Below are 482,179 nucleotides of genomic sequence, written 5' to 3'. Positions count from 1 at the left end.
TTTGAATGTAAGGTTTGGATGGGTTTTTTATGAAAGCTGATATATAAATAAAAATACAGATTATGTAAATTGTAAGTCTGAAATCAGATTTGAAAAAATACAATTTTTATCAATAGACTAATATTGTTCACAGAGAATGCATGTATATCAAAAGTACAAAATTTAAAAACCAAAAGGCAGGTGCTTGAATAGTAATGTAAAAATACAATATGTAGACAGGTGAATTTCGTAAAGCATTAATCATTACGGGACAATAGGTGCAAATACATTGAGTTTAACAGGAGTTAATGCAATTTCTATTTCATGTATTTGCTGTTTGTTAGAGTCTATAAAGTGTATGTCATTATTTATGAAAGTATAAGGATATTCAATTTTATCAACCAGTAATTATAATTCCCTGTCTTTTGCTTTTGTAAGTACTGCACTATCTTTCACCAATAATGACGTTTCTGAATGTAATGAAGGTGAAATAATATACCCCATACAGTAGTTATGTTTCACTTTTGCATCCTATTGTCCACGAAATACGTAGCATCCACTCTGGTCTTCCAGAAAATCACAGATTCTACTAGTTTTTCGAGTCATTTGTAACCCAAGCCGCTCACATTAATTTTAGGCAATTATTTCAGGATAAGGCATGGCCACGTGATGCCCTTTGCGTAATGCTTTAACGGGAATGAATTTGGAGAGCGTCTCCAGTCCACAAGAAATGCCATTCACTAAAGTAAACGCCAACCTCCACGATGCACTGCTCTCCCCCTACCAATGCTTCCTGTGTGTCAACTTCAGCACAGAACAGCGTGTCTGACAGGTATAATGCAGTTCGAATTCTCGGAAGCTGTTGCTAGGACACCGACACACGCAGCGTTCCGAGAGGTGGGGCCAGGGAAGGAATGTTATTTTTTAAGCCCACCAGCAGCTGCTGCTGGAAATGGAGTGAGAGCACAGCCAGAGGGGATGAAACGACGGGTCAAGCCGGCAGAATGTGCGAACAGCTCAAATTCATAACGAGCCTTCACTTTTCAAAGCCAAACAACGTAACGAGTCAAAAAGTTTTCAAACACATCCTGGTGGTTGTGATCGTCGTCGCGGCTTTCGCCTATGTGTCCCTCCTTTCTGCGCGAGTGTCAGGTATGTACTTAAAGTTGTCAGTGTTTTCATGTCCGACCCTGACCGGATACAGCCCCCGCCGATTAGAGTGCGGTATAGGATGCGGATGGGAGGCAGGACGCCTACAGAGAGCGCAAACTGCGACATAAAACAGAAGTGTTTCTAGGCCCGAAACGTCAGCTTTTGTGCTCCTGAGATGCTGCTTGGCCTGCTGTGTTCATCCAGCCTCACATTTTATTATCTTGGAGTCTCCAGCATCTGCAGTTCCCATTATCTCTGTTTACCAGTATAACCAAGTGTGAAGCTGGATGAACACAGTAGGCCAAGCAGCATCTCAGGAGCACAAAAACTGACGTTTGGACCTAGACCCTTCATCAGAAAGGCTCTCCGATGAAGGGTGTAGGCCCGAAACGTCAGCTTTTGTGCTCCTGAGATGCTGCTTGGCCTGCTGTGTTCATCCAGCTTCACACTTGGTTATCTTGGATTCTCCAGCATCTGCAGTTCCCATTATCTCTGATCACAGTGTTTACCAGTAGTCTGGTCAGATGTCCAGTGTCAGCAGTAGCTAACCAGCCTTTGGGTAGGCCAGAAGCTGGGACTGCTGTGGTACAGTGTCACTGTCCCTACTTTTGAGCCAGGAGACGACTTCCAGAGGTCTGAACAGTTTGATTAGAGACGATCCAGAAGCTGCTAGGTCTTATGTGGTGTGCTGTTTTCTGTAATTCTGTGAAAAGTATATGAAACAGTTAAATTGATGTATATAATCATAACTGTTCATCACCAAAGTTGATAACATTATCGGCCACTTGTTTCAAAAATCAACAAGATCACATTTTAATGATTACCTTTCTGAAAAGAGAAGTTTGAAAAATTAAGCCTAAAGGACCCAATTTCAGCAACAAATTAGATTTTTGTAGGAGGGAGCGCATTTAAAAAGTTTTTGGAGGGGGGAAGGTGTGACAAGTTTTTGTCATTCCTCTTGGTTCTGACAGTGTTTTGACTCAGTAATAATGAAGGAATGTCGATAAAGTTCCAAGTCTATCCTACTATCTCTGTAACAAAGTTCCAAGACAAGCAGAAGGAGAACTTTGATGGGGTAGTGTTGCCGTTGTTTCTATTTTGCCTTGTTCGATCTAATTAGTAGAACTTGCAGATTTGGGAAATGATATTGAAGGAGTCTTATTAAGTTGCTGCTATGCATTTTGTAGACATTGTTCACTGAAGGTGATGAGTGGTCATTGTGAAAGGAGTGTACATTTAAGATGCTGGATGGGGTGTCAGTCGAGCAGGCTGCTTTGTATGGGAGGGTGCTGATCTTTTGAGTGTTTATCTCCTAGGCAAGTGGGAAGTATTCATTCATATTTCTGACATGCTTTGTAATTGGTGAGCCAGATTGAGGAGGTCAATAGGTGTATATACTGCAGCATAACTGCTGTTCTATCCAGAGTATTTATGTGTTGGTTCAGTACATTTTGAATCATCGACGACCTTGGACGTTGGCATGTAATCTGTAAAAATATCAATTAGCCTGATTCTGAACCTTTACTTTTAGTGCCTCTGAAGTCAAGATATTTGATGAGCTGGAACCAGCAGTTTGTCTCCTTCACTGGTTGCACTCCATTCACGCTGTGAGTCTCACTGCGCAGATCCCACTTCTGAGCTTTCCGCATGCGCAGTGCCCATGCCGGAGCTGGCGGTTGTGGATATGACTCACCTACGTCCGTGACACCACCCACACCCTCCACCTCCTCCAGAACTTCCAATTCCCTGGCCCCCAACACCTCATTTTCACCATGGACATCCATTCCCTATACACCTGCATTCCACATGCAGATGGCCTTAAGGCCTTCCGCTTCTTCCTGTCCCACAGGCCCGACCAGTCCCGCTCCACCGACACCCTCATCCGCCTAGCCAAATTCGTCCTCACCCTCAACAACTTCTCTTTCGATTCCTCCCACTTCTTACAGACTAAGGGGTGGCCATGGGTACCCTGCATGGCCCAAACTATGCCTGCCTCTTTGTAGGTTACGTGGAACAGCCCGTCTTCCGCGCCTACACTGGCCCCAAACCACACCTCTTCCTCTGTTACATTGATGACCCTATCGGCGCCGCCTCTTGCTCCCACAAGGAACGCAAACAGTTCATCCACTTCACCAACACCTTCCACCCCAACCTCATATTCACCTGGGCCATCTCCAACACATCCCTCACCTTCCTGGACCTCTTTGTCTCCATCTCAGGCAACCAGCTAGAAACTGATGTTCACTTCAAGCCCACCGACTCCCAAAGCTACCTCGAATACACCTCCTCCCACCCACCCCTGTGCAAAAATTCCATGCCCTATTCCCAATTCCTTCCCCTCCACCGTATCTGCTCCCAGGATGAGGCATTCCATTCCCGCACATCCCAGATGTCTGCGTTCTTCAAGGACCGCCCTTGACAGTGTCTCCCGCATTTCCCGCAACACATCCCTCACACCCCGCTCCCGCAATAACCGCCCTGAGAGAATCCCCCTCATCCTCGCATACCACCCCACCAATCTCCAGATACAACGCATCATCCTCCGACACTTCCGCCATCTACAATCCGACCCCACCACCCAAGACATTTTTCCATCCCCACCCTTGTCTGCCTTTTGGAGAGACCACACTCCCCTCCAACTCCACCACACCTGGCATCTTCCCCTGCAACCGCAGGAAGTGCTACACATGCCCCCACACCTCCTCCCTCACCCCCATCCCAGGCCCCAAGATGATTTTCCATATTAAGCAGATGTTCACCTGCACATCTGCCAATGTGGTATACTGTATCCATTGTACCCAGTGTGGCTTCCTCTACATTGGGGAAACCAAGCGGAGACTTGGGCACCACTTTGCAGAACACCTCCGCTCGGTTCACAATAAACAACTGCACCTCCCAGTCGCGAACCATTTTAACTCCTCCTCCCATTCCTTAGACAACATGACCATTATGGGCCTCCTGCAGTGCCACAATGATGCCACCCGAAGGTTGCAGGAACAGCAAGTCAAATGCCGCTTGTGAACCCTGCAGCCCAATGGTATCAATGTGGACTTCACCAGCTTTAAAATCTCCTCCTCCCCCACTGCATCCCAAAACCAGTCCAGTTCGCCCCTCCCCCCACTGCATCACAAAACCATCCCAGCTCGTCCCCGCCTCCCTAACCTGTTCTTCCTCTCATCTATCCCCTCCTCCCACCTCAAGCCGCACCTCCATTTCCCACCTACCAACCTCATCCCACCTCTTTGACCTGTCCATCCTTCCTGGACTGACCTATCCCATCCCCACCTCCCCGCCTATACTCTCCTCTCCACCTATCTTCTCCTCTCTCCATCTTCGGTCCGCCTCCCCTTCTCTCCCTATTTATTTCAGAACCCTCTCTCCATCCCCCTCTCTGATGAAGGGTCTAGGCCCGAAACGTCAGCCTTTGTGCTCCTGAGATGCTGCTTGGCCTGCTGTGTTCATCCAGCTCCACACTTTGTTATCTTGGATCTGTATTGATCGGTCTCTGCCCTCTTGCACAGTTTGGAATGACATTTTTGATGAGGGTTGCTGAGCAATACTTGTGACACTGTGATATGATGTGGATGAGTATCAGAGATGGATGGTGTGATGGGGTTGTGAAGAAGTGCCGGACAGAGAGGGATGGCGCACCTTGAAGAGGCAGCGAATTTAAGGGGTAATTTCCCGGAGGAGGTTTGGCAAAACAAAAAGTGGAGGGTCTGGGGGAAGGGAGGGTGGTGTTGGTGACAGGTGTTTAACGGTATACTTGAAAGTGTCATGCTTGGCAAGCAGAGTGGTGGTGGACATCCAGCTCGAGGCGCATGCCATCCATCACCTGAAAATGGCAGTGCTCAGAACTGAAGTTGTGCACCAGTTGGAGGATGCTGAGTTGTGCAGGGAAATCCTGCCCCTATCTGCAGTTAGGGTTGAGCCCTGGTGTCATTGGAGAGGAAGCACACATTATCCACCAAAGCTCTCCACACCTTTAGAGAGAGGTGGGCACCGCGGTGCATGGTCTGCTTTATTTCACCCTCCAACTCGACTTTGATTTTGTCCCTTTCTTCTATCCCTAACCACCTTTTCCCCCTCCCACCACACTTCACATTTTAAAGACAGCATTGCTTGCCCTTAATAGGCTTTGCCTGTTAATGTTCAGTTGGCACATGGGTGTTTTTCTGGTGGTGGATAAATGAAAGTTTATGTTACTTACCTTTCCTGTCCTAAATCAAGTAATTAAACCTCTTCTCACACTGTATCCTGAAGCATAGCATTACACTTGCTGCTGCTGATCTCTTGAGCAATTTGCACTCTTATTGCCTGTTGCTTCAGTCACCCATGGGCAGGTGAGCAGCATCTCCCTTACAGATTGTAGCAACATCTTTTGAGAGGGAACAGGCTTGCGAACTTGTGATCAGAGACTCTTGATGAAGGGTCTAGGCCCAAAACGTCAGCTTTTGTGCTGCAGAGATGCTGCTTAGCCTGCTGTGTTCATCCAGCTCCACACTTTGTTATCTTAGGCTTGCGAAGTTGTTGGTCGGTTGCTGCAAGTTAATGATAAAAACAAGGACATACCTTCGAGTTCTAGCCTTTCTGAGGAGAAACAGAGTGGTGCCCGTTGTCATTCCTCCTGTTTATGCTATTTTGGTTTTGGCAAACTCGGAAGACAGAAGCAAATAAACTTTGCTGTGATAAACGGCAGTAGTGAAACACCGGGTTCTCTCGCACATAATCGGTTATCCCTTTGTTAGTGGATCGATAAATTGAAATCCAGCTCAGTTTGTGTGGTATGTATATGAACTTACCGGGACTGGATACAAACTACATCTTGTTTTTAGCCTTTCAAAGAACTTTAATACAAAATTTTTTGCCATGTTAGCCACATGTCAGCAATCATAGAGTCAGAGTCATAGAGTCCTACAGCAGACCAAGGTCCTGCTGCAATTTCTGATAACCTTCCTCATTGTTCGTGATACTGCCTATTTTAGTGTCATCCACAAACTTACTAATCATGCCTTATATATTTTCATCGAAATCATTGATATTAATAACAAACAGCAATAGGCCCAGCACCGACCCCTGAGGCACACCACTTGTCGCAGGCATCCAGTCCAACAAGAATCCTTCCACTATTACTGTCTGCTTCCTAACATGAAGCCAACTGTATCTCCAGTTTGCCAGCTCTCCCTGAATTCCATGTGATCTAATCTTCCAGAACAGCCTACCATGTGGAACCTTATGAAAGGCCACACTGAAATCCATATAGACTACATCTACCGTGCTGCCCTCACCAACCTTCCTGGTCACTTCATCAAAGAACTCGAACAAATTTGTGAGGCATTATCTCCCTCATACGAAGCCATGCTGACTACTCCTAACCAAACTCTATCTTTCTAAATACAGAATCTTCTCGAGTAACTTACCTACCACAGATGTGAAGCTTACTGGTCTATAATTTTCTTTGCAGCCCATCTTGAATAAGGACACAACATTTGCTGTCGTCCAGTCTTCCGAGACCTCAACAGTGGCTAACAATGATGCAAATATATCAGCCAGGTCCCCACAATAATTTCTTCAGCTCCTTGCAGGGTTCATGGATATATTTGATCAGGACCAGGAGATTTATTCACCTTCATACATTCTAATACTTGCAACACCCCCTTTACTGTGATATGGACTGTCCCCAACACCCGCCACTAACTTTCCCAAGTCTTTATGTTTTTCTCCACTGTAAACACAGAGCAGAAGTATTCATTGAGGGCCTCGCCCATTTCCTGTGGTTCCACACCCACATGTCCACTTTGGTCCTTCAGGGGTCCTATTCTCTCTCTAGTTCTTATTCTTATTTTAATAACCTTAAAGAATCTCTTTGGATTCATCTCATCTTCTCAGCCAAAGTATCCCATGCCCCCTTTTCAGCCTCCTGATTTCCTTCCTTAGTAAACTTCTGTAATCCCTACATACCTCTAGGGATTCCTTTGATCCTAGCTGCCTGTATCTGAACCATGCCTTCTTTTCTCTAGTCAAAGCCTCAATATCTCTTGTCATCCAGAGTTCCCTACTCCTGCCAATCTTGCCTTTTACCCCCACAGGACTATATATAGACCTTGAACTTTAGCTATCACACTTTTAAAGGCCTCCCACTTGTTAGAGGTCCATTTGCCTGCAAACAAACTACTCCAATGAACCTCTGCAAGCTCCTGTTTAATTCCATCAAAATTTACCAAGCCCCAATTTAGAACTTGAACCTGGGGTCAAGTTTTGTCCTTCTCCATAACAGTTTTAAAATTAAAAGAACTATGATCACTGATCTCAAAGTGCTCCCACACTGTCACCTCAGTCACCTGCCCTATTTCCCAAAAGTAGGTCAAGTTTTGCCCCTTCCCAAATAGGACCTACTATATGCTGCTTGAGAAAAGTTTCCTGAACACATTTAACAAATTCTACCCCATGTAAGCCCTTAACACTATGGCAGTCTTAGTCTACATTAGGAAAATTAAAATCACCCACTATGACAACCCTATTTCTCCTGCAAGTCTCCCTGTTTTCCCTGCATATTTGTTCCTCCAATTCCTGTTGAATGTTTGGGGGTCTTATTTCTTTGCTCCATCCACAAAACCTCACTGGATGATCCCTGAGTTATTTAATCTCTGATTACTGCTGCGATACTCCCCTTAAACAAAAATGCAACTCCCTTCCCTCTTTCCTCCACTTCTGTCCCATCTAAAGCACCTGTACCCTGGCACATTAAACTGCCTGTCCTGTTCCTCCATTAGCCATGTTTCCGAGTCCCACATACCTATCCACAGCCCTGAGTTCATAGGCCTTACCTGTCAATCCTCTTGCATTGAAATAGATGCAATTTAATCCAACAGGCATTCCTCGCTCACTGTCCTGTCCCATCCTGACTTATCTCCTGCCAGCCTCACACTTGCCTCCCTGCTGTTGAGAATTCCAATCCCTTGCCAATCCAGTTTAAACGCTCCCTTGCGGCACTCTCAAATCTAGCAACAGTGTGTACTATTTATTATTTACAAGATGCACTGCACAAATTCAACAAGTTTGCTCAGACAGCACCTTCCAAATATATGACCACTTATATCTAGAAGGACAAGAGCAGCGAAAACCTAAGAACACTGCCACCTGCAATTTCTCATCAAAACCACTCACCACCCTGACTTGGAACAATGTCAATGTTTCCTCACTGTCACTGGGTGAAAATGGAACTCCATCCTTAATAGCATTGTGGGGTTACCTAAAACAAATGGATTGCAGCAATTCAAGAAAGCAGCTTACCACCTTCTTTTTAAGCACAACTAAGGGTAGGCAATAAATGCTGGCCCAGTTAGCAACATTCATATCCCATAAATGAATATGGAGATGCTCACAGGAAAAATAAATGATGTAACAAGTTCTTATCCATACATTACTAAAAATATCGGTTCCACTGTTACTCCTGTCAACTGGGACAGAGTCAATCATCCTGCATCTGAGCTCAGTTTCATATCTATGTTGCAGTAAGGTTACATTGGAATCAGTGTCCAGGCAAAAAATAATAATCAGATACATTCCATGACGCTGCAACACAGAGAACTAATGATGGTTTAGTTCAATTCACATTTGAAAAGTTCAGTTTTATTCTGTTTAAAACAAAAATCGATTCAGGTGATGTGAGCTTGTTGCTACTGAGCATAGATGGTGGAAGGAGTGGATGCTTGAGGCTGGTGGTGTAAATCAAGTGGGCTGCTTTGTCGTGAATGGTGTCAAGCTTTTTGAGTGTTATAGAGGCATTGAGTCATACAGCATGGAAAACAGACCCTTTGGTCCAACTTATTCACACCAACCAGATATCCCAATCTGATGTGGTCCTATTTGCTAGCGGTTGGCCCATATCCCTCTAAACTCTTCCTATTCATGTACCCATCCAGCTGCCTTTTAAATGTTGTAATTGTACCAGCCTCCATCACCTCTAGTCTCCATCACTTCCTCTGGCAGTTCATTCCATGCGTCCTCTGCATGAAAAAGTTGTCCCTTAGGTCCGTTTTAAATCTTTACTTTCTCACCTTAAACCTATACCCTCTAGTTTTGGACTTACCTACTCTAGGAAAAAGACCATGATTATTCACCCTATCCATGTCTGTCATAATTTTATAAACCTCTATAAAGTCACCCCTCAGCCTCATAGAGGTTTATAAAATTATGAGGGGCATGGATAGGTTGAACAGCCAAGGTCTTTTTTCCAGGGTAGGCAAATTGATAAACTAGAAGGCACAGGTTTAAGGTGAGAGCGGAAAGATTTAAACGGGCCATCGTTTACCAGAAGGGAGTTCGAGTATTTCCTAAAGTCGAATAGCATTTGTCGTATAAGGACAGCTTCATACCATCCATCATCGAATTGTCTAGCAGAAAGATCAGTCCAAACTTCGAAGGCAGGCTTAAAGAAACAGCCTACAGCTTCACAAGATACCAAACTGTCCCAGTTCCTTTTGATTACAGGACCACCCCTCATGAAACTGCAGGGATAGCCCCAGCACTTACTAAAAGGGAGAATACTCTGCAACAGGTTAAATATGAACTTCCCAGACCTGGGAGGGAGAGTAAAACGGCATCAACAACACCAATTCCAGACAAAAGATTCCACTAAGCGAGAAACAGTTTACTTCATGGGATGAAGTTTGGTGTAGGAACCACGGGAATGGCCCTGCATGGGTAAGAGATATGTTCAACACAAGGTCAGGTCGGTGCAATTGTCCTGAATAAGCACATGGCCCACCTGAAAGCTGCAAACTCGCAAAACATGCCTGTCTCCTCAACTGTCTTTTCAACTGTTCTGGAACCCATTGGTTCTCCTTTTCCATCAAGCATTGAAGCGAGCTCAGAATCTGAGATGGATGTAGCGGATGTTGCTACCTTGACACCTTTGCTGCCTGAAGAGGAGAATGAATTTCTTCCAAGACACTCTGGGTGCAAGAGGTGAGCTACTGTGTATTACATGCTGCCTGTATCAGAGTTAGAGGAACCTGATCAGGTACTAAAATGCCCCAGGAGCAGCTTCAAAATAAAACAGCCTTTGTTCCTCTGATTCAGAGGGAGAGAGATTGTGATTGCAACAAGATTATCCAGATAGACCTCATAAAATATGAATTTCCTGAATGGGGCTATTAATCTAGTCCAGTCAGGGAGCCCTGGTTGATGCGTACAAACAGTGGTGTCAGAGGGTCTGTTCACTCTGTGAGCTGGCTCTGAGGGAGCTAGATCAGTGTCAAGGACTCTCCACGTGTAAATAAAGGGTGACTTAGTGATGGCATACCTGCCTCTGTGGAGTTATTTCAGAAATATTCTGGTAGTGATAGTCTTCAGTTCTACAAAAGCCATGCCCTTCTGAGGAGACGAGGAAAAGTTCCAGGAAGAAAACAGTGAAGCATTTCTTCAAATAATCGGCTATTTAAAAACACATAGAGCCAGTTAGGTTTTATGAAAACAGAAGTCAGTAATTAAAAAAGCTGCCAAAGCAACAGTAAGCCTGGCTGAAGAAGCTCAAAAGAGCGAGACATAGTGAAAAATCTTATGTACGCTATGAAGACTTTGACCAAAGATAAACTTGAAATAAAATAAATGACCTCAGAGGAAATTAAATCCTTTAGAGGAAGAGTGAAAATTATTCTATTAAAGGAAAATTTCTAGATTCAGAAGCTAAAAGAAAGTTTAAAATGATACATTCAGCAAATGAGCTATAATCAATTAACACTGCCATCAATAGCTTAAAGAGCATATTTACCAAAAAAAAAATCATTAAATGGGCAGTATAGCTCAATCACTTAGAGTGAAAAAAGTGAAAGGCAGAACAAACATTTATTTAAAAAACACCATTCTGAAGTAAAAACTTTTGGTCATGCAGTCGAAATATTTTTAAGGGCATGAAAACAGTACATGATTTTATTCAGTTTAAAAAGGCATAAATCTCACACAGAAGCAGCAGAATGGCTGCAAATCATTTTAAATTGTGCAAAAAAGGCCATGGAACATGTTATGAGAATGGGAAGAATTGAGCAAATTCTGAAAATTGTGCCTATTCTCCATCCTCGAAAAAACAAAATACAGAATTTCATCATTTTAAAGCAAAACAATCTTGAAAACACTTGAAAATATTTTCCTTTTTTTCAGAAGAAATAGGAGGAAAGTGTTGAAATATTCAAAAGTTTTTCAACAGTTAACAGAAATTAAAGAAAATTTCTGAACAGTAAGGTAGAATTTTAAGATTCTTCATTTAAACAATAAAACTTCTAAATGAGAAATCTTTATGAGTAATTTATCTTCAATATCCAGAACTTTAAAATAATACAATCTTAAGAAAGAAGTTTTTCTGTTTTTGTCTCCACAGACGCTACCAGACCTGCTGAGTTTCTTTGTACTTGCTTCAATACTCCAATCAAGAAGTTTTTATTACTGATTTCACTGGTTTGTAGGAATTATCCTATTGTATTCTAACCACAAACTTATCCTTAAAATCTAAGCATTAAACATCCATGATATAACACCACCTAGAGTTCGTAGCAGACACTTGATGCAGTCAATATTTAAAGCAACTGCAATAATTTATACAATTTAAAATACTGCACAGCAAAACTAAGTACTTGTAAAAAAAACTTAAAATCTTTGAACTGCTTTCAAGTCCATCAATTAAATGCAAGAAGTAAATGCAGTTAAATGCAATGACAATGGAGAAAGATATTATACTTAAAACTATATTTAAAATCATAACCACTTCAGACAGGTACTTAAACAGGCCTGTATGGAAGGAATAATTCATGAAATACAGAATTACTTTAATAAGAAGCCCCCAGACAAAGGAAAAGGTGTCCGCAATTTTTTATACTGTAGGTCGAGTAGCAGATCATGTTTTCACTCAACAGGCTATAAGAGACCTTTGATAGTATTGTAAAGGTAAAGTTGCCACAGTCTTAACATATCTTAAGGCTGCATGCTCATTGGAGAGAGATGATGTGACCATTTAACATGAGGGTCACCACACCTGAGGTGAGGGAAGAGTTTGAGAAGGAGAGTCATTCATGGCAAACTTCATGCTGATGTCATTACGCTGCATTGCAAACCAGTTGTCAGTTCAAATGAGCTAACTGACCCGCGATGATATTGTAATAATATTTGACAATTATTTTACATTAAGCCAACTGCATAATGGGAGAGCAAGATTTTGTCGGAGAATATAGCCTCCAAAAAACTATTGATTACTGATCTCTGTACTTTGTCAGTATTTTATGAGTATGGTGACATACAACCAGAACTACTTCAAGACAGAATTGTTGTCATAATTTGTATAAGATAATTAATAAGATAATAATGTTCTTTGTAAAGGACATTTGGGAGATCAAGGATCCACCAATGTCCCAGTATGGCAGCACAGCGAACCTGAATGTTTCATCCTCAAGCAGTAATATTCCAACCCAACCATTTATAAAGCTGTTTACAAAGTTTAATACCCAGAGGGAAATAAGCTATTCATAAATCAGAGATGTTGTTTAAGATAATTAATATCTAAAATAGTTAAGTGATGTGGCAATTAATTCTCCCCAAGAGGATATAGAGTGAAGACTGTCCCTGGGAAGAGCTAACCAGTTACCAGTTCTTTCTCTAAGACTAAGTTCCATATAAATAAATATTAACATGTACTTATACTCAGTTGGAAAGTGTTGGGGTGTAGGTTAGCTCAGTTAGCTGAGCAGCTGGTTTGTGATGCTAAGTGATGCCGACTGCATGGGTTCAACTCTTACACTGGCTGAGGTTATCATATAGGTCCCAACTTCTTGACATCTCCCCTCACTTGAGGCATGGTATTCCTCAGGTTAACCTACTGACCAGTTGTCTCTATCTCTATGAGAGAGTGGCACTATGGTGACTTTAACTTATTGCTCACCAAACCTGAGTATTGCTGAAAGAAGATATATTTTGTTGAAGTTTTTCGTCTTGCACTCATGAGGATAATTTGCAAGAAATATCAATGCAAAGGGAAAACAAGACTTGTATCAGAGGAAACTGCTGATTGGTTAGCTAGTGAACTTTAATTGTTTAAGGCATAAATACTGCATCTGTTAGATGATGACTGACAGTTAACTGCCAAGCTTTGTTTAAGTTCTGAATCTATCAAGGTGGTTTTGATTGGTCAAAGCTTTACACTGAGAAATGAACCAGTGATTGGTTGCCAGTTATTTTATTACATTGAGATAAGTGCAGTGTTCTGTCTGCTAAGGCCAGGATCCAATGTATTAAGTTTTCAATATATGTGTGTGTACTACACAGGGAGCCTGATTGACGATCCTAAATTTGTAATCAGCATGATTTCCCTTTCTTGGTACTATGCTGATGCTTTTTAATCATATTATGTATTTCTATATGCTTTGCTATTACATCTTTTTTAATAGACTCTAGTATTTTCCCAAGAACAGACATTAAGCTAATTGATTTTGTCTTCTTCCTTTTTCAAATAAAGATATAACGTTGCCAGTTTTCCAATTCTCTGGGCCTTTTCCAGAATCTAAGGATTAAAAGATTACTACAAGTGCATCCACTATCTTTGTTACTTTTTTTTAATATTATGGGATGCATCCCATCAGGTCCAGGGACTCATCTGCCTTTAGCCCTGTTAGTGTTCCTCGCACTTTTTCTCTAATAAAGTTATTGTATTTGTTACTTCTCCTCCCCTTAGTGTCTTCTACTGTGAGTGGACAGAGATGAAGAAAATAGAGTTAATGCAAGAAAATGTGAAATTATCCATCTTGACAGAAAAAAAAGAAAATAAGCATGCTATATAAATTGCAGAGCTCTGGGATGCAGAAGAATCTGAGGGTCCCAGGACATGAATTGTAAAAGATTAGTATTCAAGTGCAGCAAATAATTAGGAAAGCTATCAGAATGTTAGTGTTTATTGTGAGGGGAATTGAATACTGAAGTTGTGAGGTTATGCTTCAACATCTTAGTGCATTAGTGCAACACATCTTTAGTACTCTAAACAACATTGGCTTCCTCCTTTAAGGAAAGATATAAATGCATTGGAGGTAGTTCAGTATAGGTTTACTAGACTACTAGCTGGAATAGATGGGTTGAATTATGAGGATAGGCTGGACAGGCTATGCTTGTGTCTATGGAGTGAAACCCTCCACGAAACTTGTCTAAAACGACATTAGGCTGATTGCTGGTAAGTTACAGCCCATCTTCAAATCCTTCAATATCCAGGATAATTTGAGAATTTTACAATGTTTGGAATTACAGTCATTTGTCCACTTTGCTAACTCCTCAGGAAATGACATGCCACAAACACCTAAAGTTTAGATTATTATTTAGTGAGCTGAGTAATCTTTTCTGAATTATATATTTGCATTGCAACCTTACTGCTGTATTCAGTAGATATTTCATTTTTTTAACATCAAGGCATAACTAAATGAATCACTCATACTATCCATACATTCAAATTTAGATGGAAATCTCTATAAGAAAAATTCTGAATGGCATTTCCATGAAAGAAATTCAAGATTAAGGAGGGATGATGACAGTAAATTCCGAAGAATGTCTGCCAGATTATCAGATACATCATCACAGGCTTTCTCAACACCCTTTGCAGATCAAACCTTTGGTGTAGAAGGAGAAATTGGTAACGTAAATTTACAGAATCAAGATAAAGTTGAATTTCTTCATGAAGTTTTACCAATGGATTGAATGAGCAAGTCAGAATATTTGTTACACTGAAATAAAAAAAACATAATTTGAATGTTTCCTATGATTAAAAGAATATGACACACAATCAGGCATTATTTTTGAAATACTAGTCATCAAATTCACATTTAATCCAAATGTCTAAGGATATTTTCATGATTCCACAAGAACATTTGGAATTTTTTTAATGACCAATTTGTAGACAACTTTCCTTCTGACCCCATTATTTCTCAATTCCTGAACATACTCAATCCTGATATCTGTCCTTCTCATTCCTATTGTCATTCTCATTTTAATGCCAATCCTACATGATGTATTATTTAATTGTCCGTGTGAAGTCTGTATTTTCTTAGGATCACACATTCTTCACTGTGATTGGCTGACTATTCATTCTTGCTTTTGCAAGTAACTTGTTGAAAGGTGTTATTCAACAATCAGGTGGTTTTGTTTTAAGAAGTGTCTATGTTTAATAAGTAATTGGTAAGTTCTCTGATTTTGTTTTGCTCTAAACTTCCCTATGTAGGGGTAAACTGTTTTTATACTTTTCTGCCATTGGAACCGCCCTATGACCAAAAAAACCACTGCAGAATAAGAACAAATAAAAAGGCTGGAAAACCTTAGCAGTCGGGCAGCATCTTTAGAGGGAGACTGAGTTAACTGTTGACTTCAGGCCTATGACGTTGCAGATAAAAGTGCAACTATGGCACAACTATTTGGCATGATGGAACCCATGTCCAAGATGATGAAAATTGTGGAAGTGGCCCAGTTGTGGGACTAGAGTCAAGCTGCTTTTCACACGTTGATGCTTTATGAAGGCAGAAGATCTATTAAATCACCACCAGCCGCCTCCACTGAAATGGGATTTAGGCAGCATGGAATCCAGAGTGTGCACCTTAAACTGGGTGGAGCGTGTCTGACTTTGTTAGTTCATCTGAGTAACAAGGGTACTGCTTTGGACAGATAATGTAACTTTATCAATATGATCCTGGGACACCTTTACAAGTATCAAGTATACTTAGGGAGAGTCAGGTATCCTTGGGCAGGCCAGTGTACTCTTAGGTGGGGGTCAGGTATCCTTTGGAATTGTTAACATTTGAAGAAGATTGTACCTTAAATGTATATAAAGTTCTTGGAATTGTAAAGCTGTCAAAGAAGTGTCAAACTTGTGAAGAACGACCAAAAGTCACCAGAACTAGCAGGAACTGTCAAAGGATGCCAAGCATCTCAAGGCTTACCAAGTAGGATCCAATGTCATAAAAACTGTCAAGTGGCAAAACTGCCATGAACTGTCAAAAGCTTATAAAATGTGTTTGTACAAATGAGAATGCTTTTCTTGATATGGTGTAGTATATAACATTGAATTTCCAAATAATATAATCTTCATTTTCCTCTTGTCTACATGGATACCAGGGGAACCCAGTGTTGGTATTGTAGGTGAAGGGAGAATGGGTGGAACTATGAGTTAGCATGGAATGGCACTAAATTAGCACAGGCTCATTGGGGATGAATACTGAAGCATACTGTGATAAAGGGGTATACAGGGTCTCAGTAAATGGGTAGTTTGACATAGGGTGACTTTAGGTATATTGGGGCCAATGGTGGAAGGCATTAGGTGGCATAAGTTGGCATGGATAGGATATGGCGAGTGTACGGGGGAAGGTGAAGTGTAGGGAGTGTGATGGTTGAGGACAGAAGGCAAGTTTAATTTTGTTTAGGTTAATTTTAAATTTTGGGCACAATGCTGGAGCCCTGGCGGGTTTCCACACACCCCGTCTTGGTAACTATCAGGCACCATCAGTTTTTCCTTGTAAGACCCAGCCTGACTTCCATACTGAAACTGAGGAGTGTGGGCAATCATTTCTAAGGTTGAGTGTGAGAAGCCAGCAATTCTCCTGACTCTGTGCACATGACCTCAGAATGAAAATTTCTATCACTTATCGCACTGGCTTCAACTAGTTAAAGTGCAATTGTCGTTGGTATGCTGGCAAAGAGCAGTATACAACAGGAAATTAAGAAACTGTATCACAAATATTCTTCTCTACAATACTAATATTGTCATCAAAGGTTGGTGACCAGGGGTTGTAAATAAATGACGGGGGTGATATATTTTGTAGATCTATAAAGACAACCTCCATTGATAAAATAACTTAAAACTTATCAGGAATTTAACTTATTGAAATTTTTTATTCCTAGTTCCAGTTTTCTTCCACGTTTACTCTGTAGGCCAGTCTCTTCAGTGCCTAACAAAGGAACTCTTATCACAAAGTCTTGTGGATCCAAAGTTTCAGTGGACAGGCCCAAATGGACTGATTACTAAAGGTATCAATTTGACTAGCAGAAATAATGGGCTGAAAGTTAAGTTTTTTAGGTTAAGTCTCGGTTGTGTCGATTTGTTTTTTGGAGGGGTTACTGCCACGATGACCCAGTGGTGTTCATGCCATATTTTACCAAATGCGCCTGATTAACTACCTACCCTACCCATGGTATCCTTCACATCCTGTACTGGCCCCCATCTTACCACATGCTGCTCCCAGAATAACTCACCTCTCAATGGATATCCTGGAATTCATCAGCATCCCTTGTTCTAGTGCCATCCTTAAAACCCTGTGCGTCTGGACGAGCACTATCAGGCAGGAGCTGCCCTTCATGGTTGCTGACATTTGCCCTAGATGTGGCACACAGGAGAAAGTTGGCATCCTCCTGTGCAGTTAGGGAGGAGGAGATCCTGCTGGACAGGGTTGTGAAGAGGCAGGATTTCCTCCTCTCTTCAGGATCGGCAGTGGAGGCCATGGCAGCCAGCCATGCCAGCTTGACCCAAAGTTGCCACCTGGATTGAAGCACCCTCAGCAGCCTGGAGGAATGCCCAGCATTGTAGCAAGGAGGTCACTTATGTCCTCCAGTCTGACAGTGTGAGTACCACCATCTTCTCTCCGATACCACACACTCTCTCCCTTAGCATCTAACTCCCGTCAAGGCCCACGTACCATCACTCTCAGTGATTGCTTCTCAGTTTGTAATGGCCAAAATCAGCATCCCTGCTTATTTCTCCGCATCACTCCTCAGTATTGTCATGTTCTGTCAACAGTTTGAAGTGTGAAAAGAAAAGGCTTTGGCAGCTTTGCAAATATATTTCTCTTTTTGTGCCCAAGTTGAGGAATAACGTAAAGTCAGCCATCTTTCCCATGTCTCCTCACAAAAGAAAAGTTGTATTGGGTTAAAAATATTGTCTTTTTGATATACAGATATGTCTTGAGCATCCACATTTATTTCTGTGTTAATACTGCTTTCAAATAAGTACATGCATCAATTTAAAATACAAAAATCAGCTGTCATTAATTGACAATGTTGACTAGCCTGCCAGCTAGTTAAATGCTTGCCTACTCAGTTCTGGAAATTATACTTTACAACTAAACATCAATTGAGCAGTGTCAATGATACCTATATCATACAATGTTGCATCTCCTCCATAGTGACCATTACAGACTGTTCAGGTCATTCGGATGAAGCTGACAGTACCACACTTAAATAATTCCAACTTCATCCCTCATAAATTCTTGGATTTACACTTATGCTTTATAGCATAGGACTTCAGTTTTGTAATTCCTAGCTTTGCAGTCTACATTGAAGATAAACCTTTATATCCCAACAAACACTAGTTGTTGTTTTCCAAATTGCCATGTGCTTATATATTTTAATTATAACTGAAAAAATATATCAAAGTGTTATGTAAAATTAGTGGTTCAATTAACCACAGCCTTGAGCCATGATTGACCTGAAGATTAGAATTATAATTAGCGAGAATTATGCCATGTATTCACATATAGGGATACACGAGTACAGTGAAAAGGGTACAAAGTCACCTTTTCCGGCACCATCTTAGGTATAAAGATCCCGAGGTACAAAATCTTAGGTATAAATTAGAACAATAAAGAAGTAAAGGTAAAAGCTCAGCATTATGGTCCTGATGTTCTAACGCAGAAAATCCACACTGGGCTTCACCTTGAGGCCACTAATCTGCATTGGGCTGACACTTGGTCTTGAATCCCCATGGGCAATGCCACACAGGACTGATTTTACAACCAGTGATATGAATCAAAGCTTTTCATCGTACACTCGTTGGGGCTAGGACTCAACACACCAGTCTCAAAGCATAGATACCAATTTTGTACAGATCAAGAAGAGGGTGCTGATTGATTGGGCTATGGTTGGCATGGAGATGATGCAGAGATAGTTAGATGTCAATCTCCATTCTCAGACTAAATAGGCAAACTGTCATTGTCAGGGTGCTACTATAGGAATTCAGCAGAGATTGGTGATTTCCATGATCCCTTTCATCCAGTCGAGAAACTGTATAGTATGTGCAGATTGTGATGAGAGGTGGTGCATTACACTGCAAATTAGATGGAGTTAAAAAAGGTGTGTACATCATTTGAAAAATGGGTGTTGATGCAAAAAAAATCAAATCTATTATTAGGGAATAAGGTAGATACTATTTTAGTTTGCAGAATAGAATATATCAATGTTTTATATTCTAGCATGCTTGTGGAGATATTCGGGATAAATATTCATGTTGACCAATGAGTCTATCAATGGATGGTATGATGTTGCATGAACAATCCGATTTTCCTCAATTTAAATTCAAGGATTCTAGAACAGAACAAAAATCTGCACCCAGGCCATAAGGACTGAAAATAATCTGTGGCACAAATGTACTGTATCAGCAAATCAGGCAATAAGGGTTACATGATTTTAAAATGGATTTATGCTCCAGTGTTAACATTCTGCTGAGTTCAGGTTATTGTCAGTCTCTTTAAAAAAATATTTTTTCAACAGTTCTTTGGCATAAAAAATGCTTAGCAAGTGGTGATTTTCCATTTGTTAATTCCTCCATGCCACTGAATTCCTAACCTTAGCTGTGTTATTGTGAGGATGCAATGCCAGCCCACAAGAGTGGGAGTCCAATTATAGCTGTCGGTGCATGCTGTCTAGTAACTAGTTCAGGGTAGTTTTAGCTGATATCTGGAAATACTTCGTCTGTTTGACCACAGACTTACGTATAGCATGTATATGGCCCAGAAGTATTAGAGTCATCGTTGAGAAAAATAAAGTAATGCTGAAGTTGTTTAGCTGTGCCAGAAAAAGGGTGAGGTACAGTGATGATGCATGTGGATTATTACAAAAACTGTCAGCATCCTGGTGTTTACCATTGACTAGACTAGAAACTGAATTGGACTATTCGTATATATACTGTGGCTACAAGAGCAGGACTAGGCTAGGAATCCTGCAGTGAGTAACTCACCTCCTGGCTCCCCAGAGCCTCTACCATCTTCATGGCACATATCAGGGGTGTGATAGAATACTTAACAGTTGCTTGGATTGGTGCAGCTCCAACCCACTAAAGATCTTGATACCATCAAGAACAAAGCAGCCCACTTCATTGGTACCAGAACCACAAACATTCACACTCTCCACCATTGATGCACAGTGGTAGCAGTGTGAACCATTTACAAAATGCTGTGCAGAAATTCACAAAGGGTCCTTAGGTGGCACCTTCCAAACCCATGAACTCAGGCGTCTAGAACAACAAGGATAGCAGATGCATGGAAATACCAGCACTTGCAAGTTCCCGTCCAAACTGCTGACCATCCTGACTTGGAAATATATTGCCATTCTTTTAATGTCTCTGGTTTAAAATCTTGGACTTGTTGCTAACGGTATTGAGGGTCTACCGAAATAGAATGCAGCTTTTCAAAAAGGCAGTTCACCACCATGGGTGATACCCCATGGGCAACTACGGGATGGGCAATAATTGCTGGCCCAACTAGAAATACCCACATCCCATGAATGAATTTAAAAAACGAACCTGTTATTACATAATTGACAATTGTCTATTTTACCACATTTGTTTCTCTGTTTGGTTTTATTTAGAATCTCAGAGATTCATCTTCACTGACAATGGAAACTTGTTGTTTGACACCATTTATGTAGTAGATTCTGGAAACTATACCTGCAACCTCACATACACACTCGATCTAAAACGAACATCAACCCTGGTCAGGTATACCGTTTATGGTAAGTTTAATACTTTTGCAGAAATATTGATATCCCTAATACATTAAACTTTTATCCCTACCCACTAATCTAACACTCATAAATCAATTTTTCAGCAAAATAAAAATTGAAGTTTCTGTGGCTTGTTTGAGGAGAATGTTGATTTAATTGCTGTTGTCTGACCATTTACTTAGAGTCTTGAGGGAATATAGGCAGCTGAATTGTTTTTGGAATTCAGTGCAACAATTCTAGGGACTTCATGGGAAATAAATGTAAATATTTTCAAGTCATCTTTATGTATTGTAGGTTCGCATGTATTTCCTGTTATATCATATTTACTTTATGTAACAATCACATCTTTCCTGTCACAATTACGTGTGTGTCATATTTTCCGTTCTTTTTCTATTTTTGCTTCTCTTTGATTGAGTCGTGCATATTTGATCTGTAAGGCAGGTGGCAATGTTGCCAATATACCTTTGAAACCTACCAGATATGCCCATGGTGGAATTGACTCCATGCATCAGCACAGTGACCAGCACAAACTGAGGTGAAATACCACTCTGCAACTTTCCCATAAAACATGCTTTCAACAAAGACTCATTCATAAACAATGGGCAGGATTCTCCAGGTCCACCTGGACCTTTTAGAAAGGTGGTCAATGGGACTTAATTGGGTGGAAGGAAAATTCCGTGTTCTCAATAGCATATTAAGCATTTGCACTTAAGTTCTCCCTACATTTTAGATGGATAGAACTTCCCAGTCATCAGGATTACATACATTGGAGAACCGTGAAGCTCCTCTTTGAGTCTCCATTGGACTGATGGGAAACAGTCAAGGGGAACATCAAGATGTTCTTTATTCCCAAAGCTCTTCAGAAGGCATGAGGAAGATGGAGAAAACTGTCCAAACTCCAGAAAAGCATGCAGAATCTACTCCGCTGCAGATGATGGGGGTCATTGTCACAGAGGATCTCCAGGAGGTGAAGAGCTAGCAAGCCTTTCTCTTTGCCTTGGAGGCCTCCAAAATAATCTGCTGGCCCAGGGACCGCTCCTTGGAGCAGGATGAGACATGCTCACATTTCTTCTTCCAGAGATGCACAAGGAAATGTCCGTGTTTAGTAGCCTGAATAAAAAAGATAGCTTGGTAATGTCATCTCAGTCTGACATCTTGAGGATCAGCAAATCCTTTTATACCAGTCCACATGACATGAAGCCCATGGACAGCATGATCCCAGTGGTTCCTGTCCGATATCACAGAGGTCTTAGATGACAGCATGCAGGCGTGCTGAACCAGCCATTATCTTTGGAAAACTGACTGAGGCCCTTAGGTCGTTAGAAAAGAATTATCAGCTCTGTGGGATTTAATTGGCCAGAACATTCTGGAGGTGTACAAAAGTATGTTTCTGGCAGGGAGTATTTGCTAATCCATGAGGAAGGGTATCATCACGCTTATTTAGTGAGGAAATAAGAAATTTGCAAACAATTCCACTGTTAAATGTGAATTACAAGATCCTTTCTAAGGTCATCGCCAACCAGGGATCCAAGATAGGTGATTCATCCGACCAAACCTGTGTTATACCGAGCAGGATAATCTCAAACAGCCTCACACACTTAAGGAATACCACAAGGAGCGTGGATGGCTACCTCATCAGCCTGGACTAGGAGAAGGCCCCATTGACAGGATATCACACACCTACATGTGAGGCATGGTCTCCATATGAGTTTTGGGAGGGAATCTGCAATTGGATCCGACTGCTGTATACCAACATCAGTAGTGCAGTCTCAATCAATGACTGGGAAGCAGAAAGCTTCCCGATCAGATCTGGTGTTTGGCAGGGCTGCCCACTCTCTCCTGCCTTGCCTTTGCATTATATAGAGCGTTTTTCTGAGTCCATCAGGAAGAATGCGAGCCTGAGAGGGTTGACTATTTCAGGCAGCAGAAGTCTGCAAGACATAACCTCCATGTACATAGATGATATTGCCATTTTCTGCTCTGATCCGCTGACAGTGTGCAGATTCTTGTGTGTCTGCAATCTGGTTGAACTGGCCTCGGGTGCCAAGGTAAATTTGAGGCTAGAGCCAGGCCATTTTCTTTGGAAAATAGGCTGACTGATCCTTTATCCCCTTCACTGTCAGTACAGATTACCTGAAGATGCTGGGAATGTTGTTCAGAGGGGTGGGCCATGTGCAAAAACGAAGATGAGGCAGAAACTGAGCTTTTGGGAGCTCCTTTCTCTTTCCATTTACAGTTAAAAACCTGGTCATCAGGCCTGAGGTACTCTCTGTCTCTCATGTCTGGCACATTCCTGGAACCTGCACCATTGCAGTTACCAGAACCATCTTCCACTTCACCTGGAGGTCTAAGATGGCCCGTGTCTGCAGGTACACCAAATAAAAATCTCAAAGTGAGCGGGGGGGGGCGCGAAAAGAGGGTAACCAACCCCACCCTCATCCTGATGGTCACGTTTGTGTGCACCTGCATTAAGTGTGCACAGACCCTTGGTGTCACTACGTACTGAGGTTCTACCTGTCCCCACTGTTGCGAAGGATAGGACTGGCCTTGGTGCCATGGAACACTCCAAGTAGTTAGACAGTTCCGTCTCACCTGTCCTTTATGGAGAAATTTGCAAAGAAAAGCACCTTTGACCACAAGTCCATCAGGAAGGGGTCAGCACGTAGTATCCTTGAGTCCCTGCAGGAATGGGAGACGGTGGATCCTGTCATGTTGTTCCCTCAGCAGACTGCCAGGTTCATTTGGCAGAATGCCTCATCACCAGAATTTTCCAACAAGCACCAAGACATCGCATGGCTTGTGGTAAGAAGGACACTACCTGTGAGATCCTTCATGTACACCAAGCTCTCTACAATACCAGATGCTGCTCTCAAAGTGGCTTGGTGGGATGCTGACAGAGACTGTTACAAATCTCCTTCTGTTTGCAACAGTAGTCTGGAGAAAGATGCAGTGGTTTTTGCCAAGGTTCATCTCAAGCAGCTCTGTAACGCAGGACTCTGTGCTCTACAGGCTATTTCCCAAAATACACACCGAGACAAACATTGATTGTGATAACAAGGTGCGGAGCTGGATGAACAAGTAGCATCAGAGGAGCAGGAAAACTGATGTTTCAGGTCTAGGCATGAAGTGTCAGCTTTCCTGATCCTCTGATGCTGTTTGGCCTGCTGTGTTCATCCAGCTCCACACCTTGTTATCTCAGATTCTCCAGCATCTGCAGTTTCTATTATCATTGATTGTGCCTGGAGGACCATTAATTTGGTGAAAGACGCTCTTTTGTCTGCCTGAAACGTGTTGGTCTTCCAGAGCAAGGTGTTGACTCTGAATGAGTGTTGCAGACTGGCACATTCCAAGCTCCAGGGCTGCACGCTGAGGGACGCACTAAAGCTTAAGGCAGCAGCTGCCAAGAGCAAGTTAAGCAGGAGTCCATTCAGTTATCAGCCCTTTCAGTGCCTCAAATGTATGTAATATTGTCTTGTATATGCCTTGGGTTTTTGCTTTTGTTCTCAATATGCAAAGACTGTTTAGAGCTGAATTACTCTAGTGATTATGTATGCATATAAAGATATTTTTATGAATAAAGAATATTTTTGAAATTAAAGAAAAGGATTTCCCACTCCAGGTGAAACGTGTTTTGCGTTCATTAGCATGTTATGAATATGCATTAACATCCCGGCCACTCTGCGGAGAGTTTTGACAGGCTTTCAGTATAGTTGAAATACTCAAAAGACGAGAAACCAGTCTCTTATGTGGTCATATTTAAAAGCACCACAATATCCTTAGTTGTAATTAAGAACCATGAAGAGAATCACAGTCAACTCTTTCTCCATTGCTATAATCTTTGAAATTCTCTACCTTTGAATGTTCAGTTGCTGAGTATATTCAAGACGGTGATCAATAGATTCACACCTTCCCAGCTCAGCTTTGTGACCTTCAGGTTTTTCCCAGTTTCGACACAAGACAGTTTCCCCAGGCCACCAACTGTGCCAAGCCCACACACAAGCAGCCTATTCAAGCTCTCCACTCAAAGTACATTCTGAAGCTAAAGAGCATGTAGGGCTCCACATTCATCCTGTAATGTTTGACAGCAATAATCCAATGGGTCCAGGGCTGGCCTGCCAGTGCCTTCCATATCCAAAATCATTGCTGCTCATTGGAGGAACAGATGCATGGGATACTGATGTGACTTCTCTGATCTCATCAAGAGCCTCAACGCAGAGTTTCAGAATGTGGGGTTATCCTATATTTCTGAAAATTCAACACGATATATTAATCACTGTCTGGAGATATTTTAATTGGAATTTATAATTGGTTGGAATGATGCAGTATCAGAAAGCTACAATGTCTTTCCAACTGTTGTTTAGTGAATATTTGGCATTCCATATTTGTTACTTCTCTGATCTCTCCATAAAGGTGCCAAGTGGGTGTGTGCTTGTCATATGCACACGCATATAAAATATATGTTCTAATACTGGATACTGTTATTTCAGATTGCTAGAAAGAGAAGGAAAGAAAAGAAACCCTCCATTTTATTGGGGTCTTGAGTCTCTCAGAACTTTCTAAAACAACTTACTGTCATTAAAATATTTACTATTTGAAGAATAGGCACTGGATCAAATAAATTGTTTGGCGAAAATGGCAGGATTATCGTGCTTTCTATACATTGATCAAAAAATTGCTTGCTGGCTTGTTTATTTTATTTTCTGGATTATTTTTTCTGCCAGAACTACTTGCCTCTGGTAACTGTGTAACTGTTAATTGATATTTCTCAACTATTATCACTGACAGTGTGTAGTTGGTTTTGTTGATTCCTAAGGCTGTCTATGTGAATGTTTATTTCCAACACCGTATGAGGATCCAAACCCACCTTTCGCAGGGGGCATCTGAAAAGTAAATGCTGCCCATACTTAAGTCCTGATTACTGTCTAGGGGATTCATCCTGGAATGCATGTGTATCTGCGTATCAGGTTAAATAGAAAATGTGGTTTGACTGTGATGCTGCTCATTGCCAAGTAGCTTGGTGATCTTCTGTAGAATCACAAATGAAGATTGACATTTGGACAAGGTGAGTAAATTTACACTGGCATGAGTCAACCCTTTCTAAAGAGGAGGTGAGCAAATAAAAGGTTTGCTTTTTCTTCACATTGTGGAAGAATAATACAATTTCTTAACTGTTCAGTCTATGCATTTCTTTTACTCTGCTTGTTAAATCAGTTGTTATCCTTTCTAGTCACAAATATTCTATTTTTGAGAGTCATCAAAGTTTTTCTCCAATTTTGATTTCTCCTAATTTGTATTCCACCAAAAACGTGCTGCAGCAAAAGAGATTGTTGGAGAAACAGATGGTGTGATACAATTTCCTCATCTTAGCTTGATTTAAGAGACCATTGTCCTTTCCCATTCCGGTAGCATTCTTTCCGCTTATGTCCTGCCATTGAATTTAACTTTCTGGTTATTTTGATTTGTTTGAACAAGTACATTGATTCATAAATCGAACAGTGCAACCCCCAATTGTAGACAACCTACCCGCCACCCATTCAATCCAAGTCTTATAGTGAGCATTCATCCTAACCCTAGATGTCATTGTCTTCCCTATGGAGCCTGAACTCCTCACCTGCAACAACACAGAAGATTTTCAACAGAAGGAAAAGTGCAAACAATACATGGCATTTTGATGTTGCTTAGAGGGGTGTTGATCTTTGTTTAAGTGTCTTCTTTCTATTTTGGCTATTATAAATCATTTAGTGTTTGCACCTTGATCAGTCACATTGTAGCACTGATAGACATTTGGTATTCCTCATTTGTCTTTAAGTGTATCACAATCCAAAGAAAAGTGTTCGCCTAGAAGCTGATTTCTACACAACTAAGTGCAACAATAATGAGATAACTAAGTTTGAGAAACATTTGCAGAAGCAGCTGGAAGATGCTGTCCATGACCTGCAGTGTGAAGTGCACCACTGGAATTCAGCCTGCCACAGCATCAAACCCTCAAAGACACCGATGAGTCATATATTTAATTTCCAATTCATTGGTAAGTAATGTTTATTTGTAATCAATATGAGTCTCATCTATATGTTCAATAAGATTGAAAGTAACCTCAAAGAAATAAATAAATGCAAATTTTTATTGTAATAGATTCAGTGATTCTCCTCCAAATTTATAGTTTTTATTTCTCTCTATTCCTAATGTGTAATTCATACACTCCTATGGTTCCACACACATTGGCATTGCTGCTCTCTCAATTGATTATCAATGATTGTTTTGATCTTACAGTCTGAATGTCTGGGATACATTGTCTACCCGTAGAATGACATTTTAATTTAAATCTAATAAATATTCTTTGGAATTTTGTTTTTTGTTACCATGTTCCCTTGGGATTGTTTGCATTGATTTTGTTTAATTTATTCAATTAAAATGATAGAGGTTAAACATTGGCATTTCAACTACAGAACAAGGCAGCTGGGTTTGTTCGTGTCCAGCATCCACACCCATCCTTCAGAGATTAATGACCAAATCTGAATTGTGCACATAGTGGCTTGATTTGAAACATATACGGAAGGAAGCAGCAAAGTTTCAAGTCTAATCTGCAAGTTTATACCTTACAATGCTGTCCTATTTATATCACGTTTCTTCATTTATAGTGGAGTTGTTGAAAAAAAATTCCAAATCTGATTTTGGTTATGAGCTTGAAATTTCTGTACAATGTATTTGGTTATTATTTAATTAGGAGGAGGGTAAATTGTATTAAGCAAATAATTAGGCAGTTTCAGATAGTTTGAATTCCAGTAATAAGACAACTTTATGTAAAGGAGGTATGGAATATTGATTACCTTCTCAGTTAGACATATAGATAGCATGACGTCTGAACTGTTGTGACCAGCCTCAACTTGCAGAGTCACAGCACCTCTCACAGTTCCAACATCACTGAGTTGAAGTGTGATTCGGAAATAAATAAATTTTAGAATAGTCTGCACTTTGTCTCTAAGACATGCTTGATTATGTTAATAAATGGCCTTTTAAAAATTATTATATTCAAGATTTGTAATTTCACATTATGTTGAATATTGCTGCAGATTTGAAAATCTGGAAAAGGAAAAATTCCATGTAGTCTGGTGCCATAGCTACTTGGCAAAGAGATGATGATATGAATAAAAATGTAAAATTATAGATAAATATCATACAGCGATTCTCCCAATAATATTAGCTAACATTTAGGCTGAATTAGATTCCACATTGATATGAAAATAGCATTATGTCAAATCTCTGCCCATATCTTGGTCCGATTTCACAGTCTTAAATTCAATGTCAGAAGTCACGCCATACCAGGTTAAAGTCCAACAGGTTTATTCAAAATCACAAGCTTTCAGGGTGCTTTTGTCCAATGTGGAAGATACTGCTTTCAGCGTGCTGCTCCTTTGATAGGTGATGACTTCACCTGACGAAGGAGCAATGCTCCCAAAGCGCTGGTGTACAGCAGCCTTTTAAAAGTGGTGCAGACAGATAATCAGTATATGTCGAGTTGTTCTGGGAACGGTGCATGGTAAGTTGGATTTGAAATGGGACATGAGAGACAACATAGGGTCATGGTTGGCAATTAATGAGGTAGGTGATAAAGTAAGGTGAGAAAACTCACCAGGCCTCATGGTAAGAAACCCTTCCAAAAAGCTCAATGCAACTCAAAGCAACAAAAGATTCATTGAGGCAAATCAAGGCAGGACTTATGTACTTAATGGTATGGTCCTAGGGACAGTCACTGAACAAAGAGACCTTGGAGTGAACATTCATAGTTCTTTGAAAGCAGAGTTGCAGATAGTGAAGAAGGTGTTTGGTATGCTTGCTTTTATTGGACAGTGCATTGAGTATGGGAGTTCTGAGGTCATGTTGTGGATGAACAGGACATTGGTTAGGCCGTTTTTGGAACACTGTGTACAGTTCTGATCACTCTGCTATAGGAAGGATGTTGTGAAACTTGAAACCATTCAAAAAAGATTTACAAGGATGTTGCCAGGGTTGGGCAGTTTGAACTACAGGGCGAGGCTAAATAGGCTGAGGCTACATTCCCTGGAGCATTGATGCTGGTGTGTGACTTTACAGAAGTTTATAAAATCATGAGGGGTATGGATAAGGTAAATAGACAAGGTCTTTTCCCTGGGGTGGGGGAGTCCAAAACTCGAGGGCGTAGGTTTAATTTGAGAGAGGAAAGATGAAAAAGGGACCTAAGGGACAACTTTTTCACACAGATAGTGTTGCATGTGTGGAATGAGCTGCCAGAGAAAGTGGTGGAGGCTGTACAAATACAATATTTAAAAGGCATCTGGATGGTTATCTGAATAAGGATGGATATGGGCCAAATGCTGCAATTGGACTAGATTTATCTAGGACATCTGGTCTGCATGGACAACAAGTTGGATCAAAGGTAATGGGAACTGCAGATGCTGGAGATTCCAAGATAATAAAATGTGAGGCTGGATGAACACAGCAGGCCAAGCAGCATCTCAGGAGCTCCTGAGATGCTGCTTGGCCTGCTGTGTTCATCCAGCCTCACATTTTATTAAGTTGGATCAAAGGGTCTGTTTCTGTGCTGTACATCTCCATGATTCTATGACTCTTAATGAGATTAGATTAATTTAGGATATCTGGCATGGACAAGTTGGACCGAAGGATCTGCTGTACAGCTCTGTGACTATAACTCTGAAGGGTCACTACCCTCTGAGAGAAACAAACTCTTCTCATCTTAATCTTAAATAGGTGAGCACTTTTTTTAAACTGTGAACCGTGGTTCTAGGGTCTCTCACAAGGGAAATATCATTTCATAATCCACCCTGTTGTGTTCCTTTAGGATCTTAGAGATTTACAAATTCATGAGAGGCACAGATAAGGTGAATAGTAAGTTTCTTTTCCCTAGGGTGGGGAAGTTCAAAACTAGGGGTCATTTTTTTTAGGTGACAGGAGAAAGATTTAAAAAGGACATGAGGAGCAGCATTTTAACATAGAAAGTGGTTCATATGTAGAATGAACTGCCAGACAAAATGGTGGATGCAGGTACAGTTACAACATTTAAAAGACATTTTGACTGGGAGATGAATAGGAAAGGTTTGGAAAGGATGAATAGGAAAAGTATGGGCCAAGCTCAGGCAAGTGAAACTGCTTTAGTTTGGGAACTTGGTCGGCGTGGATGACTTGGACCAAAGGGTCTGTTTCCATGCTGTATAACTCTATGACTCTCATTTGTCCAAACTTTAATGTACAAATTCTGACCCACATCCGTTTCCCATCCTTTGAAAATCATAGCTATTATGTTCAGGAGTTTTTTTTTTGTTTAGGCCACCAACGACGTGTCCATAATGAAGGACTACATTTCCTCGTTTCCAAATATTCGGGCTTCTCTGTAAGGAATAATATAATTTCCTAATAGATTAGCAATTTTAAATGCAGACATAATTCATTGTAATATTTATGCTGTAATATATCTGAAGACATTGTGAAACTATATTGCTGTTTCTCCTTTCACAGTATTTCCATTTGCACTTGGCTGGGCCGACCAGTGTAATGATTCACAGTGTGACCAACAGTCTGAAGATCGTGTCAAAAAGGTATTATTGCATATTACCCTTTAACATGTACTCATATTATTTACCAATTATTCACTATTTAACTAATAAATGTTAAAGGGTCAACATGTGACATAATCCTCTGTCCACTTTTTCATTAAATGTAGGTTTCCCCCTGTAATTAAGACTCTGAGTAAAATCTTGTACGTGTACAACTGTAAAATTAGGAAGCGTCTTTTTGGATTTAACAGGGCAGTATTTCAAGCAGGAAGGATTTAAACTTCAAAAACGTCAGTCTGAGCCCTTGGGAGGTAATCCAACATGATCAAAGGATTCAGAAACAAATCAAAGCTAAAGTAGAAAGGCACATTCTCTATCTGTGAGCTTCTGGCAGGAAGCTATTGCCTATTGCACGCACATTTGAGAATCCAGATTCAGATCTTGTATGCTTTTCTAGTTACTTATATTCAAGGTCATAAAGGTATACACATTTTGTGGACCTGAAGTATCAAAATGCATTCCAAATGGCTGAATTTTGTCTGGGAACCCTGGCCACATTTTAGTTCCATCTGCTAGCTAATTTGCTGCTGTTGAGGCACACAGATGATTTGAAGGTAGGGACTACCTGTGGTGTGTCAAAATTTGCAGAATACACTAAAATGAGTGGTACAGCAAAGTGTGCAGAAGACTGAAAGTTTGCAGAGGGGATGTAGATAGTTTAAGTGAGTGGGCAGATGGAGTACAATGTTGATAAATGTGAAGTCATCCATTTTGGTAGGAATAACAGTAAGAAGGACTATTATTTGAATGGCAAAAAATTGCAGCTTACTGTTGTGCAGAGGGAGCTGGATGTCCTTGTGCATGAACTGCAGGAGGTTGGTTTGCAGATGCAACAGGTATTTAAGAGGGCAAATGGAATTTTGTCCTTCATTGCTGGAGGGATTGAGTTTAAAAGCAGTGAGGTTATGTTGCAGCAGTTTAGGGTGCAGGTGAGGCCACAGCTATAGTACTGCGTGCAGTTTTGGTCTCCTTACTTGAGAAAGGATACACTGGAGGGAGTGCAGCAGAGATTCACTAGGTTGATTCTGGAGTTGAGTGGGTTGGCTTATGAGGAGCAACTGAGTAGACTAGGATTATATTTCTTGGAATTTAGAAGAATGCGGGTGGATCTTATAGAAACATAAAATTATGAAGGCAATGGATAAGGTAGAAGCAGGGAGGATGTTTCTACTGGTGAGTGAATCTAGGTCAAGAGGGCACAGCCTTAAAATTGCGGGGAGCAGATTTAGGACTGAATTGAGGAACGTCTTTACCCAAAGGGTTGTGAATTTGTGGAATTCCCTGCCCAGTGAAGCAGTTGAAGCTTCTTTGCTGAATGTTTTTAAAGCTAAGATAGTTGATTTTTTGAACAGTATAGGAATTAAGGGTTATGGCGAGAAGGAGGGTAAGTGGAGCTGAGACCATGAAAAGATCGCCACGATTGTATTGAATGGCAGAGTGGGCTTGAAGGGCCAGATAGCCTACTCCTGCTCCTGGTTCTTCTGTTCACCTGGCCCTTTAAATGCTAGATGTCTAACCCCAAAGAGCCAAAAGCTTGTTCAGTCTCAGCAGCGTGTGTGGGAACAGTGGCCACTGCTGAAAATGCTCCCAGCTAAAAGAACATATTAATGAAGCCTGCGCTTGGACAGTGTGTGAGTTGTGGTAATTCCAGGGCTAGACAGGCAGCCAGGGTGGATTAAAGAGGGTGCAGAGGTGAAGGTGGAATTTGTGGTTGTGGGCAGTCACTGCTACTTGGGGACTCTTCCATGAACGACAGAGTGTCTAATTATGATAACCACCACCAGCTCATGTCTAGGCTTTAACAGGTAGCCCTCCCATATGGCATGGGCCATTCATTGTTGGTAAAATGCCATTGGCTTAGAGAACAGATTCTCTACTGGCCACTTAAGAACACAACTGATCTCTGAACTGAGGACTGTCCCTGCTCAATGGTAGCAGAATGCCAAGGTGACAGTAAGATAACAGGCACTTCACCGCCTGGCTTCCCTTGCCGTTTTACAGGTTCCCACAGCCCTGCCTATCAGGTATCATTGAGGGCTGGTAAAATTCAATTACCCCTGAATAAGGTTCTCTTTAATAAATGCAGCCAAAAACCAATCCCATTTTACAGAGAGCAAAGGAAACAAATATAGGGGAAAAGGCAAATCAAAAGAAATGAAGGTGAACAAAAGCTGATTTGTAACTAATTTCTCATCTTAATTTTATAAATAATGAATTCAAAATGCCACATAACATGTAAAAATTAACCCTTGTTTCTTTACACCAGATACAGTTGTGATACAGATTTCCAACACAGTTCGATAAAAGACATTAGAAATTTGGGTACACAGGGAGAAAGGTTTACGGACCATAATTTTAATGGATGGAAAATCACATGTAATTACCTATGAAGTATATTGTGAAATATTCTTTAATTGTGGTATTACACCTTGATAAATATGTGCTAACCTGCCACTGCTGTCCTGTCTGCCACGGATTATTAAGAGAGTCACACTCCATAATATTAATAAACTGAGGATAAAACTACAATTAATTTATGAGATAATTACATAGGAACACAGCGAGATACCAATGATGTTCCCTTGCAACGCCATTCCACTTAAATCATTCCAAAAGCAATTAACCTATCTTTGAAATGTATTTCTTACATAAAACATTAGCTTGAAAAGTTTTCATTGAAACAATCTTTCATTGATGTCCATTGGTGAGGTGATGGACAAAATCCAAAGCTCCATTGCAGAAACTGAAAATATTAAATATTGAATTAAAGATTTGCAGCATGGGAGTAACTTTACAAGATGAACTATTGCATTTAGTTCTTAGCTAAAACTTGGAAAAACAATCTCAAGGGACTTAACAAATGCTGAAATAAAATACAGCAGGAACAGGCTGCAGAACAGAGGAATCTGGGAGTCTTCATCCGCAAATCACAAAACGCTTGCATCCAAATTCAGAAGGTGATAGGGAAGCCAAAGGAATGTTGGCTTTTATTTCAAAGGAAATGAAGTATAAGTGGGGGGTGGGGGTGGTGGGGGTTGGGCGGTGGTTTGGGAGGTGTAGGTTTTGTTAAAAGTATACTAGGCACAAGTCAGATCACAGCTGGAACAGTGAACAGTATTTTGTCCCTTACCTAAGGAAAGGCATTGGAGGCTGTCCAGAAAAGGTTCATTAGGCTGATACCAGGTATGGAGGGACTATCTTATGATGAGTGGTTGAGTAGATTGGGCCTGTACCTGTTGGAATACAGATGAATGAGAGAAGATTAATCGAAACATACAAGATTCTTAGAGGCCTTTATACAGGAGATGTGGAAAGGTTATTTCCCTCAAGGTCCAGAGATCATAATCTCAGAACAAAGGGTCGCACATTTAAATCAGAATTTTGGAAGAATTTCTTTTCTCAGAGGATAGGGAATCTGTAGAATTATTTAGAGGGCTGTTGAGGCTGAGTCATTGTATATATTTAAGGCTGAGATAGATTTTTAATCAGTATGACACTCAAGGTTTGAGGACAGAAGGCAAGAAAGTGGAATTGAGGATTATGAAATCAGCCATGATCTCATTGAATGGCAGAGCAGACTTAATGAGCTGAATAGTCTATTTCTCCTTCTATGTCTAATGGTCTTAGTCTCTTACAACATTGGCATGGCTTAATAACTTAAGCGACTTAAATGAAATGTTAATCAATATTTTGATAGTCAGTATTCTAATGAACTATATTAGATTTTCCAGTTCACTAAGGAAAACAGACATTGAGATCAAGTACACTTGGGAGGAATGATCAAAATGTTAGTGAAAGAAATGTGTTATATGGAATGTCTTAAAGGAAAAATGCCAGAATCCAAATAATAGTGTTGGATCAAGATACTGAGATATGGGGAGAGTTATGGCCATGAAAGGATTTGAACACCTGTATGAACATTTTAAATTTATGAATCTGAGGTATTTGGAGCTTATGTAAGTTAGTGAAAGCGGAATGATGGATAAGTATTTTGTATGGATGGGCAGCAAAGGTTTTGATTACCTGAAATATATGATTGAGGCTTTTGTGGCAGGTGTGATGAAAAGAAAAGGAAAAAGACAGTCTGCAAGGGTTCGGATCAACGGAAGGCAGGTTTTATTAAGATAAAGGAGGATCTGGCCAAATTAGACTGGAATAGTACTTTTGCGTAAATCTACAGCAGAACAACTTTTGGGACACAGCGGGGAGGGGGGGCATTAAAATGGAACTAATGAAAGTACAGACCCAACATGTACCGTTAGGGTAAAATGTAGGAGCAATAAGCAAGCCTGGATGTCCAACAATATTTAGTACTGAATACGAAGGAAAAGAGAGGCTTTTAAAAGGTTTATTGGTAACAAATCAATGGGAGCCCTAGTGAAGCGTCGAAACTACAGGCTAAATCTTAAGAAAGCAATTAGGAGAACAAAGAAAGGGCATGAAGAGCCACGGCTCGATAAAACTGGGGAAATTCCCCAGCTATTCTGCAAGAATATTAAGGGGAAGAGGATAACTAAGGAAAGAACAGGACCCATTAGGGAGAAAGGAGGCAAGCTGTGCTTGAAATGGTGGACGCTGGCACCATATTAAATGAGTACTTCACATCTGTCTTCACTTTGGAGAAGGAGGATATTGGTATAGAATTCGGGAATAGGGACAGTGAGTTTCTTAAGCAGTTTGACAGAGGATGTGAGGAGGTATTGAATGTTTTGGTGGGCTTAAAAGTGGACAAATCCCCAGATCCAGATGAATTGTATCCCCAGCTGTTATGGAAGATGAGGAAGAAAATTAAAAAGTTTGACCCAAATTTTTAATACCTCTCTGGCCGTACGGGAGGAGTCAGAGAACTGGAGAACAGGTAATATGATTCCACTTTTCACGATGGGTGGTCGAGATGAAACAGGAAATTACAGATTGGTGAGTTTCACATCAGTGACAAGAAACTTTCAAAGAAAATTCTAACGGACAGAATTAATCTCCATTTGGTAACACAAAGTTTGATCAGAGATAGTCAGCATTACTTTGTCAGAAGTAGTCTTGCCTAACAAATATGATTTAATTTTTCAAGAAGGTGATTAGGTATGTAGATGAGGGTAGTGCAGTTGATGTAGCTTATATGGATTCCGACAAAGCCATTAACAAATGATGCACTTAGGAAGCAGCAACAGCACAAGGCAGTACACAATGAATGGCAAAACATTAGGAAGCTGAGGGGAACAGCTGGATCTTGTAGTACATGTTCACAGATCCCCGAGGCAGCAGGACAGGTTAATAGGGGAATTAAGAAGGCATAGGGAATAAAGCCTTTATTGGTCATTGTATGCATCATAAGTGCAGGGCAGTTATATTGGAGCTGTACAAAATTTTCATTAGATCACAGCTGGAGTACTGTTTGCAGTTCTGGTCACCACCTTATCAGAAGAATGTCACTGCATTGGAGGGGAGATTCATCAGAATGTTTACTTGGGTGGAGCTGTTTAGCAATGAAGAAATGTTGGATAAGATTGAATAGATGGATAGAACAGAGAAGGCTGGGGGAGGGGACCTGATTGAGTTGTATAAAATTATAAGGGATATGAACATGGTAGAAGGCAACTGTTCCCCTTATTTAAAGGGCCATAAACAAGGGGACATAATTTTAAGATGAAAAGCTGGAAGTTTAGAGGGGATTTGAGAAAACATTTTCACCTAGTGGACCATGGGGGTCTAGACTGCACTGATTGGGGGGATGGTTGAGGTGGGAAACCTTAGAACCTTTTAAAAGTAATTAGATGAGCACTTGAAATGTCAAAACATTTGAGGCTATGGGCCAAGTGCTGGAAAATGAGCCCTGTGTAGAATTTAAGTGGTTTTTGACTCATAGACTGATGGGCCTATTCTGTACAATGATTCTGAGATATAGCTCATTTATGGTGGGCAGTATTACAAAAGTGGATGTAAGCAGCCTTCTAACAAGACTAGATAAGATAGATGCAGGAAGGATGTTCTTGTTGACCAGGGAGGTTACAATTTAGGGATAAAGGATAGGCCATTTAAGACCATAAGACATAGGAGCAGAAATTAGGCCATTTGGCCCATCGAGTCTGCTCCGCTATTCAATCATGGCTGATAAGTTCCTCAAACCCATTCTCCCGCTTTCTCCCTGTAACCGTTGATCCCCTTGATCATCAAGAGCCTATCTATCTCAGTCTTAAATGTACTCAATGACCTGGCCTTGACAGCCTTACGTGGCAGTGAATTCCATAGATTCACCACTCTCTGGCTGAAAAAGTTTCTCCTTATCTCCATTCTAAAAGGTCTTCCCTTTCCTCTAAGGCTGTGCCCTCAGGTCCTTGTCTCCCCTACCAATGGAAGCATCTTTCCAACATCCACTCTGTCCAGACCATTCAGTATTCTGTAAGTTTCAATGGGATCCCCCCCCATATCCTTCCAAACTCCAATGAGTATAGACCCAGAGTCCTCAAACATTCCTCATATGTTAAGCTTCTTATTCCTGGGACCATTCTCGTGAACCTCCTCTAAACCCGCTCCAGGGCCAGTACATCTTTCCTGAGATATGGGACCCAAAACTGTACACTCCAAATGTGGCCTGACCAGAGCCTGTGAAAACCTCAGTAGTACATTCCAGCTTTTATATTCAAGTCCTCTCAAAATTTATGCCAATATTGTATTTGTCTTCCTAACTACTGACTCGACCTGCAAGTTTACCTTGAGAGAATCCTGCACTAGAACTCCAAGTCTCTTTGCACTTCAGACTTCTGAATTTTCTCCCCAGTTAGAAAATAGTCCATACTTTTATTCTTCTTACCACTTCTTCTCACACTTCCCCATGTACTGCATCTGCGGCTTCTTTTCCCACTCTCCTAACCTGTCCAAATCCTTCTGCAGTCTCCCCATATCTTCTGTCCCTCTACCTGTCCCTCCACCTGTCTTTGTATCATCTGCAAACTTAACCAGAATGCCCACAGTTCCTTCATCTGGATCATTAATGTATAACGTGAAAAGTAGTGGTCCCAACACTGGCCCTTGCGGAACACCACATGTCGCCGGCTGCCATCCTGAGAAAGACCCTTTTATCCCCACTCTCTGCTTCCTGCCAGACAGCCAGTCTTACTCAGCAGCCTCCTGTGCAACACCTTGTCAAAGGCCTTCTTGAAGTCCAGGCAGATAAACATCCGTTGGCTCTCCTTGGTATACCCTGCTCATTACTCCCTCAAAGAATTCTAGCAGATTAGTCAGGCATGACCTCCTTTTGATGAAATCATGCTGACTTTGCCCCATTTTACTGTACACTTCCAAGTATTCAGAAATCTCACTCTTTACAATGGACTTCAAAATCTTACCCATGACCGAGGTTAGGCTAATCAGCTTGTAATTTACCGCCTTTTGCCTTACTCCCTTTTTAAACAAGTGTGTCATGTTAATGATTTTCCAGTCCTCTGGGACCCTCCCTGACTCTAGTGATTCCTGAAAGATCACCAGTAACAGTTCCATTACCTCTTCAGCTATCGCCTTTAGAACTCTGGAGTGTAGTCCATCTGTTCCAGGTAATTTATCCACCTTCAGACCAATCAGTTTTATTAACACCTTTTCCTGGTGATGGCCACTATACTCAGCTCTGCCCCCTGACTGTCTTGAATTTTTGGGAGATTACTCACGTCTTCTACCGTGTAGACAGACACGAAGTATGTATTCAGTTCCTCAGCCATTTCCTTTCTCCCCACTCCCATCTCTCCACCGTCATTTTCCAGAAGTCCAATATCCACTTTTGCCCTTTATATATCTAAACAAACTCTTACAGTCTTCATTTATATTACTGGCTAGCTTACCCTTATATTTAATCTTCTTCCTCCTTATTTCTTTATTTTGTTGCCCTCTGTTGGTCTTTGTAAGCTTCCTAGTCCATTGGTTTCCTACTGCCCTTCACCACATTTTGCACAGCATACTTTTATGCTATCCCTGACTTCCTTAGTTAGTCATGGTTACCTTATCCTCCACGTACCATGATTCTTTTTCCTAGGGATGAATTTTTGCTGTGTCTCCTGAATTACTCCCAGAAACACCTGCCACTGCTGATCCACTGTCTCTCCTGCTAGGCTCCTCTTCCAGTCAATTCTGCTCAGCTCCTCCCTCATACCTCTGTAGTCACTTTTATTCAGCTGTAATACCATTACCTCTGATTCTATCTTCTCCCTCTCAAATTGCACAGTAAATTCTATCATCTTATGATCACTGTCTCCTAAGGGCTCCTTTACCTTAAGCTCCCTTATAAAGTCTGCCTCTTTGCACAACACTAAATCCAGTACTGCTTGTTTCCTTGTGAGCTCCACCACAAGCTGCTCCAAAAAGCCATCTTGTAGACATTCCACAAACTCCTTTTCTTGCAATCCACTGCCAACATGATTTTCCCAGTCCACCTGCGTATGTGATGAGGAGAGATTTCTCCACACAGAGAGTGGTGAGTCTGTGGAATTCTCTGCCACAGTAAAGTGTTGAGGTTGAATAATTGAAGACATGCAAGAAAGGTGTAGGTATAATTCTTAGATTAAAGGCTTCAACAGATATGGGGAGATAGTGGGAACAGGGTACTGATAGCAGTGATCAAGTCAGTGACAGATCAGATACAAAATGCCAAATGGCCTACTCCTGCTCCTGTTGCCCAGGTTTCTATATAAAAGAGGAGGGGGGAACAGATGGATCCTTGGGTAATTCAATATGGTGATATCGGGAATAGCAAGAAAAGCCATTACAAAATTATGATTAGCTCGGCAAAATTCAACTCAAATGAGGATGGCCACATTGAGCTGGAAATTGATGAATCATTGCAGGAAGTGGCATAACATATTGTGGAACAGATGTTTGGGAAGGAGTATTCCTGTATCACTATCACAGATCAGAGAATGTCACTGTCAATTTTCTTCGAACCATTTTGAAAACTTATTTGAATTCAAGCTGGAGGTGTCAGAAAAGATGGTGTGATCTGGAGGCAACACATTTTGTGTCAAGAAAAGCCTTTCATATTTAGATGTCAACCTTCAGACAGCAACTATCCTGTTCCGTGGATATTTAGTTCACATATTTTGTGTTTGGCATTCTGTCATTCAAAGGATGCAGGAAATGGTGGAAATCTTTAAATAAACTTTATATATAATTTACTGCAATAAAGGGTGGGGTGCAGGAAGAAGACAAATTTCCAGTTATCATCGAAAACTATATTCCATAAGTTGAATTGAAATCAAGTAACTCTCAGACTATGAAGGAGCTATGTCAAAAATACTAATATAAGAATATATTTTAAAATAGCTTTTTCATTAAATTACGTTCAATGCATCATTGATAAGGCTTGAATTGCAAATAAAAATAAGGAAAATCAGAGGTTTCTTTAAGAAGTTTTAGGCTGGAATCATGTGATCTTTCCTTACTTTGTGTAGAAGACTACAAGTTGCTGTATTTGTCTGCATTATTTTCTCTTGTCATAACCTGTCTATTCAGCCGAAGGAAAAAATACATTTTGTTCTGCTGTAAAAATGTGTAAGAAAACTTGAAATTTATAGTTATGATTTTATGGCATTGCCACACCTGAAATCCTGAAGAGATGCAGAAATTTTTCGACTTAGAAATTTTAGACCAGGGGCACTTTAATGTTTTGAGTCCTCTTCTAAACTATGAATTTGCTTCAGTTTTTTTTTGTGCTGAACAGTGGAAAGGATTGAAGGGAGTCATAAATGTTACTTACCATAAAGTGGCATTTGTTTCCTTTGAAAATGAAGTGAAAGTAACCAAAAGATAAAATTCTTAGTTCACTTGTCTACTTAAGTATGAAAAAAAATTCCAGAATTCCTTTAGGTTAGCTGAGTGACAATCTTGCAAGGATTCCTTCCCAACAAAGTTCTTTACCTAATTTGTATCTACAGTTGTAAATCATTATGGATGGATGATGAGCCCATTCTGAACAGTACAAATTGTGTCTGGGTAAATAGCTAATGAGGTTGCAATTTTTAGGGTATGCGTGTAAGTGCTTAAAAATGGAATGCCTTTCTATTTTTTTGGTACTGATGTCAGTATATATCACCTTCAGATCTGATTTCCACTTCCCCATTCAATGCAGCGTAAAAGTGAGTTTATTCAAAACTCTGCTGTCTGTATCTTAACTTTCACAGTGAACTGGTTTTTACACCCCTTGTGGCAATTCCAAAAGTGTAAAATCCAGCAGGTAGCCTTTCCATTGCCTCCATGCCAACTCATGATCTGTCTGAAATTTTATAGGATCAGGGAAAGCATTCAGGCCCTGAAAAGATCAATTAATGGTCAGCATGTACAAGGTCTGGCAGTTTAACTTCATGTGCTGAAGTCAGGCAAGTTGAGGGGAGGGGTTTGCAGCGGTGAACAAGGTACTGCAGGTTGCTCATGCCCATTGGAAGAACCCACCCTCAAATTCAAGATAACAAAGTGTAGAGCTGGATGAACACAGCAAGCCAAGCAGCATCTTAGGAGCAGAAAAGCTGACGTTTCAGGCCTAGACCCTTCATCAGAAATGGTCTAGGTTCATCCAGCTCTACACTTTGTTATCTCGGATTCTCCAGCATCTGCCGTTCCTATTATCTCTCCACCCTCAAATTCACCCTGCTTTTCCCTGTAATTCCCCTGGCCTCTTGATTCCTGGCCCTAACCCCTTTGCGAAGGGGTTTGCCAAGACCCCCAGCCTCAAACTTAACTGGGCTCTTCAGCATGGTGGGATTACCTGCAGTCCAAGCAGTGGCCACCACTCCCACTAGCACTGCTAGAACTGCAGAGCTGCCTCTGTACGGTAGGGGCGGAAGTCTCACTTTAAAGCAGTTAATGTTGTTCCCAGAAATAAACTGCTATGAAACCGTCAACAGGAACGTGGGTAGGCTCCTCCCAACCAGCCTTTCAGCTGAGGGGTAAAGATGACAGTGAACACCCTGTAAAATCCAAATCAAAGTTCCATACTGGCACACTGTAATAAATTTATACAACAAGAGTAAAGGCCTTCAGACCATCGTGCCCTCATTAGTCATCAAGCATCTACCTATTCTAATTCCATTTTTCCGCACTTGGTCTGTAGCCTTGTATGTTACCGAGTTCCAAATGCTCATCCAAATACTTGCTAAATGTCTTAGTGTTTTCTGCTCCTACTATCCATTTACGCAGTAAGTTCCAGATACCCATCACTCCCTGGGTAGAAACAATTTTCATCAAATGCCCTCTAAACTTCCCACTCCTTTCCTTAAAACTGTACCCCTGGTTATTGACCCCTCTATTAAGCAGAACAAATCCTCCCTATCGATTCCCCTCATAATTTTGTAGTTCAATCATATCTCTTCTCAGCCTCCTCTGCTCTAAGGAAAAATACTCCAGCCTACCTAGTCTCTCTTTTTTGTTGAATAAACTCCAGCCACATTCTCTCTTCATAACTGAATCAGGTTGAGCATATCTAGTCTCTCTTTATAACACAGGCAACATCCTGGTGATTCTCCTCTGCACCCTCTCTGGTGCAATCACATCCTTCCTATATTGTTGTGACCAGAACTACTCACAGTATTCAAGTTGCGGTCTAATTAACATGATATGTAGCTCCATTATAATATCCTTCCTCTTGACTACTAAAGACAAATATCTGCTGTACTTTCTTAACCCCCTTATCTACCCATCTTGCTGCCTCTAAGGCACTATGGACATGCACACCAATCTCCTTCTGATGCTCTGTACTACGTAGGATCCCACAATTCATCATGTACTCTCTGCCTTGTTAGTCCCTCCAAAATGTGTCACCTCACACTTTGAGGATTAAATTCCAGTTGTCATTGTTCTGCCCATCTAATCAGAGCATCTATGTCGCCCTGTAGTCTAAATCTTTCCTCCTCACTATTTACCACATGATCAATTTTCACATCATTCTGCAAGCTTACTGATCATACCTCCTACATTCATGTCTAGATATTAATATACACTACAAACAGGAAGGGATCCAGCAAAACAGTGTGATACACCAGTGGAGGTTCCGTAGGCTCTTGAGATGCTGCTTGGCCTGCTGCGATCATCCAGCTTCACACTTTATTATCTTGGTACACCAGTGGACACAGTTTTCCAGTCACAAAACCATCCTTCAACCATCACCCTCTGGTTCCTGCCATTAAGCCGATTTTGGCCCATCTTGGTGTGTTTGCTAGCTTGTATTAGTTTTCAGTTAAGCAGTGCCTGGATTTCAAAATTCGAATCATTGTTTCCAAATATTTCCACTCCCTCCTTGATTTGAAGCCTGTCCCCCCAACTCTTTATCTCTGTAATCTCTTCTAGCTTTGCCTATCCCTGAGATATTGATGCTGTTCCAGTTCAGACCTCTTTACTAACCCCAATTTTAATAATTCAGCCATTGGAAGTTGTACCTCCAGCTTCCAAAGCCCCAAATTCTGAAATAATTTCTAAAATTTGGCTACTGTCTTTACTCTTTGAAGATTTTCTTTAAACCTGGCCTCTGTGACCAAGTTGTCTGTGATTTAGATGTGCACAAGACTGGCAAGGATGGAAATTTGTTGTTCATCCTTCATTGGCTTTGATAATGTGGTGGTGTAGAAATCATATTTTAGTTACACCTACAGTACTCATAGGAAAGGAGTTTCAAGATTCTGATGCTGTGATATTGAAAGGATTTATTTTCAATTATTTCATGGAATAATGGCATTGCTGACGAGGTCAGGATTTGTTGCCCATTCCGAACTGCCCTTGAACTGACTGCTTAGGCACTTCAGTGCAGTTAAGAGTCAGCCACACATCTGTGGATCTGGGGTCATGTGTAGAATAGACTAGGTAAGGATGGCAAATTTTCACCCCTAAAGCACGTTAGTAAACCAGATTTTTTTAACAATAATTTTGTGTTTATTGCTGGAACTAACTTTAGATTCCAGATTTATCAGTTGGATCCTTGTCCCCAGAACATCAGCCAGGACCTCTGAATGACTAGTCCAGTGACATTATCACCATACCACCATCTTGCCTTGCACTGATGTGTTGCTTGTTGACAAATTTTGTTTGTTAAAACTGCTGAGAAGTATCTTGAGGTTTATTTTTATGAGGCCAGAAGCACTGTCTAAACACTGGGAGGTGCTGTGAGACATTGGCTTAAACCCAGGACAAAACACAGACAAACTTGCTCACTGTAGGAAATAGATTGCACCCTTAGAAGTGTGACAGTTCTATCTAAGCACCGAGGTTATAATATTATTTACTAGGATATGAAAAATGTTTAGTAGTTAAATGTTAGAATTTTACTTCAAAAAGTGGCTGCCATACCACATGATGAAAGACTTGTGGTATGGTTATGGTTAGTAAGTTTGCAGGTGACACCAAAATTGGTAGCATAGTGGTCAGCAAAAAGATTAGCTCAGAGTACAATGGGACCTTGATTAGATGGGCTGATGGGCCAAGGAGTAGCAGATGGAGTTTAATTTAGACAAATGTGAGGTGCTACATTTTGGAAGGGCAAATCAGGGCAGGACTTATACACTTAAGGTCCTGGGGAGTGTTGCCAAACAAAGAGACCTTGGAGTGCAAGTTGATAGTTCCTTGAAAGTGGAGCCACCAGTAGACAGGGTAGCGAAGAAGGTATTTGGTATGCTTGCCTTCATTTGTCACTGCATTGAGGATATGAGTTGGCTGGTCATGTTGCGCCTGTACAGGACATTGATTGGGCCACTTTTGGAATACTGCATTCAATTCTCGTCTCTGTGCTATAGGAAGGATGTTGTCAAACTTGAAAGGGTTCAGAAAATATTTATAAAGATGGTGCCAGAGTTGGAGGGTTTGAGCTATCATGGGAGTCTAAATAGGCTGGGGCTATTTTGCCTGCAGCGTCGGAGGCTGAGGCATGATGTTATAGAAATTTATAAAATTATGAATGGCATGGATATGGTAAAGAGTCAAAGTCATTTCCCCAGGGTAGGGGAGTCCAAAACTAGACGGCGTAGGTTTAAGGTGACAGGGCAAAGATATAAATGGGACCTAAGGGTAACTTTTTCATGCAGATGGTAGTGCGTGTATGGAATGAACCGCCAGAAGAAGTGGCGGAGGCTAGTACAATTACAACATTTAAAAGGCATCTGGATGGTTAAATGAATAGGAAGGGCAAATGGGACCAGATTAATTTAGGATACCTGGTCAGCATGGATGAGTTGGACCAAAGGGTCTGTTTCCATGCTGTACATCTTTATGACTCTATGACATTAAGTACAACTCCAGTTTTCAATTTATTGTGATGCTCATTAACATCCTGAACATTTTACTTTACTTCAACATTTTTAGCTACAAATGTTGACAACACCATCATTTTGATGCAAAGTGCCCTTTAGAGAGGCAAACCCAGTAAATAATTAAAACAATAACATTTCCATGCGATATGTGGTCAAGAAAAGCTGTTTCACGTTCATAAGCAATCAAATGAAGGGGGCAAATTACTTGCCTTTTAGCTGTATTAGGCTTAGTTATTTGAAATAAGTTTAGGATTCCTGTATTCTATTTCCTAGATGTGAAATTTCAGTGAATCATTCCCTTCAGGTGTAAAGGTGGTTAAGATTCTATGTAAATACAACTTAACTATGCTTCCTGTCCTTTCATAGTCACTCTAAGAATGCCAGAGTTCTATCTTTAGCTGTCTCCCTTTTCGTGGCTGCATGCTGTATGTTGTCATATCATCTGTCGACATGAGGTTAGAGACTTATCTTGGACAGCAGTGCAAAATGGAAGATAACAGGTCATCTGTCTGTTTAAAACAGACCTGAGATTCAGATTCAGTACAGGTGCTTGCATGAGATGGGTGGTTTTTGGTAGTTAGCTTTCATATTTATGTTAAAAACACGCAGCTTTTCACTACCATCACTGCTGTCCAACATTAAGCAAGTCCTATATTCCAATTTACTGTTGGTAAGAGAGAAAGCAACCTGTTTTATTACGCATTAGTCCCAATTACATCCCTTCATCAGCTACTTGCTCACGTTAAAGATATTGGTAAGCGATATAGATCAACCAGCGGCTTGAGTTGAGCTTTAATCTCTATTTATTAACTATTCATTTTCATATCTGCAGCACTATCTCTACTATTTTGACATTTACACTAATACCAAAACATTTATACATCTCAACCTCATCAAAATTCTACTTTTCTAACATTTGTTCTCTGATTTTCTAATTCCTCATGTGCATTAACAGAGTTAACCAAAACTACAATAACCACATTAATCTTACATTAAGTCTGACTCTCCATTTCTCTTGTCTTTATCAGTTTTAATTGGTTCTTGTCGCTAACACACAGAATTCAAATTAAGTACTTTTGATTACGAGTACATCCACTGTATCCATCCAAGGCATCGTCCTTCCTTGTGTCAGTAACTTCCGTGACCCCTATGTATCAATGATTGTTAGCTATTCTTCAACCTCTGACTCCATACCACTTCTTTCATTTATCTTCACAATCAGACATTGTGCTCTCTGGAACTTTAAATCCTTTCAGCTTCTATCTCTCTCTCTTTCTCCACCCTAACAAAAGATCTGAGAAACAAATTGTATTATCAGACTGAGGATCAATGCTATTTACCATATTAGTGATATACTTTGTTCATTCTTCTTTAAACTTACCTTTGATCACTGCATTAAATTTCACTTCCACCACTACGGTGCCTATTTTCATCTTTATGAAATGTCCTGGGACCTATTACCAGATTAAAGAAGATATAAAAATGCAAGTTGTTATTGCTGCCTGCTATGTGTAGCTCTGTAGTTATCATCAATAATTTACAGCACCTTTTTGTAGATTTTGTGACCTATGCTTACTTTTTAGTTTACAGTGAACAGAAGTGGTACATATTTAAAATATTCCAATCTGTGTTGAAGGTTTAATGCAGACGAGGGTTTCTAAGGGAACATGTCTATGGATCTTTTCACAGAATCTAATATTAGATGTCTACTCTAGTCAACAAGAAAGGAAGAAAACACAGCGCGAGGGAATGTCTTATAGATGAAATAAGGAAAGATCACATATTTTGGCTTCTGGCCTGGAGTCCCAAAGGGACAAACCTCCCTCTGATTTTCCTAGTTGTATATGTCAACCCATGATCTGTACACTCTAATCTTAAATTTGAAGAATGATGCGACTGTATCCAAAGGTGGGTAATCCATCCTTTTATTTGTGTTATAATTAATAAAATAGTTATCAATTAGGATTTTTTAAAAACATAAGTCTCTCATGCTGAAATATAAGTCTCTTACTTGTAAATAAATAATACAGAAATATTGGACAGCCTGAAGGCAAGTAGAAGATATGTATTTCCTTACTGTTTTGAAAAATTCTTTTGTATAATACATGACTACTTTTGCATAATATATCGCCTGGAACAGGTCAACAGTCCGTGCTGCTCGTTATGCTTCAGTCAAGCAACTTCCCATTCATTCTCATTTAAATAATTCTGTCAACATAATTCTCTATTCTCTAGTCTCACATGCTTATCTAGTATGCTGATAAATGCGTCCATATTGTTAGTTACAGCAGTCCCCAAGAAGAAACTTGTCCAGCTACATTAAGTGGAGAACAAGCATACAGTCTGGCAGACAAACACAGAATGCTGAAGAAACTCAGCAGGTTTGGCAGCATTTGTGGAGAAAGAAACAGAATTAATGTTTCGTGTCTCATATGAGTCTCATCTTCAGAACAGTCTGCCAAGGTTTTTCTCATGTAATCTCCTACTGTTCAACTCATTCATTATGCAACTGGGCTCCTCAGGCTCCTTCTCAAGGAATTGCAAGACAGGAGAAGCAAAAGTGTTTAACGTTGCTGGGAGATTTTGGGTTTCACATTGTTGAACCTACTTTTAAAGTCCAGCGGCAGACCACTTCAAAAGCTTGGAACTGGTCCTCACACAGTGATAAGATGCAACCTATGCAGATGGATGAAATGTGTGTGAGCATGTGTCCCTGTACACAGATCATAGCTGATCCTGAGCTGTCAAGTAAACAGAATCATAAAAACAAGGAGTAAGCCATTAGGCCCTTTGAACCTGCTTCACCATTCCATGTGATCATGGTGGATCCTCTATCTCAATGTGACATCTCCACTTTCTCCCCATATCCCTTAATTCTTGAATATATTCATTGACTTGGCCTCCACAGCCTTCCATGATACAGAATTCCATGGGTTCATTTGCCTTTGAATAAGAACATTTTTTCCTCAAATCAATCTGAAATGGCCTACTCTGTATCCTGAGACTGTCACTCCTAGTTCTAGACTCCACTACTCAGGGAAAATATCCTCCCTGCATCTAGTCTGCCTAACCCTGTCATAATTTTATATGTTTCAATCAGATACCCTCTCATCCTCTCAAATGCGAGTGAATACCGGCCCAGTTGAACCAAGCTGTCCTCATAGAATAGCTGTTCCATTTCTGGTGACATCCTAGTATGGGAGGGCTGAAGTGATTAACAAGTTGGGCCAAGAGCAGGCATGATATAATGAAGCTGGTGGTTTATTGATGCCAACTTGCTTAGATTAAGAGTAGAGTAGAATGGTTTCCATGGTGCATTCAGGGACGTCGTTGTGAAGAAACAGTTGGATAAAGGTTTGAACAAGTGATTGGCTTGCTGCAGTCACGTAACCAATTATCACTCTTTCCAACTTCCACATTGGGAATTTGAGCCATCTAAATTCTTGGGCAAGGAGAGGAGAATAGTTGCTCCTGAGGATTGCTAGACCATTTAAACTTAGCCATAATGGTAGGGTGGGCTTTGTGGGCCAAACAACCTATTCCTCCTACTTTCTATGTTTCTATAAATGAGACGAGTGGGGTATTAAAGGAATGCAAATCGATGGAGATAAGGTAGTTATGGCTTAATGGTGAGATTCTAAACTCACCATTTAAGGTTTGAAGAGAAACATTGCAAAATGTTTTCTTAATATCAAGACTCTGATGGAAGGGTCACTAGACCCAAAACATTAACTCTGTTTTTGCCTTCACAGGTGCTGCTAGACCTGCTGAGCTTTTCCAGCAACTTTGTTTTTGTTCCTGATTCATAGCATCCACAGTTCTTTTGGATTTTTTAATCAATATTCTGATTTTTCAATCTCTCCATGTTTTCCTAACTTTCCTGCTGTTTCGCGCACACAATTGTGAGGGGAAAATTCTGCCCATTGTTGTTTTCTTCACTTACTAACTTGTTGTTCTTCTGCTAATGTTAATTACCAAACATTTGATTCATATCAAAACAGTCATTTCAAAATGAACTTTTCCATGATATAATGATGCTGTTGTTAACATTGATGTTCTTCAATGGAGCTCATACTTCAAGTTTTACAATTCATAGTGCAGTGATGGACGGCTCGACTTCAGACTTTTAAATCTTTAATTTTTAATCAAATCTTAAGTGCTTTAAAATTGAGAGTGTACTTTTGTCAAATTATTCAGATCTGTTTGTATATACTTTCTAGCAGTTGACCATTTTAGGGCATGTTATTTATCTGACGAAAGAACAAAATGTGTGGTCTGTACAACAACACACATCGTTGAGCTGAATCATCTAGCATAGCAATTTGAGCTGTACGTCTAGTTGCATAAAATGTAATTGAAATAATTGATTTAAAAATTAAAATAGATACAAATACAATCACATCAAGCTCTAAGATTTCTTCACATTGATTCAGTACAGAGATTAAATTTTCATCTTAATGTGATTGACTTGTTTTAAGTGGGAATACCAATCAATCTGAATGAAAAGAGGGAAATATGACCGAACTTCCTTAGAACTATGTCCTTTGTACCTGCCTTTAGGGACTGCAGCAGAGGAAAGAAAATAGAGACAGCAGGCCAAGTTTCCTGCTCCTAAAATGCTGCTTGGCCTGCTGTGTTCATCCAGCTCCACACCTTGTTATCTCAGATTCTCCAGCATCTGCAGTTCCTATTATCTCTGAAAGATAGATAGAAGTTGGTTTGAGATCCTGCTTCCATTTTGCATTTTGATCTATCTCTCATTAGTTTTTTTTTCATTAAGATTAAGAGAAGTTCTGCTGTGGGCAAGTCAAGCATTCCAAGATTAAATATAAGACATTGTGGGATAAAACCCCAGTCTGTGTCAAATAATTTCAGAAAAGCATCCCTTATTGTGACAGTTTCTGCACCTTATGCTGAGGGAGGTCATAGTGTGAAATGGATTTCACAGAGTGGCAATGGAGATAGCAAGTCGGGAAAATTGTAAGGGACAATTGGGTAGAAGTTCAAGGGAGACGTAAAGAGTTATTCTTCACTGTTCTTCAACAGGCATACACGCGAATCAGATCATTCATTGAGGACTACCCCTTTAAAGGAAGGTTCCAAAATATTCAGTATATCGCTAATTCTTTAAATGGTGTGAAGGTGGATCACTGCAAACCAGGATTTGGCAAAAACATCATAACAAGTGATAAGTGTGTAGGATGTTGTGGTAAGTTTTAAATCACCGAATATTTGCTTTGTGTTATGCTCTAATAAATTAAACCATCCTCAGTTTGGAACTAAAAATCCACAAAATCAATATCACAGCTTTTGAGGCAGTATGTATCTTTGTTGATGACTGCACAAAGTTAGTAGGGTCAATAAAAGGTCATTTCATTTTAATCTACTGAGCAGTTTTAATCAGGAAAGTTTTAAAATTCTGTTTGAACTCTGCATGTGGCACCACCCTTTGATGTGCACCAATGTATTTGGCATACGACGATTGTTTTCTTCTGTCATCTATAGATATTTTTAATCAACCTGTTCAGGCATTTTTAATGACGCATGCTTGGAACAGATGGGAATTGAACCCGAGCCTTCCGGCTCAGAGATACTGATACTACCACTATGGGACAGCACACTCTTTGTAAAAGCAACTATGCATACCCAGCTAAGATGTGCTGACTACTGTATAGGGTAGGAATGCAACCAGTGTGAGCTCTGCATCTATTTCAAGGCAGAAAACACCTGCATGAGTTTAAAAGTTGTGGCCAGTTAAAGCAGTTTCAATTTATCAGCTTGTGTTTGTACTGCTGGAAGAAATAAAGGAAGAAGTACAGTTCAGCTCGACTCCGGAGCTTCTGAATTCCACCTTTTTTTAAATTCATTCATGGGATGATGGTGACTCTGGCGTGGCCAGCATTTATTGTCCATCCCTAATTGCCTGAGGACAGTTAAGAGTCAACCATATTGCTGTGGGTCTGGAGGCACATGTACATCAAGAACAGTTAAGGATGGCAGTTTCCTTCCCTAAAAGACATTATTGAATCAGACAGGTTTTTGCTGACAATTGGCAATGGTTTCATGGTCGTCATTAGGCTCTTAATTCCAGATTTCCTTTTATTGAATTCAACAGTTTCAAACTAGTTACCCAGAACACTACCTGTGCCTCTGGATTAATAGTCCAGCCATAATACATTAAAAGCAATGGCTTCTGTTTTGGGGAAGTTAATGATGAAGCAGCTGAAGATAGTTGTGTCCTAGGAAATGAAAGAGGAAGATGTTGCCAGGCCATGTGACAGAAGAGGAAACTCTGCCATTAGAAAGGTTCAAAATTAATAAGGAAGAATTCTTGCACAGAATGTCGGCAGTTAACAAGGTAGTGGGACCCAATAAGGTGCATCTGAGGATTTTTAAGGAAGTGGGTGTAGAAATTGCGGGCGCACTTGCCATAATATTTCAGTCTTCCCTGGACTCAGTGGATGTCCTCAATGACTGGAGCATTTCAAACATTATGGCCTTGTTAAAGAAAGAGTGTAAAGATAATCCTGGCAATTACAGTTAGTTTAACTTTGGTGGTGGCAAGTTTCTGGAAACAGTTATTCACAGTAAAATTGGTAGTCACATGGAAAAGAGTGTGTTGAATGGGAAGACTTAGCATGGCTTTCTAAAGCGTAAATATGTTTAATTAACTTGCTGGAATTATTTGCAGAGGTAACAGAAAGACTTAGTCAGGATAATAGTGACATGCATCGGCTTTCAGAAGGTGCTGATACAGTGCCACACAGTAGACCTGTGAGGAATGTTAGAGGTCATGGTGTAAAAGTAGTGATCGGAAAGTAAAGGATGATGGATATTTTTCAGGCCAGAGGAACATTTTTATTTGGAGATCCCCAAGAGTCAGCTTTCTGCTATATATTAATGATCTGGATCGTTGTGTGCAGGGGAAAATTTCACACTTTGCAGGTGGCATTAAACTTGGAAGCATTGTAACCTGTGAGGACGACAGTGTGGAATGTAAAATGGGTGGATAAGGGACAGGTGAAGCTCAATGCAGGGAAGTAAGAAGTGATGCACTTTGATCGGAATAACACTGAAATGCAACATAGGGGCACAATTCTGAAGTAGGTATAGGAGTTGAAGGACCTGCTTGTATATGTGCACAGATCACTGAATGTGGCAGGACAAGTGGAGACAGCAAACCTAGCTGCAAGGTATGATTCTATGTGTATGAATTTATCTGTGTCACTTGACTAGACTGAGAAACAGCTCTCCCAATTCTGGCACAAGCCTCCAGACATTAGTAAGGAAGCCATTTCAGGGTAGACAGGGCTGAGTTTGCCATTGTTGTTTTTTAGTGCCTCGCAAAATGCTGAATTTTCCATTTCTCTTATACTTTGTAGCTGTTTTATACAACTAAGTGCCATGCCAGGCAATTCAGAGAGCATTTCAAAGTCAATCACATTACTGTGAGTCTGGAAACAATTATAGGCCAGACCGGGTAAAGATGGCAAGTTTCCTTCCTAACCTACATTAGTGAATCAAATTCAAACTCCACCAGCCGCCCTCACGATAGCTGACTCCATGTCCACAGATCATTGGCCTGGGCCTCTGTATTACTGATGCAGTGATAATACCAGTGGTCTACCACTGCTTCCCATCTGTGGTGGTTCAAAAAAAGGGCAACTCAGCAATAAATTCTGGTCCTATTAGCAAGACTGATATTCCAAGAATGAATTTGAGAAAACTTTGATTACCCTTTTCAACTGTTTTATTGGCAATTATATTTGCATTCTTTTAATTTGAACTATAAGTAGGTATGCGAAGGACGACAGTGACAGGTCGAGGACATTACTTTTGATTATCATACTAATAAGAAAGCTATCATTATGCACAGCAGTTCCATCAGTCCTGTAATAGGAACAAATATTCATACTCAGCATTCACGAGCAAGTTAGCTCAAAGTCAATATGACTGTCTGCATTTTAAATTCCTCACTGTACTGATTGAGAAGACCTGTCAGATTGGTATATTTTCTTATTTCCTCCTGTTACTTCGGCCAAATAGTGACTTCATTGGATTCGTTACAGCTACAGCATTTATTTAAACTTGTCTCCCTGAGTATGAGGCACTTTCAGTCAAGGTGATGGAAGATTTTGCTCCCATCACTTGAAGTTGGTACCCATGCAATGCTCCCCTCTTCCAGTTCTCTTGATAGTAATTTGAATGTAGCTGACAAATTACTTCTGCCTTACGTTAATTTTCCTTTCTCTATCATCATCAGTTTGTCGTCATTTAATCGAATAAGCACACAGCTTTTCATCACAGGGACAGCAAGAATAGGTTCATTGTCTAAAAACCATTTGTTTGAAATCCTACCATCACTCTTCTGTCCCATATATGTTCCCACATAGGGGACTGGATTTTCATGTTAGAGACAGGTAGTAGGAGCCTTTGGAAAAGAGTTTCAAAAAACACAATCTTTGTTCCGAGGCAGTGGGGTGTACATGCTGGAGTCAGATTCACCACCTGGGTAGCTCGGAAGTAGCTCTAGAGTCTGTCAAGTGCTAAAGCAAACTGGTTAAGAGGACTGTCTTGGTCGTCTGGGACTATTTCTCAGTTGTTGGTTTCAATCTTTAACCCTCTGGCCCTTCCTCTCATATCCCTTAATCCATTTCCCATGTCACCTATGCCAACTCATGCCTCCACCTATACCAGTGGGCCTTACAACCTCCATGTTAACCCATGTCCTTTAACCCACCCTTATTGGCCATTCAGCCCCTTCAAGCTAGTTCAAGTCGCATAGTGCAATGGCCCTATGTGCCTTGAATTCATACACACTTCTGAAAATCCAGCCAGGATCTGTGTTTTTTTGAAATTTCAACAACAGTTTGTAATTTTAGAACACAAGAATTCTATTAAATAGTCATCCTTCACCTTAGCAATGATAACATGGCTAAACTAGTACCAATAATGGCACCACACAGAAAACCTTTGGCCTGAAACTTAACCATTAGCAAATTTCTTCCAGTAACACACATTAATGAGTTAAATATTCTCTTGTTGCAGACTAGACCAGATCATTTTAACAGTTTGCCTTCATATAAATATAATAGAACAGATAAATCTTCAACCTCAGCATTCTTTTCAATGTTCAGAGGTTACAGGCGCTGACTTAGTAATGCTTATTTTGTTTGAAATGGTCAATTTGGAAGGACAGTAAAGTAGATGGTATTTCATATTTAATAAGACTGAAAGAACTGTGGATGCTGTAAATCAGGAACAAAAACAAAGTTGTTGGTAAAGCTCAACAGGTCTGGCAGCATCTGTGTTCTGAGGAAGGGTCACTGGACCTGAAACGTTAACTTTTTTTCCCTCACAATGCTGAGCTTTTCCAGCAACTTTGTTTTTATTTCAAATTTAATGTTCAATGTGTCAGTGTGTGCAACTACTGTAAGCTACATGCCCATTCATAAAGCATTTAGACTGTGATTATGTTACACTTTTGTTAAATAGTTGCATGTCCACCTGGACACTTCAGTGCAAGACAAGACACAATCTGTACTCCATGCGCCTTTGGTTCATTTAACAAGCATTATGGAAAAACGGAATGCACAAACTGCCCACGAAATGAAGCTACTGACAGAAGTGGAGCAACTTCTCAACAGGAATGTCACTGTAAGTTTGTGTTATTTTATTTTAAAAGAATGAATGCTTTTTATATTGTGTATTGTCATCACCTCCTACCCATCTGTCAGCTGTTGGACATTAGTTGTCATAATGTTTTTCTGATTTATTCTATGCCTCTATCTATAAAGTCCAGGATCTTAACACCTTATTAATTGCTTTCTCAATCTGTCTTGTCACCTTCATATATTTGTGCACATATACACCTGAATCACTGCTTCTGCACTACCTGTAGAATTGTATCCTTTATTTTGTAGCATCTCCTGACATTCTTACTAACTTGTATCTGCCCATTCCACCAAACTATGTACTTACTATCTCCTGCATCATCTCCTTAATGTTTGCAAAAGTGCCTCCAGTTTTGTATGAAGTGGAAATTATGGAATATTACTGAACAGTTTTGAAATTTCTAATTCAGTATTTTACTAAGTGGCAATTTCTTTAACGCTTTAGAAGTCTCAGATTTTCTAATTTATTTGTTTTATCTTACATAATAATATGTACTTTTTAACCAAAATCATTTTTATGATTCCTAGGGATTATGTATCCATGGATATTGCCTGTGGCATCTTCAGTAGGAACTTGCATCTTTCTCATTATCCTTTTGATGTAAGTATTAATCGATTGGTTTTGGTAAATTATTTTCTTTGGCCTTTGGCCACTACCAAAGCTGCCTTGAAACTCTTAACTAGCAGTTGTTGAAAAGGAGACAGACTGATCGGTTTGCTGATATTGTCTACATATTTGTCAGAAAGTCATTCACATAATAATCCAGCTAACAATAATTTGTTTCATGTTACCTCACGTTGGTGCTACAGTGCATTGTCTGACTAGCAATCATAATTAAATAACCCAGTAATGACAAGCAGTTATTTAATGTTTATTTTACCTTTTCATAAAATGTGGGTGTCTCTGGCTGAGCTAGCATTTTTTGCCCATTCCCTGTTAAACTTGGGCAGACAATGGTGATCTGCTTTCTTGAACCACTTGCATACATAGGAATAGGAACACTATTAGGAAGGGAGTAACAGGATTTTGACCCAATGGCTGTGAAGGAACAGTAATGTCCCAAGTAAGGATGCTACATAGCTTGGAAGGGAACTTCCATGTGGTGTTTCTAGACATCTGCTACCCTTGTCCAGGAAATATGGGACATGGTTTTGGAAAGAGCCTTAGTAAGTTGTCACAGAGCATCTTGTAGAAGGTACATTTTGCATTGGTGGTGAAGGGAGTGAATATTGAATGTGATGGATGGAAGAACAATCAACTGGATATTTTTCAGCTTCTTACGTAATTGGAGCTGTAAGTGGTAGGTGTTCCATCACGGTCCTGACATGTGCCTTGTAGATAGTGGTCAGGCTTTTGGGAGTTGGAGGAGGAGTTATTTGCCTCAGAATTTTCAGCCTCTGGCCTACTAGTGTAGGCACAGTTGATTGATTGATTGATTTTACTGTCTGTGTGCTGAAATACAGTGAAAAGCTTTGCTTACGAGCTGTGCAGGTAGATCACAGCAAGCAAACATTGTAGAGATCAAAAAGAGATCAAAAAGAGGCACACGGGTTATATTGCAGGTTACATTTGAGGCTAGAATCCATTCAACAGTCTGATAACGGCCAGAAGGAAGCTGCTCCTGAACCAGTTTGTGCGTGTGTTCAGGCTTCTGTATCTTCTGCCTGATAGACGAGGTTGTAGGAGGTCAATATTAGGGTGCGATGTGTCTTTGATGATGTTGGCCTCCTTTCTGCCTCAGCGAGCCACGTAAGCAGAATCCATGGATGGAAGGTTGGCTTCCGTGATGCTCTGGGCTGTGCATACCACCTTCTGTAGTTTCTTACAGTCCTGGGCAGAGCAGTTGCCGTACTAGGCCGTTATGCACCCGAACAGTACGCTTTCAATAGTACATCTGTAGAAGTTGGTGAGGAACCTTATGGACATGCCAAATTTCCTAAGCTGCGTGAGAAAGAAGAGGCGTTGTTGCGCCTTCTTGACTGTTGCAACTACATGGTAAGTCCAAGACAAGTCATCATCCAGGAACTTGATGCTCTTCACCCTCTCAACCTCAGTTCCATTGACATGAATGGGGGCGCGTTCTCCTCCCTTCTTTCTGAAGTCAATGAACAGTTCTTTGGTTTTGACAACGATAAGAGACAAATTTCTTTCATTGCACCGTGTCACCAAGTCCTCCATCTCCCTTCTATATTTTGCCGCATCATTGTTGGATATCCATCTCACCATGGTGGTGTTGTCAGTGAACTTGTAGATGGCATTCATTCGGAATTTGGCAACACAGTTATAGGTGTACAGGGAGAAGAGTAGGAGGCTGAGAACGCATCTTTATGGGGATTCCAGTGTTGAGCATTATTGTGGAGGAGGTGCAGTTGTCAATCCTCACTGATTGGAACCTATGGGTCAGAAAGCTGAGGATCCAATTGCAGAGGTTGGAGCCGAGCCCAAGATCACATAGTTTTGAGATTAGTCTGGAGGGGATAATGGTGTTGAAGGTGGAGCTGTAGTCAATGAGCATGAATTTGACATAGATGTCTTTGTTATCCAGATATACCAGGGATGAGTGTAGGGCGAGGGACATGGCATCCTCTGTGGACCAGCTTTACCAGTAGGCAAACTGTAGATGATTGAGGCAGGTTAGGAGACTGGAGTTGATGTGGGCCATGCCCAGCCTCTTGAAGCACTTCATGATTAGTCAGAGCTATTGGGTGGTAGTCACTAAGGCACACTGCATGTGTTTTCTTGGTACAACGTTGATGGTGGTCATCTTGAAGCAGGTGGGGACTTCAGCTTGAAGTAAGGAGAGCTTGAAGATGTCGGTGAATACCTCAACCAGTTGGTCTGCACAGGATCTGAGTGCTCGGCTAGGGACACCGTCCGGGCCCATTGCTTTCCTTGGGTTGACTCCCAGGGAAACTGATCTGACTTCTGAAGCAGTGACAGAGAGAACAGGCGTGCCTAGGGCTGTTGGGGCAGACATTGCCATGCCGGTGGCATTCCGCTCAAACTGAGCATAGAAAGCATTGAGTGTGTCAAAGAGGGATGTATCATTGTCCGCTATCTTACACTGTTTCATCTTGTATCCTGTAATGTCATTTAGATCTTGCCGTAGACGGCGGGAATCTGTTTGTTAGGTCTGCACCTCTAATGTGGTCCAGTATGCTGCTTGGCCTTCATAACATCTTTGTGGAAGTCATGTGTTGGCCCGGGTCACCCAACTTGCACATCTAGTTTTCAGTGGGGAGTCGATTTCCTGGCTCATCCAAGATTGACGGTTAGGGAACACACGGATTGATTTCTTTGATACACTGTCCTCCAGGCATTTGCTAATGAAGTCTGTGATGATGGTGGTATACTTGACTAGGTTTTCCATTGAACACTTGAACATGGTCCAGTCCACCAAGTCCAAGCAGTCCCGGAGATGATCTTCTGCTGCCTTAGACTAGCACTGTACTTTGGTTCATGAAGGATCCTCCTGTTTCAGCTTCTGCTTGTAAGCTGGGAGGAGGAACACAGTGCTGTGGTGGGATTTTCCAAAGTGTGGGCGAGGGATTGAGTGGTAGGCATCTTTGATGGTCATGTAGCTATGGTCCAAAATGTTTGGTCCCCTGGTGGGGCAGGAGATGTGATGGTGGTATTTTGGCATCACCTGCTTGAGGTTGGCTTGGTTGAAGTCACTGGCCACTATGAATAGGGCAATGGGAGGATTTTGTCTCTAGAGTGTTTGTGGCAGTGTAAATCTCGTCCAGGCCATTGTTCACATCCACATGTGGTGGTATGTCGTCTGCTGTCAGGATGGCAGAGGTGAACTCTCATGGTAGTTAGTAGGGATGGCATTTGTACGACTGATACAGTTCAGTTTCTGGTCAATGGTAAACCCATGTGAACATGGATAGTGGGAGTATTCAATGACAATACCAATGAATATCAGGCCAGAAAAGCATCATCAGCAAACATCTCCACTTCTGATTTTACAATGAAATGAAGATCATTTATTTAGATGGTTGGATAGTTACATTCTGTGGATTCAGAACTCCAGAGATTCTCTTCAGATTCACAACCTTACTTTATTAAATACCTTTGTACCAGCATTGGAACATAGGAACAGGAACACAGAACCATTTATCCCCTTGAGCCCGTTCTAACTTTCAGTACCATGATGGCTGATCTATAGTCCCTTTAACTCCTTGATTTCCTGTTCCTCAATACCCTTGGCTCACAATAATCTATAGATCCAGATTTCTTTCCAGGCAGTTTCCTTCCCTAAAGGACATTAGTAAACAAATGGATTTTTCCGATAATTGACAATGGTTTCACGGTCATCATTGGACTCCTAATTGCAGATTTGTATTGAATGTTAATTTCCAACAAAAATTTGTGTTTGTATAGTGATAAATAGGTTATAAAACATCCCAAAGCATTTCATTGGAGAATTATGAAGCAAAATTTGATGCTGAGCCGCATAAGGAAACTTGAGATTGATGATGAAATGCTTGGTGAAAGACATAGTATTAATAAATGTCTCTCGAGAAGAAAGAGATGCAGAGTGGTTTCGGGACGGACATCTATGGAATAGAGTGAAGCAATCAAAATTAGGTAAAATTAAATAATGAGTCAAATAAAAAGAAAATGTTTGCTCAGCAGAAGCAGAATGTCTTTCCCAGTGTTTCTGATCAAACTTCAAGCCAAATATGCTTAGGGCCTTTTCCTCAAATCTTGACAGTCTTATTATGTTGAAAGTCTATCACACCAGGTTTGAGGATCAGCTCTGGGTCAAAAGGTGTTACTTAATTTAATTTTCAAGTCATGCTTTTTGTAGTTTTAGACCTGTTGTCTTTTTTCTTGTTTCTTATTATTTTTCAAATCTTTCTCCAACTAATAATTTTATCTCTTCCATCTGACCAGGGCAGCTATTTCATTAACAATTTTCAAATGGAATTGTGATTTGGTCACAGATGTCTGTAATTAGTACTAACATCAACACTGCTCTGATACTACATGAACATATGAGAAGTAGCCCCATTTGGCCTCTGGTTGTCGCCTCAACTCCACATTCTCTTAAGTTCTTGCTTACCAAGAGACTATTCACCTCAGGGTTAAAAATGTTTATTTGTATGCAGACATCTTTGTTGCTGACTGAGGCAGGCAAGATTAGTTGCTCATTTCTCCTGGACTGGAAAACTGTGGAAGCAACACTAGATTTTAAAGGCAACAGCAATATTCCCACTAAAATCTGAAATCCTTTACATTACTCCTGTTCTGTGGATCAAGTGCATTCCCTATTTCTTGTCAGTTGCTGTCCTGGGTGTCAGTGCAATTCTCCTTTTTATTAGACCCTGATTTTTTCTAGTGCCTCTTCTTGTTCCCACCGCAGCAGCATCTTCTTCTCCCCATCCATGAGAAAGGCTGCATCACCATGCTTTTTACAGTAGCACACCATCTTCCCATCGGTATCTATCCAACAGAATTAGTTTTCTCAAACCTCCCACACCTTACTCTAAGCTAATTCCACAGTCCGCGCACACATTATTGCTCTGATACGATATTCGAATAACACCATCGGTCTTTCACTGTAACCTGTCCACAAATTATAGGTAGGTCAGTCATGCTGTCCAAACATCAGTCCAGTAAGCCACTTTTTCCTGCAATGAGACAAAGGGAAGGATTGAGTATAATGAAAGTAGATGGAAGAGCAGTGAGTGGTGATGCACAAGCAGGAGAATCATAAAGTCATACAGCAGGAAGGTTTGTGAGGCCCCCAGCAACATTTTGTCTAAGTTTTGAAGGTTCATGTACGCGAATTGATATGCTACAGCATTGACATCCAGTTTTGGATGTTGCTGCTATGCAAGGAACTTAGAGGTGTGCATTGAAGGACCTCAGTGAGTGATTGTGAAGTGCATAGAATCAGAAAGGTTAGTAGTTTTGAATGATGAAGTGGCTGAGAACAATTGAATAGATATAGTGGCAATACTGAGTGTTATATTCCTTGAGTCTTGATGAGAGCAGGCAGATCATAGCACTTACCTGAATGGAGTGCAGAAGATCATTGACTTTCTTTCTGGATTGTTGGATATCTCCATTCACCTGGAACATGGCACTTACCTGGGCTGCCAAAATGCATCTCAGCTGACTTGTTCTGGGGGACCTCATGTGATGATTCACAGGAAGATGACTGTCTTCCTCTCTGATCACCTCATCCACCAACATCTCCAGTCTGCGTCTGCAAAATGGAGATCAATCTTTCCTCTGGGCCACATCCACCTTTTTAAAGGGCGTCTTGACAAATACATGAATAGGATGGGAATAGACGGATACGGTCCCCGGAAGGGTAGGGAGTTTGAGTTGTGACGGGCAGCACATCGGTGCAGGCTTGGAGGGCCAAAGGGCCTGTTCCTGTGCTGTAATTTTCTTTGTTCTTAATAATCATCAAGCGTCAGAGTGTGAGAACCAGTTCCTAGCTTGCAGCGTCTGAAGTGGTATGCAGCTGGCTTTTAAATATGATCCAGCAACATAAACACTGGAAGACCCAGCATTAGGTCTTCCTGCTTGGCTGTATGATTCCCTGAGAGGGATGCCAAGAATATTATTACATCATTAGGTCTTAGCAGTTCAGAGGCTAGGAATACTGCAGCGAGTAACTCACCTGCTAAACTCCAAAACTTGCTGACTATCCTCAGGGGTGTGAGGGAGTAGTGCCCACTCGCATGATGGGTGCATGTCTCAAAAGCTTGATGCCATCCAGGATTGAGCATCACATCTACAGAAGTCCTCTCTCTCCATCACCAATGCTCAGTAGCTGGTAAAAGGATGGTATATATGCTGAAGATGAGGGGGAAGGAGTAAATGATAGGTAGAGATGGAGCCCAGAGAGAGAGAAAGCAGTTGAGCAAACAAAGGAATAAATAAAGGTCAACCTGACAGAATGAATAGCTACTAATAGCCACTATTAATAGCTGACAGTGGGTTGGTTGTGGGAGCAGCCCATGTGAGTACAAGGCCTGATGTGTGGGGGTTCGGGTAAGGACATTGGAGAAGGTGCTCAGGCCCTAAAATAATTGAACTGGATATTGAGTCCTCCCGTTAATACCTATCTCTTCCTGTTAGAATATGTCACCTCCCATTAAGTGCACCCAAAACACAGAATTGCTCTTCTAATACAACGTAACCACAATCCACCTACTTGCCGCTTGTGACATATGCAGAATTTGCAGACTAGCACCCACCATTACGTCACTGCATCATCCTCGAAACTAACGTCCTCTATTTAGTTTTGAATAAAAGGCAAGAAATAAAATTGATAACTCATAATGAATGATAAAATTATCAAGCCTACAGTTATAGAGTCATACAGCATGGAAACAGACCATTCCATCCAAGTTGTCCACGCCAACCAGATTTCCCAAATTAAACTAGTCCCATTTGCTTGTGTTTGGCCCATATCCCTTTAAACCTTTCCGATTCATGTACCTATCCAAATGCCTTTTAAATGTTTTAACTGTACCTGCATCTACCGTTTCCTATGGCAGTTCATTTCACATATGAACCACACTCAGTGTGAAGAAGTTGTCCCTTAGATTTCTTTTAAATCTATCATCCCTCACCTTAAACCCTCTAGTTTTGAACACCCCTACTCTAGGGAAAAGACTTTGCTATTCACCTCATCGCTGCCCTTCATGATTTTATAATCCTCTATGAATGTTACCCCTTACCCTCCTACACTGAAGGAAAAAAAAGTCCCAGCCTATCCAGCCTCTCTCTATAACTCAAATCCTCCAAACCTGGTAACATCTTTATAAATCTTTTCTGTACCCTTTCCAATTTAATAACACCCTTCCTATAACAGGGTGACCAGAACGATGCACAGTACTCCAAAAGTGGCCTCACTAATGTCCTGTACATCTGCAAAATGAGGTCCCAACTCCTAATCACAATGTTCTGAATAATTAAGGCATGCATGCCAAATGCTTTCTTCGCTTTGCACTTTTCTAAATTAAACTCGGTCTGACAATCCTCAGCCCATTGACCCAGCTGATCAAGATCTTGTTGTACTCTTAGATAACCTTCTTCACTGTCCACTACACCACCAATTTTGGTGTCATCTGCAAACTTAACTAACCATGTTCCCTATATTCTCATCTAAATTGTTCATGCAAATGACAAACATCAATGGATTCAGCACTGATCCCTGTCGGTCACAAGCCATCATCTGAAAAATAACCCTCTACCCTCATCCTCTCTCCTACCATGAAACCAATTTTGGATCCAATTAGCCAGGTCTCCTTTGATTCCATGTGATCTAACTTTACAAAACAGTTGACCATGCGGAACCATGTCAAAGGCCTTACTAAAGTCCATGTAAACAATGTCTGCCGCTCTACCCTCATCTGTCTTCTTACTTATTCACACACGTACGCATAATTGTGGGATGAGATCCAAGATTATTAAACACTCCCATGATACCATTTCATACAATGTTTCACTTAATAACTGTAAATTACAAGTCCTGATAACTTATTTATTTTACCATGAATAACATCACAATAATGTTGTGTCTTGCATTTGTTTGTGACTCATGCAAGGTGCACATCAAACAAAAAAATCTAAGGAGTCACTGGACTCAAAACGTTAGCTGTTTTCTCTCCACAACTGCTGCCAGTTTTGCTGAGTTTCTCCAGCAATTTCAGTTTTTGTTCGTTTCAGACCTCCAGCATCCGCAGTCGTTTCATTTTATTAAAAATAAATCATGCTTGGTTTAAATTTCCCAGGAATTCCTTTTTAAAAAACAAGTTTACTGCCTCTGGCACAAATCTAATCAATTTCTATGTATATAAAAATAGCAAGATTCACACCCTTCCTTTATGGAACTACAGTTATGATTTGCCTCCTGCCCACCCACCCTCAATTACGCACACACACACAATTTGTCCCAACAGAACTTCTGGGAGCCATACTATATGAAGTGTGTGAATTGCCAATACATTCTTATTTATTTTAGAAAAGATTAGCAAATTTTTGGGACTAACTTTCATTTATGTCTGTTTTGCAGAATATGCTGGAAGTATCGCAAGTCACCAATGAAGGGAAAATGTGTTCAGGTAAAAAAGGGAGAAGTAAAACAGCAGGTGAAAACACTGGCAAACATAATAAGAAGTGTTGACTTACTGGAACAGAAAAGCAAGTTAAGACCATCTGAATTTATTGTTAGGCATTCGCCAAAACACAGAGTGGGATTTTCAGATGATCAATGCATTGGTTTATTAAGTGATACTGACACTGAAACATGTAAGACATTTGGCTCTTTACAATCTGGTGAAAGCACATGCCCAGAAAGCAGCTTTGAGGAATGCAGATCTCCATGCACATCAGACGAACCTTGCTTTATCTCAAGGAATTCAACTCCACAGAAGGTAGCAGCTTTCCTTCGGCATGGAAGGTAGTAGTTCTCCGTGATGGCTTAATATGTGCAAAAGTCTATATAGATGTGAAATATCACACTATTAATCTGTAAATTGCTGAATGTTTTGTATATGTCCTTCTTTGAGAGTGTTGTTACTGTATATAATGGTGAAGGAACAGAAGCTTCTATTTAAGGTTGAAAGAAATATCATCTTCATGTATTGGCTTAAAGATTTTGATTCATCATTACTTAGCAAAATAATGTTATACATATGGACACACAAGGATGGGAATGCTTCTGCTCTGCTATATGCTCTGGTATAGCTAATGTTGTTTGTTAAGTTAACATTACTGATGATGAGATTTCCCACTTGGTTAAAATATCAGATGGGAAATGGTGAGGATAAAGGGTCCTATCTAAAGATTAAAATACGGAATTCTGGTTATTCTCAAGTATTTCAGACTTTCTCAATGTAAAAGTCACTACCAACTTTTATACCTATTATTCCACCTCAAATTTATAAAACTACTTATTTTTAACAAATCAAAAATGCCTTATTTTCTAAAATTAATGGTAATATCTTAGCATGAACCATTTTTATTAAACTGTCAAACATATTTAATCTCATTCCCTTAGGATTTCTTATTAATGATGACTTCAATTTAAGTAAGTTTTTCAAACCGTTACTTTATGTCATTCTATTAAGCTTAATTTCTTTTCCAAATATATTCATATTATTTCATGTACAGTGAAACTAGCAGGGAGGCAAACAAAGTGCTGGTATTCATAATATAGGCCAAAATAAAATCAAACTGAATTTTTTATGGACATTCCATGTATGATAGAGAATGAACAAAAATAATATATTGAGCTTGAAGTTCAAAGGTTACAAACCGTACACCAACTACTCAGTGCCATACCGGGGCAAACTACTGTTTTTAACCAAAGTATGTTTAAAGTATTTGTCTCTAGCATCTCTTAAAAATATAGCTCTTCATGTCAAATTAATTTCTGAAAAAGCTCATTTGGCTTATGAGCTTTTACCATGTGCTCCTGTGCTCCCTCATTGCTGAGATGGAGTTTTACCGCAATACCATGAGAAATAGACTTCAAAAGACATATTCTTTAATAGCATCCTACAGTAACGCTTTCAATTTGTTTTTAAAATTTTTAATCAGCAAATTCCAAACCTTGATCATTAAATCAATATTTTTCTTATGCAATTTAGCATTGAAATAGCTGTTTGTAAACAGTTAAACATTGCAGCTAGCAAGACCATTCCTATATTGAGGTATATATTTATTAGATATTAGAAGTCTTTCACATGTAAGAAGAATTATTATGTGTATATGTATCTGTTATAATTGCCTTTTAGTATAGACTCTTCCTCTTTACATAACGTCAATATAAGTCATTGATATTCCTCTGAGACAGAAGCTTCTTTAATAATAGATATTTTAATAAATTAATTCCATAATTTAAGACTTTTTTTTTCTCTTTCATTGTGCTTTGGTTTATATTGATTTGATAATGAAGTTGTAGGGTAGGAAACTATAATGAAAAATCAGAGGACAGTCGTAGAAAACTCCAAAACAGTGTTCACCGATTCATTTTGTAACTTAGATGAACCTGTTTTCTTCAGTGGTCTGTTAAGCTTTAAACCTGTACGTATCATAGATACGCTGCAACTGTAAACCTGAAATAATTTCTTAGGGCTGATGGGGAGTGAGGTAGATCTGATTAATTTGGAGGAATAAAAGGGGTATGTGAACTCAATACTCAAATCTACTGGCTCTAAAATGTAGGTCTGGCAGCTTTCCTTCTGGAGCTGGGCTTGCACCATCTATGCCCTCAAAAATAATTTTTCAAAAACATAAGCCACATGTATGCCAAATGCCTCTAGAAGCTAAGAGGCATTAACAGAAGTAAAGAATGATAGAATACAGAAATCCAGCATCTGCAGTTCCCATTATCACTGATACAATTTTAACCTCACTGCGAAGCCTCTTCCAGGGATGCCTAACCTGAAGAAGTTACCCTCCTCCCTCCGGACCAACCTCAGGGAATCTCTCTCCCATTGCAACTCTCCACCTATCTTCTTTCTCTCCATCTTCGGTCCGCCTCCCCCTCTCTCCCTATTTATTCCAGAACCCTCACCCCATCCCCCTCTCTGATGAAGGGTCTAGGCCCGAAACTTCAGCTTTTGTGCTCCTGAGATGCTGCTGGGCCTGCTGTGTTCATCCAGCCTCACATTTTATTATCTTGGATTCTCCAGCATCTGCAGTTCCCATTATCACAGAATACAGAAAGAGGCAGTTTGGATGGAAGTTGTACGAATCTCCTTCCTCACTTGCAACTAACATGTGACCTCTAACATGAAGGACTCAATTCAAGGAGCCACCTTACAGAACAGAATACAAGACACATTGTATTCCATGAACATGTAACAAGGTCTCAGAAATGTAGCTTAAGTTGAGAGCTGAAAATCTCTAATAGAAACACTTTTGGACAAGCATATGGACGTACATGGAATAGTGTAGGTTAGATGGGCTTCAGATTGGTATGACAGGTCAGCACAACATCGAGGGCCGAAGGGCCAGTACTGTGCTGTAATGTTCTACGCTCTATGTTCCCAAAGGGGAAACACTGAAATGTTCAGTGCTGCTGAAAGCTGCTAAAAGCCACTGAAAAGGAATGGTAAACAAATAAGTAGTCTGCAGCTAAATCACTCAGTAAGTCACACAGTGCCTGCAACTTTTCCCCGCCTGTCTCTGGTATAAATAAAAGTGGTAGGGAACACAGCTGGCAGGTTTCCACCCTCAATGGAAAACTACGAGATTGTGATAGTTTTAATCAATAAGCCAGAGCAACAATCAGTAGCCACACGTTTAACATTCTTGGGGAGAAACTGTCACAAAGTGTACCTTAAATCCCTCCAAAGAACAAAAAAATACAGACTACAGAGTTTGAAAGCCTGGAATGAATGTTTAAACTTCACATGACTGCAATAAAAAGCAATATGAGGGGGAGAAGCTGAAATATGAGGGTAAGCTGGCTGGAAATATAAAAGAAGATTACAAGCTATTTTTAGATATATAAGGGGTAAGAGATAAAAATGGATATTGGATCACTGGAAAATGAGGCTAGAGAAGTAGTAACAGGAACAAAGAAATGGTGAAGGAACTAAGTAGGTTCTTTGCATCAGTTTCCACAATGGAAGACACAGCAACATAGCAGAACTTCAAGAGAGTCAGGGTGCAGAGGTGCGTATAGTGGCTATCAAAAAGAGAATGTGCGAGAACATAAAAAAGTACAGCACAGTACAGGCCCTTCGGCCCACGATGTTGTGCCGTGGAATAATCCTAATCCAAAAATGAAATAACCTAACCTACATTCCCCTCAATTCACTGCTGTCCATGTACATGTCCAGCAGTCGCTTAAATGTCAATAATGACTCTGCTTCCACGACTACCACTGGCAAACTATTCCATGCGCTGGGAAAGATGTAAGGTCTGAAGGTAGATAAATCACCTGGACCAGATAGATTACACTCCAGTCTTCGGAAGGAGATAGTTGAGGAGTTTATAGAGGCTTTGGTAGCAATCTTTTGGGAATCACTGGAGACATGGAGGGTGCCATAGGACTGCAAAATGGCTAATGTAACAGCCCTGTTTAAAAAGGGAAACAGAAAACAAAATTTTCTGAAGAAGAGTACACCCCCGAAACATCAACTTTCCTGCTCCTCTCATGCTGCCTGTCCTGCTGTGTTCCTCCACCTCCACGCTGTGTTATCTTTAACTCCAGCTTCAGCAGTTCTTATTATCTCACATGAAGTTATAGACCAGTTGGGTTGACCTTGGTCGTTGGTAAGTTTTTAGAGTCCATTAGTAAGGATAAGATTGCGGGGTACTTGGCAGTGCATTGTAAAATAAGGCTGAATCAGCATGGCTTTATCAGAAGAAGGTCTGTTAGAATTCTTTGAGGGTTTATCAAACATGTTACACAAAGGAAAGGCCACTAGACCTGATCAGGTTGGATTTTCAGAGGCCTTTGATGAGGTGCCGCATGGGAAGCTACTAAATAAGGGCCCATGGTATTAGGAGAAAAGTACTGGCATTGATGAAGGATTAGCTGACTGGCAGAAGTCAGAAGTCACAGGTTATAGTCCAAGAAGTTTATTTCAAATTACAAGCTTTTGGAGCACTGCTCCTTATCAGGTGAAGTCCACATCACAACTGGCAGCAGGGGGTAGGGATGAAGGGATCTTTTTCATGATGGCAGCCAGTGACTGGTGAAGTTCTGCACAGGGTTAATTTTTGTGTCACGACTATTCACATTATACATTAATGATCTGGATTAAGGAACTGACAGCATTGTTGCCAAGTTTGCAAATGATACAAAGATAGATGCAGGGACAGGTAGTATTGAGGAAGTGGGGAGCCTGCAGAAGGACTTGGACAGGCTAGGAGAGCAAGCAAAGAAGTGACAGGTTTTTTAAAATTCATTTGTGGGATGTGGGCATCGCTGGCTGGCCAGCATTTATTGCCCATCCCGAGCTGCCCTTGAGAAGGTGGTGGTAAGCTGCTTTTTTGAACTGCTGCAGTCCATCTGCCGTGGGTTGACCCACAATACCATTCAGGAGAGAATTCCAGGATGTTAACCCAGCGACAATTAAGGAATTGTGATATATTTCCAAGTCAGGATGGTGAGTGGCTTGGAGGGGAACTTGGAGATGGTGATGTTCCCATATATCTGCTGTCCTTGTCCTTCGAGATGGAAGTGGTTGTGGGTTTGAAAGGTGCTGTCTGAGGACCTTCAGTGAATTTCTACGGTGCATCTTGTAGATAGTAACACTGTTGCTACTGAGTGTTGGTGGTAGAGGGAGTAGATGCTTGTGGATGTCGTGCTAATCACACAGGCTGCTTTGTACTGGACGGTGTCAAGCTTCTTGAGAGTTGTTGGAGCTGTACTCATCCAGACAAGTGGGCAGTAATGCATCATATTCCTAATTGTGCATCGGAATACAGTGTGGAAAATTGTGAGGTTTGATATGCACTTTGATAGGAAGAATAGAGACATAGACTATTTTATAATTGGGGAAAGGCTTCAGAAATGAGAAGCACAAAGGAACTTGGGAGTCCTACTTCAGGATTCTTTTCAGGTTAACATGCAGGTTCAGTTGGCAATTAGGAAGCCAATTGCCATGTTAGCATTCATTTTGCGAGGGCTGCTTCCAAGACCAGGGATGTACTGCTGATACTGTAAAAGGTCAGACTGCATTTAGAATATTGTGAGATGTCTTAGGCCCAGTATTTAAAGAAGGATGCTTGGCATTGGAGGGAGTCAAAAATGAGCCCGGGCATGAAGGCTTGTCATAAGAGTAGCAGTTGAGGATGCTGGATCTGTACTCGAAGGAGTTTTGAAAGATGAGTGGGGATCTCATTGAAGCTTACAGAATGCTGACAGGCCTGGATATAGTAGATGTGGAGAATATGTTTCCACTTTAGAAGAGACCAAACCTTGAGGGCATAGCCTCAGAGTGGAGGGACAACCCTTTCAAACTGAGATAAGGAAGAATTTCTTCAGCCAGAGTGTGGTTAATGTGTGGAACTCATTACTGCAGGAGGTGTGGAGGCTAAGCCATTGAATGTATTTAAGACAGAGACACGTTAATTTGTAAGGGGATCAGAGATTACAGGGAGAAGTTAGGGAGAATGGGGTTAAGAAACATAAAGCCACAAACGAATGGCGGAGAAGATTTGAAAAGCTGAACGGCCTAATTCTGCATCTATATCTTATGGTCTTCCTTAAACAAAGGAGTTATGGCTCATGCAACACAAGTAGCCGAAATGGTTGGTCCTTCAATCTGAGGCTGTGCCCTCAGGTCCTAGTCTCTCATACAAACAGCCTGTCCATATTCTTGTGTAGTCCATCTTTATCCTCAACAGATCACAATAATTACAAGCTTTGTTTAATTTACAAATTTTAAAACTGCGCTCACTCTACAATATCACATATCAAGAAAAGCAACTGTTCAAAGCTACTCTTGTTTCTGTCACTCAGACAACTGTAGTTATGCACTTTCCCTTTTAATCTGTGGGTTTCAAATTTGCTGATAAGCCTATTCTGTGGTGCTCTACTAAAAACATGTAAAATTATAGGTACACCACATCAGCTGCAGTACTGTCACTCACCCTGTCTATTATCTGATCAAAACTCAATCAAGCTGATTAAAAACAATATTCCTTTAACAAGTTCATGTTTGCTTCCTTTAATTACATTTATCCAAGTTGATTAAATCCCAGGATATCATTTGTAAAGGCTTTCCTATCACAGAGGAAAACCTGACTGAGCTGCAGCAGCTGCGTACACCTTTACATGTTAGGAGCCTGGGCCCTCTCCCTGTTACTACTTCCAGAGTGTGGCCTGTATGATCTTGCCTTTGGGCTTTGGGAACTATTGTCTGGGACTTGTGTGTTGGGACATGGCAGCCTAAAGGACTGTGCTGACTGGTGAGGCCGAACAAGTCACTGTCAGGCTCTTTTTCTGCGACTTTTGTGAGAGGCTGTAGTAGTCCTGGTTTGGGAGGCGTGGGTTGGGGCGGTGCGGGAGGGAGGGGGGGGGGGGGGGATGCGATGGTGACAGCGAGGCACTCTAAAACATCTGGGGTAGGACATGAACATTGAGATATGTGCAGTAATTTTGGCGGGGGTACTTGGTGCCCCCACCATTGTTGCTGCACCGAAGGTGTATGGAAAGGTAGTGTTGTTCCTGAAGACTGAGCAGGCGGGGCACCTTGCCCTGGGGAAGGGGCTTACTGTTGGTGGGAAGCTCTTGCCTGTCGACCCTCTGGAAGTAGTTTCTTAGAAGGTTATTTTATTGAACGTCACTCCCATCTGAGCTCCTTCTCTCCCATTTTGGCCAGCCTGGGGAGGTGAGGTTGGGCGTGGTGCCCCTAACTACTCAGACTGAAGGAGACTTGCCTGAGACATATTTACTCCTTATAGTGACAGGTTTTTGCCTGCCTGGCCTGGGAGGAGGTCACGGAGGGTACTTTCACGGTTGAGCACAAAAGTGCTGCTTACCCAGGTGTTCTGGTCAGCAGACAGTGTGCGGTGTCATGCCTGCAAGGCGGTGGGGCACCTCCAGAGGAACTGCCCTGCCTCGAAGGCTGCTGCCAACACCTACATGGGCTGCAGTTGGCATCACCACCCATCACCTCTTGATGCCTCCATGCCCCCTCGGTCCCTGCAAGAGGGAGGTACCTCGTTCTGGGCACCAGTAGGGTGGTCAGGGGCAACCTCCTGGGAGGATTCCCTGGGTAACCCTGAGGCTGTCAGCTCCCAGCCTGGAGAGGGATCCCTCTCACAGGATAGCAGGCCCAGGCCTGTCAGGAGACAGTAGGATCTGGAGCCTCACCTATTGCCTGTCAGTGAAAAGAAGTACGAATGAGCAGATGGTGTCCCCAGATCCCCCAGCCCCCTGCATGCCCTGAAACGCGTGGGGGCGAGGTGAAACAGACAACATTTTCAAGGAAGGGGGCATCAGGACAGTGGAGAAATGGAGGCGTCTCTCACTCCTGCATTCTCCCGATAAAGGTGCCACTCCTCAGGGCCCAGCACTAACAACAAATGCCCCTTGGGAAGGAGGGAGTAGCATCCCCTGGAAGTCCCTCTTCCCTCCTTGCTAGGGGAGGGGGACATGAACCCGCCTCTGCAGTCCACCTCAACTGGGCCAGGCATCTCAGAGGCTGAGGTGAGCATGGCCGCTGAGGTCTTGTCCATACCACAGGAACTGGAAGGCCTAAAAGTGCTGCCTGTGCTGGCAGGGGACTGCGGTGGGATTAGTTACCCTGAGGGCACCCTGGATGGCAGCTACAAAGCAGCAGGCCTCCTTGCCTCCACCCAGGCTTTTATGTCGGGCACCTCTGCCCCAAGTGAAGATCATTTCCCAGATACAGATGGTGACACGGCGCTGGGAGTAGAGCAGGTTTCTGAACCGCTGCCACCCAGGGGTCCGACATTTCAGTCAACCTTTTAGTTGAGTCTGGCATAACCCGAGACTTGGATCTCCCTGCAAAGGATGCTCCAACTGTTAGGCTTGGGGGTGGGGCTGAGGCATGGGATGTGTCTGACAGGTGATCCTGGTTACCCCCTGCATTTGATGTGGGGGAGGAGCCAGAGTAGGACGTGATGGCCTGGAGGAGGACTGAGCATTGGTCAAAAGCACTGCCGAGGTAGATGAGGCAGAGAATGATGTGGTGCTTGTGGACGAGGTCCCCCTCATCCCCAATGGGGAACTCCAGGACATTTTGCAAGCTGTGCTTGGTCACTGAGATAGAGTTCAGTTGGCTATGGATCGGTGGAATTCTCTACCACTTCTGGGCATGTCTGCCCAGCAGCAATTGGCAGCCCTGGGAATGGACAAGAATGCGAAGCACTGGTGCAAAGGACTCCTTTACTGCGCCCTCAGGGTGCAAGGGAGAAAGGAGTCCCTCCGCCTGCTCAGTAAGTTGGTCTTCATTGTTCTAACTGGTGGTGATGGCACATACTGCAGCCATGAAGACAGCCAGAGCTAGCCTCAACGTCAACGGCAGTGGGAAGGCCCAGCTGAGATTTCATATTTTTTGCTCCTCAGGGAATGAAAGGATGTAGTGAGCATCCTGCAGGAAACCCATACGGTCTCAGGAGACAAAGATATGTGGCTTGTGGAGTGGTGGGGAAGGGTCTTCATGAATCATCTGGCCTCTGATTATGGTGGGGTGGCTATCTTATTGGCCCTTTTTACCAGCCAGAGATCTTGAGGGTCAAGGAGCATGAGCCAGGTGGCCTCCCGTAACTCATGGTTCGTTTCAGAAGCATGGTGCTTCACTTCACAAATGTATACATGCCTTGGATGGGACCTGAGCAGATGTGCTTCTTCGAGGGAGAGTCTACTACCCTTCGCTCCATTGGTGAGGGTGAAGTAATCTTTTTCAGGGGAGATTTCAACTGTCCCCTTGAGAGGTGGGACCATGGCAGTACCCAGAAGAGTTCAGTATTACTGGGGAAGTTGGGGAACTTAGTTAAGACCTTTGACTCAGTGGATGTCTGGCAAAGTCTTCATCCCGATTCCATTGCTTTCATCAGTGTGTCCAGAAATGACCACCTCTACATTTCCAGGGCATAGGCCTCCTGTGTTCTGAAGGCCTCCATGCGGCAAGTGCCATTTTCCGTTCACGACTTTTTCTGGGCTGAACGTGTTCCGTTCGGCATCAGGGCAAGCTCGGCATAATGGCACTTTAACAACTATTTAATAACTGCTGGAGGACAGGCAGTTCTGGGACTCATTTCATCACTTCTGGACAGGCTATGGAGAAAGAAGTGCTGGGCTTCCCCTCCTTGAGGCTACAGTGGGATGTGACAAGACACACATCTGTGCCATCTGTCAGCAGTACATGTCAGGGTTGATGAAGGAACGGATAAAATCAAGGGGTTTGGAGAAGGAGATGCTCAACCTGGAGTCAGATCTCGGTCAGCCTGATGTGGACCCGACCCTGTGGGAAAAGAAAATGGAGACACTCCAGGATGTGCATCTTACTGGGTCCCGGGGTCCATACGGGAGATTGTGGGTCCACATCCTTCGGAATCTTGACCATGGCTTCGCCTTCTTTTACTTGCCGGTGAAAAGGCACGGAGTCTGTCAGCAGCTCTTTGTGCTGCTAGTCGGCGATGGATCCCTCTTCTTGGATCCAGTGGGCATCAGGGCCAAGTGACAGATGATTACGGGGTCCTCTTCTCTCCAGATCCAGCAAGGAAGCTTGCAAAGTTTTGTGGGAGGACTTACCACAGGTCAGCCCCAAGGGTCCCGAGAGGCTTGATGCCCCTCTGAGTGTGAAGGAGCTGACCGATGCCCTCGATGGTCATTCCTGGGGCAAGTCCCCAGGGCTGGACGGGCTGATTGCAGAGTTTTTCAGGGCATTCTGGGACATGCTGGGGGTGAAGAGAGGCAACTACATGCCGATCCTGGAGGAATGAATCGCAACCAGAGAAATGTGTCTTTCTGGGCGCAAGGCCGCCATCACTGTGCCTAAGAAAGGGGATCACTGTTTGTTTGTATTGGCATCTGGTCTCTCTCCTCAGCACGAGCTACAAAATCTTTGCCAGGGTATTTTTAACTCGCTGTGGCACTGTGCTAGATCACATGATCCATTCGGATCAGTCCTAAAGTGTCCTAGGGCGGAGTGTCCCCAGCAACATCCATCTGATCCAGGATGTGATCCATTATTCACAGAGGGCTGGCCTGTCGAGCACTGTTCTCTCTCTTGATCGGGAAAAGGCATTCGATAGAGTGGATCACAAGTATCTGCTTGGAACTCTGTGAATATTCAGGTTCGGAATGCACTCTGCTGCCTAGATCTGACTTCTGCACGCTACCATGGAGTGCCTAGTGAAGGTTACTGGATCCCTGATGGTGCTCCTGTGCTTTGGGAAAGGATTGCGTCAAGGCTGCCCCCTGTCCCGCCAGCTTTATTCTTACTGCCTGGAGCTGTTCCTCCACCTCCTACGTAAGCAGCATTTGGGTTTGGCTCTGCATGGGCCAGGGCAAGAGGTGGTTCTTTTGGCATATGTCAATGATGTGCTCCTTCTGTTCACAGGCCCAGCTGACCTGGAGGATGCACAAGTGCCAGGAGGTCTCTGGTGTTCTCTGCAATGATCAACTGGAGCAAATCAGGAGTTCTGATCAGTCCCTGGCAGATGGACATTTTGCCGGAGGAGCTCCGGTGCTTCACATGGAGTACCACTCACCTCCTCTACCTAGGAATCTGCCTTTGTTCTCATGAGGAATCCTCGCCAGTAAACTGGCATGAATTGGAGACCAAGGTGACCACTCACCTCACACGCTGGACAGGACAGGGTACAAGTGCTGGTCATAAGCCAGCTGATGGCCACTGTGTTGTGGTACTGGCTGGTCACTTTGGTCCCTCTGCCTGGCTTTGTCCAGAAATAGCTCATCAAGTTTTCCAAGGACAAGAGGCAACACTGGCTCGCTGCTACGGTCCTAAGTTTCCCGCTTGAGGAAGGTGGTCAGGTGCTTGTTTGCCTTCGCGTCCAGGGAGCGACTTTCTACCTTCACATCTTGCAGCAATACCTTTACGTTCTGCTCCCTCCAAGATAGTGTGCCCTGATGACATACATTTTTCCATCAGGTGTGTGGCCTCCATTACAACATGCAGTTGCTGTCCGTGGAGTGGTCCCAGCCTCGGGTCTTCTTCCAGGAGTTGCCTGCCTTCAATCTGAACCTGATCAATCGTGTGGGGCACGGTTGGCTTGTGCTGGAGTTCTCCTGCTACAGCAGTGGCGGGTCTCGTTGGGAAGCTGCTGCACAGGAGGTTTCCTCCTCGAGCGCGACTTGCACTGGCCAAGGTAGGAGAGAGTTCAGGATTCAGGGCGAACCAGAGTCAGGGCACGCGCTGGATGGCAAAGGAGCGGGCTGAGTAACATCAGCATCGTTGACTGTAAGGGCATCAATCCATCTCTGGTTTGTGACCCAAGCCATCTGGAGCCTGATGGACAAGGCACTCGGCCATGACACCTCGTGTACACTTGCAGCTCCTCAGGCGTGCATTGGGCTTCTGGACAAATTGACCCCTGTCCATCCTGAACTTGACACTGGCCCCGTGCTGCGGACCCTCCCCCATGACTTTGTGTCCCACAGTCTGAGCCATCTCAGCAATGTCCGTCTGATGGCCTTTTAGACAGCACAGAGGCATTATTTGTACAAGTTGATGCTGCACACTCTTCATTGCTGTGCCTTCATCTGCCGCCCAGGCTCGCCTTGGCATAATCTTTTGCCCTCCGGTGGTAGAGATCTCCAATGGAGGGCCCTCTATAAAGGTGTCTTCCACTCTCACATCAGAGATGCGGGGCGGAGAGTGCTGCACATTGGCGGTCCGGTGCTACCGGCAAATGTGTAAGTTTACCAGGTGCCAGTCCACATGCATGTTCTGTGGCCTGAAGGAGGCAGTGTTGCACATTTATATCAAGTGCATACATCAGCAGCCCAGTTTTAGTTTCTTTAAGGATCTGCTGTTAAAATTTGGTTGCATTTCAACCTCACACTCCTGATCAATGGGCATCAAGCAGAGGGAGTGGCAGACACGTGGATGAGCCTTCTTGTGGCTTTGCTTCTGGGCCTGGCCAAGATGGCCATCAACTAAGTCCAGGCAACAGACTTAAAAGGGGCTCATTGTTCCTACTGTTTGACCCCTTTTGTGGTTACACCCATGCTGGGGCATTCCTGGAGAGGTAGTGCGTTGTGCGTTGTGCTCACCGGCATGGTTGAGACTGCTGGGCGCCATGGGGCCTGGAGTGCATTATAGGCCTGAATGATGATATTCTGATTTAGTTAATTGTGTAAGTCTCCATTTTGTGTTTGCATTTGTTTATGGTTTGGTGCCCAGGGAAGAGAACTGTCTTATTTTTAATCTGTTCCGATTTTGAACCCCTTGGAAGAGCCAAAGCTTCTGTTTTAGCTCTGTACTGGCCCTGTTCCAGATGTGCTTGATGGGGATCAGTCTGAGGGGAATTTTATCTTTATTTGAAATGAGCAAGGGAACATCCTCTGGATTTTAGATTAGATTCCCTACAGTGTGGAAACAGGCCCTTCAGCCCAACAAGTCCACACTGCCCCTTGAAGCATCCGACCCAGGCCCAACCCCTAAACAACTACAGGCAACTTAGCATGGCCAATCCACCTAGCCTGCACATCTTTGGACTGTGGGAGGAAACCCACACAGACAGTTACCCAAGGCTGGAATCGAACCCAGGTCCCTGGCACTGTGAGGCTGCAGTGCTAACCAATGAGCCACCCTGCCGCCCACCATTTTTAAACCATTGTTGTCCCTGTCCCAGGAGTGCTCACTGGGGACAAAGCACAGCGGATTTATTTATGTAATTGGTTATTTGTTTATTTGATTATTTGCTTTCTTTGATTTTGCTTTTGTTTATTTTACTTTGGTCCCCTGTGGTTCCTGCCCAAAAGTGGTTGGTGGGGACAGAGTCAAGGTAGAGCCATTTTTTGCTTGTGTATTTGTTTTTGTTTCTCCCCAGAGTAATTCCTTTGTCAAATAGAAATCAAGTCACGGTAGCTTTATTTTCTGTTCTGAAAGAGCAGAATGGGCTCTGGCCTGGTTAGCACAGACAAGATGGACCGAAAGGTCTCTTTCCGTGCTGTGCATCTCTGAGTGACTGACATAAAATACTTCTCCGCGTTCAGTGCAACTTTTCTAGGCCCAGAAGCTGCAGTGTCTTTTCGTTATCAGCAGATTCAAATAATCACACCTTTAGAATCGGACGGTTTATCCGCTACATTTGTTGCAGTTCCCCCAGGAGACTGCATGGTGAACTTATACATTATAGCTACCTGCCAAAAGTGAAATGTAGCAAGCATCCTTCATTAACAACAACAGAAAATACCGGAAAAACTGAGCGGGTCCGGCAGCATTTGAAGCACAGTTCGATTCCGAGATTCCCCCCTACAGAACAGTATAAAAGTTTTGATTTTTTGCACAGCAATTAGTTGTGAAGTACCAAACATAACCAAGCGCCTGGAACTGGAACAAACACATAGCATCAAGAATCCAACAGGCACTTCCGTTGTGTTGCTAGGAGACGGTACTGACTTCCGGCGTGATGGAGGTGGAGGAGGCGCAGGCTCAGACCTATCCCTCAATGGTGGATCGCTACTTTCGTCGCTGGTATAAGACAGGTAGGTGGCTCTGTCACTGCTGGTACAAGGCAGGGTGGGTGCCTCTGTCACTGCGGAGCCTCGGCCGAGGTGCTGCTGCTGATGGAGCCTTGTCCTGGGTGGGGGAGATTTCCGCCAACCCCGACGGAAGGCCCCAACACCCGGGCGGTGGAATTGGCTCCGACCGAAGAACGGGCGCCGTATTCAGCGGGAGCGGTTAAGACCCCAGCCTGAATTTGCGAGCACCAGACTGACACTGGTTTCCAAATTGGGGACGAGAAGACAATAAACCATAATCCTATCTAAAAGGCTAGAAGGTGGGGATTAGGTTTCCTTTCGCAGAAATTCAGGGGAATAGTCTGGATTTCTATGGGAACACAGCCTAAACTCAGCCCAAAGTTCAGCTCTGATTGTAAGAATTCCATTGTATCTGATGAGATTTTTAATTTTGAGATGGTGTGGCAAAACTGCCAGACTATATGGACTCTGTTGATGGGCAGCTGCTGTTTTCTTCCTATTATTTATGTTATGATGAAATGGTTAGTAGAAAATAACTTGATTAAAATGCATAAGGTTTCCTTATTCAGCCTGCCTCTATGGAATTTTCACAGAGGTGGATAGTGCAGACTCACATCAAATTTGAGGGAAAATAATTCTAACTGCTTCAAAACATTGTAACTCAGTATCTTGAGTCTCAATGTATTGTGACTTGACATTGCCTCGGAAGCTTTTTGGATGTCCCAAGAATGTAAACACTAAATCTGTGAAATTTCAATCTTGTAAATGTATATGGATAGGGTGAGTAAGGAAAAATCTGGCTGTGTATAAGATGGGAAAAGTGCAGTTGTGAGCTTTTGACTGGAAGAATAAGAAAAAGCAGTAAATCTCAAAAAGAGAGCAGCTTTGGAATTCTGTGGTGCAAAGGGATTTGGATGTCTTTGTGCCTAAGTAACAGGTTAGTATGTAGGTGTGACAGAATCAAGAAGGCTAATAGAATGCTGTCATCTATTGAGTAATTGAACATGAAGGGTTGATGTGTTTCAGTTACATTGAGCATTGGTGTGTTGTAGAGGCAGAGATGTACAGTGTGGAAACATACCCTTCTGTCCAACTTGTCTGACCAGATGTCCTAAATTAATCTAGTGCCATTTGCCAACTTTTTGCCCCTATTCTTCTTAAATCCTTCTTTCTCTTATACCCATCCAGATGCCTCTTGAATGTTGTTATTGTACCAGCCTTCCCCCACTTCCTCTGGCAGCTCATTTCATACATGCAGCACCCTCTGTGTGAAAAGGTTGACCTTTAGGCCCCTTTTTAAATCTTTCCTCTTTCACCTTAAACCTATGCCCTCTAGTTCTGGACTTCCCCCAACCAGCGAGAGGACCTTAGGGGCACGAATAGATGACTAGCTATGATTTTATAAAACTCAGCCTATGACGCTCTGAGGATAATAGACCCAGCCTATTCAGCCTCTGCCCATAGCTCAAGCCATCCAATCCTGGCAACATTCCCCAGGGCCTTACCATAATGTGTATAAGTCCTGCCCTGATTGGACTTTCCAAAATGCAGTACCTCCCATTTATCTAAATTAAGCTCCATCTGCCACTTCTTTGCTGTCCACTACACCACCAATTTTGGTGTTTTCTACAAACTTCCTAACTACGCCTCCAATGTTCACATCCAAATCGTTTTCATAAATGATGAAAAGCAGTAGACCCAGGACCGATCCTTGTGCCACACTGGAGGGGAACTTGCATGGTGGTGTTTCCATGTATCTGTTGCTCTTGTTCTTCTAAATGATAGTGGTCACTGGTTTGGAAGATGCTGTCTAAGAAACCTTGGTGAATCAAGAACTGGAAGGTCAAGTTTGTGAATAAGTTCAGATTTTGATGAGGGGAGAAAAAGTAATGTGTGGGGGTGATGGGAAGACACGAGGACACAGGGCATGTAGGTTATAAAATGAGTGAATTTAATAGGAAGATGTAATTTAAATAAAGACAATAGAATATAATAACTTTGCACTATGTACTGCTATGAGGCATTTTTAAAAAAACAGCTTTGCAATTTTTGACGAGTTTTTTTCTTTGTTCCAGATGTTAAAGGGAAACCGTGTGAAGATCATTGTATCTTACACCATTCTAATAGGTGGGTGTATATGATGTATTGCTATTGCAACTTCATAAAGAATAGTGCAATATTGTACGTTGTCATCTTACCATCATCACTAATTATCATTGCTGATAATGACAGCTGCAGGCAACCACACATGTGCAGTCATTGGGCGATGCACAGTTCCAAGCCCTGACATCACCTGCACTTTGTGTAATGTCATGTGTAAATGCATTACTGCGCATACACAGGCAAGTGCACATGCTTTTGAAGTGGGCTTTAGTGGTATGAAGGCGGAGACAAGACACGATATTTGGTGGTGTGAAGAGGGATACGATGGGGAATTCCTAGAGGGAGAAGAGAAAGAGGATCTGGGAGCTGGGGGAGAAGTTTTGTGTGTGCACAAGGACAGCCAAAGGGTAGCAGGCCTCGTCACCCCATCTGCTGGCCTCTCATCACCCTACCCCTCTCATTTTCTCCTGGATCCCAATCTTCCTGTCCCTTTCTCTTCCTGTGTTTATAATGTCTGACCAGGAACCAAAGAAATTAAATTGCTGCTATCAAATGCAGAGCAATGGGGGATCCTTAGTTTGGGTGGAAGGTCAGTTAAATGTAGGTTTTAGGACTTTGCAGTTCAGCTTTCAGAATTTAAGGATTCAGAAACACTGATTTGTGTGAATTTCTTTCTTTTCTGGGAATCAAAAAAAAAGTCTTCACTGAGGTCTCTTCAGCTGATTTTCATTCAGGATTGTTGTTAAGCAATAGTAGCATGGATCCTAGGATTTTTCTAAGTTGGTTTTCTTTTATAGACTTAATGGCTTGACAATCTCTTGTCTGTCTTAAAAGTCTTGGTTTGTATCCTCCAGTAAGCTACCCTTGTGGGTCTTCTGTTTTAACTTTTTTAACTTCTCACTTCCAAGAAATCACAAAGCCTCTTCAACACAATGACATCCAAACAGTTCCATTGTCTAATTTTGCATTGTTAAAGGTACACATATATAGATTAAGTGGTTAGTGCTGTGGAAGTCATTTGGGAGAGGACCTTAGTTTTCAGGGTGTTCAGTGCCTAGCCTGTTGCTTATATGTTGGCAGTGAGCTGAAACTTATTTTCTCAATGCAGACCTGTGTACTGAATTCAGTGACTGAAGTGATTTTGGTTTAGGATTGCAGATGGTGTAGGTCGAACAGCTTCCGCTCTGTTCTGTAGACCCTCTCCATGCCTTTGGGCAGTCTTATTTAGGAAAAGAATATTAATGGGTTGTGGCCATCACTTACTAGGCCTACATTTATTGTCCATTCCTAATTGCTCTGGGGAAGATGGTTGTGAGCTGCTTTCCTAAATTGCTACAATGCTGCAGTCCTTTGAATGTAGAGATCCTCACAGTGCTATTAGCTAAGGAGTTCCAGGATTTTGAGCCAGTAACAGTGGAGGAATAGCAGTATGGTTTTAAGTCAGGCTGAATTGTGCTCCTGGAGGGAGATTTGTAAGTGGTGCTGCTACCATGTATTTGCTGCTTCGTCCAACTAGGTAGTAAGACGGCACAAGTTTGGAAGTTAGTGTCAGAGGAGGCTTGGGGAATTCCTGTTGTCTATTTTTTTAGATGGTTTATTGTACAGCCAATGTGCAGTGGTGGAGTACGTAAGTGCTTAGGGTGGTGGATGGATTGTAAACTAAGCAGGCTGATTTGTCTTTAATGGTCTTGTTAGTGCCCTAGGCAGTGTGCCACACTTGCTGGATAGATGCCTGTGTTACAGCTGTATTGAAACATCTTGTTAAATGGCACTTCTAGTCCTCGAGCACGTTTTCAGTACTGTTGCTAGAACGTTGTCAGCCTTTACAGCATGCAGTGCCTTCATTCAGCTGTTTCTTGCTATCATGTGGAGTAAATAAATGGTTCAAAACTGGGTACTGGGTCCTTTTCAGAAGGGTGAAGCTGAGTTGGTATTGGAATGAGAAAGATGTAAAAGAGGGTTGCTGCAGTGATTGTAGCTGCCTTTGATCTTCACAGGGCAGCCACATTTAAGGAGAATACTTCATAAGCCATCACAGTTGACAGTAAACGGCTTCTTTTGAAATGTCATCTTGTTGGTATGCATTATTTTAATTTCATGCAGGAGGTGTGTGTTCCAGAGATACTGATTTCTTTTATTAGAAATAGCTGTTGCACCTCAGTCTGAATCAAATTATTGGAATTACTAATTTAACTGAATAACACAAAGATACAAGTAGCAGTGATTTCCTGTGATCTGAGCTAACGTATGTAGTTGTTTGACAATAGGTAAATTGAGGAGCAATTTAGACAGAATGGGCTAAATACATTTTCCTTTTGTATTTGTATATGTAATACTTTTAAATGTATTTATGAAATCTGATGTAAAGAATTAAAACTGGGTTCCAAAGCATGCAGTTAGACCATTAGCTCATATTATGAAATACCTAGCATTTGTGCTAAGTGAGAATCGTTTTTTTTACATTAAGTCTCTGTATAAGGGAAATTAATCCTACATAACAATAGTCTAAGAAAACACAAGTAATTAATTTTACACTGAGTTTTCATCCTTAAATTTAAAAATGTAGTTCAAGGTTGACTCACTAGTACAAGTTATTGGATTTAAATTTCTCTCCAGGGTCTTAACATTATCACTGAAGTGGACCGAGTTTAATGGCCTGCCATATTACTCATACAGCATTACAAAGAATAGTTTTGTTTACTAATGTTCTGGCTAACACTTTACTCTTAACCAACCCAATAAGGGTAATCCATTAACTAGAAAACAATTCATAATTTTTGTAGGACCTTGTCAAATGTAAATGTTTCTTTTACCAAATACCAGTAATAACTGTACATCAAAAGTAAATAATAGTAATGACTACACTTCAAAATTAGTGTAGTTTTTATCATTCCAAAGAAATGATTTGATGCTAATTAAATGGAAGTTGACTTTTGATTTATGTTCTTGAAAGGGCAATTTAGTTATCTTGTTATTACTGATCCATCTTAACCATGCCAATATATGTAAGTGATCACTAATGATAGCTTTAGAACCATAGTAATTGGCACATGATAATCCACATGACTAAATATGGTGCAGAGCTGGATGAACACAGCAGGCCCAGCAGCATCAGAGGCGTTGGAATGCTGACGTTTCGGGCCTAGACCCTTCTTCAGATGTGGGTCTGAAGATTGGTCTAGGCCCAAAACTTCAGCCTTTCTGCTCCTTTGCTGCTTGGCCTGCTGTGTTCATCCAACTTTATACCTTGGTATCTCAGATTTTCCAGCATCTGCAGTTCCTACTATGTCTGACTAAATATTGTTGTTGGACTCCTGACATATAGAATATAGCACTTATTCTAGCATTGGAAGTATGTAGGCTGTTCTTTTTATCTGCTTTTGAGCTCTAATTCATGCCACTCTTGATTATGACAGGATATGTGTCATCACACTGGCAGAATCTCACCCTCTGTTACAGAGTGGGAAAGAAATAAAAAATATAAGCTACCAGATCAGTGCCAATTGTAGTCGACTACAAAACAAGGTTTCAGGAAAATCTAAACGGGTATGTTTGATCTTTTTTTATTTATTTGAATTCCTTCCCTCTCAATCCCTTAGCCATGACCTCAGACGTAGAAGTGATAGAATGACAGGCAGTGTTGTTGTAAGTGTGTGCTTTTGAATAAATGATATTGAAACATTTTATTTCTTGGAATGTTATTTACATCCATCGTCACCATTTTTTAAAAAAATGGTCTGCCATTTCAGTCGTGGGTTTCAGCAGGATTTTTTTAAAAAATATGCTTTGTCAGTGATCTCCTATGTTTCTAGATCTAAGACCTAAAGATTTTGGAAAGTATACATGGGAGCAAAATGAAGACTTATCAAAAAAATTTCAGTTAATCCTAAGTAACTTGGATCTGTACATGTCACACATCACACGCCTCTTGTTTCTGTTTGTGATTCTGATGGAGTTTTATTTTAGATGTTTGTTTGAAAACTTGTATTTTTGTAAAGGAGCTGAAGCTGATACATGTGTCTTATCAAATTATTTTCATACTATGTAGCTTTAGTTGTCGTACAGTGATGGTTCCATTGATTTGTTTTATTGCAATAATCCGTAAGCCAATTTTGATTTGTAAATGTTGTAAAGCACATCCATTCTCCAAAGTGTGCTCTCTTTTTCACCCCATGTTTCTATATTATACAATTGTATCCTTAAACTGAACTGGATATTTCATGTAGCATTTTCAGTTTGTTATTAAATTTCTTGGAAGACCCAATCTTTGTGAATACGTTTTCTGAAATTTGCTGTAATTTCACATTTAATATTACTTGCAGACTCCAAAAGATTATTATTATCTCATCTGGGCACAAGTCAGGAGTTTGGGGAGGACGCCCCACTTTCCTGAATGAGTGTGCCTCCAACAACACTCAAAAGGCTTGATACTGTCCAGGAAAATTAGCCTGCTTGAATGACAGCACACTTACAAGCATTCAGTCCCTCCACCACCACCAGTGTTTACCGTTGACAAAATGCACTGCAGAAATTTTTAACATCTTCCAAACCCACAACCACTTTCGTCTAGAGAGACCAGGGCAACAGACAAATGACAAATTGTCAACATGTACTGAAATACAGTGAAAAGCTTTGTTTACGAGCAATACATGCAGAGCATAGTAAGCAAAGGATGTACAGATCAAAAAGACAGAGGCATACAGGTTACATCACCCAGGGCATGTGTAGGCGAGATCAACGTTAGCAAGATCAGCATTATTTGAGTCTAGAAAGTCCATTCATCAGTCTGATAATAGCTGGGAAGAAGCTGTTCCTGATCATGCTCACAAGTGTGTTCAGGTTTCTGTATCTGCTGCCTGACAGAAGAGGTCATAGCAGATCATTACTGGCGTGTGTGTGAAGGGTTTTTGATTATATTGGCAGCCTTTCCACAGCAGTGAACAGTGTAAATAAAGTCTGTGGATGGAAGGCTGTCTTCCATAATGCTATGGGCTGTGCACATGACTTTCTGTAGTTTCTTACAGTTCTGGCCAGCAGTTGCTGTACCAGGCCATTATGCATCTGAACAGCAAACTTTCAATGATGTGCCTGTGGAAGGTGGAGGATGGTATGGACATGCCAGATTTCTTGAGCAATGCCACTGCAAGTTCCCCTTAAAACCACTCACTATCCTGACTTGGAAATATATTGCAGTTCCTTCATGGTTGCTGGATCAAAATCCAGGAATTCTCTCCCTAATGGCATTGTGGATTCACCAACAGCACTGGAGCAGTTCAAGTAAGCAGTTCTTCGTAACCACCTCAAGTGCAACAATGGATGTGCAATAAACACTGGCCCATCCAGGAATGCCCACATCCCATAAATTATTTTTCTTTAAAAATCAAAAAGACATTATTCTAAAGAAGACTTTTTTTTTCTCTCATTTTGGGCCATTTTTCTTGCAAGTCCTCCAGGCTATGTGCCAAGTTAATTACTATGACGTTCATTTTGGTGATGTCTCTTGCAAATTGAATTCAGATGCTCTGGTCAATTATCCAAAAACAAGTTCCAGTATGTAAACTTTACTCAGTTACCAACTGATTAAATTTGCAGCTCAGTGTTTATTATTAATTTTGGGAATGACCGTAAAAAGAATGCATTGATTGGCTAGAGTGTTGCCATGGCACCACCAACAGGCAACTTAATTCCCAAGCTCTGGTGTGGTTTTGAAAATGTTAAGACTCGAACACATTCCTTTTGTTTGCAGAACATGGGTCCCTGGCTGTGAATGTATTCCACTGTGGGAAGCTTAGGCTGTGAGCTTGACTTTATCTTATGAGCTGTGAGTTCCTAATAGTTATCCTAAGGATTATTCATCAAATGCTGCCAATTGTGGCATCATATTGAACAATATGCATTTATTCTAGGTTTTGCAAGCACAGGCTCATTGAATATGGTCTGTGTCGTGCCTATCATAAACGAGCAAAGCAATGTGCTGCTAGATTAGCCAGTTGCTGAGACATACAACTAACATACCTGGTATTGCACTGTCCTGAAATTAATGCATAAATGTTGCTCAATTGTGTGACGATAAGAATGTCTTTTTGTCCTGATAGCAGCATCTTGTTATGGGGGAAGGAAGGATTTGCATAGCCATTATACAGTACCAGCATCAAATAGATTCTTTAGCTTGTTTAAAATTATGAGATACTTTGCCTTTCCAAGCGAGTTTGAGGTCAGACTTTTCTTTTACAGTCTGAATGTGGTGACCCATGGCTGATTTTGTAAGTTTGCACAATGTACCGTGAACAGTGATCTGATAGCAACGTAACTTTGCACTCTTTCCTTTGTTAAGCATACAAGATGAGCAAATGACTAGGTTTCTATTTTCAGAATTACTAATGAGGCCAGTCTTCTAGCTACACGTATCCTAACGTGTTTTGTGATCAGTAGATTTGCAGTAGATATTAGATTTGGTGCTGCCACACAGTAGATACATTAGTTATCTCTGTTTGAAGTGATTCATACGTCTTAAAGCTCTACATGAACCTCAAGCTACAGTTGATACCTTTTGATATAGTAAGCATTGGCACCTTTGTTATACCTTGCAAGAATTGCACTTGCAACTTTTCTATTTAGCCAGTTTGTGGAAAATTTATGAAAATTGTCGCAGTGATATGCTGATTGATTGATTGATTCTTTTTTTGGTGAGTTTGATTATATATGTTTGTTTAAACTTATTTCAGGGTGGACAGTTTCTAACAGAACTTGCACCATTGTGCAGAATACTGTGTTCAGATGGCGAGGAATACACAATATACAGGCAAGGTCTTTCTCTTTGCTTTGAAGTCTGTTTATAATTGTGAAGTTCATTAAATATTGTAACTATTGTGAAATTTTCCTAAATTGGCATAATTTTGTGCATTAACATTGTGTATTTGAGAGATTTTCTCTGTGCCACATATTACATTTTCCCTTTACCACCAGCCATAAATGGAAATCTTTGACTGCAAATCTCTTTTCTTGAAATGCCTACCTATTCAAAAAAAACACATGGTAGAGGTATTGCTGAGTCAGATTTAGGGTTTCGTGTGTGTCCTTTGTTGATATTTATCCTGCCAGAACAACTTTAAAATCTGTTGGAGGCACAGGCAGTCAGCAAATTTGCTTTCGAAAGGTCAATATTGGGGGTGAAAAATGAGCGAAAATGTGAGAGGCCCAACTGCATCACACATCAGCTGGAAATACAAATGAGTATAGAGACAGTGATAGGAGGAGCAATTTGAAGATGTGATGGTATATCTGTTTGGGTACCAGAACAGCAGTGCGGAGGCACGCTGTAGGTTTTGGCCTCTTTAAAGATACTGTTAATATCTTGGCTCGATAAATTGATATTCCATTCAAACTTTTTAAAATGTTTTTTAACCACTTGATTTGTTTGGGTCATTATGCACAAATATTAGTATTAATGGTCTTGGTGTTCATTAATTTTGCAGTGATGGGTTGACTAGCCTTCAAAGTAGAATTGATGTATTTGGGAAATCCTTTTGTGTCTCCTGTCAGTTTTGACAAAGTAAATTTAAAAAGTGACTGCCTTTTTAAAATGATTCTGCACGAGCTGTAAGACAGTGTTAGCTGTGAGTTCATCAGTCGCTGGAAGTGTATTTCGAATGATGGCTTTTTATGTGTAGATATGTGTGCCAATTACTTTGGAAAAACAAAATTTGTTGGCATTGTCTGATCCTTATTTTGTGCCACTTTAAATAATGTTATTTTTAAGACTTCTGATATTTTTCTCGTGTGTTGCGGCTTTAAGTTTTTAATGAAGGCTTGCTCTTTTGGAAATGGATCCTACAACATTGAGGAAAATGTCTCAATCCAGAACTAAAATTACTGAATTAGCAGAACACTTCTACATTCTCTTCCTTGACAATTTTTGGATTTTAAAATAATTTCCCATTTATTAATTTTAAGGTCCTTTCTGAAAGGTGACAGTTTTTAAAATTGTTCATGGGATGTAGGCAACACTGAACGTGCCATTACATCTCTGAGAGAGACGATGGCTTAATGGATTGGACTCGTAATTCAGAGACTCCCAAAATTGGACAGCTGGCCTTCTGGCTAGTTAAACAACAGCCTAGACATCTACTGACAGGGCAGATCGACCATAGATGGTGCACAATGGTGTACAATTTGTGAAGGAGTTTTCCTGGGTATCTTCAACATTGTCACTGAACCCCAAAACGTCTTAAAGCACTAGGTTACAGCACTAGGTTAAAAAACAATGTTCGTAATCAACAAGCTCTGTAGGATGTGCAATAGGTGTTGAGAGAGCTAACAAGGGGGGGGATAAAAACAAATAAGCGAAAGAACTGTGCAAATGCTGAAAGTTGCTGGAAAATCTCCAAGTCTGGCAGCATCTGTGGAGAGAATCAGCATTAATATTTCAGGTCCAGTGACTCTTCTTCAGGACGGACATACTTGACCTCATCGTCATCAGTTTGCCTAATGCAGATGCATCTGTGCATGATGATATCTGGAAAAGTAACTAAGCCCCACACGCCTTGTGGAGACAAAGTCTATGTTGAGAATACCCTACATTGCGTTGTGTGGAGCTATATCACCGTGCTAGATGGGATCATCTTTGAACAGATCGAGCAACTCCAGACTGGATATCTGAGGTGCTGTGGGCCATCAGCAAATGTATACTCCAACATCATCTGCAACCTCATGGCCTGGTGTATCCCCCACTCCACGACTACCATCAAACCAAGGGATCAATCTTGGCTTAATAAAGTGTCAAGCGCAGCAAAAGGCATTCTAAAAATGAAGTGTCAACCCAGTGAAGACTACTTGTGTGCAAAACAGCATAAGTTTTAAGTGATAGATTGAGCAAGGCAATTTCACAACCAGTCCATCAGATCTAAGCCTTCCAAAGCTAAATACTGTAATTTGTTCTGCAGAAGAGTCCTTTTGAGCTCAGTGTTAACACTATAATTCTCTCTCTACCAGGCCTGATGAGCTTCTCCAGCAGATATGTTTATCGGATTTCCTGCAGCATTTTTTCTTGATCTTAGATATGAGCTCTGAGCTCTTGCCATGTATATTCGTGAATGGTGCTGTACAAGCAAACTATTCACTCAAGGATCCACTAGTATTCCCATCCTCAATCATTGGAATGCCCAGCACATCTGTGCAACAGGAAAGGCTGAAGTGTTTGTAACAATCGTCAGCCAGAAGTGCTGAGATAGAGCCAAGATGGATCTACTATAGGTCTCTAGCATCACTGCCAGTCTTTAGCCAATCATATCCACTCCATGTGATATCAAACAGCTGGAAACACTGGATACTACAATGGCTTATGGGCTCCTGATATTCCAACAATAGTACTAACAGCTTGTGCTGCAGAACTTGCCAGGCCTCTAGCCAAGCTGTTCCAGTACAGTTACAACAATGGCATCTTCCCAACAGTGTGGAAAAGTGCCCATATTGTTGGTATGTTCAGTGTACATGTGGAAAAAATCCAAATTGAGTAATTACCATCCCATCAGTCTATTCTTGATCATCAACAAAGTAATGGTACTTAATACAGCTGTCAAGATGAGCAATGTCTGCTCATTGATGCTCTGTCTGTGTTTCACCAGGGCCACTCATTCCTCACCTCATTACAGTCTCGGTTCAAACGTGACCAAAAGAGCTGAATTGCAGAGGTCAGATGAGAATGATAGCCCTTAACATCAGGCACTGCAGCAAAACTGGAATCGTGGTCAGAGGAAACTATACACTGGTTGGGGCCATACCTGGCAAAAAACAGAGGGGATTGTGAATATTGGAGATCGGTGATCTCCATTCCAGGACATCTCTACAGGAGTTCTTCAGGGTAATGTCCAAGGCTCCACCGGTGTGAACTGCTTCATCAATGACCTTTCCACCATCATAAAGTCAGACGTGGGGTTGATTGAGAAGAATGCTCAGCACCATTCATAACTACACTGAAGCAGTCCAAGTCCAAATCCAGCAAGACCTGGACAGTATCCAGGTTTGGGGTGACAAGTGGCCAGTAACATTTGTGCCACACGTGCCAGGTATTAGCTATCTTCAGGAAAAGTAAATTTGGTTATCGGTTCTTGACATTCAATGGCATTGCCACCAGAGAAACCCCCACTGTCAACACCCTGAGGCCAGGTCACCTTTGACTAGAAACAACAATACAAAGAGAAGAACATGTTTAGAGGCTGAGAATACTATGGTGAACAGCTCATGTCTTGTCTCCTCAAAGGCTGTACATTATCTGTTAGGCATAGGCTAGGATTGTGACGGAATACAGTCTCCACTTGCTGAGAGTGCAGTTCCAACAACACTCGAGCATGATACTATCAGGATAAAACTACCTGTTTGGCATCCCACTTTACACCTGTCTAAAGCCAGTCATGAGTGCCATCTACAAGATATGCTGTAGCAACTTACCCATGCTCTTAAACGTATTCTTGCAAATTGGTGTTCAATATTATTTTTCAATGAATGCTGCTCTTACTTCCCATCCTTAAATACCTGGGGAAGATGCCATTGAGTTACCGGCTTGAACTGCAGCAATCAATAGGGTATAAGTAATCACAGTGCTTATGGGGAGGGAGTTCCAGGACTTTAAACTAGGTGACACTGAAGGAACAGCTGTATGGTTCAAAATCAGGATGGTGTGTTGCTTGGGTGGAGCTTTCAGGTTGTGGTGTGCACTAAGTGTTGGAGATAATGGATTTGGAAGGAGCCTTTGTGAGTTGTTGCATTGGTGACAGAGGGAGTTAATATTCAACATGGTGTTTGGGGTACCAATCAAATAGGCTGCTGGGTCCTGCTTGGTGTTAAGCTGCTTGTGGTGTTGGAGCTGCATCAATCCAGACACATTCCATTGCACACTAGACCTGAATCTTGTAAATGGTGTAAAGGTGACTTGCTTTGAGATGTTTTCCTGTACAGGACGAGGATTTGAGCTGATGCAATCATATTGATGCAGGATAATCAGAATTCCTCTACATTGTAGTTGGGTATCAAGTAACTTGGTAAGAATAGTTGTTTGCTTGCCATTTGTGCTGTATCTTGCATCTCGGCTGTCATGAAGTTGCCTTTGGAAACTAACGTTTTTGACTTGTTTTAAAAAAAACGGAATTGGATGCAAAGCAACAGAGCCACCCTGTGGTCGTGAGAAATGTCCTGTTGCTAATTTAAACACCATGTTCTGTCACAATAAAAGTGCTTCACCCCAGGAAAAATAGCAAATATGATCAGTTTAAGGAAACAAGCTTTTCTTTTTTACAAACAGTTCACAAATGGCTGACAATGGCAGAAAGATAATTTGAATGTAATTCTCAAATGAGATATAAGAAAAAGGAAGTTGTTTACTTTTCATGGTTTATATTAACTGTATAAAGAAAACAACACGTGGCTGTTATACTGTTACCCTTTCAAGTTCCCTCCCTTTTTTATTGCAGTTGTATCAGAGGACGTTTACTGGAGGTAAATGAAAATATTCTCCAGGATCCTAGACTTCTACAAAGAAAGGTAAAATAGGATTATCTCTCTCAAATTTACTATGGTTTATTTTGTCATTTGTATTAATGTAAAGCTCTTTCTGTCCCACAATCAGCCATCAACCGAAGGATACGTTGCTGTTGTATTACCCAAATTTGAAGAAAGCAAAAGTATAACCCAAGGTTTAATTAATCAAGAACAGTATCAAGATATTATTTCAAGCAGACACAAGACAACCGCAGAAGTAGCGGGAAATACTGACCTCCAAGAGTCTCAATCCTAGCTCTCTTAGCAATTGAGTAACAAGGTGTGGAGCTGGATGAACATGGCAGGCCAAGCAGCATCAGAAGCAGGAAAGTTCTCTCCCTATTTATTTCCGAACCATCTTCTCCCCAACCCCCCAACTTCTGAAGAAGGGTCTAGGCCCGAAACAACAGCTTTCCTGCTCCTCTGATGCTGCTTGGCCTGCTGTGTTCATCCAGCTGTACACCTTGTTATCTCATTCTCCAGCATCTGCAGTTCCTACTAACTCTCTTAGCAACTGCATTCCTTAAGTTAAGCTGTTTTTATTTCAGATGAAAATTAAACCAGCAACATGCTTTAAGTGTTTTAAATGGATGATTTATGTGATAAACCAGTTGTTTTGGTCTTGAATTACATAGTTGAAAGTCAGTTTATTTCTCATTGAAAATAGGTTTAAAGCAATATTTTTAAAATTGTTTTGCGTACTTTTTCCTTGAAATATGTTTAAAGCTTTTTAAAATTTTAAACCTTGCTTAGTGAGAAGGATTTTTGTATGATGACATTTAAATTGAAAATAAGTGCAAAATGTTTTTCACAAATTAACCTGAAACTTTTATTACATTTCATTTATTTTGATATTGAATTAAATATCCTGAATTTGTTTTAGACTGAAGACTGTCCAAAAGTCTCTTGCGATTTTGAATGTGTATTACAAAAATAAAGATTAACTTTTGATTTTGACTTAGAAATATTTCTGATTGCTGTACCCTCCCTTAGTCTTTTCTTCTTCATATAGACATATAATTCAGCAACGCCGGTCTACACCAACCTTTACTCTTATCTACTTTCCCATATGATCTACAAGTTGGTCTCAAGTTACTAAGGCCCACTACTACATTTTTTTAATGAAATTAGTTAAAGGTTATACATACTTTGTCATTGATACATACATCTTTTATATTTCAACAACATAGTGGTGCTGGAGAAAAGTGTTTTTGGCGACAAGTGTCTTAGATTTTAATACGCTGAGTTGACATGTGACATGATTTGATGGAAAAAGTAGTTATGAAGTTTAGAATATTGAATAGATTTTAGAAATCAGTGAATGACTAAAACCAAAAATTAAAGGGGGAAAACTAAAGTATGAGAAAAGCTCACTAGAAATTTAGAAATTCTGAAGAGTAACATGCTCATCTGTGAGATTTGAGAATAGGGAATTAGTGAGAAACAAGGAAATGAAATGTTGAACATTTATTGTGCATACTTAAAATCAACAGGGGAGAACTTAGAACATTCACAATACCTGAGGGAAAGGTACTGGGAAAAACCATTAGAAGGTGGACAAGACCCCTGGCCCTGATGGCTTTTATTTTTAAAAGTAGTGGCTGTCGACTTTGAGATGATAAGGTGTAGAGCTGGATGAACACAGCAGGTCGAGGAGGAGGAAAGCTGATATTTCGGGTCTGGACCCTTCTTCAGAAATGGGGGAGGGGAAGGGAATTCTGAAATAGAGGGAGGCAGATTGAAAGTGGATAAAGGAGCAACTAGGCAGAGAGGAGATGGACTGGTCAAGGAGGTGGGGATGGAGCCAATAAAGGTGAGTGTAGCTGGGGAGTTGGGATGGGGCTTGGTCAGTCAAGGGAAGACTGACAAGTCAAGGAGGCAGGAATGAGGCTGGTAGGTAGGGAGGTGGGGGTGAGGTTGGTCAGTGAGGTGAGAGGAGCAGATAGTTGGGAGAAAAGCCGAACAGGTCAAGGAGGCAGGGATGAGCTAGGCTGGTTTTAGGATGAGGTTGGGGGTGGGGAGACTTTGAAACTTGTGAAGTCCACATTTGAGACAATTGGGCTGCAGGGTTCCCAAGTGGAATATGAGGTGCTGTTCCTACAGCCTTTGGGTGGCATAGCTGTAGCAGTGCAGGAGGCCCAGGATGGACATCCCACTCCAGGGAGTGGGAGTTGAAGTGGTTCGCGACTTGGAGGTACAGTTGTTTGTTGTGAACCAAGTGTAGGTGTTCCACAAAGTGGCCTCCAATTTACCACGTTAACAGATGTGCAAGTGAACATCTGTTTAATGTGGAAGGTTTTCTTGGGGCCTGGGATGGGGGTGAGGGGGAAGGTGTAGGGGCAGGTGTCGCATTGCCTGCAGTTACAGGGAAAAGTGGCAGGGGTGGTGGAGCTAGTGGGGAGTGTGGAGTAGACGAGGGAGTCAGAGGGAGCAGTCCCTCCAAAAGGCAGATAAGGGTGGGGAGGGAAATATATCCTTGGTAGTGGGGTCAGATTGCAGGTAGCGGAAGTGGTGGAGGATGATGTGTTGAATCCAGAGGTTAGTGGGGTGGTACGTGAGGACAAGGGGATTCTGTTTTTGTTGTTGTGGGGAGGGGGTGTGAGGGATGAGTTGCAGGAAACAAGCAATGCGGTCAAGGGCATTTTCAACCACTGGGGAGGGGAAATTGCAGTCCTTGAAAAACGAGAAAATCTGGGATGTCCAGGAGTTGCACGCCTCATCTCTGGAGCAGATGTGGTGGAGGTGAAGGAATTGGGAATAGGGGATGACATTCTTGCAGGAGGGTGGGTGAGAAGAGATGTATTCTAGGTAGCTGTTGGAGTCGGTAGTTCGGTAGGCTTGAAATAGATATCTTTTTCCAGGTGGTTGCCAGAGATAGAAACAGGTCCAGGAACGAGAGAGGGGTATTGGAGATGGTCCAGGTGAACTTAAGGTTGGGGCGGAAGGCATTAGTAAAGTGGATGAACTGTTCAAGCTCCTCGTGCTTTAGATGTATTGGCTGTGATCATCCCCAGGATTCAAAGATCCCAGCAGATTGGAAAACCTTCAGGAAATGGAAATTATTGTTGACTAATGAGTTATTTGAAGACAAATTAAAAAATGAATAAAGGGGGATCTTGCAGATAATGGTGTATGTGGCATTCCACAAGGCATTAATATGAAATTTTGTAAAAAAGGTTCTGGCAAAAAAAAGTTGCCACCTATGCACTAGTTATTCGTCTGGGTATAAAATTGGTGACCTGTCAGGTCACTGAGGTTTTTTCAGGTTGGCAACCACATGAATGAAAACAAAGTTGCTGGAAAAGCTCAGCAGGTCTGGCAGCATCTGTGAAGGAAAAAACTGAAGGAGTTATCGTTTCAGGTTCAGTGACTCTTCCCAGGAAGAGAACACAGTTCTGAGGAAGGGTCGCTGGACTCGAAACACCATCTGTGTTTTTCTGTTCAAGATGCTGCCAAACCTGCTGAACTTTTCCACCAACTTTTTGTTCTTGATTTACAGCATCCACAGTTTTTTAAACATATGAACTATCTGGGTGTCACAGTGATCGGGTAACAATCTTATTGAAAGGCTGAGCGGGCTTGTGGCTGTGAATGACCTGATCTATTTGATTCTTGTATATCTTTCTACAGAGAAAATCTGCTGCATAGAATTATGCTTAATTGAATGTTGTATCTAACATCCTACCCATTATTCACACTCTGCATCTGGACTGTCAACACATCCCAAGGCAACATAAAATTGAATGAATTATGCACTTGACTTGGCTGAAAGGGCTTTATAAATTGACGTAGATTTGGAGAAAAATCCCACTTGCAATTTTGTCATTTTAAATTGGAAATGAATAATTAGAGGCAGGGTCATAGTTTTTCTTAAGCCAGTGTGAAACATACCAACTCTAATTTGATTAAATGTTCTCTCATGTTACTACTAAGGAATACTCAAATTTTTGCTTATCTTTTGAATCTATTACTAGTTGCTAGTGTCAGCAGAAATGTTGCTGCTGTCTGCAAAAGCAGCAGGCATTGTTGCATGCAATTATTGAAGTTGTCTTCAGTTATAGTCAATAGGGAAGGTTTATTAATCCAAGCTTGTACCTCGTATACAATATCAACATTTTAAGAGGTATTTAGATACTCAAGCAGATACGGAATAGAGGGATACAGACCACATGCAGACAGAATGGTTTAGTTTAGAATGGCAACATGGTTGGTAGACATGTGAGCTTGAGGGCCTGTTGCTGTGCTGCACTGTTCTGCTGTATATTCAGTTGGAATCTGATCTTTACAAGTGGCAAGCTGTGCCAAAAATTGAAACCGCAGAGTTGTTAAATGTTTTAGTGCTTTTGGGTGTTTAGTATTATGTGCTTAATGATATGTTGACTTTTATTGGATTTGACTTAAGTTCAGTATTTCTAAAACATCATGTAACTTTTAGCATCAAGAATGAGTGAGTGAGTGATATGTATCAGTGTAAAATCTGTAATATTAGACAATATCAAAATTGGTTAACTGGATCCATCTAACACAAAACACCATATAGGTAGGCTAATGCAAAATCAAAAACATGAAAGCAAAAACAATCCACTGGCTGAATCATCAGTATAAAGTTTGAATATGAGATCTTTAGGATCAAACAGAGCAGAAAGAGGCTATTTTCCAAACAATCTTCTGATTGACAAATGTTTCGCTGGTAATGAAGCAAATATTTTTTATGATTAGTTTCCCAGTCTTCAAATACCACTTGTACTGAAAAACTGAAGCTCTGTATGTATCAAAGGACTCAGTAGAATAATATAACTCCAGGATAGATTACACCAGGAATTTTAATGAAGCATGCTGCATTATTGTGGTTTCCATTAAAAATGGAAAAGTTCTGTTGACAAATGAAGATCCTGACATGATGTAAACACAAACGTTAGCAAATACAGGGGTGTGTTGACAGTATAAAAAAACAATATTTTCACTAGATATAAATACAAATTAAGGGGCAGCATAGTGGCTGAGTGGTTAGCACTGCTACCTCACAACACCAGGGACCCAGGTTCAGTTCCATCCATGAACAACTGTCTGTGTGGAATTTGCACATTGTGTCTGTATGGGTTTCCTCCTACCATCCAAAGATGTGCAGTTAGGTAGATTGGCCATGCTAAATTTCCCGGTGTGCAGGCTAGGCAGATTATCCTTGGGAAATGTAGGGTTGAGGGATGTGGCTACTCTGGGTGGGATGCTCTTCAGAAGGTCAGGGTGGACTGAATGGCCTGCTTCCACACAGTAGGGATTCTTCTATGATCAAAGGCATCAGAAATAGACTTCTTAGGGCAGACACAACAATAAATAAATCTTGACCAGTATTTATATACAAACATACTTTCTTCTGAGAGTATGAAATTCAATAAACAATACACAAAAGGTGATGAAGATTAACGAATTAGAATTTTATTTTAAAAATATAAAACTTTACATGTTAATTGTAAGAGAAGGTTTGTTTTAAAAACTGCCTTTATAGGTAATACAAATCCAGTAGAAGTTCTTTATACTAAATATTTCCAGTGGTTCATGCATCAACATTCCAACCCCACTGCACTGCATATCAAAATCACCAGAAAAATAGTGACATTAGGTATAGAGTTCATGGGGGAAGAAGGTGATGGAGGGATAGAACATATTTAAGAGTTCGATTCATTAAAATACCTGTCCTCTTAAAATTTGTGATCTGTTTGATTGCTCTTCTTCCTAAACACAAAATACATACTTTCAAAATAAATTTATATCTGTTATCAAGAACTTTAATTTGTAGGTAGTAAGGGAGAAAAAACACAAACTTGACAGTCTGACACAAAAAACAAGACAGTTTCAATTGTTTTGGTACAAATTTGAGTGAAAGGAAGCTTGGGCCTTTCTCCTGCAAATTTACAACTTGAATAGGGAGAAGCAGAAGAAAATAAAACAGCGAGACAGACTTTTTTGATTTGGGTGCACCCAAATTATCAAGTTTGTTGCAATAGCCTGCCTGCAAATATAATAATTTGGTTTAGTTATTTTCACACAGCAGTAATGTATGCCTGTAAAATCCAGTTTATGCTCTTACATATTTTTGACCATAGCAGCATCAAAGGACTAATCGCATCAATAACACATTCACAAATGGATCAAGACAATGTATCAGCAGGCTAAGAAAGAATAAACTCCATGAACACATTTCCGAGAAGATATTTAACCAAGATATGTAGCTATTCGATTAGGTGTTACTTAAAATACTACAGAGCCAAAGGAATAAAAATACCGTTTAAAGTAGGAGGCTTAAAACAGTCGCAACTCCAAGTGGTGGAATCTGTCAGGGATAACCGCCATTTTCAGCCACATTAAGTACTATAAATTTAACAAACCATGAGCTGATAGTTTGCAGCTAAAACTGTACAGAGCTTACAGTACATGTGACATTTGCTTTTTAATAGTGTTATAGCCACTATAGGATTTGCCCCATCATTTGCTTTCTAAGAATGTTAAATTTGCCATGTGCCTTTCCAGAGATTTCACACCAAATGTATCTGTATTCTGACCATCTAAGCTCTCACCATTTGAAATCATCTGCAGCTGATTTCCTCTCCAGCTGTGGGGAGAACCCATGAATGTTTGATCCACTTTACACTGCAAAAAATATGAAAACAATTACAGATCCTTGATGGCCGTAACAGTTGAACACAAAATTACATTCTGTGAATAAATATATGCTGCATTTTATCTAACACTGGTGTTCATGTCATCACAGAGGTATACAGCATGGAAACAGACCCTTTGGTCCAACCAGTCCATGCCAAACTTAATTCCAAAAGACACTAGTCCCACCTGCCTGCTCCTGGCTCATATCCCTCCAAAACTTTCCTATACATGTATTTATCCAAATGTCTTTTTGACGTAATTGTACCTGCATCCATCATTTCTTCAGGACATTCATTCCACACGAGAACTACTCTGTGTAAAAAAAAAATTGCCTTTTTTTAAAAAATCTCTCTCCTCTCATCTTAAAAATGTTGTTTCTATTCATTCAGGGGATGGCGGTATCGCTGGCTAGGCAACATTTATTGCCCATCCCTAATTGCACAGACAGCAGTTAAGAGTCAACCACATTGCTGTGGGTTTGAAGTCACATGTAGGCCAGACCAGGTGAGGATGGCAGTTTCCTTCTCTGAAGGACATTAGTGAACCAGATGGGTTTTTCCAACAATCGACAATGGATTCAAGGTCATCATTAGATTCTTAATTCCAGATATTTTTCTTGAATTCAAATTCCACCATTTGCCATGGTAGGATTCAAATCTGGGTCCCCAGAACACTCTCTGGGTCTCTGGATTAACAGTAACACCACTCGGCCATCGCCTTCCCTTAAGTGTGGCCTCGAGCATATGATTTTGCCAATATAAAGCTAGTATTTCAGCATGGGGACGGGCAGGAATCACAGTAGATTCTCCTTGTACCCAAACTGGTTGAATAAAGAACAATTCACTTATTGCTGTGGCCTCCTAATATTCTGACAATGAACATTCATTCATATGCACAAAGGAGCCGGAGCAGGCCATTCAACCTGTTGAGCTTGCTCTGCCATTTGATAAGATCATGGCTGATCTAACTGTTATCTGAACTACACTTTCCTGGCTACCCCATACCCTGTGACCCCTTGTCAATCAAGAGGAGGTGGTGGAATGGTGCTAATATCACTGAATTAGCAATCCAGAACCCATGCTCACCATAACAAATGGTGAAATTTGAATTCAATAATTAAAAAACAAACCCTGGAATTAGAAGTTAGTGTAATGGAAAATGGTGATGGTTGTGAAGACACATCTAGTTCACTCAGGAGAGCAACCAGCCTTACCTGGTCCGGTCCACATGTGACTCCACATGCACAGCAATGTGGTTAACTCTGAACCTTTTAAATCTTTCATTCAGCTGAAGGGCAACTAGAGATGAGCAAGAAGCAACCAAATAGCAATGTCCTCATCCTATGAACAGATATATTAAAAATAACTAACTCAAGCATAAAGATATTTGATTAATCTGCCTCTGTTGCTGTTGGACATGAGAACTAGGAGCAGTAGTAGGCCCTCTGGCCCCTCAAGCCTGCCATGCCATTCAGTAAGATCATGGCTGATCTTCTTGGGAATCAGCTCCACTTACTCCCGCACACCATAACCCTCAATTCCTTTACTTTTCAAAAATTTAATCTAGCCTTGCCTTAAAAATATTCAGTGAGGTAGCTTCAGCTGCTTCCCTGGGCAGGGAATTCCACAGATTCACAACACTGTGGGTGAAGAAGTTCCTTCTGATCTCAGTCCTACATCTGCTTCCCTTTATTTCGAGGCTATGGTCTCTAGTCCTAGTTTCACCTGCTTGCGGAAACAACCTCCCTGCATCAAACTTATCTATTCCCTTCATAATCTTATATATTTCTATAAGATCTCCCCTCATTCTTCTGAATTCCAATGATATAATCCCAGTCTACTCAGTCTATCCTCAATCCAATCCTCTCAACTCTGGAATCAATCAAGTGAATCTCCTCTGCACCCCCTCCAGTGCTAGTATATCTCTTCTCAAGTAAGGAGACCAAAACTGCACACAGTACTCCAGCTGTGGCCTCACCAGGACCCTATACAGCTGCAGCATAGCCTCCCTGTTTTTAAAGTCCATCCCTCAAGCAATGGCAGACAAAATTCCATTTGCCTTTTTAACTACCTGTTGCACCTGCAATCCTACTTTTAGTGATTCATGCAGAAGGACACCCAAGTCCCTCTGCACAGCAGTGTGCTGCAATTTTTTACCATTTAAAACATAGTCCATTTTGCTGTTATTCCTATCAAAATGGATGACCTCACACTTATCAACATTGTACTCCATCTGCCTGACCTTTGCCCACTCACTGAGACTATCTATATCCCTCTGCAGACTTTCAGTGTCTTCTGCACACTTTGCTCTATCACTCACATTAGTGTCATCTGCAAATTTTGACACACCACACTTAGTCCCCAAATCCAAATCATCTGTGTAAATTGTAATCAATTGCAGTCCCAACATTGATCCCTGAGGCACACCACTAGCTACTGACCGCCAACCAGAAAAACACCCATTTACCCCTACTCTGCTTTCTATTGGTCAACCAATCCTCTATCCATGCCAATACATTACCAGTAATACCGTACAACTTTATCTTATCCAGCAGCCTTTGGTGTATCACCTTGTCAAATGCCTTCTGGAAATCCAGATACACCACATCCACAGGTTCCCCATTGTCCACCATGCAAGTAATGTCCTCAAAGAATTCTACTAGTTAAACATGACTAACACGTCATGAACCCATGCTGGGTGTTCCCAATAGGGCAATTTATATCCAGATGTCTTGCTATTCCTTCCTTAATGATAGATTCAAGCATTTTCCCCACTACTGAAGTTAAGCTAACTGGCCTATAGTTACCTACGTCCTTTTTTAAACAGTGGTGTCACATTGGCCGTTTTCCAATCTGTGGGAACTACCCAGAGTCCAGTAAATTATGATAATTACTCGGGCAATTGCTATTTCCCCCATCACCTCTTTTAGTACCCTGGGATGCATTTCATCAGGGCCAGGAGACTTATTTACCTTTAGCCTCCATTAGCTTGCCCAGTACTGCCTCCTTAGTGATGATGATAGTTTCTAGGTCCTCACCTGCTATAACCTTCTTGCCATTAGTTTTCGGCATGTTATTTGTGTCTTCCACTGTGAAGACTGACACAAAATAACTGTTTAAGATAACAAAGTGTGGAGCTGGATGAATACAGCAGGCCAAGTAGCATCTTAAGAGCACAAAAGCTGATGTTTCAGGCCTAGACCCTTCATCAGATCAGGGGGATGGGGAGAGGGTTCTGAAATAAATAGGGAGAGAGGGGGAGGCGGATCGAAGGTGGATAGAGGAGAAGATAGGTGGAGTGGAGACAGACAAGCTAAAGGGGCAGGGATAGAACCTGTAGAGGAGAGTATAGGTGGGGAGGTAGGGAGGGGATAGGTCAGTCCGGGGAGGACGGACAGGTCAAGGGGACGGAATAAGGTTAGGAGGTAAGGAATGGAGGTGCGGCTTGAGGTGGGAGGAGGGTATAGGTGAGAGGAAGAACAGGTTAGGGAAGTGGGGTTTAATGTTTAATAAAATAACTTCCTTAATGTCTCGGCTATTTCCTTATTCCCAGTTATTAAATTGGCCTTCTCATCCCCTAAAGTACCAATGGCACCTTCATCACTCTTTTACGATTTACATATTTATAGAAACTTTTGCTGCCTGTTTCTATATTTTGAGCTAGTTTACTCTCATAATCTACGTTACTTTTCTTTAGAACTTTTTTTTGTGGCTTTCTATTGGCCTTTAAAGATTTCCCAGTCTATAGTTGCTTACTACGCTTTGCTTTTTTGTATATTTTTTTCCAATCTGATACTTTCCTTTATTTCCTTAGATATCCATGACTGGCTCTCTGTTTTCCTACAGTTCTTCCTTATCACAGAAATGTACTTCTACTGAGCACTGTGAAAAATCGTTTTGAAAGTCCTCCACTGTTCGTCAGTTGACCCACCAGAAAGTTTTTGCTCCCATTCTATCTTAGCTAACTTCCTCCCTTCATACTCTTCATAGTCTCCTTTGTTTAAGCACAGGAGATAGGTACTCGATTTAACTTTGTCACGCTCCATCTGTATTTTAAATTAGACCATACTGTGACCTCACCTTCCAAGAGGATCCCGAACTGTGAGATCATTAATTACTCCTGTCTCATTACACAGGATTAGATCTAGGATAGATTGCTGCCTTGTAGGTTCCATTACATATTGTTCAAGGAAATTGACGTGGATTCGATGAACTCTTCCTCAAGGTTGCCATAACCGACCTGTTTTGACCAACTGATATGTAGATTAAAATCCCCCATGATAATTGCTGGACCATTTTTACATGCATTAGCTATTTCTATGCTTATTGCCCACCCCACCACGATATCATTACTTGGTGGCCTATAGACCACACTTATCAGTGACTTCTTCCCCCTGCTATTCCTAATTTCCACCCAAATGTATTCAACTTTTTGTTCAGTCGAACTTATATCATCTCTCACTACCGCCCTGATATCATCCTTAAAAATCAGAGCAACACCACCTTGCTGTCTGTCCTTTCGTTCCTAGCTTTTCATAATCCCGAAACAGGTCCTTTTTCCTAGTCCTGCCTATGTTGTTGGTACCTACATGGACCACAACAACTGGATCCTCCCCCTCTGTTTCTAGTATCCTCTCAAGCCGGTCAGAGATGTCTTGCACCCTGGCACCGGGCAGGAAACACACGATGTGGGATTCTCTATCCTGCTCACAAAGGATACTGTCTCTCCCCCTGATGATGGAATCCCCTACAACTACAATCTGTCATTTTGCCTCCCTCCTTTTGAATGGTCTCCTCAACTATGGTGCCATGGTCAGTTGACTCATCCTTCCTGCAGCCCTGTTCCTTATCCACGCAGGGAGCAAGTGCCTCATACCTGTGGGACAATGTAGTGAAGAGAATTCTACAGACTATCCACTATCTGAGAAAAAATGCCTTCAGTGGGCGATCCCTTATATTTGAAAGCAGGAACTTTTCTTTCTGGTCTCTCCCACTGGAGAAATATTTTCTCAGCATCAACTCTGTCAATTCCCATCTCAATCACAAATTTGTGAACAACAAATTCCACAAACCGCAATATCTTTAATGGCCAGCTAATATTATACATGGATAATTAGTAACAGCCTTTTTAAAAAACACATCATAGATAGCAATAAGATGAATGACCAATGTATCTGTTTTGACAGTGAACAGATGACCTGGGCTTTGGTTGAAGGTAGTGTGAAAGATATGGCACTTCTGACAATCCCTCAGGACTGCACTGAAGAAATACATTCGAGGCACAATTATGTGCTCAATTCAATATTGAAGTTTGAACCCACAGCCTTCTGACAATGAACTAAAGTTAGTTTTATACAGAATTCCTATTCTGAACATAATCCCCAATTATAAACTAAAAACAGAAACTCTTGGAAGGACTCAGCAAGTCAAGCAGCATCTGTAGAGAGTTAATATTTCAGACCTGTCATCAGAAGTCAGTTTCCAACATTTACGGTTTTTAATTTCAGACTTGAAGTTTCTACATTTTTAGCAATGCTATTTTGTGCAAAGAAGATTCAACATTTCTATGCTGAAATGCTTCATTATCGATAAATGGGCCAATCGGCTACTTTTATGTGCAATTTTGGTTCATTGTCTTACCTTTTTTAACAGTTTGTAACAAAGAGAGAGAACCTTCATCAACACAGTCATTATGTTCTTAGTTTCCTGAATGGCAGTGTCAACCTGAAAATATAGAATAACGTGAAAGAATAATATGAATACTTAATAAAATTTTATTAAAACTACTATTGGCACACACATAAGAAATTCCTCTATAAAGATTTCTTTTCATGCACATTCACCAAATGGGAATGGATATTGACTGAGATCAGTACTTTTCTTCTGTGAATCATTTATCCTCAGGCAACCCAATTTGCTTTAAATATTTCACAGGTAGCAGCATAAGAAACAGGATCCAGATTAGGCATTTGGCTGCTTGCTTATTCTGCCATTCAACAAGTTGGAGCTTCTATCTATCTCAATGCCACTTCCCTGTACTAACACCATATCCATTAATTTCCTTAGTACCTACAACTCTAGCAACTTCTCCTGAAAATACGCAATGACTGTATATCCACTGCTCTGAGATCGAGATTTCCAATGATTCAAAATCCTTTGAGTGAAGAAGGTTCTTGATTCCTCTCGGTGTTCAGTAATCAACTCCTTATTCTGAACATGTGAATCCATTTCCTAGTTTCCCCAAATAGGAGATATTTCCTCTATCTATTCTGTAAAAAATTCCTTGAAAACTGCATGTGTTTCAATTGGATCACCTCCCATTCTTCAAAGCATTTTTAAAAATGCTATTTTCTCTTTTTTCCTTAAATGTTTCAGCTATGTTTGCCACTTCGAATCGTTCAGAACTGCTCCTGAAGATGAAAAACTATAATTTTCTCTTTTAGATCACTATTTCCTTTAACATCCCGGGGCCAGGTCATTAAATGCAGGTGGTCAGTCACCACTTAACCTTAATCTGTGATTGTTCACTGCATCACTGATGATGCCACTCGAACATTCTCTCGTGAGGAACACCTTCAGGGACCAATGGATAGTGTCCTGTAAAGAGTTTGGCTTAACTACCTGCATTAAGAAAACAAAAATCATGATCTGGGATGTGCCATATTGTTGTGTATCAATATTAATGATTTAACACTGGAGGATAGTCACAGGTCACATTCCAGGTTCTACAATCATCAATAATCTGTCACTTGATGCTGATATCAGCATGCACTGCATCGCAAAAATTGTAGCTGTTAGTACCAAGCTCAGAGTGTTTAGCAAAGACAACCTAACTGGGAACACAAGTCTACCAAGCCTTCATTTCCAATAGTGAAGGAGAAAAGGCTGAACATTCCTTGTGGCTTCAGACATTTCTTGGCAGCATAAGAAAAATGGCTCAAAGCTCCTAAAAAAGTAATTCCATCAATATAAGCCAGTGACGTTCATTGGGTTTGTGGGAACCATCAATCCAAACACTCCTGTATAATGAACTGGCCATGGATGTGATGTTTGCTGCATCTGGTTAAAAAGGAAGCTAAATATTAATGAGATGAGTTGTGCCACTAACAACATATTTAACAAGCAATAATCCCCTTTAATTGGGAAATTCACTGCTGCCTAGCAACAAAATTGCCACGCTGCTTGTGAGAAGCAGAAAAGATGGGATGACATGCTTCTGATGTATAATTGGCCCAAAATGGATTGCTGGACCACAGCAGATTTCTTATCCCATTCTGCCCAACATCTTGCCAGAGTTCAAGTTGCTCAGACACTTATAAGATTCTGGCCATTGATTCTCATAAATTTCTTGAAGTGTAAATGGCCTCTACTTTATTTGAAACAAACTGGGATACACTATCCACTATATGGTGTGACGATCTCTCAGCAAAGTGTGGTGGCCTCTCAGCCCGGCATTGCAGTGTCTTGTGGGTCCGGTGTGGTGATTGCTTGGCCCAGCATGGTGGTGTCTCAGCGGCCTAGACTGGCGATCTCTCAGTCCAGCGTGGCCTCAGCATGGATCTTTGGCCTCGCGTTGGATGTAGAACAGTCTCCCAGCCTAGAGCACCTCAAGGTGAAGCCCACCCTGGTCAGGAGTCAGGACCTGGTGCGGACTCAAGGCTAGGTGCTGGTGAGAACTAAGTTGAAAGGCTTCTTATCTATTTTCTAATTTATTCCCATGATCTGTAATGCTGGACTTCTTTTCATTTCTCTTTTTATTCCCTTAGAATTTGTACTAATGATTGTGTACCTAGATACCTTCATACCTAAGATGATGCTGGAAGTGGTGACATGTAAACCTTTCACTGTACTCATCTGAGTACGTGTCAATAAAGTTAATTCTAATTCTATCGGTTAAAATGTTGCCACCACCCTTTGAGATTGCATATTCAGGCTTGCTTTGTGAAGACTCATATTCCAAAACCCTGTAGAAGCTAGTGTTGTGGCTGTGGCTGTCAATGTATCGGTCTTCATTGCTAAAGGTTTATGGTGCAGTTGAAATTGTCCCTACCCCTTGGCTGGAAGGCCTGGATTTAAGTCCCATCTGCTCTGAACATGTTAGTTTGAAAAGTAAGTTAAATAATTTAAATAAATCTCAAAACTATTTTTAAAGGTTACACATGTTTTCAATAAAGTATTGCATATATTTTGTATCATTTGAGGAATATCAGACCTGATCACCACAAGTTTGGCAAGCATTAAAATCCCATTGAACCACTCCGCTCTACAGGCTAGAATGTCGCCTTACGCTGAAGTCGAATAACAGGACAGCTGCAGTAACATACAGGCAGTTTATCAGGTAAACGACAGATTGGTGATATTTATTAGGTTTGGATGTCCAAAATGAAATTGCAATTTTTAACCCACCTTCTAGCCATCATTCCACATAATGAAAACACTGACCTTAGCGAAAATGGCAGCTTTGCCATGAACAGGAGTTCTGCTGGACATCTGCAGCTGTTGACATAAAGAAGGAAATTTCTCTGTCTCCATCATCAAAATTGCTTTCTCGTCATCTTCCAACTGAGGACAGAAAAGACACTTAATTCAGTTTTACTCACTGACAGAACATGTTGCATGGAAACGGATTAAAAACTGTGTTAATTCATCATTTGAAATTAACTTCTAATATTGAAGGCTAAATTAAATGTTTAAGGCTGTTAAAACAGCCTGGTTATTTGTGCACACACATCATTGTCACGTTAAATAAACCTAGTTTCTTCAGATTAGATTTTACAGCTAATAAACACATTAGTTACATAGCCAATAAAATAAAGATCAAGGATATCTATCCATGATAATTATGTTATTCTTCAACCTTCTGCAGAACATGACATGCATATAAGAAGAATTTGAACCCAGCATTTTGCCACTGTATACCTGCAGGACATAGGTCAGTGAAAAGAGAATTAACATTGATTTTAAGATATTGGAGTGTAATGAATTTAAAATAGAAATTGATGTTCACATGCCAACAAATGTCTGTGATGTACAGTTGCCTATGAATGTGACCCCTGATCAAATCAAACTATCTCCATTGAGGATTGGAACCATAAGGATTTTACAAAGATGAATAACTCAGTACCGAATGTTCCTTCCAATTTAAAAAAAAGCACATTGCCTAATGCAAAATGTTTTACAAAGCTTTTATATAACAAACATAATATTGAAAACAGCAGGTAAATCAGACAAAGAATAGTTGACATTTTGGGTATCAACCTTAATGAAAATAATTGAAGACAACATTTTATTTTGATGAGGGGTGATTACTGAACCGTAAGTCTGCTTTTACTTCAAATTTCCAGCGTGTGTGTGTGTATTTTATATATCTTTACAATCATATTATTTATTGGATATGAAGGAGATAAATAAATATATTGAAACTATGATCCATTGCAAAAATAATATCCTTATTTTTGTAGTGGTGCATATCTTGTGTTTAATGTGCTATAAAACTGCAAGTTCACCAGTGTTCTTCCATGGCATACCTGATTTGAAAAAGAATGAAGATTTGTATACAATCTTAGACCTTCTTCAGCAAAGATCTGCAACAGAGCAAAATACAATGAAGAAAGTAACTATGTTCTTATGCACGTGAAGTTCCCACTAAATCTACTCTTCACATTTGAGCCATTATATTCATACTTCAGTCTGTGAAAAATTCAAACACTATTAATTAAAGGATCTCATGCGTCATGAGATCCCTTGGTCTTAAGGTTTCCTGCAGAATGACCACTGAAGATTCATATAAATTTCACAAGAACGTTTCATGCTCATGACTACTAACATAGAAACATCAAAACCAAGAGCAGGAGTTGGCCCTTCAAGCATGTTCCTCCATTCATTCTGATCATGGCTGATCATCCAACTTAATAACCTATTCTTGATTTTCCCCAGAGATAATAGAAACTGCAGATGCTGGAGAATCCGAGATGACAAGGTGTAGAGCTGGATGAACACAGCAGGCCAAGCAGAAAATTTCCTGCTCCGATGATGCTGCTTGGCCTGCTGTGTTCATCCAGCTCCACACCTTGTCATCCCTGATTTTCCCCATGTCCTTTGATCTCTTTAGCTCTAAGTGATATATCCAGCTCCTTCTTAAAATCACACAATGTTTTGGCCTCAATTGCTTTCTGTGACAGAGTATTCCACAGGCTCACTACTCTCAAGAAGAAATTTCTCCTCATCTCAGTCCTAAATGGTTTACTGCATATTCCTCAACTGTGATACCTGGTTCTGGGCTCTGCCCTCCATCAGAAACATTCTTTCTTTCTCCATCCACCCTGTGGAGCCCTGTTAGAGTTTTATAAGTTTCTGTGAGAACCCTTCTCATTCTTTTGAACTCCAGCAAATGTGACCTGAACTGATTCAATCTCTCCTTGTTTGACGGCCCCGACATCACTGGATTAGTCTGGTAAACTCTCACTGCACTCCCTCTATATCAAGGGCATATTCCTCCAGATAAGGAGACTAAAATTGCACATAATATTCCAGGTGTGGTGTTACAGAAGCCCTGCATAAGTGAAGCAAAACATCCCTGCTCTTATATTCATACCCTCTACTGCCTGCTGCACCTTCACACTTACGTTCAGCAACTGGTATACCCAGGTCTCTTTGCACATTCTCCTCATTCAATCTACTGCCATTCAGATATTAATCTGCCTTCCTGATTTTGCTAGAAAGTAGATAACCTCAGTTTATTCACATTATACTGTATCTCCCATGCATTTGCCCACTCACTCAACTTGCCTAAACTACACAGACGCATCTTTTCTTCTTCCTCACAGTTTACTCTCCCATCCAGTTTTGTGTCATCTGCAAATTTGGAGATATTACATTTTATTCCCCTACTAACACTTTCACATCGGGAAAGAATGGGCTGGTTTCCTTCACTATTATCTCTGCTCATAAATGGAGTATAATAAAAATGATAGCTGTCTATCCCTTCAGCTCTCATTCCTGCTTTGATATCCAATCCCATTTCCCAATGAAACTAAATCTTGGTGACCAGAGCTCCTGTCAGAGATATGTGACCGTATAGTATGTACTCACAAAGAGGAATCAAGCGAGCCATCACCATTCCCCATCTCTGCCCCCCTCTCCCCCCTGCCATTACCAGAGTTTCATGTTCCTCCTCAGCAGTCATGAAATAGCTATTTTCAGCATAAACTACAGTGACCTTTTATTATTTTACTTCTACTTTGGAATTTGGGAGCATGGATACTGCAGCTGAACAAAGAACTTCATTCCTGCTGCAGAATGGTTGCATGACATTAAAAAGATACAAAATGGCCACTCCTGCTATTTTATCTATACAATCTCACCTCACTTAACCAACAAGTGTGTGTTGCTCAAACCAGTTCATAGACCACAATATTAATGTAAAATACTTACATTTACACAAAGCTACATCTTTTGTCTCCAAAAAACAATTAACATGATATTAACTGGGTTACAACACATTCAAATGCAATTTTCAGGAGAAAAATATGGCACTAATAAGCAATTACTTTTCTAAACTGTTTCAATTGTAGAAAGGTCCAGGATCAATTCAAATACAATATGAACAGATAGCAAACAATCTACTTACTTCTGCCTGGTGAAATAAATCCTGTGTTGTTTTCAAAAGGCCTTCTCCTCTGGATAAAATAGGAATGTTCATGTTAAAATTGTTAAGGGTTTAAATATGATATTTAATGAGTGGATTTAAAATGGCAAATATCGAATGAACATAACAATGTACATTGATGATCGTGCTCATAAAATGTACTACAAACAGAGGAACACAGGAACAGGCCTAGGCTCAAGACTGTTCTACCATTCAATGAGATCATGCCTTTAGCCTTTAGCCCATGTTCCTTAATACCTCACTTAACAAAAATTTATCTAACTCAGATTTAAAGTTAACAACTGATCGATCATCCACTGCTATTTGTAGAAGAGAATTTCAAAAATCTACTGCCCTTCATGTGGACGTGCTTCCTAACATCTATCCCGAAATAAAACAGGAACAAAAACAAGATAACAAGGTGTGAAGCTGGATGAGCATAGCAGGCCAAGCAGCATCTTAGGAGCAAAAAATCTGACGTTTTGGGCCTAGACCCTTCATCAACTTTCCTGCTCCTGAGATGCTACTTGGCCTGCTGTGTTCATCCAGCTCCACACTTTGTTATCTCGGATTCTCCACCATCTGCAGTTCCTATTATTTCAGGAACAAAAACAAAGTTGCTTCAAAAGCTCAGCAGGTCTGGCGGCATCTGTGAAGGAAAAAAAACAGAGTTAATGTTTCAGGTCTGGTGACCCTTCCTCAGAACTGCTGGTGGCTGGGTAAATGTCAGTTTACATGTAGAAAATAGGGAGGTGGGTGGGGTGGGGAGTAAACAATACGATAGAGCCCTAGGAGAGAGGAAGCTAGTTGGACAGACAAAGGAGTTGCTAACGATCAGACTGGGAGGGTGAATAGTTGTTAATGGGGACTGTTAGTAACTAACAACAGGGAGTGTGTAATGACAGGCTATGTGGTTACAAGGCCTGGTGTGTGAGTTTGGGGGTGCTGGGACATGGGAGAGTTTAGGCCCTAAAATTATTGAACACAATATTGAGTCTGGAGGGCTGTAGGATCCCCAAGCAGAAAATGAGGTGTTGCTCTTCCAGCTTGTGTTGGGCTTCGCTAGATCACTGCAGCAAGCCAGAGACAGAGATGTTGGCCAGGGAGCAGGCTGGTGCATTGAAGTGGCAGGCAATAGGTAGTTCTGCATCTTTTTTGCGAGCAGAACGTAGATGTTCTGTGAAGTGGTCATCAAGTCTATGCTTCATTTCCCCAATGTAGAAGAGACCACATTGTGAGCAGCAAATGCAGTAGTGGGATTCTGCGAAGTGCAGGTGAAGTGTTGCTTCACCTGGAATGTATGCTTGGGCCCTTGGATACTGGGGAGGGAGGAAGTAAAGGGGCAGGTGTTACACCTTTGCCGTTTATAGGGGAAGGTGCCTTAGGGCTGTGGGGAGGTGTTGGGGGTGAAGGTCTGGCCTGAATTCTCAGACCGTACACCCCAGTTCTAGAATCTCCAACTAGTGGAATTAGTTTATCTTTATTTTGCCCATCATTTCCTGATAATATCCTGAAGACTTTGATTAGGTCACTCCTTAAACTTCCAAATTCCAAATAAAAGAGACCCACTTTGCCTAATCTCTCCTCAATCCCTGAAATCCAGGTAACAATTCTATGTTGTATTTTCTCCAAGCCCAATATATCCTTCCTAAAGTATGGTGCACATACTTTAAGCGAGATCTAACCAGGATTTTGTAAAACTGCAGCATCCTTGTGCTCCAATTCTCTAGGTATAAAGGACAGCATTCCATTAGCGGTCTTGATTATTTTCTGCACCTGTTTGTGACATTTTAAAGATCTATGCGCACGGTGAAGCAATGTGATGCGACATGAATGTGTTAATGTGACAGAGTGGGAAGAAATTGTTATGGCTAGTTTCCAATCCTAGCTGTTTTTAGGAAATTACTGAAGAGAGTCAACTACTACCACACTGAAAGGGGGGAAAGAAAGTCAGTGTGAAAATATTTTACCAAGCAATTGATGGAGCCGTTTCAAATTATTATACTACAGATACTGGGTGTCACAGTAGTTCAGTGGTCAGCACTGCTGCCTCACAGAGCCAGTGACCCAGGTTCAAATCCACCCTTAGGAAACTGCGTGTATGGAGTTTGCATGCTCTCTCCGTGTGGGTTTCCTCCTAAAGTCTAAAGATGTGCAGGTTAGGTGAATTGGCCATGCTAAATTGCCCATAGTTGGGCGGGCTAGGTGGATTAGCCAATGGGAAATGTGGGGATACAGGGATAGGGTGGGGAGTTGAGTCAGTCTGGGTTTGATGGGTTGAATAGCCTGCTTCCACACTCTAAGGATTCTATGAATTTCTGTTTCATTGCTCACCATAATTTAGTGATGTGTTGATTTATAAGGACAGAGGTACTGTTTAATGTAACACCTCCCACATCTGTGTAAGTCAAATTACAAAAAAGCTACAAACATGAGAGTCACAAGCTCTCTAATATTTTGTGTATGCTGTTGTGGGAGGTTTCTTCTGTTTATTCCCAATGTCTTTTTAAAAACATCTTTCCTTATTTAACAGGATCATTGGAGGAAATCTTCAATAAAAGCAAAACAGCTGTAAGAAATTTGTTCAGAAAAGAACCCTGTAAGTATTGTGATACAGACAGATCACCCTTGCTGATTGCTAAGTAAAGGAGGAGGATTGGGAATATACAAGTCAAAGACCTGGAGCATGCTCCCTAAACAGCATTGTGAGTATACCTACACAAAATGGACTGCAGTTGTTCAAGAAGGCAGCTCACCTTCACAAGGGAAATTAAGGACTGTCAATAAGTGCTGGATCAGCCAGCAAAACCCACAATAAAGTACAATAAAGGAATGTCCCAGATTGTGATCATGATTCAGCTGGTTTCATTATTGGGTAATTCTCACAGACAAGTGGTACACAAACAAAACAACAAACAGGTTACCACAAGCCCATAGTCCTCAATTCCCAATTGTTTTTATAAAAGGACTGAAAGTTAATCACGGTGGGCCTGTGATGTACCATGTATTCCTCCTTATCAGCCATGCTGCAAGGCAGAAAATGCCTGGTTGATATTGGTCAATGAGACAATTTAGCACTGTAGGCTCTTGTATCCGCTAAAAGTCAAATAGAAAATGCCTGGTTAATCATTTTCAACTAATTTATTTTTCATATATTTAAAAGAAATTAAAAGTACTTTTTTAAAAAAAGCAAACTATTTCTAAAAGGCTGATTTTAGAGTCAATCTTACCTTGTGAATAAATACATAGAATATGCCATGCTGGACATAGTCTGTGCTTGACGAAGAATTTCATTATCTTGGTCTTCCCACCTTTCTGTTTCTGCATCTATGTCAGATGTGTGTAAACGCAGCTCCAAACCTAATTTTGCTATCTTAGCCTGTTCCTGCAATAAAATAAACATTTTCCTTCTAGATGATGGTCAGCAAATGCAGGAAAAATAAAGCTGTTTTAGTACGGAAAAATGTATCTCTACTTTTGACAGGCAAAGCGAGCCTATTTCTCCATTATTGTTTAAAGAATCGTTCAATAGGGATGACCATTCAGCCCATCATATCAATGTTATTTCTTTGACAGAGTCATCCAATTATCCAATTTCTTCCTGCAAAATAATCAATCTTTACAAATCAGAACTAAAAGTCTTACCTCAGCATCTAACTTTACAGCTTTAACAGTCTTCAAATTTGCAGTATGTTTCTGGAACAAACAAAAAAAATGAAGTGAAAGATATTCATTTTTGTATATCACCATTTACATACATTATAATTTATTTAGTTAGAGAAACAGCTGGAAGATAGCGAATGGTTTCTACACCAGAAGACTTTAAACGACACCATATTCCTTGTTACATTTAAGATACATTTATGCTAACTTGATTGCAATTAACATGGGTTTACCACATTTTCAAACAATCTGCAGGAATATCCTGATACTAAATAGCCAAAAATGATTTGAAAGTAAACTTTACACAGTGAACTTCTGGTTAAATTGAGAAATAGTATTTTTAAAATTCTCTCATGGGATATGTCAGTTTCTTAAGCAAACGTTGGGAATATTGAGGAATGGATTTGTTTGTATTCAATGGAAGGGCCTATCAGTTATATGTTATTTGCAACACATGATGTCACTGATGTGATAATTTCAAAAAAATTAGCTACAATTTGCAAAAGAGTGCTTAGTTTTGTACTGGATTTGAGCATGTCACAAGCTTCATCAATGACATGCCCTGCATCATAACATCAGAATTAGAGATGTTCGCTGAGGAATGTAAAGTATTCATTTGTAACTCATCAGGTACTAATGCAGTCCATAAGGAAAGTACCAAGTGCTAGGCAATGACAATCTGCAAAAAGAGAGAATCGAATCATAGTCCCTTGACATTCAATGGCATTACCATTTCTGGTTCCTCCTCCTATCAACATCCTGAGGTCACCATTGACTAAAAAGTGGAATAACGAGTTTATAAATACTACGACTACAATAGCAGGTTAGAAACTAGGAATCCTGCAAGGTGTAACACATCTCCTGGCTTTCCAAAGACTGTCTACTATCTATAATACATAAGTCTGGAATGCGATTGAATACTCCCCACTTGCCTGGATGAATGCAGCACCAACAACACTCAAGGAACTTGACACCATCCAGGATAAACCAGCCCACTTGATTGGCACCAAATCCAGAAACATCCACTCCCTCCACTACCAGTACTTAGTAGCAGCAGTGTGTACCATCTACAAAATGCACTGTGAAATTCACCAAAGATCCTTCAATAGCACCTTGCAAATGCACAACCATTTCCATCTAGAAGGACAAGGGCAGCAGCCAAATGGGAACACCATCACCTGTAAGTTCCCCTCCAAACTACTTACTTCTTGACTTGAAAATATATTGCTGTTCCTTCACTGTCTGTGGGTCAAAATCCTGGAATTCCCTCCCTAAAGGCACTGTGGGTTTACCTCCACCAAATAGTCTGCAATGGTTCAAGGCGGCATAAGGGGCTGCACAGCAGCACTTCATGCAACATTAGCTATTCTTTCCTGGCATAGGTCACATGTACAGAAAGTCCTCCCTTAAAGTTGCACTGCTCAGTATTCTTTTTCTTTAATGTCAGTAAGTTAATGGGGCTTGAAATCTTGTTGAGCACCTCAAGATTCGCTTTAATATTGTTTCCTATCTAACTCAACTGGCGTTTCCTCCGATCTTGACCTTCAAGATGCAACGTCTCCTCCTTCCCTGGCTTTGGAGTTGTGGCCTCCAGTCTTCCCCAACCTCCGAGTTGTGGCCTCTCCTCTGTCCCTGACTCACTCACATGCTGCTTCCCTCTCTTGGATCTGCCTCCCTTATCAAGATTCAGATTTGATCTAAAGCTGGAGCCACAATGTCATGGAAACAATCACTCTGAAGGTTCAGTGTTTTTGGGTCTTTTTCAATCCTTTAGTTTGAAAGTGTCTCTGAAAATTGCTCCTGCCTCGCTGCTCTTCTATCCTCCCTCGTGGTATTATGCTGTGCCATTAATCCAGAGACCCACGTAATGTTCTGGGAATCAGAGGTCAAATCCTGCCATTGCAGATGGTGAAATTTGAATTCAATAAAAATAACAGTGACCATGAATCCACTGTTGATTGTCGGAAAAAAAAATCTGGTTCACTGATGTCCTTTATGGAAGGAAACTGCCATCCTTACCTGGTCTGGCCTACATGTGACTCCAGATCCACTGCAATCTTAACTGCCCTCCGGGATCAGGGAAGTGCAATAAACAGTGATACCATCACCTCATGAATGAATAAAAGCTCTCACTCACAGTAAAGGTTCAGGAGAGGTATGGGGTGACTGGCAGCTTTTAAATAGAACCACTGATTAACCAGGACTGTCACTTCCAAACTGAGTACCAGCTTCTGAATGAACATGAATCTTGATTGCGAAGTCCAAGAAATGGAAGTAGCAGTAGCCCGGAATGGTGTTGGGAAGTCTGGAATTGGGGAGAGGGCACAACCCAAATGTCAAAGAGCAGAGACCAAGAGAATCACGGAACAGGAGTCTCAGGAAGCCAGTCACTAGTGGGAAGGAAGCACTGGAAGTAATAGTTACATTGTTCTTTCATGCTTTTCAACTTTTGTTAGTTTAAACAGTATTTCATTGTTAAATTCCTACTTTTGTACACAGTAATATAATATATTTCAACTTTGAGATTATGTTTTAATATCTGTTTCTTTTTCAATAAGGTCAACGGAGTCTAATTAGAGTTTTGACATTGGTTCCTATGGAAACCAATGTTTCACTTAAAATCGTGATTATCAGGAATGTCAGAATCGCGAAGCATGTAATACATTTTTCAATATTGATCTCCTACCCAGTACATGCTGTTATTACTCACCAATAACTTGTGGGAAATGGTTAAATAATAATTGATCTCACGTCTTAATTATTGTTGCCCAATGTTTCTTTAATTGGTAGTCAGTTTGCTGCTGTCAACAATCACTCCAGGAGTGGTCCATATAATACGCAAATACTGGGTATAACAACAAACTCGAGATATGACCATCATAAAGGAAATTCAGTTTTATTTTTGTATATTTCAGCATGACACTGTTGTATTAGTGTGTTTTGGAGAAGGCAGGAGGACACCTTGAGTATCTTAGATCTCCCAGTGATCAATACAATTGAGAGTTAACCATTCATTTCCGGCACACTAATCTACACAATGCGCAAACATAAAAAGCACAAATATTTAAGCTCATAAATTGTGCTTACAGAAATTACTTCTTATCTGTAACAGATAACGAGGTGTTTTAGAATTCAGGCTAATATTAACTACTACAAAACTGCAAAACAGGAGAGATGTAAAATGGTCTGTGAGTCATCACCAATATTATGTTAAGTCAAAATTACCCTGTAGTTTGTGACATTTTATGAATTTTGAGATGAAGATTTTAAGTTAAAAATTTTTTAAAAAACTCACCCCTGGTCTCGGCAGCGAAAGGTATGCGCGCTTCTCACCTGGGGAAACAGATGCAAATAAACCATTGAATAAGAACAAAATAACTAAAGATATATTAAGAATAAAGAGTTACAGGAAATTTCTAGTTCATTCCACTACATCTCAACCGTTAATGTTAATGTTATACATAATCATTTTTGTTGCAATAAATTATGAATTTCCAATGTAATGAACATCATTTATTAGTTTACACGGGTTTATAAGTTGTTACTTAGGGTCAAAGGTTTGTTAAAATGAATGAAGCAATTTTCACCAACTTCGTCCTAAAAATATTTTTCCCCATAATCAGGATCTATTTCCTCAAATCCAGTACATTGTGGTGTCTTACCCACAAAATGTAATAGCTTTTACTTCTTAAATATGCCATTGTAAAGAATTAGCCACCTTTTCAAAAGTTCCCTGACGTCACCTGACCAGATCAAAACATTTTTTCCCCACCGTTCTCAATACCTTCCCTCTCACCCAAAAAGAGATGTTGCTGTATAGCCTTGAAATTCTGTTTGGATAGTACTGCATGAACTCTTGGCGTATATTTGTGAAACTCTTTCCTCTGCTTTTTACTGGACGTGTATTTTTTATTGCAAAAATATACTTTATTCATTAAAATATCTTTATGCACATAGACAGTTACTAAAGCAGTCTGGATTTCAGCAGTCTTTGCATATTGAGAACAAACAAACATTGGGGTTTGACTTTCTGTATAGTTTCAACAAACGCAAAGATAAAACACTTTTTTAAAAACATGTAATTTTAAGAAATGTGGCATCTTTCAAATGCATGTGACACATTGTAGAGTAAGTTAATAACACTGCTCATCAGAAAGGCTGTACAATTGGCTGGCTGCACTTAATACATGCCTGTCTAAATTGGAGTTGATAATGTGAGGCAGTATGGCAATAGTCAAAGCATTGGTGACCCCAACCACCATTCACATCACTTCCACATCATTCACATTATATTGGAATTCTTGCAAATTACTTTAATAAAATGTTTCTCTCTTTCTGCAAGACAAGAATGATAAATATTGAAATTATCTACCAAGTGAGGTAATGGACATAAGAAAGAGATAATGGGAACTGCAGATGCTGGAGATTCCAAGATAATAAAATGTGAGGCTGGATGAACACAGCAGGCCAAGCAGCATCTCAGGAGCACAAAAGCTGACGTTTCGGGCCTAGACCCTTCATCAGAGAGGCCTAGGCCCTCTCTGGTGAAGGGTCTAGGCCCGAAACGTCAGCTTTTGTGCTCCTGAGATGCTGCTTGGCCTGCTGTGTTCATCCAGCCTCACATTTTATTATAATGGACATAAGAACCTTGGCCATAAAAATAATTTACCCAGATGCAACAGTGGACAGTAATGTTCCTAGAAAAATCAGTTTCTTTAGGCACAGTGGCTTTCTTTTATACTTGGCTTTTTCATGCTCTTACATAACAGGAGTTACACTTCCCGGAACATAATATAGTAGGGTGGACAAGAAGGCATACGGCATGCTTTCCTTCATTGGGCAGGGTATTGAGTACAAGAGTTGGCAGGTCATGTTACAGTTGTACAGGACTTTGGTTCGGCCACATGTGGAGTACTGTGTGCAGTTCTGGTCGCCACATTACCAAAAGGATGTGGATGCTTTGGAGAGGGTGCAGAGGAGGGTCACCAGGATGTTGCCTGTTATGGAGGGCACTAGTTATGAAGAGAGGTTGAGGAGATTAGGATTATTTTCATTAGAAAGACGGAGATTGAGGTGGGCCCTGGCTGAGGTCTGCAAAATCGTGAGGGGTATAGACAGGGTGGAGAAGCTTTTTCCCAGAGTGGGGGATTCAATTACTAGGGGTCATGAGTTCAAAGTGAGAGGAGGAAAATTGAAGGGAGATATGCGTGGAAAGTTAGTGTCTTTTAAGATATATTTGGACAGGTACATGGATGGGCAGGGAGCAAATGGACACAGACCGTTAGAAAATAGATGACAGGTTAGACAGAGGATCTTGATCGGCGCAGGCTTGGAGGGCCGAAGGGCCTGTTCCTGTGCTGTAATTTTCTTGGTTCTTGGTTCTTGGTATAATAGAGGCCCTACTTGGCAACTGGGCCCAGCTGGCGCCTTCCCTAACTGGTCAGGGGGCCAACGGGGACTGTGCGGGGAGATGACAACCGGGGTTTTCTTTTGTTTTTGCTTTTTTCTTTTAGTTGGTGTATGTACCCCCAGGGTAACCCGAAGCAGCTAGCATGATCAGGTAGGTGTGTAAATATGTTTATTTTTTATGTTCTATGAATAAAGTATATTTTTTAAATTAAAAAAAACAAGAGTTACACTTAAATGGTTATTCATCAGCTGTAAAACTTTGAAGTCCCTCAAAGGTGTGAAGTTGCATAAAATCGTAACCTTCCTGTAAGTCACAAGGAAAGGACAATGAAATAGTATGGTACAACTGAGGTTCCAAGGCTACTGGATGGGTTACTGGAGAGCGCAGTGATTGAAGCATGTGATCAGAGGTGGTTATGTGTAACACAGATACGATTTAACATAATGGGTACAATGCTGAAGAGGGTGCAGGGTCAGAGGGACCTGTATCTTTGTGCAGATCACTGAAGGTGGCAGGACAGGTGGAGGTAACAGAAATTACAGCATGCAGCTTTCTTAGCTTTATTAATAGGGCAAAAACTAACAAAGCAAGGAAGTGATGTTGAACTTGAACAAGAAGAGGAGACATTTCTTCATTTCACTGAGTGGTGAGACCTGTGGAATTCACTACCACAGGAAGTAGTTGATGCCAAAACATTGAATGTATTCAAGAGGCAGCTGGACATATCAATTGGGGAAAATGGGATCAAAGGTTATTGGGTGAAAGCAGTATTAGGCTGTTGAGTTGGACGATCAGCCCTGACTGTGAAGAATAGCGGAGCTGGCTTGAAGGGCTGAAAGGCCTCCTCCTGCTCCTATCTTCTATTTTTCTATGTTTTTACGTAAGACGATTCTGAGATCTCAGCTGGAGTATTGTGTACAGTTGTGGGTGATTTATCATACAAAAGATGGAAATATATTGAAGAGAGTACAGAAGCAATTTACTGGAATGGTTCCAATGCTGAGAAACTTCAACTACAAGGACTCTTTAAAGAAGTAGGGACAGTTGCCTGTGAAGAGAGCAGGACGAGAGGAGATTTTCAAATCACAAGCAGGTTGAACAGAATAGATACAGTGAAGCTGTTTCCACATGTAAACAAAAGGAGAGGGTGCAGATTTAAACAAATGAAGCAAGGATAATGTAGAAACAAAACTTGTTCACACAGCGAGTTGTTATGGAACACACTACCTGAAAATGTAGTGGAGGCAGGTTCAAATGAGGCATTCAAGAGGACATTAGATGTGTTTTTGGATAGTAATGAGTTGCAAGGATTTGAGGAGAAGTCATTGGTTGGCACTAATTAATAGAGCCAGACTAGATTATAGAATCAGCACAGGCAGGATGGGCTGAATGGCCTGTTTCTGCACTGTAATAATTCTTGCGTTTTGTGAGGAGATTAATGCAAAATCATATTACAACTCTACATAAGAGTTGGTGCTACCTTATCAATTTATGGACATTGCAAACTCAGGGCTCTAAAGTACTTCTTGTGTACCAGTAGGTGGAGATGGTGTACCATGGAGAATCATTAGTGTGATGTAACTTTTTGCTTATCCACTCCTGACCCTCGCTGTCATCCCTACATTGTTGAAAACAGAGGCAGAATCGTGGGAAAACACAACACAACCAGGACAAGGTTTGTGATGGGTTTCCACATTGTTATTTTCTACCTGGTCACGAAGTAACACTGGGCGCATCTGTATGTGCATATCAAGGATGCTCCTTTTATCACGGCCTGAGTAGGGAACACGTACACCTACTTCCTAAACCATCCATATCAACAAGTAATGTTATACAAGTTGATTTCTTTTGGCCAGTATCTATATCCCCTTTATCTTAAATTAGCTATTTTTACTCCTAGATAATGTTCAATGTATTTGTTTTACTTTTTAATCACTGTCACTCAAAGTTCTTTGAACTTCTTGCTCTAACACTTATTGTTCTTACTTTATTTCAGTGCCAATTCTGATCAACATTGCAGATGGAATACTGGGTTGATAAGTTGAGAAAGTACATATCAAGCAAAAGACCATTTCTCTCCACCAGGCCAGTTCTGATGTTCAGAAAATACTACCTCTTCAACATTTCAATTGCACCTTTTTCCAAAAGCCCATCTTAAAATTTCCTGCCTCTACCTACCCTTGCTGTCTCCTTGAGCTCTCTCTTTGCAATAATTAAGCCTGAGCTGTCTGTCCAGCATCCCTCTTCTGATCTTCCGATGAGAAGTGCTGAATCCAGTTATGTTTTGTCCCAGAGGCATCCAGAAATCTCGTTCTCATTTCTGACGGATCCTATTTTAGCCATTAGTGTACAGGAGAAAGTGATTCACACATAATGGGAATTCTAACTGAGCAGAGCCATTTGAACTTGATGATAAAGTCCATTACCTACAATGCACGATGTATAACTTTGAACAGTTTACGTGAATGCTCACAAAATGCTAAGGTCTGGGAAATGGTCAGGTTATTTAAGTCCCCTCCCCTTTAAAATCTGAGAATAATTTTGAGCAAATGACTTGCTGTTGAGTTGAAGAAAAGAATAAATCTGTACTTCCAAATTCAATACCTGTTTTTTTGACATAACCTCAAGTGCTATCATTATAGTGTAATTACTGCTGGCCTGCTTCTGTAGCATATAATTATGACAGTTCGATGGCTGCAAGAAATTATTGCAGGATTATCTGTCTTTGATGTGGAACTATGAATATATATGTTTATTTTTATAGGGAATTATGTATTTGAGTTCACTTAAATTGGCTTTCATCAATGGTTTATACTTGCTTGATACATGTATATCACACATATAATGTGATGCAAGTTTTAGATATTTATTTTATTGCATCTCAGCATGGCTCCAGTGGTCTGCCCATAATTGCAGAAGGCGTAAGGCAAAAAGGGGGGCCACTGTTGGGCATGAGTTATAACTAAATTGGCACTAGACCCATTGGAGATGCATAACGGCATGAATTGGCAACGAAGGAGGGATGAGGGCTCAAGGGCCTAACGTAAAAACAGCACTGCCTTAATAGTTCATAATCCGCATGGCAGCTGTCAAAACATTTTCCAGGGACAGCAGGATCTGAACTGGACTAGATGAATAATTACTGCGACTACAACAGAATCTCGGAGGCTAGGAACCTTGCTGAAAATAATTCATTTCCTGATTGTCCAAAACCTCCCCGCCATCTACAAGGCACAATTCAGGAGCATGATGGAATAGCCTCTACTTACCTGGATGAGTGCATCTTCACTAACACTCAAGATGCTTGACACATTTCAGGGCAAACCAGCCCACTTGATTAGCACCATATCCACTTCCTCTGCTATCAATGCTCAACAGCAGCAGTGTTTTCCATTTACAAAATGCACTGCAGAAATTCATCAAGACTTGTTGAATAGCACCTTTGAAACCACAACTACTTTCAGGAAGACAAGGGCAGCAAACACATGGGAATTACATCACTTACAAGGTCCCCTCCAAGCCACTCTCTGTTCTGTCTCGGAAATATACTACCATTTCTTTGGAGTTGCTGGGCCAAGATCACAGAATTGTTACAGTGCAGCACGAGGCCACTGGAAATAAATCACCGTTCCTTCACTGACGATAGGTCAAAGTTCTGGAACTCCCTCCCGAATCACACTGTGGGTACTGCAAATGGACTGCAGCCATTCAAGAAAATAGTTCACCATCTCTTTCTCAAAGGCAACTAGGGATGGACAATAAATGCCTGCCTCCCAAACATATCATCCCCTCCTGTCACTGCCGTAACAAAGATTCTGTTACTCAGAGACACTTTTACCAGGATTGATGAAGTTAGTTCTGAAATTCCATGAGTCTGAGCATGCACCTCAGGAGTGAAAATTTGGGCCTCTATGCTTGAGCTAACTGCACCCCTTGAAAGCTATGGTGTAAACATTCCTGGTAGTCTTGTGCTTCGTACAACAAAGCTCTAAACATAGCAACTTTTCAATTCCTGAGAGATTTTGTGGGTACCAGTCAAAATTTATAATCTTTTATGGGGATAACTAGTGACTTCTCCCCATGATTTAATAAGTTCATTGAAGTGAACAATGGAGATTCAATGCCACCTGTACTTGGGACCAATACGCTGTAAATTATGGTCTACTCTCAAACACTATGCAAAAGAAAAGTCTATACCATGTTCAAATTAAAAACAGAAAGTGCTGAAAGTACTTCCACAGGTGTCATAGCAACAATGAAAGGAGAGTCAGAATTAACATTCAATTGATTATGTTTCAAGAAGTTATATTAGTCAAGTTATTAACCCTGCTTACCTCTTCAAAGATGGTGCCAGATCTGCTTAGTATTTCCATCACTTCTTGTTTTTATTTCAACTCTGCAGCATCAGTAATATTTTGCTTTTACCTCTCGTACAAATTTTATTTTTAGTCATACTGTTTTCAAATAAATGGTGGCTATGAAACAGTATCCTTGTCTTAGACAAAGAGAACCAACTCTAAATGGATAGCATTTTGCTCAGACAAAACTCTGTGCACATCAAAAGAACCTGATATAAATTCCAGTCAAACTTACCAACCAGAGAAAATATCCAAAAGTGTAACATGTGAAGGTGATCCCATTCATTGGGAAGGACAGCAATTAAAAAAATCAAATTGCTACATTCACTATTTTATAAAGGGAAGCAATCATCACAAGCAAATTTCACAGATAAAAATGTTTTCTAATCATCCCCCCTCAATAAAATTGTAGTAATTATACCACTATAAGGCATCTATATTTCGTCCAATCAATAATAACACAGAAAACTGTCCGGGCCTTTTTCAGACTCAAATTCTACCACTCAACATTTCTTTGACATGAACTTCTAGAAACATTTTAGTCATTCTACCAAATGAGGTAAAAAGCTTACTCTTGAGTTTCAATGTCTTGTCAACTGATGCCTTGGGGCATCCTTTTTAAATTGTGATAAAGCTCTAGCCTTTCACAGCTGATATTTAGAACAGCTAATTTCATTGTCTGTTATTTCAAGTACGTTACCTAAATTCTTGTGCTTTTTGTGCTGTAATGTTCTTCCTCAGTTAAAACCCACATATTGCACAACCCAACTGAAAAATTATATAAAATAGAGAGAATACCTGAAGCTCAAAGTCAGACTATTTACCTCTTCGTCCTTCAAACACATCATTAATTTCTTTCAGCAGAATGGACATATCGTTCAGTTGCGATTCCCATGCCTCACAAAATACATCTAGGTTTTCTTTGGCAATCTTACTAGAAGGATGAAGAGCCAAGGTCTGTGCAGCAGAAATTATCTGTGAACAAAACAGGATATCAGTTGGCAGTATAAAGGAGGTCTATTATGTACTGAATACTATTGAGGATGTGAAGGTAAGAGGCCTTAGAATCGAGAGTGTTGAAACGTTCCTGGATTTGGAAGTGATAGTATAAGTGCTTAGGTCTGAAGCTAAGTCGTGCTTTCACTTCAGTGGACTCACTGATACACAACAGTTATGAAAGATCTTTTCACTTTTTGGTACAAAGATTAAAATAGAAAACTGGTGCAAATCTCGACATTTTACATTTAAAAAGCTCATGGATGAACTGCAATAATTGATCATTCATGTCTGGCACAAAAATAAAACAGGAAAGATGGCCCAATTATGGCTGACAAGGAAAATTAAGGCTATTATTAGATCCAAGGAAAGGCAAACATATTGGCCAAACAAAAAGCAGCAGACCTGAGGATTGGCAGCGGTTTCGGCTTCAAAAAAAGAGAAAGGGATTGATTAACAAATTATAAAAAGACAATATAAAAGTAAGTTTATGAGAAACATACAAACTGATTGTAAAAGCTTCTAATGGTATATGAAGAGAAAAAATGTATAAACACAAATGTAAGTCTCTTACAGTCAAACAGGGGAAATTATAGCTGGGAAAAAAGGAATGGCAGTTTAGTTAAATACATGTTATTTCTTCTGTCTTCAAAGGAAGACATGAGCAATGTTCCAAAAATGTTGAGAAATACAGGGTTTAGTGACATAGAGGAATAAAAAAAAAGTATGAGAAGGAAATTGTTGGGACTGATGGTTGATAAATCTCCAGGGCACAATAATCTACATCCAAGAATACTTCAGGAAGTCATCATAGAAATAGTAGATGCATTGGAGTTCATCTTTCAAGGTTCTATAGACTCTAAAACAGCTCTAATGGATTGAAGGATAGCTAATGTAATTTCTCTATTTGAAAGAGGTGGTACACAGAATGTAGGAAATTATAGTCTAGTTAGTCCGGCATTCATAGTGAGGAAAATGCTAGACTCAATTATAAAAGAATTAATAGCTGAATAATTGGAACAGTCACAGGATTGGACAGAGTCAGCATGGCTTTATGAAAGGGTAATTTTGCTTGACAAATCTACTAGAATTATCAGGATGTAACTAGCAGAGTTAATAAGGGGGAGCCAATGGATGCTATTTACTTAGACTTTTAGAAGGCATTCAATAAGGTCTTAAAATGAGAGATTAGAAAGTTACAGCACAGGGAACTGGGGGAAAAGTACTGACATGGAGAGAGAACTAATGGCAGCCAAGAATCTATGACATTCTAAAAGGACTTGACAGTGTACACACATGATGGATGTTCCTAATGACTGGAAATTTGGAACCAGGAATCACAGTAGGACATGGGGCAGGCCATTCAGGACTGAGATGAGGTGCAATTTCTTCATGCAAAAAGTGGTGAGCCTGTGGAATTCTCTACTATAGAAAGCTGTTGCAGCCAAAACAGTGAATGTTTTCAAGAAGGAGTTTAATATAGTTCTGAGGGCTAATGGGTTCAAATGGTATAGGGTGGAAGCAGGAATAGGGTACTGAGTTGGACGATCAACCACAATTATATTGAATAATACAGCAGGTTTGAAAGGCTGAATGGCCTATTCCTATTTTCTATGGTTCTATGATTCTTTATTTCTTCACTTGAGTGAATGAGTCTAATCCAACTAGTTTGAGGAAATGCTGACCAAATAAGGAAAAATTTGACAATCTCATCATCATCTTCACTTATTTACCTTCTTGTCATTGGCCCAGAAGCAAGTTAACTAGAAAGTGGGAGTAGATTGTCTACAAATTGCCCTTTGAGTTGCAGCTGATGCCTGCTATTGGATGACTGGGAAAGTAAAGTACAAAAGCCATTATAAGCAATAATATATTTTTGATTAATCTAAAATAAATAAATCCATATTCTCGAATAGGGCCGCATAAATCATGAGGGTCTTTTTAAGATCATACAGAATAAATCATTATGGGAAATTTAAAACCAGTTAAAACTTCCGTACCTGTGGACCAATAACCTGAAATGTTTCTTCTGCATGTAAACAAGTAATCTCCAAGGGTTCTGTTCCTGACACATGCCGCAGTAATCGAGACGTCTAGTGGAAACACAATGTCACAGGATTTCACATCTAGACCTCTTTACAGTTATCAAAAAACAGTCAGATTTCAAACTATAATTGAGACAACTTTTAAACCTTTTCCAGTAATTGACATTTAACTAGGTTCTGTTACTTAGAAAATTAATTAAGTAACTTGCACACAAGATGCATGTTGCAGTTGTGCTTGTGGAAGTGAGGGAATGTTGTGTTTGATGTGATTGGACTGACAACTGAGCAACCATGCTTCAAAACTGTAGTTCTAAAATATTGTAATTGTGGGCTAGCATCAGAAAAAAGTGACTATGAGAACCCAATTGATTCATAAACATCTTTCACTGAAGTATACCATCACACTGACTCACTCTTATCCATGCAAAAGTCTGCATTATGTTATTTAGGCTTAAAGTCTTCATGAGTGGTCAAGCAAGTCACACAATGTGCAAGTAATTGCTATAGGGCATAACATGGTATTAAATATTATCAGCATTCCTTATCATTGATGTCCACAGACGGAATCCAATGCTTCTTTAAATACACATGTTCAGCAGAGCTGCTTCTGACCTCTGGATCCAGTTTGAATTTGATGAATTATTTAAAATAAAACATAAAACTGAAGAATATCTCTCCCATTCGAGAAGTGTAATGCTGCTTTCACCAACTACGTCTTAAACTTCATTCATTCTCTTGTATGGAGCTTGTAACTTCTCTCTTGGGTGTCACAGTGGCTCAGTGGTTAGCACTGCAGCCTCACAGCGCCAGGGACCTGGGTTCGGTTCCAGGCTCGGGTGACTGTCTGTGTTGAGTTTGCACATTCTCCCCATGTCTGTGTGGGTTTCCCCCGGGTGCTCCGGTTTCCTCCCACAGTCCAAAGATGTGCAGACTAGGTGGACTGGCCATGCTAAACTGTCCATAGTGTTCAGGGGTGTGTGGGTTATAGGGGGATGGGTCTGGGTGGGATGCTGCAAGGGGCAGTGTGGACTTGTTGGGCCAAACAGCCTGTTCCCACACCGTAGGGAATCTAATCTAATCTCTCTTTATATCTTAAACTTTTTTTCATCTAATCTCTCTACTGAACTACCAAGTAGAGAATAAACAATATTGTAGGACAAACACAGCAGGCCAAGCAGCATCAGAGGAGCAGGAAAGCTGCTCCCTCTGATTCTGCTTGGCCTGCTGTGTTCATCCAGCTCTACACCTCATTATTTCAGATTCTCTAGCATTGGCAGTTGCTACTATCTCTGTAACAAGATTAGAGGACATTTCCTTTTTAAGTTGGCAATAGTTGTAAGAAATTGCTGTTTAACAACCGTATAAACTCTTAAGAAGCATATTGAATATTGTAGGAGTAGTGCTTTCTCTCTTTTGAAAAATCACTTTGAACTGAAAAACACTGGATAGCATTGGCCATTATTCTACATATTTCTAACACATGTCCTGAAACAAAACATTTCTGATAAGGTTGGATCTCATGACCAATCAGAATTCTGAGCAAGTGTTATCTCAAGACATCTTTATGGGATTCTAATAGAAATAGCAGGGATTACCTTGATTTTTTTTTCCTTTGTAACAATCAATTGAATAAGTGATTGACATAAGACTCTGGAATTAAGAGGCTGACGTTTAATTTCTAAGTCTAACTGTGGATCTCAGTTGCATAGTGACCATGTAACCACTGTCAACTGCTGTAAAGAACCATCCGGTCCACAAATGGATTTTAGAGAAGGAAATCTGCCATTTTTACCCAGTCTGGACTACATGTGAGCCCAGGCCCACAACAATGTGGTTGACTCTTAATGTCAAAACTCTGGGAAATTAGGGACTCTGAATGTTAATACTCTGGTCCAGCCTGTGATGCCCACATCTTATGAACCAACACCAAAAAATTCTAAAACAGAAATTGTTGGGAAACTCAGCAGCTTTCAAAATTGTAGCTCTGAAGAGGGGTGATTAGACTAAAAACTCTGTTTTCTTCCCACAGATGCTGCCAGGCCTGCTGAGATCCGCCAGTAATTTCTGTTTTTGTTTCACATTTCCAACATCCATAGTTCTTTGGAATTTTTTTTTAATAAAACAGTTTGATGCATTGATTCCCCAGGATGCCTCCCATGTCCCAGACAAGCACTCCCTTTAAATTGCATTCCCTTCCTTTACACTGCACCAAGCCTACCCTTCTGCCAACATTTTATACTGATGCTCCTTTCAGTTGCAACCTCTTTTACGATAGTGTCCCCTTTCAGTTGATCCCTGTTTTAAGTTAAAGCACATTTTGCTGTCCCAGTCAGATTTGTTTCAATGAGCCAGTGTAATTGTCTTGACTGGGCAAGTTAGTGGGTTCATTCCATATTCATGGCTATCTGAAAATGCTTAAGTACAAGAAGCCTGAATGTGTCTTTTCATATATTGTGAACATGGAGTGCCAATACTATGAAAGTTTCTGTGTAACTAAATGATTTAACAATACTACCAGATAAAATAATTCACACACGTTCCCTCAGAAAATTCCAGGAGTGTGCAGAGTGTAATAACTGCAGGTATACAGGGAACAGAGACATCAGTATCTCTTAAAGGACTGGATTTGTGATTGCCGCTGAGGCCAAGCAGTCCAATCCAGTGATGAATGCTGGAACTGCTGCTTCTGATGGGATTACACTGACATAAAAGATGAGAGAGAGGAGGGTCCTTGGAATTCAAATTGGGCAGCATGCAACAGAGTGAATACTGTCCACACAACTACAGACACAGCAACAGTTGAAAAAACGATTTTCTACAATAAAGAAGAGTGCAGACTATGCTTGGCAGAAATATAATGCTCTCAAAAATGTGCAGAATCAGCAATAAAATATAGAACGCATCAACATTTGTTGCACAGCTTACACGTCTCTCATGTTTTTCTTACACACTGTAGCTGCTAAAGGCATTAAAATAAATTTTAAAAAATCCAAAGAACTGTGGATGCTGGAAATTAAAAGCAAAATCGGAAATTGCTGGAAAACAGGTCTGACAGCATCTGTGGAGAGAGAGCAGAGTTAACCTTTCAGGTTGAGTGACCCTTTCTCAGGACTTTAAAATACATATTGTGTGTAATTGTTGCCTGACATTGTAGCAAGTTAACATGCCATATTTAACTGTGATACTGCTGTACGGTCAGCGTTTCACAAAGAACTAAACATTACATTCAATTCAAAAGTACATTTTGTGTCTTTTTGAAGACTGGAGACTATCGATAACCAGAGAAAATACCTGATGCCATTTTTAATTTCACCTTCCATGAGAAGGCAGATTTGGAACTGGTGAGGGTGGAGGCTGAACAGTGTGCTGTTGAGAAAGAACACATTGTGGCAATCCAACAAGGCTAATATTTCCTCAGAGCTTCTTAGCTAATCAAATTCACTCAGTAATACAAAAACTTCTCCTCATTTGTAATTAGGCACAATGGTGGTTTAACACAATAGCTTCTGCATGGACAGATGTTTATCACATGCCTTAGATACACCTTGGTCTAATTATTTGAATGCAGTGCTAAATCCAGTGGATATCAGAATTCCAAGGTGAAAGTAGACACACGTTTCTTTCTGCTGTCAGAACAGCTAATCCTACGCTGAATCCATAGGAGACATCCAGAAGTTTCATGGAATGCTTATGCTGAGTGCGGTGGTTACTGCTGAACGAACAGTTCCTAACTGAGTGCAGTACTTCAGATGTGACATTGCTATATAATTGCAGCAGGATACTATTAAATGCCAAATTCTTTGCAATAATTATGACATACCATTTGCTTTTCTCATTACTTGTAGTACTTATTAACATTTTGACTCATATGGAAGGGCACTCAAATTCCTCTGTATTCCAACATTCTGCAAATTTCTTAATTTTTATTTTGTTAAGTTATGTTTTTCTATTTTTCTATTCTCCCAAAATGGAAAATTTCACGCTTCCACTTTATAACTATTAAGATACATAGATTCAGCACCTGCCTCTCGGCCAGTTCTGAAAGACAACATTGCTTAACAGGAGTTATTTTGTAATATTCATCTGAGCAGTTTTACAAACTATCACCAAGAATCAACTACAATCTTGTTCAAAATAAATTCAAAAAGATATTTAAGTATCAACAATATGAAATCTATGAATCCGAAATGTGATTTTAGAGAACCAAAAATGACTTAAAGGAAAGTTTTATCTTTTAAAAAACCAAACGCCTTCACTAAAGTACATTTTGCTACATGGATTATGTACTCCATATGGAACAATAACATGTCTATTTATATTTGTGTATTTTATGTATAGATATTTAAAAAATAGAGATTTACACCTGAATACGTAGTATTTGCACTGAAAATTTTAACATGCTTAAAGAAGCAGGGTTTGGAGGTGGCACTTGTGGAGTATAAGCACTGGCAATAAACAAGTTAAATCATACAGTCTCTGTGCTGTAAATTCTGCAATTCTATAATGCAAGGAACACCTCCAGCCACAAACATTGAAATGCTCCCAGGGCAGCTTTGCACAATGCCTCACTCTCCTGGTCCTTGCAAGCACTGCCAGATTTCCAATTATTTACACAGTCCCAGAGACCCTTTTAATAACAACATACTATCGGAAACCCTTGCTAATATTTACATATTCTGGGGAAACCCCTGAAAATACTGACACACCCTTGAATATACCTACTAAATTCCTTGGGGACATGCTCACAGACATCCAAAACTCTTTTACAGAACTAAGGTCAGCTATCAATAGGAAACAAGTATGGAACACTGTTTCTGTAACAAAATGATCCATAAATCCTGAAAAACATAATGATCTAGTGAACCCTATGAGATTTCCTTGTGGACACTTTGAAGTCAGGGATTCCAGGTTAACAACTAAAATTTACGACACATACAGTATTTTCAAGATAGAACAATTTCCCATCAAGTGTAAGGGGTTCCCCTTGCTCAAGCATTTATTTCAACTTCCTACCTCAGCAAGTTGATCCTTCTGTTCAGAGAGTTTACAGGTACACTCAGCTAATGCTTCCAAATTTGCTTCAACACCCGATACTTTCAGTGCCTTGAGGACCACATGCTCTGTATAGCACTTCAGAAGTTCCCCTGCTGATTCCACGGCTGTATTTTGAAGCTGAAGAATAATTACCGAAGAATTAACATGCAGCACTGCACCAAAAATACTTTATTAGAGCAAAGAAATAAAGTGCCTCCTTCTTAATTGGCAATCTAAATAGTACCATTCATACCATCTTAAACAGCCTTAAACTACTTGTGAGAATAATTACATATATATTCCTGAAGTATTAGGATTCAAACCCAATCTATGTGAAACAAGGATTTTTTTTAAAGTGTAATAACCCAACAGAAAAATACAATTATAATGTTTAATGACTTTTACTTGATAGTGTGAAAAAAGTGGCAATTGCTCATTTTTAGATCCAAGCACATTTGAGCGGTGGGTGCGGCAGGTACAGTGCAGAAGGATCGAGATTTGAATTCAGACAGGAACTGTACAAAAGTTTCTTTCTCTTTTCCTGATTAGTGGTAAAAGACAGAGTAAAATGTGTTGCAGCAAGCTTAAAAAATTCACATCAGATACAAACCTGGAGAACCTGCTGGTACTTTATTTTAAATTAGCACTAAATTGTCAACTCCTGATGTAAGAGTAGAATCAGGCCATTTAGCCCTTTGAGTCTGCCCCACCATTCGATCAGGGCTGATGTATTTCTCAACTTCATTCTCCTGTATTGTCCCAGTAACCCTTGATCCCCCTACTAATCAAGAACCTATCTATCTCTGTCTTAAATACACTCTATGACTTTGCATACAGAGTCCTCTATAGTAATAAGTTCCACAAATTCACCACCATCCAGACAGAATACAAGGAGGGTTAGTAAAAGAAATGAATGTTGTACAAGATCTGAAGAAGAAGGTCCCATTTTGGGAGAACTGGAAAGCACATTAATCCTGTATCTGTATACTGTAACTTAGTGGAACATGCTTAAAAATGCTAAAACAAACATTGCTGTTTCGACAGGAAGACATGGGAAAAAGACATAACAAAAACTAAATCTTATTATATCTTATTACATACATTTAGATATAATGTAAATTTTAAAAAGTTTTAAAAATTGAATACACAGACCTCCCATCAGACTCTCTAACCAGCACAAAAATACAAAGGAAGCCTCAAAACATATATTGAGCTAGAATATCTAACACAGCATTGTATTCAAAAAAGTAAACATGATATATTTGCATTTTTTATTTATATTTTAATCTTAAAGAAACAAGAAATCAATTGCTGAGACAAATGGATGTTCCTTCACAAGTCAGCTGAAGGCACAGCATACAAACTGGAAGAAAGTTGCAGATGGATACAAAAATTCAGTTATAGTTCATTTACCTAATTATTAGTGGCAGAATTCTATCAACAACAATGCTCAATTATCATTTACATTTACAAATTTGCCCAAGATCATATTTCAGCTGATTAAGAAATAAAGGTAATTTCCTTAGATCCAATAAAAACCTAAAAGCCATTTTGAAGCAGGAAAACTAACAAAGCCAACAGTTCAGCATCCTTGCATTCTTGTCAACATCTTCATCTCATCATTACCAATCTCACTGTGATTCTGATTGATTTCAGCAATGGGAAAGAACATTTGCTGCTGATATTTCCAACCAGTATCACAAATTGGCTGTAAGGTTATATCAGAGCTCTTGGATTTAGATGCAGAGCTGACTGCTTGCATCTCCTGCTGTTTTCAGATTGCTCCAATGCTTCAGAACTAGATAATACTTACTTCTCTCCTCAGCTCACTCACGCACTGTCGAGTCCTAATTATGGCCAGCTCCATATCTTCTGTAGCTTCTTTGGCTTTCAGACATTGCTGTTTCGATAGGAAGACATGGGGAAAAAAAATAACAAAAACTGAATCTTATTGCTGTACTTACAGTTATATACAGTGTAAAGGAGGACTGGAAACTACTAACATATAATCAAGCAATGGTGTTTTAACTGTCAAAATTTAAACCTAGCACATGTGCCATACACTTGCACATTATGCAAGACTTTTCTAATTTTGTACTTATAAGAAAGATCTTTTAGTTGCTGATAACTTTCTATTCCTTATTGTACATAATTCAAATGTAATTTATTCATTGAGTAATGCTCCCAATTTCATAGACTTCCTTCTACATACTGACCATGACAAACTGATAATGGTGCATAATGCAAAGGATCTGCAAATCTACATAAACATCTTCATGACGACTCAACTTTGAAAACAGGACACAGCGCTTGGCAATCCATTTCCCTACATCCTAGCAACACCATTCAACATTACTTGTGTTTGCTTGGCAGGGACAAACATAACATTTACTAATCAAACATAAATCCCCGATTTATAACTCTGGCAATTTCCTGGCAAATCTACACCAACACAGATTCAGAAAACTTTAATATCAAAATATCAAAAACATGTTACAGCACAGACTAAATTTATGCCATTGAAGGTTAAAGGTTTAGTTTCTGAAATATGTAATTGTAAACTCATAACATTCAAACATAAACCATCAGGCCAAATGCAGCACTCACATAAATGTTACACAGATAAAGCTAATATCCATCATGAAGGATAGTGACTAGGGAAGAAAATACTACACGCATAGGGTGGAATCATAATAAATCTGACCCACCATTACGTAATTCCATATTTTAACAACTTCCTGAGAGAGGAGCAGTATCTTACTACTCACAAATCCACGCAGATCAAACACAGGAGTAGGCAGGATCATGTTGAGCTCACAACCTAACTCTGCTAAAACACCAACCTTTGACCTCGCTTGCAGTTAAAATTCTGGACAAATTATTTGTAAGAATAATCTGATTCTCTGTTTTGTTTATTCTCTGCAAGAGAGACAGAAATCAGGATAAAAAGCAGAGCTTCTAACAGTTTGCCAGGTGTTTACCTGCACTGCAAAAGGTTTAGAATGAATGTGTTGTGATATAGATCTTGGTGAATAGACTTTACATTTCCCCACCATTCAAATTACAGAGTATTGAAAACATTCTGCTTGGGCTTCTGTTTTGTCAATGTGCTTACACAATTCATTGTTTTCATGGAACAAAACAGACTTACTGGACCACTGGTTTCTGGAACTTAATTCTTGGAGTTATTAAGGCCATCGACACCGGAGAATCTACATTCCCATCAGTATGTAGGATTGTGGTGCAAGATGCAATAATAATTTCTGAAGCATAAATACAATAAGTAACTAAGTTAAACGGTTCTAACAAAATGGAAATACTGTTTGATGAATAATGAACTTGGTCATTCAGTTCACTCACTAGTCTTTCCTGCAGGGGTCAGTCATTAGAATAATTTGACATCACATTAGATGCAGATGCATTTGAGCTAGTATAAAACTGATTCAACTTCCAAACAGAATCAGGAGAAAGAATTTGGTTTTCAAGCTTGTTCCAATAGTTCCAGACATAAAAGCAGCACCCCTTACAAATTAAGCAATGGCCAGCAAGGTCTGGGAACTGAGCCCAGTACGGACTTCTGACCTACAAACTAGTTTGTATTCAGCTGCACTATCAGAGCCTACAAACATATGGTTTAGATTCACCATTTTATAAGATCATGATTGATCTAGTTGTAATCTCAACTCCACATTCCTTGGCTATCTCAAATAATCTTTTTGTAACTTGCTTAACAAGGATCTATATATCTCAGCCTTCAAAGTATTTAAAGACTCAACTTCCACCATTTTTTAAGGAACTAGAATTCCAAAAACTCCCAACTTTCCCCTAGTAAAAGTTTTACCTCCTGACTCCTCAAACCTATCTGCGAACTCTCTTTCTTATTTACGCATGGAAGGTGGCTATCATGGGCTGGGCCAGCATTTATTACCGATCCCGAGTTGTCCTTGAGAAGGTAGTGATAAGCTGCAAGGTAAAAGTCAGGAGTATGATGGAATACACCCCACTTGCCTGGATGAGTGCAGCCCCAACAATACTCAAGAAGGCTGACACCATTCAGGTCAAAACAGCCAGCTTGACTGGGACTCTATTTAATACTTTTCACATTCAATCCCTCTACCGTGACAGTTTGTGCCATCTACAAGATATTCTGCAGCAACTTCTGTCCTGATGCCTCCCTGTTAATGTCCATGCTGAATGAAAGGTGACTTGTAGAATGAAGGACAAATTGTGTTCGATGGAAAACAACTTGTTATGGATGCAGTAAAGTGCCATGGATTACTGGATGCAGAGATCAGGCTATATGGGCAAATGGTGGCACAGGGATATGAAGTTTGTATATGGGCCATGAGAGATGGCCCCAGGAAGGATTTTCATCTATGCTGCATCAGAACTGGATGGCCTCTTAGGGTCTTGCAGGATCATCTGGCTCAACTCCCAATTAACCCATGCCCCAGACTGAAATTCAGAATAGTGGGTGGCCATTTTTAAGAGTCAGGCTTCAGATGGTCTGGATTTCCCCTGACTCCAACATTGATCCAGGAGTGGAGAAACAGTCACCCTATGGTCCCTATGAAGGGCTTACCTAAAAGTCACTGTCAGTGATGCAGTGGCTCTATGTTTGAAGCCTCTTTTCTGGCAAGCTGCTTAAGAACACCAAAAGAAGATGACTCAGAATCAGCATTGGCTACATCTTAGCCAATCTCTTTTCAAATAGGAATAGACTTTTTCCCCGCAATGTGGTATATCTGATGCGTTTGGAAGTATTTCTGGGCAAAACCCATTCCTTGAGTTGAAGTCAGTGTTTTTGTCCAATTGGCCTATATATAAGAAACTTATGGCAAGATCAGTTTCTTTCACTGCATCTTTTAATTATTTATATTATTCTGATTTAATTGAGTAAATATAAGCATGCTTACTTTTCCTAATTCTAGAGGACCATATCTTCATAGGAATGATTGTGATAGGTGCTGGAAGGAACTTTTAAAAGTTATTAAGTTTAATGTTGGCTATTTTCCATTTAGAAAAGCTCATCTATGCTATTTGGAACTTTTAAGTGAAACATCAGCTACAAAACTCATTTCTTTAAGTACATTTTCTAAGCAAACAAATTCTTGACTAAATAGAAAAATGAATTTACTATTATTAACAGAAGGGAAAGTAAAATTGCTGTACGAAGGAAGCTATTGCCAATTATCCTTTTGTCTTTATAAATTACTCATTCCTTTACAAATATTTTGATGATTAGGTTTTTTGAATTGACTTGTTTCACTATGGAATGAGCCTAGTTGACCCTTGTGAGAACTTGATGAGGTAGACATTATCAAATAAGAACTTTGCTATTTATAACAAGTATCAGATGGAGTGGAAATGTACATATTATGCTGGTTCAGCAATGGTGTTCTTATGGTGTTAACACACACTGCTGAAAACAATGCGTGTGATTTTGTTTTCCATTTGGCGTACAATTTGGAACTAAAAGTAATCCTTTTGACAGACACAGTAAATTTGAAGATCAAATCTTGCTGAAAGCATTAATGATTCAGATAACCCTAGTACAATGTTTTAACATTGGTAAGCCAAAAAAGAGGATGTTTTTCCCAGATGATAGGTTATAGTTTGCAGCAACTTATAATTCAGACAACCTGAAAACAATGACAGCAGATGGAGTTTTCGATGTTTGTTAAACTTCTACCAAAAATGGAAAATCATTATATTCAGTTTGATAATACTCAAGTTATACATAAACAGTAATACCCAGGCTGTCATTCATTAATATGATACATAACAGAAAAATATTAACTTTGCCAAGCATAAACTATAATCCTCAAACTGAATATTGCTGATAAAGTATATTAAGTTGAGTAAAGCTGAGGCTATTATGCTACGGTTTTGAATTTCATTATGCTAAACTGAATAAAATTAAGCATTTGTTATGCAAATTATCCACCAACATTCTGCTGATTACGATTAAGTTTCGCATCACTGGATCCCCGACTACGTAGAATCAGTAAAATAAGGTAATTGTCAGTGTCATGTTAAACTGGGTTACCTGAGCACCATACGTTTGTATACAGAAAACATCAGAATATTTCCCAAAAGTCTTTTATTAGTCCATCAGGCATCACACTAGTTTGTTATTAGACAAATTGGAGTTAAAAGTGGGCATAGCACACTGGTATGGTATGGGTACTGTTCTGGAGTTAATGCATTACTGTGAGAAATGCTATTCATTTAGTTCCAGCTGAAACTGATGCTGTATGAGAATGGAGATAATGGGAACTGCAGATGCTGGAGAATCTGAGATAACGAAGTGTGGGGCTGAATGAACACAGCAGGCCAAACAGCTTCTCAGGAGCACAAAAGCTGATGTTTCGGGCCTAGACCCTTCTCAGAAAAGGGGGATGGGGGGGAGAATTCTGTAATAAATAGGGAGAGGGCGGAGGCGGGCTGAAGATGGATAGAAGTGAAGATAGGTCGAGAGGAGAGTATGTGTGGGGAGTTAGGGAGGGGATAGATCAGTCCGGGGAGGACGGGCAGGTCAAGGGGGAGGGATGAGTTTAGTAGGTAGGAAATGGAGGTGCGGCTTGAGGTGAAAGGAGGGGATAGGTGAGAGGAAGAACAGGTTAGGGAGGTGGGGACGAACTGGGCTTGTTTTGGGATGCCGTAGGGGAAGGGGAGATTTTGAAGCTGGTGAAATCCACATTGATACCATTGGGCTGCAGGATTCCCGAGCGGAATATGAGTTGCTGTTCCTGCAACCTTCGGGTGGCATCATTATGGCACTGCAGGAGGCCCAGGATGGACACGTCGTCTAAGGAATGGGAGGGGGAGTTAAAATGGTTCACGACTGGGGGCTGCAGTTGTTCATTGCAAACTGAGCATAGGTGTTCTGCAGGTGCACATCTGCTTAATATGGAAAGTCATCTTGGGGCCTGGGATGGGGGTGAGGGAGGAGGTGTGGGGGCAAGTGTAGCACTTCCTGCGGTTGCAGGGGAAGGTGCCGGGTGTGGTGGGGTGGGAGGGGAGCGTGGAGCAGACAAGGGAGTCATGGAGAGAGTGGTCTCTCCGGAAGGCAGACAAGGGTGGGATTGAAAAAATGTCTTGGGTGGTGGGGTCAGATTGTAGATGGCAGAAGTGTCGGAGGATGATGCGTTGTATCCGGAGGTTGGCGGGGTGGTATGTGAGAATGAGGGGGATCCTCTTGGGGCGGTTGTGGCGGGGGCGGGGTGTGGTGCAGCCCAATGGTATCGATGTGGATTTCACCAGCTTCAAAATCTCCCCTCCCCCCCACTGCATCCCAAAACCAGCCCAGCTCATCCCCGCCTCCCCAACCTGTTCTTCCTCTCACCCATCCCTTCCTCCCACCTCAAGCCGCACCTCCATTTCCTCCCTACTAACCTCATCCCGCCTCCTTGACCTGTCCATCCTCCCCAGACTGACCTATCCCCTCCCTACCTACCCACCCATAGTCTCCTCTCCACCTATCTTCTCCTCTATCCATCTTCGGTCTGCCTCCCCTTCTCTATTTATTTCAGAACCCTCTCCATATCCCCCTTTTCTGATAAAGGGCCTAGGCCCGAAATGTCAGCTTTTATGCTCCTAAGATGCTGCTTGGCCTGCTGTGTTCATCCAGCTGTTTGAGAATGCTCTGGTTTCATAACTATTTTTAATCACAGCTAATAAATATTGTGTTATAAATATTCAGGAGAACAATAAAGTACACTAGCAAATCTCATACATACAGACATTTTAAGAGTTAGAAGGGTGTTACTGATTAATTATTTCCAAATTATCAACAGTTAATAGATCTGTGATTTATAGGAATGCTGGTGGCTGAGGAGTGACCTTGATGTTTGTAAAATCATGAGGGGCACAGATAGCATGAATAGATAAGGTCTTTTCCTCAGGGTGGGGTGTCCAAAAGTAGAGGCCATTCATTTTAGGGCAGAGGGGCATGATTTAAAAGCGACCTAAGGGGCAACTTTTACATGCAGAGGGTGATGTGTGTATGGAATGATTTGCAACAGGAAGTGATGGAGGCTGTTATAATTACAACATTTAAAAGGCATCTGGATGGGTATATGAATAGGATGAGTTTAGAGGAATATGGGCCAAATGCTGGAAGATGAGCCTATATTTATTTAGGATATCTGTTCAGCATGGACGAGTTGGACAGAAGGGCCTGTTTCCATGCTGTACAGCTCTATGACTATGAGGCTATTCACCTCATTATTTGCTCCATTGCCATACATCCTCCTTTGCATCAAATATTCATTCTGTTTCTCCTTGAAAGTGACAACCACTTCCTGAAGAAAAATATTCCATGCTCTAACAATGGTCTGCTAATCCCTCAATGACCATTTCAATATGACAATCTCACAGAAAACACTTCTCAACCTGGGAAACAGCTTCTTTTCCCCCTATACATTCTAGGAAACATTTATAATTTTAAAGACTGTTATTAAATATTCCCTTAGTATTCACTACTCCACTGGAAACTGAGACATTAGGTTTGACTTCCATCACCAACATTTTAAATTGACACTGAATGTTTTCTTTTCATGCCTTGTGTGTTGCAGAGCTTCTAAACCTTCACATCGTACTCCTGTCCAGTTTCTTAATCAATGTAGATTGTAAGAGTTATAGACATATCAAAGTATAAAGAAAGTTTTGTAATTATCATATATTTTAAATCATTCCAGCTTTACCAATAAACAAACAAAATCTTACTGCTTGTTTCCACACGGTAATCAGCTGCTCCAATTCTAATCTGGCCTGCCTGGACAATTCTAAAATACTTTCTCGGTGTTCATGGCTTGTATACGCAGAGTCTGTGAAGTCTTCAGTATGTTCCAGGATTAACTCAAGCATTGCCGTGAGGTTTTCCTTAGAAATTCCATGCAAGTTGTCTCGTAAACCTTCAACCTTCATCTGAAAAGCAATCACAATTTTAAAAACAGGATTTTAACTGGAGAAATTATATAATATAATTCACAGTAAACATTTGAGCACTCACTATCAGAAGCAACTGAGTAGCAAAATTATTTAGGGTGTTTGGAATTCAGTGAAACCTCAGCCAGCTCACTTATCAATAGTCCATATGATATTTAAATAGTCAGCCTTGTTTCCTTATTGACCTTCACTGCTGTAAATTGTGTCTCATCTTCTTTTTAGTTATGTGTCCTGTCAATGTAATAGATCCACCTTACCAGGCTATAGGACTCTCATTAGACTGAGACAATTGGTGGTGGTTTAACCTGAGGGTCAACGCACCTCAGGTGAGGGGAGAGACTGAGAAGGAACTCTTCATGTTAATCTTAGCTAGTGAGAGAATTGAATCTACGCTGTTGGCATCATACTTCTTTGCAAACCAGCCATCCAGTAAACTAAGTTAACTAACCTCCTCTTTCCATCATAGATAATCATAGAGATACAAAATGAAGGTTCAGTGGGGTAAACGTTAACAACAAAATTGGGCTCCTTAATGTAACTGACTTCAATGCTGTAGGGAGACAAGTGGACTCAGTGCCAGTATTTTCAAGTGCAGCCACATAAATCAGCAGCTTGGAAGGACAATAGTGTGGGTGTGCTGTGCGTATATCTAAGCGTGCAGATTGTGCTATCAGTTGCCAACCTATGAACATGAACATTTATTGAACACACAGGAGTGCAAAAGTGGCATTTAAAAACATCAGTATGGGCCTTTCAGATGAAGTAATTTTGACTTAATCGTGCAGACATATAACAAGTACTCTGTTGTTTCAGGAACTCTTACAAGTTGTTAGAATGGTTACAGAATTAGGCGGGGACTTTGCATTTTGAAAGCTAGCTCCCAAGTCATGGAGTCTGTAGTAGCAGTCCCTCTTGACCTGCAGCACAACAGGCAGATGGAACACAGGTAGCAGACAGACTAGGCTGGTGCGCAGATGGAGGAGACAGATGGCTCTCTAAAGAAGACCTTATTAAACTTATCTTCAGATAACACTTCCCAAGCTTCACCTCAGCATCTGAGACAATCATGATTCACAGGATTCCTCTAGGTCAGAGCAAAGGAACTGCTAAACAAAGGGCTTTCATTTACAGAATACCTTTTATGACCACCAAATGTTCCAAAGCGCTTAAGATGCAATGATACATTTTTGAAATCTAGTCACTGTTCTAACATAGGAATGGTCATTGCTACCGTCAACTCCTACACTGCAGTGAATGCTCACACTGGATATTGTCAAGTAGGCAAGTGGCCAATGGCCTAAGCAACTGGACCCAATATAAAACTGACTAAACAGTTTCTGCAAGCAAGGCCTGGTAGAATACAAGAAGGCCAAGTTTACCACAAGTCAAAAGCAAACAAAGATCAGCCCAGACCTGTATTGCAAGTTGAATAACATGAAAGTCATTATTACCCAAAATCCATCAACCAGAACAACAGGAAGAGATATTATGTTTGTGTATTCCCCAATTTCAGCCTTCGCACCATGGATTAAAATCTTGTTAAAGGGATGCGTACATGTAGGATGACCTGGCCTAAACTCATTGGGTGCTTTGGCCACACTGGCTGAAGTCAGAGAACACTCCAAAAGGCCTCAGAAAGTGGGGGATAAGAAGGGACAACTGGCTGCCATTCCTCCAGCAAAGACTTGGCCAGCAAACTCTCTCTGCGTGACCTATCTTCGTAGCAAGATGCCCCATAGTGCACCTGTCGACAGAACTGAATGAATCTAGCAGCCCAATCAAGTTCACGAAAGTGGGTTGCAAACTTGTTATTCAGGCAGCAAGCCTCGTTTGGGAAACTTTAATTTGCATTAGAGTTGTTTTCTTTAACATGAGAGTGTTTTAATTAAGTGATAGCAAGGTGTAGCGCTGGATGACCACAGCAGGCCAAGCAGCATCAGAGGAGCAGGAAAGCCGATGTTTCGGGCTAGAATGGATTTTCTGAAGGGGGGTCTAGGCCCAAAACGTCAGCTTTCCCGCTCCTCTGATGCTGCTTGGCCTGCTGTGTTCATCCAGCTCTACACCTTGTTTTCTCAGATTCTCCAGCAACTGCAGTTGCTACTTCTGAAACAAGTGTCTTAATAAAACTGAGTTTGAGCTGCATCCTTTGTTTGTCTCATTCAGAAACAGCATTTGGCTAAATGAGTTTTATGAGTTCTAAACTCATTGAAGCATCTGCATTGAATATTTCAGTCAACAGCCAACATCTTTGTTTCGCCGAACATCACAGCAATAGGGGACTGAACACAGTGATATTACAAGAATGTGGGGTAAGTAGCTTTATTAAGCGAGCAGGATTCCCAGTGGTTCAGGAAGCCAGTGACTGTGCACGTATGACTTTGAGAGAATCAGTTTCAACGGGAGAATAGCGAAGTGTTCATTCCCCAAACGTGCAGCTGGCACACAACCACACATAGAGCATCATGCTGATGAATGCCCAGTGTCCTCCCACATAGTCACAATGCTTTCATCCAGTACCGTCCAGCCTTTGCCACCATTTTCAAACCACAATAATGTACCTAATGACAAAGGCTATCTATTCTAAATTGTGGCTCACTGTTCCCCTCTGACACTCCATGCACTCATACAAGAGCCACACTGTGCTATGGGATGCTCCAGAACAACCCTACTGTGATTCTCAAAGGTTCAACTCCCTGGGCTGCTTGGGGAAAACCTTTACCACTGCTGGAATGTGTCTCCAAATTCATTGTGGTCTGTTGTGTCTCACACAATCTGGCAAACGTGGGACACAGTGCTTGCCCCCAGATGTTTGGTAAGTGCTGGAGAGGAAGAAAAGAAGGTAGAAGAGGAGCAGCAAGGAGATCATCATTCTAAATGAACTAAAAAAACAAAAAACTGCAGGTGCTGTAAATCTGAAACAGCTGGAGAACACCAACAGGTCTGGCAGGATCCGTGGGGAGAAAACAGAATTAACGTTTTCAGTCCAGTGAATAATCTTCAGAGCTCTTCACTTGACAAAGAGTCACCAGATTCAACAAAGTTCTCCCTCCACAAATGCTGCCAGACCTGCCAAGTTTCACCAGCAATTTCCATTTGTGATTCTGAACGAGCTGTTTGAGAGCGGTTCATCAGACTGCCATCAGAAAAACAAGGGTCAGCATAGCTGCACAATTCACCACCTTTTCATTGCTCTGGCAAGTAGTCAGATGAAATGTAGCACTGGGCCATGCACTGCAAAAATGAAAATGTGCAGGTAGCACAAATGCTTGTGTTTTGCCTGTGTCATGATGATCGATCAGAGCTTCAAAGCATTTCTACATTTTTTTTCTTTGCTTTTAATTCCAAAATGTACTGTTTTAAAAATGTGTTTGATTTTAATTCATGACTGGCAAAGTCCTGTGTGAAGTCAGTGGAATGTCACACGTGAACGGTCAGAGAAGCCTCAAACTGCGACAGACTCAACAATAGATAGAACATGGGTGCTTTCTCTCGGTGGCAGGCCACTTCTTGCACCGTCGAGGAACTATCCACTGGTTACTCCTGCGATGTGACTAAAGGCACCGTCTCACTCTGAGTGCTGCAAACCAGTCAAAAAAAAAGAATAACAAAGGATTCCCATTCACCCTGAATGTTAAATTCAATCACGATCAAAAGGCACCAGATCAACAGAATTTCAACCGATCTGCAAAACTAAGGATGATGAAGGTGACTATTTACCTACTAACGTTGATGCTATTAGTAACCTCCACTGCAACAGCCGCCATGCTCAACTATCTGTCCATTGTGAACCACCCAGAGACTGATCCATATATCTGTTTCTTTTAAAAAACTTCTAAACTTTCAAATTCACCTCATATTTCTAACTAATGTGCATGTGGACTGTGTCAATAATTTTTCTCACATTTAGTAATTAATGAACTCATTGTTAACCCAAGAAAACCCGGTTAAACTGACTCCTTTTCAAGTACAAGTTAATTTGGGTCAGGGAGAAACTCATCCACAAGGGAAGGGAGCCTTTTCTAATTAACCCTATTGTAACCAAGGGCTGGATGAATAAAAAAGGGGCGCCAATTCATCCCTCCTCACCCAGGAGCTGAATGGCATCCCGTCTGGAATCCTAACAATTTGTAGAAACACAGCCAGGGTTTGGTTGTAAAAACCACATCCTTTCCATTGGGCAATGAATGATTGCACTTCTCAATCCCCTCAACCCACAAAGCAAATTAGATTTTGCCTCTCTGATGAAGGGTCTAGGCCCGAAACGTCAGCTTTTGTGCTCCTGAGATGCTGCTTGGCCTGCTGTGTTCATCCAGCCTCACATTTTATTATCTTAGATTTTCCCCTCATTTCTTTTTCATTTTTAGCTGTTTAACTGCCATTTGACAATTTTCCCAGAATGATGTGGCTAAAATTTCCAATCTTACAGTGTAGGGACATGAAGGGAAAATATTTTATTCCTCAGTTAACATGCCAAAAATGTGAAGCTGAAAATTTCCCATTGCAATTCATAGTAACATTGCACTCTACACTTGTTTAAAATATAAATAAGAGAAATGGCAGAATGCAATTTTCTGGAAATTGGCTGGGACAATTATTTGGTGCACAATGCTTCCAACCAGGGACCCAGTCCAGCTCAGGTCAATAGATTAATGAATGCTTCTTCTCAATTGCTGAGAGATCTCTGCGTTAATGGATTTTATATAAATAGGTTTGGACAACTTCAACCTAGTACTTTGTGGATACAGACTTGCACATTAAGCTGTTCATTGTTTGGCATTAAATTAGCAGTTTCATTCATACAGGCCAAAATGTTGACCGATGTGCCGAATGTAAAAATCTGTATGAATGTGATTGAGAAGTGCTTTTCAGAAAATAACTGATTCTGTGCCTAGCTATCAAGTATATGTTATGAATTTGATCATGGAAATTGTGAGAGAATTGAGAACTCCCAAGACTCACCATCCCAGTATATACAATTCAGTAAAAATAACTGCACTTCTTGTATATTTCCTCATCTAACCACAGCATATTTAAAAATAAATCAAAATGTACATTATACACAGATTTGAAAATTATACAATTGGTTCATTATTAGTCAGAATTCAGCAACAAAACCAAACCTTTAATATCGCCCATACTTGAATCTTGGAATGCTATAGCACAGGAACACATTGTTCAGTTTATGAACCATATGCCAATGACTCAATTAATCTAATCCCACACTCCTGCTCAGTCCCCCATGTAATTTCACAAAAACTAGGTCAAATTCTTTCTCAATCAGCTTATTCTGTTTTTAAAAACAAAAACAGTTTCAACAATGGTTTGAGAAAGCCAATTCAATATTCTTACCACTCAACACAGACTTTTCTTTGACTTAAATTATCACTTTTTGATATTTGTAAACTTGACTTCTCATTAATGACTTCCTTCACAACAAATAAAAATAATCCATCAGCATTCATTTTATCACAACTTTTCAATTTCGCAGGCTGCTTGTTGAAAAAAGTACCACAATTTACAAGCACAAGGAAGCAGGCCTCCATTATATTATAAATAACAGTGAAGAAAAGGAACGAATAGCATAGATAAGAGAATTGCTGAGACACAGACCTTTCATACTGGGTCTCTGGACATTTTCTTCCTATCACACATCCCGAATGCAGGTACACTTAGAAAGTGCAGCAAAAGAAAATCAACCAATGGCAATTTACCAACAACAAAAGTAAGACGAATCATAAGAACGTAAGAACTAGGAGCAGGAGTAGACCATCTGCCCCTCGAACCTGCCATGCCATTTAATAAGATCATGGCTGATCTTCTTGAGACTCAGCTCCACTTACCCTCCTGCACACCATAATGCCTTTACTGTTCAAAAATTTATCCAGCCTTGCCTTAAACACATTCAGCGAGGTAGCTTCAACTGCTTCACTGGTCAGGGAACTCCACAGATTTACAACCCTTTGGGTGAAGAAGTTCCACCTGACCTCAGTCCCACATCTGCTTCCCTTTATTTTGAGGCTATGCCCTCTAGTCCTAGTTTCACCTGCGAGCGGAAACAACCTCCCTGCCTCCACCTTATCTATTCCCTTCATAATCTTATATGTTTATATAAGATCTCCCCTCATTCTTCTGAATTCCAATGAGTATAATCCCAGTCTACTCAGTCTATCCTCATAATCTAACCCTCTCAACTCTGGAATCAATTGAGTGAATCTCCTGTGCACCCCCTCCAGTGCTGGTATATCTCTCCTCAAGTAGGGAGACCAAAACTATACACCGTACTCTCCAGGTGTGGCCTCACCAGGATCCTATACAGCTGCAGCATAGCCTCCCTGTTTTTAAACTCCAACCCTCTAGCAATGGCACACATAATTCCATTTGCCTTTTTAATTATCTGCTGTACCTGCAATCCTACTTTTAGCGATTTCACGCACAAGGACATCCGAGTCCCTCTGCGCAGCACTGTGCTGCAATATTTTACCATTTAAAACCTAGTCCATTTTGCTGTTATTCCCACCAAAATGGATGACCTCACACTTATCAACATTGTACTCCATCTGCCGGACCTTCATCTTGTCACTTAAACTTTCTATCTCCCACAGCAGACTTTCAGTGTCTTCTGCACACTTTGCTCTATCACTCATATTAGTGTCATCTGCAAATTTTGACACACCACACTTAGTCTCCACCTCCAAATCATCTGTGTAAATTGTAAAAAATTGCAGTCCCAACACTGATCCCTGAGGCACACCACTAGCCACTGGCTCCCAACCAGAAAAACACCCACCTACACCTACCTTTTTCTTTTTACGGGTCAACTAATCCTCTATCCATGTCAATACATTACCTGTAATACTGTGCAACTTTATCTTATCCAGCAGCCTTTGGTGTGGCACCTTGTCAAATGCCTTCTGGAAATCCAGATACACTACGTCCACAGGTTCCCCATTCTCCACCATGCAAGTAATATCCTCAAAGAATTCCACCAAATTAGTTAAACATGACCTACCCTTCATGAACCCATGCGGGGTGTTTCCAGTGGGACAATTTATATCCAGATGTTTTGCTATTTCTTCCTTAATGATAGATTCAAGCATTTTCTCCACTACCGAAGTTAAGCTACCTGGCCTATAGTTACCTGCTTTTTGTCTACGTCCTTTTTGAAACAATGGTGTCACATTGGCTGCTTTCCAATTTGTGGAAACCACCCCAGAGTCCAGTAAATTTTGGTAAATAATTACCAGTGCAATTGCTATTTCCCCCATCACCTCTTTTAGTACCCTGGGATGCATTTCATCAGGGCCAGGAGACTTGTCTACCTTTAGACCCATTAGCTGGCCCAGCACTGCCTCCTTAGTGATAATGATAGTTTCTAGATCATCGCCTGCTATAGCCAGTTTTCGGCATGTTATTTGTGTCTTCCACTGTGAAGACCGACACAAAATAACTGCTTAATGTCTCCTCATTTCCTCATTCCCTGTTATTAAATTGGCTTCCTCATCTTCTAAAGGACCAATGTTTACCTTCGCCACTCTTTTACGATTTACATATTTATAGAAACTTTTGCTGCCTGTTTCTATATTCTGAGCTAGTTTACTCTCATAATCTTTCTTTTCTTTATAACTTTTTTGTGATTTTCTGCTGGCCTTGAAAGATTTCCCAGTCTACTAGTTCCCCACTACTCTTTGCTTTTTTGTTTGCATTTTTTTTTCAGTATGATACTTTCCTTTATTTCCTTAGACATCCACAGCTGGTTCTCTCTTTTCCTACAGTTCTTCCTTATCACAGGAATATACTTCTGCTGAGCACTGTGAAAAATAGTTTTGAAAGTCCTTCACTGTTCCTCAAACGACCCACCAGAAAGTTTTTGCTCCCATTCTACCTTAGCTAACTCCTCGCTTCATACTCTTCATAATCTGCTTTGTTTAAGCACAGGACATAAGTACTGGATTTAACTTTCTAACACTCCATCTGTATTTTAAATTAGACCATACTGTGATTGCTCTTTCCGAGAGGATCCCTAACTGTGAGATCATTAATTATTCCTGTATCATTACACAGGATTAGATCTAGGATAGATTGCTCCCTTGTAAGTTCCATTACATATTGTTCAAGGAAATTATCGCAGAGGTATTCTATGAACCTTTCCTCAAAGCCGCCATGGCCAACCTGGTTTGACCAATCGATATGTAGATTAAAATCCCCCTTGATAATTGCTGGACCATTTTTACATGCATTAGCTATTTCTATGCTTATTGCCCGCCCCACCCCCACAATGTCATCATTTGGTGGCCTATAGACCACACCTATCAGTGACTTCTTCTCCCTGCTATTCCTAATTTCCACCCAAATGGATACAACGTTTTGTTCAGTAGAACCTATATCATCTCTCACTACCGCCCTGATATCATCGATAAAAATCAGAGCAACACCACCTCCCTTACCTTCCTGTCTGTCCTTCCAAACAGTTTGATGTCCCTGGATATTTAGCTCCCAGGCATGACCATCCTGTAACCATGTCTCTGCAAAGGCCACTAAATCATACCCATTTGCCATGATTTTTACTGTCAACTCATCCACCTTGTTTTGAATGCTCTGTGCATTCAGATAAAGTGTCCTTATGCCAGTTTTTGAACCTTCTTTTTGGGTCCTATTACCTCCATTACTAACAGCTCTTGAGTTCTCCTTCCCTTTAACTTTTTTCCTAATTTTCAATGGAGTTGAAGCTTCTTCGTCACCTGCTAACCTGCTGCTTTGCCTTACATTAATTGTGCTTCTCCCTCTACGATCACATCTCCCTTCCCCTCTACTTACTAGTTTTAAGTCCTATTAACCACCCTATTTACCCTTTTCACCAGAACACGAGACCCGGCCCTGTTCTGGTGGAGTCCATCCCGGCAGTATAGATCCCTCCTGTCCCAGGATTGATGCCAGTGCCCCATGAAAAGGAAACCCTCTTTCCCCATACCACTTTTCTAGCTACGTGTTTACTTCCCTGATCTTCATCTCCCTATGCCAATTGGCACATGGCTTGGGCAGCAATCCAGAGATGATGACCCTTGAAGACCTCTGTCTTTTTGCCCCCCATTCTTGCATGGCCTCCTGGACTATGGTGCCATGGTCAGTTGACTCATCCTTCTTGCAGCCCTTTCATCATCTAAGCAACAGATTGCCAATCTGAAACATGGATACTGCCTGAATTGCTCAGTATTATCAGAATTTTCTGTTTTTATGTTTAATTGATTATCATACAAACAAAAGAAAGAGTAGCAGGACTTTTTTTCAATGAAGCATAGGACAGTGAGCACTGACCTTATAGAGATAATGAGGGGTACAGATAGGTTAAATGGGGGGCAGGTTGGGGGATTTGAAGACTGGAGGGCAATTATTAAGGTGAGAGGAGACAGATTTTAAAAGACATGTGAGCCAACTTTTCTGACATATCGAATGGTTCATGTGTGGAATGAACTTCGGGCGTAGGTGGTGGATATGGGTACAGTTACAATGTTTAAAAGACATTTGGATAAGTACATGAATTGGAAAGGTTTGGAGGGATATAGGCCAAGTGCAGGCAAGTAGGACTAGTTTAGTTTGAGATTATGGTCAGCATGGTCTGGTTGGGCTGAAGGGTCTGTTTCTATGCTATATGACTCTATGATTTGGTCATTCAGCCCCTCCAGCTGCCCCAACATTCAATAAGATTACGGCTGAGCTACCCCATGCCTGAGCTCCTCTTTCATACCCATAGTCATCAACATCTTAATATTTCAAACTTCTCTCCACCTCCCTTTCACTAATATAGCCTCTGTAACTCTCAGATTCCAACACCTTCCCCAATTTAAGTTGGGTCACTTCTTCAGTAAAGTGTTAGTAATGATTGTACATTAGCTAAATAAGTGGTGGAGGAAGAGTTAATAAGCCGAATAGCATGTTCCTGTTCTTGTCTATGTTTTCTATGTCATATCTGTGCCACCTTACTATTAATTCTTTGGATTGGAAGTGCAAAGTAAGTACTAAATAATTGTATTATTTTAACAATAATCTTCATTTGCAATTTTATTCTTATTTCTGCGGCTTTCACTATCCCAAATCCACCCCTCTGTGAAAACTGAGATAAGGTGCTTATTTAATTCATTTTATCTCGATCATTTCCTCACATTTCACTGTTCTATCCTTTCTAGGGGCTTCAGTCTCCTTACTGGTTTGTGTTTCTGTGAAAGCCTTCCCCCAACTTGTCCTTCATATGTTTTGTTTGCTTACTTTTTTCAAACTGCTTCATAATCTACCTTCTATTTACTTAATGAAGGAAGAATAATCTTAAGATTAGTGATCGTCCAGTTCAGACAAAAAGCCAAAAATCAATTGCTCACAAAGGTAGTAGAAATATTGGATTTTCTGTCCCAAAATGCTGTGGATGCTGGAAGAATTGAAATTTGCAAAGTTGTGGTGGTCAGATGTGCGTTGGGCAACAGTACCAAAGGATTTGCTACAAAAGTGAGTGCATGTAGCTGCAGAGGTACAAATCAGCCATTATCTAACTCAATGGTGAAAGGATACATGAACTAAACAACGTGGTCCTATTCTTATCTATGTTATATCTATGCTACCTTTCTACTTGATTATTTGCCTTGGAAGTGCAATATACTTTTAAATATTTTTAAAAATCAGTTTATTCTCCCCAAACACAAAACCTTAGTTACACATTTAGTTCTCTTACCATGGGATAAAGTTGATTTAATCTTTTTTCCACATACTTTTTTGAACAAGGTTTTTCTATCCCAATTTGTCCTTCCAGATAAAGAGCTATTTTAATTTATTGTTTCAGACATCACTTGTTGTCCACACATTTTCACATGGTTTTAAACTGAATTTAACTTCTCACCCATATCATCCTCCACCCTGTGGGAACGGCCACTCTGATAAAATAATCATTATTCTACCATACAGTTAGCACTTTCACAGTCTATTTACAGGCAATACAATCTGATACAAATGAATTTATTGTTGCTGATCTTCACATTGATTTGTACATGTTTTATCGACTGTTCCTGTTCACCACTCTGCAGTCCGTATCATACATACACCTACAACTGCGCTACCAAATTCTGAACTAACACCGTCTACAAGTTCGCTGACAACACCAACATAGTGAGACAGATATCTAACAACAATGAGTCAAAATACAGAAGGGAGATAAAGGGATTGGTTACATGGTGCAAGGAAAATAAGTCTCTCAATGTTGGCAAAACTAAAGAACTGATCATTGACTTCAGAAAGAAAGAAGGAGAACATGCCCCCATCTACATCGACAGAACTGCGGTTGACTGAGTGAACAGCATCAAGTTCCTCTTGCCATTAACCGATGAGAACCGATGACCTATTCTGGACTTCACACATAGATGTGACAGTCAAGAAGGCAGAACAATGCCTCTTCTTCCTCAGGTGGCTCAGGAAATTTGATAGGCTCATAAGCACGCTCACCTACTTCTAGAGATGCACCATCAAAAGCATATTGACCGGGTGCATAACAGCCTGTTATAGCAACTGCTCTGCCCGGGGCTGTAAGAAACTACAGGAGATGGTGTGCACAGCCCAGAGCATCACGGAAGCCAACCTTCCATCTACAGACTCCATATACATGGCTCGCTACCACAGAAAGGCTGCCAACATTGTCAAAGACCCATCCCACTCCGGTATTGATTTCCTGCAACCTTTTCCGTCAGGCAGAAGATACAGAAGCCTGACACATGCGCAAGCAGGTTAAGGAACAGCTTCTTTCCAGCCATTATCAGACTGTTGAATGGACTCTAGCCCCAAATAATGTCAACTGCAACATAACTTGTACGCCTCTGAGTCTTTTTGATCTGTACGTTCTTTGCATGCTGTGATCTGCCTGTGCTGCTCGTAAACAAAGTTTTTCACTGTATTTTGGTACACATAACAATAAAAATCAATCAAGTCAAATACCCCCTGTAGGAATACTAGGTGCATGTCACATTCAAAACAGCACATTTTGTACAAGTAGCAAGAGTCTAGAAGTGCCAGTTTTTTTTTGTGACATCTTGAGCAATTATTCTGATCCTTGAAGATTCAACATTTTAAACTGCTGCAAATTCACCAACTGTTGTGTCATCTGCTTGGAAAGTAACCTCAAATTAGAACTTAAGTGCAGTACTGATGAGAAAGCCCTAGGTTGCATTTCTGATCAATATGCACTACCTTACTATCTCCCCATGACAAAGGATCACAGCAGCAATAAGTTAAGCTTTTCTCCGAGGTACCCACATGTTGTCATGAATCACTGTTTGCAGATTTTACTGCAAAGTAAACCACACACTAAAGCTATTTATAAAATGTTAAGTATTAGCTAAACCCTAACAGATCTGACAGCACAGCAGTATTGAAAATAAAACTGCGGCACATTTCACATTTTGTTAATTTAAATCAATTTTGACAAAATATATTAAATAAAGTTCATGCTTAATGCGTTCATATGCCATTAAACTACCTGCCATTTAACATTACCATATTCACACCCAGTACAAAAAAACTAGAAAAAAATGCAGTAAAACACTAGAAGTTTTTAACTGCTAAGATCAGCATCAGAAATATATGTTTTAGTGCTTTGGTATGTACACATAAAATAACAGGCCTGGAACATTTCATTTCTATTTAACTTATTCTTCCATTCTTACTTTAAATTCTTTGATGTCAGCATAGATACTAGTGGGATGGATCTCATTTTCACCATTCTGTCTTGAGTCTGTGACAATCTCTATCACCTGATCTAAAGCCAACCTCATGCGATGGAAAACACCTCCCTTGTTTATTCTCGCTGATTCACAGTCCGGATGCCGAAGACAAGTCTAGAAAACATAATATTCAATTAGTGTCACAATGCTCACACGAGTGAAATGAATAGCAACGCTCCAAATATAATTCAGAATCTTAGTGCATGCATCTCAGGGTTTCATGTGCAACTATACAACTGAACACCAAAAGTCATGTTGCAAATATATTTATGCAATATTATTTCAGAATTCCACTGTATTCATGTGTTCAGCAGAACACAATTTAAATGGCTAACCAAGTCTCCTGTTTCTCTCTTTGCAAGAGTTTCCAGCCACAGTTCTGCTGGTTGTGATCCTGTGGTTGGTTCGCTCGCTGAGCTGGTTCATTAGTTCACAGATGTTTCATTACCCTGCTGTGTAACCTTATCAGTGCAGCCTCCAATGAAGCACTATTGTGTTTTCCTGCCTGGTATTTAAACTCTGAGGTCTGTTGGAATTGGTTACCTCATTTCCAAATTTTCTTCACAGTGGTGTACATATTGAGTTTAATTCTAAATGTTTATTGATGGCCTTCCTGGTGGAGAACCAAGCCTCTAGAAATTCCCGTGCTTGCCTCTGTTTGGCCTGCCATGGTTGTTCTCCTTATCCTGTGAATGGAGATGAGTCAGTACTGATCATCGATGTGAATAGAGTTGTAACGTCAAAGGACACCATGGTCTCTTCCGCATCTATTCTTATGTCTTTGATCTATTCATATCAGTTGACATACCACTGGCAAGAGAAACACAGGCAACACCAATAAAAGAATGAGACCTGAGTGACACCATCTCCATAGACAACATGCTGACGTTATTGGATGACGTTATTGGACCTTTGCCTCACGACCCACTTGACCTTTAACAGACAAATCTATGCACAATTCAACAGGTCACCCACAGGGTCACCTATCTCCTGAAATGGTGATGCAGAGACTTGAAAGCATGACCCTTCCACAGATCCAACCTAAACTATGGATCCGATACATGGACGACACTTTTGTCATTATCAAATGGTCGAAGCTAGAGGAGACAAACCAGCTTATAAACAATGCTCTCATCGGCATCAAACTCACCAGGGAGGAAGAAAAGAATGAACAGCTCCCATTCCTGGGCATCATGGCAGAATGCAGGGCCATTGGGGAATTTCTGACAAAAGTATGCAGAAAGGCCACACACATGGATCACGTCCTGAATTTCAACAGCAACCACTCCAACACCCACAAACCAAGTTGCATGAAAACACTATTTAAACGAGCAACAACACATTGCAGCAACCTGGAACTATGCCAAAATGAAGAAGAATACCTCTACCAAGTATTTAAGGACAACGGATACCTGAACAACTGGGTCTGCCGATGCCTATCATGCAAACACCAACAGGAAGATACAGCATGCCCTGACACCACTTGTCACGTTATCTTACATCAAGAACATATCCAAATTGACCATAAGATTCTTACAACCACTGGGCATCAGATTGGCACACAAGCCTATATCAACCCTACACCAAATGCTAACTCAAACCAAGACTCCTTAGCCACGATGGACAGAACCAACATGATATACACGATCCCATGCAAAGACTGCAACAAACGTTACATTGATAGACAGGAAGGAAACTGGCCAGAAGAATACATGAACACCAACTAGCAACAGAAAGACATTCACTCGTCTCCATTCACACTGAGAATGAAAACCGCCAGTTCGATTGGGACAACATCAGGATCCTAAGACAGGCCAAACAGAGGCAAGGATGGGAATTTCTAAAGGTCTGGTTCTCCACCAAGAAGGCCATCAACAAACACATTGAATTGGACCCTATATGTACACCACTGCGAAGAAAAAACTGGAAATGAGGTAACCAATTTCAACAGACCTCAAAGTTTAAATTCCATGAAGGAAAACACAACAACACTTAATCAGAGGTTGCACTGATGATGTTATCCAGCAGGGTAATGAAACGTCTGCAAACTAACAAACCAGCTCAGCGAACGAACCAACCACAGCATCCACAACTCAAGCTACAAATCTATTCAAGAACCTTAGAAAATGATCCTGTATAAATTTTGCATCAAATGTCTTGTAGGATTTTAAATCATTCTTAAGCAATCAAGTATTCTTGGTTCTGAATTATGGTGACCATAAATCCATAAAACGTACGAACAGAAATCAGCCATTTAGCACATCAAATCTGCTCTTCCATTCAATGAAATCGTGGCCAATCTGATTATAAGATAAAAGCCTATAGTTTTGGAGGTAGTATGTTAGCATGGACGAAGTTAACTAATGAAAGACAGAGAGTTGCGGTAAGTGAGGCATTTCAGGATGGCAATCTGTAACTAGTGGAGCGCCACAAGGATAAATGCTGGGCCATACCTATTTACAACATATATTAATGATTTAGATGGGGGAAAGTGAATGTACAAACTGCAAGTTTGTAGATGACACAGTGAAAGGTGGAATGGCAAGTAATTAGGATGACACAAAACTCTGCAGAGGGATATAGATAGGTTAAGTGGGTGGACAAAAAGTTAGCAGATGGAATATAGTGGGAAATATGAAGTTGCGCACTTTGCCAGGAAAAGTGGAGGAGCTGAATATTATTTGAATACATAAAGCCAAGGAAGAGAAGGGTTTGAGAATCCTTGTCCATGAATCACAAAAATCTAGTATCTATGTTCTGAGGCTAACAGAGAAGGCAAATTGAAGTTGGCTTCAAAGAGAATGGAGTGTAAAAGTAGGGACACTTTGCTAAATCCATACTACCGGCCCACACGGATACTCTCTTATTCGAGACAGATAACTGGTGATGGTTAAAATAGTACCTGAGGTTGTGCTCCTGAGATGCTGCTTGGCCTGCTGTGTTCATCCAGCCTCACATTTTATTAACTGGTGATGGTTTGACTTAAGGGTCACCAGATCTCAGGAGAGGAGAGAGGTTGAGAAGGAGAGTCCTATGTGGTCATTTCAGCCTGTGTGGGAATTGAACCCACACTGTTGTTATCACTCTGCATCACATGCCAGCTGTCCATCCAACTGAGCAAACCATTACTGAGAGGGAAGAGGCCAGCCACTTTGGAATTTAAAAATTGTTCCAAAATGGTCAGATGCTAGGAATTCTAGATGAGCAAAATGATTTAGCGGTCTGGATATCACCAAGTATCAGCAGTAAAGCATAAAACAAATTGAAATGCTGCTGGATTTTAGGCTTCATTCCATAGAGACCAGAATTCAAAGAGGTGTGTTATGTTACAGTCATATGAAGTTCTCACAGACACATCTGGCATACAATATTTAGCTCTGGGAAATGCCCTTCGGGGGGTTATATTGGCATTGATGGGCACTGAACATAATTTTACCAGAACGATACTGAAATTAAAATGTTAAACTGTCATCATAATTTGCATACATTAGGCATACATTCTTGAGTCCTGGAGATTAAAGAATATCTAACTTAGGTTTGTAAGATTATAGAAGGATTTGATAAGGTGTGTAAGGATAACGTATTTCCTCCAGTGAGACACCGAAACAAATAGGCATAAGCTTAATGTTAGAACTTCAAATAAAGGTCCCAGGAAATGCCGCTTCATACAAAAGCTTGTGAGCTCCTGAAGACCTTATAGGCTTATATTCCACTGAATATAACAAAACTACCAGAAATCTTTGTTGACAGATACTGAACCAAGGCAGTTAGATGACATTTGAGGATCTGTGACCAAAGTCACCTGTGGAAATTCTGGAATTTCCGGAAAGCTTTCATCTACACAGGATTAGACAGGAACCGCACACTTACAACTGTGTCACGATCCAATTCAAAGGAGATCACTGACAACTGAGCCTCACTGATTCACGAGCTGTGATAAGTGTATGAGTATAATTAAACCACAAAAATTAACTTAACTGGCTGCCTGACTGCAAATACGAATTCAAAAGAAATACGTTTTGTCATGAACAGAAGTAACTCTATTCTAAACACATACTTTAACAAAATGTCAAAGATGCTGAATTATTAATTACTGAACAAATGCAATTAAACATAATCTACACCTCTTTTACATCAAATACACACTGACTCAAGAATAACTAAAAGACAGTTTGGTAAAAATATAGATGGAGAAAATGTATAGTCAGGGGAGATGGAGTTGTGACACCTGCCCGGGCCACAAAAACAGAATGGATTGTTTCATAATCCTCTTGATTCTTATCAATGATGACACAATGATGTCTGCAAAGTGCTGGACAGATCAATGATCATTAATTGATCAGCTTGACTCTGGGGCTTCCCTTTTCCTTTAAACTTTAGAATTCTTTCTTGCAGTGTCTCTGACATGAGGGTGGGAGACAGCATTCTTCAGAGAAATGGGACAGAGATATGTTGTTGCAGACAGCTCCTGCGGGTTTCCTGTTGGCATTTCATTCACGTGGCCTCTATTAAACTACAGCTGGACCAATCGGAAAGCTATTACTACACTGAGCTCTCCTGAACATGCATGCTGACAGTACCACAGCGTCTGTACTCTGTGTCTGTAGCATTAGGTGGAATCTTATAGGGGTCTGAGTGATGTGGGGAATGGTGAGATCTGTGGCAGAATCTGTGGAGAAATCCATCGAGGCTGATCTCAGCACTGGGAGCACCTTGCTCCATCTTGTATGTTTCTGATGTACAGAGTGGTGAGACTAATTCTGCAGCAGTGAGTTAACAATTATTGGGGATTATTACTTTGGGTGGTTGGTTTGCCAAGCTGACTGTTTTTTGTTTCCCTTCTGGTGATATCTACAATGCTGTCTAACCTCTAGTGAAGCGCTGTTGTTCTGTCCTGCTCTGAATTTATGTGGTCTGTTCTGTCACAGTGGGCAGTCCTGTTTCTGGTTTTGCACTGTAGTAGTTTGTAGATGGGGTCTATTTCAGCATATTTGTTTATTGCACCAATGGTTGAAAACCAGGTGTCCAGGAATTCCTATGATTGTCTTTTTCTTGCTTGAGTTGGCACTGTAACTTTGTCCCAGTTAAAGTGACATCCTTCTATGTTGGCGTGCATTGAAACAAGGGAGAGTTGGTCGTGCTGTTTTGCTGCAAGTTGATGTTCATGTATCCTGGTGTCGAGTTTCCTGCCCGTTTGTGCCATGCAGTATTTCTCAGAGCTGCTGCATAGTATTTTGTATATCACACTTGTCCTGCTCATTGTGGGTAAAGGGTCTTTCATCTTTGACAGTAACTGGCGAAGTGCGGCTGTTGGTTTGTGTGCTATCATTATTCCCCATACCTACACTGTGCAGTGTTTGTCTAGGTGCACAGTAATCTTTTATAAATGGTTCAGAAGCTAAGAGTGTCAGCCTTTTGGCGGCTATTTACTGAGTACCAAATTGTTCCGAGAATGGCGTATTGTAAGATGGAGCTGGACTCAGACATTATGGGCGCTATAGGGCTGGGGTGGGTATTTAGTGCAGCTGTGGTAAGATACAATGAGAAAACTTGCTAAGTCCTGCGGCACAAAACCCTCCAAAAAACTCAACACAAGTTGCACTTCGCCAAAAAGTTTCTAGATTCAGCCCATTGTTTCGGATACATCACTTGAGTTCACTTGACATTTTCTTCTATGTTACAATCAAAACTCTTTCTATTCCTTTTTTAAAGCAATGTCGACTCTTTTTTCCCGATTTTTGGTTCATTGTCCAATATAAACGATGTGAATTTTGCAATATATAATAGAAACTGGCACATCTGATTGGCATCAGCACAATAGAATTCAACTGTAAGACAAATTTTGCCTATAAACCTATTTAGGAAATAAATGGAAATATTAGAATGCAATTCTGACCCAGAATCCTTCAATGAAACACTACTAAATACTTCCTGTATTCCAAAAATAAAAATTCACTACTGCTCTCTACTTTCTGATACATAGCCAATTTTGTATTCATCCTGTCTCTTGAATCACATGATCCTCAATTTTACGTGCAAGTCTGCGATGTGGTACTTTATCAAAGTTCTCCTGAAACTCGATCCAACATCACCAAACACACTACCTCTCTCAACCTTGACATTTCAAAGCACATTAGTTCAAGATCAAGTAAGTCAAATGTGATTTGCCTTTAACAAATTTATGGAAATTTTCATTCATTAATTTCAAGTGATAATTAATTGTGTACCACACTATTTTCTCTAAAAGTTTTTCTAAAAGCTGCCTTGCTGTAGTTGCCGAGGATTATCCCTCTCTTTTTTTGAAGAAGAGTGTAACAGCAGTGCTCCAGTCTAGTGGATCAATCCGGCTAAGATTGATGGCAGAACCTTCTGTATTTACCACCTTTACCTTTCCTCAATAATCTAGGGTGCGTCCCAACCAAATGACTTTTCCATTCGCAGAACTACCAATTATTTCACAAACTTCCCTTTAACACTTTACAACACTGTTAGTCAGTGCAGTTTTTCATATTTTGTTGCATCAAACTTTGGGAGATGCTAACAAGAAGCTTCTTGTGAAGCAGTTAAATGTGTGCGATCATACCAACTGAACAGGGCCAGTAAATACATTAGAAATCAGACAAACATTTAAGCTGCAGCTCAAATCTTATCTGAAGATTCTAGTCTAGACTGTCACTCAAGATCAGGCACACTGAAAACAAATTTTAGATCACAACACCAAGAGCCAGTTTATATTCTTGTATTGTATTCTTGTATTAGATATTAACAGATGCTAACATTTCACATTACACAAGGCTACTCTCACCAGATATTGTTATGAAATTGTCAAAAAGTATGAAATGTACAGCACTACATATTTCATTCACCTAAATTAAAGATTTGATAAGATAGCATGAACATAAAAACTCTATTCATTTCTGTGAAAACCAATTTTAGAGAAAATGCAGCTTTATTTCAAAATTGTGCTGTTTAATAATGCAAGACTTTTAGCAAAATATCTTTAAAATAGGACAATACAGCTAGTACATTAATACCCTTTGTGCACACACACACACACACACACACACACATGCACAATGCAGCCTCATAAAGGTTGACACATAGTCACATGTGTGCAGTTAAATGGCACCTGGCTGTGGACTTGTTTATTCCCCATGAAACACATTCCCAATTGTTATGCAGTTTACAGGGAACATTAGCCAGAAGGACGTATATCCCATAGAGTTGCAATATATACTGTGAATGGGAAAATATTCCAAATCTGTAACATCTAATAATACTGTACTAATGAGAGCAATTCAAACTTGTCTGCTGCAATTTTTATTTCACCGAGAAAGTAAGGCGTGCATCAAGAACAAAATTAGATGGTAAATTCTCAAAAGCTTGGGGAAATTTTGAGGAATGGAGAAGAGGAGAGCAGACTGTACCAAATGCTGTCGGAAAGAGCTTGTTTGCGGGTGTGAATCTGAGGACGGGATTGGGATAGATATATGACATCAAGGTAAAGTGCTGGCGGATTCTTAACATTTGTAATCACTTTCACTTGAGGAAGAAAAGATAGAAAGGATAGAAAAGGGAATTGAGAAGGGTAAGTGGATAGTTTGAAAAAATTTTTTAAAAATTTACAATAACAATGGCTCCTCAGTGAGTGAATTTGATCCCTCAGTTGTGTGCATATTGGAAGCCGAGAATTATGTCATCAATGGCTTCCATTTTTCAAATCAATTTTAGAGACAGCACTCTATGCTTACACAGTATTGATGTTAGTCCTCACTCATACTACTTGATGCAATGGCATTGATAATTGCATACAATGCTCTTTGCTCACACGGCAGCAGCCTGCACCTTACTGCACCTTTATTGAAGTACTTTTAAGACTTCTACCTCATACATGACCTATATCATGAAGAACACATGATTGCAGCAAACTAAATGGCCACATTGATACAAGTCATTCCTGCTGTAGCCTCTTCTACATCGGGGAAACGAAGCTTTGCAGAACACCTACGCTCGGTTCGCACTAAACAACTGCACCGCCCAGTCACAAAGCATTTCAACTCCCCCCTCCCATTCTTCAGATGACGTGTCCATCATGGGCCTCCTGCAGTGCCACAACGATGCTTCCCCAAGGTTGCAGGAACAGCAACTCATATTCTGCTTGGGAACCCTGCAGCTCAATGGTATCAATGTGGACTTCACAAGCTTCAAAATCTACCCCCCGCCACCCGCATCCCAAAACCAGCCCAGCTCGTCCCTGCCCCCCTAACCTGTCCTTCCTCCCACGTATCCCCTCCTCCCACCTCAAGCCCCACCCCAATTTCCTACCTACTAACCTCATCCCGCCTCCTTGACCTGTCTGTCCTCCCTGGACTGACCTATCTCCTCCCTAACTCCCCACCTACACTCACCTTTACTGGCTCTAACCCCACCTCTTTGACCTGTCTGTCTCCTCTCCACCTATCTTCTCCTCTATCCATCTTCTATCCATCTCCCCCCCTCCATATTTATTTCAGAACCTCCTCCCACGTCCCCATTTCTGAAGAAGGGACTAGGCCCGAAACGGATGGGTGAGAGGAAGAACAGGTTAGGGAAGCGGAGACAGGCTGGGCTGGTTTTGGGATGCAGTGGGGGGAGGGGAGATTTTGAAACTTGTGAAGTCCACATTGATACCATCAGGCTGCAGGGTTCCCAAGCAGAATATGAGTTGCTGTTCTTGCAACCTTCGGGTGGAATCATTGTGGCACTGCAGGAGGCCCATGATGGACATGTCGTCTGAGGAATGGGAGGGGGAGTTAAAATGGTTTGCGATTGGGAGGTGCAGTTGTTTATTGCGAACTAAGCGGAGGTGTTCTGCAAAGCGGTCCCCAAGCCTCCGCTTGGTTTCCCCAATGTAGAGGGAGCCACACCAGGTACAATGGATACAGTATACCACATTGGCAGATGTGCAGGTGAACATCTGCTTAATATGGAAGGTCACCTTGGGGCCTGGGATGGGGGTGAGGGAGGAGGTGTGGGGACAAGTGTAGCATTTCCTGCGGCTGCAGGGGAAGGTGCTGGGTGTGGTGGGGTTGAAGGGGAGTGTGGAGCAGACAAGGGAGTCATGGAGAGAGTGGTCACTCCGGAAGGCAGACAAGGGTGGGGATGGTAAAATGGCTTGGGTGGTGGGGTCGGATTGTAGATGGCAGAAGTGTCGGAGGATGATGCATTGTACCCGGAGGTTGGTGGGGTGGTACGTGAGAATGAGGGGGATCCTCTTTAGGCGGTTGTGGCGGGGCAGGGTGTGAGAGATGTGTTGCGGGAAATACGGGAGACGCGGTCAAGGGCGTTCTCGACCACTGTGGGGGGAAAGTTGTGGTCCTTGAAGAACGTGGACATCTGGGATGTGCGGGAGTGGAATGCCTCATCCTGGCAGCTGATGCGGCGGAGGCGGAGGTACCCTGCCACAACCGCCAGATTCTCCAGCATCTGAGGTTCCCATTATCACATTCTTTGGAGATGTTTTGGAGCTGATTGTAGCAGCTTAAGGAAAATGCTTTGAAGTGATTTGTGTTGCTGGTGTAAATGACTAAGTCACCCTGCAGTGTCACACCATTGCATTTCAGCCCTTGCCCTGGCATCACTGGTTGTTTGGCTTTAGTGAATTTTAATACTATGTCCCAATACCAATGCATTTCTTTGGCAGTGAGTTACCATAATGGTTCACATTCAGATGACAATTTAGGCAAAGCACTTCCAAAATTGTTTGCATCCAAATTGCTGCTACAGCTTTCACCTATCTGGAACTCAGGGTCTGGTCAAAGACACTTTGCTATCAATGCATGGTCTCTGTATTTGACTTTGTGAATCTTCAATTACATTTTTTTTTCTTTCAGCTTTACGTGAAGCTGGCAAGCTGTCTCTAGTCTCAATATATGTTGATTGTATTCTGCAATGGCTTGTTGCATCATGTCTCCACATCCTTCCTCTAGCAGGTTCTCCACATTAGCTTCCATAGGAAGATCACTAACTCATGTTGCTTGCATTGATACTTCTCTGGAACCACGGATACGCCAAACGCATGTGCAACCATCTGCATCTCCTAAAGGACGTCCACAATGTAAGAAAGGCTGCTGCTTTCATCCAGTTTTAACTGGCAGTAACCATACATTGCACCTAAGACAAAGATTTTTGTCTTTGCAAGTTGTGGAAAAAATCCTTCAATGGCTGGCATGTGGCAATGAAATCTCTTCAGAGCTTTATTTAGCAGCTCTGGGTCAATGTCTATTCTTAGATTACCATGCTGCTAATCCATTCTGTAGAAGTCACTTTCTTGTCACGACCTTATTCTTCAACACTCCTGGCTTAACTTTTAGGCTGGCTTTGAGGGCAACTGGGACTTCATCATCAGATACTAAATTTTTGTCACAGTCTCATCTACTTTGAGATTATAATCTACAGTATCCATTCTGTGATTAATGGTTTGGTTGCAATACATTGTAAATCTCTTTGATACTTTGAGGATTATTATTCCACGTTTTAGACTTACTCCAGTTGAGACGAGTGCTATTTGCTTGCTGTCCTATGGTCTTATTACGGGGATCAAGGGTTACAGGGAAGGTGCAGAACAGTGGGCGTGAAGACTTCAGGTCAGCCATCATCCTTTTGAATGGTGAAGCTGGCTCAAGGGCTGAATGGCCTACTCCTGGTCCTATTTCTTATGGTATGATCTATGACCTGAAAGTCACATAGTCTCAACCTCACTTTCAAGGGCTTCATTTTCCAAGTGCTATATTGGGCCATTTTGCACAGGTCTGTGATAGTAGTGATGTTGTTGCATAATACCGAGTGTTTGACACTTGATGATGACCTAGTGTTCTCTTTCTGCAGTCAACATTTGAACAGTCACAAACCATGCATCACCCATTGACTTCCTTTATTTTTTATTCATTCACGAGATGAGGGCATCGCTGGCTGGGCAGCATTTATTGCCCATCCCTAATTGCCCAGAGGGCAGTTAACAATCAATCACATGGCTGTGGGTCTATAGTGACATGTAGGCCAGGCCAGTAAGGATGGCAGTTTCCTTCCCTAAAGGACATCAGTGAGCCAGATAGGTTTTTTCTGACAATCAACACTGGACTCGTGGTCATCAAGAATCCAGAGGAGGCAATGGCCTGTCGTATTATTGCTGGAGTATTAATCCAGAGACCCAGATAATGTTCCAGGCCTGTGTTCAAGTCCTGCTGTGGCAAACGGTGGTTCACTAATGACCTTTAGGCTGCTGTGGCCTACATGTGACTCAAGACCCACAGCCATGTGGTTGACTCATAACTGCCCTCTGGGCAAGAGGGATGGACAATAAATACTGGTCTAGTCAACAACACACTCATTCTTTCATCTGTCCTGATGAGTGCAAGACCCGAAACATCAACTTTCCTGCTATTCTGATGCTGCCTGGCCTGCTGTGTTACACAGTGTGTTAACTCTTGAACTCTGTCTCTTTTTGTCAGAAAAACTTACACTTTCCTTATAACTCACAACTTAAACACGGTTATTTTTGCTTCCCTTCCAGAATCAAACTATTTTGCAGCAATGGCATCAAATACATGGTGTCAGTAATGTTTTATGGTGTGAATATTACCTTGGAATTGACACTGAGGATGCACTTACAATCCAGCCATTTGTTTGCTTTTGCAATGACAGCTGTGTAGCCAAAAGAGCATTTCACTGTTAAAAACTACCAATTTTGCCTTATTTAATAAAGTATGCTGAATTATATGATCCTTTTCACTATATTTGTACTGGCATGTATCGCATTAGCCCAGAACTTCAGATTGGGGTCTGTCTAACACCAATTATGGGAAATAATACCCACCTACTGAGCCTTGTTTGTTCTGGCCAGTCTGATGATGCTTGCTCCCTGAAGCTTCCTTTCCAGCAAGTAGAAGTTGGACTCAATGGAGCACAGGGGAAATGAATCTATGCCAACACCTCATGATCCCAGAAAAATAAAATCAGCCTTCAGGTAGCAGCAGTCAGCACCAGGATTTAAACTTCAGTGTAGGTTTAATAATATATTTCTTTGGCATTTTTAAGCATTTACATGGAAAACTAATGAAAATCTGTTTCTGTTAAACATTTAATAAGACTGTTATTGACTAATGTGTAAATGTTATTAATTTGTTTTATTTCTTTTCAAGATTTAACTACAGGGTTGTTTAATAATTTTAAATGTATCTAGTTTTTTTCCTGTTTAATGTCATTTAATGATTCTTAGAAAATGAGAGTGGGTGAGTTAGTTAAGCAGGTTAAGCAGGCTGGGTGCAGCAGGCAATGAGGAGGCAAACGGTGTTTTGACCTTCATTGTGAGAGAGTCCAAGTACAGAGCACAGATAGCTTGTTACAATTGCACAGGGCCTTACTGAGACCACAGCTGAAATACTGTGTGCAGTTTCGGTCTCCATATCTGAGGAAGGACGTTCTGCTATGGAGGGAGTGCAACAAAGGTTTATCAGATTAATTCCAAGGATTATAGGACTCATGTCTGAAGAGAGACTGGATCACCTGGGACTATATTCACTGCAGCTTATGAGAATGAAGGGGGATCTCATACAAGCCTATAAAATTCTAACAGAACTACACAGGATGAATGTTCACAATTACATGGAAGCCCAGAACCAGGAATCACAGACTGAGGATATGGGGCAAGTTATATAGGAATGAAATGGCAAGATATTTCTTCATCCAGAGAGCAGTGAGCCTGTCGAAATCTGACACAGAAAGTGGTTGAGGCAAAAACACTGAAAATTTACAAAAATCACTTAGATATAGTTCTTGGGGCTAAAAGGATAAAAAGGTACTGAGAGAAAATTGGAGCAGGGTATTGAAATGAATGATCAGCCATGATCATATACAACTACAGAGCAGCTCAAAGGGCTGAATGGCCCACTCCTGCTCCTATTGCCAATATTCTATTTGTACATGGGCGAGAGTTGTTTGACCGACTAAGCTGGTAAACAGGGTGGCCTTAAATAAAGGAGTGGAGTATTACCTGGGTAAGCAGGCAGAGTGGTGGTGGGTTTGTTAGTAGGTGGATAGGGCGGTGAGTCAGGAGGGTCAGTTTTATACTTCCCAAGTGTTAGAGCAAGTTTTAACCCATCTCATTTCCTTGCTAACAGTTCCTGTAAGTGAGTTGGAACCTTCAAAGACTCTAACTGTAATTCCAAATTGATGATGATTCTGGAGTCCATCAAATGCTGGCTAGTTAACTATCAGAAGTTGAAACTTCTTGGGAAATTCCCGTGTTGTCAGATGGATCAGGACATCTGTATGATCCTGATGCACAGCTCCGGTCTACGCAGCTGTAACAATTATTTTCTATCAAAAAACATGGGCTGTTATATTTCTCAATATTAAATATCAAGAGAAAGTCTTCAGGTCTCTGAATATTAATGCTTTCCGCTAACACTAAAGTTGCACATAGAGTTCTACATTTGTAAACTTAGACATGAGTTTATAACAGAATAACATATAACGGAAAAAGATCATTTGGTCAACAATTCCTTCTCTTGCTAAATTAACCCTTCCGCTTGTGCTTTTTAAAGTCCATTAACCTGGGGAGCACGGTGGCACAGTGGTTAGCACTGCAGCCTCACAGCACCAGGGACCCAGGTTCAATTCCAGCCTTAGGTGTCTGTCTGTGTGGAGTTTGCACATTCTCCCCGTGTCTGCGTGGGTTTCCTCCGGGTGCTCTGGTTTCCTCCCACAGTCCAAAGATGTATAGGTTAGTTGGATTGGCCATGCTAAATTGCCCGTAGTGTTCAAGATCTGTAGCTCAGGTGCGTTATAGGGGGATGGGTCTGGGTGGGATGCACTGAGGTTCGCTGTGGACTTGTTGGGCCGAAGGGCCTGTTTCCACACTATAGGGACTCTAATTCTAATTCTATTCCCTTGATGTAATAAAATTAACATGAGTGAAATTTTCTGCTTTAATGATCTATTTTGTTTTTCAACAATTATGGACTTTTTTAAATTCATTCATGGGATGAGGGTGTTGCTGGCTAGGCAGCATTTATTGCCCATAGGGCAGTTAAGGGTCAACCACGTTGCTGTGGGTCTGGAATCACATGTAGTTCAGACCAGGTAAGGATGGCAGCTTCCTTCCCTGAAGGACATTGGTGAACCAAATGGGTTTTTCCTGACAATCAACAATGGATTCACGGTGATCATTAGATTTTTAGTTCCAGATATTTATTGAAATTAAATTCCAATATCTGCCACAACAGGATTCAAACTCAGATCCCCAGAACATTATCTGGATCTCTGAATTAATAGTCCAGCAATAATACCACCAGGCCATCACCTCCCCTTTTGGTTAGAAAGGTTCTACCAGACTTCCATTAAAAATATCGGGAAGTCCCTATCATTGTTTTTCCTTTTCCTTTCTTGAGGTCTTCAATGGATAAACCACATTAATATTTGAGGAATAAAGTGCAACATAACTTATAGTTGTATCACATATTTTAGATAACAAAACAAAGCCAAATGTGATATGCATTTGTAAACAGACTAATTTAATCTCAAACTATTGCCAGGGATAGGGAGGGTTTGGTAGCTAGGGAATAGACTTTGATGCAGTCATTTGTAACAATGGCCCAGATTTTCCAGTCAGCAGTTCAGTAGGAATGCATGCTATTAGCATCATTAAAATATAATGTTTGCATCATCGTGTCCACCTCCAGTTTGGATCCAGTGACAAGGTGAGGAAGTAGCTCTTGAGGTGAACAGCAACTGCAACAAAGCCACACCCCTTGAGATCTTGCTTCAGTTCACTGATGTTCTCCAAAAAGTCCCTGTCCTGTAGGCTCAACTCTACCTCAACCTAATACTCCCTGCATCACTCACCTACCTCCATGCACATTTGACATTGCCTCAGGTTCACACTAGCACTGCTCATCCACCCCTGACATTGTGCATACCCCAAAAACCCTGACCCCAGCTAATCATCCTCCAACAATGCTCACTCTCACAACCCTCACCCCCACCTTCAGGGCAGAAGAACGTAACATTTGGCCTCTCAAGCCTGCTGCACTACTCAAAATGCTTGTGACTGATCATAATCATTATTGTGGCCTTAACTCCATTTTCCTGTCTTGGTCCCATAATTCTTGGTTACCTTGGCAATCAACTCAATCTTCAATATATTCCCCCAATGCATCCTCCACTGTTTTTTGGGATAAAAATCCCGAACACCAATGACCCTCCACGAGAAGAAACTCCTCCACATTTTCTTCTTAAATGAGAGGCTGGTTATTCTAAGACTGTGTCATTAGTATCAGATCCCATCAGGAAGGGGGCCGGCTTTCTATAATTACACTGTCAAGCCTGCTCAGAATCTTATTCATTTCAACTAGAGAGTCTCTCATTTTTCTCGACTCCGATGAGTCTGGCTCCAGCTTGTCAACCTTTCAAAATAAAGCAAAATGACTCATCTAAAGAAACATCCCAATGAATATTCTCTGGAGAGCTCCCAGTGCAAACATTTCCTTTCTTAACCAATATGATCAAAATTGTACACAGTACTCCGATGGGAGCTGAAAATCAAAGTTGCCATATTTCTAGAGGATTGCATTGGAGACGATTAGCAGTGAGCTTCACTGCATGCGCCCCATGCTTCAGCTAAGGGGTGAGGCAGAAAAGATAGGAGTTTCCGAGCGACCTTAGTCAGTAGAGGAATTGAAACTGCACTGTTAGCATTGCTGCACCACAAAGCAGCCACCCAGCCAACTGAGCTAACTGGCCCATGGTACTATAGATGTGATATCACTAATACCCTGCAAAACAGTTCAGTTAGCTCAGTGGGCTGGACAGCTGGCTTGCAATGCAGTATAATGCCAACACCATGGGTTAAATTCCTGTACCAGCATAGGTTACCTTGAAGGACTCTCCTTCTCAATGTTTCCCTTAACCTGGTGTGAGTTGGCCCTCAGGTTAAACCACCTCTAATCATCTCTCTCTGTTGAGACAGCAGTCCTATGGTCCAGTAAGATTATGGCAACTTTACCTTTACTTGCTCACTTTTATACTCCATCTCCATTGTAATAAAGTCTACCATTCGGTTTCCCTTTCGTACAACGACGTGTTATAACAAAAGTGGATTACAGATTGACAACGTTAGGGACACGCAAACTATAATAGGAAGGATTACTCCAAGAACAACGAGAATACATTTATAATACCAACTCAATATTTTTCAGGCAAAGATCATCTTAGTTGAGAACCAGAAGAGCATTTGGTGAACCAGTCTATGGGCGGAGATTTACCAGAAATGGCCAAGTATCAAATCTGCAAAGTTTCATGCAGGGTTTCTCTTTCCAAGCGCTTGCAGGTCTCCTCACATTATTTTCCCAAACATGCCTCAATATATAAGTACCACATACCAAGGCACCCTGCTCCCCGAAGGTAGTATCATTTGTCATTGCCGGGATATCCTGGGATCCAGATGCTGGCGCCAATTTTAAATCCCAGCAGAGTTCCCATTCATGCACTGGCAGTCAGGAGGCATCCTTCGCTGTGCACAGATAGAGGGCAAACACTTCTTGGTACACATTGGTGGCATGGCGGACACTTGATCATACATGCAAGCACATACCTGTCCATTTATTACTATTTATGAACTGTGACAAACAGCTTACCAGCCCTTAACTTCATCGTTCAGAACCTCATAATTCCGCAGTGAGTAACTAATTTCCCGATCATTAGGGCTTTTCGACCAACAGTGTGAAAATTAGGAGAATACCCTCCATTTAGTTTTATCCATGATAGAGCAGCTCATTTGTTCAGAACCTCGTCGTCAACATTCATTCTCACCATCACAGACACAGCAGTGTATACCATCCACAAGATGCAATGCAGAAATCTCCAAGGATCCTCAGACAGCACTTTCCACACTGTTGGTCTCGGCCTCCTGAAAGAGCAAAGGCAGCCAATACATGGAAACACCAATACCAGCAAACTCCCCTCCAAACACACACCATCCTGACTTGGAGCTATGTCACCATTCCTTCATTGCTGGTGGGTCAAAATCCTGGAATTCCCTTGCTATCAGCATTGTGGGTATACCTTGATAAGAAGAACTATAGCAATTCAAGGTAGCTTACCACCTTCTCCAGGGCACTTTGAAATAGACAAACAAATGCTGGTCTAGCCAGCAATACCTACATCTTGTGAATAAATTAGGACTATTCGCAAGTGTGCTTTCACAACTGAATTCTATAAACTCCCAAAAAGTTGGCACACAGGAGCACTTAAGAAAGAAGCAAGATGATACATAGCAACTGGAAAAGCTCAAAGAAATAACACATATTATATTGGATGAGCTCTGGTAAACAAGCGGAGAGATCTCAATCAAAATTACTTCTAAGTGATCTGTAGAGGCAACTTTATGACCTGATTGAAATTTTTGCTCGATATTCTCAATAAAACCATTAAACCTAGAGAGAAATTGTGTCAATCATAATTATCAGTGTCTGAATCCTAGAGTTAAAATCATTTCCAGACAGTAAACTGCAATACTCAATGCAATTTAGCAAGAAAAATGACAAGTGAAATTACAACATAAATAGAGTCACATTTATAGTTACAGGAGTGGAAGCCTTTTCCAGAATGATTTTGATACTGCATCTCATTAGTCTTTTGCATTTTATAACCACAAATTAACAGTGAGATCCGCGATATTTGACAGGACAAACTTCAGTCTATCAATGTTGTTCCATTACAGACTATCTAACTGCTTAATCAAAATCAAATATAATCAAGTGGAAATGAACACAGAAAGCCATAGATGGACTGATTTTATCCGCTGGTTAGTTACCTTTGATGCTGTAAGAAGCATCATAGTGCATTTCTCTAGTATTGCCCTGGAAGCTGCCATCCTTGCCTTCTTCTTTTCATCTTTCAGATCCTATCAAAATAGAACAAAAGCAACATTTATACACCATTGCTTCAACTTAATTGGCTGGATGCAGCGCTGAGACATTAGGTATTCTGAAAGACTCTGTTATTCATAGGGTCCAGTGATGTGCTCCTTGTTTATTATAACCTTTTGAACCTAGAAAAACAAATCATGGTTAAAGTAGCAGAGTAGCTTTTAATGGAACACTTTATTTTGGAAAATCATCAAAAGAAACGGGAATGAGTCCTTTTATTTTACTATTAGGTAATTTAATGATATCACTGATTGGAGATGGTAAGTATTCTGCCTGGACGTCAGTGCTGAGTGGTATCCTACAGGACTCTGTTCTTGGGCCTCTGCTCTTTGTAGTTTTTATAAGTGACTTGGATGAGGAGGTTGAGGCGTGGGTTAGTATGTCTGCTGATGACACAAAGGTTGGAGGTGCCGTTGATAGTATCGAGGGCTATTGCAGGCTTCAGCGAGACATTGACAGAATGCAGAGCTGGGCTGAGAAATGGCACATGGAGTTCAACCTGGATAAATGCGAAGTGATGCATTTTGGAAGGTTGAACTTAAATGCTGAGTATAGGATTAAAGGCAGGATTCTCGGCAGTGTGGAGGAACAGCGGGATCTTGGTGTTCAAGTGCACAGTTCCCTCAAAGTTGCCACTCAGGTGGATACGGTTGTTAAGAAAGCATATGGTGTTTTGGCTTTCATTAACAGGAGGATCGAGTTTAAGAGCCGTGAGGTTATGCTGCAGCTCTACAAAACCCTGGTGAGACCACACTTGGAATATTGTGTCCAGTTCTGGTCGCCCTTTATAGGAAAGATGTGGAGGCTTTGGAGAGGGTGCAAAGGAGGTTTACCAGGATGCTGCCTGGACTGCAGGGCTTGTCTTACGAGGAGAGGTTGACTGAGCTCGGACTTTTCTCTCTGGAGAGGAGGAGGAAGAGAGGTGACCTGATCGAGGTGTACAAGGTAACGAGAGGCATGGATAGAGTCGATAGCCAGAAACTTTTCCCCAGGGCAGGATTGACTGCCACGAGGGGTCATAGTTTTAAGATGTTAGGAGGAAGGTATAGAGGAGACGTCAGAGGGAGGTTCTTCACCCAGAGAGTTGTGAGTGCATGAAATAGTTTACCAGTGATAGTCGTGGAAGCGGAGTCATTAGTGACATTTAAGCGACTGCTGGACATGCACATGGACAGCAGTGAATTGAGGGGAATGTAGGTTATTTTATTTTTGGATTAGGAATATTCCACGGCACAACATCGTGGGCTGAAGGGCCTGTACTGTGCTGTACTTTTCTATGTTCTATGATTTCACATTCCTAGATACAACTGAGCAGCATGTCAGATCACTTTGGAGGACAAGATTCATATTTAGACCAATGTGAGCAAGAACAGCAGGTTTCCTTTTCTAAGGGGCATGAATGAACCAGTTGGGGACTTTACAGAAATCCAACAACTCAACATTTCTGCGTTTATTTAAAAACCAAAACTTTTATAACCTTAAAAAAAACTCAGCATAAATTCAACTCAAATTTCTACAGGAAGATTTGAACTAATATTCTCTGCATTAAGACATCCAGAATATTAGCTCAATAATATAAGCATTACACTATTATTTATGGATTGTTCAAATTACATTTCTCCTGTGTACGATTGACTGCACAATAGCTTTTCATTGGCACTAATGCCCAAAAGCACAAAAAAATGTTTGTGAGGTTCTCCTCTATATTGCTTTTAAACAATTATTTTCAGCTTTATTATATCCTCAAAGTGAAAATGCTTGCTTATGATCTAGTAATAAAGCAAGATTGTGATGGTGCAAGAAAAAAAATATATTTATTACAGTTAAGCTGAAAAAAATGCAAGAACACAACAGAGATAAAGCAAATCAAGGCAACAGCTAGTATGAGGAGTTTAGAATGTGTCTGCTTCATCTTCACTAGATTTCTTCTAATTTAGTTTTCTTCCACTTCGTTATTAATGGGGTTATAATTTCAGTCAACCCACATACCATTTGTTCGTTATGTGGCTGTTACCTGTGTACGGGGACCAGTTAGCTGGATGGCTGAACTCTGATACAGAGTGCTGCCAACAGTGTGGATTCAGTTCCTGCACCAGCTGACAATTTTCCTTCTCAACCGCTCCTCTTACCTGATGTGTAGTGACCCTCAGCCGAGACTACCAGTTGTCCCATCTCTCTCCAATGGGAATGCAGCTGAACGGTCTGGTAAGACTATGGTGACTTTAACTTTTACCTTTACCCATGTAGAAGCATTGGAATTGAGCTATTTGAACTTAGAAGCCTCACAGTATAATCTCGTCATCAACCTGTGTGTACGTGTGCAAATAATGCGCACAGTCTCACAGCAATGCTGCAATTTAATTGTCCCCTTCTAGCCCAGAGGCACTGAAATGAACTATGAGTTTCCTATTTCTGCCCTGTTTGAAAGATGTTAATTCAGCAAAGATCAGACTTGGGAGTTCCCTGTGTGTATAGGTCAGATACTCACTTGATTAGTTCACGTTCTTTTGTTTCTGGTTCTAGATTAAACAAAATTAGATTTTTGACAACTGGCCAGTTGAGGAAGCAATGATTGAAATTCAAATACACTCAGTTAAAATTAATTATCTCACCAAATGACACGTTACAATTGCGTTTTGCTTAAAAGCAACATTTACTTATTTCTTATGTTCCAGTGGGTTATGAGGGTTGAGAGAACAAGCTCAATCTAAGGATTCAATAAATCCCTCAAGTGTGCTGGAAGCAGTACTCTTTCAGTGTCAGATTTAATGTGGGCTCTCTATAGCTAAGCAATCAAATTACAGTAAAATTACTGCCGGTAATAAAAATTGCACGGAAAATCCATGCACCAATTGCCACATGAAGTACAAAACACTAAAAGCCAATAATGGATAGCAAAAGACCAAATATATTTCATGAGTCACTATAAAACACATTTAATATTACATGGCTTTCAAATTTTACCATCTAAAGAAGATTAAGATACAAATTGTACAAGGAATTATCTAGCATAATTAAAATGTACTTGATAATAAAAAAGCAGCTGCTGAAAAATCCTAGAGTACTCCTAATAAGCTTAAATTTTCAACTCAGTATGCATCCTTACAACTGCTACACCAGCAATTATTTTCATTCAGAATTAAAGGGATAAAGTGATTGGACGTATAGAAGTGTGGACAAGTACAAAGTATTGCACTCCTTGTGCAGAAAATGGAAACAAACACACTATTAGTTAAGAGGCAAAAGGATTGGTGATCCACTTATTGTCCATTCAATAAAGTTAAATGAAACTGTTCAACAAAGTTTAGCAAACGGAGGAATAAGCCAAATTTACATACTATTAATGCTGGAAGTGTGTAGAATTTTAGAAATATTACATTCAAAAAGATAAGTACGTAATAAAAACCCAAAGGGAAAATGGTAAAGAAAATTTACCTCACTTTCACAAACCACTCTTTATTTGAGAAAACAGGCATAAAATATTAGGTTTTTGAAATAGACTGGAAGGTTATTTAACTTTGAGTGATTTTAACGATTGAAAACGTGATTCAACTTTAAAGAATGCAGGTAGTTAAAGGATCATCTGGTCTCAAACACAAATCCTTTTAGTCATTTTCTAAAAACAAATGTATCAAATACTTTGAACCAATTGTTAAAGGTTTAGTGACATCAGCTGAAACAGTCGATTTATATTCTAGAGCTACCTAACCTCAATAATACATGAAAAATGTTTCATAGAATTGTGGCCCTACCTCAGGAGCATAATTTAGTTGAACAGACCAGAATAGGGAAATATATACTCTGTACGGAAGGAATGGCATATTTTAACAAGCGTTAGTTCCACGTTAGATTATATTTCAAAGTTGTAGCTTTTATCAAGAAATGCTTGATCATTTTGTAAAAAGGCAATAGCATACTTAGATGCACGCCCAACTGAAACCCAACTTTTCAACTGAGGAAAAGGTGTCTTAAATGGACATAAGTGCATTATTTTAATAAAAACAGGATATATAAGTTTATCTGAATCACTACTTCACTCTAAAAACATACCAAATCTATCTTTACTCAAAATTTATCTTAACCTTTACTCAAATTGCCTGTTCACTCTGTTTTTAAACAATCATACATTCATTAGAAACGGAGAAAGAAAAAATACTTATAGTTTAAAGTATTAATATAATGCTGTGAATGCTGCAAACACCACCTCTAAGTGGTGAACAAGAAACTGGGTCACTCCTTCTTTGACAGTGACAATGAGGGGGAGCAGCAGGTTAGGAGGGTATGGAGAATAGCTGCAGCAGCAGCCCTAGCCCCAGGGCACCACCTCCCAGCTCTGGGAAGGGCCCGTCCCCTCACAGCACAGTGGTTGGAGATGGCAAATTGGCGACAGTGATGGAGCAGCAGTCAAGGAGAACAACTTCACACACTGTTGGGGAAGGGAAGCTTCACTTCAGCTCCAACTTCCACCTTTGCCCCAAACCTCTCCGGCCCTCTCATTCCCAGCCTCTGTCTCTCCCTCAAGCCCAGCTCCCCCACCATCAGCAGCACATGTGTAGACAGGGGTTGGCAACTTCAGAGGCACTTCCTGAAGCCTGCATCATTGGGTGATCATGGGTTTATTCTGGTGTTATGGGTAACCACTCCAGTAATAGTAATTTAATTGAAACCAAACCAGAAGGCACTACACTCTGTTTTATTTCCTGGTACGATAAACAAAAATATAACCAAGTGTATAGAGATAGTAGGAACTGCAGATGCTGGAGAATCTGAGGTAACACGGTGTAGAGCTGGATGAACACAGCAGGCCAAGCAGCATCAGAGGAGCAGGAAGGCTGACGTTTCAGGCCTAGACCCTTCTTGTAGGCCCGAAACATCAGCCTTCCTGCTCCTCTGAAGCTGCTTGGCCTGCTGTGTTCTTCCATCTCTACACCTTGTTATCACTATAACCAAGTGTTTATGGAATTTATTAAGTATAAATAAAAAGGTTAAGAGTAGCACTTTCTGATCAGGGATGAATTAATGTGATGAACCTCCCATAAGGAAGACCCCACAAATGCACATCTACAATAATCACATGTCAAGTTTAAACTTCAAAGCCAGCTTTACTCCACTCACAGTGCTCCATGACTCCAACACTAGGAGGATCAGATCACCACATGTAAAGTCTGCACAGGGGCAAATCTAAGGATACCAGCTGGACTATCAAAGCCCTCCAGCAGCCTCAGCAATGTTGCTACAAAGGCTAAACAATTCCTCACCCCACTTCACTGATCAACTCATGTCGCAGGGCTCTACTGCCCTACAGAGAGTGCTCCTCGTGGCACACTGTATCACAGTGACCCCTCATCCCCTGTCAGAAGAGCCAGTACTGTCAGGAGTGCATGATGAGGGAGGGATTGTACAGTTTTGTGTTTAAATGGGGTGGGAGTGCAGGTGAACATGGTCTACATTTGGGGTTGGGATGTTATCATCATCATCAGGGGGTGAAAGGCTTTGGGGTTTTGCAGGTACAATGTAACATTTAAAGCAACATCTAAGCTAATGAACTGAAGACATGCATTAAGGGACATGTTTTCAGTTCGTGACAAGAAAAGATGGCATGGCCTCCAGACAGAATTCATCCCTTCATCAATGCTGGAGTCAGTATCAGAAGTGATAAGGGGACAGTTTACTATTTTTTATTTTCTAACCAACCTATTCAGAGTTACTATCACACATCTTTGCAGCAGGTGGGACTTGAACCCAGGTCTCTTAATCCAGGGGCAGGGACACCAGCACTGCACCACAAGACTCCCAGTAGGCAGCTTAAAAATTGCAGTCAGCATCAGATGCTGATTTGTGTTGATGCACTCTTATGGAGACAAAGAGTTCATACTTCAAATGTTTAACTCCAGCAACAGCAGAATAAAAATGTTACATGACGATGTACCTTTTCGCTTTCAAAAGAATTCTACACCTGTTAAATTTATTCCATTCTATTTGCCTTTTACTTCCTGTTTTTTTTTTAAAAATAATATCCTGATAAGCAATTTAATAATGTAATATTGGAAAACATGTAGTCATGTAGCAAATTAAACAACCAATTCCAAGCTGAATGGATAGAGTAACCAAGCTGAAGAGTTACCAACAGGAGTTTAATTTCCTTTTCTCCCACATAAACAGATGCAGCCAGTTATGAATGACAGTTGCTTTCTGAAGATGTCAGATCAATCATGTCATAATTTCACAAAATAAATCAGTATCAATACGTTGGTAGCATCCTAACGCATATTTATCAATTACTTCAACTGTCCTGATTTAATCACAGATGTTTGTACTTATACATAATTCATGATCCTGCATTGTTTTATATGTAACCTTGGTTCACAAGCACTTTATTTTATATCTTTTGTTGATTTAAACATTTTTTTCTCTGCACTAATTGTTCAAGCAGTTGCCATGCAACGTGCATATTTATAGCCTAAATAAGAATTCTAAATACAAATGTGAAGCATTTTAAGATAATACAAATCCAGGAATGAAAATGTCAGCCTGTTGTGTCATCCAAGGTCTGTTCCACAATCTAACCTGGGTATATTGTTCCAATGTCCTCTCTATTGCACTTTCTCGCCACTCTCCCTGAATCAGTGATCAACTTAATTTTGTTTCAAAATTTTGAAACAGTATTAGCTTACAACATATCTTCTAAACGTTATGCTCACATGCTCGAGTCACAATGTACTGATTTTTTTTCCCATATGAGTCCAATTATACTCGATATTCATTGCTCTGTGATGCTCTTGGCATATGAATCAAACTTCTCTATGGTGAACTCACCTACCCAATTCAAGCTGCATCTTGAATACATTCTTTGGATCAACTGCATTATATCACGACACTTGTTCCTAACTATTGGCCTAAGAACTCACTTGAAGGTTTGCAAACCAGTGCAAAATGTTTCCTATTGTAAGGCTAGAGATACATTAGTTGACTCACTGATTGTAACAGTTTAAAGGATGGCATTTAATGGCAAGCATTGCATAATTCATCATTATTTATGGGTTTAATAAATAATGTTGCATGTTCCATAATGGAAAGAAAATTGGAATTAATAAAATCAAGATCCAATTGTTCCACTGAGCCTGGTTCTCAAATGCCAGCAGCGCCACTTAACAGTCAGAATCTAGTTAAGGGTACAAAAGAGAAAGGAGCTGAGTCACATTCCAATGACTTGAGATGAAGTGAATCAATCGGGTGGAGGTTCATGTGCAGCATATATAGGCACAAAGAGCCTGTTTGTGTTGTTAAGTTCTGAGTAATTGTTACAGTTCTTGGTTGTTTAAATAAAGTCAGGGTTACTTTAGATACAACTTTATCACCCACCATTTCCAACATGCAAGCCAACTTTTAGCTTACTGCAATGTAATGGATTTGTAATCAATATACTGATATTATATAACATTTCTACATCTTCACAGCCTATCACCCATTATTTATCTCAAAAAAATGTCTCCCTAGCTTCAGCTAATGTTGGCTCCTTGCTGAGGTTCAATTCCAAATGCATTAGGCACATTATGAGACCTGCACATAAATGGCCATTATTCATAGCGTTTAACAATGACAGTAGGCAGATGCTTCTTTTGCAGAGGTTCACCATTAAGACTAATTCTTGCCTTCAGTAGACATCCACACTTGCAAGTTTCATCAAAAAGTGAACATTTAAACTTCCCAGATTCTTAAGTGGGTTGAGCAACTGGAAAAGCCGAAAATATGTACTGGAAAGCTGGTTTGAAAAAAAAATCAAATTTATTGATCCAAATGTGATCTTGTCTTTACTGTATGAATACAATTGTCAGTCACAGTTTTGTCCTTTCAAAAATAAGGAGATAGCTAACTGCTCTTAAGGACCAGAAAACAACAAAAGTGACAAGTCAATGTTACTGTGCTGCCAAAGATTTTCTTCCATCTGAATTTGTTAGTATTAATGAGGACAATTTAACATCTCTGAAATTGATAAGCAAGCAGCAAAAAATGACAAATTTGTCACTAGTGTTGTAACAAAAATTTCAGAAAGCCACATTTTACATAGTAAGAAATAGAGGTCCCTCTTGACGGTGCAATTGATATGAATAGTAAGTCTGGGGTCTGGGGATCATTCAATAAATATCTAAAACATTTCAGCAAATAGTGGTGAATTAAAGGGCACAGCAATAAATATCCCTTATGAATCCTGACCGAACTCTGTCCAGTAGTTAATATATTGGAATGAACTATTTATAACCTTTATTTTTACAAGCAAAAGAATGAAAATATGCAAGTGATGACATTTTAAGTAAGATCTAAATGAAAATTATACTGTCGACTATTACGGGATCAGCAGCAAAGGGACAGTAGTTGAAGCTGACTTCACTTTAAAGTACCTACTTACTTAACATGATACTCTGAAAGAGGACTGCATTGGAAAGACAGGAGTACATCATAATTTGGGCCCCTGCATTAAGCATAAAGAACACAACATGTAGTGCGGTGAACTGAAGTCACGCCTACAGAATATCATAAGCTTTTTTTAAAATATTCATTTAACAACATTCTCTGCAATTAAACAAATTGTTAAGATCATAAATGCAAAGAGTAGAAATTTGAACAAGAATTTTAAAAAGTCTAATGATTGAAAATTATTTTAAAATTCAACTTCAAAGATACGTTTTAGAAAATCACAGGATAAACAATATCAGTATCATGCTAAAAAATCATATCAAAATAATTTTAGAACCTCGAAACACTCGAGATATGTTTAAAAAATGTGAATAAATTGGAGGACTGGACAGCTATTTTGAAAGCCCAAGCCTTTCCAGTCATGGTACATCATTAAATATTTGTAAGTTTACAGAAAAGATTCTTCCACCTGGAAACACCATCTCTCGAACAGGGGAAAAAATTTATTATGAGAATGAAATTAGCTAAAATACACTGCCGAGCCATGTTAATCCTGTTAGTATTGACACTGTACAGCTAAGCATATATGCAGTGTCTTTAATGTAATCAAACATCCCACGGCAATGTACAGGGCCATTATAAAAGAAAATTAAGCATGAAGCCACATAAGGAGATGTCAGATCAGATGACCAAAAGCTCAACTCATTTTAAGGAGTGTATCTTTAAGGAGAAAAGTGAGATGGGAAGATGGAGAACAAACCCCGTAACTGTGGAGTGCTTCTGGCATAAAGCCGAGCCACACTACATCAAACTTGCTGCATTAATTGCTATTTGGGTCCTCATGAAAAGAATCATAAGATTTCCGTCCTATCACAACACACACCATTCTCAGAGCGACATGCTACTCAGTAGAGGTATGATCAGTATCATGTCCAGCCACATCATCTTCCAAAGCCCACTGCAGAACTGCTGCCATCTGGAGGCTTTGATGCTCAGCTGCAGAAGGAATGGGGGCAGACAGTAGAGAAAGGAAGGCGGGCACCATGCTTCTCTGCGAGGGACCTGGGGATCCTTGTGGATGGGGTGGGGTTAAACAGGAGTTCTCTTGCAACAGGACCAAAAGAACAGGCTATGACTCCAGGTCATGGGTCAGTACCGCCATTGGGTGAGGAGGGCTGAGCAGCACTGTAGGAAGTAGGTCGATGATTCTCTCTGCTCTGCCAGGTAATACCCTGTTCTCTGCTACTCTACACTTATGTGTGTCATTGCACACACCTCCCACCAAAGCTTATGCTCTGCCACACTCACTGCTGCATGCAACGTCTTCCCTCTCTCACGCTCACTCCTCTCCCCCATCTCCCATCTCCTGGCATCACTAACCCTGCATGCCTTTCTCACTGCCTCCTCAATCCTTCAGAACGTGTCAATGCTTTCCTCCACATGAACCAGCCCTGACAACCACGTCACCCACTTGCATCTTTAAATAGTTGAATCCTGTATTTCCAACAGACAAATTGGAACAGTTGTTAAGGTGGCTTATAGGATCCTTGGGTGTATAAAGAGAGGCAGAGAGTATAAAAGCAAGGAAACACTCAAAAGCAAGTAGGCACAGGCAATAAAGACTGGCTAGCCAGTGATGCTCATGTCCCACAAGGGAATAAATTTAGACTACACCTTTAGAAATCACTGGTCAGACAACATTCAAGAAGCTTGACACTATCCAGGACAAAGCTGCCCACTTGATTGGCCAGATCCACAAGCGTCCACTCCGTCCACTCCTGATGCTCAGTGGCTGCAGTGTGTGCTATCTACAAAATGCACTGCAGAAATTCATCAAAGATCTCTTGATAGCACCTTCAAAATTCACAACTACTTCACACCCAGAAAAGGTCCAGAGCAGCAGATCATATTTGAAAACACCGACATCTACAAACTCCACTTCCAAGCCACTCACCATCCTGACTTGGATTTCACTGTTTCTTCAATGTTGCTGGCTACAAACCAGGAATTTCCTCCTTAATGGCATAGTGAGTCTATCTGCAGCACAAGAACTGCAGCAGCTCACCACTGCTTTCTCAGGGGCAGCTAGAAATGGGCAAGAAATGTTAGCACAGCCAGCGACACCCACACGCTACGTATGACAATAAACAAAAAGGCAGCTGAGCATGATGTCCAAAGTGGTTCATGATTTTATTTGGATACATTTTTATAACTGCAAAAGTAATTTCTTTTTATGAGCCAGCAGAGTTAGACTATATTTTAGAATAGAATTGCTTACTTACCTTAATTACTCAATAATTATTCCCAGATGTATTTAAAAATGACTAATCCAGTACATTTTCATTGATACAACTGAAACTCGATATCACAAGAAACAGGCAATTTCAATGATAGTATCCAGTTCACCCCTGTGAACAACTTGGTTTTGATTGTCTGAAAATGATTTAAATAACTCGCAATTAAATAATTCACCTGAACACCAATTTCTAATTTAATTTTTACATAGTAGTCAGATGTTTATTTAAAGAAAAATTGCCCTCATGTATCTTCATGAATGGTCAGTCATCGGCTAAAAGGGCAAAAACTCATCATGCTGATGAATTCAAGCAATTTCACAGGCTGGGTTGGCTTATCATTCAAGATGTTTTTTCAAACAAGATTAAAAATGTCACTCAAAATCCACGATACAATGGATGAAAATTGCATTTGGAAATCATTAATCTATGTTTGGCCAATTTTGGGTGAAATATAATGGCCTCATGGAAACTGTGCTTTGCAGATGCTTTTGTTAAGGTTCTTTGCCCAAGGGTTTAGGAGATCAATACTTCAGCTACATGGCCAAAGATTCAAATATTAGCAACCAGCGTACATATGCTGAGCGAGCAATCAAACAAAAACAATGGGCACTTTTAAAATAAATTCAGCCTAGAAAATCTCTTGCATTGCAGTTTAGGAGATCTTGAGACAGAGAGTTTTAGCCACTGGAAAAACCAAAAGTGCAAGTCTTCTGGATTCAGTATGACTCATCTGTGGCCAGATGAATACTGATTAAAAAGATGTGGCAGCGAGTAGAAAAGGAAATGCAGCTAAGAAAGAAGATGATTTAGCATTTGCAGATCAGACATGGAGGGCTGGTCCAACATCGAGGGATTAATTGGTGGTCTGGACAGGAAGCATTCCTGCTTCACAACCATTGGTGGAGAGTTCTCACCTGTTCCACCAAGTCATTCCGAATGCCCTACCATGCCGCCAGTGTAAAATCTGACAGGGAATCAAAACCTGAGGCACAGAGCTTCACTGAAATCTTCACATTCAAAACCTGACTCTAAGGAGCATATTAGTCATCCAAGCCCCCTCTTCACTCCTACACTGACCGAGCTGCATCTGCAAAAACTGAAAATTGAAAACGAATTTCACTTTTGTTGTATTGTACCCAAATTGCTGCAACATCATCGCTGAATCTCTATAGTGTGGAAACAGGGCCATCAGCCCAACAAGTCCACACTGACCCTCCAAACAGCATCCCACCCAGAGCCATCCCCCTACCCCTTTCCCCTGTAACCCACCTAGTCTACGCACCCTTTAATACAATGGACAATTTAGCATGGCCAACCCACCTAGCCTGCACATCCTTGAACTGTAGGAGGAAACTGCAGCATCTGTTGGAAACCCACACAGGCGTGGGGAGAATGTGCAAACTCCACACAGACAGTCGCCCGAGGCGAGAATCAAATCCAGGTCCCTGGCGCGGTGGGGCAGCAATGCGAACCACTGAGCCACCGTACCACCCCACATCTTGGCCATGTATCATATTCACCCGAAAATTTAGACTGTGGATACACTAAAAGTATTACAAACATGAAGGCGCAAGATTATTGAACACCTGGCTAAGGACTTCAGTTTGGAAGAAATAGGAAGAACAGTAAGCCATTCAGCCCACTAAGCCTGCTGTGCTATTCTAAAAAGACTGCTGCTGATCTAATTATGTCCTAAATTTCAGTTTCATGCCTGGCCCAACAATCTTTGAAAGAAAACAATATATTATCCAGATGAGCTCAACTCCCTTTGTTATTGTTTTTGTATACAAGTACACTCTACACAATGCCAGTGCTATATTCCAGAGTTCCAAAAAAATGAATTTATTGTGTACATAGAGGTGATGACATATTACTGCCTGTTGGAAGAGTGTAGGTATGGTGCTCAAGAGATTCTGGTATGTGCTGTTGGTGCTGCCCAAATCAGCATGAACTCAGGAAATTACTCTCAATGAGCAGCTCTGCCTAGAAGCAGCTCATTGCATACACATAATAGAAATGCCTTTGTCAAAAAGATAATGGCTACAAATCTAAAAGAATATCAAATCACAGTCTACACTATGTATAGTACCTGAAAACACACATTGCAGAACAGTTAAAGACAATAAACTTAAATCATAACCATCGACTGAGAAAATTGCACTGTCAGTAATTTCTGACCCTGAGAAATTAATTGTTTCTTGCTTTCATTGTAGATAGTGTGAACATGATTTAGAAGTGTTACAGGTGAACAAACTACATTTCACACAAAACTGCAATCCAGTTGTGAGCCTGTTTTGAAAATGAAAACAGGATACGTTATGTTGTTAACTTGGCCAGGAATTGGGCCATACTGCAGAGGATACAAACACCAAATGAAAACAATGGATATTCTAAAGTTCACAGAGGTTACATTATAAACAACACTTTGCACTTTCACAAAGCTTTTCAAGCAATACAATGCCCTAAATCAAGTGAAAGCACTAAGTACATAAATATGTGAATTTATTTTCTTTATTTTTGCAGTTCAACAATAACCTACATTTTGTCTGTCTCCCGTCAAATGGGCAAATTCTACCATCTCGTTTCCAAATTGACTGAAGATTTGTACAAACTCCTGAAAGCTGCTGACTTTTTCTAAGTGCTCCAAAGTTGCAAGAACCTAAAAAAAACACAAAACAAACAAAATATATTTTATTGAACAAAGTCATTATAATATGCTCAATTAAATCAAACAACTGTAATATTACCAGTACAGCTCCAGTTAAGAACGTAAAATCTTAGTTTTAATCAACATCTGGTTCAAGCCCCAAGCATACCTCACAATTATGTTGACAACATTACTTTCTAGCTCAGCCCTGTCAGGGCTTTATTCCATTTGCAATTTCTCTGCATCCTTTGCATCTTCTAACAATGCTACCTTTCATAGCAGTGATTTAAATAGGTCTACCGCTTGTCTCAAGTGAGAACTCCCAACCAACTTAAGAACCGTGATCATTCTGTTTCTCAGTCCTTTCTCTCCCCTTCCGGATGAACATTAGGATTCCCTCTTTGACATCACCAACATCTGTAGGCAATCATTCTCCATTTGCAACATAAAATCACTGCCAAACACATTTACCCCACCCCTTCTCCCCTTTCATCATTCTAAAGTGATAGCTCCTTCCATGAAACTCTGGTCCACTGCTTGATCCAACCCATCAACCCCTCCACTTGCCACTGCAACTTTTATGCAAGCATATGAGGTGTAAAACTTACCCTTCAACTCCTCCCTGAAATAGAAATTTACTTGTACCCCTTTCAATCAAGTATACTGTAATCAATCCTGTAATGCAGTCTTCGCAATATAGGAAGACCAAACAGAGATCAGATGACTTCTTAGCCAAACGCTTCTGTTACATTCAAAAGTGCAACCCGAAATTTTCAGAAGCAGGAAAAAGAAATTGCTGTTAAAACTCAAGAGGTCTGAACTCTTCAGAACTGAATGAGGATCACAGGACCCAAAATATTAACTCTGCTTTCTCTCCGTGGATGTTGACTTCTTCTCGCAATTGCTGTTTTTGTTTCTGGTTTCCAGCATCTGGAGTTCTGTTTTTTCCCCAAATTTTCAGACACTTGTTATTTTAATTCTCTGCACTACACCCTTTTATCCTCTGACTCCTATGCTGTTCAATGAAATGTAACAAAAAGTCAGGAAGCAACACACTACATCTTTCAATGAAGCACTTTATAGGATTATGAACTCAACAATTTCAAATCAAAACCTGTGTCCTCACACCTTCTAGGCAGCACTAGTCATGATTTTGATCTCCCATTTTTTCGGGAATCAAGTTTATTCACTGGATGAGAGCAGCACTGTCTGGGTGAGTACTTAAAGTCCATCCTTAGTTGTCCTGGAAAAGATGGTGCTGAACTGTTTTCTTCAACTGCTGCAGTCTATTTGGTGTGGGTACACCCTCAATGTCATTAGGGAGGGAGTTTCAGGATTTTAACGCAGCAATATTGAAGGAATCTATTTCCAAGTGGTTGGGAGGGAGTTTGCATGTGGTGTTCCCATATATCTGCTGCCTGTGCCCATCCAAGTAGCAATGGTCCTGGGCTTGAAGATTCTGCCTAAGGAGCCTCAGTGAATTTCGGCAATGCATCTTGTAAATGATACACATTGCTACTACAGAACATCAGTGGTGGAAGGAATGAATATTTGTGGATATGGTGCCATACAGGCAGTAACTGGCGAGGTTTGATTTGTCTTGCTTTGTGTGCTCAGGACATACCTGAGCAATCTTCTACATTGTCAGGTAGATGCCACTGTTGCAGCTGTACTGGAACAGGTTGGCTATGGATGCAGCTCTGAAGCTCAACTCTACACCTCCACTACTCACTACTTTTATCCTTTGCCGCTTTCATTACTGTCTCTGCTCCCTTGATGATAATCTCTTTTGTTTCTTGATTGCTCCTGCTTTCATTTTCATGGACCTTTCTTATTCTTCTGTTGCCTCCTTCCATATTTCCCTATCACTTAATGTGCTTAAAAGTGGCTCTATCCCTCAATGAAGAGCCAATTAAAGAACAATTTGGTTACTCATTTTTAAAGTTCAAGTATTTCAAGTGAACAGCAAGCAATTATATTAATATGCTAAGGAATTGCTAAGTGACAAGTTAGAGGAACTGAATATAGATACAAAAACAGTCATTAATCCAAAGTTTCACAATTATGCTGTCAATTTTTAAAATGATGAATAATATTTCAGTCCCCAAGAACTGACAACCTGATGACTCGGCCAATTTACTTCAAACTTACAATGCGAACTGAAAAAACAGTGGATGCTGTAAATCGGGAACAAAAACAGAAATTGCTAAAAAAGCTCAGCAGGGTCTGGCAGCTTCTGTGAAGAAAAATCAGAGATAATGTTTTGGGTCCAGTGTTCTGAAGAATGGTCACCAGACCCAAAACATTAACTCGGATTTTTCTTCACAGATGCTGCCAGACCTGCTGAGCTTTTCCAGCAGCTTCTGGTTTTGATCAAACTTACAATGCTTCATTCGCACCCAGCTCTTACACACTTTTAGTCTAGGGACAAATTCACAAAAAGATTTTAATGTAATCATTATTCCATGGTGATTTTTGAACTACTAGTGAAAAGAATTGTTTTTTCATATTAACTATGACAGAAATGGAGAAAGACAAGGAGAGATATAGAAGGCTACACATCTCACAAACAAAATACATGTAAAACAATATGACGATTGATATAAAAGCAAAATAGTACAGACGATTGAAATCTGAAAGAAAATCAGAAAATCCAAACCGGTACTTTGATTTAATCATCCCATCTGACCATCAAAATATTATATTTGTTTTCTATTTAAGACAGATTTATGGACCAAAATTATACTTTCCTCCCACTACAGAATCATAGAACTGCATTTGGCACATTGTATCTGAACAAACATCCCCTACCTTCTCCTTGAAGCCCTGCACATTCTTCTTGTTCAGGTAACAATCTAATTTCCCCCTAAATGCTTTCTTTGAATCTGTCTCGATCACATGTTCAGGCACTGGACTCCAGGCTTTAACTACTCACTGCAATTCTGCTAATCTGCTTCTGTTACCAATTAAATGTGCTCTTATCTTTTCAATCTTTCCATTGATGGGAAGACAATTTTTCCCACATCTACTCTATCTAGACCGCTCATAAATACCTCTAACGAATCACATCTCAACCTTACAAACTGATGAATTGGTAGCAGTATACCATTCAGCTGCTCAAGCCTGCTCCACCATTCAGTAAGGTCATGGGTGATCTGTCTGTATTTCAAATTCACATGCCCATCCACTCCCAATAACTTTAATCTACCTACTTCCCCCTCAAAAATACCAAATAAACTTTCCTCCATCACCTTGTGAGGCAGAAAGTTCCACAGTCTCACAACCCACAGAGGCAACATTTCTCTTTATCTTTCTCCTAAGAGGGCAATCCATAATTTTTAGACAGTGTCCCCAATTTCTGCACTCAACCAAAAGAGAAAAAAAAATCCTATGTTCACCTCATTAAAATCATTCAGGATCTTATATTCATCAATCAAGTCAACCTTCATTTTTCTAAATTCCAGGTGAAACAAGTCCAGTCTGTTCAACTTTCCTTCATAACAACAAAAACATTCTCCAAACTGTATAAGCAACTAAAATTTCTCATCCCTGGAACCATTCTCACAAATATTTTCAACACTTTCTCTGATTCCTCAACATTTTTCCGAAATTATGCCAACCGGAACTGGGCATGATGCACCAGATTAAGGTGCAGCAGAGCTTTATACATTTAACCCAAACCTCTCTGAATCATAGAATCCCTGCAATGTGGAAACTCTGCTTCTGTACTTTCTGTTCCTATGAATGAAGCCTTGGATTCAGGTTTTATTAACCTGTTTTGTCATTTTCAACTATTTCAACACATAAACACTTTCTGGGGTCCCTTTTCTTCTGGACCCACTTCAGAATTGTAACCTTTGTTTTGACTCTCCACTTTTTTCCTAACTAAATAAATCAAAGCAAGGCCAAAAATAAAGTCAGAGGGCAAATGTCATATTTGCATTAAATTTCGCAGAGAACTATAATAAGCTATGCTTATTTCACTTACAATGCACTCCAAATTATGATTTGACACACATCTTTGAAGTGTTATTTTGTAAAACAGCATTTCTGTTACATATATTCAGAAGACTTATTGTACTTGAGATATAAGAAAATGCTAGCTTTTGTTATTATTGCATGCAAAACACATAAACCTGACAAACTGCTATATTAAATTGGCTTTCAAGTGTGCCATTGCAAACTAAATTAACATAATTATTTTCTGAGCATCTTTTAATATTTATTAGAGAGGTGCATTTGCACAATATTATTCCATAGATACAAAAATAACTAACTAGTAAGAAAGAAGTCATTGCAGCTTTCAGGACAAACATTTTGGATACGATACTGAGCTCTGAAAAAAGTTACAATTCGTTTTGAAAACATCCGCTCATAATTGTTAAAATTTTAACTGGCCATCATATGCCACCATTTTACTAAAAACCTGTACTTTCTGAATGCTGCAGTCTCTGATATCTAAGGTTTTGGAGTAGATTTGTAGTTCGGGTTGCGGGTGTTGAGGTTGTTGAGGTTGGTTGGCTCGTCAAGCTGGTTTCTTGTTTGGCAGCTGCACTGAAGGTGTTACCATGCATGGTAACGAAACGTCTGTGAAACAAGAAACCAGCTCGGTGAGCCAACCAACCTCAACGCCCTCAAGTCTCTGATATATTAGGAGAAAATTTAATCCATTGTCCTAAATCTTCTAACTTAAGAAAGGGAAGCAAAGAATTATCACAACTTTTATCAGACGCTTAAGTCAGTTTCTAAGTAGAGGTATATGATACAAATCGAGCCAAAATGGCCTGACTAAAAGGTGCCACGGAACTTTGTCCATATTGTAATGAGAAAAATCTAAGCCCCACTGACCCTTACACCTCCTCACCCATATATCTCCAATGCCTGGACCATATAAACTCAACCCCTCCATCAAGTCCCAAAGCCTCTCGTGCATCCATGTCAGTGTAAGCTCCAACAACCAACTTGGCCCTTCGTGTCCTCCATTCCAAGTTATGGTACTTCCATACCCATTCACCTATTTTACCCAATATACAGCAACCAATGGTGACAGTAGGATGTACAGAAAGTTATTAATTCATGACTTCCAAGTTTTTCATTTGAAAATCTCCTTTATTAAAAAAACAATCATCTGATCATTACCCTTTAATATATCAATGGCAAGAAATTGAAACTTTTATATTCTGACAGCCCACGCGTCCCTTAGAGTGTGAAACAACTAAACCCCAGGGAATACAATACTTGATTGACAGTTCTGGTTTTTGATCTTCCTTGTTCAATTGCACAATGAAAAGATGTGTAAGAGAAAGAATTTTCAAATGCTTACAGTTGATGTTATTGATACTTTAAAAGATCTGGATGATTGTGCAAAAGCAATGGCATAGTGGTATTATCGCTAGACGATTAATCCAGAACCTCAGTAATGTTCTGGGGACCTGGGTTTGAATCCTAGCACAGCAGATGGTGGAATTTGAATTCAATAAAGAAGAAGTCTGGAATTAAGAATCTACTGATCACCATGGAATTATTACTTCCTAGTGCCCTTCAGGGAAGGAAATCTTCCATCCTAACTTGGTCTGACCTACATGTGACTCCAGAACCACAGCAATGTGGATGACTGTCAACTGCCCATTGAAATGGCCTGGTAAGCCATTCAGTTGTACCAATCACTACAAAGTCTCAAACAAATGAAATCAGACGAATCACTTGACATCAACCTCGGCACCAGAAAAGACAATGGTGGAAACAGCCCTGTTGACCCTGCAAAGTCCTCCTCACCGAAGTCTGGGGGCTAGTGCCAAAATTGAGAGAGCTGTCTTATGGGTTATTCAAGCAACAGGCTGACATAATCATTCTCACAGAATCATACCTTACAGACAATGCCCCAGACACCACCATTACAATCCCCAGATATGTCCTGCCCCACCAGCAGTACAGACCCAGTAGAGGGGGCGGCACAGTGGTATACAGTCGGGTGGGAGTTCCTCTAGGAGTCCTCAACATTCACTTCTGACCCCTTGAAGTCACATGGCTTCAGGTTAAACATGGGCAAGGAAACCTCCTGATGATTATCACATACCGTCCTCCCTTAGGTGATGAATCAGTACTCCTCAATGCTGAACAATACGTGAAGAAGCACTGAGGATGGCAAAAGCACAATTGTACTCTTGGCGGGACATTTCAATGCCCACTACCTACAATGGATCAGCAGCGGTACTACTGATGGAGCTGGTCGGCTCCTAAAAGACATAGCTGCCAGACTGGGTCTGTGGCAGGTGGTGACAAAGCCAAGAGGGAACAATGCACTTGATCTCATCCTTACCAATCTGCAAGCTGCAGCAGCATCTGTGCATGACAGTATCGGTGAGAGTGATTATTGCACAGTCCATGTGGAGATGAAGTCCTGCCTTCACATTGAGAATAACTTCCGTCGTGTTGTGTTGAACTATCACAGTGCTAAATGGGAGAGACTTTGCACAGATCGAGCAACTCACAACTGGGCATCCATGAGGCACTGGGGGCCATCAGCAGCAGCAAAACTGCACTCCAACACAATCTGTAACCTCATAGCCCGGCATATCCCCCACTCAAGCATTACCATCAAGCCAGGGATCAATCCTGGTTCAATGGAGAGTGCAGGATGGCATGCCCGGGGCAGCACCAGGCATACTTGAAGATGAAGTATCAACTTGGTGACGCCATCACACAGGACTACTTGTATACCAAACAGCAAAAGTAACAAGTGATAGACACAGCTAAACGATCCCACAACCAACAGATCAGATCTAAGCTCTGCAGTCCTGCCACATCAAGGCATGAACGGTGGTGGACAATTAAAAAACTCACTGGAGGAGGAGACTCCACAAATATCCCCTTCCTCAATGATGGAAGAGCCCAGCACATCAGGGCAAAAGATAAGGCTGAAGCATTCGCAGCAATCTTCAGTCAGATGTGCCAAGTGGATATTCATCTCGGTCTCCTCCCCCAGCATCACAGATACCAGTCTTTAGCCAATTCAATTCACTCCACATGATATCAAGAAATGGTTGCAGACAATGGATACTGCAAAGGCTACTGGCCCTGACAACATTCTGGCAATAGTACTGAAGGCATGTGCTCCAGAACTTGCCACTTCACTAGCCAAGCTGTTCCAATGCAATTACAACACTGGTATCTATCCGACAATGTGGAAGATTGCCCAAATGTGTCACACAAAAAGCAGGACAAATCCAACCCAGCCAATTACCGCCCCATCAGTCTACTTTCAATCATCAGGAAAGAAATGGAAGGTGTCATCAACAGTGCTATCCAGCAGCACCTGCTCAGCAATAACCTGCTCAGTGACGCCCAGTTTGGGTTCCGCCAGGGCCATTCAGCTCCTGACCTCATTACAGCCTTGGTTCAAACATGGACAAAAGAGGTGAATTTGAGAGGTGAGGTGAGAGTGACAGCCCTTGATATCAAGGCTGCATTGACTGAGTGTGGCATCAAGGATGCCTGGCAAAACTGGCATCAAAGGGTATTAGGTGACAAACAGAGTCAGATACTGTAAAGACTTTTAAGCGACTCTTGGATAGGCACATTGAGGACAGTAAAGTGTAGGGTATGCAGGGTAGTTTGATCTTAGTAGGATAATTGGTCAGCACAACATTGTGGGCCAAAGGGCCTGTACTGTTCTATGTTCTATGTTTTGTTTTAAATTCTCTGGTGGTTGGAGTCATACCTGACACATAGGAAGATGGTCGTGGTTGTGGGAGGTCAATCATCTCAGCCCCAGGACATCTCTACAGGAGTTCCTCAGGGTAGTACACTCGGACCAACCATCTTCAGCTGCTTCATCAATGACCCTTCCTCCATCATTAGATCAGAAGTGTGATTGCACAATGTTCAGCAGCTTTCACGGCTCCTCACATACTGAAGCAGCCCATGTTCACATGCAACAAGATCTGGACAACATCCAGGCTTGGGTTGACATGTGGCAAGTGACTCTCGTGCCACACAAATGCCAAGCTATGACCATCACAATAAGGGACAAACTAATCACCGCCCCCTTAACATTCAACAGTGTCACCATCACTGCAACCCCCACTGTCAACATCCTGGGGGTTATCATCGACCAGAAACTCAACTGGGCTCTCCACCTTAACACAGTGGCTACAAGAGCAGGCCAGAAGCTGGGAATACTGCAGCGAATAACTCACCTCCTGGCTCCTCAAAACCTGTCCACCATCTACAAGGCACAAGTCAGGAATGTGATGGAATACTCCCCACATGCCTGGATGAGTGCAGCCCCAACAACACTCAAGAAGCTTGACACCATCCAGGACAAAGCAGCCCCCTTGATTTGCACTATGTCCACAAGCATTCACGCCCACCACCACAGGCGCTTCACCAAAGATCCTCAGACAGCAACTTCAAAACCCATGGCCACTTTCATCAAGAAGGACAAGGGCAGCAGACATATGGAAACACCACCACCTCCAACTTCCCCTCCAAGCCACTCACCATCCTGACTTGGAAACATATCGCCATTCCTTCACTGTCACTGGGTCAATATCCTGGAATTTCCTCCCTAATGGCATTGTAGGTTAACCCACAGCAAGAGGATTTTAGCTATGAAGAAAGCTTGAATAGATTGGGTTTGTTTTCACTGCAACACAGGGTTGAGGGGCTACCTAATAGAAATTTATAAGCTTGTGAATGGCGTGGATAGAATGGAAAGTAAGAGGATTTTTCCCAGGGAGGAGGGGTCAATTATTAGGAGACACAAGTTCAAGGTGCAAGGAGGGAGTTTAAAAGGGATGTGAGAGACAGGTTTTTTTCCAAAAACAAGTTGCGAGTGCCTGGAATGCATTGCCAGACAAGGAGATGAAAGCAGACAAAATTGCAGCATTCTAGAAGCACCTGGGTGAATACATGAATAGGAAGGGACTACAGAAATACAGATCCTGTAAGTGAAGACTGTTTTAATATGGAAGGGCAAAATGTGATGGTGCAGGCTTGGAGGGCTGAAGGGCCTATTCCTCTGCTGTATTGTTCTATGTTCATCTTCGTTCTTTGAAGAAAGGAATAGAGAAAGATGGAAACAAGGTGAGAAAAGACAGATGTGGAGCAAAAGCGTTTCGACTGAATGGCTTCTTTCTGTGCTGTATATTCTATGTAGTTCTAAATGTGTCTAAAAAACCACTGTACTGAAGGAGTTAATCTACGAGGTTGGAACTGTGCTCTCTCGTAACTTGTCTAATTATTTTCACGGTTTGGAGAGTAACTGGCTTGTTCATTTTTGATCTTTTCCTATCTGCTGTATTCCTATGTTTTGTATCAATTTATATGAAATTGTTCAATGAAGTAAACATACAAGAACAATCTATTGCAAGTTGATTGATTTGTTGTTGTCACACGTACCAAGATACAGTGAAAAGTGCTGTTCTGAAACATCACCTTTTCTGCTCCTGTGATGCTGCTTGGCCTGCTGTGTTCATCCAGCTCCATACCTTATTATCTCTGTTTTGCCTACTATGTAGGCAGTTCATACCATATAAAGTGCATCAGGTAGCAAAATACAGCATTACAGTCACACAGAAGATGCAGTGAGGTAAAGATCAGAATTAACATTCGAGATGATCTGCTCAAAAGTTAACAACTGTGATGTAAATGCTGTGCTTTTATCAATGAGAATTCAGTTGACTACTGTAAATTATGTTTGTCTCTTACTTGCTTTTGTTCCTTGGTTAAACCAAGAGGAAGGAAATGCCAAATTGACTTCTTAGCTAAAGGTACAATCTATGAAAAGCGAAGTGGTTAGGCACAAGGACAGAGCTTTGGCTGAAGTACTTTTATGTCAGGCACAGGGGCAGGCTTAGAAGCATTAGTATAATCCTAAATGTTATGCGATAAGAGGGTTACTTAAACTACTTAAGCCTATACTGGAGCTCTGCTTCAGTTTAAAGGGAAAGGAAACATTACCTGGATGATCACATTAAATATTTAGTATTCCTAAGCCATATCTCCTCCCTTTTTCATTTAGTCACGATATCTGTCACTATAACTTACTCATGTTAACAGATAGGTGATATTTTTATGCTTAATTAGTGACTCACAACTAAGATGAAAATATGCACTACTTTAAAGCAGAGATTCTGTATACAGCCAATTAGCTTCAAATTATAACACAGAAGCACTGAATCGGAGTAGCTGCAATAATGAGCAGTTCACACTGCTCACGCAGCTAAACAGGAAATTAAATAGTTTAAATCTTAATTAGTTTGGCAATTCAGCTATTCACTGCACAAATCCAGTCTTAATACTGAAATACCATGCACACAATGGCTTCCATTTAGCAACTGAGCTACAATGGTGAATAGGTGGGAGGCAAATTAACTCTGTGTCCACAAATTTCTAATCTGGTGAGCAACGTGCAAGAGATTTTTAGTGAATTTAAAAAGGCAGCAAGTATTCTATTGTACAGACATAAGTGAAACCAACTCAGTTGCCAACTGCGATTAAGAGGAAGCTGTTGCTCAAGATGTGAAACTGAATACCAATCAGGAGCATCACAAATGCAGTGATTTTGGCAGATGGAAACCCATCTTAATTAAGGGTGAGATGATCCTTTTTTGTGTAAACATAATTGGTAACTACACTCCGAATGGAAGTAGATTCATTGCTGTAAATGTTTAGAAGGATTTGCATATAATCTGCAATTTTAACATTGCTGGTTTTGGCCAGATACTAGACTTAGCTATCGCTTTAAGCTCCATAAGAGCAAGAGTACTCCCCTACATCATGTAAGATTTTCTGGGTCGCTATCATCTGAAAATAGGGCTCTTCCTACTATTCTCCCACCTGCAAAACCCCTGGAACATCTCCCAGCCCAAAACCCTTCTTTTAACTTACATCCTTCCTCCAGCTAGTTGATTGTTTCTTTCTGCTGAAATCAGCCAACATTCCAATTCCGCCACTGACTCCTATGTGGAATCGGCATCCACACTCTTCAGCTTCCCACTGAGAAATAACATTGACCTGCATGTAGTTTGAGGAAGTTCAAGCATGATTTAAGCAGATGACTCTTTGTGCAGAAAATAAAAGACCGTAAGACATAGGAGTACAAGTAGGCCATTCAGCCCATCATGTCAATTCCACCACTCAATGGGAACGACACAGTTTGAGAATGGAAATTTATCCATGTCTCTCTGCTCTATAAATGTTCTGATCACACCTGTTTTACTACAACGCATACTGGGTGGTGTAGCTGAAATAGGGAAACTAATCTGCAAATACATACACCCACCCCAAAGCAGAACGGATGACTGTCATATTGCTCTTTAGCAACTGACCATGGGTTTTATGGTAGCTTGCTAGCAAAAAGGTCTTTTCAACCCAGTGCATGGTCTCAAGAGAAGCAGTGTGGAAAGTAAATTTGAAGATATATAACGGCCTCAGAGATGGACATATGTTCAAAATACAGCCAAACAAATGCAATAATCTCACATTAATGTCAGTTACATTAACCTATGAAACAAAAATGACTACCCTTTAAAAGTGATTAATTGGCCATACAAAGAAAATTGGGACCTCTTGAGATGACATACACTAAACAAATCCAAGTTCTTTCTTTCATAATGATCAGTTGGCAGAGCAGTTATGAAAAACATTAAAAAGTCTAGTTCTTATAGATTAGTCTAAGCATTTATCATACAATTCAAATACTAACACTACACAAGTCTGCCTTGATAATAAACTGCAAAACAGCAGAAAATTTTAAAACAAAACTGTCCTCATTTTTAAGATTTAATTATAAATAATTATATGGACACAACATTAATTTCCTCTGGAAACGTGTCTCAACATTTAAAAGTTCTTAAATTCTTGAAAGAGAAGATTGAAAAATTGGGTTTGAATGCAAAATCAGATAAGATCATAATTCAGGCATATACCTGAAGGTATTCAAGTGGAGAACTGCAGAAGGTCAACAAGGTGTCCTGACCTGGTCATGTCCAAAGTACAGCAAACCCACAATTAGTGAGTGAGGGATGCAGCCAAAAAGTGGAAAGCAATAAATCCAAATTGGCATCTACTTCTCCTGGTTTCAGAGAAATTGAACGAGTAAAACATTTTCTAGATATTTTCAAAGCAACCTTTAAGGACTACTCAGAACTTGGAACAATTAGACAAAGCATTAATGGCATAAACTCTCACCATAAATATATGAATTTCCATTCAGGTCTTTACAACAGCATCAGGGTTCTGACTTGCATACACAGGTACCCTGCACAACTGTAATCTGATGACTTTCAATTTGATAACTCTGATATTTCACTTGTTTCCTGTATCTTGTTTCATGTACAAAAACCAGGTGAAAAGACAGTGAATTTCTCACTCACAACAGATTAGGTTTTAAGCCTGCACAGTTATAAGGAACTATTTCAGGGTAGGAATTTAGCCTTTACACAAATTATCTTTTTGTAACATTACACAGAAAGAAAGATTAAACACTGAAAATACCACTTGTCTTTTATTTAGTTTCAGACTGTGAAATACTGGAAGGCAGCTGCCCACGGGTTTTCAGTTCTTATCAACAGTACCATGCAACTACAAGAGTTTGTTATTTTGTTCTGTCAGGCAAGCAACTTTAATGCTGAAATAAATCAAGAGAAATGCAGCAAATTTTCAAACTCAGCAAGCTGATGATTATCAACAATCTTTTCATTCCCTATTCACTGACAATATCAGTAAAATCACAGAGGAAGGATAACCCCTTCCTCAGCACACACCTCTCCTAAATTACAACAGGAATTTTTCATTTCACGTGGACTGGGAGGAGTAAAGATGGTGAAATTCTAGAATGTATTTGATACAGTTTCTGGAACAACATGCTTTACTATGGACAGAGCATAGGTCATACTAGATTAAATTCGAATAATGAACCAAAATTAGCTGGCAAACTGGTCACAAGAGAGTATTTTGCAAAGAGTGACCATAGTAGGCTTGAATTTGATATTAGACTTGGGACAAACAAGGCACTATGTGAAATCAATCTTTTAAATTTAAGAAAAACAAATACTAAAAAGATGAGAAATGAATTGACCACCAAAAATCAGGTAGGATTCGGGGTAACAAAAGGAGGTGTTAACAGGGAAAGACAAAGTGAGAATTCCTTAATACAAAAGTGGTATGTTCCCTGAAAAGTAAAAGGTTCAGTTTGTAGAACAGCCGAGGTCAACGGTGAAATCTGAGACAATGGACCAGATTCTTGTGGAATTGTGGGGGGGGGGGGGGGGGGGGGGAGATTTAAAAATGGTTGGTGGGGGCCAGAAAGAATTACAACCCCATTTTCTACAGATCCCAAAATTGCTGTTGGGTAAAGAATGCAGAGAGTGCTTCACAAGCAGAGGAAAATCCAAACTCAATATAGTCATTTGAATTAAGTGCTGAGTCCAAAGAGGCCACAATTACAGTTGCCGCAAATGTCCAAAACACACTGTACGGAAGTCACAAATTGATGGAACAGACATAATTGCTCTCGAAGGGCAGGTAAGTCAGCTGAACTATCATAGACAATCACAGAAGTGCAGAAGTAGTTCATTCATGCATCGTACCTGCACCAGCATTCCAAATGATCATCTCACCAGGTACCAGTCTCCTGCCTTCTCCCTGTAATCCTGCATGATGTTCCTTCCCACATAACAATCCAATTCACTCCTGAATTCCTTAATAGAATTCAGATTTTAGCCACTCACCAAGTGAAAGAAGTCTGCACTTACTTTACTTTTGCTCCTTTCATTAATGTTTGTAAATCTGATTATGGTCTGAACTTTTTGAAATCTCCATCTCTTCAAAATACAGAAAAGGCTGGTTGCAGCTGTCAGTGATTATGACAAAACCCATGATCGGACTGCTTTGATTGACAGGCCAGCTGATGCAACATCTGTTTGAGAAGCTGCAGTAGAGATCTTTGTTGACATTTCCCCCGGCGATGTTAGTTATGGGTGTCTGGATCAATGTCAAAACCTAGACACACCCAGCAGAGAGTTCTGAGTTCAAAGTTTGAAATTCTGACAAAGGATCACTGGACCTGAAAGGTTAACTGTTTTCTCTCCAGAGATGCTGTCAGACCTGTTGAGTTTCTGCAACAAATTTTTTTGTTTCTCAAAGTTTGACTGATACTTTTAAAAGGTTTTATTTAAATATTTGGTGTATGAAGATGTGTCTTTTATAAGACATTATCACCTTAAGAGACCTAAAGGAGTTGACACTTCAATGAAATGGAGGGTTTTTATCCACTATCAGGTCTGTTCTGAGACCTGTATTAGGTTTTTAGAAGCCTATTTGGTTCCTGAGTCTGCTCATTAAAGATACTGGGAATGGGTGCCTAGAAAGTTAACATAGAGGCTGATGGAGTGGGGATGAAACTTGTATAGTGCAAGTGTTACTTGCTACTTATCTTGCAGCATATGAACCTGAATCTCAGTGTCTGAGGAGCCATGAATGGTGCTGAACATAGTGTAATCATCAGTGAAAATCCTCATTTCTGACCTTACGATGGAGGGAGGGAAGATCATTGATTGAAGCAGGCGAAGATTGCTGCATCTAGGAGACCACTATAAGGAACTCATGCAGTGATATTGTGGAGCTGAGCTGATTAACCACCAATAATAATCTTCTTCCTTGTTCTAGGTATGGCTTCAACCAGTGATTGATTCCACCTGAATCTAGCTTTGCTAGTTGTTCTTGACGCCATGCAGAGTTGGATTCTGCAAAGTTATCAAGCACAGTCACTTACACCTTGTCTTTGAGGTTCAGTTCTTTCCTTCGTGTTTGAACCAAGGCTGTGATGAGGTCAAGAGCACAGCAGATCTGCAGAAACCAAACTGAGCACCAATAAGAAGGACCATCCTTTGCAAATGCCAAATGATAGCTCTTTCAAAGACCTCTTCATTTTGTTGATGATTGAGAGTAGACTGATAGGGCATTAACTGGCTGGGTTGCATTGTACCTGGGCAATGTTTCACATTGTTGGGTGGATGCCAGTGTTATAGCTGTATTGGGATAGCAGGGGCATGGCTAATTTTAACCAGCGCACTTCGTACTTGTCCGACAATGTAGACATCTATGCTTTGCTTCTGGGTTTATTGGACCTGGCTCCATCCTCAATCTTACAATTCTTGGTATTTCTTACTAAGATATTTCTAGCAAGCCAAACAAAAATGCCAACTCAAGCTGTGCCACGAGGTCTATATCAAGTTTAAGGTTGTGGTAGATATCTTCCATGATATCACTGACTGTCAGACAGGTTTGAGGTGCTGAATGATCTAGACCCATTCCAATCTGCTGCAGTATATTTTGGGCATTACTGTAAACAAGAACACATTGACTCAAGTTTTTTCATCTTGGACCCATCAGGATAATTCATAAGAAATATAAATATAGACAGAAAAATCATTTAAAATGTATGAGGAGGAGATGTTGACTGGCTGGTAAGTGAATTCTGATTGGTAGAGGCATTGATGTGGAGAATGCACCAGTTGCAGCTCAGATATTCAAGCCTGCCAGTGAAGCACCTTCTTAAATAACACTTAAACACTCTGAAAATGGAAACAGAACTAACTCAAGCCTAGAACTAGGTCCAAATGACTGACTGACTGCCAAATTGCTGATCACTGCAGTCGACAACAATGTGGTACCATTGCTATCAATGTGAAAGTCAGCTCATTGCAACACATCTGCTTTGGAATCTGATCGTCAGGCTTCGAGCCTTTTGCCTATTATTTTTCCAGCTACAATATTCATGAAAAGATCGTTCATCTTGTTTATCATTTGTATGCCTTTGGATTCAAGTTTACATATTACTAATTAATAATCTGTTTTCGCCACACATTAGAGTATAAGTTTACTACAATAATTTTCATGGTTTCCTTATTCATTGATCAAACTGGTGTGCATTTCTTTTATCTTAGACAGTGGGAGCAGTCAGGCATTAACCATCCTAGGGGTTACATTGTCACATTTCACACGTGTGATGACTCCTGGAATACTGGCAATGGATTTCCAGTGCACTGCTCCCATCAGGGTAATGACAAGAACAAAATAATGTACCAGTTGTTCCATATTTACAGGCAGAAAGTACATATACACACATCACACACCTGTTCCAATTCAGTTAAATAGCTGACGGCCATTCTCTGTTTTGTTTCTTCAGGGAAATGACTCAAACAATAAGCGTCATCCTACCTGGTTTAAAATGTAAATAAAATATAGCAGCTAATTGTCAGTTGGCATTAATCTCGTACATTCTCCACAGCAATACCTTTGCCAATCAAAGTTCACTTGCCAGCCAACCAATGAGCACTCTCTTCTCATATACTGGAAATGGTTCTTTCCCTGTCCATTGATATTTCTTCCTAACTGTCCTGTTGAATACAAAACAAAACGTTTTGGCAAAATATTCTTCTTTAATGCAGTAATCAAGTTCTACACAACCAAAAGTGGGACTCTTGCTTCTGCATGGAGTGGTTTGGTACAGCCTGGAGCAGACATTGGCAGCAGCATGGCATAGGCTGCTGTAGCCCAGAGAAAATGCTGGCAGTGGCATAGTGTGGGCTGGTTCAACCTGGAGCAGGACTCTGGTGGTGGCATAGCATGGGCTGGGAAACCCAAACCGGGACTGTAGCAGCACAGAAGGAAAAGTTGTACTCTTGTTAAATTTATCTTCTTTATTTTTTACTTTAGTTTAAGTTAATGTGAACAGCAACTATGCGCGGTGATGTTATAAACATTTTACTGTATTTTATATTGAATACACATGACAATAAATGATTCAATTCAAATAACTAATTTAAACTATCTTTGACCTGCTCACTTTTTGAGTGTTTTGTAAACAGATGACCTCTGCACTTAGTGATTAGTGCTCTGCTATTTATTTGAAAACTCAAAGTATTTGACTGTCCAAGAATTAGCACTTAAGACACAGTGAGTATTCTAATTGTCACGCAAATAAATGTCACTATGGTGCTGGAAACCTGAAATTAAAACAGAAAATGCTGGAGAAACTCAGAAGCTCTGACAAAATATGTGGAGACAGAAACAGGGAGTTAACATTTTAAGTCTAATGTGACTCTTCCTCAGAGCTCAAAGAGAACAGGAAATGGTAGGTTTTATGCTGTTGGTAAGAGGGGAAATAGGAGCAAGTACAACAGATGGTGAGGGTACCCAGAGCAAAAGACAAAGGGAAGTACTAATGGTGCCATAATTGCCTTATTGTTTTCTATGTTCATGTGTTGATACAATTTTTTGCTGAGGTAATTAATGAAGAAATAAACACTGAAGGTTTCTTCCGCAGATGCCAGAAACATTAAAGTTTACAAATTCATTGTTTCATAAGTAATTAGGTTGTGTCAAATTTCATTTGCTCTTGTATCTACATTTCCGAAAAAGAACCCATTTTTGTACAATGTCGTTCTCCATTCAAAGTATAGAAGCAATTGCTTCTCATCATTCAATAAGAAAATACATTATCCAAAGCTGTAATTGAAGCAGCCCAATTATTAGTGTTAATGCAAGATAAATATTCTGTAAAAAGGCAATCTGTGGGGGTATAAAGCATCCACAGTTGCTGGTGTCTTCTCATGTTATTATACATTCCGTGTAATATTAGCCATTGATTTATTTTTGAGAAAAGTTCACACTTTAGTCTCTGTAGGTTTCAAACAGTATGAATTTTTTTTTGATGTAAATGTCCTGATTACGTACCTTGCTTCTGGAGTTGATGATTTGCTTTATGACTACCCTGTCTGCCAACACTAGTACTTTTGTAACAGAAGACAGCAGAAGCCGTGCAGCTTTAATCATTCCAGTTTTATCTGTGTAAACTGTTGCCCTTGTATCTGATTCTGGCTGGTCAAAGGCACCCACATCAGTCAACTGTGCAATGCTCTCTCCTGCATAACAATACAGATCAATAAAACAAATTATATATTAAACATGCTTTAAAAATACATCAAGAGTTAGGATATCAAATTCTGAAAATTCACGAAAGTATATACTTAATGCATGCAGTTTTTAGTAAACTGAATTACCCTGTCATTTACAAATTAATGGTAACACAAAGCAAAAAGGAAGATATTTGCAACCACTTGGTATTCAAAAGAGAAATATCTAAATTTATGGTGACAATAAAAGCAATTTTAACCATAACTTTAAAAGTAGCTTCAAAGTTGCCATCATTTTTTGTACTGAACACAGTTACTTCTATTGGCAAATTTTCTAAGCTTATTGATGATAACATTGACTTCCTTCCTGACAATAAATGATGCATCAAACAATAAATGGGAAGAAGGCAGGCAAACAGCAGTCATTTTTAAAACAGGAACAGCCAGAGAGAGTGGAAATGTGGGGTGCGGTTTAAGACATTGTTAAAGGCAAAATATCACAATTCTGGTAAGCGTATTAACAGAAGAAATGGTTTTGATTACAGACAACTCCAATTTCACTAAGTTTTGTTTTAAAATAAATTGTTCTTTGCAGATAATGTCCCAGCAATTAGGTACTCCAACTGCCAGGAGAGTAAATGCTGGCCAGCCAACGATTCCCACATTCCACAAATGATTTTTTAAAAATTCTCAATTGTGTCAATATTGTTCCTTTACAGTGTAGAACAAGAGTTCCACTGTAGTCTAGTTCACTGAATGCAACAGTGCACTTTGAAAGGTTTTATATAAATTCATTGTTACAACTCATCATTCATATTTTATACTTCTTTGCAACATGGACTATTTTCCATTTGCCTTTTGCAATCTTATGCATTTCTGTGATGACACTTTTACATAGGTAAGATGGCAAAATCATGCTAGTGTACCTAATTCACTCAAGCTCCCTCCCATATTCTCTACCTAAATGTATCACTGTAACCAACAATTTTCCTCTCTTTCATGCTGGGCTAGCTTCTCCTTAAATGTATCAATGGTATTTGCTTCAACCATGCTGTGACAGAAAATTCCACATTCTTTCCATTTTTTTTTTAGGTAAATCCCCCACTTGTCCCAAATTCCAGATTGCATTTCTTGGTGACAATCTTAAAATTGATAGTCTGTAATTATTTCTAAGCCAGAACAGAAAACATGTTCTTCATATCCACTATTATTATTTCAGAATTTTAAACACCTCAAGTCACCCTACAGCAGTTTGTACTGTTCATACTCCATACTTGACATACATAACCACACATGTCCTTATAAATCTTTTCTGCTACCTTTCCAATGGCTCTATATCCTTTTTATAATATCAGAAACGGAACTACTGGCAACACTCCAGATGTGGGCTAACCCACAGGTTTAGTAACAACTTCCTTCTTTTTCAATTATATTTCTTAGATATAAAGTCTAATGTTAATGGTCTTGCTAAACTGTGATGCAACTTTTAATAACTGGTATATTTCTACTCTGCATTGCTCTACTCCCCCAAAACTGGCTCCTTCCAAGCAGTAAGTGAACTCACTTTTCTTTCATTCTAGTAAGGGATACTTTAATCTAAGGTCTTTTCAAACAAAGAATAATTTACATTTACGATATTTCCATTGTCTATGCTCTTTATTCCTTCTTCACATCATTCAGTAAGTTTGGTCAAAGATTTTCCCTTTGAAATTCATGCTGGCTATTCATGGCTCTTTGTTTCTCGATCAGCAATATACCTTGTTCTCCCCCTTTAGGAGGATATGTATTACTTTTAAAACCCAGTGAAATTGAAACAACAAATTCATTTGTTCTTCCAAATCATCTAATTTTTCACATGCAACTACAACAGTTTTTAAACCACACGTGCCACTTACTAACCTAAGATTCCATCTGCCAATCTTTATAACTAATATCTGGGTGCCAGTTCCACAGGTCAGTTCCTCTCTGGAGTGCACTGATTGCCAAGATATCAGCTGGTACCATCCATGTGTGTAAGGTCCCTGCCCTCAAAAGGTCTCTTTGCATATACCAATTAGAACTTCCAACGCAAAATACAGCAAGGTCTGAGGAGATGAAGCTTTAGATGTTTCCCTTATTCTTCCAGGATTACTGAAACCCAACAAACTCTTCTTTCAAATAAAAAAAATCATAAAAATATCTTCTTTTTGTCTTTTTATCACATGAATTGGAAGCAGGAGGAGCATGCATGCTGTGTTCACCTGAACCCAGCCAAAGTTTGCACTGGGATTGTCTGAGTATTATTTAGATGAAGCCCAATTTCTGACAATCCCCAGGCTTTCATGTACAAATCACTTCCTGGTTTTATCTCTTGCAGATTTGGGTCAAAAAAAAATACCCCACAACTTCCAGAATGCAAACAATTGTATCAAACTTTAAGAATACAGAATTATGTCATGGCATATAACAAATTCTGGATGTGAGTTTGCTCGCTGAGCTGGAAGGTTCATGTTCAGACGTTTCGTCACCATACTAGGTAACATCACCAGTGAGCCTCTGACGAAGCGCTGGTGTTATGTCCCGCTTTCTATTTATCTGGTTAGGTTTCATTGGGTTGGTGATGTCATTTCCTGCATTGGTGATGTCATTTCCTGTTCTTTTTCTCAGGGGATGGTAGATCGGCTCCAAATCAATGTGTTTGTTGATGGAGTTCCGGTTGGAATGCCATGCTTCTAGGAATTCTCATGCCTGTCTCTGTTTGGCTTGTCCTAGGATGGATATGTTGTCCCAATCAAAGTGGTGTCCTTCCTCATCTGTATGTAAGGATACGAGTGATAGTGGGTCATGTCGTTTTGTGGCTAGTTGATGTTCATGTATCCTGGTGGCTAGCTTTCTGCCAGTTTGTCCAATGTAGTGTTTGTCACAGTTCTTGCAAGGTATTTTGTAGATGACATTCGTTTTATTTGTTGTCTGTATAGGGTCTTTTAAGTTCATTAGCTGCTGTTTTAGTGTGTTGGTGGGTTTGTGGGCTACCCTGGTGCCAAGAGGTCCGAGTAGTCTGGCAGTCATTTCGGAAATGTCTTTGATGTAGGGGAGAGAGGTTATGGTTTCTGAGCCCATTTTGTCCGTTTGTTTGGGTTTGTTGCTGAGAAATCGGCGGACTGTGTTCATAGGGTACCCATTCTTTTTGAATACGCTGTATAAGTAATTTTCCTCTGCTCTGCATAGTTCCTTTGTGCTGTAGTGTCTGGTGGCTCGTTGGAATAATGTTCTAATGCAGCTTCATTTGTGGGTGTTGGGATGGTTGCTCCTGCAGTTCAGAATTTGGTCCGTATGTGTTGTTTTCCTGTAGACGCTGGTTTGAAGTTCCCCATTGGCTGTTCGCTCTACTGTGACATCTAGCAATGGCAGTTTGTTGTTGTTTTCCTCCTCTTTTGTGAATGTTATGCCAGTAAAGGGTATTATTGATGGTCTTGAAGGTTTCCTCTAATTTGTTTTGTTTAGTGATGACAAAGGTGTCATCCACATAGCGGACCCAAAGTTTGGGTTGGATGATTGGCAGAGCTGTTTGTTCGAGTCTCTGCATTACTGCCTCTGCTAAGAACCCTGATATCGGAGATCCCATGGGTGTACCGTTGGTTTGTCTGTAGGTTTTGTTATTGAAAGTGAAGTGGGTGGTGAGGCATAGGTCCACTAGCTTGATGATGTTGTCCTTGCTGATGAGGTTGGTGGTGTCTGGTGTATGTGTCTTCGGTTCTTCTAATAGTATAAGACACTATTAGAAGAACCGAAGACACATACACCAGACACCACCAACCTCATCAGCAAGGACAACATCATCAAGCTAGTGGACCTATGCCTCACCACCCACTTCACTTTCAATAACAAAACCTACAGACAAACCAACGGTACACCCATGGGATCTCCGATATCAGGGTCCTTCGCAGAGGCAGTAATGCAGAGACTCGAACAAACAGCTCTGCCAATCATCCAACCCAAACTTTGGGTCCGCTATGTGGATGACACCTTTGTCATCACTAAACAAAACAAATTAGAGGAAACCTTCAAGACCATCAATAATACCCTTTACTGGCATAACATTCACAAAAGAGGAGGAAAACAACAACAAACTGCCATTCCTAGATGTCACAGTAGAGCGAACAGCCAATGGGGAACTTCAAACCAGCGTCTACAGGAAAACAACACATACGGACCAAATACTGAACTAGAGGAGCAACCATCCCAACACCCACAAACGAAGCTGCATTAGAACATTATTCCAACGAGCCACCACACACTGCAGCACAGAGGAACTACGCAGAGCAGAGGAAAATCACCTATACAGCGTATTCAAAAAGAATGGGTACCCTATGAACACAGTCCGCCGATTCCTCAGCAACAAACCCAAACAAACAGACAAAACGGGCCCAGAAACCATAACCACTCTCCCCTACATCAAAGACATTTCCGAAATGACTGCCAGACTACTCGGACCTCTTGGCATCAGGGTAGCCCACAAACCCACCAACACACTAAAACAGCAGCTAATGAACTTAAAAGGCCTTATACAGACAACAAATAAAACGAATGTCATCTGCAAAATACCTTGCAAGAACTGCGACAAACACTACATTGGACAAACTGGCAGAAAGCTAGCCACCAGGATACATGAACATCAACTAGCCACAAAACGACATGACCCACTATCACTCGTATCCTTACATACAGATGAGGAAGGACACCACTTTGATTGGGACAATACATCCATCCTAGGACAAGCCAAACAGAGACACGCGTGAGAATTCCTAGAAGCATGGCATTCCAACCGGAACTCCATCAACAAACACATTGATTTGGAGCCGATCTACCATCCCCTGAGAAAAAGAACAGGAAATGGCATTACCAACGCAAGAAATGACATCACCAACCCAAGGAAACCTAACCAGATAAATAGAAAGCGGGACATAACACCAGCGCTTCGTCGGAGGCTCACTGATGATGTTACCTAGTATGGTGACGAAACGTCTGAAAACGAACCTTACAGCTCAGCGAGCAAACTCACATCCAGAACCTCAACCTGAGCTACAAATCTTCTCAAAACTTGATATAACAAATTCTCCCTTGTCCATAGCAGGAAAAGTTTTAACATAAATTCTCCTACGAACCCTGAATGAGTACTCTCCTAGTGAGAACAGTATAGTTTTATACTTGCAGAGGAATCTTGGACACGGTTGTTGCTAAACAAATGTAAGAAAATTGTCAAGACCGCCATCATAAATGCTTCTCTGCATTAATTAACCAAACCAAAATATTTGACTCACTAGATCACAAGTTTTGTGGATTGTGCTGGTGCTGGGAATTGAACCCACACTATTGGCATCACACTGCTTTGCAAACCAACTGTCCAGTCAACTGAGCTAAACCAATCCCCTCCTGCAATTACTTCATGATGACAACAACCTTCAAGTGACAGCGTTAGCAGGGATGTCCTTTAAAATCAGACTGGGTCAAGTAAGCAGTGTGAAATGGCTGGTAATGGATTCTGAAGTCTCCTTACTTCTTCACCCTTGCCACCTGCAATGCTTCTTCTAATTGGTGTTCAATGTGGAGAAGTACTGAATCATCAACTGAAGGAAGTGGAGAAGGGATGCAAGCAGGGGGTAGATAGTAATCAGTGGCATGTTTCCTTGCCAATATTTGATATCATGTTATGAGACTTCACAAGGTTTAGAGTTAATGTTGAGGACTCTCAGAGCAATTTCCTCCCACCAATAACAGACCACTTCTGTTGGATCTGTCTTGTTTATGGGACAATACATGCACTGAGATGTTGCGGTGAGGTCTGAGAAGTAATTGTTTTCATACCTTACAACAGTGTCTTCTGGGACATCTGGCTGTCTAATCTGTTGGATAGTTCTCTCAATTTTAGAACAAACTCCTAAATACTGAGAAGGAGGACTTAGCAGAAAGATGTTACATGCTTTAATGAGACTGCACAGTTCTTGATGGGATGTGGGTACATTAGCTGAGATAGTGAACATTGGTGAAGTAGAGAGAAAATGGTGGCAATTAACTTGGTAGAGTGGAGAAGTTCACTGACCTCATTGCTACCCTGTCGGGCATTCTTCCAAATAGCTGGGACCACACTGACTCAGATGTCGACTTTGGACCAGGCAGGCATGGTCTCATGTCAGGCCCACGACTGCCAGGCATGAAGAGGTGGACAGGGTTCCCGCGCCCCCTCCTGCCCCACCCCGCACCACCCTATCCATCAGAATCTCTAGGTCCCTGTTTGCAAAGTGAGATGCCTATTTCCCTTTCTCACCTAAAAACAGAGCATATGTCACAAAATGTGCAGGGCAGCTCTTGGCCATCAGCCCCTATCCAGATGCACTGTGGCCTTTTAAAGATAGTGCCTGTGCCAGGAAAACCAGTAAAATCCGGGGTATCCCAGCAGTGGTATGTTCTTCCCCCAATGTGTGTACAGTAGAATTCAGGCTAGCATCAAACAACAGGGCCACTACTGAGCTGTAGTATGTAATATGTAGTTAATGAGGCAAGTTTGGGACATGAGTGTGAAAAAAGCACTCGGCCTTGCAGAGAGAAACCCTCCATGAAACTCACCAAAAAAAGACATGCAGCCAATACATCATAAAATTCATAGCATTAGACTGGCTTTAATTTCAGATTTTTATTAATTCAAATTCCACAAGCTACCATGGTCAGATTTGAACCCAAGTTACCAGTGTGATGATCTTGCAAACAATGACAAAATACCACAGCCGAACCCATTAAAGAACGATTTTTAGTCATTCAGAAGTAATTATCAGAAAAACATTTTTCTAATAATGTTAAACATGTGGATGTCTATTATTTAAATGAATTTTGATATTTCCAATCAATCTATAAATATCAGTGCTTTATTAGGAATGTAGAAAGTTTTGATCAAAATATTTTATCAACAATACTTAATTGTGCTACACGTTTCTGATTTAAAAAACAAGTGAGTTTGCTGATTACTTCTTCTGCTTATCATAAAGGTCACAAAACAACATCATGCTGATAGCTAGTCAGAATCAGTTGCCCACTAGCTATGCTCCTACAGGCTGAACTCCCAGAAACCTGTCACAATTTGACCACAATCTTCACTGACACGTATAAAGGCTTTCCCGATAATGCTAAATTTTTGCAATCTTCACTGGGCATCGGAAAGGAGATATGCCCCTTGATTGGCTCAGTCAAATTTGCCTCCTGGCAGAATGACTGAGGAAATATGGAGATGTCAACGATGCTTTATGGTTGCCCTGCCCTTCTATTAAACAAACAAATTTCCCTGCTGGCAGTATGGTGGCTTTCAGGAGGAAACTGGTGCAATAGTATCAGAGATAATGGGAACTGCAGATGCTGGAGATTCCAAGATAATAAAATGTGAGGCTGGATGAACACAGCAGGCCAAGCAGCATCTCAGGAGCACAAAAGCTGACGTTTCGGGCCTAGACCCTTCATCAGAGAGGGGGATGGGGGGAGGGAACTGGAATAAATAGGGAGAGAGGGGGAGGCGGACCGAAGATGGAGAGTAAAGAAGATAGGTGGAGAGAGTGTAGGTGGGGAGGTAGGGAGGGGATAGGTCAGTCCAGGGAAGACGGACAGGTCAAGGAGGTGGGATGAGGTTAGTAGGTAGCTGGGGGTGCGGCTTGGGGTGGGGGGAAGGGATGGGTGAGAGGAAGAACCGGTTAGGGAGGCAGAGACAGGTTGGACTGGTTTTGGGATGCAGTGGGTGGGGGGGGAAGAGCTGGGCTGGTTGTGTGGTGCAGTGGGGGGAGGGGATGAACTGGGCTGGTTTAGGGATGCAGTAGGGGAAGGGGAGATTTTGAAACTGGTGAAGTCCACATTGATACCATATGGCTGCAAGGTTCCCAGGCGGAATATGAGTTGCTGTTCCTGCAACCTTCGGGTGGCATCATTGTGGCAGTGCAGGAGGCCCATGATGGACATGTCATCATGAGAATGGGAGGGGGAGTGGAAATGGTTTGCGACTGGGAGGTGCAGTTGTTTGTTGCGAACTGAGCGGAGGTGTTCTGCAAAGCGGTCCCCAAGCCTCCGCTTGGTTTCCCCAATGTAGAGGAAGCCGCACCGGGTACAGTGGATGCAGTATACCACATTGGCAGACGTGCAGGTGAACCTCTGCTTGATGTGGAATGTCATCTTGGGGCCTGGGATGAGGGTGAGGGAGGAGGTGTGGGGACAAGTGTAGCATTTCCTGCGGTTGCAGGGGAAGGTGCCGGGTGTGGTGGGGTTGGAGGGCAGTGTGGAGCGAACAAGGGAGTCACGGAGAGAGTGGTCTCTCCGGAAAGCAGACAGGGGTGGGGATGGAAAAATGTCTTGGGTGGTGGGGTCGGATTGTAAATGGCGGAAGTGTCGGAGGATAATGCGTTGTATCCGGAGGTTGGTAGGGTGGTGTGTGAGAACGAGGGGGATCCTCTTGGGGCGGTTGTGGCGGGGGCGGGGTGTGAGGGATGTGTCGCGGGAAATGCGGGAGACGCGGTCAAGGGCGTTCTCGATCACCGTGGGGGGAAAGTTGCGGTCCTTAAAGAACTTGGACATCTGGGATGTGCGGGCATGGAATGTCTTATCGTGGGAGCAGATGCGGCGGAGGCGGAGGAATTGGGAATAGGGGATGGAATTTTTGCAGGAGGGTGGGTGGGAGGAGGTGTATTCTAGGTAGCTGTGGGAGTCGGTGGGCTTGAAATGGACATCAGTTACAAGCTGGTTGCCTGAGATGGAGACTGAGAGGTCCAGGAAGGTGAGGGATGTGCTGGAGATGGCCCAGGTGAACTGAAGGTTGGGGTGGAAGGTGTTGGTGAAGTGGATGAACTGTTCGAGCTCCTCTGGGGAGCAAGAGGCGGCGCCGATACAGCCATCAATGTAACGGAGGAAGAGGTGGGGTTTGGGGCCTGTGTAGGTGCGGAAGAGGGACTGTTCCACGTAACCTACAAAGAGGCAGGCATAGCTGGGGCCCATGCGGGTGCCCATGGCCACCCTCTTAGTCTGTAGGAAGTGGGAGGAGTCAAAAGAGAAGTTGTTGAGTGTGAGGACGAGTTCAGCTAGGCGGATGAGAGTGTCGGTGGAGGGGGCCTGGTCGGGCCTGCGGGACAGGAAGAAGCAGAGGGCCTTGAGGCCATCTCCATGCGGAATGCAGGTGTACAGGGACTGGATGTCCATGGTGAATATGAGGTGTTGGGGGCCAGGGAATTGGAAGTCCTGGAGGAGGTGGAGGGCGTGGGTGGTGTCACGGACGTAGGTGGGGAGTTCCTGGACCAAAGGGGAGAAAATGGAGTCCAGATAGGTGGAGATGAGTTCGGTGGGGCAGGAGCAGGCTGAGACGATGGGTCGACCAGGGCAGGCAGGTTTGTGGATTTTGGGAAGGAGATAGAAACGGGCCGTGCGGGGTTGGGGAACAATGAGGTTGGAGGCTGTGGGTGGGAGGTCCCCTGAGGTGATGAGGTCGTGAATGGTGTTGGAGATGATGGTTTGGTGCTCGGGTGTGGGGTCATGATCGAGGAGGCGGTAGGAGGTGGTGTCGGAGAGTTGGCGTCTGGCCTCGGCGATGTAGAGGTCAAGCTCCCCCTCCCATTCTCTTGATGACATGTCCATCATGGGCCTCCTGCACTGCCACAATGATGCCACCCGAAGGTTGCAGGAACAGCAACTCATATTCCGCCTGGGAACCCTGCAGCCATATGGTATCAATGTGGACTTCACCAGTTTCAAAATCTCCCCTTCCCCTACTGCATCCCTAAACCAGCCCAGTTCATCCCCTCCCCCCACTGCACCACACAACCAGCCCAGCTCTTCCCCCCCACCCACTGCATCCCAAAACCAGTCCAACCTGTCTCTGCCTCCCTAACCGGTTCTTCCTCTCACCCATCCCTTCCCCCCACCCCAAGCCGCACCCCCAGCTACCTACTAACCTCATCCCACCTCCTTGACCTGTCCGTCTTCCCTGGACTGACCTATCCCCTCCCTACCTCCCCACCTACACTCTCTCCACCTATCTTCTTTACTCTCCATCTTCGGTCCGCCTCCCCCTCTCTCCCTATTTATTCCAGTTCCCTCCCCCCATCCCCCTCTCTGATGAAGGGTCTAGGCCCGAAACGTCAGCTTTTGTGCTTCTGAGATGCTGCTTGGCCTGCTGTGTTCATCCAGCCTCACATTTTATTATCTTGGTGCAATAGTATGTTGAATTACAAAAGATTTTAAGGAAGTATCAATCGCTAAGTTCATTACATATCCATAAATAGGTGGCATTGTAAATCAGGAGACCAAAAACCTTTTGAGTGACATGAAATAGCACAAAGATAGTCAAATAACAATAGTTCCAGGCAGAAGAAAAAAACATTTGGTTCATCAGCTTACCCATCCACAAAATCACTTGGTGCATTTTAATATCCATGAATCCTGTTTGGTGACAAGGCCTGTCTGAGCTTCCTTGGAAATCCATTAATGTTACACGTTCACTGTTTGTGCTAATAATCCATTCTACGTACCTAACCATTTCAGTAAAGAAAAATGTTCCTCCTACATTTCCTTTTCTCTTTGGTCACTCACATTATAAATTCCACTTCTTGCACTTAGAAGCTAGCCAGGGCAGAAAGCCCAAAAAATCTGTTTGATTTAGAGCATTTCTGTCTTAGCCCCTTTCAGTCTTTTGCTAAGCATGACAGATACATACCCATAAAGCCAAATAGCCTGCTGCCACTGACTACCTGAGTTCATGCACAGAGCCAGCATTTTTTCGAGACTATGTTGCTTTAAATTGCTGTAGAAATGCTTGGCAGCAGGGAGGAAAGAAAAGCAGAAAGCATTTCATAATATTCTGAAATCAGTGGGTGACACGGAGTTAATCTATACTTAGTAGATTGGTGAATAATTCATGTGGTGGAAATGCATAGTGTTCTATGAGTGTTTTCGCATAATTTTACTGATAAACAGAAGATGTTTCAAGTAACTTTAGCAGCTGTAAGTAGTCTGTGATTAATGAGATGAAAATAATTTTGATTTCGACAACATTAAGCATTTTTCTAATATCTAAAACAAACTTTATCATCTCAAAAGTGATAAAAAAGGAACAAGTGTTGGTATAAAAATATTCCAACTGACGTATTGATCATATAACTGCCAACTGCAGCAACAGTTCACAAGAGCAGAGATTGATGGCCAACAGGAAAATAAAGCCCTTTGCATGGATATAAATTAAAAATATCTCTTTGCAAAAACTGGAGAGAGAGCAGGCTGCACTTTTGTTCAGGTAGGGAGTGTAGTAAAAAGAAACACTGGAGTACATGTGATCCAGAGGGTCACTCAGAAGGCCATGGCTTCAAAGATTGGAATGTAGGGCACAACTACACAAAGAAATTGCTGGAGGTTTTACAAAAGGTGATCATGCATTCTGAGAAAACTGCACTTTCACATCATTTTATAAAGCAAAAATGAGTTAAAATCAAAGGGCTAGAGAAATTTGTAATAATATTGCACAAACTATTCTTCTAATGAACAAATTATGAAAATACCCAGGACCCTACTCATTAAGAATGAGAGGTGATCTCATTGAAACACAGGATTCTTAACAGGTTTGACAGGGTAAATGCTAAGAGGATTTTCCCCTCATGTGAAGGTCTAAAACTAGAGGGCACAGTCTCAGAATAAAGGGTGCGGAGGAATTTCTTCTCTTAGAGGGGTGAGTGTGTTTGGAACTCCTCGACACAGAGAGTTGTGGAGGCAGAGTCCTTGTGTATATTTAAGGCTAAGAAAGATAGATTCTTCATCAGTTGGGAATCTAAGGTTACAGGGAAAAATGCAGGAAAGTGGATGTGAGGAATGTCAGATCAGCCATGATCCTATTGAACAGTGCTGCAGGCTTGATGTGTACAAATGGCCTTCTTCTACTCCCATTTGTATGGTGTTATGGTCTTAATTGATTAATATGGTTATCCTCGATGGTCTATTTCAATAAGTAAATAAAAGAAAAACATTGAATTTTCCATCAAAAACAATAAGAACACTGGACGGAATTTTCCAATGTTTTGGCAGGTAAGAAGCTGACCTTCTCACTTTGGACCCACACGATTGCAAAGGAGAACACAGCCCAGAAAAGGAAGCTGGAACACTTCTTCACTGATAGAAACCTAGAGATGCTTACAGCTAGGGTGGTCAAGGGAAGGGTCATGTTATTTCACCCAGTTGCCCAAGGTAAGCCATGCCACCACCTGGCTTCCAACCTGCTGCACATCACAAGGGACCAAACTGCACACGGCACTCAGACAAGGTAATGGTAATGTTGCCATAGTCCTACCAGGCCATAGGGCTGCTCTCTTATTAGAGAGAGATAACAGGTGGTGGTTTATCTTGAGGATCAGGCACGGGAAGAGATTGTGAATTTCGACCTTCATGGTTACCTCAGTCATTGTGGGAATTCAACCAACACTATTGACTTCACGTTGAATCACAAGCCAGCAGTCCCGCTGATTGAGCTAACTGTCGACCTAATTAAACTGAATGAACAGTTGATCATTTAGATCAATTCTGTTTTGCAGAAGAAATGACAGCCTGACTGCCTGGCTTTGGCCTCTGCACCTCATCACTACCCTGTCATTCTGCTTCTTGCTTTTCCCCTTCCTCGGCCCTTTCATTCACATCGCAATTCTGTTCTGACTTGTCCCTGCTTGGCAGTTTAGTCACACAGCAGCTGCTCCATTCAAGACGGAGATAAAATACATATGGACCCAACTGATATATTCAGTTTCCAGAGCATATTTTGAATAATTACCAGGTACTTTAGTTACCTGTTAAAAAAAGTGTACTGAAATCAGATCCAGGCAGCTTTGCAGCAAGACAGTAATGTTTAATTTTTATCTGTTTAAGGAATGTGGAATTATTTCTCCGCTTCCCTTGCCAATTGTCCTTGAAAAGGTGGTGATGAGGTGTGTCCTTGAACCACTGTGGTCCTTGCGATAGTAACACTTTCAGTGATATAAGGGAGGCAGTTACAGATTTTGAGCCAGTGACAGTGAAGGAACAGTGCATGGGTTGGCAGGGCCAACCTCACAAATGCTATCTCTGCTACCTTTGTCCTTCTGTGGAACGTCCATGAGTTTGGAAGGCGGTGTCAAAGCAGTCATTGTAATTTACCACAGTGCAACCTGTAGATGGTGCACACTGTTGTCACTGCACATCACTGGTGAAGACAATCAATGTTCAAAATAGTTGGTGGGGTGGCTGCTTTGTGCTGGTTGGTGAGGAGCAGGTGTTGGAGCTACATTCATGCAAACAAGTGGAGAGTATTTCATTGTTCTCCCACCTCGTGCCATTAAGATGGAGCAAAGGCACTAGGACACAGGTGGTGAGTTATTCACTGCAGAACTCCTAGCATCTAACCTGCGCATGTAGTTACAGTACGTACACAACTGGACACGTTTCTGGTCAATGGTAACATACAGTATATTGATAATGAGGGATTCAGGAAAGATAATGCCATTCAACATTAAGAAATGATTCTCTCTTATTGAAGATGATTATTGCCTGGCACTTTTTAGGCATGAATGTTACTTAACATTTATAAGCTGAAGTCTAGAAGTTGTCCAGACCTAGCTGCACATAGACACAGAGACAGTAGGAATTGCAGATGCTGGAGAATCTGAAATAACATGGTGTAGAGCTGGATGAACACAGCAGGCCAAGCAGCATCGTAGGAGCAGGAAAGTTAACGTTTCGGGCCTAGTCGCTTCTTCAGAAATGGGGACGGGGGAGGAGGTTCTGAAATAAATATGGAGGGGGGGAGATGGATAGAAGATAGATATAGCAGAAGGTAGGTGGAGAGGAGACAGATGGGTCGAAGAGGCGGGGATGGAGGCAGTAAAAGTGAGTATAGGTGGGGAGCTAGGGAGGAGATAAGTCAGTCCAGGGAGATGGACAGATTGAGGGGGCAGGATGAGGTTAATAGGTAGGAAATGGAGGTGCGGCTTGAGGTGGGAGGAGGGGATAGGTGGGAGGAAGGAGAGGTTAGGGAGGTGGGGATGAGGTGGGCTGGTTTTGGGATACAGTAGGGGGGGGGGAGATTTTGAAGCTTGTGAAGTCCACATTGATACCATGAGGCTGCGGAGCATCTTCTCTTAGAGGGTTGAGTGTGTTTGGAACTCCTCGACACACAGTTGTGGGGGCATTGTCCCTGTGCATATTTAAGGCTAAGAAAGATAGATTCTTCATCAGTAACATCTAAGGTTACAGGGAAAAATGCAGGGAAGTGGATGTGAGGAATGTCAGATCGGCCATGATCCTATCGAATAGTGCTGCAGGCTTGATGTGTATAAATGGCCTACTTCTACTCCCATTTGTATGGTGTTATGGTCTTAATTGATTAACGTGGTTGAAGAACACCTACGCTCGGTTTGCACTAAACAACTGCTCCTCCCAGTTGCGAACCATTTCAACTCCCCCTTCCATTCCGCAGACGACATGTCCATCCTGGGCCTCCTGCAGTGCCACAACAATGTTACCCGAAGGTTGCAGGAACAGCAACTCATATTCCGCTTCGGAACACTACAGCCCAATGGTATCAATGTGGACTTCACAAGCTTCAAAATCTCCCCTTCCCCAACCGCATCCCAAGACCAGCCCAGCTCGTCCCTGCCTCCCTAAGCTGTCCTTCCACTTATCCCCTCCTCCCACCTCAAGCCGCACCCCCATCTCCTACCTATTAGCCTTATCCCACCCCCTTGACCTGCCTATCCTCCCTGGACTGATCTATCTCCTCCCTAGCTCCCCACCTACACTCACCTTTACTGGCTCCACCCCCGCCTCTTTGACCAGTCTGTCTCCTCTCCACCTATCTTCTTCTCTATCCGCCTTCTATCCACCTCCCCCTCTCTCCCTATTTATTTCAGATCCCACTTCCCATTTCTGAAGAAGGGTCTAGGCCCAAAATGTCATCTTTCCTGCTCCTATGCTGCTGCTTGGCCTGCTGTATTCATCCAGCTCTATACCTTGTGATCTGCACATAGACACAAACTACGTTAGTATCTGAAGATTTGCAACTGGTGCTGAATTCTTTGGAGTCAGCGCTGAAAATCCCCACTTCTGACCTTGTGATGGGGGGGAAGATTATTGACATAGCAGCTGAAGACTCAGTATTTTAACTGTCTTCCTTCCCTATTGCCACCAAGTGGATAAAGTTCAATTCACCCCATTATTTCATCTTATTCAAACTAGCATGAATAGCAAAGTAAAGCCAATATTTCAGTCACAAAATGCTAAACGCATAGGTTTCTAATTTGGATTAATTTGATCCTTAGATGTACAAGGGAAGGAAATGTTTCCATCTCAAACCTAAATGTTCAAATGAAACAAAACTTTGTATTAATCTTTTCACCTGCTCATCAAAAATAGCAGGCAGGTTCAAGTGCACTTTACCACGATTCTTTAATTATGTCCTGGGGAAATGATTACAAACTCATCTGGCACTATTTAGCTCAACATCTAAATTTGAATTCAGAGATTTAGACCAGAATTTCCCCTGTACCCTCATGGTGCTGTCTGGGTAGCTATTACTGCCAGGTATTCCTTCCAAGTGCTGTTCAAACCTTCATTAATGTTAATTAAGGTCCTTATAGTCCAACAACTCCCCATCACTGGTGCTTTGGAAAATCAATCTCTTCGCAGTGCACAGCTGATTTACTATAATCTCAAGAAAGTTAGATCCAGAATGGCTGCTTTGATCAACGATTCAAAACAAATTATAATCACGGATATGCTGAAAGGTCAATTCCCATTGCAGGTAACATTAACTGTGTCCAACTGAGCACAGCTGCTTACGGAGGAAACTGCAAATTGCTTGCATAGACATTAAAGGCCATAAGTGATTTTTGAGATCACACACAGTTGCAACAAAGCAAACTTTATTTTTAAAGAATTTTTATCTTGAATCACATCAACATCAAAGGTATAAAAATAGGACACACGTCAGGTGAATGGTCCAAAAATTATTAATTGTGAATCCAGATGGAAAAAATATTACAAGTTCAATAATTGGTTTTCTGACAATGCAGTGACTGTTTTATTTATTATTCCCCTTCAATTTCTGAAGTCACTGGAGGTGAAATTCTCACTCAGCCGTAAGGCAAACAGGTGAAATTACACTTTTTGTTTATTTTGTCACATGCCTAATTTTCAGTCAGTGTGTACTATTTTTAAACTTCAGTTTGTCAGCAATTAATTATTCTATCGCTTTGTCATTTTAAGCAAAAATATTGCTGAGTTCAAATAGCATTGACCATACTGACAATTTCCTTCATGTTTCCGCTAACTAATGGCACACAACCTTTTCAAACATGGAAGTAAAACAGGCTTCAAAATCAGAATGGTGTAAGCTGTGATAATTTTGCTAGGACAGGAAAATAAATAGTTTGCATTTAGGGATACTGTGCATCTTGTCATACATTAGAACCAATAATTCATTATGGAATATGCTGTTACTAATCTCAAACACTGCTTCCATTACTAACTTTACATCAGTCCACGTTTACCTAGTTCAAATTATTTCAGACAAATCAGGATTTGGAATGACAAAATACAGACTAAATTTTTTTTTGCAGTTCAAGTGAATGCAATAGAGGTAATATATTGATGCTACTTAGCCTTACTAGAGATAAATGCAGTGAGATCTGAGCTCACTGCAAATTGAGCCACATCGAACAATTACACAGTGCCTCAGTTAAAGAAGTGCTTCAAATAAGCACTGTCTGCTAGCGTAGCCATTTTGAATTATTCTGTTGCTTTTGGGAACAGAAGATTAAGAGTAGACCATTTAGCCTAGCAAGCTTGCCCCAACATTTAATATGATCATGGCTGAATGAACACTTCAATGTCTTTTGTCCATCCCATCCCAATACCGCTGTATGCCATTGGTAATCAGAAATTTATCAATCTCTACCTTAAACATATTCAAAGACAGCTTCCAGAGCCGTCTGTGGCAGAGAATTCCTAAGGCTTACTGCCTGTACATTTAAAAATTGTGCTCATGTCAGCGCTAAGTGGCATCTGTCTTATTTTGAAATTGTGCCCATTGGTTGTGGACTGTCCAACCAATGGAAACATCTGATCTGCATCTACCCAGCCTGTCCTTTTAAATATTTTATGAGTTTCAATGAGGTCATTGTTTAATCTCTAGAGAATACAAGCTCAGTTTGTCAAATCTCTCTTTATAGAGACAACTGCCTCAATGGCAACACTATCTTTCTCTAACAAGGAGGCCAAAACTGCGCACGAGATTCCAAATGTAGCATAGCCAAACTCCTATACAAATGAAGAAAACTTCACTACTCCTTTAATCAAATCTTCTCATGCTAAAGGTTAATTCCATTAGCCTTCCTAATATCTTGCTGTACCTACATGTTAGCCGTCAGTGGCATATTAACAAGGGCACCAAGGTCCCTTTGCACATGTACACTTTCTCAGCTCTTATGATTTAACAAACATTCTATGCATCTATTTCTCCTACCAAAATGGATAACCTCACATCTTTCCACATTCCATCTGCCATGTTCTTGCTCATTTACTCAGCCTGTTCAAATCCCCTGAAGCCATATTACATCTACATCACAAGACACATTCCTACTTAGCTTTGTATCATCAAATATTACATTTGGTCCCCACAACCAAATCATCAGAATGTATTGTGAACAGTGGGTACTGAAATACTGATCCTTGTGACACCCTGTTAGTCTGCCAACAAGAGAACGGTACATTTATTCCTATTTTCTCTTTTCTGTCTATGAGCCAATTATTAATCCATACCAGCTCCCTACCTCCTATTCCTTGCTTTTAATTTTTCTATCCAGCATCCTGTGGGAGTCTTTAACCAACAATCTTCTGAAAATCCAAGTATACTATGTCCATTGACTTTCCATTATCAATTTTATTAGTAACACCTTCAAAAACACCTACAAGAACATCAAACACCATTTCCCAGTTGCATATTCATGCTAACCACGCCTAATCCAATCATTGTGACTCAAGTGTCTATTTATCCCATCTTTTATAATAGATTCTAGCATTGTCTCTAATGTTGATGTAAGGTTAACAGATCTGTGGTTTCCTGCTTTCAATCTTAAATTGTGGGGTGACATCAGCAATCAGCAGAATTTATTCCAGAATCAATAGTATTTCAGAAAATAATCATCAATGCATTGACTATCTCTAACGCCACCTCCTAAAAGGCACTGGCATGTAGGCCATCATTTCTTACGGATTTATGAACTTTCAGTCCCATTCATTTCTCCAGTAAAATCTTCTAACTAATGCTAATTTCTTTCACCTCCTTTGTCTCCTTCCCCAATTAGACCTCTAGTACTGGGAGATTCCTCACATCTTCATCAGTGGGTAATTAAAAATTCAGCAAATATACACTTTTTATCCCAATTTAAAAACTTGGAGATGAGGGTTTTAAGCAATCAAATCTATCAAATAATTTTTGCAACTTCATTCATAGACGGTATTTTTTTTTGAGACACTGATTTGGAATTCTTCTCTTGAGAATCAGGAAAATTCCCATCTCTGTGTACCTGCTTCAGGAGAAACCCTGATAGGCAGTTTTTTTCTTTCCATTGAGAGGGTACATTCTATTCTGGAGAGCTGTTTAAAAGGCTACATTAGTGCTCTGGGATTTTTTTTCAGTTGTAATAAGAATGGCTTGGCCCTCAAGCCCTCATCTCACCTACTCACAACCCACGTCACAATAATGATAACCTACGTCCAACCCCAGTTCCTCATATCCTCAATGCAAACCTATGCTTTTCAACCCACTCCCATCATCACCCTCTGAGCCCCATGGCCCTTAATAGCACGTATGAAGTATGTGGACCTAGGGACATGGGAGTCAGGAGTAAAAGTAGACTCTGCAGTCCTTCAAGCCTGCTCCACCATTTAATAAGATCACTGATCTTTCCTCTCTGCCCCTATAACTGTCAACTCCACTGTCTACCAAAAATCTAATTAAACATCCAACAAAATCAATGATCCAATCGCCACTGATTTAGAAGGATCAGAATTACAGAGACTACTAATCGTCTGACAGAAAAGTAGAAGTGTTCCTTAGTTTTAGTCATTCCAACAACAGGACCTTCTGGTACCCATCTTTATGAAGTCCTGTCAGCACCTTCAAAATGATCACCTAATTCTAAAAGCCCAATCTGTTCAACTTTTCTTCATATCATAAGCCCCAGGAATGAACCAAGTTAATATTTTCTGAACTGCTTCCATAATATTTATATTATTTTTATGGTTTCACTATTTCCTGTACAACTACAGGAAAACATCCCTATATTCATATTCAATGCCGCTTGCAAAAATAGCCAACCTTCCATTTGCCGTTGTTATCACTGGACATGCCTAGAAATCAATGTCTTTGTGATACCTTTATTTATTCTTTATTCATTCACGGGATGAGGGCATCACTGGCCAGGCAGCATTTATTGTCCATCCCTATAGGGCAATTCAGAGTCAACCACATTGTTGTGGGTCTGGAGTCACATGTAGGCCAGACCAGGTAAGGATGGCAGTTTCCTTCCCCAAAGGACATTAGTAAACCAAGATGTGTTTTTCCGACAATCAACAATGATTTCATGGTTGTCATTAGATCCTTAATTTCAGATATTTATTGAATTCAAATTCCATCATCTGCCGTGGCAGGACTCCAACCCAGGTCCCCAGAACACTCTCTGGGTCTCTGGATTAATAGTCCAGCAATAATGCCACTAGGTCATCGCCTCCCCAATTAATTTAGCTGGAGATCCAGATCCCCACATATCTCCAGGTTCTAGAAACTCTTTCCATTTGAGCAGTATACTGCTCTTTGATTTGACTGCCATAGTGGAAAAACCTACATTTTCTACATCTTACTCCACTGAAGAAATCACCAGAGAGAGGGGGAGACAGAGAGAGAGAGAGAGAGAAAGAGAGAGAGAGACAAAGAGAATGAGAGCGAAAGCGAGAGAGAGAAAGAGTGTGTGTGTGTATGTGTGTGTGTGTGTGTGTGTGTGTGTGTGTGTGTGTGTGTGTGTGTGTGTGTGTGTGTGTGTGTGTGCGCGCGTGTGTGTGTGTATTTGTGCACACACGTGCGGGCACGGGCATCTCTCTCTCTAGGAAGGGTGTATGAATTTTAACAGATTGAGTTACATGTAGATAATTCTTAGTTGTTTCACTATACATAGAATCTATTTATTCATAATGGTCCGTGTCTCTTGACAACTCTGGGAATAGCAGAACTTGGATCCAGTGTGCTACCCAGTGAGAAGTGGCATCTTAAAAACTAAGTCACAACCTATTGCAAATAGATCTTCATCCAGCAAAAGTTTGAACTCAATGTGAGTATAAGTGGCCCACTTGGGTTTATGATTCCCCCCCCGCTGTGTGAATCATATCTTGCCACCTTCACCTGACCTCCCCAAACAAAATCTGTCAGAAATGGCAAGAGGAATCCTGCAGCCGGAATCCCGGCACCATTTTGGCTAAGGTGTAGAGCCTTCTTTATCAAATGAAAATTTCAATAATTGTATGTAAATGATGATTTAATCACAAAATAAGTCCTCAAATAAGTCACTACACTAAAGTAGTAACAATGCAAATTCAGAGTACGCCTTCAAGCCTGCTCTGCCATTCCGTAAGATCACGGCTTTGAATTTCACATTCCCAAATCTATCCCAGATAACCTTTGACTCCCTTGCCTAACAAGAATCTATCAATCTCAGTCTGAAAAATATTCAATAATCCTGCTTTTACCAGCTCTAATTCAGAGAGCTGACAGTTTTACAATTGCCGTTACAGCTTTCAATTCCAGCTGTATTGATCAATTGAATTTAACTTCCACCAGTTACTGCAATAGGATTTAAAACTGTGTCCCCGGAGCATTAATTTGTGCAGTGACAGTACAACCACCCCAGTGTCATCCCCAAATTGTGAAACAAGAGGTCTTCAGTCTAACACTCTCTGAACTGAGCTATGAAAATATGGAAATAGAGACAACCCATATTCTCTGCTGAAATCCAAGTCTGAACCAGGGACCCTCAGACTAACGCTGTCCCAACTGAGCTTTCTGAACTATAGTAACAGAAGAACATCAAGTTTATGAAGCTTGCTATCACGGGACATGGTGAAACCATGTATTCTGACCTGTGCCTACCTATACAATTTCTTGCAGGTGCATTGGTGGAGGATCCCTGTTTCTCAGCCAGGAAATTCAAACCCCACCTGCTTCATAGCACGCCTGAACAGGTTGTATTAAAAACGATTCCAATTCAGTATTGGGCATTTGAGAGGGACAAAAATAAACCTGAGCGTGAGAGAAAGAAAGAAACACGATAGTATGATGGGAAACAAAGCCAAACTCATGATATTCAAATAGGACCATGAAAAATATATGAAACTGAAGGGATTAATAACAAGCAGTCAGACTGGGAGGGCAGAGGGGAAGGTGGAAAAAAAGGAAAGCAGAGAGAACATGACAGAGGAGATAATTACATTGACACTTTACAAAATATCTTACATTGAAAGAAAGACGCGCATTTGTAAAGCAGCTTTTATGACAAACAGATGCCCCCAAGTGCCTCAGAGTCAAATAAATACTTTTGAAGCACAGTTATTATTAAAGAAAACAAACAATCTACAAACAGCAAGCTCTCACCAACACTAAGGTGGCAATGACCAAGATCATTTTAATGATTTTGATTAAAGGGTAAATATTGGTCAGGAAGCTGGACATAACTTCCCAAGTCTAAAATATCTCCAAAATATGCACTCCCATCAGTGGAACAGTCCCTCGGAGCTGCACTGGATACTTGGGGCCGTGGTGAACAATGGTACAAACTGTGCATCTCCTTAACCAAATCAATTTTAAAGACCGAAAATGAGTGAGAGAGGACACTTTTTATTCTGTTTTCAATGTCAAATCAGATGCACAAAGAGAAATGAACAGGTGACAAATGCAGGTTAGGAGAGAGAAAAAGGATGCAGAAATGAAAATGATTAGTTTTCAAACCTCCAACAAAACAGTTCCCAACCTGACAGAAGCCTCACTTTTTTGGGCCAAAGAAGTTAATTCACACAATTTGTGGCAAATTTACTGGGCAGTTAATGTAGAGTAGGAAGCAACTTCATGATTATCATGGAGGTGCACAGTTTGTGAAACTAACAGTAGATTCCATTCTTGCTACAAATTACTAACCAATTTATATATTAATTGAAGCAAGCGAAGTTCACACATCATTAATTTTTCAGCCCTAAATTATTTGCAATGTTTTATAAGACAGCCTACCTGCTCTCCGTGCCTCCTGGCAAGCAAAATACATTTCTTCTTTTAATTCTTCATTTTCATTAGCTATGGCTTCACCAACAGTGACAAATCTTCCAACAGCCAGACTTACTGCTTGCCCTACCCGTTGAATTGCTCGTAGCGTTTTCTCAGATTTCTTTGGTTTCTCCTTATGGTTGATAAGTGTTGTGATCTACAACCAAAAGAAAAAGAAAAGTTCAAGCAATTAAGCTTTGAAATCCTTTGTCGATCTTTATAACTGTGCTAAATATTTACCTGAATGAATGATCATCTGATTAAAAGCTGAAAAGCGTGAAGCTAAAAAAAAACATTTATTATTACTGGTGCCCTGGTGGTTTGAAGGGTCTTATTACTCTGAGCAAAGAGGCAAAAAAAGATTAATGCGAAACCCAAACTGATTTATTGTGTGTGAATTTCAGCAATACTTAAAAGATTAGTTTCCCCAAGAGAAACACCTCTCGAGTGATAGAGCAAGGACAGGCATTGCTGAGGCTAACGGAATAATAGGCTGCTAAATAGCATGGACGTAATGTGTAACTGTAAAAAAACCACATAAACTTTATGCTTATTTCATTGGCAAATATTAAAATGCTCAATTGTAACACAAAAGCAGTCTGGCTCTATTGTCTCCCATTTAATGTAAGAAAAGTCATTCAATCTGCTCAGAAGCAATAACTAGCAGGAAGATAAGAAAGAGATCATGAAAGAAAGAATGACATTTCATCAGCACAGAATCCCTACAGTGTGGAAACAAGTCCTTTGGCCCAACAAGTCCACAGGGTCCCTCAGGGCATCCCACCCAGGCGCAGCCCTCATGACCCACCTAATCTACACAGCGCTGAACACTACGGGCAATTTAGCATAGTCAATCCACCTAGCCTCCACATCTTTGGACTGTGGGGGGGATAACAGGAGTGCCTGGAGGAAACCTAAGCAGACACAGGGAGAATGTGCAAACTTCACACAGTCACCTGAGGGTAGAATCAAACCCGGGTTCCTGGTGCTGTGAGACAGCAGTGCTAATTACTGAGCCACTGTGCCACCCTTATATTTATATAGCACCTTTCACATCCACCAGACATCCCAGACTGCTTTACAGCTAATGGAGTACCTTTGAAGACTAATCGCATTGATTGAAAATCTGATGGTAGTTTTCAACCCCTAAAATATCAGGGACAGTTGCTTTTGAATACAGAGACATGAAGAGTGACAGAAAGACAGAAGCATCTAGAAAAGATTGTTCAAAGAACCAGCTCTCACACAAAAACAAAGAGAAAGGAAAAGTGGGGCTTTTAGTGATTGAAGGAACCAGCAATCACCAAGGTGGGCCTTTCTGGTGGAAATCCATTTTGGAATATTCATATGAAACAACTTTGGAAGCCAGGGAAGAAATTGCAGGCCACCTAGGAGAGATATTTGTATTATCGATAGCCACGGGTGAGGTGCTGGAAAACTGGAGGCTGGTTAATATTGTACCATTATTTAAGGAAGGCTGTGAGGAAAAATCAGAGAACTACAGGCCAGTGAGCCTGACTTCAGAGATAAGTTGTCGGACAGGATTCTGACAGTCAGGACCTACATGCATTTAGAAAGGTAAGGACTGATGACAGATAGTCAACATGGCTTTGTGCATGGGAAATCATGTGTCACCAACTTGATTGCATTTTTTGAAGAGGTGACCAAGAAGACAGATGAAGGCAATGCAACAGACATTGCCCACATGGACTTTAGCAAGTCCTTTGACAAGGTCCGGTATGATATTCTGGTCAGTAAGGTTAGACCACATTGGATCCAGGGAGAGCTAGCCAATTGGATACAAAATTGTCTCAATAGTAGGAGATAGAGGGTGGTTGCAGAGGATTGTTGTTCAGACTGGAGACCTGTGACTAGCGGTGTTGGATCCACTATTATTAATCATTTATATAAACAATTTGGATGAGAACATGGGAGGCATGGTTTGTAAATTCACAGATGACACCAAAATTGGTGATATAGTGGATGCTATCTAAAAAGGAAGTTATCTAAAAGCGAACAACAGGATTTTGATCAACTGGGCCAGTAGGCTGAGGAGTAGCAAATGGAGTTTAATTTAGATAAATGAGAAGGGTTGCATTTTGGTAAGAAAAACCAGGGCAGGGCTTATACAGTTAATGGGAGGGCTCTGGGGAGTGTTGTCAAACAGGAAGACCTAGGGGCGCATGTATCTAGTTCCTTGAAAGTGCTGTCACAGGTAGACTGGATGAAGAAGGAAGTGTTTGACATGCTTGCCTTCATCAGTCAGAGTGATGAGTACTGGAGTTGGGACATCACATTACAGCTGTACGAGACATTGGTAAGGCCACATTTGGAGTGCTGCTTACAATTCTGGTTGCTCTGCTACAGGAAGGATGTTATTGAACTGGAAAGGATACAAAAAAGATTTGCAAGGATGTTGATTAGATTAGATTCCCTACAGTGTGGAAACAGGCCCTTCGGCCCAACAAGTCCACACCGCCCTTGGAAGAATCCCACCCAGACCCATACCCCTGTAACCCACTCACCCCTGAACACTATGGGCAATTTAGCATGGCCAATCCACCTAGCCTGCACATCTTTGGACTGTGGGAGGAAACCAGAGCACCCGAAGGAAACCCACGCAGGCACGGGGAGAACGTGCAAACTCCACACAGCCTCACCCGAGGCTGGAATTGAACCCGGGTGCCTGGTGCTGTGAGGCTGCAGTGCTAACCACTGAGCCACTGTGCCGCCCCTTATTACTGGGACTGGAGAGTTTTGAGTTTATAAGGAGGGGGTGGATAAGTTAGGACTTCTCTTTCCATGGAACGTAGAAAGCTGAGGGTCATCTTATAGAGGTTTATAAAATCATGAGGGGCATGGATAAGGTAATCAGCCAATGTCTTCTCCCCACTGTAAACCCCACAATGGAAAACTAGACGGCATAGGTTTAAGGCGAGAGGCAAAAGATTTAAAAAAGCAATGTTTTCTTAGAGGTTGAAGCATATCTGGAATGAGACGTCAGAGGACTTGGTAAAGGCGAGTACAGTTACAACAGTTAGCAGGGGGAGACGATGACCTAGTGGTATTACTGCCGTACTGTTAATCCAGAGACCCCAATAATGTTCTGGAGACCTGGGTTCGAATCCTACCATGGCAGATGACGGAATTTGAATTCAATTAAGAGTCTAATGATACCATGAATCCATTTAGGATCTACATATGACTCCAGACCCACAGCAATATGGCTGACTCTTAACTGCACTCCAGATAATTAGGATGAGAAAAAATTGTTGGCTTTAGCCAGAAAGAGCTTTTAAAATGTCTTTTAAAAATGACGTCAGGCTGCAGTTGTGCCAAGTATGGTGAGACACATCCAGAATATGGTGCAGGTCTTTGGAATTTAAGATGAAATTACAGACGCCCATTTATCAATCAAGAATCAAAAGATTTAGGGAGTGAGGCAACAAGGTGGAGTTGGACCACAATTAAATAAACCATGGTCTTATCAAATGATGGAAAGTTCCTATTCCTAATTCTTTGTTTATATCTGTATTTATATGAATATTTCTCCTGCAATTCTTTCTGTTGATGGCTGGGAATTATTTTTAAGTAATTAGTCATTCTAACATGATAACTCTGAGTTGGTAGTTAGGAAGGCAAATGCAATGTTGACATTTATTTCGAGAGAGCTAGAATATAAAAGCAGGGATGTGCTTCTGAAGCTTTATAAATCTCTGGTCAGACCATATTTAGAGTATTGAGAGTAATTTTAGAAATTACTCTCAGGAAAGATGTACAGGCCCTGGAATTAGTCCACAGGAGGATCACAAGAATGATCCCAGGAATGAAAGGCTTAACATATGAGGAACGTTTGAGGACAGTGGGTCAATACTCGATGGAGTTTAGATGGATGAGGGAGGTTCTAATTGAAATTTACAGAATACTGAACAACCTGGATAAAGTGGAAGTTGGGAAGATGTTACTGTTGGTAGGGGAGACTAGGGCCCGAGGGCACAGTCTTAGCCCTGTTCGAATGAAGATAAGGAGAAATTTCTCCAGCCAGAGAATTGTGAATCTATGGAATTCATGGCAGTGGAGGCCAGGTAATTGAGTACATTTAAGGCAGAGACAGACAGGTTCTTGATTGTCAAGGGAATTAAGGGTTATGGGGAGAGAGTGGGAGAATGGGGTTGAGAAACTTATCAGCTATGATTGTATAGAAGAGCAGACTTCATGGGCCAATTGGCCTAATTACTGCTCCTATGTCTTATGGTCTCATCGATAAGGACAAAATATGTAGAAGATATCCAGCTGGAGATGCATAATGTGAATAGAAAAATAGTTAACTTTTTTTCATCAGTTTTGGAAGAAATGAAAGATGGAACACGACTTAAGCAAGTACAAAGACTGGGAAAGAGAGAGGGAGTTATGATCAAAAGGAATGATTTGTGATTGGCTTGAAGGTAGAAATGATTAAATTAAAATGATTATGGTGTGAGGCAAAAAGGAAATTATATTAGAAACTGCAGTCTGAATAATCGAATCTGAGCAGTTAATATTATAAATCCTGCCAGTTTTTCAATTTTCACTACCATGCAGAGAAACTTATAAAAAGGCAAGGCACAGAAGTAAACCATTCAGCCCAGCATGACTGATTTGGCTAAAAGGGAGTTATCAAGACTAATTCCATTCTCCAGCTCCTTGTCCATAGCCTTCCTGATTAAAGCACTTCAAGTGCACATCCAATTACTTTATAAACATGACAGGGTTTTCACCTCTATCATCATTTCAGTCAGTTTTATACTCTCTCAGTCCACCCACCCCTCCTCACTAATACCTCTACCAATTACTTAAAATCAATGCCCTGTAATGAGTGATCTTGCTGCTGAAAGGAATAGGTTTCCCCCTTATTTGCTGTATATATAAATGTTTCAGTTAAATCACCCCGTAATGTTGTTCATTTCAAAGGACAAGTCCCTAGCCTATTCAATCTTTCCACATCGCTAACATTTTCCATTTCTACCCTTAGCAGCATCCTCATAAATCTCTCCTCTAAGCTCCATAGTCTGATCACATCCTTCACGCACTATGGTGACTATAACTGACAGTGCTAAACCTACAGCCTAGTGTTTTATACAATTTGAACATAAGCTCACTGCTTTTCCCCTCTTGGCATCCTCTGTCTTCTGAAATGATGGAGCTGACCACCAAAACAAAAACTGTGCTAACTGTGCAATTCTCCGGCACGGTGACCTCCTCCACATTTTCTTCATATGAACAGAGTAGGCTGAGAAGTTGAGAGTTTCAGTCGTCTCTATTGTCTGTGATGTCTTAGCCAGCTGAGTTTTGTGTTTGGCTTTGTCTTCCAAAGCCCTTTCAGAGGCAGAGACAGTAAGTCTTCAGTGATCACAGCCATTGGTGAATGTTTCCTGGTTATGTGTGTTAAGGCCCATCATCCCACCTTCCATGCAGCAGAGGTATGAAATTCAGTATGTCATGAGCTACTGGACAGTTCAGCATTCAGAAGTCTTTGGGTATACAGCAGTTAATCATACATTGAACCTGGCCAAACCACAGGAAGATATCATTAATTGTATGCTAATGGAGTTGGCACATTATGGGATACCTGAACCATAAATTTGTATTTGAGGTGATGAGGCTGGAGGTTCCTGATAGTTTCATATATCCAGGTTCCAAAACCACCAGCAACCTGCCAACATGCACACTCCAAAAGCCCAAGGTGAATAAGAGTGTGTGGGAAACTATAATCTGATGGGCAATGCCGGCCTAATTGGTGACACCAACATTCAATAAATGAATAGAGAATTACATAATGGGGGATTTCAAGGTAATCTAGTCACGACACGATACAAGAAAGATGACAAATCCGATTGCAGTCACCACAAAGAAGCCTGCATATTGTCTGCCACAGTGAACAGCATTGCAAAGCTCCTCTTCAACTGCCTCCTCCCAGTAACCAAAGAGCTCTTTCCAGATCACAGTGTGGTCTTCAGCCATTAAGAGGCGCAGTAGACATTAGCTTCACAGTGCTGTAAATCCAAGAAAAGATACAACACTACTTGACTTGCCTTTTTTGTCCTCACAAAAGCCTTCAACTGGGATGGCTACGGGGTATCCTGCTTAAATTTGTTTGCCCTCGGACATTTGTTTACCCCCTTCGTCAACTCCACGATAACATGGATGAAATGATCTTCATGGATGGAACCAGCACAGATCCTGTCTTCGTGAAGAATGGAGTGAAATTAATCTGTCATTGCACCAAACCTCTTCCACATGACAATGCAGCACGTCACTTCCAACATGTTATAAACAGGGGTGTGTTTATGGGATGTTACTATATTGGAACACTTAATTAATGTGTTAAGTTTTCCAATATTGTTAATTTATTCTAAATTCCTCTTTCTTTATTTGTATTTTAACTACATTGTTTAAATAAATTGTGTTTTGCCTAACTTTGAGTAGTTTAACCAGTTGCATTGCATGTTAGACACTTTATAATTACCTTTAAAAAAGAAAAAGTTAGGTTCTAGGCTATCTTCTTAAAATATTTTGAGGATGTCTGGTCTGGTCTGGTCCCTAACAACCTGCAATCCAGCGAGGAAACTTTCAGGAGGACAGTGTAAATGGCTTAGTTATGTCCTTAAAGCATCCATGAAAGTGTCAAAATTCCCACCAACTCATCAGAGTCCTTGCCTATCATCTGACCAAACCAGAGAAGGTTCAGTGTGCAGGTATTGAATTTATCAGCTTGTACTGAATCCTTCAAATCAGAGTGGAACCAAATCATTCTTGATTGCAATGGAATACCTACGAAGAAACTATGTCTTCTGAAATGACAATTTATACTGTTGCGTAGAACTTTTCCAAAGCGTGTGTGCACATTCACTCGTGTTTTGTCCTTTCCAGTTCCTCTCTATCCCTATATAAAAAAACAAAAGAACTGTGGATGCTGTAAATCAGGAACAAAAACAAAGCTGCTGGAAAAGCTCAGCGGTCTGGCAGCATCTGTGGAGGAGAAAACAGAGTTAACGTTTTGGATCTGGTGACCCTTCCTCAGAACTGATAGTGACTGGGAAAACGTCAGTTGATATGCAGAAAATTGGGAGGTGGGGGCACTGGGACATGGGAGAGTTTAGGACCTAAAATTATTGAACTCTATAATTGAACTCGAGTTCAATAATTTTAGGGCCTGAACTGTCCCATGTCCCAGCCCCCCCACTCCACACACCAGGCCTTGTTACCACATAGCCTGCCACTACACACCCGCTGTTGTTAGTTACTAACAGTCCCCATTAACAACTATTCACCCTCCCAGCCTGATCGTTAGCAACTCCTTTGTCTGTCCAACTGTCTTTCTCTCTCTTTGAGCTCTATCCTATCGTTTACTCCCTATCTCACCCACCTCCCTACTTTCTGCATATAAACTGACGTTATCCCAGCCACCATCAGTTCTGAGGAAGTGTCACCGGACCTGAAGTGTTAACTCTGTTTTCTCCTCCACAGATGCTGCCCGAACTGGTGAGCTTTTCCAGCAGCTTTGTTTTTGTTCCTCTCTATTCCTTTGTTCATCTGAAATACCTTGGCATTATGTCGGATGATCTACACCTGAAAAATTAATGGTTTGCTCTCTCCAATAATGCTGACCAAGCTGCTGTGTTCTGCGTTTTCTGATTTTTGTTTCAGATTTTTACAACAGTATTTTTGCTAATAATTTGCTTTATTCTGATCTCACTCTTCTATCATCATTATAATGATGAATTACAATGAACACTGGTTTATTAATTTTACCTTATCATATTCTGACTGGAAAATAGTAAAGAACTATGCCTCAATCACAATACTATATCTCCTCATTAACTGATATGCACAATGAAACATCAACACTCCTGTGAATAACACCTGCTACTTACTGTCAGCAACCCTTTATCCCCACACACACACACACACCCAGAGGATCTTTTCCATTCAAATAGCCATTTCCATAGTCAATAGAACTTTCAATTGCTAAAAACAAATGAGCTGCTGCAATTATTTGTCTGCTTATTAATCAAGTTAATAGTAACATAACACAATTAACTTTGTTTTACTGCCATTAAATTGGCAGCAATGGTAATAAAAGGCAAAAATGCAAAGCCAGTTCAACCTATTTCACCACATGTTCAGAAGCTTAGGAATATATCACAAGTACCAAGATGAATATTTGGATGTAATATTGGTTATTTTAATTACTGCAACTAAAATCGTGACTCGAATAAAAGCCATTAAATTTACAAAGACCAATTAATTGTCCTAGTAGTGAAATATATTTACATAAACGCACAGATCAAGTAGACCTATAATCTCAAGCAGACCTAAAAGAACAAAAAGCAGTACAGCACAGGAACAGGCCCTTCGGCCCATCAAGTCTGTGCAGACACACAATGCTTTTCTAAATTAAAAACCTTTCGCTGCTTCGTGGTCCGTATTCCACTATCCCCTGCCAAAGATGTTCAATGTTAGAGTAACAATGGGCAATATTGAAAAGTTGTTCACAGTACAGGAGTCTAGATTTTTCCTTTAAGTGGATTGTAGCGCTGAGTCAGCCACAAAAAAACTAACCAGAAATTATTTTGTCAAAAGAGATTGGAGGTAGTGCCACATGTGTGGGAGGCAATCACAGGAGTCACTTATGCCTTCTGCACTGTACTAATGACAATGGTGGGACAGATATAGTTCAATAAAACTGAAGGACACACTTTTTTTGTCGTCTTCACCTCCAGCTCTGGAAAATAATGATCAGCAAGATGTGCCTGTGGCACAGAAATGGTGTGAGGAAAGCAATACATCGAGAGGAAAGGCTTTGCCCTGTCTCAGACTGCAGTTAAACAAAACTCTGACACAAATTACTTTAAGCAATTTTTTTAATGAGATGTTGTCCTAACAACCCGACAGGCCAAAATTTGAACTGACAGCTGCAACACCACAGTAACAAAGCAAAAATCAGGGACACAAAATATCAGGGATGCCCTGTCCTCTAGCCCTGCAACCTATTCATGCGTTTAGCAAACATACAAATGCTTTAAAACCATGAAGGGTTTAAAAATGCAGATTTAGAAAAGTCAACTCACTCTTCCTAATATATTGCCAAGATTGTAAGAAATGTCAACACATTTATACATAAAAACAAATTTACAGAGTCTGCACATTACCTAGTCAATGTAAATACGTATTTCAGCAATCCTCTTCATACATGAAACAGAGGAGGGTCAGTATATTCACCTAAGTTTAATTAAAATTTTCTATGGAAACTGCATAAAATACATTAGTTATTTTGATACCAAATTAATATTTACTTCAGTGGCCTCATATTAGTGGAAAACAATATAATACATTATTCTAAAATTTACAGTTTAGGCCTTTACCGACTTGATGATACAGGAAGAACTGCCAGATAAGTCGAAAAGAAAACTGCAGTCTTTACAGTTATGTGCCATTTTGATTTCATCTATATTTATTCAGTACTTTTCTAAAATCTATTTTATTTGATTGAAGATTACTCTTGAAATAAAGAGGAATAAAGTTGTAGCCATTTTGTGCACAACGCATCCAAAATTCCTATTATCTATTAACATAGGATGATGAGTATAATTTTAGCTCAATTTATATATATATTTAAATTGTATACTCAATGCATTGACCAATGAAGGCATGTATGCCTAATGCCTTCTTCAGCAACCTGTCTACTTGTGGCTCCACTTTAAAGGAACTAATCACCTGCATCCCGGGTCTCTTTAGAACATAGAACAGTACAGCACAGAACAGGCCCTTCAGCCCACAATGTTGTGCCGACCATTGATCCTCATGTATGCACCCTCAAATTTCTGTGACCATATACATGTCATCAACACAGCCCAGGGCCTCCCATTAACCGTACAAGAACAAAAACAGAAATTGCTGGAAAACCTCAGCAGGTCTGACAGCATCTGTGAAGAAAAATCAGAGTTAACGTTTCAAATCCACCGACTCTTCCTCAGAACTGTACAAGTCCTGTCCTGATTTGCCCTACCAAATGCAACACCTCACATTTATCGAAATTAAACTTTACCTGTCGCTCCTCGGCCCATAGGCCCATCTGATCAAGGTGCCATTGTACTTTGAGATACTTAAATGTCATGGGAGTTTCTGCCTCTTCCAGCCCTACAGGCAATGAGTTCCAGATTCCCACCACACTCTGGATGAAAAAATGACTCACATTCCCTTCAAAACCTCCAGCCACTGACCTTAAATCTATGGCCCCAGTCACTGATCCCTTCACCAAGGACAAAGATCCTTCCTATCTACTCTATCAATGCTCCTCATAAATTTACATAACTCAGTCACGTCCCCACTCAATCTCCTCTGTTCCAAGGAATACAACCTCAGTCTACCCAATATAATTAAAACTCTCCAGCCCCGAAAACATCCTCTGCGCTCTCTTTGGTATATTCATATTCTTCCCATAATGTGGATTCAAGAACCACACTCAATAATGTAGCTGTGGCTTAACCAATGTTTCATATATTCCCAGCATAACTTCACTGCTCTTAAATTCTATGCCTCGGCTAATTAAGGCAAATATCCCACAAGCCATCTTAACCAATCAATCTACTTCTTTGTTATCCTATAGGAATGGTGGACATGCACACCAAGGTCCGTCTGAGCCTCAGTGTTTCCCAAAGTGTTGACTTCCCTCTCCTCAGATGCTATCTGACTTGCTGTGCTTTTCCAGCTCCACATTTATCGACCCTCTCCTAATGTTCATCTCTCAGTCACATCATTTCTTACATTACAGGATGTTGGGCTATGCAGTACTTTCGGAAGTCCTGAAGTAGTGAGATATACCATATATTATGTATGCATATATATCAATTCCAGCAATTAGTCAGGCTGATTTCTCTATTTCTTCATATTATTCTGAAAAAGACCATTCAGCATATATTTCTTTTCACTTCTCTTCTTACCAATCTAATTGTTCAATTGGGTAACTCCAGCCAAAGGGATTAAGAAAATCAATTTGCATAATGTGTTTATGTTTCAATTGCATTGGAATTTGGTTAAAATGCTTCTGGAGTACTCAGCGCAGTTTTAGTCTCCTTACCTCTGTCTATGATAATACTATCCTTTCTGAGTGGAATAAAGGTTAACGAGACTTGCTCCTGAGATAACAGACTGTCCTATAAAGAGAGATTAGACAAATCGGGTCCCCATTCTTTCGAGTTTTGAAGAATGGATAGTGGTCTAATTGAAACCTAAAACATACTTAAAGGGTTGGAGAGGGTAGATGCAGGCAGGATGTTTCCCCTAGACTGGAGAATCTAAAACCAAAGGGACACAATCTAAAAATACATGGGATGCCATTTAGGACTGAGATGAGGAGGAACTCTATTGTTCGGGGTTGTGAATCTTTGGCATTCTCTACCCCGGTGTAATCTTTGACTATGTATAATGTAAAGATTTGTAGATTCCCAATTGGTATACAGAGTTATGGAGACAGTGCGGGTAGAAAAAACACCGAAGTGTTCAATTAGCACGATCATATTAAATGGCAGAACAGGCTGAGTGGGCTGAATTGCCTAATCCTGTTCCTACATAGCTATGTTCATCATTAAACTAATAAGCAGTCTAGTCCATGGTGGAGTACTGTTGCATTTTCTTAAAAAACACAAATTCACATGTCAGAAATTCAACCTTAAAGATTGCAACTGCCATTTATCCTGAGCCGAGTGTCACTACTTCTTCAAGTTACCTTATCCTTCCTAACATGAATATTATGCTCATAACTTAGAAGATAACAACAGTGTTATGCAAGTCAGTTCCATTTAAAGCAGTGCAGTCCTTTGGAGAAACTTCTGAGTGGCTGTTCAGAGAAGCCAAGCCATGAGCAGCATGCACCATAAGCAGTCTGATACTGGAACTGATTCAGATAATTACAAGACAAGTTTGGAAAGTCATACAAATAAACACTTTCCAAATAATTGCACATGAAGATATCAGTTCTTTAAAGATACAACTGTATGGACACAGCCAACATATTAAAATGTCCTTATTAGGGCACAAGTTTTCTCCTGAGATCTGCACATAATACTTTTTATAATATAACTACGTACATGCTTTTTCTCCCTCTCACACTATAAACAAGTGGAGGTTGGTTACAACCCAAAACAAAAATGCATTTAATTGATTATCTCAAAAGTGTTCAGTTTAGGAATTAAAGCGATTACAAAATGAATTATGCTACATGGTAGAGAAAGAAGTTACTCATGATAACTGTGGCATCATGCCAAGCTTTCAATAAGGATTTACAGTACAAAAAGTGCTTCAGCTAACAGATTAATTCAGTTAACTGGACTTTAAAAACAATTCCCACAATCTCTTTTCTGGCTCTTAAATAGTTAGAAGAAATAAAATAACAATAAACAGTCTTGTATAAAGTGATTAATACACCTTTTCATACTCTGATGGTGAAAATTAAAAGCTACAACAATTTTCATACTCCAGGTGGCAGCTCGCCAATCTTCATACAACTACATACATTAAGATAATAAAATGTGAGGCTGGATGAACACAGCAGGCCAAGCAGCATCTCAGGAGCACAAAAGCTGATGTTTCGGGCCTAGACCCTTCATCAGAGAGGGGGATGGGGAGAGGGAACTGGAATAAATAGGGAGAGGGGGGGAGGCGGGCCGAAGATGGAGAGTAAAGAAGATAGGTGGAGAGAGTGTAGGTGGGGAGGTAGGGAGGGGATAGGTCAGTCCAGGGAAGATGGACAGGTCAAGGAGGTGGGATGAGGTTAGTAGGTAGCTGGGGGTGCGGCTTGGGGTGGGAGGAAGGGATGGGTGAGAGGAAGAGCCGGTTAGGGAGGCAGAGACAGGTTGGACTGGTTTTGGGATGCAGTGGGTGGGGGAGAAGAGCTGGGCTGGTTGTGTGGTGCAGTAGAGGGAGGGGACGAACTAGGCTGGTTTAGGGATGCAGTAGGGGAAGGGGAGATTTTGAAACTGGTGAAGTCCACATTGATACCATAGGGCTGCAGGGTTCCCAGGCGGAATATGAGTTGCTGTTCCTGCAACCTTCGGGTGGCATCATTGTGGCACTACAGGAGGCCCATGATGGACATGTCATCTAGAGAATGGGAGGGGGAGTGGAAATGGTTTGCGACTGGGAGGTGCAGTTGTTTGTTGCGAACTGAGCGGAGGTGTTCTGCAAAGCGGTCCCCAAGCCTCCGCTTGGTTTCCCCAATGTAGAGGAAGCCGCACTGGGTACAGTGGATGCAGTATACCACATTGGCAGATGTGCAGGTGAACCTCTGCTTAATGTGGAATGTCATCTTGGGGCCTGGGATGGGGGTAAGGGAGGAGGTGTGGGGACAAGTGTAGCATTTCCTGCGGTTGCAGGGGAAGGTGCTGGGTGTGGTGGGGTTGGAGGGCAGTGTGGAGCGAACAAGGGAGTCACGGAGAGAGTGGTCTCTCCGGAAAGCAGACAGGGGAGGGGATGGAAAAATGTCTTGGGTGGTGGGGTCGGATTGTAAATGGCGGAAGTGTCGGAGGATAATGCGTTGTATCCGGAGGTTGGTAGGGTGGTGTGTGAGAACGAGGGGGATCCTCTTGGGGCGGTTGTGGCGGGGGCGGGGTGTGAGGGATGTGTTGCGGGAAATACGGGAGACGCGGTCAAGGGCGTTCTCGATCACTGTGGGGGGAAAGTTGTGGTCCTTAAAGAACTTGGACATCTGGGATGTGCGGGAGTGGAATGTCTTATCGTGGGAGCAGATGCGGCGGAGGCGGAGGAATTGGGAATAGGGGATGGAATTTTTGCAGGAGGGTGGGTGGGAGGAGGTGTATTCTAGGTAGCTGTGGGAGTTGGTGGGCTTGAAATGGACATCAGTTACAAGCTGGTTGCCTGAGATGGAGACTGAGAGGTCCAGGAAGGTGAGGGATGTGCTGGAGATGGCCCAGGTGAACTGAAGGTTGGGGTGGAAGGTGTTGGTGAAGTGGATGAACTGTTCGAGCTCCTCTGGGGAGCAAGAGGCAGCACCGATACAGTCATCGATGTACCAGAGGAAGAGGTGGGGTTTGGGGCCTGTGTAGGTGCGGAAGAGGGACTGTTCCACGTAACCTACAAAGAGGCAGGCATAGCTGGGGCCCATGCGGGTGCCCATGGCCACCCCCTTAGTCTGTAGGAAGTGGGAGGAGTCAAAAGAGAAGTTGTTGAGTGTGAGGACGAGTTCAGCTAGGCGGATGAGTGTGTCGGTGGAGGGGGACTGGTCGGGCCTGCGGGACAGGAAGAAGCGGAGGGCCTTGAGGCCATCTCCATGCGGAATGCAGGTGTACAGCGACTGGACCGCGTCTCCCGTATTTCCCGCTACACATCCCTCACACCCCGCCCCCGCCACAACCGCCCCAAGACGATCCCCCTCGTTCTCACACACCACCCTACCAACCTCCAGATACAACGCATTATCCTCCGACACTTCCGCCATTTACAATCCGACCCCACCACCCAAGACATTTTTCCATCCCCTCCCCTGTCAGCTTTCCGGAGAGACCACTCTCTCCGTGACTCCCTTGTTCGCTCCACACTGCCCTCCAACCCCACCACACCCGGCACCTTCCCCTGCAACCGCAGGAAATGCCACACTTGTCCCCACACCTCCTCCCTCACCCCCATCCCAGGCCCCAAGATGACATTCCACATTAAGCAGAGGTTCACCTGCACATCTGCCAATGTGGTATACTGCATCCACTGTACCCAGTGCGGCTTCCTCTACATTGGGGAAACCAAGCGGAAGCTTGGGGACCGCTTTGCAGAACACCTCCGCTCAGTTCGCAACAAACTACTGCACCTCCCAGTCGCAAACCATTTCCACTCCCCCTCCCATTCTCCAGATGACATGTCCATCATGGGCCTCCTGCACTGCCACAATGATGCCACCCGAAGGTTGCAGGAACAGCAACTCATATTCCGCCTGGGAACCCTGTGGCCATATGGTATCAATGTGGACTTCACCAGTTTCAAAATCTCCCCTTCCCCTACTGCATCCCTAAACCAGCCCAGTTCGTCCCCTCCCCCCACTGCACCACACAACCAGCCCAGCTCTTCCCCCCCACCCACTGCATCCCAAAACCAGTCCAACCTGTCTCTGCCTCCCTAACCGGTTCTTCCTCTCACCCATCCCTTCCTCCCACCCCAAGCCGCACCCCCAGCTACCTACTAACCTCATCCCACCTCCTTGACCTGTCCGTCTTCCCTGGACTGACCTATCCCCTCCCTACCTCCCCACCTACACTCTCTCCACCTATCTTCTTTACTCTCCATCTTCGGTCCGCCTCCCCCTCTCTCCCTATTTATTCCAGTTCCCTCTCCCCATCCCCCTCTCTGATGAAGGGTCTAGGCCCGAAACATCAGCTTTTGTGCTCCTGAGATGCTGCTTGGCCTGCTGTGTTCATCCAGCCTCACATTTTATTATCTTGGAATTCTCCAGCATCTGCAGTTCCCATTATCTCCTCTACATACATTAAGATGCAGGTTTTAACATGCCTTTTAACTGCTTATGAAGAACAACAACACATGGTCTCATAGGAACATTGGAAAGAGTCTTAATTTCTTCAATTGCTTGTCATTCTTTCCTGTGTAACCTTTTGTATCATGCATTCCCTTACGTCCCACTCTTGATCTATTGATTTAGCTTCAACATTTATTTTTCATTGTGGTAGCTATCTCTCCATTTGTCTCTGACTCCATTTGTCGAAATGTGAAAGGGAGATGGTGGTGGAGTACAGGTCAGGAAATACCAGCCAACATTAAGAGGAACACTGATACCAAGCTTAACCACAAGTGAAGAATACAAGACTAAGATCACTCATGTTATAGATATGGCAAGACCAAACGTTTTCAAGGTCCAAAACTTAGGTGACATCTCCAAATACTCAGAACCAAGCAAAAACTTGGGTTCCTGCGTAACATGACCATTTCTGAAGGAAATTTAAATGTTCGGCTAATATGTGGACAATGGTTTTAATATTCCTAGCTTTAAATAGACCCCCTCCCCCAGAACTGTTAAATAAGAAGGAAGGGAAATAACGTGGCTTCTAAAAGATCTCGAATTTCTTTTATCCATCTTCTATCCGCCTCTCCCCTCTCCCTATTTCTTTCAGAATCCCATTCCCCTTCCCCAATTCTGAAGAAGGGTCTGGACCTGAAACGTCAGCTTTCCTGCTTCTCCGATGCTGCTTGGACAGCTGTGTTCATCCAGCTCTACACCTTGTTATCTCTTGAATTTCAATGATTTGATTTGATTTATTATTGTCACATGTACTGAGAAACAGTGAAAAGTATTGTTTTGTGTGCTATCCAAATAAGTAAAACCTTACAGAAGTGTATCAGGGTAACAGAACAGGATGCAGAATTTAGACTGGACTGCATTCAAAACGCTCCACAGTTTCTTGTGGTCTTGGGCAGAGCAGTTGCCATATTGAGGTGTGACACATCCAGATAGGATGCTTTCTATACTGCATCTATAAAAAAATTGGTAAAAATCATTGTGAACACACTGAATTTTCTTAGCCTTATAGAGAACTGGAGGCATTGGTGTTCTTTCTAGATTATAGCATCAACATGGATGAGGCAGGACAGATTCCTGGTGATATTTACTCTTAGCAACTTAAAGCGCTCAGCCACTTCTACCTCAGCATCATTGAACTAGGCAGGGACGTGTCCTTTCCTGTTTCCTGAAGTCAATGACCAGCTCCTTCATTTTGCTGATATTGCAGGAGAGATTGGTGTCTTTGAACCATGCCACTAAGCTCTCTATCTCTTTCTTGTGCTCTGTCTCATTGATGTTTGAGATCTGACCCACCACAATGAATTATCAGCAAATCGGTAAATGGAGTTGAACTAGGCCACATGTTTGTGACAGAATAAGGTGTACAGTAAGGGGCTGAGTGCACCGCCTTGCAGGACACCGGTGTTGAGAATTATTGTGAAGATGGTGTTATCAACTATCCTTACTGATTGCAGTCTGCAGGTCAGATAGTCGAGACTGCAGAAAGGAGAGCAGAGTCCTAGGTGTCAGAGTTTGGAGATGAATTTGTTTAGAATTATGGTGTTGAAGGCAGACCTAAAGTCAATAAATAGGAGTGTGACGTGGGTGTCCTAGGTATCCAAAAGTTCCAGGGATGAGTGTAAGGCTAGGGAGATTGCATCTGGCGTGGACTTACTGTGATCTGAGGCAACTTGCAGTGAGTGAAGGTAATCATTTCAAGGTATTGGGATTGATTTGATTGACTTTGTGAAATTTATCAGATTTTAGCACCATTATTTAGGATTTAATTAGGACCAATAACTGGAAAACCCCATTAACACCAGCGCATGCTAAATTGGGGACCATAATTGACCTATAATATGGAAATCAGGTTGTAGTGACATAACTGGATCTCAATCACCAGTTTTCATAACAGTAGATCCAAAATAGCTCACTGAAGAGAAAATGCTTTATTTTTTATGCAATAGAGTCACAAGTCACATCATCTGTTACTAACCTTTTGCATCTTTTTCTAACAGTCAGTAAATTTTGACACAGTTTACTACATCTGACACCTTCACTACATCTCCTCCCTTGTTCCATTTGGCGTGACTGTAATTTCCAGGTTCCATTCGTACCAATTCAATCATAGACACGATTTCCTCCCATTCACATCCAGTTCTATCTTCAATGTCTTTGAACTTGTCATCCGACATCCTTCCCTTTGAGAAGCAGAAACTGAAATCAGGTCAGGTTCTACAAGATTACTGACCACGCCCAACTTCATCGGTCTTCCAGACATCCAACATCAGATAAGCAATAAAATATTGAGAAGGAAGAAGCCATAGTCCTATCACAAAATCAATTCCCTAATCATCGATCTATCCCTCTTCTTGACTATGCCACAAGGCCGTATTAAACCCTCATGGTCTAAAATGACAAGAAATATGGGAGTACCACTACCTGCAAATTCCCTTCTGTACAAGACACCATCCTGACTCAGACCTATAGCACCATTTCTTCATACTCTTTGGGTCAACGTCCTCTTAACTGCACTGCGAGTGTAACTAAGACTATGGACTGCAGCAGTTCAAGGAGGCGGTTCACTACCACATTCTCAAGGGAACAATAAATGTTGGCCTAACCAGTGTCACGCACACCTCGAAAACATTTTTTTTTAAATTCAACTTTGGCATATTATTTAATATTTAGCTGAGCTACTGACTACTGCTGTCTTCTATGTCACCAAGGCCATGTACTTTGACCTCTGTCACTTCTACAGTAGATTATTCCATACTTTCCTAGTCAGCCTCCTGCACTGCCCCCTCCATAAATATAACCTCATTCAAAACATACTAAGTTAAGTCATGTTCCATTTAGCCATCAACCACCTTTGGGTCTCAGCTTGTCTAAACTTCAATTTTAAATGTTTTCAAAACATTTGCAACCTTGCAGCTTCTGACCTTTGCAGCTTCCTCAAAGATCACTGTGCTCTTCCAGTTTGGGGGTTTTGAGCATCTCTGGTTTTATCTTTTCACCACAGTCTCCATTCTACTTTCGGATTCCTCAGTTCTAAGCTCTCAAATTTCCTCTATTTCTCTTTCTCTTTCCTCCTTTAAGATACTCCCTAAAGGCCAACACTTTGGGTAAAAATTTGATTACCTAAGATCCCCTGAGGTGGCTTGGTGCCAATTTTTATTTGATTTCATTACTGTGAATTCATTTGAGAATGTTTAAACTACTTATTGTGTATATAGGTTCAGGTTGAATTTGTCAGAATAAATTACACAGGTTAAGCTCTCTGATTATTAGTTTTATCTGTTCATTTGTGGGGTGCAGCTTTGCTAGCAGGCCAGCATTTCTTGGCCGTCCCTAGTTGCCCTTCAGAAGGTGGTGGTGAGTTGCCTTCTTGAACCATTGCAGTCCACCTGCTGTGAGTTGACCCACAATGCCACTGGGGAGGGAATTCCAGGACTTTGACCCAGCAACAGTGAAGGAACAGCATTATATTTCCAAGTCAGGATGGTGAGTCGCTTGGAGGGAAAGGAGGTGGTGTTGTTCCCAAATGTCTGTTGCCCCTGTCCTTCTAGATGGAAGTCGTTGTGGGTGTGGAAGGTGCTGTCTGAGGTCCTGTGGTGAATTTCTGCATCACATCTCGTACATAGTACGCACTGCTGCTGCTGAGAGTCGGTGGTGGAGTGAGTGGATGCTTGTCGATAAAGTGCCGATTGAGCAGGCTGCTTTGTCCTGGATGGTGTCAAGCTTCTTGAGTGTTGTTGGGGCTGCACTCATCCAGGTAAGTGAGGAGGCTTGCGCCTTGTAGACAGCGGACAGGCTTTGGGGAATCAGGAAGTGAGTTCCTCACGGCAGCATTCCTAGCCTCTGTCCTGCTCTTGCAGCCATTGCGTTTATGTGGCGAGTCTAGTTGAGTTTCTGATCAATGCTAACCCCTAACCTGTTGATGCTGGGAGATTCAGTGATGGTAACACCACTGACTGTTAAGAGATGGTGCTTAGATTGTCTCTTATTGGTGATGGTCATAGCCTGGCATTTGTGTGGCGCAAATGTAACTTGTCACTTGTCAGCCCAAACCTGGGTATTATCCAGATCTTGTTGCATTTGAACATGGACTGCTTCAGTATCTGAGGAGTCACGAATGGTGAATGTTGTGCAATCATCAGCAAATATCACCACTTCTGACCTTATGGTGGAGGTAAGGTCATTGAGGAAGCAGCTGAAGATGGTTGGGTCTAGGACACCACCCTGAGGAACTCCTGCAGAGATGCGTTGCAGCGGAGTAGACTGACCTCCCACAACCACGACCATCTTCCTATGTGTCAGGTATGACTCCAATCACCGGAGAGTTTTCCCCCGATACCTACTGTTTCCAGTATTGCTTTGAGCTCTTGATGCCACACTCAGTCAAATGCCACCTTGATATCAAGGGCTGCCACTCTTGCCTCACCTCTGGAATTCAGTTCTTCTGCCCATGTTTGAGTCAAGGCTGTAATGAGGTCAGGAGCTGAGTGGCCTTGGTGGAACCCAAACTGGGCGCCACTGAGCAGATTATAGTTGAGCAGATGCTGCTTGATTATCTCATTCAGAAATAAATTCTGCTGCATGCAATGAGGATCTGCCAATTCTGGTAGCCTCAAATCGAAGTTCTCAACCTGCAAAATGCACTAGTCAACTCATTCTGGAGAACTCTGAACTGGTTATGCCTCCAGTGTTTCCCCTTTCCCCCACACAATCAATATCAGTCCCTAGAGAGATATCTGTATAATAAATTGTATTAAAGTGTTTGATTCTTTGACAAACATTAAATATTCATAATTCTGTATGGATTATGGGATTTGTTTGAAGTGACTAGCTCATTACCATTTGCAATTTTGTCTTGATTTTGCCCCATAACGTTCTTACAAAGGACAATTAACTCAAATAATAGAAAAATTTCAATACAAAGTGCAAGTTTTCAACAAACTAGTGTGCCAACACTTGAAATTCTGTGTACCATTTATTGCTTATCATGAGCGTCTACTAACATTAAGTTTAAATGATAGCAAAATGAGTAACTGATTTCCAGTTTTAGGGATAGCTTACATCATAAATCCCACTTTGGATCAGACACTTGGGACAGATAATGTAACTGATAATTTTGAAATTAACTTTTAATTGAAGATTTGCATCCCTAATTTTGACTACTGCATGGTATGCCCTTCAGAGTTCAAAGCAGGTTTAAACGTGTGTAGAAGCTGAGAGATGGGAGTGTGACACCTACAGCACAACAATGGGGATATAAATGTTAGATATCAGATATACATGATAGACAGTGTTGGTAAATGAGTGAAGGGATAGTGGTGAACAGAGCAGTGTGTGATTTTGTATGGATCTATTGACCAGCTATGCAAGATCATTATTCTTCTTCTTGTATTTAGGTCTGTATGGCTACACTGCCTTCTTTGCATTTTCATTAAGTATCTAAAAGGACATTTTGTAGATACAGAACCTCTCCCTACCTGTCCAATTTGTACAAAAGCGTGTCCAATGCTGCATGAGAACATCTTCAGGCTGCTTTCTGCCCTGTTGTACTGTCTGCATCCTTCTCCATGCTCAGGCTCTTTCCAAACAGCTCAGGTCCTGCTAAAGCCAGAATATCCCTTTCTATTTAAACGCTACAGTTCGGTTTTACTCTTCTGGAAAATGCAGATAATTTAAATTACCTTCAAATAAGTTAGTTTTTGTCTCTCAATTTAACCCAAATTCAGAGTTGTAATCTCTCATTGTGTAACATGTTATATAAAAAAAATGCTGGAAAAGCTAAACTTGTTTGGTCCTCAAATTACTTTCATTGTTTGATTCCACAGTCAATCCCTTCCCAAATTAAAGCCTCAATTATCCACTATCCTTTGATCTCACAGTAAAAGAAATTAAAGGATTACACAGATTATGTCATCATTCTGCACGCATTCAAAAGAGTGTTGCAAGCGCACCTGGCAAGTGTTGCTCATTGGAAGTGACAATCACTTTTTGATTTCAAGTACGGCCCGTTCCAACCAAACTCAGTCCGGATGAATGCAGATCTGCCTATTTAAGTTTCTTTTACTGCATTGTTTTTGCTGTTATAAATCTTAGAACATTTCTCTTATGTTGAGAACTCAAAGATTTGTTGTGAATAAACTTCAGAAAATAATAAATATGCAACCTATAAAAAAAGTGTCTGATTTATTTACTCATTCAAGCAAGCAATTTACAATGAGCAACATTTTAAATATCTTTGCATCTTAGCTAAAATCTCCAAATGTTAAAACTGTGTGGATGGAGATGGTGACATTAAAAAAAATTTAGAATGTTACAATAATATCTATTTCAATACTAAATACATTGTTTGCACTACATTTCTGGAATCCAAATTCCAAGCAAACTTCTCTGTGCATTGATGTGACAATGAAATTTGTGTGTGAAGACCCCAAAGCATCCTTAAAATGATTTAACAAATTAAACAAAAGCTTTGTGAAATTAAATGGAATTCTGTGGTTTAACTGAAAAGGAATCGATCACAGAAAATGGCAAAGTTAGGATGACTCTTTGAAGTTATGCATCTACTACACCTGGAACTCCATGTATTTTGGGCTTCTTAACCGAAACTTGTCTAAGCACTCTGAAAGCTGCACATTTCAATTTAACAGGATAACTTCTCACACATTGAGCTAAGAGCACAGGCTCAGTGGGGGCACTATTTTTTTCAAGCAGCAGAAGGTTAAAAGGGGATTTTCCAGAGGTGTTAAAAATGATCCATGGAGTAAAGAAGATAAACATAGATCCTTCACAGAGAGTAAGAACTGCCAATGCTGGAGTCAGAGATAACGCAGTGTGGAGCTGGAGGAACACAGCAGGCAAGGCACCATCAGAGGAGCAGGAAAGCTGACATTTCGGATCAGGACCCTTCTTCATAAACATAGATCCTTTCTGCTGGAAGATAAATTGAAGATATCTAAGCAATTAAAGTGGAGTTAGATCACGCTACACTGCAAAATCACAGGTAAGTTATCATTTGGCATCAACATCTCTCTGCAAAATCCTTTCAGCACAGCAACTCCTGTGAGAAAGCTAAAGATCTGAAAACTGGAGACAAAGTAAGACAAGTGTAAAATCATAGTATGAAACAATAAGCAGACACCGCTAAGGAATGGGGGATTCTGCCACTGAGTTTGTCAACTATTCTGAAGCACAAGGCAAAAATCTTGGAATAGTTTGACAAATAGGCAATCCCTTGAGCAAGGAATAGGTTAAGAACGATTGTCTATTCTGACATGGAAGAAGTTCTGCTAATGCACTCAAAACAACTTAAGCAGAGAATACAAGATAACAAAGTTTGGAGCTGGATGAACACAGCAGGCCTAGCAGCATCTCAGGAGCGCTCCTGAGATGCTGCTTGGCCTGCTGTGTTCATCCAGCTCCAAACTTTGTTATCTTGGATTCTCCAGCATCTGCAGTTCCCATTATCTCTTAAGCAGAGAATATATCTATCTATCTCTGATCCAAACCACCAAGAAATGGTTATAACTCTAGCAGAGGGGCTGGCCACAATGAGTTCACCCGCAGCCACGGACTGTTGGACCAATTCAAGGCAAGGCATGGCATCATCATCCACTTGGTAAACAACAAGAGTGCAGCAATTACAATAACAAATGGTTGCCAAATTGTCTTGCTGTAATCTGAATGAGTGTACACCAAGGGACAAGAACAGAAATTGCTGGAAAACTTAAAATTTTCAAGTCACTGATTGACATTAGCTCTGACTTCTCTCCAAAGATGCCACCAGACCTGCTGAGTTTTTCCAGCAATTTCAGTTTTTGTTTGTGATTTTCAGCATCCACAGGTCTTTTGATTCTTTTTGTACACTAGGGGCCCTTTTTAAAATGGATGAAACCAGCCTGTTTAAACACTAAAGAGTGATGCGTTAATAAGATGAAACGTATAATGGTGGAAAGGAGTCTGTCACTCCCAAGGTCCGCGCCAAAATGGACTCCATCTTGTAGCAGGGAAGTCCAAGAAGCTATGCTGCTCTGCAAAGGTCATGACCTATAACATATGAGATGGCCAAAATGCCTGGGTGCTCTCCAAAGTTTTTGAAGTGTGAATCAAGAAAGCAGACAATACATCTGAAAAGATGAAAGGAAGATTATTATCACCACAGACAACCACTCCTGACACTGCTGACCTCAACAGTACAGAGCTAATGTCACTGTCTCCTAACACAATGGGGTCAGGGGGATGAAGAAGAGCATAAAACTAACCACCAACATCAGCTGAGCTCTCATATTATCGAGGCAACTGACAAGGAAAGAGAACAACCTAACCTTTCTCAAGGCATGGTTCATGATGATGACGATGATGATGGCAGCCACAGTCACCAAATACTCCACCAGGCTATGACTGCACCCGACACCAAAAACAAGGGCAGCAGGGTTACACCAACCACTCTGATGCCAAAGTTCTCATTGTTCACCTACAGGAAGCCAGCATGGTAATTCCAGCAGTGGCAACCATGGAAACCCATGTTGAAGTGGACCACAGTGTACAGTGCACAATGGAACTTGTTGATGGCAATGGTTGATGTAGTCCCTTGTTAATGCAAGGAGTTCAAGGATACGGTTGGACCCTGAACAGTCTGATGAACAGCTGTCCGTACATGTGCCTGAATCCCTAGTGAAAACCACAAAGGACGTAGACATGCTCTGGGATTTTCAACGCAGCACGACACGACAAAAAGATATTGTGATGAGATGGAGAACTGTACTAACTCCAAAACAGCACACTAAGGAGGGAAAAAAAGACTACTGAGTTTTTCCAGAGCTAAGTCCCAATATTTTTCAAAGAATTTTACCTTACAAGGTCAGGCTATTTTAAGGTGTGAATACATTTACTGTGTCACTGTTTTCATTGGTACTTTATTGGCAGAGTAAGTTTGGAGACGAAGCTAGGTTTCACAGGGGTTTCTTCATCTATTTCAAAGCTCTAGTCAACACACATTTGTGGGTAGGTCCTCTACAGTTCAATGTATCACAATTTTTATTGCACAGGATTCAAAACTTAAATGAATCATTACTCAAAGAAAAAGAAGAAAGCAAGAAAGTAAGCCTGTAAAATTAGTATGGAAACTAAACTGAGTGTAGGCAAGGTATAAATGGCTCCTGTTCACATGAAAAAAATAAACCACACTACTGCACTCAAATCTGCTGAGCAATGGATATCCATGACTAAAAGGAAGATATACATCTTGAAGTAATCTGCATTGTGAATTACATTGAATTCATTTGCGGCCAAACACAGCAGTCTCTTTTAAGACAGACTGCAGTTAATAACTTGGATAAAAACAAAATGCTGGAGAAATTCAGCAGGTCTGGCAGCATCTGTGGAGACAGAAACAAAATTAACTTTTTGAATTCAATATGACACTTCTCCCCACACTGTTTTTATTACAGATCTCCAGTTTCCACAGTCCTTTGCTTTTATTTTAATTCCTAATTAAATATTGTTTGATGGTTCTTGAGGAGGAAATCAGACAAAACCCTTGCTCTAGATATTCCATGTGCTGCGTCTTTTTTAAAGGCATGAAGCTGGTACAAAGATATCTAATGTTACAAATCCAGCTAGTGTCATTGCCCTGACCCTGGATGTTTCTAGAACACCTTGAGACATGGTTTATTTTGAAAGAAGGTGTTCGTTAGACAACGCTAATGGGTAGCAGAATAGTTCAGGTATTGTCTCTCTCCTTGCGTTCATTGCTCCAAAGCCATGACATCCAAGACTGGAAAGCCATACCATATGGTCTGTGCTAATTTATGGCTGAAATCTTCCACTGGATCGAGATGTTCTTAGTTGGGGATTCTGCTGATAGCGACATCAAGATCCACACACGATTAGTTTTTTTGCCTCTATACTGGAGTACATCATTAGAACATCAATTCTCCTGAGATTAACTGACCCAAATGGAGGTGAGAGAAGGAAGGAGAGAACACATTATGAACTATTTGTGAGGGTTCCAACAATTCAAAGTACTATGTACCTTACAACAAATCTGACACTCTATTCTCACATTTCCTTCTGCAAACTCTTCTCATGTCAGGTGAATGTTTAATATTTTTCTTAGATCTGTTTATTCTTGTTTCTTGTAAAGGGGTTACCTCACTGTTTGGTTTTTTAAGTCAGTCACAGTTGGGCTGTGTACATTATTGACCAGTCAGTATTTTCCCAGTCATCCTGTTCAGAGGTGTTATTACCCACCTCTAGCGCAGGTGGGACTGGAATCTGGGCCTCCTAATCCATGGGTAAGGACATTACCACTGTACCATAAGTTGACTGCATAGGATCCTGGGATTCCACCTTGCCAATCAAATAGTTTGCATCATCCTTTTTATTTACTTATCCAATTAAATGGATTACTTCAATTTGTTAAGCAGAGACTTCCAGGTACAAGCAGTCATTCAGTTGCTTGCTAGTCCGGGACTACTTAGTTTGAGGAGATGGTGACTGGCCAGTGAGACATGATGGTTCCTACCATCTATAGAGACAGCAGCAGTATCTGGTCTCTGCACCAATCAAGTTGGGGTTATCACTTACAATTGTTGACTGCTGCATTATGTCAGTGCTCTTCAGCAAAGCTGGAGTGCTCTGCTAGGGTGGGTGATACATGAATTCTTTCTCAGAATTTCTTTCTCAATTCCCAGTTAAATCCAAAGCAATACAGAACACCAGGTTCAGCACCGATTTGGATGTAGGAGTTGCCAGAAAGTTGGCTTATTTAGACATCAGTCTTCCCTTGGGCTACACTCCAGATTTGACATGAGGGTTTGTTCTCTGAATCTTTCACTCCTCCAAGGTAGTGGAGTTATTCAACAATAATTGGGTGCTTGGTTTCTGAGGTTCAGAGTGGGCCCACGTGGTAGGTGGGCTCACACACTGCAAACCTGGAGTCCAAACCATTTCAGTTCCTCTGAAGCTTCAGCCCAGACTCTCAAGTTTGTGTGTGGCTTTAAGGAGGCACAGTCAAGAACCTGCAGGTGGGTGGGCTGTCCCCTGATGGGGAAAGACATATACATTTTGCCCTTCGCACTGTACTACTGCTAGCCAGTGGTGTAGGTTGGAAATGAAAAGTAAATTCCCTCACAAAATCAAAGGTATGATCTGTTCAATACACAATGTTCAATACAGGGCAGCACAGTGGCTCAGTGGTCAGCACTGCAACCTCACAGCACCAGGGACCTGGGTTCGATTCCAGCCTCGGGCGACTGCCTGTCCAGAGTTTGCACATTCTCCCCAGGTCTGTGTGGGTTTCCTCCGGGTGCTCCAGCTTCCTCCCACAGTCCAAAGGTATGCAAACTAGGTGGATCTGCCCTACTAAATTGCCCGTAGTGTTCAGGGGCGTGTGGGTTATAGGGGGATGGGTCTGGATGGGACGCTTTAAGGGCGGTGTGGACTTGATGGGTCAAAAAGGCCTGTTTCCACTCTGTAGGTAATCTAATCTATATAGAATATACACAGGCCACTAACTTGGTCCAATTTACACATGCACTTATCATAGAGTGGAAACAGGCCCTTTGGCCCAAAAGGTCTACACTGACCCTCACAGCATCAGCCAGACCCATCTAATCTACACATCCCTGAACACTACTGGCAATTTAGCACAGCCAATCCACCCAACCTACACATCTTTGGGCTGTGGGAGGAAAACCGCACAGACAAGAGGAGAACATGCAAACTCTACACAGTCAGTCAAGGCTGGAATTGAACCCAGGTTCCAAGTGCTGTGAGGCAGCAGTGTTAACCACTGAGCCACCATGCCACCCTATTTTCAAATAAGACCTCAGCTTCCTTCTTCTTCTGACTTTCAGAAAAAGCCTCTATATCCTGTCTTTCCTTAACATGCATCAATTCAATTAATCTCCTCCCCATCCTCACCATTCCCTATCTCTAAAATTAGCTGCAACCCCTCAACTCAAAATAATTGAATTCCGCTAATTCTAGGTTCTTCTTCCTGCCCTATTTTCATTTTTAAGCTGCCATGCCTTCAGCTGCCTACTTCCTAAGCTCTGAAATGTCCTCACAAAAACTCTCCAACCCTCCATCTTCACTCCTTTCAGACTCCTTCTCATCTACATCTTCAATCAAGCTTTTAGTCACCCAGCCTATGAAGCAGATTTTACTTGTTCCCAGGAGGCAGCTTTGGAACAGGAGCTGGTGAAATAGAAGGGAGCTGCACTGCTGAAACAACCTGACAATCACACCACTGGGGAATTATCCCAGCACTGTCTGGTAGCAAATCTGCTTCTAGCCGCTTTAAAGTACCTCGCATTATGGGTCACTTTATGCAGCTACTGGCATTTCAAAGGCAAGGCAATCCCCCACCACACAGAGACTGTGATGGGTTGGGTTAGCTCAGTTGCCTACACTGCTGGCCTGCAAAGCAGACAGATACCAATATTGTAGGTTCAAATCCAACACTAGTTCAGGTTACCACAAAGGACTCTCTTTCTCAGCGTCTCCCCTTGCCTGAGGCATGGCAACCCTCACGTTAAACCACCACCAGTTATCTCTGTCTAATGCCAGAGCAGTTGAATTGTCCACTAAGAGTATGGTGACTTCTGAAATCCATGAATTGTTATGTTTTTGGACATTTTCTATTTGGAATGATTTACCTGCCAACTCGAGTTGATTGGCATGCAGTTTCCTGGACATGTTCTATCTACTTTTTCAATATGGATAATGCCTTAGAAATCCTTGATCCTTCTACCAAGTGAATATTTTAATGAATTAAGAAAATGTAAAACTGGCTCTGCGATGTCTTTTCTAGATTCTTTTAAAAGCAAAACAGATTTTATTCTCTTCAAATCTAAGTAATTTATTTCAGAAAATGTGATTGCATCATTTTTAATATGTTCTAATATCATGCCTATCTGATCTGTCTCCCTGAAGCAATTTTTTAACATTTTTCTCATTTTGCTGTCAGTGCATCTGACTTAATCTTGTTCAAGCCTCATGGCATTATTCCTATCTCGACTTTCAGGTTTTTTCTTTAAACTTGTATGACTGAAGAATAGTTTACCATCTTGTTTTGTTCCTTGGTAAATTAATTTCATAGTGCTTCCCTGACTTTCAAATTGATTTTTTAGCTTCTAAACTCTCTATATTTTGTCTTGGCATATGATCCCCTGTGATCCATTTAGAAAGTATTATGTTATTTTCCTTATCCTCAATGTTTTCTTCATCTCTTCATTCATCCATGTGGTTTCATTAGTTTTCAGTTTGTTCTTATGTTTTCATCAGAATGCAATTTTTCTTCAAGCAGTTTAACATCATTTTAAATGCTACCTGTTGCTGCTCAACATCACAGTTTATCAGTCTTATTATCGATTTCACGGTCCACAAGTTCTACTTTCACTCCCTCAAAATTGTTTTTCTCTAATCTATTATCCAGATTTTGGTCATCCTCATCTCAAATATTATCTCGAAAACTACATATGGCCACGATTTCTTAGCTACTCCCCCACTTCCACTTCTCTTCTTAGCTGTTGTTTATTCTCCACGCCTATAATGAGCCACATTTCTCCCTAAATTGGGCTTCTTGAATATGGGTCAAAAACCTCCCCTGGTCAATTAAAAAGGGAGCAGTTTAAGGCCCCATGTTGATTATTTGCCTTTTCTTTTAAGAAAATAACTACACGAAAATGGACCAATGTCATTATTGGAAGGAAAGAAAACTAGATTGCGGATGTCAAAGGAAGAAAATCATTTCTTTACCAATGCCACACAGCAGACCCTCATCTAAAACTTGTGGTTGTGCTCTTGCTTCAAGTGGAAAAAAGTTAAGCAAAGCACATTTTCCCATTAAGACAGGTGTAAATGCTATAGTTAGGTTCTTAGGACATGTTTATAGAAATGCATTTGTACACTTTCATTTGCCATAGTAACGTGGCATAGCTGCATTGTGTTATACGCAGAAGCCATAAAACCTTGTGCATGGCACATGCGGTCTGAAGAGAGTAGCAGTTGTTGCATAGATTTTGAGAGCTATAAGAGAGTCAGCCATGAGAAGAAGCATCACAGAATAATTAAAAACTTTGGTCTGCAATGCTATACTGATGGAGGAGTCTATGAATTTTTTAGTGCTTGTTCCTATGGAGATAGAGACAGAGTCATACAGCATGGAAACACACTCTTCAGTCCAACAAGTCCACATTGACCATGTTCCCAAATTAAACTGGACCCATGTACCTGCATTTGGGCCATATCCCTCCAAATCTTTCCCGTTCATGTACTTATCCAAATATCTTTTAAATGTTGTAACTGTACCTGCATCTACTACTTCTTCTGGCACGTTATTCCACACATGAAACACACTATGTGAAAAAGTTGCTCCTCATGTCCTTTTTAAATCTTTCTCCTCTCACTGTAAAAATACTACCCGTAATTTTGAACTCCCCAACCTTAGGGAAAAGACCCTCGTTATTCACCTTACCTATGCCTTCATGATTTTATAAACCTTCATAAGGGCACCCCTCAAACTTCTACAATCCATTGAGAAAATTCCCAGCCTACCCAGCCTCTTGTTACAAGTTAGTTAAAGACTCTATTCCCAGCAAACATCCTGGTATTTTTTTTTTATGAACCCCTGCCAGCTTAATAATATCCTTCCTATAATTGGACCACCAGAACTGAATACAGTACTCCTGAAGTGGCCTCACCAACACCTTGCACAATCTCAACATGATGTCCTAACACTTATACTTAAAGGGATGAGCAAAAATATCAATGTCTTCTTAACCACCCTGTATACCTGTGATGCAACTTTCAAAGAAATATGTACTCGAACTTCTAGGTCCCTCTGTTTGATAACACTACCCAGGGCCCTACCATTAATCGTATCGAATAAAAGCGCTATGAAGCAGACTTTCAATTTCTAAGAATTTCAATCCCAAAATTATGAGGTGGAGGTGCTGGTGTTGGACTAGGGTGGACAAGGTCAGAAATCACATGACACCAGGTTATAGCCAACACATTTATTTCAAAACACAAGCTTTCAGGGAATAGCCCTTTCACCTGACAAAAGCTTGTGATTTCAAATAAACCTGTTGGCCTATAACCTGGTGTCGTGTGATATCTGACCTTGCGCAAAATTATGAGACAGCCACAGAGTTAAGCAGAAAATCCTAACAATTAAGAGTAACAACATTGTTATCAGTGCTGGGCAATATAACCCATATTATGCTCTGGGCCTCACTGCAGAAAAGCCAGACAGGAGAATATTTTAAGGCTTTGAAGACCTTTTTTGAACAAATGTCATTTATGAAAGGTATATGTCTTACATAGGAGCTCAGGAAGAGGAGGAAACCATTGTTCAGTATGTGGCGACAGTAAGATCAACTGATTGAACCAGAGAGATTAGGCAACTGAAAGGTAATGTCATCGGAGATTAGACTCTCTTAGGAATAAGAAAGTCCTTGAGAACACATCTGCTGACAGAGAAGGCAGTTATTTTGAAGAAGACAACTGACGTGTGTCGAAACCCTGATTGATAATCACCAAATATCAGCTAGGAAATATTATTATGGAACTGACAAAGCTTTGCAATATTTTGTGACAGTTCAGACCTAACAAAAACAAGACAATGAAGAAAAGAAAGAAATGCTTGCAGAAGAGGCAACAAAAAGATCAAAGCTAGAGTTCAAGATACAGATTCTGTAAACAACACGAAAATGAAAGAAGTTGAAACATAGCCAGTATGAGGAAAGCAGTGCTCAGGCTACAAGAAGATAATTCACTCTGCTCGTATGCGTTTTGATGAAAAGAAGCAAACCAAAACTACAAACATGGCTGTTGGAGAGATGGTGGATGCTGATTTTGACTCATCACTTTACACCGTATGACAGGTTGGCACAATCCAGTCTTAAAGTGATAAATGGTTTATGACTGTTAAAATAATGACTGCAATAGAACAGCATCAAGTGAATGAAAAATGTCAGATAGACACTAGTGTTATGTGCAACATTAAAAGCTTCACTGATCTGTGTGAAGTGGCTCAAGATGGCAACTCCAAAATTCTGCCACAGAAAGAAATTTAAGTCTACACAATGAGACAGTAATCATCACAAGAGGACAAACAAAGATAAGGACAATGAAATGGGAAGAACTAAGATCCACAGTTCTAGACAGTAAACTTTAAGCAAAATCCATTCATCTCAGCTGTAAAAAGTCAAAAGAATGGACTGGTAACTCAACATGTAGAAGAGGAGTTATGCAAGACTTCTCAGAGTATCTAACTATCGAGTGCTGAACAGATTCTTAAAGTTACAGCAATGTTTTAACAGGCTCTGGGTGTTTTCTGTCACGTCTATCATTTCAATGCAAACGAGACTGAGACGCTAAATGAGCATTGATGTTAAGTAAGAGAGAAGCATGGCCAAATCTCGCGAAACCAGTATGTGAAAATAGGTTCGGTCATGGTATCAGAGATAATGGGAGCTGCAGATGCTGGAGATTCCAAGATAATAAAATGTGGGGCTGGATGAACACAGCAGGCCAAGCAGCATCTCAGGAGCACAAAAGCTGACGTTTCGGGCCTAGACCCTTCATCAGAGAGGGGGATGGGGGGAGGGAACTGGAATAAATAGGGAGAGAGGGGGAGGCGGACCGAAGATGGAGAGTAAAGAAGATAGGTGGAGAGGGTGTAGGTGGGGAGGTAGGGAGGGGATAGGTCAGTCCAGGGAAGACGGACAGGTCAAGGAGGTGGGATGAGGTTAGTAGGTAGCTGGGGGTGTGGCTTGGGGTGGGAGGAAGGGATGGGTGAGAGGAAGAACCGGTAGGGAGGCAGAGACAGGTTGGACTGGTTTTGGGATGCAGTGGGTGGGGGGGGAAGAGCTGGGCTGGTTGTGTGGTGCAGTGGGGGGAGGGGATGAACCAATCCCCGGATACAACGCATTATCCTCCGACACTTCCGCCATTTACAATCCGACCCCACCACCCAAGACATTTTTCCATCCCCTCCCCTGTCTGCTTTCCGGAGAGACCACTCTCTCCGTGACTCCCTTGTTCGCTCCACACTGCCCTCCAACCCCACCACACCCGGCACCTTCCCCTGCAACCGCAGGAAATGCCACACTTGTCCCCACACCTCCTCCCTCACCCCCATCCCAGGCCCCAAGATGACATTCCACATTAAGCAGAGGTTCACCTGCACATCTGCCAATGTGGTATACTGCATCCACTGTACCCGGTGCGGCTTTCTCTACATTGGGGAAACCAAGCGGAGGCTTGGGGACCGCTTTGCAGAACACCTCCGCTCAGTTCGCAACAAACAACTGCACCTCCCAGTCGCAAACCATTTCCACTCCCCCTCCCATTCTCTTGATGACATGTCCATCATGGGCCTCCTGCACTGCCACAATGATGCCACCCGAAGGTTGCAGGTACAGCAACTCATATTCCGCCTGGGAACCCTGCAGCCATATGGTATCAATGTGGACTTCACCAGTTTCAAAATCTCCCCTTCCCCCACTGCATCCCTAAACCAGCCCAGTTCATCCCCTCCCCCCACTGCACCACACAACCAGCCCAGCTCTTCCCCCCCACCCACTGCATCCCAAAACCAGTCCAACCTGTCTCTGCCTCCCGAACCGGTTCTTCCTCTCACCCATCCCTTCCTCCCACCCCAAGCCGCACCCCCAGCTACCTACTAACCTCATCCCACCTCCTTGACCTGTCCGTCTTCCCTGGACTGACCTATCCCCTCCCTACCTCCCCACCCACACCCTCTCCACCTATCTTCTTTACTCTCCATCTTCGGTCCGCCTCCCCCTCTCTCCCTATTTATTCCAGTTCCCTCCCCCCATCCCCCTCTCTGATGAAGGGTCTAGGCCCGAAACGTCAGCTTTTGTGCTCCTGAGATGCTGCTTGGCCTGCTGTGTTCATCCAGCCCCACATTTTATTATCTTCGGTCATGGTATAGTGCCAGCAGAGGTTGCGTCCAAACAACTTAGATTTCACACAGGAACCCAACTTGATAGATCATGACTGTACTTGGGTTGGTTGAAGTGGTCTCATGCTGAACCTTAAGCAGATAATGCTGCAGATTTTGTTTTTACAACAATCCAGATGTTTATTACGAAAGGGGCGAAGATAAATTACAAAATCCAAATTACCTACTTAGAATACAAATGCAAAGATTTTAAAGGCACAGTAGAAATATAATCCTATTAACCCTAAACATGTCTTTATAAATGGGAAAGAATTAAAACAGGTCTTGTATGCTGCCAGTACCCCAGTAGCATTCTCAAACACGACTTCTGGTACAGTATGCAAACAGTGTCCCTCTATTTGGCATCTTGATGGGTTTAAGTCACTTGGGACTCCAACTTTTAAACAGAATTAGGGTAATTTCTTTGAGAACAGCTATCCTGTTCCATAATCTTCATAGGACTAAAATCCAATCCAAAGTTAAAAATGAAGGTGAAAATTAAATAAAATCTGTAAAACCTTTTGAGACTCCAATATTTACCATGCACGGCTGCAACAAATTACTAATAAGTAATTAGAAACCCATTACTGCACAAAACCTTTCCACCCTCCATCTAGACTTCAAAAACCTTTGAAAATAAATCACCATGCTTATTGAAATTAATAATAAGTTAATAATTAATTGAAACACACAAAAACCCACCAGTTACTAGCTCAATCCCAGAGATGCAAGCTTTCAGCAACTAACAAGGTGTGACACTTATAAATCTTTCAGTTTACCTCACAATAGAGAAAGGAAATGATAAAGACAAGTCCCTTGTGAGAATGACATACAATTCCCAGCAATAAAAACAGGATATGCTGGAACATAAAGAGAGAAGTAATGTCTTTGTGAGAAAGGCAACAATCATGGGAGATATTTATCTACATATTGACCAGAAAGTCAGATACGCAAAAGATCAAAAGATGTTGAGATCAACTTTTCATAGAATGTTTTTGGAATGGTTTCTTAGAACAGCTTGTTCAGATGCCAACCTGGGAGCAGGATATATTCGATATACTATCGTACAAAAGGCATGTTGTTTCATTAAGGATTTCATAGTGAAGACACCCTGAGGTAACAGCGTCTATAACACAAATGAATTTTACATTTAGTTCAAGGGAGAGACAAGTGGATCCAAGATAACTGTTAAATTTAACTAAGGGAAATTAGGATGACATGAAGGTAGATCTGGGTAAAGGGGACTGGTATATTAGGTTACTAGAGATATAGCGGCAGACATTGGAGAGAATAATTCATAATACACAGAACAGGTACAGTCTAATGAGTACGAAAAATGCCATGAAATTGAACTATCATATGTCATAGAGATGTACAGCACAGAAACAGACTCTTCGGTCCAACATGGACATGTTGACCAGATATCCTAAATCAATCCAGTCCCATTTTGCTTTCTTTATTCATTCATGGGATGAAGGCATGACTGGCTAGGCAGCATTTATTGCCCATCTCTAATTGTTCAGAGGACAGTTTGGAGTCAACCACATTGCTGTGGAGTCACATGTAGGCCAGACCAGGTAAGGATGGCAGTTTCCTTCCCCAGAGGGCATTAATGAACCAGATGGGCTTTTCTGACAATCAACAATGGATTCATGGTCATCATTAGACTCTCAATTTCAGATATTTATTGATTTCAAATTCCACTATCTGCCATAGCAGGATTTGAACCTGGGTCTCCAGAACATTATCTGGGTCTCTGGATTAACAGTCCAGCAATATTACTATAGGCCATTGCCTCCCCTCCCTGTTTGCTGGCATTTGTCCCATATCCCTCTAAACCCTTCCTATTCATATACCCATCCAGATGCCTTTTAACTGTTGCAATTGTACTAGCCTCCACTACTTCCCCTGGCAGCTCATTCCATACACACACCACCCTCTGCATGAAAAAGCTGCCCCTTGGGTCCCTTTTAAATCTTTTCCCTCTCACCTTAAACCTATGCACCTGACACTTGGGGGAAAAAGGCCCCAGCCTATTCAGCTTCCTTCCTACAGTCCAAACCCTCCAACCCTGGCAACATCCTCGTAGATCTTTTCTGAACCATTTCAGGTATCATAACATTCATAACTGCGCACAGTATTCCAGAAGTGGCCTAACCAATATCCTGTAGAGTCGCAACATGACCTCCCAACTCCTATATTCAATGCACTGGCCAATAAAGGCAAGCATACCAAATGCCTCTCTCACTATCCTGTATACCTGGGACTCTACTTTCAAGGAGCTATGAATATGCGCTCCAAGGTCTCTTTGTTCAGCAACACTCCCCAGGAACTAGAAGGCAGTAGAAGGTCTCTTTGTTCAGCATTACCATTAAATGTTTAAGTCATATCCCAATGTGCCTTTCCAAAGTGCAGCACCTCACATTTGTCTAAATTTAACTCCATCTGCCATTCCTTGGCCCATTGGCCCATCAGATCAAGAATGCTTTGTACTCTGAGGTAACCTTCTTCTCTGTTCACTACACCTCTAATTTTGGTGTCATCTGTGAACCTACTAACCATACCGCCAATGTTCACATCCAAATCATTTATATAAGTGTTTGATTAACTAGAAAGGTTAAAGATTGTATCAGGCTTAAGGAAAAAGTATACATTTGTGCAAAGACATCTGGTAGTTCAGAACATTGTACGGAATGTAAAAACAACAAAAAAAACTAAAAAGTTAATGATGAGGCAAAAAAATTAGAGTATGAGACAAAACCAGCCAGAAATATTAAAAAAAATTGTAAGGGTTTGCAGAAATATTTCAAAAAGATAAGAGTTAACAAAGTGTTCATTACTTCAGTGGCAAGTGAATCTGAGAATTAATAGTGGGAAGTAAAGAAATTGGTGATCAATTGGAACTTGTATTTTGCATCAATCCTCCCCTTTAGAAGAAACAAGTAAGTTCCCAGAATTGGCCATAAATCAGGAATAGATTCTTGTTAAGCAGGAGGTGAAAGGTTATCAGGGCTAAGCAGGAATATGGATTTGAAGTTACAAATCAGATCTAACATAATCATGCTGAAAGGTGGAGCAGGCTTGAGGAGCCAAATGTCTCACAACTTCTCCTTGTAAGCATGGTGTGAGCGGAGTTCAAGACAGATGACGCGGATCGGATCTAGATTTAGGATCTTTCATGTTTGGGAATGTAGGTTCCAAATCCAGAGGTCGGATATTGTTAAAATCTGAATTCTGATGATTTAGAAATGAAGAAGTTAGAATTGATCCCTTCACTACAGTTGCATCCACAAGGTCCACAAGCCATTGAGGCTCTCTCAGGGACATTAAGGGATCAGGAAGAGTAAGTGTTAAGTGGCTGAGTCAGGAAGTTGCAGTGGGATTAAGGATCGGTGAGAAGGGGAGAATGGGAATGGCGCAGTTGGGGGAGTGGGATCAGCAGTAAGAGGATATATTACATTGTGGAGAAAAGTATGCTCCAAAATGGCAACAATCAGGTCATCTGGCATATAAGCATACTGTCGAAGAATGACAAAATCAAATCTCATAACTGAATAGGAATATAGGCAATATTAACTCAATAACACTGAAAAGCAACAATGTAAAATAGGGCAACAATTAAACAAGTCATTTTTGATTGTGCCAACTACAAACTTATTAAAACATAGTATGTAGAAGAAACGCTGAAATAATGGGCAGTTTGAACCAGCCACATCAGCCAGTAATTGTGTGGTAGGTTGGTAAGTCAACAGAATACCAATGGTCATGTTTCTCATGCACTCCCTTCGGACACATTCCAACAGCACTATTCTTTGAGTCACTGTGACATCTACCAAAGGCAGGCAAGGGTCTCTCACGAGCATGTGTACATGTTCAGGATTTTATGATACATTTAACAAAAAAAAGGCCAGGGTTTCGACTGTAACAATCACTTTAGTTTCGTCACTGCCGGTAAAAATAAACAGGATTGGTCTTTTCAAGTCAGTAATTACATCTATAAACAGCATTTATGCATGTCATCATCTGCACTTAAGTTTTTTTTATTAGTTCACATGAAGTAGGCTTTACAGGGTGTGCCAGCATTAATTGCTTATCCCTCTTTGCTTGTAAGATAATTGTGCTGAGCTGCCAGTCCATTTGGTATAGGATCACCTTCAATGCTGCTAGGGAGGGAGATGCAGGATTTTGACCTGGCAACTCTGAATGAAGGTAAGTAGATAATAAAGATGTATGAGTGATGATGTTATTTTGGATTACCAATCAAGAAATTCCCAGCTTCCAGATCATCTCGAAAATTTTATTAATTTAGATAAAGTATTGCTTATTATGGTTGCCATTATAACTGGGAGATGACAGTGTTAACAATTTTGGTATTAGGAGGGGCTTGCAATGGAAGAATCAAAGCAATAAATTTCATCAGATTTGGAAAACCACCTCCACGTATTGCCAAAAGAGATGTGTAAGATGAATTCTTTGCATGGCAACATTAGGCTTCCAACCTAAGAACTAATATCCAGCAGCTGGAGAATTGCAGAGTTATTGACTTTCTTTCTTCACTTTGTTAACATACTGTCTGTCAGTGACATATTCCAGAAGTATATGATGAAGTTGCACAATTACAGAAACAATCCACATATGTGCCTCCTCCATTGTCCTTTTCGCTGACACCACATTCTCAAACTGTTTATCCAACATTACGGCTTCGATGAGCCAAAAAGGGAGATTTTTCATGGATCAGCATCCTGATGTGTTTGCTTATCTGGCCAGATAAATGTTAGCCTGGTCCCTTATCAGGCCTGTGCACTCCAGAGTGATAGATTTCCTAATAAACACTGCTTCCAGCAGTCCAGATGCAATTCCACCAAAATCCTTCTGAGGATTTGAGCTTCTCATATAAACTCTTCCAATCTAAGACTGGCAAAGCAGACAAAACAGCTAATCTTCAATCCCACAAATGTTTACATATCCACTTGTGTAACAGCCCACTTCAAGCTGAGCTTGAGCAACTGGACTATGGTGCAGTGCTAGAACCAAAGCTTAGCTTCCATCATCAAGCTGGTTGTCACTAACTTTCTTTCCTTTCATCTCTAAAATATCACTCATTCTTCTTATTGTGATCTATTACCTCAAGTCTGGATTTCTTCAACGGTTCTGTATTGATCCTCCCACAACTGGTCCCCATGAATTATACGTTCTCAACAAACAAATTTATCAACCTGGTTTCCACTGGATCCACTTTCCAAAGCACCTCAAGATGGCCTTTCCTCAACACCAAATATACCAATTGCTATGGTCTCCCCCAACTTCCCAGATTTTCTTTTAACCGTACATTCTCTCACGTATTCTCTGTGTATCCTAAACCAGTACACTCTGTCAGCCCATCCAACTTGCAACCTCCTTTTCTACACCTACATTGCTGCTGAAACACCTCCTATTTAACTATGTTTTAATTCCTAAACTTCCCTCTTGCTCAATATCAAAACCACATTCATAGTTTGGAGACATGATACAAATGTAAATGTTTACGAAGCATTTTTACGCAGGCCGAGAGTGTAACAATCAGCATGTCAGCATTTGAAATTCAAGTGGATGAACTTAACAAATTTCATAAGACAAGTTCTTGCATGGATTTATTAGTGCATGCAGTTTATCTACTATCTTCTTCCTTTACATATGTCTAAATTCATATACTTTACAAAACCAGCATCAGGTTTGTGTATCTAATTAAAGTTCTTCAACGTACAACGAAAAGCTGTAACCACAAAACCAGTGCAAAAACATCTGTATTTATATTTTTCTTTGTACAGACTTCAAAAATATTTCTGCTTCAGTCTCAGACTTCCACTGCATTGTATCTGACTACAATGATACTGTCAAAAGCATTTGACCATGACATTTTCATTACAGTTTCTAATTTGAGGTGTCATTTGCCTTTAATTGTATAGGTTTGAATAGTATTGAAACAACGATTGTCCAAAAAAGTTGGCAAGAAAACGCACATTTCAAAACTGTTCACTATGGGAATGGTCCAGAGAGATACCAGCTTAGATTTTCTGTACAAAGCAGGAAAAGGTATAAGCAGTTAGTGTCAAGAATAGTTAAAAAGTTAAATGTCTGAAGTAAAAAGCAGAATAAACCTTTCTCCATTAATATGATAACACTACCTTCAATCAGGAAACTTATTGTTGCACTTTGCTTTGAAAAGCAGGATGGTGACAGACAGGAAGGTGAAAAATGATTGCTCTCCCACCACTCCTCATTACCAACAATTGCTATTAAGAATATTTTCAAAAGTGTTTCAAAGTTTCAAATCATTAAGATCATTCTTCAGGACAGTCCTATACCCTGCTGAGAATTTCAAGCCCTTAGTTGTGCTGAAACAGTAACATGTCAACATTAAATAACCTCAAAAGAAGGAATGTGAATGGATAAGCCAAAAGCAAGTTATGGAGTGTTCATATCTCATCCACATCTCCCCTCACACAGCTTAGTTCATTTTGTCATGGCAACATCAACAACCTGGGACAGAAGCTGCTGAAGAAAAAAAAAAATCATCTGCATGACTGATAGAGGAATTTCTGGAATCTTAAAGTCATCCTGTGTGGCATGCTGTGCAATTGACAAAGAAAGGAATTGAACTAATACAGTAATTTACAACCCAAATATGATATTTTTCCACCACTATTAACAGATAGGGAGTCAGCGAGAATTTAATACTAACCTATTAGCAAACAGGCTATTCTGTTTGAACTTAAGTTGAGTTTCAGACACCATATCTTCTCCATCCCAAAGGATGTTCACTTCCACTAACATTGCCCATCACCAGACCTTCCACAGAGAACCTATATTGAATGATCACATGTACATCTCATCTGCAAACTGAACAACACAATTATACTGATAAAAACGAAAAACTGTGGATGCGAGAAATTGGATGCAAACTCCGGAAATGCCAGAAAAATCCAACAGGCCTGGCAGCATTTATGGAGAGAGAAACACTGAAGAACAATATCAGACTCAAAGTGTTAACACCAATGTGTTAAACACCAACCTTTTTGATAGTCACTTCTGCTCTCCAAATTTCAACTCAACCAAAAGCCTACGAATTGTATTCTACTCCTCACCCAGACCTTGTCACTCCACTATTTTCTGACTAAAGGAGATACATTTAGGCATTGCTTCATCCCTGCCCAATCTTATCACCTTTCCAACCCACTCTCTTCAAAATCACTTGGGAACATTTTGCTCTCTTTACCCCATGACTTCATTTGCTGAGGCTCAAACCTTTGGAATTCACTTCCAAAGAATTATTGCATGCTTCTGCTCTGAAGAAGCGTCAGTAGATTTGAAAAGTTAACTCTGCTTCTTTCTTAAAAGATGCAGCCAGAGCTGCTGCCCCTCATTGGCACTGTGACCATTTGTACTCATTGTTATATTACACGAAGTCAGCTGGTAAAACGTGTAACTGGAAAAAATCTTCATACACTTTCAAAAGTATCTTTTACAAATTGAATCTTAAGTCACATACCTTACAATCTGTATCTGCTTATACAGGCACAAATGAATCCTGTTACACTAAGAGAGATTATGGACTATTACAATTTATCCACCTGCAGCTGATTGCTATTCCGGAGAGATTTCATGAACTAAAATCGTATTTACAAAGGATAAATACTGTCCTAAAATGGCTTTCAAAATCAAAGGGAATGCAATATGAGTTCTTGAGATTAGTTCATGGGATGGCAAAAATTTCCTTTGGAGACAGATGGGGAAAATAGGGTCTGTATAGTCAAAGTAGATGCATGCAAAATATTTCACTTGGTTCAGGATTCTAGACCTGGCGACATAATTTAAAAATAAAGGGGATGCTATTTAAGTCTGACATTAAGGGGATTTTCTTCACTCCGGAGGGTACAAGCCCTTTGAATTCATTACCAAAGAGGGTGGTGGATGCTTAATCTATAAGTATGTTTAAAAATAGAGATTGAGAGATTTCCGATTATCAATGGCATGTCGTATTATGGGAGTGAGGTGGATAAAAAACATATGATCATATTGCATGGCGGAGCATGCTCAACATGCCAAGTAGCCTACTCCTGTCCTCATATGTGCAGATGCAATGCAGAAGGCTGGTGAGCAAGGTAAAGCCAGATACAGTCTAATGCCCATCTGGTAAAAATAGAGAAGTATTTGGGCACAATTATCATCTATTCCCTTGAAAGAAATGTAAAACTATCAGCTGAGATAATCAATACTTACATAACTCTGATGACATTTTATTGCAAGTTAAAACAAGAAATCAGTGTTGCTCGGAAATTCATTGGTATGTCTCTGGAAATTTGAATCCAATTGTGAAATCCTGAACTTAGAGAAAAAAAAATTCTGCTTTCCTGACCCCAAGCCAATTCAAAAACATTGAAGCTTGCAATGTGTGGTTTCTTGTGCGCTTTCGGGTCTAATAGGCAGTTAGAAGATGACCTTATGTTATAAATATTTTTCACTCCATTATCAATGTTGATGTGGGCTTGATTAGATTGTTAGAGGTGTATTTTTTTTACAAAGTTTCAAAAATAATTCCAGTTGAAATAGCATGATTCCAGACTACTTTGCTTTCATTTTCATACTCGATGTGGGCATTGGGCTAGCCAGCATTTGTGGCCAACCCTGAGATGGTCTTGAGCTGGTTAGCTCCAGAAGCCACTGCAGAGAGCAACTGTGGGTCTGGAGCCTGGGTCAGGGCAGGAGATTTCCCTCATTCCATCAAGGACATTATTGAATCAAATGGCTTTTATCTAAGTCCACAAAAATTATATGGTGACAATTATGCTCGCATTTACTTTCAGGTTTTTACTGAATACAAATTTCACCATTTACCAAGGGGGGTTCAAACATATGCATCTAGAACATTAACTTGGTACTCGGGATTATTAATCTGATAATGTTATCAGTACATCACCACGTCCCCCTATCCACATATGTGCATAGCACATAAGTGTCTTTTAAAGATGCATGGAGCCATGCAGGTTGCATGGATAATCTGAGGGGGTGTAGATGTGGGTATAGGGATGGAAGCATTGGATGAGCATGGGAGTGATTGGGAATAAAGGGGCGTGTAATATCACATGTGTGGGAATACAGATTGAGGAGGCACAGGGTGGCATCAGTGACCTGAGGGGATGGAGTGCCATGGAGGTGAGTGGTGTGAAGCGGTGAGAGCATGTGGAGAGTTAATGATCTTTTAAGTGATTTTTGTAGCTGTGCTTCTGTGTTGCAGGACCAAGGTGGGTCTGGTGACCAGTTTGCACACAAACCTTCACACCTTCATCGTCTCCCACAAGGTCTACTACAAACTCAATTCTGTCGCAAAGCGAAACATCCAAGGCATTGTCTCACAAGTCAGTTCCTTTTAGGTTGGAAGGTGCAGAAGTGTGCAGGTTGGGTTTACCCAATGTGAAAAACCATATGAGTGATATGGTACAGTTCTAATAAGAGTGTAAAGGAGAAGTATTTACTTACTGTGTTAAATTGAACAGGTACTAAAGAAAATAAGTATATTTATAGAGTTTGTTTCGCAGCTTAAAACACTGCACAAACAAACGAACAAAATACTTTTGGATAACAGACACTGCCACAATATAAAGAAATTTTATAACCAGAACAAGATCTAACAAAGAGCCATTAAATAAATGACCAAAATGAGAGTAACGAAGAGGCAGAAGTTGACCAGATGACTGCAAGAACCACTGCCTTTTCTCGAGTGGTAGCATGGGCTTCTTTAAAAGCACCTCAAAGAGCATTTATATCCCTAGTATTGATGCTAAATTTATGCCATGCTTCATTTTTTTTAAATCAACTGACCACTGGGAAAGTTCTCCATCCATAAGGGTCCCAAAGCTTTATATGCAAACAAAGCTTTTCACTGTACTTAGGTGAACGCAACAATAAATCAAATCAAATTAAGTCAACCGGTTTTGTGATAGAAACAATAAAAAAAGGAGCATTCAATCCAATGCCACAAGTCTGTACCCCATTCAACCCCTCAAGCACATTCCACCAGCATCCTGCTACCACCTGCTTCATAACAAATTCTAGCTTTCTTTTCCCCATAGACAAGAATTAAACTAACTGGCTGTTATCCCTCTGCCCCCCCACCCCTCGCCCCTCCCATCCTTCATTAGATGTTAGATTTGGTGATTTGCAATCCACTGGGGCCTTTCTAGAATTTGGGAAACGGTTACAACAAAGGGAGCCACTTTCTTGCAACCACGTGCATTAAGACGCTAAAATGCGAGACACTGAAATGTCCCCTGGACATGATGGCAAGTCACATTATTATTTTTTCTGACAGTGATTATTTTATGTTACACCTGCATTTTTGCTTCTTGTTCTTCAATCATTTTTAGGAAATCTTTTTGTACCTGCTACTGTGAAGGTGGATACATATCACTTGTTTAAAGGCTCTGCCATTTCTTTGATTGCCATTATTACTTCTTCAGTCTCACTGTTGAAGAGATCAATTTTCTTGTGTTTCTCTTTTCTTTCTTGTAGAAGCCAAGAGCATATTTCCTCGTACAGTAGATCTTGGTTAAGATTGATGAACTATCTCCTTAATAATGTCCATCACTGTTTCCCTACTATCTTAGCTTTTAACCTATTTGCACAGGACACTTTAGCCAACTAATTTTTTATACTCTTGTAATTCTTTAGTTTAAGACACTAGTTATGGACGTAAATTTCTTACTCTCAAGCTCAAGTGGAATTCTACCATAGTTTGATCTTGCCTATACTTTGCCTAGAAAGTCCTATATTGTGATGCCCTTAATCAGTCATGTTTTAGGAATCATAGGATGCCCCCACATTGCCTATAGTATCTGTGCTGGCCCTCTAACTGAGGAATTCACCCATTGCCACTCCCACTATTTTCTTGAGACTCCTGCAACTTTTTTCCTTTTCAGGTAACGATCGAATTCCTCTTTTGAAATCCCTATTGGCTCTGGTTTCACCACATTCTAAGCACTTGCTGAGTGAAAAATCTAACTTCATGTCACCACTGCATTTTTTGGAAATACCTTAAATAACCTCTAACCTCTGGTTCTACATTCTTCTATACCGAGAACAGAATGGACTCGTAACTGCAGAACTAGGAAGGCTCTCCCTCTCTCTTCCTGATTCATTCCCTGTCTCAGTGAGAATGGAATTCAACAACTTTTCAACAAAAACTCAAATAGATCTGCAGATTCCATGACTGCCGAGGATACAAGTTAACTATTAAAGAACTACAGTCTCAGATTAAAAATCGAATACCCCAAGGACTCAAATCTTGGCTTTTATTCTTTGTTTTTATCAGACACAAATTCCATTTTAAAACCTTATATTTGTACCCATAGTTGTTTGATGTCATGTTTTATTAGTTTTTCTCAGTGGGTAATAAAATTCGTTTTTTCTTATACTGAAGGAATCCTTCAAATTGGCTCCATCATTGTGATCTAGAGACCCACATTTTCAATTGAATTGTGATAGCTGTGTGCCAAATATAAATAAAAATATTTGCTGTGAGTAATCAAAAATCAATTAAAAAGGGAGTTGAAGTACACCTAACCACTCGCAGTAACAAGTTATAGAAGATAAACATTACAATCACAAAGATATCTGTGAGAGCAAATGTGCACAATGGGGATTGCAAGATTGGGTCATCTTAATTTGAAAGAAAACTTATTATTTTACCATGATGCATTCTATTTCAAGCAAATGAGACATCTTTCCTCTTTTATCATTCTCAGTAAAACAGTGGGAGTTCAGCAAAGTGTGATACAAATGTTAGTATTTCTGAACCAAATACATATTTTTCCGATTTTGTATGCATATTTTTTATGTTGAGTGACTTTATGGATGTCCTATAACACAATACATTTTAATCCAGCTCACATAAATATCTGTTGCTGCTCTCCGTAAGTACTTCAGCATTAGAAAAACGCATCATTAAACAACATTTTATTTTTATATGGCACAAATTGGTATGTTTCTTTGATTCTATCACCTACTGCATTTACTTGATGGAATCAGGATTTCAAATTTACTTTCAAGGAGAATAAACACACTAAATACAATTCCTAGCCATACTTTAGACATGGTGTAATCATTTTTTTTGTCTTCTTACCAAATGCAACAGGAATGTTCAGCAATTTAGGCAGCCAATTTACTCACCCTCCCAGCTAATAATACAGTCCTAATAATAACAACGTACAATACAATAATAGCACAAGTCTGTAAATCATTTAGCTTATTCAGACCCTCTTTTGTAACCCAATCTAACGAAGTTATATCCTCATGCCACATAGTCTAATATTTGCTTACCCAAAATATCTCATCTACACTGAAGCTGGTATGGAGGGTTTGGGCAGTGGGAGCAATGGAAGGCTGACCTTTCACTATTCTCATAACTCAGTTCTGATTCAGTTGGTAGCAGTCCACTTCTATGTCAGTAAGTTGAGGTGCAAGACTCACACGTTAGAGCAGTACTGACGGACTGCAGTTCTTTTGGAGGTGTTTTGATCAGAGGATCTTTTAGATGAGGTGTTAATCAAGACCTCTTCTGCTTCTCAGATAGATGTAAAGGTCAAGGGTTCTATTTCAAAGAAGTGCAGAAGTGTTCTCTTGGCATCCTGGCAGATATTTGTGTTTCAAACAACACCAAAACAGATTAGATTCTCTACAGTGTGGAAACAGGCCCTTCGGCCCAACAAGTCCACACCGCCCCTTGAAGCATCCCAACCAGATCCATCCCCCTTTAACCCACACACCCCTGAAAACTACGGGCAATTTAGCATGGCCGATCCACCGAGCCTGCACATCTTTGGAATGTGGGAGGAAACCGGAGCACCTGGAGGAAAGCCACGCAGACACGGGGAGAATGTGCAAACTCCACACAGGCAGTTACCCAAGGCTGGAATCGAACCCAGATCCCTGGCATTGTGAGGCTGCAGTGCTAACCACTGAGTCACTGTGCTGCCCGTCAGCTGTAGATTATTTAGTTATTACGTGATTGTATTTCCTGCACTTCATCAGTGTTTTGGGATATCCAGAAGATAGATATACGAAGTCTTTTTTTAATCTTTTAAATCTGTGGATATTGTTTAATTCATCCATTTTGAAAGAGTGACTTGCCAGACACATCCTCACTGAACTGAGTTTCAGATGTCCAAACAAATTGAGATCTGGAGAATTCCACATAGGAACAAAAGAACTAGGAGCAGGAGTAGGCCATCTGGCCCCTTGAGCTTGCCCCGCCATTTCACAAGATCATGGCTGATATTTTTGAGACTCAGCTCCACTTACCCGCCCGCACACCATAACCCTTAATTCCTTTCCTGTTCAAAAATTTATCTAGCCTTGCCTTAAAAACATTTAGTGAGGTAACTTCAACCACTTCACTGAGCAGGGAATTCCACAGATTCACAACACTGTGGGTGAAGAAGTTCCTCCTGACCTCAGTCCTACATCTGCTTCCCTTTATTTAGAGGTGATGCCCTCTAGTCATAGTTTCACCTGCCAGCGGAAACAACCTCCATGCCTCCACCTTATCTATTCCCTTCATAATCTTATATTTTTCAATAAGTTCTCCCCTCATTCTTCTGAATTCCAATGAGTATAATCCCAGTCTACTCAGTCTATCCTCAGAATCCAATCCCCTCAACTCTGGAATCAACCAAGTGAATCTCCTGTGCACCCCCTCCAGTGCTAGTATATCTCTTCTCAAGTAAGGAGACCAAAACTGCACACAGTACTCCAGCTGTGGCCTCACCAGGACCCTATACAGCTGCAGCATAGCCTCCCTGTTTTTAAAGTCCATCCCTCAAGCAACGGAACACAAAATTCCTTTGCCTTTTTAATCACCTGCTGCACCTGCAATCCTACTTTAGCGATTTCACGGTCAAGGACACCCAAGTCTCTCTGCACAGCAGCATGCTGCAATTTTTTACCATTTAAAACATAGTCCACTTTGCAGTTATTCCTACCAAAATGGATGACCTCACACTTATCAACATTGTACTCCATCTGCCAGACATTTGCCCACTCACTTAGACTATCTATATCCCTCTGCAGACTTTCAGTGTCGTCTGCACACTTTGCTCTACCACTCATCTTAGTGTCATTTGCAAATTTTGACACACCACATTTAGTCCCCAGCTCCAAATCATCTATCTAAATTGTGAACAATTGCAGTCCCAACACTGATCCCTGAGGCACGCCACTAGCCACTGATCGCCAACCAGAAAAACACCCATTTACCCCTACTCTTTGCTTTCTACTGGTCAACCAATCCTCTATCCATGCCAATACATTACCAGTAATACCATGCAACTTCATCTTATCCAGCAGCCTTTGGTGTGGTACCTTGTCAAATGCCTTCTGAAAATCCAGATACTCCATATCCACAGGTTCTCTATTGTCCACCATGCAAGTAATATCCTCAAAGAATTCCACCAAATTAGTTAAACATGACCTACTCTTCATGAACCCACTCTGGGTGTTTCCAATGGGACAATTTCTATCCAGATGTCTTGCTATTCCTTCCTTAATGATAGATTCAAGCATTTTTCCCACTACTGAAGTTAAGCTAACTAGCCTACAGTTACTTACTTTTTGTCGGCTTCCTTTTTTAAACAGTGGCATCACATTGGCTGTTTTCCAATCTGTGAGAACCACCCCAGAGTCCAGTGAACTTTGGTAAATAATTACTAGTGCATTTGCTATTTCCCTATCATATATTGCTACAATAGGATACTTTTTCCTGTTTCAATGTTTTTTCTCTGAAAACAGTAGGCATCCTGTGTGAGATAACAAGGTGTAGAGCTGGATGAACACAGCAGGCCAAGCAGCATCAGAGGAGCAGGAAGGCTGGTGTTTCAGGCATCCTAAATGGCATGTGAACAAGAATTAAACACATATGATTACACTTGAGCACACAACATGACTCTTCATTTGTACAAGTTACATATACAGTCTTCATCATCTAAATGGCATTCTAGAAGATTTCTTGGAGGGTGAAATGTGATATTACGTAGATGGACCACGCACGAGGACACAAAAGATGAATGTAAATGAAGGTACAAATGCTTTAGTAATAGTTCAAAGATGTAAATGCATTGGAAGCAGTTGAGAGAAGTAGCCAGACTAGTACCTGGAATGAGTGGCTGTCATGTGAAAAATGATTGTGCAGAGTAGGCCTTTGGATCTTAAAAGTAAAAGCTGTCTTAATTGAAACATATCAAATCCCAAGGGGTCTCGAAAGGATAAATGGAATAGCATGTTTCCTCTTACGGGAGGATCTAGAACTAAAGCCTACTGTTTAAAACATAAAATTAGACTTCTCTTTCCTCTCTAAGAGTGTTTTGGGAACTGTGCTTCCACCATCTTTTGAGGAAGGCAAATCTTGGATATTTTTAAGGTACAAATAGATAGATCCTTGTTCATCAAGGGGGTGAAAGGTTATGAGGCAAATGCAGATTTGAGGTTACAAATCAAATCAGCCATAAGTTTATTGAACAAACCAGGCTCAAAGTGCTGAATGGCCTACTCCTGTTCACTTGTTTGTATGGCAGGGGATAAGGGGGAAACAAATTTACTCCTGTGGTGCACAGAATATCATGGTGACTTTTATACGACACACGCAGCGCTATGCACAATGTTGAGAATTACTGAATGTAATAAAAAACGCTTTTAAGAAATTAGAACATTCTAGAAACATAACTAGTCAGCAGCAACTGTAAAGGAGGGTGAAAAAAATCCCAAATTGATCATCAAAACAGGCACATGGCCAAAACATTCAATGACCACAAAGTCTGGATAACTGAAATAGCTGAGGAAAATAGAAAGGCTGAAGACTGAAAGAGAGAGTGATGACAACAATTCTTGAGGGTGACAGAACAGAAGGTAGGAAATAGAGATTAATGTTTGACAAATAAAGTCAACGAGTGGACATCTGGCAGTCAAGTGTTGATTTAGAAGGGGAGTTTTGTTTTATTCATTCAAAGGACACTAGCAAGGCCAGCAATTAATAGCTATCTCCAAGTAGATTTCTGTGAACTGCCTTCTTGAACAAAGTTTATGTGTTTGTAGACACACCCACAGGAAGGGAGTTTCATGATTTTGACGCAGCTATGGGAAACATATTGTTGTTCCATTATAAGTCAGGAAGTTCCCAAGTTCCCCTCCAAGCCACACAATATACTGACTTGGAACTATATTATCATTCCTTCACCGTCACTGGGTTATAATGAAATCCTGTAGGTGCATCACCAAACGGACTGCTGCAGCTGAAGTAGGCACCTCACCATCTCTCAAATGGGAAACAGGAGGTGGGTAACAAATATCAAGTTCACCAGCAACACTTACACAACATGAAGGAATTTATAAAATTACTTTAGATGGGAATCATTACGTGGCATTGTTCCAGGTATCTGCTATGCCCTTATCTTACAGATGATAGAGATTGCAGGTTTAGAAGATATTGCTGAAAGAACTTCAGGAAGTAGCTGCAGTTCATCTCATACAGAGTACATACGGAAACCACAGTGCACCAACTGTGGAGGAACTGGAAGTTTAAAAGGTGGTGGATGAGATGCCAATTAAGGAGGCAAATTTGGATGATGTTGAGTTTCTCGAATGTTGTTGGCCAGTTTAAGTTTTGGTCAATGATGACCTTCAGCGTATTGATGATGGAGGGATTCAGTGACCTGGTTGACATTTGATGAGCTGGAGGAAAGATACCTTTTTGCTAAAGAAGCACATTGCTCGGCATTTTGTGGCACCAATGTTACTTTCATTTCCGATGTTGAGGTACAGGTTCATTTTCAGAGAACTTCAGAAATACCCAGAGTTCCAATAATCAGCAAAGATGCCTGTTTCTAGCCTAATGATGGTGAGAAGATCATTGATAGAAGAGCTGAAGATGGTTAAATTAAGGGTATTGGCCTGAAGAATTCCTATAGCTATACCCTGGTGTTGAAGAGAATACATAAATGATATTTTATGGATGACAGGAAGTAAGGTCACCATTCAAGACTACATTGAGTGGATAGATGAGGGAGTAGAAGGCAAAGGTATGAAAGAACACTGTAAATAAATGTACTTCAGGTACATCCTAGTAGAACACATTAGCCTACTTTAATGCTGTATCTTCCATACTGATTCTCAAGTTCGATTCAATGATGGAGAGGCAGCCTAGTCGTATATCCATACTCCTTACATTATAAAACTTGTTTTATGAGGAATGATAGTGGTAGGAAACAATTAAAGCAGATTAAAGGAAAGCAACTGTGAAGCCCTATGATTTAAAGCTTAAATTCTGTCAACAGCCAAGATGAGAGCATTACACCTTCCTTTCAAAACACATCACCCAGCAACCTACTTAATATTTACAGTAATTCACTTATGAACCTTCAATGCTGAAGCAGTAAACTATTATTAGATGGTTTCATTAAAGGTTTTGATGCTACTGCTTCTAGAATAAACTTCCAACAGGAGCACAAATAATATTAAATCTGCAAAATTTCATAGCAGCTCTGAATGTAAATAAATGCCAAACAGGTAAGTTTTACATTACGTAGTACATCCAAAAGGCTCACACCATTTGTAAACAGAATGCTCTTGTTTGGTATCTTCATTGAAACAGCATAAAACAAGCTATGTTTCAAGAGCACGTATGTCCAGAGTGCTAACATGCAGACTACTAAGAGATGGAATACATGAATTTCAATTGCACGATGGAAAACACCAAGAACCTTCACTCAGAACCCTCTAGAATCATTGGAAGTTCTCCCATTATTTATGAGGGCTCCATGCTTCACCATCTTATCGTTGCACTCAACCAATAAGTCAGTGTTCTTCGTAACACTATATGGCACAATAGCCATATTCATACCTTACAAGAGAAACACCAGTTTAAAACAAATATTAAAAGCTCTCAGAACACTAGGAAGCTAAGAGTAACAAGTGAGTGAAATTGTATGAAGAGAGAAAACAAAATGCCCACTGAAACTTCTCAGTATACTGCTAATGCCTATCACCTAATGAACATCTTGCTTTTTTGAACAAAGGTGCATTTTTTCAAGTAAAAGGAAAGAAAATCGTCTTACACAGAATTTTGTAGGGGACAGAGTGCAGAAAGAGGCCATTTAGCCCAATTAGTTCAGGACAGTGTTTATGCTTCACCAGAGCCTTCTCCCTTTCGCAGCTTTAAGTACTGAATGGATAATCCATGCATTACAAATAACAGTCTTCAGCCAACTTCGTTCAATCCACAATAAATAGTTGGCGGCACTGGATACAGCAAAGGATATAGGCCCTGACAACATTCCCGCAATAGTACTGAAGAACTGTGCTCCAGAACTTGCCACTCCCCTAGCCAAGCTGTTCCAGTGCGGTTACAACACTGGTATCTACCCGACAATGTGGAAAATTGGTCAGGTACGTCCTATACATAAAATGCAGGACAACTCCAAACAAGCCAATGACCACTCCATTAGTCGATCATCAGTAAAGTGATGGAAAGTGTGATCAATAATACTGTCAACCATCCTGACTTGGAAGTAGATCATCGTCCCTACACTACCACTGGGTCAAATCCTGGAATTTCTTTCTTAAGGGCTTTGTAGTTCAACCCACAGAAGGTGAGCTTCAGCAGTTCAAGAAGGCAGCTCACCACTACATTCTCAAGGGCAGGCAATTCATGCTGGCCAGTGAGCTATGCCCACATTCCACAAATAAGTATCGCAGAATTATTGAGAAGTACACTATGGAAACAGACCCTTCGGTCCAACTCGTCCATGTCAACCAGATATCCTAAATTAATATAGTCCCATTTGCCAGCATTTCGTCTACATCCCTCTAAACCCTTCCTATTTATATACCCATCCAGAAGCCTTTTAAATGTTGAAATTATGCCAGCCACCCACCACTTCCTCTGGCGCACCCTCTGTGTAAAGGATTTGCCCCATAGGTCCCTTTTAAATCTTTCCCATATCACCTTCAACCTGTGCCCTCTAGTTTTGGAGACCCCATCCCAGGGGAAAAACCTTGTCTACTTACTGTATCCATGCCTCTGATGATTTTATAAACTTCTATAGGGTCACTCCTCAGTCTCTGATGCTCCAGGGAAAATAGCCCCAGCCTATTCAGCCTCTCCTTTTAGCTCAAAACCTTCAATCCTGGCAAGTCTTTTCCAAACGTTTTCAAGTTTCACCATGTCTTTCCTGTAGCAGGGAGACCAGAACTGCACACGGTACTCCAAGAGTGGCCGAACCAATGTCCTGTACAGCCGCAACATGACCAGCCAACTCCTTTACTTGATGTACCAACCAGTAACTGAATTTTTAAAAATTCACAATTACTGAAGAAAGAATAAAAAAATGGCAAAATACACGCCAAATTTAAGCAAAATTATCTTGATAGGCAATGTCTTCAGCTGTTTAGACAAGTATTGTGCTATATTACATGATCTTTTCATGAGATAATTCTTAACTTCAAGTTTATTGATACATCACTTCCATCCAACAATTTATGAATTTTCAACTAGACAGTTTCTGGTACCAACGTACAATAACTGTAAACCTGGGATTTCTTTTTAAACATAATTTACAGTTTCAGTTTCATGCCCAATGGGTCATGACTGACCTGAAGTGCAATGTTGTTAGGTCAACAAAACAAAAGCATCCACATGTTTGGTATAAATAATTTAATTCTAATTTGTTCAAGTGTCAAAATAGGTAAAATGTTAAATAACACACATGAAAACCGGAACAAGCAGATCATTTAATGATAATAATAAATCAGCTTACTATTTATGTGAAACTACTGTATTCTATACAGATACAGTTTACTATGTCTGCACTCTTCAGTCCTCTGTCATTAAATGTCGGGTATAATATTACAACATAATATTGAGTAAATAGATAATCAGGCCCAGAGATCTGTATGTGCTTTAGTTACTGAATTATAACAAATTCAATAAAAATTACATCTGTAAATTGAATTTACTATATTACCTTGTTACAACAGTGCTCACTAAGTTGACGATAAATTAAAAGAATCTTGCTGAAGAAGCCTGGACTAGGTCATATCTTTCATAGTAAGCACCAGGACTTTGCGGGTAAAAAGACAGCGTTCATAAATTTTTATAATCTTCCCAATGAAGATCACACGAAGTATCAAAAATATTTTATGTACAGAGTTGAATCACCTCAGTCATCTTTCAAATTTAACTGTTCTTAAAATAAATTTGGTTCCTTCTCATTCACTGTTGACACATTGGTTCAGAATCCAAATTAAAAATACTCGGGCTGGTTAAAGTTTCATCCCAAGTTCCTGAATTGTCATCACAGTTTTGCAGATCATGTTATACAGGATCATCTCAGCAACATACAAAAATATTCTTCCAGGCAGAGGAAAGTAATGACAACTGACACCTCTCAAAATCTTGAACTGAGCGACTGCGGTAATCAAGTGACGCTCCACCGGACATTGAATTTGGTTCAATTTTCTCACATACATTCTTTTATACAAAGACAAAAACATTATCTGTAATTTTATAATTTCTACCATGTTCTCAGATTGAACGCATTTCACTAACCAAATCAAAATTTTATCAACAAAAACAGAAACTGCTTGAGAAACTCAACAGGTCTAGCAGCATCCCCACAGAGAAAAAAAACAGTAAACGTTTTGAGTCCAGCGACCCTTCTACAGAAGTTTATTTTTCTCTTTCTGTGGAATGCTGTATTATCCTACAAGAAATGGCATGGAATATTTCCAAACTTAACCTTTAATAAAGGGTCCAAAGCAGAAAGATCACAGACAGGTGAAATGCACATAATGAACTTGACTATAGCTGACAAGCACAATATAAAATGTCCATCATGTATTCATGCAGGTTATTTTGCCTGTCTTGGGATCCGAGCAAATATCAATGTAATGCCTGAAGTGAAGACTCATGAGCCATCACTAAATCGAAATCCCTGTAATCTGAACAATTATCTTATGGACAGACACAAAGTGTAACATCTCCAAAACTACTGGCAAAATTCCAATATTCATCAGTTAATGCTTGACAAAATAGCATTGTACTTTAGCCCTAAAAACATTTTAATCCAAATGCAAACTGTGGTCAGAACAACTATTGCTATCACATCATGTCAGAACATTCAGAGGAAAAGGATATGCTTTAAATTGACTGAACAGTTATCACAAGCACAAAACCTGGCAAAACAGAACAGGTTCTTGCCAAAACAGCGATTAGATAATCACAAAGCATAGCAACAACTACGTTTCAAGAATTACAATCAAATATTTATAAATAAGAGTAACGGAATAAACATCATAAACATCTTCTGTAATTGAGATTATGGATATCAAACGAATTGAGTTTGCCTTGATTAAAAAATGCTTGGATTTAAAATCTGGAGAAAGGAAAATTGGGAAAGTGGATGCTGATATTTTTAAGACGGAGATAGGTGAAGCCAAGAGGGCCGAATTCACCATTTGATTCCAGATTTAATCAGGTGTACTTCATGATCCTGGAAATGCTTCATTAATGTTCCGAATTAAACTTCTGCATGGATTATTTTTCTTAGCATTCTTGGACAGAGTATGGGTGTCACTGGCAAGGCTGGCATTTATGGCTCATCCCTGGTTGCCCTTCAGACCAGGTAAGCACAGTAGAATTCTCTCCATAAAGGAGATTAGTCAACCAGGTAGATTTTTATGCCCTTTGACAATGCTTACAACAAGTCACGATTGTATTTGATAACACACTATGGAGCTGGAGGAACACCGCAGTACCAGGCAGCATCAAAGTTGGCATTTCGGGTCTAACTCCAGCATCTACAGTTCTTGCTATCTAAGGTTGCATTTGACTAGTTTTTCCTTTAATTCCAGATTTTTACTGAACATAAATCACATCATCTGTCCAAATGGGATTTGACAGCTTGCCACAATAACATTGGGTTTCTAGATTACTAGTCCAATGACATCACTACATCACGGAATCAAAATGTTTGAACTTAGTAATTTGCTATGGAAGCCCTGTTATGTCAATCTAAATAAGCATTTGGAAGAATTTGAAAAGAATGCAATTTTGAAATACACGCATGAAAATTTAATCATGAAACTATTCAAGATTTATCTATCGAAAGTACAGTCAAGAACAAAAACTCCATGGGTGGAATCTGCCTTTCCTGGTGGGTTGTTAATAATCGCGAAAAAGTAAAAAATAAAATGAGGGTAATAAAAAAAATCCCATTTTCAAGGCTGAGAAAAATTTTCCTGGTCTTTCCCTTAAGCCTTACATAGGGACTTCAGAATCTTGCAACTTAGCAGCAGCAACCATTGTATTTGTGCACACTGACATGTCAACAAAGCTGCAATTCACTCAATTCATACACCAATTCCACACTCTCCTCTCCTCCACCAAAAAACACGATGGCTAAATTCCTGGCATATAAATTCAAACAAGTTTGACTATAGCTCACCAAATACTTGCCCCAGACATCATTCAATTGTTTCATCACAAAGTCACTACACACTCCATGGACACCACCCTCCTGAACACTTCATCCACACAAGTTGGCATCTGCAAACTGCCAGCCTCACCACACCATCAGGTCTGCTCTCTGTCCACTTAAGCCCTTTAGCACTTGCAGCACTAGAACTTGCATAATCCTGCTAGATTGCTTTGCAGGTGGGAGAACACATGAATTTTAAACATTTTATTGCTCTCAGCTTGTTTTCTTAGCATTCATCCAGACTGAAATTCAGATCAGTGGGGTCAGCAGGAACTATGGTCATTCAGAGAGTACTGTCACAGTCAGACAAATGACTTGCCTGATTCCAGTTCAGGAGACTGGTCATAATCTGGCAAATGCTTGGCCTTACAATCTTTCAGATCAAGTGCAATCAATCCAGGTAATGGTCCATCTGGGGGCTGTGGCACCATCAGTTTGAAAGAGAGCCAATATTTCCCACAGTGTGACAAAGGTTGGGGGTGGAATGTGATGGAAGTGAATGGAAGAGAGGTTAGTGGGGATGAGCAAGAGAGTAGGGAAGATGACACCAGGAGACAAGCAGAAAGTGGAGAGGACAGGAAGGTTTAGTAGCTTGGGAGATTGAAGTGAATGAGAGCCATTGAACACACATTCTGCAAGCAAGACTCAGTGTTGTAATATATGAGTCTTACTGAGACGTACGTGCAGTGGCAGATTTCGAGCAAGTGATGGCTCTGAGAATATGAGATGGCAGAGAGAAAATGCCATCATTAACCCTTGCATCTGGACCACATTGTGACAGTACTCTCAGTCACAACAGTGAGGGGGTGATTCCTGGCTTGCAGCATTTGAGGTGTGAGTAGCACAGCTTTAAATATGGCACTAGTGGTGTGAACACTGGCAGTTCCCAGCAATGATGACAGTCTCTCCAGCTGCACAATTTCCTGAGAAAAACACCTGAGAACCTGGATATCAGAATTATTGAGCTAAAGACTGGGAGCTTGCAGGAGAAACATTATTCTGAGCAGATTGGAATAGCGCCAAGAGTCTCACTCAGCAAAACTATAACTGGGACAATTCATCCCATTTTTCAATCATCTATTTGTTCACCATTCCTAATTGTTCATTTGCTTATGTTTCATTTTTCACCTTCAAACTTTTGACAGATTTTTTTTATTTGTTCATGAGATGTAGGTGTTGTTACCAATCTTCACATAAAGACAGTCATAAATTAAAGTCATAAAATAGTAAATGAATGAATGGATCATGTTCTTTAGATTCTTCTCAGACTTCAGGTGCAAAAGTAACATTCTAATGCTATCCAAAACAGTACAGATTTGCTACAAATGCTAAATACAAACAGAATTCAAACAGCCGTTGAGCAAGCCAAACATACAATATTTTTCTTCAAGTTCCCGACTCGAAACATCAGCTTTCCTGCTCCTCTGATGCGGCCTGGCTTGCTGTGTTTCTCCAGCTCCACACTGTGTTATCTCTGACTCCAGCATTGGCAGTTCTTACTATCTCTGTACAATGATAGCAATTTTGCGCAATCCAAGTTAATATGAAATGCCAAGTCTGTAAATTCAATATAAATTCAATAGATGCCCTCAGATGACTGGCCCCTCCAGAGATACAGATACACTGATGTGGAATAATAGCACACAATAATACATTGGGGTGGCACGGTGCCTCAGTGGTTAGCACTACAACTTCACAGCACCAGAGACCTGGGTTCGATTCCAGCCTCGGGCAACTGTCTGTGCAGTTTGCACATTCTCCCCGTGTCTGCATGGGTTTTCTCCGGGTGCTCCGGTTTCCTCCCATAGTCCAAAGATGTGCAGGCTAGGTGGTTTGGCCATGCTAAATTGCCCATAGTGTTCAGGGGTGTGTGGGTTATAGGGGGATGGGTCTGGGTAGGATGCTCCAAGGTCCAGTGTGGACTTGTTGGGCCAAAGGGCCAGTTTCCACACTGTAGGGAATCTAATCTGATCTAATTTCTGAAAAAACAAAAACTTGCTGGAAAAGCTCAGCAGGTCTGGGAGCCACAAGGAAAAACCGGATTAACATTTTGGGTCCAGTGACCCTTTCTCAGAACTGTTAATTATAACATATAACACAGAGAAACTGCAACACATTTTGAGAGGCGTTTTGCCCATTCTGCAAAGCAATGTAGCAAAGTTGCTTATAATATGAAACTCAAACATATAGGTTGTGGAATTTGGCTTTCACAATTGCAGTTCTAACTCAAAAATGGCATCCATATCATAGCTAACACCAGAAGTGTGTGCGCATATGGGACATTATTTTGTTAAAGGTATTAGCCCTCGTACAGAATGCATCTGCCATATCGGTGAACAGATTGTATGATGCTAACTTGTTGTCACAGCAAAGCCATTCTGAAGCTGAATATTCCAAATGGCACTGTTTCATACACAAACATAACTGAATAGACATTCACCATAAGGGAAGAATCCTCACCAGCAGTATTTAGGGGAATCATCAATTTCAGGGTTCATTGTTGCTGGATTCCTATTGGCTCTTGCTGTAATTGTACAGATACTTTGATGGTTTCCATGGCTGTTTACAGTTGATGTCCACAGGAAATATGAACATAGGAACAGCAGTAGACCATTCAGCCCCTCAAGCCTGTTCCATCATTCAATGTCCTTATCCCTTAACACCTTTTCTTAACAAAAAAGATCTCAGATTTTAAATGAACAACTGATCCAGCAACCGCTGCTATTTCGGGAAGAGAATTCCAAACCTCTACCATTTCTGTGTAGAAGTGCTCCCTAAAATGTCTCCTGAATGGTCTGACCCTAATTCTCAGACTATACCTGCTAATTCTAGAATTCCTAACTTGTGGAAATAATTTATCTTTATCTACCTTGTCTTTTCCTGTTAATATCTTGAAGACTTCAATCAGATCTCCCCTTAACCTTCAAATTCTGGAGAAAACAGGCCTAATTTGTATAATCTCTCCTCAAAACTTCACTCCTAAAGTCTGTATGTCACTATTCTAAACATAATTTATACTCCCACCAAGGCCAATATATTCGTCCTTAGGTGTGGTGCCCAGAATTGCTCACAGTACTCCAAGTGAGGTCTAACCAAGGATTTGTATAACTACATTCTTGAATTCCAGTCCATTAGATATGAAGGTGGGCATTCTAGTAGCTTTCTTGATTATTCCAGTACATGACAAGGGACTTCGTTCGGACTTCTGCGATTCTGCACATACTCCTTGCTCCCTGACTTGGGTGCTATAATATGTATTCCTCAATCAACCATAGAACAAGCTGAAGCAACAGAGAACAGGACAAGTTGAAGGAAGAGTAAGAAGGAGAGGGAAAAGAATTCTCAGCTAGAGACAATATTCATCCAGGTAGTTCTGGAAGCCATTCCCACACTCAACCCTAGAGAGGAACGGCATGTCAGATGTCCTTCCTTTACTAACATCCCTACTGAAATCTGCCACTTTAATCAGCTGTAACTGCTGCCTCAGAGCAAAGAAAGGATTGCATCGCCAGTGACTGTAAAAGGTGATCATGGCCATTAACTGTTAAGAGTCTGGTTCTTCTTAGGTCACAGCACACAACTTTTGCAGCATCAGTTACACCAGGAAGGTCACGGAGTTCCACATTCCAAGAAAGCTGAGTATATTTAAATCGCTCATCGCTCATGGCTTCCCTCTGGAAGAGTAAGCATGCATTGTCACAAGATTTGTAGATTTCCTCACGCTGAAAATTGTTACCAACTTAACTTAAAGTACAGCACATGGGGGAAGCACAGTGGTTAACACTGCTGCCTCACAGCGCCAGGTACCTGGGTTCAACTCCAGCATCCGGCAACTATCTGTGTGGAGTTTGCATTCTCCCCGTGTCTGCGTGCATTTCCTCCCACAGTCCAAAGATTTGTGGGTGAGGTGGATTGGCTGTGCTAAATTGTCTATTGTGGCGGGGATGGGAAGTGCAGGGATAGGATAAGGGGTGGGTCTAGGTGGGATGCTCTTTGGACAGTTGGTGTGAAATTGATGATCCGAATGGCCTGCTTCCACGCTGAACGATTCTGTGATCTCAACTCTGAAGTGGACTGCAACTAAACGGAATACCGCTATTTGAGAATGATGTTTCCTCAGTGTCACTGAGCTCTGCTTTGGGTCTTCATTTGTCTGAATGGGCCAGTGCTCAGCCCAAAGATCTTTGTGTACATAGAGCAAGATGTTCCATGAACTAAAAGGACCCAGAGCACAGGATTAGCTTCTTTTTCTCTCCTACTCTGGCACCATGCTACCTCGTCATTAAAATACTGCAACCCAAAACCTGATGCAAATTCATGGACAAATTTTCAGTATATTGAATGATCAGGAGGAAATTCAATTGTGTCATTAAGGCAATGAAAGTTTATAACATTTTATTATTATTTGAGAATTTAGATAGAGGTAAATAGGTTTTTAGTTTTCAGGACTATGAAACTGATATTTTAGAAGAAAGGATCAAAAATCATCGTAGAAATGAACTAAGGATACTTTACCAAAAATGATAAAAAATAGTAAACCAGCTGGTGAGATATTTATAGGTGGGCTTACTAACTGGAAATGTTATGACATACAGAAGATGCAGATAGCCAGGGGCCACAATTAGGTTGAGTTCAGAAGAAAAGATCCAGTTTAGCAAAAGGTCAGTTTTTAAGCTATGGAACTCTTCAGGCCATCAAATCTGGAAGGAAGTATTAAGCTGTTCTAGCAGCCTCAAAGTAATCAATATCAGAAAAAAGTCAGTGAGTCAACTCATGTCTGACTCTCTGGAAGAGTTGGAAAGAATTACATTCAGTGAATGTGCAGAGCACTGCCAAAAGTAACCTCATGCAATCTGATCTGTAGTAACTTTTAAAGTAAGATTAAATTGATACTTCACTGGGGTCAAATGCCTTTAAACAATATTGCTGAAAAAAGGGTTGATTTAGAGTGATAGCCCAGTGAGACATGACTGTGAAATATGGCAACTGAAAGTACATTCACTGTCCTTCATCATTCAAATCAAGTAATTCAACCTGTTCAGTCACTGTATGCAGGACCCCAGGGATAGACACCTGGCATTAACCAAAAGGACTATTTGGTCCCAGTTTTCATAAATTTTGCCTGAATGGCCTTCCATTCCATGTGAATACATGTCATCCCTCCTTCTCTTAACTCCACTCTCTTTAATAGTATGCTATTCTTGCATCTTTATCACCTCAAAACCATTTTTAGAATGATTTCCAGTTCGAATTCCAGGCAAAATTCAACTCTCTGCCCCTGAAGAGTTGTGGGCTGTGCTAACTTTAAGTAGAGGAGCTTGAATTTGTGCTCTCCTCTCAATATATTGTGTGGCCCCTGCTCACTGATACAACCATCCAACAAAGCACTTTTATATTAACTGATCGTTATAATCATTTCAATAAAATTAGCATATTGTCTACATCAGAAGCAATTGGTGTGCATTAAACAAGCATTAGGTTCCCCGTGGCTGTTCCAAGGAGTTATCAAATTTAGTAGGTTGAATCTTCTGTGGAGGTTGGCTTCAAGTACAAAGCATACAGCACTCAGGCTATTAATAGTTATTTTCTGCCAAGAACTACAGTATTAAGATATTATGTTCATCTATTTTAGGAGGCAGGGGGGCTTCGAGCCTTACAAATATGGACAAAGTTAGAACATTTAGAAATACATAAATGCAAGTCTCTCATTTTTTAGTAACCCCGTCTAAACGTAAGAGAGCAGCAGCATTGTACCAATTTCCACAGAAAAACACATTGTTGTTTACTAATCATTGACATTTGTGCAGCATCTACTTGAGAAATTGGCAGCAGTTTAAAGGCAGTTGAAATAACAAACAATAGCCAAAATGCACTTGATCCTGCAAACACGCATATTATTCAGCTTATTTTCATATAAACTGATACAAGAGAATCAGGAATCTTCTCACCTGCCTAAACAATATTCCTGTGCATTGCAAAACTACTGACATACTTAAATGGCACAATGGGAATAATATCTTAAATGCAATGCAAGGTTCCAGTTTCCACATCGTCTGTGGCACAGCCAATCACCGATTCAACGTACATTGAAGAATATATGGTTATGTCTGCAATTATTTTTCTTAAGGTAGCTGTGTTTTGAACAGATCCTCAGGAGAAAATTAAAGAACTATGGATGCTGTAAATCAGGAACAAAAATAGAAGTTGCTGGAAGAGTTCAGCAAGTCTGGCAACATCAGTGAAGAAAAATCAGACTTAACGTTTCAGGTCCAGCAACCCTTCTTCAGAACAGTAACTTCTGTTTTTGTCGTTGAGATCCTTAGGAGCACTGGCTTGGAGAGTTTGTTACCCTAGAGACTGACAGTAAGCCATTCAGCCTATCAAGCCTTCTCCACCATTTAATAAAATCACAGCTAATTAAATACTTCAATGCCTTTACCAATATAATCCCCCTCAAACCTTTACACTGCTGGTAATCAGAAATCTGTCATCTCTAATTTAAACATACCAGCAAAGACTTGGCTTCAATGGCTCCCTACGGTAGAAAATTCAAAAGCTTCACAATTAAATAAATAAATTTCTTTTCATCTCACGTCTCACGTAAGTCTCACGTCTGTCGTCTGCAAGGTGTTAGAAAGGATTTTGAGGGATAGGATTTACGACCATCTGGAAGAGCACGGCTTGATTAAATGCAGTCAACACGGCTTTGTGAGGGGCAGGTCATGCCTCACAAACCTTATCGAGTTCTTTGAGAATGTGACTAGAAAAGTTGATGAGGGTCGAGCTGCGGATGTGGTGTATATGGACTTCAGCAACGCATTTGATAAGGTTCCCCATGGTAGGCTCATTCAGAAGGTCAGGAGGAATGGGATACAGGGGAACTTAGCTGTCTGGACACAGAATTGGCTGGCCAACAGAAGACAGCGAGTGGTAGTAGAAGGAAAACATTCTGCCTGGAAGTCAGTGGTGAGTGGTGTTCCACAGGGCTCTGTCCTTGGGCCTCTACTGTTTGTAATTTTTATTAATGACTTGGATGAGGGGATTGAAGGATGGGTCAGCAAGTTTGCAGACGACACAAAGGTCGGAGGTGTCGTTGACAGTATAGAGGGCTGTTGTAGGCTGCAGTGGGACATTGACAGGATGCAGAGATGGGCTGAGAGGTGGCAGATGGAGTTCAACGTGGATAAATGTGAGGTGATGCATTTTGGAAGGTCGAATTTGAAAGCTGAGTACAGGATTAAGGATAGGATCCTTGGCAGTGTGGAGGAACAGAGGGATCTTGGTGTGCAGATACATAGATCCCTTAAAATGGCCACCCAAGTGGACAGGGTTGTTAAGAAAGCATATGGTGTTTTGGCTTTCATTAGCAGGGGGATTGAGTTTAAGAGTCGTGAGATCTTGTTGCAACTCTATAAAACTTTGGTTAGACCGCACTTGGAATACTGCATCCAGTTCTAGTCACCCTATTATAGGAAAGATGTGGATGCTTTGGAGAGGGTTCAGAGGAGGTTTACCAGGATGCTGCCTGGACTGGAGGGCTTATCTTATGAAGAGAGTTTGACTGAGCTCGGACTTTTTTCATTGGAGAAAAGGAGGAGGAGAGGGGACCTAATTGAGGTATACAAGATAATGAGAGGCATAGATAGAGTTGATAGCCAGAGACTATTTCCCAGGGCAGAAATGGCTAACACGAGGGGTCATAGTTTTAAGCTGGCTGGAGGAAAGTATAGAGGGGATGTCAGAGGCGGGTTCTTTACACAGAGAGTTGAGAGAGCATGGAATGCGTTGCCAGCAGCAGTCGTGGAAGCAAGGTCATTGGGGTCATTTAAGAGACTGCTGGACATGCATATGGTCACAGAAATTTGAGGGTGCATACATGAGGATCAATGGTCAGCACAACATTGTGGGCTGAAGGGCCTGTTCTGTGCTGTACTGTTCTATATTCTATGTTCTATGTTCAATCCTAAACGGCAACCCCTTTATTCTTAAATTGCACCCTTTGGTTTCAACTCCTCAACCGGGGAAACTTTTTACCTGCATATACCATGACTATCCTTTTAAGCATTTTGTAAGTTTCAAAGAGATCACTTCTCATTCTTTGAAGCTCTAGAGAAAATAAGACCCAGTTTGTCCAATCTCTCTTCATTGGACAGTTGTACCATTCCAGGAACAAGCCTGATGAACCTTGTATGGTAACAATGCCTTTCCTCACCTAAAGAGGCCAAAACTGCATGCATTACCCCAGATGTAATCTAACAAAGCTTCTATGCAGATGAAGCAAGACTTCATTAGTCCTACACTCCAATCCTCTTGCAAAATAGGCTAACTTTTCAGTAGCTTACTGCACCTGCCATTTAGTGTTCAATGATTTATTAACAAGAACACCCAGGTCACTTTGTACATCGACACTTACCAACCTCTTACCAGTTAAGAAATACTCTGAATATCTGTTCCTCTGACCAAACTGAATCAACCGCATATTTTTCCATTTTATATTCTGCCTACCATGTTGTTGCCCACTCAATTAGCTTGCCCAAACCCTGCTGAAGCTGCTTTACATCTTCCTCACAACACATTTCCACTTAACTTTGTATCACCCACAAATTTGGAAATATTATATTTGGTCCCCATATCCAAAATATTCATATTTTCGCAACAAGTGGGGCCCAAATACTGATACTTACTCACAAGTCACAGCCTGCTAACTTGAGAATAACCTGTTCATTGTGATTCCTTGTTTTCTGCCTGTTATCCAATCATTAATCCAAGATAGCATTTACCTCTTATCCCATTTACTTGAACTTAGCTAACACCGCCTGTGGGGACATAATCAAAAGCCTTCTGAAAATTTAAGTATGTTATGTCCATTGGTTTTCCTTTTATAAACTTTATTTGTAACATCCTCAAAAATAAACGTCCAACAACTTCGTCGAACACAATTTCCCATTTGCAAATCTATACTGACTGTGCCCAATTAGATCATTATTCCCAAGGTGCCCATTTATCACATGCTTTTATATTAGATTCTAGTGTTTACCTCACTACTGATGTACGGCTAACAGGTCAGTAGTTCTGTGTCTTCCTCTCTTGCTCCCATCTTATTAATGGATGACATTCTGTTATATGTTGGTAGCTCATTATTTTTCCTGTGGTTAGAATTAATTTATTTGTGATAAATAGCAGTTTCTTATTAAGCACAGAAATTTGGTCAGTGTTTTCTGCTGAATTGAGTTCATCAGGCAGGAGAATTGGGGATTTTGAGCAATATGATCAAATCTTTAACTTTTGCAAAGATCCTAGGGGTAGGGGGTTTAAGGATATCTTCCTAAGGTGGTACAGGCAAAGCAATGCTAATGTGTGACATCATCTCAAAACTGAAGGAGCACGTATGCAATTAAAACCGAAAGAACCACAGGTGTTGTAAATCAGGAACAAAAACAGAAGTTGCTGGAAGAGCTCAGCAGGTCTGGCAGCATCTGTGATGGAAAAAAAATCAGAGCCAACGTTTCAGGTCCGGTGACCCTTCCTCAGAATGTGAGAGTGTGTGGGCATTTATGCAGGATGCCTGCACCACGAGTTAATCAGAAGCAATTTGGCAGCTCAATTAATAATACTATTAAACACATAATCAAAGTTTCCCTGACTAAGTTATGTCTGAAAGTGAGAAGTCCATCCTTGTGAACGGTTTCAATTTTTGAACAGGCCTTCATTCAATGTCAAAATGAAAGAAGTATTTGGTATATTCAAATTCCTTTACACTTAGCTATCCTGCCACAAGCTAGGGTCTTCAAAAGTTGGAAAATCCATGGCGATATAGTTGATTTACCGGACATATTGTGGGATTCTGAATGTCATCTCCAATGTTTACACAAGATATGAATGTCTCGCATGACTGTGAGCCTTAAAGAACAACCAGAAATACAGATCAGTAAACCGAAAGGAAGTGGAATAATCTTCCTTAACAAACATAACTATACCATTAAAGTGTATGCCATTCTTAATGACAGGTCCAAATTCATATCCATTGGACTCATCATACAGCATGACCTGACAGCCTCACTTATATGCATGGTTTTAGCTGCTTGTTGATGAGGCTGTTTTAAACAGTGATGAGCTTGGAGAGGTGCTCATTTTGTCTGGTTCATTTGGACAGAAGCCTTTTAGGAGCAAGCTGAGTTGGAGGAAAGCTTGTTTACTCCTGATTTGTAACTTGATTACAACAGCCAGAACATCAGAGCAAAAGTCTCTAGAATAATCTACATTTTATCCTTTCGTCTTCAGGAATACCCATTGGTAAAGCAGTTTTAGAATCGTAGAGTCACGAAGCATGGAAACAGACTCTTCAGTTCAACTTGTTCATGCCAACCAGTGAAGTAATCCCATTTGCCTGTGTTTGGGCCATATCCCTCTGAGCCTTTCCTATCCATGTACCTGTCCAAATATCTTTTAAATGTTGTAACTGTACTCACCTCTAGCACTTCTGCTAGCAGCAACTTCCACATGTCCACCACTCTCTGCGTGGAAAAGTTGCCTCTTAGATCCCTTTTACATCTTTCCTCTCTCACTTTAAACCTATGCCCTACCCTGGGGAAAGACCTTGGCTATTCACCTTATCCATGCTTTTCATGATTTTATAAACCTGTACAAAGTCGCCTCTCAGCCTCCCGCCCTCCAGGGAAGAGAAGTCCCAGCTTATCCAGCCTCTCCTGTCTCCTTATAATTCAAAACCATTCAGCCTCAATAACACTGTTGCAAAACCTTTTTGCACCCTTTCCAGTTGTCTTCCAAGCTGCAGAGAAATCTGTAATTTTCTCATTTTATGAACTGAGTGTGTGTGTCTTTTAGGGATTTTTAGAGGGATACAAACTTATACCTCTATATTATTGGATGTGTACGTCAACTGCTGATTGCATCTTGATTGTATAAGTTCTATTTTGATATTCAACCAGGTTTCTTAATAGGCAGAATGATTAGTTTAAAAGATCTTATTATTAAAGACCTGCTCATAGCTAAGGTATTTAATGGCCATCTTAGCAACTAGGTAAAATATTGTGATTTTATGTTGTGCCCAGTGGCATAGAGGGAGGAGAATGGTAGTGAACCCTCTGGCCTTGGTCTTAGCAATTGGAACAAGAGAATTTCCCTAAGCTTTACCTATCATTATGATGGTAGAAACATGCCATGGGTCACAGACTGAAATGCAAATTTCCCAGCGTTCAATTCCATAATGGTCTTTAACTCTGGCAAAGTTCATGAATAACTTATCCTGTGCTTGAATAACTGCAGCAAGTCATATCTCTAACTCTTTACAAAATAGACATGCCTGGTATTTTATATTCTGAACCTTCTCAATGTTAACCTTTCAAGTCAATATGGCCTCAACTGTTTATGAGCATATGCACAAAGAGCAGGAGTAGGCTATTCAGCTCCTTGGGCCCACTCCTCCATTTAATACCGGATCTGATCTGATTGTAATCTCAATTCTACAGGTCCATCCATCTTTGAAAACCTTTCAGTCCCTTGCCTAACAAAAATCTAGCCTCCGCTGCCTTTAAAACATTCAAGCACTCTGCTTCCTCCACCTTTTCAGGAAAAGAGTTCCAAAGACTCTCAACCCTCTGTTGTCATGACTCACTGAGGTAATCATAGAATCTCTGCAATGTGGGAGCAGGCTCTTTGGCCCAACAAGTCCACACTGACCACCACAGCAAGCCACCCAGGCCCATCCCCTTAAAATCCACCTAATCTGCACATCCCTGAACACTATGGGCAATTTAGCATAGCCAATCCACCTACCCTGCGCATCTTTGGAATGTCGGAGAAAACCAAAGCACTTGGAGGAAACCCACACAGACACGGGGGAAATGTGCAAACTCCACACAGACAGTTGCCTGAGGCTGGAATTGAGCTCAGGTCCCTGGTGCTGTGAGGCTGCAGTGCTAACCACCCAACTGCACTGGAAATCAAACCCCATTTTTCTCAAGTCATCCCAAGTGTGAAAACACGATTAAACCATCAAATTATCCAAATCTATCAATCTAATTCAGGTCAAAACAACATGCAGACCAGGTTTCTTCTGCCAACAAGTGGCACAGCAGCTCAGTGGTTAGCACTGCTGCATCATACCACCAGGGCCCCAGGTTCGATGCCAGCCTTGGATCATTGATTGTGTGGAGTCTACAGGAACACATTTGGTGCTCCAGTGTCCTCCTGTGGAAGTGGAATACCCCACAGTGTCCAGAGCTGTGCAAGCTATAAGGATTAGTCATGGTAATGTGGGGTTGCAGTGGGAGCAGAATCTGGGTGGGCTGCAGTTTAGAGGGTTGGTGCAGACAAGATGGGCCAAATGGCCTCTTTCCACATTGTAGGGATTCTATACTTCTGCAAGTAGTTGTTCGTTGCAAATAAATTATTTTTAATCAACAGCAGAAAAGAAACATGAATTGCTTATAACCATAATTTAAACTCTACCCCTTTTTAAAATGCCCATATACGTACAAACAGACACACAGGGAGATATTATGGGTGAGAAGGGGAACAGCAAAGATCTGACATCATCCAACATCACATGCATCAATGAGGTGTTTTCTTTCAAGTTCTTTTGACTCCTTCTGCCGTTTTCCTGCTGATATACAGTTGAATCCCAGTTGTTCATGAACATGTTCAATGATTTGTCCTTTCCATACCTCTAATGGCATATGTTCTTCTTCCTTTCAACAGGGGACTTGTAGAGAGCAGCTCGCACAGCAAAGTGAGGGAAACTATCTTGCTACTAGGGATGTTCTTGTACTTCTCCACACAAAGGGACCGAGTGAGGTAGAGAGATGGATGTTTTCACTTTGCAGGATGGTTAACATTTTTGCTGTATTTTCACACACAGGATTGTAGCCACCTGCCCAGGAGCCAACCATTTGGCTGTTACGAGACAAAATCTTCCGGGATCTCAAAATAAGCTGTGCCAGTTGAATGGCCAAGCAAAAGGCTGCCTCAAGGTAAAAGTGCCCTGAGCACACACAGGTAGTGCTAATTTGTCTAAAACTCCCTCAGCACTTGTAGAAGCATTGTAGATAAAAGTCATGCATGCCAGTCTTTGTAACTGCAAACTTCTTGTGCAGTTTTCTTGGTTTCTCCAATTTTAGTCCGCAGTCCAAATGAACTTTTACACTGGGAATAAATCCATGACTTCTAACCGAAATAAATGAACCTTTTGTTTTAAACAGTGACTCCTGGTGCTATTTTCTCCATTAATAAGAAATATTCTCTCCACAACTATCCTGTCAAGGCCACTCAGGTACTTACATGCTTCAAGCATATCATCTTTTTCTTCTAAATGGATACATATCATGTCTGCCCAATCTTTCCTCATAAGATCCCAGGACTCACTCATTTCTGGTATTAGCCAAGTTAACATTCTCTGAACTCGTTCCGAAGGCATTTACACTTGTTCTTAAACAAGGTGACCAAATTGTCTGCGGTACTGCCAATGAGTATCACCATTGCCCTGTATAAATGAGGCATAACCTGCCTAGTTGTGTAATCAATTCCCTTCCCAATAAATGATAACATTCTTATTAGCTACCCTAATTACTTACTGTACCTGCATACTTTACTGGGACATACAGATCCCTCTACATCTGAGAGCACTGCGATCTCTCACCATTTAGATAACACATTTCTTCATTATTCTTCCCATCACATTTTTACCTTCTGGTACATCTTTTCCACTCGTGTAACCTATCTATATCTAATTGTAGCCTTCTATGGCCTGTTCACAATTTATTTCCTATCTTTGGGTCATTATGACATGTAATAAACTCCAGGCTCTTTTGAATTGCATTTGGTTCTGGACTATTCCTAGTTTCTTCATCAGATGTCCCTATTTATCTATCACTAATCTTAAATCTAAAAGTTATATTCTAAAAATACAAAAATTATGAAAGAAATTCAATTCTCATAACAAGAATTTATCAGGCATTGCATCTCCTTAGCTTGCACGGGAAGGTACAGCCACAATGACAGGACCGGTTTAGCAGTGTAAATGTTAGTAAACGATGTTTTGGAATTTAAAGTTTCAGCAAAGATTTATAGCTCAGGTTGTGGGTGAGGTTGTTGATGGTGATGAAACGTCTGAATCAGAACAAGCCAGCTTGGCAAGCAAGTCGATGTTTAGGAATATTAAAAAGGAAGGGGAAGGAAACAGGTTGTGATGGCATTACCCCAAAGGTGGAAAATTTGGTCAAGAATAATCTATTATAGGTGAGGGTTGGTAGGATGACAAGTGATAACAGGGTTAACCTGATCAGGGAGTAAGGGAGGTGAGAAGAAGTAGGACAAAAAAGGTCAGTGTGGACAAGTGGGAAATGGAACCAACTAGATCAAGTGCTCTATCTCCTAAGGTGGACACGAGTGCTTGTTTGAGGTAAAGACATAACACGAGCATTGGTGTGGAAGGCAGCATCATGATCAGATAGGTGCAGCAGATATAGTGGAAGTGGATAATGGAATGGAGAATGGTTCCAGGCATGAGGAGATTTTCTTTTGTGGTAGATTGGGAAAATGGGGTTGTTTTCCTCAGAGAAAAGAAGTTTGAGAGATCTGTCAAAGCCTTGAGCAGTTTTGACAAAGAAGATGAGAAAATGTTTCCCATCGGTAAAATGGTTAAAAATGAGAGGGTATGATCAATGGTAAGGGGCCAAAGAATCAACGATGCCGTGAGGAAAATATTTTTATAGAACAAGTAGTTAAGATATGGAATGCACTAGCTGAGAGCTTCGTCAAGGCAGGTTATTTTGTGGCTTTGAAAACATACTTGTTTCAGCACCTCAGGAGGGAAACTATGCTGAGCTAGGGAGAGTGAGTATAGACAGAACCATTTAATCTGCTGTTTCTATGCAATAAACTTTCATTTGTTTCATTCAGTCAGCAGGCTTGTAGTGAATGCATTCATTGCTGAAAATGCAATCTTCACAGTATTGGGTTATACAGTTACAGAGTTATAGAGCCATACAGCATGAAAACAGACCCTTCAGTTCATCCAGTCCATGCCGAGCATAATCTCAAACTAAACTGGTCCCACCTGCCTGCTTCTGGTCCATGTCTCTCCAAGCCTTTCCTATGCGTGTACTTATCCAAGTGTCTCTTAAATGCTGTAATTGTGCCCGCATCCCCCACTTCCTCTGGAAGTTCATTCCACACATGAACAAAGCTTGTCACTCACATCTTTTTTAAATCTCTCACTCCTCTCACCTTAAATATCTGTCCCCTAGTCTTGAAATCCCCCATCCTAGAGAAAAGACACCTACCTCCAACCCTACTTATACCTCTCATGATTTTATAAACCTCTATCAGGTCACCTCTCAACCTCCCACTGAAAAAAGTTCCAGCCAATACAGCTTTCTTTATAACTCGAATGTTCCATATCCAGCAACATCCTGGTAAATCTCTTCTGAACCCTCTCCAGCCTAACAGTATCCCCCGTTCAGTCAGCAAGACTGACTCCAACTTTCCCATGACCTGTAATTTGACCTCCCCACATTGCCCTGGCACTTACATTTGTGTCTTTGGCCTATTCAGATGGCAGATTTCTTGCAAGATTTCCCTTGAGATATTGCAGATTTCCTTCCCTACGTTAGTTTTTAATTACAAAAATGGTAGTTTCATGATATCATTGATGAGGCTTCCCTTTCAATCCAGTGGACCAGGGAACCACAGAGGGAATAGTACCTTTGAAATGCTGAAAGGGAAGGATGGGTTTTAGTTGTGGCATGATGATAATCATAGTGAAAGTGACAGAAAATGATCCATTTAATTTTACCATCAAGAATTTCAGATGTTTTAATTAAGACACTTTCTCAGCCTATTATACTTTTATCTCATCACTGGGCAATCCCTTTTCAAAAACAGGTTGATAACTACGTTGCAGAACACTATTTAGTCCACAGCCAGCTAGAACCTGAGCTTTTATTCTGAAAATATAACTCCCTGCCCTATTCCCACTTTCTACCCTCATTCTCCTGTACTGTTCCCAAAAGCTCCAGGACACCACCATACTTCTCACTTGGACAATTTACAGTCTTTTGGACTCAATGTTGATTTCAAAAATTCCAGATCACGACCTCTGATCTCCACCTTTCCAGATGGTAGCTGTTGGTAATGATTCAGGTATTTTTCCTTTATACGCTCTCTAGACCCATTTGTTCCCTTATTTGCTCTATTGCCATTTCTCTTTGTCTTATATTGTCATCCCTTTTATCAATTAATCTCTACTGCTTCCCACTGTCGTAGACTTTCCTTTTCACTTTATCCTTCCTCTCCCCCTGCTTAAATCCTGTCCCAGCTATTATTTTTTCTTAATTCTGAGAAAAGATAATCGTCCAGAAATGTTGACTCTCAGATGCGAACAGACCTGCTGAGTGTTTCCCAAATAGACATAGCTTTGAGAACAATAAGTCCTATCCCATTGAAACATTGTCTATTCAGACCAAAATTAATATGTTTAATGAGGCCTGTGATTAAAGAAAAATGCCAGAATGAAAGCAACTATCTTACTTACTTACAGAGAGAAAAATGGTAAGTGCTAAATGTTTCCTCATCTCCTTTCAAAACTGATGGCAGGATTTCTGTTAACACTATTACATTCATCTTTTATTCAAATTGTCCTCTCCTGTGCAAGTCGGGTTTTTTTTTAAAACAATCTCTGGTTTGATGAATTGTTATTTAATGTGCTTAACCTTCTTACACAAAAAGGGTACACTTATCCACTTGACAGTTCTGTTTTGCTAGCTGCCGAAAGATCAGTGCGGTTTTCGTGACCATGTGTGGTTGCATGGGTCTCTCATTGTTTAAGATCATAAGAATTCTGGATGTGAGTTTGCTCGCTGAGCTGGAAGGTTCGTTTTCAGACGTTTCGTCACCATTCTAGGTAACATCATCAGTGAGCCTCCGACAAAGCGCTAGTGTTATGTCCCACCTTCTATTTATCTGTTTAGGTTTCCTTGGGTTGGTGATGTCATTTCCTGCGTTGGTGATGTCATTTCCCGTTCTTTTTCTCAGAAGATGGTAGATGGGCTCCAAATCAATGTGTTTGTTGATGGAGTTCCGGTTGGAATGCCATGCTGCTAGAAATTTTCGTGCGTCTCTCTGTTTGGCTTGTCCTAGGATGAATGTGTTGTCCCAATCAAAGTGGTGTCCTTCCTCATCTGTATGTAAGGATACGAGTGATAGTGGGTCATGTCGTTTTGTGGCTAGTTGTTCATGTATCCCGGTGGCTAGCTTTCTGCCTGTTTGTCCAATGTAGTGTTTGTCACAGTTGTTGCAAGGTATTTTGTAAATGACGTTTGTTTTGCTTGTTGTCTGTATAGGGTCTTTTAAGTTCATTACCTGCTGTTTAAGTGTGTTGGTGGGCTTGTGGGCTACCCTGATGCCAAGAGGTCCGAGAAGTCTGACAGTCATTTCGGAAATGTCGGAAAGCATGGCATTCCAACGACAACTCCGTCAACAAACACATTGATTTGGAGCCCATCTACCATCCTCTGAGAAAAAGAACAGGAAATGGCATCACCAACGCAGGAAATGACATCAACCCAAGGAAACTTAAACAGATAACTAGAAAGCAGGACATAACACCAGCGCTTCATCGGAGGCTCACTGTTGATGTTACCTAGAATGGTGACGAAATATCTGGGAACAAACCTTCCAGCTCAGCGAACCAGCTTACAACCGGAACAAAATAAACACCCACTCTTTGGTGGACCGAGAGGAGGAGAGCGCCGTGTTGGAGGTGAAAGGAAGATGTTGGGTTGGCTGTTCACCCGTGCAACTGGTGGATCTTAATGCTGGCTTTGGCCGAACGCTGGTTCAGGGGAGCAGCCAACCTGCAACGATGGCTGCGGCAAGTGCTCGTGCCCCGGGTCAGGGGGTCTGCAACACCATCCATGTTTCCGTGAAGAAGGTGGATGAAGGTGCACCCGTGGATCGCACCTTCTTCGTGAAGAGGGTCCTGGTGGACTGTTGTGGGTTCGCTGCTGCGGACTTCTACTGCCTGCAGGATTTCCCTGGAGGAGGTTTTTACGATGTAACCTTCAGGAGTGCCAAGCTTTGCAAGCACTTCCTGAAGGTTTTCAAGAAGAAAGGAGGTGAGGGCCCCCTCTCTGTATTGACTGCTGTCCCGCTGTTTGTGATGCCAGTGCAGAGGAGCTGTATGGTGACTGAACACATGTACAACCCGCACGTGCCAGCAGTTGATGTCCTGACCTTCCTTTGAAGGTACGTGAAGGTGGAAGGGGACCTAACCGACATCATGGACCCCTTTGGCATCTGGACCAGTAAGAGGCAGGTCAAAGTGACGCTGAGGATGGGCGCGGACGGGAACATTGTACACCCACCATCCAGCTTCGCGATCGGCAGGAGCAGGGGCTACCTGACCTACGCAGGGCAACCTAACGTTTGCCATGCCTGTGGTAGGTCAGGTCACGTGGCGGCCGACTGCAAAGCCACCATCTGCAGGAACTGCAGGGAGGAGGGACACCTTGCAAAGGATTGCCCACAAGAAAGAAGCTGCAACCTTTGAGGGGAAGCGGGCCACCTCTTTAGGGCATGCCCACAGCGGGGGACCACCTACGCCCAGGTCCCCGGCAGGGGCAATGCGGGGCCAGCCCCCCCGGAGGAGAGGAAGGCACCAGGGCCCTGCAAGGACCCCACTAATGTGCAGGAGGGCCAGGTCACGCAGGAGGCCCCAGTCCCGCAGGATGGGCCCGAGGCCAGCAAAGCGCCCCTCCAGGCTCCGCTCCCCCCGACAATCCGGAGTCGATGGAGGCGGCGACAGGCGACCCAGGGGAGTGGACGACGGTCCGGAAAGTGAGGAGGAAGGCGCGTTGGTGGGCCCAGGAACCGCAACCATCAGGCGGGAAGAGGCAGCTACAGGGGGGCTATAAGAGCTCCTCTGACAAGGGAGATTCAGAGGGGGCCTGCTCAAAGCAGAAGCTAAAGATCTCAAGGGAGAAGGAAAGCAGCACCCCGCTTCCAGATGACGGGAGGCGTCCTGAGGCTCCCTCCAACACCCAGTCACATGCCGCCGCGGCCCTGGAGGGCCCCCCGGAACATCCAGGCGGCAAGGAGGAAACAGCGCGTCCCCAGCCTGACCCAGAGCCGGACTCTCCTGCCTCCATACCCCCGATGAGGGGGTGCCACCCGGAAGGCAGCACGGACGGTTTCCTGAGCCTGGAGAGCATCCAGCAGTTAGCCCGGGCAATGGGCATGAGGGACAGATGGAGGGGCTGGATCTTGGACTTGGGGAGGGTACTGCGGTCACTGCCCACAATGGGGGTACGAGTTGCGAGCATTAATGTGCGCAGCGTCAAGTCCCCCGCAAGATGTGTGTCCACGTTGGCCTACCTGACCACCGTCAAGGCAGACTTCCTGTTTCTGCAGGAGTGCGGGATACCCCACCTCAGCAGGTACGGGAAATGGTCCGGCGCCTGGACCTGTGGGCCTTCAATCTGGTCGGGGGGTAACGACTGTCGCTCCTCGGGCCTGGATATTCTGCTGCGGGGGCGCAACTTCACCATCTCTCAAGTTCAGGAGGTGGTGGGGGGGGCGCCTCCTAGTGGCTGACGTCACTTACAGGAACGCTCCTCTGAGGCTGATCAACGTGTACGCCCCAGCGGTACGGAGTGAGCGGTTGGCAGTCCTGCAGTGGCTTCCACCCCTGCTGGCTATGTCCAGGCCGCTCATCCTAGGCGGAGACTTCAACTGCATCATCGATGCAGATGGAAGATCCGGCACGGGGACAGCGGGTGGGGGGAGTCAACTGGACGTCACGTCCAGATTCCTGACGGGCACAGTGAAGGACGCCAAGCTGCGCGACGTCTTCAGCACCCCTGCAGATGGAGCGCAGCGGAGGTACAGCTGGTCGCGGCCAGACGGGCCTATTCGCTCAAGGATAGACTTCCTGTTTGTGTCACGGACGTTCTCAGTCAGGTCCACTGGCATCGAGCCGGTGTTCTTCTCTGACCACTGCCTCCTGTGGCCAACTGTCACTTACAGGACGACCAGCCGGCCGGCAAGGGGACGTGGAAGCTCAACACGACTCTGTTGACCCCAGAGAACGTCGAGGGGCTTAAGAGGGAGTACGTTGGTTGGAGAACCGTGTAACCCCTCTTTGAGTCTCCGGGCGACTGGTGGGAGACGGTGAAGGAGAACATCAAGAGGTTCTTTGTCCTCAAGGGTGTTCGGAAGGTGAGAGAGAGGCGGGGAAAGCTGTCGCGACTCCAGAAAAGGGTGCAGAACCTGCTCCTTCTGCAGTTGATGGGGGTCGATGTCACGGAGAACCTCCGCGAGGTGAGGGGCCAGCAAGCCTCACTCTTCGCCGCGGAGGCCTCCAGGATAATCTTCCGGTCCAGGGTCCGCTCCGTGGAGCAGAACAAGACGTGCTCGCGTTTCTTCTTTCAGAAGGTGCACAAGGAGAGCTCTGTGCTTAGCCGGCTGAAGGAGGACGACGGCTCGGTGACATCGTCTCGGCCCGACATTTTGAGGATCAGCAGATCCTTCTATGCCGGACTGTACGACACGACGCCCACGGACAGCACGGCCTCCGAGTCATTCCTGTCGTCTATCACGGAGGTCTTAGACGAAAGCACGAGGGAGTGGCTGGACCAGCTGATATCCCTGGACGAGCTGACCAGAGCCCTCAAGTCCTTGGAGAGGAATAAGACTCCAGGGAGCGACAGCTTACCGGTCAAGCTGTATTCCGCTCTGTGGGACCTGGTCGGCCAGGACCTGCTGGAGGTGTACGATAGTGCGCGTCGGGCAGGGGAAATGTGCATGTCCATGAGGAAGGGCATCATCACCCTCGTTTCCAAGAGGAAGGGGGAGAGGGAAGAAAGTAAGAATTGGCATCCCATTTCACTATTGAACGTGGACTACAAAATCCTGGCCAATGTCATAGCCGACCGGGTCAGGTCTGTCCTGGAGTCAGTGATTCACCCTGACCAAACCTGTGCTGTGCCAGGCAGGAAGATCGCTGAGAGCCTCGCACTCATCAGGGATACGATTGCCTACGTGCAGGACAGGCGGGTGGACACCTGCCTTGTCAGCCTGGACCAGGAGAATGCCTTCGACAGGGTCTCTCATGCTTACATGAGGGACGTCCTCTCCAAATTGGGGTTCGGGGAGGGCATCCGCAATTGGATCCGGCTGCTCTACACCAACATCGTTAGCGCAGTCTCGATCAATGGGTGGGAATCGGACAGTTTTCCCGTCAGATCTGGAGTCAGGCAGGGCTGCCCGCTCTCTCCTGCCTTGTTCGTGTGCTGTGTGGAGCCCTTTGCCGCATCCATCAGGAAGGACGTGAGCCTGAAAGGCGTGACTATCCCAGGCAGCGGAGGCCTTCGGGTCAAGACCTCCCTGTACATGGACGACGTCGCTGTCTTCTGCAACGATCGTCGGTCAGTGAGTAGGCTGTTGGACATCTGCGGCCAGTTTGAACTGGCTTCGGGTGCCAAAGTCAATAGGGGTAAGACCGAGGTCATGTTCTTCGGGAACTGCGACGACCGCTCCTTCATCTCCTTCACCGTCAGGACAGACTACCTGAAGGTGCTGGGTGTTTGGTTTGGTGGAGCTGGGGCGTACACTAAGACTTGGGAGGAGCGTATCACCAAACTGAAGCAGAAGCTGGGCAGGTGGACACTCCGGTCCCTCTCCATCGCGGGTAAGAAGCTGGTTGTCAGGTGCGAGGGGCTTTCGGTACTGTTGTATGTGGCACAGGCCTGGCCTATTCCCTGGACCTGCGCCGCTGCAGTCACCCGGGCCATCTTCCACTTCATTTGGGGGTCAAGGATGGACCGGATCCGCAGGGACACCATGTACAAACACCTGGAAAATGGGGGAGTGGGTGTACTGAATGCCACCCTCACCCTGATGGCTACCTTTGTGTGCGGCTGCATCAAGCTGTGCGTAGATCCTCAGTACGCAAACACCAAGTGTCACTACTTACTGAGGTTCTACCTGTCCCCGGTGTTGCGAAGGATGGGCCTGGCCTCGTTGCCGAGGAACGCTCCGAGTAGTTGGACTATCCTGTACCACCTGTCCTTCGTGGAGAAATTTTTGAAAGGAAACACCTTTGACCACAAGGCCGTCAGGCAGTGGTCAGCACGTAGCATCCTCGGGACCCTTCGGGAAAAGGAGAGGGTGGATCCCGTCGTGTGGTTCCCCACGCAGACTGACAAAGTCGTTTGGCAGAATGCCTCATCGCCAGAACTTTCAAACAAGCACAAGGACATTGTTTGGCTGGCAGTGAGAGGGGCTCTGCCAGTGAGATCCTTTATGCATGCCCGGAATCTCTGCGCCACCGCACACTGCCCTCGAGGCGGCTGCGGGGCGGACAAGATTGTCAATCACCTCCTTCTGGAGTGTGCCTATGAGCAGGAAGTCTGGAGGGGGATGCAGTGGTATTTGTCGAGGTTCGTCCCGAGCAGCTCCATGACGCAGGCCTCCGTGCTCTATGGGCTGTTTCCCGGGACACACACCGAGACCGACATCAACTGTGCCTGGAGGACCATCAATGCAGTGAAAGATGCTCTTTGGTCTGCCCGCAACTTGTTGATCTGCCACCTGAGAGAACTGACCCCGACCGAGTGTTGCAGACTGTCGCACTCCAAGGTCCAGGACTACGTGCCGAGGGACGCGCTAAAGCTAGGGGCAGCCGCCGCCAAGGCGCGGTGGGGAAAGACCACCATATGAAACCCCTCATCCAGAATAGAAAAAAGGGCCCTATCTGGTAACTGGGCCCAGCTGGCGCCTTCCCCAACTGGTCAGAGGGCCAACGGGGACTGTGCGGTGAGACGGCTGCTGGGGTATTTTCTTTGCTTTGTTTTTTCTTCTTCTTTGTTTTGTTTTTTCCTTTAGTTGGTGTACGTACCCCCTGGGTAACCCGGAGCGGCTTGCATGACTGGGTAGGTGTATAAATATGTTTTATTTTTTGTACATCTTATGAATAAAGTATATTTTTTCAAATAAAAAACAGGTGACGAAACGTCTGAAAACTAACCTTCCAGCTCAGCGAGCAAACTCACATCCAGAAACTCAACCTGAGTTACAAATCTTCTCAAAACTCGCTATCATAAGAATTCTTGTGTTTCGAGAGAACTCCTAGCACTGCGTATTTTAACAAAGTAAGAATGATTTCTGTGGCTGCTTATGGCAAAAATTGTTTTGAAAATTAACATGAGTTGAAATTGAAGAAAGGACTACAGCTGGATTGTCATTTCTTTGCAAGCAACTTTCCAATTTGGTCCAAATAGGTTTGTCAGATGTTTCAAGATTACGTCTAAATCACATTATGAACTTGATCCAGCTCATCTTTGTAACATTGTCCAATCTTACAAATCTTCAAAAAGAGTTGTGTTCCTCCGACTTTGACCTCTGCAGCCTCGATTTCATTTCACCCCTTCATCATCGAGGCCGCACAGTATTCAATTCCTTCTTTGAGTGTTTCTGTTTTTTTCCCTCAATCTATATCCTTTAAGACGCTCTTAAACCCAGCTCATTGATCAAATTTTTAGTGAAGCCTCGTTCTTTGGCTCAATGTCAACTGTGATCTGATTTATGTGCATCTGAAGCACAGCTAGATGTATTTACAGAGTATATCCCCTATAAAACAAGTTAATAGCTTCAAGATTAGATTACACCGTTAATTTGAAAAGGTAAAGAACCATTAAAACATGAACATATTCAAGGGAATTCACCTCCATGATATCACTTCAAATTGGAAACAAATCAGTGACAGCTATTTAGACTCATCGCTGGATGCTGGATCTTTCAGGATTTAGGAAACTACCAGCTAAAGGAAGCTGGAAATAGCAGATCCAAATGTTCAGTGCTTTCTGAGCCAGGAAGAACAGAAATGCTGTCCTTGCCCTTCAAACAAACCCACTTCTGAATCAGCGACTCTGTGATTCAACAATACCTAGCCTCACAACCGATCACCTAATGCTGCAAATAAACCTCTGCTACAGCCTGATATCACCTGTTTTACAGCCCCAATCAGAGCAGCTTCTCAATGTGGCCTACTGCCAACTGAGAACCAGAATAAACACATACTCGGGATGTTCCACCATAAACTGCAGCAAGGCTTCATATTCTGGCATTCCAGGGGCCTCCTCCCTAGAGCACATACTCTCTTACCCTCCAACCTATGTAGCATTCAGGACCTCACTGTTGGACTCTGAAATAACAATCCACACTACTAACCCTGCATGTCCTTGGTATGTTGGTACATCTCATCACCTTCCCTGACATACACCAGAATCAACTGCAATTTCGTCCACTGCCATCTCACCCACAATCCCCCTATTTCATTATAGAAGAAGTCAGACCAGAGGCCATACAAGTGTGGAGGGGCGCCTGCCATCTGTGATTCTCCCTGCTCTGCACACAACTCCGCCCATAAGAAGCACCTTCGCACCTCCTTGCCCCACTCCCCTTTAGTCTGTGCAGAAGGGCCCAACGAACTGGCTTTGGTCCACTTTCTCAACTGATATGACTGGACAGCACATGCCAGATGTGCCCAGTTCCCCGACTGATGCTTGCAAATCTCCCAGACCACATTCACCCTTTCTCAATTCAGAATTAATGGACTAACCATTCCCCACTCCCTCAAACACGGAGGCATGGGTCCCCTGTCAAAGAATCTCCGGGCCAGATACCTGACCATGAGCAATGCCCTTGACTAGTATGGAAGGCTACCCCATGTCTTACTATGCAGGACCCCGACGGATGCCTCCATTCATCACAGGTTAGACAGCTATTGGGGTTAGACAGCTACCGGCAAAGTTGGATACCTGTCTAAGATAACAAAATGTGAGGCTGGATGAACACAGCAGGCCAAGCAGCATTTCAGGAGCACAAAAGCTGACATTTCGGGCCTAGATCCTTCATCAGAGAAGGGTCTAGGCCCGAAACGTCAGCTTTTGTGCTCCTGAGATGCTGCTTGGCCTGCTGTGTTCATCCAGAGTCACATTTTATTATCTTGGAATTCTCCAGCATCTGCAGTTCCCATTATCTTGGATACCTGTCTGCCTGCTTGTGGTGTGGGTTTGCCACATATGCTGCTGGTACATAGAAAATGTGAGACTGACTTAGCAAACTAAGGTACTGCAAGGTGTGCACCCTCTAGACTGAAGGACCACGCAGCAGCAATGCAAGCTGCTCAGTTGTGTGACCGCTTTAATTGGCGCAGCAAAGCAAGGCCAGAATGCTGATAGCATTCAGGTGAGTAAATGCAAACAGAGCAACAATATAGCCCTCAGATGCATCTTGGTCCAGTCTATGAACTGGGAGCCTGTGCCTAAGCTGTATAACCTTTCGATGCTAATTGCCTGTGTGCCCAACAATCCAAGTCTGAAATTCCACGGTACTTGGCCAGTACACAGTAGAAGTACCAGAAAAGTTATAAAAATAGGCTGGATTGGCTAGGACCTTTCTCACTAGAGCACAGAAAATTGAGGGGTCACCTTACGGAGGTTTATAAAATCATGAGGGGCATTGATAAGATGAATAACAAGGCTTTTTCCCCCCTAGGGTGAGGGAGTTCAAAAGAAGGGGGCACATTTTTAAAGTGAGTGGAGAAAGATTTAAGAAGGACATGAGGGGCAACCTTTTTTTTTTACACAGAGTGGCCCATATGTGGAATGAATTGCCAGAGCAAGTGGTGGAAGCAGGTACAGTTACAACATCAATCTAAATGTAAATAATGACTTAATGTAATCAGACAAGGCATTTCACAATAGCAGCTCGAAATTGAGGAGCAATTGAGAGAGACGGCACCCAACACATTTGATGGCCACAGTGCTTCTGTTGCACAGTCATCCTATGTAACATTCTGTAATAACCAGTGCAAGTGAAGATTTCAGCCTACAAGTGGTTGTGACTCCAGAGTGAACTGTTGCAGCCACAGCTGCAACCTAAAAAAAAAATCAAGGACAGAAATATCTCCTGCTAACAAGGGAATTGCAATGGTACAGAATTCTCTGCTTGTTCATTATTTTGAGATGTGGCTTGCAATACAAGCAACATCTCACAGTTTGAAGTCCTGTAAACAAGAGGAATGTGGACATACATTGCATTTTTTTAAAATTCAACAAAACAGGACACAGCCTTCTCTGGTTCATTTCTTAGGGCAATGTTTTGACCAATTAGAGTTGACCTATGTGGTTAAAATTTAAACAAATCTAATATATAACTGGCATATCCTGTGTGGTAAGACTTCTGCCAAAGATCATTTGTCAAACGATTAGCACTCTCTCTTGCATTCAGTATAATAAAGTTGTTTGCCTTTTATACTTGCATTTCTTGTGAATCGTGCCGATGAGTACAACATGGAAAGCTTCAAATATTCAACATCTGTCCGATCGTACAACTGTCATGAATGTTGCAGAGAGTCTGTCTATGAAGAGAAGCATACTGTTTCCTCTTTCCAGGGGTAAGGAAAAATGTTTCTAAGATTTTACACAAATCACCACCCCCAATCCAATGTGGAAGGTGCCACTACTTGCAAGCACACCTGTCTTGAATCATCCCATTTTGTTTTCTGTCATCTTCGTCAACAGAAAAAGTACTCTATTCTCGGAGGGTGAATCTGGTCTGTGATCTCGGGTATGTATCAAACAGCTCAAATTGAAAAACTGCCGATAACATTCGTAATATGTAGTTATCAGGTAATGATGATCGTCAACAAGAAGAATCTAACCTGCTCCTTTGATAGTCAGTGGGATTACCCTCAGTGAATCCCTTATTATCAATATTATGAAAGATCCGGAAATGAATTGAATAAGCCTTACAAATACCGTAGTTACAAAAGCAAGTCAGACGTTTGATATTCTATGGTGAATAACTCATCTTCAGACATCAGGGAGTCTTTTGCCCACCCACAAAAAAGGTCCAAGACAGCAGTATGATAGAATCACAATGGTGTCAGCTCTGGTTCAGTTGGTAGTATTGTTGCCTCTGACATAGAGGTTGACTCTAACTCCAAGTCTTCTGCACAACAGTCTGGTTTGATACTCTAGCCGTAGGACTGAGGGAGTGCTACATTCTCAGTGACGATGTCTTCCAACGAGATGTTGAACTGAGGTCCCATCTGTCCCCTCGGTGGATATAAACAAATCCCCAGTATGACTGCAAAGAGAAGCTGAGGAGTTATTCCTGGTGTCCTGCTGCATATATAGCCCTCAATCAACATCAACAAAATAGATAATCTCAACAGTATCACATTGCTGTTTGAGAGAGTTTGCTGTGCAGAGGTACCTTTCTGGTTTCCTACATCACAACAATTATTACATTTCAAAAATAATTCACTGACTGTCAAGCACTTTGTGACATCCAGTAGTTATGAAATGCAAGTCTTTCATTTCGTCTGTGACCTGGGCTATTGAAGTTATTACTTAAAATCTCTGCAGAATAACTTGCAGTTTCTTCTTGCATTCTCATGAGTTGCTTCCTACTGCATCCTTTCCATGGCTTTAAGCACCTCCACACTTGCATTCAGTGCTCATAATGTTCACTATCATTCATCCTCACCTCTAAAATATGGGCAGTGCTGGTACTGGAGCTAATATCTGAAGGCAAAAGATTAAATGATGCCATGGCTGCACCATCTGATTCTCCTTCCTCCTCTGATAAGTGAAAAAGGAAAATGATTTTAGATGTGACAAGAGAAGCATGCATGATTACAAGATCTACAGCTTGCAAGGCAGAAATGATTGAGAGATAACACCCTACTGGGAGAAGAGAACAATGTATGCAGAAGACCCTGCTCCATGACATCCTCCTCTTTCTCTCTGCCCCACCCACTCCAATCCAAGTATGAGTTTTAGCCATAACTTCAGGAAGGTTCCAGCCCATGAATGGGAATAACATATGGTCAACATGGCTAATACATATAGCCTAACTCTCTCACTCTTGTCACTACTTAACTAATCACTTTACTTGTGTACAGCTACTTCCTAACTGAACACTCTGTGCTCCCCAGTCCCCAATGCCCACTGTAGACCTGCAGCTTGTAATGGCCCAATAGGAAGATGTGACAACTCAGTTTCATTGATAGAAAAACACACTAACGAGGCCTGTAGTGGTTGGTCTGCTCATACAATACAAACCAAATTTTTGTCATCATGACCAATGACTGTTTGACAGTCCGTGACAGTCTGCTGCATCCAGCTAGAATCTATAGGAACCTGCTGTAGGAAGGATATTACTAAATTGGAGAGGGTTCAGAAAAGGATTCGCCAGCATGTCACTGGGAATGGAAAGCTTGCATTATGAGGAGAGGCTGGATAGATTAAGAATTTATTTCTCTGGAGTGTAGGAGGTTGAGGAGTAACCTTATAGAAGTTTATAAAATCATGAGGGGCATAGAGTAGGTGACTAGCCAGGGTCTTTTCCCCAGGGTAGGGCAGTACAAAGCTAGAGGGCTTTGGTTTAAGGTGAGAAGAGAAATATTTAAAAGGGACCTGTGGGGCAATTTTTTCACACACAGGATCGTTCACATGTGGAATTTACTACCAGAGGAAGTGGTTGATCCAGGTACATGGATAGAGGACATTCGGACAGGTACATGAACAGGAAAGGTTTAGAGAGATATGGGTTAAATGCAGACAAGTGGGACTAGCTTAGTTTGGGAAACTCGGTCGGCATAGATGAGTTGGACTGAATGGTCTGTTTCTGTGCTGTATGACTCTATGACATTATGGCAATGAGGCAGCGTCTGGCTCATAGTGCCCACTGCAACTGAGATCTGTCAGGGATAAGGATAGCTTCTGCCTCTCCCTTCTCTTCACAAGACAGTTCCCATTTCTCCAGTTCTTCAGTATCCAGCACCCTGCCCCTGTCCAGACTCCAATTATACAGAGCATAGCACAGCAGGATGATGCAACACACTCACAGTAAAGGAGGGTTTCCAACTGAGAGCCATATCTTCAACAGCCTGACCATGGCGCTGATCAAAGCACGAGCAACATGAAACCTTTGCTCCCCATTCATCAGGGGGTTGTGTTATCAGTCATCTCACAGTGGGTAGCCCACTGCCCAGTATCCAGTCCAGTAAGGCAGGTGGACCCTCAAATACACCAGCTATACATGAGTGCTTCAGGATGTAGAAGTCATGGTAGCTGCCAGGGGAGGGCACACAATTCCAGGAAGTGAGACTTGTGATCAGAGATCGTGTGAACATTTATCGAAAAGAACCCCTTCCTGTTGATGAATTCCACAGTGTTATAACATGGTCATCTCTGTGCCACAACTGTACAGTCAAAAGACACCCAACAGTGGGGGAAGCCAGTTAGGTTTCTGATATTTCCTGTCTGGTCTGCAACACTGACCTCGTAATGGGGGAAGGAAATGAATTGCAGTGATCTTGCACAGATGGCGTCAGTCACTGAGCTGATATATTTGTGGGGCCACAGTTGAGATCCCGCACAGGTCACTCATTACTCCTTGGAAGGAGCTGGGCACATAGACATTCAGTGCAGCTGTCACCTGCAGTGTCATTGGAAAAGGATAGCCTCCCATCACTGCAGCTCTCAGGTCCTGATGTAGAATCTGACAGTTCCATCAGAATGTCCCAGGATATATGAAGTCTGCATCAATATTACATCTCACTCATCCCCAGGAAGTGGACTCGAAGCAGAAAAATTCTGTGCCTCCTGGAGGCCCCCACACATCCTGATGGACCCTACAACAACAACCCCTCTGCTCCTTATCTTCTGTGACTGCTTGCTGTTGCTGCTGGTCTTCCTTCAGCTCTGGTCCTCCTGCCTCCACTTTCTCCTTCTTAGGAAATGTAGCCACAGCAACCACTATGCCACAACTGTGGCTGGGTGCAGCAGTCTCAGTGGAAATGACCTGCATATATAACACAAAGGGCAAGAGAGTTTCTCAGATCTCAGACAAGTCATCCATGGCATATCCTGTAGGTGAAATCCAAACACACTTCTCCACACAGTGAGATATGCTGCTCCTGGTAACAAGTGGCATGTCTCCATTATCCATTCACCTTCAGCCTCCCCGCGTGCAGCAACTTGCTGAAGGTACCACGCCAGCTGAGGAGAGCCTGCCACACCTCGAGACATTTCCTATCCCATGTCCACACCAATCATTCAACTTCTCACTATATTCAGCATACTTACATTACAGACAATGAAGTGATGGCGCATAGCTCCCACAGCATGTCTGGAAATTGCATGACTAACGGTCCACCTTTGTTAATGTTACTGCTGCTAATTTCAGCTGCATCGAGATGCCCAGGATCAATTTAAAAGTACCAATGGCATGTGATAAATTACCATTGACCAGCATCTGACTCCTGAGCTCCTTCTCTCTGTATGCATTGCAAATGGGGAAGACGAAATTTAGGGGGATTTAACTGTAAAATAAATGTAGCTGTGACTTCTAATCAGCTACTTCATATATTTGTTCCTTCCATGTCCTAGCATCCAGCAAACATGAATCTTGTGGTTTCGCCCAAACTAATACTGACCCTGCCCACCCTGGGTGCTGTCCCAGTTATATTCTAGCAACACCACATATCGAGAGAACAGCAAGTGGCAGCAGCAAATGCTGCTCTTGGTGCATATGGTCAGTATCCACCTCCAGTGCTTCCTAAGTGGGCCCCCATGATTTGGAAAGGTCCCGTGATATATGTGAGGGATAGACAAAAGCCAATGTTTGTGGAGAGGGTGTGCATTCGGCCAGTGCCCCTGGATCATGCCCCAAGCCAAAGTTTGGTCGTAGACAGATTGGAGTCGGTCGGAGCAAGCCACGAGCTGAATCTGCCAGGCACCTGTTGCGATTTGTATGAAAGTTTGCTAGCAGGCTAGCTTGTTCAGTTTGTTTGGTAAGATCGAAAGCTAAATATTAAATGAAGCGAGTTGTGTTGTTAATAAGGAGTTTAAAAAGCAATAATCCTCCATAATTGGCAACTCGCCATTGCCTTTCAAGAATCTTGCCATGCTACTCAAAAAAAGCATCAAAGATCAAGTAAGAAAGCAACAATCAGCTGATGCTCACTGACTTCTCACCCAATTCTGCCCCACATATTGCCATAGCCCACGTCACTCAGCCCCTTAACATTCCACCTATAGGGTCCCTTTAAGAGGTGGCAATCTCTCACTATCAGATTGGTTGCTGATAATGTACTGCCTGCTAATTTCCATAATTACAGCAAGCAGCCAGAACTAACTGTGGTGATTACAGCTTGTAACCCCTTAACCACAAAGTCAGAAGCAAACATTTACTAAAGTGCCCACAACACACCGAACAGAACAGGTTAAACTCCCTTCATGATACCTGTACCTGTTTTCCTGTTAATCCAATTTAATACCCATCCCTTGCCCAAGTCAGTACTTTATATTGGTAAACTGGTCTAAGCCAATTAAACCTCAGCGGTTCGTTTCCACATGCTCGGGATGCTGTAAGCCTGCTCAATTTGGCACCTGTGGTATTTGCATTTTCAAAAGCACAAGAAAGCTTACTACATCTCAGCAAACAAGTCCTGCTCAATTTATATTTCTCAATTCCTTGATTTGGAAAGTCAGTGTTTGGGAAATCCAATAGACAAACACGACAATGAATGTGTAGAAGTTAGATGTATTGTTTATTTGAAGAAACTAAATTTAATAGTCACAAGATTCACAAGCTCTTGTTTTGAGAAAATTAGACAGCTCAACCAACCTAATACATTGAAATAAATATAAAGTACATTGTTCTAATGCTATCTTGATCTTTGTTGTAACTAGTTACATTTTTTCAGGATAGTATGTTACTTTCGATTTCATTTCAATGCGTCAGTTGATAAAAGTATCTTGAATCAAAGACAGATTATAACCAATTTCTGATAGTTTATTGGTGAATTTTTGGAAAACAGAATTGATTTTTCTAGGAATCTAAATTTTCAGAACCACATCATTTACTTAAAATTGACATAACCATAGACAACTCTCCCTTCTGCTCTTCAATCGTATGGAGCTCGTCAAAATTCTCTCTCCATGATCAACGAACTTTGCTCTCATCAATGAGCGAACTGTGACATTTCAAAGGTGAGATTGCTCAGCCTAAAAATTCTTCCACTAGGTTTAATGAAATTAAACAAGTTCTGAGTTGCACAGCTGGCCGACTTGCAGATTTTGCTTTCAGTAATTCGTTCCTGATTAAATTCTTTCACACTCCAGCACAATGTTCTCTGATTCAAGACATGCTAAATTTCACAGCTTATTGATAGGGTGCAGGCAGCTTCACTACAATGCTCTTTTGTCTGCAATAGTAAGTCATTAAAGTATGCGTTTTGTTTCTGTATTTATAAGACCCACTCCCTTCTGACCACTGCTAACTCACCTAGTAGAGCTGAGTCAATATATTATGTTTAAATAAGCAATAGTGACGAATCAAGAAAGTTCAATTATTTTTTCCACAGTGCATCTCAGGTAAACCTGGTCATTGTTGTGGCATATGCAATCACAAATAGAAATCGGACAAAGACCAAATTATATGCTTATGGCGGCATGACAGAAATAAATGTTACTCAGGACATAAAAAGCACTGCTGTGTTCTCCTTCCAATTTAATTTTATATCCACCTGGAGACGACAGGCTAGCTTATTGTAATGTCTCTCAAAAGTCTTCCTCAATATACAACACCTAGGTTGTTACTCAAGTGTCTCATTGTGGCACACACTCTCAAGTTGCTGACTGAGATGTGAGTGCGCAATTGAGTCACGTTAACTAATTCTACTGCCCAGCAATTGGTAGCTGTCACTGTCCGCCATGTAAAATGGCTACTTTTCCCCAAGTACTAGGGAGGGAGCCATAGAAATACCATGTGCCATTTAAAAGTGAATGGATGGAGGAGAAAGATCTGAAGGTAGAAATACATAATCATTTTTAAAAATACACATTCGCTCCTTCTATAAAGAGAGGAACCTGCCCTGAAATATGATATCTACAATATAGGCCCAAACTAAAACTCCCTTCGGTCTATGCATGAGGCCAATTTTATTCTCAGTCAGGAGCCTTGCTAAATGTTACAAATATTAGCATTGTTGGTGCATGATTTTCTAGTTGCTTAAATGAACGGTCAGAAAATTCATTTTGAATACACACAACAGTCGGTCAGCTACCTCAAAGTTTATAAAGTCAGTAAATTACCCTCCAATCTCAACCTTCCAGATTGCTAATGTTACCATCTTCCCATTATTCCAATTACCTGCCCAGGATGATTAATATCGCAGCCTATTGTAATCATTAGTTCCCCACTTTGTAGAACATAGAACTTAGAACATTACAGCACAGTACAGGCCCTTCGGCCCTCCATGTTGTGCCGACCTGTCATACCGATCTCAAGCCCATCTAACCTACACTATTCCATGTACATCCATATGCTTATTCAATGACGACTTAAATGTACCTAAAGTTGGCGAATCTACTACCGTTGCAGGCAAAGCGTTCCATTGACTTACTACTCTCTGAGTAAAGAAACTACCTCTGACATCTGTCCTATAATCTTTCACCCTTCAATTTAAAGCTATGCCCCCTCGTGCTCGCCGTCACCATCCTAGGAAAAAGGCTCTCCCTATCCACCCTATCTAACCCTCTGATTATTTTATATGTCTCAATTAAGTCACCTCTCAACCTTCTTCTTTCTAACGAAAACAGCCTCAAGTCCTTCAGCCTTTCCTCGTAAGACCTTCCCTCCATACCAGGCAACACCCACTAAATCTCCTCTGCACCCTTTCCAAAGCTTCCACATCCTTCTTATAATGCGGTGACCAGAACTGTATGCAATACTCCAAGTGCAGTCGCACCAGAGTTTTGTACAGCTTCACCATAACCTCTTGGTTCCAGAACTTGATCCCTCTATTAATAAAAGCCAAAACACTGTATGCCTTCTTAACAGTCCTGTCAACCTGGGTGGCAACTTTCAATGATCTGTGTACATGGACACCGAGATCTCTCTGCTCATCTACACTACTAAGAATCTTAACATTAGCCCTGTACTTTGCCTTCCGGTTACTCCTACCAAAGTGCATCACCTCACACTTGTCTGCATTAAACTCCATTTGCTACCTCTCAGTCCAGCTCTGCAGCTTATCTATGTCTCTCTGCAACCTACAGCATCCTTCATCACTATCCACAACTCCACCGACCTTAGTGTCGCCTGCAAATTTACTAACCCATCCTTCTACGCCCTCATCCAGGTCATTTATGAAAATGACAAACAGCAGTGGACCCAACACCGACCCTTGCGGTACACCACTAGTAACTGGTCTCCAGGATGAACATTTCCCCTCAACTACCATCCTCTGTCTTCTTTCAGCAAGCCAATTTCCGATCCAAACTGCTATATCTCCCACAATCAAATTCCTCCACATTTTGTACTATAGCCTATTGTGGGGAACCTTAACGAACACCTTGCTGAAATCCATATACACCACATCAACCGGTTTACTCTCATCTACTTGTTTGGTCACCTTCTCAAAAAACTCAATAAGGTTTGTGAGGCACAACCTTCCCTTCAAAAAACTGTGCTGACTATCCCTAATCCATTTATTCTTTTCTAGATGATTATACATCCTATCCTTTATAACCTTTTCCAACACTTTATCAACAACTGAGGTAAGGCTCACTGGTCTATAAATACCAGGGTTGTCTCTACTCCCCTTCTTGAACAGGGGAACCATATTTGCTATCCTCCAGTCATCTGGCACTATTCCCGTAGACAATGACGAGTTAAAGATCAATGCCAAAGGCTCTGCAATCTCCTCCCTGGCGTCCCAGTGGATCCTAGGATAAATCCCATCCAGCCCAGGGGACTTATCTGTCTTCACCCTCTGAAGGATTTCTAATACCTCTTCCTTGTGAACCTCAATCCCACCTAGTCTAGTAGCCGGTATCTCCATATTCTCCTCGAGAACATTGTCATTTTCTAGAGTGAATACTGTTGAAAAATATTCATTTAGCGCTTCCCCTATCTCATCTGACTCCACACACAACTTCCCACTACTATCCTTGATTGGCCCTAATCTTACTTTCGTCATTCTTTTATTCCTTAAATACCTATAGAAAGCCTTAGGGTTTACCCTGATCCTATCCACCAACAACTTCTCATGTCTCCTCCTGGCTCTTCTGAGCTCTCTTTAGGTCTTTCCTGGCTACCTCGTTGGCCTCAAGCGCCCTAACTGAGCCTTCACATCTCATCCTAACATAAGCCGCCTTCTTCCTCTTGACCAGAGATTCCACCTCCTTCGTAAACCATGGCTTCCGCACTCTACAGCTTCCTCCCTGCCTGACAGGTACATACTTATCTAGGACACACAGGAGCTTTTCCTTGAATAAGCTCCACATTTCTAATGTGCCCATCCCCTGCAGATTCCTTCCCCATCCTACGCTCCAAAAATCTTGCCTAATCTCATCGTAATTGCCTTTCCCCCAGCTATAACTCTTGCCCAGTGGTATACACCTATCCCTTTCCATCACTGGAGTAAACATAACAGAATTGTGATCGCTATCACCAAAGTGCTCACCTACTTCCAAATTGAACACCTGGCCAAGCTCATTACCCAGCAACAAATCTAATGTGGCTTCGACCCTTCTTGGCCTATCTACATACTGTGTCAGGAAGCCCTCCTGCACACACTGGACAAAAACTGACCCATCTATAGTACTCGAACTATAGTGTTCCTAGTCAATATTTGGAAAGTTGAAGTCCCCCATGACAACTACCCCGTCTCTCTCACTCCTATCGAGAATCATCTTTGCTATCCTTTCCTCTACATCTCTGGAACTATTCGGAGGCCTATAGAAAACTCCCAACAGGGTGACTTTCCTGTTTCTAACCTCAGCCCATACTACCTCAGTTGACGAGTCCCCAAACATCCTTTCTGCAACTGTAATACTGTCCTTGACCAACAATGCCACACCTCCCTCCCTTTTACCATCTTCTATGTTAGAACATAGAACATAGAACAGTACAGCACAGAACAGGCCCTTCAGCCCACAATGTTGTGCCGACCATTGATCCTCATGGATGCACCCTCAAATTTCTGTGACCATATGCATGTCCAGCAGTCTCTTAAATGACCCCAATGACCTTGCTTCCACAACTGCTGCTGGCAACGCATTCCATGCTCTCACAACTCTCTGCGTAAAGAACCTGCCTCTGACATCCCCTCTATACTTTCCACCAACCAGCTTAAAACTATGACCCCTCGTGCTAGCCATTTCTGCCCTGGGAAATAGTCTCTGGCTATCGACTCTATCTATGCCTCTCATTATCTTGTATACCTCAATTAGGTCCCCTCTCCTCCTCCTTTTCTCCAATGAAAAGAGACCGAGCTCAGTCAACCTCTCTTCATAAGATAAGCCCTCCAGTCCAGGCAGCATCCTGGTAAACCTCCTCTGAACCCTCTCCAAAGCATCCACATCTTTCCTATAATAGGGCGCCCAGAACTGGACGCAGTATTCCAAGTGCTCTTACTGAAACATCTAAATCCCGGAACCTGCAACAACCATTCCTGTCCCTGCTCTATCCATGTCTCCGAAATGGCCACAACATCGAAGTCCCAGGTACCAACCCATGCTGCAAGTTCACCCACCTTATTCCGGACACTCCTGGCATTGAAGTAGACACACTTCAAACCAACTTCTTGCTTGCCGGTGCCATCTTGCGTCTCTGAAACTTTATTTCGGACCTCCCTACTCTCGACCTTTTCTATACTCGAACTACAATTTTGGTTCCCATCTCCCTGCTGAATTAGTTTAAACCCACCCGAATAGCCTTCGCAAATTTCCCCCCCAGGATATCGGTACCCCTCTGGTTCAGGTGAAGACCATCTTGCTTGTAGAGATCCTACCTACCCCAGAAAGAGCCCCAATTATCCAAGAATCCAAATCTCTCCCTCCTGCAGGAGGGAATATTTTCTAAACTATGTCCTAACCTTGGTTTATCCAAACATTCGGAAACACAGGAATGTATCTGCATTTTATACTTCAATTCTTGAGATGAAAAATCATGCTGAATCTTGAAAAAGTATTATGAGGAGCCAAATAAAAAAATCAACATGCAACACAAAACTATATTAAAAATCAAGCAGGTGCTATTCACTGACTAAAGTAACTCCTTTCATCAATTTGGATAGTCACACACTGGAAATGAGGGATTGTTTTCTGTACAGGATCATTACTATACAATGTAAAATGTAACTATTTTAATTTTGCTACAAAAGTAGACCTTATATGTTATAGATTAAACATCTTTGGCAGTTTTACAGTTTAACAGCAATCAAGTGCTTAGGTAGGCACCTTTTGTTTTATATTATTGAGGCTTGAACTGAGGAATTTGTTGAAACATCTCCAGGATATCCTGCGTGTTGGATACGTACAGAGATCCATAATTTCTGATGCATTCATTTTTGAAAAAGACTGAAATGAAAGTAAACAACTCAATGTTTACAAAAACAAAGTACAACTGAATTCCGAAATAAAGACAGAAAATGTTGGAAATACTTAGCAAGTCTGATAGTATCTGCGGCAACAAAACAGACCTACCTCTTCAGGTTAACAAATATCAAATATTTCTCTTGCCACAGATGCTTTCTCGTTTATTTAAGAACTGATTTTCATGGTTACTTGTGTAAAAAAAAAAGTGGGAGTCCTCAACACAAGCTTTGCAGTTGCCAGGTAAAATATTTTAAAACCATATGACAAACAATGCTATAGACCTGGCTACACTATTCCATAATTATTTTAAACTTGCTTGCATAGCCACATATAATTTAAAAATTTGCAAGATATTTTTTCATTGCTATCATCCCTGGTCAAGCAATGGCCTTTTGCAGAAGGGCTCAATATACTACCATTTAAAGTGCATGAGGAGTCTGTATATCTGAATGCATCTGCACCAAATGAGCTTCACACTCAGCGCCATTCTCCTTTTCAAATAATCATCCAATTTCCTTTATGAGGCCCATACTTAGTATCTCTGCCATTTAAAACAATATAATTTGCAGCAGTGTAACAGTAACTGAGCCTTTAAAAGGAAACAATTGTCTCCAGCAAAATTTGATCTTCTGATATCATCCAACCTCATGAGTAATGAAAAGCAAATCAAAAGAGGAAAATAACTGTACGGTAAAGCAAACTACACTTGGTCAGAAAAATGAAAACAATTGAAATAATCAACTCTATTAAATTGTTAACAATAAGCTTTTAAGTTGTGAATCACAATGAGTGACTGAACACACAGGCTTTGGTCACAACTGTAATAGATGGGGGTAAAATGTCAAACACTTTCAGTACTGTCAATTAAGCTTTTATGATCGTTCCTCACTAATATTTGCCATTTGGCTTGTACTATGTAAATGTACTTGACTGTATATCTAACTTAAAAATGAGAATCTTCTGTTTACATGCGATGATTTTAAATAAAATATGTTTCTTCTCTCCACACACTCAAGTCATTCTGTCCATACATTCAAACTGCTGAAACAGCACCTGCTACAAAATTAATCATGTGCAACTAGATACTAAAAGTAGGGTAACACCCAACAGAATGAACTCAATCTCTGTGCCAAGTAATACAAGCTCTGAAAAAAAAAACACGCTCATTACAAAAACTTTAGAAGTGGTTATATTCAAGTTCTTATTTGGATCATCTAGCACGTTTCGAACTAGCTGGTGTTCAGTGATGCAGGCATATCACCACCATTAGAATCTAAAGATTGAAAATCATGCAAATAAAAGCTCAATGTCCTTTGTAGGGGGTTACATAGACTAAATTTCAAATCCATCATATTGTTACAGTCCCCTCTTTGCATCAGTGGAGGTTTCTGGAATATTTAACTTAGCTCACACAACTTGCTTTTACAGAGATATCGACAGACAAGTCATCTCAAAGCACTTTACAAAGTAAGGGGATTAATTGTTAAAGAAAAAATTAGGGAGGATTTTGAAATCTTTATAAAAGTGGAGCAAGAATGTATTCAAGTGGCGATTTTACTGTTAGTGACAACAGCTGAAAGATCTGTCACTCCCAAAGGGGTAAAGACAGGTCACTGCATAAAGTCTAAGTCGGAGTAGCTAAAGGTATAAGTGACATCACTAGACGAGGCAAGATACAGATATTGGGTAGTTCAATCAATGAAGAGATTCTAAGAAAAGATTGAGGCATCTGAATTAATGCATTCAAGGATTCGCTGTCAACAGATCTGAAAATGCATCTAAAAGAGACGGAGAAAATGTTGGAAGAATAATTTCCTTGTTAACACAAATTAAGGATCTCAGCTGCAGTCTGTTTGTCTGGATGGTGCAAACAGTTGGCAGAAATTTTTAGTATGGACTATCAACAGATGACTCTTGTCATCTTAAAATCCAATGAGGCAAACTAGCCATCTCAAAGTACCAAATAAAAAGGGCATGAAGGAGCCCTTGGCACAATTAAATATTATAAGCCCAGGGTTTGGCAACAGAAAGGAAGACTCACTGAAGAATATTATTGAATGCGAGTGAAGATCACGGAGGTTGTGCTAGTGAACTGGGGAGGTGGAGGACAGGTGTTTGGTTGAGATGCAGAGGAGGAATCAGCAGGCTGAAAATAACAGAATAATGAACAAGTAAAAGATGACGGCTCAACCTGGGCAATGGCCAAAAGCCAAATAAATTAGGACATGGAATACATCATGTGGATTAGTGACAGAAGGCTAAGCAAAACACAGATGGGGAGGAGCTAATACAAGAAGGGCACCTGGTTAAATATCTTTATTCCTCTCTATTTTTATCAACTAGGATTGCACAGGAGACTTCCATGAAGTATTAATTTACTGCTAACGCCACGAACCTGAATCCTAAACTCAGCATCTATTTTCAGAGAGGAAGAAGAAAGCTGATAACATTTAAGTATGAGCGTCTGTACTTTCAACAGTATTGTCATGTTCAAGTTGTTATTATACCAAACACCCACTTACACCTAATGGAATAAGCCTAGGAAATGTAGATGTATTGTTTTCATAGTAATTCTGTAACATTTAATATCTCTGACCTTGAAACAAATGTATTCATTATATTTGTAGATTGCTACCAACATATCTGGCATAATGGAAACAATGATTAAAATAATCAAGTAATTTTAACCAATTATCTTTGGCAAATGACTCATGCCATTGTGTTGTTGCGTGCAAATTGTGGCACAAATGAAAGGAGCTTTGTTCTTCAGTTATACTAGACATTCTATCCAGTTACATTCTTGTTTAAATTTTGCATGAAGTCTCAGACCAAGCAGTGAAACTGCTCCATCTGAAACAAGTTGGTTTTGGTTCTCTTATTATAAACTTTTCTGATGTGACAAAATTTAATACTGTATGGTTCTTAATGCATTTAGCAATATTTGCCAGAAATATTTGTTATATGGGAAAGCTTCTACCCAGCAAAATTGTTACAATTATAACCAATTAAGTTTCTACTTGTCTGCTTGGCAAGCAAATAATGAATGCTCAAACATCGTACACAATAGAACCAGGGGTAGTACGATAGCTTTGCAGATAATATCCTAAATTCCAGACTGTATGGCTACAGATTTGGATCTCTGCCAAAACAACCATCAAATCCATCCATTAGAGTTGCAAATGTTGGTTAGCTTCTCCCCAGTATGTCATATTTTGCTTGAGTAGCAGTGGAATGCCATTTGAAGATAACAAAATAATTGCAGCAGCACACTCTAGTATCTCAAGAAGTAGTACAACTAGGTTTTATTGTCAAAGTGCTGTGCTAGAAATTGTTTGCATGACTTTAGGCAATGATCAAACTTCAAAAGTTGAATGAATAATTGCAAATTTGATTTGTTTGCCTATAGTTAACCTGTTTTAAATAGACTTTTGCCAATCACAATGTGGTGATAGCATTCAATTCTGATCTTCATAACTGACGTCAAGGACTCCAATGACAAATTTCAGACAGGGATGTGCTAGATAAACTTACTTTCTTTCAAGGTTTCCAGAATTACATAAACAGTAAAATTTATAGCAGTATATTTAAAAAATGCTAAGCTCTTCTGCTATTCAGAGCTGGAACACACAAGGCATCCTCCTTTTAAATTCCAACAGTTTAACTATTAGATGGTCTCTTTATTGTTAAGTCTTTTTGAAACATAAACTTGTCTGTCTGCATGCAGATCAGCTTACCAAGGCAGCAAAAAAAAGTGCATACAAGCAGAATACCTCACTCCTCAAACATCCTCTCTACTTCCTCCTCTAGCTGCCAATTTCAGCTCCAGCATCAGGATTCAACATTACCACCGCCATGCAATTGACAAAGACCTATTTAATACTATGGCACCATAGTTCTAATGCAAACTTTTTTTTTTAAACTCATGCCCTCCCTACTTGTAGTTTTGCTTGTTTAGCTGAAGAGCAGAAAACCTTCATTCTGGCAATACAAACAAGGTGACCCACAGAATGCAGTGAAATCACAGACGCAAACTTTTTACTTGCTAATAAACAACCGATTTTATAAGAAGTGGCTTGCTTACAAATGAGAAAATCGGCACTGTAAGTGACGTGATCGGCTTGGAAATTCAGGAACCTCACCTAGAAACACTATTTCAGTACAACTGATTAAGATACAAGCAAGCTTCATTGCATTAGGCTGTTATCAAAATCCAGACATTGCAATTTCAATCAACATGTAATTATTGTGACATAATTAGCCCCTCGATATTATTTATAACTATGTGCACTTTTCAAAATTCTTTTTCAGTGTGTTAACTAAAATTCTAATGTCTTTGTAATTTAAAAACACTCCAAATCACAGGAAGGTATGGTTGAAACACAGATTCCTGTGGCAGTGACTTTTTTTTTCCAAATTAGCTCTGTTGAACAAACTGCTTTCTTCCATTTTGAAGAGGTTAACATTCACTATATTTAGAACATAAAAAATCCTGGAAGAATACAAATTGTCTACCTTGTGAAGCAACATGTGTGATTTGTGTGTATTTCAAGATAATTCCCTTTCAATTTGGATTTTTGAATTTGAACTTGTGGCATATAGTTTTTTTTAAAATGTGTCTGAGGGTGTTTAGTGATTAACTTAAAAACATTTCTGTAGCCAAGGTGAATTCTTTTAAAACTGTAACTTCCTGGAGAGTATTCGGGTTTTTGTTTATACTGAAACTATGCTACCAGCAACAAAATTAAAGTATTTTAGGCTCTACTTGAGGTTGGGGCTGACATCTTTTTCCCCCTTTTGATTAAGACACCCATAGCTGGGGGGTGGGGGGCGGTTTCTTTGGTTTCAGTTTGGCAGCTCTGCAGGGCTCTCGGCCAAAGGTAGCTGTGTAAAACTGCTGCTTCCTGAAAAGACGTCCTGGACTTGATGGGATGGGTCCTAGGATATTAATGGAAGTAGTTACAGAAATAGTGGGTGCAATAGTATTAATTTTCCAAAGAATCCTTAGATCCTGGAAAAGTTCTGGAGGATCAGAGAACTGCCAATATAACACTTCTATTGAAAACGGAAGGAAGACAGAAACATGGGCCAGTTAGCTTAAAGTCTGTTACTGGCAAGATGTTAGAGTCTATTATGAAAAAAAATGTAATAGCAGAACACTTAAAAATGCAGAAAATGATCAAGCAGTCAATTAAATCATGCCTGCCAAATTTATTAGAATTCTTTGAGAAGGTAGCAAGCAGGATGGATAAAGGGGAAGCAGTGGATTTCATATATTTTGATTTTCAGAAAGCGTTTTACAAGGGGTCACACTGTGAGCTATGTAATAATATGTCAGCTAGGGCTCCCTGATTGGACCAGATTAACAACTCCAATCAGGGAACTCATAATCTATGATGTCAATCTGGCAGCCCTTATTCCAGTCACTACAAAGATGAACTCTATTTGATTTGATTTTGATTTTGTTGGCACATGTACTGACATACAGTAAATAGCTTTCTTTATGAATGGTACAGACAGATCATAGCAAGCATAGGCTGTACAGGTCAAAAAGACTTAGAAGCATACAGATTACCTTTTTTGAGGCTCCAGTCCATTCAACAGTCTGACAATGACCAGAAAGAAGCTGTTCCTGAACCTGCTTGCTCGTGTGTTCAGGCTTTTGTTTCTTCTGCCTGACGGAAGGGATAGTAGGAGGTCATTACCAGGGTGCAATGGGTCTTTGATGATGTTGGTTGTCTTTCCATGGCAGCGAGCCATATAAATACAGTCTGAGGATGAAAGGTTGACTTCCATGATATTCTGGGCTGTGCACACCATCTTCTGTAGTTTTTTTTATGGTCCTGGGCAGAGCAGTTGCCATACCAGGCCATAATGCACCCGGACATTATTTCAATGGTGCAACTGTAGAAGTTGGTGAGGGACCTTATGGATATGCCAAATTTCCTGAGCTGCCTGAGGAAGTTCAGGTGTTATTGTGCCTTGATGGCGTACTTCTGCTCCTGTGTCTATGGCCTTTTTTTAATAATGTACTTAGCTAAACTTCCAGACCAGAAGCGTTCAGGTAAAATCCTGAAAGGGCCATTTGAAGCTATGTAAGTTTAAGCTTCTGAAAACAATCCAGGAAAAGGCTTATAGACCCTCAAGACTTAGAGTGGAGGCTGCAGCTAAATTGTGCACTAAAAGGGTGATCAAGAAGGAAAGTATCTCTTGTCTGAGCATTTTAACTGAGCTCTTTTAGGATCAATAGGTTATACTTCCACCATGTGTTTTGAAATCTTTAAAGTTTTTTAATATGTAAATGATTTGATTATTCTAGTTTATCTTCATTTCCTTTGAATAATAAGCTTAAGTTTTATTGTTAAGCTGAATCTACAGTTTGCGTGTTTGTGTTCAGTGAAAGACCATCCCATTAAAACCAAAAAGAAGCAAATTACAATCTACCAAGCCAAATTTAAATCTGGGATGAGCTTCCATTATAACAATTTGAGGAAAAAAATTGAAAACCTGTGAGGAAAAACTGATGAAGCAGACTCGATGCCACTATTCCTTTTGTAATTCAAAATGGCAAAGGACTATGGTGACAGAACACTTTTTATTATATCTTCTCAGATGTATGTAACAATAAAAACATTCATTCATTTACGAACCCATTTAAAAACCTTACTTTCATTTACTGTTGAAATTTTAAAACAGCAGTGAATAAACATGGGCATGGCTGTATCTAAGGTGAAGTTCCATGCGTATAGCAGTAATACAAAGAACTCTGTTAGAGTTTGACCTCAAGCATGTGTGCAATTCCAAAAGAAAACCTCTCAGAATTTTCTTGCAACTTCTCCCATCTGTGGTACTCTGAAATGTTGTGTTCACTTGGAACACTAACGCTTGGCTGGGAAAGGGGTTTAAAAACACACAGTTAACAGCTAAGTTGCTGAACCAGAATTATTGGACCTCAGAGCAATTGATAAGTCCTGTTTTGCCCATTTGTACCCAGTTCAGATTTCCTTGATTTTTCATAACATTGCAAGCACCAAGATTAATATCAAGATCTAAAAACATCAATAGCCTGCAACAAAAACAAAGTTTCTGGAAAAGCTCAGCAGGTCTGGCAGCACCTGTGGAGGAGAAAACAGAGTTAAATGTTTTGGGTCTGGTGACCCTTCCTCAGAACTGATGGTGGCTGGGAAAACGTCGGTTTATATGCAGAAAATAGGGGGGTGGGTGGGGTAAGGAGTGAACAATAGGATTGAGCCTGAAGAGAGAGAAAAACAGTAGGACAGACAAAGGAGTTGCTAACGATCAGGCTGGGAGGGTAAATCGTTGTTAATGGGGACTGTTAGTGGCTAACAACAGGGAGTGTGTAATGGCAGGCTATGTGGTAACAAGGCCTGGTGTGTGGAGTGGGGGGGCTGGGAAATGGGACAGTTCGGGCCCTAAAATTATTGAACTAAATATTGAGTCTGGAGGGCTATAGAGTCTCTAAGCAGAAAATGAGGTTTTGTTGCTCCAGCTTGTGTTGGGCTTCACTGGAACACCATAGCAAGCCAGAGACAGAGACGTTGGCCAGACAGCAGGGTGGTGCATTGAAGTGGCAGGCAACAGGTAGTTCAGGGTCTTTCCTGCGAGCACAACGTAGATGCTCTGCAAAGCAGTCGCCAAGTCTATGCTACATTTCCCCAATGTTGAGGAGGCCACATCTTGAGTAACAAATGCAGTCGACTAGATTCTGGGAAGTGCAGGTGAAGTGTTGCTTCAACTGGAAGGTATGTTTGGGCCCTTGGATACTGGGGAGGGAGGAAGCAGGTGTTGCACTTTCGCTGGTTACAGGGGAAGGTGCCATAGAGCTGTGGGGTGGTGTTGGGGGTGAAGGAAGCATGGACCAGGGTGTCCTGGAGGGAATGGTCCCTGTGGAAGGCGGACAAGAGAGGAGAGGGGAATATGTGTCCGGCGGTGGCATCTTGCTGGAGGTGGTGGTAATGGTATCTGATGATCTTCTGGATGTGGTTGCTGGTGGGACGGTAGGTGAGGATAAGTGGAACCCTATAGCTGTTGCGGGACGGAAGAGAAGGGGTGAGGGCAGAAATGCGGGAGATGGGTTGGGCCCAATTGAGGGCCCTGTTGACAATGGAGCAGGGGAATCCTCAGTTGAGGAAGAATGTGGACATTTCAGAGGCTCCCTTGTCGAAGTTGGCCTCATCTGAACATATGTGATGGAGATGAAGGAACTGAGAGAATGGGATAGAGTCTTTACAGGAAGTGGAGTGTGAGGATGTATTGTCCAGGTAACTGTGGGAGTCAGTGGGTTTGCACTGAATATTAGTGACCAGTTTATCCCCAGCAATGGAAACAGACGTGTCGAGGAAGAGAAGGGAGGAGTCAGAGATAGACCAGGTGAAAGTGAGGGCAGGGTGGAAATTGAAGGTGAAGTTGATGAAGCTTTCCAATTCTCGATGAGAGAGGGAAGCAGCACTGACGATATCATCGACGTATCGGAGAAGGAGATGTGGGTGGGGGCCAGAATAGGACTGGAACAAGGAATGTTCCACGTACCCCACGAAGAGACAGGCATAACTAGGGCCGATGCAGGTACCCATGGCAACCCCTCTTACCTGAAGAAAATGAGAGGAGTTGAAAGAGAAGTTGTTGAGGTTGAGGACAAGCTCAGCCAAGCGGAGGAGGGTAGTGTTGGGTGGGGATGGTTCAGGTTTTTGCTCCAGGAAGAAGTGCAGAGCCTTAAGGCGCTCCTGGTGGGGAATGGATGTGTGAAGGCATTGCATATCCATGGTGAAGAGGAGGTGGCTGGAGCCAGTAAACTGGAAGCTTTGAAACCGGTGTAATGCGTGAGATGAATCATGGATGTATTTGGGTTGGGATTGGACTGGGGGGAGAAGACTGAGTCAAGGCAGGAAGAGATGAGTTCTGTGGGGCATGAGCAGGCTGAAACAATGGGTCTGCCGGGACAGTCCTGTCCATGGATTTTTGGCGGTAGAAATAAGCTGTGTGGCACTGGGGGGACGATTAGCTTGGAAGTGGATGGGTGGAGATCACCGGATGGAGTGAGATCCATAACCGTAGTAGATACAATGGCCTGATGTGCCATGGCAGGGTCATGGTCCACGGGAAGGTAGGAGGAGGTATCTGAGAGCTGGCGCTCAGCCTCTGCAAGGTAGAGGTCAGTACGCCAGACTACAACAGCACCACCCTTATCAGCAGGCTTGATGACAAAGTTAAGGTTAGATCTGAGTGCAGTCAGTTCTGAGGGAGGTAGGTTGGATTTGGTGAGAGGGGCAGTGAAATTGAGGCGACTGATATCACATCGACAGTTCTTAATGAAGAGAGCGCGTGCATGTAAAAGGCCAGAGAGAGGGGTCCAGGTGGAGGGAGTGTAGGAGTTGGGCAGAGGGGTCTGTGGGACGGGGAGAGAACTCTTGTCCAAAGAAATGAGCACGGAGGCAAAGATAGTGGAGGAACAGTTCGGTGTCATGTCATGCCCAAAATTCCTTAATGTGGGGATGCAGAGGGATAAAGCTGAGGCCTTTGCTGAGTACAGAGTGTTCAGCATCAGAGAGCAAAAGGAACATCTGACAGGAGGTGGGGGGATTGAGTGAGGGGATAGACTCAGAAGGAAGGGGAGGAGACGATGGCTCCAGAGGGCCATGGATATTTTTGAGTTGGTGTATCTTATGAGCCTTGATGCTTGAAAGGAAAAGTAGAAGTATGTTGTTAGCACGACGAATGTGATGGAGGATGAAGTGGAACTGCGGACTGGTGCAGCTCTGAGCCAGCACGTTGCAATGCTGTAGGAGAGAAAGGTTGAGAATGCACATATGGTGCCACTTGGCACTGAGTGTACATCTCAGGATGCGGCGAAAGCAGCTGTGGAAAACATTGAACATTGAACATCATGGAGATATCTATGATCCTGGGAGGATTCAAAACATGAGGGATGAAACTTCACTTGGAATCCACGTGGGGTGAGTCTGAGCCGGAGGCAGTCACTGAGGAATGTGATATGGCTGTAGAAACGTGTTTTAGCAAATACCTCTGTTTTCTCCTCCACAGATGCTACCAGACCTGCTGAGCTTTTCCAGCAACTTTGTTTTTATTCCTGATTTAATTAATTTAATTTTTAGTTCTTTTGGTTTTTATCAAGAGTGTGCATTCAGCTTTTCTTTGTAAATAATACTACAAGACTCTCAGGCTATTAAAAAGACTAGGAAACAGAAACAACCCCTTTCTGTCAGTTTAATAGTCTTATTAATATAACTCGCCAGGCTTGCTAGAACACAGGGCACATTAGCCAGTGGGCAGAGGTGAGTGCAACTATCACTAAGAAGTGGCGACGAAGCTGAAAGGCCTAGAGGTGAATAAAGCACAACGACCAAATGGACTAAATCTAGAGTTCTGAAGAAGATAGCTGAGGAGATTGTGGCAGAAGACGGGAAACTATCGACCAGCTAGCCTGGCCTCGGTCAATGTTAGGCTTTTAGAGTCCATTATTAAGGGGGAGATTGAGGAGGGCTAAGGAGGGCTGGATAAAATAGGGTTGAGTCTTCACGGCTTTGTCAAGAGGGCGGTCATGCCTGAAAAATCAGTTAGAACTGCTTGAAGAGATAATGAGTGAGTTAAATAAAACAGACCCAGTGGGTGGAATTGATTTAGACTTCCAGAAGGCCTATGATAAGGTGGCACATAGGAGGCTGCTAAATAACAACCCATGTGTTAGGGGTAAGGTACTGGCAGTCCCAGGGGATTGGCTGACTGGCAGAAGGCAGAGAGCAGAGATAAAGGGATATTTTTCAGAAGGGCAGCTGATGGCTAGTGGCGTTCCACAGGAGTCAGTGTTGGGACCACAACTATTCACATTATCTACTAGTGTTAGTGACTAACAGGGGGTGTGTATTAGTAGGCTATGTGGTAACAAAGCCAGGTGTGTGGGGTGGGGGGCTGGGACAAGGGACAGTTTAGGCCCTAAAATTATTGAACTCAATATTGAGTCCAGTGCGCTGTAGGGTCTCCAAATGGAAAATAAGGTGTTGTTCCTGCAGCTTACATTGCACTTCACTGGGAAAAAAAATTAGGGCGGCATGGTGGCTCAGTGGTGAGCGCTGCAGCCTCAGTGTCAGGGACCAGGGTTCGATTCCAGCCTCGGGCAACTGCCCGTGTGGAGTTTGCACATTCTCCCCATGTCTGCGTGGGTTTTCTCTGGGTGCTCCGGTTTCCTCCCATAGTCCAAAAATATGCAGGCTAGGGGGATTGGCCATGCTAAATTGCCCATTGTGTTCAGGGGTGTGTGGGGTATAGGGGGATGGGTCTGGGCGGGCTGCTCCAAGAGGCGGTGTGGATTTGTTGGGCCGAAGGGCCTGTTTCCACATTGTAAGGAATCTAATCTAATCATTAACGATCTAGATGCAGGAACTGAAGGCATTGTTGCTAGAATTGCAGATGACACAGAGATAGGTGGAAGAATAGGTAGTATTAAGGAAGCAGGGAGGATGCAGAAGGACTCAGACAGGTTAGGAGAGTGAGCAAAGTGGCAGATGGAATACAATGTGCGAAAGTGTGAAGTTATGCATTTTGAAAGAACTAAGGTACAGGCTATTTTCTAAACTGGCAAAGGCTTCAGAAATCTGAAAGGCAAAGGGACTGGGGGGTCCTGCTTCAGGGTTCTCTTCAGGTTGACATATAGGTGCAGTCAGCAGTTAGGAAGGCAAATGCAATGTTAATATTTCCTTCAAGACGGCTAGAATACAAGAGATGTACTGCTGAGGCTGTATAAGGCTCTGGTCAGATCTCATTTGAAATATTGTATGTAGTTTTGGGCTCCGTATCTAAGGAAGGATGTGCTGATGGTGGAGGGGGTCCAGAGGAGGTTTATGCAGAATAACCCCAGAGATGAAGGGCTTGTCATATGAGGAGTGATTGAGAACTCTGCCCTTATGCTCAATGGAATTTAGAAGGATGATGGGATCTGACTGAAACTTTTGAGAACCCTGACAGGTCTCAATACAGCTGGATGTAGAGAAGATGTTCCCACTAGTAGGAGAGTCTGGGACCCAAGGGCACAGACTCAGAATGAAGGGAGGTGTTTATGAAAATTGAGAAGATGAGGAATTTCTTCAGCCAGAGGGTGGTTAATCTGTGGAAGTCATGACCTCCAGGGCCTTCTGCAGCAATGTCGTTGAGTGCACTTAAGACTGAGAGAGACAGGTTCATGTTAGCATGGGGATCAAAGGTTACAGGAGAAGCCAGGAGAATGGGGTTGAGAAACTAATCAGCCATGATCAAACAGTGGAGCGGATTCAACAGGCCGAAAGGCCTAATTCTGTTCCTATATCTTACGGTCTTATTACGCAGAGTCCGTTTTGAAGTCTTTCCTCCAGTCTGCTGTTTCTCTCGAAAGCTAGAATTCCTACACCTCTACCGCATATTTATAATCCCTGGTATTTTAAATGTATTTAAATGTTCTAGCTATGTCTCCCTGCAATCCACTACCAACTTGCAAACATATTGTCTGGTGGCCTTGGAGCAGCCATTTTTCTGAGCGTCCGATTAGATTTTTTCTCAAATTCTATGTCACAACATTTTTATTCATGACAATCAGCCTTGACAGGAATGAATGGCAGCACAGGCTCAATGGACCTTGTGGTCTATTCTGCTTTGGCTTCTGACATGTTTATCTTAAACCTGACTCTGGATTCTGAAAGAGGAAAAAAAAGTCATGCCTCAAACAGAGAATTTTTTTTGATTATTCTGTCTAAGATATCCAATGTGTTTGCTATGGTGACATTGTTCAGAATCATAGCATTTTCTAAGATGAGATGACACCATTTGGCTAATTATACCTTCGCCTGGTCTGTGAAAGAACTGTTCACTTAGACAAATACCCCCAACATTTCAGATTTTCCCCTCAAACATTTAGCTACATCAATTTTATAAGCTCCCAGCTATTCACTACTTATTCTAGTAGGGTATCCCGTATGTCATTTGTAGGATAAATTCATCTAAATTTTCCATTCTTTTGTGACCTTGTCATTATCTGACTCCCTGACCCTTGGAAACATTTGCTTTTCTGCTCACATTTGCAAAACTCTCGGGTTTGAGCAGCTGTAGAAGATAACCTATTAACTTCCTCTGAATGAAAGCAGCTTAAGTTTCTCTTGTCTTCCGTCATAATACATGTTTCTCATCCTGGCTGTTATCTTTGTGAAATCACTTCTGCACTCTCCAAGCTCAGACACCTTTCCAAAAGGCAGGCACTCGAAATGGAATATCGTGCTCTCAGCAATGACTTTAGTGTCACTCCATGTATTTGTTCTCCAGCTTTATTCATATTAGAAATGAATAGTTATTTCATTTTAGAAAGCTTGCACTTGATGCCCACTTAAATACTTGTATTACTAGCCTCCAAGTCTCTCTGCTTCTGCATTTTTTTTAAACTTTTAGCATTTAGTCAATAGGTCACCTGTTTTATTACCCTTCTATAATGCATCACTGCACATTCCTTTGTATAGTGTTTCACCCAAAATCCATATGTGTGACTTACCACTGTAGGTTATATCCTCAGAAGTTGCTGATTTCTATTTTGGCAACATCTGTGAATTTTCTTATTGTACCTTCCAATTCCAAGTGCTGAAGCTTCAGTTACATCTCCTAATCTTAACCTCTCTTCTGGCTTGAAATTAAATCAGGGAGTTTGACATCCTCTACTGGAAATAGAAAATACCTCTAATATTGACAAGATCAAAACCATTGCCTCTTGACTCTCAAAAATACCACTTCTTCGCCACTAACTCTATTGATTTTGCTGCCAAGTTTCTGAGGCTAAAGCAGGTTATTCATAACCCTGGTACCTTCCTTGATCCTGAACAAGGCTTCTGACTGGATATGTGGACTATCACACAGATTGCCTATTTACACTGCCACCTTGCTACAGCTCATCTGCTAATCACTTTATCCTTATGCTTCTTACAATTAAACGTTATTACTCCAATGCACTCCTCATTGTTCTATCCTCCATTTGCTGGAGGCCATCCAAAACTCCAATGAAGTTGATTGGGTCACTTAACTGTACAAAAGGATTTATACAAATCAACAAAGCGGAGGAGAAGCAAACAAACTGTTGCTGCTGAACAGGGCAGAGGTGTCAGAGATAATGGGAACTGCAGATGCTGGAGATTCCAAGATAATAAAATGTGAGGCTGGATGAACACAGCAGGCCAAGCAGCATCTCAGGAGCACACTCTCTGATGAAGGGTCTAGGCCCGAAACGTCAGCTTTTGTGCTCCTGAGATGCTGCTTGGCCTGCTGTGTTCATCCAGCCTCACATTTTATTATCAGGGCAGAGGTGTCGTTTTATTTATTGTGATCTATTGACAATATTGTAAACAGCAACTTTATACAATGTTCAGGGCTAAATGCATTGCGATAATATTTGTGTGAAGTATATGCACTGGCTTGTTCCACCCTCCATTGCTGGTTCTCCAAGTTTAACCAGGACAAATAAATGTCTCTTTTACATATTCAGTTTGCAGCAGATTGCATCTCCATGGCCAGTGGCAAGTGTTTATGCAAACAAAGTGTCTCTTCAGCACAACCAACTAGGAATTTATATACCTATTACAGTGGAAACAAGTTCCTTGCCACAAAATAATCATGATTAGCAATTTTAGAGCTTTGCATGCACTACTGCGTATTGTTGGTCATGCTGCCACAAGTCAACAATTTATACCTCCACACTTTCTTCATCCTCATAAAAAGGCACAAGGCATCGATAATAGCAAAGAGTTGTTAAGAGCATCAAGAAGCAATTCAAGGAAAACTCATGGCAATTGTCATGGTAAAACTTATGAAGTTTTGAAAGAGGGGTTTTTTAAAAGGTAAAGGAATGATAGCAAAGCAGGAGTCGTCAATGGATACAATTAGGGGTCTCAATCTTACCACAAGTCAGCTGCACCAATTTTGGCAAGTTTCCTGGCATGGTTCTCCCCACCAGCCTGAGTGGGTTTACTTGCACTCTCATCCCAAGCTCACCCCATGACCTATAGACCACGTTGCCATGGAGTTCTGATCATCATGCTCTCCCACTCGAGACAGGCACAAGTACTGGCCATTGCCAGAACCTCCTGGGATCCCTGGCACTAGCGCCATTTTTAAAGCTAGGCCAGCACCCAATCAAGCACTGGAGTACACGAGAATGTTCTGTTGCATTTGTCCTGGACATGGTGAAGAGTGTAATTGGCATCCCAATTTGCTGATGGGGTACTAGAGGCACTGTTGGGCCAGAACAGCATGCAGTCGTCACTCATGCGGTGTGCCCGGAGATGCTGGTGATAAAGAAAAACAAGTAGCAAACTGGAGATGCCAGGTAACCACTGACTTACATGTAGTGAACTGTCGTCATCTAGTTTCTCACTGGTGGCCAGGAGAACGTGAGATTGCATATCAGTGAGGTGGGACAATGTAATAACAAGGATGTCAATGATGCAAACAGACCTTTCACCACATATTGGTAAGAACCTCCTCTCATCGTTCAACATTTGTTTGGAAAGTGGGGCTTTCTGCTCTTGACTGGTTGGGTCGGGGACTCCTCTGTGCCGATTTCATGCAATCTCCCAACTTTCTCCACAATGCCCATGTTGTTCAGAGCTGGGAAGGTTCTGCTCAGACAGCATAGGATTGAATGCGTGCTCATTTTTGAAAAGGTAATGATCAAATATGGTGTACTGTGAGCTAGATTTTACCAGATGGGCCTAAAACAAGTAAATGTGCTTGAAATCACAAATGATCCAGTTTTGTTTCTGTAGTAGAATCGTGGATTGCATTGGGAGAATTCATTCAGGAAGTAAATCCTTAAGACTTCAGACAGCTCATGGTGCTACCAAGCCACTCAATGGCAGATATTAAAGTCCCACACTACAAATACATTTTGCATCCTTGCCACCCTCACTACATAATCTTCCATGTCACGTTCAACGTGGAGGAGTACTGATTTATCAGTTAGGTGGAGGGTGGACAGAGTTGGTCTTCAGCAAGAGGATTACTTGCTCATGTTTGCCTGGATGCAACAAGGCTTCATGATATCCAGAGCCAATGTTAAGGAACTCCAGGGCAACTCCCTCTGACTGTAAACCACAGTGTGCCACCATGTCTGATGGGAAGAAAGCCATTTTGAACAGTGACAGCTAAAGCCAATTTCTAAGAAAACATGTGATTTCAACTATATGACGAGCAGGCCGCTAAAGGTATTGACTTGAGATTTATAATGCAGAAAGGGATAGGCATGTGCAAGTGTGATTAATTTATTCACACACAAAAGGGGACTGAAAGACAAATCATGCTGGACAAATATACTGGAATTTTACTGAGGATAACACTCCTAAAATACATGAGGGAACCAGCAAAAGGTGGTGCAATTGGATTTTCAATAACATTTGTGATCAAGTACTACAGAAGAAATTATTATGCAAATTAAAGTATATGGGATTGCTGGCAATAAAATAGTATTGACTGAGAATTGGTTTGCAGGGAGGATACAGTAAGAATAAAAGGGACGTTTACAGAGTGGAAGGTGATGAGCGAATTGAGTCTAATGTTTCCAATGTTGAAGCAGACACAAAACTAAGTGAAATTCTAAGTCATGGTAAGTGCATAAAGAGGTTTCAGAAAATGTAAATTTGGCTGACTGGGCAAACACATGACTAGTTTAGTATAACATGGATAAATGTGAAGTTATCTACATTGGTAGGAATTTCAGAATGGCACAGTATTATTTAAATGGTAATAAATTGGGAAAGACTAATGCACAAAGGGTGTCTTTGCAAACCAATCGTTGAAAGCAAACCTGTAGGGACAGCCATTAGTTAGGAAGGCAAATGGTATGATGATCTTTGTTGAAGAGGATTAGGCCACAGGAGAAACCAAGTCTTACTGCAGGTGTATACAGCCTTGAGGCTAGACCTTGAATAGTGCACGTGAGTTTGAATTCCTCACTAAAAGAAGATATATTTCAATTGCATTCAAGTCTGGCCACCACATTATAGAAAGGATGTGGAGGCTTTGGAGAGGGTGCGGAAGCGATTTACCAGATGCTGCCTAAAGCTTTCTATAGGTATGTCAGGAATAAAAAAATGACTAGAGTAAGATTACAGCCAGTCAAGGACAGTAGTGGGAAATTGTGCGTGCAATCCGAAGAGTTAGGAGAGGCGCTAAATAATATTTTACGTCAGTATTCACACAGGCCAGTCAAGGACAGTAGTGGGAAATTGTGCGTGGAGTCCGAAGAGATAGGAGAGGCGCTAAATAATATTTTACGTCAGTATTCACACAAGACGACAATGTTGTCAAGAGGAATACTGAGATATAGGCTATTAGACTCGACGGGATTGAGGTTCATAAGGAGGCGGTGTTAGCAATTCTGGAAAGTTTGAAAATAGATAAGTCCCCTGGGCAGGATGGGATTTATCCTAGGATTCTCTGGGAATCTAGGGAGGGTATTACAGAGCCTTTGGCTTTGATCTTTCTGTCGTCATTGTCTACAGGAGGAGTACAAGAAGACTGGAGGATAGCAAATGTTGTCCCCTTGTTCAAGAACTGGAGAGACAACCCTGGTAATTATAGACCAGTGAGTGAGCCTTACTTCAGTTGTGGGTAAAGTGTTGGAAAGGATTATGAGAGATAGCATTTTCAATCATCTAGAAAGGAATTATTTGATTAGGGATAATCAACACTGTTTTGTGATGCCTCACAAACGTTATTGAGTTTTTTGAGAAGGTGACTAAACAGGTGGATGAGGGTAAAGCAGTTGATGTGGTGTATATGGATTTTAGTAAAGCATTTGATAAGGTTCTCCACAGTAGGCTATTGAAGAAAATACAGAGGCATGGGATTGTGGGTGATTTAGCGGTTTGGATCAGAAATTGGCCGGCTGTAAGAAGACAGAGGGTGGTGGTTGATGGTAAATGTTCATCCTGGAGTTCAGTTACTAGCGGTATACTGCAAGGATCTGTTTTGGGGCCACTGCTGTTTGTCATCTTTATAAATGACCTGGGTGAGGGCATAGAAGGATGGGTTAGTAAATTTGCGGATGACACTGAGGTCGGTGGAGTTGTGGATAGTGCGGAAGGATGTTGCAGGTTACAGAGCGACGTAGATAAGCCGCAGAGGTGGCAAATGGAGTTTAATGCAGACAAGTGTGAGGCAATTCAATTTGGAAGGAGAAACAGGAATACAGAGTACTGGGCTAAATGGTAAGATTCTTGGTAGTGTGGACGAGCAGAGAGATATCAGTGTCCATGTGCACAGATCCCTGAAAGTTGCCACCCAGGTTGATAGGGTTGTTAAGAAGGCGTTTGGTGTGTTAGGTTTTATTGGTAGAGGGATTGAGTTTTGGACTCAGGGGGTCATGTTGCAGCTGTACAAAACTCTGGTGCAGCCAGAATGTGGGAGGTAAGGGTCACCACTAGTGTCCCTGCTGACTACATCTGCGGGAAGTGCACCCAACTCCAGCTCCTCGAAAGCCGCGTTAGGGAACTGGAGCTGGAGCTGGATAAACTTCGGATCATTCGGGAGGCAGAGGGGGTTATTGAGAAGAGTTACAAGGAGATAGTCACTCCTCAAGTACAGGAAAAAGGCAGATGGGTTACGGTCGGGGACGGAAAGGGAACCGGTAGTCAGTGCAGGGATCCCCTGTGGCCATTCCCCTCAACAATAAGTATACCGTTTTGGATACTGTTGGGGGGGACGAATTACCAGGGGAAAGCAGTGGGGCACAGGTCTCTGGCACAGAGTCTGTCCCTGCTGCTCAGAAGGGAAGGGGGAAGAGGGGCAGAGCATTAGTCATTGGGGACTCTATAGTTAGGGGGACAGATAGGAGGTTCTATGGGGACGAGAGAGACTCACGGTTGGTGTGTTGCCTCCCAGGTGCCAGGGTGCATGATGTCTCTGATTGTGTTTTTGGGATCCTTAAGGAAGAGGGGGAGCAGCCCCAAGTCATGGTCCACATTGGCACCAACGACATAGGTAGGAAGAGAGATGGGGATTTAAGGCAGAAATTCAGGGAGCTAGGATGGACGCTGAGAGCTAGGACGAACAGAGTTGTTGTCTCTGGTTTGTTGCCCGTGCCACGTGCTAGTGAGGAGAGGAATAGGGAGAGAGAGGAGTTGAACACGTGGCTACAGGGATGGTGCAGGAGGGAGGCTTTTGGAATCTTGGATAATTGGGGCTCTTTCTGGGGTAGGTGGGATCTCTACAAGCAAGATGGTCTTCACCTGAACCACAGAGGTACCGATATCCTGGGGGGGAAATTTGCTAAGGCTATTCGGGTGGGTTTAAGCTAATTCTGCAGAGGGATGGGCACCAAAATTGTAGTTCGACTATAGAAAAGGTTGAGAGTAGGGTGGTCCGAAATCAAGTTTCAGGGAAGCAAGATGGCACCTGCAAGCAAGAAGTTGGTTTGAAGTGTGTCTACTTCAATGCCAGGAGCATCCGGAATAAGGTGGGTGAATTTGCAGCATGGGTTAGTACCTGGGACTTCGATGTTGTGGCCATTTCGGAGACATGGATAGAGCAGGGACAGGAATGGTTGTTGCAGGTTCCGGGATTTAGATGTTTCAGTAAGAACAGAGAAAATGGTAAAAGAGGGGGAGGTGTGGCATTGTTGGTCAAGGACAGTATTACAGTTGCAGAAAGGATGTTTGGGGACTCGTCAACTGAGGTAGTATGGGCTGAGGTTAGAAACAGGAAAGGAGAGGTCACCCTGTTGGGAGTTTTCTATAGGCCTCCGAATAGTTCCAGAGATGTAGAGGAAAGGATAGCAAAGATGATTCTCGATAGGAGTGAGAGAGACGGGGTAGTTGTCATGGGGGACTTCAACTTTCCAAATATTGACTGGGAACACTATAGTTCGAGTACTATAGATGGGTCAGTTTTTGTCCAGTGTGTGCAGGAGGGCTTCCTGACACAGTGTGTAGATAGGCCAACAAGGGGCGAAGCCACATTAGATTTGGTACTGGGTAATCAGCCTGGCCAGGTGTTAGATGCGGAAGTAGGTGAGCACTTTGATGATAGTGATCTCAATTCTATTATGTTTACTTTAGTGATGGAAAGGGATAGGTGTATACCACTGAGCAAGAGTTATAGCTGGGGGAAAGGCAATTATGATGGGATTAGGCAAGATTTAAGGAGCATAGGATGGGAAAAGAAACTGCAGGGGATGGGCACATTAGAAATGTGGAGCTTATTCAAGGAAAAGCTCCTGTGTGTCCTAGATAAGTATGTACCTGTCAGGCAGGGAGGAAGCTGTAGAGTGCGGAAGCCATGGTTTACGAAGGAGGTGGAATCTCTGGTCAAGAGGAAGAAGGCGGCTTATGTTAGGATGAGATGTGAAGGCTCAGGTAGGGCACTTGAGGGCTACGAGGTAGCCAGGAAAGACCTAGAGAGAGCGCTCAGAAGAGCCCGGAGGAGACATGAGAAGTTGTTGGTGGATAGGATCAGGGTAAACCCTAAGGCTTTCTATAGGTATTTAAGGAATAAAAGAATGACGAAAGTAAGATTAGGGCCAATCAAGGATAGTAATAGAAAGTTGTGTGTGGAGACAGATGAGATAGGGGAAGCGCTAAATGAATATTTTTCAACAGTATTCACTCTAGAAAACGACAATGTTTTCGAGGAGAATACTGATACACAGGCTACTAGACGAGGTGGGATTGAGGTTCACAAGGAAGAGGTATTAGAAATCCTTCAGAGGGTGAAGATAGCTAAGTCCCCTGGGCCGGATGGGATTTATCCTCGGATCCTCTGGGAAGCCAGGGAGGAGATTGCCGAGCCTTTGGCATTGATCAAAAAGGCTGGACAGACTTGATGCAGGGATGATGTTTCTGCACTTTCCACTTAATTTGTGTTAGATTTGGCATCAATTGTCTGACCTGACCTTGCACAATAACTCAGACACAGCAGTGAATGAGGACAGACCTTCCAACCAACAGACTGGTGATGAAAGGATGTATAGATGGGAAAATGTTAAAATCATCTGTAGGGAAAAGCCAACACAATCAAGTGAAACGTCAAGATTAAGTTGGAGCCTCAGCACACCTGAACTTGATTTTCGTTTGGCAGTTAAGTATAATTCTAAATAAATGTTTTTAACACTTAATGGAGCTTAGAGATACTGTTGCTATGCACTCATTCTTATCAGACATTAACTTCATGTAACCTGACATGTAGTTTGTTGTAGCAGGGTATCTAATGCTTACACTATCATAAATTGACCCTTGTATCTTCAACCACAAAAGGCATTTTGTGACGCAGTTTGCTGGATGTGATAATATCTCCACAAAGTAAACCCAGCATCTTGGCCTGGAGTGAACAGAGCCAAGCAACTGCAATCAAGGCAAGTATTTCATGAACCAAGCAGATTGAATAGTTCTGATAGTAGGAGCACAGAAACTAAGATGAAAGTGTAGCTTAGAAAAGACTAGCTCAATGCCAAATCAATAATAGAAAGATAACTTAGGGAATGGAAAGAGAAATTGAATTGAAATACAAGGGGAAAAAAGGCACAGTTTTTTTGAATTTTGATCTTATTAAAATTCCCAGCAAGAAACACCTGAAAAGAAAACATAGAAAATAGCTGCACGAGTAGGCCATTCAGCCCTTCGAGTCTGCACCACCATTCAATACGATTATGGTTGAGCACGCAATCTCAGTATCCCATTCCCATGTTCTCTCCATATCCATTGATCCCTTTAGCCGCGAGGGCCACATCCAGCTTCACCTTAAATATATCTAATGGACTGGCCCTAGCAGCTTCCTGTGGGAGAGAATTTCACAGGTTCACAACTCTGAGTGAAGAAATTCTTCCTCATTGCAGCACTTAAGACTCCATACTTGCAATAGATTATTTCCGGTACCAAAGATTGTCTGGTAGGACTAAACATTTGCTACGTTGTTGAATACTTAAGACTGAAAGTAACAAGACTTAACTTTCTACAGAGTTTGATCTGCATGTACCGTGTAACTACAGCAATGTTACACCATTTTATGCATTTCAATGGTAAATCAGACAGCGAGATGTAATGCTTGCAAAGCTAATGGCACAGCAGCAGGGCTCAAACGGCAACTTTTAGTCTTCAATATTTAACAACACATTTGTCCTCACTGAAACATCTCTGCAGTGTTTATTAGTATACAAACATACAGCCCCGAACTTAAAGGTATTCAACAAAAAGGAGACAGCAAAATTTATAAATTATCATTAGCCACTTAATTTAAGAACAAAAAGGGCTGCTTGGTTAATAATTGTCCTTCTACAACAAGGAAACAGTTTTCACAATTTTCACAAAGGCATCAAGTTATATGGACGCAGTACAGGTATCATAATACTGTGACCGGATCAGGAGTTTAGAATCCAATTTTTATACCTGGCATTCTACATAAATTCAAAGTAGATTGATGCACATGTGTTTATGAATTGCTGCAATTCTGAGATCTAATTAAATTGAAAGATCTAAATTCATCATTTTAATGTGCAGGAACTTACAGTTAGAAGTAGATTCTGGTTAATTTTAAAAAGTGTACTGTGAATAAACAATAGTTTGTCATTTAGATAAACAATTTGGATGAGAATTTCGGATGCACAGTTAGTAAGTTTGAGGATGACATCAAAATTGGTGGTATAGTGGACAGTGAAGAGGGCTACCAAAGATTACAAAGTAATCTTGATCAATTCAGCCAAATGGCAGATGCAGTTTAATTCAGATAAATGCAAGGTATTGCATTTTGATAAAACTCACGATGGTAAGACTTATACAATTAATGGTATGTCCCGAGGGAGTGTTTTTGAACAGAGGGACTTAGGGTTTCCGGTACACAGTTCTTTGAAGGTTGCATCACAGGCAAGCAGGGCTGTAAAAAGAAGCTGTTTGGCACGGTTGCCTTCATTGCTCAGGCCACTGAGTATGTTGGATATCATGCTGCAGGATGTGGATGAGGCCACTTTTGGAGTACTATGGATAGTTCTGATTGCCTTACTATAGGAAGCATATTCCTGAATTGGAGAGGATACAAAAAAGATTTACAAGGAGGCTGCCAGCAATGGAGGGTTTGAGTTATGTGGAGAGACTGGAACTTTCTTCACTGGAGGATAGGACATTGAGGGGTGACCTCATAAAATCATAAAGGGCATAAATAAGATAAATAGCAAAGTTTCTTTTCCCTAGGCTTGGGGAGTCCAAAACTACGAAGTGTAATTTTAAAATGAGAGTAGAAAGATTTAAGAGGGACCTGAAAGGCGATGCATGTGTGATAAATTGCTAGAGGAAATGGTAGGTACTTCCTCCAAATTCTGGCAAATACAACTTCACTAACTTGGCTGCCTCAGAAAAAAGCAGTTTCTTTGCACAAACATGAACAGTGTTAGGGCATTTAAAAGATATTTAGGTAGGTTCAAGAATAGGAAACATTTAGAGGGATATGGGCCAAATGCGGGCAAATGGGATTAAGTAAGTTTGGGAAACATGGTCATCATGGACGTGTTGGACTGAAGGATGTGTTTCTGTGCTGTATGACTGTGTAATCTGGTCACTTTAATATGCTTCATCGACATTTTGTCCACAATAAAATATATCAGAAGCTATTCACACAGCTGTAATTCAGTACAAAGGCGGAGTTGAAATTATAAAGTGCAACAAGTGAACACATGACGCTTACAAACATTACCTCAAACCACGAATATTATAACTGACTCCCACCTGTTTTACGTTAAACAACACAATTGGAAGAAAAGGCTTCTTGCCATTCACACAATGGTTGAAAAGTTCACCTAGAATCCATGGTATAAATTCCAACTCAGCACAGGATCTAAACAAAAGTGTACAGTATCACAAAATCTCAAATATTAGTTTACTTCAGCAGTGATTTTTAAACTGCACTATGCCTTGCTAATGAGTTTCTGTACTTTATGTTAAGAATGAATGCAATCTTTCTCAGCAGTAAGGATTCAGCAAATAGCCACAGAACTTTAACAGCAACCAAGGCAACCTCTCCATAAAATAATTTGTTCTTTTCCTGTACAAAGTGAAAGACACTCTCAATTTGTATGGCTAACCTCAAACAACAGTTTAGAAAGATTTGTTTTTCCACCTACAGTTTTGGGAACAAACAGACTCCTGACTAAAGCAGTTAATGCTGTTTTGATGAAAACCTCACAGAAGACTTGTGAGAAAATCTGATCACAAAGAGGGCATAGTTATAAAGAAATATTGCACAGTTAAACATTGCATAAAACATGCTGATTTGAGATGTCAGGGCTTTTGAAATGTCATGCCAAGAAAATCATCAATCACTCGAGAACATACATAAAATTGAACTAATTTCTGGGATTTTAATTAATTAACTGATGTTCCTCCAGAAATTAATAGACTTGCTAGTCTACTTTGTCACAGCAAAAATGGAATTAAACTAGACATTTTGAACATTGATTTATAATACATGAGGTCTCCAAACACTGAGTTTGGACTCCGGTGACAGTATAGTATACTTGACAGTTTTAATATTCCACTGATAAAAAGATCCATCTCATGAGCTGCCTTTTTCTCCTTCCTTCATGCTATCATATACACAGCGTCATTCACAATTGACAGATGCTGTTTTGCACTTCACTGTTGTTCTGGAACAGGACAGATTAAGATCTGAGGGGCTGAAGAGACTTTTATTTCCACTTTTATCCTTTTGTTTTAAAAATTAAGTGCTGTTTTCCTTATGGACCTGAAGTTACAAATGGAAATATCCGCACTTATGTAAGATTATACATCAAGTTGCCTCACAAGGAGGCAAATTTCAACGAGTACCAGGTTCAAACACTTTGGCAGAGTCTTCCTCGCCTGCTTGAAGCTTTGGGAAACACAGGCAGGGGAATTCAATTGGTTGGGAATTTCACTGGAAAATACAAGTTAAAAAGCGACAGGTTAGACAATTAGCATTAAGCCCCCAGAACTTTACAGTGGGGAAGCATGGATCCAAAAAAAATCAGCAGGAACCTCTTTTACATTCAATAGGATGTCATGAATAATTATTGGCACACAAGACTATTGGAATTAAGTTCACTTGCACAATTTTTTAATGAACAATCAGGAAGCACATCTATTCACAAACAAGAAAATATATATCAGGCATGTTCATGTTGGGGTCAACTGCATTCTCCAAATTCAGGGGCAGGTGCAAACTTCTCCACTAACATGGCTGCCTCAGCAAAAGGCAATATCTTTGCACAAACACATGTAGTGTTAGGACAGAAACTTTTCTATGTTCATCAGTTTATGAGAAGTCTCATTCACATGCAGTCTGCCATCTTGTACCTAAAGTTAACAGATTCATCGATGAAGGCTCAGTGGATCCCACTAGCCTGTCCAAGTGTGGCAGCCACACAGGCTGACCAGACTGGGCAAGGGAGACTCAAAAAGAGATCAACAGAAAACGTGGTGGCCTGGATGAAAAGGAAAGTTACGGAATGAAATTTAAAGGCTGCAATTGACGGGGGCACTGGAGGGGTACTGAGGAATTGGAGGAAGCAAATTCAGATGCAGAACGAACAGTAACAATTAGAATGCAACAGGAACAAAGGGTTGAAGTGGGATGTTACGAGCAAGGAACACAATGGAGGTACTCAGATTGAGGTGAAGAGGGAGAAATGGCAATGCAACTGAATGGGGTGGGGTGTATAACTAAGAGTGAGTCTGGCCCTGAAGTTCTCAATGGGAGTGGACTTGAGGAACAGCAGGAATATCTAGGGAGATGGAGAAGGGACCAACAGTCAAAGTTAGGGGAAGAGCGAGTACCAGCAGGATAGAGGGTTTGGAAAACGACAGGAGAATTAAGTCAAATGTTGCAGGAGAGCATGGATTCGTATTCAAAGGTGGAGGGCAAGGGAGAAAGAGTCACCTCATATTTGACCACCACTTAATTTGAATAATTTCTCCAATGAGGGTTTTGGAGAATGGGCTGTGCAAAAGGAAGGAACTCCAGGTGTGTGCCATGCGCTTAAAAGAGCCCATCAAAATGGAAAGTGTTAAAAGCTATTGTGTGAACAATCCCTTTCATCCTTTTCATTGAAGATAAACAACCACTACACTTTAAATGTGATTTAGTCTGGAATCTGCAAATGTCTATCTCAACTTTTCCAGTCTTTTGTTAACCTTTCACAAGAAAGCAAGCTAAGATTCACCAGCAATACTGAGTTTGCTTGCATACCTGAGCCATTATATCAGGGACAAAGTGGACATACTTCTGTGCTCTTCACTCCGGTTGGCACAAGATCTCTGCCAGACGTTCCACTTCTTGAACCTCCATTCCCATCAAATCATTAATGGATGAGTCCAGAGGCTCATTATCTGTACTAGACTCAGCCTGTCCTCCAGCAGGCGTACCCACCCTCACATGTGACCCCTGTGCTTATGCCACACACATTCCTAGGGGAGAGAAATGTTTTTGCACTGCTGAAGGGTGAGGTGCAATACCTTGATGATGCTTCCTCTCAGGGTCCTGGTTACTGCTGTGGTGAAACGTGCGGGTGTAGCTAGGAGAGAGGGGCTAGGTGGTTGGGGGCCTTTGCCTCCTTTCTGATGGGTCTGTGATTGCAACCGGGACACTGGAGAGAAAACCAGAAAGAAAAGCATGTTGAGATGTGCCACTCTAACTGAAGACTGTATTCAAAGATTGCTTCTTGATGTGCAGATGTCAGAAGCGACTTTGCAGGTTTGGCACAAGAAGGCTGAACATAGCCAATCTTACCTTCTGCACAGATCACTCCCCAAGGCCTCCTGCTAGCTAAGCAAACTGTTCCTCATACAGGCCAACAGCTTAATGTTTGGGCTAACTTATCTGTCTTTTTTATAGATTTATGGGATGTAGATGTCGTTGGTTGGCTAATATTACTGCCCAGCCCGAGTTGCCCTCAAGAAGGCAATAGTGAGCTGCATTTTTGAACCACTGCAGCCCATTTGCTGCAAGCAGACCGACAACGCTGTGAACGGTCAATTGGTCCTGCCAACAATGCCCACTAAAATAAAGAAAGACAGGGGCCAGCAGGTCTGAATTGACAACAGATGTGTGCAAAGCTCACTCTGATTTGGTGAGTATTGTGAGGCATTACCATAGGTTTATGAACAGTGTGCCTGTCCAGACAGATACAGGCAACTGCAATTGTCTGTTTGCATGCCGCATAAGGAAATGGTTTTGAGCTAAGTTATGATTAAGAAGGTCCTGAATAAAAGATGGCAACATTTGATGTTGAAATTAATAGATTTCAATGAAGTGTGAGCACAATATTCATCTGAGCTGACAACGCTCAAGCAACCTTTTATAATGGTATCCTTGCTGAGAATGTATGGACATGTAGATTAGCCTAGTTGTGATAAAAGCTGAGTGAGCTGGTGGTCTGTGAGCTGCTGAGCGTATAGGTCCCTTTCTGTTTGAGGTGTGAAACCAAGACAGGTGGGACAGATGTAGTATGTCTGTGTTGTTCTTATTCAACAATAGGTAAGTCTAGTAAGATAAGACACACAGATTAGACATGAGTTGTGTGATGGAGATGTCTGTCATCCAAGGGGTATGTGATGGCCCTATACAATGACAAGCTTACTGTGTTTGGACACAGTCATAGGGTCAGGACTTCTGCCACTTCTCTACCAACTCCTAGGCTGGGAACGGTCCAGGATGCAGGGTCTACTGATGGTCCTGATTTAGTGAGTACTGTCCACGTGCTTTTAAATGTGGCAACAGGAGGTTGGAACAGACAGCATCCCAGTTGGAGCCACAATTTCCTGCATGCCCCCACACCCACCAGTAAAACTGTGTGTTTTACCCTGCATGCATACATAATAAACTTTCAAAAACAATCATGCGAGAAAATCTGACTGGCCCCACAGCAGAAGTCCATCCTATTTACTGGGATCACCACGACAACTTCAGAAGAGGAAATCCCACCACTTTTGTCGGTTGCACGGGAAGTGGTCCTGAGTACATATGCATAGATCATTGAAGGTGGAGAGAAGCAGCTAATCATACAACATGCTCAACTTTATTAATAGGGGCGCAGTGTATAAGCACAGGGAGATTTTACTTAACCTACACAAGATACTTGTCATATTTTGGCTGCAGTTTTTTTATAGCTCTGAATGCCAAACTATGGGAAGGATGCAAATGTGTTGGAGAAGGTGAGGATGATGTTTATTATAATCGTTCCAGGGTTGAGAAGTTCTGTTAGGAGACTTCAGTACTCTTCTCCTTGGAGAGTGAGAGAGGCCAAGAGGAGATCGCAAATGGAAGATTTCAAAATCATAGGATAAACTAGATAGAATAGATAAGAAGAAACTGATCCCACTGATAAAAAGATCAAAGATGAGAAGGCAGAGATTGAAAGTGATTTGCAAAGACGACAAATGTGATACAACAAAATATTACTTTACCACAAAGTTGGGTTTGAGACCCAGAACCTGTGCTGAGAGCAGGTTTAACTGAATCATTTAGAAGGGAATTATTTGAACAGAAACAATGTGCAAAGGTACAGGGAAATGGTAGGAGAATGCCACCAAGTCATAGTGCTCATTAGAAAGTTGGTGCAAACATGATGAGCCAATGGCCTCTTGCACACTGCAACAATTCAGTGATTTGACATTTACAGCTTGATTTGAAAGTCTCCCAAATGGAGTGCATTTTCCAATTGATACTTTTCAATGAGCTGTCAAGTCTTCACAAGTCATTTCTAACCAGTGAGTTATTTTGGACAGCCATGCAGAAATCCTTCTGAGCCATCATAATTCTACAATTCTGTGTATGAGGCTTAGCATTTAAGAAATGCTATATCATCTTTTCCCACAGTTGTGACCATCAATTACTCAGGAATAACAAAATTTATTTCAAGAAAGAATATTATTGTTCACAAACTCTGTGTTAAATCTATGTTGAGAATAGATTCTTACCTGTTGCCTGATCATACTTTATCTTACAAACTTTATATTGGAAGCAATTTAACCATTAGCACGGGATTCATTCGAGAGATACTGAACTAGGCTTCCCAGGGTATGGGATCTTCAAAATCGATATAAACCACTGTGTTATTGCCATTCTATCACTGAGAGTTGATAGTTACAGTAATGGAAATTTGATTTATGATCACCTATGCAGGAGCACCGTACATTCTTAACAGTAACATTATGAGATAGCGTAACCATTAATGCATATACTTTACAAACTAAACATATCACATTCTATATCTTCAAATTCACTCCGTAAAATATCCTTTATCACAACTTACTGAGTGCAAAGTAGATTTTGAAATTATAATTGCTAGAAGGATTTCTTTTAAACAATAACAGTAGAGTAAATATTATATCCATTGAATGACACAGGTTAAAAGCATGCACAGGCTACGACAAATTCCTTCTACTGTAGCTATTTTCTGAAACTTCTTCAGTACAGCTTTCTCAGCAGAGGAAACATTTTGGCAATTAAATAAAATACTCAGTCCCAACACAATTCTAGCAGACTAGAAAACACTACCAGTTGGGCTTAAGTATTAGCCCATGGATATGCTTAATGAATAACTTAAGAATGTGATGTTGATGATTTATGTCAAAGAGCAGCCTAACTGCTATACCAAAGGACTTTTCCATCAATTAAATGTACTTTGTAAATCAGAAAGGCCCCTGCACTGATCCATGCAGCACCCATTAGTAACAGCCTACCATCCTGAAAATTATCTATTAATTCTGCCCTGCAATCGACTTTCTGTCCATGTTAATTTTTATATTATGAGCCGTTATCCTCTCTAACAACCTTTTGTGTGGATCCTGATCAATGTGCACCCAAAAGTTATACATTATGCATGGTCGAGGACATAGCAGTTGAGGTTTTTGGTGCTGGACTATGTCAGAACTATTGAAAACCTATCATGGCGAATTATGAAACTGGGTCAATCAATAAATCCGATAATAAATAAAGAACACCCCTGGAGTCCAATTGGACAGTACCCAACAAAGTTTTTTTTAAAGGGAGAAGAGGACCAGTTCCAAACTGCATGATTGAAAGGCAACAATAGGTGGACAATAAAAGTTACCATGGCAATAATGCTGACATCCACCAATGCTGGCAAGTAAAGTGAAGAAAGCAAGAGACCTCTGGACTTAAATTTGATCTCATTCTATGAAGTCTAAAGGCATAGGTTGCTGTCGATTCTGTGCAGGAGTGTTTCGGAGTTATCAGAACCCAGCAAGCAGAGAATAAGAAATGGAAGTGAATAAATGGTGCAAACATATTAAGGAACTGAGAGATCTTCAAAAAGTTTGACAATCTTAACACTTTGTCACTTTTGGAAAGCCTAATCCTTCTCAATCAAAACATTATTTTACAGAAACGTATTCCAAAATCTAGTTTCAACATTTCTTGTAAACAGCACATAAAACAAAGGAGAATTCAGTATAAGAGTTTAATCTAGTTCATTAATCAGATTCTAGATGTCATGTTGATTCGCAATTATCCTCTGTATAATTGTAGCAAAAGGTGCATCATATCAATATTTAATCTATGGGTCTGTCCAATCTTGCAATATACTGCATGGCTTTTATCTACATTATCTTTGATCTACAATTTATTGCCTCCAGTAACAAGAGGTGAAAATGACATGGAATGTTAAATATGATATAGCAGCAGCTCTTAAAGCTTGCAAACATTCCAATAATAAAGTATACATTGTGCTTCATCCGCCCACTGGCAGAACTCTTGGGTTAAAAATCACAGAACCATAATCCGACAGAAGGAAAAATAGTCAAAAGAGAAAGGTTCACTCAGATCCTGAACAGTGGATTTGGGCACACAGGATTACTCTGCATGGAGCTAGCATGGATTTGAGGGGCAAAAAGGTCTCCTGCTATGACATAAAGCCATTTATGTCAATCAAAATACTGTATCAATCAGAATTTTTTTTACTATTAATTTGTGGGATTTGGGGGTCATTGGTTTGTCAGCATTTCTTGCCCAACCCTGGTATAGGGTTCAGACAAACAGGCAGAAAGCTAGCCACCAGGCTACATGAACATGAACTAGCCACAAAACGACATGACCCACTATCACTCGCATCCTTACATACAGATGAGGAAGGACACTATTTTGATTGGGACAACACATCCATCCTAGGACAAGCCAAACAGAGACACGCACGAGAATTCCTAGAGCATGGCATTCCAACCGGAACTCCATCAACAAACACATTGGCTCCAAATCAATCTACCATCCCCTGAGAAAAAGAACAAGAAATGACATCACCAACCCAAGGAAACCTAAACAGATAAATAGAAGGTGGGACATAACACCAGCACTTCATCGGAGGCTCACTGATGATGTTACCTAGAATGGTGACGAAATGTCTGAAAACTAACCTTCCAGCTCAGCGAGCAAACTCACATCCAAGGGTTCAGAGTGTATGAATATTTACATTTTCCAGCACTTGCGGCAATGTTAAAGTTTTAAATGAATGGTACATACTGCAACGGAGAACTGAAACATAACAGTCACTGCAGTTTCATTACTAAAAAGCCTAATTTGCAGGTATAATCATAGGGTTAACACAGCCACCTCCAGAGGTTTAGAGCATCATAGATTTCAGTCTTCATCCAATTCAATTTACTCAATGGATATCAAGAAATGGTTGGAGATACTGGATATTGAAAAGGCTACAGGCCCTGACAATATTCCAGCAATGTTACTGAAGATTTCTGCTCCAGAACTTGCCATTTCCCTATTTAATCTCTTCCAGTACTGCTACAACACTGGCATCTAACTAACAATGTGGAAAATTGCCAGCTATGTTCCGTATACAAAAAGCAGGGCAAATTTAACCCAGTCAATTACTGTCCCATCAATGTACTCTCGAACGTCAGTAACGTGATGGAACGCATCATCACCAGTGCTATCAAGCAGCACCTGCTCAGCAATAACCTGCTCAGTGACACCCAGTTTGGGTTCCACCAGGGCCACAACAATCTGATCTCACTTAGATTGCACGACAGATCTCACGACAGATCTCACGACAGATCTCACGACAGATCTCACGACAGATCTCACGACAGATCTCACGACAGATCTCACGACAGATCTCACGACAGATCTCACGACAGATCTCACGACAGATCTCACGACAGATCTCACGACAGATCTCACGACAGATCTCACGACAGATCTCACGACAGATCTCACGACAGATCTCACGACAGATCTCACGACAGCCTTTTTTTAAACATGAACAAAAAGTGCTAAATTCCAGAGGTGAGGTGAAAATGACTGCCCTTGACATCATATCTGCATCTGACCAAGTGTGGCATCAAGGAGCCCTGCAAAACTGTAATCAATGGGTATGAGGGGCAAAGTCTCCGGTGGCAAATAATAAGATGGCTGTGGTTGCCAGGCCAGGCACTTCAGCTCCAGATTATCTCTGCAGGAGTTCCTCAGGGTACTGTCCTAGACTCAACCATCTTCAGCTGTTTCATCAATGCCCTTCCTTCCATCGTAAGATTAGAGCTGGGGATGTTTATCTACATGTGTACAATATTCAGCATCATCCATAGATGCTGAAGCAGTCTGTATTCAAATACATCAAGACCTAGACAATATCCAGGCTTGGGATGAAATGTAGCAGGTAGCATTTGCACCACACAAGTGTCAGGCAATGGCCATCTCTAATAAGAGGAATCCAACAATAATCCCTTAACAATCAATACATTACCCAGCACTGAATCCCCCACTATTAACATCCTGGGGGGTTACTATTGATCAGAAACTGAACTGAGCTTACCATTTAAATATTTGTCGCTAATCAGAGGCTAGGAATGCTGCAATGAGTAACTCACCTCTGGATTTCCAAAGCCTGTCCATCATCTATGAAGCACAAGTGAGGAATGTGATGAAATAACCCCCACTGGCCTGGATTGGTGCAGCTCCAACAACACCAAAGAAGCTTGACTCCATCCAGGTCAAAGCAGGTTGCTTGATTGGCACTACATTCACAAACATCCACTTCCTCCAACACAAACATTCAGTAATGGTAACATGCACCATCCATCAGATACATTGCAGAAATTAGACACCATACAAACCCACAAAACCTTCCAAGTAGAAAGGTTGGGGAGCAAGGAAGCAGATACATGCGAACATCAAAACATGCAAGTTCCCCTCCATGCCACTCACCATCTAAACTTGGAAATGTCACCATTCCTTCAGTGTCTTTGGGTTAAAAATCCTGGAACTTCCTCCCTGACTCCCTCCCTTGTGGGTCTACCTACAGCACATGGGCTTCAGCTATTCAATACCACAGCTCACTGCCTTCTCAAGAGCAACTAGGGATGGGCAATAACTGCTGGCTCAACCAGCAATGTCCAAATCCAATGAGGAGACAAAGAAAAAGTAAGACCTTAAGACAATGGAGCAGAAGTAGAGCATTTGCCCCATCGAGTCTGCTCCACCATTGAATGATATGGCTGATCACTAGTTAGACCCAAGATTATAGTTAGGCTCCAGTTTCCTGCCTTTTCCCCATAACCCTTGACTCTCATGCTGATTAAAAATCTATCTCATTCTTGAATATATTTAATGACTCAGATTCTACAGCCCTCTATGGTACAGATTTTTACAGATTCACCACCTTCAGATGAAATTCTTCCTCATCTTTGTCTTAATCTTTGACCTCTCATTCTGAGCTTATGCCCTCTGGTATTAGACTCATCTCATAAGGGGAAACATTCACCCTGTCAAATACCCTAAAAATCATGTTTATTTCAATAAGGTCGTCTCTCTCTTTTAAACTCCATTGAGTACAGGCACAATCTATTCAACCTCTCCTCATAAAACAATCCCTCTACACCTGGAATCAGGCTAGTCAATATTCTCTGAATTGCCTCTAATGCTGATATATCTTTCCTTTGATAAGATACCCAAAACTGTTCACAGCATTCCAGTTGTAGTCTAACTAGTGCCTTGAATTTATTGTATTCCCACTATCGTCTATATTTATAAAACTAAGTTGTGATACAGAGATAACAAGGTATAGAGCTGGATGAACACAGCAGGTCAAGCAGCATCAGAGGAGCAGGAAAGCTGACTTTTCAGGTCAAGACCCTTCTTCAGAAATGACCAAAACATCAGCTTTCCTGCTCCTCCAACGCTGCTTGACCTGCTGTGTTCATCCAGCTCTACATCTTGTTATCACAGATTCTCCAGCATCGGTAGTTCCCACTATCTCTCCAAGTTATGGCACAATTTTGATTCCTTTATTGCACAACAGCAGAGAAAAAATTGGCTAGTCAAGGGTTAATCAAGGAAGTAATTTTGAACAGTGTTGTTAGATTTTGCACTATAAAGAAAGTCAGAGCTATCACTAATACAATGTTTGTTGAGAAATCCCATTAACACCATCATCTTCACAAGCAATATGATTTTTTTGAGAAGTGTGAAACGGTCCATATGTGAAACTGATCTTCAACTTGTACCACTGGGAAGTGGGAAGTTAAAATCTTCAAATTCTTCTACAATTTAATATGACAGTGTCTCAAAGAACAAATTATTCAAGGACATGCAGCAGCTGATGGATGGGACATATAAACATTTACGTTAACTGTGTGGCTAACACATGCCCACTAGCCAGTAGAGTTGTGAGAATGTGTGCGCTAAAGTACGCAAGTGTTTTTTTGACACTGCCCTGTACAAGATCATATCTTAGAAATGCAATTCTGCTATCGACCTACATAATCCAATACAAAATTTATTTTCTCTCCCTGGCTATTCAGAGTAAACTACATTAATGGAATAGCGAAACCAGGTTAAATACATCAACTTAGGACAGAATAAAAATGGATCATGTAGGACTGAGTACACAACAAGACTTGCAGGAAAAATGTCCCACCCGAACGGTCATCAAATCAATCAACAAAACTACAATGATATTGAATAAATCATGGGAATGGAGAAGAAACTAGTTGAAGGGCAAAAAGTAACAGTTATGCACAGAAAGCAGTCAGCCACCCAGTGACGATAGTAAAGCAGATAATCCTAAGTCTCAGTGAGGTGGAATACAGCTTCTGACAGGTTCAGAAATTCATTTCAAAAGGGGTGAGCAGCAAAATCAAAACCAGAAGCATGAAAACTATCCAGCAAGCTAGCACATGATGGGACCACATGGAAGGACCCACACAAGTAAGGTCACATGAAATTCCATTTACCGCAATTCGGGGATGATGTCAGGAAGCACTTCTTCACACAAAGAGGAGTGAGGATCTGTAACCCCATTCCCCAAAGAACTGCTGAGGCCAGAACAGTTGACAAATTCTTTCTGAAGTGACTGGTTTTTAAAGTGAGGATATTAGACACATGGAGCTTAAGCAGAGTAAATGGATTAAACATCACAATAGGCTCATACACACAATACACTCCTCCCCCTTAGAATTAATCCTAGCATTTTGCAACATTGCAGGAGACAACAAGGTCTGTAAAGTCTGAAGTATCCCAGGCTGTGTCTACATTACGGTGGATGCCAACATCTGAAATAATAGGCTTCAGGTAAATAATCTAAACCACGGAGATCCTCCACCCAGAGCTGCTTCTGGACTAGAGATAAAACAAAAATTCCAGGACCAGATAAGTTAAGTATTCTGGTGGGGCAGTACTAGAGTACATTTTGTTGGCAGTGTAACATGGGTAAAAGTTAAAGTTTTATTTATTTCAGCTATTTTGAACAATCAGGACTGTGAAAATGAATTGATATCCAGTTAAAATCCTTTCAATTCTAACTGTATTTGATGTATTTTCAGTTGCATACAGTCATAATTCAGTTTCTGGCTATTTTCAAACCAAAAGGGAATTTAGCAGGAATTCAGCCAGAATCAATTTTAATAATATTTATTTTTGGGGAAATGATTTTTGTTAAAAGCAATTCAACATTTTAATGTGTTAAGAAATAATCATGAAAATAGTTTTAAAGAACCCCACAAAATTCTACAAGGAAAGCAATGTCTGGTATGCATGAGGTATCAAGTGCTCTACAAAGCTAAACTGTTTTATTTCAAGCTTTATCTGACTAAATTCTAGGTGCCTTCACATTGGCCTTATTTTAATACATATTCTGAACCAGAAATCTGTTAGCTTGTAGCATTAACGAGACTAGAGTCCCTTTTTCTGGTGGCAGATCTAGACAGCCAATATCAATTTGCAACTGGAATTAAAGGGGTGGAGTGAATCACATATTGTATAATACGCTGTTCACATTGCTTGGGAAGCTTGTCCAATTCAGTCATTGGGGCATTAAAAAGTTAGTTAAGATGTAAGGGGGCAAATCATAAGAATTAAAAAAAATCTACTACCATCAGAAGAGTCAAATAGGAGGGATGACTAGATAAACATGCATTTTGTTTTTGCACATGGTGTGCACTTCCTGCTAACAAGGCTTGCTTCCTTGTTTTCCAGACATGAGAAGTGCAACATTTTCATTAGTTTGTATTGTCACGCAAAGACAAGTCATACTGATTGAAGCAAGTGAATTCAAACATAACTTTGATGTTTTTCCGCATTAAATTACATTGTAATAAAGCAGCTCAATGATCTGCCTCTTGTTTTGTCTTAGCAAGTGCTTTTGTAGTTATCTTTTAAAGGATCAGCAAGATCCAAGGAGTTATATGCTACTAAGAGCAATAGTCAGTTCAGATATTGAGGGTACCACTGTCGTATCCTTGGGATACTCTGTCATTAGGGTAGCAATGCTGGACAAGTTGGCTTGGGAAATTATGCTGCAACTGTTTTTCTTGCCAAGAGATTGAAGGATGTTGGAAAAGCACTATTGATAGCAATTTCTCAATGACTGGAAGTACTTACTGTTGGTGCCCAAATCTCAAAGTATATAAGAGCAAGGGGTTATTGCTGCACAGTAAACCCCATGACCTTAGTCTCAGATTTGAGATTCTGATCCTCAAATACACTTTACCTCAGTTGGCTGAAGACTGAGCTGGCATTTTTGAGATATTAATAAATTTTTTCATCTATGTCTGCTTCCGTTGAGAGAGGACTCCGAAAACATAAGGAAAATGATGTACATTTTCCAGGGTGTTGTCAATCTTAAATCGATAGGTGAAGTGTTACGAGACTTAAACTAGGGTTTAAAAATAAGTGGTCTACCAATCAAAACAAAAATGAGGAGAATTTAATTCCCTTAGAGCGCCTTGAGCCTGTGTATCTCTCTTGTCCAGAGAGAGTGTCCTTGGGCTTTTAAATCTGAAGTAGACAGATGCCCTTGTTTTTCAAGAAATTTAAGAGTATCAGAGCAAGGCTGGAAAGTGATATGGAGGACACAATCCCTTAGCCATGATTTTATCAAACGGTGCAGCAGACTTGCAAGGACCTAATGGCTTACTCCAAGCTGTCTAATTTGTTACATTTGTGCACTTCGGGAGGGGGACTCTAAGAAGGTGGCTTTCGAGATGAAAGTTCTATCTCCTACATGCTTCCATGAAATGGTTGACAACGTCCAGAAGATCAGTCTCTGCATTAAAGGAATGAAGTGAACTGCAGAGCTATTTTTCATAAATATTTTGTAATATGCTGTTGCATACTTGAGTGTCATCAGTATACCCGAGCTCGAAGATTTTTTGCAGCAGCAGCAGGAGCAGGAGCAGTGAGAGCGAGGACCAGGGGCCTGCTGGGAGACAAGTTCTTCATTTCAGCAGCACAGCTGAGTGGGAATGGTCGAATTTCACTCTGGGAAGGTGAGTGAATTGATATATTTGGCAAGTGGCTATGCCCATGTTATGCTCCTCTTGCACAATGTGGGGGCTCAGGGACGCGGCTGATGTCCCCGACTCCTACACCTGCAGAAAGTGTGTCTAGCTGCAGCTTTTATTAGACCACATGACAGCTCTAGAGCTGTGGATGGACTCACTTTGAAGCATCCATGATGCTGAGGAAGTCCTGGATAGCACGTTTAGCAAATTGGTCACACCGCACATTAGGATTGCCGAGGGAGAAAGGGAATGGGTGACCAAAAGGCAGGGAAAGAGCAGGAAGGCAGTGCAGGTGTCCCCTGTGGTCATCTCCCTCTGAAACAGGTATTCCGTTTTGGATACTGTTGGGGGAGATGGCTCACCAGGGGAAGGCAGTAGTAGCCAGGTTTATGGCACCGTGGCTGGCTCTGCTGTACAGAAGGGCAGGAAAAAGAGTGGAAGGGCTACTGTCAGAAGGGATTTGATTATAAGGGGAGTAGATGTGCGGTTCTGTGATTGAAAACGAGATTCCCGAATGGTATCTTGCCTCCCAGGTGCACGGGTCAGGGATATCTCAGATCGACTGCAGGACATTCTGAATCAGGAAGGGTGAACAGCCAGCTGTCATGGCGCACATAGGTACCAATGATACAGGTAATAAATGGGATGAGGTCCTACAAGCAGAATTTAGGGAGTTAGGAGTCAAGTTAAAAAGCAAGACCTCAGAGGTAGTAATCTCAAGTTTGACTAGCACGTGGCACAGGTAGCAGAGTAAAAATGAAAGAATAAGCAGGATAAATGAGTGGCTTAAGAGATGGTGCAGGAGGAAGTGGTTCAGATTTTTGGGACTTTGGGACCAGTTCTGGGAGAGTGGGACTATTACTAATCGGACAGTCGACACCTGGGCAGGACTGGAGCCAATGTCTTCGAGGCTGCTTTTGCTAATGCTGCTGGGGAGGGGTTAAACTAATGTGGCAGGGGATGGGAACCAAATGAAGAGATTAGTGGACAGTAAGGAGGTAGTAACTAAAGACTGTAAGGAACTAGATAATGAAGTCAGTGTGACTAAGGGGAAGCGTAGGCAGAGATCAGATGATGAACGCAAAGGGACAGGTGGTCTGAGGTGCATTTGTTTTAATGCGAGAAGTGTAGTAGGTAAGGCAAATGAATTTAGGGCTTGGATTAGTACCTGGGAGTATGATGTTATTGCTATTACTGAGACTTGGTTGAGGGAAGGGCAAGATTGGCAACTAAATATCCCGGGATATAGATGATTCAGGAGGGATACAGAGGGAGGTAAAAGGGGTGGAGGAGTTGCATTACTGGTCAAAGAGGATACCACAGCTGTGCTGAAGGAGGGCACTATGGAGGACTCGAGCAGTGAAGCAATATGGGCAGAGTTCAGAAATAGGAAGGGTGTGGTAACAATGTTGGGGCTGTACTACAGGCCTCACAACAGCAAGTGTGAGATAGAGGTACAAATATGTAGACAGATTAAGGAAAGATGTAGGAGCGGTGATGGGAGAGTTTAATTCTTCCAACATTGACTGGGATCTACTTCGTGTTAAGGGTTCAGATGGAGCAGAATTTGTAAGGAGCATCCAGGAGGGTTTTGTAGAGCAGTATGTAAATAGTCCAACTCGGGAAGGGGCCATACCAGACCTGGTGTTGGGGAATGAGCCCAGCCAGGTGGTTGAAGTTTCAGTAGGGGATTACTTTGGGAACAGGGATCACAATTCCATAAGTTTTAGAATACTGATGGACAAAGATGAGAGAGGTCCTAAAGGAAGAGTGCTGAACTGGGGGAAGGCCAACTACAGCAAAATTCGGCAGAAGCTGGGGAATGCAAATTGGGAGCAGCTGTTTGAGGGTAAATCCACGTTTGATATGAGAGGGCTTTTAAAGAGAGGTTGATTAGAATTCAGGGCGGACATTTCCCTGTGGAAATGAGGGATAGAAAGGGCAAGTTTAGGGGACCATGGATGACAGGTCAAATTGTGAGACTAGCAAGGCGGGGGGGGGGGGAAGGAAACATAAATAAGGTTTAGGCTACTGAAAACAGACGAAGCTTTGGAAGAATAATCGGGAAAGTAGGACCAATCTGAAATGAAGAATTAAGAGGGCTAAAAGGGGTCATGAAATATCATTAGCAAACAGGGTTAAGGAAAATCCCAAAGCCTTTTATTCATACATAAGAAGCAAGAGGGTAACTACGGAAAGGGTTGGCCTACTCAAGGACAAAGGAGGGAAGTTTTGTGAAGAGTCAGAGAAAATGAGTGAGGTTCTTAATGAGTACTTTGCATCAGTATTCATCGAGGAGAGGGACATGGCAGATATTGAGGTTACGGATAGATGTTTGATTATTCTAGGTAAAGTCAGCACAAGGAGGGGAGGCAAGTGCTGGGTATTCTAAAAGGCATTTGGGTGGACAAGTCCCCAGGTCCAGATGGGATCTATCCCAGGTTATGAGGGAAGCGAGACAAAAAATAGCTGGGGCCTTAACTGATACCTTTGCAGTGACCTTAACCATGAGTGAGGTCCCAGAGGACTGGAGAATTGCTAATGATGTTCCCTTGTTTAAGAAGGGTAGCAAGGATAATCCAGGTAATTATTGGCTAGTGAGCTTGATATCAGTGGTAGGGAAGCTGCTGGAGAAGATACTGAGGGATAGGATCTAATTATATTTGGAAGAAAATGGGCTTATTAGTGAAAGGCAGCATGGTTTTGTGCAGGGAAGGTCATGTCTTACCAACTTGATAAAATTCTTTGAGGAAGTGACAAAGTTGAGAGATGAGCGAGGAGTTGTAGATGTCATAAACATGGGCTTCAGTAATACATTTGATAAGGTTTCCCATGGTAGGCTGATGGAGAAAGTGAAGTCGCATGGGGTCCAGGGTGTACTGCTGGAAGGATAGAGAACTGACTGGGCAACAGGAGAGAGAGAGAGTTGTAGTGGAAGGGAGTTTCTCAAAATGGAGAACTGTGACCAGTGGTGCTCCACAGGGAGCAGTGTTGGGACCACTGTTGTTTGTGACATACATAAATGATCTGGAGGAAGGTATAGACGGTCTGATTAGCAAGTTTGCAGATGACACTAAGTTTGGTGGAGTAGCAGATAGTGAAGGGGACTGTCGGAGAATGCAGCAGAATATAGATAGATTGGAGAGTTGGGGGGGAAGTGGCAGATGGAGTTCAATCCAGGCAAATGCGAAGTGATGCATTTTGGAAGATCCAATTCAAGAGTGAACTAAATAGTAAATAGAAAAGCCCTGGGGAAAACTGATGCACAGAGAGATCTGGGTATTCAGGTCCATTGTACCCTGAAGGTGGCAACACAGGTCAATAGGGTGGTCAAGAAGGCATACTGCATGCTTTCATTCATCGGACGTGGTATGGAGTACAAGAGTTGGCAGGTCACGTTACAGTTGTGTAGAACTTTGGTTTGACTACATTTGGAATACTATGCACATTTCTGACCACCACATTACCAAAGGGATGTGGATGCTTTGGAGAGGGAGCAGAGGAGGTTCGCCAGGATGTTGTCTGGTATGGAGGGTGCTAGCTACGAAAAGAGATTGAGTAGATTAGGATTATTTACATTAGAAAGACGGAGGTTGAAGGGGGACCTGATTGAGGTCTACAAAATCATGAGGGGTATAGACAGGGTGAATAGCAAAAATCTTTTTCCCAAAATGGGGAGCTCAATTACTAAGAGTCACGATTTCAAGGTGAGAGGGGAAAAGTTTAAGGGATATATGCATGGAAAGTACTTTATGCAGAGGGTGGTGGGTGCCTGGAACGCGTTGCCAGCAGAGGGGGTAGAGGCAGGCACAATAGCATCATTTAAGATGTATCTAGACTGACACATGAATGGGCAGGGAGCAGAGGGATACAGATCCTTGGAAAACAGGCGACAGGTTTAGATAGAGGATCTGGATCTACACAAGCTTGGAGGGCCGAGGGCCTGTTCCTGCACTGTAATTTTCTTTGTTCTTTGTTCTTCTTTATTTTGACTGAGGGAATCTGATATGTAGATTCTCGTGATTGCTGTGGTGCAATAAGGAAAATCTTAAAATCAGCTCCATTGGATGGGATATGTATCCTTCTCTCTTGAGGCTAGGCTCTGGAAGAAACTGCTCTCTTCTGTACTTGTTTGCATAGAAAATTCCCAGGAGGAAGGTGGAAATTCTTTTGGAGTGTCCTCAAAGCATCCTTCAAAAGATAAAATGTACCTGCCACCTCTTAGAAGACACTAGCTTGCGGAAAATCAAAAACGGGGAGATCTCATTTGATAAGGCATGGAACACATCGAGGCATGTTCAGAGGGAGTGAACAAATCTCCAAACAGTTCACCTACATAACCTTTAAATCACTACCAGCCCCACTTGGAACAGTGTCTGCAAACCATATCACTGAACATACCACTCAACACACAACTTCAGAATCCATCAAATCAGAGTGGAAGAAGTTATCCGCAAAGCAAAGGGATTATCTAAGGCTTTATCATATAACTAGATAAATGGCTGCAATAGTGGTTAGACTAATAACCAAGAGATTGAGTTTATAACTCACTGTGACAAGTTGCAGAAAAAAAATCTGGTAATGTGAGCTAGCACCAGAAAATGACAACAAATGTCAATGACAATTATTCTGAAAACTCCACTTCCCCATTAATCTTCAGGGAAGATGACTTGATGTGATTGAGGGTCTACTTGCTCAACTTTTAATGCCCTTAAGACACCTAGCAATGGGCAATAAATACTGCCTTAATCTCAGGGACAAGTAAAAGCACAAGATTTGAGTGTGAATCAACTCCCAGAACTCCGGATATGGAAAACCAGACAAAAGCAAACAGAAAAAACAATTCTTGCCAGACAGAAAGACATAAATGGATTTTTTTTGCCACTTTATTTAACACAGGTTTAATTAACTCTCAAGATTTATTTTTATTACTAATCAAAATCTATTCTTAAATGATTTTCAAGTAAATGAAGTTAGTTTTGACTAAATTATCCATCATGAATTTATCAGAAGTTAGTATTTTCACAGGAAGTTCAATGGGGGGGGTGCAGGAGGAGAAGCAAACAAATAGTAAATATTTATCTAACTGTATATAAGACTACAGGCTTCAATGTCAATACCCTAAACTTCTAAATGTAAACATTAAATTTTCAGACAATAAAGTCACAAGCAACTAGTGTAATGTTGTTCATTGTTGATCATAGTTAAGAAAAGTCTGTTTCATAACATGAACAAACCATGTAAAATATTCCACACTGTGCACGCAAATTATGCATTTTGTAAAATATATAAGTTGCATATGAATTAAATGCCTGCAACTGCATTCACTTTGATTGTCACATCTCATTTTATCATGTTTAGGTATTCTTCTGATAGCCTCTGTTCACATTATCTAAGGCTGCACAGAAATAGATTTACCATGTGTCTACCTTTTTGCTTTCCAGAATCTAGCTGGCACTTTGCTCTGCAATTCCATTCAACTTTCCTTTAATTCTCTCTCCAGTATACAAATAGTCATCTACTAGTATAGAATTTGAATGGTGCTGAAAAAAATAACGCATTCACAAGCATCCTAATCCAACGGGAAAGCATTCATACTTGATGAGGAGTGTGCTGATTGCTTGGTCAGTGGACTATGAATGGTAGAGTTGTTGCCATGGAAATTGCAACAGTGATGACTGACAGTTAATAGCACATTGTTTCAATTTAAACCAGGCACATTGACTGATTAGTCAAGGCACTATCAAAAAAATGAACCAGCAAATGGCTCTCACCTATCTTGTTGTTTTGAAATAGAACATTTATACATGCCTTTCCGTCTGCAAAGAATGTTAATTCTTTGCATGTTAATATACGCAATTCCTGCATGTTAATATATACAATTTCCAGTCCATGCAAGGGCACCAGTCTCTGAGCCTGACTGATGGCCTGAACTGGTTGCCAGCCTAATTCTTCACATACTTGGGATTATCAAATTAACACTGAGCAGTTGCAGAGCCACATGTAATGTTGTGAAAATCATAGGCTGGTTGGGTATGGTCAGTACCAACCTAGGTGCAAAGAGGTGAAGGATCAGGTTGTTTGATACAATCTCACGTGCAGCTTACAAATCTCGTCTCACACTAGTGCTGAATTTCATACATCGTATTCCTCTTTTATGTGATCGGTTGGACATCTTTTCGGCTCGATGGCACCATTCAGTTAGTGGTGAATTTGTGGCATGTAGCTCATGCTTGAAACAGCTAGTTTCACCTGTTGTTCAAACTTTTTAGATACCTTACCATTCCAGGATAATTGAAGGTAGACTGAATACTTTCCAGGACCTTCGTGAGTTTGTGCATTGTATCACAAGAAACTCGGATTGGGATCACTATTATCACACAGGACAGCTTTGACATTTACTATTTTAGCATCAAGTTTGCAGGGTGAACAAAATGGTTTGGCCCCTATCACCAAGGCTGTCATATGGCCAATCTTTTAATTTGTGGAACATAGGAACCATAATGTTGAGTACACTGATCAGTGAAGGTTGGTTTATGGTAGAAGGTAACAGAAGCCCATAGCCATTTTTTAAGTCAGTAGATGATAGAATGGGAGCACTGTTCAGTGCTCCATTTAAAAATGTGAATTTGAGCACAGATGGAGGCAATTAATATGTAAGGAAATTCTTATACATAGCTGAAGATTCAAATATTGTAAAATTATTATCTACATACTGGAAACATGCAAGAGGTAGAAGGTTGGGGGCCATTTATTTACCGACATGTTTCTCATGGAATCTGACAAAGACGTTTTCAAGAGGTGGGCCCAGCAGGGTTCCTGTGGCGGCAAAATCTTTTTGGGTTTAATGAAGTTATTAAACTGAACTCAACTGCACAACCTGCTGAGTTCACAAGCTCAATGAATACTAATGAATGCAGCACATCTAGCTGGCCATGATACAATGCTGCAGTGCAGGTATCCATAGCTTCCTTCAGGTAGATTGGTGAATACGCAAGCAGTGTCAAACGAACAAATGGACACTGCATGTATATCCTGTACAATCTTTACAAATGAGGAAGAATCCTTCATCATGCAAGTGGTCTACCTGCTCAAGACTGTTTGAAGCAATTCACCTGACTATTTGGCCAGTTCACATTGTGCCAACACAGTCATTGATAAGATAGGGTGTGAAGAGGCATCAATTGTGTGTTTTTAACAAAATATGTCTTTTTCAGCCAATGCTGTAATGTCCTTCTCTTCCCCATTGCATTGTTCATTGATTGCTTGGCAGCCTCTCTCACACACTCTCTTCCAGTTCTGATAAATGCTCTTTTTCACACTCCGGGCAGGTAAATGTCAGTCAACTCATACTATGCTATCGAAGTGATTAAGCCACAAGGTAGAACGTTAATCAAACCTCATAGGTGGACAGTCAAAATTGGAAGGGTGTTCTCCTGGTTTCCTTATCAAAGGTCATCCTTCAACCAACATCAGTAAAATGAATCTGATTAATATTGCTTTGTGATTTGTGTGATTTTATTATTGCCACATTTCTTAGATTAAAACAGTGACTACAATTCAAAGGTCATTCATTGGTTATGAAACACTTTGATATCTTCTGAGGAAGGAAATTCCTTCGACCAGAAACAGCAAATGAAGGTCATAAACCAAGCAGCTTTAAAATAGTGGAGTTGAGGCAGAACTTGAGCTGTGAATGAGGGCACAGGACAAGAAGTGTCACAGTCTACTTCTGCTCTTGTTTCTTACTTTCCGTTTTTAATCAAACTTGGCTTTCATTCATTCACGTTTAATCAATAGGCAAACCGACCAGAAAGTTAACAAATAAGCCTTCATTTCATTCAATCACTTAACTTTTGCCCTACAGATATGTAGTTTCCTGAAGACAATAGCTTATAATGCTCTTAGATAAATGTAATGGATTTTCAATAATTATGTAAACAATTATATAGCTTTGGAGTACAAAGTTTTGAATCTAAGCTACATTACAGATTGCAAAGTGTTAAATATACAAAATACACAAAGAAAATGAAAATTGATCAGAAACAAGTATCAATGACAAGTCCAAAATGATAAAATTGTCATTAAATGTCATCAAAGTCTCAGTGCAGTCAGAATTAATGATTGAGCTGCCTCCAACCAATGGTAAAAAAAAACTCCTATACTGCATTTTGTACTTCAACAACAGAAACACCAAAAAACACAAACAAAAAATGCCAAAAAATCATTTTAACACTTTTTCTCAGATGGAGTGGGGCTAACAAATGAAAAATATGTTTAAAAATACCCCAATTGCTGAAAAATTCAGTTGATAGAATAACTAAGACATCCAGAAAATGTTACTAGTTCCATGTTTGGTCATTGTTGCTACCAGTGATCTGGCCAAGTACCTTTTACATACTTTTACAGATTACTTGATTTGACAAAAAGTCTAAACTAATAATGGTGATGGTTCCCATCTATACCATCTGTAAAAGGGTTTTGACAAAAGGATTTTCAGCAGCCTGAACCTTAATAGGCACGCAAACGTAATACAGAACTACTGCCAATCAGGCACTACATCAATAAATTTATTCAACCAACATTTTCCACGTGAATGCAATCATTTAGTCCAGTGTAATTTGGTCCTCTTCAGAGCTTAGCCAGGCTGACAGTAACAGCAATAATAGAGGGCTTTCCGATTCTGGGCTTGGGTGGGGCAAGTTCATGTAAATGTGCCAGGATTCTATGCCCAGATAATTATCCAACACTTTGAGCTTTGCAGAATGCATGCGTGAATACCACATGAGGACCAGCAAGGCCCTAGCTCAAACCATTGGCTGTAAATAGAGTTGATCATTTCAAAGATCAGTCTCTGGTACAACTCACTGGAAGTACATCAATACGCTTAGAGTGAACCAGTGCTTTCACATAATGATCGACGATTGAGAAATACAGACCATTCCAGTTTATACCATACTATATATATAGTTTATAAATATATATATATCATGTTTATGAAGTCTTGATAATAACAGTTCCTGTCCTCTGCTGCCAAGCCTTCCACAGCCTTGACAGGTTGATGATCTATAATATTATGCTTCAGTCTCATCACCCTTAAATACTAGCTTGGACACTTTTCAAAATACATTTAGACATTGAAATTACATTACAATGGGAGAGATCTTCATATAAAAATAATCCAGCCATGCTCAGGTTGGAACCTTGCTCATTCTGACAGCTTGGAAAAGTTAAAAAAAAGCCACAAGTTCAAGTTCTGTTCCAGTAAATAGCTAGCTCAATTTGAAGCTGCTGATTTGACGAATGATTGGGAAGACTGATTCTTTGCAACAGTAACCTGAAAGTAACTGCACAGTTCACACAAGTTTACTCCAATTAAGAGACTCACTATTTTCCCCAAAATAATGAAATTAATTATTTCAAACATGAGATTCAGGAAGTCCACAGATTTAGACAGCCAATGGCTTTGGACAGAATTTTCTATGGCTAACTGTACAACACAGTGTGAATACAAAGTATGGAATGAGGAAAGGTCATTCAGGTTAAGCAGTTTTGTCATTATATTTTAACAGGAATACAACTCAGTTTGATCCATGTCAACTGAATCAGAACATTGGAATTGTTTACAATATAACAGAGACTATCATTTTAAATCAGTTTCTTCCATGTACTGAATAACCCTGTAATTTAATGCAAGATCAGCCAACTCGGCGCTCATCAGTCATTTGACTGTATAATCTCTTTAAACAATATTACAAAAGTTATAAGAACTCTGTGATCTGATGAAAACATTCAGCTCAGCAAAAGAAACAGCACACTTATATTGAGCAGAACATACATACGCAATTATATCACCATGCCAATGAAGCACAGGTGACAAAACACGGGAAGTCACTTTACTGCAACTTTTATTTAATAGAACAGCTGGAAATGGCCTTCTCCTAATACCAATGCCAGTCAAAGTACTCGACCAGCCTTGTAATTTCTTCTTAAATATCTATTATTATAGGCAGATGTTAACCTAGGTTCAGTGCTAATACTTGCTTCTCTGAGTCAAAAGGTTCTCAGTTTAAGTCTCAAACCAGCTGAAATGTTAAGTTTCGGTCTGGTTCTTCTATGGCAGGTGTAAAAGATCTATCATCACCAATTAAAAAACAAAGCAAATGTTCCCAATGTTTGAAGCAATATTTATCCTTCAGCTAGCAGCATAAGAACAGTTTATTCGGTCATGAATCTCCCTATAGGCTCAGTAAAATCTCGCTGTGAAATACTTCACAGCCCAAAGGTGCAAGAAGGTGAAAGGTGCAATGTAGCTACAAGTTCTTTCGTTCATTCTGAAATGTGTTTTACTAAAATTGTATCTCCACACATTTCACATTAGGTCATCAGATTGAAAATGTTTTGGGTGGAATTTTCTGCTCCCCTGAATTGTATAGGCAAAGTGGGTAGGGCAAAAATGTTGAAAAAAAAGAAGTTGATTTGAGAAAAACATTTGCTATTTTCTCTACGGGTTAAACAGAAACTTCAGAATCAGCAGCAATGACACTATTTACATGTATTTACATCTCTGTTTGATACGAGCGTCCCCTATTGAGTAACTATACCCCCTCGTTCCAGACTCAACCACAGCAGAAATACCTTCTTCACATTCAATCTGGCAAGCCACATCAGAATCTTACATGCTTCAATAAGATCATCCCTCACCCTGATTCGCTTCTCTTGATAAAGAAAACTTCTTGATTCCAGTAATCAAACTACTGAATCTCTGAATCGCCTTCAATGCCAGTACATTCTTTCTTAAATACAGGGGTCAAAACTGTTAGACAATATTCCAGTGAGGACCAAACAAACGTCTGGTGCAGTTGTAACAAGACTTCCCTAGTTTTAAACTCCAAACCTTAGCATTAAAGGTCAATATTCCATTTGCCTTCTTAAATACTTGCAAGAAGTGAGCATGCAGGTGCAGCATGTGTTGGCCATTGGGGTCAAAGGACCAGCGACACAAAACAGAGCATGAACAATGGTGCACATTTTCCTGCAACTCAGACAGAGAAAGCAGGTTATTTACAAAGGCACCTAGTTTAAACCTTACCAGCTTCAATCAAAAATCAACTGCGCAATAATGACACGAAATGGCTGCAACATGACAAGCGGTCAGAGTTAAGATACTATTTCTCTCTTCAGGCGGTAGAGTAAAATTGTTTGCAACTGAGGCTTTTCCAAGGGCAGTTGCATTAATAATGCATCCACTGACTCAGTCACATCACCCACCTGGCATCAAATTGCAATTCATTGACAGGTTCCAATTTCCATTTTACAAGAACAAATATTATAAATTATGGCCTCAAGCAATCAGGACCATTGCATAATTTGCACAAATTGCCTCCTTATGGAAGATAAGCAAATCTAATCAGACATTAACTTAAAAGTCTCAACTGCGTTGACCTTCTTGATCATGTTTCATGCCTGACATTGGAAGATCCAGTGAGTCACAACTGTGGCATTCATACACTGAACTCTGGGGTGTTCAAGGGCGGCTCCTTTTAAGAAGCTCAAGGGGACCTGATGCCAGGATTTCACGTATCCACTGTGACATGAACAGGCTTTGATTCTGCAGGATACATCTGTTTACATAAGTTTACACACCTCAACAGCTCATGAGTGCGGTGTGACACTGGCTTCAGTAAGGCTCCATGTCACAACATGCCAGAGCATAATATGACACCTCATCAAGATTGATGTGATGGTTCAGAAGCAGTACTACCGAAAAGGTCGCCACTATGTGGCATTTCCCAGAGATTAGGTGCTCACACATTTCACATGGATATTGCCATTGCTCGAGTCTTTGTGGCTTTCACTCACATGGGCAAAAAATGCTGGCCAGCCAGCAATGCCCACATGCCAAGAGTGAATTAAAAAAAATTCAGGTGAGCTGCAGGGTTACAACTTTATTGAATATCACACCGACAGTTGATTGGAGAAGCAACTGGGGACCTGCATGGCATCTCTTGACCAACAAATGCACCTTTAGATTTCACTGGTGCTATTTTATTCAGATTACAACATTGCCCTGGGATAGAGAGAATGCAGCAGCTCAGAGAGCAGGATTTGTCACCATCACCAGCTTACCACGGATGCAGGAAGCTTTAACATGTGTCAATATTGCTTTAGGAGTGCAATCTCTCTGACTTACTCTGTACTGGGTCTTGTTGGTCTGGAAGACTTGGGTGGTCATCCCTGTGGACATGTGGGCCAAGAGAACCCAAGACAGTTGAGGGTCTCCTGCCCAGATGCAAGCTCACTCTCTTCATTTTGGACTTATGCAGGGTTTGGCTTCATGGTGGGGAAGAGGTGGAGGGGCCAGACACTGAAAAGAAGCTTCAAGGGATGTTGTATCTGGCTCCTCCTCACTAACACCGGTACCAGCCGACACCCAATCCTCCCGAGCGGAAGGGACACCTGGAGTGAGATCGAGGTTACCTCATGGCCTCTGTCACATCAATGATCCTGAGCAATTATGTCGACTGTGATGGTGTGCAGGTCCATGTGACAGGTATGGACACAGTGTGCTAGATGCGGGTCTTGATGATACCAGCCAGAAACACTCATGCTAGTGCCAACACTAGACTGGCAATGTTGAAAGACTCCTCCATCCTTCAATCAAGTTTACAGACCACCTCTGATAAACCAATCAATCCTGTGCCTGGATAATAAAGTGTGAAGCTGGATGAACACAGCAGGCCTAGCAGCATCTCAGGAGCACAAAAGCTGACGTTTCGGGCCTAGGCCCTTCTAGGCCCGAAACGTCAGCTTTTGTGCTCCTGAGATGCTGCTTGGCCTGCTGTGTTCATCCAGCTTCACACTTTATTATCTTGGATTCGCCAGCATCTGCAGTTCCCATTATCATTAATCCTGTGCCTGTCTTGCACTTGGACAAATTCGTTAACTAACACCATGAAATCGTCTTCTGCCTGGATTGTGTACGTGCCTTGTCTCTGACAAGCCTTTGAGTGACATAGACTGGGGACGTTTGCTCCTCAAACTGCTGTGGAGATGTATCTGCGATGTGCTCACCAGACTGTGCTCCCTAATCTAACCTAGATAGAGAACCTACCAAGTCTCAGAGCTAATGGAAGGTGCAGGTGAAAACGTTGCCAGTACATCCCCTGAGGGAGAATGGTTTTGTCCTTAGAAGTGAAGGTACAGCTGAGATTCTCCAGTGCTAACCTCTTCAAAGTAGAGTTTTGCTGGGTGTCACTAGCGCCTGAATCCAATAGGGAGGAAATTAGTTTTATATAAAAGGAAAAGAAGCTTGTGCAACTTAGAAATGAGGGAGCAACCAGTGAAGTTTATGGGGATTGGTTACCCATGGAGGTCTTCATGTAACCACATAAATAGCCATAGCCTTCTCTCACCAGATCAATTATTTTCACCACATGTAATGAGAAGCCTTATAAACACCACCCTGCCACTGGTCTTGGCCCCATCAGCCCATGTGGGGACGTTGACAGAGTGGTTAGCAGCACTGGAGACCAAAGTTTGATTCAAGCCTTCGATAATGGTCTGTGTGGAGTTTGCACATTCTCTCTATGTCTGCACAGGTTTTCTCCCGGTGGTCCAGTTTTCTGCTTCAGTCCACAGAATCATAGAATTCCTACAACATGGAAGCAGGCCCTTCAGCCCATTGACCCTCCGAAAAGTGACCCATCCCTATAGTCCGCATTTACCGTGATAAACCTTCCGAAAGTAAACATCCCTGGAGACTATGGGCAATTTAGCATGACCAATCCACCTAACCTGCACATCTTTGAACTGTGGGAGGTACAGGTTAAGTGGATTGGCTATGCTAAATTGCCTGTAGCATCCAGTAATCCTTGGGTTTGCAATGGTAAATGTGGGCTGTGGGGATAGGGTGGGATGCTTTTCAGAGGATCGGTGCAGTCTCTACGGGCTGAATGGCCTTTTGCTGCACAGTAGGGATTCAATGATATTCCTGCAAGGGGACGAAAGGTTGAGTATGATTGAAGTGAATGGCAAGAGTTGCTGGTCCACAGGAGAGGTGAGGTCAGTCAACGAATAGGAAACGCAGAGGGTAGGAAGGGTCAGTAGCATGGGACGAGGAGATGGGTGACAGCTGTTGAATGGACATGTTGCATGCAATCATTAGAGTTGTTGTCCATGTGTCTCAGTGAGAAGTATGCACAGTGGGAGAGTTCCAGTGCCTGGTGGTGCTGTGATTGTGAGGTAGCAGTAAAAAAATGGTAGCACTATGAAGCACAGAGATTCATTCACCTTCTTCCTGCATTGCAGTTAGTTCCGTTTTATTGTGCTGACCCCTGCTGCAATCTGTGACCAGTCTGGCTGCGTCTGGCATGCCTCATTTGATGGTCAACAGGAAAAAGGATGGCCCTCCTTCTGCAATCACTTGCTCCCAGTTAGCAAAGTGGGGTGTGAGTTTTCTTTTTGGGCCATTTCTTCAGTAATGTCGATCGAGCACCAAAGTGTGTAGACCCTTCCTTGCTTGAGGCATCTGACTTGCTGTGGCATTGAGGTTTAAAATGCTGCTGGCTGCTGAAAACATTTTCAAGTCCCAAAGGCAGCAAGTATTTTCGCTGCACTCGCCCCGACATTCCAAAACATGAGCAAAAGAAGAGGCCAGTGGCATAAATTAATGAACTGAAGGGCAAAAGATTGAGAAACATTACCAGGAACCAGGGTGGATTAGACAATGTGAATCCTACTTAGAAAAATACTTGGCCAAAAGTTTTAAAAATTCAGACCTTGGTTTGATTTTATTTCTCCCTCAGAGGAGACATGGTCATGTGGATAGAAGCATGCAATTACAAAGAGATACAAATAGATTAAGTGAATGGGCAAAACTGGCAAATTAATTTCAAAAATAAGGAATTGTGAAGTGATCCACTTTGGACTGAAAAAGGATCGGACAGCTAATATTCTAAAAGGTGGAAGCCGACATCAATACTGGACATCCAGAGGTTTGGGGAACCAGATAACTTCATTAAAATGTCACAAACTTAAATAGAAAATAATTTTAAAAGATAATGGAATTCGAGTCCATGAGGACAAGAATATAAGCAGTTTGAAGTCTTGTAACATCTATGCAAAGTCCTCATCAGACCACACCAGACCTACTGTTACAAAAATACCAGAAATGTTTGTAGGATCTAGCAGTATCTGTGGAGAGAGAAACAGAGTTGCCTTTAAGTTGATGACCTTTTTAATAGAAAATCAAAAAGTCATCAACTTGAAATGTTAGCTCGATTTGTTTCTTTCCACAAACGCTACTGAGTACTTCCAGAAAGTTTTTATTTTCATTTCAAATGTCCAGCATTTGTAGTATTGCATGCTGTGATTTCTAGAGTGCTGTACAACACTGGTACAGGCTGTATGTGCTGTGATCAGTTCTGGGTACCACACATAAGGTCAGTCTTGGAGGAAGTGCAGTATGAATTTATCAAAATGGCAAACTAGAAAGCAACAAAAACTAGGCTCTCCTGAAATTTACAAGCTAACGGGTTATTTACTGGAGGTTTTCAAGATACTAAAGGATACTGAAATCAAAGAGAAAGAAAAACTGTGCCCATAAATGGCTGTCTAGGGCTATGAGACAGAACCTAAACAGAGACAGTTGGGTTTTCAAGGAGTCTGCATTATTGGCAGACAAATCTACAGCTCAGTCAAAGCATTCCCATAATTAATAATTGCATAAGCTTACACGAGAAGGGTCATGAATGGGGGGAAAAATACAATGACGAGTGAAAGTTTGCTGAATGCCAACTTTTTTTGTTTTAATTATTTTTGATTTGAAGTTGGAGTTTCAAGTACAGTTAAGAAGATCTCGCGGCAGCCACTCTTCCAACCAGTGGTCCTTTCTCTCTCACTACTCCCTGCTACTGCAGGCTTCCTAGTGAGTCTCCCAGCAGCAAGTGCACGCGAGAAGCAGGCTGTGATTGACAGAGCAGCAAGCAGCACACAGCACACCAAGGCCTAGGATAATAAGCAGCCTAAAGACTGAGACTGTGCAGTCAGTCTGCAGGTTTGGTCTGAGAATAAAACTTTCAGGAACCGTCTGACTTGAGCAGCAGCAGAAGAACATAAGAATCACATCACAGGGAGAAGACAATGAGAGACGAGTGACGGAGAGAAACTGGGCGCTGAGCTATGACAGTGAGGGTGGGAATGACAGTCTGGTCCTTGGGTCTCGCCAACTCATTTCTCTTTCATTTCCTTTTTAATTATAGGCTGGGCCTATCTTCCCTGCAGCATCAGAGGCTGAGGTTGTAGACGTTTGTGAAATCATGTGGAGCATGGATAGGTGAATTGCCAAAGTCTTTTATTCTAGGGCAGGGGAGTCCAAAACTAGACGCAAGAGAGGCGCAAGATTTAAAAGGGACCTGAGAGGCATCTTTTACACACAGAGGGAGGTGCATGTATGGAATGAGCTTCCAGAGGAAGTAGTGGAGGCTGGTACAATTACAACATTTAAAAGGCACCTGGATGGGTATGAATAGGAAGAGTTAAAAGGGATATGGGCTAAATGCTGGAAAAAAGGACTAGAATAATTTGGGTTGCCTTATCAGCATGGACAAGTTGGACAGACGACAGTAAAGACTACAGCTGCTGGAAGCCAGAGTCAAGAGATGTGAAGATGGAAGAACACAATTGGTCAGACAGTATCCTGATAAAGGATTTCGACCCAAAACAGTACTTTCCTGCTCCTCAGATGCTGTCTGACCTTCTGTGCTTTTCCATCCTCGCATCTGTTGACTTGGACCGAAGGGTCTGTTTCCATGCTATACCACTCTACGACTCATATATATCTATAAAATCATCACCTTTCACCAATCTTGCTAGGGAGAAAAAGTCTTGGCCACTTGCCTTTCAGCACAAATTGCTTTCTAGGGGCACAACAGTGTTGATGGAAACTGTGGGAATGATTTTTAAAAAGTCTTATTATTCTCTTGAAGTTACAGCGGGAAGAGTAAGTCAGACAGAATGAGCACAGCAGAGAGAGAGGCAGAGAGAGAGACAGAGAGAGAGAGACAGAGAGAGAGAGAGACAGAGAGAGAGAGAGACAGAGAGAGAGAGAGACAGAGAGAGAGAGAGACAGAGAGAGAGAGAGACAGAGAGAGAGAGAGACAGAGAGAGAGAGGCAGAGAGAGAGAGGCAGAGAGAGAGAGGCAGAGAGAGAGAGGCAGACAAAGGGAGGGGACGAGTGAGAAACAGGGAAAGGGATAAGAGTATAGCAGAAAGCAATAAGGCTGTGAGGAGGACTCTGCCAAGTCCAGCTCAAACCATACCCAGAGGAGTCCCAAGGTGAGCACTGGTTAAACCTAGCTCCTTAGCTCAGCCCAGTTACCAACCTCTTCTCTGTTGCCAATTTTTTTTCAGGGGGGAGAGGGGAGGCTTATTCTGTTTTCTCTCTAGCTCTGCTTCTTAATCAAAAAGGCAAGAACTGGCTTTATTATTAAGGGATAGTAGGAACTGCAGATGTTGGAGAATCTCAGACAAAAAGGTGCTGAGCTGGACGAACACAGCAGGACAAGCAACATCAGAGGAGCAGGAAAGCTGACATTTCGGGCCTAGACCATTCTTCATGATTATTATTTAGCTTTGTTGCTTGACAATTTTTTTTAATGGTCATTTCAATTAATTCCATATTTATGTTTTCACTTTGAGATAGTAAGAACTGCCGATGCTGGAGTCCGAGAAAACACAGTGTCACGGAGCAGGAGAAACACAGCAGGCCAGGCTGCATCAGAGGAACAGGAAAGCTGACATTTCGGGTCAGGGCTGATTTCTGAAGAAGGGTCCAGACCCAAAACATCAGCTTCCCTGTTCCTCTGATGCTGCGTGGCCTGCTGTGTTCCTCCAGCTCCACACTGTGTTATCTAGGTTTTCAGGTTATTGCTTTTGACTTGGATGAAATTCCTGTGTACGGTTGTGGAAATTCTCACCTTTCCGAAATTTTCTCACTGGGCCTCTGAGAAAGAGAAAGATTGAAATGTGCCCCCACTCCCTTTTTATCACCACCACATAACAGGATTGGCCACCCCTGTGTGGGATGAAGAGAAATGGAAGGACTCTGTGCAGATTAAGTACAGGTCTGATTCTTTTGAAACAATGGCTAAATTCTGTACTGTAAATGCATTTAATTTTGCCATAGTCCTAACTGTTCAAATATGTACATAGAACATTACAGCACAGTACAAGCCCTTCGGCCCTCGATGTTGTGCCGACCTGTCATACCGACCTCAAGCCCATCTAACCTACACTATTCCGGGTACGTCCATATGCTTATCCAATGACAACTTAAATGTACCTAAAATTGGCGAATCTATTGCCGTTGCAGGCAAAGCATTCCATTCCCTTACGACTCTCTGAGTAAAGACACTACCTCTGACATCTGTCCTATATCTTTCACCCCGCAATTTAAAGCTATGCCCCCTTGTGCTCGCTATCACCATTCTAGGAAAAAGGCTCTCCCTATCCACCCTATCTAACCCTCTGATTTTTTTATATGTCTCAATTAAGTCACCTCTCAACCTTCTTCTCTCTAATGAAAACAGCCTCAAGTCCCTCAGCCTTTCCTCGTAAGACCTTCCCTCCATACCAGGCAACATCCTAGTAAATCTCCTCTGCACCCTTTCTAAAGCTCCCACATCCTTCTTATAATGCGGTGACCAGAACTGTACACAATACTGCAAGTGCGGCCGCACCAGAGTTTTGTACAGCTGCAGCATAACCTCTTGGTTCCGGAACTTAATCCCTCTATTAATAAAAGAGAAAACACTGTATGCTTCTTAACAGCCCTGTCAACCTGGGTGGCAACTTTCAAGGATCTGTGTACATGGACACTGAGATCTCTCTGCTCATCTACACTAACAAGAATCTTACCATTAGCCCAGTACTTTGCCTTCTGGTTACTCTTACCAAAGTGCATCACCTCACACTTGTCCGCACACTTGTATTACACACAGATTCATGCTTTGAGCTTCAAGCTCTGGTGTTTTGAAGAGCAGTTGGTCAATCAGTTGTACATTGTGATCTGTTAATGCAGCTCCATCAGATACATGCAAATTATTAGAAATATAGTTTTAAAGAGAATATTTGCCTCTCTGCAAATTTCATGTTATAAAACTGCATTTGTCACGAAGACAGAATACTTGAATATCAGTATGTTCAGCAATTTGAGCTACTATATATCAACAGCACTCCATTTTTCACTTTACAAACACATCAACAAGTAACTAGACACTCAGAAATAAATTGACCTGCGTTCAAATTTTGAGATTTAGACAGGCATATTTTTATTGAATTTTGAGATTATGCAGCTTCGTACCAGACTCCCTGCACTAGATTAATGCACCCCTCAGTGTTGAACTGTTCCAAATAAATCAGAATTCTCTTAAATTACATTCCCGGTCTGTGCTGGATGAATTTACTGTAACCAGGGTGATATTTGGGCTAAGCTGGCCTTAGTCTGCCTTGTGAGGGAGGAAACAGAAGAACACAGATAGCGTACTCACTGTTGATGTTTCATCTGTGATCGCTACACCACCGAAAGGCTATTAGGCATACATCAGGTCATGCACATCTGACCCAGTGTTCACTGAGTACAATGGCTACTTGTCTAATAATATTTCCATTTTAAAATTTGCATGCTACGCTCAAATTTCACGTCTTCGCCCCTCCTTAGTTCTGATTCTACCTATAGCCCCACAACACTCCACAAACTCTGTATTTCAGCAACTCTGAAAACGTTGCATTGTCTTAATCCCTTGACCCCATAATTGGCAGTCATTAAAGTAAGTTGTTGCCATTTTCTTCTTAAAACCAATTAGACTCATGTCAAGGAACTGGACAATGCAAACCCAGCTTTGGTGAGGATTGGAGGAGGGAGTCACATAGTGGTAATGTCAGACAACTAGTAATCCACGACCCCAGGCTGGTGTTCCAGCGGACAACAAAACAAACACTGCAGAAACTTAGCAAGTCTGGCAGCATCTGTGGGGACATAAATAGGTTTAACACTTGGAGTCAAAACTAAAGGGCAGTCATACTGGACTCGAAACAGTAACCCTATTTCTCCCTACATGTGCTGCCAGACTTGCTGAATTCCTTCAGCACTTTCTGTATTTGTTTCAGATTTCCAGCAAAAGCAGTGTTTTTTTGCTTTTAGTTTATGTTCGAGGGAGATAGGTTTGAATTCCACCATGCTATCCAGTAAAATTAAAATTTAATAAAAATATGGAATAAACAGCTAACCTAACCGCAACCATGTAACCACTGCTGATTGTGTTAAATGCTCATCCGGTTCACCTTCCTTACCTAAACTGGCCTACATGTGACTCCAGACACATAGCAACGTGACTGACTCTTTACCTGCCCTCTGAGTAATTAGGGATGAGCAAGAAATGGTGGCCTTCCACCTAGCCACATTCCATGAAAGCATAAAACAAATTAAGGCTACAGAGATGTCAACCATTTTAATAGAGAGCCATTATGGTAATGAGGAAGCTCATTTCTGATTTTAGTCTGGGCCTTTGTTGCTGCTATTGGAGGGAAGAAACCAAATTGCATGAGAAATGGCACGCAGTTGAGCAGTGATGGCACAAAGCTCAAGAAAAATTTAAAAGTTGGTGGAAGGATAATTGGTGAGCAAATGGGGGTCAAGTGCTCTTTTTGGAACAATCAGAAAGTAAAGGTTAAATTGGTGATTCTGAAGATGAGAATACAGCATTTGCACTTTCCAGAAGGATCAGGGCCAGGAAAGGAGGCTGGGTTGTCAGCAACATAGTGGGAATTAAGTCAAGGAAGTAAAAAGTAACCTGAAATATTTTGCACTCGGGTGAAAGAGTGATTGATAGGAAGGTTGGTTTGGCAGACAAAGGGAGAGAGTGGGACCAGTAGGAGAAATAAGATATTGACATGGAATCTAAAACATGACTTTTAAATTTGCAAATGATATCTTTACAGGAGGGCAATAATAAACTTGCAGGATGGTCAAATAGTTGGCAAATAAAATTCAACTCAGATAAATAACGGTAGGAAGCATAGTCATGAGTTGGAAGGTGCATAGAGGAACGGAGGCATTGTGAAGTAGAAATATGCCAATCACCAAAACTCATGCCACAGATTAGCAAGGCTATAAAGAAGCAAAAGAAGCACTAGGCTTTATTTCTTAACAAACAGAACTGGAACTGGAGAAGCAATGTTAAACTTTAATTGAACTCTTGCTTAGACTGCATTTAAAGCATTATATGTTATTCTGGTCAGAACATTATAAAAAGGATAGTGAAGAACTGGAGAGAAGTCTCTAAAGAACCTAGAACATAGAACATTACAGCATAGTACAGGCCCTTCGGCCCTCCACGTTCTGCTGACCTGTCATACCGATCTCAAGCCCATCTAACCTACACTATTCCATGTACATCCATATGCTTATCCAATGACAACTTAAATGTACCTAAAGTTGGCGAATCTACTACCGTTGCAGGCAAAGCGTTCCATTCCCTTACTACTCTCTGAGTAAAGAAACTACCTCTGACATCGGTCCTATATCTTTCACCCCTCAATTTAAAGCTATGCCCCCTTATGCTCGCCATCACCATCCTAGGAAAAAGGCTCTCCCTATCCACCCTACCTAACCCCCTGATTATTTTATATGTTTCAATTAAGTCACCTCTCAACCTTCTTCTCTCTAATGAAAACAGCCTCAAGTCCTTCAGCCTTTCCTCGTAAGACCTTCCCTCCATACCAGACAACATCCTAGTAAATTCTCCTCTGCACCCTTTCCAAAGCTTCCACATCCTTCTTATTATGCGGTGACCAGAACTGTACGCAATACTCCAAGTGCGGCCGCACCAGAGTTTTGTACAGCTGCAGCATAACCTCTTGGTTCCGGAACTCGATCCCTCTATTAATAAAAGCTAAAACACTGTATGCCTTCTTAACAGCCCTGTCAACCTGGGTGGCAACTTTCAAGGACCTGTGTACATGGACACCGAGATCTCTCTGCTCATCTACACTACTAAGAATCTTACCATTAGCCCAGTACTTTGCCTTCCGGTTACGCCTACCAAAGTGCATCACCTCACACTTGTCCGCATTAAACTCCATTTGCCACCTCTCAAACCAGCTCTGCAGCCCAGCTCTGCAGCTTATCTATGTAAAAGATTTACATGCCTACCAGAAATTTGTGAGAAAGGTGAACAGGCTTAATGCACCCAACATTACCATGATCCTGACAGCACCTTTGTTTCCAAAATCTGAATCGTTCATGGAAATTGAACAGTGATCCCAACACTAATCCTTGTAGGGCATCTTTTCCCATGTTCTGCCACTCTGCGTAACTACCCTCACCTCCCAATCTCTCCTTTCCGCCTGATGCCAGTAAACATTTGCCAGTTGTCCCCAGGCTCTATATTGTGCGACCTCATTTCTTAATCCATTAGGGGCACCTTATCAAAGGCATTTTAAAGATGCTGATACACAACATCTACTACACTAACATTGTTTATTATCTGCTAACTCAAAACGAGGCAGTGCTGGTCACCTCCTCCCTTCCTCTACATCCTCTCACTCCTCAGCTGGTCACTACATAAATGTGGGCACAGGATATACCCTATGATGTTGACATTGTGCAGCATGCAACAAGCCACCATCAATCTTGATGCACTCTGCAAAATGTTGTGGGCTCCTACAAGCAGTAGAAACATTGTTTAATCATCCCAACAGTCTGCTGTCAGAGTGTGCGACAGAATGGCTTTTATTACATGCACACTTCCTCCATGTGTGTGGGTTGCAAATGGGAGTGATGAAAAATGGTGTTAAAGGTTAACACTTTAAAAAGGAACTACTGGGTGGGTCCTCCCCGCTGCTGAACATGTGTTCAGCTGTGCATGGCAAATACAGAACTTTACTTGGAATTGGAATCCAAACTGCCAGCATTGGCAACAAATCAGCATTATAAGCTAACTGATATCAGAAATGTATGACTGTATAAATCAGGAGCAGAAATATTGGCTCTTTGAGTCAGCATTCTATAAGATTCAATAAGGTGCAACATTCAATAAGTTCATAGTTAACCTATCTGTATTCAGGAATCCACATTTCCACTTAGCAGTTGTAACCTTTGATTCTCTTACTTAATGAGAAGCCATCTACCTCCGCCTTAAAAATATTCAGGAACTCTCGACTCCACCTCCGCCTGACGCTGAGAGTTCAAAAGTCACAGAATCCTCAGAGGACACATTTCTCATCACAGACTCAAAAGGGCAGCCACTAATTTTAAAACAATATTCCCTGGCTCTGTACTCACCTGCAAAGGAAACACCCTTTCCACAGACACCTTGTAATAAGCATCCAGGATTTTACAACCTTCAAACAAATTCCCCTTTGCTCTCCGAAATGTGAATGAAAACAAGTTCAGCTTGTCTAATATTTTCTCATAAGACAACCGCTCAATTCAGTTTTCAACCCAGCAACACTCTTCCGAACTGCCACCAACTTGTTTACGTCCTTCCCTAAATAAGGAGGCCAAAAACTGCATATAGTATTCGAGAGGTGGTCACAACATTCCCTATATAGCTGAAACATAGCCTCCTTACATTTATGTTCAATTCCCCACTTTTAAGAAAGGTTAAAATTCCAGTGGTCTTGCATGCTTTTTCCTGAAGTTTGATATTTTCTCTCACTGACTGACTTGATCACAGATGGTGGGTCCTCCTCTTGCAGTTTTTTTTAAGTAACAGGAATATACTTATTCTGAGTATTCAGAAATATTCCTTTAAATGTTAGCGAATGATTCTCTCCTGATTTATCTGTCCTGGCCTATCTTCAGTTCACTTCAACACGCTCAGGCCAACAGTAACGCTTAGGCAAGTTTAAAATACTCATTTCGGACTGACACTTCTTCCTTTCAAATTGGATGTAAAATTCGACCATGTTATGATTGCTACTACCTAAAGATGCCCTTACTCAGATTATGAACTAACCCTGTCACATTACACTAGACCAAGTCTAGTACCGTCTGCTCTCTGGACAGCTCCAGAATGTGCTCTCTGTCCCATCCTTCCATTCTCTGACTTTCATTTCCCAGGATACCACTTTTCTCTCCTGTCTTCATTTGCTATACCTATGTAAGCTTGATCCCTCCCCCATCCTTGTTTAGCTTAAAGGCCTCCCTACTCCCTAGTTATACAGGTCATGAAAAAAAGATCAAACCCAACACTGTTCAAGCGTCAACCATCCCAACAGTATTGATTATACTTTCCCCAGCACCAGTACTGGGGCCCCACAAACTAGTCCCCGCCTCTCCCACACCAGTCTTTCAGCAATCCATTCACTCCTCTAATCTGATTTCTTCTAACCAATTTGCTCATGTTTCAGGTAGTAATAGAGAACATACAAATGAAGTTCTGCTTTTTCATTTAGTACCTAATCTCTCAAATTCCCTCAGAAGAACCACTTTTGAGATTACCTATTGAGGTACCTATCATTGGTACCAATCTGGACCATGAGCACCGGCTCCATCCCTTTGCATGGCAGGTTTTTCTCTAACTCTGAACAGGTACTCCAAATCTCTGCGCTGGGCAAACAACACAGCTATGTTTCAGAGAACAGTGTCAAATTCCAACCCCCCCTCATTGTACTGTCCCCTAGTACCTTTGTACACCCCTTCATGAGCGGCTTCCACTGCCATGGCGCTATGGTAGTTAGCTCATCCATCCTGCAATCCTCACTCTCATCCAAGCAAACTAATAAAAAACCTCAAAACAGAAAGAAAAGTTTGGTTTCATCAGTGAGGAAGAGAAACAAAATTAATGCTTTGAGTCCAAATGACTCTTCTTCGCAACAGTTCACTATTACAAACATTTATCTTCACTTCTCTCTCCACAGGTGTTGCCACACTTGCTGAGAGTCTCAAAAATGTTATGTTTTTATTTCATTTTTCCAGTATTTGCAGTACTTTGCTTCAACTTATTTGAAAAACAAACCTTGAATCTGTTGGACAATTGCAAAGTCTGCGCCTCCTGGCCTATGGGTCCTCTTAACTGCATAACTTGCAGTCAAACTCTCCTGTCTCTGTCACTCAGCTTATACATCTCTGGACACTGCAAGCAGTTTAACACAGACAATTCACCTAACCTGCACATTTCGGACTGTAGGAGGAAGACACAGCACCCAGAAAAAATTCATGCAGTCAAGGGGAGAATGTGTAAACTCTGCACAGACAGTCACCTGAAGCTAGAGTCAAACCCAGGTCACTGGAGCTATGAGGTAGCAATGCTAACTACTGAGCCACCGTACCACTCAGATGTTTGATTTGCAGTAAAGTGGTTGGAAAGCAGCACCCCACCATATTCAATTGCATGCTAATTTGCCAACAACTTCCCAAAGGGACAAGATTCTTATTTCTCCATTTGTACCTGCCCAATACCTGTAAAATGGTAGTGATGATGAATGACAACTATCAAAATATACCACCCCAGACTGTTACTGTTTAATTAATTTAAGACAGCTCCAATTTGCTGATATTTTGGAACTAATTAAAAACGTCTATATGGTGAAGGCCAATGGTAGTTCTACTGGTGGGTAGATGAGAGGAAAAGGGGAAATCAAATTACAAATGTCATCAGTGCCAGGAGTAAATTATAAAAATCAACTCAGGAATGCCTTCTATGATCAGGGTGAGAAAACAAGCTTCCAGTTTTTCAGTGAGCCTTGAAGGAGTTACTGCAGGCATAACAAGTTTAAGTTGCCTGGAGTGTGTATGGCACAACCTACTTCCATTATAATACGTTCCTCTACGTTTAACAAGAGGTCAAGGCTTGCAACAGACAATTCCAACCATTCCACGATGGCTCCAAATAGGGAGTTCAAACCACTCCTTCCCCATTCCCCACCTAGAAATTATCAAGGTGGTACTGCTCAACTTTCACCATGCCAATGCCATGAAAATTTTCCCAGTGGAATACTGGCTCATAGGTCAGGCTACTTTTGCCTTTGCCTTCACTCCCCACATTATTATCAATGCAATAGAAATATGCTCTTCAAAAGAGAAGATACGCAATGAAGTCAAATCGACAGGCTTGTTCCTTCCAACTGTATTAAAAGGAAAAGGTACGAACAAGATATATAGAATTATCACCTCCCATGTTTCACTCCTGAGGGAAAAACAAATTTTTATAAACTTTACTTGTATGATCGGACACAGATCAATAACCTTTCACACATGCACAACAAACTGGACATACCACTAATCAATTCTGCATTATATTTTATGAAAGGACAAGTGACCTCTTCATAAATTTAAAGTCAATTCACCGGTTGTCTCTGCCAACTACCTGATTTAAAACTACAATCAGCAATGAAATATTCTGTAAAGAACAAGTAGTATGTTTTTCTACTGTACGATTATTAAAGCTTTTATGAGAGATTTGAAGAAGTGGAAATACATTTTTATTATTGTTTATGCTACTGGAGAAAACTCACAGGAGACTGAAAATAGGGCTGCATTTGTTGTTAATTGAAATGGAGCCAGTGACTCACCCAGTGGTACTTAATCACAGGAACATAAGAAATAACAGGACCAAACGATTTATCGTTCCTAACCTGCTTCACCGTTCCAATGAGATTATGGTTGATCTTCTACCCCAAATTTCATTTCCTGCACTACCTCCTCAATATTTGACATTTATAGTACATAGAAATCTGACCTCAGTCTTTAATAGACTTAATGACTGTGTTTCCACATCCCTCAGGAGTAGGAAATGCCAAAGATTCACTTTCTTTAGAGTGAAGAAATTCCTCCTCATTTCACGTCAGAATGGCCTACCTTTCAGCCAGAAGCTGTATGCCTAGGTTCTAGACTTCCCAGCCAGAGGAAACATACTTCCTGTATCTACCCCGCGAACCCTGTAGGCATGTTTGATTGGATCTCATTAACCCAATGAGATCATAAACATAAGCATTTAGTATAGTGAATACAATCTGAAAGCTGCATTAAACAACCATTACCTGGAATTTACAGGACAAAAAAAAAATGACCCAGCTGATCTTTGGTGGCATTTATATTATATGTGGGCCTCCTCACTCTAATTAATGTCATGCCATCAGCATACCCTATTTCCTTCTCCCTCACACAGTTACATAGGTTTCCCTTAAACATAACTAGGCAATCCATCTCAATGCCTCCGTTAAATCAAGTATTCTACATCCTCATCATATTTCTACCTGATAAACTGAAGTATTAAAACATTGTGTTACATATTGGTACAAAGTTTGCACACACAACTTCTGAAAATTCTGAATGGCTAATCCAACTGGGTCATGAGGCAAAACATGCAGTAAATTATTCTATACGACACTTGTAAATTAAATAGCTTGCCTGTGTTTGGAAAATATGCAATAACTCAGTGTGTGGCTTACATTTTTAGTCACCTCCAAAAGGAGCCCCAGGATGAAGGAATGAGGATAGAAATGTGAAAAATGGATCAGATAAGTTGGAGGCCCCTGTCAAACACGCTGGGTGGAAACCCTTGGCTTGGTAAAAGAAAGACACTCCCAAAGTGCTGGTGTAGAGGGCTGAATATCAAAACAAATGTAATGGACATGGAGAGACTGGAAGAAAGAATGGATCCTTACAGGAAGCAGGTTGCGATAAGACCTTCCACACCATCAATCTCTGCACTGACTGCAACATTTCTACCAGCTCCAATTTAATGCAACCAACAAATAAATTCCCCTGCCCTCTTCATTCAGCATTCTGTAGGAATTATTAACTCTGCATAACTTTCTCCACTCCTATGCAACTCAATACCCTGTTCCTTACCTACAGTACCTTTCTGTGCAAATGTAGATCAACTGTCCTTTTACCCCGTCCTTCTCACCTTCCAAGATCCCAAGCACTTCTTCCAAATGAAATAGCAATTCACTTGTACTTATTTCAATGTTGTATAAGGCATTCACTGCTCACGTGATCTCCTCAACAATGCAAACTCAGGGACTGCTTTGCGGAACACTTCCATTCAGTCTGTAAGCAGAAACTTAAACTTTTCTGAAGATTGCTGAAGAAGAGTCTCGGCCCAAAACATCAGTTTTCCTGCTCGGCCTGCTGTGTTCATCCAGCTCTACACCTTGTGACCTCAACTTGAACTTCCAGTTGCTTTTGATTGTAATTCCCCACCTTGCTGACCTTCGTGTCCTGCTAATGTTCTAGTGAAGCTCAGCACATGTTCAAGGAACACCATCTTATCTTCTACCTGGCCTTCTGGGCTCAATGTTGAACTCAGCAGCTTTATTCCATAACCTTCTACCTTTCTGTGTATGCCTAATTTCTCTTCCTTTGTTTTACGGGGTTGGTCTTGTCCTATTTATTTTTTAAACGCTAAAATGTTGCATTCAAACCTTAGTCAAGCGTGAAACATACAGTCTTTGTCTCTTCACTATATCCATTGTCACCTTCTTCAATTGCTGCATCTGTGGTAATTGTGGGTCAAAGGGTGCAGCCACTAATCCTTTTTCCTGTAAATGGGTCCAAGGGACTATTCACAGTGGTTGAAGATCAATGACTATTAAGTTGCAACAAGATAGGGTCTTGTCTTAACAAACTGCATTTGTTTTCAACCTGTTCTGGCATATTATGATATACGGGTGAAACTTGTGGGACTTGAATCTAGACCTTCTGGCTGAAAGGTAAGGACTCCCTCTCTGTGCCATAAAACATCTGCAAGATATAATTTATTATGTGTCAGCAATTGAGTAAATGTTACACCAGCTCACCAAGGCCCTTGTGGCAGTGTCCCTATTTCTAGGCCAGAAGGTTCAGGTTTAAATCCCACCTGTCTCCGAGGTGTGTTATATGCCCAAACAGAATGACTGAATGATTACATCATTCATTGAACATTATCACTGAGACTCTGAGGAGATGTGTGGATATAGGTCTGTGCCCCATGAGGTCCCAAGATCTTCTGCCTTAACAAAGTCAAAATTATATCATATCGGGTGCACCTGAATGCAGTCTCCAATGTTAACTATTCAGAACCAATCAATCAATACTAATATAATATAACCATATTACTATTTAATAGTATAACTAAATGTTTTTGTTATTTACTGTCTCATGAACAACCCTATCACAGGCATTCTCCCTTGTCTTCCGCCAGACGTACAACACCCACTTTTACTGAAGTTCCCACATAAAGGTCAGCAGCCTGAAACATTAAAATGTTTCTCCCACAGATGCTGCCTGCTTTCTTGAGTTTTTCCAACACTTTCTGCTCTTGCTTTAGCAACCAATTTCATTAGCCTCTGAAGTGTCCAGAAAAAAAACAAAAACATTGAAAATAGGAGCGAGAGTAAGCCATTCAGCTTTTCGAGTTTGCTCCTCCATTTGATTTAAACTCAATATCCTGTTCATGTTTTTTAATCCCATGCCCTTTGATCCCTTTAGCCCTAGAACCACATCTATCTCCTTCTTGAAAATATTCAATGTTTCAGCCTCAATAGCTTTCCGTGCCAGAGAATTCCATCGGCTCACCATTCTCTGGGCGAAGAAATTTCTCCTTGTCTCAGACCTAAATGGTCTACTCCAAATCCTCATACTGTGACTCCTGGTTCTGGATTTCACAGTTATCAGGGACATTCTTCCTGTGTTTACCCTGTCAAGTCCTGGTAGGATTTTATAGGTATCTATGAGACCCCCTTCATTCTTTTAAATTCCAGTAAATATAGTTTTAACTGATTCAGTTTCTTTTCATTTATCAGTCCTGCCATTGCAGAAATCAGTCTGTTAAAAGTTTGCTGCACTCACTCCATAGCCAAAAAATCCTTCCTCAGATAAGCAGACTAAAACTGCACACAATACTTTGATTTGATTCACTTTATTATTGTCACATGTAACTTAGTACAGTGAAAAGTTTGTCTTTAGTACAGGCATACCATAACATAAAAAGATCATAGTGAGATTGATTAGAGCGAGGAATACAATGTTATGACTGCAAATAAGGTGCACAAAAAGTAAGACGAACATTAGATTTGAAATTTGACAGGACAGGTCAGAAGTCTAATAACAGCAGGGAAGAAGCTATTCTTGAGCATGTTGGTATGCGTGTTTAAGCTTTTGAATCTTCTGCCTGACTGAAGAGGTTCGAGGAGATTATAGCCAGGCTGGGTGGGGTCTTTGTTGACGTTGGTTGCCTTTCCGCAGCAACGAGATGTGCAGATGGAGTCAAAGAACGGAAGGTTGGCTTACGTGATGGTCTTGGCTACGTTCACAACTTTTAGTAGTTTCTTACGTTCCTGGGCAGAGCAGTTGCTGTGCTAAGCCTTGATGCCTGTCCACTGTCAATCCTTTAAGCAACGTTCTTCAATTTACCAAAGCAAACTCATACTTGATACCATTTTAGTCTCCTTTATTTAGTTTCAGGACTGTAGTTACAAAATAGACTATGTCACTCTCCACCTTAATGAAAAATTCTATCATATTGTGTTTACTCATTCCCAAGGGTCCCCACACAGCTAGATTGCTAATTATTCCTTTCTAGCTACATAACACCAAATCTAGGACTGCCTGTTCTCTGTTTGGCTCCTCAACTCGTTGATTCAGAAGACCATCTTTCACACAGTATAGCAAATGCTCCTCTCTAGCATTGTTACAGATTTCATTTGCCCAATCTACACACAACTTAAAGTCGCTCATTTTTTTTTATTATCCATTCAGACCACCACTTATTGCTCATCACTAACTGCCCAGAGGGCGGTTAAGAGTTAACAACTTGCTAACGGCCTGGCATCACATCTTGGCCAAATCAAGCCAAAACAGCAGATTTCCTTCCTTAAAAGGACATTAGTGAACCAGATAGGATTTTCCTGACAATTGACAACACTTTCATAGTCATCATTAGACTATTCATTCCAGACTTTTGTTGGAATTCAAATTCCACCATCTGCAGATTTAACCCAAAATCCCCAGCAAATTACCTGGGCCTCTAGATCAACAGTTGTGCAACAATACCTCGAGGCCATCACTTCCCCTCAATTATAGCTATGCCTTTATTGGTTGTGTCTCTAATGTCACGTCTAATATCTTCCCCAACATTACCACAACAATTTGGGGTTCTGTACAAAATCCCCACGATTGTTTTCTGCCCCTTTCTGTTACAAGCTCTATCCATACAGATTCCACTTCCTTGGGACGACTTTTCTTCCTGATTATTGCATTAATGTTTTCTTTAACTAGCAATGCTACTCACCTCCTTTCCTCTTTGTCTGCCATTCCTCAGAATTCAATCCCACTGGATATTCAGTTCCCATCCCTGGAAACCCTGCAGCATGTCTCCTTAATCACAACTATATCGCATTGGTTTATATCAACAGGCAGTTCCCAATTTACAAATATTTAATTAACAAACAGGGTCCCATATTAATATTAATTTTAAAGATCTGAATTATGAACATTTTCTTGTACTTATGAAGAACTATTTTATATCACACTGTATTGTTTACAACTTGCATACAAAAAGACCCAAAAAAATACTGGAAGTTAGGAAGGAAGACAACAGCTGCACAAATACTGAACATTTGCTACTGTGTAGAAGGTCATCACTAAAGACAACAAATCAAAATTCATTGAAACGACAATGTCTACCTAAAACTATTCAAATTTTCTTCAGCCACACAGAAAATATTTCCATCTAAAAGAAGCCAAAAACAGCTACTCTGTCAGGCTGTCTTTCCTGTATGGAAAAAACTGTATAATACCAGCAAACACACTTGGCCATATATCGGTAGTTAAGTGGAAAATATTCACTAGTAGACAAAACCCAAACAGAAATGATACAAAAGTATAACTGCAAATTTGATGGTAATGATTTTTAACTTGTGAAAACAGGAACAGGGTGGAGGGCAGTTAATATATGAAAAGTCACTTAAATGAGTCTTTCTGCCAAATCCCAATATTAACCTGCTTTTTACAGCAGCCAGCACAGCGTGCACAAGCAAGCAGCAGGCTCATTTTTAAAATATACAGATCAGATATGACTGCACCTCAACTCAAATCAAAACAGCAATTCAAACCTCATGTTTTCTTACAAGAGGACTGGCAGGCATGTTATAAGAGTAAAAAACTGCAGCTGCGAGACATCTGAACAAACACAGAATGCTAGGAAAACTCTGCTGCTCTGGCAGATATCATTCGCTATAATTTGGGGGGACAGGAACTGGATTAACTTTTGAGTTATTTTCCCCCAGGTAACTTCAATAGTACAATAATAATCAGTTTTTTTTTCGCTAAAAAAGACGTTTTCCTCCAAGAAACTTCGACACCTAATGTTTTACAGTAACTAGCCACCAGTGTGAGAAACTGTTTAGTGGTTCCCAACCTTTTGATGTGCTATAAAAGGATCCAAAATGTCACCTAAGGAATGGCAGTACACTTCAGTGTCAAAATGGTGCATGAATTACAGGGAACTGGCCAGTTGCAGTGTTCACATTCCAAATGTCAGAAATCACATGTTTGGAAGATACTATCAAAGTATCCTTGGAAAATTGCTGCAGTACATCTTAGAAATAAATGCTGACTGTTTCTCTCTTTCTCTCTCTCAGATGCTGCCAGAGTTGCTGAGTTTCTCCAACGTCTTGTACGTTTGTGGCAGGAATATTAGTGTTTCCGAAGGCAAAGAGACAGTGGTCCAAGGAGATGGCCCACAATCAGTCAGTCATGGGATAATGAGCTACAATTGTATAGAGAATACTTTTTTCTCAATAAAGGAAAATAAGTCACAGTTCAAGATGCTATCCAAATGTCATGTATTTTTAAGTGCTTATATGGTGTGACCATGCCAGACAATTTGGAAACAGGAAATATCGTATCCAACATAATTAAAAGTCTAGTAAGGCATTTTCATTCACAGCAGGGTTTGAAAGTATGTGCATAATAAGATTACAAAAATAAATGGGGAAAAGGCTAAGTCAGGCTGATTAAACGTTCAGAAAGTTTTAGCATTATTGAAGCGGTACATTAATGTCCAAGAGAACATAATTAATGGACTAAATGTCCAGTGTTGAATTAGAACCCAGAGACTCAATTAAAAACTCACTTATCAAAGTTGATGAAAATCCAACCTAGAAAAGGCTACTTCAATCTACACTGTGTGTTATCACTCAGCATTATTTTTACGAAGTATAAATATCTATGACAAGGAAGAGAGCCTCTGACCAGATAGCAGTATTTTACTAAAAAATGAGATGAATGAACAGTTCATCTATTTTTCATAGTGTTATCCCATAGCAAATTCTTTCCTCTTCAAGTGGTGTCTGAGGATCTTCCAATATTCAGCTAAACAGGCAGCCAGGATTTTGGCTCTGTTGTCTAAATGTCAGAATCTCCAACAATGCAAATAAAGTGTGACAATAATCAACAGTACAATAATCTGATTTCTCGTTAAAAAGATATTTTCCCCCAGGTAACTTCAATAGTACAATAATCAGTTTTCTCGCTAAAAAAGATGTTTTCCTCCAAGAAACTTCAACACCTAATGTTTTACAGTAACTAGCCACCGGTGTGAGAAACTATATTTAGTGGTTCCCAACCTTTTGATGTGCTATAAAAGGATCCAAAATGTCACCAAAGGAATGACAGTACACTTCAGTGTCAAAATGGTGCATGAATTACAGGGAACTGGCAAGTTGCAGTGTTCACATTCCAAATGTCAGAAATCACATGTTTGGAAGATACTATCAAAGTATCCTTGGAAAATTGCTGCAGTACATCATCTTATAAAACGGTACACAATGCAGCCACAGTAAATGACGTGTCAATCAAGCAGGCAGCTTTCTGCTGGACTGTGTCAAGGCTTTGAGTGTTGCCAAGCCATACTCATCCAGACAAGCAGAGACTACACCATCACATTCCTGAGTTGTACCTCGGATAGGGGAAAGGCTTTGGGCAGTCAGAAGGCGAGTTCCTCACCATAGAATTCGTAGCCTCCTGTATTATGCGCTTGATCCATTTAAGTTTCCTGTGAAAAATGACCTCCAGGATGTTAATGGTGAAAGGCTACTGTCTTTCAATGAAGCAGACTGGAGATCAACGAAATTTACAGTAGGGAAGGTTCTGTGATTCATACTATCATACCTGCACTAGCTAACAAGGAGGTAAACAGACCAATCTTTTCTCATTACAGAAGTGTCTCATCCCTGGAACCACTCTCTCCAACACATTCATGTGCTTCCTGTAGTATGGCACTCAGAGTCACACACAATACTCTACCTGAAGACTAACTAGCACCTCATTTAAGTTCATCATGGCTATCTGCTCTTGTACGCCACGGCCCTATTTATGAAGCCTAGAATATGCTATGCTTTATTGTCAGTTTTCTCTACCTGTCCTACCACCTTTAATGATGTATGTACACAAGCCTAAGTCTTTCTGTTCCAGCAAACTGATTATAATAATACCTCTAACCAAAATGCAATACCTCACATTCTCTGCCTTATAATTCATCTGCAACCTATTTGCCCGTTCACAAATACGTCAATGTCCTTTTCGAGTTCTACACTGTCCTTCTCTCAGTTTACAATTATCCCAATTTTTGTGTCATCCACAAATTTTGAAATCATTTACGTTTACTTGAAAAATCCACCAGAACATCAGACTAAGAAGATTTGAGATATTCAGATGACTACTGTGTGTATTTTGCCTTCACAAACTAAGACTCATTAGCCAAAGGTGTGTGTTTTATTCTCCCCCAAAAAGTGAACTTCGGCAGAAAGAAATCTATTTTAACTTTCATTTTCTTGGCATTGTTTTAGGTTACTTAGCAAAATAAATATTCTACTTTCAAATTAAAAACAAAAATATGTTAACTAGATTTTTATTTTAACTGAGTAAATCCTGTCTCATAATAAATCAATAATTACGTTTAAAGAAATCTGATCAAAGGATCTTTATACTTTAAGTCTACTATAGGGAGAGCATATCAGGAATGAAGCAAATCAGCTAAATTGATCTTGTGACTTGCGAACTGTGGAATGAGAGAAAGAGTGCACTCCTCCTACCTCATGCACAAAATTGAAAAGATAATTGAATATTGTTACGAGGATTTATGTCTCAACCACCCTTTCAGGCAGTGAACTTCAAAGCCCCTCCCTCTGTGGCTGAAAATCTTTGTCCTCAAGACCTGTTTAAAGACCTTAGCCTGAAGGTATGTCTCCAAGTGAAGGGATTCACCAAACAGGTCTTTCCTATTCATTATCTAGATTCATCAAACTTTTATACATTGATCAGTCCTCTCCAATAGCATTACCCATATTCCTCCAGATCTGAATTCCATTTTGCCATTATCCTGTCCACCTGACTAGTCCAATGATATCTTCGTGCAATCTACAGCAAGAGTCAATTTTGGTATGGTCTGCAAACTTCTTCATCATAATTCCTACACTGTCCAAATCATTCATGCATGCTATCAAAACGAAAGGACCCAGTGAAAGCCCTGTGAAAGGTAACAGAAACAGCCTGTCATAACACCCACTGACCATTACCTTTTGCATTCTCTGCGTGGGGTAATTCTGCATCCAATTTGCCACTTTGTCTTTTTACTTTCGTGACCAATCTGTCATGCAAAACCTTATCTAAAGCCTTACTAAATTCCGTATAGATCTCATCAAATGTATTACGTTTACTGACTAACCTTGTTACATCCTCAAAAAATTCAACGATTTGTTAGACATGACTGTAACTTAAAAATGAAATTGTTCTGACTTTCAGTGACTTTTTAAATGAGGTTTTGTTTTAGCAACAATTACTTTCCCACTACCCAGTTGAGACTGACTGGATTATAATAATTTAGCCTATCCCTTTTTAAACAATGGTACAACATTAGCTGTCCTTCTGAGATTAGGCCTAAAGTCTGGAACCAGGCAGAAGTGCAAAATGACTATCAAGATGCTACTGTTTCATCTTTTGCTGCCCTCAACAGTCAAAAATACATTTCATCCACATCTGAGAACATTTCACTTTCTATTTACTCTCTCATTGTATTCCTTCCAGATTATAAATGTTGGAATTATCCCTCCCTTTTGAGAAAGCAGGCATAATGTTTTCATTGAGAAGAAACCTGCACATATCCCCCTCAACACTCAGGTTTACCCTTTTGGTCCCCAGTAAGGTCTACACTTTTACTAGTCGCACTTCTGCATTTTACGTATTGATAAAGTATCTTTGGCTTTTTCATAGCTTTCTTCGCCAGTATTTTTCATGTCCTCTTCGATTTGTAATTTTCTTTTTTAAATTCCAACCACAGTGTTTGTACACCTCTAAGTTTCCAGCACTGTTAAATGCTTTGTGCATCTCCTTGGTTTTCCTTGATTAACTTACTCTCTATGACCTTGACTTCGAGAAGCCTCTTGAGAATCTGGAGATATTCTTCTTCGACCTTTGGAAAGATGGCTTTGGAACATAAACTTGAGCAACTCTGAGCAACTCTGAATCTAGATATAAACAGACCCAACTCAGCAAGGGCAGCAACAGGTTGAGCTGGCTAGCTGACTGATGAACAACCATGGCGCTGGTTAACTGGAAGGAGTGAAATTTATGAATTTTGTCATTCATTCAGACAGAAGAAAACAGGTTCTGGCTCCATGGAGTCACTGTCACTCCTGAGAACAACAATCCTAGGAATTTATTGTAGGGCAGTTTATTAGACAGCTGCTGCATTCTGCAAGTCTTTTTAAAGACAAACATGATGACAGCAAGCTGATCAAGCATGGCTTCCGTCTAAATTTCCATTGCAGCACTTGAAGCTTTAGTGGAAGATACATGTGTTGCAATTCAAACTCAGATGTCAAACAATATTTCACAGTTGACTCCAGTGTCTTTAATGGAGACAGCCACAGGTTTCAAGATTGGCAGTGAATTAATGCTAGGCATCCCACCTTCCTTGACACTGCACAAAGGCAGTCTGGTAGCTTTGCAATTCATCAAGCATCTTAGTGTAAACACACATCAGCTTCTGCCATCTGGTCCCAAACCCTCATCAGAGTCCTGTGCAGCAGAACATACATGTGATTTCACCAACTACACCCCAACCCTGGCGATCTCACACCCTAATGTTCCCCTTCCCTCGCTGCAATGCTCCTGTATCCAATGTCTCACCACATACATTTCTCACCTCAACCCTTTAAATTCTGTGCAGTATCAGAATTCGAACTGGCAGCCACAAAATGTTAAATTTTCCTCACCTTCCTCCACAACCTAACCAATTCAGCCCACAGTCACTGCTTTCAACCTCATCAAGCAACTACCTACATTTTGTGGCAGACTCTCCTTCCATGGCAAACCAGTCAAGAACAAACATTCCATAATTATCCCAAATATCCTGTTGTCACCCCAGACTGCAGAATTGTGTGCTGTGACCATCAAAAAGAGTCACGAAACTGACCAATGAAACAGTAAACATTATCTGAAAATTAGCAGATACCAGTTGTAGATCCAAGAAATTTGGCTAAGTGATGGGAGACTGGGAATAGAGAAGAATGCTTGTTTTTTGGATGACAGGAAGGGTTATAGTGAACCCTACCAGGGAACCACGAACTTCTGCACTTCCCAATATATATCTATATATTGATGTAGAAGCACAATTCCATCATTTGCAGACAACACTAAATTTAAGTAGTGTGAAACATGAGGAGGATACTGGAGAACTCCAAAGAATCTGAACAGTTGACAGAAGGATGGGCAGACAAATAAAATTTAATACAGAGGCGTGAAGTGATTCCTTTTGGTAGAAAGGGCACAATGAATGTTTATATTTTATAGACAGAAAATGCATCATTCCAAAAGGAATGCAAGAGTAGAGAGGCTAGAAGGTGAACGTTAACAGTCATTGTAACATAGCAAAAACATAAAAGCAGTATATTGTGGATGCTGAAATTAATGTGACAATAAACTTGAAACAATAACCCTGTTTCTCCTCCACAAATGCTACTAAATCTGCTGAGTTTATCCAGCATTTCCTGTTTTTATTTTATACAGCATGTAGCAAGAGAACTTTGGAGAATGGACAATGGAATAATGCCATCCTGGGCAGCGAATATAAAATCAAGAAGTGATGTTAAACAGATATAATACTCAACCAGTGTATTGTACCCAATTCTGGGCACGGCATTCAGACATATGTGAAGGCATTAGACAGAATACAGAATAAATTCATGAGCACCATTGCAGAGATGAGCAACTTCAGCTGCACAGAAAGGCTGATAAGCTTGGACTGTTTTCCTTGGAGGAGAGAAGGCTGAAAGGACACTTGCTTAGGATATTTTGAATAATAATGGGTCCAGACAGAGCAAATACAGTGAAACTGTTCCCATTGATGGAAGAATCAAGAACAAGATGGCACTGATTTAAAATAATTGGTAACAAAAGCAATCAAGTAAAGACAAAAAAAAAATACACACCGCATAACCAAGTGAAGCTCTGGAGTACACTGCCTGAGACAGATTGTGGTGATTGCAAATTTACCGGAAGCATTTTAAAGCAAGGTGGATCATCAGGTAAAAAGAAGCAAAAAGTGTGCTGTGCTATGGGGAAAGTTAAGTAATAGCACTCCTGCAGAGGACCAGCACATAGACGACACCAAGTTTTCTCGTACAGCGCGAGAACGCATTCTATAATCCAGTGCATTCACTCTTCATTCTGCTAGCCTTGCTCTTCTATTCTCTTCAGCAAAATGTTGCTCCTCTGTGAGACAGGGAGCAGCCACATAAAATGCTTGCACACTATCCTTGACGCATCAATATTGAATATCAGCAATACACCGAAATCAACATCTTGTACAATGACTCTCAGTACTGTCTAAAATCCCACAACCTGAGTGCACTAGGAGGTAAGAAACTGACACCATTGAAGTCAACCCAGAAAGATCTTCAGAATGTATTGATCCTCAAAGCATCAAGCCCTATCAATAGCCACAATGGCAATGTCATTGTTAGAAATTACCATCATGGTCCCCTCCATTTGGTTAGGCAATGCAAGAATGTCTTCGCCATCCTGATAGTTACAACTGCTTCCAATTATATTTAACCTTCTTTCGTGAGAGAGAGAAATGCTTAAGTGACTGCTTTGCAACATATTTGAGCAATGTAGCTGTTTGGGCGGGTAGCTGGCAGTGTGCACTACTTGTGAGATTTTGATGTTATTTCCACTCCAGACGAGGTTCCCCAATTCAATACAGTTCCAGATGAAAAACCCCAAATCATAATGGTCCCAGATGATAGCCACTGCATGGAGCCAAACAGCAGCGCAGCTAGTAACGGGCACACACAGAAAGCATGCTACATTGAATGGATTACAGCTCACTGTTGTGATCCTCATGCCTTTTCTCAGGGACTATCCAACTTAGCCACCACAACCTCTAACATAACAAAAAAGAAAATGTACATGTATTCGGAAGAGGGAGCACATGAAAAGAAATAACTTACATTTATACAGATTTATTCACTTTCTGAGAACATGTCATGCAGGGAGGCTAAGAAACTAAAGACAAGATGTCTCCAGATAAAAAAGCTAACATTTACTTGGAAATTACAACAAGGGGCCTCAGAATCTTTGAGTACACTTCTCAACAGAGAATCTCACAGTAGCTCACCATCATAAACTTTAACAAATCATACAGAGAAAGACTACAAAATTATTTTGTAACGAGGTGTGGAGCTGGATGAACACAGCAGGCCAGACAGCATCAGAGGAGCAGAAAAGCCGACGTTTTGGGTCTGGACCCTTCTTCAGAAATTTTCTGAAAAAGGGTCCAAACCCGAAATGTCAGCTTTCCTGCTCCTCTGATGCTGCCTGGCCTGCTATGTTCATCCAGCTCCACACCTTGTTATCTCAGACTCCAGCACCAGCAGTTCCTACTATCTCTGAAATTAATTTTGTAACAAGCTAACTTTTATTCAAATAGCTTCCAATGATGCTGCATGCTAAACAGTAAACAGGCTGAAGTAATATTCCTTAAAAGAGGAATTCAAAACTTTGGAAAAAAGAGATATTTTGAAGATTCACAGTTATTTACAATGTCCTGAATTTCTACCCATTATTTTGTTTCACTCCATTTTATTTACCACTTTGAATTAAAACTGAGCATTTATCTTTGGATAAACAGCATGCAATATGAAAGATGCACAGTCTACTCATCAAACAGCAGTTCAAAGCATTTTAAATTATTATTTTCCACGTGACAACATTTTGTGATCTCCTCTGACCGAATAATGAATGCTTCAGTTTCTCACTTCATTAGAGAAAACTGCACATATTTTAATAACTGCTCACGTTTGAAGTAAAATCCAACCATTTATTCAAACAGTAGGCTGTCTGAGATTAATAATACCAGCATGGCATTCTGGCTGTCGGAAATATTACAATCCGTATCTAATCACAGTGTTGATTCACACATGGGAGCAAGAGATGGATGAGAAGAAACAAAAGCTAGCTGCTCTTGACATTGAACCTTGGTCACCTGGCAGTCATTGGGTATCACAGGAAAAATTCTCCAGAGGCACGACAATTGAAAGCAATCAGCCCATCTCTGGGCTCAGAGCACTGATGATGGGCATCCTCAGTAAAGCAGTCTTGGCCCAAACAGCTTCAACTGCAGTCCTTCAGCAATGAGATCCTGAGTGATTTTTTCTTTACTGACTGCATCGCAATTAACAATTCTTAGGATAATTTAACTGACTATGCCTACAGCAGAACATCAAATGTACAAGTGAAAGGTAATTATTATGTCACTTTCGACAAGGAAACAACCTTTTCGAAGGGAAAGCCAAAAGACTAATGTCTGAAGTTCAACTGCACCTCTGACACTTAATCACACATCATTACAAATCAGAGGGTCATCACAAACTAAATGCTTAAATGGATCAGCCATAGCAACAATATGGATACAACTGCACCCAGAAGCTGGGTTCTCTGCAACAAGTGACTTATCCACTGATCCCAATAAAGCTTTACATAATACAAGTCAAAAGTGCGATGGAATATTCACAATTGCCTTGATGAATATAACCAGAACATAAAGTTCAAAAAGCTGTTCAGTTTGTTCAACTCATTCTCAATCTTCATCCATCTATCACACCAACTGCAGTGCACCAATTTACAAAGCTAATTTTGACAGCAGCCACTAGCCCAATCACCTCTACCACCCAAGAACTCAAAACACTTCGAGGAAATGCCAGACCTACAACCACTTCAAACCACATCTGTTTTGTAACCTGTTGTTAGAGTTTTGCCACTGGATCAGGAAATATTAGACCAACGTCATTATGGCAAATCATTATAATTGCAATACTGAGCACCATAGGTAGTCATAGTCTTCCAAACCTTCCAATCAGAGCAACAGGAGATGACCTCATGTTGAAGTTCTGATTGAGCCAGTATTGAATCTTGTCCATCTGTTTCCTTCACTGGTGGTCTCTTGTTCTTATTCCATTAGTCCTTCTGGTAGTTATTAAGCATCATACCCTCTTACAGATAACATGTGCAAACAGCTCCACATTTCGCCTTTTGATAAGAGTCCCCTAATTCTTTCAGTTCTTCCAAACCCATTCAATATTCTCCATTAGTAATTTTCTCCACCCAACTTGTACTTAAAAGTCCTTCTAAAACACCAAATTTAAAATCTCTTTCTCCTTCTCAATGCTTTAAACTTCACATCCATAATTCATTACTGACCAGACACGACATGTTAGTACTCAGATTCTTACTTAAAAAATTCAAGCTAACAATTTTTAGAATCCTTTTTCAATTTCAGTACTTTTGATATCAGATGTAATGGTGCTTCCTAGATGGTTGAATTGATATGTTCTAATTTGTTTCTATTCACCTTGATAATCCATACTAAAACAACCGCTCCCTTTGTCATTACCATGGTCTATGCTTTAACAGAGTGCCAACACCATTATGATTACTGCAAGTAAAGGAGAGTACCCATCATCTCATGTTTAGAACTGCAGCTATAAATCCAGCCTAGCCAGTGAATTCTATAGGAGACATGGAAATTAACCTAAAAGCCTACAAACACTTTGCATATTTTTATCTACATCGTACATAGGTTCTCAAAATACACCAGAGAGACAAAAACAGTCCATTATCCTCTATTCCCAGCAAAATATGAATAAATTTAATAAAACAAATCAGCCAACTCTTCTTTTGTATTAACGATATTGCAGTTTGCAAACAGTGAAGCACAGGGGTGATGTATGAACTTTTCAAGATTTGATGAGAGGCTCCTGCATCCCAGTTGGTATTTACCCTTTATCAAATTCTGAACAGTCCAACACCTCATCACAAACATTCACACAAATAATAGATCAAAATGATAGAAACAAGGAGAATGTGTTGCTCTGGGGGAAAAAAAGCACAGACAGAGCACTTCTATTGCAAATGAGCAAAGTATTTAGGAGTATACAGTCACAATATCATACATTATACATGGGGGCAGCACGGTGGCTTAGTGGTTGGCTCTGCAGCCTCACAGTGCCAGGGACCCAGGTTCAATTCCAGCCTCAGGCCACTGTCTGTACAGAGTTTACACATTCTCCCTGTGTCTGCGTGGGTTTCCTCCAGGTGCTCCGGTTTCCTCCCACAGTCCAAAGATGTGCAGGGTAGGTGGATCAGCCATGCTAAATTGCCTGTAGTGTTCAGGGGGTGTGGGTTATAGGGGGATGGGTCTGGGTGGGATGGTCCAAGGGGCACTGTGGACTTGATGGGCCAAAGCGCCTGTTCCAACACTGTAAGGAATATAACCTAATCTACTCAAAAATTAGAAATCTGATTGAGCATTTTTGTCCAAATCTGTTCATCTGTACACATTAAAGGCTCTGTTCAAAGTTGTAAAGATTCTGTTGCAAATTCTAGTCAATGACAATGCATCCATTAGTCTTCATAAGAATTCTGTGAAAACCTTTTGTTCTGAATCGTTCTGAATCACTATTAAAGAAAAATTATCAATAAAATCTGATACAAAACATGGTTTTAACTTTGATAACACACACTTTCAAGTATTCCTGTTTTGAGCATAGCTAAGATACTAAAAACTTTATCCAAAATACAGGTCTGATAAAATTTTCAATCATGTTCATTACTGACCATTGCTATATCCAAGTTGTCTTTGTACAAATCTTCAAGTTCATCTCTTCATAAAATATTTAAATTATTGGCTATTTTCTCCTACTCCAACACCCAATTTACAATCGACACAGGTAATAAAAATAAAGTTCTTTTGTATTTTGTTTACTTTCACCCATTCCTGTTATTTCTAACACAAACACAGCCATTTGGAGACAGAATGGATGCAGCTGCTGGAAGCTACAATCTAGAAATATGGAGCTGGAAAAGCACAGCATGTCAGACAGCATCCGTGAAGCAGGAAAGTCAATGTTTCAGGTGGGAAACCTTCTTCAGGAGCCCTTCTTCTCAAGTTCGAGCGATGGTCACTTGACCCAAAACGTTAACTCCGATTTCTCTCCACAGATGCTGCCAGAGCTCTGAGCTTTTCTAGCATTTTCTGATTTGGTTTCCAGTTTACAGCATCCCCAGTTCTTTTAGTTTCTATTTCAACTGTTATTTCTGATCTGTGTAACCAAAAGGGTCATCAAGATTTACATCAGATTATTTTTAACTATCTCTGAACTGGACTTTCAGAAAGGTTATCTCTTTGCTCGGTATACTCAAGTAATTTTTTTTTATGTTTTACACAGAATGCAACAAATATTTTCAAGTTACTGAACTATCTTAGCAGGGGCTAGAGTGTCACATATCAAAACCAATTGATAGGAAAATGTGCAACTTAAATTACAGAAAGAGGGGATGCAAAAAATAGGTAATTTCCCCTTATTAAACAACATCGGAGTCAATTAAAAGTAGAAATAATGGTCCTAGCTTTCCAATCTGGGTTGGAATCCCTAATGCTAACCCAGATCAGACAAGATGTTACCCATTTACCTTTCCAAGACTTTACCGGGCAATCTCCAATGCAGGATTTATCAGAAAAGAGGCATTGCAGCAAACCACAAAGGCAGGATCAGAGTGGAGAGTTGCAAGAATCTGTTAACAGCAATGGCTACCATATTCCAATAAGGATGCACAATTTTAAAGTCCTGAATCCACTTTGGTAACTGTTTAGAGAAGCTAAATATGGCAAGTGGATGACACGTAAGGCATCAGATGACTGGGGACATAAGTTTCCAGCTCGGGAGGGGAGAGGGTGGTAATTGGGTGGGTTGAGCAGGCAGGATGGCAAGTGGGTAGTGGATAGATTAAGGGGGTAGGGTTGCAGGAGGGTTAGGGAGTGTGGGTAAGCAGTGAGAGTTTGGTATGCAGGTGCTTGTGGGTTAGAGTCAACTGTGGCAAAGTGGATTGGTGTGTTTAAATGGGTAGCCATGGTGTCACGACTCAATTGGGAGGAACGTGCCAATAATCAAGCCCCACGATTCCACAAACTGCCACAAACTTATGTACACAATTACACCATTAAGATGATCACATTGCCTGACAGGCCGTTATTCAGGACAAACATAATTCACTTGTGGTAGACTAGTTTGCAAGATTAGATCACATGAAACACAGGGAGAACTGGCCAATTGGATACAAAACTGGCTCGAAGGTAGAAGACAGAGGGTGATGGTGGAGAATTGCTTTTCAGACTGGAGTCCTGTGACCAGCAGTGTGCCACAAGGATGCTCTTTGCCATTTATATTTTTTTTATTCATTCATGGGATGAGGGAGCATTTATTGCCCAGAGGGCAGTTAAGAGTCAACCACATTGCGGTGTGTCTGGAGTCACATTTAGGCCAGACCAGGTAAAGATGGCAGATTCCTTCCCTAAAGGGCATGAATAAACCAGATGGGTTTTTCCAACAATTGGCAATGAATTCATTGTCATCATTAGATTCTTAATTCCAGATATTTATTAAATTCAAATTCCACCATCTGCCATGGCAGGATTCAAACCCGGGCCCCCAAATTGTTATCTGGCTCTCCGGATTAACAGTCCAGTGATAATACCACTTGGCCATCGCCTCCCCCTGCGATTTGTAATTTGTAAATGATTTGTATGTTAACAGAGGAGGTGTGGTTAGTAAGTTCACAGATAACACCAAAATTGGTGGTGTAGTGGACAGTGAAGACGATTACCCCAGAGTACAACAGGATCTTGATCAGGTTGGCTAGTGGGCTGAGGAGTGGCAGATGGAGTTTATTTTATAAATGCGAAGTGCTGCAGTTTGGAAAAGCAAATCAGGGCAGGATATATACACTTAATGGTAAGGTCCTCGGGAGTGTTGCTGAACAGAGAGATCTTGGATTGCAGGTTAATATTTCCATGAAAGTGGAGTCACAAATTGATAGGACAGTGAAGAACATGTTTGATATGCTTCCCCTTACTGGTCAGTGCATTGAGAATGGGAGTTGGGTGATCATGTAATCGCAGTATAGGACATTGGTTAAGCCACTCCTGGAGTACAGTGTGCAATTCTGGTGTCCCTGCTACGGGAAGAATGCTGTGGAACTTGAATGGGGTCAGAAGAGATTTACAAGAATATTGCCAGCGTTGGAGGGTTTGAGCTCTAGGGAGAGGCTGAATAGGCTGGGGCTATTTTCCCTGGAGTGTCAGAGGCTGAGGGGTGACCTTGTAGAGGCTTATAACATTATGGAGGGGCATGGATAGGGTAAATAGCCAACACCTTTTCCCTGGGGTGGGGGAGTCTAAAACTAGAGGGCATAGGTTTAAGGTGAGAAGGGAAAGGTTTAAAAGGGACCTTCAGTGCAACGTTTTCACAGAGGGTGGTGCAAGTATGGAATGTGCTGCCAGAGGAAGTGGTGGAGACTGTACAATTGTAACATTTAAAAGGTATCTGGATGGGTATGTGAATCGGAAAGGTTTAGACGGATATGAGCCAAATGCTGGCAGCTGGGACTAGATTTATTTAGGATACCTGGTTGGAAAGGACAATTTGGACCGAAGTGTCTGTTTGTATACGGCAGCTGTATGACTCGATGACATCAGGTTTCATTAACAGGAAAGTAACTAGTTATAAATCAAAATTACTGTTTAACAAAATGAGGAAAAATTACCAAGTTACTATGATGTGACTTAAACTGCGACTGAAATCCCCAAGCATATATATTCATTCACAAATAAAAACAAACAAAAATAGACTATTAGACACAAACATTACACGGTAGAAAAACATAAACAAAATAAAAATACTTTCCGTACATCAAATCCAGACCACAAAGATGGGATATGTTATTTCTCAAAGTTCTTTTGATTCTTAGCAGTGATGACATCATCCAGCCGCACAGCATTGGTCAATCAGGTGGACCTAGCCCTTTTGTGGAATTCTTTCCTTTTAACAGTTTCCAGGTTTTTGGTCATTTTCCATATAGGGAGTGAAGGGACAGAAAACTTTCAATGTTTGCGAGCTTACATTGCACTCTCAGGCCTGTGACAAAAGCGCGGCTGGAAAAGCCTGAAACCTGTCATCAAGCTGTTTTCCTTAACTCTGAGACAGTCTCAAAGTACACATCTCACTACATCACAAACCTTGCATAGCTAAAGGGGACACCAACAATCCTACATGACATTCATTGCCAAATAGCTGAAAGGAGAGTTTTTTGTAATGTCCAACTTCTGTTTTTCAGTTTATAGTCCATAAAGGAGATATATGTAGCTTAAGTAAGGAATTATCAGCAAGTCTAATACAAATTAAGAGTTAAAATGTGCTCTAACATTTCATGGCTAACTATTAAGGTTCGTAGTTCAGAATATTCCAAAATCTCTGCCTCTAGCTGGAAGTTGTGAACTTTGTCAGATGGTTTAAAATATCCTCTATCCTTTGGAAGTTTACATATCCTGGACAATTACTGCATCATCAGTGCATCAGGTCACTCAAGTAGCCCAGATGCATATCTTTCAAGCCAAATTCAACCCTTGACTATCCAAAGAACAGAAGATCCAGGCCACAAAAAGCAATCAAGTAAATATTATTAAACCTTGACGGGTCTGAGTATAATCTTCTCAATAAGCAACTGCAGTTTTAGGGTTGCTATGGTTGGAACCAACACATTTTTCTACTTAAGAAATAGGGGTGCAAACAGAAACAAATGTAGAATTGCAGATGAATTAAAATTGACTCCAGTGGTTATGCATGGAACTGTACAGGGTGAATACGGTCACACTGTATATTTTCACAGTACACTTCATGTTTCAGTTACTGCATTTATTCTACCTGCAAGGTGTTGTTCCAGTAAAGTGATATTACCTGATAAAGAGCTCCACAGATTGAAGAATTGTTCATGTAGCTTTCTACTATGGAAATCTGGGACTGATACTAAACAAAAGGGAGCTGCTGCAGTAATCTTTTGTCACTGTTACCATCAGCTAGTCATAAATGCAAAACTTGTTTAGTACCAGGCTAATCTTAGCTCCATGGACAACCATCAATTCAGTCACAATTCTCCAATTAAACTTGATGCAACAATACTAAATCTGGAGAAAGATGAGCTTAATCAGTTTGGCAGAATAGACATTTTTTAAATGTCAATGTTCAGTGAGATTTAGCAGCACTCACAGCGGAAATGCAGAAAGTTGGTAGCAGATGCACAAGACAATTAGGAAGATTCATGACATGTTGACCTTTAGTACAAAGGGATTAGCATGAGGGAGTAAAATAGTCTTGCTACAATTATATTTTGAGAGCATTCCTGAGTACCATATACAGCTCTGGTTTTGATATCCAGGATGGAGACATTTGCTGGGGGAAGTACATTGGAATAAATCTTGTGAAATCTTCAATGACAGGATTGGCCCATGATGAGAGATTGAGTACACTGGGTCTAGTCCCCAGAGTTTCCACAAGAAATAGTAAGAAGAAATTATTCGGCCACTCAGACCTGGTCTAACTTTCGGTGCAATTATGGACCAGACCAAACCGCTTTAAATATATCAAGGAGATAGCCTAGACCCCAACTTTTATCTTGTTTAAAAGGCAAGTCTAAGGTGCTGTATTCCAGATGTAATTGGATTGGTTACACTACTCGAATTAAAAAAAACTCTACATTCTTACCCTCATTTAAAATACAAACAAAAGAAATAAGAATTGCTATAACTTTAACTCAATTGGAAAACTCAGCAAAATAATGGATTATTTAACTACTAAACACATTGAACTCGGCCTCATATACATTCCACCATGGAGGAAACCCGGAAGTGAGGCAATCCATCGCAACGGACCCCAGAATTTGCAAACCAGGCAGGAAAACACACCGACACTTCAACAGCGGCTGCACTGAGGATGGTACCAAGCATGGTAAAGAAACATCTGCAGAACAACAAACCAGCTCAGCCAGCCAACCAACCTCAACACATTTAAGCACAATATAATAATAGTGAGCCACATTACTGAGCAAAGAAGGTAGCAATTTTGACCCAAAGCTGTCTATGCTGGTACTTTTCAAAGTGCTATCCGGTTATTCTATCCCTTTGCTTTTCTGTGATAGTCTTGGAAATTTTGTCAGAATATACAGCTAATTATCTTTTGAAAGTTACAGCTACTGTGTGTGCTTTTGCCACCTTTTCAGGTTATGAATTCCAGATCATAACAACACGCAGCACAACCCAATCCTCATTCCCCCAAGATTAATGTGTATATGTAGAGTACTCTCTCGAGCGTAACAGTTTATATCAAGGACTTTATTCTGGAATAAGTGTAGATTTAAATTTAAATTGTATTAGATCAGTATTCAACACTGTGACTGACCAGCCTATTGCACTCAATTTGAGTAACACTTTCAGAATTTTGATTTTTGTGTCCTCTAGGTATGTGTAAATACTCTTGGATATGCATTGAAGCGGGAAGAAAAGCCAGAGAGTTATTTTTAACACATTTGAAATTCCTGATTTGAAACTGATTCCAAAGTAACTTTCAAAAATAAGTTAGAGGGGAGTGGAATCAAACAGCAATAATGCGCAATGTATGAATGCAGGCATCTGTAAAGTCTTGTGCTACCAATCCATATTGAAGCACATAGTCTTGTTGCTGTTTGAATGAAAGCCCTTTGAAAATAATCCTGTCAAACTGATAATCAAATGTAAAAATTGTCACCAAGTACACTTCAGGAATTGCTAGCAGTGTTGATGCACGAAGAACCATCATGGCAATATTCAATGTTTCTAGGCAACATTGGCATCTGTTTGTCATTTTCAACACTAAGGCATAATGAGTACATCACAACACAAATCTCATCATCATGTCTCATTGTACATCTTAAAACGCAGCAAGATATCCTGCAGTAGCTACAAATTTTAGTAGCACTCAAAGTACTGTATATCATCTCAGTATTGCTCCAGGTACTAGCATTAATAAGTCTTCAGGATGGACCAAGGGCTATGTGATGGAAGACTCAAGTCAAGTTCTGTAATTATGTGGAAAATAAATGCAGACACCCATTTTTAATAACGAGAAAAATGAGTGTGTTTTCATGTTACAACTATAAATGCTGCTTGTTCAAACATACATTTTATAATCACATTTCAATAGTACAATACAAAGAGTACTCAGTGCAAACTTGAGTGATTGAGCACAGGGGCAATTGCTTTCTACCAATGGTCGTATTGGCTGAAATAAAATTGCATTTAAGCAATGGACCAAAGGAAAAGAATTGAAGCTCCTCAAAAGGCCAAGCTCTCAACGCCACAACACAATATAAACTCTAAGTTCTAAATATCTGCTTTTTCTCAATGACCTCTCTACTCTTCCCTTTCAATTCTGACATAAATGTTCCTTCAATGTACAAGAAAATAGTAAGTCAGAAACTTTCATAGAAATTGCCAAATATTCATATTCCACTGAAATTTAACTCAAATTTTAAAAAATTATTTGTGCATCTTTTGCAGGCATTTTCTGTCCCAACAAACCAGAATTTGCTGTACCACAGCACATATAAAGTAACTGCCAAACATGAATTTTGTTCTTAAACATGTGAGTTTTTAAAAATGTGCATAGCCAGTTACTGGAAGTATGATCTGACAATACTTCAGCAGAGTATCTGGGACCTGGCTCAAACTGTAAGCAGCTGCACATCATATTACCCAGTCAGAATGGAAGATTATGAAATTCACAGTGCAAAGACTGAGAAGCACGTACAGGTTAGAATGGGGAAATTCATATTGGGTGCAGTAGAAGAAATTTTCATTGTTGAAGAAAATGTAAAACTTATAAAAAGAGAAGTAAAAATGGACAGAGGTAGGAACACAAAAAAGGAACAGTGCAAGCTGTTTTAAGTTTTACATTTTCTTCAACAAGGAAAATCTGAATGAATGAAACTCACACTTGAAATAGCCCATTTTCATTGCTAGAGAAGTTGATTGATCATGGTTAACACATCATAAGTAGGTACGGAGGCTAAAATGGTCAAGACAACTTTCTCTGCTTAGTTGATTCTAAAATCTACAGGAGAGTGAGAATTTTGTGCTATCTGACACAGTTCAATGATGAGCCAGATAATGAGATGAACAGTGCAGCAACAGCACCCCAGTAGCAACTTTCAAATGTCCATGTTCCATTGTGCCTGAAGTCACTGTAATATGTGTACATCAATAACACTGAAAGCCATTAGCTTAGCAGTAGCATTTTTCAGAAAGCTTAATTTGTGACAGGAAATGAATATTTACATCCATTGCAAATGTGATGTTTAGACAATACTGTAGTACAATGTTCACATTCATGGAAAATGTCATGAATCCATTTTGCTTGGTCCACTTTCTCATGTGTTGCTCAGAACATCTATTGAACTGCATTTTCAACGATTTAAACAACATCAATAAAATTAATCTTACAAGAACAAATTAAATCAGAATTCAAAAATCTATCAAAGCATATGGTTTAATCTGATATATAGGAGAAAATTTGGTGATCTTAAGAGGTTTCTTTCAATAACCCAAGTTCTCTTTCTTTGCCTAATTATATACACATAACAGCGGGATTATGCGATTTGCTGGTGAAAAGGACAACTAAGACAAAGGTGTCATAAAAAGCTTAAACTGCAAAACAAACATTATGAGCACATGCTTCAATTTAAAGCATCTGCCGGTAGAAAAGTGGCCAGAGCTCGATAAAGCTCAGCCTTGCAGAGTTGTGCTGGTTGATTTAACAGAGTGATGTGAGCGAAAAACCATCAGCGGATCACGAGTGGACATTCAGCAAGTTCCCAATACACATTTGTGGACGTTGCATTATTTGTCATGACGAAGTTGTGTTCGGTTTGGAAGTTAAACGGGAAACAATACGTCCCTGTTCTCCGGTGAAAGTCAGTGTTGCTCTCTCCGAAAGCTACTGAGTTTGAACTTTCCAGTAAAACACTGGCTCCATTCTGTGAACTGCATGCCTCTGTACTTTTTCCTGTATGTCTACATGTCCCTGTGGGGCGGCAGTACATTCGCGTGTGGCCTCTCACCGGCTGCAATGTGCTGTCAGAACGGTTCCCTCCGGATAAAATAACCACTCCATCCTCTCCTGCTACATGGAGTGGAGGTCTTTAACAGAGCTGCACGTTAGCTTTGAGCACGGTACAATGGGAAAAGGGGGCTGCCAGCACAGGGCACTTTAATCCATCACCTCTCCTAACAGTGCGGGAATGAGTTTGTTGAGTAGTTATACCCACCTGAAAACACTAAAATCCCAACCGTTGAAGATGCCAAGGGATTAATTTTATACATCACCCATGCTTCTGAGGGTCCCAGGACTTCTATATTCACGTAGCTCTGGGAGCCACTCAGTTCGTTTAATGTGGGTCTCTCCGCATGCTTTCGGGGAGTCTCAGATCTTTTACAATCTCATTGATATACCTTCGGTGGAGGGGGCTGGGGGTCAGAAGTCCCTCTCTTTTTACTTGAAGGGGGTGTCGGAGAGATGCCCCTGCTCCCCTACCCCTATGTGGCGACCCGGAATCTGCTCATTTACCCGGAGGGGTCTCCTGCCTAGCTTTCATTCTGCGTTGCCCTGAGATCCCCCTGCCTCTCACTCACTCAGTCCAGCGCTTCTCTCGCCCTCCCTTTTCCAGCACACATACCTGAGTCACCAGGGGGATGAGGGTCTGCTCCACCGACCTGGTTTTGATCTCCAGTCCGGGATCGGTGTTGCAGTGGGAAGAAGCCATGATACCGCTGAGTCCGCTGGTACGGCTGCAGATGCAGAGCCGATCTCGTTCTCTCCCTCTCCCTCTCCGAGTGACTGAGAGGCGGGAGAGAGGGAGTTGCGTCTCTTTCCGGCTGTAGGAGGAGCTCTGGAAAGTGTTGAGAGGGGATGGGGGAGGTAACAGTGTTGGGATTTGAGTTTTCATTGGTGCTCTGACTGTGGTACATACGGTTTTCTCGTTAAAACGTGGTTTCAAAACAGCAAATGCCATTGAGTTCATTGGCGAGCTGCAGTGTGGTGCTCAGAGGAAGGGAAGCAGCGGCGGCGGCCACTGCTGGTGACCCTAGCAGCCCCAGGCACACAGCATCGCTCCAGAGCCATGCCCCGCACCCTTCTTCTCAACTTTAACACCAACTCCGGGGTCATATTCACAAAACATGCAGCCTCAGGCTGGTTACTGCACTCTGCTGCTGGGTTCCTGAGAAAGGTTACTCGCAAAATCAATCGGAAACCAATTTCCCTTACACTTCTTGCCAAAGATAGGTAACTGCAAAAAAAACTCAATCTTTTTTTGGTGGAGGTGGTTTTAGCTTAAATCTGTTTCCGTTTGTATTTTTGATTTGCAGACGTGTTTAGCAACACAGCTGCCCTCACTGTCTGTGCTCAGGTTGGTCTAACCACTTTGCCATTTGTCTTTTTTTCTTGAAGTATGTTTTACTGTACTTCAATCCCACATAAACGGGATCTGGTCTTGTTAAATTTTGAAGATTTGCAGTGATAATCTTATCCTTTTGCTCCCTGACGGGAAACAGGCATTTGATAAGGTTCCCCATGGTAGGCTCATTCAGAAGGTCAGGAGGGATGGGATACAGGGGAATTTAGCTGTCTGCATACAGAATTGGCTGGCCAACAGAAGGCAGCGAGTGGTAGTAGAAGGAAAACATTCTGCCTGGAAGTCAGTGGTGAGTGGGGTTCCACAGGGCTCTGACCTTGGGCCTCTACTGTTTGTAATTTTTATTAATGATTTGGATGAGGGGATTGAAGGATGGGTCAGCAAGTTTGCAGACGACACAAAGGTCGGAGGTGTCGTTGACAGTATAGAGGGCTGTTGTAGGCTGCAGTGGGACATTGACAGGATGCAGAGATGGGCTGAGAGGTGGCAGATGGAGTTCAACGTGGATAAACGCGAGGTGATGCATTTTGGAAGGTTGACTTTGAAAGCTGAGTACAGGATTAAGGATAGGATTCTTGGCAGTGTGGAGAAACAGAGGGATCTTGGTGTGCAGATACATAGATCCCTTAAAATGGCCACACAAGTGGACAGGGTTGTTTAGAAAGCATATTGTGTTTTGGCTTTCATTAACAGGGGGATTGAGTTTAAGAGTCGTGAGATCTTGTTGCAGCTCTATAAAACTTTGGTTAGACCGCACTTGGAATACTGCGTCCAGTTCTGTTCGCCCTATTATAGGAAAGATGTGGATGCTTTGGAGAGGGTTCAGAGGAGGTTTACCAGGCTGCTGCCTGGACTGGAGGGCTTATCTTATGAAGAGAGGTTGACTGAGCTTGGTCTCTTTTCATTGGAGAAAAGGAGGAGGAGAGGGGACCTAATTGAGGTATGCAAGATAATGAGAGGCATAGATAGAGTTGATAGCCAGAGACTATTTCCCAGGGCAGAAATGGCTAGCACGAGGGGTCATAGTTTTAAGCTGGTTGGAGGAAAGTATAGAGGGGATGTCAGAGGCGGGTTCTTTACACAGAGAGTTGTGAGAGCATGGAATGCGTTGCCAGCAGCAGTTGTGGAAGCAAGGTCATTGGGGACATTTAAGAGACTGCTGGACATGCATGTGGTCACAGAAATTGGGGGTGCATACATGAGGATCAATGGTCGGCACAACATTGTGGGCTGAAGGGCCTGTTCTATGCTGTACTGTTCTATGTTCTATAACTACAAGACTTTGTCGGCCAACAAGGCTCAGAACTGTGGTGGGAGCATTGGTTTAAAAGATACTGGTTTAAATGAATTGCGGAAGCTCGAAATCTTAAGCAATAACAGAAATTGCTGGAAAAGCTCGGCAAGCTATGGAGAGACAAGATGATCAGAGGATTAGATAGGGTGGACAGTGAGAGTCTTTTTCCGAGAATGATGACTTCAGCTTGTACAAGGGGCACAGCTACAAATTGAGGGGTGACAGATTTAAGACAGATGTCAGAGGCAGGTTCCTTACTCAGAGAGTGGTAAGGGCATGGAACGCCCTGCCTGCCAATGTAGTTAACTCAGCCACTTTAGGGGCATTTAAACAGTCCTTGGATAAGCATATGGATAATGATGGGATAGTGTAGGGGGAGGGGCTTAGATTAGTTCACAGGTCGGCACAACATTGAGGGCCAAAGGGCCTGTTCTGTGCTGTATTGTTCTATGTTCTAGAAAGCAGGGCCAACGCTTGGAGACACCAGTGACTCTTCAACAGAACTGAACTTTGCTTTCTCTCCACAGATGCCACCAGATCTGCTGAGTTTCTCCAGCAATTTCTGTTATATTTTAAATTATGGTTGTTGTACCCAGTCATAAGTATTTGAAAATTTTGATATCACTGCAAAATATAGTACAGAAGTGATGTTTATGTCTGTCTTCTTGGAATAATTTAACCAATACACTCACAGATCCCAGATAACAAAGTGTAGAGCTGGATGAACACAGCAGGCCAAGCAGCATCTTAGGAGCACAAAAGCTGACGTTTCGGGCCGAGACCCGGATTCAATTCTAAGTGATCAAATTTGAGAGTAATAGCAAACTAACAAAAGCATTATTCAGTCTGAGAAGGTGGTCTGGAAACTAGAAAATAAGTTGAACAAAGGTGAAAGTGTGGAGAACAGTGCTGCACATTTTTTTGAAAAAGCACCAAAAGAAACTATTCCATGAAGTGTGAGAATGACTAAGATGAAGCAGAAGGGAGGTTTCATTGGAAGATCACAGACCTGAAATGTTAATTGTGTACCCCAATCTTCACAGATGCTGTCAAATGTGTCCAATATTTCTGGAATTTTCTGTGATTTTAGATTTCCAGCATCCATATTACTTTGCCATTGCCAAAAGAGAGCCATTTTTTAAAATAGATTCAGCACTCACTACTATAACAGCAACACAAATATGCCATTCCGCACCTCTAGATTCTTCAAACATTCCAGTAGGTTGCAGTTAATTTATATCTCATTTTTATTTATAAAATTTGATCTACGTCCCTTGATACCCTTGCCTAATGAAAATCTGTTAATCTCAGTATTAATGCAGTTAATTACAATTCAAAATTGATCTGATTACACTTACTTCTGTGGCTATTTTGAGCATAAGAATTCCACATTTTCAACTAGACTTTGCGATCACTCTTGCATCATTTACTTTCAGTTTTATCCATAAAATGCCTATGTCACTGTCAAGTCTGACAATAGTTTTGGTGGGGACATAACGGCAAACCATCTTCTTGAATGTTACTGGATGGTTTATGAAGCCATTTTAAAGGCCAGTCCATAGTCACTGCTTTTGCTGTGTGTCTGAAGCCATAAATAGACCAGACAGGAAAAAGGTGGCAGATTTTCTTCTTTTTTTCTTTTCTTCTTTTAATGACACTCATGAACAAATACATTTTTATAACGCTCTTGTAGGTTTATGGTCCCCATTATTGATACAAGCAATTATTTAATTGAATTTAAATTCTCTAGCCATGATGGCATTTTAACTTGTATTTCTGGATTGTCACTCTGTTTCTCTGGATCAGAGGTTTACTAACATGACCGCTCTGTAATGAATCTACAAATGTTGCTCCTTGTCTGAATTCCTTCAACAGACAATATTATTCCTTGGCACTTACCTCTGCATTATCTCAGCGGGAAATGGCCTGGTGGTATTATTGGTGGACTGTTTATATAAAGGCCCAGTAATGTTCTGGGGACTCGGCAGATGGTGGAATTTGGACTCAATAAATATCGAAATTAAGTGTCTAATGTTGAGCATGAATTAATTGTCAGAAAAACCCATCTGATTCACTAATGTCCTTTAGGGAAGGAAACTGCCATCCTTACCTGGTCTGGCCTACATGTGATTCCAGATCCACAGCAGTGATTATTTCTTGGCTGCCCTCTGGATAATTAGGGATGGGCAATAAGTGCTGGCCTGGCCAGGGATTCCCTCATCCTGTGAATGAGTGAAAAAAAATTAATGTTTTTAGGATGTCAAATACTTTCAGTTAGATTACCACCCAAATTTGTGTTGACAAGGGAATGCATGTGACGTTATTGGATGCTGTTGCTGAGGCCAGATCATTGTTGTGCTCAAAATCAAATGCTACATGTCAAATGGGAATAAGTATGAGCAACTTTTAGCCATAGAGTGCCGTTAGAAGCAATTCCAAGAAGGATCATTTGTCTCATTTTTGGAAGAAAATTAATCTTAGGAAGAACAGTTGGACAAGTTGTGATCATCTCCATTGGAGTTTGGATGAATAAGAGGTGATCTTCTGAAACACAAAACATCCTGGGGGAATTGATAGACTGAATACCAGAAGGATTACACTTAAACTTGTGGGGAAACTAGAATTAGGGGAGTCAGTTTAAAAATAAGACCAAGATGAGGAGAAATGTTAGTCTTTCAAAGGGTCATTGATCTTTGGAATTCTCTTCCCCAGAAAGTGGTGAAGGCTCAGTCATCAAATTTATTCAAAGGGAAATTAATTAGGTTAGATGTTTTCGGGTGATGGGGGAAGATAGAAAGGTGAAGTTGAGAACACAGCTAGATCATCCAAATGATTGAATTGCTTACTCTGGCTCGTAAGCCCTATGTTCAAAGTTCCATTGACTGTAAACATATTTAAATGTTCAAAAGCATTTCACAGGACCATCATACATTTGACACTGAGCAACATAAAGAAGAATGAGGGCAGAAAACCAAAAGCTTAGTCAAAGAGCTAGTTTTCAAAGAGTGTCCTAAAGGAAGAAAATGAGCAAGATAAACAGAGAGCCTCAGGGAAGACATCTCAAATATTGGACTTTGATAGTAGAAGGCACAACTGTGTGACCTGGATGTCCTGCTCTTTATAGTCTAGACAGTGACAATAAAGGTCATTCATCCAGACTGAGCAGGCCCAGAAGATGCTAACTGACAGCAGAATCATATCGTCAAAGAGGCCTTTTGGCCCATTGCGTCTGCACTAACAAAAACTACTTTAACGCTATAGGAGATCCACTGGTGTCGAAGTATGGAAAATGCAGGGTGAATTTATGAGAGCAATGAAAGGGCAGGACAAAATGTTGGCAGACAAGATTAGGGAGACTCCCAAGATATTCTACAAATATATCATGGGAAAGAAGATAACCAGGGAATGAGTAGGGTCCTTTAGGGACCAAGGGTCAAACCGCGTGTGGAGCTGGAGGGCATTGGTAGCATGTTAAATGAGTTCTTCACATTTCTCTTTACTCAGATGATGGAAAATGCAAGTACAGAATTTTCAAAGATGGACTATGAAGTTATTGAGCAGATTGATATCAGAATCGATGAGCTATTGGAGATTTCAGCGGTGTTAAAAGTGGTCTATGGGAGTTATATCCCAGTTGTCTCCCAGAGCAGCCTGGGATACAAGGGGGAAAATTAAAGGAACCCTGGCCCAAATTGTAAAACCATCTCTACCACTGGGGAGATGCCAGAGGACTGGAGGATAGCTAATGCAATTTAACTTTACAGGAAGGAAGTGGAGATAGGTAAGAGAACTATAGGTAATGGATCTACTATCAGTGGAAAATCTTGGAGAAAATACTGTAGGACAAAATTAATATCCATATAGAGACATAAGATTTGACCGTAGACAGTCAGCATGGCTTTGTCAGAGAGAGATCATGTCCAACAAATCTGGCAGAATTTTTTTGAGGAGGTGATCATGCATGTAACTGAGAGTATAGCAATGAAGATTGATAGAGGTCTATGAGATTATGAGGGGCATGACCAAAATGGATAGAAATTGGCTTCTCCCCTTATTCAAAGGGTCAATAGAAAGGGGACACAAATTTCAAATGAAAAGCAGGAGGTTTAGGAAGAACTGGGGGAAAACCTTTATCAGTCAGGGGGTGGCAGGGTCTGGAATGCACAACTTGGGAGGGTAGTCAAGGAGGAAAACGTCACAATGTTTTGAAAAAGTGCTGAGATGAGCACCTTAAGTATCATAACATTCAAGGCTGTGGGCCTTGTGTGATTAGTGTAAGAAGTGGTGTATGTTTGTCAGTACAGACTTGATAGGCCAAAGGACTTCATCTGTGCTGTATGATTCTATGATTCTAAATACTCATTCAAGTACTTTTTAAAGGTTGTGAGGTTTCCTGCCTCAACTACCAGTAAGTCCATTCCAGGTTCCCACTACTCTCTGGGTGAATAAATGTTTTCTTTTACTCCCCTCTAAACCTTCTGTCTTTTATCTTAAAATTATGTCCCCTCGTTATTGACCCTTCAATCGCCTGTCATCCTCTCTAAGCCCTCACTCTGTTATAAAGAAAACAACCTGACCCGCAACATCAGCCTTCCTGCTCCTCTGATGCTGCCTGACCAGCTGTGTTCCTCCAGCTCCACACTGTGTTATCTCTGACTCCAGCATCTGCAGCTCTTGCTGTCTCTAAAAGATCAGTTATAAATTTGGCGACCTTCCCCAACTTCACAGCTACTTCCCATTCAGCGTTTGTCACTTATAAATATTTTGAAGAATTTTGTATTGTAGAAGCTGCTTCAGGAATGCATTTTTTTGGAAGTTAAAAGTAAATCTTTTAACTGTTCAGTGCAGTATACAATTTAGCCTTTTCTAAACAGTCTGAAGTACTCCAGCTGTTTAGTGTGCAGTGCCACAGTAACACAGAATTATAACTAAAAAGAAACTTGTGGTTTTCAGAATATTTGTGGTGTCAGTACAAAGTGGGATTAAAAATTTGGAAAGAAGACATGAGGATGTCAAAGGGAGAAACCACAGCAGATGAAAAGATGACCTGGCAGTTAAGTAGCAGCTGTAAGTAAACAAGCAGAATGTGTGTGCATCAATGGCATGGACAGAGTTCACTTTAAGCATCACTCTAGTGAATGGGTAGTTACCAATGAGTGAAATTAATAACTAAGCACATGTTTTCTAAAGTGACAATGTTTTCCAGCAACCACATATATATTCCACATATAAATTCTAGGTAAAAGTGAGAACGCATTTTTCCCTTGTTACCTCCAGTTCCTCACATTTTGATCAACAGTAAAACAACATGCCACAGGTAGAATAACTAAATTATAATACTATACTTGTGATGTTATTCAAATGGACCAACTCATTTATAATATTTTCTGTATAATGAAAAGTTGAGGATAAAGTTGTCATAGTCCTACAGGACCACAGGGTTGCTCTCTCTTACAGAGAGTTGACTAGAGTCAAAAAGTAATACAGCATGGAAACAAGTCCTTCAGCCCAAACTGGTCCATGCTGATCAAGGTGCCCACTCAGCTAGTTCCAATTGCCCGCATTTGGTCCATACCCCTCCAGAACCTTCCCATCCATGTACCTATCCAAATCTTTTTTTTAAATGTTGTTATTGTATCTGCCTCAACCACTTGCTCTGGCAGCCATTCCACATGAGCACCACTCTCTGCATGAAGAAGTTGCCCCTCAGATCCTTCTTAAATCTTTCCCCTCTCACCTTAAACCTATTCCCTGTAGTTTTCAACTCCCATCCATAGGAAAAATACAATGTGTATTCATCCTATATATGCCGCTCATGATTTTATATACCTCAATATAGTCATCTCTCATTCTCCTACATTCCAATGAATAAAGTCCTACCCTGGCCAACTTCTCCATACAACTCAGGCATACTATTCCTGGCAAAATCCTCATAAATCATCTTTGCACACTTTCCAGTCCAAATTTGTGTGACCAAAATTGTACACAATACTCCAATTGCAGCCTCAGAAATGACTTACACAGTTGTAACATAATGTCCCAACTCCCATACTCCATGCTTCAACCAATGGAGGCCAGCATGCTAAATGCCTTCTTCACCACCCTGTCCACCTGTGATGCTGATTTCAATGAACTATGTACTTGTACTCCTAGATCACTCTGTTCCATAACATTCCTCAGGACCTTACCATTTACTGTATAAGTCCTACCTCGGTTTGACTCCTCAGTGCAACTCCTCACACTCATCTGTATTAAATTGCATTTGCAAATCCTCACTCCAATTCCCCATCTGACCAAGGTCCTCCTGTAATTCTTGATAACTTTCCTTGCTATCAATGATACCACCACTAGTGCTGGTTTAACCCAGGGCCGCCACACCTCAGGTAAGGGGAGAGGTTGAGTTGAAGCCTCCTTCATGGTAACCTCAGCCAATGCAGAAATTGAATCACCATTTTTGTCTAAAGACACGGCTGTGACATTAGTTTTAATTTTCCAAACTGTGCAAATTTAAATTTGGTTGGAAAATAGTGAATGTAACTACTTTATTCAAAAAGAGGGAGAATGAGAAAAAGCAGAAAACTACATTCAGTGAGATTTACATTCTGTCTTAGAGATGATATTAAAAACCTATGATTAAAGAAGTTATAGCAGGGCACTTAGAGAAGTTTGAGGTAATCTGGTAGAGTCAACCTTGTTTGGTGAAAGGGAAGCCATGTTTTACCAAATTATTGAAGTTTTTGAGACAGTAATATGTGCTGGAGATAAAGAGGAACTAGTAGATGTATTGTACTTAGATTTTTAGAAGGTATTTAATAAAATGTCACTTCAAAGAACATTGAGGAAAATAAAAGCTCATGGTGTAGGGGGTAACAACATCCCTCAGTTCTGAGGAAGGATCACCGGACCCGACACATTAACTCTGTTTTCTCCTCCACGGATGCTGCCAGACCTGCTGAGCTTTTCCAGCAACTTTGTTTTTGTAACATAGTTTACTGGGTAGAAGATCAGCTAGGAAATAGGCAGCATAAATTGCTTTCTGGTTGACAAGATATAATGTGTGATTATGAGCAAGTTTAGTTCTGGTGTCCTAACTTTTTATTATTCATATTAATGACATAACCCTCTTTCCCATGACTCCATGTTTGACTCAATTCTTTCCAGTTTCAACACCTGAGCTAAAACTGCAATTATCCATGTTAAAATCACAAATTCTGTCCTGTTTCTTTAAGCTGGGTACACTTTTCTTCCTCATCATTCTTGTCCTTCCTTCAGCTATTGACATGGTGGACCAGATCCTCCCTCATAGTTAGGCTGACCTATTGAGCTGCCCTAAATTGATTCCACCTTATAATGACAGAGAATTTCTACTGGTGGTGTAGAACACCTGAGACGTGAGAGAAGTGAGTAACATGCAGAGATTGAAAGTACCTGTGCCCATTGGTAGTCAAGTTTATGATACATTTGAAGGTTGACTAGCTCAGTTAACTGGATGACTGGCTTGTGATGCAGATTGATCAAAATCATGGATTCAATTCCTCTGCTGGCTGGAGTTACCATTAAAGTCCCATTTTGTCAACTCTACCTTTTGCCTGAGGCAAGGTGACCCTAAGGTTAAGCTCAATACTGTTTGTTTGTCTCTAATGAAAGATTCGCTCTGTCGCAATTCATGACATTCTAGTCAGTGCACATGAGTGACTGTACTTTAAGAGGGATATGTTCTATGCTGTTGCTCTTACAGAGAGGTATTGTCATAGTGGTGATAAAATGTCTGCTTCAGATAGACAGTTGGTAAAAGTTTGGAGTTAAACCTTCATGTTTTGTTTTAAAATTAGACAAAAGGAGCATGAGTGGGCAGGGTCAGGCTCACACAACCAAGGGATTTGGGCTTTGCTTTCAGTTTGATTTTCACTTAGTTGAAAATTTCTGCTGGCTGCTGAGCTAAAAGTTTGAGCTCTCAGCTGGAATGAAGTCTCAGATAGTGAGGCTTCCTCTTAAAAATCAAATAAAGCAGATTGTTTCTTTCTTCTGGATTGGAAGTGGACAGTGCATAAGAATCATAGCTGTTTTGCTGAATTGCATTTTTTGACGAAGGATGTGCTTATGGGTTGCTGCCTAGACTGGAACCATTGATGGTTAGTGCTTATGTAGACATTATGCTTTTAAGTATTTCAATAGAGTTAAAGTTATGTCATTCTTTATTTTTAGTATTTTAACTCTGTTGTAAGAATAAAGTGTGTTTTGACAAAGGCCTAGTGGAGGACCAATTGAATCACATCTGGAACATAGCACTTTATACTTGCTTTTAAATAAATACAGAAGTTAGGGTCTAGGCTATCTCCATGTTATACTTTGGGTTGGGTGGTGGTGGGGGGAGTTCTGGTTTAGTCTATAGTATATGGGACTTAGCAATTTTATTTTATGGCTAAATAATATGTAATATTCTAATTGTTTCAAAACTTCCATTTTAAAAATAGTTCAAATTATTTTAGTTGCTTGCCTCTGCCCTATTTGGTCCCATTATCCATTTGGGAAGCCAGAACTACACTTTAAAACTGTTAGGAGTGAAAGAGGAGTGGACCAGGATCTCACATCCACTCTGTTCATTTCTCCCCTTCCTAGATCTTTCAGATTTTAATCTGAATGGAAATTTTTTATTGTATACATTTTTTATATACCACAACCATGAAAAATATTCCCATTTTCTATAATAATTTAACCATGAATTTGATACATCAATGTTTGGTTGGCTGAATAGGACTTTTGTTTCGACTGACCTCTTTTAAATACATAAATATGGAACTGACCAAATGAGTTCACACTATTGGTGCCCCGATACTAATACTCAGTATCAACTTCCTCAATACACAGTATCACATAAAGTTTACAGAACAGATCTATTGGTTTGTCTGATCTATTTCAGTGTTTAATGCGGAAAAATGGGAGGTGATTCACTTTGGAAGGAGTAACAAGAATAGAGTACTGGGCCAATGGTAAGATTCTTGGTAGTGTGGATGAGCAGAGAGTTCTCGGTGTCTATGTGCATAGATCCTTGAAAGTTGCCACCCAGACTGATAGGGTTGTTAGGAAGGCATAAAATGTGTTAGGTTTTATTGGTTGGGGGATTGAGTTTCGGAGCCATGAAGTCATGCTGCAGCTGTACAAAACTCTGGTGCGGCCACACTCGGAGTATCGCGTACAGTTCTGGTCACCGCATTCCATGAAGGATGTGGAAGCATTGGACAGGGTGCAGAGGAGATTTACCAGGATGTTGCCTGGTGTGGAGGGAAGGTCTTTGAGGAAAGGCTGAGGGACTTGAGGCTGTTTTGCTTAGAAAGAAGAAGGTTAAGAGATGTCTGAATAGAGACATGCAAGGGGATCAGAGAATTAGATAGGGTAGACAGTGAGAGCCTTTTTCCTTGGATGACGATGGCTTGCACGAGGGGACATAGCTTTAATTGAGGGGTGAAAGATATAGGACAGATGTCAGAGATTGGTTCTTTACTCAGAGAGTAGTAAGGGTATGGAATGCCCTGCCTGCAACAGTAGTAGACTCGCCAACTTTAAGGGCATTTAAACAGTCATTGGATAAACATATGGATGATAATGGAATAGTGTAAGTTAAATGGGCTTCAGATTGGTTTCACAGGTCGGCGCAACATCGAGGGCCGAAGGGCCTGTACTGCACTGTAACGTTCTATGATGCTGCATATAAGCTTCCTCTACACTACTTTGTCTAAAATCATCAATATAACTTCTTTTCTTGCTCATGTACTCATCTAGTTTTCCTATTCTGTACTGTGATGGCAGTACATACAACCTACAGGGAGCACTGTGGCAATTTATTTGTGTAATTCATCAGCACCTCCCTCCCTGCAGCATCCAGCATGAAGAACCAAGACAAACAAGGGTGGATTTTCTAGTCATAGAGGAAGTTTCTCTGTATTTATTAGCATCTTCTTAAAACTACAAGATATTGGAATTAAAATCCCCTTCCAAATTAATTTCTGGCTAAAAGAGAAAACTGATGCTTCAGATTCCTGAAAGCAGATTACAGGTGTAACCCTAGCTACTAGTACTTCTTCCTCAGCCTAAGCCTGACTACTTTCCACTTTGTATTTATGGTGATGTAGATTGAAGTGATATTTTCACTCACTTGCACTGTAAATTCTCCAAATACTGTTGATATGAGGAGGAAGTCTCCCTGGGCCATCTTAAAACCCAACTATCTCACAGTAAAGGAGATAATAGTGTGTAGAGCTGGATGAACACAGCAGGCCAAGCAGCATGAGAGGAGCAGGAAGGCTGACGTTTGGGGTCAAGACACTTCTTCAGATTTTCTGAAGAAGGGTCTCGGCCTGAAACGTCAGCTTTCCTGCTCCTCTGATGCTGCTTGGCCTGCTGTGTTCATCCAGCTCTCCACCTTGTTATCTCAGATTCTCCAAAATCAGCTGTTCCTACTATCACAGTAAAGGAAGCAGCTTTAGGCTGAAGAGCAAGTTTTAGTGGAAATGTCAAACAGGGTGCTTATGGTAGAAGGGCATAAAACTGCAAAAGTGGTAAACAGGGAGTGATAGTCACTGAAGAACATGGGACCACAGAGTTAATGAACAGAGAGTGCTGAAAGGCATAAAACTGCAAAGATAACACAACAAAGGTGGTACTGGATGAAGAATATGGAACTGTGAAAGAAGTAAAGGAGGAAGAAGGTTAATCAGGGCAAGGTTGAATCAGTCAGGGCTGCATGCCGTAGCCAGCACTGGGAGGCTTGTCCTCCAGTCAGTGTGGGGGTGTTTGGCTTTCACTGAGTCCAAAGGTGGTGATGGCATTAATTAGAGCATTGTCCCTGCTATGGGAAACCCCTGACTGGGATTAGAGATAATGGGAACTGCAGATGCTGGAGAATCCAAGATAACAAAGTGTGAAGCTGGATGAACACGTCAGGCCAAGCAGCATCTCAAGAGCACAAAAGCTGACATTTTGGGCCTAGACCCTTCATCAGAGGGTGATGAAGGGTCTAGGCCCGAAACGTCAGCTTTTGTGCTCCTGAGATGCTGCTTGGCCTGCTGTGTTCATCCAGCTTCACACTTTGTTACCCTGTCTGGGATTATGGGGCAGAGGAAATGGTCACCATGGTAGGGGGACAGTCTGGTTGTAGTAGATTGATGGAGGCTTCAAGGGTGATAGTCAGCAGGGGCTGTTGCCCTAGGTGGCAAAGGACTCCAGGGGTAAAATGGGGATTGCAATGGTCCCAAGGAGGCACTCAGCAATAGAAATGTGGCATGGATAGAGCATGTGCTCAGACAGAAGGTTTTGAAGGGTCAACAGGGCTTTGTCTTCCATTGTTGTTTCCAGGCTATAGGTCAGTGACAAGTGATCTGATCCTTTAGATTCTGAAGTGAGTGGATAAACTGAATGGTTTGCTAGGTTATTTCAGCAGGCATGTGAGAATTGAGCAGCACTGCTCTGGTCTGGAGTCACATGGATGCCAGACCTGAAGATGGCAAATCTTCTTCCCTCGAAGACATTCATGAGCCAGTTTGGTTTTTATGACAATAAGAATTGTTATGTGGTTGCCATTAGGTTAGCTTTTAAGTCCAGATTGTTTGGATGCACATTTCATCAACTGCCATGTTTCAAAAGAGCACTGTCAGAACATTAGCTAGTGTCTCTTTATTATCAGCTCAGTAACATTACTACTGCACCACTGACTAAAGGTGTCTTAAAAAGGCACTTAGATGCAATAAAGGTAGTCAGGCAGAGTCAACATAGTTTTGTGAAAGGGGAACCACGTTTCAAAAACTTGTTGGATTTCCTTGAAGAAATAATGCATAGATAAAGGGAAACCAATGGGTGTATTGTACTCAGATTTTCAGAAGGCATTCAGTGAGATGCTAAATGTTATGCAAAAAATAAAAGTTCATGGTGGATAAGATGATATATTTGCATTTATAGGTAATTGGCGACTTAATCAAAAACAGAGTTGCAAATCATAAGTAAGTCATTTTCTGTTTGACAAGAGGGATCAATTGGTGTGCTACTGTGTTCACTACTGAGGCCTCAATTTTTACAATTGACATAAATAATTTAGATGCAGCAACAAAAGATATGGTTACTAACTTTAATGATGACAAAAGGTAGGTAGAAAGCGAGTTGTGAATAGGGCACAAGGACGCCACGAAAGGAACCAGACTGGCGAACTGAGCAAAAATCTAATAAGCGAAGCAGTATTTGAGGAAATTTTTAATTGTCCATCTTGGCAAGAAGACTAAAAAAGAAACATATTATGTAAACGTAAAGTATTTGCAGAGCCCTGAGATGCAGACGAATCTGCGTCCAAGTGCATATGTTGCAAAACATCAGTGTGCAGGTATTGAAAGCAATCAGGGAAGCAAATAGAATACTATCATTCCTTGGTAGGGGATTTGAATACAAAAGAAAAAAGCTTATGCTGCTTGTTATAAGCCCTGAAAGAAAGATTGTGCTTCAAACCAAATCCCACTATTCCATGTGTCATCGCAAATGTGAAAATGATTAATTTAATCTCCAGGATCGTTAACGTCTGATGTGGGCACTGTTTAAGCCAAAAGAAACTAGGGGAACTAGGTTTCATCAATGCACGAAAAAATGAAAACTTACTTATTATAACAAACATATCCTCTATTGTGGCAAAATGGATCTCTAATTACTAACATGCAGACTTAATTTATATGCTCTTTATGTCTGAACACATACACATTCATCCATAAATCAGATGGACAGGTCAGATGAGACAAGCATTTTTTCTGGTATACTGTGGGTAGAAAATATAGGCAAAAAGGAACAGCGTCTGTCGATTAAGAGTTCAAACAAGGAAAATTAGATGAATTTCTCAAAGTTCTTATGTCCTTTGACCATCATATCACATTGTTGCCAGCCATCGCAATCCTCCACTAAACAGACAGTATTTCTTCTTCTTTGTATTTTTGCCTACAGACTGAAATGGGAAAAGGGCAGTTTTAAAAACTAAGAATTGTGGAAAGGAATTTTGCACTTTTTAAAAGCAAGTTTCATGACAGTCCGAGACGGTTAAACAGCTGGTAAATGTGAATGTTTGGTTAGAAGCCATCAGAACTCTGGAAAGAAATGTTAAAAAATACCTCAAGCCTGAAGAAAAGCAGTTTATTTTTCTCACCGGTTGCTGTAAGCCAAGGCTTTTAACCTAGTGTGAACCAGTCTCTGTGTGTCTGCTTCAAGCAAGTGAAAGTCCCGAAAGAAGAAAGATTGAGGAACAGCAAGTCCTAACAGGCTAAAAAGATCATCTCAGCAAACCCTGTAGACGGGACAATTGAACAGCCTGGATGTGAGTTTGCTCGCTGAGCTGGAATGTTAGTTTTCAGACGTTTCGTCACCTTTTTTTTTATTTGAAAAAATATACTTTATTCATAGAATGTACAAAAAATAAAACATTCATACACCTACCCAGTCATGCAAGCCACTCCGGGTTACCCGGGGGTACGTACACCAACTAAAGGAAAAAAAAACAGAAAAAAAAAACAAAGCAAAGAAACCGCCCCGGCAGTCGTCACCCCGCACAGTCCCAGTTGGTCCCCTGACCAGTTGGGGAAGGCGCCAGCTGGGCCCAGTTACCAGATAGGATTCTTTTCCCTTTTCTGGACGAGGGGGCTCATACGGTGGTCTTTCCCCACCGCGCCTTGGCGGCGGCTGCCCCAAGCTTTAGCGCGTCCCTTAGCACGTAGCCCTGGACCTTGGAGTGCGCCAGTCTGCAACACTCGGTCAGGGTCAGTTCTTTCAGCTGGCAGACCAGCAAGTTGCGGGCAGACCAAAGAGCGTCTTTCACCGCATTGATGGTCCTCCAGGCGCAGTTGATGTTGGTCTCGGTGTGCGTCCCCGGAAACAGCCCGTAGAGCACGGAGTCCCGCGTCACGGAGCTGCTCGGGACGAACCTCGACAAATACCACTGCATCCCCCTCCAGACCTCCTGCGCATAGGCACACTCCAGAAGGAGGTGATCAACAGTCTCGTCCCCCCCGCAGCCACCTCGAGGGCAGCGTGCGGTGGTGCAGAGATTCCGGGCATGCATAAAGGATCTCACTGGCAGAGCCCCTCTCACCGCCAGCCAAGCAACGTCCTTGTGCTTGTTTGAAAGTTCTGGCGATGAGGCATTCTGCCAAACGACTTTGGCAGTCTGCATGGGGAACCACACGACGGGATCCACCCTCTCCTTTTCCCGAAGGGTCCTGAGGATACTACGTGCTGACCACTGCCTGACGGCCTTGTGGTCAAAGGTGTTTCCTTTCAAAAATTTCTCCACGAAGGACAGGTGGTACGGAACGGTCCAACTACTCGGAGCGTTCCGCGGCAACGAGGCCAGGCCCATCCTTCGCAACACCGGGGACAGGTAGAACCTCAGTAAGTAGTGACACTTGGTGTTTGCGTACTGAGGATCTACGCACAGCTTGATGCAGCCACACACAAAGGTAGCCGTCAGGGCGAGGGTGGCGTTCGGTACGCCCTTTCCCCCATTTCCCAGGTCTTTGTACATGGTGTCCCTGCGGATCCGGTCCATCCTCGACCCCCAAGTGAAGTGGAAGATGGCCCGGGTGACCGCAGCGGCGCAGGTCCAGGTAATAGGCCAGGCCTGCGCCACATACAACAGTACCGAAAGCCCCTCGCACCTGACAACCAGGTTCTTACCCGCGATGGAGAGGGACCGGAGCGTCCACCTGCCCAGCTTCTGCTTAAATTTGGAGATACGCTCCTCCCAAGTCTTAGTGCATGCCCCAGCTCCACCAAACCAAACACCCAGCACCTTCAGGTAGTCTGTCCTGACGGTGAAGGGGATGAAGGAGCGGTCATCCCAGTTCCCGAAGAACATGACCTCGCTCTTACCCCTATTGACTTTGGCACCCGAGGCCAGTTCAAACTGGCCGCAGATGTCCAACAGCCTACTCACCGACCGACGATCGGTGCAGAAGACGGCGACATCATCCATGTACAGGGAGGTCTTGACCTGAAGGCCTCCGCTGCCTGGGATAGTCACGCCCTTCAGGCTCACGTCCTTCCTGATGGAGGCGGCGAAGGGCTCCACACAGCACACGAACAAGGCAGGAGAGAGCGGGCAGCCCTGCCTGACTCCAGATCTAACAGGAAAACTGTCTGATTCCCACCCGTTGATCGAGACTGCGCTAACGATGTTGGCGTAGAGCAGCCGGATCCAATTGCGGATGCCCTCCCCGAACCCCAATTTGGAGAGGACGTCCCTCATGTAAGCATGAGAGACCCAGTCGAAGGCCTTCTCCTGGTCCAGGCTGACGAGGCAGGTGTCCACCCGCCTGTCCTGTACGTAGGCAATCGTATCCCTGATGAGCGCGAGGCTCTCAGCGATCTTCCTGCCCGGCACAGCACAGGTTTGGTCAGGGTGAATCACCGACTCCAGGACAGACCTGACCTGGTTGGCAATGACCTTGGCCAGGATTTTGTAATCCACGTTCAAAAGTGAAATGGGACGCCAATTCTTAATTTCTTCCCTCTCCCCCTTCTTCTTGTAAATGAGGGTGATGATGCCCTTCCTCATGGACTTGCACATTTCCCCTGCCCGAAGCGCACTATCGTACACCTCCAGCAGGCCCTGGCCGACTAGGCCCCACAGAGCAGAATACAGCTCGACCGGTAAGCCATCACTTCCGGGAGTCCTATTCCTCTGCAAGGACATGAGGGCTCTGGCCAGCTCGTCCAGGGATATCGGCCGGTCCAGCCACTCCCTCGTGCCGTCGTCTAAGACCTCCGTGATAGACGACAGGAACGACTCGGAGGCCGTGCTGTCCGTGGGCTTCATGTCGTACAGTCCGGCATAGAAGGATCTGCTGATCCTCAAAACGTCGGGCCGAGACGACGTCACCGAGCCGTCGTCCTCCTTCAGCCGGCTAAGCACAGAGCTCTCTTTGTGCACCTTCTGAAAGAAGAAACGCGAGCACGTCTCGTCCTGCTCCACGGAGCGGACCCTGGACCGGAAGATTATCCTGGAGGCCTCCGCGGCGAAGAGCGAGGCTTGCTGGCCCCTCACCTCGCGGAGGTCCTCCGTGACATCGACCCCCATCGACTGCAGAAGGAGCAGGTTCTGCACCCTTTTCTGGAGTCGCGACAGCTTTCCCCGTCTCTCTCTTGCCTTCCGAACACCCTTGAGGACAAAGAACCTCTTGATGTTCTCCTTCACCGTCTCCCACCAGTCGCCTGGAGACTCAAAGAGGGGTTTCACGGTTCTCCAACCGGTGTACTCCCTCTTAAGCTCCTCGACGTTCTCTGGGGTCAACAGAGTCGTGTTGAGCTTCCACGTCCCCTTGCCGGCCGGCTGGTCGTCCTGTAAGTGACAGTCGGCCAACAGGAGGCAGTGGTCAGAGAAAAACACCGGCTCGACACCAGTGGATCTGACCGAGAACGTCCGTGACACAAACAGGAAGTCTATCCTTGAGCGGATAGACCCGTCTGACCGCGACCAGGTGTACCTCTGCTGCGCTCCGTCTGCAGGGGCGCTGAAGACGTCGAGCAGCTTGGCGTCCTTCACCGTGCCCATCAGGAATCTGGACGTGACGTCCAGTTTAATCCCCCCACCCGCTGTCCCCACGCCGGATCTTCCATCTGCATCGATGATGCAGTTGAAGTCTCCGCCTAGGATGAGCGGCCTGGACGTAGCCAGCAGGGGTGGAAGCCGCTGCAGGACGGCCAACCTCTCACTCCGTACCGCTGGGGCGTACACGTTGATCAGCCTCAGGGGAGCGTTCCTGTAGGTGATGTCAGCCACTAGGAGGCGCCCCCCCACCACCTCCTGAACTTGAGAGATGGTGAAGTTGTGCCCCCGCAGCAGAATAGCCAGGCCCGAGGAGCGACAGTCATTACCCCCCGACCAGATCGAAGGCCCACAGGTCCAGGCGCCGGACCATTTCCCGTACCTGCTGAGGTGCGGTATCCCGCACTCCTGCAGAAACAGGAGGTCCGCCTTGATGGTGGTCAGGTAGGCCAACGTGGACACACATCTCGCGGTTGACTTGACGCTGCGCACATTAATGCTCGCAATTCGTACCCCCATTGTGGGCAGTGACCGCAGTACCCTCCCCAAGTCCAAGGTCCAGCCCCTCCATCTGTCCCTTCATGCCCATTGCCCGGGCTAACTGCTGGACGCTCTCTGGGCTCAGGAAACCATCTGTGCTGCCTTCCGGGTGGCATCCCCCCGTCAGGGGTGCAGAGGCAGGAGGGCCCGGCTCCGGATCAGGCTGGGGACGTGCTGTTTCCTCCTTCCCGCCTGGAAGTTCCGGGGGACCCTCCAGTGCTCCAGCGGCACTTGACTAGGTGTCGGAGTGAGCCTCAGGACGCCTCCCGTCACCTGGAAGCGGGGTGCTGCTTTCCTTCCCCCTCGAGACCTTTAACTTCTGCTTCGGGTGGGCCCTCTCTGAATCCTCCTCGTCAGAGGAGCTCTTATAGCCCCCCTGTAGCTGCCTCTTCCCTCCTGATTGTTGCGGTTCCTGGGCCCGTCGACACACCTTCCTCCTCGTTTTCCGGACTGTTGTCCACTCCCCTGGGTCGCCTGTCGCCGCCTCCATTGGCTCCGGGTTGTTGGGGGGGATCGGAGCCTGCAGGGGTGCTTTGCTGGCCTCGGGCCCATCCTGCAGGGCTGGGCCCTCCTGCACGGCCTGGCCCTCCTGCACATTAGTGGGGTCCTTGCTGGGCCCTGGTGCCTTCCTCTCCTCCGGGGGGGCTGGCCCCGCATTTCCCCTGCCGGCGACCTGGGCGTAGGTGGTACCCCGCCGCGGGCATGCCCTATAGAAGTGGCCCGCTTCCCCGCAAAGGTTGCAGCTTCTCTCTCGTGGGCAATCCTTTGTAAGGTGTCCCTCCTCCCTGCAGATGGTGACTTTGCAGTCGGCCACCATGTGACCTGACCTACCACAGGCATGGCAGACTTTAGGTTGCCCTGCATAGGTCAGGTAGCCCCTGCTCCCGCCGATCGCGAAGCTGGACGGTGGGTGTGCGACATTCCCGTCTGCGCCCATCCTCAGCGTCACCTTGACCTGCCTCTTACTCGTCCAGATGCCAAAGGGGTCCACCATGTCAGTTAGGTCCCCTTCCACCTTCACATACCTTCCGAGGAAGGTCAGGACATCAACTGCTGGCACATGCGGGTTGTACATGTACAGTCACCATACGGATCCTCTGTGCTGGCATCACAAACAGTGGGACAGCGGTCAATACAGAGAGGGGGCCCTCACCTCCTTTCTCCTTGAAAACCTCCAGGAAGCGCTCGCAAAGCTTGGCACACCTGAAGGTCACATCGTAAAAACCTCCTCCGGGGAAATCCTGCAGGCAGTAAATGTCCGCAGCAGCGAACCCACAACAGTCCAACAGGACCTTCTTCACGAAGAAGGTGCGGTCCACAGGTGCACCTTCATCCACCTTCTTTACAGAAACACGGATGGTGTTCCGGACCCCCTGACCTGGGGCACGAGCACTTGCCGCAGCCATCGTTGCAGGTTGGCTGCTCCGCTGAACCAGCGTTAGGCCGAAGCCAGCATTAAGATCCACTGGTCTCAAGGGTGCACAGCCAACCCGACGTCCTCCTTTCACCTCCAAGACAGCACTCTCGTCCTCTCAGTCCACAAGAGAGTGGGTCTTTATTGTGTTCGAGATGTAAGCTGGTTCACTGAGCTGTAAGGTTTGTCCCCAGATGTTTCGTCACCATTCTAGGTAACATCAACAGTGAGCCTCCGACGAAGCCCTGGTGTTATGTCCCGCTTTCTATTTATCTTTTTAAGTGTCCTTGGGTTGGTGATGTCATTTCCTGCATTGGTGATGTCATTTCCTGTTCTTTTTCTCAGAGGATGGTAGATTGGCTCCAAATCAATGTGTTTGTTGATGGAGTTCCAGTTGGAATGCCATGCTTCTAGGAATTCTCGTGCGTGTCTCTGTTTGGCTTGTCCTCGGATGGATGTGTTGTCCCAATCAAAGTAGTGTCCTTCCTCATCTGTTTGTAAGGATACGAGTGATAGTGGGTCATGTCGTTTTGTGGCTAGTTGATGTTCATGTATCCTGGTGGCTAGCTTTCTGCCTGTTTGTCCAATGTAGTGTTTGTCACAGTTCTTGCAAGGTATTTTGTAGATGATGTTCATTTTGCTTGTTGTCTGTATAGGGTCTTTTAAGTTCATTAGTTCACAGGGAGTACACTGGTTGGAGAACCGTGAAACCCCTCTTTGAGTCTCCGGGCGACTGGTGGGAGACGGTGAAGGAGAACATCAAGAGGTTCTTTGTCCTCAAGGGTGTTCGGAAGGTGAGAGAGAGGCGGGGAAAGCTGTCGCGACTCCAGAAAAGGGTGCAGAACCTGCTCCTTCTGCAGTTGATGGGAGTCAATGTCACGGAGGACCTCCGTGAGGTGAGGGGCCAGCAAGCCTCGCTCTTCACCACGGAGGCCTCCAGGATAATCTTCCGGTCCAGGGTCCGCTCCGTGGAGCAGGACAAGACGTGCTCGTGTTTCTTCTTTCACAAGGTGCACAAGGAGAGCACTGTGCTTAGCCAGCTGAAGGAGGACGATGGCTCGGTGACGTCGTCTCGGCCCGACATTTTGAGGATCAGCAGATCCTTCTATGCCGGACTGTACAACACGAAGCCCACGGACAGCACGGCATCCGAGTCATTCCTGTCGTCTATCACGGAGGACTTAGACGACGGCACGAGGGAGTGGCTGGACCGGCCGATATCCCTGGATGAGCTGACCAGAGCCCTCAAGTCCTTGGAGAGGAATAAAACTCCTGGGAGCAACGGCTTACCGGTCGAGCTGTATTCCGCTCTGTGGGACCTGTTCGGCCAGGACCTGCTGGAGGTGTACGATAGTGCGCTTCGGGCAGGGGAAATGAACAAGTCCATGAGGAAGGGCATCATCACCCTCATTTACAAGAGGAAGGGGGAGAGGGAAGAAATTAAGAATTGGCGTCCCATTTCACTATTGAATGTGGACTACACAATCCTGGCCAAGGTCATAGCCAATCGGGTCAGGTCTGTCCTGGAGTCAGTGATTCACCCTGACCAAACCTGTGCTGTGCCGTGCAGGAAGATCGCTGAGAGCCTTGCGCTCATCAGGGATACGATCGCCTATGTACAGGACAGGCGGGTGGACACCTGCCTCGTCAGCCTGGGCCAGGAGAATGCCTTCGACAGGGTCTCTCATGCTTACATGAGGGACGTCCTCTCCAAATTGGGGTTCGGGAGGGCATCCGCAATTGGATCCGGCTGCTCTACACCAACATCGTTAGCGCAGTCTCGATCAACGGGTGGGAATCAGACAGCTTTCCCGTCAGATCTGGAGTCAGGCAGGGCTGCCCGCTCTCTCCTGCCTTGTTGTGTGCTGTGTGGAGCCCTTCGTCGCATCCATCAGGAAGGACGTGAGCCTGAAGGGCGTGACTATCCCAGACAGCAGAGGCCTTCAGATCAAGACATCCCTGTACATGGACGATGTCACCATCTTCTGCACCGATCGTCGGTCGGTGAGTAGGCTGTTGGACATCTGCGGCCAGTTTGAACTGGCTTCGGGTGCCAAAGTCAATAGGGGTAAGAGCGAGGTCATGTTCTTTGGGAACTGTGACGACTGCTCCTTCATCCCCTTCACCGTCAGGACAGACTGCCTGAACGTGCTGGGTGTTTGGTTCGGTGGAGCTGGGGCGTGCACTAAGACCTGGGAGGATAGTACCACCAAACTGAAGCAGAAGCTGGGCAGGTGGACGCTCTGGTCCCTCTCCATCGCGGGTAAGAAGCTGGTTGTCAGGTGCGAGGGGCTTTCGGTACTGTTGTATGTGGCGCAGGCCTGGCCTATTCCCTGGACCTGCGCCGCTGCGGTCACCCGGGCCATCTTCCACTTCACTTGGGGGTCGAGGATGGACCGGGTCCGCAAGGACACCATGTACAAAGACCTGGAAAATTGGGGAAAGGGTGTACCGAATGCCACCCTCGCCCTGATGGCTACCTTTGTGTGCGGCTGCATCAAGCTGTGCGTAGATCCTCAGTACGCAAACACCATGTGTCACTACTTACTGAGGTTCTACCTGTCCCCGGTGTTGCGAAAGATGGGCCTGGCCTCGTTGCCGCAGAACGCTCCGAGTAGTTGGACCATCCCGTACCACCTGTCCTTCGTGTAGAAATTTTTGAAACGAAACACCTTTGACCACAAGGCCGTCAGGCAGTGGTTGGCACATAGTATCCTCGAGACCCTTCGGGAAAAGGAGAGGGTGGATCCCGTCGTGTGGTTCCCCACGCAGACTGCCAAAGTCATTTGGCAGAATGCCTCATCGCCAGAACTTTCAAACAAGCACAAGGACATTGCTTGGCTGGCAGTGAGAGGGGCTCTGCCAGTGAGATCCTTTATGCATGCCCGGAATCTCTGCACCACCGCACGCTGCCCTCGAGGTGGCTGCGGGGCGGACGAGACTGTCGATTACCTCCTTCTGGAGTGTGCCTATGCGCAGGAGGTCTGGAGGGGGATGCAGTGGTATTTGTCAAGGTTCGTCCTGAGCAGCTCCGTGACGCGGGACTCCATGCTCTACGGGCTGTTTCCTGGGACGCACACCAAGACCGACATCAACTGCGCCTGGAGGACCATCAATGCGGTGAAAGACGCTCTTTGGTCTGCCCGCAACTTGCTGGTCTGCCAGCTGAAAGAACTGACCCCGACCGAGTGTTGCAGACTGGCACACTCCAAGGTCCAGGACTACGTGCTGAGGGACGCGCTAAAGCTTGGGGCAGCCGCCGCCAAGGCGCGGTGGGGAAGGACCACGGTATGAAACCCCTCGTCCAGAATAGGGAAAAAAAGGGCCCTATCTGGTAACTGGACCCAGCTGGCGCCTCCCCAACTGATCAGGGGGCCAACTGGGACTGTGCAGGGTGACGACTGCTGGGGTATTTTTTTTGCTTTTTTTTTTCTTCTTTGTTTTGTTTTTCCCTTTAGTTGGTGTACGTACCCCCTGGGTAACCCAGAGCGGCTTGCATGACTGGGTAGGTGTATAAATATGTTTTATTTTTTGTACATCCTATGAATAAAGTATATTTTTTCAAATAAAAAAAAGTGACAAAACGTCTGAAAACTAACATTCCAGCTCAGCGAGCAAACTCACATCCAGAACCTCAACCTGAGCTACAAAACTTCTCAAAACTTGATTGAACAGCCTTCCCAGTTTCTCCTTCCATCGCAACACTTTTTTTGTGCATGTCTATACATTTGTATAAGTGGAATTATAAAATGGAGTTAGAGTTTTATCCCTCTTATAGAAGTTATATATTAATGGTTCATTACTGTTTACCTGTGGATAGAATCTATTTATTGGTAAGAAATAGTAATTCTTGTTAACTATAGATTCTTAGTGCACGTTTATGTCAATCTATGTCTAAAGTACAAGTAAATTGGGGAATTTTGTGAACTTTTATAATATCTTTAACTTTTGTGACAACTCCAGGAACAACAGGTCTTGATTTCCAGTGCATTACCCAGTGAGGTATAAGAGTAACCAATCAGTTAGACCTAGGTCTTTACTTGAGTTAGATATTTTTCTCTTTACAGAGCCTTTGAATGTTTCTTTTCGACTCACAGATGGAGAAGGATGGATCTGGTTTGCTTGCAGTCTTTTGGACGCATGCGACCCCAACTTTTCATTCTCCCCTCAGCCTGTGACAAACTACTACTTATAACCAATTAAAATGCTGTTGCTTGGTACTTACTATTTTTGACTCAAAGGCACCTGTGTGCCAGCAAGCCTCACAATAGTGTCAAATCCAGTCTCACCAAACATTACATACTCATGTATAACCAATGCTTGATCACCACCCACACCATCACTTTTGCTTTGAGCTAAAGCGAAACATTTGTTGAAACAAGTGAAACCTCCTTTTCAAATTTTCATTTCAAATAAAATATGTAGCCCTTACACATGGCATGGGTTATTTATTGAAGAAAGGACATAAGCATGTCAGATGCAACTCAGAAAATGTTTATTAGTCCAAAACTGGGAATGCGTGAATTATTTTCTGAGGAAAGGCTATACAGGCTAGGCTTACATCTACTGGACATCAGAAGTGTGGGAGGTGACTTGTTTGAAACTACAATATCCTGAGGGGACATGACAGGGTGGGTGTAGAAAGATATTTCCTCTTGTGGCAGTATCTATAACTGCAGATCATTGTTGAAAAATAAGGGTTGCCCATTTAAAAGAGAGGTGAGAATTTTGTTCTTGTTAATCTATAATGAGTATTTGGATTTCTATTCCTCAAAAGGTACTGGAAGCAGAGTCCTTGAATATTTTTAAAGCAGAAGTGTTACAACTGACGAATGCACCCTTGCTCTATTCCCTCTACTCCACGGGACACAATAAAACAAAATACTTTTTGCAAGTTAACCAACTAAATCCTTTATATACATCAGGATTTAGATAGAACAATCAGTCAACTAGGTTTCTTAGTGAACACAATTATTCAAAATAAAACTTATTCAATAATAAAGCAATCATTGATTAACATACACAGCTGATAACTTAAAATTAGAAATGCTTTTCCCTATAACAGTCCCAAAGCGCACACACACAGATTTCCCCTGCAAAGATTTCTGAAATAAACAACTAACCAATGCATTATTCCTGAAGGCGAAATGATAAAGTGTAGGATATTCCACAGTATGATGCACTAATGTTCTGGCACATGTGGTCAAGTCACTGATCATTCACGGTTGTTTCTAAAATCTTGCTCAGGAAAGTTGTTTCAGAGATAGTAGGAACTGCAGACATGGGAGAATCTGAGATAACAAGGCATAGGGCTGGATGAACACAGCAGGCCAAACAGCATCAGAGGAGCAGGAAAGCTGACAACTTGGGCCTCGACCCTTGTTCAGAAATGGGTGTGGGGAAGGGGCTTCAGAAATAAATAGGGAGAGAGGGAGAGGCAGATAGAAGACTGAAAAAAGGAGAAGATTGTTGGAGAGGAGACAGACAGGTCAAAGAGGCGGGGATGGAACCAGTAAAGGTGAGTGTAGGTGGGGAGGTAGGGAGGAGATAGTTCGGTCCATGGAGGACGGACAGGTCAAAGGGGCAGGATGAGGTTAGTAGGTAGGAAATGGGGGTGGGGCTTGAGGTGGGAGGAGGGGATAGGTGGGAGGAAGGACAGGTTAGGGAGGCGGGGACAAGCTGGGCTGGTTTTGGGATGTGTTAGGGGGAGGGGAGAGTTTGAAACTTGTGAAATCCATATTGATACCATTGGGCTACAGGGTTCCCAAGCGGAATATGAGGTGCTGTGCCTGCAACCTTTGGGTAGCATCGTTGTGACACTTCAGGAAGCCCAGGATGGACATGTTATCTGAGGAATGGGAGGGGGAGTTGAAATGGTTCACAATTGGGAAGTGCAGCTCTTGAAGTGTTCTTTCAATCATTCTTTCAAAAGAACAAATTAGTTTCACTCCAAATTGAATTTTGTGTGTTTTTTGTTAGAAATGGAAGAGAACAGCTGGGTAGTATGTTCATTCCCAACTTTTATCCAACTCAGTTTATCTTTGTAGGCCTCACTCAGCTGTTATTAGTTGGCTTTCATCCAACTAAGTTTGTCTTAGTAGCCTTCCTTTCACTTGAACCAGGTAAAACAAAACCTTCTCCAAGTCAATCTCTGTTCAAAAAACAACCCCAGCAAACAGTTATCAATAATCATGTGATTGCTAAGAATGAAAACAAAGTTGCTAGAAAAGGTCAGCAGGTTTGGCAGCATCTGTGAAGGAAAAAACAGTTAATGTTTTGGGTCTGGTGACCCTTCCTCAGAAGGGTCTGAGGAAGGGTCACCTGATCCAAAATGTTAACTCTGTTTTCTCCTTCACAGATGCTGCCAGACCTACTGAGCTTTTCCAGCAACTTTGCTTTTGTTCCTGATTTACAGCATCCACAGTTCTTTTGGTTTTTATTTGATTGCTAAAAATCCCTGCTTAAAAAATTTCCAATTACACAGTGAACTCACAATGACTCTTCTAAAGTTGTGACCACAACGTAGACATAGAACATTACAGCACAGTACAGACCCTTCGGCCCTCGATGTTGTGCCGACCTGTCATATCAATCTGAAGCCCATCTAACCTACACTATTCCATGTACATCCATATGCTTGTCCAATGACGACTTAAATGTAATTAAAGTTGGCGAATCTACTAGCATTGCAGGAAAAGCGTTCCATTCCCATACTACTCTCTGAGTAAAGAAACCACCTCTGACATAGAACATTACAGCACAGTACAGGCCCTTCGGCCCTCGATGTTGTGCCGATCTGTCATACCGATCTGAAGCCCATCTAACCTACACTATTCCACGTATGTCCACACGTACGTACATGAATTAGAAAAAGTTTTGAGCATTATATATGTATTAAAATACTCCATGATGTGACCAGAAACGACTTGAATTTATCGAATAAACACTCCAGTCAAAGGCATTTTCTGCTGTATAGCATTTGCCACACTACACTGTGCGCTTCTAATATCATGTTGGAAATACATAGCCGGTTTGACAGCAACTGTCAAGAGAAACATCTGTCCTATATCTTTCACCCCTCAATTTAAAGCTATGCCCCCTCATGCTTGCCGTCACCATCCTAGGAAAAAGGTTCTCCCTATCCACCCTATCTAACCCTCTGATTATCTTATATGTTTTAATTAAGTCAGCTCTCAACCTTCTCCTCTCTAATGAAAACAGCCTCAAGTCCCTCAGCCTTTCCTCGACCACAAATCTTGAAATAAATTCCTTTTTCCGCATTCCGTCTTCTAGATAAATATGTGTCCTTGCAACAGTAGATAAATTCTTCATAAGCAAGGGGGTAAAACGTTACTGGGATAAGGCCAGAATGTAGAGTAATCAGATCTTGTTGAATGGTAGAGCAGGCTCTAAGCATCCAATTCTGATCCAACTCTGATATGCAACTCTGTTACATCCTAATTGATGTGCATCGATGCATTACTCACTCCTACACTCCTGCAAAATGTTAGGATCCTCAGTGTACCATTGTGACTGTTCCCCACTACAATGGGCTGCACCAATGCAAATACTTTCTCACTGTTCAGACTGACATCTCAGCTGGACATTACCAACCTCATGAACTCAGAATAGCAACTCCAGACAGAGGAAAGAACTTTGTTCCTTGTATTCTGTAAATGTGGTCACACCTCTGCACACTTGAATTTATTGCTTGTGCAGAATCTGCAATAAGGCTATCCCAGACCTCGTATCCTCCACTTGAACTGATGGAACAAAGTAAGTATCCTTGAATACTATTTGTAAAGCTTTGATTGTGTTCCCCAAATGCTAGATCTATGGTTTGCTGGATCAGGAGAACAACTTAAGGCTCAGACATTGTTGAAGATATGAGACAAACAATAGTGTTTCAATGCACATCACCTTCTTGTAATGTGGAATGATGATCTATTGCTTTCACTTAAAACTGTGTCAGCACCTGTACATTATTTTTCCTATTCATTTGTGGGATGTGGGTGTTGCTGGCTGGTCAGCATTTCTTGCCTATCCCTAGTTGCCCTTCAGAAGGTGGAGGTGAGCTGCTTTCTTGAACCGTCGCAATCTTCCTGCTTTGCACTGACCCACAATGCTATTAGGGAGGGAATTCCAGGATTTTGACCCAGCAACAGTGAAGGAACGGCGATATATTTTCAAGTCAGGATGGTGAGTAACTTGGAGGTGGTGATGCTCCCATATGTCTGATGCCCTTATCCTACTAGATGGAAGTGGTTGTGGGTTTGGAAGGTGCTGTCTGAGGACCTTGGTGAATTTCTGCAGTGCATCTTGTGGAAAGTACACACTGCTGCTACTAAGCATCAGTGATGGAGGGAGTGGATTCTTGTGGATGTAGTGCCAACTAAGCCAGCTGTTTTGTCCTAGATGGTGTCAAGTTTCTTGAGTGTTATTGGGGCTGCATTTATCCAGGCAAGTGGGGAATATTCCGTCACACTCCTGACTTGTGCCTCGAAGATGGCAGACAGGCTTTGAGGAGCCAGGAGGTGAGTTACTCGCTGATGTATTCCCAGCTTCTGGCCTGCTTTTCTAGCCACTGTGTTAATGTAATGAATCCAGTTGAGTTTCTGGTCAAAGGTAACCCCCAGGATGCTGATAGTGGTGGATTCAGTGATGATAACACCATTGAATGTCAAAGGGCGGTGGATAGATTGTCTCTTATTGGTGATGGTCATAGCCTGGCATTTGTGTGACGTGAATGTCACTTGCCACATATAAGCTCAAGCCTGAATATTGTCCAGATCTTGTTGCACGTGAACATAGACTGATTCTATATCTGAGTAGTCACGAATAGTGCTGAGCATTGTGCAAGCATTGGTGAATATCCCCACTTCTGACCTTGTGATGGAGGGAAAGTCATTGATGAAGCAGCTGAAGATGGTTGGGCCTAGGACACTGCCTTGAGGACTTCCAGCAGAGATGCCCTGGAGCTGAGATGATTGACCTCCTACAACCACAACCATCTTCCTCTGTGTCCGGTACAATTCCAATCACCAGAGCATTTGCTCCCTGTTACCCATTGAATCCAGTTTTTCTAGGGCTCCTTGATGCCAGACTTCGTCAAATGCAGCCTTGATGTCAAGGGCTGTCACTATCATCTCACCTCTCAAATTCAGCTCTTTTGTCCATGTTTGAACCAGGGCTGTAATGAGGTCAGGGAAAACTGGACATCACTGCATAGATTATTTTTGAGCAAATGCTGCTTTTTAGCACTGTTGACGACACCTTCCATCACTTTACTGATGATCAATGTAGTTTCACTCTTAGTGAATGTAATTTTACCTTGGGGGAAGTGGGGATGTATTCTTATTTTGTGAGCAGTATTGCTTTAAGAGCTGAACATGCTAATATGCAAAGGTACAGGATGAAGTCACATGATCAATCATCATGTGCTGTTGAAGTAAACTGAATCTACACTACTCAGTCTGTGTTACACACCAATGTCATAAGAAACGTGACACAATTCTGACAATATGACATTTAATAAACTGGATTTCCTTGTGTGTTTCATGTTAATTAAGTTCATTATTGCAGTGATTGGAACTAGGTTGAACTCATTGACTACAAAGTTTTTGATTGGGGTTGTTAACCTAGGCCAATCAGGGAAGCCCTGGCTGACCAATATAACCAGGAGATTAGCATTGCATCAGTTCAGGTAACTGACTCTGAGCTGGTTTGCCACAGCTAGTGTACTGTGTACAAGTAAATAAAGGGCGACTTGGTGTAGGAATACTGGCCTCTGTGCAGTTATATCAAATGTGAACTAACACCAATTTTTTTTCTGTCCTGCAATTTTACAAGCAAAACACCTCCAAGACCTTTAGTTTTGACAAATTCAAAATTGAATTGACAGGTTGCAATGAGGTCAATAAAAGTCTGTCAACAACACACCTCCAAGACACATTCCTATTGTGAGCCATATGAGATGACTGGTCGGTATCTTTGTTTTATGACAGCTGGTCTCCTTTTGCATTCATTTATGTAATATCATATGCCTCATTTCACTAATTTTCAGAGAAAAGACTTCACGTAATAACTTGAAATACAACCTTGTTAGTGCAAGGTTTTGGATTTTATTTCAATAATAATTGCTAATTAAGTTGGACTGAATTTTAATTCAAAATGTCACTATTATGTGACTGCTTGGGCCAATTCAGGCAATGTTAGCAAATAAATTATCATAAAGGCGTTCAGCATATAACACTTGTTATGTAGTCTCGTGCTTTTTGAGTACACCTTATGTAACCACAATTCAAATTCATATTTCTCTACATACTTCTTTTACAAAGAAGTTATATTTTCTTTTCCTTCTGGAGTTGCAGAACATAAGTAATGCTGTTTTAACTGGAATGGGCAGACCAGTGAATCTTCTCCAGTTAAGATTGCTAATCCAGTTACAGTAGTCAAAAGATTAGGTGAAAGGAGACAGGGATCCACTTGCGCATCAAGACCTTTAAACATCTCACGTAATCATGTACAAAGGATCAAAAATGCCATTTGATTGAGGTCTGGATCAAGTAAATATAGCCCTTTGAAATTCAGTGCATCAATACAAGGATTTAACATCCTAGACATATTGTATGTTATTGTAGCACAATCTTTTGCACCATGTCAATATCAAATACACATTATGGCTGCATGTTACTGATTTCAGAGAAATCTGAAGCTCTGCACAAGTAACAATAAGATTTAAATGAATCCACGGTATTGTAGCTCAGTAAAAGAGCAGCCTTTTAAAGTAAAATAAATCACAAGCTGCCTGCTGTCTAATTATTTGAATTCTACCGATTAAAATGAGTTGCTTAGAATTCCTCAATCACTGACACAGTCCATGCGGTGAAATATAAAAATTGAGGTTGAAACTTCTGCATGAATTCTCTGATCCCTCACAGTATCTTTTGTAGAATATTGGTGAAAAAATTTAAGAAAGCACTTTGGCCATCATTTCATTGAGATTTCCAACATTTTTCTACTGAAATTAAGTGGAGAGTTTGAAAGAACTCCCACAAACAATCTAAGTATATAAACATTTTGGATTTGATCCTTTGCCTGTGCTGAGCAATGGTAGAAGACAAAAAGATTCAGGATGGGAAATGAGGTAGAGTTTGTGTTACAAATACAATCTACTGACATTATTGAGAGTAGAAGTTGTTCAAGGAAAAATATGCGTTTGGTGAATAAAAGACCACAGATTTTCAGGGAATACTTTTAGGTTGGAGCAGAAGTGGAAAATCCATTTTTAGCAAATTGCAGTTGCTATAATGGAATTCTCACTTGCTTCACATGGCAGCTTCTAGTGGCTCCAAGGGCAAATTGTGCCAGTGATGCTCACATCCAATGAATAAATGGAAAAAAGTGATGTCAGCAAGAAGGTGTTGGTACAGTGGCACAGAGGCTAGCATTGCCATCTTACAGCACTAGCACCTTGGTCCAGTTGCAGCCTTGGGTGACCATCTATGTAGAGTTTGCATGTTCTACCTGTGTCTAAGTGGGTTTCCTCTGGGTGCTCTAGTTTCCTCCCATAGTCCAAAGATATGCAGATTGGGTGGATTGATGATACTAAATTTCCTGTTGTGTCCAGGGATGTGCAGGCCAGGTGGGATAGCCATGATAAATGTGGGGTTATAAGGTCAGATGTTCTTCCATAGATGCAGACTTGGTGAGCCAAATGGCTTCTTTCTGTGTCGTACGGATTCTATGGAAACCCTTTGAATTTGGTGCCACATTAGACTCTCTGCACACATTTAGAATCATAGCAGAGATGATATTTTGCTTTATAATGTGGGGAATAGAATTCTGGGAAGCTGTGTGGTTTAAACATTCTACATTGGCATTTATTTGGTTCCTCTTGGGCTTACCTTGTTGCTGCCCATTTCAATTCAAGACAAATGGTGTGACGTTTATCTGGCATCATTTTGAGACTTTGTATAAAGACCTGTTATTATTCTGATCTCCCAAAATCATTAATCAACACTTACATTCTGGCATTTGACACTAATGTACAAATTGATTGGTTCATGCTAGGGCTGTGATTTTCAGGATTGGCAAGTTTCAACTAAATATAATGGTTAGATTGGGACCATAGATTTATAGTGATTGGTATAAAGATTAGAAGGGATGTGAGGCAAGTATTCTTCACTCGGCATGTGTTAGAGGTCTGGGACTTACTGCCTGAAAGGGGAGTGGAGGTAGAAACTTTCAGACCATTTAAAAGGTTCATGGATATTCACTTCAATCTACATGGCAAAATATCAAATGCTGGGAAGTGGAAATAGGACAATGGCTTGTTTCTCAGATGGTACAGACATGATGGGCCAAATGGCCTCTTTCTATATTGTAAACTTTATATTATGCTCTGTGCAGAATAAAATGTTTTAATTTTTTTTATTTATTCCTGGTGATTTGCTAGCCTGCCAGCATTTATTGCGCATCCATAATTGACCAGAGGGCAGTTAGGAGCCAACTACATTGCTCTTACTCTTCCGATGCCTAGGACAACACTAGGTGGTCCATCTGCTTTCATTTCTTTGTTGAGACTTGGTAGTAATAGATAGAACTGAATAGCTTGAGAGGCCATTTCAGTAGGCAGTTGAGAGTCAACCACATTGCTGTGGGTCTGGAGTCTCATTAAGACTAGATTAGATTTCCTTCTCTGAAGGACATTAAGGAGGCAGATGGGCTTTTCTGACAATTGACAATGCTCATCAGAAGATTATTCATTCCAGATTTTTTAACAATCGAATTCAAATTCCAATATCTGCTGTGGTGAAATCCGAACAAAGGTCTCCAGAACATTAACTGAGTTTCTGAGTAATAGTTTAACAATAACACCATTATGCCACTGCCTCCCCAAAATAGATGGCAATAGCACTGCCTACAAGTTCCCCTCCAAGTCAGTCAACATCCCAACTTGGAAATACATCATCATTTCTTCAGTGTTGCTGGGTCAGAATTCTGGAATTTCCTCCCTAAGGGCATCGTGGATCAACTTACAGCATATGGACTGCAGTGGCTCAAGAAGGCAGCTAGCTCATCACCACCTTCTCAAGTACAGCTACGGACAGATAATAAATGCTAGTTGAGCCATTAATGCCCACATCCCATGAGTGAATAAAAAAGAAATTGCTATAGTGTCTGGGGCCGTGTGTCGGTCAGACTTGATAATGACAGTAGATTTTCTTCTCTAAAGGACATTACTGAACCAAATGCATTTTTCTGAGAACCAAGAAAGCTTCATGATCATCATTAGATTCTTAATTCCATATATTTATTAAACAAAAAATCCACCATCTGCCATGGCAGAATTCAAGACCAGGTCCCCAGACCAATACTGGGGAAGGTAGGTAGGATGGTGATAGGTGAGAGCAGATTGGCAGTGGTAGGGATTGATCAGTGAGGCAGGGAGAGTGCATAGGTGGGAGATTAGATGGACAGGTTGTGTCAGGTCAAGCAAACAGGAATAAGAGGGAGGATTGGTCAGGTGTTGAGGCCAAGGGTGGGGAGATTTTGAAACTGGTAAAGTCCACATTGAGACCATTGGGTTGGAGGCTCCTAAGGCTCAATACGAGGTGCTGCTCCTCCAGTTTCCAGGTTGTATCATTATGACACTAGAGGAGACCCAGCATGGGCATGTCACCCAAGGAGTGGAGGAGGAGTTGAAATGGTTCGCAACTGGAAGGTGTTGTCATTTGTTACGAACAAAGCACAGGTGCTCTACAAAGCAGTCTCCAAGCCTCCGCTTGGTCTCACCGATGTAGAGGAGGCCACATCGGGAGCAGTGGATATAGTAGACCACATTAGTGGATGTGCAGGTGAACCTCTGTCTGATGTGAAAGGTTTTCTTGGTTCCTTGGATGGAGGTGAGAGGGGAGGTGTTATGGCAGGTGTAGCACTTCCTGCAGTTGCAGGGAATGGTGCTGGGGTTGGTAGGGATAGTGAGGAGTGTGGAGTTGATGAGGGAGTTGCAGAGAGACTGGTACCTACGTAAGGCAGATAGGGGTGGAAAGGAAATACATCTTTGGTTGTGGGGTCAGATTGCAGGCGACAGAAGTGGTGGAGAATGATACGTTGAATCTGGAGGTTAGTGGGATGAGATGCGAGGACAAGGGGGATTCTGTCTTTATTTTTGTTGTGGGGAGGGGATGTAATGGCAGAGGTGCGGGAAACATAAGAGATAAGGTTGAGAGCATTTTCGACCACTGAAGGGGGGAAGTTTCGGTCCTTGAAATAAGAGGACATCTGGAATGTTCAGGAGTGGAATGCCCCATCTTGAGAGCAGATGCGGCAGAGGAGGAGGAATTGGGAATAGGGAATCACATTCTCACTGGAAGGTGAGTGAGGGGAGGTGTAGTCCAGTATTGGAATGTATGTGTGTTAATCTGAGAAGTGTTACAGGTAAGGTTAGAGACTCTGTCACAAGCTGCCACATAGGTTTGTTTTATAACAACTTTAATGAAGGCTCGGCTTAACATGAGCAGAAACATTAACAAATCAGTCAAGAGAGATAGAAAAGGTGGAAGGAGTGACAATATTGATGATGTCAACTATTTCAGATTCACAAAGGAGCGTTAGAATACAGGAGCTAAATCTTACCATATTTTGGCTGAGTGTCATTTTTGTCAAATTTCATGGAGGGTTTCTCTTTGTTAGGAGCACAGAGTTTTAGAACATAGAACATAGAACAGTACAGCACAGAACAGGCCCTTCAGCCCACGATGTTGTGCCGACCATTGATCCTCATGTATGCACCCTCAAATTTCTGTGACCATATGCATGTCCAGCAGTCTCTTAAATGACCCCAATGACCTTGCTTCCACAACTGCTGCTGGCAACGCATTCCATGCTCTCACAACTCTCTGCATAAAGAACCCGCCTCTGACATCCCCTCTATACTTTCCTCCAACCAGCTTAAAACTATGACCCCTCGTGTTAGCCTTTTCTGCCCTGGGAAATAGTCTCTGGCTATCAACTCTATCTATGCCTCTCATTATCTTGTATACCTCAATTAGGTCCCCTCTCCTCCTCCTTTTCTCCAATGAAAAAAGTCCGAGCTCAGTCAACCTCTCTTCATAAGATAAGCCCTCCAGTCCAGGCAGCATCCTTGTAAACCTCCTCTGAACCCTCTCCAAAGCATCCACATCTTTCCTATAATAGGGCGACCAGAACTGGACGCAGTATTCCAAGTGCGGTCTAACCAAAGTTTTATAGAGCTGCAACAAGATCTCACGACTCTTAAACTCAATCCCCCTGTTAATGAAAGCCAAAACACCATATGCTTTCTTAACAACCCTGTCCACTTGGGTGGCCATTTTAAGGGATCTATGTATCTGCACACCAAGATCCCTCTGTTCCTCCACACTGCCAAGAATCCTATCCTTAATCCTGTACTCAGCTTTCAAATTCGACCTTCCAAAATGCATCACCTTGCAATTATCCAGGTTGAACTCCATCTGCCATCTCTCAGCCCATCTCTGCATCCTGTCAATGTCCCGCTGCAGCCTACAACAGCCCTCTATACTGTCAATGACACCTCCAACCTTTGTGTCGTCTGCAAACTTGCTGACCCATCCTTCAATCCCCTCATCCAAGGCATTAATAAAAATTACAAACAGTAGAGGCCGAAGGACAGAGCCCTGTGGAACACCACTCACCACTGACTTCCAGGCAGAATATTTTCCTTCTACTTCCACTCGCTGCCTTCTGTTGGCCAGCCAATTCTGTATCCAGACAGCTAAGTTCCCCTGTATCCCATTCCTCCTGTCCTTCTGAATGAGCCTACCATGAGGAACCTTATCAAATGCCTTACTGAAGTTCATATACACCACATCCACAGCTCGACCCTCATCAACTTTTCTAGTCACATCCTCAAAGAACTCGATAAGGTTTGTGAGGCATGACCTGCCCCTCACAAAGCCGTGTTGACTGCATTTGATCAAGCCATGCTCTTCCAGATGGTCATAAATCTTATCCCTCAGAATCCTTTCTAACACCTTGCAGACGACAGACGTGAGACTTACTGGTCTGTAATTGCCGGGGATTTCCCTATTTCCTTTCTTGAAGAGAGGAATTACATTTGCCTCTCTCCAGTCCTCGGGTACGACTCCAGTGGAGAGCGAGGATGCAAAGATCCTCGCAAGTGGCGAAGCATTTGCATTTCTCGCTTCCCAAAGCAGCAGAGGACAAACCTGGTCCGGGCCTGGCGACTTGTCAATCTTAATGTTTGACAAAATTTTCAGCACATCAGCTTCCTCTATCTCTATCCATTCCAGCATGCACACCTGCTCTTCAAAGGTTTCATTCACTACAAAGTTCATTTCTTTCGTAAAGACAGAAGCAAAAAACTCATTTAAGGCTTCCCCTACCTCCTCAGACTCCACACACAAGTTCCCTATGCTATCCCTGATCGGCCCTACTCTTTCTTTGACCATTCTCTTATTCCTCACGTAAGTGTAAAATGCCTTTGTGTTTTCCCGGATTCCTTCTGCCAAGCCTTTCTCGTGCCCCCTCCTGGCTCTCCTCAGACCATTTTTGAGCTCCTTCCTTGCCTGCATGTAATCCTCTCTAGCTGAACTTGACCCTAGCTTCCTCCACCTTATGTAAGCTATCTTCTTCCTTTTCACAAGAAGCTCCACCGCTCTCATCATCCAAGGTTCCTTTATCTTACCCCTTCTTGCCTGTCTCAGAGGGACATATTTACTCATCACTTGCAACAACTGTTCCTTAACAGTCTCCACATGTCTACAGTGCCTTTACCATGGAACAATTGCTCCCAGTCCATGCTTCCTAACTCATGTCTAATCGCGTCATAGTTTCCCCTTCCCCAATTAAATATCCTCCCATTTTGCCTAATCCTCTCCTTCTCCATAGCTATGTAGAATGTGAGGCAGTTATGGTCACTATCACCAAAATGCTCTCCCACCACAAGATCTGATACCTGCCCCAGCTCGTTTCCGAGCACCAAGTCTAGAATGGCCTCTCCCCTCATCGGCCTGTCAACGTTTTGAGTTAGGAAACCCTCCTGAACACACCTTACAAAAACAGTTCCATTCAAATCTTCTGCGCGAAGGAGGTTCCAATCAATATTAGGAAAGTTAAAGTCACCCATTACAACAACCCTACTACGTCCACACTTTTCCAAAATCTGTCGACCTATGCTTTCTTCAATCTCCCTGCTGCTATTGGGGGGCCTGTAGTAAACCCCTAACGAGGTGACTACTCCCTTGCTGTTCCTCATTTCCACCCATACTGACTCAGTAGGCAGATCTTCCTCGACAATGGAAGCTTCTGTAGCTGTGATACCCTCTCTGATTAGTGCTACACCCCCTCCTCTTTTTCCCCCCCCTCCCTATTCTTTTTAAATGTTCTAAACCATGGAACATCCAGCAACCATTCCTGCCCATGAGAAACCCATGTCTCTGTTATGGCCACAACATCATAGCACCAGGTACTGATCCATGCTCTCAATTCATCACTTTTATTCCTGATACTCCTTGCATTAAAGCAAACACACTTTAACCGATCCCTTGGTTCCTTCCCAGGAAAATCCTTCCCACTAGCTGGTCTACCTCTTGCTACTGCCTCACCTGCATCAACTCTCACCTCCGGTATACAGCTCAGGTTCCCACCCCCCTGCCATACTAGTTTAAACCCTCTCGAACTACTCGAGCAAACCTTCCACCCAGGACATTGGCCCCCTTCCAGTTCAGATGTAACCCGTCCTTCTTGTGCAGGTCCCACCTTCCCCAGAAGGTATCCCAATTATCTACATATCTGAAGCCCTCCCTCCTACACCAGCTGCGTAGCCACGTGTTAAGCTGCGCCCGCTCCCTGTTCCTCGCCTCGCTATCTCGTGGCGCCGGTAGTAAACTAGAGAACACTACTGTTCGTCCTGCTTTGCAGTTTCCATCCTAACTCCCTGAAATCACTTTTTATATCCTCAATCCTATTTCTGGCTATATCATTAGTGCCAATATGTAACACGATTCCTGGCTGTTCGCCGTCCCCTTTTAGAACCTTATACACCCGATCGGAGACGTCCCGGACCCTGGCACCAGGGAGGCAACATACCTTCCGGGAATCCCGATCCTGACCACAAAATCTCCTGTCGATTCCCCTAACTATCGAGTTGCCTACCACGAGTACTTTTCTATTCTGCCCTCTTCCCTTCTTTGCCACAGTGTCAGGCTCAGTGCCAGAGAAGTGACTACTATGGCTTTCCTCTGGTAGGTCATCCCCCCCAGCAGTATCCAAAACGGTATACTTATTGCTGAGGAGAATGCCCACAGGGGTTCTCTGCACTGTCTGTCTGTCCCCTTTCCTCCCCCTAACTGTAACCCATCTATCCTTGTCCTGAGCCTTAGGAGTGACCAACTCCCGGTAACTCCTCTCAATTACCCCCTCTGCCTCCTGAATGATCCGTAGTTCATCCAGCTCCAGCTCCATTTCCTTAACACGGTTTTCAAGGAGCTGTAGTTGGGTGCACTTCCTGCAGATGTAGCCAGCGGAGACGTGTGCCACGTCTCCCAACTGCCACATTCTGCAGGAGGAGCAAGCAACTGCCCTAGCATCCATACCCCACTTATCTGAACACCCACTCAGTACTAAAGTAGAAAGCTTACTTCAAGTAATAATAACAAATTAATAACAAACTTATATATATGGTCACTGCTTTCCTTCCCGGCTGCCCCTCTGGTCCTCGTCACTTCCTCCGCTGCTCCCGCTCCTTCTGTGAAAGAGAAAAACACCGCTGCCCGCTACCGGTAAGTAATTTTAAAAATAAACTGCTTTACCTTAGCTGCAGTCTTCCCGGGTCCGTCTTACCTCCGCTGCTGCTCGCACTCAAAATGGCCGTTGGCGTCGAAGGCTGAGTATTTATACTCACTGCTTTCCTTCCCGGCTGCCCCTCTGGTCCTCGTCACGATTTTCTCGCACGATCATCCCAAACTCCTCTTACTATCTACCCCTCCTGATGGCATCCCTCTTGATTGATTGTCCCACTCATCATTCCCAGAAGTGCTCGCCACTGGAACCACCTGGTATCTCTGGCAGCAGCACCATCTGTTATAAAACTGGATAAGTGCTAGTGTTACAAAGGTGCCCTGCAGAGCTGCACACACTCCCTGAGGGCATGGTTGAGAGGGTCTAATTGTCATCACAATTTGTCAAGCAGGGCCTCAATAGAGGTTTGGTTTTGATGAAGTAACAGAGAGGGTTACATAAGAACATACGAACATAAAAAATTGAAGCAGGAGTAGGCCACCTGGCCCATCAAGCCTGCTCCGCCATTCAATACGATCATGGCTGATCTTTTCATGGTCTCAGCTGCACTTACCCGCCTGCTCACCGTAACCCTTAATACTTATACTGTTCAAAAATTTATCTTTCCCTTAAAACATTCAATGAGGTGGTCTCAACTGTTTCACCGAGCAGGGAATTCCATAGATTCACAACCCTTTTGGTGAAGAAGTTCTACCTCAACTCAGTCCTAAATCTGCTCCCCCTAACTTTGACGCTAAGCTCCTTAGTACTAGTTTCATCTGCCTGTGGAAACAACCTCCCTACCTTTGTCTTATCAACTCCCTTCATAATTTTGTATGTTTCTTTAAGATCCTGCCTCATTCTTCTCAATTACAATGAGTATATTTTCAGTCTACTCAATCTCTCCTCATAAGGCAACCTTCTCAACTATGGAATCAACCTAGTGAACCGTCTCTGCGCCCCCTCTAGTGCCAGTACATCCTTCCTCCGGTAAAGAGATCAAAACTGTACACAGTACTCCAGGTGTAGCCTCACAAGCACCCTATACAGCTGCAGCATAACCTCCCTATTTTTAAACTCCATCCCTCTCGCAGTGAAGGATAATATCCCATTTGCCTTCTTAATTAACTGCTGCACCTGTAAACCATATTTTTGTGATTCTTGCATAAGGACACTCAGGCCCTTCTGCACAGCAGCATGCTACAATTTTTTCACTATATAAATAATAGTCCATTTTGCTGTTATTCCGACCAAAATGGATAACCTCACATTTACCAGCATTGTACTCCACCCTCCAGACCCTTGCCAACTCACTTAACCTATCCATGTTCCTCTGCAGACTTTAGTGTCCTCTGCACACTTTGCCCTACCACTCAACTTCGCGTCATCTGCAATCTTTGATGCACTACGCTTGGTCCCCAACTCTAAATCATTCGTGTGAATCGTGAACAATTAGGGTCCCATCTTTCAGGATTACCGAACATAAGTAGTAATCTCAAATATGAATTTCAAAAGGTATTCGATACCAGATTACAGATTTATTCCAAAAATAGAAGCATGTAGAATTAAAGGGGTGATGGTAACTAAGGTACCATATAGGGGAAGAAAAGCAGGCAGAGTCATGGATGCTTTATTTTTGAATGGAAAGGAGTCAGTGGGTCTCCTCCAGGCTTGATATTGAGACCATTGCTCTTCTTGTTACATAAAAATGACCTGGACTAGCATATAGGAATGATGGTTTTGAAGTTTCCAGTTGATCGAATAAAAGTTTCTTTTTTAAATTATTATGCCACCATAACTCTTTCTTTCCGCTTCACAACATTGTTTGTTACAAATTAGTTGGGAATCCAAGGCCATGGTGATGCTGGGTTGCAATTTACTTTGCTATGTGACAAAATAGCTTGCATGGAAATCTTACAGAAACCACCAGCTGCTAATAGTTTAATTAACCCTCTCCCACTGAGAATGACTGAAAATGGTTATCACATTATTCCCAAAGAACAATTACAGATGGCTTCCAGCAGATTTTCCTGGGTGATTTTTATAACCAAATACATAGTTGTTTCAACTTGAAATTATTATATTTGACAGTTTATGCTGATTATTGAAATTAAATGTTGTGATTTTAAGAATATGAATTTACGTTACTGAAATTGGATAGTTCTCTGCAGGTAATGGAACAAAGCTTTTTTTTAACAGGTTCATTGGATGTGGGAATCTTTAGGTGGGCCAGAAGTTGTTACCTTATTTACCCCTAACAAGATGGTGGTTTCTGCCTTCAGACCATGCAGTGATATCTTTACATTGAGTCTTCTCCCAGATAGTGTGCCCTGGCGAAGCATTTCTTTTACGGGTGTGCGATCTCAATTATGACAAGCAGCTCCTGTTTACTGACTGCGAGGGTCTGCAAGTTGCCCTCAGGATGCTGCCTGTCTTTTACCAGATCCTGATCAATGTCTGGAACATGGTTGACTCGCGATGGGTCTTCCCACTGTCAGGAGTAGGGCTATTGCCAGAGAGACACCACTGTGGAATCTGCACCTCCACTGTCGCGGATTCGAGTGGATGCTGGAGAAGAGGTCCACCTGCGGGGTTGACCAGAGTCGGGGACATGGTGGGTGGCAGAGGCCTGGGCTGGACATTGCCAGAGATGTTGTCAAACAGGGCAGCAACGGACGTCCAGCTTGCAGCTGATACTATCCATCACCTGAAAACTGTGGTGCTTGAACCTGATGTTGTGCACCAGTTGGAGGAAGCTCAGGTAGGCAGTGGAATCCTGTCTGGGATAGAATTTGATATTAGCCCCCAGGTCCTGAACCTACCACAGGAGCCCATGCTTCACAACTTGAGCGGTCTCTTGGGACTGCCCTCTGTGTCCTTCCACTTTGCAAAGAGGTACTTTGTACAAACTGCTGCTACATACCATTTACCTTGACTCTTACGCCCGCTGCCTGGACACACACATTGGCATGCTCATTTGCTGCCAGGATCTGGGGATTCCCTTGGAGGGCTCTCTATGCAAGCGTCCCTCTTTCCATCAGGAACATGGTGTGGAGTCTGTTGCATGCAGCAGTCCCTTACAACCACAGATTGCTACAGTTCTCGAACTCCCAGCCCAACTGTTTATTTTGTGGCGCTGGTCCATGGACTATGTACTATATTGGTTGTGGGAATGTGCACTCCCTTCTATGTTATTTGAAAAACCTTCTGTTGTGTTTTTGGTCGCACTTCAGCCTTACTCTCCTAATCTTTGGTTATCGATGCAGCGGGCTGCAGGCAGATTGGAGGACATCGTCATGGGTCTGCTCCTGGGCCTGACCATGCAGGCTGCAAACAGGTCCAAGCAGCAGGTTGTGAAGGGGATAAACTAGGTCAACTGCTGGCCCTTCTTCCGCAGTTACATTCATTCTGGGAGTTAATGGAGAAGGAGCCCACAGTGTCCACCAATGCTTTAAACTGGCACCATTAAATCACCAGTTATTAGTTAAAAACAAAAAGTGTCACGGTGATTTGGTGATGGGAAAAAATAGTTCAGTTGTTTGTAAGAACTCTTCTGGATATTAAAGAAAAAGGAGGTGGTGTTGAGCTGCCTTCTAGAACATGGGCAGTATGTATACCATACTGCTGTTAGAAATAATGTTCCAGGACTTTGACCCAGCAATAGTAAAGTAACAGCAATATATTCCCAAATCAGAATGGTGTGTGATTTGGAGAAGAAATTGTAGTGGTACTGCTCCCATTTATTTGCAAATATTGTCTTTGCAGGTGGAAGAAATCACAAGTTTGGAAAGTGTGGTCGAAATAGCCTTGGGGAGTTACTGCAGTACATCTTGTAGATAGGCAGACATTGCTGTTACTATGCATTGGTGATGAAGGGATTGAATGTTGAATGTGGTGGATGAGTGATGATCAAGCAGGTTGCTTTGTCCAAGATCGTGTCAAGCTTCAAGTGTTGTTGGAAAATACCCATCCAGGCAAGTGGATTGTCACACTCTTGGCTTGTGCTTTATATGTGTTGGAAAGGCTTGGGCACTTGCTGCAGAATTCTCAGCCTCTGACTGGCTTTTGCAGGCTCAATATTTATCTGGTTGGCTCAATTCAATTTTTAGTTAACGGTAATCTCTAGAATGTTGATTGTGGAGGAATTCAGTAAAGCTAGCACCATCTAATGTCAATGGGAAATGGTTGGATTCTCTTTTATTTTCGTATGGTCCTTGCCCGGCACTTGTGAGATGCAAAAGTTATGTGCCAATTCTGAGCACATGCTTAAATATTGTCCAGGTCTTGCACACATGGATGAGAATTGCTTCAGCATCTGAGGAATCACAAATGATGTATTTAGTTTACAAGCATCATTGAAGATCTCCATTTCTGACCATGTGATGACTATTGAAGAAGCTTCTGAACACGGTTGGGCCTAGGCATGACACTGAGGAACTTCCACAGTGATGTCCTGGGGCTAAGATGATTGACCTTCAACAACCACAGCCATCTTCCTTTACACTACGAATGACTCCAACTAGTAGAGAATTTTTCTTTGATTCCCATTGATGGTTTTGCCTTGATGCTGCCATATGCCAAATTCTACTTTGATGTCAAGAGCAGTCACTTGCATCTCACTTCTGGAGTTCAGCTCTTCTGTTTGGATCAAAGTTGTAACAAAATTAGGAGATGAGCAGTTCTAGCAGAAACCAAACTTAGCATCCCTGAGCAGGATATTACTGTGAAATTGTCCCCTCAGAGTATTGTTGTCCACCCCTTCCAACTCTTTGCTGATGATTGATAATTGACTGATAAGGCAGTAGCTGGTTGAGTTGAATTTGTCCTGTTTGCAGACTGGACACACCTGAGCAATTTTTCATAATGCCACATCAAAGCTTTACTGGAATAACTTGGCCAGGAGTATGGAAGTTCTGGAGCACAGACCTTCATTATTGTTACTGAAATGTTGTCAGGACCTACGGCCTTTGTTGTATTGAGTACTTTCAGCCTTTTTTTGGCATCACATGGAATGAATCAAATTGGCTGAAGGCTGGCAGTTGTGATGCTAAGTATTTTAGGACTCACAATGTCAAAAAGAAAAATAGATTGACAAATTTATGTTGCGTATAAGTGAAAAATTATGCTGGTTATTGTTTATTTGGGCACTCTAAAACTCTTTTTCTAAAGCTTTAACATAGCATCCTTGGAATACATACAAATTTGTGGGGTTGAACTTTGCTGGCCACAGTAGCAATGAAAGAATTAGCACATCCATTTGAAATATGAAGAACTGGCAGTTCTGACATCAATCATGTGCAACAGTAATTTGCAATAGTAGTGCTATATAAATATTCAGTACTTTGGCCAATGTTCTAACTCCAGTATCTGAACATGTGTTGAGCAGTAGAAGGAAGGATGCCTCAGCAACACTACCTAAAGATATCAAGTTACCTGTTACTATCTGGTTGATTTCTTCTGACTGTTCCTACATTTCAATAAGTGTTCAATGCTTTCTGCTATTTCAAGACAAAAGAGTCCAGATGGCACAGTGTGACTAGTGCAGGGAGGATCTCTGTTGACTTCAAGGATCCGCATAACCTGGTTTCTCCCCAACATGAGTGCACAAGCAGGCATTTTTTTTAAAGAATACAGTATGATTTGAAGAGTGAGGCCACACCGAGGAGCAGAAGTTGTTGAAAGAGGAAGATGTCACCACAGATGGCCCTTTTCTCCTCGGCGGAATTACATGGAATTTAAAATTGTAGTGACTGACCCTGACCAGTCTTGTCAGGTCATCAAACTTCTTGTTCCCCACATCCAGTCTTCAAGGCGTTATCCCTGGTACTGATTGCCATCTATTCTTGAAATTTTCCATTGATGTCTGGATAGCTTGCTTGCCACTGTGAGTACAGGATGTCACTCCTCCTTTTAACCTTGAAAGCCAAGACAACATTACAGAGTCTTAAAATTTTGTAGCCAGCTCTTTCCCCCTCGTCTTCATTCTTTTCCAACTTAGATTGTCTTTACCCAGGCTTTGCAGGGTCTGATTTTCTTCTTAAAAATATGTAGACAAGTTTTAAGCAAACCAGCTTTAAGCTTCTAAGATCCAATCATGGCATTGCCCCTGTAGAAATGTGTCTAGCCAATGAATAGTACAGTTAGTGCTGGCTGGAAGCAGAGATAATTGAACTGAGCCAGGAGATTATAGTTGGCACACTGCCAATATTCCAGTCAATGGATGCATAGCATGATCACAGACTGCCCTTTTATGGGGTTATCCAATTCATCACTGAATATTTCTGTTCTTCTGTTTAGCCTGACCAATGAAATTTCAAAGTCATCAAGATTCTTTCAACTTCCATCTTTGATAACATTTATCTTGAACAATCTAATTTATATGTCATAAGCATCTTAACAACTTCTACCAACATTTCTTACAGATTTAGTTTTAAGCCAGATAGTATCTTGTATCTATTGATCCTCCCCAATATAGTTCATGCAAGAGAAATATATGAACCATCTTAATGTGAATTGATTCCTAGAATGTTTTTGATAAACGCAGTTTTTGAATTGTGCAGTTTGTTATGTCACTGAGGAGTAAAGTGCAGGAGATGATACAATGATGTTCTGATTGCTTGAGGATTATTTTCAGATCTAGAAAATGAACTTCAAACCTTACTATTGTGCAAATATCAGAAAATAAATTAATAACCAAAGCATATGTCAATCTAACATGCTGTCAGGTGTGCTGAGTTTGTTCAGGCATTTCCTGTCTGTACTTCTACTCTCAAGCAAGTGCAGTATTTTGCCTTTGCTTTGTGCAATTTACTGCCACTTCTTCTCTTCCAAGCAGGAATGCCCAAATTGAAGAAATTCTATTCTTTTCTCTGATCAAAGTTCTATTTGAATTTTCCAGTTTATTCTTCTTCATTTCTTTCACTTTCTCTCCTAATGTTTGATGAGGCATTTACCATTAACACCAAATCTTCTTAAATTTCTCCTCTCCCACCATTCATGTTGCTTTTTTTGTTTTGCTCTGGGGTACTCTTATCATCTGTTCCACTTGCTCCTCCTCCCTCACTTTTTGAGCCCCTTTCAACTCTGAAGAAGAGGTGAGTCACATCAGGAATTCTTTAATATGGCAACTATTATTACAGCAACATTAGGACAGGCCTCAGAACAAGTCAAAAGCAACGAGAGATGGCCAATAAATGCTGGCCAAGCTGTTGACACCCACATCCCATGAGTGAATAAAAAAAGGTTTGTGAAAGAAACCTTGTATGAATATATTTTGTTATGAATTAAATATAAGCTCCATAAGGGTATTGCAGTAGCACTTAATATTGAAAGTAGCAGAACACAATTAGCACATATTCCTTACTTATTAAAGAATCTGTCTTATACTTATTATTCAAGACATTAGATCAGGTCAACTTTTGATGGTTCAGCTTTTGTCATAACCCAGTGACATATTTAATTATAGTAATAATTATGACCCAAGTCTCCATTAATCTTATGAGTCTTTACTGATCTTTGAGAGTCAGGTGTTCTATATTTGATTCCAAGTAAGGTAATCTGATTGGTCCATGTTGTCAAGAAGCTGTTCTTAAAAATCCTAGAAATTTGCCAGCTATTAATGGCCACTAGCTTGGTTCCATTTAATATTTGTTTCTACTGTACAGAATAGTAAGAGCAACAATCTAGAAGCCTTCCAATGCACGTTTCCAAAAATGAGACCGGGGTCCAGGGGAAGAGGCAGAAAATAGTCCACAACATCAATTCCGGATTTTGGATTCTCAAATTCAATAGAAGTTCCCAGGAGACTTGGTTTTACAAGAACCATTATCCATCCCAAACACGGAGTCCCATAGGGCAAGCATTCTCACTTTGGCTGTCAGTGCAAATGAATTTGATAGGTTATACACTCAAAGAAATGAAGCCTCTCACCACACAAACAAAAGCAGTGGGCTTCACCAGGAGGGGTCTTGACCCTGAATGTGGCTTTGGCTGTTGATATTAAGCCAACAAATAACTTTCCCTTGGCTTGACCCATCTACAATCCCCATGGATGAGCATAGGGCAAGGGTTTCCTCTCTAAGTGGACTGGTAAGTACGCAGGAGGTTCACATGGAGGAACAAGTGCCATTTGATGTCATAATAATCAGACGGCCTTTCATTGAACTCTAGTTGACTCAGCACACTGAATTGCCACAATCTGGGACTTAGCATTCTCCTAAAATGTGATAGAAATGGTGTTCAGAGATAGCAAGAACTGTAGACGCTGGAGTTAGAGACAACAGTGTGGAGTTGGAGGAACACAGCAGGCTAGGCAGCATCAGAGGAGAAGGAAAGTTGATATTTTGGGTGGGGACACTTCTTCAGAAATGGGGAGGGGGAAGGGACTGGGGAAAGAAATAGAGAGAGGAGGGGTGGGGCTGGGGAAGGTAGGTGGAATGTTGATAGGTGATTGCAAGTAGGGAATGGTGGGGATTGGTCAGTGGGATGAGTGGGAAGGATATGTGGGAGAGAAGATGAGAGAGAGGAGAAGAGATAAAAATGTCAATTTTTTTTGTTATTTAATTACATTTGTTCATAAATTAAACTCATTTTATGTTCATTGTTGTTCCTTTTCTTCTCCATGCTCTAAACAATTTAGGTGACACATTTGTATGGTGAGTCAAAGTATCATTTATTTTTATTTTTCATCCCTTCAGTTACGTTTTAAAATATTTTAGTTCAACTCAATATGTTATTATCTTTTACACTTCTCCATATTGTGCCTTTAAAAGATTGAATGTTTCTGTTTTAAGGCAATTATTTCCCCCAAATGAACGTGCAGCTCTTATCATAACTGTTATCCTCATTAATTTTCTCAATGAATGCTAAATTTCAGTACTTTTTTTTCATTTAATGTGACCTTTAATAACAATTGATATGACCAAGATGGGAGGAGTGTGCTGTCTCTTTCTGATGCCACTAATCCAGAGTTTTCAACATGTATGTAATTGTTTTACCCAGTTCAAAATATGGCCAAGTACAAACTTTTTCTAACATTAGATTCAGAATTTTAAAACAATCCATCAATCAGTTTCTTTAATAAACACAAACTTTTTGATTTATTATAAAACTTATTCCATGTACTTGCATGATCAAATAACACAAATGAGAAAATTTTAATTTTGCTCCTCTAAACAACCTCAAACGTACAAACGCACATCAATTCATAGAATCAAGAGGCATACAACATGGAAACAGGCCCTTCGGTCCAACTCTTACATGGCGACAAAGTTTCCCAAACTAAACTAATCTCACATATTTCATAAAAGATTTCCTATTCATGTACATGTCCTACTCTGCTGTTCAACGTCATAATGGTTGATTATTGAACTCAGTACCCTGTACCTGCTTTTGCCCCACGCCCTTTAATTCTTTTAGCCCTAAGAAGTATATCTAACACCTTTTGAAAATGTTCAAAGTTTTGTCCTCACTTGCTCTCTGTGGCAGAGGCTCACCACTCTGAGTGAAGACATTTCTTTTTACTTCAATCCTAAGTAGTTTACTGTATACGTAGACTGCAAACCCTGGTTCTAGACTCCCCAGACATCAGTAACATCATTCCTACATTTACAAAGTCTAGCCCTGTTAGAATTTTGTAGGTTTGAGATCCCGCACTCATTCATCTAAACTCCAATGAGTGTAGTCCTAATTGATCCAATCTGTCTTCATATATCAGTCCTACCATTCCAGGAATTAGCCTGGCAAACCTTTGTTGCATTCCCTCCATAGCCAGAACATTCTTTCTCACATAAAGAGACCAATATGCCAAGGCCTTGTACAATTACAGCAGGATATCCCTGGTCTTGTACTCAAATCCTCTTGCTACAAAGGCAAACATACCATTTGCCTTCTTCATCACTTGCTGAATCTGCATGCCTAGTTCCGCTCCAGCAATCTCTGCAGTGATCTACTTTGATAAATAATACTTAAGTATAAAAACTTGATTTTCAACATAATGAAACTTAGCTTTTAGGTTGGGTGGTTTCATGCTTACCTTCAGTTCAGCCCTAAAGGTCCTGTGATTTCATCACTCCTCATCTTGTGAACTCCCTTTGGTGGCTGAAACCTGCAACTACAGGCCTGTATCTCTTAAATACACAGCAGCCAAGGCAGAAACATTCATTAAAGGGGCTTCAACACTGTAATATAAAATAATACAGAAGCACAGGGCGAAATAAATGGACAGAATTCCAAAACAAGCTATAGGAGCAAACAAGCTCTGCACTCTAATTCAAAAAAAGGCACACACCTTTAACAAGAAATGGAAGGCAAGCATTTTATTATGGTTTGGGAAATGGCAGACATTTAATCATATGAAACTTTATTCATAGATCAAGCCATAAATGATCCTAACAGATCTCTGAAAATCTTAATGCTTTCAGCAAAGGGGGTGTTCACTGACAAAATACATCCCGTGGTTTCAAATCTGATAAAAATGATCTCATGGCAGTATGTCTTGCTGGAAGATGGGCATCAGTATGAAGCCATAGTGGCAGGCCGACGCCAATTACACACTTTAGTCAACACTAGTCAACACTATTGCTATGGTCAGTAAGGTGCATCAAACCAGCACGATCTGTCATAGATGCAATTTGCCACACCACCCAGTAGATTCCTGGTGATTCTTCTCATCTACAAACATCTACAAAGGACATTGGGCACTCATGAGCATAAAATCTGCTTTCAAAAGCTAAGCCAGACCCCAGAACAAGGCACAGATATCAAATAAGATGCTGGTGTCAAGAGAAGTATTAAAAACATGCACAGACCTGAATATATCAATAATACGCATTGGCAGCAAAGCAAATGTCAACTTTGAAAGATAACCAAGATTTTCATATTGTCACCTCACATCCCATGATGATAGCAAAAGCCAATCAAAATAACATTGTATGTATTCCCAAAAAATTGCTCAATACATTCTGAAGCCAAAATTGACACACCAGCTGGTGCCAAGATATTATTGCCATGCATCTGAAAATACTGTCCCCCAACAAGTGGTTCAAGCTACAAAGGACCATATGCCAGATCAGCAATTCCGTGCAGTGGCACATGACATTGCAGTATTAACATACAAGCTCAGCATGGATTCCTGTAACCTTCCACATGCAAAATACCAATGATCCAACAGTGGCAGGACTACCCACATGCTCAGTGTATCAATCATTCATGACAATCAAAACTGCACCCATTGTGCTGTGAATGAAAGGACCAAAGGGCATTCTTCTTCAATGATAAAGGAAAATAAAAGAGAATGCACACTAGAAAGCAGAGAGAGGGAGTTACCACAACTGTCCAGTGAGCAGAGATTGAAGTCAAAAATCCATTCACAAATAATGTGGATACCAGCAAAAGTTTCAAAAATATGCAACAGGCACAGATCATACAAAGTCATTACTGATCACAGTGCTACATCAGGAAAGATCAGAAGATAGCTCAGACATATTTATGATAACCAATCATGCATACAGTGTGGATGAAAACTCCAATGATGATTATGCAATGATGCTGTGTTACAGCAACAATGAGCAAAGCAAGTAAATTGTCAGCCAAGAACAACTGAGAATAACAAGTAACTCTACAGATGGGAATATGATCACAGTTCAGGAAAAGTTGTCAAACATCCAAAATGTTCAACTGAAATTTGACTTGCGAATCTTGTTAACTCTGTTTATATGATTGTATAATAATTGAATTGAGAACATGTGCCTTTATACAATGGCTTTAACATTGTTAAATCCCCTACACTATTAACAGTTTGGAGTTTGACCAGAAATTAACTGGACTAGCCATTTAAATACAGTGCCTGTAAGTGCAGGTCAGAAGCTAGGAATCCTGCAGTGAGTAACTCACCTCTTTAATACCTACATCTACAAGGCACAGGTCCACAGTGTGATGCAATACTCTTCACTTGTCTGGATGAATGCAGTTTTAACCAGACTCAAGAACCTTGAGTATGATAGTATCAGCCAATCAGAATAACATTGTATATATTCCCAAAAGATTGTTCATCATCCTGAAGCCAAAATTGACATATTATTGCCATTCATCTGAAAATACTGTCCCCCAACAAGTGGTTCAGGCTACAAAGGACCATCTCACAGCACATGACAGATCAACAATTCCATGCAGTGGCACATGACATTGCAGTACCAATATGCAACTCAGCATGAATTCAAAGGACAAAGCAGCCCAGTTGATTGGTACCACATCTTCAAACATTCATTCCCTGGAGCACCGATACACCAATGGCCAGTGAGTTAGGATCTGGATGAAGCTGAGGAAATGCCCTCAACCTAGGTCTTCTCCTGGTCCAAAGTAAATGTGTATGTCACAGTAATCCTCCCATGCTGCCTGCATTCCCACATCAGATGTCAGAGATGTATGAAGTGGAGATGGAGATGGTCTGAACCCAAAACATCTAAGACAGACTGACTAATCCCTTATAATCTGAGTGACCCACCTGTCCAAACCTACATTTCATCTACAGCATTCACACATTTACCCTTGCAGTTTAGAATAGATCATTCATCCTCTTCAGGCATTAGATTTAATCTGGTTGCTATCTCAGCTGTTCAGCTACACCTTAACCTGTGTCCAGGTTTCTTTGGTCATGTTTGAGGGCTTTTTCCAGGCATCTGCAAAGAGCAGAATTTCCCTGTACTCTTGATCTGCCTGCGCAAGGTCGATAAGGAAAGAATCGCTGCATCTTGGGGCTATCCTGTGCCCTGATTGCAACATTCCTTCACCATTCCTAACCAAATTCCTAAACAAAGTGATATTTATTGCTATATATCTTTTTTTTCCTCACAATTATACCCTTGGTAATTTAGCTTCTATTCTATTCACAGAAGACTTCAGTTTAAATGGCCTTTTAAATTCCGGGCTGGTTTGGCTGCCTTCTAAAAATGGCATCATTTCCAGCATTCATGTCAACTGAGGTGCAGCACAACTGCACCACATTACTTTTCCCCATTCAACTGGACATCACAAGCCACGGTGCCTCAACTAAATTTCATATGCTGTACAATTATTTCAATAATGTCCAATATTTTGATTTTATTAATTAATGTAAATTCAGTCGCAGCAATATAGCTTTGGTCCTGCAACTGGAATATTAGTTACTTTATAAAATATTTCTGGCCCACTCTCTCATGCTGCATATTTAATTTAATGATGAATTTTGCCCTTATTTCATGACTATATGTAGATGAATCATGCTGTATCTATCAATTGTATTTAATTAAAACATTTTGTGTGAATCCTTCTGGATTAAATGCCTCTTATGTCATTTAATTAATAAATTCCTGCATGTGCACTCTATTAAATAGCTAACCTCCTTATCTCAAATGGCCATTGCTTTTAGTAATTAATAAAGCTTCAATAAAGTCCATTCCATTAATTGGTCAGGAATTATATGCAAGTTATATATTTTAGGTGAAGTCTACTGCAATAAACATTCACTATTGATATTAATAAATTATTTGAGGTATAGTTTAATTCCTCTAATTTATCACTAGTGGACAATCTACTAGTACATTAAATATGTTCAATATGTATCAATGTCTTAAAATGACAGTAGAAATACAGAAATAAACAAATTGATTAACATCACTTTAATTATTAGGCATAATATGGAAGTTTACAGGCTTAATTTTCTACATATTTGTAGCTAAAAGAAGCTAAAGTGCACTATGAGGTCATATGAGATCTTTCCAATCTGGAAAATATTGTTCAATCCATCTAGCTTTGGGTTAATTAACAATTACCAGCAAATACAATTGGGGCCATACTTTTCAGAAATAGGATAGAGACCCTGAGTGATAGCAAAAGTCAGTTCAAAAAGCCAAGGAGGAAATTGAAGTTGAGGAGAACTGTAAAAAGACAATGGGTTTAATCATGCTGAATTTGTCTCATGGGCAAATCTTTTGGAACTATCTTATTAGTCAAAGCTTTGAATGCAAGATTAGTTAGGTTATGATTGAGCTGTCTATAATATTAGGTCACCGTCGGAGTACTGTATACAGATCTGGTCACCACACTATAGGAAGGAGATGATTGCATTAAAGAGGGTGCACAGGAGATTAACCACTGCATTGCTTGGGCTGCAGCATTTTAGCTATGAATAGAGACCAGATAGTTTAACTCCACCTCTCTGAAGGAAACACTGCAGCTGAAATTGCTCCTGGATATACATGCTGAGGCCATGTTCCTTTTTCACACATCCTGATTTGACTCTGCTTTTTTAGATGGAGGAACCGGTTGGGTTCTCAGTGAGATGCGTAGGTCAGGCTTTGATGGCATCACCAAGGGCTGAATATTATTTTAACCAGACAAAATCCGAAAGAACTACGGATGCTGTATATCAGGAACAAAAACAAAGTTGCTGGAAAAGCTCAGCAGGTCTGGCAGCATCTGTGATGGAAAAAACAGGGTTAACATTTTGGGTCTGGTGACCCTTCCTCAGTACTGGACCCAAAACGTTAACTCTGTTTCTTACCTTCACAGCTGATGCCAGACCTGCTGGCCTTTTCCAGCAATTTTAACCAGAAACCTGCACTTGGAAGTGCTTGTGACTTTTGTGCCAGACCAACCTACAGAGAAAGACCCAAGGAACAAGGTAGTTAACTTTCGCTTTTCCTTTGTTAAGAGAAAGCCAAAGAATTACGATCTCCTAGGCTCATTGCTGCCAATTTATCATCCATGTGTGTTCTCTGCCAACTGCAACCCCAAGTTAAAATCTGGGCCAATTTTGAAGTTGCAAGTCTAGAATATACTTTAGATCTTTTCATTTTACCTATTTGAGAAGTTAGATCAAATTTTCCATTTAAGATACATCATTTTAGATAATGACACATTATTGCATTGCTTTTTGTTTAATAATTTTCAGACTTAAAACTGACATCTGCTGTGATCTTTTGTTGCTTTGGAACACTAGAAATGATATCTTATAGAAGTTAAAGTATTAGTTATTATATAGATGTTTACTAATCATTTACCAGGTCAGGGAAGGCGCTGTCATAGGTTTGAAGAGTTGATACTGATCCATTAGAGTGATCCCAACATGAAAGGCATGTAGCTTATGAATACATAGCTAAAATTGCTGAGAAATTCAATTTGCACCAAAGAAGCTCAAAGTGAATACAGCAATGGCTGTACCAACTGAAAACCTAAGACAAATTTGGCCTCCAACTTCATTCAAATGCAACCAGCAAGCTGTAGGTGTAAACTAGTGCACAGCAGCAGTTTGATTTATTTATTGTCACATGTATTTTGTTACAAAATACAGTGAAAAGTGTTATATGGTTTGGCAATCAGAGAAGGCAGGAATGAGGTGATCTCATACAGCGTCACTTTGCAGTCAGATTTTGAGTAGGACTGGAGTCGTGGAGTGCTGTGACTGTGAAAGGGGGTCTTTAAGCATTTATTTACATACTAAAAAGACAACTTTTTCATTCAATTATTGCTCATCGTCATAATCCCTGACACTGTGCTCTTTCCATGGTTATAATATCGTCCTATAACGTGATGTTCAGAATTACGTTTTTAGTGTGGCTTAATCAATGTGTTAATAAAATCTTCATCAATTCCTTCCTTTTGTGAGTAATGGTTAACAGCATCGAGGTATACAGGACCTACTGTACAAAAAACTCAAAACGTATTGTGCATTCTCTTTAGAACACTTTCTCCTTTAAATATATATTTTCTTAGTTCACACACGCTGAAAGTTTCCTTCATTAGTTACCTAACTGGCCGCCTTTATTCTAAACTAAGTCGTAGACATTTATATGGAATCATAGATCATAAACATAGAAACATGGTCTTTGGCTCACCAGGTCTATGCCAATGAACAAACACCAAACTACGCTAATCCTACTTACCTGCACTTGGTCCATAGCATACTAAACCCTGGCAGTTTAACTGCTCATCCAGCTACTTCCATGTTCAAAGTTTGCATGTCCATCAATTTTGTAAATGCAATATCGCTATAACTATTTATACTGCAGCATTTAATACTGTGTTCACAATTAGTAAGGTAGTGTCATTACTGCTTGTCAAGTTTCCCTGCTAGGGATTATTTAGGGTGTCCTAGTTGATTTGTGTACAACAGTAAAATGTCTTCTTTACTGGGGACAAGGATTGATTAGTCTTGCTTGACAACAATTTGGAGGTAAGATGAATTTCTTGTTGTTGAGCATCTATACTGCTAAATGGAATCCAGGAAGCCTCGAAATTAATCATTCTTGAAATAATGGCATGCCTTTACAAAGCTAGTACCATATCTCATTTTTTTGATCTTGGATGTTTTAGCTCTGAGTTAGTGGATTGCATACATTTTAATTTTTCTTTTCATCATTTCAGCTATTTTGCAAACAAACCTGGCATATTATTTGGTGTACAGGAGTTGAAGGTCTCATACACAATTTTATACACAAACATATGCTCTGTTGGAAATCGATTTGCATTGTGCTGAGATGTTTTGTAAAAATTCGAAAAGCTCGCATTTTCATTGACTTCCTGCAGAACTACACAGATCTTTAGATTGCTTTTGGATCAAATTGCAACTATTCTACATTTGAAATTCAAGCATGTTGGAATTCACAATTACTGAAAATGTGCATTTATCCTGTTGTTGTTCAATGAAAGCTGAAAATGTTTTGCATAATTACAGCTACTGAAATTCTTCCAAACTCTAACACTAGGTGCTTAAAATGCCAAGTGATCTCTCATAATGAATCAAAAGCAAGCAAGCATAAGGTTAGCATGAGTGACACCATGTAGTAAGGCCGTTTGTGTTTGATCGGATTCAAATTTTGAACATTTGTTTATTATTGATCATAAGCATCTATTCCCCAGTCACGAGATATTTCAGATCAGTCCTAATGAAGCAACTAGCAGCTACTTGGTGATTTAAAAACTCATCACACAGAATATTGCATCTTATAGTTTTGTTTTCAATTCCCAAAAACAAGTGGAACTACATTTAAACAATGGCCTCTTGTTTTGTAGTTGTACCACATGTTGCTTCAGTTAAAGTTTTCAGACACGTTGCAGAGGTCTTGCTGCATATCAGCATAAACTGCTAGCTCCTGTGATGCTGCTTGGCCTGCTGTGTTCATCCAGCTGTAAACCTTGTTATCATAGTATCTGAGGGGTTGGAAATGGTGCAGCTCGTTGTGCAATCAATAATTAACAACCCCATTTTGGACCTTAAGGCGTAGCTGTGATCATTGACGAAGCAGCTATAGATATTTGGGCACAGGACACTACCATGAGAGAATACTTGCATCAATGTCTGAGAAGACGAGCCTCCAATGACTGCAATTATCTTTATTTGCCTAGATATGACAATTGTAGAGGCTTCCTGTAATTCCCATTGATATCAGTTATCTAGAGCTTCATGATGCAACACTTAGTCATCCCCTCTCCCCCACATTGGATCCCAGTTCAAAGTGCACATGCTTCCTTGCACATGTGCTGTAATGCATTTGTGCACCATGTCACAGGTATAAAGTATATACAATGATGTCAGTGCTTGACGCTGCTGAATGAATGTGCATACATAGTTGCCCACCATTGTCAGTTTCAGCAAACACTGCAAGATTTAAATAGATGGATGAATATTATCATCTGACAGCTTTACAGAAAGAAAGAAATCATTAGGTGTCCTACAGAAGAGATATCTTGCAGTGTAATGCTCTGTACCTATTATGGGAGCTTTTGTTGTTTTTTTGTCATTTTGATTGTGCAAATAGTCTCTTTTTTTAATTTAAAGAGAAAGAAGGGACTCTGTTCATTGCATATTATTTGTATTTTAACAATATGTATGTGTTGGAATACATGTGCTTTTGTAAATAGACTGAAATTGTGGTTGTTGGACAGGAAAATGCAAGCTTTTGATATGCAAATCTAAATAAATGCTTCTAAACATATGTAAAGATTGGCACCAGTTTCATCCTTCACCAACTGGCTTTTTGAACTCAGAAAATCAACCAGTACTGTGGTCAATGTGCTACAGCACAATCTGCAAAGCAGAAACCCATCACCCTTGCTTAAACAGCCTCTGCAACAAGAAGCAAAAGAACAGAAACATCAACACCTCAATATCCCCTTGAAACCACCATGATTTATACATGCACAACTATTCTTTCTATTATCACTGAGTTGAAATCCTGGGATTCTTAAAAAGAGGCGGTGGACTTGAAACATTTAGTCTGCAGATGTTGCAAGACCTGCTGAAGTTTTCCACTTTGTATTTATTTCAGATGTCTATCATCAGCAGTGTTAAGGAACAGCAACTCATATTCCGCCTGGGAACCCTGCAGCCATATGCTATCAATGTGGACTTCACCAGTTTCAAAATCTCCCCTTCCCCTACTGCATCCCTAAACCAGCCCAGTTCATCCCCTCCCCCCACTGCACCACACAACCAGCCCAGCTCTTCCCCCCCACCCACTGCATCCCAAAACCAGTCCAACCTGTCTCTGCCTCCCTAACCGGTTCTTCCTCTCACCCATCCCTTCCTCCCACCCCAAGCCGCACCCCCAGCTACCTACTAACCTCATCCCACCTCCTTGACCTGTCCGTCTTCCCTGGACTGACCTATCCCCTCCCTACCTCCCCACCTACACTCTCTCCACCTATCTTCTTTACTCTCCATCTTCGGTCCGCCTCCCCCTCTCTCCCTATTTATTCCAGTTCCCTCCCCCCATCCCCCTCTCTGATGAAGGGTCTAGGCCCGAAACGTCAGCTTTTGTGCTCCTGAGATGCTGCTTGGCCTGCTGTGTTCATCCAGCCTCACATTTTATTATCATCAGCAGTGTTTTGCTTTTATATTTGCATTTCTGGAATAATTTATCTTAATTCTGTCATGAGAGCAATTCTACTGCTGCAGTTCAAACAGAAGGCCCACTACAAATCACTTTGAGCAATGAGGGATGGGCCTCATTGTCACCTGAATTATTCTCTCATCCACAGTACAGCAACTGTTAGGGGGTCTATAAATTATTCCTGAAAAAGTGTCTTCTTCCTCTCATTCCCAGCCATATTAATTTTGCACCTTCCAATCCAGAGTGGCAGCTTTGATCTCCTTGTAACAACGGCTCAGATGTTATCAAATGTGGCAATCTCACTCAGAACGCCACTCCAATTCTTTTTAATGCAATGAAATTCTGACAGGAGATCAGGACCTCTTCTGAAATTTGGGGCTTACTTCTGTTCTAACAAGTCCTCCCTTGGAATAGAACAGTCAGCAGAAGGCAAACCCTGCCCCTTTCGCATAGCAGTCAGTTGCCATTTTCTGAAACTTTAATGTTCAGCATCAAAGACAGCAATGTTAACCATTGCTGTGCTATGACAAATTAGGTAAATGTGGGGTTAGGGAGCCAGGTGGGAAGGGTGGCAGGTTGGTGTGGTGCTCGGTAATTTGTATACTAGGGTAAAGGAACCACTAGATATAGGACCAGAATTAGTCCATTTGGAATATCGAGTCTGCTCTGCCATTCAATCATGGCTGATATGTTTCTCAACTCTACTCACCTGCCTTCTCCCCATAACCTTTGATTCCCTTACCAATTGTGAACCTATGTATCTTTGTCGTAAATACAATCAATTACTTTATCTCCACAGCCTTCTGTGGCAATAAGTTCACAGATTAAATGGAAGAAGAAATTGCACCTCGTCTTGCACTCTCTTGCCTCACATTTCAAATGGAATATAAGAGCAAAAATTAGCTTTCTTAGTGCAATGATAGGTCAACACTTGAGAAAGCACAGTGGAACAGAGGAGAGCAGGCCAGAAAGCCAAGTTATGAAAGGGGCACCACGCAGCACGTCAGGCAGAACACTTTTGAGGTCACTGGATAGAGAAGTAACAGGGCTGTAGGTGGAAGAGTTAATTTTCAGAATAAGAAATAAGTTCGCTAAAAGGAATAATGAGGTCCTTCACCACCACCCAGTGGCAGAAAGCTTGAAATTACAGCTTGGAAGGCAAATCAAGTTCTGCTTTTAAAAGGTATTGATATATTAATTTAAAATTATATATTTATTGATATATAGAAAATAAACTCAAAACACTCAGTAAGTGCACAACATGAAATAACATTATTATTAGTTAGAGATAGCAAGAACTGTAGACACTGGAGTCAGAGACAACACAGTATAGAGATGGTGGAACACAGCAGGCCTCGCAGCATCAGAGGAACAGGAAAGTTGACATTTCTGTCAACTTTCCTGCTCTTCTGATGCTGCCTGGCTTGCTGTATTCGTCCAGCTCTGTACATTATTATTAGTTATTATTCATCAATCTCCAGTCATATTTCCAGACATTAATTGAGAAACACCTTCAAGTCAAGTTAGAGAGCAAAAACTAATTGGACTCTGCATACTGATATAATTCAGTTACCATTTTAAAATCAAAGGAAAATTGTTATTACAACATCTCAGCTGGATTAAATTACAAATTATAATGGCGAGGAGAAAAAGGTGGGGCATGATCATAAGCTGAAAGTAAACAAACTCAAACAAAAACAGAAATTTTTGGCAGAATCTGTGAAGAAAAAGTGGAATTAACATTTCAGGTCTGGTCAACTTTCTTCAGAACTTCTTCAGTTCAACAGGCCAACAATCACTCAATGTCAGGACTGACTGTCCCAGGTTCATTGCCTAAGAGGGGTTAGGTAATTAATTGGCATTATGCAAGCACTACATGCACCTAGAAATATGATATAACATTAAATGCCCGGGCCAGAGCAGAGTTCTGCCTGTGGTGTTCTCATCAAGCAGACCTGGTTGGCAGCAGTTTTCATCCATTGGCCCCCACAGAGAAGATTTCATCAAGCAATCCTCATCAGGCAAACAGAAAATGAACCAAAAGGAGAGAGGGAAGACTGATGGAAGAGTTTCCTAACACCTCAGTTAGGGAACAGGATGATACCCTATCACTGTAATAAAGCTGAAACATTCTGCACATGTTTGTCCTCTGCTCTCAATGAACCATCCCTAATTGTCAATGTTGTATACTTTTTTTGTCTAGCTAACTAATGTGTCACATCTAAACTTACTGCTTCTCAATAAACTCAAAAAACTATCAGAAAATCACAACACTTAATCTATCACCTTTGTTAAACATCTGTGATCATAAATCCAGAAATCCATTGAGGCCTGTGACCAGTGGTGTGCTGCAAGGATCAATGCTGTGTCCACTGCTTTTTATAATTTATGTAAATAATCTAGATGAGAATATAGGAGGTATGGTTAGCAAATTTGCAAATGACATCAAAATTGGTGGTGTACTGGATAGTGAAGAAGGACTTTGATAACTTATGCCTTTGGGTCAAAGAGTGTCAGTTGAAATTTAACTGAGATAATTGTGAGGTGATGTATTTTGGGAAGGCAAATCAGGGCAGGACTTATACAGTTAAATGTAGGGCCCTGGGGAGTATTGCCCAATAAAGAGACCTAGGAGAGCAGGTGCATAGTTCCTTGAAAGTGGAGTCTCAGGTAGACAGGATGGTGAAGAAGGCACTTGGCACGCTTGCCTTCATTGGCCAGGGCATTGAGTATAGGAGTTGGGATGTCATGTTGTGAATGTACAGCACATTGGTGAGGCCACTTCTAGAATACTGCATTCAATTCTGGTCTCCCTGGTGTAGGAAAGATGTTGCTAAACTTGAAAGGGTTCAGAAAAAAACTAATAAATATGTTGCTGGGATTGAAGACTTTGAACTATAGGGAGAGGCTGAATAGGCTGGCGATATTTTCCTAGAGTTTCGGAGGCTGAGGGTTGACCTTATAAAGGTTTATAAATCATGAGGGGCATGGATACAGTGATTAGCCAAGGTCTTTTTTCCAGGGAGTGCAAAACTAGAGGGCCTGGGTTGAAGGTGAGAGGGGAAATATTTAAAAGGGACTTGAGGGGAAACGTATTCATGCAGAGGGTGGTGTGTGTATGGAATGAACTGTCATAGGAGGCGGTGAAGGTGGGTACAATTACACCATTTAAAAGGCACCTGGCTGGTTTCATGAATAGGAAAAGTTTAGAGAGATATCGGTCAGATGCTGGTAAATGGGACGAGATCATCGTAGGATATCTGTTTGGCATGGGCCAGTTGGGCCGAAGGGTCTGTTTCCATGCCAAATAGCTCTATGACTCTATGACAGTCTGAGGCAAGGAAAAGTCAGATCAATTGAATTGGGCAAGTTGGGGAGAAGTGATGGCTGTTGGCATCATTGTTAGACTATAAAACGAGAGACCTGTAATGTCCTCAAACCAGGTTTGAATCCTGCCACAGCAGATCATGGAATTTTAATTCAAAAAAAGTCTGGAATTAGAAGTCAGATGACAACTGTGAAGCCACTGTTAATTATCGTTAAAAAATCCATCTGGCTGATAAATATTCTGTATGGAAGGAAACTGCCATTCTTGCCTGCATGTGACTCCAAACTCTCAACTACCCTCGGAAGTGGTCCGGCAAAACATTCAGCTGTTTCAAGTGCTAGAATAGAATACAAGAATGAAGCCGGATGGACCTCCTGGCATCAGCATAGTCCTAAAGAATGTCTCTGCTAGACTGCATCTGTGGAAAGTAGAAAACATACTTGTCCTCATTCTTATCAATCTGTCCAGCATTGACTCTAATTTTTATTCTGGCTGTACAGGCAGGCAAGGTCCATGCACGGCAGCATATTCTGGAATTGGAAGTCAATGACAAGCTGACATGCAGCTTAGAGAGGTCCTTGTATCTGTCCATGACTGCATCAGTAACTGTGACCACTGCACAGACCTTGTGGAGAAGAAGTTCCATCTTCACACTGAGAACACCCTCCAATATATTCTGTGGCACTGTCAATGTGTTAATAGTAGCAACACAAGACTGGACATCTATAAAGGTACTCTAGGTCATCAGCAGCAGCAGATTTTTATTCCAATAAAATCTGTAACCTCATGTACCTGCATATCCCACAGTCTACCATTACCATCAAGCCAGAGGATCAACCCTCGTTCAATGGAGAGATCAAGTGAGTTGCCAGAAGCAGCACCAGGCATACCTAAAAATAAGTTGTCAACCTGCTGACAGCATAAACAGCATGTAATCAGACTGAAGTGATTCCACTAGCAACGGATCAGATCTAAGTTGTACAGTCCTGTAACATGCTATTGTGAATGTTGGTGACAATTAAACAATTCATTGGAGGAGGCTCAACATACACCCCTGTCCTGAACAATGGGAGACCCACTATAACGGTGTAAAAGATAACTGAAACAGAAGTTGCTGGAAAAGCTCAGCAGGTCTGGCAGCAGTGAAGGAAAAGATAGAGTTAGTGTTTCGGGTACGATGGCCCTTTCTTAGAACGCTGAGGCATTCAGAACAATTTTCAGCCAGAAGTGCTGAGTGGATGCTCCACATTGTCCCCAGCATCACAGATGCCAGCCTTTAGCCAATTTGATTCACTTTATGAAGAAATGGCTGAAGGCACTGGATAGCACAAGGGCTATGGATCTGGTAACAGTGCTGAAGATTTTCGGTGGCCCTAGCCATACAGCTACAATATTGTCAAAAATTGCATAGATATGTCCTGTACACAAAAACCTGGACAAACATAATCAATCAAGAACTGTCCTTTGAGGCTACTTTTGATCATCCATAAAGTTATGCAATGGGTCGTGTAAAATGTGATCACGCAGCACTTGCTCAGCAATAAACTGCTGACTGGTGCTCAGTTTGGGAACCACAAGCGCCACTTAGTTCCTGACTTCAATACAGCCTTTATTCAAAATTCTATAAAAGTGCTGACTACTTGAGGTGAAGTGAGGCGAGGTGAAAGTGATTACCCTTCACCTCAAGTTACTTCAAGGACTCCGAGGAAAATTGGAGCCGAAGAGAATAGAGGAAAATTTTCCCATGGTTGGAATCATACTTGGCACCAAGTAAGATGGTGCAGGTGTTGGATGTCAGTCATCTCAGCCTCAGGACACTTATAATTCCTCAAGACAGACTTCATCAATGGCCTTCCCTCCGTAGCAAGGTCAGAAATGGACATGTTTGCTGATGACTGTTCAATGTTTAGCACCATTTCAGACTCTTCAGAAACTGAAGTAGTCCATGTTTAGATGCAGCAAGACCTGGACACTATCCAGGTTTGGAGCTGACAGATGGCAAGTAACATTCACATTACACCATTGCCAGGCAATGACCATGTCCAACAAGGGAGAATCTAACCATCACCTTCATATTAAGTTGCAATTACCATCACTGATTCCCCCACTAAAAATATCCTGGTGGTACCATTGATAGAGACTGGACTGGATGAGCCATATAAACACAATGGCTGCAAGAGCACATCAGAGGCTAGGAATACTGCAGTGAATAACGCAGCACCTGACTCCACAACCCTGTTCACTATCTACAAGGCACAAGTTAGAAATGTATTGGGATATTCCCCACTTACCTGGATAGATGTAGCTCTAACAATATTCAAGAAGATTGACACTTCGAGCACAAATCAGCCCACTTGATCGGCACCACATCCACACCCTCCACCATTGATACTCAGTACATACTGTTGCTACTATCTACTAAACACATTGCAAAAATTCTCAAGGCACCTGAGACAGCATTTTCCAAATTCAGAGGACAAAGGCAGCAGATACACGGGAATACCATCTCCTGCAAGTTCTCCTCCAAGCCACTCACCATCCTCACTCTGGAAATATATCGTCATTCCTTCAGGGTCTCAAAGATTAGTGGGAAGCCAAACGATTTAACACGTTCTAAAAATCAACAAAAACATTCAAAAAATGATAAAGAGGGAAAAGGTAAACTTTGAGGGTAAACCTGTAAGTAATATCAAAATTGACAGCAAGAGCTGAGGCCCACTTTAATCATAATTTTCCTAAATGGCTTGTGCTATTCAAGGCTTTGAAAGATTATTCTGGCTTCTTTCACATTTTTTTTTTCCATATTGTTCCAGCTGTCTGTGTCTTTAGTAATGAATTCCTTTGCTTTCATACATCTTTTTCCTGGAATTCGTTATGGGTTTTATAAAGACTACCGACCTTTAACATGATTTTAATGAAAGATCTCCCGCTTTTACTTCATCCTAAATAAAGTCTCCAAATTTCTTCTTCTGTTAGACCAGGATTTCTTAGGATTCTAATCTGCTGCTTTTGTTTTAGTTTGAGCTTTGTTTCATAAACATCTTTGGCTGAAATTGTTTATGTGTCTCTAAATCTCCCTTGCTGAAACTGTGCCTCATCGCACCTTCCCACCACGGTGACAATGCTCAATCTGAGCTCTAAGTATTTTCCTTACTTTTTGCTTTCCCAGCTAGTAATCCTGCTACATTCCAAAGGTTTTCTCTTGGCCATTCGGGATTTTAACTTTACACTCAAAGCCTCTGAAAGCCATTTACTGTCAGGCTGAACCTTAACTTGGGATTGCTCCTACACACCACTGCCATGAGATGCAGTCCATGTCTCCTGCTGCAACACCTTTCACCAGGTGACCATTGTGGCTCAGGGGTTAACACTGCTGCCCCATGGCACCAGGGATTCAAGTTTGACATTCAGCTTTGAGTGACTGTGTGGGGTTTTATTCTCCCTGCATCTATAGGAATTTCTGCTGAGTGCTTTCATTTCCTCTCACAGGCCAAAGATGTGCAGGTTAGATGGATTGGCCACGGTAAACGTGGGGTTATGGATGTGGAGTGGGGGTTCTGGGTGGGATGCACTTTGGAGGGCAGGTATTAACTCGATGGGCTGAACAGCCTCTTTCTGCACTGTAGAGATTCTATGAAATTTTTCCTATTACTAAAGATTCCTGTCTGTTAAACCTTTTGAGCGTTTCTTCTGAAAGGTTTGCAAATGGCTAGCTCTTTCCTGCTGCTTACTGCCTGCTTGAGCAGCTTCTTAAAGCTGAATCAAATGCTGAAAAATCTTCAGACCGTCATCATGTGCTATGAGGAAGCTAAATGAAATGAGCACCACCACTCACAATGTTGCAGTCCAGCTTAATTAATCTGCACCTCAGTTTGGAGTTGGTTTCCTCCGACCATCCTCTTTAATGTGAAAATATGTTCAGGGTCAGCTTGGTCTAATGTTATAGGAGGAAACCCACCAGTGTAATTAAATAAGGATCCTGCATTGATCAAGAGATAGTTTAATGTAAATAGTTAATAGTTTCTATTGATAGGATAGGACATTGTTATAGAAGCCACAAGGAGGATTTTGATATTATGTCTTGCTGCTTCAAGATCCAAAGCTGTTCTGCCAAGTCTACATATGACAACATCATGCGTGGTGTTTATGGAACTCTTCAGGATTAACCCTTTCAGCATTCTATATAACTCTCATGCTGTACAGGAAAATATAACCTCAAAGTAGTATCAGATCATCACAGGATTGTTAGAATTAGAATTAGTTATTGTCTTATGTACTCAAATAAAGTGATACAGGAGTATGGTGAAAAGTTTATAATGTCGCCAATCATAGCACTATCTTAGGTACCAGGTACAAAGTCTTCTTCAAAACATATAACAAACACTCAAATAAAAAATACTTGAATGTGCTTAGAACAGACTGATTCCTGAAACGGTGGGACTGAAGTATGAGGAGTGGTTGATTGGTTAGGATTATATTGGCTGGAGTTCAAAGAATGAGAGGGGATCTTATAGAAACATATAAAATCCTAACAGGATGAGGCAGGGTAGATGCAGAAAGAATATCCCAATGGCGGGGGAGAATCACAGCCTAAGGATATGGCATAAACTATTTAGGACAGAGATGAGGAGGAATTCCTTCACCCGGAGAGTAGTGAGTCTGTGAAAAGTCTACAGAAAGCAATTGAGACCAAAACATTGTATGACTTCAACAAAGAGTTGAATGTAGTATTTGGGTCTTAAGGGATCAAAGGGTATGGGATAAAAACAGCAATTGAGTTGGATGATCAGCCATGATCATAAATGAATAGCTGAGCAGTCTCAAATGGCCAAATGGTCTATTCCTGGTTCTATTTTCTATACAGCACTTTCACAACCTCAGGACATCTCAAAGTGATTTACTGCCAGTTGTGCCGAGAGAGCTCCTACAAACAATAATGAGATAACGACCAAATAATCTGGATGTGAGATTGCTCGCTGAGCTTGAAGGTTAGTTTTCAACTAACCTTCCAGCTCAGCGAGCAATCTCACATCCAGAACCTCAACCTGAGCTACAAATCTTTTCAAAACTCGCTACCAAATGATCTGTTTTTTCCTGATACTGATTGGAGGATAAATATTGACCAGATAACTCTCCAGCTTTTCTGTATAATGGCACTTTGGAATATTTTACATCCACCTAAGATGGCAGACAAAGATTTGGTTTAAAACCATATTGAAACCACTGCATCCTAAAATGTACCACAGCATCATCTTTGAACTTTATGCTTCTGGTGTGCAGGGTCTAGGTCCGAAATGTCAGCCTTCCTGATCCTTTGATGCTGCTTGGCCTGCTGTGTTCATCCAGCTCTACACCTTGTTATCTCAGAGATTGTGGTACACATTGGTACCAACAAAATAGGTAGAACAAGGGATGAGGTCTTCCAAGCAGAAATTAGGAGGCAAGGAAGTAGATTAAAATGCAGAACTGAAAAGATGGCGTGTTCGAGTCATACAGCATGGAAACAGATCCTTTGGTCCAGCTTGTCCATGCCGACCAGATATCCAAATTTGACCTAGTCCTATTTGCCAGCATTTGGTTCATATCCCTTTAAACCCCTTCTATTCATATATCCATTCAGATGTCTTTTAAATGTTGTAACTGTACCCACTTCCAACACTTCCTCTGGCAACTCCGCATGGAAAAATTACCTCTCGGGTCCTTCCTAAAATCTTTCCCCTGTTACCATAATTTTATGTCCTCTAGCTCTGGACTCTCACCCAAGAAAAAAAGATCTTGTCTACTCATGCTTTTATAAACCTCTGAAAGTTCGCCCCCTCAGCCTCTAACTCTCCAGATAAAATAAAAAGCACCAGCCTATTCAGTTTCTCCCTTTAACACAAACCCTCCAGTCCCAGCAATGTCCTTGTAAATGTTTTCTGTACCCTGTCAAGTTTAACCACATTTTTTGAATATAAGGGTAACTGGAATTGCACACAGCGGCCTCGCCAATGTCCTATACAGCCACACATGACATCCCAACTCCTACGCTCAATGTTCTGACCAATGAAGGCAATATGCCAAACACCTTCACCACTCTGAAAATGGAGTCATAGGTAGACAATGATCTATGCATCCGCCATCCCTAGGTCCCTTTGTTCAGCAACACGTGCCAGGGCTCTACCATTGACTGTGTATGTTCTGCCCTGGTTTGCCTTACTAAAATGCATTTATTTAAATTAACCTCAATCTACCACTCCTCAGCCCATTGGCCCATCTGATCAAGGTCCCATTTCTGTCCACTACACTACCAATTTGTGTCATCTGCAAATGTACTGACCATACCCCCTATTTTCACATCCAAGTCATTTAAGTAACAAAAGATAGTGGATCCAGCACCAATCCTTATGACACACCACTAGTCACAGGCCTCCAATCCAAAAGCAAATCTCTATCACCATCTCCGTCTCCTATCTTAAAGCCAATTTTGCATCTAACTGGTTAGCGCCTCCTGGAATCCATGTCATCTAACGTCACTAATCAGTTTACCAGGTGGAACCTTGAAGGCTTTGCTGAAGTCCATATTGATTATTTTCATCACTCTGCCTTCATCAATCTTCTTTGTCACCTCTTCAAAAAAACTCAGCCAAGTTACTGAGACACAATTTCCCATGCACAAAGCTATGACGATTATCCCTATTCAGTCCTTACCTTTCCAAAAGCATGTAAATCCAGTCCCTCAGAACTCCCTCCAACAACTTACCCACCATTGACACAAGGCTCAGCGATCTACAGTTCTGTCTTCTCCTTACAGTCTTTAAGAATGGCAGCCAACTTCCAGCACCTTACCCATTGCTGTCGATGATACAAATGTCTCAGCAAAGGGCTCAGAAATTTTTTCCCCAGCTTCCCACAAATTTCTGGGATGCACCTAATCAGGTCTCTGGGATTTATCTACCTTTATGCATTTTACGATCTCCAGTATCTCCTCTTCTGTAATATGGACACTTTTCAAGACATCAGAGATAATGTGAACTGCAGATGCAGGAGAATCCGAGATAAAGTGTGGAGCTGGATGAACACAGCAGGCTAAGCAGCATCCCAGGAGCACAAAAACTGATGTTTTGGGCTTAGACCCTTCATCAGAAAAAGCCTTTTAAAAGTTATATTGCTGCAAAATATTTGTTTAGTAACTCAACCATCTCCAAAGATATTTGATATGTGGATTAAGGCCAAAACAGTAACTAGGGAGAGAATAGGGCTCTTTAGAAATCAACATAGCTGTGTGTGGAACCACAGGAGCCCAGTGAGGTACGAAATGAATATTTTACATTAGTATAAGAGGTAGTAATTTGTGGATTACTGTCTGCAGCAATGTGTTAGTCAATATGGAACTAGAACAGTAGTCCTGATTAGTGTGTAGCAGAAGAGATGGTCCAGGAAGAAGGACTCTAGATTTCTATGACATTAAGATCATTTTTAGGGGTGATGAGTTGCATCAGTATCCTCATTGGGAAGTTTGATAGAAATCAGGGAAAAAGGACTATGACATCCTTTAAAAAAAAATTTCAGCACGGTTGGAAGGGGTGGTGGTTCTGAAGGATATGGAAGGCTTAAAAGTAGTTAAATCTCCAGGATTGGATGAAGTGTATCCCAGACCGTTGAGTGAGGCAAGAGATAAAATAGCAGGGGCACTGGCAATGATTTTCAATTTCTGTGGTCACAGGAAGGTGCCAGAGGACGAAAGAATGGTCAATGTGGTATTGTTTTTCAACAAGAGAGCAAGGGATAAACCAGGGAAATACAGGCCTTTAACCCAACCCCAGTGGGGAAACTATTGGAAACAATTCTGAATGACCGAATTAATCTGCACTTCTGGATGTGAAAGTTTGCTCACTGAGCTGGAAGGTTAGTTTTCAGACGTTTTGTCACTTCTTTTTTATTTGAAAAAAAATATATACTTTATTCATGAGATGTACAAAAAATAAAACATATTAATACACCTACCCAGTCATGCAAGCCGCTCTGGGTTACCCAGGGGGTACGTACACCAACTAAAAGGAAAAAAAAAAGAAAAACAAAGCAAAGAAAACACCCCAGCAGTCGTCACCCCGCACAGTCCCAGTTGGCCCCCTGACCAGTTGGGGAAGGCGCCAGCTGGGCCCAGTTACCAGATACGGTTCTTTTTTCTATTCTGGATGAGGGGTTTCATACCGTGGTCTTTCCCCACCGTGCCTCAGCGGCGGCTACCCCAAGCTTTAGCGCGTCCCTCAGCACGTAGTCCTGGACCTTGGAGTGCGCCAGTCTGAAACACTAGGTCGGGGTCAGTTCTTTCAGCTGGCAGACCAGCAAGTTGCGGGCAGACCAAAGAGCGTCTTTCACCGCATTGATGGTCCTCCAGGCGCAGTTGACGTTGGCCTCGGCGTGCGTCCCCGGAAACAGCCCGTAGACCACGGAGTCCCGCGTCACGGAGCTGCTCGGGACGAACCTCGACAAATACCACTGCATCCCCCTCCAGACCTCCTGCGCAGAGGCACACTCCAGAAGGAGGTGATGGACAATCTCGTCCCCCCCGCAGCCACCTCAAGGGCAGCGTGCGGTGGTGCAGAGATTCCGGGCATGCATAAAGGATCTCACTGGCAGAGCCCCTCTCACCACCAGCCAAGCAATGTCCTGGTGCTTGTTTGAAAGTTCTGGCGATGAGGCATTCTGCCAAACGACTTTGGCAGTCTGCGTGGGGAACCACATGACGGGATCCACCCTCTCCTTTTTGAGGATACTACGTGCTGACCACTGCCTGACGGCCTTGTGGTCAAAGGTGTTTCCTTTCAAAAATTTCTCCATGAGGGCCCGTGGTACGGAACGGTCCAACTACTCGGAGCGTTCCGCGGCAACGAGGCCAGGCCCATCCTTCGCAACACCGGGGACAGGTAGAACCTCAGTAAGTAGTGACACTTGGTGTTTGCGTACTGAGGATCTACGCACAGCTGGATGCAGCCGCACACAAAGGTAGCCGTCAGGGCAAGGGTGGCGTTCAGTACGCCCTTTCCCCCATTTTCCAGGTCTTTGTACATGGTGTCCCTGCGGACCCGGTTCATCCTCGAGCCCCAAATCAAGTGGAAGATGGCCTGGGTGACCGCAGCGGCGCAGGCCCAGGGAATAGGCCAGGCCTGCGCCACATACAACAGTACCGAAAGCCCCTCGCACCTGACAACCAGGTTCTTAACCGCAATGGAGAGGGACCGGAGCGTCCACCTGCCCAGCTTCTGCTTCAATTTGGTGATGCGCTCCTCCCAAGTCTTAGTTTACGCCCCAGCTCCACCAAACCAAACACCCAGCACCTTCAGGTAGTCTGTCCTGACGGTGAAGGGGATGAAGGAGCGGTCGTCCCAGTTCCCGAAAAACATGACCTCGCTCTTACTCGAGAGATAATGGGAACTGCAGATGCTGGAGAATTCCAAGATAATAAGATGTGAGGCTGGATGAACACAGCAGGCCAAGCAGCATCTCAGGAGCACAAAAGCTGACGTTTCAGGCCTAGACCCTTCAGAGAGGGGGATGGGGAGAGGGAACTGGAATAAATAAGGAGAGAGGGGGAGGCGGACCGAAGATGGAGAGTAAAGAAGATAGGTGGAGAGGTAGGGAGGGGATAGGTCAGTCCAGGGAAGACGGACAGGTCAAGGAGGTGGGATGAGGTTAGTAGGTAGATGGGGGTGTGCAGTGGCAGTATGGCGCACTGACCTCTACATCGCCGAGGCCAGACGCCAACTCTCCGACACCACCTCCTACCGCCCCCTCGATCATGACCCCACACCCGAGCACCAAACCATCATCTCCAACACCATTCACGACCTCATCACCTCAGGGGACCTCCCACCCACAGCCTCCAACCTCATTGTTCCCCAACCCCGCACGGCCCGTTTCTATCTCCTTCCCAAAATCCACAAACTTGCCTGCCCTGGTCGACCCATCGTCTCAGCCTGCTCCTGCCCCACCGAACTCATCTCCACCTATCTGGACTCCATTTTTTCCCCTTTGGTCCAGGAACTCCCCACCTACATCCGTGACACCACCCACGCCCTCCACCTCCTCCAGGACTTCCAATTCCCTGGCCCCCAACACCTCATCTTCACCATGGACGTCCAGTCCCTATACACCTGCATTCCACATGCAGATGGCCTCAAGGCCCTCCGCTTCTTCCTGTCCCGCAGGCCCGACCAGTCCCCCTCCACCGACACCCTCATCTGCCTAGCTGAACTCGTCCTTACCCTCAACAACTTCTCTTTTGACTCCTGCCACTTCCTACAGACTAAGGGGGTGGCCATGGGCACTCGCATGGGCCCCAGCTATGCCTGCCTCTTTGTAGGTAACATGGAACAGTCCCTGTTCTGCACCTACACAGGCCCCAAATCCCACCTCTTTCTCCGGTACATTGATGACTGTATCGGCGCCGGCTCTTGCTCCCCAGAGGAGCTTGAACAGTTCATCCACTTCACCAACACCTTCCACCCCAACCTTCAGTTCACCTGGGCCATCTCCAGCACATCCCTCACCTTCCTGGACCTCACAGTCTCCATCTCAGGCAACCAGCTTGTAACTGATGTCCATTTCAAGCCCACCAACTCCCACAGCTACCTAGAGTACACCTCCTCCCACCCACCCTCCTGCAAAAATTCCATCCCCTATTCCCAATTCCTCCGCCACCGCCGCATCTGCTCCCACGATAAGACATTCCACTCCCGCACAGCCCAGATGTCCAAGTTCTTCAAGGACTGCAACTTTCCCCCCCACAGTGATCGAGAACGCCCTTGACCGCGTCTCCCGTATTTCCCGCAACACATCCCTCACACCCCGCCCCTGCCACAACCGCCCAAAGCGGATCCCCCTCGTTCTCACACACCACCCTACCAACCTCCGGATACAATGCATCATCCTCCGACACTTCCGCCATTTACAATCCGACCCCACCACCCAAGACATCTTTCCATCCCCACCCCTGTCTGCTTTCCGGAGAGACCACTCTCTCCGTGACTCCCTTGTTCGCTCCACACTGCCTCCCAACCCCACCACACCCAGCACCGTCCCCTGCAACTGCAGGAAATGCTACACTTGCCCCCACACCTCCTCCCTCACCCCTATCCCAGGCCCCAACATGACATTCCACATTAAGCGGAGGTTCACCTGCACATCTGCCAATGTGGTATACTGCATCCACTGTACCCGGTGTGGCTTCCTCTACATTGGGGAAACCAAGCGGAGGCTTGGAGACCGCTTTGCAGAACACCTCCGCTCGGTTCGCAACAAACAACTGCACCTCCCAGTCGCAAACCATTTCCACTCCCCCACGCATTCTTTAGATGGCATGTCCATCCTGGGCCTCCTGCAGTGCCACAATGATGCCACCCGAAGGTTGCAGGAACAGCAACTCATATTCCGCCTGGGAACCCTGCAGCCATATGGTATCAATGTGGACTTCACCAGTTTCAAAATCTCCCCTTCCCCTACTGCATCCCTCAACCAGCCCAGTTCGTCCCCTCCCCCCACTGCACCACACAACCAGCCCAGCTCTTCCCCCCCCCCCACCCACTGCATCCCAAAACCAGTCCAATCTGTCTCTGCCTCCCTAACCGGTTCTTCCTCTAACCCATGCCTTCCTCCCACCCCAAGCCGCACCCCCATCTACCTACTAACCTCATCCCATCTCCTTGACCTGTCCGTCTTCCCTGGACTGACCTATCCCCTCCCTACCTATACTCTCTCCACCTATCTTCTTTACTCTCCATCTTCGGTCCACCTCCCCCTCTCTCCCTATTTATTCCTGTTCCCTCTCCCCATCCCCCTTCTGATGAAGGGTCTAGGCCCGAAACGTCAGTTTTTGTGCTCCTGAGATGCTGCTTGGCCTGCTGTGTTCATCCAGCCTCACATTTTATTATCTCGCTCTTACCCCTATTGACTTTGGCACCCGAGGCCAGTTCAAACTGGCCGCAGATGTCCAATAGTCTACTCACCAACTGACGATCGGTGCAGAAGACGGCGACATCGTCCATGTACAGGGAGGTCTTGACCTGAAGGCCTCCGCTGCCTGGGATAGTCACGCCCTTCAGGCTCACATCCTTCCTAATGAAGGCGGCGAAGGGCTCCACACAGCACACGAACAAGGCAGGAGAGAGTGGGCAGCCCTGCCTGACTCCAGAACTAACAGGAAAGCTGTCTGATTCCCACCCGTTGATCGAGACTGTGCTAATGATGTTGGCGTAGAGCAGCCGGATCCAATTGCGGATGCCCTCCCCGAACCCCAATTTGGAGAGGACGTCCCTCATGTAAGCATGAGAGACCCTGTTGAAGGCCTTCTCCTGGTCCAGGCTGACGAGGCAGGTGTCCACCTGCCTGTCCTGTACGTAGGCGATCGTATCCCTGATGAGCGCGAGGCTCTCAGCGATCTTCCTGCCCGGCACAGCACAGGTTTGGTCAGGGTGAATCACTGACTCCAGGACAGACCTGACCCGGTTGGCAATGACCTTGGCCAGGATTTTGTAGTCCACGTTCAAAAGTGAAATGGGACGCCAATTCTTAATTTCTTCCCTCTCCCCCTTCCTCTTGTAAATGAGGGTGATGAGGCCCTTCCTCATGGACTTGCACATTTCCCCTGCCCGAAGCGCACTATCGTACACCTCCAGCAGGTCCTGGCCGACCAGGCCCCACAGAGCAGAATACAGCTCGACCGGTAA

General features: G+C 41.6%; 3 protein-coding genes across 9 annotated transcripts; 2 read left to right on the top strand and 1 right to left on the bottom strand.

The window, feature by feature from the left end:
- Nucleotides 1–786: 786 nt before the first annotated feature.
- Nucleotides 787–65,292, top strand: LOC125460811 (zona pellucida-binding protein 1-like). 3 transcript variants are annotated; one of them, XM_048548812.1, is made up of 10 exons: nt 791–1,131; nt 14,618–14,791; nt 17,047–17,172; nt 20,782–20,925; nt 26,726–26,944; nt 30,427–30,506; nt 49,838–50,000; nt 54,287–54,448; nt 54,994–55,066; nt 63,513–65,292. In XM_048548812.1, the coding sequence occupies exons 1-10, from the start codon at nt 894–896 to the stop codon at nt 63,901–63,903; spliced, it is 1,770 nt and encodes a 589-aa protein (XP_048404769.1). In that variant the 5' UTR covers nt 791–893; the 3' UTR covers nt 63,904–65,292. The 3 variants fall into 3 exon arrangements, with proteins under 3 accessions (XP_048404788.1, XP_048404769.1, XP_048404779.1); XM_048548831.2 differs by lacking the exon at nt 49,838–50,000 and having other exon boundaries at nt 787–1,131; nt 63,513–63,626; XM_048548822.2 differs by lacking the exons at nt 14,618–14,791; nt 17,047–17,172 and having other exon boundaries at nt 795–1,131.
- Nucleotides 65,293–77,522: 12,230 nt separating this feature from the next.
- abitram (actin binding transcription modulator) lies at nt 77,523–92,098 on the top strand. Its single transcript, XM_048559504.2, has 6 exons — nt 77,523–77,612; nt 79,685–79,736; nt 83,129–83,258; nt 86,438–86,514; nt 91,178–91,247; nt 91,333–92,098. The coding sequence occupies exons 1-6, from the start codon at nt 77,537–77,539 to the stop codon at nt 91,498–91,500; spliced, it is 573 nt and encodes a 190-aa protein (XP_048415461.1). The 5' UTR covers nt 77,523–77,536; the 3' UTR covers nt 91,501–92,098.
- A 4,560-nt stretch (nt 92,099–96,658) lies between these two features.
- Nucleotides 96,659–408,114, bottom strand: ctnnal1 (catenin (cadherin-associated protein), alpha-like 1). Of its 5 annotated transcripts, XM_059638321.1 has the most exons (20): nt 407,922–408,028; nt 241,934–242,138; nt 224,349–224,538; nt 201,831–202,018; nt 183,978–184,097; nt 170,612–170,701; nt 152,704–152,874; nt 139,787–139,987; nt 132,870–132,956; nt 131,036–131,194; nt 125,978–126,070; nt 123,806–123,956; nt 116,509–116,546; nt 113,196–113,246; nt 112,781–112,935; nt 109,533–109,581; nt 107,431–107,487; nt 106,346–106,465; nt 103,544–103,627; nt 96,659–97,892 (listed from the first exon to the last, which is right to left on the bottom strand). In XM_059638321.1, exons 2-20 carry the CDS (start codon nt 241,940–241,942, stop codon nt 97,728–97,730), a joined length of 2,178 nt encoding a protein of 725 aa, XP_059494304.1. In that variant the 5' UTR covers nt 241,943–242,138; nt 407,922–408,028; the 3' UTR covers nt 96,659–97,727. The 5 variants fall into 5 exon arrangements, with proteins under 5 accessions (XP_059494304.1, XP_048410088.2, XP_048410098.2 ...); XM_048554131.2 differs by lacking the exon at nt 241,934–242,138 and having other exon boundaries at nt 407,922–408,112; XM_048554141.2 differs by lacking the exons at nt 241,934–242,138; nt 407,922–408,028 and adding an exon at nt 245,433–245,511.
- Between the last annotated feature and the right edge of the window lie 74,065 nt (nt 408,115–482,179).

The sequence above is a fragment of the Stegostoma tigrinum genome, chromosome 2 (assembly GCF_030684315.1).
Source record: "Stegostoma tigrinum isolate sSteTig4 chromosome 2, sSteTig4.hap1, whole genome shotgun sequence".
Taxonomy (NCBI): Eukaryota; Metazoa; Chordata; class Chondrichthyes; order Orectolobiformes; family Stegostomatidae; genus Stegostoma; species Stegostoma tigrinum.
Note: the sequence above shows the minus strand (reverse complement) of the source record. Positions and strands in the feature narration are given on the sequence as shown.

Excerpts from the sequence above, each read along its gene's own strand:
- LOC125460811 (XM_048548812.1), top strand. The coding sequence starts at position 894 with ATGTTATTTTTTAAGCCCACCAGCAGCTGCTGCTGGAAATGGAGTGAG. Across the intron at positions 14,792-17,046 it reads TGGTGTAGAAGGAGAAATTG|TTCCAGTTTTCTTCCACGTT; the intron begins GTAACGTAAATT and ends TTTTATTCCTAG. Across the intron at positions 26,945-30,426 it reads ATTTAATTTCCAATTCATTG|TATTTCCATTTGCACTTGGC; the intron begins GTAAGTAATGTT and ends CTCCTTTCACAG.
- abitram (XM_048559504.2), top strand. The coding sequence starts at position 77,537 with ATGGAGGTGGAGGAGGCGCAGGCTCAGACCTATCCCTCAATGGTGGAT. Across the intron at positions 83,259-86,437 it reads TTTCAGGAAAATCTAAACGG|GGTGGACAGTTTCTAACAGA; the intron begins GTATGTTTGATC and ends AACTTATTTCAG. Across the intron at positions 86,515-91,177 it reads GAGGAATACACAATATACAG|TTGTATCAGAGGACGTTTAC; the intron begins GCAAGGTCTTTC and ends TTTTTATTGCAG.
- ctnnal1 (XM_048554131.2), bottom strand. The coding sequence starts at position 408,008 with ATGGCTTCTTCCCACTGCAACACCGATCCCGGACTGGAGATCAAAACC. Across the intron at positions 170,702-183,977 it reads TGACGGGAGACAGACAAAAT|GATCTGAAAGATGAAAAGAA; the intron begins GTAGGTTATTGT and ends CTATTTTGATAG. Across the intron at positions 126,071-131,035 it reads AGAAGGATCAACTTGCTGAG|ACGTCTCGATTACTGCGGCA; the intron begins GTAGGAAGTTGA and ends TGTTTCCACTAG.